We start from the raw sequence: 472,998 nt of genomic DNA, 5'->3' as shown, positions 1-472,998 counted from the left end.
ACAATCATCAACTGAAATGAAAACCACACTTTCTCAACAGAAAAATTTTTAGCTAAAAGATACTGAGGGTTACTAAATCTAAAAGAATCTTGTAACAAACTCTTGTATGCTTAAAAAACATCAATATGCCCTAGCTGCAAACTAGATGCATCCAACTAGGAAAGTAACACTGTATTGAAAGCCAATAGTAATTATTATTAAGCTAAAGAAAGACATGTTTTTATTGTCATCTTTATTCAAGTATTTCACAGCAGTTATATTACAAATTACAGTAAATGTTCAAAATTCCAGAATTCAAAAATTAAATAATTTACTTCAAACTAATGTAAAATGAAGTCAAATGCAAAACATCAATTTAACACAATTCTAAATTAAACTACAAACCCAAAATAGACCATAGTTGATGAAGTCTACTTTACCTACAAAGTAGACATACATGACTGAAACCAAAGTAGACTCTCAAAGTCTAAATAAACGAATGTACAAAATACCAAAGATACAGGTACAAGCCCAAATTCAAGCTTACAATGTGATTAAAAATAATAATTATAATAACAATGGCATTCAGCTACGGAACCTGACACTGAAGATACCTATTGAATAGCACCATAGCTGAATCAACTTAATCAAAAACTGGGAAGATATTATCACCCCACTCCCTAAAAATAAAATCCAGTAAACCTACAAATAAATTGGCATATGAGAAAAATCAAGTCATGAAAGGACATATAAAACAACAACAAAAAAATTAATCACAGGGGAGATTCAAGCTCAAAAACACAATTCACTCCACAGCCATCAGTTTCAACCCTAGTGCGGTTCCATCACCTTCAAAAAGCTCCCATGGTCCCCACAGCTGAGCATTTACTATTGTTGGGCTGTGCTGTGATACATATTTTACTGATCTGAGAGCAAGATTTTACACAGGAGCTTATCATTTATAATGCTTACAATAGGAAATAAGAACAGAGGTCAATTTGTACATATTTTTGCCAATGCTATACAGCAAAAATTAAGAACTTACAGAAAGGTAAACAAAATTGAGTTCACTTGGTTAATTTTACAAGCTGCTTTAAACTATATAACCACCAGATATCTGTAAAGTAAGCAAAACTGGTATAGTGTGTTTCTTCCTTGGGGGGAAAAGGGGCTGGCAGAGGTGATAAAATTTCAGCTCACTTTTCTCCCCTTGGCATTAGATTGGCTTTCTCTTTAAGACCTAAACTGTTCAAAGTGGCAGTTCCTATCATAATGAGGTTGCCTCCTACTTCTCCATGTATATCAAGGTTAAAATTAAAAAACTTGATCTTTTGGAAGCATTTGAATGCTAAACATAAATTTCCCTTGTCAAACTCACTGATGGCTAGAATTTTAATTAACCTGTACAAATTTAGTAACCTACTAACAACGTGTGCGTTTTTTTTTTCCTTTCACAAGTGCTGCTGTTACTTGAACAGAATGCTTCTGAATTAGAATAACTGGAATAAATATTTAAAAAAAAATAGTGCAGCAAGAACCTGAGACTTGCAAAAAACCCTTTTACCAGAAACTTGCTACAAAAAATCTGCTACATCTTATTTCATCAAATCTTTAAATTCTGTAACAACTTCCATCAAAATACAAAATGCTAAATGTATTAGACAGTAAAATAGTTTGAACTGGTATGATGGTAATAAATACTAAAGAAAGCATGAAAATCCTCCCAATAATCAAATTAGAGGTTTCAAATAACCTCTCCTTTAAAATGGTTCATCATTAATCGCACTTGCCCATCTTAAAAATACAGTGTGTCTACATGGGTAGCATCTTGAATTATATGACTAACTGATATCATGAAAATTTCATAGACTAGGTATAAAGAAAACAAGTGGCATTTTAAAAAATTAAGCTAGAATTGGAAGGCATAAAATGTTAATGTAAATGCACAGAAGCACTAAGATTACTGCAGTAGCCTATAGCCAAAGTGTGCTTTCTGCACTGGCATCTGGCACACTCCAAAAAGAGCCAGAGACAGGAGACAAGTACCTTAGCTTCAGCATGTAAACGGTGGCAAAGTGATTACAGGACTCTGTAAACACTGTTGGTAACTAAAATACAAAAAGCTGAGGTAGCTCAGTATCTCTGCAGTAGTCCAAGACCATTTGCTCTCATTAAAACCCAAACTACATGTGTTGCATATATTGGAAAGAACCTGCAGCTAACAGCTATTATGAATGAAGATATCAAGCCAACTTGTCAAAATTTTCTACTTTTTGTTTAAAAATCATTTGATAAAAAAAGTCACTGCATTCCCTTTGCCTCTTTGCAACTGCCTAGACTGTCTCCAAATCTGTAAAAAAGTTTTTGTAAAACTCGTAACCCATAATTAATTTTAGGTAAGTACAATTTACAGAAATCACTCAAAAAGATCCAAAATTGGTTCCAATCAAAATGAATAGTTCAGACCGTAAGGTTGGGGTAAGGGATTTAAATATTAATACTGCTATTCACAGACCATACCAGAGCTCACTTGCAACTATGCACATAGAAAATGAATTTTATGGAGCTTCTGACAAATTCCTCTTTTCTGTCCATTTGGCAAGTCCTGGCTTTAAAACAAAACAGCACAATATACTACACATGAAAATCATTTTCTCTGGGAAATCAAACATGAGTAACTATCAAATTGCCACTGATAGAAGAAAAGAAATGCCACTATCTATTTATTTTCTGGTCATCACTGTCAGAACACCAAGAAGTATTTTGGTAGACTGTGTATTATTTGTTGTTGTTATTGTATTATTACATGTTTCTTAAGTAGAAACAGACCATACAGGAAAGCTTACCATTTTAGTATATTATGTGGCTTAACAAGTATCTTCATTGAGTTTTGAAAACAAGATAGGCATTTTATACCAAAACACTAGTTGCCTCCTAATGACACAGTATCAAAACTTATTTTCAAGATTGTGACTGAAGAAAACATTCTAATTCATGTTACAAACATGCCCATCCTTTTCTTTAGCCTTATCTTTCTCAAATGAATAAAAAGGCACATTAAAGGCAGTTCTAAAAAGCCTAATCTAATTTCATCCAGTTTCTTCAGTTTCCTACCAGAATATACCACAGCCAACTCTAAAACAAGTTTCAGTTCATTACCCAGAGGAAAAAACAAAACCAAGATAGAAGGCGTAAAAAGAAGAGAGAGAGGAAAAAAACAAACAGGTTGCCCACTGTTCAAACAATTAAACACAATTAGAACTGCCGATCAGTTTCCTCATGTTTGCTGGTCTGCTCCCTAAGAGAGAAGTCTCCAAAAGAGAGTGCACGAAAAGAGGAGCAGAAGTGAGAGCAGTTTCTGTAGCACCAAAATCTCCAATCTGTGGGGCTGTATTTTTTATTTGTGGAAAATACAACACATTTCTGAAGTTCTGTTTGGTTCTTGTAGGCTGGTTGGTTTCAGGTACCTGAGACAATAGCACCAAATTCAACAGAGAGAAAAGAATGAGTGAGAGAGCACTTTACACCAAGGCTCTGCACATAATTGGTGCAATTTGAAATTGAATGGCTCAGAAGACTGCTCTGTCAGGAGCAGATTGGAGAGGATAAACCACTCATCTTGAAAAGTTCATAGGAATGTCTCAAACATAAGAACTGTTTTTTCCATCTCCTATAAAGGGAAAAAAATGCATGTTATCAATTAAGACAAGACAAAAGTATAATGGAAAATTTCACTTTTTAGAGAAAGACTTCTTGAATACAAGTTAAGCTCTAAATACTCCCTGATTACAACACACCATACCTACTCTGCAAGACTGTCTGCCCCAGACACTTCCAAATGCCTTCTATTTTATATTTAGCCTCATGAGGATGACGCTAGTGACACTCAGGAGTACTTATGCAAGATATTGTATTAAGAAACACACACACACACACACATTGGATACAGGCAGCCTCACTCCAGCACCTGAGCCATTCCTTACTCATTGTATTAGACTAACTCCCAAAGCAAAATGAATGTATTCAGTGTAGTAAAACTTGTACCAGAACTAGAACGCACCCTGATCCCATTGTCATTCAGGTGAATCAGAGCTAGAAGAAAAAAGAAGCCAGAAAGAGTGACTGCCATCCCCACTACCAGGAATGCCACTCACTAGTGATTCTGTTTTCAATCCCTTCCCTCCCTAAATGAGGCCCCTAGATTACAGGATTCCAAGTCCCACACTGAAAGATATTTCACTGCTGAAGACTATTCAAATGCCTTCAAGTGAACAAAGAAGTTGTAGAATAAAAAAAGAAATCTACCTCACACATTTCTTTCAGATGACAAACAGCAAATAAGTCTAAAATACTTGGTTTCCCTTTCCCCTTTCAACCACCTCCAAAGATATTATATTCTACATTTCTGCAGAATCAATAGGCCATATTAAGAGATCAAAAAGTTCTGATATATGATCAATCAAAATCACTCCGCTAAATGTTTCATCATATAATTACTGAGTAGGGAGAAAGTCAGGTTATAAAACAATATACAATACAATTCCAATTTTTAAACTTATGTTGACTTACATACATGCTATGTACATCTAGACATTTTTAAAGGATGGAAGACATTCCAAGACATCAACACTGACTAGTTTCCCCTAGATGGTGGGATATGAGTGATGTTTGTATTTCCTCAATTGTGCTTTTCTGTTATCGCTACATATTGTATGATGGTATAAATATGTAAAAATGTGATTACAAAGTAACTTTTAAATGCTTTTTCTTTGATTCAAGTCCGAACTCCTTATTACAAATGAAAAATAACCACATCCTCTACATATAAATCTTTAATATGCTAGAAATGCTCTTTGACAGCAGAGACTTTTTTGTCTTACCCATTTTTTGCATCCTAAACACTTAGAACACTATCAAGATAACCAATAAATATTTAATAACTAGACCACCAGAGAAACTAAGAAGCAAATTAACAAAAAGCATCTAAGTGTCTACCCACTGAGCCATTTAGTGGGTAGTGAGGGTTCACATTTGCTCAGGTGACTTTAGAAAGCAGAAATGTGGCTTAATGATATAAATTATATGAACAGAGATACAAGCTCATATTTTTAAGAACTTTTATATGGTCCAGAGTTGTCTAGAAAGGGAATCTCTAAACTGTCTAAGCAAAAAGGCAATCAACCCTTTATGTGGCTATTTTACAGGACTAGATCTGATTAAATAAAATGACTTTTAAGTTCTCTTCTAATCATTAATGGGTGACAAATAGGTCTCAGTGCCAACTCCTTTTTAATCAACAGTGGCCACCTAGGGAGCAGTGGTAAAGACAGTGACACCATGCCCACATTCTACTGATATGTTTAATTAGTGATATCAGCGATAATCTAGGGAGGGAAGAACTGTGGTAGCTATTCTGTGTATCTGCCAACCCAAAACCATGAACTCCTGTGTTTTAATAAACAAAGAATCCCAGATTATTTCTGTCCTGAGACAAAATGGTACAGAAAGGCTTTGCTCTTGAAGCTATAACTTAATGATTCTTCTAATGTTAAATCTTCTAAACATTCTTCAGTTACTTGCTAAGATAGACTTTTTTCTTCTTTTCTTTAGGACAAATAAAAGTATGTATTTGTTTATCCTACAGATGAACTGAGTACTTACCTCTACAAGTTGTGATTTGTCATAATCTTTGCGATGACGATAGATGCACTGACTAAGAAGAGAATATAGTCTCTCAAATTGATCAACTGCCAGATTGTTGCTTTTATCTACCAACAAATCAAGCAATTTCTAAGAAAAAGTAGAAGAAAATAAAATAAAATGAGGTTTGATTTCATTGTTCAAACTGAAACAGTTACATTCAAACACCCAGGCAATAGAGATGTCTATGGTCTAACAGTGACACCTGAAGATTCCAGTTTATTTAGCTTATTACCAAGACTTGTATTTCTAAACCCTTCAAAACACACAAACTCTTTTTTTATGAGAAATCCTAAGGCACTTTTACATTCTTAGGGTAAAGCAAGAGATTATCAAACTCGTTTTATTCAACTGCCTACGAACATATTCAAATCTCTTTCCACTCATTTAAACCTGACTGCGAATAGCTAAACGTACCTTCAATCTCTCATGATCAACTATAAGAGGTGGCACAGGCTCAGACGGCTCTTCTGGAACCAGTTCCAGGCTTGTTGTTTTTGCCTGCTCTAAAATTAACTTACGGTATTTCTTTACTTTAGTAGTACCTACAATTGAGAAAAAAAAAATGCACTGCAGCAAAAAAATTTAAGGAAAATCAGGCTTAAACAATTACAGATTATTTTACACACCACAAATCCTCTTTGGAATAAGGGCATAGTCTTTAAATACAGATAATTTTTTTTGGTAAGAATAAGTAACTCAAAATCAAGAGAACTAAACCACAACTAGGAAAGCCAAGTCACACTAGCTCATCTAATAAACATATCCACTAAAAGGAAGAAAAGCAATCCTCACTTCTAGGCACTCACTCACGGTGTTCACTCTCTTTATGATAGCCATCATTTAAAAATTTGGAGCTTTCAGATTTGCAAACAGGGAAGCAACATAGAAAAGCAGATACTAACACAAAGTGAGGCCAACTGTGTACATATTTGCCTCCTAACATAAAATACCTTCCTCAACACTGCCTAGAATCCTATTAGAAATTGATCTGGGTTATATAACATTTTTTCTTAATATATAAACCCATTAAAAGTATATGCAAAAAGGAAAAGCATATGCAATAGGGCTAGTGATCTTTCCTACCTTAGGGTGAATTAGTATAGTATAATCTAATTACTTTCCTCTCAACATCATGCTAAGAGCAGCCATACTGAAAAAACAGAAACTTTGAGGCAGCCAAACATGATTTGACAGCATATTAGGCACTTTCTGAGTGGAGAGAGTAGGTGGACCATCAAGCTCTATGTTTCTAGGTAGGACCTTTCTAAGATAAGGCCAAGGGGAAAGGAACCAAAAACAAACTTGGATTGTTACAGAACTTCATCCAGGACTTGGCCTGTGTCAGGACACTCATCAACCTCCCTCCTGTATTAGTCCTCTTATCCCCAAGTCTTTGAACAATCCCTTTCTCATCAATCAATGCCTATCATATAGATAGTGAAAGAACCAAAAGTTGGTTCCAAAACATCCCATGATGTACTAGAGAAATTATATATTTCAGATAGCCTTTAGAGTGAAAGCCTTTTATTTATAATTCAATTAACATATGCTGAATATTTTTAAGACCATATAGATTCTCATTACGACATCAATGGAGTTCTAGAAACCTGAGAACTTGGATTAGGAACATTAGGTAACACTGCCCTGACAGTTACACATGAAAACTTTTACATAACAAATACAAAGGTAAAGCTTTTACATAACAAATATCTTTAAAGCTTTTAGATCACCAATTGAACATAATATTAAACCTTTTCTGCAAGCTTACTAAAATCTCATAGCAAAGTAGCATTAAAAAGGATTCCTCCTCCCATGCCCATTCTGCCTCATAATACAGATCTCTCCTCTTTTTCCCACTCTGCTCCATTCATTATTAACCCTAGCTTTAACACATTTTTTTAAGTTCCCAGAATAAATACAGGCATACTTCATTTTATTGCGCTTCACAGATAATGTTTTTTTCTTTTTTTAAAAATTGAAGGTTTGTGGCAACTCTATTAGTACCTTTTTTCTAACAGCATTTGCTCACTTTGTGTCTCCATGTAACATTTTGGTAATTCTTGCAATACTTCAAACTTTTTTCTAATTGTTATATTTGTTATGGTGACCTGCGATCAGTGGTCTTTGATACTATTATTGTTTTGGGGAACCATGAACTGCACCCATGTAAGATGGCAAACTTAATAAACACTGTGTGTGTTTTGACCGCAGATGTGGGGAAACAGCAAGAGAACTGGAATTAAAAGTGGAGCGTGAAGATGGGACTGAATGGCTGAATCTCATGATCAAACTTTAATGGATGAGGAGTTACTTCTTATGGATGAGCAAAGTAGTTTCTTGAGATGGAATCTCTTCCTGGTTAAAGATACTGTAAAGGTTGTTGAAATAACAAAGTATTTAGAATATTATATAAACTTAGTTAATAATGCAGCAGCAGGGTTTGGGAGAACTGATTTCAAACTTGAAAGAAGTTATACTCTGGGTAAAATGCTATCAAACAGCATCACATGCTAACAGAGGAATCATTCCTGAAAGAAGAGTCAACTGATGCTGCCAACTTCTGTCACCTTGTTTTAAGAAACTGCCATAGTCACCCCAACCTTCAGCAATCACTATCCTGATCAGTCAGCAGCCATCAATACTGAGGCAAGACCTTCCACTAGCAAAAAGATTGCAAGTCACTGGAAGTTCAGATGATGGTCAGCATTTTTTAAAATAAAATATTTTATTTAAAAATAAAGTATTATTTAATTAATTCATGTACATTGTTTTTTAGACATAATGCTATTGCATACTTAATGGATTACAGTATAGTGTAAACATAACATTTATATGCACTGGGAAACAAAAACTTTTTGTTTTTGACTCACTTTATTGTAGTGGTCTGAAACCAAACCCACAATATCTCCAAAGCATGCCTATACTGTTCTTAAAACTACTTTCTATTATTAAATACTGAAGAAAAATAAAGTCTCAACAGGTAGCATTTAAGAATACTACATCCCTCCTTATCTATTAGAAGAATTCTGTGACTTTGAATAATACCTTCCTACTTCCTAATTCTGCTAGAGGGCTCCAAAACTTTCCCACAGAGCTCAAATCCCAGGCTATAGCTATACATACTCCACACAATTTAGAAAGCATGATACAATTTCAAGACAGCCTAGCATAAAGAGTACATGTTCAGGAAGGAAATGTATATTGAACAGGGTAGGTCTCTAACTCACCCTATTCCACTCTGGGTCAACTAGTAATGATAAACAAAAGGGGCTAGAAACCTCAACTCCTCCTTTCTGCTGCTTCTTGAAAGAATCACACAGCCACTGAAGTCAGGAGCTGGCAGAGTGCTCTGACTCTGCAAGAACAAGGTAAATGTGACAGTGAGGGTTCTGCTGTTTTCCTTCACCACAGGCCTTACAAAGCAACGGAACCTCTTAGACTAAACATCCCTCAGATTCAACTAAGAGTGATTGCCTGGAATGAATGTAACTCAGTATGTGTCAGGTACCAGGAGAGGTGATTAATATGCATGACTTATTTTATCCCTGCAGTGAGACCATTCTCAAGTTTAATTTAGAAGATGAAAAAACAAGGATAAAGAATGTAAGTAATTGACTCAAAGTCACATGGTTATAATGAACAGGAGTGGTAATTTAATGAGGGCCTGTAGGACTCTAATATACATACTACTATAGCATTCAAGTCTTCTCAACTCCTCCCCACACCCCAATATTTCTTGTTAGAATCCCATCTTCTTAATACCCGTGGGTTTACTCAGCTGTTAGTCATAATTCCTTAGGATAGGGATGATACTCAGGTGGGGGCAAAAGAGTAAACAGCTAGAAAGGCAACACACTCTGGGCCATAAACCCTCCGAAACTTCCAATAAAATCTGCATTGTAAATGTGGACACTTTTCTAGGGGTGAAAACTTTCAACAGATTTTCAAAAGGGTATAATTATTTATCAACTACTGCTACTAGGGACCAGACACAATACGCAATGAATTAACTCTGGATTTTAAACCTTCAGAATGTTTTTTTAAAAAATGAGCTCTACCTTCTTTATCCAGTTCTGCATCTTTAACCTCCACTTCTGGGCCAGGTTCCAACTTCTCACTGTTGCTACATTCTAGTGTCTCTAGTTTCTCAGGATCATCTCCATGGTTTTCATTAGAAGTTTCTGGGTTTTCTTTTGACTGGTCCTCCAGAATCTTTTGTTCAGAACTATACTTATCTCCACTACCACAGAAAGAATTGACTTCGGCTTTGCCATTCTGACACTCCAGAACTGGTATTCCTTCAAAACTGTCAGTGGAGGCCTCACCATTTAGACAGCTTCCTTTAAGGAAAGGCTCTTTCCTGGATGTCTGCTCTGGATTTAGAGAACTGCTGCTATTGACAAGTAGAGACTCATTTGAACTTTCCTCTTCTGTAGATGCAAAGTTCTCTTTTGTGCCTGCTCCATTGTTAAGCCTCTGCCCCTGGTCCATGTCCATGATGTCACATGATGATTCGTCATTGGTCATAGACAAGTCTCCAGTCTCTTCTCCATTTTCTTCATGGTAGTCAGTGCTTACCTCAAACTCTCCATTCTCTATCAATTTCCTGTCCTCTGTGTGGTTCTCATAGTCTGCAAATTTGGTATCCTCTTCATCTTTTTTTAAATTATTGACTTTCCTTTTCTTAATAATTCCTTTACCCCACTGTGATCGCCGCCTTGATTTTCTCCGAACTCGAACTATTTTACAAGGAAGGAAAAAAGATATGTAGAATTTGGAGTGCAATGTTTGTTTTACAAATGTTTGTTAAATAAGATCCAAAAGAAAACAGCCATACCAGTGTAACACACAAACAGAATTACTTAATTCTTGGCATTCATGCTGCTGAATCCCTACAACCAACATTACAAGTAGCATGAATATGACAGTCAGGGATGAACTCTGAAGAATGAAAACTTTTAAAAACTAATTTCCTGTATGAGTTTACTTAGCATAAACTTTTTCTATTACTCCAGATTCTACTTACAGCTGTTCTTAATTCCTAACATCGAGGGGCCAAATATAAATACGCACATTTAGGGAATGACAACATTACTGGCGGCCTAGAAGGTGTGGAACCATAGCCCTGGATTTCCACCAGGATGGTGAGTGCTTTGCAAGCAAGATCACCCAAAAGCTCCTAAATCATGAAAGGAAACAAAGGCATGACCCAGTATACTGAGACAAAATAGTTGCATGTATCCACACAAAGAAATCTCCATTTCCAAAAGAAGGAATCACTGACAATGAGTACGGTCATGGATAGAAGCCCTATGAAAGTTACGTGCAGAGACGGGTTGGCCAGCTATCAGCCTCCTCTACCTAAATGGTTTATCTAGCAGGATCAGTTTCTCATAAAGTTATGTACATATGTAGAAAAGCTAAGTCCTCTGCTATCAATGCAGCAACAACATTAATAAGACATTTCAGATAAATGCTTCATCAGTTATATAAAAGGAGAAAACTACACGAGTTGTAGGGAATATACTCTGAGACACTAGAAACTATCATGAGCTTTATGAGTCGGCAGCTGGTACTTCAGGTCATGACAGATTTTTAATTTCCCATATATGTATAAGAAGGAGTTGGTTACTCAAGTCTACTTCATTGTCCTTACATAAGCAAAGAAATAATTTAGATTTTGCAATTTAGGACAGTTACATAAGGAAATCTTAATATAAAAGTTGTTAAAATTTAAGCTAACTTACTTAAGCTAGAGATTCAGCACTTCCTGTATATAACACCAAATTATTATTAATTTGTTGAAAGCCATCAAAGTAAAAATAATTAATGTTCTGAAGCTATAAAAATAATGTCAAGTTTGGCCTAATTTTTAAAAAGACAATAAATGTATTTTTAATACATCAACGTTGAAAACCTTCCTGGACAAAGACATTTTAAAAAGAAAATACAAATATGAAATCACTAAGTGTAGACTGTTTAGTCTACAATTTAAATATTGCTTTTGAAAAACAAATAGAAGGCAATATGGTGTTATGACAACCCTTGTTTCTTATATCCCACCACTTAACATGAACTCATGATCTATCAAAAGTGTATACTGTGTCTACATACTTTTTTCATCCTTACTGAGCCTCTGGTAAAGACACCAAGGTATTCACAAGAAATGGACTTCTTGTTATAAATACTACTTTTTTTCTTACTTAAAAATAAACCTACTCAAGGTTTCTGAAATTATTTCTAAGATTCAAGTTATTCATTCACTCACCTCAAAATACATTTTGCCTTCAAAACTGTAATATCATTAGAAACACCTTTCCATGTCTTTTCCCCTTTTAATTTCTATTTATGCAATTTGCAGGTACAAGGTAATTGAAGTATTAGTCTACTGCTAAAAGCTGCACACAAGTCAGTGATGAGCATTCATAAGCATTCCATTAAACTGTATGAAAAACTAATCCAGTTCACATTAAAAATGAAAGAAAAATATTCAGCTTGTTATTTCTCTAAAAGGTGGAGCTGTTAGGTTTTTACTACCTGAAAAGTTACTCCTGACAGTGTGACCTCACTTACTGTCCAACCATGTAGCCAGAAGTGTTAAGAGGTCCCCCATTTTTCTTTCCTCACTAAGCCATGGAACTCTTACAGCAAATAGAGGCTAGACTCAGCTCAATCAAAAGCCAGCTCAATTACGTGATACATATACACTAAGCAAAGGCTTAGAAGCACTACTGAGGTTAGTTTACTTCTAATGCTTTCATCCTGGCTAAGAAAAGAGAAAACGTTTTTATTTGTGAGCAGGTCAAAGTAGAGATATTTTCCCCTCATATAATTATTTTTAATGGTTAGTATGACTTTGCTAAAATAAGAGAAAATGACCATATAAGCTCCATAAGAATAGGATTTTTGGTTTAGTCACTGCTACATCTCCCCAACACTTGGCATATCGTAGGAGTATACATTTATGGAACTAATCTTTAATATGTCACTTCATTTTTCAGGGGTGGTCTGTGTAAAAAGCCCACTTACGGGCACAATCCTTAAGAGTTAAGTTTTATAGCCTCTCTTGAGCTTATTTCTAAATCTAAGACCCTAAGAAAGCAACTCTCCTTTAGGGACATTTAGATTTATGATTTAAGCAAGTTAAAACAGACAAATGGAAGTCACATATGCCATCTACTGGTAAGAGAAAACAAATTCATATTTGCAGATGAAAGCAACATTTTAAATAGTTAAAGGAACTTACACTCTTAAAGCCAACAAGCAATGTGTTTTAGTTAGTAAATATTTATATCAGCTACAGAAAATGTAAAGGATTTCAAGGTTTAAATTATAGTGCTGTTATATGATCCAGGTCATGATTTAAGGTACAAAATGTAAGGTACGAGCTTTAATCAGTTTCATGGAACCAAATGCACCATTAAGTCCTTCAAAAGTTTTCCCACAAATGCCACTTATCACAAGTGACAAAAATGAGTATGGTTCCTTCATTCTAATTCAATGACATTGGTGAAAGAACATATTATGGCCAGCTTTAATAGCAATTGGAGCATTACTAGCACCTTTATACCAGAGCTGCATGTGTTTTCCAAGGATGGCTATCTTCAGTGAAATATAAGGACTCTATTAGAAAGATGCTGTGTTTATTAACACTTGTCTTTTATGAATTTAATACATCACCATGACTGAGGAAAATGAAGAAAACCTAGAACACTGAATTTTCCCTCTCTAAATAAAATCTAACTTAAAACTAGTAAAGAAGGCTGTATAGATTTTTCAAACTGAGCACAGAAAAATCAACTTCTGTCAAGTCAGTCACTCTTCTAAGTGGGAGTTTCCCTCTCCACCATCAAGAGAACATCCTGCATAGCATACAGCAGCAAGAGGCTAGGACTGGAGGCAGGGGTGACTAGAAGTCTACTGGCTCTGCGTCTCTATCCAAAAATGAAAGTTTAAAACTGAAATATTCAAACCTAGTTCAATTACAACAACAAGTCCTGAATGTGGGTAGAAAAGAAGAAATAAGGCAAAGGAAATACATTCAGCATCTTACCCTACAAGCTCTTCAACCTCCGAAAAGAGGAATTAAAAGAGCTGTGGGAAAACAAAAGCACTTGGTCTATGTTCCCAATTCCCAACAAAAACCTGCGTCATTCTCAGCTGTTTCCAATACTGGACACCATGATCTCAAATACTCACATGCACATTTATTTGCAGAGTTGTGCCAGGCATCCATTGGGTTTCTTTGTTTGTGCCGAAATGCCTCTTCAACTCTAGTTTCTGTCTTCCTAGCTCCAGTACCAGGAGGATTTATTTGTTCTGCAGTTACCGATAAGCCTGCAAGTAGAAGATAAGCAATACCTATTTAAGTATTCCCAACTAGATAAACCAACAAGTTCTAAAAAAATGTCTGAAATAGAGAACTGAGTTTTTAAAGCCATTAATTATACCTGGACAGTTATTTGGATGAAAATAGTATCTTTTGTTTTAAGATGGGAAAGAAAAACTAGATATAAAAATCCTAAAAATAAAATAACCCAACAGGCTACACTTACATTTAATCCCCAAAACGACCCAATGTTTACTTATTTTAATTAGCAAAGGGATGCATTTCACATTTTTATGACTGTGAGACAGTAAGATTATATAGTCTAAAAGTAAGTATTTCTGCCATCTTAGAATGCGTAAATGTTTACTGAACCACTAAACCCTATTCACAGGAATTGTTTCCATCTGATAATACCCACTTGTCACACCACACCAAGTTTGGTTTTTAATCTTCTTAAAAGTAACCATTCCATCTAAATTTTCTTCAATAGACTTCTTTCTTCTACATGGTACTTGTATGTTGAGGTTTCTGAAGATTTTTTCTGGAATCCTTTTTCTTCTTACTCTAATCTACATCATCTACCACAAACTATCATTCATGCATTTAGCTTCTACTACCATTATATAATAATTATGAAATCTACATCTTTAGCCCAAACATCTCTTGAGCTTTTTACCCATATGTATGACGTCCTATTTGATATCTCCAAATGGATATACTAAAGATAGGTCAAACTAAAGATAACTAGTTTACCTTTCCCCACAAAAGACCTGATCATCCTTACACATTCCCTATCTCGATTCGTGGTATTAGCGTGTATTAAGTCATTAACCAGTAACATGGTAGCCAATTTTGACTCTTCCTTTCCTTCACAATGCTCTCCACCCCCACAGCCACATATCCCATATTAATCCTATCTCTATTCCCACTCTGGACTACTCCAACAGCTGACCCCCACCCCCATGCTATGCACCCCACCCCCATGTTACGCACCCCACCCCGGCAGCCAGGCCATAATGCTTTACTGAGATACAATTTATATAACATAAATATTACTCATTTTAAATGTACAACTCAGTGATTCTTAGTAAATTTACAGAGCTGTGCAATCATCGGAGCAATCCAATTTTAGGTAACTAAACCAGACAACTACTACTCTTTTTGTCTCTATAGACTTGCCTTTTGTATAAATGGAATCATTTAATAGGTGGTCTTTTGTGACTAGATTCTTTCACTTAGCATACCATGTATCAATGCTTCATTCCTTCTTGCGGCTGAGCAATGTGCCACTGTACAACATAACTTGTTTTGCTTACCATTCACCAGCTGACAGACATTGGGGTTGTTTCGAGTTTTTAGTGACTGAATAATGCTGCTATGAACATTCATGTACAAGTCTTTATATGGGCATTTTCATTTCTCTTGGGTAGTTTACTAGGAGTAGAACCACTGGGTCATATGGTAAATGTTATGTTTTACTTTTAAGAAACTGCCCAACTGTTTCTAAACTGGCTCCAGCAGTTTTTTAACTGGTATCTTATCTTCAGATCCTGTCACATTGAGACCTTGGTATTTCCTGCTGCCAAAGCAATTTACCAATTCATTCTACTGTTTAAAATACTTCAAATTGGATTCATATTGGCTATGGCAATGGTTCTCAAACTTCAGTATACATAAAAACCATTTGAATAGTTTATTCAAATGAAGATTGCTCCACCTTACTACTCTCAAAGAATCTAATTCACTAGGTCCAAGGTACTGTGGTTGTAATAGGCACACACATTTTGAAACAATGACCTACAGGATAAAGTCCAAGCTCTTTAGCATGGGATCAATTCATTCAAATATTTATAGAAAACTTGTTGAATACTATATAGTTCCAGGGATTGCAGCAGAGCAATGAGCAAGACATCCACAGCACTTGTATTTTACATAAGGAAGAGAAAGAAACAGCAAAAAGCAACAAAATGCTCTGTGACCTGTATTACATTAGGTGGCCAGGGAAGGCCTCCCTGAGGAGATAGAAGAAAAGCTTCCTAATTTCAATGCCCTGGACCCAGATCAACTCTTGAGCTTTATTTCCCACCATTCTGTACATCTTTAGCAATACGAGTTTGCAGTTCTTCTAATATACCATGTTGTTCTACTTCTCTGTGCTTCTAGACACGCTGTTCGCTGTGCTTACAAACACTTCCTCCTTCTGTCACTGCCTCCCTTTCCCTACGTCACTAGAGATAATACTCCTGTATTCATTCTATAAACTCTGATCAAAATGCTGCTTCCCCTACTAGAGGCCTCTCTCTGTGCTATAAACACACTTCAACCAGTGTATATATTACACTGTACTTGAGTTATTTTACATTTCTCTCTCTCTCTGACTAAAGTCTGAGTTCCTCACGAACAAACCACGTTTGCCAAATCTAGGTCTATGTTTCTATTAATGAAATTATACATAAAAAAAATTCAGTAGGGAGAAAAAAAGCAGTACTCCTAAAAATTTTTTTAAAGGGACCAGTATTAGATAAAAGTTGATGAAAAATCAACACTTTTCAGATATGAAAGCCAATCTAAATCCTTTAAAAACAGAAATCAATAATCAACGAAGATGTTACTTCTGCAAAAGAAATTTCACTAAGAAGTGCTTTTATCCTGAATTTTGCACTGTCACACTAGAACTTTCAAAGAAAGTAAGTTTTAAAATATCTTGGAGTATTTACATGACACATAATTAGTATCAGAAATTAAGCAAAAGCTGTGCTTCAAAATATATCATTTTCATAATACCAGCAACCCAAAAGACACATCATCCAATGACTTTTGGTCTTTAGTAGCAAGTTCATTTATATAACTTGCCTCTTTTTATTCTTGCTTCCTTAATTTCTTCACAGAGTTTATTAAATTCTGGGTCCAATTCAGCCGCAATGATGGCATGTGCAGTGTCCTTCAGGGTACAAGCTCTGTGCCTGATTATTTTATCTGTTAAAAAAGTTGATACATATTTATCATACATACAAATAAAATAACATTATAACAAAGGACATCTAAAAAGAGAAGTACAAGAATACATTTAAATAAAATTGCAAAATGAAATTGTAAAACCATCTAAGTGGGAAATAAGTTCATTTAAATGATGGGTAAAAAAATAAGCTACTCAATCAAGTTGACAATTCCCTAAGAACTGCACTTCTAGAAATCCAAACTACTAAGCCTATTTAACAAATCATTATCTCAAAGATATAAGGCTTTTTAATTTTGAAAACAAAATGTACGGTTTTCAATAAAAATTTTAAAAGACTTAGAGGATATTCACCATATGTCCAGCACCAGAGTTGCCATAGATGGATACTGAGAATTCAGAAATTCTTATGTAATTTTTTCCATAAGGGAAAATTGGTCAAAACTGTGCTGAAGAATATAATATATCCTAAGTAAAGATGACCCATTAAAAAACTGTGACAAAAATAGACAAATACAGGAAGACACTGTAAGCTAAAGAATGCAAAATGGCATATAAATTGTAGGTAGATCCAAGAGAAAAATACACCCTTACAAGTAAGCTATACCTACAACTAGTACTAAAACAAGAGTCTTGCTTTACACCAGAAGTCCTCATTCATAAACAACACAATGTAAACCATGCCCCCTAGAGTTATGCAACTCCAAGATAGTAAAAATCAAGTAAATATAACAAGGCCAACTTAGTTTGCAATAATATCAGGAACTAGAGCCTGAAGTCTCAAAGTAGCATCCGATTTTCATCTATAGTAAAGACACAAAATGTAGACAAAGATAACCTCATTCTATTTACAACTTTTATTAGAAAGCCATTAGAGTTCACTGTGGAAATCTTATAAAAATAAATATGTGGCACCCAAAAGGCAACCAAAGGTTTATTTCCTTCCAATAATTTTCTCTAAACGTTAATTTAATAAATGTGATTGTCAACTGTACCAGGAACTCAACCAGGTGATGGATGGCTACATTGTTAGTGAACAAATTTCATCTGCAGGCCGCAAAAGTTCTGAGGTAAAAAGATCTTGGCGATTTCAAGAAAACTGAAAGGTAGCCTGGGTGGTCAAAACACAATAAGCAAGAGGCAAATGAGAATTCAACCCCTCTTAACAATTTTAGATTTGTATCCTAAGAGCAGTGAAAAGTCATTGGAAAGACCTGAGCAGGGTAAGCAACATGGTTTAAAAGATCATTTCTGGCTACTATCTGGAGACTAAATGAAGGAGTCAAGAACAAAACCAGGGATCATCATCAGAAGGCTCTCAGTGAAAGAGGACAGCTAACTGAATGAAGGTCCTGGTGGTGGTGGTGAAAGAAGAGAAGAGAACAGACTTGAAATGTGTTCTCAATGACACAATCTGGTGAAGCAGGCTGGTAAGTACCAAGGATGATTCCCTAGCTTCTTGAATGAAGTGTCTCTTATAAAGATGCAAAAAACTAAAGAATAAATATAGAGGGAAGGAAGAAAAGAAGTTAAAGATTAGCCTTGGTTTAAAGAGTTTAGTTTTGATACACCAAAAAAGTATCCAAATGGAGGTATCATGTAGGCAAAAGTTTTTGTAGGCCTCAACAATTTATGACCAAAATACCACAATGACTGTATAATCTGCATTTACTATTTAACACACTGTATTTCCCTAAGTAGTATATAAAAAATAGATCTACAATAGACATTTAATAAACTGCACATGTTCAAAGTACACATTTTGGGGTATTTTGACATTAAGTATACATCCACATCATCACTATAATCATCAAAAGTTTCCTTGTGCTCCTTTTTCTCCCTCCCTTCACTCTTTCCCTCAACCCTTCATCCTCAGGCTACCACAGATCAGTATTCTATTACTATAGATTAGTTCATATTTTCTAGAATTCTATATGTAGAGAATTATATCTTCTCTCTATATAAAATAGTATATATGTATATAATTCTTATACATTTATAAATATATAAATGTAAATGGAACTACAAAGAACACATGCTATTTTTGTCTGGATTCTTTCACTTGGCATAATTATTTTGAGATTTGTACCTCTTGTTGTATGTATCAATGCGTCATTTCTTCTTACTGCTGAGTAATACTCCACTATTGGATATAATGTAACCTGTTTATCCATTCATATGTTGATGGACATTAGGAATGGTTTTGGGTTTGGGTTATTATAAACAATGTCACTCTAAACTTTGGAAAACAGTTTGGCAATTTCTTAGAATGAAAAACATACACCTGTTATATGATCTAGCCATGCTATTCATAAGCATTAATTCAAGGGAAATGGAAGCATATATGCATAAGACTTGTTCATGAGTATTTAGGGTGACATTCTTTCTGTATAAAAGCCCAAACCCAGAACCATTCCTAATATCCATCTACATGTGAATGGATAAATAAGTTATGTTATACTCAATAGTGGAGTATTACTCAGCAGTAAGAAGGAATGGAGCATTGATACATGCAACAAGAGGATGAATCTCAAAATAATTATGCCAAGTGGAAGAATCTAGCTGTGTGTATCTGCTCTCACTGGGAAAAGTGTATCACTTAGGTCAAGCTGGTAGATAGGGTTATTCAAGTCTTCTGTATCTTTACTGATTTTCTGTGTACTTACTCCATCTAATTTTGAGATACTGGTATTGAAATTTCCAAGTTTAAATACAAATTTCACTATTTCTCCCAGCAGTTCTATACATTTTTGCTTAATGAATTTTTGAAGCTCTGTTATCAGAGGCATAAATGTTTAGAATTGTTAGGTCTACTTGATTATGAAATAACCCTCTTCATCTCAGATATTAGTCTTTGGTCTGAAATCTACTTTGGTATTTCTATAACCCTTCCAGTTTTCCTTGCTTGGTATAAGTATACCTTTTTCATGCTTTTAAGTTATCTGTAGCTTTACATTTAAAGTGGGTTTCCTATAAAAGAACCTCTTTAACCCATTAGATAGCATGTCAGTTTCATAAAGTGGGTTTCTTATAAGAAGCACACAATGACTTCCTGCTTTTTTATTCAATCTGACACTCTGCCTTTATTTGGGATGTTTAGGCCAGGGGTCAGTGTAAGAATACAGTAATTTATCCTCCATTTACCCCATGGTCCCAAGCACATAAGCCAGTGAGAATTATGCCTGGACTTGCCTGGGGCTTGCCTCACCTTATCTCTAAACATCCCGATCCTCCCCCACGGCAACAGGCCAAGCGGATCCACCACAATAAAAGGCACAACTCCGCACCACGCTGCTGCTCTCTCCCGCTGCTCTCTCTCTCTGTCTCGCTGCAGCTCTCTCTGCTCTCTGCTCTCTCTGTCTCTCTGCTCTCCCTGCTGTCTCTCTGCTCCCTCTCTCTCTCTCTCTCTCTTCCCCCCACTCTGGGGGCAGCCACTTTCATTTTCCGATAATAAAATCTCTTGCATGGGCCCGTGTCTCCTGAGTCGTTCTGGGGAAGAAAGGTCGCGGCGAGATACCCTTTCAGTCAGCAAATTTTTCTGTATAGCACCAGAGAGTGATTACCTTAGACTTGCAGGCAGTAAGTCCTCTGCCCAATATTCAAAGCTGTCCTTTTAGCATAAAAGCAACCACAGACAATGGTAAACAAATGGGTGTGGCCATGTTCCGATGCTTAAAATGTCATTTACAAGCCAGTATAACTGTAGTTTGATTTATGTGATTAATATGATTACTATTTATTTTCTATTTGTCCCATATGCTCTTTGTTCCCTTTTCTCACTTCTCTTGGATTGTGTACTTTTTTATGATTCCATTTTATCTTCTTCTTAGTTTATTAGATCTAACTATATGCTGCACTATTGCTAGCCCTGTGTGAGTTTCAAGGAATATTCCTTTTCTTTCTCTGGCCATAGGTAGTTTCCTCACATCGATATGATCAGTGTTGAGCTGAAGACTAGAGGAGGATCTTTGGCAGATCTCCAGAGTGCTCTCTCCACGCAGCTTTCTTCTTTCTGATACTCCGGCCTGAGAATTCTATCCACTTCGGCCTCCTTACATTCCCAGCGCTATCTTTCAGTTCAGGAAGATGTCCAGGCTCTGCCTGAGTTCTTCCTTCCTGTGCCAGTCTTGAAACTCTCCAGGCAACCACAGTGCACAGCTTTAGTTTCTCATCTTTGGGGTATCATTTTCCTTCATTTCCACATCCAATGTCTGCAAAATTGTTTTTATACATTTTGCTCATTTTTTTCTTTCATTTTTCAGATAGGAGGCTTAAAAAAAAAGGTAAGATCCCTTTTCTACTATCCTGGCCAAAATCAGAAGTCTCCTGGTAACTTTAAAAAATTCTTTGAGAACCCAACTTTAATGGCTGTGTAACAATCCAAAGTAGAATATACATTAATTTTTCAAAATTATTACTCGTTGTTGGGAGTTTTAAGGTGCTTCAAATTTTAGCTACTACAAACAAAAAATTAGAATGAACATCTCTAGAAGTAGCTATACTTTTAAACTGATAAAACAATGTTGTAGCCCATGCAATATCACAACTTTCTGCCACTAACTTTCTACCTTAGCTTGAAAAAAGCTGAAAAAGAGGTAAGATTAAATATAAAGCCGTATCTCTGGCACATTATCACTAAAAAAACTCAATGGTCTTTCTTTTTGCTTTTTCAAATGCATGCCTCCCACCCACATTCCATCCCCAATTAAAAGGGATGGAATTATTTTCAAAGAACGCATGAATGAAAAAAAATTCCATAAAAATTTCCCTGACAGATGAGGAATTTATTCTAAAGAGCATCTGCATCTGATGTGGGAACAACACCTTCATGTGCATATCATTACCATTCTTTTCAGTCATTCTAGCTTAAGGGGTGTCAAAGTTTATACACAGCATAGAATCATAAGCCTATGGAATACTAAAATTAGAAGAGATATCCATGTCTTGGATCTTCACCTTTTTTGAGGAGCTAGGGAGTCATCTCGGATTCTTATAATCACAATGAAAGTGGAAAAGTACACATGCACACAATTTTGGATGGGGTTGTTCTGAGACTCTCATGGATTAAGCAGACTTAAAAGCCTTGCTTTAAAACTGTGCATAAATTAAAACTACTATTTACCGGTTATTTTACTATGTCTCATGCTTTGAGATCTTAAGATTCTCCAAATCCATGAAAAATGAAAGAAACATAAACACAAAAAACATTCACATTGTCATTGAAAGTAAGAAAGATTTCAATCCATTCAGATACGCTATATAAAACATTTGTGGGTACGTACACATATCAAATAACCTCTCTAAGCCTCAATCTCCCTATATCTATAAAATAAAGATATTACCACTTACTTCTGCCTTTGGTAAAAAACAATGGCTCTACAAAAATTTAGGAGTGTCTACAAAATTAACAGAACCACTAGTTTTATGAAAGTAACAACTACTTCAGTGTGTCAATGTTTCTTTCGTATCTTGTTAAGCAGAAAGAAATATGTTAGCTGGGTTTTTTTTCAATAAAATGATCAAGAAAGATTAGTAATACTTAAGAAAAAATAATTTTATGGGATGATTTTTCATCACAAAGTAGTTCATAAATAAGACACTTCATATTTATTGGTTCAAATTTACATTATGTTATTATTGTAAGGCTGGAGGCACCAAGAGGAGGGATGAGCCTACTGGACAAGCTCGGCCTCACCAAACGAGGCAAAGAGACCAACAGGTTCCTGTCTGACGGGAAGCAAGGAGGCTAGGTTAAGGGGGTGGAGAGACTTGTGGGGTTACCTGTGGATGTTCAATAAACAGGTGGTGGAATTCCTGTACTCTTGAAGGACTCAAGGAGGCCAGGGATTTATGACTCAAAAGATCTTGTAACTGGTGTGGGGAATACACAGTAATGGGCTGTTGGAGAGTTAGTTTCAGGGCTTCTCGAGCCAGACTTCCCGCAGCTTCAGTCCCCTATAATGGCCTGGCTAATGCCTCTGCTAGGCCCCTAAATAACAGTTTGTGGTTTACTCTTAATTGCCCCAGTGTTTTCAAGTTCCTTCAACAGCACATGGCAGAAATTTCACACATAAAAATTAATCAACTGTTGCTGCACAAGTACTCGCCCTTCCCAACTGAGCCTCCTCTGCCCGTGAACCAGCCTTAAAACCCACCCCCCACGACACCCTTTGTCAGCCAGAAGTAGCCAGATCGAGTCATCACTCATTATGACCAAAAGGTTGGAATGTAAGGCTGGAGGAACCAAGGGGAGGGGTGAGCCTACTGGACAAGCTCAGGCCTCACCAAACGAGGCGAAGAGACCAACAGGTTCCTGTCTGACAACATTTCAGAGCCTGATCGGATAACACTCCCAACTAGAGCCCTTCCCCAAGCTAAAAGATTAGTGGTAACTTTCCAGTACCTGGCTAAAGGCTATTGAGAGACCCTCACGTACCCTAGACAAGCCAATCCTCGCACCACTGTACACCTTTGCTCTCCCTCCCCCTGCCTTCTTTAAAAACTTGCTGCCTGCCCTGCTGGGTGTGACTTCCCTGGCCTGTGTTTCAGACCGAGGAACACCACCCGGGAATTGCATTCAAATAAACTGCCTGGCCCTTTGTTGTCTCTCATCACCTGCTTATTTCGGTTGGAATTTATCTTACATTGGAATTTATCTTACAATTATGTCTCCATCTTATAATTTCTACCTAATCTGAGACTCCTTCAGTTAGTATCTAACAAGAGAACAATTGATAATATTTACTCACTGACCACATTTATTAAGAACATGATCCATACAAGATACCTACACAGATCCTTTTCTCAATCAGTTTAGAATTTAAAATAAAAGATCAGGATACGTAGACAAGTAACTACTTTAGGAAAATAAAAGTAGTGTCTCAGAGAAGTTATATTGCTAGGATTCCAAAATGAAAATATTGCTTATACATGGAAGGAAATCAGAAAAACCTTTATGGATATAGTACCACTTAATATTCCTTCAAGGGTAAGTAAGATTATAAAAGAACATGTTTTTAAAAACAATGCACTTTTAAAAGTTTTCTTGCATATAACTTAAACCTCAATAAAGATAATTTAAAAAGAAAAAAATGTACACAGTCCCAAAAAGGCAATACATTTAACAAAGGTACTATAAATACCAAAAGTAAGAGTGAGACTTAAACTGAGAACTGGGTCCTATATTTCCTAGAAAAGTTTCTTCCTAAGCTCTCCTCTCTTCTCATTCTATATATTGCCTGTGTGATCTCATTCACTCCTATACACTGATGACTCCAACCATGTCTCTTGCCCAAATGTCTCCTTACCTCTAGAACCACATATACAACTCCTACTATGCAAGGTCTGCATTTCATCTGGGTGTACCAACAGTAATTCACACTAACATATACAAAATTAAATTTAGCATATTGCCTATATATTCAATCCTCCATTGGGTTTACTTCTCAGATTCCTTATCAACCAGACCAGAAACTCAGGATCATCCTATACTTCTGGCAGTCACATCTAATGGGCTGGTCACAAAGCCCTTTATGTTCCATCTCTGTCACCCCACTGCAAATTAATCTTTATTAGTCCTCCAACCTCCATCTCACCATGCCCTTGACCTCTCCCCCAAAATTGATACTGCCTGTAATATTATAATCTTAAATGCAAATCAAATCAAATCATACTACTGTCTGTCTCAAAACCATCGAATGGTTCCTTAATCATCTAGAGAATTAAATCTGTAGTTCTTTTACAGAAACAAGAGAAGACAGATAAATTACTATTGTTACTTATTTATCTGCAGGACTCTCTACTAAGTAGGCTTTAGGTATCTTAAAGGCTATAGCAGTCTATCTGCAGCAATGAACACAACGTACACATAAGAGAATATTTCATAAATGGAGATTGAGTGAATGGAGATTCAGGGAATAGGGAAGTGGATCAATTTCCCACCACTCCTCCATAGGCATTCTATTCTCCAGCCATATTCTCTTTTTTTTTTAGCTTTGTACACTACTTTTCCTGGCCTAGAATAAATGCCCGTCCTAATCTTATTCATCTCTAGGTAGTGTTGGCTCCTCTGTGTTTCACTCACACTATGTACATATTAATACAGACCTTATGAAACTGCATTAATCTGCTACCACCTCAAGACAAAATTCATAATTGCCACCTCTAACTTAATAATCTAGTTACCAATAATTACATGTTTGTCATTTCTATAAAACAATGGGTTTTTAGATAATAGGGACTATGGTTTATTTACCTCTATATATAACTGGTAGGGCTAAACTGTGCATACCACTTCACCAAATATGTATGTTGAAGGCCTAACCCCCACCTCAGAATGTGACAATCTTGGGGTAGAGCCTTTCCAGAGATAACTAAGGTAAAGTAAGCTCATATGAGAATAGGCCCTAATCCAATCTGACTTATATCCTTATAAGAAAAGGAAATTTGGACATAGAAAGAGATATGAGGGGTACACGCACACAAAGAAAAGACCATTTGAGGACACATAAAGAAGGTGGCCATTTGCAAGCCAAAGAGAGAGATGCCTCAGGAGAAATCATCAAATCTGCTAACATCTGGATTTTGGACTTTCAGCCCCAGAACTATGAGAAAATTAATTTCTGTTGCTTAAGTCCCAGTTTGTGATATTTTGTTTCAGAAGACCCAATAAACTAAAACCATATCATATAGCATAATGTCTACCACACAGTAATTATTCAATATATGTTTAACAGATCTGAATATCTCTGCCTCAAGAGGCAAGGAGTGCAATAGTCATCTTTGCATTCTAAGCACCCAACTCTGTAACTAGCATATGGTACTCATAAATACTAACAGAAAATATGAATGAGCATGACTGAAGCACAGCACAAACAGGGCTCCAAAAGCTAGGGTGAGTTAATTCTTAAGCAACTGGTACAAAATGGAAGATTCTGAGAAGGCTACAAGAACAGGACTGAAATTTCAGCAAAATTAACTAAATGAAGATATGCATATGTATACATTTGAGGGCTAGAGAAAGGATGCACTGCAAGCACAAAGAGAGAAGAACAGTTAAACATAATATATCACACACCTAAAAAATAAAATAATAATATCACACACCAGTCAAATATCTGATACTGGTCACATTTAGAACTGACAAGATAAAATTCTTATGGCTACTTATGTCTACATTATCCTGAAGGAAGGGAAAGAATCTGGGTAAACACTTAGGCAACATGTACAGCTTTCAAAATGTTGGCTTTTGACTTCTACGTATATGGTAGTTTGTTTCCCAAATGGCCAAGTATTCTGCAAAACAGAACACTGCAAGCTTTCAAATACTCCGGGGAGCTTGTAAAAGTAATACAACATTCATGTAATTTCCGCTTGCTACACAACAGACCCTGAGGTTGTTTTTCTAATGCATAACAAGTGGTTCTGTTGCTAAGAAAAAAACAGGCCTCTTGACTAAAGATATGAAATAATCTGAACAGAGCCAAAATCATGCTTTTGAATTATATCACACTTTCTGCGTCCACAACAGTGAAGGAGGAAAGTTGTAAGTGTACCATGTCAACTCTAACTGTGAGAAAGCCATAATCTTTTTTATATTATATTGTCCTGGATAATATGAATGACTGCTGGTGTTTTACCAATCACAGCTTTAGCCTTGCTCCATTCTTCTTGCCTTCAGATTCTTAAAATACCTAATCACAAAATTATCCCATTTCCTAAGAGGATCCAATCCAATGTAGAGCTCTACCTTCCTTGAATCCTCCCTAAAATCACTTAACACAAGTTCAATACAAGACAGTTCCTCATGATATACATTCTCCAATCAATTCATCTTGTTTAACTACAGATTTGTTCTTGGCAGTCTTCCCTGGAAAGTACTGAAAGAGCCGGGACTATAGACTTGGGTGTGGGGTGGGATTAGGAGTAAAAAAAATAAAATTACAATCTATAAAACAAGCAAATCTACCTAAGGAGGTCTTTTGATATGTAAATTTATCCTATAATAAGTTCCCACACATCTGAAATTCCCAGAGTTTATCAGCACTGGTGATATTAACTAAAAAAGTAAACTTAAAAATTAAATTCCTAATTACTCAGTTTTCCATTTTACCTGAACAAAATTAGAATCTAAGTATAAAAAGTGGAAGGTAAATGAAAAAAACTAAACCTTGAACATAAATACCTACAATAATGAAATCTTCCACCTTAAGAACATTACTTAATAAATGTAATGCTTAAGTGTATTATGAGTTTCTCATCAAGTTTCTAAATATAGTAGTATATCATTCAAATTAATTTATCTATCTGAAACATAGGCATATTTTAGTATTAAAATTTTAAACTATTTTTTCATTGATCATCAAAGTGAATCTTCTTGCCCAGTCTATCCTTACCTCCTGGGTCCTTATCTGGATTGTACTCTAAAGCATTGCTACAGATGAGGTCAATGTCTTTCAGGAAATCCTTAGTAGTCAGGTAATTATGCTTATCAATTTTAGTTATTACTGTTGATAAATCCATCGGTTCCTTGATTACTTCAAGATAATCTGAAACCTAAATCAAGCAGGATATTTTAATGAAAATTATTTCTGGTATTTCAGATAATCTACTCATAAAAACACAAACTAAAAACCACACAGCTATTTAAAATTTAAATCTAGATATCTAAGAAGTAATTACAAATAAGGATAAAATTACAGAGCAATTTATGCTACTAAAGTTACTGTGTCATACTTTCCATGAAAAGCTTCAGTTTCAAGTCAAATCTAAATCAACTCTGAAAAGTTTCTCATCTTGAAATATGAAACCAATTGTGTCAGCTTTTTTTTTAATCCTTTGGACATACCTGAGAAGAGAATATATGGGTAAAGGCACCCAATAAGAGAGTCAATAAATGTTACCTCAAGAAAAAATTTTTTAAAGAAAATAAAAAGAAACATTTTATATTATTAGATAAGTTATCTGGCAAATCTAAAATCTTTAAACAAAAAACTCTTTCTTTCTTAGTTTTCTAGGGGGAATCGTTTCATGGAAAGTGTATTCTGCTCCTTTGGAGTCTGCTCCTATTGAGTCAACTATGTAATTAAGTATTGCTTTCATGACTAGTAATAGTCATGCTGGACTTGTCCCTAAATATAAACAAACCAACAAGCAAAAAATACACCTTTTTCTACAGGCTGATTTTCTGGGAGATAATGGTCTCCCTCTTTATCATAAGAGATAGATAAATAGAAGATATTTAAGTCACGGTTTGCCCAATAAATTTTATATTTTATATTAACTGACAATAAGAAAGTACTACCAGCCTATATATCTATTGCTTTTCCCAGTGCAAATCTCAAATCAAGTAATTAGGTCTGATATAAAAACAGTCTTAGAAACATTTAATTAGTCCAGGAACAAATACTAGAGATAGTATAATTTCTGCTCTTTGAAACTAAAGACTAGTTTTCTCCATTGTAGATGGCACTGATACCTTGGTTTTTTAAATTTTATGTATATATATGTATATATGTAAAACATGCATGTATACATATTTTATATATGTTAACATTTTAGACTGTGAGTATTGTTTTATTTTTCAACCTCTAGGAGCTGAAAATCTCATCAATCTCCTTATAGTAGAGTAGTGGGGCTATACTGAATCAGCAATGACTCAGCAGATAATAGTTGGATTCTTGGCTCTGACACTCAACATACCTGTGTACATGTGGGAAATGTTTTAAAAACTGTAAACCATTATATAAATTTATATTACTAAATATTAAAATTTTAGCATATATGCTTAATTTTAAATTCAATGTTTATTTTCTAAACTTTTGTTTCTCTGCAGTTTGCTTTGGAATTTTCATAAAGTTTTTAGACATTTCAGATTCATTAGTTGAACATAAATTTTTAAGTAAAACAAATTTTTGTTTTAGGCTGTCTCAGTATTATCTTGTTTTCCATTCTCTACCCTTCTTAGAATCCCCTATGTTTTCAGTTAGAAGAGCAAAGAACCCATACAGAATGAAACTGAGAAGAAAAAAACAAAAGTAGAAACAAGAGAAAACATAACCCTTGAATAAAAGTTTTACATGACCACCAGTTTCTATCCCTTTCACTCCCTTACTCTACCAGAAATGGTATTTGAAATCTGACAGTCTCTTCTGGTTAGAAAGAAAAAGAGTTTTCTTAGGCAAAGGCAAAACTGGTTTACTCCCAGCACGGGATGTTGACTTGGAGGCAAGCTCTTACTAATTAAGAATCAGAGTCCTAAACCCAATTTGAAATAAAAATAAACATTTAAAACAATCTTTAAAGTGGGTCAGTAGTTTTAACATTATCTGAAAACACTATGAGAAGAAAAAAAAAAGGTTCCACAAATATGTAATGATATGCACTAACTGCAAAAGCAAGTTAGGTAAGCCCTGTCATTCCAGTGGGAAAAGATATAAGGTAGTTGTGATGTAATGTAAAGAATGTGGGCTTTGAGTTTTAAAAACTTTTGAGTTTTGGCTGTCACTAACAAGTCTCAGTTTTCCTAGCTTGAAAGTAAGAATAACAATAAATTCCCTTGCAAGGTTGTTGAAGGGGTCAAAGGATAAAAACTATGTATTGTGGATGAGTATACAAATAAAATTATAGATAGTCCCTTTATTTAAAAAAATGGGAGTTATTTTCAGTCTGCGGGAAAAAAACTAATGCTAGCTCATTCTTGCCAGTCATTGATGAGGTAATAGTTCCAAAGGAATTTGCTCACTTCCTGAAGTACAGATTTCACAACAAGGATGCAACATTAAACTTTGAATCATTTCATAATTCAAATTTTTTAAAAAGATGACAAAAAAATTAAAATTTAAACACCAAAGCTGTTCAAACATGGAGTCTGAACTATAAGAAGGCAGCCAGTAACAACTGTATTGTGTTCATCCACACACTATATTATCCCAGGATAAAAACAAAAAATTTTTTAACAGTATTATAGTAGATTCCAAATGGAAAATTTCTATTCTCATTATCACAAACCATGCTCCCACAAGGACACAAAACAATACACATAAAAAGTGAGAAATTTTCCACTGGAGGCAGAGAAAATCCTTGGAGAGAAAAATTAATTTAGCTGCAGAGGACGGGCTAACTTCAAATAGCATCTCAGTCACAGGTTATTTCCAAAATATGAAAGACATATTGAGGTTTCTCAGCCATCTTTTTCAACAAGGTATACATATATTAGGAAATGCCAATATTAATTGGTATTGATTATTTAATATCAATATGATTTTGAGAGCAGGATTTATCCTGGAATAAAAATAGTCTAGTATGGACATTCAATCCTCTTCTTAAACTGAAGAGTAAGAGATCACAAAGATCCATACTAATTAAGTGGACATATACAAATTGGTCACTAATTTCATCCAGAAGTCACCAGATGTTTGCTGATGACATTAGTAATTTTCACATGGATTAAAATTTTACAGGCTAGGGGTAATATTCATCCATGCCTTTGCTTTTTTCCTTCCAAAAAAAGATGTCAATATTTTTTCTTTTAGCCAGTTCAACTTCACTGTTTGCACACTACTGAAACAAGACCTCTTCAATATCCACCGGTTTGCTGAAGATGCTAAAGCGTTTATCTGTGGCCAGCCTCTTGGTTACATCCCTGAGAAACAACCGCAACTCTCTTAAAGTATTTTCCTCCTGGTCTTCCATACGATTTTTTTCTGATTCTGACAACTGACGAGGTGGAGAAGGTAGTGCAAGAGGAAGCACCTCCATAGCATAAAGACCTAAAGGAAAAAGAAGAAAATGTTAAGGTTCCAACATGGAACCAGGACCCTCAATTACCTTTCTGGCATTCTCTCAAAATATTCTTTGAAAAGGAGAATTCCAAATAATATATGTGAACCATGCAAATCCAGCAAGTAAAAATTTGAATGGAAACTGAAAGTACATTAGGGAATAATAGCTTTACTTTATAAAATAACTCAAAGTAGATTCCTTTAAAGGGCAACTGATATGGTTTTAAATAATTTGATTTTGAAATATTATTTACATACAACTTAGGAGAGACATTTCAAATCAACATAAATATCTTCAGGTTAAGTACTAGATACCAATTTGCTAAGTCAATCTTATTTAAAACTGCTTTTCAAAATGGGTTGCCTTATATGCATGAACGTGAAATGGGCAAGTAACTTCTTTGATACTTCCCATTCCCAAAACAACTCTGATTTAAACAAGTCTGCTACCCTCATATTCTTAGTACAACACAGTAGAGACAGTGAATGGCAACTGCAGGGAGCAAAATAAAAAAAGAACGCTAAACAAGCACCCAATGTCATGGAAAAGATGGAAAACCCAGTTTAAAATGTTATATTAAATAAAACCTATGATACCCACTATATACCCTAAAACAAAAATCTTTAAAGGTAAAAGTATCAACCTTCCAGATAATAATGTTCTCTAATTCTTTATAAGATTTTCCTAGTATCACACTGAACCTCGATTAAAATTCTAAGGATTCTGGTTGTTTCTAAATATCCCCTAAGAGGAAAAATGAATGTTAACAGAAGCAACTCAAAAAGACAAAAGAATTATGCTAATCCTTAACACAGAAAATTCACGTCTATGGGACTAAAATATACATAGGACCCTGTGAGATACCTTATTATAGTGAATCACTTTCATAATGAAATATTATGAAATACTGTTATTTAGCTTAACAGGAGACAACAGCCAACAATCAGAAGATGTAACTTCCATGTAGGATCCCCAGAGTTTCTTGGGGGAAACCACAACTATAAACATTCAGTAGGTGTTCTTTTTAAAACACTGACAAAATCTGAAAAGAAGTGACTGAAGGATAATAAAATTAACAAACTGTTGGATAATATAACCAATGAAAAACAAATAAGTAGAAGGGATATAGAAAAGCAAGGACTTGAGAGGGACAAAAAATATATTTAATATCCCACAAAAACAACTATGAGAAACATAAAAGGTAGAACAAGGGTAAAGAGGCTTAAAAATGCTTAACAAATAAGATTGCTATTTTCTAAAAGAGGGGTATCTTATATTTTACCCATCTTTAACATTAGGAAAATAAATTCTTTTGAGTGACTTAGAATGCAGTCCTTACTTAAGTTAGAGGACTGAAATCTGACAAATATTGAGGCCCCTCTTAATGTTAAAAGCCTAAATACAAAAAAACTCTGATGCTTTAATCAAAGCCATGACAGATTTCCAAGAGCCTAGCCTATATAATAAATATTTGAAAAATTAATAAATAAAATAAACTAGAAGAGGCGATTGTTAAAATCAGCTCTCAGCTCATCGAACCTACCCTGCCGTGCAAAGTAATCAGCACAACACCTGGTGCTCTCAACCTGGCAGTTCAATTCCTCAGGACTTGAAGTGACTAAACCAGAGCAGAGTCTGGGACATTTTTTTTTCCTTCGATTTTTCGAGCCTTAGAATGTGAAATCTACCAGAGCATCTGGATTCAGTAACAATAAGTCATTAACAGTGACCTATTAGTAAAGCATTAACAAGAGGGTATACTTCCCAACCTCTTCAAATCAGGTGAACACAATGCCACTTTCACATGTGTCTACCTAAGATGAACCTGAAAAACTGGCTTCACTTCCACAAAGAACTGGTTAAAAAAAAAAACAATGACTCCAAGAAAAAGTATTTCTTAACTCCACTCTGCCTCCCCATCATTTCCCTAAAGGCTTTAGGAACTTTACCAGTGTGCTTCCTTCGTGGTGGAGCCATTGATGCCTGATTGAGAATCAATTCTTGAAAAAATTTTCTTCTGTCTTCTTCAATTGGCCTTTGAATATACAAGACCTCTTCGTACTGTATTCTAAAGATACATTTAACCTATACACACATACACACACAACACATTAAATATAGAGAGAATTATAAGCTTGCAAATTATACCAAATTACAATTTCTTCAACTTCTGGTACCATTTCCAATGTTCATTCAACATTCATGTGGGATGATGGTTAACCTAGTCCTAGGGCTATGCTCTTGAGAGGTTCAACCTCATGGACTAAAGAAGAATTGGGAGAATGATCAGTTGCCCAAGTCATTAATAAATTATGCTATAATATATTAATTATATAGTCAGCAGGTAACAGCAAAAATGATAGTTCACTGTAATACTCAGATGGCAACTTTCACAAAGGCATTTTGTGTAAGACATGAAAATTAATTACCTAGAATCTGTAATAGAGAACTGGAAGGATACTAAACAACAGTGCCTCCTCTTACACTGTTTCTGTGTACCTCCTGTCCACTGACTTCCTTCCCTGGGCACTTTCCATACTAAGTATATTCCACTATATGCTCTGCAATGCTAGTTTCACTGCAGATAAACTATACCTTCCGTCTCTTCACAGAACATTCCTCAAGGATACCACCTTTCATGCAACACTCCCAAGCAAAATTAAGCCAATTGTTCTCATGTCCCTCAGTTCCTTCCATCTGGTGATTACCTACCTCTCCTTTGTTCACTTACTTTTTGACTTTGACCCCAGATGTCCCCCTTGCAAGATATGCTGTTTAAATCTTCTTTACATCATCCACATTTGTCTACACACTTTAACTTACATGTTTTTATAGGTCTATATTCTACTTCTAGACATACTCCCTGAGAACGGAGACCACTTATTACTCATCTGTTTTCCTAGACCTACCACAGGGCCTGGTACATAGTAATGCTTAATAAGCATGTGCTGATTGAGTAAACCTTGTGATTTTGTTTCCCAGCCCACATCAAATTGGAAGCTGCAAATAAAAAAGGGTAAAAATTCACTAATATGGAAAAGAAGTACCAATCATGACAGTATGCAAATACTGGATTAAACTTCAAGAGATCAGATTCCATCTCAAATTTAGAAACACATCTGTGGAAAACTTTGGATAATCCACTCAATTTGTTGTATATATCTAACCATTCACTGAATTCAAGAGTATTTCAGGGAGAAGATTAAAGATGGCGGAGTGAGAGGTGAGAGAGAGGCCTCCTCCCAAAACCACATACAATATGAAAATATAATTAATACAACTAATTCTGAAAGAGCAACAGGAAAGAAGGCTGTGCCAGACTACATACACCTGGAGAAAAGAACAGACCTCACAGAACAGGGTAATGTACCAAAGCCATGATCTGGCAGGACCCAAGCCCTTCCCAAATCCCAAATCACAGAGCGGAGGAAGAGAAACAGAGCAGGGAGAGAGTAGAGGCCTGGGACTGCTGAACACCTAGACATGGAGATCTGCTCTAGGAGCACGAACCTACATTGCATGGTACTCTGCTGATTAGTGGGCTTGGAAAACTAAGACAGGCAGAATACCTGTAGAGACTGAGATTCCAGCTGCTTGTGGAAAATAGGGATCCATATCTGGCTGCTCTGGGACAAAAGAAAGGTGGGCAGTCTAAGAGACTTCCTAACAGCAAGAAGACTGCTAAAGGGGCAAGGATTGCATGGAGCTTACTGCTCAGGAGAAAGGACTAGTAGACAAAATTGTCCGGGCTCACTCTGCCCAGCAGGTTGGGAACTTTCAGCAGCTTCAGATGCTCCATCCCACTGGCCGGCTATGCAGCTCCAAGGCCCCCCCACCATGATACACAGCCTGCTGCATGCGCCCTCCTCCTGGCCAGCCCACACCAGGCTAGCAAACCAGCAGCCCTTGCCCTGACATCAGGCCAGCCAAAGGGAAGCCCTGCCTATGGAAGGTACAAATGCAAAGCATAGAGGCTTACACCTGTGTGTTTGGCCCACTGGTTGTGGCAGTGGAGACAGGCATAGCAGCCGGGAAGCAGGAAACAGCTCTTTCCTCCCCCCTACACACCAGCACCGCTCCCCTGCGACCCCTGACATTGCTCAGGGACTAAGCAGCTCCAGGGAGAAGAGCTTCTGGGCACTAGAGGGCGCCACATATAAATATGAAATGTCAAAGGAACCTGGTTCAAACCAAAATCCCACACACACCAGAAAACAGATCAAGTGCAACTGAACTCATCAATCTTTCTGAAAGATATTTCAAAATAAAAATCATAAACATGCTCATGGAGATACAGAAAAATGTTCAAGAACTCAGGAACGAACTCAGGACAGAAATCCAATCATTATGGAATAAAATGGAGGGATTTAAAAGCAGACTAGATACAGTGGAGGACATGATAAATGAAACAGAAATTAGAGAAGAGGAACACAAAGAAGCTGAGGCATAGAGAGAATAAAGCATCTCTAGGAATGAAAGAAAATCGTGAGAACAGTGTGACCAATCCAAACAGAACAATATTCATATTATAGGAGTATCAGAAGAAGAAGAGAGAGAAAAAGGGATAGAAAGTGTCTTTGAGGAGGTAGTTGCTAAAAACTTTCCAAATCTGGGGAAGGAGATAGTCTCTCAGGCCATGGAAGTGCACAGATCTCCCAACACAAGGGACCCAAGGAAGACAACACCAAGACATAAAATAATTAAAATGGCAAAGATCAAGGATAAAGACACACTATTAAAAGCAGCCAGAGAGAGAAAAAAGATCACATACTAAGGAAAATCAATCAGGCTATCATCAGATTTCTCAGCAGAAACCTTACAGGCCAGAAGGGAGTGGCATGATGTATTTACTGCAATGAAGCAGAAGGGCCTCAAACAAAGAATACTCTACCCGGCAAGGTTATCATTTAAATTTGATGGAGGGATTAAACAATTCCCAGATAAGCAAAAGCTGAGAGAATTTACATCCCACAAACTGCCCCTACAGTGTATTTTTGAGGGACTGCTGTAGATGGAAGTGGTCCTAAGGCCTCATTCTATGAGGCCAGCATCACTCTAATACCAAAACCAGGCAAAGACACCACAAAAAAAGAAAACTACAGACCACTTTGCCTCCCGCAAACCACCTCTACAGGGTGTCTTAGAGGGACTGCTCTAGATGGGAGCACTCCTAAAAAGAGCACAGAACAAAACACCCAACATATGAAGAATGGAGGAGGAAAAAGAAGGGAAAGAAATAATCATCAGACTGTGTTTATAACAGCTCAATAAGTGAGTGAGGTCAGAAAGTAAGGTAGTAAACATGCTAACCTTGAACCTTTGGTAACCACAAATCTAAAGCCTGCAATGGCAATAAGTACATATCTTTCAATAATCACCCTAAATGTAAATGGACTGAATGCACCAATCAAGAGACACAGAGTAATAGAATGGATAAAAAAGCAAGACCCATCTATATGCTGCTTACAAGAGACTCACCTCAAACCCAAAGAAATGCACAGATTAAAAGTCAAGGGTTGGAGAAAGATATTTCATGCAAACAACAAAGAGAAAAAAGCATGTGTGGCAATACTAGTATCAGACAAAATAGACTTCAAAATAAAGAAAGTAACAAGAGATAAAGAAGGACATTACATAATGATAAAGGGCTCAGTCCAACAAGAGGATATAACCATTATAAACATATATGCCTGAAGGGCCCCCACCCTTAAGATGGCAAAGTTCCTGCTTCTCTTACGGGTCCTAGGTTCCCACCGGTGCCACCTGAAGCCCAATCACCTCTCTCCCCCATCCCAATCCCAGCACCTAGCCAATAGCCACCAGCCCCATAGAAGTAACACCACAATCACCTCATGCCCCTTCCTATATAACCCAACACCTTTCCCTAATAAAAGTGGAATTCTCCGGTGAATTGCTGCTGTGTGTCGATCCTTCCTTTCATTGGTGCCGAAACCCGGGAGATGGGACACCCCAACTGGGCCCCGTCTTCCCCCCCGAAACCAGCAGCAGCTTGCCCTCATCCTCTTTTTCTGGTGCTGGCTCCTCACACTCACCACTCCTCTTTGGCCTTTGGGTAAGTTTTCCCCCGGAGCAGGCCGCTCTTCCCCGAGCTACTGCAGTGTCATTGACCATGATCGTCCGGCAAGGCCCTGATGCTCGGGGATGAGGACGGAACTCTCCCTGCCTCATGCCTTCACGGCTGCGGCAGACCCTTAGGCCCCTCCTCCAACAGTCATAAATGCACTCACAGTCCCTTCCATCAGTGCCAAAACTTTTTAAGCAAAATTTCCCCGGGATGGGCCACTCTCCCCCGAGCTATCGCAGTGCCATTGACCGTGATCGTCCGGCAAGGCCCTGATGCTCGGGGATGAGGAGGGAACTCTCCCTGCCACACGCCTTCACAGCTGCGGCGGACCCTCAGGCCCCTCCTCCAACAGCCATAAACGAGGTGACTCCTTTGCGGATGAGAACGCTCCCTTTTCCCCCTCCTCCTTCCGTTCCTTCTGCCGAAAATTCCTAGTACTAGGTACCTCGTGACTCCGGCACTCTGCCATCTTAGAGAAGTCTGGGTGACGACCCACACTTCCTAAGAAATTCCGACTCATATATGAGTTTCCGCAGAACACCAAGGATCATCGGGGATGAAGGGCCCCCACCAGTAAGATGGCGAACTTACGACTTCTCTTCTGGGTCCTCAGTTCCCGACAGCGCCACCTGAAGACCAATCACCTCTCACTCCCCTCCCAATCCCAGCACCTAGCCAATAGCCACCAGCCCTGTAGAAGTGACACCTCAATCAATTCATGACCCTTTCTATATAACCCAGCATCTTTCCCTAATAAAGCGGAAATCTCCGGTGAATTGCTACTGTGTGTCGCTCCTTTCCTTTCATTGGGGCCGAAACCTGGGAGACGGGACACCCCAACTGGGGCCTATCTTCCCCCCCAACACCAGCAGCAGCTTGCCCTCGTCCTCTTTTACGGGCGTTGGCTCATCACACTCACCACTCCTCTCTGGCCTTTAGGTAAGTTTTCCCCTGGAGTGGGCCACTCTTCCCCAAGCTATCGCAGTGCCATTGACCGTGATCGTCTGGCAATGTTCTGACACTCGGGGAGGAGGAGGGAACTCTCCCCGCCTCAGGCCTTCACGGCTGCGGCAGACCCTCAGGCCCCTCTTCCAACAGCCATAAATTGCCGCCTCCGGCCTTCACGGCTGCTGCAGACCCTCAGGCCCCCCTCCAACAGCCATAAATTGCCGCCTCAGGCCTTCACGGCTGCAGCAGACCCTCAGGCCCCCCTCCAACAGCCATAAATGAGGTGACTCCTTTGTGGATGAGAACGCTCCCTTTTCCCCCTTCGTCCTTCCGTTCTGTCCGCCGAACTCCGTTCCGTCCGCCGAAAATTCCTAGTGCTAGGTACCTCGTGACTCCGGCACTCTCCCTTCTTAGGGAAGTCTGGGTGACGACCCACACTTCCTAAGAAATTCCGACTCGTATACGAGATTCCGCAGACCACCAAGGATCATCAGGGACGCCCTTTGTCTCCTTGCGGTCTGCCTCCAGTCCGAGGATCTCTGTTCGTCTTCCCCTGTTTGTCTCCTTCTCTGTCCTTCAGCCATGGGAGCCTCCTTATCCCTCCCTGAAAGTTCACCTCTTGAATGCCTGCTTAAGCATCTGGCTATCCTCTCCCTGACACCTGATATAAAACCAAAAATTCTCCGTAAATACTGCTCCCAAGATTGACCGACATACCCCCTAGACAATAGCAACCAATGGCCCACAGGGGGAACTCCTGATCCTAACATCACTGGCAATCTCTTTAACTACTGCCAGCACCTGAAAAAATGGAAGGAGATTCCCTATATCGAAGCTTTCCACTTCCTCCTCCCCCTGCCCCCCCAAGTTCTCCTAGCCTGCAAGCTGCCACCCCCGCAGAAGCCTCCCGTTCACTACCTTCCACTTCTTCTCCTACAACAGCCCTTCTCCCTTCCTCCCCCACCATCTCCTCCCCCATCTCACCTCCTCCGCATTCGTCCCCTGCAGATTAAGCCTAAGCCTTTCAGCCCCCCTTTAACTAGGTCCCGGGGACCTCCTATGTCTTTGCCCTCATCACCTGTTTCTCCCCTGTTAGGGACCACCTTTCTCTTCTCACATGTTTGTAGGCAGAATGGGAAAGCACCTTCCCCCATGTCTGAACGCAGCATAGGAAAGCACAAGCTTGAGAACAACCGGTGCAGTCCTTGGAAGTTATCTGTCCACAAAAACATATCTTGTCCTCAAAGACGAGCCAAGATTCCTTACTCTAAAAATAGACCTTGAAGATGTGTAGAAACACCACCCCTGTTTTTAGCTATGCCCTTCCCCCACTTGCCAATGTAGCAGGAATAGAGAACAAAGAAGATTCTGTTTACACATTCCATAAGCAACAAACTGGATCCCTGCTGTAGCTCAGTCAGTAGAGCATGGGACTTTTAACCTCAGAGTCATGAGTTCAAGCCCAACTGGAGCGGCAGAGGCAAGAAGCTGGGCTGCTGGCTGGCGATGTGTGGGAGCGTCAGCCCTCCCAGTTCTATCTTTCTTTATTTTCTTCGCCCCCCTTCCGCACTTCAGGACCTGCTCGACTAGGTGGGGCTAGACCGTGCCACTCCCCCACAGACTGAGCCAGAACCCTTCAGTCCCCCTCAGACTGAGTCCCGAGGGACTCCCAAAATTATCGCCCCCCTCCAGGACGTAGCTTAGACAAGATTTACTCAAGCCCTATTACAGTATACCAGCCAGGACCCAGAAACGCCTGACAGAAGACATGTCCTTATGACATACTTCCTAGCTCAAAACTACCCCGACAATAAAGCTGAACTCAAAAAGTTAGAAGAAGGCCCTGCTACCCCACAGACTGAGATCCTAACAGTGGCCTTTAAAGTCTTCCATAACCGGGAGGAGGAGAAAGAATGCCGTAAACAAAAGGCTGATCAGGCCAACTTCCAAATGTTGGCCCAGCTGATAAAACTACAACCTGGGCGCCCCTCTGCAAATAAGCACCCCCCCCGGAGCTTGTTTCAAGTGGGGAAAAGAAGGACATTGGTCAAGGGTGTGCCCCTCCCCCAGATCTCCTACCACCCCATGCCCCAGATGCCACAAAAAGGGCCACTGGAGGTCTGATTGCCCAACCACCCAAAGGGGAGACTAGACGAACAACCACCATCTTAAGCCCGCCGTAGTGGGACTGGCAGAAGAAGACTGACGAGGCCCAGGGGCTTCTCACCCGACCATTTCCATCACCAAACAGGAGCCCATGGTTACTTTAATAGTAGATGGTTGCCCCATCTCCTTCCTCCTAGATACAGGAGCCACCTTCTCGGTCTTGCGAGAATACCGGGGCCCTACCACACCTGCCGTTACTCCTATAGTCGAGGTAGGAGGTAAACAGATTTTACCCCCTTTTATGCACAATCCAAGACAATCCCATACCTTTCTCCCACTCCTTCCTGGTTATGCCCCAGTGTCCCATCCCTTTACTAGGACGGGACATACTTTCTCTCCTCCATGTTTCCATAACTATATCCACTCCCACAGCCCCCAGTACTCCCTTTCTGATGGCCCTCATAGCCAATGACCCCTCTCTACCCAATGAAAGCTCCAGTTCCACCCTCATACACCCTGTAAATCCCACAGTTTGGAACATTACAAGCCCCTCCGTGGCTCTATGTCCTCCTGCCTCTATCAAATTACGTGACCCCTCTCAGTATATCTGTCAGGCCCAATACCCCCTAACCACTTCGGCCCTCATAGGCCTCCAACCCATCATTCAGGACCTTTTAAAGAAAAATTACCTCAGACCCACTCACTCCCCGTTTAATACCCCCATATTAGCTGTTAAAAAAACCAACGGACCTTTCCACCTAGTCCAAGATCTCTGCCTCATTAACATGGCCATCGTCCCTTTCCATCCCTTAGTTCCAAATCCATACACCCTTTTATCACAGATCCCTGCCTCAGCCACCCACTTCTCAGTCCTAGATCTCAAGGACGCATTTTTTTCTATCCCTCTGGACCACTCCTCCCAAGATTTTTTCGCCTTCACCTGGACGGACCCATACACAAGACATTCTGAACAACTCACTTGGACAGTTTTGCCACAAGGCTTCTGAGATAGTCCCCATGTTTTTGGACAGGTCCTAGCTCAGGACCTCAGTTTAATCATGATCACTCCGAGTCCTCCTTATTACAATATGTGGACAATCTTCTACTCTGCAGTCCCTCATGAGAACAGTCTCAACTTGACACTGCCTCCCTACTTAACCTTCTAGCTTCCAGAAGTTACCGAGTATCCCCCATCAAAGCTCAAATCTCTTCCCTTCCTGTCACTTACCTCAGATTCCTTCTGTCTCAACAAAGGAAGTCCATTACCTTAGACAGAAAACGACTCCTCTCTGACCTGCCCGTTCCCAAAACCAAGACAGAAATCCTTTCCTTTCTAGGCCTGGCTGGGTATTTTAGAGCGTGGATCCCTAACTTCTCCCTGTTGGCAAGACCCCTATACGACCTCAGCAAGGGCCCCCCTGAAGAACCATTATCATCCTCACCCCGACACTCCTTCATTAAGCTCCATCAAGCCCTTGCGGAAGCCCCAGCTCTCCATCTTCCTGATTTGTTGAAGCCCTTCTCATTATACATCCATGAGAGGTCCAGTCAAGCACTAGGAGTCCTAGGCCAATATTATGGCCCATCCTTTGCCCCAGTAGCTTATCTCTCCAAGCAATTGGACCCCACAGTTCGGGGATGGGCCCCCTGCCTATGGGCATTAGCCACTGGGCAGCTCTTGCAGAAAGAAGCTCATAAACTAACATTTGGGCACCCCTTACCATTCTGTCCCCACATCACCTAAAGGACCTCTTAACCTACAAAAGTTTACAGAATCTTCCTCCCTCCAGACTCCTGACCTTACTATCCTCTTTCCTCCAAAATCCAGACATTTCTTTCCTCCCCTGCCCCCCCTTGAATCCGGCTACTCTTCTTCCTCTACCCTACTCTCCTCATACTCCCTCGCATGATTGCCTGGAAGCCCTTCACAACTTCCTTCCATGCCACTCCACGATCTCCGATGGAGCCCTCTCACACTCCGACCTCATCTGGTTTACTGATGGGTCCTCCTTTAAACATGAGGGCACCCACTACGCAGGATACACAGTAGTCTCCCTCGAAGATGTCATTGAGGCACGAGCCCTACCCCCTGGTACAACCAAACAACAGGCCGAACTCATTGCAGCCACCAGAGCTTGCACTCTGGCCCGCGACACATCTCTCACACTGTACACTGACTCCAAATACATATTCCACATTCTCTTGTCTAATGCGGTAGTATGGAAAGAATGAGGCCTCCTCACCACAAAAGGAAATTCCATCACTAATTCAGCCTTAATAACTAAACTCCTAGAGGCTTCACAACTCCCACACCGACTGGGCATAGTCCACTGCAAGTCACATCAAAAGGATGACTCCCCCATTGCAAGAGGTAACAACAAAGCCGACAGAGTAGCCCGGTCAGTTGCCCTATCAGAAGACACACCAGGCAACAATCCGTCTGCCCTTGCGGTTTTAGCCTTATCACAAGACACACTCTGTTCCCAGGACAAAGAGTCTCTCTTCTGCTTCTTACTCGATCTGTTCCATCCTAGCCTCCAATCCTTGATCCATTTTTTACAATCCTTTTTTTCTCTCTCTCCTGAAGACAAAACCCTACTTGACCAAATCACCCACAGGTACACCATTTGCCAATGTACTAACCCTAATACACCCCTCAAGGCCCGACCCTTCCTGGCTCATCAAGCAAGGGGTAATGTCCCCACCACAGATTGGCAAATAGACTTCACTAACATGTCCCCTGTACAGCATACCAGATACCTACTCGTGTTAGTAGATACATTTTCAGGATGGGTTGAGGCTTTCCCCACCACTAACAAAAGAGCGTCCGCAGTTGCCTCTATCCTCCTCACCCAGATCTTTCCTAGGTTCGGGATGCCCACTTCCCTCCAATCAGATAACGGCCCTGAGTTCACTGCCCAAATTATCCAGAACCTCTCCAAGTCGCTCTCGCTCCCCTGGCATTTACATTGTCCTTATCGACCACAGGCTTCGGGAAAAGTAGAAAGAACCAGTAAGACTCTAAAGGACATCCTGACCAAACTATCTCTAGAACTACACCTTGACTGGGTTCGCTTACTTCCCTTAGCTCTACTCCACATTCGGGCCCTCCCAAAGAAACCTTCCTTCTTGTCACCCTTTGAGATCATGTACGGCCGCCCGATTCTACCCCCAGGGCTCCCTTCCCACAAAGGACCAATTCCTCCCAATATGGCCCTTCCGTTACTCTCTCTCCTCCGCACTGAATTGTGGAAATATCAGGATTGGCTCCTTCCTGATCCATCCGCCTCCCAAAATCCTCCTGTCTTACAGCCCGGCCAACTAGTGTTTTATAAGCCGCCAGAGGATCGGCCCTCTCTCACCCCAAAATGGGAAGGTCCACACCCAGTTATTTTCTGCACCCCTCGGCCAGCAAGCTCTTACTGCCTGATAACTCTGTAACCCCTTGGATTCATATCTCCAGATTGAAACCAAACACCCAGGACCCACCTTCTCTGGACACCCAAGACCCATCAGTCACAATCCAGAGTCCGTCGGATACAGCCCAAGACGCTGTGTACTCTACCACGCCTCATCCCTCTGATTCCTTGAAACTCCGCATCTCCCATTCACCCCTTTTGTCATCCATACCCAAATCATGATTTTTTCCTCCTTTACTGCTCTCTTGCTTTTTTTCCTCATTCCTATTGTCTTCCCCGCCACCCCAGCATCCTTTGTATGGCGATTCAAAGTCAGACAGACTTACACACAGCATCAAACAAAAGTTACTGCCCTCATTGCCACATTAGACTGCCCTCTGAAAGGCTGCTCTGGGCCTTTATACCTCCACTTTCCTCCTTCCACCGAAGTGTTCACTAGTAGCTACCCTTATTCTCTCTACCTCTGCTTCCTCTATGACCAAAAACAAGCCTATTGCAGGCGATGGCCAGACACCTACAGGGGATGTCCCTACTGGTCTTGCGCCATTCACTACATGGTTAACTCCCGGTACGGTACCCACAGTATTACTCCTCCAACCGTTTCATGAAATATCCCAATGGCTCATTCTCCTTATCAATCCCAGATCCCTGGGACTCTCAATGGGCCGCCGGAGTCACAGCCTCAGTTTATCTCGACCCCCCACGGTACTCTTCATATCTCTCAAGAGTATGTTCCCTCTCATTCCCAGATCTCTCAAGTTGCATCCGATATCGGACATTCCGAAAAAGTCATTATCCAAACTCTTGACGGCGCCTCTTCATCTTCTCACCCCGCCCCTCTTCCAATTCCTCCTTCTCTTGGTTACAGCTCATTCAGGACACCACCATCTTTCTCAAACACACCCTTAACACCGCCAATTGTATCTTGCGCACATCACTACAGCGCCCACTGCTGGCCGCCGTGCCCCTTAACATTTCCAATTACTCCTTTCACACAGAAGGACAACCCCTCTGCCCCCTGGCAGACATACCCCTATAGGAACCAGAATATGCAAAAAATCTCACCATCCATCCTGTGTAGGCCCAACCCCTCCCCCCTCCAGCGCACTTCACTGTCTCTCTATCCACAACCCTACCTCCAACTCTAAGACTTTTACCCAGCCGGGACACTTCTTTTGGTGTAATGGCAGTCTTTTTAACTCACTGCCTCCCAACTCCAGCACACCCTGCGTTCTCGTCACCCTAATCCCACAGCTTACACTTTACAGCATGGCAGAATTCCTTGAGCTTCAACCTCCTTTGCCCTTGTGCACAAGAAGGGCTGCTTTCCTTCCCATTATGGTCGGTATTTCCCTAGCCACCTCAGCCATTGGGGCAGGATTTTCAGGGGAAGCCTTGGGTTACTCTCTATGGGCAATTAGAGATCTCAACACCAAACTTGAGGGGGCCCTGACATCCACTGCCGATTTCCTGGCCTCTCTCCAAAGACAGGTCATTTTGCTAGCTAAGGTCACCCTTCAAAACCGGCGGGCATTAGATCTGCTTACAGCCGAGAAGGGCGGCACCTGCGTCTTCCTTCAAGAAGAGTGCTGCTATTACATCAACGAATCCGGTATTGTAGAAACTGACATCACCAAACTCACCGACCTTGCCTCCAGCCTCCACTCTGCTTCCAATTCCAACCCATTCTCTTCAATACTAACAAACCCCTTCCTCACCTGGCTCTGGCCCATTCCAGGCCCCATAATAATCATTCTTCTCGCCTGTCTCTTCTTGCCTTGTATAGTAAAGTTTATCAAATCCCAAGTCGGTAAAATCTCTAAGCAAACTTTCAACCAGCTTTTACTCAGGAACTACCAGCTTTTAGCCACAGAAGATCCCTCACCCTCACGTAACCTCATCACCACACGCTGAGATGGACCCCTCTCCCCGCTGGAAACAGTTCCTGGAAACACTGGCCGCAGACGCCTGGCTTCTGGCACCCGTATCCTCTTGGCACCATTGGAATCAACAAGTCCTCGACCTATGGTTACAGGGAACCTTCACTGATTTCCAACCTGAAGAAGTCCACATCTACTCGTCCTTACTATGGGGAGTCCTATCAACCCTTTCCTCCCAATCCTCAAACTCTCACTCCCTTCTCTGCCCCCGTTCAGCAGGAAGCAGTCAGAGAGAAATCAACGTCCACAACCCCATAGAGGAGAAAGGGGGGAATGAAGCGCCCCCCACCAGTAAGATGGCAAACTTCCTGCTCCTCTTCCGGGTCCTCAGTTCCTGCCGGCGCCACCTGAAGCCCAATCACCTCTCGCCCCCCTCCCAATCCCAGCACCTAGCCAACAGCCACCAGCCCCGTAGAAGTAACACCACAATCACCTCATGCCCCTTCCTATATAACCCAGCACCTTTCCCTAATAAAGCGGAATTCTCCGGTGAATTGCTGCTTTGTGTCGCTCCTTCCTTTCAATGCCCCCAATACAGGAGCACCAATATATGTGAAATAAATACTAACAGTATTAAAGGAGGAAATAGAATGCAACGCATTCATTTTGGGAGACTTTAACACACCACTCACTCCAAAGGACATATCCACCAGACAGAAAATAAGTAAGGACACAGATGCACTGAACAACACGCTAGAAAAGATGGACCTAATAGACATCTATAGAACTCTACATCCAAAAGCAACAGGATACACATTCTTCTCAAGTGCACATGGAATATTCTCCAGAATAGACCACATACCAGGCCACAAAAAGAGCCTCAGTAAATTTAAAAAGATTGAAATCCTACTAGCCAACTTCTCAGACCAAAAAGGTATAAAACTAGAAATAAATTGTACAAAGAAAGCAAAAGGGCTCACAAACACATGGAGGCTTAACAACATGCTCCTAAATAATCAATGGATCAATGACCAAATTAAAATGGAGATCCAGCAATATATGTAAACAAATGACAACAATAACACAAAGCCCCAACTTCTGTGGGATGCAGCAAAAGCAGTCTTAAGAGGAAAGTATATAGCAATCCAGGCATATTTAAAGAAGGAAGAACAATCCCAAATGAATAGTCTAATGTCACAATTATCGAAATTGGAAAAAGAAGAACAAATGAGGCCTAAGGTCAGCAGAAGGAGGGACATAATAAAGATCAGAGAAGAAATAAATAAAATTGAGAAGAATAAAACAATAAAAAACAATCAATGAAACCAAGAGCTGGTTCTTTGAGAAAATAAACAAAATAGATAAGCCTCTAGCCAGACTTATTAAGAGAAAAAGAGAATCAACACACATCAACAGAATTAGAAACGAGAAAGGAAAAATCACGACAGACCCCACAGAAACACAAAGAATTATTAGAGAATACTATGAAAACCTATATGCTAACAAGCTGGAAAACCTAGGAGAAATGGACAACTTCCTAGAAAAATACAACCTTCCAAGATTGACCCAGAAAGAAACAGAAAATCTAAACAGACCAATTACCAGCAAAGAAATTGAATCAGTAATTAAAGAACTACCCAAGAACAAAACCCCTGGGCCAGATGGATTTACCTCGGAATTTTATCAGACATACAGAGAAGACATAACATCCATTCTCCTTAAAGTTTTACAAAAAATAGAAGAGGAGGGAATACTTACAAACTCATTCTATGAAGCCAGCATCACTCCAATACCAAAACCAGGCAAAGACACCACAAAAAAAGAAAACTACAGACCAATATCCCTGATGAATGTAGATGCAAAAATACTCAACAAAATATTAGCAAACCGAATTCAAAAATACATCAAGAGGATCATACACCATGACCAAGTGGGATTCATCCCAGGGATGCAAGGATGGTACAACATTCAAAAATCCATCAACATCATCCACCACATCAACAAAAAGAAGGACAAAAACCACATGATCATCTCCATAGATGCTGAAAAAGCAATCCACAAAACTCAACATCCATTCATGATAAAAACTCTCAACAAAATGGGCATAGAGGGCAAGTACCTCAACATAATAAAAGCCGTATATGATAAACCCACAGCTAACATCATACTGAACAGCGAGAGGCTGAAAGCTTTTCCTCTGAGATCGGGAACAAGACACGGATGTCCACTCTCCCCACTGTTATTCAACGTGGTACTGGAGGTCCTACCCACGGCAATCAGACAAAACAAAGAAATACAAGGAATTCAGATTGGTAAAGAAGTCAAACTGTCACTATTTGCAGATGACATGCTTTTGTACATAAAAAACCCTAAAGACTCCACTCCAAAACTACTAGAACTAATAATCAGAATACAGCAAAGTTGCAGGATACAAAATTAACACACAGAAATTTGTAGCTTTCCTATACACTAACAATGAACTAATAGAAAGAGAAATCAGGAAAACAATTCCATTCACAATTGCATCAAAAAGAATAAAATACCTAGGAATAAACCTAACCAAGGAAGTGAAAGACCTATACCCTGAAAACTACAAGACACTCAAGAGAAATTAAAGAGGTCACTAGCAAATGGAAACTCATCCCGTGTTCCTGGCTAAGAAGAATTAATATCATCAAAATGGCCATCCTGCCCAAAGCAATATACAGATTTGATGCATTCCCTATCAAATTACCAACAGCATTCTTCAATGAACTTGAACAAATAGTTCAAAAATTCATATGGAACCGTCAAAGACCCCAAATAGCCAACACAATCCTGAGAAGGAAGAATAAAGTGGGGGGGATCTTGCTCCCCAACTTCAAGTTCTACTACAAAGCCATAGTAATCAAGACAATTTGGTACTGGCACAAGAACAGAGCCACAGACCAGTGGAACAGAATAGAGACTCCAGACATTAACCCAAACATACATGGCCAATTAATATTTGATAAAGGAGCCATGGACATACAATGGGGAAATGACAGTCTCTTCAACAGATGGTGCTGGCAAAACTGGACAGCTACATGTAAGAGAATGAAACTGGATCACTGTCTAACCCCATACACAAAAGTAAACTCCAAATGGATCAAAGACCTGAATGTAAGTCATGAAACCATAAAACTCTTAGAAAAAAACATAGGCAAAAATCTCATGGACATAAACATGAGTGACTTCTTCATGAACATATCTCCCCGGGCAAGGGAAACAACAGCAAAAATGAACAAGTGGGACTCTATCAAGCTAAAAAGCTTCTGTACAGCAAAGGACACCATCAATAGAACAAAAAGGTATCCTACAGTATGGGAGAACATATTCATAAATGACAGATCCAATAAAGGATTGACATCCAAAATAAATAAAGAGCTCACATGCCTCAACAAACAAAAAGTAAATAATCCAATTAAAAAACGGGCAGAGGATCTGAATAGACAGTTATCTAAAGAAGAAATCCAGATGGCCAACATGCACATGAAAAGATGCTCCACATCGCTAATCATCAGAGAAATGCAAATTAAAACCACAATGACATATCCCCTCACACCAGTAAGGATCGCCATCATCGAAAAGACAAACAACAACAAATGTTGGTGAGGTTGTGGAGAAAGGGGAACCCTCCTACACTGCTGGTGGGAATGTAAACTAGTTCAACCATTGTGGAAAACAGTATGGAGGTTCCTCAGAATGCTCAAAATAGGAATACCATTTGACCCAGGAATTCCACTTCTAGGAATTTACCCTAAGAATGCAGCACTCCAGTTTGAAAGACAGATGCACCCCTATGTTTATTGCTGCACTGTTTACAATAGCCAAGATATGGAAGCAACCTAAATGTCCATCAGTATATGAATGGATAAAGAAGATGTGGTACATATACACAATGGAATATTACACAGCCATAAGAAAAAAACAAATCCTACCATTCGCAACAACATGGATGGAGCTAGAGGGTATTATGCTCAGTGAAATAAGCCAAGCCGAGAAGGAGAAGTACCAAATGATTTCACTCATATGTGGAGTATAAGAACAAAGGAAAACTGAAGGAACAAAACAGCAGCAGAATCACAGAACCCAAGAATGGACTAATAGTTACCAAAGGGAAAGGGACTGGGGATGATGGGTGGGAAGGGAGGGATAAGGGCAGGGAAAAAGAAAAGAGGGCATTACGATTAGCATGTATAGTGCGTGGGGGGGGGGGGCACGTGGAGGGCTGTGCAACACAGAGAAGACAAGTAGTGATTTTACAGCATCTTACTATGCAGATGGACAGTGACTGTGAAGGGGTAGGTCGGGGGGACTTGGTGAAGGGGGGAACCTAGTAAACATAATGTTTTTTTCTGTAATTGTAGATTAATGATACCAAAAATAAAAATAAAAAATAAAAAATAAATTTCTTGAATATAAACATGAGCAACTTTTTCCTGAACACATCTCCTTGGGCAAGGGAAACAAAAGCAAAAATGAACAAATGGGACTACATCAAACTAAAAAGCTTCTGTACAGCAAAGGACACCATCAGTAGAACAGAAAGGCATCCTACAGTATAGGAAAATATATTCATAAATGACATATGTGATAAGGGGTTAACATCCAAAATATATAAAGAACTCACACACCTGAACACCCAAAAAAGCAAATAACCCAATTAAAAAATGGGCAGACAACCTGAACAGACAGCTCTCCAAAGAAGAAATACAAAAGGCCAACAGGCACATGAAAAGATGCTCCACATCACTAATCATCAGGGAAATGCAAATTAAAACCAAAATGAGATATCACCTTACAGCAGTAGGATGGCTACTATCCAAAAGACAAGAAATAACAAATGCTGGAGAGGTCTTGGAGACTGGGAACTCTCCTATACTTTTGGTGGGAATGTAAATTGGTGCAATTGCTGTGGAAAGCAGTATGGAGGTTCCTCAAAAAAGTAGAAATAGAGATACCATTTGACTCAGGAACTCCACACTCCTAGGAATTTACACGAAGAAAACAAGATCTCTGATTGAAAAAGACACATACACCCCTAAGTTTATCGCCACACTATTTGCAACAGCCAAGATACAGAAGCAACCTAAGTGTCCATCAACAGATGTGGTACATATACCAAGTGGAATATTATTCAGCCATAAAAGGAAATCCTGCCATTTGCAACAACATGGGTGGACCTAGAGGGTATTATGCTCAGTGGCATTAACCAGGTGGAGAAAAGCAAATATCCTACGGTTTCTCTTATTTGTATAACATAAAAACAAAGTAAACAGAAGGAACAAAACAGCAGTAGACTCACAGACACTGAGAAGGGACTGGTGGTTACCAGGGGAAGGAGTTGTACAGGGAGTAGGGCAATAAACAGTGACAATAATTCGCAGTCACATATAAGTAGGTCACAGGGACAGCAGTATAGTATGGGTAATACCGTGAATGATTCTGTAACACCCTTCCACACTGACAGACAGTGAGTACACTATAGGAAGAGGACTTAGTCATATGGTGACTACTGGGCCACTGTGCTGTATGCATGGAGCCAGCGTAAGACTGTCCATCAGCAGTTCAGCAGCATCTGCAGCAATGTCTTGGACGCGAGAACCTCAGGGTTCCTGACTCTCACTATGCACAGCAGCCTATGAACTTCACTGCCTCATTCTGGTAAAACATTGTGATTAATGGTCTTCAAATAGCATCAGATTCTGAAAAACCAATAATAAATTATTCTACAGCTAGTAGACTTCTTATATAACATTAAGCTGTACAAATCCACTTTAGCAAGACAGAAGTGATAGAACAAAAGAGCTCCATAAACAAATACCCTGTTCACAGAAGTGTACGTAATCATATGCATATTACAGCACTGGAGAACATGCACACCTTTTATACAAACTATCACGTGGGCTAAATATTTCTAAGCATTTCTAAAAGAGATTATTTCAAGACCTAGTAAGTTCAGGGTGCTAAAACAATTATTTAAAAGTCAATTTCATTCACATGAGTTGATCTAATTTTTCTAAAACAAGTGTGACTTTACCTTTGATTCTAATATATTAAATGAGTTGGATTTGAATTTAAAAGGTAAATATCAGATTTGAGAAATATGCACAGTAGTAATAATATTCAACTTAACATGATTTTACTAATGAAAGCCAAAAGGTCAAATCCCAACCAATGATCTAATATTGATAAGGCTAATTATAATGGAATTGACTCTGATACAGTAACAATCTCCTCAGTGGTAATTTATGTGTGTATGTGTACCTGGGTTCTGGTCAAAGCATGAATTATCTTAATTTTCACAACAACACTGAGGCAGGCATCACTGTTATACCAAAAAAGAAAACTTAAACTTTAAACATTAATCAACTTGCTTAAGGTCACATGGCTAATAAGTGGTAAAACCAAGGCATGAACCTTGACAGTAGTAATTTTATAGTAATTAAAATGTGTCAGGTTTACAAAGTCAGCTATTTTAAAACAATTTAATAAGAAAAGGTAAAAAATTAATCTGTTCTTACCTCTTCGGGCAGTTCACTGTACATGGTTTCAGAGGTAGACAATAAAAATATAGGTGAAAATGATGGTATATCTTGTAGCAATGTCAGAAAGGTAGCTCTCACAGTTTCACTGACAGCTTCCCACCAATCACCAATGTGAGGCATGTAAACAATACTAGGTACTGTTCTTCGAGCTTCACGAAAAATCTAATTAAGGAAACAACTGGCATTAAAAAATCAAATCGGTATTATTCTAAAGTTTACCTAGTAGTTCCCCAAAACATGAAGTGTATCAGCCCTGTTACTGTAATTACTTTAGCCCAAATATTTAATTTGTTCATATGATGCAAAGCCTAACATACAGCTTCTATCTACTCTTGCCTTACCTCAAAAAAGAAGTATTTTTTGCCATTTTATTATTTATTCCTACGCAGTTTATACTAGTAATATAAAGGTATCAAATTGCTCTACTTAGGTAAAGTTAATAAAGCAAAATACCGCTAAAAATATGCTGCAAATAAAGAGGTAAACATGCATCTATATGTCACCCATGTTGGAGTGATAGCAAGCACGAAGAAGAAAAGGAAGACAGAGTTTACATGTTTGTGCACATTGCCTAAAATCTCTAAACATACAAATTAAATAAACATTTTAACCAGAGTACCACCCTAGAGCTTAAAACTAATCAACTACCTGCTGAAATGTTTATTTACATCCCATTACCTTAATTCAATCTTCCATAAAATACAAGTCACAAAATACCCTTACATCTCCAAAGAGAAATAAATAAATTAGCAGAAAGCTCTGAGATACTCCCATCATCAGAAAATACAAAATATAGTTTCCTCAAGTGGTAGAGTCCTAATTATAACTTCAGTCGCACTCTGCCAACACACGCTAGTAAGGACAGGGTTGGCTATTAGTAAGCTGCCAAGCAGAACTACTGCCCCTTACATATATGTCAACAACAGCTCAAGAGCCTATCAACAAATTCTCCAAGATTAATATGACATCTCTTCAATACTTTAAACAAGTGTAGGGATATGTATAAAAATCTGATTCTCTCTTTTCAATTTAATGTGAGAATTCTGTTTCTAAAATTCTCCATTTTCCCTTAAACATGTTTCAATTAACCTGTGTAATGTACAAGATAAAAAAACTAGCATCTAATACTTAAAGTGATTATCAGAAATGGTCCTAAGAATCAGAAGGATTATTTTCTTTACTGAGTAAGCCTACCACTTGCACGAAATTTTCAAATACTAAATTTTATACAGCTTTAAACTTCTTCTGTAAAATAAAATGTATGTATGGCCAATTTAATAATAAATCAGCTGAAAGATGCTCAAATAAAAATTATCCCCCAAACTGGAAATAGAGATGTTATGATCACTCACATCAAAAGTAATATTTGCTCCTTCCCTTCCTTTAATATTTGCATATCCACCAATCCAGAACAGTTGTACAGTACCAACTCCTTCAGGACTCTCAAATTTTGACCTTTTCTGCAAACACGTACCCTCTTATCCTGGATCTTGAAAATCCAAGGATTATTGTTTTCCAAAGTTCTTGTAGAAGATTCATAAGAGAAAAGCAAGCATAAATATTGGCAAAAGGAAGGAACCACACAGGAGCACAAAGGCAAAGTGAGGCATTTGACTAAAAAAAAAAAAATTTATTACATGCCACCCAAAACAGGCATGGTATATGGAAGACAGTGACCGACACCTTCTGTCATTTTCCAGCTCCCACCCTGTGCTGGTAAAACTAGGGAGAGTCAGCAGGGAAACAAAGGGGATTATATGAAAAAGACTAATATGTTATATAGCTTCCTGCAAAATCTCACAAAACTAACCACCTAATTCAGCCATGCAAGTACCACATGCCCAGGAAGAGATGAGAAAACATGCCTTTAAAAAAAATGAAATTCTGCCTTTCATTCTAGTACTTGTAGGTTAGGCTTTCTAGGAATATATGTTGAGAACATCTAGCTGCTAACAAGTATCGAGTATGGGCAAAGCAACAGAATGTTGTGATAATAAAAACCTTTTCAGAGCCACAATTAAATAACACAGTACTATCAGTTCTTTAACTTATTTGCAAGGCTGAACTAGATATACATGTATCACCAACTCAAAGAGTTGGGAGTTTTTTTCTATTTCTTTCCTCTTTTCATTCAATCCTCTCAAAATTTACAAAATGAACATGATAGTCTATTGACCATTTTATTAGTAAGGGCTTTAGGAAAGTATCTTTATTAATAGAATTTTTAAAATTATATTTGATAATTTAGAGGAGGAAAAGGAAAACGTCTAAGACTTTTTTTTAATAGAAAAATATAAATGGTTAGGCTTTCTGCCCCATGAATATATAATTACCTGATTTGAGATTTTCTAGAAAAATTTAAAAGCTCTACTAAAGTTTTCTAATTCCTTACTCCAAGTTATCTCAGAATAGTAAAATAAACTTTCATATTTTTCTCTAAATGTATAGCCAACATGTTCTAATTCTCCAGTTTCTGTAATGAAAATTCAAAAAGAATAGATCCAAAGATAGTATTTAAAAAATCAGAAAAAAGTTTTAATCCTGTTGTGATCTTTCTATAATGTAAAAATAGCTCTTCAGTGGTTTGCTGGTAACTTTTTTAAGTTGTGGAATAAGAGACACTCTGTAAAATCAATTAACCAGATAATTCAGAGTAGAAAAATTAAGCCTAATTTTAGTGAAGCGGCAACTGTCTTGGGAACAAGTGATGCCATTTGATAACTAGAAAAAATACTCACCTATAGGGTGTCTTGGATTGGTGGATGTGCAAGGTGTAGTAGAAAACAGAAAAACTGTTATAGAGAAAAAAAGACAGTAGGCCAAATTACTGAACCAACCGTTTCAAATACCTCTGACATGACCAGCACTCTTGCACAAATAAAATGAACAAACACCAGTGTATGTGAACTGTTCATTTTGATTCTTTAAACAATATATTCTATATCCTTCTGGCCACTTCTTGCCTCAGATATCATGATCTCTTATGCAACATTTTTAAAGTTTCTTTACTTGAAAAAAAAAATCACAACCACTTCCTCTGAATATTAAAGATATGAAAGGCAAAAATCAGGCCACTGAAGTTAGAAGTACCCAAACAAGGAAGCACTAATAATATAACCACACCTATATTTATGAGTTCTTACCATCTCTAAAGCTAAACTTTCAAGTCAGTACTTTAGCTGCCAAATTAAAAAGTACAATGTATTAAAATTTACTGTATTTTAAAAATTAAGAATGTAAAATAGCCCAGAACAAGCCACTTTCTTTAGATACTGAAAAACAAAACAATTGTAAATACAAATGTGAACGAAGCAGAAAGTTCCAAGCCAGTATGGTTTTCATTTTCTTAAAAGGGTCTACATGAGAAAGAGGAAAACAACTTTTGTCATCAATAAACTTCCAGAATTTGTCTTGGTCACATTATAATATTATAAATGTGCTAAAATTATAAAATGTAAGTAAAAGGAAAATCTTGGGAGCAAAAATATTCTCAATTTTTATGAAAATCAAAAAGCACTATTAAAATAAGTTTAATTCCCTACGCCATGCTATCACAAAATATTAAAATTATTCCATGTATATCACTTTCCTCCATTTATATTTTATTTACCTAAGACTTACTGAGCATCTCTGTGAAAAGAATGTACTGTCTGGGATATGAAGATTCAGGATTCAAGAAATAAAGTGCCTAATTTCTTTACAAGCATGCAAAATCCGCTTGTTATAAAAACACAACCATACTAGAATTTTTGAATGATGGTTGTAATAAGAATCAACATTTTATGAAAATTAAATCACCCAAATTCTTCTTCTGGTATTTTCATTGCCTAAAAACTTCAAGAATTTTAGTAAATGTGATACACACTCTGGACCAGGATAATTTATTTCTTCCTACTCAAAATTTTTAAAAAGTTGTTTGCTATATAAAACACACATGTGCAAACTTGTACAAGAGTATCAACAGTATACACAGGCTGCTGTGGAGAAATTCAGAAACCCTTATACACAAACACAAGAGCATCCAAATATACACACAGGTAAATATATTAATTCCTAAATGCTACTTAGCCAAAAAAGGATTTCCCCTGAGAATTTCCAGATACAATTTCCTTCTGAACAAAAGAAAAATACTAAAATGTTCACTAAAGAAGACCTTATTAACCATTTGAAAGTATTTGTAACACCATATAGTACCCAAACTCCAAAGCTTTTGACAGACTACACATAAATTTACCAATTCAATCATACTTCTGCATTAATGAAAAAGGTAAAATACAACACTCTCATCAATTCTTATTGTCCTAAATCAACAGTAGAAATAATACAAGAAGCAAAGCAAAAAAATTTGAAAATGTCAGGAAAGGAGAATCATAGTTGTTGCTTTTTTTTTTTGAGTATTAATACAGATATGTCTTTTACTACAGATAACATCTCTAGCCTTGTTGTAGGCCTCCATAATTACTTGTGAACTTAATGGGATGAGCATAAATCTTTGAGGCTACATCAGTGTTTTCCAGAGCCTCTGAAGACTCAGTAACATACATACATACATACATACATACATACATACACACACAAACAGCTACTTTATGAACTATGGCAATTGTTTCAGTAATAAATGTTTAACTAGTGTCCAGTGATCAGCTAGAGTACAGTATCTCAATGTGTGATCTACTGAAGACCTAGAATAGTTAACACCTGGGATGTATGTTTAAAGTGCAGATTCCTGAGAATTTAATGAAACAGAAGCTCTGGTGGTGGAGTCAGAGAATCAGAAATTACAACAAGCATACCCAGGAGATATTAAGCAACAATGAGAAAACCTAAAGCAAACACTAACTCCTCTACCACTTTGCACACAATTGACAATATTAATCAATAGCTGAGGCAGTCAAAAGGAGAAAAAGAAGTTTTATCATAAATTCGCTTGTGTGATATGCTCTAAAGAACAGACATAGAATTAAACATGATCACCACAGTATAAAGAAATATCAAGCAGGGTTCTTCCCCATTCCATCTTATCACACATATAAATACAGCCCTTTAAAGGTGATTCAAACTTCTTTCCTTTAAGACTATCTTTCATGTTTATGTTAACTATTAAATAACCCAATTTAATTTATATTAAGTACCTGAGAGGATGAGGAAAAGAGCACAGAAGAACAATTTGCCACAGACCGAACCCTTTTATTCCACATCTATCTAGAGATAACCCTGACTACAGGGGGACTAGCTCCCAAGAGAAATTAAGGCAAAAGGGAAGAAAGAATAGGGAATACAGAACAGAAAAAATAAAGAAAAGGGGGTTTAAATCTTTCCAGCATTTCAGCACTTGACTCACACACTCTCTTCTCTAGGACTTCTATACCTACTTATAACTAAGCTTGTCAATCTCTACAAATTAAGAAAAAACCGGTTTCATTAAATGAGAGCCTCTTTTTGGAGAAATTCTTTAGAAGAAATAGTATTATATCTATGAATTTAAAACAATTTTAAATATTCAGTTAAGATATAAATAATTAGACATTCATCAAAACAGTCTGTCTGGTCTCTGGCCAGCACACAGAGAAAGTCTGAGCTTTGGCTACAGTGACTACAAAATTGTGACTCAGTTCTGGACAAACTGGACATCGAGGTGGTAGTCGCTTAAAGTAAGTTCTACTTATAACCCAGAAGCCCACCGGCAAAAGTAAAGGTGAGATGTCTTAATGTACTAGATGCTGTGTTACACAAACAAAACAAGAAATAATGGGCTTTTGTAGCTTTCCACTATGAAGTGATACCAACTTGATTAAAAAAAAGTAGTGAAAGCTAAGAAATGTTAGAGACAAAAGAATATGCAGTTAAAACTCAAATTCAGACCAATGATACCAAGTAGGATTCAGAAAAAATCCTAGGATCCAAGTAAGATCAAAGTATAGTTTTCTACAATGCTACCTAATTGTAATTATTTCCTTAACTAACATTAAGTAATGTCTTTGTGAATATATACACATTAGCCATAAGGAACAACTATAGATAGAATACCCTCTCACTTTGGAAATGTTCTGCTTTCAAAGTGATTTTATCTTTAGTTTGTTTGATACTGTCAAATACACATTTAAAAAGAGAAAAAATACAAACAATACAGAAGAATGTAAAATAAAATGACAAAATTTATCCATTCCCCAATCCTCCAAATTCCTTCCCCCAAGTCAAGGAAACAATTATTAACAGTCTTTTGAGGATATTCTAGGACAAAATTTCTGCTTATATAAAACAGAAGGAACAAAATATCAGTAGACTCACAGACCCCGAGAAGGGAATAGTGATTAGCAAAAGGGGAGGGGAGGAGAGAGAAGGGGATAAAAGGGCACAGTAATTCACAAGCACAATATAAGTTAGTCACAGGGACAGTAGTACAGCATGGACAATACAGCTGATTCGGCAACATCTTACTACATTGATAGATAGTAACTGCTCTAGAGGGGGTAAGGATTTAATAATATGGGTAACTGTTGAACCACTGCATTGTGTATTTGAAACCAACATAAGATTGTATATCAATGATACTTCAATAAAAAGAATTTCTGCTTACATATAAGCATGAATATATATTTCTTAAGCTTTCTCTACTCAAAGATCATAGTTACATAGAATGCTTTAAAACTTATTCTTTTCACTTGTATCTCCTTCATCTTTCCACATCAGCCTATGTAAATCTACCTTATTTTTGTTAATAGCTTCATAGTATTCTTTTGTACGTAAGGACATACCAGGATTTATTTTAGCCAGTCCACCATTAATGGACACTTAATTTGTTTCTTTCTGTCTTGTATTATTTGGCAATTCTACACAATTCTATGATGAATTATCACACATATCATATATTCAGTAGTATTACAACTAATATATGTTTAGGAAAAATTCCTTAATGTAAAATTCCTGGGTCAAAAGGTATATATACTTCAAATTTAGAAGAGATTTTTTAAGTTTTATTTTAAAAAATTTTTAACTCCAAAATCTTTAAATAAATTTAATTTCCACTTACCAAGTATAAGTGTCTCAAATCTCCAGCATTAGGCATTACCAAGCTTTTATTTTTACAAACCTGATAGCAGTTTAAAAAATAGTATCTTGCTGCTGTGATTTACATTTTTTTCTCTTACAAGTGGGACTAAAAATCTTTTCAAAAAAATTTTTTTTTGCTTTTTCTGTTTTTTTTTTCTCCTTGTAAATGGTTTGCCCTTATTTTGCTAGTTTTTGCATTAGGGTGTTATTATTCTTACAGATTTTAACACATTTTTGTATATTTAAACAATTTGTCCTTGACATGTGTGCATGTGTGTTACAAATATACTTTTTACCAGGCTATGTATTCAATTTATTTAAAGAATATTTTTCCCATGTGTAATTAATAAATTTTAAGTCAAATTTGTTCATACAGTTATGTCTTCTGGATTTTGTTCATTGCTCAGAAATTACTTTCTCATATCCAAAATAATATATTGAGTTGAAAATTCTCCCAACACTCTTATAGTTCCATTAATAATCTAGAATTTATTTGGGGGCTACAGAAAAGGACAGGAAATTGAGTTTTTTGGGTTTTTTTATGTTTTTCTTTTTCCCCTCATACAGCCAGCCAGTTTTCCAAGACCACTTATTAAATAATCCATCTAGTCTATCTACTGATACCAATTATCATCATCATCATCAGATATTGAATTCTCATTTCTACATAGGCCTAAAAATGAATTGTCTCTACTGCTTATTACTTTATTTTTCTATCCCTATATAGGCACAAATTATTCATTATTGTAGGTCTATTACATGTTCAAAAATCTGGTAGGACTCCCCCATTACATTTTTCCAGGAAACGGAGCCCTTTTATAATTTCTCCTCTTCAACTTTGGGAAGACTATAATTGAGATTGTACAAAACTTATATATTAATTTAGAAAAGAACTCAAAGCTTCCCATTTTTTTATTCCTACCAACATTAGTTATGGAAGGAGCTGCAGTAGCAGTGAAAAACGTAATGACAGCTAACATCTGTTAGATACAGTATGCCAAGTCTATTGGATGAGCTTATTTTAATAATTGTAACAATCCTATGTAGTATCATTTTGTTGATTGATGACAAAATTAAGCATCAAAGAGTTTAAGCAACTTGTCCAAAGCCACAACCAATAAGCAAAGAAGCTAAGATTTTAATCTTTGCAATCTGATTTGAGTCTACACTTTGAACTGTAGTATAGTAATTAAAAACAAGGTGTATCTTTCATTTCTTCAACTGTTCTCAACGGAATTTTTAGTTTTCTTCTTTTAGGCCCTGCAGGTTAATTAATTCCTAAGTAAGCTTAATCGCTATTTTAAATGGAAATTCTTCTTCCATTATATTTCTAAATTCTTCCTGTTTGTATAAAATAAACTACTGATTTTATAACATTAACTTTGAAAGTATCTATCTTACAGAATTCTCTTGTTGTCCCTAAGAGTTTTTCTGTTTGGAAGAAGTAAGTCTTCCAAATATACAGTCATATAACAGGCAAGTATTTATTAACTTCAATGTGCCTGTCCCAATATGAGTCTCTCTTAATGTCTGTCTAGATCAATTCTGTATGGTATATTACTCTTTTGCCACTAGATTTTGTTTGTAATAGTTTCTTTATGACCATTGTCTAAATGAGACTAGCTTACAGTTTTCTTAGTACTTCTTTCAAAGGTTTCTCATCACTGTTTTTGTTGATTTCACAGCATTCCTTCTCCTATGCTTTGGAACAGATTAGCATTAAAATTACCTTACCCTTTAAGATTAAAAGAACTCATGTTGGAAACTGGATTTAGTGCTCTTTTGACATTAAATTTCCTTTTCCACAGCTGTTTAGATTCTCTGTCCTCTGGGGTTGGTTTTGTTAATATGTATTTTCCTAGTAAACCACTTGGATTTATTTTAAATGGTAGTAATTCTCTTAAGTGCACACAAACTGTAATAATTTTGTCTCACTACAAGGGAAAAATGTGAGTAAACATATAAAACAACATTATTGGAAAACACTGACAGCCAAGATGAGTTAAGTATATAAAACTTGGAGCAAATTACTATTACAGAGATTTTTTTTTTTACTCAGGCTATGGTTTTGGGAAAATAAAAATGCCTTTATAATAAAAGGCTTGATAAGTAGCGAACTGCTGCTAGGATGTTCATACCCAGATAACTGTAAGTAAAAGAAAAATTAAGAGTATATAAAACATATACTTCTTGCTACAATGCAGAGAATGTTTTTCAATTAGATATGTATATGTATTAAATATTTATAAAATATAAATGAGAAAAAAATTGTGTGCAATGCTCTTAAATGTTACTACTCACAGTCATCTAATCTAAAAGTAAGTTAAAATTAAAGTACAAAGTGACATACCTTTCCCCAATTTGTTTATAAGAAACATTATTCAAACACTTAATGGGCACTTAATATGATCTGGACACTGTCAGAGACACAGAAGTGGTAATCAAAAAGTTTAACCCCCTAACCCCTAGTTCCAACATCACACACTCATAGTAAATTCAGTTACATTAAAACCTCAAGAAATATAAACAGCCCCACTAGAACTTTGCTTTCACAAACCAGCAAATACAAATAAAGTAGCTGCAAATCAAGCATCAAACACACTTGACTACTGATAAAGATATATGTAATTTAAAATTGATCTCACTTTTCTATATTAATAAATGCTGGCACCTCAAATTGGGTATCATTTCCTTTTCTATAAAGCTCTAAGTACACAGTAGAAAGGCTCTGAAACCACAGCTTTGAAAAGACCAGAAAAAGGCAAAAGAAACTCACTTTCTACACTGTTGTATGAAACTTTAATGCAAGAAACAGGATACTAAAATTTCAGAAAAGAATTAAGTATCAATGTAAAAACAATGAGTTCACTTTAAAAATTGTCACACATCAAAAGGACCCTTTGCCTTAGCAATAGAATGTTAATGAGTAAACAAAAACTTGATACTCACATTATTGTTCACTGAAAAAACACTACTGAGATATAAATAATAAGAAAGCTGGAAGTACTCTGTTATGGTGCAAACCTACCTGCGCACACGATTCTTCAGGTGTTTTGGCACTAACTGAATAAAGTGCTGGGAGATCTAGTCTGTGCACAGAGAATTTTTCTAGAGTGTGCAAAAGTGCTGGAGCAAGGTGAGAAGTTTGACCTGAGCCTCGTTCTCCAGACAGCAATAATCTTGGCCTGTAAGAGGTTGGCTGATGATATGGTGACCTGCAATATACGTAAGACATAAATGATTATTTCAAAATATACACTCTGAACATCAAAATGAAATATTAGGCAAAATAGTTATGTTAAAAGAATGTCTCTCCAAGTGAATACAACTTTCTTATCCTTATTTTTTAAATATAATGCATATTTTCATTAAGTATGGTTTTAAAACATTGATCTCTCTGATCATCTTAATAAACAAGATGTAAAAGTATAAAAATCCATTCAAAAAGAAAGTAAAAATACCTGGGTATTTATCCTATCATATCACATATATTATCATATCACATATATTAACTTGGAAAATACTTCAGACACTAAGTGTGATCTAGTTACTAGTTATCCAAATGTTAAAAATCCTACTTGTCCAAACAAATATTCTGAATATTCACCAAGATGCAGGACTTTTTTAAATGGTTAAAATGGTAAATGTTATGGATTTTTACCACAATTTTTAAAATAGAAAAAAAAAAAGGTAAGATTTTTTCAGTGGTAGCAAATTTTGTCTTTGGGCCAATGAAAAAACTGGTCTTACCCTAAATACATGACATTTACAGCCCTACACTAAAGAAAGCAAAATTAACAAAACATATTAAGTAAAATTGAAGTTGTATTCTCAGGACTCTGTAACACCATTAAAATGATAAATAAAACAAGTTTATCTCCTATCACTACAAATAATGCAGGAAATTCTATGCAATGCAGTAAGACTAAAACAAATAAAAAATGGAACTAATGGAAAGAAAATAGGGAGACACTATTGTAAAGGATATGATTATGCACTAGAAAATGCAAGAGAATCAACTAATATGACAGAATCTACCAGCAAAGAAATAAGACAAAAAACAGAAATAGAAAAATCAAAAGCTTTCCTAAATATCAACAATAACCAATATGGAGATTCTATTCACAACTGTAAAAATACAAATGATAAAACAAACAATACTAAATGATCTTAGCAAGAAAGGGTGAAATTATATAGAATACATCCTGAGCCTGAATATGAAGATGTTAATTCTTCCTAATACATTTATAGTTAACCATAGTTATATAAAAGTATGTATTTGTATGTACTTTAAACTATAATACAGTTTACAGTATTTTGTTTCATACATTTAAGAACTCAAACAAAAATCCCAAAAGAATTTGAGGGAGAGAGGGATATTTAAAATTTATCTACGACATATCTGAAAGAATTATCAAGTAAGAACATCAAGAAAATTCTGGAAAAGTGTGCTAGCTCTGATTTTAGAACATTTAAACCTGTTTTAGAAATAATACTTCTTATAGACTTCTTGTTTTTCTTAACAATTCTATGAAATAGTTTCCTCTTACTAAACAGGTAAAGAAACCAAGGCTCAGAGAGTTTGGGTATAACATTGTAAAATTGGGTGGTGACAGTACAAATTCTCATTCAGGTCCACATAATTGTGAAGCCAAGGTTCTCAACCACGATGTTAAAATGTGCCCTACTTTACACTGAAACATATTATAGAATAAAATAATAGAACAGAATGTAAATACACAAAAGAAACAAAGATCAGGGAAACATAATAGCACAGGAAACAAATCATAGTAATTGAAAGAATTTTATATAAGATAACTAAGTTTAAAAAGTAAGTGGAACAGGGATAGATTATAAAATAAATGATGCTTTAAAAACAGCATTCAGATCCTCATTTCACAGAATAAATAAAATGAGTTCTAACAGAGAAACCAAGTAAGAAACAGTAAGACTCATGAACTTTTAACTCATAAAAATCTAAAAACTTTTGTAGCTCAAAAACTGCAACATGAACCAAATGGCAAACAACCAAATGAGACAAAGATCTGCCATTAACAGGAATGGTTCTTAATGCATAATGAGCTTATATGCATAATGTTTAACAAAAAATAACTTTCATGGGCAAAGGACATAAAACAGACAATTCAAAAAGAAAACAGACAAGATTTTTCTTACTGTTCATTCATTTAACAATTAAAGAATGCTCTCTATACTGAATGCCTCAGCCCTATACCACTGTTATCATAGAGCTCATATCTAGATGGTATTTAGTGGAAAAAGGAATATGGAAATTACTATAATTCAGTGAGATAAATAAGCAGCCCTGATTAAGTATAACGTGCTATGAGAGACCCCAATTAGAGACTCACAAAAGGCTTTCCTGGGAAGGTGTAACCAAAATAAAAACAACAAGTAGAAGGAGAAAGGATGAATTCCAAGAAATAAAAACAGGATGTGAAAAGGACCAGAGAGGCTAAGTTATTAAAAAGCTCTTGGACCCTTGGGGTAAATGACACAGTGCATACAGTCATCTTCTTTCAAAATTTCAGGGCAACATAAGGGTATAGGTACTGGGGTTAGGAAGGGAAGAAGGAAAGAGAATCAGACTATGAAGGGCTATGAATGGTTTTACAAGCCATGTTGAAAGTTTGGAATGTACACTGAAGACAGTAAGGAAGCATAAAGATGCTTAAGAAAGAGAAATGACATGTTTCTGAAAGACAACTCTAGCTCAGTATGTAAGTAAAGGAAAGAATTTTGGAAGAAGCAAACAGAAGGAAGATGACCAGTTAGGCGACTGCTTTAATAATCCAGGCATGAGATGTTAATGAGGGTCTAATCAAGAATAGGGGCAGACAACAGACACATGAAAAGATGCTCCACATCGCTAATTATCAGAGAAATGCAAATTAAAACTACAATGAGGTATCACCTCACACCAGTAAGGATCGCCACCATCCAAAAGACAAACAACAACAAATGTTGGCGAGGTTGTGGAGAAAGGGGAACCCTCCTACACTGCTGGTGGGAATGTAAATTAGTTCAACCATTGTGGAAAGCAATATGGAGGTTCCTCAAAAAGCTCAAAATAGAAATACCATTTGATCCAGGAATTCCACTTCTAGGAATTTACCCTAAGAATACAGCAGCCCAGTTTGACAAAGACATATGCACCCCTATGTTTATCGCAGCACTATTTACAATAGCCAAGAAATGGAAGCAACGTAAGTGTCCATCAGTAGATGAATGGTAAAGAAGAGGTGGTACATATACACAATGGAATATGATTCAGCCATAAGAAGAAAACAAATCCTACCATTTGCAACAAACATGGACGGAGCTAGAGGGTATTATGCTCAGTGAAATAATCCAGGCAGAAAAAGACAAGTACCAAATGATTTCACTCATCTGTGGAGAATAAGAACAAAGAAAAAACTGAAGGAACAAAACAGCAGCTGACTCACAATGGGGATTAGCAGTTACCAAAGGAGAGGGGTGGGGAGGGCAGGTGGGAGGGGGGAAGAAAGGGACTGGGGCTATTATTATCATTAGTACACAAGGTGTGGGGGGAATCATGGGAAAGACAGTGTAGCACAGAGAAGCCAAGTAGTGACTCTGTGGCATCTTACTACACTGATAGACAGTGACTGCAATGGGGTATGAGGGGAGCTCAATAATATGGGTGAATGTAGTAACCACATTGTTTTTCATGTGAAAACTTCATAAGAGTGTATATCAACACTTTAATAAAAAAAAAATAGGGGCACAGCCTCAAAAGAGACTTATTTAATAAGGAAAATCAACAGCATTTAGACACTGACTAGACACAGAAGGGAAGAAAGAGGGAGGAGTTGAGGATACTGTCCAAATTTCTTTGGGAAGAGTGAACGGATGGCAACTCACAGGACTCACAGGAAAAGGAAGAGAAGCACAATCTAGTATATACTGAAAAATCTGTGGCACAACAAAGGAAGAGAAGCAGTTGGACAGGGTCTAAAGCTCAAGGGTAATCTAGGCTTGGGAAAGATTTGGTACTTATTAAGAGATTAAAAAATGTGAAAATAATGAGGAACAAATCTTAACTGTTAGATTAATAAACTTAAATTTTTAGTACCTATTATTAGTGAAAAGATGGTGGGAAAATTGGTATTCTTATGACTAAGGGACATGGGAAAAGTACAGTGTTCCAAAATTAAGTTTTGCAAATATGTCAAATATATGTCAATATCCAAGGATATTCCACAACTCATCCCACTCCCTTACCTCTCTGCATTCTCTACATTTTTTATAGCACCTTTCTTCTAACATTTTATCTTGTTTTTATACTTGTTTTACTGTCTGTCTCCATCTAAAATGTAAGCTGAATGCGGGCTGGGATATTAGATTCACTTCGGTTCACTGACATATTCTAATACCTAGTAGGACAGTATCTGGCACATGACGATAGGCACTGTGACAAAATACCTGAATGAGTGAATAAATATATGAAAGAATGAATGATTCAAACAAAGAAAAGTTATGATTTTCATCTATTTGGTTGGCAAAGATTTAAAAAGACAAATAGTGCCCTGAATTGATAAGGGTGTAAGAAAAAGAACTCATACATTAGTGGTAAAAATGTAAACTGGTAACTTTCTGGAATGCAATTTAACAACTTCAAGTTTTTCAATGTATATCCTTGACAGAGCAATCATAGTTTTTAAATTTTATCCTACCACCTGAATCAGATAATGGTATAAAGATGTATACTTAGAAAGACACCTATCACAGCACTGTTTAATCCATTTTTATCAATAACATTATATAAATTACAGAATACCCATAAAATATAATGTTATGTAGTTATTTTAAAAGATTGACATTAAGCAGATGCTGACATGAAATAACAATGCAACAGTGGATTAAAAAAAGCAAGTTATATTAACAACCTCAGAGGAGGATATAATTTATATAAAATAGTATGTGGACCTGTCAATATGCATACAAATATGGAAGTGTGGTCACCAAAACTTTAACAAATACTACCTTTAGGTGCTTGGGCTTTAATTTTTACTTTCTTCTTTTTATTCTTATTACTTGAATTTTCTACAGAGTATATTATCTTTCTCATCAGAATAAAACAAAGCTACTTTCATTTGGAAAACCTCAGCAAGCTCTATTTCTAACCCTCTTATAGTGATATACAGTAAGAAAGGAAACTTGTTTTCCATCATAAGAGTTCTCTACCAGATTGAAAGACCTTAAATGTCTGGAGTTCATTTTAAATCTAATTAAAGATTTCAACACTGTTTTAGGAAACTATTTCTAGAAACAGAAACCTACCAGCAATAACCAAGCTACTATTACAGAGACCAGCTTTAAAGTCATGCTTTCTACTTGTGTAGCACCTTTGTATTGATCTCACATGCTAACACATTATTTGTTCAAACAGAAAACCAAATGAAACCAAACTAACAACAAGAAAAAAGCCTATGTAGTTCTTACTAAAGATCTATATTCTAAAATGTACACTTCTTGGAAAGTGTGAAAAAGCATACTGGCTAACCAAAGCAAAAGAGCAATACAATTCCCCATCTACTTATAAAGCTCAGAAACCAATTTGGAAACTGCATATTATAACATAAAGAATATGATCCCAGGAAATAAACAGTATGGAGTCTGGCTTCTGCTACCTGCTAGCAGAATGATTATGAACAATTTACTTAGCTTCTTTGTGTTCCAGTTTCCTTGTCTATAAAATGATGAATCACAAATGCTATGATTGTTGAGAAACCTATATGTATTACTATATATAAACCCCCAAGCTTTATAAAGCTACCAAATGTCTAGTTTGTAACGAGCATCAGATGCTAACTCTCATCTCTTCATACTCAAAAGGACAGCAAATGTCACCATTTCTTCTGTGAAGTCTTCCTTGATTTCCCAATGGAAGCTTCTTAGTTCTGCTTTCATACACTTGACCCATATCACAATGTTTGTCACTCCCAATAAAAGGAACTTCTCCAGAGTAAAAAATACATTATACCTTATTTACGCTTATGTTTCCAGTACAAAGTACAGTGCCTGGCATAAACACATAAAAATCGGCAGAATGGGTGGATGAATAAAGAAATTGACTAATTTATCCAAATATTTAGACCAAAAAAGCTAGGACACACATCTCTCACAATTAAATTGAAGTCAAACCAATTAACTAGAAAAGCATATGTAAAAACAAGCTAAAATTAAACCAATTCCTTCAGAAAGGCTAAATCAAACAAAATGAGCCATATCAGTCACTGACTGTCAGTCAGTCAGTGGCAAAGAATGTTCTTAATAAAAAGTCAAACTAAAAACTGCACATGAAATTTTCTAATATCAAAATCTATTTCTATATCACATTAGTGACAACAGAGCTATCTTATAAAATTGGAACATATGTCTTTCGATGGTATATTAGCTCCTGTTATTGTATATTTCAAATTCAAATGAATAAAACTCAAAACAACACACATACACACAAAGACAGGCTAGCCAGGTTAAAGTAAAACAATTATTTGGTTTATGCTTAGCCATCAATAAAACAGATCTGTACAATTATTGAAAGAGTCTAATCTGTGTAATTACTGAAAGAAAACTTCCCTGAAGGGATAAAAGGATCTAGAGTAGAAGAAAAAACTTCTAATAGAAGAGCTTACTGTTAAAGAATACATCAAAAAGAGTAAATAAAGAGATTTAGTCTCATTTAAAAATTAAAAACAAAAAAAGATATCAGTGCAAATAAACTGACATTTCACCAAAATCTACATGGAAGAAACTTCAAGTTAAAGACTTAAATTTACTCCAAATATACATCTTTTTAAAATATTACTTAGAAGTACACACAATCCAGCCTCCTCTAATAAAATACTATTAGACCTACCTGACTGAAGCATTCTGGTCCTTTAACTATCATGCTAATTATGTAAATTTGAGTGATGATGTTGTATTTGAAAACTATTTGGTCTCTTAATTTAAAATTACATTATCACTAAAACTATCCATTAAAGTGCACAGCAAACACTGCTTTAACATAGATAAAGGTATATGTTAACAGAAAAAACACAAAGGAAGTATAAACTAATGAGGTTTTGGAGAATCAAAATGTTTGCTGTTTAATTACAAAACAATTTCTAATTCAAAATCTTTTTAACACTATTATCAAAAACTTATTACAAGTTAAAATACTGTTGATCATGATAATTATTTCATTTCTGTCCATTTTCAAACAAAAAGCAATAAAACTGGGGATATGAGTTGACTTTCCAAAGAACCCTTCCTTCACCCTGCTTAAGAAAAAAAAAATTACACAGTTAGAAAAAAAATTCTTTAGTTTACCAATAAACCAATTGATTACCACACAAAAAAGTATACACAGAAGTTTTCAGAATTGTGTCTTAAAACAGGAAAACAAAGTCCTTTTACAATAGGTTGCCATTAAGTGAAATATACTATAATTCTAACCATAAAGTAGTAAAAATCACTCTAAATTCAAAGAAATTTGCTATAAATTACTTACCTTGTAAAATGAAGGTAGGGTTTGTGTACAGCAGCAGCTGATGACTGTTTCTTTGGTGATCCTGAGTGACAACTGGTCTCAAAAATTGATAAAGCATTCTCATCTTCACTATCATCTAAAACTAGAGTTTCTATATCTGTAAAAAAAAAATTACAAAGATTCTGAGGCTTATAAAGTCACTTAATATTAGTGCTCTACCCAAAGCTAAGAAAAATTGATTTAAATATCAAGTGACATTAACTGCTAAGTTATCTTTCAAATAATACACATTGACCAGGTATAATGACAAACTACAGTATTTTGAATAATTTATAAATGGTATTAATGTAATTATTTTACATTACTTTACAGACTACTTAAGTGTTACAAGATGTAATTTGGGAGACTTCATCAACTAAATAAGACATGTGGTCTAATTAATTAGGGTTCTTGAGTTATGGCCAGTCCTTAAATAAGTAACAGGGAACAAATTATTTTTTCACATGACACACACATACTTACCTTTTTTTTTTTTTTTGGTATTGTTAATGTACAATTACTTGAACAACATTATGGTTACTAGACTCCTCCTATTATCAAGTTCTCCCCACATACCCCATTACAGTCACTGTCCATCGGTGTAGTAAGATGCTGTAGAGTTACTACTTGTCTTCTCTGTATAAACTGACTTTCCCGAGTTCCCCCGCCCGCTACATTATGTGTGTTTATCATGATGCTCCTTTTTCCCCTTTATGCCTCCCTTCCCACCCATCCTCCCCAGTCCCTTTCCCTTTGGTAACTGTTAGTCCATTCTTGGGTTCTGTAGGTCTGCTGTTGTTTTGTTCCTTTAGTTTTTTCTTTGTTCTTATACTCCATAGATGAGTGAAATCATCTGATACTTGCCTTTCTCCACCTGGCTTATTTCACTGATCATCATACCCTCTAGCTCCATCCATGTTGTTGTACATGGTAGGATTTGTTTGCTTCTTATGGCTGAATAATATTTCATTGACTTACACACCTTTTTTAAGGAAAACCTGGTCTAGTTAAGAAGGAAGTAAGGAAGTCAATGGACACAAAGCCCATTTTAAAAATGCACTACTTAAAGTAACTTTAGTCTCTGTATGGGTCTTAAGTTTCTACTCAACAGACTAACTGGACCTAAAATCTCTATTGAGAGTACAATACTTAAAAATCCCTGGACTACACTCTGATGTATTAATAGCTATACTTCACTCACACATATTCCTAACAAAAGTGTCCAATTTATTCAATAAAAAGCATTGTTACATGTATAGGAGAAATGGGAGAGGACTGACAGAAATTACAACCTCTCCCAAATACATAAAGAAAAAAAAGAGGTACACTTTCTAAACTGAAATACTGAACTGTGCTGGCAGATACAGATTTCAGTGGCATTTAAAAGCTAAATATTTAGGCAAACTAATATTGTAAAAGTTAACCTGAAAATCAATAGAGTACTTTTTGAGTGATAATTTCATATATAAGGAAAGGATACTTGTCTAGGATAAACATTATAAGACCAAAATAAATCAGAATAATATATCTAAATAAGTAAAAAATAATTACTAATAATCAAATAAAATTTGATTTCTCTTCTCCACTGGTACAAGAAGAAAAACTGGAACTAAGCATACTTTATATTTATGAAAACAATTATAAGAAACACAGACCAGGAGGCATAGCAAATCTATCTAATACAACGGAAGAAACACAGAAACCCAGACAAAATGAGAAGGCAGAATAATATGTTCCAAACAAAACTAAAAGGATAAGACATCAAAAAGAGGATTAAGTGTAACAGAAATCACCAATCTTCTTGATAAAGATTTCAAAGCAACAGTCATAAATATGCTTACTGATCTGTGGAAAAGTATTGAGATCTCAGAGCAGACTTCAACAAAGAGACAAAAGAGTTGCAAAAGAGTCTCTCAGAGATGAAGAAACAGTAACTAAAATGAAAATACAATGGAGGGAATGAATAATTGATTTCTGCAAGCAGAGGACACAATCAATGAGATGAAAATTAGTGAACTGCAAAACAATGAAACTGAGGAACAGAAAGAAAAAGAGAATCTGGCATGAGGAGGATGCTAAAAGAACTGTGCAACAACTCCAAATGAAACAATATTCACATAATAGGGAAACCAGAAGGAGGACAGAGAGACAAAGGAGTAAAAAGTCTTTCTGAAGAAGTAATTGCTGAAAACTTTCCCAATCTGGGGAAGGAAATGGACACAAAGGTCGGTCATGAAAATGCAGAGAGCCCCAACAAAAGGAACCCCAGAAACACAACACCAAGACATATAATAATTAAAATGACAGTGACTAAGGATAAAGAGAACGCATTGAAAGCAGCTAGGGACAGGCAAAAAATTACTTATAAGGAAAACCTCATCAGGTTATCAACAGACTTCTGAGCAGAAACTTTATAGGACAGAAGGGAGCGGCATGAAATATTTAATGTATTGAAATAAAAGGACCTTTAACCAAGAATCCTCTATCCAGCAAGGTTATCATTCAAAATTGAAGGAGAGATTAAAAGTTTCCCTGATAAACAGAAGTTAAAGGAATTCACCATCACTACACTGGCATTACAGGATATGTTAAAGGGACTTCTGAATACTGAAATGTTCTTAAGCCTAAATATTTTTCATCAGTGAAAATAAACCCACAGTAAAGGTAGTAGACAAATTACTTATGAAGCAAGTATGAAGTTAAAACAAAAAAAAAAGTTGTAAAACAAACTATACACAGAATCAGTCAAGGTATACACAAATAATGCAGATTATGACACCTAAATCATAGTGTGGATGAGGAAAGAAAAAAGTACTTTTGAATTTAGAAATAGAGTGATCATCGACTCAATACAGACTGTTACATACTTAGGAAGCTATCCATGAACCTTATGGTAATCACAACCTAAAGCCTTTAACAGACACACAAAAAATTTAAAAAGAGAAGTCTAATCACAACACTAAAGAAAACCATCAAACAAGAGAAGAATACAAGAGAGGAAGAAAGGAACAGAGACAAAATACAAAAACAAATTAACAAAAGGCACTAAGTGCATAGCTATCAATAAGTACCTTAAATATAAATGGACTGAAATACCCCAATCAAAAGACACAGGCTAGCAGAATGTATAAAGAAACAAGATGCATCTATACACAGCCTACAAAAGACTCATTTAAGACAAAGACTTAAATAGACTGAAAGTGGAGGGATGGAAAAAGATATTTCATGCAAATAACAGGGAGAAAAAACAGGAGTAGCAGTACTTAGACTTCAAAACAAAGAAAAATGACAAAAAATAAAGAAGGACATTACATAATGATAAAGGAATCTAACCAACAAGAGGATATAGCAATTGTAATTATCTATGTATCCAACATAGAAGCACCTAAATACATAAAACAAATACTAACAGAAGTAAAGGGAGAAAGAGCCCACAAAGCAATCATATTAGGAGACTTTAATATTAGGATGGACAGATCATCCAGACAGAAAATAAATAAGGTAACAGAGGTACTGTACAACACATTAGATTAGGTGGACTTAACAGATATTTACAGAACATTCCACCCAAAAGCAGCAGGATACACATTTTTCTCAAGTGCACATGGAATGGATCACACACTAGGCCACAAAAAGAGTCTCCATGAATTCAAAAAGATTGAAATTCTATCAAGCAGCTTCTCAGACCACAGTGGTATGAAACTAGAAATAAATTAAATAAAGAAAAAAAAACACAAATACATGGAGGCTAAAAAACATGCTTCTAAATAATCAATGGATCAATGAACAGATCAAAGTAGAAATCAAGCAATACATGGAGATGAATGAAAACAAAAATACAACAGTTCAAAATTTGTGGGATGCTGCAAAAGAGGTTCCAAGATGGAAGTGCACAGTAATACAGGCCTATCACAAGAAACAAGAACAACCCCAAATAAACTATCTAGATTCACAACTAAAGAAACTAGGAAAAGAACAAATGAAACCCAACGTTAGTGAAGGAGGGACATAATAAAGATCAGATCAGAAATAAGTAAAATAGAGACAAATAAAACAATAGAAAAAAATCAATAAAACCAGAGCTGGTTCTTTGTGGAGGGAAAAAAAAAACAAAACAGGACAGACCCCTAGCCAGACTAATCAAGAAAAAAGAGAGGACACAAATAAAATCAGAAATGAAAAGGGAATAGTTACAACTTACACCACAGAAATACAAGGAGTTTTTAGAGAATTCTAAGAAAATCTATATGCCAATAAATTGGGCAACCGAGAATAAATGAACAAATTCCTAGAAAGGTACAACCTTCCAAGACTGACCCAGGAAGAAGCCAAAAATGTGAACAGACCAATTACAAGTAACAAAACTAAATTGGTAATCAAAAAACTCCCAAGAAACTGAAGTCCAGGATTGGATGGCTTCACACTGAATTCTACAAAACATTTAAAGAGCTAATACCCCTCCTTAAAGTATTCCAAAAAGTAAAAGAGGAAGGAATACTTCTAAACTCATTCTATGAAGGTAGCATCACTCTAATACCAAAACCAGAAAAAGACACTATAAAAAAAAGAAAATTTTAGACCAATATCTCTGGTGTACATAGATGCAAAACTCGACAAAATATTAGCAAACCAAATTCAAAAACACATCAAAAAGATAATCCATCATGACAAAGTGGGATTAATTCCAGAGATGCAAGGATGATAACAATATTTGTAAATCAATCAATATCATACACCACATTAACAAAAAGAAGGATAAAAACAACATGATCATCTCAATATATGCTGAAAAAGCATTTGATAAAATTCAATATCCACTCATGATAAAAACTCTCAGCAAAATGGGTATGGAGGTAACATACTTCAACATAATAAAGGCCATATATGACAAACCCACAGCTAACATCATACTCAATGGTGAAAAGCTGAAAGCTTTTCCTGTAAAGTCAGGAACAAGACAAGAATGTCCACTCTCACCACTTTTATTCAACATAGTACTGAGTTCTTAGACATGGCACTCAGACAAGATAAAGAGATAAATGGCATCCAAATCAGTAAGAAAGAAGTAAAACTGTCACTATTTGCAGATGATGTGATACTACATACAGAAACCTTAAAGACTATACCAAAAAACTATTAGAACTAATAACTGGATTCAGCAAAGTGGCAGGATATAAAATACGCAGAAATCCATTGCATTCCTATATACTAACAATGAACTAGCAGAAAGAGAAATCAGGAGAACAACTCCATTTACAACTGCACCAAAATAAATAAAATACCTGGGAATACACCCAATCAAGGAGGCAAAAGACCTATACTCTGAAAACTGTAAGACACCCATGACGGAAATTAAAGATGACACAAATAAATGGAAATCTATACCATGCTCATGGATAGGAAGAATTAATATTGTCAAAATAGCTATCCTGTGCAAAGCAATTTACAGATTCAATGTAATCCCTATCAAAATACCAATCATATTTTTCAATGAACTAGAGAAAATAATCCTAAAATTCCTAGAGAACCACAATAGACCCCGAATAGCCAAAATAATCCTGAGAAAGAACAACAAAACTGGGGGATTATAGTCTCTGACTTCAAGTTCTACTACAAAGCTACAGTAATCAAAACAGTATGGTACTGGCACAAGAACAGACCCACAGATCAATGGAACAGAATAGAAAGCCCAGATAAAAATCCAGGCATATATGGGAAAAACCCATACATATTTTCCTGTATACATTATTTGGGAAAAGACAGCCTCTTCAATAACTGGTGTTTGGAAAACTGGAAAGCTACATGCAAGAGAATGAAACTGTATTACTGTCTAACTCCATACATAAAAGTAAACTTGAATGGATTAAAGATCTAAATGACAGACATGAACTATAAAACTCTTAGAAGAAAACACAGGCAAAAATCTCTTGAACATAAGCATGAGCAATTTTTTTCTGGATGTATCTCCTCAGGAAATAAAATAAGAAATGAGTAAGTGGGACTACAGCAAACTAAAAACTTTAGTACAGCAAAGGACTCTACCAGCAGAACAAAAAGGCAACCTACAGTTTGGGAGAATATATTCATAAATTATTTATCCAATAAGGGGTTAACATCAAAAATACATAAAGAACTCAGATGAATCACCACCAAAAAAAAAATGACCCAATTAAAAAAGATGTGGAGGACCTGAACATTTTTCAAAGAATACACATGGCCCAGAAGCACACGAAAAGATGCTCCACATTGCTATTCATCATGGAAATGCAGGTCAAAACCACAATGATATCACCTCACACCAGGCAGAATGGCCACTACCCAAGACAAGAAATAACAAGTTGTTGACAAAGATGTAGAGGAATGGGAACTCTCCTACACTGCTGGTAGGAACTTAAATCAGTGCAGCCACTATGGAAGCAGTATGGAGTTTCCCCAAAGAACTAAAAATAGAAATACCATACAACCAGTAACTGCATGTCTAGGTTTTTTAACCAAAGAAAACAAAATCCCTGATTCAAAAAGATATATGCACCACTATGTTTAATGATGCATTATTTATAATAGCCAAAATATGGAAGCAATCAAAGTGTCCATCAATAGATGAAGAGATAAAGAAGAGGTGGTACCTATACACAATGGAATATTATGCAGCCATAAAAAAGAAATCTTGCCATTGTGATAATATGGATAGATGTAGAGGGTATTATGCTGAGTGAATACATGAGGTGGAGAAGGACAAATAACATGTGATTTCACTTATTTGTGGAATCTAAAAACAAAACACAAAATAGCAGTTAACTCACAGGCACTTGAGAAGTGACTGGTAGTTATTATAGGGGAGGAATTGGGGTGAGGGGGATAAAAGAGCACAAAAATTCTCAGTCCTGACCAATTTAAGTTGGTCATGGGGATAGTAGAATACTGCATGGAGAATATGGCCAATTGTTCCATAACATCTTTCTATGTTGACAGACAGTAACTGTACTACTTGGGGTGAGGATTTAATAATGTGGCTAGCTGTTGAACTACTGTGTTGTACACTTGAAATGAAGAAAAGAATATATATTAACTATACTTCAATTTTAAAAAAAGGTAATGATGCTGTAAAAAAACTGTTAAATGGAAACAATCTCTCAGAAGGGAAGGTAAGACTTTCAACATTTCCTAAAGGTGTCTAAGTTTTTTAAAATTTTTTTAAATTTTGGGGAAAAGTCACATTCTCGGTTATAAAAACCAGAGATAAGAAATATACAATTCATGACACAATATCTGGCTCATACACAGAAAAATATTTGTTCTCCTCCCTATCTGACAAATAAGAAACCAAGCAATTCATGTGATATTTCATGAGAATCTAGACCTAAAATAAAGTTTCTGAAAAAACACATTTATAGTGACAGCAAAATGCATTGAATATTGGTGATTTTTACTACATATAGTATTCTTCATGTTAGCCTAATTCATTGAACAATTATCTATTTGGTGCAGACTGCGTGCCAAACAAGGTCATAGGAATTGGGGGATAAAGATAATTAAACACATTACTTAGTCTTCAAAGTTTGCAGGCCTAACTTTGATTAGCAATATGAACCTACAGTTTTCCTGTAAAGGAGTGAGTGACATTAAAGGTTGCTTTCTGTTTTTATCTCAGGTCCAAACTACAATCTTGAAGCTAGAATTCAAGACCTTCTACAAGCAGGTTTTAATTTACTCCTTTACTAGTAATTTACATTCATTAACATAGCACACTGCGGAGTGTGCCCTGTCAATAACAACAACTTCATCTGATGAGCTGAATCCAGAGGAGCATTACAGCAACACAGTTAAAGGCATGGTCTCTAGAGTCAGGCTCCCTGGGTTTGAAAGCAAGAACTTACTGAGTGACCCTATGTAAGTGAATACCTTCCTAAGTCTTCCAGAGTCTCCTCCTTTACAGAATAAGAGTACCTACTCCACAGAGTTGTTATCAGGATTAATAAATGATAATTTATGTAAGGGCTTTATAACAATAAAATGAAGCCATTATTATTACAGTCAACTTTACTAAAGATAGTACCACTCTTACATTAAGATAGTCAGAATGTTCCAAGAGCAAACAAACCAAACAAGCATTGATTTCTTCTTTTTATAAGCATTCAGTAGGCAACTACCATATGCTAGGCAATATGCCAAGCCTGGAATATTCAGTGGTGACTGGAATAGATACATTTCTATCTATATTAGGGGCCAATATAAAAGAAGTTAACACATTTAACCTTATAACAGAACTTTTTTATGCCTGTACTTGTTTCATTTTAACAATATGAAGAAGTAATTTAGTACCTTCTTTCTTGTCACTCTGGTTAATTTCAGCATGAGGAAACACTTTTTGCAAGACTGAAAGGATGCTGTTGAAGCTTCTTTCCAGCAGTGGCCTTATGATGGGTGACAGTGCATGTCCCGAAGACATGACAGCACGCTGGGAAGCAGGCACAATATTCTGCATTGCATGGTAAAAATCTTGGGCATTGAGCACTATTGAGGAAACATCTAGCTGCAGTTTATGACTGCTAGCATAGATCTGGGGGTAACGCCTCCGCAGGGCAATGAGGGCAGCTTCAGTGCACAGGGCTTTGATATCAGCTCCACAATAACCTAATGCACAAAAGGAAAAGGTAACAAAGGTAAGTTCATTCCTCTAAGTACCAACTATACAAATATACACATATACACATCTCTTAAGGGAATATCAATATTAAATCAATAATTATGTGCAATTTAATCAGCAAAATGAAACTGGCCATTTAAAATCACCTAATAAAATTGTTTCCTCATTAAGAAGACTAAAAATGTTTGAACATCTTAATTAACAAACACAGGAACTAATGATATTAAAACAAACAAGTAACGTGTTTTGTGCCAAAACCACACTGATTGTAATGTACAAACCTTCAGCAAAGGTTTTAAAATAATAGTTTCATCTTAATCCTGTATTGATATTCCCAATCATTAGCTTAGTCCTCATGACATTACACTTACCTATTAATTTTTCTAATATTACTACTACTTCCAAACGCATATAATACAGTGGTACAAAGTAGTACATAATCAGAAACTTCAAAAACAGAGCAATTCCATTACCCAATCTGAGGGCAACCCACAAGCAAATTAGTGTCTAATTACCCCAAAGATGACACATTAAAGTTGTGATCATCTCTTGATAGCTCTAAAGGCATCAAATGGAAAAATAATTCATTAATTCACATTGACTTCCTTTTATATATATGTATTTTAGCCAAAAATGACTGATAATCTAATTCTAAGGGCTGTATTCCAAGGGGTATTATCCATTACCCCCATTTAACTGATTATATAGTAAACAGACAAAGCCCCTAGTGCTTTTCAGTCATTTAATTCACTTAAGCAACAAATATATACAAAAACACATGAACTTTTAGGTCTTTACCACAAAAAGGAAGAAAACCTCAAACTAGCCACGTTGTTTTTTTCTATCGGCAATTAAACTTGCATTTGGCTGTATTTATCAGTTATGCCAGCAGGGGGAACCAACTGAACTTGCTAAAGAACACTAGTTCCTAATCTCTTCAAAAAGTGTTACCGGGTTTACTTATCTTTTATACCTCACAATGACCTTGTGGAGCTCTTAAATACCGAAATAAAAACGGTGATTAAACAGGAAAACTAGGAGCAGAGAAGAAATTGCCCCAGACTAATTGGCAGAAAAAGAACATTTAGGGATAAAACCATACAAATCAAACTGCAAGTGACACATACATCTACTGAACTATACCCCCATTATTACTAGAGCAAATGGTCCTGTTAATCAAGTCCTATCTATAACAACAACAAAAAAATCCTCTTTATTCTGCTCTTTTTTCCACTGTATTTGCCATACTTGCCATCTTATTATTTACTGATTAGGTTTATTGTCTATCTTCCCCAGTTAGAATGTAAGCTCTGTGACAGCAGGGGTATTTGTCTGTTTTGTTCACTAATGTATCTCAAATACCAAGAATAATGTTTGGTCTGGTATTCAGTAGATGCTCAATAAACACTTCTGAGTGAAAGAATGAATGAAAAAAGAGTAACTCTTCTTAGTTTTGGAAGGAGAAACTATCAGGTTACCATGTACTATACCATACAAAGTGGAAGAATTTTATCTACTGGGCTTTTCATTTTTTTTCTAAGACATCTAAATTATTTCATTATTAACACAGAAAAGTATTACATTCCTAAATAAATGTTTATTCAGAGTTAAGGAAGAACTTAAAATGACCTATAAAACTTTTATTCAGAAAACTACAAGCACATTAAACATTAACACTATCCCATGACAGCAATCTCTCAATTCTTCAGAATAACTAAATTTACCATTAGTCTCTCATTTTATTTCTCAATGAATAAACCTAAAAAGAAACTATCTTTTCCTGTGCTATACATTATATTACATCAACAAAATAACCGTAATATACCAGCTCAGTTACAGTTAATGAAATAATCCATTTCAGGGGAAGTAAAGAATAAACTTCCATCTTCGAACAATATAAACTACCACATTTCTTTTTCTTCTTTAAAAGTAAATGTAGAGTTGGTGAACATATTTTATGGTCCTATTTTTTAAGTGCAAAAGCCAAAGTTAAAAAAGGAAAAGGGCTCCGAAACATGCAAAATAGAAAAAAGCCTCTGGAAGGTATTGTATGTAGTATATGTTACCCATAACATCTTTGTTTGACATAACAGTATGTTAATATCATACATAATGAATATTATTCATTTTTATTAGTTTACTAAAGATAATTTGAAAGTTTGTCAACAATTGTATAAATCTCATTTAAAGAAGTAAATTTTCACATGGATTATCATAACCAACAGACTATAAAAGATACGATTTATCTTTACATTTGCTTGTCAATGGTCATTACTGGTTTATATCTGTGACTCTCAACCCTGACTGCGCATTTGAATGAACAATGAAAAGGAAACAAAAAGAGATTCCCAAAAAAACTTAGTGAATCAGAATCTCTGGTGGTTAAATATCATAATTATTTATTTTTAGAAAGCTTTACAAGTGATTCCAATATTAAAAAAATTGAGAACTACAGAACTAAATATACACTATGGTTTAGGCCTCTTGTCTTACCATAATTAACATCATATTTTTTCACTCTCAAAAGGATCCCAGTTTATAAAAATAGAATCTAGAAATAATGAAAAAATACACCTTTTGAAAGTTAAAAGTTGGTATTAAAGAAAATGTCTACATCCTTTTCATAAGAATTTCATAACCATACTAATTCTACCATTACAATTCTAATACTCTTATGAACACAAATATGTACATACCAAACAAAAAGCATTTTTGAAAACTGCTATTAAGATGTAATCTGTCTGAAAGAGTGAAAATACAAGCTATTCAGAGGCCACAGACTAGAAAAAGGTACAATAAAATTTTATGAAGGTACTTTTTAAGTAAAACATCCAACATACCAAAGGCCCACAAATAGATGCCTCACTGATACACTTCCATTGTTTGGGCCCTCTTAGTGAAAATAGGGAAATATGATTAGGTTTGAACTCCTCATTAATCTTAAGCTCCTCTCATTTGTGCACATATTCTATATAACAAAATTATTTGAAGACTAATTAAAAATCACATCTATTATGCATGCTAACACCAAGCACTCAGGAATTTATTTCAAGGTAAAAGTTACCAAATCCATAACCTCTAATAAGAAGTCAGCTATCTTTACAAATTGTTCATCAAGACTTGCATACTTTTTTATTAGGCATAAATTCACTAAACTGAACCCATATATGTTAAAAACATGTTTGGGACACAAAGTGATATGCTCATAATGAATTTAAAATTTATTACTATTTCATTCCTGTTTGAAGACAGTATTTAATTTTCTTTAATGTGAACTGATTTCTTAAATGAAATAAATGTCATAATCAAAAACAGAAGTAATTACAATGGGTTTTTATGTCACTCTCCAGGAAGAAAATGGCATATATATAAGCAGATTCTGAACCATCACCACCACCACCACCCCCAAAAAAGGCAAGAAAAGTTTTTCAGTCCTATAAGAAATTATGTCTTAAATTTTTTTTAACTTAATAAACTAAAAGCTAAAATAAGTCACTTGAAAAAATTAGAAGTAGTGGCCTGCAGAAATGAAAAAGGAAACTAAGATTCTAATATTTAGGATGAAGAATTAAGAGTGTATAATGTTCAGATGGTAGATAGGGTAATAAAAAAGTAATTTTAAAATACCTATCTTTCAGGGAATTTCCAAAATTATTTGAAGATTTCTACTTATTTCAGTTAAGGATCATTCTGTGACAAATTCACAGAAGAATCTACAAAGATTGCCCAGTCTGATTTGTACTCTAATACAAAAAGTCACAGGAAATAAAATGGATCAAATTTTAAAAAGGGAAAAGACTGGATTTTGTACCAAATACCACCCTCTCCCATAAAGCAGCACAAGGCTTTGCATAGGTCGAGCCAATGTACATGAAATGGGTTTGGCGCATGCTCTCTTTATACCAGGCAAAGTTTAAACTGGAGAAGTGCTGGAGAGATTTACGTTTTCTCCTCACCAGAAGATGTCGAGGTCTTTGTGGTTCAAAAGCTGAGGGATGCTGCTTCGGAGATGGAGGTCCCTGTGGATGAAGAGGATAATTCGGATGTAGCTAACTGAATGGACTCATGTTCTATTTAAGTTTTAATTATTTGATGGTGGAGCCCAATGATTTTTTTAACTAAGTTGTTCTTTTGGTTTTGGTAACTTTAAAGTTTTCCCAAGTAGACTGCTGACTGTTAGTGGACTTATTTTGGGCATTTCTTCATAATGCTTAAAAACCTCATGGAGAGATTTTTTTGTAATTTATACTTTTGAAAGAATGAGAGGAAAATGGATAAAAGACAGAGAAAGAATGAAGGAAAAATACCTGAGTGTATATTCAGTGCTTAATACTTTATTAATTTCTATTTCAGACCTAACTAAAGCCAAAACCCTGAATTCCAAAACCCTTGAATTCCACCTCCTTTATATGATCATGTATGTTCATAAAATACTCTCACATCCTTTAAGGACAGTAGTGGTTTGTTCATCTCAGGGCAGATCTTCCACTCTGTGAATATTTTAACATTAAACTGGAAAGTTTTATATTTTTGGAAATACTAGCAGATTACACTTAAGTATTTTCTTTGAAGACTCCTCTCACTCAACTTCTTTCTAGACCACAGGCATGAAGGTGAGCCCATTATGTAGCTGCAAAGTAAAAGAGTATAATCCTGACTTTGACATAGACCTTTATCTTTTTAGTTTAAGCTTACTTTCCTTAAACTTTCTGAGAGGAGACAATTCCTAAAAGGAGACACTGCAGTAATATGGAATCCAGCACTCAATGAAAGGCATATTATTAATGAGCTTTGTTAATCAAACACCTAATGGCAGCTAAAATTCTAATTTAGAAGTGTTCAAACTTCAAGTAAAATTGTAAAACAATTCTTATATTTAAAGGCAGAGCCATCTGTTGCACAAAGACATAACTATATTCATTCACATTCCAAACATAAAGGGAAAAGGAAGCTGAACAGAACAAACAATGACAATCAAAGAACTCAAATAGTAGCACTCACCAACACATTTTTCAGCCAATTCACCTAAAAAACCATCTGACAGTTTTGGATTCCAGTCCCTGGTATGGATCTGCAAAATGTGTTTCCTTGCCTAAAAAGAAAAGCACAGATAAATAAAATCTCGCCAAGAAAGAAAAGTACAAATAAAATATCATCAACCCTCAAATGTATTAGCTAGAACAAATTTATGAACTGTACCCCAGAAAAACAATTGTTTATCTTAAAAAAAAAAAAACCTTAAACACCTTGGCATCCACCATCAGCTCTGACTCCCATAAATAACCCTGTGAGATATGCAGTTTGTTTCACCAGTGATGAAGGAACTTGACTAGTGGCACACATGACTAAGTGATTGATATAGGACTGGAGTTCACAACTAAATTTTACTTCTCCACCACATCATTTTAACATTTGAAAACACGTAAACAGGAAACATTATTAGGTTCTAATACTTTTAACTTTGAAACAAACCTTACATTTAGATTTCACATAACTTTTGGTTCTATCATATGCATAAGGAATTATGACTGACAATTAAGTAAACAAGTAATTTAAAACTTGAAAAGAATTTTAAGTTGAAAAAGTTTTCAATTAAGTTAAGAAACATAATGCATATTATTATATTATAAATTACTTGCTACTTTGGAATTAAGTATTCAGTAAGGTAATTTCAGTGTAAGTATTAACTGAATTCATTGAAAAAAATCAAAGGTTTAAACAATTTTACCTTGTTTTTCCTTTTCAAAATAGCATTCTCAGGGGTGCAAGTTGTAGCACTCCAAAATCTCATGACTATAGACTATCTATGGTTAAAAGAACATATGGGATGTGAACAGATCCCAGAAACGGGCTGCTTTAATTTGTCTGATGGTTCAAGTACAGTTGGACAATATCCATCATATCATAGATAAATTTTCACAAATGCCTAGGGTGCCTAAATGGTTTTCTTGGCTTCACTGGAGATGGATGGTAATTATAGATTTGCTTTGTTTATGTCACCGTATTCCTATTATGTTAATATGTGTGTGCAAATTAGATAGTAGTTTAAAACCTATACATACTTAAGGTACTCTACAAGAAGATATGTCAAAAGAAATAATCAATCCTCCCATGTTTCCTTCATATGCTACATCTATAGCTTTTCTTCTTCCTTCCTAATTACAACCCTTAAATAGAATTCGTGCCTCATATCGAATTTACCGAGTATCATAATTCCTCCAGGTGGTAAAGATACCTCGAGACAAGTGCTGGGCATAGAAGCCACAGGGCATAAATCTGCAAAGAAGTAAAAAGCTAACCTTTGCAAACAATATGGCTTCTCTCTCACTTACCAACTTTACATTTCCCTGTATGGCCTTGGAAGATGACTGGTTAGCCAGAGACGGGTAAGATTCCTCAAGGGAGGAACAACCTAAGACAGGCACAGTCGCAGGGGGGCCATCAGGTGAGAATTTGGGGATCAACAGAGGTGAGGCTCAGAACCTCACCCCCCCTGCTTTGAGAGAAATCTTCTGCATCCGTGGATGTCTTGCTGCCCTTGTCTAGCCTGGATTAATACTTAGTCCATAGGCACACACCTGATCATCTGATCATCTACATTTGCCTTCTTACAGCACTAAACTATGTTTTCTACCTTTATCTTGCATCTACCTACCACTTCAGCATTTTATTAAAAATAAAAATAATAATAATAATAGGAGAAATGTGGGATCAACATATAAATCAAGTACAAAAATCAAACGAATATTCATATTTGACCTGATTGTTTATAGGTCATAATGCATGATCAAAACTGAAAGTTTCTGTGATGAATGCCCTTGTACTGTTCACCATGTAAGAATTTATTCACTATGTAAGAATTCGTTCACCATGTAAGAACTTGTTCGTTATGCTTCAGAAGATTGGAGACTGATGAGAATTAGGCTTGAGATGGATTAATGATTGTACATTGAGCGTTGACCCCCCATACTGAATTTTATTGTTGTTAACAACCATTTGATCAATAAATGAGAGATGCCCTCTCAAAAAAAAAAATAGCATTCTCTACATTAAGCTGCTATATAGAACAATCAAAATTTAAACATATTGGTTCCAAATTAAACTGAATTTTTCTCCCTCAGTAAAAAAGAAACACTGAAGTATAAGAATCCATACATAATCATATGATACTACCACCATGAAGTCACATCAGCATTTTTTTTTCACATTTGCCTTCTTTCAGTGGAAAAAAACAACACTTTCTAAAACTTGAATACACTTGTTCTCTCAACACTGCTATCTGAGTCTCTTCAGACTATGAAAAAGCAAGTTATAACCAAGATAATGCTACTGGTTTAACAAGAAATTTGGGATCCAGCATCACAACAAAAAGAACAACTTAAAAGTCATCAATATAAATCTTGCTCACAAGGTTGACAAAATCTGGAATTAATAACTATTGCTTCAATTCCAAATTCTAAATTAGACAAAAGTTATGTAAGGTCAAAAGTTACTGTCAGGTCTCTAAGACCTTCAAGTGCCTTGCTCTTTATAAAATCAATCAGAGTTGCCTTTCTTTATAATTAAAAACAGGAAATAGAATGAAGAAATTATTTAAATCAAGGAATGTTTTATTATGCACTTCACATGGCATACAGAATAGTAAGTCATATGACTTCCTTTACGTAGCTTCTATTAAATCAAAGGCAAATTCAAGCCCTTTATTTTTCACATAACACTTATAGCAATAATCATTGTGTTAATGACAATAAAAAGGAAAAAGAAATAAAAGAAATTAAGAAGCATTACTGCATAAAGAGGATATGTGCTATTTTATGTTAATAAAGAGTTAACAAAATTATACTAAGCATGAAACTAAGATTTTTTTCTTTTTTTTAATTTTTACTTGGTCAAACAGCAAGAGTCATGATCTTCTACTGCCCAAACTACAAGACTAATATGAGACACTGACTGGTATTATTTTAAATTAAAGACCAAAAGAGATCCTTATGACTGCCCTTAATCCTTCCTGAAGCCATTCATTAGGCCTATCTCCTAGCAGACTAGTTCACAGTTTCTCTGTCTTCATACTCACCTTGTTTAGACCTTGCATCCTAATTCGGCTGAGAAAACTAAAGCAATAAGAACAAAATTTCCAAAGACACCCCACACCAAATCTGTCCACCTGTCAGCATAGGTACACTATACTGTCTCATCCCTATTATCACAGAAGAACCACCCAATTCTGAACTAAAGTCATTCTTACTACTCATTCTAAATCCTACCCCCTCTCTAAGGACACACACAGATTTCTCCTTTCTCAACTTCAACACCAAACTGTCCCTCCCTACTGGATATTTCTCCCATCTTAAAAATAACAAAATACCTTGTACTTCCAATTACCTTAACTTATGCTTCAATTCTTTGCTTCCTTTGCAGCAAAACTTTGAAAAACTTACTTTCATTCACTGTCTCCAATTCCTCCCCATCTTAATGCAAGATTAATCATATTCCAGTCAAATATTTTTGCACCCACAACTATTTGAAATTGCTCCCATCAGGGTTCACTGATCATCTACATAATGCTAAATTCAATGGCATATTTTCTGTTGTCATCTGATTTAATTTAGCAACATCTGACACAGTAAATCACATCATTCTCATTGATATACTTGCTTCATTTGGCTTCCAGAATCCCACTCTCCTAATTTGCCTCTTACCTTACCAACTGCTCCTTAAAGTAGAGAGGACTTGATAATCTCATCTAGCGTTATGACCTTGAATATTATCCAAGGGAAAAAGGTGAACAGCCAGTCCAGGCCTTTCTCACAGACCCAGGCCAAAGAAAAACGACCTTAAGTTTCACTCTCCTTGAAACATACAAAGTTAAAATTGCTCTGGAAAACTATATCGGAGATTATGCTGTACAATATAGTAAGCCACTAGCCACATAATGCTGTTTTAAGTTTTCAAATTTAATAACATTTAAAATTTAGTTCCTTAGTCACAATAGCAACATTTTAAGTGCTCAATGGACAATGCAAACACAACATTTCCATCACTACAGAAAATCCAATCGAATAGTGCTGTACTAGACTTCATTTATTGTTAAATCTATGCTATGTGTGGACTGTACCTGAATTGTGAGAAGTATGATTGGCATAAGGACCCTAAGTACATGACTAAGGTAATATAGAAAACAATATAGAAATCAAGGTACCGGCTTTTCTGTGCTGAAATAAACACTGGCTGTGTCTCCTAGAACTAAGCTCATTCCCTATGTACTGGTTTTAGCCTAAAAGATGTGCTTGGACTGTTTTAAGATGTCCCAAAGTAACTGATGCTTCCTCAGGCTGCAGTAGACTACACCCACTTCAGCCTTAACTCCTACAACTAAGCACAATTCTGTGCCTTGGTAGAGTCCTGAAAGTTGAACTTGGATAATGAAAATGATGCTGTATGTGCTGTTGCGTATACTGACAAAACTAAGTAAACTCGATACCAATCTGAAGCCTGTAAATTAGGCAGTCAATTTAAAACTCAGACAACTACTAGTGGTGGCTGTGCAGACTGAGGTCAAATTAAGGTATGAACTGCTCTACACAGCAGAGCCATTGCCTTAATTTGTTTATAGAAATAATTACTTACCTGCTTAGTGACATAATTACTAAGCCTTCCACATCTATATATGTAAACCAGGCATTTTACATACAGATGTAAAATCAAAGCCATATAACAACAACATGTGTGTATATATATCATGTATTCACATTATATCATCTTCTCTGCTTTCTTTAGGTTATATTTGCATGGGCACATGTTATAAATGTTCTAATTAGTATTATTTGATATGTTAAATTACATGGGAAACATTGTCAAATGTATTATCTTCTCTGTGTGTGTCTCTCCCTCTCAAACTTTAAGTTTCCAGTAAAAAGACAGTCAATGATTAAATTGATCAGACTAAAAGAAATTTCAAATAGAATTAAGAAAAATAAATTTTGTATGTTAAAAAACATTTTACATACTCAATGACTATATACTGCCCAGTTTTAATTATGTGTTCTTTTAAGAAATACACTATAATGAGTAACATTTGCTGTTTTTAATTAAATATGATGTAGTAGTCATTTCTATGAAAACTTGCATATTGGGCTGATACTCATAAACTCACCAATACTCTAAAGATGTTATTTTTATGGAAACAAAGCTACTTTGGCTAACTAGAGACATAAAGCCTGCCATACAAGATTAATTACTACAATCTGGGTAACTAAAAAGTAAGCACTTACAGTAACCTAATCAGGGTTTTTTTCCTTGCTTCCTAAAAATCATAAACTTTCTGATAATTCTTAATAGTCTTTACTAAATTATTCAATAACTACAATTTTTTTAAAGATTTAACTAAGATATCCCATAAGCACAAAATTTTTTAAATGAAAATTCATAAAATACCATTCTCAAAGTACATACAGATATGCACATGCCTCCTAATCTAATCACAAGTAAGTCAATATATCAAAAACAGAAACGCTTACTTTTTGATCAGGCAGGTTGAAAAGGAATTCTCTGTCAAAACGACCAGGTCTCCTGAGTGCAGGATCTATAGAGTCAAGTCTATTTGTAGCACCAATAACAACAATTTCACCCCTATTGTCTAATCCATCCATAAGAGCAAGGAGGGTTGAAACTATAGAGCTGTAACAAAATTTTCAGACAGAATTTTAAATTTTGAAAAAGAGAAAAAATTCTAAACACAACTGCTTATACATTTATCAGTCTTAAATGCTAATAAAACTATAGCATGATTCCATCTTAATGCAAGATAAAGCAAGAAATGTACAGAAATCATTTTTAAAAGTACTCAACAATACAATAGGTATCTAAAACAGCAACAACAAAAATGAGAAAATGGACTTCAGCAAAATTAAACTTTTATCTGTTTTCATGGGCTCTATCAAAAAGGTGAAAATGCAACCTTGAGAATACAAGAAAATATTTGCAAATTATATATTTGACATGGACCTAGGGTCCAAAACACAATTAATTCATCAATATAAAGAACAATTACAAATTAACAATAAAAAGAAAAGTAACTGCATTTAAAACAGTCAAAAGCCTTGGACATTTTCCATACAAGATATATGAAGAGCTCATTAGTCATTAGGGATATTCAAATTAAAACCAAAGGAGGTGTCACTGTTAACACACTAGTATGGTTATAATCAAAAAGACAGATAATTACAAGTGCTGATGAGGATGTGGAGAAATTGGAAAATTCATACACTGCTTGGTGGAAATGTGACCCAGCAATGTTTCCATCCAAAAAGCTCATAGGAGTTTTATTCATAATAGCCAAAAACTGAGAGCAACTCAAACATTCATCAACTGAAGAATGGATAAATAAAATGTGGTATATCCATACAATGGAATATTTTTTGTCAATAAAAATAAATGAAGTACTGTTATATGCTACAATGTGGATGAACTTGAAAACACTGTACTAATTAAAAGAAGCCGGCCACAGAAATCTACATACTGTATGATTCCATTTATATAAAAATCCAGGAAAGGTAAATCTAAAGCAACACAAACACATTAGTGGTTCTTAGGGCTTAAGGGGATGAGGAGGAGGTTGACAAGTGATGGCTAAAGTGATGCATGGAGAGCTTTCTGACAATGAAAATGTTACATAATCCATTGTGATGATGGTTACACAACTCTTAAAATATACTGAAAGATACTGAATCATGCAGTTTAAACCAGGGACCTGTATGATATGTTAACAATATCTCAATAAAGCTTTTCAAAAAAAGAAAAGGAAATAGTCTGTTTCAACAGACAGCAGTCTGTGGGGGATGGGGAGGAATAGTTTAGAGTTTCTATACAGTTACATTTGCATTATTATATACTTGCAGACAATTCTTTTAGAATACTTACCATTTTAACTAAGTTCAATTTGAAATACTTCTGAGCATATTTTAGAGTAGTTTTTTAAACTATGGCAACATTTCTGAATAAAAATATTTCATGTCTAATTATAACATAAACTGTAGTTCTAGTAACAATGGTCTTTCTAGTATTTTTCAACTGTTTTCACATCTTTGCCTTTAATCTTACTACTAACACATGCCTGAAATAACTTCTCCAATATGTTCAACATATGTGAGGAAATCCCTTAACTTTCCAGTCTGGGACTGCAGAAAAGAGAAGGTAGAAACCATTAACACTAAAGAATGGGGGGATCACACAAGGACAAGAACCAGTGAAGACATCGCCAAACTCTATCTACCCACATCTCTGAATAATCCCTAACAACACAGGTAAAAAAGCACTCAAGGAGTCCAGCTAAAGACAAAAGACATGAAAGGAGACAAAAGCTGCCAGCCAGGAAAGCATATGCATTTCAAACCTAAAATAGAAAATTGTTAGCTAAGACAAAGGAAATACTATTTATAAAAGAAAAAAAATAGAATCCAGAGCCTCCACAAACTAACATTAATGGTGTCCAGGATGGTCATCAGGGAAATACAAATCAAAACCACAATGAGGTATCACCTCACACCAGTTAGGATGGCCACTACTGTGAAAGGGGCAAGGATTGCACAGAGCTTACTGCTCAGGAGAAAGGACAGGGAGACAAAATTGCCTGGATGCACTCTGCGAAGCAGGTTGGGAACTTTCACTATCTTCAGGTGCTCCAGCTCCCTGGCTGGCTACACAGCTGAAAGGACCCCCTACATGATACGCAGCCTGCTGCGCCTTTCTCCCAGGCAGCCCCACCTGGCTTGCAAACCGGCAAACCCTACCCTGCCAATAGGACAGACAGAGGGAAGCTCTGTCTACAGCAACTACAAACGCAAAGCTTAGAGGATTATATCTGTGTGCTCAGCCCACTGGTTCAGGCAGTAGAGACAGGCATAGCAGCTGGGAAGCAGAAAACAGATCTTGCCTCCCCCCAGGCACCAACAGTGCTCCCCTGCGACCCCCAACACTGCTTCAAAGCCTGAGCAGCTCCAGAGAGTAGAGCTTCTGAGCACTAGAGGGCACCATATACAAATGTGAAACACCAAACGAACCTGGTTCAAAGTAAATTTATGAATACAACACCTGAGAAAGACCCAAATGAAATGGACCTCATGAATCTCCCTGAAAGGGATTTTAAAATAAAAATAATTAACAAAAGCAAAAATGAACACATGAGACTACATCAAACTAATAAGCTAACAAAAGAATTAAAATGTAATCACAAAAATATCCAATTAATCCAAGCAAGGAAGAACAACAGGAAAATATGGAACAAGGAACAGATGGACAAGCAGATAATTAAAATGAAAATTTAAACCTAGCTATATCAATAGTCACATTAAATTTGAATACCTATTTTAGGGAGAATGGGTATACAGCAGTCCCCCTTTATCCATGGGGGATATATTTCAATGCCACAGTGGACGCCTCAAACTGTGGATTATACTGAATTCTACATATCCTGCCTTTTTTCCTATACATACATACCTATGTTAAAGTTCAACTCATAAATCAGGCACGGTAAGAAACTAACAACAGTAACTAATATTAAAATGGAACAATTATAAAAATATACTATAATAAAAGCTATGTGAATGTGTCTGTCTCTCTCTCAAAATATCTTATTGTACTATACCCACTCTTCTTGTGATGATACGGTATGATAAAATGCCTACAGGTAGTGAGGTGAGTAACACAGGCATTTTGATGTAATGTTAGGCTACTACTGACCTTCTGACAACAGATCAAAAGGAAGGTCTTCTGCTTCACAGGAAGCTGAAACCACGTAAAGTGAAACAATGGATAAGGGGGAACTACTATATTCATTATCTTGATTACAGCTACAGTTTCCCAGGTATATACCTATGTTAAAATTTGTCAAGTATTCTCGTTTAAGTATGCAAATAGTGCATATACTGTATATACTCTATGTAAATTATACCTCAATAAATTAGATTTAAAAAATCAATAAAAAAAAGAAAAATTCTAAAATATCTTCAAAAATTCTTTTTAAAAAGAAAGCAACCATTACAAATAGAGAACAAACATGAAGTGGTAATCCCCAAATCATCCACATCAGTAATTATAAAACATAAATAAACTAAAAATTAAAATGAACAGATTGTCAAATCAGGAAAACAATACCAAACTATATGTTATCTATAAAAGAAACACTCTCAAGTATAAAGTCATAGAAAGGCTGATAGTAAATTAGTGGAAAGATCTACCAAGCAAAAAGCATAAGAGGTCTAGACTAGCTCAATTATTATCTAATGAAAATAGATTTCAAAAACAAACAGTATAAACAGAGATAAAGAACATATTTAATAATAAGATGGTAACTTCAAAATACAGACATAAGAATAATAAATGTGTATGCATCTAATACAAAACTTCAAAACAAATTGAACAAAAATTGGCAGAATTAAAGGGACAAATAAAAAAATTTCACAATCACAGCTGGACATTTTAGAACACATGTCTGCAATTCATAGAATAAGTAGACAAAAACATCAGGAAAGAAATAAAACACTCAGCACAACACTACAACAACCTTGTCCTACTTTATATATTAGTATATTTATATACAACATATAGTGTATTTATATATGTATAATATATAAAATACTATACCACAAACAGAATACAAAGAATGAAGGATAATTCATAATACAGACAATACAGTGGGACATAAAGTAAATCATAATGAATTTAAAATGAGTAAGTTATAGTTTCCAAGCATAATAAAATTGAATTAGAAATAAATAATAGTAAGATAATCAGAAAAAATATGTAACAATTGGTAAATTAAGCAACAAATTACTAAATAATCATTGTGTCAAAGAAGAAACGACAAAAGGAATTAGAAATTACTTCAAACTGTATGACAAATGATAAGATGTAAAAAATTGTGAGATGCAGGTAAAGCAGTGCTTAAAATGAAACATACAGCTTTTCAATGCCTGTATTCGAAAAGAAGAAAAGTTTCAATCATTATCTAAACTTCCATCTTAATAATCTGGGAGAAAAAAGAGGAAATTAAACCCAAAGCAAACAGAAAAAAAGCTAGGAAAAGGAGAGACCATAAAAGAATATTGCTAAATCACTGGTTCCAGGGAGGGATGAATAGGTACAGCACAGAGGATTTTTTTAGGACAATGAAAATATTCTGTATGATATCATAATGACATACACATGTCATATACATTTGCCCAAACTCATAAAACGTACAACACCAAGAGTGAACCCCAAGGTAAACTAGGGACTTTGTGTAATTATGTGTGTAGGTTTTCTTCAACTGCAAGAAATGTACCCTCTGGTGGAATTTGTTGATAATGAGGGAGGCTATGCATGTGTGTGCAGGCACAGAGTATTACTGGAAATTTCTGTACCTAGCTCTCAATTTGCTGTGAATCTAAAACTACTCTAAAAAAAGAGTCTTTAAAAAAGTTAAAAAGAACAAGGTTGGAGGACTTACAGTAACAACAATTAAAATAAAAAGCTATAGTAATCAAGATAACTGTGTAATGAATCAAGATGTAAAGACAGACATACAAGTCAATGGAACCAACTAATAAGTCTAGGAATAGATAACTTAGATGGTCAATTAATTTCTGACAAAGATTCCAAGTAATTCAATAATGACAAGTTAACTTTTCAATAAATGGTCCTGGAACAAGTGGGAAAAAAATATGGAAAAATATAAACTTCAGTCTATACCTTGTACCCTCCAAAAAAATTAACTCAAACCCTTACTTATAGTGATATTTTATAAATATTAACTTAAAGTGAATCTTAAGTTAAATTCAAGTTTAACTTAGCTCTTAAAATTTAAGAGCTAAAACTATCAATATTTTAAAGAAAACATACAATTTTTGGCAAACTGATTTAAGCAATTATTCTCAATGATGCACATACCAAACAAATTATATAATAGGCTCCATCAAGATTAGAATCTTTTGCTTTTCAAAAGTCAAAATTAAACAAAAAAGCAAGCCAGACCTGTAGAAAATTTTCAAAGCACAGATCTGAGAAAGGACTTATCTAAAGAGTATATAAAGAAATGTTACAACCATCCTACTATGTTGATAGTGACCACACTCGAAGAGGTGAGGATTTAATAATATGGGTAGCTGTTGAACCCAGAAATAATATGGGTAGCTGAATATGTGTTACATAACTGAAACCAACATAAGATTGTATATCAATGAAACTTCAATAAAAAAAGAGAAATGTTACAACACAGTAAGACATACAATCTGATTTCTTTTTATTAAAAAAGAATAAGATTTTTAACAGACATTTCACAAAAGAAAATATACAAATGGACAATTAGCACCTGGGAAAAAAATGCTTAACACTGTTAGCCATCAGGAAAATGAAAGTTAATCCATTATTACACTACATACCCACTAGAGTGGCTAAAGTTAAAGAATGAAACAATACCAAATGATGGCAAGTATGAAAAGCAACCCAAATTCTCATACATTACAGGTAAGAACATAAAATGGTTCAACCACTTTGGGAAACAGTATCAGTTTAAACATACATTTACCATATGATCTAGCCATTCCTTTCTTAGGTATTAACCCAAAATGAAAACATAAATCCAGAGCAAAATACATACGCAAATGTTCATAGTAATATTATCTTTATAGACAAAACCAGAAAGCAAACCAAGTATCCACCAGATGGGTTAACAAACAGTGGTATACATACATACATACATACACACACACACTCTCTCTCTCTCTTTCACTCACTCTCAGGGACTACTACTCAGAAATGAAAAGGAACAAAATATTATACATGACATGGATAAATTTCAAAAACATTATGTCAAGTCAAGATTAGGCAACCTTTTCTGTAAAGGGTCAGGAAGTAAATGTTTTAGGCATTGTAAACCACATGACCTTTCTCTCACAATTACTCATTCAATTCTGCTCTGGCAGTGCAAGAGCAACCATATATACTGTGAAAAGAAATGACTAGGGCTGTGTTACAATTAAACTTCATTCACAAAAACAGGCAGAGGGTTTATTTGGCCCACAGGTAGTGGTTTACTATACCCTGTGCTAACTGAAAGAAAGAAGTCTTCCGTAAGGAAACAGACCACATTTTATAAGCCTTATAGCACATCTAAGGGCTAAAGTTAAACTGTATCAATGAGTTGAAAAGAATACAACAAAATCAGATTAGGAAAAATTACCTGTGGATCTGATCTTGTCTGCTTGAACGAACTGGAGCTAATCCATCTATTTCATCAAAAAATATTATAGAAGGCCGCATCAAATATGCCTAATATAAAAAGACAACAAATGTTATTTATTGTATTCATTTTCATTTTTTATATTTATTTTTCTAGAATAAGTAATATGAGCAAATGGTACATGGAACAGGTAAGAAAGATTATACAAAAAAAAAGGAAATCTCCTTATCACACTGGTCTCCAACTACAAGGTCTTCTGCTAGGAGGCAACTACTGTTTTCAGCTTGTTTATTCTCCATACATGAGTCATTTATACACATACACAGAAACGTATTTTTTTAAAACACTATTTTTATTTTACTTAATGCATTTTAAACACACTATATACATTGCTTTTTATCATAAAACAGCCTATTTTCTGTAACAATATATTTTAATTAACTTCCATGTAAGTACATAAAGATCTGCTTCATTCTTTTTTAACAATTACAAAACAGCCTTCTGTATGGATTTGCCATATTTAAGTTAATCCCTTAGTCATGGACACTTAAGCTGTTTTCAATCTTTTCCTATTATCAACAACGCTTGAATAAATATTTATGTACATTTAACACTTCACATGACTATAAAAATATCAATATAATCAATTCTAAAAGTGGAACTACTGGTTCAAAGGCATGTGTCATTTCTACTTCAGTTAAATATTTGTAAATTGCCTTCCAACTGTGTCCCAATTTACCCTCTAACCAGCAATATATATGAGTGCTCACCAACACGTATTATCAAACTTCTTGATCATGGCTAATATTTTAAGATAAGAATGTTACCTTGTTTTCATTCTAATTTTTATTTCTATTAGCAATGAAGATGAGCAGTTTTTTATCTTTAAGAGCTATTTATATGCTTTTTCTATGAAAGTTCTCTTCGTAGCCTTTGCCACTTTTTCTATTGGATCACTGGCTTTGTTCACAATATTTTGTTGCCGCATAGAACTAGAAAAACATTTATGTAGTGAATCCTTTCTTCCACAGATAAGACTCTCCCTACTCTTAGATTAGAAACAAAATTTTTCCGAGTTTTGTTCCAGTACTTTCAGTGTCATTTTTCTCACTTAAATCTTAGATCTAGTAAGAACTTAATTTGACACTGTAAATGAGTATTAGATTAAAAATGAAGTCTTTACTATATAATTTACTCAAAATAATATAGTTTATGTTTTAAAATTACTTGTAGCAAGTCCTTAGCTTATAGGTAGGTGAGCTTACTAAAGAATGGATACAAATTTTTCATTTCTGCCTGACTGATGATAGGAATTAAACTTTCAGCATTCTCTATTAATTTGAAATGGACAAATCAACCACAAAACTTACGTTTTGAGGAAAAACTTTCTAAGATGAGTTATGTAAAGAGAAAAAAGAGTAAAGATCTGATAATTACTTTTATATACATCAAACACACAGCTCTTCAGAACCATAGTCTCACAGAAATGAAAAAAGGAAGTACAATATATTCTATGCCACTCACTGTGATAAGCACTTTATATTCTTCCTTTTGATGAAATCTCATAGCAGTTCAGTGAGAAAGATATGACTTCCCCCATTTTATAGAAGAGGCAACTAAGGATCAGATGCTTTAATTTACTTAAAATTGTATACTTAATAGTAAGGGCAGATAGAAACTAACATTTTTCTGACACCAAAGGCCAAACTCTTTTACAGTACACTTACTTCATTTCATTTAGTGTATACTTTAGAACTGCAGGCTTTCATTTAAAAGACAATAATGGCCATCAACAATTTTTTAAAAAAGAAAGTAAATATTTCAACTACTCTTACCTACAAAGAAGACTATGAAACAGAAATAAAGTAAGTTCAGATTTTAAAAGTAGCATGATTTTTCTATGGTTTTGAATGAAACCAAGAGACATTCTTGCTCCCAATATAAAACAGCTAAAATTGTCAAAAATTTTAAAGTCAGTCACTGGACAATATGCCAGCATCCCCAAGCTAATTTTTCCCTTACCTGCTGATGTTATTTTACATTTATATTTTTCAATTGTTATTAAATTCTCTTGAAGCATGCAGACTGCATATGCTTGACCTCCCAATAAACACTGAGCACCCTGAAGGTTAAGAATTTTACCTTAGTCCTCTTTCTAGATCCATTATCTAGAAAACAGCTTTTTTTTTTGGTATCATTAATGTACAATTACATGAGCAACATTATGTTTACTAGACTCCCCCCATCATCAAGTCTCCACCACACACCCCATTACAGTCACTGTCCATCAGCATAGTAAGATGCTGTAGAATCACTACTTGTCTTCTCGGTGTTGTACAGCCCTCCCCATGTCCCCCCTCTACATTATGTCTGCTAATTGTAATGCCCCTTTTTCCCCCTTGTTCCTCCTTCCAACCCATCCTCCCCAGTCTCTTTCCCTTTGGTAACTGTTAGTCAATTCTTGGGTTCTGTGAGTCTGCTACTGTTTTGTTCCTTTAGTTTTTTTCTTTGTTCTTATACTCCACATATGAGTGAAATCATTTGATAGTTGTCTTTTTCTGCCTGGCTTATTTCACTGAGCATAATATCCTCTAGCTCCATCCATGTTGTTGCAAATGGTAGGATTGGTTCTCTTCTTACAGCTGAATAATATTCTATTGTGTATATGCACCACATCTTCTTTATCCATTCATCTACTAATGAAAACTTAGGTTGCTTCCATTTCTTGGCTATTGTAAATACTGCTGCGGTAAACATAGGGGTGCATATGTCTTTATGAAACTGGGATCCTGCATTCTTAGGGTAAATTCCTAGAAGTAGAATTCCTGCGTCAAATGGTATTTCTATTTTTAGTTTTTTGAGGAACCTCCGTACTGCTTTCCACAATGGTTGAACTAATTTACATTCCCACCAGCAATGTAGGAGGGTTCCCCTTTCTCCACATCCTCGTCAACATTTGTTGTTGTCTTTTGGATGGTGGCCATCCTTACTGGTGTGAGGTGGTATCTCATTGTGGTTTTAATTTGCATTTCCCTGATGAATAGCGATGTGGAGCATCTTTTCATGTGCCTGTTGACCATCTGAATTTCTCCTTTGGAGAAGTGTCTGTTCAGATCCTCTGCCCATTTTTTAATTGGATTATTTGCTTTTCGTTTGTTGAGGTGCGTGAGCTCTTTATATATTTTGGATGTCAATCCTTTATCGGATATGTCATTTATGAATATATTCTCCCATACTGTAGGATGTCTTTTTGTTCTACTGATGGTGTTCTTTGCTGTACAGAAGCTTTTGAGCTTGATAAAGTCCCACTTGTTCATTTTTGCTTTTGTTTCCCTTGCCCAGGTAGATATTAAAGAAGTTGTTCATGTTTATGTCCAAGAGATTTTTGCCTATCTTTTTTATTAAGAGTTTTATTCAGGTCTTTGATCCATTTTGAATTTACTTTTGTGTATGGGGTTAGACAGTGATCCAGTTTCATTCTCTTACATGTAGCTGTCCAGTTTTGCCAACACCAGCTGTTGAAAAGGCTGTCATTTTCCCATTGTATATCCATGGCTCCTTTATCATATATTAATTGACCGTATATGTTTGGGTTAATATCTGGACTCTCTGTTCTGTTCTTGGGTCTGTTCTTGTGCCAGTACTAAATTGTCTTGATTACTGCGGCTTTGTAGTAGAGCTTGAAGTTGGAAAACGAGATCCCCCCTGCTTTATTTTTCCTTCTCAGTATTGCTTTGACTATAGAAAATAGCACTTTTTAATACTAATAACTAAAAAATTGTTTTTGAAGCACTTTGCCAATTACAAAGGACTTTGTTACACATCAACTCAGTAATGGGTATTTAATGGGTGCTTCTTGAAAGCATTTTTTTTTCATTTTATGTGAATATCCTTAGATATAATGAGAGTATAAGTTGCACTGCCAAATATGAATGACTTCCTTCACTAGCTCAAACAATCAAATGTGAATTTACATTAGAATTGATTTTTATAAGTGTTAAGAAATAATACTTTTCAAGTTACCACTACAAATAAAAAGTATAGTACATTCACTCACCTTATTTTGTATTTTAAAAAGCACCCATTTATTACTGAATTCTTCCAGCACCATTATTTATAACTCATAAAAATAAACAATATCCTGCTTTATGAGATTTTTTATTTTTTTATGCTTGTTCTATTTCCTCAATTAGATTATAATCTAATGATATATGTTATACCTAGGGTTCTTAAAAGTATCTAACATGGTATTATACACCAAGGAGCTACCTCAATAAATGTTTTGTGAATCATCTTGAATGAGTACTGGTAGTAAAACTGCTATTAAATACCTCCAAGGCATACAAATTCAGATTATTGATTCTAAACTTAACATAATAATTAGAAACTGCCTCTTCATGAACAATTTGTATTTACAGACTAACTGTATTAAATACTCTAAAGAAAATTATCTTGTATTAGCTGATTTCTTACCTGATCAAAAAGAAGCCTAAGTTGCCGTTCAGATTCACCAACCCACTTGCTCAGACAATCTGCTCCTTTTCGCATAAAAAAAGCCACCTTTTTGTCTCCTTGACTACACTCATTAGCTAAAGCTCTGGCGACCAAGGTTTTACCTGTGCCAGGAGGGCCATAAAACAAACAGCCCCTAGAGGAATAAAGGATCAATAAAGGTAAGTCAAATGTAATCACAACCACTAATAACCAATATAAAAGGATGTACTTACCATATAATTTTGTACTGAAGTGTAATTATTAGACACTGATAAAGCTTTCTGTAGAATACAGACAAAAGTTTCACTTTGTTGAGAGTCCTCAACAATGTTCCCAAAGCATAAAGCTTTGGCAGGCAAGAAATAGGGAAATCAGGTAACAGTAATTTGGCAAGAATCACAATTTTAATGTCTTCCCTGTAATGCAGAGATTTCCTATCTTAGAATGTATCATATAAACTACTCAAAAGAATGTTATAGATTTTAAATGGATATTCGATTGAGCACTGTTTCTAATTGTGAAAAACTGAGAAAAAACTAAATGCTATCTAATAATAAGGGGCAGATAAACACACTATTATATCTATAAAATAAAAACACAATGTCAAAAATACAGGTCAAAATCTTTTTGATGTCAACAAGAATACACACATTATCGATATGGGAAGGTGTCTAGAATATATTATAAAGTAAACAACAAAAAGTTACATAAGGTATTATTAAATAATCTCATTTATATTAAATGCTTATAAATGCATAATATAGATAAAATATAAACTTAATATAAAAAAGAGTCCTATAAAAAAACATAAAAAATTGTCCACCTCTGAAGAGTACCATTTACTCTCTGCTTATAAAAACTTTCTGTTCATAACTCTTGTTTTTTATGTTTCTCCAAGGCTATACTACTTTGGTAGTTTAGCCTCTCCCAAGGCTACATCAATGGCTTTTTAGAAAGTAATGATTATTTTTTAAATCCAAGTCATGTCATATAAAAAAAACAAACTGCTGTTACGATTTTTAAAAGCCACTGTGAAATTATAGGACAACTTTTTAACCCACTCAAACAGAAGATGACTCTTTAATAAGATTTTCTATGTCCTTAAACACACAGAAAACTAACTGGAACCAAATCCAAATAAAAAGTGCCTCCAAAATGAAGGAGATATTTAGCAGTTTAAATCTAACAGTTTATATGTGCATCTTCAGAATATTTTATTCTGCCCAAATTCCCTTAACATAACTTCTCAGCCTTTTCTAATAGTTAACTAGCTAGCCACATCATACTCAAACACAACTAATCTGATCATATAAATAAATTATGAGGCTTACCATTTCCAAAATATCCCATCATCAAGTCAAAAGAAACACTTCATTGAAATTGTGCTTCCAAAGACTAAACAGCATATAGTATCAAAGTCAATGCCATTATGAGGCCAAATTAAGGAAAATCCATTTGGGCAATGCCTTGTATATTCAAGGTCTGAATAAAGAATCTCCATTTTATGCCTGACTCCTAACTGCTGAAATGTAAACTTCAGGAACACACTTAGTACCACTGGCTTTGTGCCCTCAATAGTAAACTTTCATTCCCAGTTCTCATTACTAGAACACATCAAATTCATATGAAATATTTGTATTTATAATCATTTACTGACTGAAATCTGATAAACAATAATAACAATAATAAAACAACTAGCATATCACTTACCTTGGAGGCTGAATTTTAAATTTTTCAAAAATTTCTGGATATAAAAGTGGAAATACTACCATTTCCTTTAGTGCATGAATATGATGGCTCAATCCACCTATGCTATCAAACCGCACCTTGAAAAGAAAGGGGAAAGTTTAATATAAAATAATTTTAACTGTTTATAGATTTTTAATTTACAAGAAAGTCTTAAAATTCAGAAATACATGCCTTCAGCATAAATTGTGGAAAGCAACATTCAAAAATATTGTACTTTTAAAATCAGTGTAGAAAAATAAAAAGTTAGCAGTAAAATTGAAGCTTACACATTAGTTCAGTCAAATAAAGCTACCATTCTTTAATCTCCTAATAACTAAGGATTAAGATTAATGCCCAATCTAACACTTTAATGGATATCTACAGGAGATGTTATGTTGTATTTACACTCTAATAACTTAAATGATTTTCAAAATATCATCTAGTAACATGCATTCTCAGCAGGGGCCATACTGTTCCCAATGGGGCAAAAATAGGTTCAGGAGTAGGATGAAAAGAAAAATTCTTAGCTATAACAATGGTTTGTGACTCTCCAAAGCTTAACTCTGACAAAATCTTATTCTTAACACTAATTTATCTGCTACAGAGAAACTGAAGTTTTCTTCCTTAGGAAACAACAATGAAAAAAAGGTTTGAGAAACACTGATCTACCACAAGAAGCAACAGAGATATTCCTCCCACCCATAACAGTATAAGAATCTAAAACACTTTCTAAAGTAAAAAATTGTATAAAAAAAGGGCTTGAAGGAAACATTACCAAAATGTTAACAGCGATTGCCTCTGACTATTAGGTTATGGCAAGTTTATTTCCTTGCTTCTTTATTCTGTTGTGGTACTTGAAAATGTTTTACAATGAATATATTGCTAAGATAGAAAAAAAAATCTAGAAAAATAAATACAGAGTCTAAGTAAAAGAAACATTTTAAGAGAAGCTAAATTTTCTTGTATGAATCTAAATTTTAAAGAAATAAGTTACTCTAATTGGCAGAGATGTCTGAAGTTAACTAGCTTCAAGAAAGTAAGGTGCTGGTAATCCAAATAAGCAAAGTTCATATTGTAAAGTCCTCTAGAATGTGAACTATTAGACATGACATTCTGAATTCAATCCTCTGAAACTTCCTTACATCCTCATCAATGAAACATTTTCCCTATGACTTTAGATTGGAGGTAGCTAATGTTTCACTTTCACATATATACACAATTCCATTTGATAAATTAAGTCTCTCACGATAATCAATTGTTATACAGAAATGTTTATGGGAACAAAGAAAAAAATACCAAGTAAGTTCTTGGTTATGCAGTAACCTTATTCCAAAGTATCCACCTAAAAAAGGTTCTACTAACAGTAAGAATATACCATATTCTTTAACTCTTTTGTCTTTCTGTTCATGTGATAAGACTTACCCTAGGCATCCATTTTCCACAGTAGCCTCAACTATCTTCATATTGGTGATCCATACCTGAATTTCTAGCCCAGGTATTTCTTGTTAATTACAAACCTAAATAACCAATTTCCTACAAGTTATTTCCATTTGTGATGTGTCACAGATATCTAAACATGTTTACAACTAACTAAATCACCTTTGTACTCAAACACTTCTTTTATGATCCCTACCTCAAAGTGGAGCCATCCCTTATGCCCCACCATGGTCCTGGGTAATTTGTTCAACTTGTTTCTCTCCCTCATTCCTCAAAAGCAATTAATTCACTAAATTCCATAATATCTGAATTCTGTAAAATTCATCTACTACTACCTTCCATTACCCCCACTTTCTACCATAACCATTATGCCAGATTACTAGACTACAACTATGTCCAAACCAGTCTCCCTAATGCTAGCCCTGCTTCCCTCAAATTCATTAACTGTATCACAGAGTGATCTACCTAAAATGCAAATCTGATCATGATATCTGAACAGCTTCAACAACACCCCATTGTTTATGATAGTCTATAAGGCCTTGCCATATTTGTCAGTCTCAATCCCTACTCATTTTTCATTATAAACTCCAGTGACACTGAAATGGGAAAAAAGGAAAAACCTGAAAGCATCATGTATGACTACAGTGCGATTCCAAAACATGTATGTCAAAACACTAATGGTGATACCTGAATTTTCTATTTTTATTGTGTGTTGGTTTAGAAAAAAAGAGTAACCTTTAAAAAAATCTAGAAAAACTTCTAGAAAACATTTACAAAACTTACTGATTTATCAATGTTCATTGGATCAACATCAGCCAAACTTGCACCCACTTTGACACGTTCTCGGAGAATACCACTAGCTAAATCTTCTGCTCTTAAATTCATAGGCAAACATCTGAAATTCACAAAAATTCAAGTAGGTTGCATTAGAAGTTTCACATTTTTAATGTCAGAATAAGTTCAAATCTTTGACACTTTCATCTTTCTTCTTCTCATAACCTAGAAAATAACATCAACAGATTTCATATATTTAAGCTACTTTTCCTAAATTCTTTAAGACAGAACAAAAATAAATTTATCACTAAGTAAAGCAAAGTTCATTAACCTATTTATCCAGAGCCCAATCTATTCCAACTTAGAAAACATACCTAACATATTATACAAGTATAAGATAAAAATAGATCTATATGTAGTATACCATATGACATTAAATGAACTCAAGCTTTACTATAAGATTAAAATTTATCCTCAGATACAACATAGGTATGTCTACTCAATTTACATAATTCAAGAAATTTCTTTCCCTTTTATTCAGGGGAACCAATTCAGATCACATTTTGAGAATCAAGCTTTATCTTCTGTGTAAACTACCTTAAAAGAGATCTTTCAGCTATCTAAAATCCTATACTAAACTATTTAAATTATTACCCCTAAGAAATCATAATCTACTTCTTCTTTTAGCCTTAGGTAAACACCAAAAGATGCCATAAACAACCCCCAAAAAGTATAGCTTCTATAATGAATATACCTTCATCGATATCTCGGCATCCGAAAACTTTCCTTAAAAATATATTTCCAAAGCAAGTATCAGAATAGCTCAGATTAAGTTATTTTATTTAAACTTAGATTTTTCTTATATCTTCTTTCCACTACCCACATTAGAAATTCTTTTCACGTACAATCTACACCAATCCAAACTTGTTTCCAAAACCTGCTAAATGAAAACTTGGTACTTCTACAATAGATATGTAATGCCAAATTATAGAAATGCTTTGTTAAATGTAAATTTTCTAAACATAATTTATCTCTCATATTATACATGTAAGCTAAAAAATAAACTATAAGAATAAGTTATAATTTGATGCTTTAATTACTTACTATACAAAAATACTAAATCTCACCCCCACTGAAAACTTGAATTAACTCTAAGAATAAGTTAAAATGTGATGCTTTACTTACTTACTTACTAGATAAAAATACTAATTCTCTCCCCAGCTGAAAACTTGAGGTTTTAGTGAGCCATGTCAGTCATCTACCCTAGTTAGGCAAAGGTCACCAGAGGCACTCATTCAACCAAAAACAAAGCAAATTTTCCAATAAAAATTCAAGGGCTCCTGAGATAATTCTAGTAGAAACCAAATCTTACTCTGAGTGCTGTACTCAGTATAAGCATCTAAAATCAGCCTCATTAAAAGGATTTGGATTAGAAGAGGGGTAAAGAGGAAAATGACTGCCACAGAGCTGGGCCTCTTCCCCTTGGCTCTGCTTCCTTTACCTTCCACACACTATTTTACAGAGTACTTACATAGTTAATTTATGGAAAGTTTCCCAAAGTTAGACTTTTATTCTAAGAATCACTAAGTAAAAACCAAATCAGTCTAGCCTAAACTACGTGTTGAATATCAGTGTTAGCAAAATACTAGTTCAGATAAGAATCCCACTTAAAAAATAAAAACTGTTAACTCTTTTTCCTACCTTGGAAACAATAAGAAATATACTAACCTATTTCTTGCTCTGGCCATGCTCTTTGATTTCCTTCTTTCAAAGCGTTCTTCATCAGAAGAAGTTGTGTCACTACTATGAATGGCATGTTTCTTTCTCCTTTTTAAAGAGAGTAAAACCCTTAAAGTCATCACAGCAGCCAACAGCTTTTAAAAACACATAGTAGCATTATATCTACGTTAACTCAGTAGAAAATATATCCATTCATTTGGCAAATATTAAAATCCTTAAGACTATGCAGTTTATATCTAATGAAGTTTAAACACGAAATTCTACAGAGATAAAGAAAAAGAAGAGGGGGAAGACAGGGTGCCTAAAACTTTTTTAATAGGATAGTTCAGTAAGACAGCATATTTAATTGGCATAGTTAGGGAATAGCTATCATTGCTTTAAAAATAGTATTATAATCTTATTAAATAAGAAAGTATCTTTTCTCTTATTTTTCCTTTCCCAAATAATCAGAAACAGTCTAGACATTAAAGAAAATAATACGCTGGTTTACATGAAAACAAGGGCTTCACTTCCCACTTAAGACTCTTATATCCTGTTTGAATTTCTTTACAAAATGCATAAAGTATTTTTTAAATAAATAATTTATAATCAGAACTACTATGAATTATTACATAATGTATCAAGTTAAATTCATCCTCAAGAAATAATAATGAATGGCACATTATTAATATAATTGGTGACATCTCTAAGATACCTAGAAAATACAGTAATCATTCAGGCTGGAATTTTTGTAAATAAATTTACTTCAAACTCAGATTGACCTTCTAGGATGTTTCACAGCCTGTGCATCCCTACTCCACTCCAATTTCCACTAATCTCAGTAGCAAACCCAGATTTTTCCCCAACTCCCATTGAGATCTTTAACCCATCCAATATTCCTTCTCTTGATATAAATCTTTTCATTCCATCCTACATCAGTTTTTAATGCCTCCTAACACTCCAAAATAATTGTTGTAGTAATTATCTACTCAATCTTTGCAATTTTGATATTTATCCTCCCTTCTACTTCTTTTTCTCCTTCAGGAAAATGCCCACTTCCAGGTTTCTGTGTGTGTGTATGCATGTGTATGTTGGACTTAACATATAGAAATATATCTGCCACTAGCAGCAAAAATGAGGAGAGTCGAAGCCAAAGCATATTGGGCTAAGGAAATGAATCCAGGTGGTAATTCAAATGCATAATAAATGAAGAGAATGAGAAATTATAAATAAATATGTTAATGTAACAAAAGCTATAAATATATATTTGCTTGTTTTTCTTAGCCTTTTTTAAAGACATAAAGTTGTGTACATAATTCTAATAATGTATTTCTAAGTCTGTAAAATTTACAGATATAATATGTATAACAATAATACCACAAAAAGCAGAGAAGTGTATGCAACTTTTCAAAAATATCTTTAAAAGGGAAGGGGGTCAAATTATATACAAAAATTAATTCAAAATGTACCACAGACCTAAACAAAGAGCTAAAACTATAAAACTTTTAGAAGAACACATAGGAGTAAATCTTCATGACCTCAGATTTGGCAATGGATTCTTAGATATGATATCAAAAACACAAGCAGCAAAAAAAAAAAGTAGGTAAACAGAACTTCATCAAAATTAAAATCCAAGAAAGTGACAAGACAACTCACAATATAGGATAATTTAAGGGGATCAGCAGTTACAAATATTACAACATACTAAAAAGCCTCAATGACTTAAATAGTGCCCAATGGATGAATGGAACAAATATCCAGAAGCAGACCAAAATACATAATTTGATATATGATAATGGTGCCTACTAGAATCAATGGAGAAATCATACACTCATTCAAAAAATGAGGATGAAACAACTCATTTGCCATCTGGGAGAAAAAGTTGGATCAATACTACAAATCTTACACCAAGATGAAATTCAAAAGCATTAAAATTAAAGAAGAAAAAGTAAAACCACAGAAATAAACAAAGGTGAATTCCTTTACAACTTTCAATTTGGGGAAAGCTTTTCTAACTGTGACTCAAAAATCTAAAAGTCTCAAAACAACAGACAGAAAATTTGACTACATAAAAGCAAAAACTTCCTAGTAAAAAACAACCAAAAGTAAAGTCAAAGGACAAATTATGAACTGAGGAAAAAGACTCACAATGTATGACAAAAGACTCATCTCAGAACTATATAAAGAACTATTAAAAACAGATAAAAGAACAACCTGTTAGAAAAATGGGCAAACTTAAGAAACATTTCAGAAAAAAGGAAAAATAAATGGCTTTTAAATGTGTGAACAACTCTCAAATTTAAAAATTAACCGAGGTCTCACAAGAATAAACAAAGACTGGCAAAATTTCAAAGACTTTAGGGAGCAGAGCCAAGACGGCAGTGTGAGTAGAGCAGCGGAAATCTTCTCCCAAAACCATGTATGCTTTTGAAAATACAACAAATACAACTATTCCTAAAAGAGAGACCAGAAGACACAGGACAAAAGCCAGACTACATCCACACCTGCGAGAACCCAGCGCCTCGCGAAGGGGGTAAGATACAAGCCTCAGCCCAGAGGGATCCGAGCGCCCCTCACCCCAGCACGCGGTGGGAGGAGAGGAGTTGGAGCTGGGAAGGAGAGGAAGCCCAGGACTGCTAAATAGCCAGCCCTAGCCATCCGCACCAGAGTGCAGGCACACAGTGCGTGGTGTGCTGGATGCTAGGGAAACAGGACAGTAAGACCTGTGAGCGGGTTCCCGAAGCCGGCACCCCTGGGACAAAAGCAAAGCGAGTGCCCTTTGAAAATCTTAAAGGGACAGGGACACCACAGCTGGACAGAAGCGCCCCGGCGCAGTCAGCCCAGTAACTGGGAATCCCGGGGAACTCCGGACACCCGCGCAGCTTGGAGGCCCCTCATGGTGATAAACAGCCACCCACCCATTCCCCCATGGGTGTAACTCTGCCACAGAGGCAGTGGCCACGCCCACAGCAACCGGGAAGAGCTTCTCCCACAGTGGCCGGGCAAGAATCAGACACCCCGTCTGCGCGCAGCTGCCCAGCACAAGCTGCTAGGGGGTTGCCGTTCTCCCAGGAGAAGAACGCCACAAACCAGCAGAAGGGATGTTCTCCCAGCTGACACATGTGCCAGCTCGCCACAACTACCTCTATCGCCATGAAAAGGCAGAAGAATTTGATACAGACCAGACTAACCCAGACATCCTCCCCTGAGAAGGAATCTGGGGAGACAGACCTAACCAATCTCCCTGAAAAAGAATTCAAAATAAAGGTAATAACCATGCTGATGGATGTTCAGAGAAATACGCAAGAGCTAAGGGATGAAGTCCGGAGGGAGATTACAGAAATGAAACAATTTCTAGAAGGACTTAAGAGCAGACTGGATGAGGTGCAAGAGGCCATTAATGCAATAGAAATCAGAGAACAGAAACGCAGAGAAGCTTATACAGAGACAGATAAAAGGATCTCCAGGAATGAAACAATATTAAGAGAAATGCGTGACCAATCCAAAAGGAACAATATCCACATTATAGGGGTACCAGAAGAAGAAGAGAGAGAGAAAAAGGGATAGAAAGTGTCTTTGAAGAAATAATTGCTGAAAACTTCCCCCAAACTGAGGGAGGAAATAATCAATCAGACCACAGAAGTATACAGAACTCCCAACAGAAGGGACCCAAGGAGGACAACAAGACACATAATAATTAAAATGGAAATGATCAAGGACAAGGACGGAGTTTTAAAGGCAGCTAGAGAGAGGAAAAAGGTCACCTACAAAGGAAAACCCATCAAGCTATCATCAGACTTCTCAACAGAAACCTTACAGACCAGAAGAGAATGGCATGATATATTTGATGTAATGAAACAGAAGGGCCTTGAATCAAGAATACTGTATTTAGCACAATTATTTAAATATGAAGGAGGGATTAAACAATTCCCAGACAAGCAAAAGTTGAGGGAATTTGCCTCCCACAAACCACCTCTACAGGGTATTTCAGAGGGACTCCACTAGATTGAAGCACTCCTAAGGCTAAACAGATGTCACCAGAGAAAATAAAATCACAGCAACGAAAGCAGAACAATCAAATACTAACTAAATGCAAAAAACAAAATCAACTTTTCACAAAAGCAGTCAAAGTAAACACAAAAGAGCACAAAAAAAAAAAAAAGAAAACACCTAACATACAAAGAATGGAAGAGGAGAAATAAGAAGGGAGAGAAATGAAGAATCACCAGACAGCATTTATAATAGCTCAATAACCGAGTTAAGTTAGACAGTAAGATACTAAAGAAGCTAACCTTGAACCTTTGGTAACCACAAACCTAAAGCCTGCAATGGCAATAAGTACATATCTTTCAATAATCACCCTAAATGTAAATGGACTGAATGCACCAATCAAAAGACACAGAGTAACAGAATGGATAAAAAAGCAAGACCCATCTATATGCTGCTTACAAGACACTCACCTCAAACCCAAAGACATGCACAGACTGAAAGTCAAGGGATAGAAAAAGATATTTCATGCAAACAACAGGGAGAAAAAAGCAGGTGTTGCAGTACTTCCATCAGACAAAATAGACTTGAAAACAAAGAAAGTAACAAGAGATAAAGACGGACATTACATAATGATAAAGGGCTCAGTCCAACAAGAGGATATAACCATTCTAAATATATATGCACCCAACACAGGAGCACCAACATATATGAAACAAATACTAACAGAACTAAAGGGGGAAACAGAATGCAATGCATTCATTTTAGGAGGCTTCAACACGCCACTCACTCAAAAGGATAGATCCACCAGACAGAAAATAAGTAAGGACACAGAGGCACTGAACAACACACTAGAACAGATGGACCTAATAGACATCTATAGAACTCTACACCCAAAAGCAATAGGATACACATTCTTCTCAAGTGCACATGGAACATTCTCCAAAATAGACCACATACTAGGGCCACAAAAAGAGCCTCAGTAAATACAAAAAGACTGAAATTCTACCAACCAACTTCTCAGACCTCAAAGGTATAAAACTAGAAAAAATTGTACAAAGAAAATAAAAAGGCTCACAAACAATTGGAGGCTTAACAACATGCTCCTAAGTAATCAATGGATCAAGGAACAAATTAAATTTAAAAGAGATCAAGGAATATATGGAAACAAATGACAACAACAACACAAAGCCCCAACTTCTGTGGGACACAGCAAAAGCAGTCTTAAGAGGAAGTATACAGCAATCCAGGCATACTTAAAGAAGAAAGAACAATCCCAAATGAATAGTCTAACATCACAATTATCAAAATTGGAAAAAGAACAAATGAGGCCTAAAGTCAGCAGAAGAGGGACACTATAAAGATCAGAGAAGAAATAAATAAAATTGAGAAGAATAAAACAATAGAAAAAATCAATAAAACCAAGAGCTGGTTCTTTGAGAAAATAAACAAAATAGATAAGCCCCTAGCCATATTTATAGAAAGAAAAAGAGAATCTAAACGCATCAACAGAATCAGAAATGAGAAAGGAAAAATCACAACAGACCCCACAGAAATACAAAGAATTATTAGAGAACACTATGAAAACCTATATGCTAACAAGCTGGAAAACCTACAAGAAATGGACTACTACCTAGAAAAATACAACCTTCCAAGACTGACCAAGGAAAGAACACAAAATTTAAACAAACCAATAATGAACAAAGAAATTGAAGCAGTAATCAAAAAACTAACCAAGAACAAAACCCCTGGGCCAGATGGATTTACCTCGGAATTTTATCAGACATACAGAGAAGACATAATACCCATTCTCCTTAAAGTTTCCAAAAAATAGAAGAGGAGGGAATACTCCCAAACTCGTTCTATGAAGGCAATATCACCCTAACACCAAAATCAGGTAAAGACTCCACCAAAAAAGAAAATTACAGACAAATATCCCTGATGAACGTGGATGCAAAAATACTCAACAAAATATTAGCAAACCGAATTCAAAAATATATCAAAAGGATCACACACCACAACCAAGTGGAATTCATCCTAGGGATGCAAGGATGGTACAACATTCGAAAATCCATCAACATCATCCACCACATCAACAAAAAGAAGGACAAAAACCACATAATCATCTCCATAGATGCTGAAAAAGCATTCAACAAAATTCAACATCCATTCATGATAAAAACTCTCAACAAAATGGGCATAGAGGGCAAGTACCTCAACATAATAAAGGCCATATAAGATAAACCCACAGCTAACATCATACTGAACAGCGAGAAGCTGAAAGCACTTCCTTTGAGATCGGGAACAAGACAGGGATGTCCACTCTCCCCACTGTTATTTAACATAGTACTGGAAGTCCTAGCCATGGCAATTAGACAAAACAAAGAAATACAAGGGATCCAGATCGGTAAAGAAGAAGTCAAACTGTCACTATTTGCAGATGACATGATATTGTACATAAAAAACCCTAAAGACTCCACTCCAAAACTACTAGAACTGATATCAGAATACAGCAAAGTTGCAGGATACAAAATTAACACACAGAAATCTGTGGCTTTCCTATACACTAACAATGAACCAATAGAAAGAGAAATCAGGAAAACAATTCCATTCATAATTGCATCAAAAAGAATAAAATACCTAGGAATAAACCTAACCAAAGAAGTGAAATACCTATACCCTGAAAACTATAAGACACTTTTAAGAGAAATTAAAGAGGACACTAACAAATGGAAACTCATCCCATGCTCTTGGCTAGGAAGAATTAATATCGTCAAAATGGCCATCCTGCCCAAAGCAATATACAGATTCGATGCAATCCCTATCAAATTACCAACAGCATTCTTCAATGAACTGGAACAAATAGTTCAAAAATTCATATGGAAATACCAAAGACCCCAAATAGCCAAAGCAATCCTGAGAAGGAAGAATAAAGTGGGGGGGATATCACTCCCCAACTTCAAGCTCTACTACAAAGCCATAGTAATCAAGACAATTTGGTACTGGCACAAGAACAGAGCCACAGACCAGTGGAACAGTATAGAGACTCCAGACATTAACCCAAACATATATGGTCAATTAATATCTGATAAAGGAGCCATGGACATACAATGGGGAAATGACAGCCTTTTCAACAGATGGTGCTGGCAAAACTGGACCGCTACATGTAAGAGAATGAAACTGGATTACTGTCTAACCCCATACAGAAGTAAATTTGAAATGGATCAAAGACCTGAATGTAAATCATGAAACCATAAAACTCCTAGGAAAAAACATAGGCAAATATCTCATGGACATAAACATGAGAGACTTTTTCATGAACATATCTCCCCGGGCAAGGGAAACAAAAGCAAAATTGAACAAGTAGGACTATATCAAGCTGAAAAGCTTCTGTACAGAAAAGGACACCATCAATAGAACAAAAAGGTACCCTACAGTATGGGAGAATATATTCATAAATGACAGATCCAATAAAGGCTTGACATCCAAAATATATAAAGAGCTCACGCACCTCAAACAAAAAGCAAACAATCCAATTAAAAAATGGGCAGAGGAATGGAACAGAAAGTTCTCCAAAGAAGAAATTCAGATGGCCAACAGACACATGAAAAGATGCTCCACATCACTTGTCATCAGAGAAATGCAAATTAAAACCACAATGAGATATCACCTCACACCAGTAAGGATGGCTACCATCCAAAAGACAAACAACAACAAATGTTGGCAAGGTTGTGGAGAAAGGGGAACCTTCCTACATTGCTGGTGGGAATGTAAATTAGTTCAACCATTGTGGAAAGCAGTATGGAGGTTCCTCAAAATGCTCAAAACAGACATACCATTTGACCCAGGAATTCCACTTCTAGGAATTTACCCTAAGAATGCAGCAGCCCAGTTTGTAAAAGACAGATGCACCCCTATGTTTATCGCAGCACTATTTACAATAGCCAAGAAAAGGAAGCAACCTAAGTGTCCATCAGTAGATGAATGGATAAAGAAGATGTGGTACATATACACAATGGAATATTATTCAGCCATAAGAAGAAAACCAATCCTACCATTTGCAACAACATGGATGGAGCTAGAGGGTATTATACTCAGTGAAATAAGCCAGGCAGAGAAAAATAACTACCAAACGATTTCACTCATATGTGGAGTATAAGAACAAAGAAAAACTGAAGAAACAAAAGAGGAGCAGAATCACAGAACCCAAGAATGGACTAACAGTTACCAAAGGGAAAGGAACTGGGGAGAATGGGAGGGAAGGGAGGGATAAGGGCGGGGAAAAAGAAAGGGGGTATTATGATTAGCATGTATAATGTCAGAGGAGGATGGGGAAGGCTGTGCAACATAGAGAAGACAACTAGTGATTCTACAACATCTTACTACGCTGACAACAGTGACTGTAATGGGTTTGTGGCGGGGGGGACTTAGTGAACGGGGACTCTAGTAAACATAATGTTCTTCATGTAATTGTAGATTAATGATAACAAAACAAAACAAAACAAAAATCCCAAAGGCTTGAGAATATATATTTTACTGACAGGTATATGGAAAAACTAGCACTTTTAATATATATTGCTGGATGAACCAAAACCTGATTCAACACCATTGAATGTAATCAAAATTATAATTTCATATTCCCTTTAACCTAGAGATTCCACTTCTGAGTTTATATCCTACAAATGAACTTGTACACATGTAAAATGATGACTGTGCAAGACTATTCATTACATCATATTTTGTAATAGTAAAAGGCTGGAAACAACCTGACTCTCGATAAAGGAGTAGTTCAAAAATTATAGTACATGTATCAGTGTAATATTATGCAAATATAAATACAAATGTGAAATTTATATTGAAATAAAAAAACAGTTAAGTGCAAAAACAAGGTTTAGGACAATGTGCACAGGACATTTTGTGTAAAAAGATGGGGTAACAATCAATATATGTATTTGCACATATATACATACTTTTATGTGATCATAATCCCTAAGGATATACAAACTATGAACAATATAATGAAGGGAGAGTGAGAGACTACTAAGGCTAGAAAAAAGCTTTTCATACTCAAATTTAATTTCTATTTTTGAGCCGTAGGTAATATATTTATATTACCTTTTCAGAAAACAAGGTTTCTGAGACAAAGTCTCAAAAACAAAGTCTCCTTTGTACACAAATGTAAAAGAAAAGGGAAAAAAAGTAGCCAAGGAGTAACTGAACCAATGCTTCAAATGAAAGCAATGTGAGTTGCTTAGATTCAACTATACTAGATATCAGAGAGCTGTGTACCTTTAGGGAACATAATTGCTAAAACAGTAACTGTTCCAGGCAAACTGAACCAAGAAAATAATAATCACATGTAGGATAATAACTATTAGTCACTAGCTTAAAAAAAGGAAGATGCTATTTAGTCCCTTATTGGCATTATTATTAACACCATCAAAACCTATATTCTAATTATAAAGCATTACATTATATATTATTTAAAGGTTCTAAACGATAGATATAAATATCTTCTACTTTCAAAATCTAACAAAACATACCTGATATGGCTTCTTCTTGCTGGAGATCTGTGAATATCAAACAGTGTGTTTTCCCTCTTTTTTTGATGAGCTGGTACTTAAAGAAAAAAAAAAAAAAAACAGGATGACATAGAAATAACTAATACTAAATTGATAAACTGATGTATTAAGGAACAGAAATTATTTCTCTTAACTCTCTGAATAGAAGCTAGTCATGTATCTTCAAGTCTCAAATGCTGTGTAGAAGGAGCGCAACCAAAATAAAAACTTTGTGTTGATATTAAAAGGTATAAATAAACATCATAAAAAGATGATAAATTACGTCTTTGTGACTTTGGGTTAAACTAAAATTTCTGAGATACAACATAGAAAGCAAAATCCATTAAAAAGCTGATAAACGGGAATTCATTAAAATTACAAATTCTGCTCTTTGAAAGACATTATTAAGAGAACAAAAAAACAAGCAACAGACTGAGAAAGTATTTGCAAATCACGTATCTGAATAAGGATTGATACCGAGAATACACGAGGAATTCTCAAAACTCACTAAAAATACAACTGATAAAAAAGGAAAGATCAGTGACTGTAATGGGGTTTGTGGGGGGGACTTGGTGATTGGGGGGAGTCTTGTAAACATAATGTTCCTCATGTAATTGTAGATTAATGACACCAAAATTAAAATTAAAATTAAAATTAAAAAAAAATAAAAAAAGAGGAAAGATTTGAAAAGACAATTCACCAGAGGTAAGCTGGCATATCAGCACATAAACAGATGCTCAACATTAGTCCTTTGAAAAATGTAAATTAAAACTACAATAAATACATAGTAAGATTAATTTTAAAAACTGATCATACCAAGGGTTGGCAAGAATATGGAGCAACTTGAACTCTCATATACTTCATAAGAATGTAAGCAGTACAAACAATTTGGAAAACATTGTGGCAATTTCTTGGCAAGTTAAACATACAGCTATCATAAACCCAACCATTTCACTCCTAGGTGTTTATAAGAAAAATGGAAACATATTGGAAAGACTTATACATGAATGATCAAAACAACCACTTAATTTGTAACAGCAAAACACAAGAAACGTCAATAATCTAAATGTCCATCAATAAATGAATGGATAAACACACTGTGATATATCCACACAATGGAATGCTACCCAGCACTAAAAAAGAACACACTATTGTTATATTCAGCATCTGAATAACTCTTAAAATAATTATGCTTAAAGAAAGAAGTCAGACAAAAAAGAATATATACTGCATATAAAATTCAAGAAAATGTAAACTAATCTATGATAACAGAATGCATATCAATCAGTGGCTCGCTGAAGAATCAGGAGGGGTCACGCAGAAGAAGTAGATTACAATCAGGCAGGAGGAAATGTGAGGTTAATGAACATGTTCATTATCTTGATCATGGTGACACAGTTTCATAGGTATATACCTAAGGTTATGTCAAACTTGCCAAGTTGTGCATGTCGTGCATGTTAAATACATACAATGGCAATGGGCTGTTCTTCAGTCATACCTCAAAAAAGCTGGGAAAAAAAAAAGATATCTAGAAAAATGGTTCCTAATCTTTTTTCTGTCCTAACACACCTCCCCCATTATTAACAGGACTACCTGTGACAGAGACTTCTAACAGGGGTAGAGAAATGTCTGCACACCTGGGCAAGCTTCTAGTGAGATAACTCTGTGAGAATCAATCACTATTTTAGAGCATAATGAGTTTGAGTACAAGCATCTATGTTCTTCCTTGAAAACATTATTGTAAGTGAAAAGAAGTTAAGACACAAAAGGTCACATTTAGTCAAATCCACAGAAGCAGAAAGTATATTATTAGTTGCCTACATTAGTAGGGCTGGAGGGAAGAAAGTGTAGATGTAATAAAATGTTCTGAAAGTAGATAGTGGTAATGACTGCACACCCTTGTAAACATACGAAAACCCACTGAGTTGTACAGATTAAAAATCATCAAAAATGGTGAATTTCATGATATGTGGATTATATGTTAAAAAAAACTGAAAGGATCAATAGTGATGGAACTTCCCAAGAACTGGTAAAAAATCAATAGAACAGTACCTGTGGAACTGATTACTTGTCGCTAGACTTAGCAGCACTAAGATACTTTCCTTCTATTAAAAAAAAATAAAGCTTAGGTATTGGTCAAGTGGCAGCCATGTACTACTTTTGTGACTTCGGCTCAATTACTTGGAAAACAGAGAAACCACTTGGAACACAGAGATACTTGCCCTAAAGAACTGCTGTAAATAAAGTGCTCAATAAACATAAAAATATGAAAGTTTGAGCAGTATTTATTATTAAATTTAAGGTTCTTTAAATAAAATATGCATGCTCTATATAGTTCTATATTGCAACTGTGTACTTCAACTTTCTTTCAATTGTGTGCATGAAGAGAAACATACACAAAACAAGAAGTATGGAACCCACAATAGATTTCCTCCTTTTAAATTCAACAACACTAATTTATTTAAAGAGGTGGAACAGAATAAGCTACTCAACTACAAAAAAGAAATAAGTTATTTAGTCTCCTACCTATTGGAGGTGCTTGGTATCGATCCACTGTTTTTCTTTGTCTCAAATTATATGGTCTATCATTTTCTTCTCCTTCTGCCTCTTCAACTTCTATATCTCCATCTTCCTCTTGAGATTCTAGTTTTCCCACACACACAAAGAAAAAAATTACTGTTTTAATCTTTTATTCTTTCTGCATAGGTGACATTTAAAAGTGTCATTTTATGAAGCAGCATAAATCAACCTGGTTAGATATAAAAAACAATGCCTTTCCTATTAATAATCAATATTGTTCTTTGCTAAGTAAATATGATCATACTTGATTTACTGGTTTACCTATGACTTTTCAACTTCTTTGGTCATATAAAGCAGTAGTAGAAAACGATTCAAAAGTTTACTACAGCAAACTTCACTCAATGTCCTATTAACCACTGAATAATGTTAGCATTCAAATGCCACTTGGCAGTTCAAAATAATATTCTTACAAGACAATTAGTAATGTCACAGCAAAAGCAATTTTTCTTGCCAGTATAATGGTTTGTTAGGCCTGTTGACAAAAGCATGGACTTGTTTATTTTGGTAGGAAAGTGCAGGTAGTTATTGGAAGGCAGCATGAAGCAGATTTCTGGGCTATTTGTAATAGTTTATTTCTTGACATGAGTGATCACTTTATGATAATTCACCTAGCTACACACTTTAAAAATAAATTTTAATGTACATAAATCCTAGAAGTTTATTTTTAAAAAGTGGTTGGGCTATAGCTATGATGGAACATCTGTTTACAATTTAAAATAAAGGTTTGATGAAAATGATATATACTTATGGTTCCCAAATGCAATATACTTTATGATTAACTTTTTAACAACAAAAATTATCAATATAGTACAAACATATTAAGGAGTATGTTAATAATATTTAGGAAAACACAGGAAAAAATTTCAAACTGCCAGCAATGCTGAGTGAACCAAGAAACTCAAAGTGCAAAGGAGTTTACATTTTACTCATGACACTTGAAAACTTATCCTAAGTTTTTAAAATTTTTATTAGGTTATAGAGAAAAATCAGCAAATACAGTATCACTTATCTAAATAATACTATGAATTACTTGCACCCAAATAAGTTGTCTTAAACCTTCAAAAAATTATTTTTTCAAAAATGCCTGCACAGATTAAAGATGGTAGTGTGAGAGGAGAGACAGAGGCTTTCTCCTAAAACTGGATACAATTAGAAAATATAGTTGGCGTACATAATCCTGAGAGAGCAACAGGAAAGAGGACGGCGCCAGACTGCATAACCCTGGAGAAAAGAGCAGACCTCACCGAACAGGGTAACATACCAGAGCTGAGGCTCCAAGGGACCTGAGCCCCTCCCCCACCCCAGCTCACCTGCGGGAGGAAGACAAACGGAGCAGGGAGGGAGTGGAAGGCTTGGGACTGCTGAACACCTAGCTCCGGAGATCTGCACTGGGAGCACAAACCTACATTTCATGGTGCTTTCATCATACTCTTCTGATTATGGGGTTGGAAAGCTGGGACAGGCAGAGTTCCTGGGAAGATTGGGATGGAAAGCAGGGATCCATATCTGGCTGCTCTGGGACAAAAGCTTAAATCTGTGTGTTCGGCCCACTGGTTCAGGCAGTGGAGACAGGCACAGCCATCGGGAAGCGGGGAAGAGCTCTTTCCTCCCCCCAGGCACCAATACCACTCCCTTGCGACCCCCAACATTGCTTCAGGGGCTAAGCAGCTCCAGAATAGAGCTTCTGGACACTAGAGGGCGCCATATACAAATATGAAACGCCAAAGAAACCTGGTCCAGAGTAAAATTATTAATACAACTCCCGAGAAAGATTTAAATGATATGTACCTCGTGACTCTTCCTGAAAGGGAGTTCAAAATAAAAATCATCAACATGCTAATGGAACTACGGAAAGACATCCAAGAACTCAGGAATGAATTCAGGTCAGAGATCCAATTGTTGAAGAGCATGATGGAGGGTATTAAAAGCAGGCTGGATACGGTGGAGGAGACAATAAATGAAATAGAAACTAGAGAAGAGGAATACAAAGAACCTGAGGCACAGAGAGAAAAAAGGATCTCTAAGAATGAAAGAATATTGAGAGAACTGTGTGACCAATCCAAACGGGACAATATTCGCATTATAGGGATACCAGAAGAAGGAGAGAGAAAGGGATAGAAAGTGTCTTTGAGGAGGTAGTTGCTGAAAACTTCCCCAATCTGGGGAAGGAGATAGTCTCTCAGGCCATGGAGATCCACAGATCTCCCAACACAAGGAACCCAAGGAGGACAACACCAAGACACATACTAATTAAAATGGAAAAGATCAAGGATAAGGACAGACTGTTGAAAGCAGCCAGAGACAGAAATAAGATCAGATACAAAGGAAAGCCCACCAGGCTAACATCAGACTTCTCAGCAGAAACCTTACAGGCCAGAAGGAAGTGGCATAATGTATTTAATGCCATGAAGCAGAAGGTCCTGGAACCAAGATTACTTTATCCAGCAAGATTATCATTTAAATTTGAAGGAGGGATTAAACAATTTCCAGATAAGCAAAAGCTGAGAGAGTTTACCTCCCACAAACCATCTCTGCAGTCTATTTTGGAGGGACTGCTATAGATGGAAGGGTTCCTAAGACTGAATAGCTGTCACCAGAGGTAATAAAACCACAGTAAAGAAAGTAAACAGCTAATTATTAAGCAAATGCAAAATTAAATTAACTACCCCCAAAGTCAATCAAGGGATAGACAAAAAGTACAGAATATGATACCTAATATATAAAGAATGGAGGAGGAAAAGTACCTGCCCAATAACACATTATTTTGGAAGAAATTCTATATATGGTAAATCTACTTTGGAAACTCTACAAAGGTGTTCAGTTTATGAAAAGGCAAAAAATCACATTATAAATCTGTCTCACCTACACTGATTTTCTCCAAAGGAAGCAATATATAGAGGTTCTAGCTGTAACAATAATAGTTGCTCAATAAAATAACTTCACTAGAAGTATCAGCTCTTCAAAATTTGCTAATATTAATTACAGAATTTGAGAAACACACTCCTCTCAATCTAAGCTACACAAACAGTGAGAACCAGTAACTATGCTGTGTTTATCATACACCAAATCTTCTGAAAATTCATTTCAATAAAGATTAACATCGATAGTATTAAATCCTACAGATGTACTGGTTGTCAATTTATAATCCTTGGGGTAAAATGTGCTTTCATCAGGTTCCCAGCTCCAGCCCTACAAATTCAGTCAGGAGTTCTTCTGTTCAGAACCCAGACAAGACTTAGCAAAAGACAGTACAACCAACCTCTCCACTGGTAGTAGCAGTTCCTCTTTGTCCAAAACTGACAATTTAACTCTCAGTCCATAACTAAATTTGGGACCCAAATAATCAGAGATTCAGAGACTATGAATGGAAGATAGAAGGTGACTATGAACAGAGGCTTCCAGGTAGAAGGTACCTAGTGAAAAAGCTGCTTCACCTAACAAGCAAACCAAACAGTAAATACCACACCAGATTAGGTCACTTAGACTACCAATAGATACTAATAAGATGCATTACATAACAATGTTGAGTGTACAGTCAAGGCATTTTTCCAAAAGAAGGAAAGGAAAACTCAGAATGCCAACTGAATAAAAATTATTCCTAATTATACAACATAGACTTCTCAAGCCAAAAATCACCCACCCACAATATTACATGAATATTACTTATATTCAATTTTCTTCCCTCCCACTGAACTTTCAGCATTTATTTCATAAGGTGCTTCACAAACCTTCTTCTTCACCCTCAGTAGAGACTTCATGATGATTTTGTATCCCATAACTATTTCTTCTCAGTGATTTTCTTCGCCTTTTCACTCTTGAATACATATCCATGTTTTCCTTTTAAAGAGAGAAATCTGTCAAATAGTAATATGGAATTTATTACCAGCTATAAATATCATTAAACTAAAGGGACATGCCCACTCAATGAAATGTACTGAGCACCTATTTGCAAGGCAGAGATTTGTGAAAATGAAGCTTCCTAAAATCAATGAATGTAAGAGACAAGAGGAAAAATAAGTCACAGGTAACTATAAAATAAAGTAAAACAAGTTAAATGCCATAAGGAAGTACAAAGTACTCTACAGTTCAGAGAGATGACCCTTTTCTTGCTGGGGTGGGGCAGCATTTGAAATGAGCCTTGAAACTAATGAAGAAGGAACAATTCTGTTTACTCAAGAAAACCCAAACACTGCTAACTCTCCCTTTAAAGTCCTCAAAATATAAAATACTTGCAAAGGTTGTTTAAACTAATATACTCACAAATTCTGTATCTGTCCACATTCGAAGTCGTTCTACTTCTCCTGATCTACGATTTTGTCTGATATTAATGTTGTCCATCTCCTGCAGTACAGCTTCAGCAGTACTACAATCATATAATAAAACTAGAGTTTAGACAATTGTGGGACCATACACTGTGTCATACATGTAAAAGAGTTCTTCAAAGCATAAATCATCTGATAATGTAACTCTGTATAACTTCCCATTAAATATCTTTCTGAACCAACATCCATCAGAAGACAATGCCCAAAAACAGATGGAACCAGACCATCTTCTACTTAATATACTTATTAAAATAAAACTTATAAAATAGAAGAATTTTGTTTATAAGGCTCCAAATATTAAGATTTATAATGCCACTACAAATAGGCTACCAGATCCAAGGCACTGAAAAAAAAAATTCAATCTTTTCATTTAAAGATAGTATTAAGAATTATACAGGATAAAAGATTTGTGAGAAGTTTAAAGCTAATATAAGGTTAACTAAACAGATATTTTTAGAAATCAGTTAACACTGACATCCACAAAATATACACTGGCATTACCACATTTTATCTTTAAAACACACTTATACAGTACTTACTGTGTATCCAGATACTGATCTAAGTACTTAACAATAACTAATACTGAAATTTAACATTATCACTCTAGAATGTAATTTCCTCTCCTACAAAATAGGGATTATATGACTCCCTTCTTAAGGCTGTTGCAAGGATTAAGTAAATTGATTTACTATCTCAAAAGAATAAAGTTTCATTTCATGTGGTACTGAGTAGTCAGCTAGTCTCATTCACTAGCTAGATCCCACATACCCAGTCTCAAAAGACCTTAATTCAAAATGTACTAAGTAAAATTATGCTTACTATATATCAACAATGGAACTTAATGTTGCTTGAAAAATGTCAAAAACACAAACACTAAATGAGTATATATGAAAGGACTATAGTAGTGAAGATGAACAAAATTACTATTTGTATTATCTAGCTACATACAAAAGCTTAAGAAGGATGAGAAAATTCTAGCTATTATATCAATTGTACTGAATCTGACAAACTGACTAGAAACTGATAATCACTGCTAACCATGGTTAATTCAAATTAAATTTTAAAATAATTGTATTTTATTGCTAAGTCAGTGGTTAAATTGTTTTTAAAAACATTACTGGCTTAAAAACAAATAACTAAAATGAAACTGCTTACTTCATAAGCATTCATACCTATTTACTAGTTGATCAAATAACAAACTCTGGTTCACGCTTTCAAATCTGTTTTTCCTGGAACGACAACTTTTTCTGACTTCCATGTCACCATTCATACAAGAAAGGTCCCCATCTCCCTTCTTTTCTCCTCGAAGGGGATGGCTTCGAAGGGCTATAAGAGAGATATTTCCATTTCAAAGTAAAGAGTATAAAAAGAACAAGAAAATTAAAATATTTTTAAAAGACTACAAAAAGATCATCATAACCTCCTAATGGCTTTAATAATCAATCTGAATTTTCTGTAACTGTATAATGTCATAGTAATTATTTCAGTTATACTGATTTTCCAAAAATTAATAATTAACACGCTTATTTATTATGATTGAAATCGTTACTTCCAACCTTATGCTAAGCATACGAGTAAATCACTCTATTTTATCCCACTTTAACACTGATGCTAACACTATAAGAATTTCAATACAAACCAGTTTGATAATAGAATACTCACATAAGCTACTGTGTCCATTTGGCAATGTAGCACCAGGCTGAGAAGTTAACCTAGAACACAATTATATTTAATATGCAAACATATCAACATTCATTTAGAGAAGCAATAAAAGCAATACTGATGGAATCATTTTAATCTTGAAACTGTCAGTAATATAATACTACTTTTTAAAGAGTAAGGACATTTTTTACTCTAATAATATTTAAATACAATATACTGGCTAAGAATGATCTCATTACTTTAGGAAACAGCTTTAATAACAATTATAAACTGAACTCTGTCCTCAACTCTATAAATGAAAATCAAATGAAAAAGCTTAAGCTTAAATGTGTCATAAAATTAACAATGCTGTAAGCAGCAATAGTCACAGACATTATTGGGTTTGGTTAACAAAATAAAATTCAAACAATGACAAATTTATTCAAACAATAAGTTGTAAGAAGAAAAAAATACTTGAACATCAATACCATTTAATAATTTCTTCAAAATATTTATTTCATTACATGTTCTAAACTGTCAAAAATACACCTAATTTCTCAAAAGAGTCACTGTACAATTTGCCCTTTTAGGTGGAGGAAGAGAAGTGTTAAGCCACTAGGAAGATACTTAAATGACCAACAAATAGTGCAAACTTAATTTAAAAAATCACAGTACACCTTATTAGAAAGTTATTTAGGAAGATCAAAGACAAGAAATAAATTGTTATATAATAGAAGAGCTTCAACTTAAATTTACTAAGGTATTCTTGAAATATCCAACAATTATTTTCAAAGATAAATAAGAAACAAGGGGAAGGACATTCAGAAAAGGTAATATATATATATATATATATATATATATATATATATATGATTGTCTTCTACCATTCATGTAGTTTGCACAAATTTTTTTAACTAAAATATTCAAATGTTTTTCGTTAGTCCAGCACTCATCATGTTAAATTATAAATATTAATTATAAATGCCCTGCCTAATAAAGGTCACAGCTAGGATGACTAAAGGATATGAACAAAAACTCTTAACTATTAGGTCCTCAGAATATCAAAAAATTAAGCAGAACAAAAAAACAGCCCTCCTTTCCCCCAGAAAACAACAAAAACTATCTTGTCCTAATATATCACCTCTTAGAAAGTACTTCACTTTAGCGCCTTTGCATGAAAAGCACACAATTCTCCTGGCCTATTGAGTTTGACTATAAAGTAATGAAGCTAATGTATTAATAGGTCATTCCTTAGAAGATTGTAATTCTCTAGAATCACTCTCAAAATTCACTTAATACCACATAGAAAAATCAATTTTATTACTTCTTAAATATACTTTGGCTTTGGGCCCAACGTAACATTAACTCAGTTTAATCAGTTTAACCACAAGTCTTGGATTCAAATGAATTTTAGCTGTATGCAAAACCAAATGGTTGGAATTTCACATACTTAAATTATTCAGAAGAGTAAGATGCTAACCCTAAAATTCTACAAAGGAAATCTGAAACTTTTCTAAGCAAGAGCAACATCATTGGAAAAAGCAGTTTTTTTGTCCCTCTGAAGAAGACAATGCTTAGTTGGCTTTTATTTCCTCCCTAATGAAAGATCTGTTCTAAGTGTGGTGGGGGGAATTCTCTCTAGTCAATCCAATTATCTTACAATCATAGGTTATTGCTATTAATTTACTTTAATCATTTCTCTTTGTAAAAAAGAAAAAGGAAAAAAAGGAGAATATGAAATGCTTCGGTATAAAAAAAGAGAATACTGAGATATGTGCCTAAAAAGTCTCTTGAGACAATGTTCCCAAAAGTTAACCACTTATAATGTAGCCAGTGGTACAATGTTGCTCATGTGAAACCTTCATAAGATTGTGTATCAATGATACATTAAAAAAAAAAATGCAACCAGTGGTATACAATGGGGAAATGACAGCCTCTTCAACAACTGGTGTTGGCAAAACTGGACAGCAACATGTAAGAGACTGAAACTGGATTACAATCTAACTCCATACACAGACATAAACTCAAAATGGATCAAAGACCTGAATGTAAGTCATGAAACCATAAAACCCTTAGAAGAAAACAGGTAAAAATCTCTTGAATATACACACGAGCAACTTTTTCCTGAACACAGGGAAGGGAAACAAAAGCAAAAATGAAAAAATAGGACTACATTGTAGGTAAAATTGTAAAGTAACATTTCCAGAATATCTCTCCTGGCTTTAGTGCATTTGCATATCCTCAGGGCTGGAGAGTTCATCTCCATGTCAATGGATAATTACCTGAGCAACCAAGGACGTGTCTGAATCTGAGAGTTTAAATAAAGAAAGGGGCTGGCTTGCTTGCTTCCTTGCTTCTTCAGGAGCAGAGGAGAACGATGGCCCTGGACTGCAGTTTGTAAGCAATGAACGGGTTTTAAACTTTATTTCTCCCTTTGACTGATTTCGGTTTTTAGAGGTATTTTGCCCTGGGATTTCCTCTCCCTGGACTTACAACATCAAACTAAAAAGCTTCTGTACAGTAAAGGACACCATCGGTAGAACAAAAAGGCATCCTACAGTATGGGAGAATATATTCGCAAATGACATATGTGATAAGGGGTGAACATCTAAAATATATAAAGAACTCACACACCTCGACACCCAAAAAGCAAATAACCCTATTAAAAAATGGGCATAGGATCTGAACAGACACTTATCCCAAAGAAGAAATTCAGATGGCCAACACGCACATGAAAAGATGTTCCACATCACTAATTATTGGGAAAACGCAAATTAAAACCACAATAAGATATCACCTCACACTGGTTAGGATGGCCAACATCCAAGACAAGGAATAACAAATGCTGGCGAGGATGTGGAGAAAGGGGAACCCTCCTGCATTGTTGGTGGGAATGTAAATTAGTTCAACCATTTTGGAAAGCAATACAGAGGTTCCTCAAAAAACTACAAATAGAAATACCATTTAACCTGGGAATTCCACTCCTTAGAATTTACTCAAAGAAAACAAGATCCCAGATTCAAAAAGACATATGCACCCCTATGCTTATCACAGCACTATTTACAATAGCCAAGATATGGAAGTAACCTAAGTGTCCATCAGCAGATGAATGGATAAAGAGGTGATACATATATACAATGGAATACTATTCAGCCATGAAAGGAAAACAAATCCAACCATTTGAATCATGGATGGAGCTAGAGGGTATTATGCTCAGTGAAATAAGCCAGGCAGAGAAAGACAAGTACCAAGTGATTTCACTCATTTGTGGGGTATGAAAACAAAGCAAAACTGAAGGAACAAAACAGCAGGAGACTCACAGACTCCAAGAAAGGACTAGCGGTTACCAAAGGGAAGGGGGTAGGGAGTGTGGGGAGAGGAGGGAGGGATAAGGGGATTAAGGGGCATTATGATTAGCACACACAATGTAGGTCACCGGGAAGGCAGCACAGCATAGAGAAGACAAGCAGTGACTCTACAGCATCTTACTATGCTGATGGACAGCGACTAGAATGAGGTGGAGGGGGACTCAACAATGGGGGACTCGACAATATGGGTGAATGTAGTAACCACAATGTTGCTCATGTGAAACCTTCATTAAGATTGTGTATCAATGATTCCTTAATAAAAATAAAATCAAAAAAAGATGCAACCAGTGGGTTCACCGGTTACAATAAATCCTTTTGATTACAAAGTCTCCTTTTTATTTTTGAAAAAAGTGGGAGTATTTCCTTGTATCTGTTTCCTACATTTTTTAAATAGACAGTATCACTTTACAATAGATGATTATTACATTAAAATTTTCTACACTTTTAACTACCTAGAGCACACTACCAATGTAATACTAGACTTAAAATTGTCACTTAGTCTCCCTTTCCATATAAACCCAAGGGATTTAATAATTTATGAGGGTTTTAAACCCCAATCCAGTAAAAGCCTCAGTTTGGAAAAGACCTTAAAACCACTACCATCCTTCAGTGGAATGTGCCTCAGCAGTCTAACACAGGCTAGACCAACTTCATTACTCCTTCATGCTCTGACGACAAAACAAAATTTCCATGCATATTGCATTAAGAATACAGTCTTATCAAAGATTTAATTTTGTCTGTATCTCAGGTATGCCTTTCCATTATTCCATAATGTCAAATGTATGCCACATTCTCCAGGTTGCCTCCCCCCAAAACACACACAGCCTCCAAGTTAAATAAATGTCTAGTCACTAAATGTCAGCCAACAAAAGTCAATATAATGGAATTCTGCACTCAAAATATTTGTAAGCTATAACATCTATCTAGGTTAGCATGTGTATCTGTGGATTTCTACAAAAAAGAATAAAGATAAAGAATATGTAGTAAAGATTTTTGGCCAAAAAAATCCTCATTTTATATAAAAATCATCAATCATAATTATGTTGATAACCTTGGGCCTTCAAATATATAAGCCCAGAGTTCTCTCAAAAGAAAATAATCTATCTCAAATCAGTTATGAAGAATTACAAGTTATAGCTCCACGTTTACCCCTATCTTCATCTAATTACCTATCTCTAAAAAGAAAAGTTAACCAATCAACAGAAATTTCTCTAACAAATTTAGCAGTCCTTACAAAGCCTTTTAGGATTATTTTACACAGGTAACAGTAATTCTTATCTATATTTAATTTTCCTACAAAAGAATTATATTTGCAATGAATGATTTTTGTGGAACAACTTAAATAATTTTATCTTAGATGCTTGTAAGACCTCAGATTACCAAAATACAGGAATCAGGATTCTCAGATGCATGACATAAAAACAAATACAGCCTTCAGGTAAGTCGTGATTTTTGTATATGTACTATCTCAAAATCTAAACATTTTTAAGTACAAGTTTTCCTTAAAATTAAGTTCTGTCAAATCTAATAGGTCAAATGCATTTTCTCTTCAGGTCACCTGAAACACCAAAAAATTCTAACAGTTTAGCACTTACATTCATAGATGATAGTTTAACTAAAAAAAATTTTTAAACTGTGAACTGCTAAACATTATTCTTCTGCCCAAACAGAAATAGTAAATTCTGTTAGTATCCATTACTTCTTAAGCTTTTTATTCAAAATGTACTTACTATTTTTTTAAAAAGGAGTATCACTCTAAGGTTCCAAAATGGAAGCAAAATTCTCTCTCCTTAAAAAAAATTTTTGAGGTTTTTTAATATGAAAGATATGAACAAGATCAATTTACAAAGACTGAGTAGATAAGATGTGGGAAATGTACTGTATTATATACTCATACTTGAATTAAACTGTTGAAATTATCTTACAGTTAAGACATACTTTAACACTCACAGAACATTTTTCAGAAATATTTATCTAGAAAAAGAAGCCTGATTCACTAATTTAATAAATTCAGGATACTGATCACAACAGGTAGATCAATTCTAGAAGTGTAATTAAAGGGCAGTACTCATTTCAAGTAACATCATTATAATGATGTGGATCTGTCTCATCTCACAGATTAATGAGTACGGGAAAGGAAACGAAAAAGCTATGATTCACCTATTTTTCTACTTAAGTCCCAGACAACACAAAATAAAAAACTTGAAGTGGTACCTCTTCTGGAATATATTAAAATAGATAGGACTCTTTAAGGAACTGCCAAATGCCTGTTAAAGTCTATATAACCCCAAAGATTTTTTTCAATAAAGAATAACAATATCCAGAATTTACCTATACATGCAAAATCCAAATATTTTTAAATACTTCAAGGAGGAAAGAAACAAAAGGATCTCTCTTTTACTTTTGTTTGCAGTCAGTACATCATCAGCACTTCTACATCAAAGACTCTAGAGAAAAGACAAGCTAAAGATTTTGAATTCAAAGTGTAAACCTTTCCTCTGTGTGCCTATTATATCTATATTAAATTATTACCATTTATATTGGTAAGTGAATAAAATTCAGTTTTCCTGACATATATTGAACCAGAAAAAAGCAAATTTAAGTTGAAAACAAGCAGATAAATGTAAAGATTTCTTTAGATTATATTACACTTTAGTATACTGATTCAAGTACAATATTTAATAATTTTAGAAAGGGAAGATTTTACCTTATTTTCAAATAAAAAATGTAACTCCAGCCATATGTTTTTATTTAAATTTTCAGGACTATAAACATGTACACAGTCAAGACCTTTGAAACTTCTTACTATTATAGTAATAATAGCTTCTATTATACACTATATTTGAATAAGACAAACATTTTATGGCATATTTAAAGAAAATGAAACTACATACAAAAATGGTAAAATAAATTTAATACAATTTGTAAGTATTTCTAGACACTAGTGGCTTTACAATTGAAGAAAATTAACATTAAAATCATCCTTGAATCACATCAAATCATTCATTTTAAAAAACTGATGAGTTCTCACTTCTCACCTGGCCTGTCCAGTTGATACGTTCCATTCCTCTCGCTGACTAGTACTTCGTGATTTTGATTTGTCTTTGCAAACAGAATCAGGCTGCTTCAAAGTGCGTTTGGCTGGAGGAGACACATGGCTGTCACTTAAACTACCATCAACTTCAGCTTTCTGAAACACAAAGTCAAAAATGTATTTATCACTTCTATTAAAACACACAGAATTCTTAAATTCTTGGATAAACTACAGTATTTATTCAACCAATTTACTGAATGAAGCACTCCACAAGTGTAGCAAAATGTATCTGTAAATACAGAAACAAAAAAGAGAATGATTAAATTTACAATCAAGAAGTATGTTTACTATCTTGTTCCTATTTCTAAAATAGTTTCCAACCTACAGAAACTATTTGTTTCTACAGAAAAGGTGTGTGCATGTATCTTTTTAGGACATGAATCCGCATTCCTTTTCTAAATACTCCATGTGTACCTCCCAAAACAAGGACACTTTGCTGTATTAGCATCATACACTCTTCCCAACCAGGAAATCAAAATTGATGTAACACCCACAGACACATTAAAGTTTTATCAAGTGTCCCAAATATCCCTCTTTGCTTTTTGGTTCACGGTCCTATCCAAGAACACATTTTGTGTGTTCTTTGTCTCCTTCAATCTGGAACAGTTCTTTGGTCTTTCCCCATCTTTCATGCTCTTAACTATAATACAGGCTTATCATTCTCTAGGGCAACCTTCAATCATAACCAGATTCAGGACATACATTCTTAAAAAGAATATACAGAAATGATATACTACGCATACGCTATACCTACCCATCATTTGGTATAACCCTCATCTAGTCAAGTTGATGTCTACAACTTTCTCCACTGCCAAGTCACTATTTTTCCCTTTGTACTTGAATAGATTTTATGTGGAATTATTCTGATAATTCACCAATATCTTGTTCCTCATCAATCCTCTACCCACAAGCCATTGCACTCATTGACTGCTCTTGCCTTTATCCGATACCATTATGATGGTGACTGCCTAATCCCATCATTCCTCCTACATTTTTTTAGTTAGCACTCTGAAGAGCTTTCCCAATTCATTTATTTCAGTAGGGACTTGTGGATTCTTATTTTCCTCTATGGGTTATAATACATTACTCTATTTTGTTGCTCAAATTACACAAGATTTGGGAGAGCCCTTTTCAATGTGCTTCCCATATTTGGAGGGCTTCCTTACTTCCTAGCACAAAAGAAATCTCTAGGCTCCTCCCATATTTTTCTTACCTGAACCTAGAATTAGCCATTTCTCCAGGGAGTCCTGGTTCCTTTGAGGTAAAGACAGTATTTAGAAACCCAGATCTGGGCACCCACTATGCTCATTGCTACTGGGGTTTCACTGCTTTTGAGTCCTCTCAGCAGAGAGAGCCAGGAATATAGACATTTATACCTATTTATCTGTATATAATAAAAATCTAATGTGTGTACTGATAGACAGTGACTTCAATAGGGTATGAGGGGGACTTGATAATATGGTGAATGTAGTAACCACAATGTTTTTCATGTGAAACCTTCATAAGAGTATGTATCAATGATACCTTAATTAATACAACAATAAAATAAAAAAATGGGTAGGGGGGTAAAAAATCAAATGCGTGTTTCTAATTCTAATTCCACACGTTAACTTTCTTTCTAGACTTTCTGTTTTATGCTTGTAAGCCATCCTCAGCAAGAAACCTGGCTTCCATTGTCTACAATATACATGTATTTATTTGCTCTTTCAATTAATTTGCTTAACATAACCAATCTCTCGATCAAAGACCTCTATCCATCATACTTCCATTATTCCCTCCCCAACCGCATATACTCAGATGAGAAAGGTCATTGTTGCTGCACAGCAGTTCTCCTTCACCACCCAATTCCTTGGATACTGGGCAGGTGGGGAAGAGTGAAGGAAGATTAACATTTTCTCTCTTATGTAAGATTTAATTCATATGCTAATCATTTATCACCTGACATTATAGACCAGTATTTCAAAGGTATATATGATCATTTTCAATACTACCATATAAATATATTTGACTTTTGTTTGCTTTTATTTTACAAATTTCTTAAAGAAAAATATATTAAAACTACCCATTCCATAAATGCTCATTTCTATATATTTTTCCAAAGCCAAGACAACTACATTACACAAATAATTAAAATGTAGCCACTACATTATGATTAGCACTCATAATGTAGGGGGGTCACAGGGAAGGCAGTATAGCACAGAGAAGACAAGTGGTGACTCTACAGAATCTTACTACGCTGATGGACAGTGACTGCAGTGGGGAAGGGGGGCTTGACAATATGGGTGAATGTAGCACCTGCAATGTTACTCATGTGAAACCTTCATAAGACTGTGTATCAATGTTACCTTAATTTAAAAAAAACTTTAAGCTCCAGGGGAAAAAAAAATGTGGCCATTAGCAAAAAAGTAAGAAATACTTGTAATATCCGTTTAAAGGTATCTAAGCATAACCTACAGAATTAAAATGTACTTACTAAAATTTTTACAGAAAGACCAATTTCTAATTTTGTTCTAAAGTACAATTTACACAGAGCTAGTTTTAAAGCCACACTTGTACTAAAAGGCACAAAGGGGAAATCAATTAGAAATTCAAACATCAGAGTATCTATAATTAAGAACAATAAATATGTTAGGTGTGAATATACAACACCACTTAGAAGTTCCCAAGAAAAACCAGTTAGATACTTCCAAACTATCCACAGTATAGGGGCAGAAACCATTTAAGATGCAATTCAATCACAAAATAGTACTTTATCTTACAATAAACATACTGACTGTACTTATCAAATGAATGTTTTTTTAAATTGTACTATTTCACTTCCCCAAGCATTGCCTTCTCCAACCCTACCCTTTAACAGAGGAAATACTGTAGCTCAAAGTTAAGTTTACTATCCCAAGGTCACATGGCTATTGTAACTGATGGAATTAGAGGGGACATTAGGAGTAGTACATTAGGAGTACATGTAGAAGTACATTAGGAGTAGAATTAGGTCCTTCTACTCCTAATGTACTTCTCCTACATATCCAATCAGAAATGATTGATGACAAGATCCCCAGATACACACTAGGATTTGATTAGCATTATTACATATTTAAAAAGCAGTCACTAAAGAAATGTCATGGGTTCTAAGATAAGGTATATTTGCAAATACAGAAACTGATACCTGGAAACCTTAGACATCCCAGGCCAGCATTATTCCTTCTAACCATATCCCACCACGCCCCTTTCAAGACCCATCTCTTCTGTGAAATCTTACCTGAAATCTAACTTAAATTCACATTTTCCCTATACTAGCTGCAACTCTACTCATTTTGGCACCTGATTATAACTCAAGTTAAATTACCATCTTTAAAGTGTCATGATTAAGTCTTGAGATTCTAGCATGAACTTATGTTCTTTAATTACAAAAAATACTCTTTCTTTTTAATACCAAGCTCCCCACCCCCACCACAAAAAAAGTCAAGATTTCCCCAAGTCTGCTCAAAAAATTATTAATAGGATTTAACAGGGAAAACAAATGAAAGATCATGGTCAAATAAGTTTGGGAAACAAAAAGCCCAAGGCTTTTTGCCACAGAACTTTTTAAAGTCTTTAATATGTTAATACACAACCTAAATTTGAGCATGGGAGAAATATCTCACAAACTTACTGACCGCGCTCTTTCTTTTCAGGGATCATATGCAGGTACTGAAGTTTCACAAACATCTGGGAATTACTGAATCAAAGACAAAAATAGTAAAATATTTTAAGTCCAGTCATTTTTAAATAATTTGAGTTTTAACTCTTTGAATATCAATTTAAATGAGTTTGTATGTTTACTTACTGGTCATTCTTTCACATTCTATTAGCTTTTTCAAGTTCCACTCGGCAGTGTCTTTCAAAGTGTTGTCCACATACTACCTGAATCAGATCACCAGGATTTCTCATTAAACATAATCTGCTAAATAAACTACAATCTCTGGAGGTGGGATATTTTTAACAAGTGCCTCCAAATGATTCCTGGTACACAAAAGTTTAAGGACCTCTGGCACATAACAGTTTAATATTACACACAAGACACATTACCCTAAGTGCTGCACTATGCTATTGTACTTCTCTTACCATGGGAGAATTTCTCTTGACTTGGCTCTGTGACAGACATGTGAAAATAAAGAGCATTACAAAAGGCTCCTTCCTGCCAAACATATCTAGGCATTTAAGTAAAGCAAATAACCAAGACATAAATACATACAAAATTAACTACTTCACCACTTAATTATCTTCAAACTTTGAGAAAGCTTTACCTGCAAACCTGATCCTAACAGTTCATTTTTAATAGGAGATCATAATGCTCAATCTTTTCCATCTTCAAAGCATTTTACTACTTAATTATAACCTAATCCTTTGAAGGAAGGCATTGCCAGTTTTCAGGATAAAGATGTTTAAAAGAGATTACACAATCTACCCACAGTCATTTAGCAATCTATGTCAGAGGGACTACAATCCCTGAGCTGGAAAGGTATCTCTGTCAAGGGAATTATTCCATTTAACAAGCATTTATTAAGGACCTACTGTGTACATAAAACACGGGAGAAAGGTTAAAAAGATTAAGAACTATCTGAATTCAATACACAATCTATACTGGGTTGACAAAGTCACACTGATGATATATGGCATATATAGTAAGTACTCTGAGAGTGGTACACAGTTCTCTGAAAGCAAAAAATGAGAAATACTAGATAACTGCTAGCAGAAATGAAAGAAGACATCATAAATGATGCAGACTTTATTTCATAACCACATAATAATGGAGCACTTAGACCTTACTACACTGATGGACAGTGACTGCAATGGGCAACAGGGGGACTCGATAATAAGGGTGAATGTAATAACCACATTGTTTTTCTTGTGAAATCTTCATAAGAGTGTATATCAATGATACCTTAATTTAAAAAATAATAAATATGTAAATAAATAAAATAATGAACACATAGAATGGTCAGAGAAATACAATCCAAGAGAAGTATAATAGTAGCAGTATCAAATGCTACAGAAAGTAAAAATATGAAGAAATGATAGTCATCTCCACCTAAGTGAATTTTTTCACTAAACACTAACCTTCTGAAATAATTTTTCCAACTTTCAAAAATCATTTTCTCAAGTCTTAGAGTCTCTTAAACAATAGTCATCAGCTACCACAAATATTGGTCACTATTCTACCATGTACCTCATAAAATCAGGCAAAAGAACTTGAGCATAATGCAGCAGAGAATGTATGTTGGTTTGGTTTTAAGAAAGACTTTCCTTCCCAGATTAGAATTTGTGAAAAATCTAAAACCTGGACTTTAATGTAAAGTAAAAGTAATGTACCCAAGTATAGAATTAAAAAATGAGAAATTCAAGGAATAAGCAAATTAGCAGACCAATAAATTAATTCAAGATTTAATGATGGCCTCATCTAGAATTGCAAAACTAGAAAGAAATTGATCCCAGAAAGCAGAATAACTAAAAGACTGGTGACACATTATTTGAAATAAAGACAATAAGCAGGTGTAAAAAGTGGCTGTTGTTTCTCATGCGGTATGGGGTAAGGCCAGGGGACAGATGTTGAAGGGAGAAAACTGAAATCTGATTTTGAAGGTTAGGTTTAGAATTCTAGCCAGAAATCTAGGGAGATGTGTATCAGGCTGTGGGAAATGAAGCTGAGACAGAATCAAGTGAGGACTAGAGGTAGATACAAAATGGTAATAAAAGGATCAGAGGTAATATACAGAATGAAGAAACAAGAGAACAAAAAAACAAAACTTAATGCCTACACGAAAGGGATGAGCAGAAAGGATCTCATATAAACTAGAGGAAAAAATACTATCTCACTAAAACAGGGGTACTAGAAGTTTGCTCTAAAAAAGGAGGAAAGCTGACAGCACTGTGGACTGGTAATTGGGATGTCATTGTAACTTCTGAGAGGGCAATTCTGAGTGTAAATTTTGAGTGTAAATTCCAAATTTTGAGTATAAATCACTAGGTGAAGAACTGAGTAAGCGGTGAGAATGCTACAGAGCTACTCTGTAAAATGCATCAGAATTAAATAAGAAAAATACAACAGTCTACAGAGGTAACAAAATCAAGAAGTCAGGGAAGGATCTTCTTTTTTAAAACATAAGACCGCCTGGTTTCTTGTAAATAGAAGAAAAGTAACTATTGGTGAGAATAAAATAAAATTCAATTTTAGAGAGTAAGATAACTGATGAGAAAAAGATCCTCGAGAGACAAGCAAAACAAATGAGGAAACTTATCCCCCAGATTAAATTAGAAACTGTATGGGTGCAATCCATCTTTTCCAATTTCTTTTATAATACAGCCTTTTTTTTTTTGCTACCCTTTTTTAAAAGTAAGTACTCCTGTTTTCATGAGAAAACTTAGAAGTACAGTCAATTTTCTTTTTCTTCCATTTGCAAAAAGAATGCAGAGAGGCAGCAGTTATTATGACTACAGAAAACAAAACTCACACTGTTATTTATTTACTTAGGGCCAATACCATCCTACAAAGTTCTACTCTAAAATTTCAGACACAAATGTCCTATATTTTCTCAAATATCCCGAGTAATGGTTTACTAATATAATATTTCTAAACAAGAATAAATACATGAAAGAATAAAGAAAGGAAAATACATGTATGTTAGCTGAGGAGCCATATAATAAAAATAATCTATTATAATTTAAAATGGATTTCCTTCTTGGAAGATAATTTCTTTAGTCTGGAAATACTACATTACTTAAAATGAGAGACCACATGGGTGCTGAAAAATGCCACAGACTTCAAAGTTGGATAAAACCAGTCACATTACAGCACTACAACTATAATTCAAAAACTACTATGTAACTCATAAGATTCTTAGAACCAGGAGACATACTATAAGAAAAAATAGTACACCTTCAGCCTGACAGTGGCTACAGTCTCCAGTAAGGATACCTGTTTGGCTTTGTAAGATTAATAAAACTTCATAAGATTATTAATTACCTTCAGTGATTCATTCTTTAAACAAAATTTTTAAGCACCTATTATTGTGTTAGATACAAAAGATACTTGATAAAACAGTCTCTGCCCTTCAAGGATGTTAAAAAGGTATATAAAAAGTAAATGGTGCATGGAGTTTTGCAGGATGGGGTGAAAAATGATTTAGCCTGTTTATAGGACAATTTGGCAAAAACCATAAAAATATGAAATACATTAGCTTTGACCCAATAATTCCATTTCACCTAAAAGAGAAAGGTTATTTACTGTTACATTATTTACACTATTAAAAATATAGACAACCTAACTGTATAATAAAAGGGAATCGTTACATAAGTGATGGTATAATGATACAACAAAATATTAGAAAACCCTTAAGAACTGATAAGTTCCTAGTTAAGTAGAAAACATAACTATAATGAGCAGTATAATAAGGTATGATAATATTTCTGTTAAGAACACACACATACAAATAACTCATAAACACATGTGCAATGGCCTGGGAAAATGTACACCAGCTTTAACAGTGGTTATCCCTAGAAAGAACAAACTAGAGAAGTTAGGTGAGCAGGAGAAGGCCCTTTATTTTTTTTCTGAATGCTTCCATATTATATGAAATACTTATTTCATAATATTTAAATAAAATTATTTGCCATAAACAGAATACAGACTCCAGACATTAACCAAAACATATATGGCCAATTAATATATGATAAAGGAACCATGGACATGCAATGGGGAAACGACAGCCTCTTCAACAGCTGGTACTGGCAAAACTGGACAGCTACATGTAAGAGAATGAAACTGGACATTGTCTAACCCCATATGCAAAAGTAAATTCAAAATGGATCAAAGACCTGAATGTAAGTCATGAAACCATAAAACCCCTAGGAAAAAACATAGGCAAAAATCTCTTGGACATAAACATGAGTGACTTCTTCATGAACATATCTCCCCGGGCAAGGGAAACAAAAGCAAAAATGAACAAGTGGGACTATATCAAGCTGAAAAGCTTCTGCACAGAAAAGGAGACCATCAATAGAACAAAAAGGTATCCTACAGTATGGGAGAATATATTCATAAATGACAGATCCAATAAAGGGTTGACATCCAAAATATATAAAGAGCTCACGCACCTCAACAAACAAAAAGCAAACAATCCAATTAAAAAATGGGCAGAGGATCTGAACAGACACATCTCCAAAGAAGAAATACAGATGACCAACAGACACATGAAAAGATGCCCCACGTCACTAGTTATCAGAGAAATGCAAATTAAAACCACAATGAGATATCACCTCACACCAGTAAGGATCGCCACCATCCAAAAGACAAACAACAACAAATGTTGGCGAGGTTGTGGAGAAAGGGGAACCCTCCTACACTGCTGGTGGGAATGTAAATTAGTTTAACCATTGTGGAAAGCAGTATGGAGGTTCCTCAAAAAGCTCAAAATAAAAATACCATTTGGCCCAGGAATCCCACTTCTAGAAATTTACCCTAAGAATGCAGCAGCCCAATTTGAAAAAGACAGATACACTCCTATGTTTATCACAGCACTATTTACAATAGCCAAAAAATGGAAGGAACCTAAGTGTCCATCAGGAGATGAATGGATAAAGAAGATGTGCTACATATACACAATGGAATATTATTCAGCCATAAGAAGAAAACAAATCCTACCATTTGCAACAACATGGATGGAGCTAGAGGGTATTATGCTCAGTAAAATAAGCCAGGCGGAGAAAGACAAGTACCAAATGATTTCACTCATATGTGGAATATAAGAACAAAGCAAAAACTGAAGGAACAAAACAGCAGCAGAATCACAAAACCCAAGAAAGGACTAACAGTTACCAAAGGGAAAGGGACTGGGGAGGATGGGTGGGAAGGGAGGGAGAAGGCGGGGAGAAGAAAGGGGGCCTCACGATTAGCATGTATAATGGTTGGGGGGGCATGGGGAGGGCTCTGCAACACAGAGAAGACAAGTAGTGAGTCTACAGCACCTTACTACGCTGATGGACAGTGACTAATGGGGTATGTTGGGGGGATTTGGTGAAGGGGGGAGTCTAGTAAACATAATGTTCCTCATGTAATTGTAGATTAATGATACCGAAATAAAAAATAATAATAAAAATTATTTGCCAAAGAGCTGAGGTCAAGAGTCTTGTGTACTCCATCTTCAGTGTCTGGCATATATAGAGTTACTCAAATATATTAAAGAATTAAAGAAAGATGCTTCTGTTTCCAGTTAAACTGCTACTTCTAAATAATTGTACAGCCTTGGGCCAATATCACTTCCCTTCAATTTTCCCATCTAATAAATTTGGAGACTGAATTAGAATAGTAAAAACTAAAAATTAAAATTAAAATTTAATTTTAAATTTTAAGTTAATTTAAATACTTTCAAAATTTTAGCATAGAAACCATCTCCAGCTCATGAATTGGTGCTGTACACATCTCTTAATGAAGCTTCTCGTACTGATTCCATACATACACTTAAAATTTTTATAATGTGTCATTGATTAAGAAGGTACAGCTTTTGGAACTTAGTTTTGTTTTTTAAAAGTACATTTCCTTAACTTGCACCATCAAGTACACAACTACAACACTCATCGCAAGTGTGAGCACTGAAGTATGGTCTAAGTTTTAAAGGAACTGAACTTTTATCTAGTAACTTCAAGACTTAATTCCCTGCCAAGTGGGCCACTTAACACATAGGCACCAAAATAGTAAACAGAGGTCTGCTACAAGTCGCACCAAGTCTTGTGTACTCAAGAAACTGCCAGTACATTTCTCCAGCATGCCATCAAATGTGCTTAGACACAGTCTGCTTAGTTATCAGTTTAGGGACAAAATATTTCTAGGTGCCAACATCTGAGTAATATGAGCTCCAGAAGGAATGAAAAAGAGAGGAAAGTAAGATTAAAAGATAATTTTATGTTATCACTAAGAAATAATGATAAATACTACAATCCAAAAAGATGGAAAACCACAGCCTGAAAAAATCTAAGATTGCCACCAAAAGAGGGAAGGAATAATTCATGCCTAAAATATAATAGAAATTTACAAACACAAATAAAAAATTCTACAAGCTTTAAAAGGAAAAGAACAGAACACCTGCAAAAGAAAAAGAATCAGACCAAAATCAAACTTCAAGAGTAACCACCACATGCAAGATGACAATAAAGTAATATTCTTAAAGTATTGGACCCAGAATTTTGTATCCAGCCAATTTCTTATTTAAATGAACGAGCACAATGAAAATACTCCCAGGTATATAATTTCTTAAGAAAGTCTGTCCAAAAAGTCCCCAAAATATTTTTGGAGGAAGTACCCACAAAGAGAAATAAATACAAAATGGTAATGCAAGATATGAAAAGCAAGATAATCAAATTGGTATCTCAGTGAAATTTGTTACTGAAAAAAACTCCAAAGGAAAGGAAAAGTACTTATACCCATTAAAATAAAAATCAGAACTAAAATTCTAGACTATATAGCATAGGAAAGGAGGTGGAAAATTACAAGAACATTTTTAAAGAACATGTGTTAGAAGGTATATAATTTTTTTTTAATGAAGTCAATAAACAGTTTAGACTTTAGGAGCAATCTCTCATCTCTCTTGCTCTCACACACACACACACACGTGCGCAAACACACAGCAGAATGTTTAATTTTAAAATCAGCAGAAAATGCACAAATATGACCTAGTGGACATATTTGTAACACTGTACCCCCTATTGCAGACTCCACATTCTTTTCAATTGTACATGGAACATTTACAAAGCTAGCCATAAATGGGGTGACAAAAATAAGTCAGAACAAATTTCAATATATCAAAACCATATGGAGTATGTTCTCTGAACACAGTGGTATTAAACTAGAAGTAACAAAAAGATTATTAGAAAATGCCTAACAGTTTGAAAAAGTAAGCAATATACTTCTAGATAAACAAGGACCAAAAAATAACAAGAAATTAGAAACTACTCTATAGTTAAATATTAACCACTAACTATTCTAAATATATATGAGATATATACATATCATATATATATGTGTATATGTATGTGTCAGGAGAATATGAATAAAAAAATTAAGTAGAATCTTAATATGACACAAAATATGTAATTTGGACACTGAAAAATCAATAAATTCATGCTATATTTTCCATCTCAGTGCTTTCCCATCATATATATCTATTTACATTTTTCTACCCTTAATAGAAAATACACTTTTCTGAAACACACAGAGATCATTAAGCAAAATTAACAATACATTAGGTCACAAAGAAAGCATCAAATTCCACAAGAGAAATAATTATAAATTATGTCATGTAAGAGCTGTTCCTTGCTCTCGGATAACCTATTATGAAGGTGAAAATGATCTGCAAATTAACCTAGGAATTCAAATACACTCCCATCAAAATTCTAGTTGGATATTTTGAGAAATCCTATAATCTTACTTGGAAATTAGAAAAAATAAATAAAGATCCTTCAATATCTAAGCAACTTTAAAAAATAATAAAAAGGAAGAACTTGCCTTTAAGGTTATTAAGACATACCGCAAAACCAGTCATGGAAGCAGAATGGTATTGTCACAAGAATTAACAGACCAATAAAAAAGAACAGAGAGATCAGAGCAGAACACATATGAGAACTTGGTGCACTATAAAATGGCACTACAAATGATACGTTGCCTAGCAGCATGAATAAAATAAATCAAATACCTAAATAGGAAAGGTAGAACTACATGTGTTTACAGAGTCACAACATAAACAGTATGTATCACTTTCTATGGGACAAAAAAAGTTAAAAGCCGCATATCTTTACTATTGGAAAACAAGAAAAAATACCAACTCTAGTAGAAAATAGAAAAATGGTATTAACTAGCATTTTAGAGATGAAGAAATTTTTAGAAAATTACTGTGGACATAAAGAGTTGTTCATCCTCATTAGTAATCAAAGAAAAGCAATTAAAAAGCTAAATATTGCCAAATATTGGCCAGGGTGTTGGGATATAGGAACCCCTCCAGATACACTACTCATAGAAGTGGAGGCTAGAACAGAAAATCTAGGGATAATAATTTACTTTAAGTACATGTATACTCTATTCCACTGCTGGGTATCTCCCAGAAATTCCCACATCAAGACTTGACATGACACTATAAGGATGTTAACTGCAGCATGTAACATACAAGGTGTATCTGCATAGTTCCAGGAGGTGCATTCGCATTGACTATAGTGTGAATGGTGCCTCCTTGACTTTTGCAACACTGCACACCTGTAACAGGGGACCAAAGAGATAAAAATGCTTGCCCACATGGCACTGACATTTTAATATAGTAGCTGCTTGATAAATATTTTTTGATTCAATGAAAGACAAAAGCAGTAAACAAGTCTCCCATCAAAAGTTATGTTAGATTACCTCCAAGTTCCTGTCTGAAAAGATTGGAGAATCCATTTTATGGGTATCTTAAGTACCACTGCTTCACAGATCCTAATTTGAGTCCTAAAATACAGACACAAACTAATAATGCTAAACACTGTTTAATTCACTAGTAGGTATCTTCATATATAAATACGACACATAATGTCTTTTCAAAAGGTTTTAAAAAAATGAAACTTTTTTTCAAATGGAAAACACTTCTCTATCCCAGAGATAGATACCTAAAGCATAAAGGAAAATGTACACACGGATAAATCAAAATCACCAAGCAGTGGGAAAGATGGCAGCACAAGCATACTTTTATTGAAGAGCACAAGGCCCCAGCTTAGTCACGTCATAAGGATGTTTTTTCCCTCAAGCCATCTTTAAAATATTGGGAAATTAAATATTACAAAAACGATCTCTACACAATATGCCTGTTCCTCTCCTTATACCCACCTCCTAAAATCAGGCAGCAAGCATTTACTGAAAATCTCTGTCCTGTATTTCATATCCCTACAGACTACTGCTCCCATTTTCAGTCCCAGTACAATCCGAGACACCAAAACTCCAAACAGTTCAGTAAAAATCTGTCTGCATAATTTCCTGACTGTACAACAGCTGCCTTCTTCACTTTTTTGTATTATTTGTGAAAACTACCGACTGAACAGCATCAAAGAGTAGTGATAAATACAGATGAGACAAGATATACAAGTGAATAAGACAGAACTAGATTTAAATATTACCCTACCACTTACTACCTATTTGCCTTCTACAGGTCTTTTAACCTCCTTGGCAACTCAGTTTTCACAACTGTAAAATGGGGATACCATCACCTGCCATACAGTGTTAATGCAGTGATTAGACGAGACATCATTAAACACCTGGCACAAGATACTAAATAAACCTCAGCATACTCCTCTCCTTATTAGGTTAACACAAAATGTACAAAAGCACAAAATGCAATAAATATAGTAAAAGTGAAGGCTATCAATGTGAAAATAATTTTAAATGATGCATACTTTCCATTCACTCATTCAAAATCTATTCATTGAGCACTAGGTCTGGCAGGCACTGCTACAGGCATTCAGCTGTGAACAAGACAATTTCTATCTTTAAAGAACATCAAAGAGTTCTACTCAAAACATTTAATGATTAAAGGATTAGAATTCTTATCTCACCAAGTATCTATTTCATTCATTTGGCCCCTAACTTGAATTGATTTATCTTGCTAATATGTATACCATGTGCAAACTTTGTCCTGAAAGCAGGGACTGTTTTATTTATCCTCAGTTGTTAAAAGTCCAATAATCACGATCGTCACAAAACAGATCAGCTCCTCAAGATGCTATTCATTCATTCATTAAACAGATATTCATTAAGCATCTTTGTGTCAGATGCTGCACTAGGCTCTTCAATATACAGCAGCTGGGGGAAAATAAGCTACAGTGCCTGCCTTCACAGAGTTCACATCCTACTCCAGTAGAAAAAGCATAGGGGAGAAAGACTTTAACCAAAGGTATATATGCTACCTCCACATAATCCACATAATACTAAAATAAAAATTTACAAATGAAGAAAAAAACCTAATACCAAAATACTTATAGTTTAAAAGCATTTGAAGTTTAGAATCTTACAACATATATTCAAAGTACTAAAGTTAATAAAATTACAGCCTATTTAATATAGATGTCTTCTGTACGAATGCAAGAGACACATACAATACTTACCTCTCTAAAAATGTCTCTTTTATTTTTAAAAAGTTAACACATTTTACATATGATTTCCCCCACTAACTTTGTACTTCCATAGAACATTTCAATTCAAAAATCCCAAATGCTTTCTACTCACTAAGTCATTTTTCACAAAACCCTTCCCCATGGGGAAGGCATAACAGAAATACTAAATAGTCCTAGTACAAGACCATAACCTAAATACTATGAAACTAATTCAGTAATGCACACAAATGAAATTTCATTGTGTATGTTCAAAAAGAAATGCTAAACACACAATCTAAAGTAATACAGCACTTTTCTGAAGTGGATCCTTGAAGAGACAGGATCACTCTCCACTCAGGTTCAGAGACACTGGTTGGGCTCCTTAAGTTCTAACAAGTAGCAATCCTACCACCTTCCCCACTGGTTTCCAGAAATTACAGGTTTATCAATAGCAGGTACTGAGAAGATATGCAATCAAGGACCTATCAAAGAATGGCTTAAAAGACTACTTGCCAGGGAAAATAATTTAAGGAATTAATATGCATTCACTTCTACAGATGTTGTAAGTTTCAACCACGACCTAAAAAACTTGCAGTTTGTATATAATGCACTAAAGAAATGTCCAGTAATTGAATTTTTTAAAGTTGCATTTCCTGTTGGCTACTAGATAGTCGTATGAACTCCACAGCTGTTTTCACTCAAAACTGTGACAGAAAAAAATGCTTATCACATTACTCAGTATCACCTATGTGGGCTCAGTGTGAATTTGATATACTGAAAAACAAGCCCTACTCTGAGGAACTTGTATTCCTCCTCCTCTGAGAATTATATACATTGTTACATTTCCCTCTCAGACTTATTTACCATGTTTAACCCTCTGAGAATTATATACATTGTTACATTTCCCTCTCAGACTTATTTACCATGTTTAACCCTCAACCTCCACCACCGCTTGTGTTTGTTATGTTGGCAAATGCATAAATATTAGAAAAGAGTAAGTACAGGGTGATAAAAGAGCATATTAAAGAAGGACCCAGAGATTTTTTAATAAAATAAAAATAAGGCAAGTTTATCTAGAAGGTTACTAAAAATATTTTGACTCTCCAACTAAAATACTCAATGACCATCTCAAAAAACACAAAAGGCTAGTGACAAAGCCAAAAGGCCTAACAAGAGGTAGAAAAAGTTGAAATGTTTTTCAAAAATTGTTTTCCAATTCTGTGAATACAGTATTAGTTGGTTTGCTGAAGACAATTCTTAGGTGGAGCAAATAGGTGCTAATTACTGATGGTCAGATTAACTGACCTAAAAAAGGTCAAGCTTCATACAGCTAAATAAACAAAAAAAGGCCAAGTATAAAGGAGTAATTACAACTGCCTGCATAGCACAAGTCAACTCGACATTTTTTTAAACAGTGGGCACACAAAAAAAATCAATCCAATGAACTATAGAATAAATGATGTTTATTTCCCCATTCCACACATACTTGGGGAAAACGCAAAACTTAGGCACAGCTCATGGCTTTTTAGAGCAAATGAAACGTCTTTCCACACAGTAGATGAAATAATCATTATAGAAGGAGGGGGGTAAAAGTGTAAAGTGAAGAAAGCACAACAGAAAAAAGGAATATCCTCAACTACATATCTTATGAAGAGCAATACATTTCTTCCTACAAAATATATCTCCCAAAGCAATAGCAGGACCATCCCCATTTTCCATCAAGTAAGTCATACAGACACCAGCAAATGTCTAATACTCTATAGACACAGAGGATGTATGGAGTGCTGAATTCTTGCAGCATTAAAACCAACTTGAAAGGAAGAGCTTACCAGATTCAAATAAATCCTCTTCAGAAATACACAGCAAGAAATGTACAACCCTGTTCCTAAGTATATATATATAGTCCACAAATTCAGAATTATAATGTATCCTCTTCTAAAGGACCAACCACAGTACAGAATTAGTAAATCTCTTAATCTCTTAAATTTCTCAGAGAAAGCAATTAGATCATTCATCATTTACTAGAACACAAATCTTCTTAAAACTCAAAAACAAATATTTTAAAATAAATCTTCATTCACCTGCCTTAATGATCTTTTTAAAACATTTTAAAAGGATCCTTGAAACAAAGTTTCACTAGCATCCTTCTAGGAAGAGCTTAGTATCTTTCATTCTTCCAGCAACCTAAAAGCTACCAAATGTTCATTTCTACACTAGATTATTGATTCCTTGCCTTTTAACATCCCCATAACAGCTGCTTGACAAATTACCTCACCTTATACCCCAGGGGGTAAGGACAGCATGCTATCCCTGAATTTAAAAATGGGACCACAAACTGATCAGTGACAGATGAGCTAATTGCTTCGGATGAATTAGACACTGCTCTAATAGACTAGACATTCATAGCATTACACAATGAAATGCTTATATTCTAAACACTTTATTTGTGCTTAAGTGGAGAAAATAGACCTTGCTTAAATTTACTTTAAATTTAAAATATATGCTAGCTTCAGAAAGTAAGTTTGTTGTACATGTTCGGAGTAATTTCTACAGAAAGCCTAGTTGTCAGCATAATTATTCCAAATAGTTTGCACAGCTCTCGGATTTAGCTTTCTCACTTCAACCTAGGAGATCTGTAGGCCCTGAAACAGTCTATTAGGTAAGATAATTTTTAAAAGATTTTCCAGATTGTTAGCAAAATGGAAGAGAAATGTTTTCAAAAATACAGTATATTTCAGAATACTACGGTAAAATAATGTCTGTTTTATCAGCCTTGGTTCTTTCTGATAAGTGTCAGAAGAGTATGAGATACAGAGAAAAAGCACATACAAATCATAATCTTGTAGACCCATACAGAAAATGAAATACTGCTTTCCTCCCATAAGAATAACAAAATAATGTGGCTTTAAATACTATTTTAAATGAACAGCGATTCCCAGCCAAATTACTAGACAGAAGCAATATTCTTTTCTGAATTCATAACCAATCTCACAACACAAACTTATCAACTCCTTTCAAGTGATAAAACACAGTTTTACGCTGTAATAAAATTTCAAGATCTTTCAACAACTTTTTTTAAACAAACTAAATTATCACCGCCCTTCATTAAATGTCACTTTTCCAACAGTGACAACGATGGGGTTAGCTCACCTTTGATAAACTATTCCCATAACAAAAATGCAGACATCTAAGAAACCGTACATCTTGGAAATGATACTGCCTATTATCCGAAACATTCGACACGATTCTTTCGACATGCCCCTTTTCTGACCAGAAAGCTCTACTGGTCCCTTCTAGAACCCTGGTTAGCTAGCTAGCGTATTCTTCAACCACAATTACGATGTTTGATCTCTCCTGCCTGGAGAGGCGATAGCGTTGATTTTGTTTTAAAGTTGGTGTCAGAGCAGCTACAAACTTTTTTCAGCATTCCTGCCTGACTGCCAACTGCAGCTCTCCGTTCACTACCTCAGCAACTTGAACCACCCCCAAACAGTTTGAGAGTAAGGTGGAGTTAGACACTGGCAGGAGCTGACACACTTACAGGAAGGGTCTGACACCGCAGAAAACTTTCACTTCTTTTCTCCAGCCCTTCCACCGGGGAACTCCGGTTCTTTGCTCTTGCTCCCCTAGAATTCCCCTCTAAGACAGGACAGGGACACGGAAAGCAGACCATTCTAATGTCCCGAAAAGACTCCCAGAGCCCTTTCCCCTAGATTAATCCTATTCTTTACACAAAAGGGCCGAGCCAGCAAAGCTGTCGCAGCCCTACCTAGCCGGTGCCATCCGCCGCCGCACCCGCAAACCCGGTCTCCGGCCGCCCGGGCGATCTCCACTGGAGGCTTCCTGCCCCAGCCCGGCCAGACAAAGCCCCGGCGGCCGGGCCGGCGCTCTCAAGACTACGGACTGGGGCCGCCGCGCTCTTACCCGGGCCTCATCCAGAGCGACGCCGGCACCACCGCTTCCCCCGGCCTTGGCGGCGGGGCAGCTGGCAGCGCGGGTCTTGGAGGAGCGGGTCCGAGAAGAGATGAAATGGCTGCTGCCTCCGGTCACCCCAGGCTGCTCTGCTCCGGCCCCAGGCCCGGGCCCGGGCCCAGGCGACTTAGACCCGAGAAGGCGCAGGGAGCTCTTCCGGGTGTTCACCATGGTCCAGCCAGGAGGACGGAGTCCACGTCTCGCCCGCCGCGCCCGGGAGAGCCAAGGAAAGCCGGTCCGCCGGCCGGGCAGTCAGGGCCAGTGGAGCCGGGCCGGGAGAGACCAGCCGACCCGGATTCTGCGGAGCACAGACGAGGACAGGCGCGACTAGGGCAGAGGAAGGGAAGTCGGCGTCAGAAGGTAGTAGCGGGAGGCGGAAGCGATGCTCCAGGCGGACAGCTCAGACCCTCCGCCGGCTTCGCCCTTCTCAGCGGGAGCCGAACGGAGCCGCCATTTCTGCCCCTTTCTCTCTCGTTCTCGCTCTCGAGCTCCGTGCGTCAGGGTTCCAGCGCCGCAGGGCCGACGAGACGCTTCTGGCCGTGGCCGCTTCGGGGCGCTGCAAGGCCAGCCAGCCTTCTCCTGCCGGCGGCTCTCTCCCCACCGCCCCTCTAGTAGGCCCCGCCCAGCGGCGTAGCGTCAGTGTTCAGCCGCCGGGGGAAGGGACGCTCTGGGTTGTGTCAGCTCTATGGTTTACAGGTATGGCCGGCTGTCCATCTACGAGGGGGATGGGAAAAACCAGAGTGGGCACGGAAGGAACTCGCGCGCTGGAGTCAGTCCTGAAGCTCTCACACCCTGACAGGCCCAAGTACCTCAGCACCCCCACTATCAGCCCAGGTGGCCTGGATGGAGGAAGGAACGACCGGCAAAGGCGGGGGATGGAGGACCGGCGAAAACGAGGGCGCGGTGACCTGAGTTGGAATCCCAGAGGCACCCAAAGCACGACACTGAACTTGAGCCGCACTTTTCACAGCTATAAAATAAGAATGGTTAACTGTGATAAAATAGATGTGTGCATTATCTCGCCACCGAAAGCTTAAGAAAGAACAAAAGCTAGAACCCTGCATCTCTGAACAAAACAAAGACAGAGTGGTTTTCTATAACCTTGGGCAGATCTAAGGCGGAGTCAACAAAGCATGAATTCTGCCTACTAAGAGCGTCCTTTATGCTGCCGCCCACACACGCTCGAGTTAATAATACAAAAAAGCTGAACACAAATATGTAAAACTTACTATTTAACTTTAAAAGAAAAAGATGAAGGCACACAACATGAAAAGTTCTGTAAACTAGGAATTATGTACATTTCAAAAATTCTCGGTACATTAGGGATAGAAAGCTTACTACTTATTGGACAGAAGTGCTTCCTGTTTACTACGCTAAAATTGAAGACTTGAGAAGAGTCCTGTAAAAATCACCAAGATGCATCAAAATTAGAGCAGTCTAGCCACCCAAGATCCCAATTGTTCAACAAAACTACATACACCCCTGGGAATGGAGATCGTTTTTCTGTTTGGAAAGCAATATGGGTTCCAGGAAAGCAAACAAATTCCTCTCACATTAATTTTTGCATCCTCCCAGGCCACTCCACCCACCACCTGAAACCAGCCTCTAAAGGGTGTGGAGCCCTCATAATGGAACCAGACCTGGGTTTTCCTGCATCAGTTAGCAATGAAATTACTGAGCAGAATCAACAGTTTAATTTCTGACAAAAAGGCTGGTTTTCAGTAGTATATAGAATATCCTTAAGAGGTGTATGATATGAAAGTTAGAATACCAAGGATTTGTGTGCCTGCCTCCTTTCTTTCTGTGTTTGTTTTTATAGTCCTAAATAGAGAAAGCCAGGTTATGATTTGGGTTATAACTTACGCCATTTACTATCAACAGATGTTCAGAGTAAACCGGTGTCAGGCTCTCTGCCAGACCAAAAAACAGAGAGATTAAAAAAAATAAATAACAACTTAGTCTGGCCCTCAAAGAGCTCACAGGCAATGAGGGAATGAAAGAGAAAGCTGCAATACAATGTGGTAAGAAAGAATGAGGCAGAGTCCTCTAGTTCAAACTGGGATGTTAGGGAAAGCCTCTAACAGGGAATGACGCCTGAGATGGATCTTGAACTACAAAGTGGGGCAAAGAAACATTATGGGCAAAAGAAAGGAAGGCTTGGAAAAGATATGAAACAGTTGCTTGTTTTACATAGTATGACCTGGAGAAAATAACTAAGCGGTGTTTAAAATCATTTTTAAACTTTACTGAAAACTACATGAGCTGGCAAAACACTAAGGAATATTTCGACCAAAAACTAAGTCACAGCAGGAGCCCAGATCTACTAAGCAAAGATCTATAGAAACCATTCATTTTCAATGCATTTGCTCAGCCCTAGTGATCCTGATCTTCTATTTTCTCTATCTTAAGAAGATACAAAAGACAGGAGACATGGCCCAGAATCTGCTCAAGTTACATAGTCTAATGAAATCACCCTGCAAAATCCTACTACAAAAAGGATACACTTAAATATAAGGGTGAGTAAAAAATAAACCTATCAACCTTGCCATCACTCATCCCCCGGAAACTTCAAGGAGAATTGCCTTTCTCAGCATCTACACTAAGAATAAGGGGGAAAGAACATATCCCTTGAGAATTCAAAACAACAAACTGGTCCTCAGGTTTACAGCCTAAATTCACCAAATCTGATAGGTATGAAGAACATGAAGACAATAATTTAGGTTAAATAGGCTTGAGTCAAAATTCTAAGCACAGAACCAAAGCAATCATAAATTGTCTCTGAAAGAAGGCACCATCAACAGAAGATACCAAAAAAAAAAAACCTCATAAATATGACCCAGTAAAACAAAATAAAAAACATAAAGTAAAAATCATCATGAAAAACAGCCAGCAAAAAGAAAAAGGAATGAGACCCACAGATTTATATTTAGTTGTGTAATACAAAATACTAATGATTATGTAATGATAACAGCAAAAATATCAAAGCAAATTCTAAAAGAATGAAATAGAACTTAGGAAAATATAGAGTAGAGTTCTTAGGTATGACACCAAGAGCATAACCTATGAAAGTAAAAAAAATAAACTAGACCTCATCAAAATTTTAAACTTTAATTTTTTTGCTCTGTGAATGATGCAGTTAAGACAATGAAAACCAAACAGACTGGGTAAAAATATTCACAAACCACGTATCTCACAAAGGATTCTCCTAGAATATGAACTCTCAAAACTCGACATTAAAAAAAAAATTACAAAGTGGAGAAAAGATCAGAAGAGATATTTCATCTAAGAAGATATGCAGAGGGAAAATAAACATATGAAAAGATTTCAATATCACTAACCAGTAGGGAAATACAAATTAAGACTGACAAGTTATCCTACATACCTATTAGAACAACTAAAATTTTTTTAAGTGACAATACCAAATGCTGGTGAAGAGGCAGAGAAACTGGATTGTTCATATATTCTGAGTGAGAATGTAAAATGGTCTTGGAAGTAAGTGCACAGTGGTAATGGTTGCTCAATATTTGAGTGTACTTAACACTACAGAATTATACACTTTAAAATGGTAAAAGACAAAACCAAACAAAAACCTACAGTATTTGGAGAAACCCGCTATTGTTGCAGAGGTCAACAGACAGGTCAGCATAACAGAACACAGACCTAGAATACAGGGCCCAGTATTGATGGGGATTTAGTATATGAGGTAACATTACAAATCCATGAGGATGGAAGGAACTCTTTGATAAATTGCCTTGGCATTATGGGCTTTATCTGTTAGGTATTACATTAGTAAATATACCTAGATCTAAGTCCAAAACGTGAACTTGTTTTTCTTAATAGGCAAGAATCAAGGGCATTAAAATAGAACATTCACTGAATACAGTTAAGCAGGTTAAGGCAGAAGGCTAAATACAGATGTACCATATCCCAAATTAACAAACCAATAGAAAACCAGTAAACAGTATTTGCATTTTAAAAAGCAGTGTAATCAATAGAATGAAGGAGAAAGATCACCTGATTATCTCAATTGACAGAGAGTAAGCATTTGACAAAATCCCACAACCTTTCATTATAAAAACACTCAAGGAAGTAGGAATAGAAAAGTTTCTTAGGCATGAAGGACAACTGACATATTCAATGGTGAACGACTGAAAGCTTTTCCCTTAAAATTAGGGACAAGACCATGAACCTGGCTTTTGTCATCTCCATTCAAAAGTATACAAAATTACCCTGTTCAAAATTTCTAGCCAGAGAATTTAGGCAAGAAAACAGTAAAAGGCCTCTAGTGCAGAAAGGAAGTACATCTATTCATATTTACAGATGACATGTTCTTATATGTACAAAATACTACAGAATCTACTTTAAAAAAACAACTATTAGAGCTAATAAATGAATTCAGCAAAGATGCTGGATATAAGATCAACACACAAAAATCAGTGGCATTGCTATACACTATGAAAAATCCAAAAAGGTCATTAAAAAAGCAATTGCCTTTCCAACAGCATCAGAAAGAATAAAATATGAGTAAATTTCACCAAGGAGGTATAAGACTTGCACATTGAAAACTACAAAACACTGCTAAAAGAAATTAAAAAAGACCTAAGTATTTGGAAGGACATCCATGTTCATGGGTTGAAAAACTTAATACTGTTAAAATGTCACTACTTTCAAATTGATCTACTGATTTAATGCAATCTCTATCAAAATCCCAATGGCCTTTTTTAACAGAAATGGAAGAGTTGATCCTAATTGCAAGGGCCCTGGAATAACCAAATTAACCTTCAAAAAAAACAAAGTTGGAAGACTAACACTTTATGATTTCAAAACCTACTACAAAGCTATAGTAATTAAAATATTATAGTACTGGCATAAGGATAGATGTATATAGATAAATGAAATAGAATTTTGAGAGTCCAGAAATAAACCAGTACATTTATGGTCAACTGGTTTTGAACAAGGAAAGAATCTTCTCTATGAAATGATGCTGGGACCAAAAAAAAAAAGAGGAGAGGTGTCACATAAGGGCTGAAGAAAAGTCTTTGCCCAAAGGTATCAGAGTATCTCCTTACCCTGGGCTCCAACACACAAAGCTTCTGGAGCACTGGTTTGAAAACTGAACTCACCACTGGATTCCAGAATCACTGAACAGCAGTTGAGTTAAAAGGACTCAGAAGGTAGCTTTACCTTGGTGAGGATGGCTGGGGTCCACAGATGAGGCTTAATCTCAATTTGAATCCAGGCACTAAAAACTGTCAAGTAAAAAATTACTATTTAGGCAAATCAGGACTTTATTTGAAAATATTATTGCAGCAGGGTGGGGGAAAAAGATTATTTCAACAAAGGAGAAGGACAATTACAATAGGGAGAATGCTCAACTATCAAATAAATCTGGATTTAGGTGAAGAGAATTTACTGGAAGATTATTACAAGAGGGAAAAGGGACTATAGCCATGGGGTGTGGGGGGTGAGCGAATGACTATAGCTAGAGGAAAACTATAGACCACGAATTCTGTAACTCTCCAGGGTCAGACAGAACGAGGTTTTCTTTTATAGCGAGGGGTGAACAAAGGCTAAAGATCTGGGTGTGCGGTAGTGGGATGAATGGGTGGAGGTGTCAGTGATGACACTGCAGATCAAAGATGTTCTACATGGAGGGTCAGCCTATTTTCAGAAATGGTAGGTAAGAATGCTGGTTCAGACTGAGGGTGTGTCAAAGTTTGGGGGCCTGGATGAAGGAAATAAAAAGTTTGGTAAAGTCAAGGAAGCCTTCATTTTGTCCAGGTTGGTCAGTGAGTACAATCAGTTCAGCTAGTAATTTATGAGGCAAAAAGAAGGGGAATTTGGAGGGTCTGTGCCTGACTTTGTCAAAGGTAAATAAAGGGGGCATCCGTGAGTCATATCTACATCAGATAGGGAAGGGTGGTTCCTCGCTGTAAACACTCTCAGGTACACAAAGGGGGGGGAGGATTTCTTTAACCGTGGCCTTCCAGAATCATAGGGCTCAGGTAGAGTTCAACACTATCAGAATGCAGGGAAGTCTCTCCACGGATTCAGCCTGAGGCTAACGAGGTACACAAGGGGTCGCTGGGTTCTCAGGCGAGCCTGCACGTGCATTTTCCGCGCCGCGTGAAGAGGCAGCAAGCCGCGACGACGACCGCAGAAAGAGCCCGCCGCCATTACTGCGCAGAACGCCAAGGGCCCCGGCGGCCGGCCGGGGCAGCCCCACCCGCGCGCGCGCGCGCATCTGCGCAGACCCGGCCTCGGCGCGTGCACGGCGCCGGGCTGCGGTGACGGAGGGAGGCGGGCCGGGTCCCGGTGGCGCGGCCGCCGATCCTGAGAGGCTCAGGCGGTGGCGGTGCTCCCCGTCCGAGGGGCTCGACCCCAGCAGCGGCGGGGGCGCCCGCGGCCCCTGGGCGAATTGAGGATGAGGCCCCGGGGCGACGGCGCGGCGCGACCACTTCCAGCGGCCGCGCCCGGGGGTAAGTGTCCTGAGGCCGCGCCGCGTCGTGCCGGCCGCCGGGTGTGGGCGGGCGTTTCCCGGGCCGGACGGCGCGGCCGCGCTCGTCTTTGTGTCCTGAGAGCCCGCGGTCGCGAGGGCTTCAGCCCCGGATGCTGCGACCTGGAAGCGCGCTGTCGGGCGGCGGCCGGGAGAGACTCCGGTCCAGCCCGGATGAGCCGCGCTTCTTGGTGAAGGCACATCGGTGGGTTTTCTCGTTCCGATGGGCTCAGAAACTTCTACGTACGTGCTCTCAAAATGTCCCCCTTTCCAAAGGCGGACATCGCAAAAGGAGTTAGGAAATAAAAAGCATGCCTGTGTTGGGTGTACATTCTTAGTTAACTTCATTACTCGTCGTCCACAACTCACTTTCTTTTAGACTGTAGATTTGATTGTCGCTATTTTCCTTTTTTTTTTTTTCTGTATGTCCATTTTCTGACTATTCGCATTTTTCTGGCCATTATTACTTGTTGGCAATGATGAACATAAGCGTGGCGTCCAGCGTCAGTTCCGTCCTGTTTAGAGATAACTGGAAATAAATATAGGAAACTGAGCGTATTCATGTCGATGTGGAACTGTGAATACGACTGGTTGTATTAGCGACGTGAAAAGCAGCTTATTTCATGGTAATGGCTTAAGTGTCTGATGTGTTCATCAGTTTTTAAATTCTACTTTAGTTTTAACGGGAAAAGGTCTAAATATGCTGTAAGTCATACTAATTTAAAAGGCAATCCAGTGAATACTGAGCACCCATGCAGAACTCTAAAGTTAGTACTAGGCATTGACGGAATCCAAAAATGAGTAGGAATTGTATGCAGGAGGGAGTGATACGCACACAATTATGATACAAGGCGGAATACAGTATTAACAAAAACTAACGCTTATTGAGCGCTGGCTCAGCCCTGCACTGTGGTAAATATTTTACATGCATACTTTAGATACGTAATGTTTAATGTTAATTACTCAGTATCATCATCCAAATTATTTAGTACCTACTGTGTGCTGAGTGCTAACGAAATGTTGGTGACCAGTATAGATTTTGCCTTTAAGGACATTACATTGTAATAGGGGGAAGCAGATAGTAAATAATCACACAAGTAAATGCCAGTAATTCTAGACAGCTTAAAAAAGGAAGAATTGGTAGGGTGTTGTGGAGAACGTGTAGCAGGGGGACTTAATCCCATCTGGGGAAATTCGTTAAGATTTTCCTAGGAAAGTAATCTTTGAGCTGAAATATTATGGGTAAGTAGGAATTAGGCAAAGATGACTCCCAACGTGGGGAAGAAAGGGCCAGGCAACGGAAATAGGTTCCATAGAGATTAGAGAAGGTTGTGGGAACTGAAAGGTCTTAGCAGTTGCATTAAGTGCAGAAAGCAAAAGGGGGCTGTGGTTAGTGCCAGAGAGATGGTGGGAGGCCTTTTAAACGATGTTAAGGGTTTGGGACCGCCTTTAAACAATTTTCAAGCCATTAAAATGTAACGAGACAACAGTACAGTGAACTCCCCTTAACATTATCCTCTTGGGCCGTATTCCGAGATCAATGGGGGAAGTATTGAAGGGTTTTAAGCAGGGAAGTCCCACAATTCAATTTTGATCATAATCAAAAAGGTCATGCTGACTTCTCTGTGGAAAGTAGGTTGGATAGGGAAAAGAATGGATATGAGGAAACCACCTGGAGGTGACAGTTGAGACTAGACTTGGGACTGTGAAGAGAGGGCGAATACTAAGAGTACAATGACTCATCTCCTCACTGTGCTGCTAGTAGCTGTATTTACATCTTTTGGAGTATTTGTGGAAGGTTTTCTAAAGCTTGTATTTGAGGTGGGTTTTGCAAGGTAGGTAACAGTTCAATATGGAGCCCTGGAATGAGAATGTCTTGGGGTCAAACAATGGCTGATTCAGTGACCTTGGCAGTCCCTGCTTTCACCTTTCCCCTAGGATTTTCCCATTTAAATTACTTACATCACCATCATTTTGGTCCTTTTGCATATAATTCCCTCAATAGTTTTTTTCTAGAAGAAGGTATCTTCTTCATTAGTATGATTACAACTAAGATAAGCTGAAACTTTTCAAAAGATTTCATTTATTACTTAATAGTAAACTAGAATCAATAAAATATACAAATAAACTGCCTTTTAAAGTGTTTGTTTTGATGCTACCATAGTTTGTACTTAGAGACTGAGAACCCAAATCCCATTCTGAAGAAGAACTAAGCGAAAGGAGCTCCGCATGGAAATGTGATCCTTGGTTTCTTTTCCCTTGTCTTTAATGCCAGGAAACGGCTTTATTTCTAAAGAGAAACTTTTAGCCTCTACATAAAGATAGTGTGCCCAGTGGTATAATATTTTTATATGAATACATAATCTTAAAAAAAAAGCCTGTAGTTTGTTCAAAAAAATAAGTAAAATTGGTAACTTACAAGCTTTTTCTCTTCTAGTTATATGTTAAAAAGACTGCATTTCTTAGTTGTATAAATCTATTTTGACTGGGTTTTCCTTTTAGTGGATATGTTCCCAAAAGCTCAGTCTACTCTGTCTCCTGACTGGTTTTTATCACTGCAGTTGTTGGGAGTAAGTGGGATAATATTTGGGAAGGTGTTCAGTAAATTGTGAAATACAATACAAATGTAAGATGGTAGTGGTACTAATTGGGAGTATACTGAAGGAAATTGTGTTCACTGCCCATTCTGATGTCCGAATTCATGCTGGTAGCATAGATACTTGGCAGGTGGTTTTTTTAAACTCTATAGTACGTAAGGTACGTTTGTTCATTTCATATGACAGTGGTGATTGTAGAAGCTCATTCAATTGATACAAATTAATTTTACATGGCTCATTTATGTATTACTAATTTATGATAGAAAATACTTAAGGAAATATTGACATCCATGTTAGAATCAGTTTTTACTTCATAATTCTGTGCCATGTTTGCAATTAGTAATGAAGTATTTTTTTTCTTGGTTAATCTATAAACTTCTTGAATAGAGAGTGTCCTATTGACCTTTATTTTATATCATTAGCTCTAAACCAGTGCCTCCCACAGAGTGGTGGGGGGTTCAGTAAGTATATAAATGTTCTTTTAAAATTTAATTAGTGAAATCAAAAGTAAAATTGCAAAGGCCTTGTCAAAATTAAAACTTTTAAGACCAAGTCTGAAGGTGTTTCTTAACCAATCCTTGTAATAGAGGTTATGAGGGGAGGGATAAGAAAAGAGAAAGGAGCATAACTTTATTGTACTCAGTATCTCCTTTAGTATTCAGAACAACCTTTTGTGGAGTATAATTACCTTATGAGGAGGATAGTTAATAATAAAATAAACATGATGTCTTCACGTTACAGGTTAGGCATCTGGGACTTGGAGAAGTTCAGTAACGTGTGTGAAGTCATCCAGCTCAAAAATGATGTAGCCAGTATTCCAGTACAAGTCAGTTTGAATCCAAGGTCTGTTCTTCATTCTCTTTTGCTGTCATAAAATAAGTAAAAACAGTTTATCAGTAGCTTATAACTGAAATGCCGAAAAATATTAGTAAGTTGCTAGAGAACAATAACCTATCAATAAGAAACATAGTGAAATACTTTAATGATGGCTATTCTTTTCTTTGTACTTGCTAGCCTGTGGAAGAAACAGGAAATGGGGTAAATCATACCTCTCCTCAAGGATCTTAGATCCAGTAGAAAAAGCTAGAAGAAATGATAGAAAACAATATCATGCAGTATGATTTAAGTGCCAAAAATGTAAGTGTTTTAAGAGAGGAATATTAATAAAAAATTTTTAATTTCACCTTTATGATAGAGGTGGATCTTGGGCTGAGTTGAGACTTGAATAATTTGGATTTGAATGCCAAAAGGTGGTTACAATGTAAACAGATGTGGAATGAATATGTTACCTTTAGGAGACAGCGAAGGATCATATCTATCTAAACTAAGGGATTATTTCAGAGTAGTTGAAAATAATGTTGGAAAATTGTCAACTAACAGTGTGACCAAAGGGCAATGTCCACAGGGCTAGGATCTTTTGTCTGTTTTGTTCAGTTATGTATCCTAAGCACCTAGAATCGTGCCTGGTATATAGTAGGTTCTGAATAAATGTGCATTTTTAATATTTTTAACAACTTCATTTGGGTATAATTAATATGTAATTAAGAAACATTTGGAACCTACCACTTAATTTTTTTAAGTGAATAGTATTCAAGGATATCTATAATACTTTATTTCTTAAATAAAAAAGCAATTAGGTCAAAATGTAAACTTCTGAAATCTGAAAGGTTGGGATGGTTGTTTATATTTTTCTCTATTCTTTTGTGTGTGTTAAATAGGGAAGCAATTTTTAAAGGGAAGCAATTAAGTAGTTCTAGAAATACGAGATTTGAAGGATAGTCCTAGGAGAAAACATGAAATAGAACATGAAATTCTGGTTTCTGAATATATGTTGAGTTTGTTTTTTTTTGGTTTTTAATTTTTTATCACTATGGTACATATACATAATTTAAAAGGCAAAAAGTGTTAGAAGACTTAAAACTAAAAAATGCTCCCACTCGCTTTCCCTAGAGACAACTAGTTACTTTGAACTCATAGCTGTTTCTTGTTATTTACAACCATATTTCTAAACAGTGTGTATTCTGAGTTACTAATTTTGAGCAATGCCTTTTGTGTTGCTTTTATAAGGGTTTTAGCTTTCTTCTGCTTACCCCCTTTATCTTCTCATCCTTTTCATGGTTTTAGTTCACTTTTTTTCATACAGTAAGTAAAATAGACACCTTTTTTCTCTCTTTGGACTTCAGGTTCATCCTTGGTCCAGAGATGGTATAATTATGTTTAGTTAATAAATGTAATACTTGCATACTCAAAAGAACATTGACAGTGTTGTACCCTTAATAGTCATTTTTAATATTTGCACTTTTAAAGCATGTGATTTATTTGATCATATCCATTTGAGGTGTTATTAATTTTTGATATTATAGAAAATACCTTTCCACTTACCTGATTTGTTACTTTATAAATAATATCTAATCCAGTGCCTTACATTCAATAAACATTGACTAAGATTCTGTGAGGGAAATAATGGTCTGTTTTCATTCTTAAGTCTTAAGGATTTATTTGAAGACCACTAAGAAAGGATTAAGAAGTCTTCAAAAATCCAAAATCCCACCTTGAGACAATAGAAACATACAATTTGTCTTCATTGTTGGGTTTCATCCTCTTGGATGGTGTGGCTTTTCATGGCTCCTATGTTACCCTCTAACTAAAAGGTAGTCTTGAGTTACAGTTGGGGATGCTTTTGTAGGTGCTTTTCTCCACCTTACTTCGGTGCTCCTCTGCTACATCACATCGCCTCCTTTTTCCTTCCTTCCAGTTTCCCCTTGCCTTTCAGAATTGCTCATAATTTTCTCATGAAAAGGCTAAGAAATAAATTTCCCATTAGTTTATATATAACTCATAATGAAGACAATAGTGGTATTTAAAACAATTTTCAGTGGTATGGTATTTTCCAATTCAGACTTCACTGTCCGACTTTAATTCCTAGCAAAATAGAGGCTGAGTGGGAATTAGTGCTCCGTCTGAATTGCCTGTGGTTGTGGGCCCAGCTCCATTAGCAGCAGGAAACTGGAGTGCAAGTCAAGAACTAAGATCCTTCAAACTCTTTGATTTTATCGGTGAAAGGCTGCCACTGGATCTTCAGTCACCCAAATTTACATTCACCTTCAGATACTTTGAAGACTTTTTTTTGCTTTGGAGACTTCTAAGTGGGAGCAGTAGACCACTTTTAATGCCCATTTTCTGATCCTCATAACTTTGGGATGGGTCTGATGGATTTTCAGTGGCTATTAATGAACAGCTCTGCCTTCTATTTAAGTATGCTTAAAACTTATTTTTTTTTTTTTTTGAGAGGGCATCTCTCATATTTATTGATCAAATGGTTGTTAACAACAATAAAATTCTGTATAGGGGGGGGTCAATGCTCAATGCACAATCATTAATCCACCCCCCAAGCCTAATTCTCATCAGTCTCCAATCTTCTGAAGCATAATGAACAAGTTCTTACATAGTGAACGAATTCTTACATAGTGAATAAGTTCTTACATGGTGAACAGTGCAAGGGCAGTCATCACAGAAACTTTCGGTTTTGATCACGCATTATGAACTATAAACAATCAGGTCAAATATGAATATTTGTTTGATTTTTATACTTGATTTATATGTGGATCCCACATTTCTCCCTTTATTATTATTATTATTTTTTTTTTTTTAATAAAATGCTGAAGTGGTAGGTAGATGCAAGATAAAGGTAGAAAACATAGTTTAGTGTTGTAAGAGAGCAAATGTAGATGATCAGGTGTGTGCCTGTAGCCTATGTGTTAATCCAAGCTAGACAAGGGCAATAAAACATCCACGGATGCAGAAGATTTCTCTCAAAATGGGGGGTGAGGTTCTAAGCCTCACCTCTGTTGATCCCCAGTTTCTCACCTGTGATGGCCCCCCTGCAACTGTGCCTGTCTTAGGTTGTTCCTCCCTTGAGGAATCTTACCCGTCTCTGGCTAACCAGTCATCTTCCGGGGCCATACAGGGAAATGTAAAGTTGATAAGTGAGAGAGAAGCCATATTGTTTGAAAAGGTTAGCTTTTTACTTCTTTGCAGATTTATGCCCTGTGGCTTCTATGCCAAGCATTTGTCTTGAGGAATCTTTACCACTTGGAGGAATTATGATACTCGGTAAATTCGATATGAGGCACGAATTCTATTTAAGGGTTGTAGTTAGGAAGGAAGAAGAAAAGCTATAGAAGTAGCAGACGGAAGAAAACATAGGAAGATTGATTATTTCTTTGACATATCTTCTTGTAGAGTAACTTAAGCATGTATAGGTTTAAAACTACTAATTAAATTGCACACACACATTAACATACTAGGAATACAGTTACATAACCAAAGCAGATCTGTAATTACCAGCCATCTCCAGTGAAACCTAGAAAACCAGTTAGGCATCCTAGGCATTTGTGAAAATGTATCTATAATATGATGGATATTGTCCAACTGTACTTGAACAGTCTGAGAGAAATCAGACAAATTAAAACAACCCATTCCTGGGAACTGTTCACATCCCATATGTTCTTTTAACAGTAGATAGTCTGTAGTTGTAAGATTTTGGAGCGCTACAACTTGCACTTCTCCTAATTCTTGGTTGAGTTCCAACAGTATAGATCCAGTCAAATTTGTTGTTTTACTGTATGCAAAGGCCAGCTTAGATATCTCCTTCTTCATTCCAATGGCAAGTCCAGGAACCAGTGTGATGAATGCAGCTATAGCTGTAGCAGCACCTGGATCTTTGTTGAGGTTTTCTGATGATCATCTGGTACGACTCTTCCAGAGAGTGCTGATGTTGGAAGTTCTTCATATTGTATCTTAGTTCATTTTCTGGGTAGCCAAATTAGGCTTTGATCCTCTGTTAAACACAAACAGACCCTTTGCCCACACTTTGATATGCCCTTTATACCATTGTGTAGAACTCATTGGAGGTCACCACACAGGAACTGCTTTTTTTTTTTTTTTTTTAAGAGAAAGGAATATTATCAGAAAAATGTACCTCCATAGCCGATCATCTGACACCCTTTAAGTGATCAAAATTAAGGATATTTAAAGCATGCATTAATCGTTGATTTACAGTTGGTTTTATCCTATCAGGGAGTAATCCCCCATTTCTTTCTTTTTTTTTTTTTATCATTAATCTACACTTACATGAAGAATATTATGTTTACTAGGCTCTCCCCTATACCAGGTCCCCCCTATAAGCCCCTTTACAGTCACTGTCCATCAGCATAGCAAAATGTTGTAGAATCACTACTTGTCTTCTCTGTGTTGTACAGCCCTCGCCTTTCTTCCTCCCCTCCATGCATGCTAATCTTAATACCCCCTTTCTTCTTCCCCCCGCTTATCCCTCCTTACCCACCCATCCTCCCCAGTCCCTTTCCCTTTGGTACCTGTTAGTCCATTCTTGGGTTCTCTGATTCCACTGCTGTTTTGTTCCTTCAGTTTTTCCTTTGTTCTTATACTCCACAGATGAGTGAAATCATTTGGTATTTCTCTTTCTCCGCTTGGCTTGTTTCACTGAGCATAATACCCTCCAGCTCCATCCATGTTGCTGCAAATGGTTGGATTTTTCCACTTCTTATGGCTGAGTAGTATTCCATTGTGTATATGTACCACATCTTCTTTATCCATTCATCTACCGATGGACATTTAGGTTGCTTCCAATTCTTGGCTATTGTAAATAGTGCTGCGATAAACATAGGGGTGCATCTGTCTTTCTCAAACTTGATTGCTGCGTTCTTAGGGTAAATTCCTAGGAGTGGAATTCCTGGGTCAAATGGTAAAAAAACTTACATTTTTTAAATACAGGTATTTGTTTTTGTATACATACCAGGGAGGATTTAAAAAACAGTCTTTTTTGATATAGTCTGAGAGTTGAAATATTTTTAATGCTTTGTGGAAATGTCTAGCTTGGTTGTGTATTATTTTGGGGAAAAGTGTTTTTAGTTTTGAATCTGTAGTCTCTGGGGTCTTGGTTATCACAAACAATCTGTCATGACCTAGTAATGACATTTTCTTGACTATATTGTCTTAAGCATACATAAGAAGTAATCTGCTTTGGGAGGGACTTTTAAAAGTCATGAATTAAAATTAATTTGTATAGGTTGTTAAAGCATTGCAATGTAGTATTTTTTAAAGCTTGTTTAATTTTAAAGCGTTAAGGTCATTTTTTTCTCTCTCTTCTGTAATCAGTTTGGTTGTTTTTCTTAGTTAAATAAGTAGACATTCCAGGTTAGATAGAACAGACCTGATTCTTCCAAACTTGAATTTTGACAGCTAATAACTTTAATTGAACAACAGGCAGTTAATAATTATTGTCTGTGTTTGATTTTACATAGCACATCCACATATTACTAACATTTCTCTCTCTGCCCACATTGCTTTCAAGCCATGAGTCAACCAAATGTCTTATGGAAGCTCTTTTAGTTTTAAGTTTATCTTTATCCTAGACATAATAGACCTGCTCAAATTCATTACTTTAAATATGAGTTCAAAGTACTTTTTACTGCTTCCAATTTAAAATTTGGGAAATAAGAGGCACATTATTTTTCACTGAGGATCCAGATCTTTGGAATTACTGCCATTCTTAGATTATTGAGTAGTTTTCTGATAGAGCCAAATTGCTGCCTTTTAAGAAGCTAATGAAGTGGTATTTAAGGACTCTATGTATTTATCTTTTAAGATAGTTTTGTATCCCAATTTTTATTATGAAAAATTTCAAACATATACAAAAAATGTGGAGAATAATAAACTCCCATGTATACTCCTTATCCAGCTTCAATAATTTTCAAGTAACAGCCTGGCCACTTTCGTTTCAGTTATATTCCCTCTACGCCCTACGTTCATTTAATTATTTTGAAGCAAATTCCAGTTATGGTTATTTCAGCTAGATATTTCAGTATGGATCTAAAGCAAGCACATACTTAAGAAACTTAGAGATACGGTCTCATTGTCACACCATTAAAATTAACTACTACCCCACATATACAGTATTCAAATGTTCCTGATTCTTTCCTGGCTATTGTAATTAGTTGATATATCTCTTAAATATTTAAGAAAGGTATTTCCACTTTTTCTTCCTGGTAATGTATATGTTGAAGAAAATGGATCATTTCTCCTAGAATTTTTCACATTGAAGCATGTGTTTGTGTGTATGTGTGAGTGAATGTGTCAGAGAAATTAGCAGCCTGTGATACCATTGCCTAGATCTATTTGCATTAGGGGTTGCACATTGGGGATATTCAGTTCTATAATCCTCATTTAGCTGAATTCATTTACAAATGAACTTCTTTCACTAAGTCTTTGGCTACTAAGTTCATATAGGAAAGACAGAATGAATACTTGATTCTGTCTCTTTTTGCCAGTTTTCAAAATAATGAATTGGTACACTAATATTCTGGGGAAATGACCAGTAGGTGAGCTATGAATTTACATTTGATGCTCTTCAGTTCATATAATTGTTTTCAGTCCTGTAACTGTCCAGTAGTAGCTTCTTTAAATTGACTGCTGAATCCTTTTGACACTAATTCAAGGTCAGTCCAAGGCACAAAATTTCCATTTCCTACTCCAGACTTGGAGTCAGCCACTTCTCCAAGAAACTTTGATTCCTTTTAGGAGGAAGTAGTATTTGGAGACCACAAATCTGGGCACTAGGTGTGCTCAGTGTTTCAGTGGACAGAGCTAGTCTATATTTTCTCAAGAGAAAAATGCAACATGAGTTCATTATGATATTTCCAATTTGTAACTCAGGATTATAGGATTTTTACTTGGCTTCTTTGATTTTTATATTTCTTATTCTTATTCTGAAAAAAAAAGCTTGGTTTGTAGCAACAGATTATAATTACTTTGCTTTATCTCAAGTTTTCTCAACTTCAGCACTATTGACATTTGGGGCAAAATAATTCTTGTGGTGGCTCTCCTGGTTAGCACCATCCTTGATCTCTTCTACTACATTAGCAGTAGCAATCCCCCCAAGTTGTGACAGCAACAGAAATGCCTCCAGCCATTGCCAGTTGCACTCTGAGGGGCACAGTTACGTCTTCGTTGAAACCCGCTGCTTTGTCTTTATGCCATAGTTTCATAAAAACAATACTAATAAATTGTTACTAATAATATGATTACTGGGAGCTGTGTTTTTCCTTTTACAGTTTACCTCACTGGGATACACAATGAAATTACTCTGTTTTAAAGTTAATTGAAATAATCCCTCTTTGCCTTAACTTGATAGTGATTCAGTTAATTTGTTTTATTTTCACTTTCAGTTTTTAGGGATTACTTTTTTAAAAATGTAACTTTGTTGTTTTTTAAAAAATTTGTACGTGTGTACAATACTTAGATGATTCCAAAGTTGACTAAAAAACATATTCAGGGAAATCCATCCTCTATCCTTGCCCCTTCCGTCCTATCCTCTCTCTCTCAGCTTATAGGGTAAACATTTTTTAATTTTTTGGTTTATTTTTTCTAATACAAACAAGTTTATATATTCATGTCCACCTCTTTCTTAAACAATAATATATTTTGCATATTTTTCTCCATCTTGCTTTTTTATAGTTTATTGTATTGATCACTGTAGCCATAAAAATTAGTTTTTACTGTTGTATCCCACTGTATGAATTTATTGTAGTTTGTTCAACAAGTCCCTGATTGATGGACATTAGGTTTTTTGCAGTCTTTGCTATTACAGTGAATGCTGTAAAAATACTGTAATGAATAATCTTGGTCATTCACCTTTCTATATTTTTACTAAAGTGTTACTGGGATAGATTTTTAGATGTGAAATTTCTGGATACATGTGTAAAAGAAAAAACAGCTGGACAATAGTTAAAGTGGTAAAAACAGATTATCTTTAGGAACTATTGGAATGGGGAAAAGACCTCATTGTGGAACTGGTTTCAATTCTGAGCATAACTTGGACAAGTGTGGATTTATAGCTAAAGGAGCAGAATGGAAAGTGGACAAGTGGATGGAAAATTACTAAGAGAAAACGTTTAGGTAAAAGGGGATCAGGGTTGGGGTTGGTGCTGGGAGTTGTAGGAAAAGTGTCCTCTCTTCCAGGTTATAGAGAAATCTACCTATGTTTCTTTAATAAAGAGTTTGCATTTTTAAGTTTTTTTATTGTGGTAAAATATATATAACAAATTTGCCATTTTATCATTTTTAAGTGTACAGTTCAGTGACATTACTTATATTCACAGTATTGTGAAACCATACCTCTATCCATTTCCAAGACTTTTTCCTCCCAAATAGAAATTCTGTGTCCATTAAGCAGTAACTCCTCATCCTCTCTTTTCCCAGTCCCTGGTAACTTATATTCTACTTTCTCTGTGAATGTGTCTTAGATTTCATATAAGTAGAATCATACAATGTTTGTACGTTTTTGTGTGTGGCTTATTTCACTTAACATATATTTTCAAGGTTCATCCATGTTGTAGCTTGTAGCAAAACTTCCCTCATTTTTTATGACAGTAAAATTTTCCATTTTGTACACACATTTTGTTTACACATTCATCTGTTGATGGACATTTGGACTGTTGTCACCTCTTGGCTATTATTAATATTGCCTCAGCCACCAAACTTCCACAGAGGCTGCACCATTTTACATTACCTATAGCAGTGTGTCAGAGTTCTAATTTCTCCACATCCTTGCCAATACTTGTTCGTTTGTGTTTCACTAAGTAATGGTCATCCTAAGGTACATAAAGTGGTATCATTCTTGTTATCAGGCAGTCCAGTCTAGAGAGATCTCCCTATGCACTAGGTGAGACGGTATCCTGGGAGAGGGTTCTTGACTCTGATTAAGAAAGAATTATCATGCAAAGACTAATATTAATAAAGAAATGTACACACTCAAGGAAGGAGTGCAGGCATCCAGGTGAGCAACCCAGTAGTTTAGTAAAACAAAGTACACACTCCAGGAGGAAGTACAGGCATTGTTTAGAGATGAACAGTACCCCTGGGGTACAGGTTGGGTGGTCTTATAGCTGGAGTATAAGCAGGGGGTGGAATATTCATCTAGATAGGTGGGGTTTTCTTGGAATAGGGAGGAGCTTTCTGGGAAAATAGGGTGACACCCTTTTTTTGTCTTTAGATGGTTTCTACAGAACTATCCTGGCCCCAAGAGGCATGATTTTTAGTATACTAATAAGCCTATAATGTACTTTGAGGTAAAGCCAGGGTCAACTTCTCCATATTGGAAACAGTCAGTTTTGGCAGATCTGCTATCTATACCCTCATTTCCTATATCCCACAGAATAGTTTCCAGGAATGCTGAAAATCTAAACAAGTGCCTTACCAAATGTAAATACCAGCCAAAGTCCCCAGCCCCACCATGCTCATTTCTGGCTACCTACCTACTAAAACATTTTGAATGATGTTAAGCATATTTTTCATGTGCTTATTAGTCACTTTATGTCTTCTCTGGAGAAATGTCTGTTCAAGTTCTTTGCCCATTTTTTAATTGGTTTGTTTTGCTTGCTATTTTTAAGTTGCTTTTTTCTTAATTCAACATTTGATAGATTGCTGTAAACCTTAGGCTACTTTCCAGAGTTCTATGTTGGTTCTAAAAGTTTCTGCTTGTATTTCAGTGTTTCTGTGGGGAGCTTGGATCTATTTAATGGCATCAGTTCTGAAGTTTCTTTAGATTTTTAGATCTTGGGTATATTTGGAATTTGTGTTGGTTACAGTGACTCCATATGAATATTGAGTTCATTTAAAAGTGTTTTTTTCTGATTTTTCTTTTAAATCTAGCAGTATGAACTCATGGGTTTTTGTTTAATTCAATGAATTATAGTTCATTAGTGTCATTTATTTTGATATTCCATTTCCCAGATTGTCTAGTGGGAACCGCTTCAGAAGACTTCAGTGTCCTTTTGATTTTATCAATCTTTGAACACCTTTTTACTTTGTGAAGCAAGAAGATGCTCCAGGATGTTTTCTTTTCCTGCTCTAGCCCTGGAATCAGCCTTTCCCTAGGGAGCCATGGTTCCTTTTCCTTTTCTTTTTTTTTTTATTTTATTTTGAAACCAAGATCTGGGTGTTTGTTGCTTACAGATGGCTTGGACTGTTTTGAACATTGGCTTGTTTGCTTTTTTCTTACAATATTTTTGTTGTAAATGTAAAACAGTATTGCAGAAAGTTCGGGAAAGAGAAAAACCTGTAATTCTATTACCCCCACCACCATCCAGCATAAAACTTCATTTTTGCTCCTCACTGTCCATGTTCTCTTATGCATTCAATTGCATTCCTACCATATGAATGATTTTTGTTTCCTATATTTTTACTTATATGTTATCTTTTTTCCATTTACCTACATAAATTGCTTCATAATTATCTATAAGGGATACATATTATCCCATTAAGTAGTTATGCCATGATTACTGGGCAGTTAGTGTATTACCAGTTTTCCCTAACAAATAACAGGTGTGGTGGACAAATTTTCTGTATATAGCTTGTTTTGTTCTTTGAAACTCCCAGAAATACAGAAAATCAGGGTCAAAAAGTGGCTTTCTATAGCGTGTAAACACATCTTCTCAGTGTGCTTATATTGATTTGATTTTTGTTGCTTACTGGAGATGGAGTGGAATGTTCCATTCACTATTGTTTGCTGATAAATCAAAGGGTACCTTATAGTTTATCTTAATTTTTAGTAAGTTGTTATTTTACCAGAAAATTATCAGAATCCAAATTTATTTTTTATTATTGTTGTGCTTTGTAGATGAAAATGATATCTTTGAGTTTGGTCACTAATACTTAAGGCCTTTTTAGTGCTGCAACTTTAGGGCTATATACTAATGTGTTAAATAATATTAATGCATAGATAGGAACGAACTTACTCAATAAATTCAGAGCTTTAGCTTTTGTTTCTTTTTACTTTTTCAGTAAGGCAAAAGAGAATGAAAGAAGTAGATAATCTTGAAAGCATAGAAGAAGAATGGTAAGTAAATTAAACTGAATTTTCTTTGTTATTAATGCATTTGTTAGTATCTTTCTCTATTTACAGCATTTCAATGACTGATACAATTTGTTTTCATTATGATTACTTCAGTTAAATACCTAATAGTAATATATTTTAAAATAATGTTTTTACCATAGCTACATTAAAAGAATTTTAGTCGTTACTAAATCTTGATTTATAAAGTGTTAAATTTCTCTCTATCTCATATTCTGTTAATTCAAGTGAAAAACTCAAGCAACTGTTTACTTTCATTAACCTTTTGTGTTTACTACCTTGGTATCCTAGTAGAAATAAAAGGGATTGGAATCAGATAAACCTAGGTTTGAATCCCATCTCTATCTTATGCTATCTCTTTGTCCCTTTAGCAACTTAGATTGCTTGTGCTTCCGTATCTGTTCTATAAAATGGGGATATGCATGAGTGCCTGAAAGGTGTTTGTGAGAATTAGATAGCTGATAAAAAAACCACTTCATGTAATATTAGCACATAACAGGCACTCAATAAATGGTAGCTGCAGAGTCTAAGGTTCTTATCCATACAAATTCTTTATTTTCACTAATCCGAGATGAAATCTTTTTTTTGTCTTATGCTTTTTGTTTTAAATATTTAAGGAGGTAAATTTGTTTCACTCACAGTCCGTTTAAGGAAAGAGACAATTACTTATTTCATACTTACAAATGCCTTGTAAACTCATCTATACCAAACAAGTATTTATTTTTTCACTAGAGTATTCATTATTTTATGTAAATATTTGATACCAACTAAAAGATTCTCAGGCTTCAGCATATAGTCATGCTAATGAGTATAATTTATTACAATGAAAGGATACAAAGCAAAATGAGAAAACGGAAAAAGCATATGGACCAAAGTCCAGGAGAAATCGGCACAAGCTTCCAAGAGTTGTTGCCTGGTGGAATCGCCTGAAATGCACTTAATTCCTCCAGTAATAAGTTATGACAGCATATGTCATAACTTATATTTTCTCCCAAGGAAGTTCACTGAAAATGAGTCTAGGGTTTTTCCTGGGGACTAGTCACATATAATTCTAGGCTCTCACAAGGAAAGTAAGCAGGCCTTTGAAAAGATAGCAGGCCTGCTATGTTAACTCTCTTTCTCTGTAGAAATAAATTGAACGAACAATTTGAAAGATTAAAATTAACTTAGAACTTTTTTCAGTGACTTTATTAAAACATAATTCACATACCACACAATTCATCTATTTGAAATGTACAGTTCATTGGTTTTTATTTAGTACATTTACAGAGTTGTGCAGCCATCACCACACTCAATTTTAGAACAATTTGATCACCACAAAGAGGTTTCCCATTCCCATTAGCAGTCATACCCCATTGTCCTACCCCTGACAACCATAGTATACTTTCTGTTTGTAGATTTGCCTATTCTGGGCACTTAATATAAATCGAATCATATGCCATGTGGTCTTTTATAACTAGCTTCTTTCACTTAGCATAATGTTTTCAAGGCTTCATCCATGTTGTAGCCCTGTATGAGTACTTTAAATTTAATTAAATAATTATCAACTATAATTCAATTTTAAATAGCTTAATAGTTAAACTAGTAAGGTGTCTACATAAATAAAATAAGAGTTTGTTAGAAGCAGTAGTCCAGTAAAAAAATGAAAAGAAAACTGATTTCCTAAGTGTATTATTTGTTCAAAGACTATAGTTGTTTAAAATCCATATTTACCATATGTCCTACCAAAGTATACACAGTCGCAAATCTTTCACGTGTGTGGACAGCAGCTAACTGTCGCGAACACAGTAGTGAAGGAGTGAGCAAAAGAGGCTGTTCTGTAGCCAGTATAGATGTTTCAAAGTCTCTTTCTGAAGCTTATGTACCTTTTATTAGAGGAACTCCTGAGACTTCAAGGCTACTGAGCCATACAACTTTGGTAATCTGGGTTTCCAGGTTATGAAGAGGAGTATTGATGTTTCATCCTAAAATGATAGTGACAAGGAAAATGACAGAGTAGGACAACAAATATGAAATAATAAAATTACCTGGATGTATTTAATACTAAGGCAAGTCCTCACCCAGTATGCTCAGGGGATTTTGCTATATAATAGCTTGATATGGTAAAATATAAAGGGGTTCCCTGAAATGTAAAGAAATAATAAATATGGTGCACTTTTCCTGTCTATCCAAGAATGTCTTTCATGCTCTTTTTAAATTACTACTAATAGATTTTATTTTATTTTTATTTAAAGTATTGTTGGTATACAATCTTATGTTGGTTTCAATTATACAACACAGTGGTTCAACAGTTACCTACCTGTATTATTAAATCTTCACCCCCTCTAGTGTGGTTACTACCTGATACATTTTATTTTTAAGAGTAGTTTTAGGCTTAAGGAAAAATTGGGCAGAAAATATAGTTTCTACATCCTCATCCTCCATCCCCATCCCCTCCACACACCACACAATTTTCTCTACTACTTAATAAACATCTTGTATTAGTGTGGTGGATTTTTTACAACTGGGAACCAATATTGGTACATTATTAACTATAGTTTATATTTGGGTCCACTCTTTTTGTGAGTACAGGTCTGTGGAGTTTGACAAATAGTGCTAATGTGTATAGCGTTGTGTTCTTATTTCCATATACCAGTTATTGCTTGTTGGTATAAAAAACACTTGGCTTTTGTATATTAGTCCTGTATCCTGCAATCTTGCTGTAATTGCTTATTAGTCCCAAGAGTTTTTGTTGGTTGTTGATTCTTTGGGTTTTTACATAGATAGTCATTTATCTGCAAACAAACACTTTTTTTCTTCCTTCCTGATCTTCATAGTTTTATTTCCTTTTCTTGTCTTACTGGTTTAGCTAGTTTCCAGTATGGCATTAAAGAGGAGTGGTGAGAAGGGACATTTTTGTCTTGTTCTGACCTTAGGGGAAAATTTACATCTATGTTCATGAGAGAGATTGTAGTTTTACCTTCTTGTTATGTCTTTGTCTCATTTTAGTATTAGGGTAATGCTGACCTCACAGAATGAGTTGGAAGTGTCCCCTTCTTTTATTTTCTGGAAGAGATTGTAGAGGATTGATAACATTTCTTCCTTAAACATTTGGTGGAATTCACCATTGAAATCATCCATGCCTGGTGCTTCATGTTTTGGAAGATTATTAATCACTGATTCAGTGTCTTTAATAGATGTAGTATGCCTATTTGTAGTATCTCTTTCTCCTTGTGTGAGTTTTGGTGGATCGTGCCTTTCAAGGAATTGTTCCATTTCATTTAAGTTATAAAATTTGTAGGCATACAGCTGTTTCTAATGTATCTACTTTTCTGTAAGAAGTTGTCATTGCTCTGGAAAAAGTGTAATTATAATTAATACTTTGTGATAATATGGAGTGTCTTAAAAGTAGAGATTGAGAGAATTACCTAGAAGAGTAAAAAGTATATACCTAAATTAAAACATTCTCCTGCATATAGCATTTTAATAACAATATAGTAATGGCTATTTTGAGAGACAGTCTAGCAAAGTGATATAGAGCACAAACTCTAGGTTCAACTTCCAGCTCTTCCTCCCAATAGGTTTGTGATCTTGGGCAAATAGCTTAAGCTTTTTCTTTATGTATTATATGGAGATAAAAACAGTACAGAACTTTTAGGTCTTTGTGAGGGTTGAATGAGTTAACACCCATAAAGTATTTAGATAGTTCCTATCATGCATTAATAAATGCTCAATAAAAATTAAGAGAGGCTTTACAACATATCATGGTTAGCATAAACTTCAAAGATTAACAGGATGGAATTCCCTTTCTGCCACTTACTAGCTGTGTAACCTCAGATAACCTCTCTATGACTTATCTACTATATGATTCTTGGCACAGTGTAAGAGCTATAGAAGTGTTGATTAATATAGAATCTGGGAAGTAATTTTTTAGTGTATTTATGAATTTTTCTATGTGACCAGAAAAGATCATCTGAACCACAAGCCATCTTTTCTGTCAAACAAAATCGTAGGTAATATTTCTTATATGATGAAATACAAATAAAAAATAAAATCCTGTAAATGGAAGTGGGCAAAATGGGTGAAGGTAGTCAAAAGATATAAACAAATAGTCATAAAATAAGTCATAGCAATAAAATACACAGTACGGCAACTATAGTTAATACTGGATTGTATATTTGAAAGTTGATAGGAGAGTAAATCTCAAAAGTTCTCATCACTCACAAAGAAATTTTGTAGTTACATATGATGATTGATGTTAACTGGACTTAACTATGTCAATCATTCACAATATATGCAAATACTGAATCATGCTGTACATCTGAAACTAATGTATATCAATTATACCTCAGTTTTTTTTTTTAAATAAAGAATTTACCAGAGTATTAAACCACTGCAAATGAAAATCTGTGGGAAATCTCTTCTGAAGTGTGCAAAGGAGCAAAACTGATTAAGACAGTTAATACTGATGCATTATCATCTTTAGTTTCAGAAATGCTTTCTGTTACCAGAAAATAGATAGTAACCCCTTTTAAAGTCATTTTGAGCCCTTTACAAAAGAACACATTTTTTACCCTAGTTTTCATCCTAGTGAGATTTTGTCCCACAGAGGACATCTGGTGATGTCTCGAGATGTTTTTCGTCATTACAACACTGCTGAGGAGGTCTGCTAGCCTGCTGGCATCTAATGGGTGAAGTCCACAGATGCTGTAGCACATATATAATGCACAGGACAGCCCCACACCAAATTATTCGTCCCCAAATATCAACAGACTGAAGTTGAGAAAACCATGCTCTGGACTGTAAAGGTAATGACTTCCCAAGCTCACATAACTTAGAAGAGGATCTAAATAGAGGGTCTAAACTGTGGACATGGAGGTAGAATCTCAGCTCAGGATTTCTGAACTAGAATAATTTATGTAAATTTTTAGAGAATTAGCAGTTAATAGTGCTTATTTTTCTTCTTTGTGTAGGGTTTGTGAAACAGGATCTGATAACCAACCTCTTAATGATAATCAACAAACAAATTGTGAATATTTTGTTGATAACCTTTTTGAGGAAGCTCAGAAAGTTGGTGCCAAATGCTTGTCTCCCACTGAACAGAAGAAACAGGTAAAATGTCTGCAACTTTTTTCTCTTTCCATGTTTCTCAAAACATGAACCTTCTACAGTGTCTGTGAGGTAAAAACTATTTTCATATTAAAAGTAAGATAGTATGTAGCTTTTTCATTTTGTTGACTTGGCACTTTACTGCAGAAGCAATGGTGGGTAAAACTGCTGGCGCCTTAGGAGAAGCCAAGGCAGTGGCACCAAACTGCGGTTACTCAGACTTGCATGTTCACCAGACATTTTCTCAAAATGTGTGAAGTGAGTCTGACACTTCAAGGAATACAGCTTCCAGTGTTTGTTGCAAATGGTAAGATTTGATTTTATCAACCTTTTTTAGTGAGAATGAGAATTTTGGTAAACTGCCACCATGGACTTGACAGCTTCCCAAAGATTTTTGTGATGATCTCATTGTCATATTAATGGATCTTTTTAAAAATACACTGTATAATGAAATATATTGACATTTGGGAGAACTTCCCCTGCAGCTACATATATTGTACAAGACTTGATTTCTCGTTTTCAACATACTTCAATCAAAACAACATACTGTGAATAAAAGTGATAGCAGTTATGAGAATCCAGCTGACTTTTTGAAGTCAGATGTGAAAGGGATTGATTTTTTTATTAAAGAAAATGAGGATTTAACACTCTGTCCTACATCCCCCTCCTCCCCCAAACAATCCCTTCTCAATCTTCTAACATAGATATATCATAATTTGGGGTTCAATCAATTATGACTTTATAATTTTATGACTTTGTAAATACTATGCAGCATAACTGAGTCATGTATTATGATACTTCTTTTCCTGGCTGCTTTTTAAATTTTCATTAGAATTAATAATTTTTTTCCTTCCACATTGGCTTTATTGTCTTTATGTTTATTATTAACTCATCCCAAACTCTCTGATAGAAGGCTATTTCTTTTCCCAGTATGTTTGAACACATTAGATAATCTTACCAGTTTATTTTTTCTGCGGGACAGCTGTGGTGAAAGCCCTCCATCTTTGTTCAGGGGACTCGTGGCCCTTTAGGGGAGCTATGCTGCCATTGCTCTGGAATCTATGATCCCGAACATTCTCTTTCAATCTCCCCTCTGTTATGATTACTCAGTTCCATGCCTCTTCCAGCCCTTAACCTTTATGTTTCCATTTTTATGAAGCCAGTCTTTATGGAAAAAAGTTTGTGTGAAAAGAGTGCATGGGAAATAGATGGCTGACAACGTTGCAAGCCTGTATTGCCTTTACTCTGCTTTCACGCTTGATTGATAGAATACGTTTCTGGTATATGAGCCTTTGTATGTGGCATGTTTTTGCTTCCTGCAAGCTAGTAGAATCTTCTCTCTAACCCTGTGTTCTGATGGGCCTTGATATGAGTCCTTTCTCATTCATTCCATTCAGAAATTTGTTTTACCATTTCTGAGTCTTTTCTCAGGTCACTGCTTTGATATTTTGCTCCCCTGTGTTGCTAGTCTCTCTAGAATGCTTCTACTTACAGATATTGGACCTCTTGGACTAATAAGCCCCTTAATTTTTTTTATTATTTTCCTACTTTCCACTTTTTTCTTGTTTTGTTCTATTTTAATTTAGAAATTTCTTCAACCTTATATTCAGTCTTATTCAGTTTTGTTTTCTATTTCTAAGATCTCTTTTGTTCCCTCCCTATTCTCCTTCACACATCATTTTTTCTTATTTGAGTATATTATCATTTTTGGATTTTCCTTTAGTTTCTTCTGTTTCCGTGTCTTTATGTGCTCTTTTCTTTCTGTTCTCTTTTATGTGAGTACCGTGAGAGCAGAGACTTGACTATTTGGTTATAGGTATAAAAGGGACAGTATAGGATAGTGGTTAAGAGTGTGGATTCAAGCCCTAGCTCCACTCCATCTCTCACTGACTGCATGACCTTGGTCAATTTAATTAATCTTCTGTTTGCCCATCTATAGAAGAGAAAATAATACTTACCTTGTGTAGATTTGGGGAGGAGTAAATAAGTTTATGTAGAGAAAGTGCTTTAAACAGTATGTGGTACAAGTTAAGTGTACTCTTCTTGAATGGTTGGATGGATAGATGTGCTATCATTATTATTATTTTCCCTAACATCTTAATGGAGGCTCTGTTACATATTAGGTAGTCAGTTAACATGTCGATTGAATAAGTGCCAGAGACAAGAAAGAGGCTCTAATGATTTGTTACCATCTTAAACAGATTTTTAATCAGTCCTCCTGTGTTCAGCCTGAAGCATTTCTGCATTCTGTGCTATTCCTGAACCTTTCTAGTTTTCTACAGTGATTTAACCTTTTTGAATGAATGAGTGAATAAATATTGTTCTTATGATCTGGTAAGATGTTAAAGGATGAAGTGCTGGTAACAGTGAACACTGGTGTTTTAAACTTGAAGGAATAGCCATTAAGTAATTCATCATAGTTTTATCCCTCCAGTACATTATTCTTAATGTTCAAAGTCATTCCAAACTCCTCCTCTAACTTCTAATAAGAAGTCTGTTTTGCACAGAAAGCTTTAGTGTTCTCTGAGAAGGGGCACAGAATATTTTTGAAATGAGTTCTTTTTAAGAAGACTATTGATCTGTTTTAAAATAATTATGAACCATATTATGAATGTACATTATTTTTTATATTTTACAGTTGACAGTTACTCTTCAGAATGGTACATAAAATTGTGAGGGAGGAGTAATTGGAAGAAGATGGTCAAAAAGCACAAAATTCCAGTTATAAGATAAATAACTACCAGGGATATAATGTACAACATGATGACTATAGTTAACATGCTGTATGGTATATAAGAAACTTGTTAGAGTTTTTTCTTTTTTTCTTTCCTTATTGCATCTTTATGAGATAATGGATGTTAGTGGAACCTGTTGCAGTAATCATTTCGTAATATAAATCAAATCATGATGCTCATGATGCTGTATGCTTTAAACTTATACAGTGATATATCAATTATTTCTCAGGAAAACTGGAAAAATTTGTAGCTGTGTGTGGTAATGATGGTTTTTAAATTTATTGGCGGTAATCATTTTACAATATATGTTCACATCAGATCATTATGTTGTACCCCTAAACAATAATTCAATTTTATTAGTTATATGTCAGTTATATCTCAACTTAAAAAAAGTGATACATAAAATATATACTGATAGAAATTTTCAAAAGACTTTTAATCTACTAGTGTATTTTATTAACATGATGCATTTTGTTTCTTACTGCTTTACAGGTAGATGTAAGTATAAAATTATGGAAAAATGGATTCACAGTCAACGATGATTTCAGAAGTTATTCTGATTGTGCAAGTCAGCAATTTCTTAACTCCATCAAAAAAGGGTACGCTCTTTTGTAAAAAGAAGGGTATTATAGGTATGTTTCATTTGGGAGGATCTTTTTTAATGTTTACACATCCCCTACACATTCACAGATACTTTTCTTTTTTAAATTCAGATTTTCATAAGATGGGTTTTCTTAAGAGAGCCATAGCTATAATTTTAAAGAAAATTTAAGAATTTGAATTCTAAAAAATCAAAATCTGACTTAAAAATTTAATTTGCCATGTGTACTTAGTACCCCATCCTAGTTGTTATTTAGTATTTGGTTAAGTATCTATAGTATCTATAGTCTTTGAATTCTGATTTCCATTGCCCTGTAATGTTTATTCTATTTTTATGATTCTGTTACATGTCTTGAAATGTCTGAATATATCTACATATTATTTTTTTATCAAAATGATGATGCATAATTTTTATATATACACTTAGTTGTTATTGGCAGTTTTGATTATTTCTTAATTTTTCCACTATAAAAGATATCTGCACCTATCCTTGTATTTAATATTTTTTAAATAGTAGCTTTATTGAGATATAATTAGCCTACAATAAAATCCATCCCTTTAAATTGTACAATACAGTATTTTTTAATGCATTCAGAGTTGTGCAACCATCAGCACTAATAAAGAACATTTCATCAACCCAAAAGGAAACTCCATTCCTATAGTCACTCAGTTTCCTCCTCCCACAACTCTACCAAACCTCTAATTTACTTACTGTCTCTATGGGTTTGCTTATTTTGAACAGTGTGTGTGTGTGTGTGTGTATATATATATATATAAATGAAATCCTTTTGTGTCTGACCTCTTTCAGCATAATTTTTTCCAAATTCATTGATATTAGAGCTTTTATTAGTCCTTCATTCCTTTTTATTGCCAAATAGCATCTGCGTTGTATGGATATAACACATTTAGTTTTTTCCATTTATCAGTGGATAGATATTTGGGGCACTTCTGCATTTTGCTATTATGAATAATACTGCTGTGGACATTCATATAATATACAGGTTTTTGTGTGGACATGTTTTCAGTTCTCAGGGGAACTAGGAGCAGAATTGTTAATTCTGTTTAACTTTATGGAGAACTAGTGAACTATATTCCAGAGTGACTGCACCATTTACATTCCCACCAACACTGTACAGAGTAATAATTTTTCCATAATATCTTCACCAATACTTGGTAGTGTCTTTTTTTTAAATTATAGCTATCCTACTGGGTGTGAAGTGGTATTTCATTGTGGTCTTGATTTACATTTCCCTAACAACTAGTGATGTTCATCTTTCTGTGTACTTACTGGCCATGTGTGTATCTTCTTCGAAGAAATGTCTATTCGAATGCTTTGTCTATTTTTTTTCTTTTCCTAATTTTAAAATTGAGTTGTTTGCCTTTTTGTTGAGTTTTAGGAGTTCTTTATATGTTATGGATGCAAGTCCCTTATCATATGAATGATTTTAAAATGGTAGTTTGGTAGAAAGAAAATTAGGAAGGGATGTGAACATTCTTTCAGCTATTGATGCTCATGTTCATGCTTCTGCTTTCCAAAAAATATATATTAAATTCCTATCCCATGACACTCTCTCCTTAGCACACGTTTGTATGTATGACATTCATTGGTACAAAGCACTTAATTTGGACAGTATTCAGTTCAGAAGGGTTGACAGTATTCTTTAACCAATTTTCAATATATACATTATATATATATATATATATTCTGGGTATATATATATATATATAATGTAGATACTGTAAGTAATACAAAAGTTGCATAGTACAAATAACTTTGTTCCTAAAACCATTTGAGAATAAGTTGCTAAAGTGATGCCTCATCATCCTCAGTACTTTAGTGTATATTTCCTGTAAACAGGGACATTTTCCTATATAACCACAATGCAGCCATCCATTGATATGTTACTGCCATTTAATCCTCAAGACTACTCAAGTGTCACTGTTTTATCAAGTGTCACTGTCTTAATATTTGTTATCCTTTATAGCAAAAGCATCCAATTCAGAATTATGCATTCCATTTAGATGTCATGACTCTTTAGTCTCCTTCAGAATAAAATGATTCTTGAGATTTGATTTCTTCTTTTTTTTTTATACAATTTTGACACTTGAAGATGATAAGCCCGAATTATATAGAATGTCTCTCATCTCAGTTTAGATTTATCGGAGTTTGTCCTCATGATAAGATTACAATTACACATTGTTGGTAGGAATATCACAGAAGTTTTGCCATCCTTACTTAAATGGTAATTTTTTCTTAATAGTTTTAGCCATGTTAGCATGTCATGTAATCTTTACCATGTAATTTCATTTCATCTGTTTTTTGAACTCTATGGAAATTGAATGTGTTTGTGTCTACTCAGCTTACTTCTTTGGAATGTGCATCCATGTTGTTGTATATAGCTGTAGTCAGCATGAATCCCAGAACAAATATAAGAAAATGGATAAATTTGATTATGTAAATATAAAAAGCTTATGTGTACCAAAAGTTACTATATACAGTCAAAAGACAAATGCCAGACTGGAAATACTTGTTACACATATGTCATGTAAATAGAATATATGTACAGTTCCTACAAATCAGGAAGAAAAAGATGGGAGGTACATTTTGTATGTTTCTGCCATTTGATCTACTTTTTAACAGAGTAATAGTGTGCATTTGATAAAAATGACATGTATCCATATGCTAACAGGAGAAAATTTCTGCAGTACACACACATACATATTTTTTTTTCCCCAAAAAAAAGTCAGTTTGCAGAATACAGAATAGTGTGTACAGATTGATACCATCTATGGATACAATAAAAATAATTATATGGCATTTTACTGTATGTATAGAGAAAATCTAGAAGACTCAACCCAAAAGTTTTTATTAATGTGTGAGTGGGATCATAAGGACTTTCACTTTCTAAGTTGACATGTGTTTACTTTTACTTATATCTAAATTTTTTAGAACAAGCATGTTTTAAATTTTTTTCAGATATGACATGTATAGAAAAATACACAGATCATCAGTATATGCTAAATGAATTTGTATTTTCTGAAAATTATTTCAAAGAAGTTTGTTAAAACTGGTAATTTGTAAAAATTCCCTTGTGGAAGTATATTGCATATATATCAGGTATATTCTGTAACACTGTAAACTTTCAAATGCTCATTACAAAGATGCTACCTTTAAAAGATCGTAAGATTCAACAGATTATCTGTTCACTCCTTCTGTCTACCATGCACTGTTTTGTTCTTGGGACTAGAATATGTTTATGAGTAAAAGAGATGTGGTCCCTGCTCATAGGAAGTTTAACATATTTGTATTTTATTTTCTTTGTTATTTCTAGGGTAAATCTGTATTTTCATTTAAAAATTAAAATTAAAGCTTCATTTTTCTATTTTTAGTCCTATTCAGACACCTGTAGAAATCAACTATTTAAATTTAGCAGTATATAGTCATCAAATATTTCATCACTATAATAGTGTTTAGTTCAATAACTCAGCTATTTGTGAATTTGTAGTCTTAAAAATTATTCTCTTGTTCTTTTTGGGTTTTGGTATTCATATTTAATTATTTTAAATACAGTTTTTTGTTGTAAAGAATATTACATGTTCCTTATTTCTGTTTATTTTTCATTTATCTTTGGATACAGAGTATGGTTTTTCAGAGATAGAAGAACATAATGAATGGTTTATCACTTTATTTCTTTAACTTCCAAGGGAATTACCTTTAGAGTTACAGGGAATTTTCGATAAAGAGGAGGTTGATGTTAAAGTCGAAGACAAGAAAAATGAACTGTGTATGTCAACCAAGCCTGTGTTTCAGCCCTTCTCAGGACAGGGTCACAGACTGGGAAGGTGAGCAGGCTTATGATGTTCGTTTTCCATAAGCGGGGGCAAAACTGTATGAATAAGTCATTTTTCTCCCTTGCACCCACCACTTGAGTTTTGCCATTAATGTTAGAGTACTTATGCTCCTTTTTGAATATAGGGTTCCATTTTATAGTTACCAGTGTCTTCAATATTGTATTCTATAGACAGTATCTGAATTCTGAGATAATAAAAATGGGGGAGAAATGCCAAGATGAAGTTAGTGTCTGTATCGAAGTTTTTAATTATTTTCAGATTTTACAGACTTCATCATAACTAACTATGCTTTATGACAGAATATGCCATGAGGTTAGATATGGAACCACCTTTTTTTTATTAAATCAAAATTGGTAAGGTATATATACATATCCATCCACATGTATAAAAATACCTGAATAGGACTTTCAGAATGATCAGGAAATACTTTATTTCCTATCTTTTCCTTTATAACCCAAGGACTACTCTCTATAGAGTACTTATCATTTCTTTTGAAATTTTAACCTGGGGAGTAGATACAGGTTGTATGTCTATCAACCCAGTAAAATTGTATATTCTCTAAGGCACTATTCAAATGATTATAACAGCATATTCATGCAGTACTTTCTTTACAGGGTTACAGATTGCTTGTGTATGCATAATATCATTAGATTCCTACATTCATCATGTAAGATGGACATGATTAATACTAATACTTGTATGTCATTGAAACAGCTGCAACTTACTAATTCTTCCTAAAAGCTATACTTAATATAAAATGTTTATAGTAATTGTTTAATGATAAAGTTCTGCTTAATAAAAAAAACATGCATCTGACTTGTTGTCTGGATTTTTTTTAGTGCAACACCAAAAATTGTCTTTAAACCAAGGAGTACTGAAGTTGAGAATAAAAATAATTTGTCTACTGTCCAGCTAAACAACCTAGAACCCATCACTAACATACAGATCTGGTTAGCCAACGGGAAAAGGATTGTCCAGAAATTTAATATTTCTCATAGGTGAGTCTTCATTTTACTGTGTGTCTGATTTTTTTCCCTCAGTTTAAATTTCATTTCTTCCTTTCACTTTGGTCCACAGTTGTTTTTACTGACTAACCAAGGATCTTAATAAATAGTTCCCCAAACATAATAGTAATATGACAATAGAATTCTTGAACATTAGTGGAGTATTTTTAATCTGTTCTGTGAGTTAGCACTTTTATCATTTGATATATTTTCCTGTTTAACTAGATACATAATTTTAAAAGAATTATTTTTAATGTTTTTAAAATCAGTAATTAGCATTATGTGCCTATTTTTCTGTTAATTGTAGAAAAAATGAAAATACAGGAAAGTATTGAAAGATACTGAAGTCACCATCGCCCAGAGATAATCACTAGTATCACTGTTGAAATTTTTTTTTTTTTCATTTTAATGGAAAGCAGGAGCATGCTATATATAGGTTTCCCTCTTTATTTATAAAAGATTTAAAATTTGGGGGTAAGTTTTATACAAGCAAAAATATACATGTGTGTAGTTAAAATAAGAATTATAAAAACCCATTCAAAACATACCACTATGCCTTCTGCACCTCTCCCTGATCATATCTCTTTCTTTTGTGCAAAATAAACTATCTAAGTATGTGTTAATCATTTTCTCCTTTATTCAATTTTACCAAGCATATGTGTATCCCTAAGAAAGATACTGAGTTTTGCTGGTTTTCAAATAAGTAGTTTAAATTTAAGTTAATCATGTGCATACAAAGAAGTTCCAAGAATAGTATAAAGAACTTTATTTTCTAACCATTCAGGAGTAAGTTGCAAATCAAGTGACCCATCACCCAGAATACTTTAGTGTATGTTTCCTACAAACAAGGACATTATGCCACATAACTAGAATTCAGCCAGAGGCCATTGAGAATCACACATTGCATTTAGTTGCCATGTCTTAGTTTGAAATAATAGTTCCTCAGTCTTTGCTTGATTTTCATAACCTTAACATTTTTTTCTTTAGTTATAGGTCAATATTTTTATTTGTTCATTTCTTGTGATTATATTTAGGTCACTAATTTTGGCAGGAATATTGCTGAAGTAATGCTTTGTATCTCTTACTGCATTTTGTCAAGTGGCATCATGTACATTTTGTCCCATTATGATGTTGTTAAATTGCCTCACTTGATTAAAGTGGTATCTGCCAAGCTCCTTCACTGTAAAGTTATTTTTCTCTTTGTAATTAACACATATTTTGTGGGGAAGAAGTTTGAAGTTGAATGATTATTGTGTTCTTCCTAACACTTCAAATTTTTTCATTTATTTATGTGTATTATCGACTCATAGTTTCCTGTTTTATTCAATAGATCATAATCTCTTACCAGCATTATTTATTTAATACTCAAATTGTTCCAGATACAGTCAGTAGGACCTCCTTTAAACTCCTGACATAGTCCTATTGTTGTTTGTGCACTTCAGTTTTTTCTGGAGCAAAATTTTTTTCCAGATTCATTCTGTACCTTTTCTAAGAAGCTGTAGTTCTTTCTAGTGGACAATGATACTGAGAAGCCAGAATCTGGAGTGCTAGGTATCTTATTGCTTCTTTGGATACCACCACTCCCAGGCCCTCTGAGTGGATAGAGCTACAGGTGTATATGAGTGTGCATACATGTACATACATGTACGTAATACATATATGCACATACATTTACATTTGTATGTCTGTATCTTTGCACATTGAAAACCATGAGTTCACATACATAACTCCAATTTCAATCTACCACCATAGGATTTAGTCTAGTCTTTCCCTTTGCATATTTGTTACTAACTACTCCCACTGTGAAAAGCCTGGCCCCAATTATTGTTAATGTATTTATTTATTGGTCAGTTCTCCTACATATAACCAGTCTCCTTTTTCCACTAATACCTCCTCCCAAACATGGGACACTCCTCACCATGCTGGGCTCTAACTCTCCTTTGTTGAGTTCCTATATAGATTCCTTTGTCTTCTACTGGGTCTCTGGCCCATCATTCCAGGCCACTTCAACACCCCATGCCAATGACCTCCTCACCCTCTTGGGCTCTGACACTGTGCTCCGTTGTTCCCCCATACTTGGATGTTCTGTTCACCCCTTTCTGGTTCTGACTCAGTACAGTCTGCCACTCTTCTGTGTAAGAATGCTCTTTTTATTCTGTTTGAGATAGCCTGCTTTGTTACCTCTCCTCCTCCCACTCAGTTTGGTTATATACCTCACTCCCCTTGGCCTCTGCCACTCTGCACTGGACAGCTCTTCTGTGTGGACATACTTCCAGCCCTGTTTGTGCTTGTAGCCACCACCCTGCCTTGCTCCCGCTGCATGGACATCCTTGTCATGCTCTGATACGATGCAGGTGGGCAGCTTTCCTGTGCAAATGCCTCCTTTACCCTATTGGCCTCTGAATCCCTGTTCTTGGGCACCACAACTCCCTCTCATTTCTGGCCTGGATGCCTCCCATGTTCTGCCCTACTGATGGTTTTAGAATGAATTGTTCAGTACGGAAAGGAAAAGGCAGTTTTTCTTTTTTGTTTTGAGACTCATACATGTTGATGTGTGTAGCTGAAGCTCATTCATTTTCATTACTGTACTATAAACAAATACATGAAAATGATTATCCATTCTTTTTGGTAATGGTCCAAGTTTATATTTGTTTATATCAGTGTTTGTATCAATCAGTATTGCTGAGTAAACAAATAGTCACAAAAATCTCATGGCACAGAATAAGTATTTCTCATGTGTCAGCTGGTATGGCTTTGCTGATCTCAGCTGAGTTCATTCATACATCTATAGGTCATCTAGGGGGATTCTGATTTAAGCTGCAAGTCTGTGAGTCTAGGTCTACCTTCTTGAATCAGCACAACTACCTGGACATGTTGACGTAGCAGGAGGTCTAGTCCCACTAAGGAAGTATTTACTTATATCACTAACATCCCGTTGGCCAGAACAAGTCATATATCTGTTCTGTTTATCTCACTATTTGTGGAAAAGACCGCTCTTTTCCAACCTAGTTGCTATGGCATCTTTTTGTAAATCAAATGATCTTTTCTGGATTCTCCATTCTGTTTGATTGGCCTATTTATCTTTCCTTTTGCCAACTCCACACTCTTTTATTTATTGTTACTTTATAATAAATTAAGTTACTGCTTCCCCCTACCACGCCCCCCCATTATTTTATCAGCTACGTAGACAGTTGTACTTAAATCTCCAGCTATGATTGTGGGTTTGTCTGTTTCTCCTTCCTTTCTTTCAACATTTATTTTATATATGTTTAACCTGTATAATTAGGTCCATACAGAGATTAAACTGTGGGGTTTTTAATTCTGAAAATACTTTTTTAGCATTAAGAAATGTCCCTTTTAATCCCTGGTAATTTTGTGTTGAAATTTACTTTGCCTAATAATAATACAGTCACAACAGCCTCCTTAGGATTAGTGCTTACATAGTACATCTTTCTCCGTCCTTTTAGTTTCAGCTTATCTGTATATTTATCTGTGTCTATACTTAAAGGTGTTTCTTGTAAATAGTTATTTGAGGATAGTTTTTATATCTAGGCTAACAATTTTTTTGTTTCCTGTTTTGTGTTTTTGTTTTTATCTACCACCTACTGGGTGTTTTCTATGTGTTTGGCCCTCTTCAAGTCATTTCATTCTATTACTTCTAAGTGTCCAAACCACCCTAGACAGCTAGAATCAGAGAACTGATTATCATGAGAATAGAGGTATAATGGTGCCTTGGAATGTTCTTCTGTGACCTAAGTTCCTTTCAAATGAAAGGAGGCCATTTTTTTTTTTAAATCAAGCCTTTTGGGAGTAATAAAATAATAAAATAATCTCAGCTTCTTTGTCTAGAAAACTACGTCAGATATTTTCAATAAAGGTAGTCACCTAGATTCCCCCCACACATACCCCATGACTGAAGCATTTAAAACACTTGGGCTGGCAGGATTTATTAAGTGATGATCTGTCAGGCTTTGTTTTTATTTTGCTTTGTATTTATTTATTTTTTGTGTGTGCTTGGTATTTTTTTAAATTAAAGTACAGTTGAAACACAAATATATTTGTCACAAGTATACAACACAGTGATTCAATAGCTACACACATTGAATCTTTACCCCAACTAGTGCGGTTACTGTCAACATAGGAAGATGTTACAGAACCATTGACTATATTCTCCATGATGTACTTCCATCCCCATCACCAACTTATATTGTGATTGAGATTTTGTGCCTCTTTATCCACTCCCCCATGGTAACCACCATTCACTTCTTAATGTCTGTGACTGCTGCTGTTTTGTTCATTTTGTTTTCTTTTGTTCTGTTTTTGATCTTGAGAATCATGGTGGCAGCTACACCTAAGATATTTAATAGTAATTCTTTACCATCATCAGGGGTTGTCCTTGGAAAGATAGCCCAAATGATCAGTTCTGTCATACTCTGACTATTCTATCTATTAATCATAGCCATATGTCTTCACAAGTTACTACCTTACATTACCTAATTCAGGTTTCCATATTATTAGCAGTTTATGCTATTTTACAGGATAAGCCACATCAAAGACTTCATCGAAAAATACCAAGGATCTCAAAGAAGTCCTCCCTTTTCCCTGGCAACAGCTCTTCCTTTTCTCAGATTGCTAGATGAAACACTCACGTTGGAAGAAGCAGATTTACAGAACGCTGTGATCATTCAAAGACTTCAAAGAAATGCTGGACCTTTTAGAGAATTTTCATAAACATTGATTTCTGATGCACTAAGTAGAGAGCTTGCAAAGAAATAAATGCTGGATGTAAGTGGAAATTCGAGCCCAAATGGGAGAAAAGAAAAGTCAGGTTCATTGGACTTTTTCTTGGAGTATTAATTTAACTCTCTACTTGATGCAAAGATTCTTAGATAAGTACAAGTTAAGAAAGTATGACTGGAAAGTATATTGAAAGCACTCTTTCCAAAAAGCTACTCATAAAGAGAAACATACGTAATTTCAAATACCAGTAATTCAACATAAGACATGTTTAATAGCTATGTCATTTAGAATCTTAACATGGTATAAATTAGCAAATGTGTTCACAGCATCATTCCCAGACAGCAGTGATTTATTTAAATGTTAGCTATCTAGGATTTTTAGATAGCAATACACACAAAAAATATATATACAACAGGTTATAAACATCAATATAATTATTTTTATACTTGAGATACAATCGAATGGCTGGAAGGGACTGCTTTCACCTTAGGCACATAGCTATGCCTAAACTTCAAAATGTTCTCAGTTTGCCTTCTCTAATGGCAAGATATACTCAATTATTCATTTGGCAACAGTATCTGAGATGTCTTTTTAAGAATAAAATGAAGGATAAAATTATTTAGCTTAGTATAATGTCAATATTGATGTGCCTACTCATATTTCTATATTTTTGAAAAGTGTAATTTTAAAAAAATTATTTTCTCTCCAGGAACCCTACTTCGTTCCCTATCTTACTGTCTTTTGCAAATTAGGGATTTGTTCTTCTTTGACATTTGGAGTAAGCTACTCATGTGCCACCACTCAGATTCTTATGCTTGTGTTGTCACATTGATAATTAATATTTTTAAATGTGTCATGTAAAGTATGGTTTTCTATTCAATGCGTCAGAGTCAACCCATGCATGTATTAAAGGATTATTTACATTCTGATGTACCCAAGGAAAACATGCTTTTTTTTAATTCATTTTATTATCATTAATCTACAATTACATGAAGAACATTATGGTTACTAGACTCCCCCCTTCACCAAGTCCCCCCCAACAAACCCCATTACAGTCACTGTCCATCAGCAACACATGCTTTTTATCTTAGACTTTTAACTAAAACCTGTTAGACTTTAGTGTTTCACTATCAGATTAAATCCCCTTTGCCTAAAAATAAGCTTTTTTTTTTAAGTAATCATATTTAAAGTAAAATACACATTGATTGTGCCAAAGAATTAAGTAGCCATGCCTATCAGCAGTAATGTTCATAGGCACTAGGTGTCTTTTGGAAAGAGCAGTTCTCAATCTTTTTGGTCTCAAGATCTTTTATGTGGTTTGTATATATTATGTTAAAAGTTATAAATATTTATTCATTTAATAAACACTTGATAATATAAACATTTTTATGAAAAATGTCTATTTTGTAAAACAAAAAGATTGTGAGAAAAGTGGAGAATTGTGTTCCATTTTTTGCAAATGTCTTTACTGTCAATTAAAGAAGACAGATGGAGTCTTGTATCTGCCTGTACATTCAGTCTGTCTTGGTATCACACATGTAGCCTCACACATTTACCATCAGCTGGTAAATGCTACTGTATGCTCATGAGGAAATGAAAACAAAAAAGCAAATAACATCTTAGTATGATTATGAAAATAGTCTTAACTTTGTAAACCCCTTAAAAGAGCCATTCTTATAAAGTAGTGATTTGCAGTGATTTTCAAGCCCTAGTGTAAGAATTACTTGGGAGATTTCCAGAATGACTATTCTGGCCACATTTTGATTCAGTGTATCTGGGGTGGATCCCAGATCTCTGCATTTTTTATCTCAACTGATTCCTACGTATATAACCAGTCTTAATTAAGTAAATCGTGCAATAAGCTTCCACCCTAAGAAACTAAAAGTTGCATGCTTCACTATGGACAGTGGAAGGCTGTACACTGAAATGGACCCTTAATTTTTATCCTTGTATAAGGATATACAAGGATATAAATTTTATCCTTGTATAAGAGTTTGTTCTTAAGCTGCACCCCTTTAAGTCTGAATTATTTATGACATAAACCAGTATTATATCTTTAAGCACAGCTGAAGGCTGGAACCCTTAAATGAGGTTTTTATTAAAGACTCAGGAATAACAAAAGGAAATATATCACTAGATGATCTAGCTTATAAAAATCTTCTTTTGAGGTCTAGTTTAAGAATATTTTACGTGGTAGAAGGCCATCTTTTAATTACGAAAAGCAGGAAGACAGGAGAGCCTTATCCTTTTGTCATTTCTTCTCAAAAATGAACAGATATATATTAGAAAATATTTATTGTCAGTAATGTTTACAGCTATGATAGTCTAGTGAAACAAAATAGCATTCTTAAAAAAAATGGGATGATAAGATAAACTTTCAGATAATACAGTAACAACTAGTTGTTTCAAGAATCTAAGAAAATGTTTCTTAAAATTTAGGCCTTTCATGAAGCATTTTACAATTTTAATTTGCATATAGTCAATATGTGATTCTCCATATATTTCTATAAAGGGAACTCTCGTTGGAAATACTTTACTTTTACCTACAGAAACATCTCCTTTGTGGATTTTGCAGTTTATATTATGTAACCAGAAGACATATTGGAGGTTTTCTCATGTGTTCACTTAGAAAACACGCAGTAAGAAGTTCCTATAGAGAAGGACCTGTCATCAGCAATAACTTCATGTTTGTAGCTGTGAAAATGTTTATTAATGTGAATAATCTCAGAGGTTTTCTAATGGGAATCATCCAATAAAGCTTTTTACCTGAAAATTTAATAATTGTAAAGTGTGAAATACTTAAAATACGTTGACTTTAGAAAACATGGTTTTGGCAAGGGAAGGCAAACTTGAAAATAAGCTTCTTCGGTGGAATACAGTTTAACCCATGTAGTTGTTTTTATAACTCATCAATCAGTTGAAAGTCATTGTTAAGGCTGACAAACAGAAGGACAATTTTAATTTTGCAGATTCTAATTTAACGGTTAAATTACTATGCATTATCCAGGTAATAAAAGTGATCTTACTTCTTTTATGCACTTCTCTCATTCAGAGTAATTTTCATTATATTTCATTGTGATGAAATATGGTATGTATGCATCTATTTCAGTGCCTTAAAGTATTTTGAGAGCTTTTACTAATGGTTAACTGTTGTCTTAAGGATGAAATACTACTATTCATTGAAAGGATCTGTGAAAGAATTTATACTTGTTTGTTATAAAATATAGGATGCATTTGTCTTTTATTTGGCCAAGTCATTCAGTTTGAGAACCAACAAACATTAGGTGCCTTCTGTTTGCCAGGTACTGTTACCAATGTTACTGTCATTTAATATACAGAAGTGTTAAAATATGATATTTTAATACTAATTCAATGGTTGTGATTATATTTTGACAATCCTTTGTGTCCTGAATTGAATTAACATAAAGACTGTTTGGTAGGGTTTGCTCTCTGTTCTTTCAAAGTACAAACCATTTAATTAAAAAATTGTTCATTATATATTGAATAAAACTGGCTTATTTGGGAGACTAGTATTTGGCTCTTTGTCATTTGCTTTTTTTTTTTTTTTTTCACAGATAATTCATATTGCAGAAAAATTTTTTAATGCAGATAGGCTAAAATGATGTATTAGTTACCTGTTATCCCACCATTGAGACATAACCACTAATACCATTTTGGTGTTCATCCTTTCAGATAATTCTAAGTGTATCAGTCTTTAGAAGTTGGGCTTCCTGATTATTATAATCCTGTTATCAAAATATAACAGTCTTTAAGTTAAAAGTTGCATTAGGATCACACTGTCACTTTTCAGGAGGATAATTGTTTGGAACAAATGCCTTTTAATTTATATGCAAAAAAAGATGGAATTTTTTCCCTCCACTTTCCTTTCAAAATTAAAATTATCAAAACAAAGTACAAATATTAGGAAGTATTTCCAAACATGCAAAAATGCATATAAAGTGATGTGTTTAATAGTAAATTATCCAAAGAAACTTCAGCTTGAGTTTATATTTAGTTTCCAAGGAATTAAATATTTAGCACAGGCTTTATCTAATTACCCTTTCACTGTTGATAGGGCTACATTCAAAGAAGGTCAAACTCATTTGGTAAACAATCGAAGCATTTTTCATGATTTATAAAAATGTTGAATCATTTATGTTGTACACCTGAAACTAATAAAATGTGTGTCAATTACATAATTTAAAAAATAAGGTATAGAAAATGTGATGACTTGCCTTAGACTAGGTAGTGTATAATTTAGTATATTTAGTTGTGATAGAAAATCCAAAACAATAGTCACTTACTAATAAAATTTATTTCTCCTGCAAAAGTTTGGAGGGAATCAGTTCAGGGCTGGTAGACCAACAATGAAGTAAGACTCCCATATTGTTAATATGCCACTCAGCATGCATTAACTAGGGTCTCTAATAGCTGTAGTACCACCAGTCATGTTTGCATTTCATCCAGTAGGAAGCAGCATACCTTTCCCTTTTTCAAAACAGCTTTATTGAGATGTAATTGACATAACTTGCAACTCACCCATTTAAAGAGTGCAATTCAGTTTTTAGTATATTCACAGGATTGTGCAACCATCAGCATAATCTAATTTTAGAACATTTTCATCCCCTCTAAAAGAAACCCCAGGCATTTCTCCACCCTCAAATATACATTGTTTTATTTCATACATTCTGGACATTTCATATAAATGGAATCGTACAACAGGTGGTCTTTTGTGCCTGGTGTCTTCACTTAATTGTTTTTCAAGGTTCATCAATGTTCTTTTTATTGTCAAAAGTTCGTTGTATGAATATAACTACCAGGTTTTTATCAGTCAGCATTTGGGTTGTTTCCAGTTTTTAGCTAGTATAAACGTTGCTTCAAACACTTGTCTTCAGGTTTTTGTTTGAATATGGTTTCATTTCTTTAGGGTATATATTTAAGGGGTGGAATTGCTGGGTCATATGCTAATTCCATGTTTAAGTTTTGAGGAACTGCCAAAGTCTTCCAAAGTGCCTGCACCATTTTACTTGACCTCCAGCAATATATGATTTCTCCACATCTTCCCAGCGCTGGTTATTGTCTGCTTAATTATAGCCATTCTGATGGAATGGTTATCGTGTGGTTTGTAATGGCACGAGTATCTTTTCACGTGCTTATTGCCCATTTGTCTATCTTTGGAGAAACAGCTATTGAAATCTTTTGCCCATTTTTCAGTCGAGTTATTTGTCCTTTTAGTATTGTTAAGTTTGTAAGTATTCTCTGTATATTCCAATATTAGCCCTAATGGTTTGCAAAGATTTATCCTATTCTGTGAGCCCTTCACTTGTGGGATGATTTACAGCAAAGTTTTCATTTAGGTACAGTCCAACTTACGCTTGTGATGCCCTAAGAAACAATTGTCTAACCCAAGATAATGAAGATCTAGTCCTGATTTCTTTGAAGACTTTTATAGTTTCAGCCATTCGACTTGGGTCTATGATGTATTTTCAGTTAATTTTTGTATACGATGTGACCCTTCCCTTTTAAGGACCTTTCCGGGAAATTGTCATACACCACTCTGCTGTCATTCACCAGCCAGAACTTAAGGCCACTCTCAACATCTGGAAACCATGGAAAGTGTGTTCTGGGCATTCGACATCAAATTTATTAGTTTGTAAACCTATTCGGCCACAATCTAGTCTAAAGAAATCAATTCTATTGCTTCGTTTTTCAAATTTTTGCCAAATTTTACCCAGGAGTGTTTAGCAGGAGGGTTTCGGGCGACCGCCACTGGCGCTCCCTCAGGGAAACGCCGCAAGAAAAAGCGCCCCGGGGGCTTACCAGCCCTTCCCCCGCAGCCGATTTGGTCCCTTGGCATTTTCCCTTCGTGGCCTCCCGCTTTCCCGCGCGGGGCCAGAACCCGGGCGCCCCGGCCAGCCCGCCCCGCGCCGCGCCCCCTCGGCCCAGAGCCGCCCTCCCCGCGGGCAGCCGGGCGCCGGCAGGGCGATAACGCCGCAGGGCCCCGGCCGCCGTCGGACTGCTGGGCGCCATGGGGGAGCCTCCCGGAGGGACACCGGCCCCTGCGGCTGAGGCGCCGCCGCGCCAGCCCGAAGCGCCCACGTCGGAGCCCGGCTCGGTGAGCGCAAAGCGGGGGGCCGCAGGAGGGCCGCGGCGGAGCAAGGCGGGCGGGAGGGGCGCGGGCCGCCCGGAGGCCAGAGGGGCCCCGGGGGTCTTGGCTGCGTCTGGCCGCGGCCCTTTGACCAGCCAGGGCGGCCGTGCGGGGGCGGCGCCCCAGCCTTCAGGCTTTTGAACGGTTTGGCCGTTGAGAGCCAGAGGCTGGGGCTCTTCGGGAGCCCCGAAGAGAAGAGGACGGGGAACAGCCCTGCACGTGCTGGGCTCCTTCAGCCGGGCAGGCCAGGGCCGGCCGCGGGGCCCCGGGGCCCAGCCTAGGGCGCCCATCCACCGCACTCCAGGTCTCCCCCGGGGCCCGCTGCCCGGCAGGAAGGGCTTTCCGTTGGGCGTGAGGAGGCTGCCTCCCTTTCACCACCATCGCAAACCCTGGTGCCACCCAGGCACCGCGCTCCCTTCCGGAGACCCGCAGGAGATGACCTCCCTGGAACCTCCCTGGTACCCAGGATCCGGAGTGCGGGCAGCTGGGGACCCAGGGCGTCCTCGGGGCCTCCGCATCCCCTGCGTGGATGGGACTGGGGCGCATGCCGGCGAGGGAGGCAGTGTTGGAAGTTAGGACCTCTGAGCTGTATGCGGAAGGCAAAAACAATCCATCGCTTCTCCATGCCCAACGCATGTCTGTGGCTTCCCTGCACCACCACCTCGGCCCCTGTGTTGTCCCAGTGCGTCCATTCAGGCACCTCAGAGCCAAGGGTCGCGGCCCCCAAGAAAGTGAGATGAGGAGGTCCTCTGGGGACTCTCATTTGCCAGAGAAATTTAGAAATTCAGGGTGAGAATAATGACAAGTGTGAAATTCATTGCCAATGAAGTGCCAGCATTTAATTCTCAAAACTCTCTGAGATGTATTTTTACCCTGTTTTACATTTGAGGAAACTGAAGCTCAGCCACTTAAGTGCCTTGCCCTGAGTCACACTGCTAGAAAGGGCTGACACAGAATTTGAACCCAAGTCTGTCTAACTCCAAAACTTGTACTTGGTCATCTGTGAAAGGCTTATGATTTAAGTAGGTAAAACTGTCATCCTCCAAATTCCAATGTGATCACCTGGTTTCAGCTGGAATTTCTGTTTTTGTCTTTCAAGTGCCTTCTATGTGCCAGAAACTTGTCAGGCATGTCGTAATATTGTGGGTGGGTAGGGGGACTATCTTGTTCGATTCTGCATGTTGCTAAGGTTTTCTGGAAGTTGAAATAATGTTCACAAAAATGTCAGAAAAGGAGAGCACACATCCTGCCTCATGTGTTGTTTTCTTCTGTGAGTAGGAAGAGTGTGCAAAGGATATGATAAACCCTTATCTAGGAAGACCTTCCTTTCAAGAGAACCCATTTGGGTGTCCTGCAAGATATCAAAATGGGTGAAGCCACAACCCTTTCCACTACCCCTTTCCACTCCCCAAAGGATGAAAAAGGATTCCTTAGCACTTGAATAGCCCTTTACACATCTTCATGGTACTTATTCCTTCAACAAATAATATATGTAGTATCTACCATAGGTCAAGCATTGTTGTAGATTTTGGGTATATGATGGTGAATAAAAGTTAAAAGTTATAGTTCATGCTCTCAGAGTTTATATCTGGTGGGAAGAGGCAGGAAATAAATAACAATACATCAGGTAGTAAGCACAATTAAGAGAGTGACTTGGGTGGTCTGCGAAGGGCTCTCTAAGGAGCTGGTATTTAGGTACCTGAATGGTAAGGAGTCAACCCTGCAGAGACCTGGAGGAAGAGCCTTCCAGATAGAACAGAAAATGCAAAGGACCTGAGGCAGCAATAGGCAGGGTCATTTTGAGGAATAGCAAAGAGGCTCCCATGATTAAGGAGAGCTATCTGAATTGAGGTGGGAAAGGAGTGGACATTGACTGGGTGAGCTCCTATAGGCTGTACGGGAATGCCTTGGAGTTTTATTCAAACCTATGGTAAGCTTTTGGAGGGTTTTAGAGACAAGACCCAATGTGACTTATGCTATGAAAAGATCACTTTGGCTGCTGGATGGAGAGTGGATAGTAGGGAACAAGAGCAGAAGCGGGGAAGCCACTTAGGAGGCTTTCACTGATAGATGAACAGGGGAATTGGGAAAGACGAATCAAGGATGACTAGGTTTGTGGGCTGGGCTGCTGAGTGAACACTGGGGCCCTTTAACGCAGTGAGGGACAACAGGGTTAGGAGTTGATATACAGTGAGATGGAAATCAGGAGCTGTGTTTTGACCATGCTAAGCTGAGATGCCTGTTAGGCAACCATGTGAAGCTGGAGTAGGCAGTTGAATATCGGAGTCTGGAGTTTGCTGGATACTTAAGGCTTGTGAGATATATATACATACATACACACACACATGCATACATACACATACACATTCAGGGTCATAAACATGACTTCATTTCAGTGGTGGGCTGGTTAACAGTGTCTCTGGGAAAGAAGAAGAAAAAAAGCTTTTGTCTGTAGTGCTTGCTGATTTCTGTCATGTAAATACTCTCACCAAGGCTGATTCCAGGCCTCCAGCCGTTCAACAACCACTTGCAAAGGTCCTGAACGCTGAACTATCAGCCCCTAGTGCCACTACCTCATTTGTTCATCAAAACAACCCTTGAAGTTGGCAGGAATATTCCATTTGACAGATGGGGCTTAGAGAAAGTGATTTACTCAAGGGCACACAGGGAGTTGGTGGCAAAGTTGGGGGTCGCCTGAGCCCCACTTTACTCCAGCTTGCGGATTCAAAATAAAGCAATGCAGCAAGAAGCTCTCAGGGGGAACTATAAGGAAGAATATGCCCCTGGAAATGTGTAGAGGTCATGGTTTAGGATTTTTTTGTTTGTTTCACTTCCTTTTAATATGATGGAGACAGTTTAGGACTGAGGAGTTGCTGGGAAAGCCTTCAAGACCTAGAGACATCAGGATGCTACTAGAAGTCAGCGGGTGTGGAGAGCTTTGGTGTGTCTGGGGCTGAGGGCTTAGCTCCTGTGTCTCACCCAGGACAGCAGACCGGGTCGCCTCTCATTTTGTACAAAGCTGTGCTATGGCATTGGCGGCGTCCCCAACCAGGTGGCCTCCAGCGCCACAGCCTTTTACCTGCAACTCTTCCTGCTTGATGTGGCACAGGTGAGTGTGGGCAGCAGCCCAGAGCCCCCTGTTTCCATCTTCCTTCCTTGGTGTCTGGTGTTTCTACCACAGCCTCCCCCACCTGGCACTTCTGACCCAAGCCTGCGACTGAGAGAACTTTCTCAAGGAAGTTTACTGCAAGCTGTTTGCAGTGGGAAAATGGGAAACAGCGTCAATGTCCAACAGTACAGAATCAATTGGATAAGAAGTTGTGCTATACTCACATGGACTACTGTTATTCCATAGAAAAGTTATTCAAAAGAATGGGTTCACTCAGAGGGATCTTCATGATGCAGACAAGTGAGAAAAGTTAGTTTTAGTGTACAAAATGATCCTATTTTAGCAAAACAAAGACATGCCCCATATATGTGGGTGCATGGGACTATATATGTATTTAACACATACATGATTAAAATATGAGTAGAGAGAAAATAAATTACAGGAGGATATATACCAGGCTGTTAATGTTGGCTAATGGAGGGAATGCTAGAGGACAGAGGGTAAGCAAAACAAATTTTTTGATAGGGTTTTCATGATTTTTTTTAATGACACTGATATGATCCCCTTTATATAAAATTATAAATTACAAATGCACATAAAGAAATGTATAAAGGATGATTATCAAAATGCTGCTGGCAGTTGTTTCAGGATGGTGGCATTTCAGATAAGCTTTGCTCAGTATTTTTCTGTACAGTTTGAATGTTTTAATCATGAGTGTATCATTTATGTAATCAGTAAAATATTTTCATTGTGAAACAAAGTCTACCTCTGGCTGTCAGCCTTGCTGCCCCCTTCTGCCCTGAGCCAGCCCAGATGAGGGTCCCTCAGGTCTTCCCCACAAGTGACTGGGCATGAGCAGTGATGGGACTGTGACAGTGCACAATGTGCACTCCCTCCCGTCCCTTTCTTCACTAGTGCAGATGTGTCCCTAGATCCTTCTGGATTCCTGTCCTGGGGAAGAGACTGAATAGCACTTTACACTGTGGCCCTGGTCCCAGCCGGGTTCCCAAATCTTCCTGGTGGATGAGCAGGTGCCACACCCTCTCTGACCGCCAGGCCCTGGCTGTCCCCTCCTCTGTCTCCTTCAGATCCCTGCTGCCCAGGTGTCATTTGTCCTGTTTGGAGGGAAAGTGTCTGGGGCAGCTGCCGACCCTGTTGCTGGGTTCCTCATCAACCGAAGCAGGAGGGCAAGGTCTGGACGACTCATGCCCTGGTGAGCAGCCCCATGGTCCTTAGGCTCTTGGCCCCCACTCCTGGCCTGAGGTCACTGTGCTTGTCGCAGTGCTGCTCCTTAGTCGAAACCCCTGTGGATGGTTAGAGGACAAGACTAGACAGCAGGTTACAGGATGGAACTGGGTCAGACTGAGTCATGCAGGAGTTTAAAGACATTCCTGGGACTCCCACTCACTGGGTAGTACAGGGCTGGAGCGAGCCTCCAAGACGTCCAGGCCCCGTCTGGGGGTCTAGGAGTGGTCAGGGTGGGCTGTATGCCTTGGAAGACCTCACAGAGGAGCTGAGACTTGCTTGTGCTCCAGGGGCCTGGATATAGGGCCTGGCACCACCAAGCACCCTGGTACACTGGCCGGGGCCTGAGTGAATGGCCCCCATCCAGGCTCCCTCCACCTCTCATAAGCTACCTCTCCCCCCATGGCTCCCACCCTGACAGCCCCAGCCCAGGGCTTCTCCAGGGCCAGGGGGCTTATGCCCAGAAGGGCCAGGTTGCTCAGGCCTGCCGTTTGTCACCCCCATGTCCTGGTGCTGCTGGCACTCTGCCTTAGCTGTGTTTCCATAGGGTGCTGGGCTGCACGCCCTTCATCGCCTTGGCCTACTTCTTCCTGTGGTTCCTACCGCCCTTCACCAGCCTGCGGGGCCTCTGGTACGCGACTTTCTACTGCCTGTTCCAGGGCCTGGCCACGGTAAGCAGGCGGCCCACCTTCTAGGGCGTGTCCTCCCAGAACCCCATTGCCGGCTGCTGGCCACTCTGAAGCGTGTGTGGCAGCTGTAGGTGACTGTGAGGGACCCACTGCCTGCACCTGCTCGCCAGTGCCTGGAAATGACCAGTAGCTCCTCTGGCAGCTGAGGTTCCAGGAGGGGCGCCCCTCCTGCCCCTCAGCCCGGGACCTGGGCCTGTGGGAACCCCAGCCTCGGGAAGTCCAGGCGGCCATCCTCAGCTCCGCCGGCGCCCCAGTTCTTCCAGGTGCCTTACGCAGCGCTCACCATGCTCCTGACCGCCAGCCCGAGGGAGCGGGACTCGGCCACCGCCTACCGTGAGTGCGGCGGGTGGGGCTGCGGCGCGGCCCTGCGACCCCGGCGGGCCGCGAGGTCACCGGGAGCCCCTTCTTCCCAGGAATGACCATGGAGATGGCGGGGACGCTGGTGGGAGCCGCGGTCCACGGGCTCATCGTGTCCGGCGCCCACGGGGCCCACAGGTGCGAGGACGCCGCGCTGCCCGGGCCGGTCGCCGTGTCCCCCGACGCGGTGAGCACTCACGGCCCCGTCGGGGCCCCTCTGCCCGGGCGCCCCTTTCCTCTGGCGCCGCGCCTCCCCGGGTCTCCTCGCGCCGTTTGGGGCTCAGCTCTGCGCACCGCGCCGCGCCCCTCGTTCAGTCCCTGCTCCTCCCACTGAACGGGACGCCCCGCCCTCCCGCCACCCCTGCTTCTCCGCCCGGCGCCTTCTAGACGCAGATCGGCAGGCCGCGTGGCGCGGGGAGGGAGCAGCCAGCCGCAGGGCGCGCGGGCCTCGTAGGGCTCCTGGTGAGGCCCCGCCTGGGGACCCGTCCCACTCCAGCCCCGGGATGAAAGGGGAAGGGAGACCCCGGGACCGCACCCCGTCCACTCCTCTCAAAGCAGGACCCTCTTCAGCCAGTATGGGACTACACATCTATTTTATCCATCAAGTTCATCTTCGGTTTTTCCCTTTCCCTTAAGCAAATGACACCACTACCTCCGAACCCTAGGAGTCGCCTTTTACTCCTCCCTTTCCCCCAACCCTCTGCTCCAGTCTTTTACCAAATTCTGTCCGTGTTTTAGACTCCTTATTATGGATGGACAGGGGCTACATATTCATCACTGTAAACCTCAGGATCTAGCATGCAGAAGTCTGCAGCAGTGAATATCTGCTTTAAAAAGGAGACAGAGAGCGGAAGGACTCAGCCCCTGGGGGCATGGCTGCCCTCCTGTCCATGCGAGAGGCACAGGGCCAGCAGGAGGTCCCCTGTGGGTCCTTGATCTCCCTCTCCTGGTTGGGTAATTGGAGGAGGGACAGCCAGCATCCTCGGGCCTGGCCTGAGGGTCCCTCCGCTCCCACTGGGAGACATTCCTGTCCCAGACCTGGTGTCCGCGCCTCCATGGGTTGCAGACACCATCCCACCTCAGGTCTGTCCTGTCCCACAGACTCGCCTCTACTCCATTGCAGCCGCTGTGGTTGCTGTGACTTACCCCGCGTGTAGCTGTTTGCTCCGCCTGGGGGTGAAGGAGCGACCAGGTACGGGGTACAGTCAGAGTGTGGGAAGCAGAAGCTGGGGACAGGGCTCTTTTTGGGCATGGATGTTGCTTTTGAACTCTGCTAAGTCAAAGTGTCACTTTCCTGTTTTGTAGACCCCTCCACCCCAGTCTCAGGCCAGGGCCTGAGCTTCCTGGCTGGGCTGAGCCTCACTGCCCGGCACCCACCCTACCTAAAGTTGGTGATCTCCTTCCTTTTCATCTCAGCAGCCATTCAGGTACCTCTGGCAGCCGATCCCCACTGCATTGGCTCTAGGCATGTGGACCCTGTGTAGGTTCAGGTTCAATCTCAAGGCCCCACCAACCAGTTAGGCGTTCGTAGGGAGAAGCCATGACCAACACACAGCCAGCCCGGAGAGGCTGGGAGGAGAGAGACCTGGATAGAGCTTGTGGGCCTGGGGAGGGTCAGGGCCCAGACGCTAGGAAGGAGAGTGTCTGGACGGGAAGGTCCACCGGATCTCAGCTGTGCCAGGGGGAGGGTGGACTGGGAACGGTGTTTATACCTGTGACAGGGATAAGCACCCTCTGTGGGGGAGGGGGGCGGCTGCGTGATGGTGAGAACAACCAGAGTTGAAGGACCCAAAGCCAAGGCCAGCCTTGCACCCCAGGCTGTGCCATTAACTCCCTAGTTCCTGCCGTTCCCTGTGCACACCCACTTCTGTCGGCCTCCTAGGTGGAGCAGAGCTACCTGGTCCTGTTCTGTACACATGCCTCCCGACTACACGATCATGTCCAGAGCCTGGTGCTTACCATCCTGGTGAGGGGGCCTGGGGCGGCAGAGGCAAGGTCACTCAGGGGCCTGAGCTGGGGACAGGTGTGGTCCTTGACCTGATATGTGCCCAGAATTCTGGTGACCACCATTCTGGACTCTGCTTTGGTCTTAGTTATCTGTTTTCCAGTAGACCAATGGGGCCTGGGTCCTAAAGTTCATAGCCCCTGGTTCCAACCAAGGGCCAAGGTTAAGCATCCCACTTAAAAGCCAGAGCTTTGGGAGCCTGGAGCCCGGGCTGTGATCACTCTGTCTGCTCACAGGTCTCTGCTGTGCTGAGCACTCCGCTGTGGGAGTGGGTCCTGCATCGATTTGGGAAGAGGACATCAGCTTTTGGGATCTTTGTGAGTGAGGCAGGAACAAGGTCTGGGGTGGCTGTGGGCAGAGGGTGGGGGGGCAGGAGGTGCCCTTGGAGCTTGAGCCTCCTGGGGTTGGCTGGGCTGGATCTGTATTTGCCTGTATGTTCGGGGCTCAGCAGGCATGGAGGGCGTGGGTGGGTGTGGGAAGGAAAGAGCAAGTTAGGCTGCGGGTGCAGGAGGAGGGGTCAGCTCGTGTGTCTGCCTCCCCAGGTGATGGTGCCTTTCGTGATCCTGTTGGCTGTTGTGCCCACAGCACCTGTGGCATATGTTGTGGCCTTTGTATCTGGCATGAGCATTGCTGTGTCCTTGCTGCTGCCCTGGTAGGAGCGGTGAGGGGCAGGGGGTGTGGGAGCCTCACGTCCCTCCTAATGGGCATACCGTCTTTCACATCTATCTGTTGTCCTACGTACCCCATGCCCAGCCTGTGCCTCCATCAACTCCATCCTTGGAGCCCTCCTAAAAGAACAGGTGGCAGGAATGGTGGGCAGCCATGTAGGGGGAATACAGGCACACATACTTCCTGGCCCTGGGCAGCACGGACCCAGGGAAGACTCTGACTTGGTCTCTGTCCCCAGAGAGCTCAGGGAGCTGGTGGCTGTCAGGGAATAAAAGGGATAATTCTGCAGCCCCGCCCCCCCACCAGGTCCATGCTTCCAGATGTGGTAGATGAGTTCCAGCTGCATCACCAGCATGGCCCAGGCCTGGAGACCATCTTCTACTCCTCCTATGTCTTCTTCACCAAGCTTTCAGGAGCAGGAGCCCTGGGCATCTCCACTCTCAGTCTGGAGTGAGTCCCAGAGCCGGGCTGTAGTCCTCCTATGTCTTCTTGACATGAAAGACTAGAGGGTGGGAAGAAGAGGCAGAGTCCCCCACCCCCAGCCCCCGTGGCCAGCCAGGGACCACCCTGAGTCGGAGGCCCGAGCTCTGCTCTAGACAGAGCACAGGGGAATGACCTGTGCACATGACTGACGGGGCCTTTCTTGGGGGCCATGCCCCTTCTAAGCCCCAGCTCCCCACATTCTCAGTTCTCTTTGCACTCCTCCCTGGCCAGCCCATTCTCTTAACACCCCCTTCCACCATGGTTAGGCTGATTTGGCCAGATAATGAACCCAAGTTTCCGGATAGTGTCGGGGTGGGATGTCTGAGACCCCTCTGTCAGAAAACTGGGCGTGGTAGGATCTTAGCTGGATGCATGGGATGGTGTTTCTCTAGGTTTGCAGGGTATGAGGCAGGAGCCTGCAAGCAAGCCGAGCAGGTGGTAGTGACCCTCAAGGTCCTCATCGGTGCTGTGCCCACCTGCATGATCCTCACCGGTCTGTGCATCCTCATGGTCAGCCCCACCCCGAAGGTGCCAAGTCAGGACACCTCCCGCCAGCTGAGCCTTCGGAGGTGGGCACCCTGTGTGCTGGGGTGGGATTGGCTAGCCAGTCCACAGGTCTCCCTGAGGGATTTACACTGCTGACCAGTGCTGCCTTTGTAGACTCTTTCCTTGGCTTCAGTGATGCCATCTCTTCCTGGATTTTCTTCTACTACTATGGTCAGCCCTGCTGGTCTTCCTTGCTTACCTGTGGATGGCGGTGTGGGAGGGCTCCCTCTTTGACCCTTGTTCCTTTTGCTCTCCATAACCTCAGGTGCCTTGTCTACTTGCTTGACCTCAAGCACCTCCTATGTCCAGTGATGCCTAAAGTTGCCCCTTCCTGCTGGACTTCCTTCAAGTTCCAGATCCACAGGTTCAGCTTTCATTTGGACATCTCCTGATGTCCCACAAGCATGGCAGTCAGTCTCAATGAGCCCCAAAGGGAACTCATCTCCTTCCCCCAATAGGCTCCTCCTCCTGTGTCCCCATCCCCATGGTGCCTCCTCCAGCCTGGGAGCTGAAACGTAGGAGTCATCTTCCACTCTTGCCCACACAGCTTCACTGAGCAGCTCCTTGAACTTGGTCCTTCCCCCTTCCAGAGCATCAATCTTACTGTATGGGGACAGTCTGCTCATTATCTGGCTTTCTGAGTATACTGTAGGGACCTTGAAGACTGGGGCTGCATCTCATTCATTTTTGTGTCCCAAGAGCCAAGTAGAGTCTGAGACCAAGTAGGTGCTGCAGTGTCAACACGTCTGGCCCAGCACACTTTTGCAAGCACGCATCCGTGTTTTTGCAGATGCTCACACATTAGAAATCCAAGCACATGTACATACAAAGGGCTACACAGGATAAGCAGGAAGTGGCGTTATCGGTCCCTCACTGCTCAGGGTGGATGGCCTTAGACTCCAGCTGAGTGACATGGAGACCATGGGTTACACTCAGAATGACATGCGAATGGGAAATTGCTTGATGGGGCTTAGAGAACCGGTTGTAGCTTTATTCACAGGGGTTGTGAAGGGCAGAAGTTGCTAAGAAGACAAGGAACAAACACTGAAATTTCCATAGGGTTCTCAGTCAGAACAGAGATCCCCTCCACCTCAACCTTCTCTTTGGCTTTCCCTTTCTACAGGAGGACCAGCTACAGCATGGCTTGACATTTGGGACTTGTGGGAGCTGGACCCACAGGAGCCAGCATCTTCTGGGCTCGAAGTCCTTCTTTTCCTCTGCCCTTCAGCACCCCTGCTTCACTGTATACACATGGTGTCTTTTCCCCTGGGATGTGGAGTCTTCAGTGACATTTCCTGAAGGGACTGGCCTGGGCTCTAGGACCCCCACCTGTCATGTCTTGCCTGTTGACCACAGACCATCTCAGATAGGTCTGTGTCCCTGGCTACCCAGCTCCTGGGAAACTTTTGACCTGGAAAGCATCCCAATACCAACTATTCCTGAAAAAAAGAAGCCCCTACCAGCCTGGCCTGGAGACTCCCTGTGGGAATACCTGGCCCAACGAACTGCTCATCTGACAGGACAGACACAGACCTCCTGTTCCTCCTGGTGCCCCAGCGGGCATCTGCAACAGAGGCTGATAAAAGCGGGCTGAGTGGGGACAGACGGACATGCTGGAGATGTCCAGTTAGGAGAGACACAGACCCGAGAGGGAGTGACTGGGGACAGCATCAGAATGACAAGACTGAGCAGGGTATGAGAGGCGTCTCTCAAGCATTCCCCTTGTTCAGATAAACTGATGACACTGTTTCTGGAACTGGACACTAAAAATCAATCATTTTTATGAACAGAAGTTATTTTTATGCAAATATTTTTCTGAAACTTTATCTTCTAAAGCACAGGAATCAGTTTTCTAGAACTGGGGAAGAAAGATCCTGAGGTTTAATTTTTCAAAGCAAATTAAAGGATTTATCTTCTATTGTGTAAAATGTGACTGTGGCCAGCCTCTCATCCTACCTCCTGGGAACCCCCGACCTTGAGAAGGGAGGGGGAGGGTGCCTGGTGTCACTGAACCAGGCTATGTCCCCCCAGCCACATACCCGATTCTCCATTTCTTCAGAACAGAAATGCCATGTAGGAGGTGGGTTCCTTCTGTTTTGCAAGAGGCACAAAATGGAAACTCTAGAGTGGACCAGGGCAGTAAGCCATGTGGCTCATGTAGGTTGGGGGCTGCAGAGGTGCTGGGGAACCCTTCGGGGTCCTAATGCCACAGAACCTTCTCCTAGAGAAGCCTGGTCACCTAAAGGGGGAACCAGGAGGTACACACTTGTCCCCTGCATTTCTCCCCAAACTCAGCTCTGTCCCCTCCATGGGGTCAGGTCTCTTGAGCCCACTGCCTAAGGTTATGCCCCCTTCTACTTCTTTACACCTCTGGTGGGAGACTCACACTAAGGCTGCGAGGGCTCAGATATACAATTAGATAGGACATGATCTTCACAGCTTAAAGCATCTTGTGTCCTCTACAAACACTGTAGTGGGAGAAGGAATCTGGCCTCAGAGTGAGTATGCCCAGTGTGACCTGGTCTAATGCCTGAATTCTCTGGCCCTTGTGACACTGACATGGGTGAGCCTTCAGATCACTGGGCACCAGAGAAAAGGCTGGATTCAGCTTCTCTTCATTGCTCATCTGATTCAGGAAGGAGCTGGTGGGAGCTCTGCTCACCCCCTGCTGTGCACAGGTCTACACACACAAGCAATCTCTTAACGCTAGAAAATCACCGCTGTGTGGAGACAGAAGGCAGGGCAGACTTGCTACCATGTTATCACATTATGCTGCACTTTGGAAACCTGGGGAGTGCAGGCAGGATTCTATGTTACCTGTATTCCACAGGAGCACAGTCTTGAGGAGCAGAGCTACACTGCAGAAAGCTGTGGGGGGCCACCCATGGGGGTCAAGGGTTGGATCTGAGGAGACTGGCATGGGCTGGCCAAAGAATATTACTCCATTTCTTCCTCATAGCAGCCCCATGAAGTTAGTGCTGTTATTCTAATTTTCAGATGAGAAACAGGCTTAGAGAGATTAATCAACTTGCTGAAGGTCATTTGGTGGTGGAAGTGTCCTGAACCCAAGTTGGCCTGAATCCAAGGCTTGTAAAGACAAACAGGGTTTCAGACACTGGCTGGAGGGGTGGCCACTGCTCAGACTTCAGCATCACCAGGACCACTCCCCCTCTGACACCAAATGCCAGCATGCCTGTTTCTGCCTACATGCCCCGATTCCACCAGAATTCCCATTATTCCTTTGTTCACATTTGCCCATGGAGCCTCCCCACATGTCCATGTCCTCCTTCTGACACCCACCCTCACTCAGAGCCTGTCATGTTTCACAGGGAGAGGTTCTCTCCTTGCAACCAAGGCCAATCCCTTCGCTGGCAGGGTAGGCATCTACCTGTTCCTCTCCACTTTTCATCTTCACTTAAATTCAGAAGATCATGACCCTGACTTGCTCAAGACCCTCTCAGTCCTACCGTGATCCCATCAACTCAGTTGCTATGAAGGCCTCAAGGCCTTATGAGGTCAGATGGCTGCTAAAACGTCACTTCCTCGGAGGCCTGTTCTGCTTCCTTGTTCATCCACAACCACCTCCCTCCACCCCCAGCACTCAGCTCTACCTGCCTTGCTTGTGCCTAGTGACACCTACCTCCACGGACAATTACGTACTTAGCAATAGCCGACTTCTTTATTGCTTGACATCCCCACTGAAATGTAAACTTCCTCGAGGTGGGGACTTTAACTTTTACCACTCTATCCTCTGTGCCCAGAAATAAATGTTCAACATGAATATGTCTGCTGAGTGAACAAGTGAATGTTCATTTCACCCTCATTCTAAACAGCCTTGCTCTGTTCCTTTAAGCTCTCCTCAACAAATAATCTGCTTTACTCTTCCCCTCCCACCCCCTGCCCACAGTTGTCTTTGACCTCACCAGCCTCTGCCTCCCCATTGAGAGGACAGCATGGCCTGGCAGGGTGAACTCCAGCATCAGAGAAAGGGAGATAGCAGTTCATTTGCTGCTTTCATCTTCCACATGTGTGATCAACTTATTTAACAAATCTGAGCCTCTGCTTCTACTTGGAAAGAACGTGTACACTGTTACCTACTGTCAGGATGGCTATGAGGATTAGGGGAGAAAATGCCAGACCAAGGAAACTCTCAACTGGTAGCCTTTAATGCTGACCACTCCTCTCCAAAACTATCCTCCTTGACTTGTATGTGACCACCCTCCCAGAAAATCATGGCCACGTGGAGACAGTACCTGGTAAGTCGCCTTCTCCATCATCTCTGACCATTCCTTTTCTGTCTTTTCCTTTGATGGTCCATAGGCATCTCTGGTTTCCCAGGACAGGGTGAACTCATTCAATATCACACCTATATACCACAATTTCTATCCCTGAGCCCTCTGCTGACTTTTGCTCTCCAGAGCTGAAGATCAAATGCCCATCTGTGTTCTGCAGACAGTTAGAACATCGTATGTCTGAAGGGGAACTCATCACCTTCTCTCCTAACTTGTTCTCCTCCATTTTCAGTAAATTATGTCAGTATCTTTCCAGTCACCAAAACCAAAAACTTGAGTCTTCTTAGATTCTTTTCTCCATTTACTCGACCACCTCCATCCCACATACACTGGGTGTGGACTAAGCAATGGAAAGAAAGGGTTGCAGCTGTGGGTTATTATCAAATTGCTGAAGTTATTTGAAATTGGGCAGAAAGTTGTTAACACGAGATATTGATGGGCATGGCTCTAGTGCATGTGGTGAACTGACTCAGCTGCTTCCTAGATGTTTGAGAGGTATATGTGTACCTGTGTATTTGTGTTTCCTATGGGATTCAGTTCAGCTGAGTAGTTTTCTGTGTCACCCAGTGTTTCTTAAGGACAAAACTGGTACATAAGCAACAGAAAGTCATGTCACACTCCAACTATTCCTTAATATAGCAATTGTGATGGAACAAATTTGTATTTTCAAAACAGGCATTTTAACAGAGTATGATTGTGTTTCTGTGTGTGTGTGTGTGTGTGTGGGTATAAACAACAGAAATCTTAAATGGTCCCTTAAATCTTAAAGGAATGAAATAAATATTTTAAAACATTCCCACAAGGGAAATATCAGATCCAAATGACAGAATCCAAGTTCTATCAAACTTTCAATCGAGGATCATTCCTATCTTATGAAAACTTTTCCAGGGAGTAGAAAAAGGGCATACATACTCTGCAATTCATTACATGGGTCCAGAATAATCTGAACACCAAAAGAAGACAAGCAAAGTAAAAAAGAAAGGAAACTTCAAGGCTAATCTTACTCAAGAACATAGAAGAATCTCAAACAAAATAGTAAATAAAGTCCTGTAATGCCTAAAAAAATAAATACATCATGAACATAATGGGTTTATTCCCATTATGCAAATACAACATTTGTTTAACAACAGAAAAATCAAGCAAAACCTACCATGTTAACAGATTAAAGGAAGGAAAAAATTACGATCTCAAGAAACACTGAAAGAATCATTTGATAAAAACCTAACACCCATTCATGATACAAAGTACTTAGCAAACCAAGAAAAAAAGGAAAATTTAAAAACCTGATAAAGGATATCTACTAAAAAACTATAGCAAACAGCATTAATGGTCAAATAGTCTCTTTAAAAACAGGAATAAAGCAAGGATACCCAATATCACTGCTTCTATTCAATACTTTTCAGAGGATCTAGCTAGTGCAGTAAGGTAATAGTATAAGAATTAGAGAAGAAACATAATTGTCATTATTTGTAAATGATATGATTGCCTACATAGAAAACTGAAAAGAATTTACAGATAAATTATTAGGATTAATAAGAGATATAGCAAGATAGGTGGACATAAAGTTAACAAAATTTATGACAAAAAAATGAACTGCATTTTATGTGTAATAGTTATGAAACATAAATTTTAAAAGATAGAATGGTAGCAATAAAAAATATAAAGTACCTAAGAATAAACAAACAAAATGTGGAAAGACTTCTGCTTCTGGCCTTGATGTAGTAGTAGAGACCAGATCTAGCCTTTCAGCTGAAACAATAGAAAAACTGGGCAGAATATATTAAACAGTTTTCAAGACACTGAGCATCAGGCAACAAAGGAGTCACCTCCAAGATGGGAAACAAACAACTGACCCAGCTTACTGCCTTGAGATTTTCCAGGTGACAGTGAAGAAACCATGTGGAGCCCGAGGACTCCCTGAGTTAAGAGGATGAATTTGGGGACAGCAGAGTGGCTGGAGTTTGCAGGACAGAATATTGGAGAGAAATGAACTATACTGAAAACTTGGGAGATCTAGAGGGGTCCCCTCAAGTAGCCAACAGAATGTTGATTAAATAAATGTGAAAGATAAAACTTTCGTAAAAGGAAAGACTAAAAAATGTGACTTCCTTAATTAAAATGAACAATGTTTAATAAAACACACCATGAAGAAAGGTCACAAACTAAGTGACGGTATTAGCCACATAAATTACCAACACCTAAGAATAAATAAGGAATCCTGCAACTCAGCAAGAAAAAAAAACCCAATAAAAATTTTAGTAGAAGATACAAACAGGCTTTATGCAAGATAGAAAACCTGAATGGCTAACAAACACATGAAAGATTCTCAATTTCATTTGTGATCCAGAAGTAAAAATTAGGATCACAATAAGAAACCATTTAAAACTACTAGAGCATTATAAATTAAGAAACATTGAAAATACAGAACAATAGGAACTCTGATACACTGTTGTTGGGAGTGAGGATTGACATAACCACCTTGGAAAACAATTTTAACTTGCACACACCCTGTGATCCAGCAATTCCACATCTCGGTAAAAGACCCTAAAAAGATTCAAACACTTGGATCAAGAGACATTTAAAAAGAATATTCAAAGCAATATTGTATAAATTATAAAAAATAAAACCAGGGAACAATCAAAATGTGCACGGCAGGAAAATGGATAAATTGTAACTCAGAACAGTGGAAGTAATAGAATACGCAAATAACAAGTGTGAACCTTAGAAACAATATTGAGTGAAAAAACTAAGTTGCAGAAGACTATGTATAATAAAATACCATTGTATAAAGCTCAGAAACAAGAGAAAATAAACATGACATTGTTTAGGTCAATGTGTATATGTGGTTGTAATGAAGAAATGATCATTACAATAATCAAGAGATTAGTTACTTTTGGGATGGAGTTACCTCTACGCAGAAGGATCCAAGAAGGACACACAAGGAGTCTGCATGGTTTCTAGTCATTTTCTGTTTCTTATATTAGGTTCATTTTTTTATCAACCTTTCCTAGCTTTATATCTATTGTGTATACTAAACAATACTCACACAAAATTTAGAAAAATTTGGGCACAAAATAGGATTTGTAAATAATGTCTTTCCTTATGTGAAATATTCTCAATAACATTAAACAATAATTTAAAGAACTGAGTTCTTCTCTCCACTTCCAAAGCCAGCAAATACTGGATTATCTTCTATTGTTATAATGACTATAATAATAGCGGAAGCCAAGGAAACATCTTTTGCATGACAGTTGTCATGGAATCAGATTTTTTGTAAATAAATAATTTATATTCTGGACTGTCCACCAGAAGAAATACAAAGACAACATACACAAACATAAAACCAAGAACATTTCTCTATATCAGTAATAATCACAAGAATATACCATCAAAACATTCACAACAGCCATGACGACTGAATTTTATTGAAGCGTCCTTCATAGGATTCTAACCGGCAAAACGGTGATTATAACATACATCTGGAGGCACCCACATTGATCTTACTACAGGGTCCCCCAGGTCCCCTTTTCAGGCTTCATCCTGCCAAGACACTTCCTTCGCAAATGGAGCCAGGCCTCAGACGGTCCTCAGCCACTGCTCTGAGGCAACTGATCACAGACAAGTGGCCTCCAGTTCCATTACCCCAGCAGCTGTCTAATGCATTTGAACCACAAAATGGGCCCTCGCTTCTTTCCTATCCCAGCTCCATCTTCATAAACTGTAACAGACAGACAGGAGTCCCCAAGGGTACAAAATACTTCTTTCCAGATAATTCCAAGGAAAGGAAGAAAAAAAATGCATACATGCTAATGGAGCTTCTGTGGCTAAAACGATTTATCTGCAGATGTGCTCTGACTAGCCACACCACTATCAATTTGTTATGCAGCAGTAATTGGAACTTACGATTTTGTCTGAAGGCAGTGAGAAGCGTTGTGTCTATCTGAGGTTGGAATCAGGGCATCTTTCCACTAAGATGCCACTTTAGCCCACAATTATAATAAACGGGTAGCTTTTAGAACTACCTCGATTCCCAACTTTCCCAAATTCTTTCTCTCAGACTCTAAGCTGGTTTCTAAGACTTGAATGAGAGGAAAAGAAAAACATCAAAATCAAAGTGACAATTTAACTAAGGGAGTTGATTGCTGAGAGAGAAATAGGACATTTTTATGATCCCAAAACTGGAAAAAAAAGAAAAATCTGGAGTGACAACAGCACAAAATCATGCCTTAGGCCTCACCTGTGCTTGGCATTCTACTAGTAACGCAAGCACAAGCTCAGGTGGGGTCCAGAGGGGTTAAAGCGCTTGAAATCTCATTTCAAATTTGCTTATAGTCAGTTCTGGGGCCTATCTGGATCTTGTCAGACAGAATTTTTAAGGAAGCAAGAGAGAGAGATTTAAATCTTGGGCAGTCCAGTTAACACTGGAACTACTTCCTATTCTAGGTAGTCCTGGGAGAAGTCAACTGATTTTTTTGTCTTCCTTTGAACTCTGCTGATTCCTGCTGGTTTGGGGTAACAAGGATATGCTGGCAGGAGCATCTGTTCTCCAGCACTACTTATCCTCATCTTTAAGCCAAGAAAAGATCTATAACAGTGCTGAGGTACCACTTAAGTGCCTCTAAGACAGCTTTTACACAGTTTTGGGCAAGGGACAGAAAGCCTCAGAGAAACCATAAAACACAATCCATATGGCACCATAATATTGTTTGTTCTGGGAATTCTGCCCTTAGACAAAACCACACAGTCATGAATACATAAATAACCACTTTCTGAGCCATCTAAGAAAGGCTGAGCTCTCAGTGAGCAGTAAGCCTTAGCCCAGGGGAAAAGCAGGAAAAGGGAGAAAGGGGGAAAAGTGGCCAAGCCACCCAGGGCAACCGCCTCATCTCTGAGGGACAGTGTAAATTCCACCTGGGAAGAGTCAGTGGTGGAACACATATCTTGTTTGTAATGGCCTCATCTGAAAAGCTATGCAGCAAATATGCTCCAAACAATTATCAAGCCAGACGCCTAAATGGTTAGAACAGCTGGTGGTATTTATGCTTTGGGTAGTAAGGTCTCTAATAATTTAAGAGAAAGATCATGATCAAGACTCTGAGACAAAGTCTTTGAAGACATCTGACCTGCCATCTCTTATGATTATTTCCTGTGTGGCTGAGAAAATTAATGGGATGAAGCCTTCACTATCAGCACAGAGAAGGATCCAGTGGGAGTCTGCAAAATAAAATAAAAATAGGCAATTTAAGATTTCTCATCTTACTCTATAAAGAAAAACATGACAAATATTTTTTTGAGAGGAAGTATACAATAGTTGATACTATTATTCCTGATCATCACAAATCTTTACAAAGAATAGGGAGATGGAAAGACTGTCACTTAGGGTCAGGTTACATGGCAGGAAGGGGATGTTGATGACTCAGGCATAGCTAAGGGACATACATTTTCACCCAGGGTAGGTATTTATCAGAGTGTTATGCATATGAGCATGTGTATGCATGTGTGCACACGTGTGAGGGGCTGTGTGTGGAGTGTCCCTACCTTATCTACATGTTGCTAAGCAGTTTCTCCAGAAACTATGTGAGTTAGGAACAGATACTCTATGGAGGAATGTGTTTATTCTTTAGATCTATACCAACCTCTAGGCACTTGAGGAGGCTGAGCTGACTGGAGCTGGACTAGAATGGTCCAGGTAATCCTGAATGGGTTGTTCCAGGATAATGAAAGGCCCCTGGCATAACACATGCCTGGACCTTTTCTAGTTCTTTCCAGTCCACTGTGTCTTGCCTTTTACCCTGTAATTTCACTTCTAAAAATCTAATCTTCCACAAAACATCATGTAACATATGCAGAGAGGTTTTTATTAGTGTTGTTTATGATGTTGAAAAATTAGAAACCAGCTAAATGTCAAAGAAAATACAGCAAAATAAAATATGGTATACCCAGAATGGAATATTAACCCCACCCAGTAAAAATGACAATTATGAGGTTGTATCACAAATGCATGTGTCAAAATAGAATAGAATGGTGATGCTACAATGTTAAGAGGGAAAAAAGGAAACAAAATTTCATGTTCAATATAGCAGACAGGGTACAAAGAAAGAGACACTAAGAAAACTATGCTCCACATCTGATGAAAAGTGGGCATGACTCAGTCCCTGCCACCTAGGAATGTCCTTCATGTCCACATGTCTGCTGTACGATAAAACTGCAACTCCTTAGGAAATATTCTGCAGTGCTGTCATGATCTTTATGTTTAGTTCAACAGGTATGTATGATGTTTTTATGCCACTGCCTTGCAGTTGTTAAATAGTGCTTTGTAACACTTTTCTGTTTTTTTCATGTGAACATTAAGGTTTTCCAGCCAGGCTCTAAGGGCAGAACCCATTATTTTCCATGTTTGGCCCTTACAATAAACATGGGTTTACAGTAGGCAATTCTAGTGAATCACTGAATAGTGGGTACATCTCATTTTCATAACCAGTGAAAATTACAAAATAGATGGTAGAGAGAGGGGTGTTGGGTAGGGTCAATTTCTGAATTTTACCTACCATGTAGCATTTCAATAACAGAGAGTCCAAAAGCCTGCTGAACTGTACTGAGCCTTAGTTTGCCATTGCAGAGAAGTACGGTTCTTTTCTTAATGGGACCTACACAGTAAGATTTCTAGAAATACAAAAACAAAAGTTGTTAAACTGATTGCAGGAGTAATGGTGTTAGCATAAGGATAAAATGTGTAAATAGTTAGAAAAACTCTTTATCTATTACTACCATCAGCTAGACTTCAGTTTTAAATAAGGAGCTTTATGTCATACTATTTAACACAACTAAAGCATCAGAACAAAACACACCCCCCACTTTACTTTTCCTTTTGCTCTGCCCAGTCCCAAGGGTTCTGTTTCACTGCTAGGAACTGGCTTCCCTAGAGTATGACTAACGACACTACATAATGATGGATGGCAGCCTGAGAGATATCTGACGGTGAGAGACAATTGCTTAACTGTTTTATATATAACTAAGAAACTTCATATTTTTTTTACTGGGGAAAAATTGCCAAGAAAAACTGCTCTAAGTGGTGGAGTAACAGAGGATTTGCTTAAGTAAAATAAACAAAATTGTGGTTAGAATTCACTTTGCTTAGAAAAAGTACAATTATTAAATTTTTAAAAATCTTAATAAATAGCCAAAGCAATCCTGACACACAAAAATAAAGTGGAGGGGGGATCTCGCTTCCCAATTTCAAGCTCTACTACAAAGCCACAGTAATCAAGACAATTTGGTACTGGCACAAGAACAGAGCCACAGACCAGTGGAACAGAATAGAGACTCCAGACATTAACCCAAATATATATGGTCAATTAATATACGATAAAGGAGCCATGGGCATACAGTGGGGAAATGACAGCCTCTTCAATGGCTGATGTTAGCAAAACTGGACAGCTACATGTAAGAAAATGAAACTGGATCATTGTCTAATCCCATACACAAAAGTAAATTCGAAATGGATCAAAGACCTGAATGTAAGTCATGAAACCATAAAACTCTTAGAAAAAAACATAGGCAAAAATCTCTTGGACATAAACATGAGTGACTTCTTCTTGAACATATCTCCCCGGGCAAGGGAAACAAAAGCAAAAATGAACAAGTGGGACTATATCAAGCTGAAAAGCTTCTCTACAGAAAAGAACACGATCAACAGAACAAAAAGGTATCCTACAGAATGGGAGAATATATTCATAAATGACAGATCTGATAAAGGGTTGACATCCAAAATATATAAAGAGCTCACACTCCTCAACAAACAAAAAGCAAACAATCCAATTAAAAAATAGGGAAAGGATCTGAACAGACTTCTCCAAAGAAGAAATTCAGATGGCCAACAGACACATGAAAAGATGCTCCACATCGCTAGTTATCAGAGAAATGCAAATTAAAACCACAATGACATATCACCTCACACCAGTAAAGATCGCCACCATCCAAAAGACAAACAACAACAAATGTTGGTGAGGTGGAGAAAGGGGAACCTTCCTACACTGCTGGTAGGAATGTAAATTAGTTCAACCATTATAGAAAGCAGTATGGAGGTTCCTCAAAAAGCTCAAAATAGCAATACCATTTGACCCAGGAATCCCACCTCTAGAAATTTACCCTAATAATGCAGCAGCCCAATTTGAAAAAGACAGATGCACCCCTATGTTTATTGCAGCACTATTTACAATAGCCAAGAAATGGAAGCAACCTAAGTGTCCATCAGTAGATGAATGGATAAAGAAGATGTGGTACATATACCCAATGCAATATTATTCAGCTGTAAGAAGAAAACAAATGCTACCATTTGCAACAACATGGATGGAGCTAGAGGGTATTATGCTCAGTAAAATAAGCCAGGTGGAGAAAGACAAGTACCAAATGATTTCACTCATATGTGAAGTATAAGAACAAAGAAAAACTGAAGGAGCAAAACAGCAGCAGACTCACAGAACCCAAGAATGGACTAACAGTTACCAAAGGGAAAGGGATTGGGCTGGATGGGTGAGAAGGGAGGGATAACGGGGGTGGAAAAAGAAAGGGGGCATTATGATTAGCATGTATAATGTGGTGGGGGGGCACAGGGAGGGCTGTGCAACACAGAGAAGACAAGTAGTGATTTTACAGCATCTTACTATGATGATGCAGTGACTGCAATGGGGTATGTGGGGGGGACTTGGTGATGGGAGGAGTCTAATAAACATAATGTTCCTCATGTAATTGTAGACTAATGATACCAAAATACTAAAAAATACCTCTTCACCATTTTTTAAAGAGTAATTTACATATTATGATTGGTTCTGATACCAACTTTCTGTATCTTTTAAAATGAAGATATATGTGGTAATCAAATCAGTGCAGTACTGGTAAAGTTCTAGATAAAGAGATCCACATTAGAGTAGTCGCAGTATGAGAATCCAGAATCAGATCCCAGTATATATGTCTATATGTGACAAACATGGTACATCAAGTTCAGTGGGATAAAGACAGATTTTTTTTTTGGTATCATTAATGGCGATCCTTATTGGTATGACATGATATCTCACTGTGGTTTTAATTTGCATTTCTCTGATGACAAGCGATGTGGAGCACCTTTTCATGTGTCTGTTGGCCATCTGAATTTCTTCTTTGGAGAACTGTCTGTTCAGCTTCTCTGCCCATTTTTTAATTGGATTATTTGCTTTTTGTTTGTTGAGGTATGTGAGCTCTTTATATATTTTGGATGTCAACCCTTTATCGGATCTGTCATTTATGAATATATTCTCCCTTTCTGTAGGATACCTTTTTGTTCTATTGGTGGTGTCCTTTGCTGTACAGAAGCTTTTCAACTTGATATAGTCCCACTTGTTCATTTTTGCTTTTGTTTCCCTTGCCCAGAGAGATATGTTCATGAAGAAGTCACTCATGTTTATGTCCAAGAGATTTTTGCCTATGTTTTTTTCTAAGAGTTTTATGGTTTCATGACTTACATTCAGGTCTTTGATCCATTTCGAATTTACTTCTGTGTATGGGGTTAGACAATGATCCAGTTTCATTCTCTTACATGTAGCTGTCCAGTTTTTGCCAACACCAACTGTTGAAGAGCCTGTCATTTCCCCATTGTATGTCCATGGCTCCTTTATCATATATTAATTGACCATATATATTTGGGTTAATGTCTGGAGTCTCTATTCTGTTCCACTGGTCTGTGGCTCTGTTCTTGTGCTAGTACCAAATTCTTGATTACTGTGGCTTTGTAGTAGAGCTTGAAGTTGGGGAGCGAGACCCCCCATCACTTTATTCTTCTTTCTCAGGATTGCTTTGGCTATTCAGGGTCTTTGGTGGTTCCATATGAATTTTTGAACTATTTGCTCCAGTTTGTTGAAGAATGCTGTTGGTAATTTGATAGGGATTGCATCGAATCTGTAGATTGTTTTGGGCAGGATGGCCATTTTGATGACATTAATTTAAAGATGCATTTTTTAATAATGTTGCTAGCACAACTATTTATTTAACTCTCAGAAAATAGAAATGGACCACACACAAAAATTTAAAGATTAAAAACTTACATGTAAAAACTAATATAATAAATTAATGCAAGAAAATCTAGACTGTTACATGCATATTAATTTCTATAATATACAAAAACCTCTTATAAACTGGTAATTCAGTAGGGAAAACTGAGCAACAGGCAATTCACATTCAATTGACAATGAAAACATGCAGACATACTCACATTCATGAGTAGTAAAGGAAATACAAATTAATAAAAGCAAAATACCGCTTCACACTTAATCAGACTGGTAAGGATGTGAGGAAAAAGTCTCGTAAGTTGCTGGTGAGCACGTGATGTCACATTAAGTAAAAAAGTCTATGAAATGCAATCTGGCAACTCTATTATAAGTAGAAACAAATAAACTCTTCAAATGTACACTTACACTTCTGGGGACCAACCAAACAGAAATATAAGTATGAATACAAATAGGTACATACGAGAATACTACTGCTGCACTATTTGGAGCGGCTAAGACCTGAAAACAAAGTAAATGTCCACCAACAAGGGAATGGCTGAATATAAGAGCTTATTCTCAGCATGAAGTAGAGTGCAACATATGATCCCATTTTTGTAAAACAATGACAGACCTCCACCATCCCCGAGCCTTTATACCTATACATAGATCTGTGTGAGATTATATCAGTTTCAAGTAAAATATAGAAGGATCCACATTAAGCTGCTAACATGGGTTATGGGGAGGAAGGACAGGGCCAAGTTCAATAGGAAAGTGTTCATGATAAAAACAGATATGCTGTGATCCCATTTATGTAATATATATTTGCATATTAATGCATAAATAGATGCATTAAAATGTTTTAATGAACATAACCTTTCTCATAAGTGGAAGAGTATCTACATTGCATACAGAAAAGGTTTCAAAGTGAAATTACACAATATTTTTTTCTTCTAAATGTAATTGTCAGAATGAGTACAGTCATTCATGCTTTCACACCATGCACATGATTAAATCATGGTATATACTAGTATGTGTACCCACCTGGTTGGCAGGCAACCAACCTGAAAGGTTTAACTTGCCTTTATTGTAACATGTCATTTCAGTGATGTTCATATTAGACACCATCCTCCTTATTAATAAACTTTTCTTGCAGCCTTACTGGCTGCAGGAGATTTTATGTGCAATGGTAGTTCCTCAAAGGAGAAGTTACCTGGTGAGTGATGTGAACATAAGGCAGATCCTGAAAGAGCGGATACACTGGAGAGGATTTCTCTCCTTTATGTAGAAAGTCTGTGAGTTCAGAAAGGCGCTGCTGCACTTCAGTGAGGTTCCTTGATAAAATTTCCAGTTCCTTTGATAGCTGGCAAATTTCCTTTTCTTTTTCTAAGTTGTTTCTTTGAGGCAAATCAGGAGGTTCTGGGGTATTGGTGTGCTCCGCCATGCTGCTGGGTCTAGGCAGTGTTACTGAGTGGTTAACAGGCTCAGCATCTGGAGTTTCCAGGTTTATGGAGCCATCACAGATACTGGCTGGCTGGCTGATGATTTCTTTAATAAGGGTTTTTCCAGGCCTTCCACTTGGACTACTGCTACTACCTGTTAACAAGAGCCCTCTGTTTTGGTGATAAAAATCTGGGGAAAGACTTTCAATCAGCTCTTTTCTATCTGCTTCATTTAAGAGAGTACTGAAAGTAGAGTAGCCACTCTGGGTTTCACCCAATGTTATCGGAAATTCTTCTTCCAACATTACTTCTCTAACAATCAAATGAATGATATACTCATCAGTTTTTGAAGAAGGAAGAAATGCTAAATCAGTGGAATTTTGTTTTCCTACCATAATTAATAATAATTTATCTGTCAAGAAACACATGCCTTTTGGTTTTTCACTACTCTCTAGTTGAATATGCGGGATGTTTGGCATAAATGATGGAACGAGAGAATAGATGAAAATTGTATTACAGGTATTGGAAGCCACTGCCACTACCTGTGCTTTAGGACTAAATGCTATTAGGTCAGGAACCAGAATACCTGGAATTGTGACTTTTCTAGTATGGGCAACCTCTTTGTCAAAGGTCACAAAGACTAAATGTGAAGAATCCAGGCCAGTTCCCACTAAGTAGTCTTTTTCTCTTAGATAAATAAGAGAACTACCCTCAGACTTAGATCTACTGAATTGTTTATGAGTTAGATCCAGAAGATCTGAAAAGGAGTAAGAAGAGGGAGAAACTGATGTTTCAAAAGCGACTGCCTCCTCATGCACAGAGGGCATTTCATCACTACCTGGTGAAGTATACAGATAAGCCTCTTCACCACTAGGCAGAAAATCAAAGGTTTCAGATGCATTTAACCTACAAATTTTATCTAATGGAAGCTCAGTGGCTATAGCGATCTGTGAGTCTGCAGTGGCTCCAATGGAGCGCACAGAGCTGTCCACATAAAACACTGGGTACAAAGAGCTCCTGTGAAGAGTCTTCCGAGCACCATCCCAAATATAAGAATGTAGACTGCTGCCTACTGCCACTACCAGCCTCTGGCCATCCTGGGTCCAACAGGCACAGTGAATGAGGCCCTGGGTGTTGATGTTTGCTTTTACCCAGGAACTGTCACAGTGAACATTATGGAAAACGGAGACATCCTGTGCAGTCAACACAGTGAGGACGGCACTTTTTGGGTGCCACACACAGCCCTGAGGAAGAACAGGGAGTGATTCTCTAATCTCACAAGTCTGAGACATCAGCCATTTGCTTGTCTCTGTCGTGCTGTGGCATAGCTGCCACACAATGACATGTTTCTTGTGCTGGACAGCAAGCAAAGCGGGCATGTCAGCTGTACCAGATGGGGACCAGGACACGCCACACACATGTTCAAATTGTCCAATGATCTTTGAGTCCCCAAACTTGGCCTTTCCACAGTGAAGCCGTAAGTCAGTCAGGACTACCTGATTCCCATCAGTCCAGACAAGGCCATGAATTGGGTGTATTGCTTGATATAGTGCATTCAGCCCAGTCCTGAGAAGTTTTCCTTTTCCCAACTCCATCCTTTCTGATAAAAGTTATCTGAAGTAATTAAAAAGAAAGTTATACCATGAGAATATAATCAGACAAATGCAGAATGTAAGACATTTTATAAGACAATTGGCTTAGACCTTTCACAGGTCAATAGTGTGAAAGGAAAAAAATTTTTATAAAAAAATAGTTTTTAGAAATAGGAAAATTTAAATAAGGAAAAGATATTAGAAGATATAATAGAGTTATTAATTTTCTTAAGTGTGAATATAGCACTATGGTTATGTAGGAGGATGTCTTTACTGTTAAAAATATGCATGTTGATAAATCTGCAAAGAAGTAAAAAGCTAACCTTTTCAAACAATATGGCTTCTCTCTCACTTACCAACTTTACATTTCCCTGTATGGCCCCGGAAGATGACTGGTTAGCCAGAGACGGGTAAGATTCCTCAAGGGAGGAACAACCTAAGACAGGCACAGTCGCAGGGGGGCCATCAGGTGAGAATTTGGGGATCAACAGAGGTGAGGCTCAGAACCTCACCCCCCCTGCTTTGAGAGAAATCTTCTGCATCCGTGGATGTTTTGCTGCCCTTGTCTAGCCTGGATTAATACTTAGTCCATAGGCACACACCTGATCATCTGATCATCTACATTTGCCCTCTTACAGCACTAAACTATGTTTTCTACCTTTATCTTGCATCTACCTACCACTTCAGCATTTTATTAAAAATAAAAATAATAATAATAATAAAGGGAGAAATGTGGGATCAACATATAAATCAAGTATAAAAATCAAACGAATATTCATATTTGACCTGATTGTTTATAGGTCATAATGCGTGATCAAAACCGAAAGTTTCTGTGATGAATGCCCTTGTACTGTTCACCATGTAAGAATTTATTCACTATGTAAGAATTCGTTCACCATGTAAGAACTTGTTCGTTATGCTTCAGAAGATTGGAGACTGACGAGAATTAGACTTGAGATGGATTAATGATAGTACATTGAGCATTGACCCCCCTATACTGAATTTTATTGTTGTTAACAACCATTTGATCAATAAATATGAGAGATGCCCTCTAAAAAAAAAAATATGCATGTTGAGTTATTTTGGGTAGTGTTATGATGCCTACAACTTCCTTTCAAATGGATTAATAAAAACAAAAAAAACAACAAATTTTATATAGAGAAAACAGATATAAAAGATAAAATGTTAGTAACTGTTGAATGTAGATTGAGGCTTTGCTGCTATTTATGAAGATTTCAACTTTTTTAGAAAATTTTCAAATGAAAAAATTGAGAAAAATCTCTCTCACAATCTAATTTCTATTCTTTCAATGCCAAATCAATTGATAATTGATATTCATGTCCCTGACTTTATTATTACTTATTTCCTCAACTCCCTTCAAAATGGCTTTTACCTCTATACAGAAATGACACTCATAACTCACTATTGTTATTTCTATTTCAGCATATTTAAATAGCACTTAATAATTATCAGATTGGTAAGGATGTGAGGAAAAAGTCTCATAAGTTGCTGGTGAGCATGTGATGTCACACTAAGTAAAAAAGTCTATGAAATGCAATCTGGCAACTCTCCCTGTTACCTTTGTTCCTTGCAACAATCCTTCACAATAATGTAAGAAAGGTTAGGCAAGTATTAGTTTTCTCATTCTCATTCTTCATTTTTTTAGGCATTTAAATTACTGGAGAAGTACATGCTCAGAAATGAAATTCAAACAAACCAGATGTATCTAAAGGAAAACTAAATGTCTCCTCCTACCCCATGCCAACCTCTCTTCACCACCACAAACAATCCCACAATCTCAAGTCCTTGAGAAAAGCACTGTTAACAATCTGGTGTGCAGCCTTTCAATCTGTTAAAGAAACCTACAAGAAAACCACAATTTTATATGTGCTAGGTTTTCTCTTTTAAACAAAAAAATGGGGAGTAAGTCAGAGATCCTGGATTAACAACAGAAATCACCCTGGTTAATTTAAGCAACAAAAGAGAGGGCTCAAGAACCAGGCTCAGAAAACAAGCAAGAACCAAGCGAGACCCCACAGAATAACCCCTGCTCCTACTCTCTGGACACACCGGGGACTGAGAATCTAACTGCACTGACCCTTCACTTGATGGCAGTTGCTGAGGATTATGAATGAGGTGGGGAGAGCCTTCCACTGGCTGAGCCTAGCTCACATACTCTTGCTCTAGCTGCCAGGAGGATGGGGAGAGAGGGAGGGTTTCCCCACAAGGCTTCTGTAATAGGGCAGGGCACTGCCTCCCAGCATGAGCCACACCAAGGGAGGTCCCCCGGAACCCCTCACAAATCAGCCAGGGGTTTTCAAAAAATAACCAACAATTACCACAGAGATATGTTATCTATTATTCACTAGTTATTTTAAATCAAGGACACCTTTTCAAGTCAGTAAAAACAGACCTGCTTAGATCTTTTAAATAGCTGCAAGGTATTCCCTAGTATGTATATATTATAATGTACTCAAAGATTCCTCTGTAAGTAGGAATTCAGCTTGTTGCCAATTTTCGTCTAGATGTGGATTGAGCCAGAAAGTTTAGTATGCAATTCTTATCACTTTTCTCTTTCCTTCCTTCCAATGTTACCCACTCACATGCTTTCAATTATCACCTTTTATTACTTTCAGATCTGCATCTCTTCTCCTGGCTTCTTTGCTAAGTTTTTTCTTTTAAACAAAAAATGGGGAATAAGTCAATGTTATTCAAATACATGTTAGGCTTTACATTATGGCTGATATTAGCCCTGCCCACATTCACTTCAAACTTAACATGTATAAAGAAAAAAAAAAGGTTTTTGCTTTCAACAGCAGCTCTTCAATTTCTGTTAATGATGTCACTATTGTCAATTTCATTCAAGCTAAAAACTAGGGACTCAGTCTGGCTTCTCTGTCTTCTGCCTTCTCAGAAACCAAGCCCCACTAATTCTTAGATTTGTTTCTGAATCCAGTACTTCTTGTCATTCCCACCAGCACTACCCTGGCTCAGATCACTATCACCTACACTTGGATGACTGAAACAGTCAGTTTCCCGACCTCCAATTTGTCTTTCCAGTCCACCTTGTACAAAACCAATTTGAAAATGCCCTTTTAAGAATATCAATTATCAGCTTAAAAATTCTCAGATGCTACCTACTCTCTGTAGCTGTGCTATTCAATACAGTAGTTACTAGTTACATGTGCTATGTAAACTCAATTAAAATAAGAAAACCCAGTTCCAGTCACTAGTTCTTTTTCAAGTGGTCAACAGTTAACATGTGGCTAGTGGCTATCATATTGGACAGAGCAGAATAGAACATTTCTACCATCAGAGAAAGTTCTGCTGGGCAGCACTGGCCTATAGGATAAAGTGAATTCCTCAGTTTGGCATTCAAACCCCTTCCCAATCTGGACCTACCAATCTCTCCAGTCTTATTTCTGTTAATCTTCATAGTTACAATGCCTGGCCTATTCAAAACAATGAATGATGGTTGAATTGAAGGTCCTGTTTAAATACCATCTCCTCTGAGAGGCCTTCCTTAACCATCCGCCAAAAGTGATATTTTCCTCCTGTTAACTCCAAGAGCCCTTACAGTTTAAACCACTCATGTGACACCCTCAGTTTATTACCTACAACTACCAGTTACTTTTTCATGTACTACATCTCATTTCCACAACCAACGTACAAAGTCCTTGAGAGCAGAAACTAGACTTAACTTTGCCTGTCAGTTCCTAGCTCACTTTATAAGTGCTGACAAATATTTTCAAATGGATCGCTCTGCGTCTAACACATCATATAAGGAATTTCCAATTGGGTCACAGTATTGCCAGGGGTTGTGTTGATTACATTTTTATTGCTCTAGGCTCTTATAATATTGAGTCAGTAATCCCCTTTTGACTATACTTGGACATGCTTTTTAAGGCTGTTAAATAATCCACCCTCTTAAGAAACACCAAAATAACAGGGAATACTGTATTAGGAGATATTTCCCTCCCCCTTGCTTCATACAGTCCAAATGCAGGAGTACACTAGCATTTCTCATTTCTTGTATTTTTTAAAAAAAGGTTAAACAACCATACATATTAGCACAGGTTTTCAGGTCTTGAATGCACATTATCATTTAAATCACAAGGACAAACAAAATTGATAAATCAAATATTTACATGATATAATTTTAGCATTTTATAAAAATAATGTAGGATTTAGAACAAATTAAAAGTTTTCTTCCTACAGGAAAAAAAAATAACACCTTTATTTCTGGGAATTATTGGAATGTAGATTCAATGTCAGTGCCACAGTATAAAAAGCTTTCCTTGAGGCGGAGCCAAGATGGCGGCGTGAGTAGAGCAGTGGAAATCTCCTCCCAAAAACACATAGAGCTATGAAAATATAACAAAGAAAAATCTTCCTAAAATAGAGACCACAGGACACAGGACAACATCCAGACCACATCCACACCTGCAAGAACCCAGCGCCTTGTGAAGGGGGTAAGATACAAGCCCCAGCCCGGCGGGACCCGAGCGCCCCTCCCCCCGGCTCCCGGCGGGTGGAGAGAAACCGGAGCGGTCTTTTTTTTTTTTTTTTTTTGGCGAGCGCTTTTTGGAAGCCTTAGAGGGACGGGCCCCCGTTGCTGGGGAGGCAGGGTGGCGGGACCGGTGAGGAGGTGCCTGGGAACGGCGCCGGAGGACAAAGAATATCCCGCGTTTCTCCCTGCGAGACCTGGGGGCGGGTGCCTGAGACCGGTGCCTGAGGACGGAGGAGGTCGCGCGTTTTTCCCCTTTTTTTTTTTTTCTCTTTTTCGCGAGCGCTTTTTGGAAGCCTTGAAGGGACGGGGACCCCAGTGCTAGGGAGGCACGGTGGCGGGACTGGTGAGCGGGTGGCTGGGACCGGCGCCTGAGGACAAAGAATATCCCCCGTTTTTCCCTGCGGGACTGGTGGGCGGGTGCCTGAGACCGGCACTTGAGGACAGAGGAAATCGCGCGTTTTTCCCCTTTTTTTTTTCTCTTTTCTGCGAGTGCCTTTTGGAAGCCTAAAAGGGACAGGGACCCCGGTGCTAGGGAGGCAGGGCGGCGGGACTGGTGAGCGGGTGCCTGGGACCGGCACCTGAGGACAAAGAATATCCCGCATTTTTCCCTGTGGGACCGGTGGGTGGGTGCCTGAGACCAGCACCTGAGGACGGAAGAAATCGCGCGTTTTTCCCCTTTTTTTTCTCTCTTTTTGCCGAGTGCTTTTTGGAAGCCTTGAAGGGACAGGGACCCCGGTGCTAGGGAGGCAGGGCGGCGGGACTGGTGAGCGGGTGCGTGGGACCAGTGCCTGAGGACAAAGAATATTGAGCGTTCCTTCCCTGCGGGACCGGTGGGTGGGTGCTTTTTGGAAGCCTTGAAAGGACAGGGACCCTGGTGCTAGGGAGACAGGGCAGCAGGACCAGTGAGCGGGTGCCTGGGACCGGCATCTGAGGACAAAAAAAAAAAAAAAAAATCGCTTGTTTTTTCCTTTTTTTTCCTTTTTTTTTTCTCTTTCTTTCTATTCCCTCTCTCATTGTTGCTGTTGTTGTTTTGGTTTGGAGAGTGCTTTTTGGAAATCTTAAAGGGGCAGGACAGGTCACTTAGACCAGAAGCAGGGAATCTGGGGATCTCTGGGCACTCTAACCCCCTGGGCAGCAGGGAGCACAGAGGCCCCTTAGGGAGATAAATAGTCTCCTGGCTGCTCCCCCTCCAACGGGGCTCCACCATTTTGGAGGAACAGCCCCAGCCAGGCCAAGCCCACAGCAACAGCGGAGATAAACCCCAAGGCAACTGGGCAGGAAGCAGAAGCCCTGTCTGCGCACAGCTGCCCAGCACAAGCCACTAGAGGTCGCTATTCTCCCAGGAAAAGGCTACAAACCAACAAGAAGGGAAGCTCTTCCAGCGGTCACTTGTACCAGCTCTGCAAACTATCTCTATCACCATGAAAAGGCAAAACTACAGGCAGACAAAGATCACAGAGACAACACCTGAGAAGGAGACAGACCTAACTAGTCCTCCTGAAAAAGAATTCAAAATAAAAATCATGAACATGCTGACAGAGATGCAGAAAAAAATGCAAGAGCAATGGGATGAGATGCAGAGAAAAATGCAAGAGCAGTGGGATGAAGTCCGGAAGGAGATCACAGATGTCAGGAAAGAGATCACAGAAGTGAAACAATCCCTGGAAGGATTTATAAGCAGAATGGATAAGATGCAAGAGGCCATTGAAGGAATAGAAGCCAGAGAACAGGAACGTATAGAAGCTGACATAGAGAGAGATAAAAGGATCTCCAGGAATGAAACAACACTAAGAGAAATATGTGACCAATACAAAAGGAAAAACATTCGTATTATAGGGATACCAGAAGAGGAAGAAAGAGGAAAAGGGATAGAAAGTGTCTTTGAAGAAATAATTGCTGAAAACTTCCCCAAACTGGGGGAGGAAATAATCGAACAGACCATGGAATTATACAGAACCCCCAACAGAAAGGATCCAAGGAGGACAACACCAAGACACATAATAATTAAAATGGCAAGGATCAAGGACAAGGAAAGAGTTTTAAAGGCAGCTAGAGAGAAAAAGCTCACCTATAAAGGAAAACCAATCAGGCTAACATCAGACTTCTCAACAGAAACCCTACAGGCCAGAAGAGAATGGCATGATATACTTAATGCAATGAAACAGAAGGGCCTTGAACCAAGGATACTGTATCCAGCACGACTATCATTTAAATATGATGGTGGGATCAAACAATTCCCAGACAAGCAAAAGCTGAGGGAATTTGCTTCCCACAAACCACCTATACAGGGCATCCTACAGGGACTGCTCTAGATGGGAGCACCCCTAAAAAGAGCACAGAACAAAACACACAACATATGAAGAAAGGAGGAGGAGGAATAAGAAGGGAGAGAAGAAAAGAATCTCCAGACAGTGTATATAACAGCTCAATAAGCGAGCTAAGTTAGGCAGTAAGATACTAAAGAAGCTAACCTTGAACCTTTGGTAACCACGAATCTAAAGCCTGCAATGGCAATAAGTACATATCTTTCAATAGTCACCCTAAATGTAAATGGACTTAATGCACCAATCAAAAGACATAGAGTAATAGAATGGATAAAAAAGCAAGACCCATCTATATGCTGCTTACAAGAAACTCACCTTAAACCCAAAGATAAGCAAAGACTAAAAGTCAAGGGATGGAAAAACATATTTCAGGCAAACAACAGTGAGAAGAAAGCAGGGGTTGCAGTACTAATATCAGACAAAATAGACTTCAAAACAAAGAAAGTAACAAGAGATAAAGAAGGCCACTACATAATAATAAAGGGCTTAGTCCAACAAGAGGATATAACCATTCTAAATATATATGCACCCAATACAGGAGCACCAGCATACGTGAAGCAAATACTAACAGAACTAAAGAGGGAAATAGACTGCAATGCATTCATTGTAGGAGACTTCAACACACCACTCACCCCAAAGGATAGATCCACCGGGCAGAAAATAAGTAAAGACACACAGGCACTGAACAACACACTAGAACAGATGGACCTAATAGACATCTATAGAACTTTACATCCAAAAGCAACAGGATATACATTCTTCTCAAGTGCACATGGAACATTCTCCAGAATAGACCACATACTAGCTCACAAAAAGAGCCTCAGTAAATTCCACAATACTGAAATTCTACCAACCAATTTTTCAGACCACAAAGGTATGAAAGTAGAAATAAATTCTACAAAGAAAACAAAAAGGCTCACAAACACATGGAGGCTTAACAACATGCTACTAAATAATCAATGGATCAATTAACAAATCAAAATAGAGATCAAGGAATATATAGAAACAAATGACAACAACAACACTAAGCCCCAACTTCTGTGGGATGCAGTGAAAGCAGTCTTAAGAGGAAAGTATATAGCAATCCAGGCACACTTGAAGAAGGAAGAACAATCCCAAATGAATAGTCTAACATCACAACTATTAAAACTGGAAAAAGAAGAACAAATGAGGCCTAAAGTCAGCAGAAGGAGGGACATAATAAAGATCAGAGAAGAAATAAACAAAATTGAGAAGAATAAAACAATAGCAAAAATCAACGAAACCAAGAGCTGGTTCTTTGAGAAAATAAACAAAATAGATAAGCCTCTAGCCCAACTTATTAAGAGAAAAAGAGAGTCAACACAAATCAACATAATCAGAAATGAGAATGGAAAAATCACGACAGACTCCACAGAAATACAAAGAATTATTAAAGACTACTATGAAAACCTATATGCCAACAAGCTGGAAAACCTAGAAGAAATGGACAACTTCCTAGAAAAATACAACCTCCCAAGACTGACCAAGGAAGAAACACAAAAGTTAAACAAACCAATTACAAGCAAAGAAATTGAAACAGTAATCAAAAAACTACCCAAGAACAAAACCCCGGGGCCGGACGGATTTACCTCGGAATTTTATCAGACACACAGAGAAGACATAATACCCATTCTCCTTAAAGTGTTCCACAAAATAGAAGAAGAGGGAATACTCCCAAACTCATTCTATGAAGCCAACATCACCCTAATACCAAAACCAGGAAAAGACCCCACCAAAAAAGAAAATTACAGACCAATATCCCTGATGAATGTAGATGCAAAAATACTCAATAAAATATTAGCAAACAGAATTCAACAGTATATCAAAAGGATCATACACCATGACCAAGTGGGGTTCATCCCAGGGATGCAAGGATGGTACAACATTCGAAAATCCATCAACATCATCCACCACATCAACAAAAAGAAAGACAAAAACCACATGATCATCTCCATAGATGCTGAAAAAGCATTTGACAAAATTCAACATCCATTCATGATAAAAACTCTCAGCAAAATGGGAATAGAGGGCAAGTACCTCAACATAATAAAGGCCATATATGATAAACCCACAGCCAGCATTATACTGAACAGCGAGAAGCTGAAAGCATTTCCACTGAGATCGGGAACCAGACAGGGATGCCCACTCTCCCCACTGTTATTTAACATAGTACTGGAGGTCCTAGCCACGGCAATCAGACAAAACAAAGAAATACAAGGAATCCAGATTGGTAAAGAAGAAGTTAAACTGTCACTATTTGCAGATGATATGATACTGTACATAAAAAACCCTAAAGACTCCACTCCAAAACTACTAGAACTGATATCGGAATACAGCAAAGTTGCAGGATACAAAATCAACACACAGAAATCTGTAGCTTTCCTATACACTAACAACGAATCAATAGAAAGAGAAATCAGGAAAACAATTCCATTCACCATTGCATCAAAAAGAATAAAATACCTAGGAATAAACCTAACCAAGGAAGTGAAAGACTTATACTCTGAAAACTACAAGTCACTCTTAAGAGAAATTAAAGGGGACACTAATAAATGGAAACTCATCCCATGCTCATGGCTAGGAAGAATTAATATCGTCAAAATGGCCATCCTGCCGAAAGCAATATACAAATTTGATGCAATCCCTCTCAAATTACCAGCAACATTCTTCAATGAATTGGAACAAATAATTCAAAAATTCATATGGAAACACCAAAGACCCCGAATAGCCAAAGCAATCCTGAAAAAGAAGAATAAAGTAGGGGGGATCTCACTCCCCAACTTCAAGCTCTACTACAAAGCCATAGTAATCAAGACAATTTGGTACTGGCACAAGAACAGAGCCACAGACCAGTGGAACAGATTAGAGACCCCAGAAATTAACCCAAACATATATGGTCAATTAATATTTGATAAAGGAGCCATGGACATACAATGGCAAAATGACAGTCTCTTCAACAGATGGTGCTGGCAAAACTGGACAGCTACATGTAGGAGAATGAAACTGGACCATTGTCTAACCCCATATACAAAGGTAAACTCAAAATGGATCAAAGACCTGAATGTAAGTCACGAAACCATTAAACTCTTGGAAAAAAACATAGGCAAAAACCTCTTAGATATAAACATGAGTGATCTCTTCTTGAACATATCTCCCCGGGCAAGGAAAACAACAGCAAAAATGAGCAAGTGGGACTACATTAAGCTGAAAAGCTTCTGTACAGCGAAAGACACCATCAATAGAACAAAAAGGAACCCTACAGTATGGGAGAATATATTTGAAAATGACAGATCTGATAAAGGCTTGACGTCCAGAATATATAAAGAGCTCACACGCCTCAACAAACAAAAAACAAATAACCCAATTAAAAAATGGGCAGAGGAACTGAACAGACAGTTCTCTAAAAAAGAAATACAGATGGCCAACAGACACATGAAAAGATGCTCCACATCGCTAATTATCAGAGAAATGCAAATTAAAACTACAATGAGGTATCACCTCACACCAGTAAGGATAGCTGCCATCCAAAAGACAAACAACAACAAATGTTGGCGAGGCTGTGGAGAAAGGGGAACCCTCCTACACTGCTGGTGGGAATGTAAATTAGTTCAACCATTGTGGAAAGCAGTATGGAGGTGCATCAAAATGCTCAAAACAGACCTACTATTTGACCCAGGAATTCCACTCCTAGGAATTTACCCTAAGAACGCAGCAATCAAGTTTGAGAAAGACAGATGCACTCCTATGTTTATCGCAGCACTATTTACAATAGCCAAGAATTGGAAGCAACCTAAATGTCCATCGGTAGATGAATGGATAAAGAAGATGTGGTACATATACACAATGGAATACTACTCAGCCATAAGAAGTGGAAAAATCCAACCATTTGCAGCAACATGGATGGAGCTGGAGAGTATTATGCTCAGTGAAATAAGCCAAGCGGAGAAAGAGAAATACCAAATGATTTCACTCATCTGAGGAGTATAGGAACAAAGGAAAAACTGAAGGAACAAAACAGCAGCAGAATTACAGAACCCAAAAATGGACTAACAGGTACCAAAGGGAAAGGAACTGGGGAGGATGGGTGGGCAGGGAGGGATAAGGGGGGGAAGAAGAAGGGGGATATTAAGATTAGCATGCATGAGGGGGAGGGAGAAAGGGGAGGGTGGGCTGCACAACACAGAGAGGACAAGTAGTGACTCTACCACATTTTGCTAAGCTGATGGACAGTAACCGTAATGTGGTTGTTAGGGGGGACCTGATATAGGGGAGAGCATAGTAAACATAGTATTCTTCAGGTAAGTGTAGATTAAAAATTTTAAAAAAAAAAGAAAGAAAGAAAGAAAAGGGGGATTACTCCTTAACAGGATAAAACTATTGGTAAATCAAAGATCAACGCATGCTTTAAATATCCTTAATGTTGATCACTTAAAGGGTGTCAGATGATCAGCTATGGAGGTACTCTTTTCTGATAATATTCCTTTCTCTTAATTAAAAAAAAAAAAAAAAAAAGCAGTTACTGTGTGCTGACCTCCAATGAGTTCTGCACAGTGGTATAGAGGGCATGTCAAAGTGTGGGCAAAGGGTCTGTTTGTTTCTACGCAGAAGATCAAGGCCTAGCTTGGATACCCAGAAAATGAACTACGATACGATATGAGGAGGAGCTTCCGGCATCAGCACTCTCTGGAGGACTCGTGCCGGGGGATGATCATCAAAAAGCCTCCACAGGGATCCGGACGATGCTGCGGTTGTGGCTGCATCCAGCCCACCGTCTCCTGGACTTGCCATAAGAAGGAGGAGGGAGATGTCTAGGCTGGCATGTGTATACAGTGAGACAACGAATTTGACTGGATCTGTACTGTTGGAACTCAACCAGGAGTTGGGAGGGGTGCAAGTTGTAGCACCCCAAAATCTCATGACTATAGACTATCTATGGTTAAAAGAACATATGGGATGTGAACAGATCCCAGAAATGGGCTGCTTTAATTTGTCTGATGGTTCAAGTACAGTTGGACAATATCCATCATATCATAGATAAATTTTCACAAATGCCTAGGGTGCCTAAATGGTTTTCTTGGCTTCACTGGAGATGGCTGGTAATTATAGATTTGCTTTGTTTATGTCACCGTATTCCTATTATGTTAATATGTGTGTGCAAATTAGTTAGTAGTTTAAAACCTATACATACTTAAGGTACTATACAAGAAGATATGTCAAAGAAATAATCAATCCTCCCAAGTTTCCTTCATATGCTACATCTATAGCTTTTCTTCTTCCTTCCTAATTACAAACCTTAAATAGAATTCGTGCCTCATATCGAATTTACCGAGTATCATAATTCCTCCAGGTGGTAAAGATACCTCGAGACAAGTGCTGGGCATAGAAGCCACAGGGCATAAATCTGCAAAGAAGTAAAAAGCTAACCTTTGCAAACAATATGGCTTCTCTCTCACTTACCAACTTTACATTTCCCTGTATGGCCCCGGAAGATGACTGGTTAGCCAGAGACGGGTAAGATTCCTCAAGGGAGGAACAACCTAAGACAGGCACAGTCGCAGGGGGGCCATCAGGTGAGAATTTGGGGATCAACAGAGGTGAGGCTCAGAACCTCACCCCCCCTGCTTTGAGAGAAATCTTCTGCATCCGTGGATGTCTTGCTGCCCTTGTCTAGCCTGGATTAATACTTAGTCCATAGGCACACACCTGATCATCTGATCATCTACATTTGCCTTCTTACAGCACTAAACTATGTTTTCTACCTTTATCTTGCATCTACCTACCACTTCAGCATTTTATTAAAAATAAAAATAATAATAATAATAGGAGAAATGTGGGATCAACATATAAATCAAGTACAAAAATCAAATGAATATTCATATTTGACCTGATTGTTTATAGGTCATATTGCATGATCAAAACCGAAAGTTTCTGTGATGAATGCCCTTGTACTGTTCACCATGTAAGAATTTATTCACTCTGTAAGAATTCGTTCACCATGTAAGAACTTGTTCGTTATGCTTCAGAAGATTGGAGACTGACGAGAATTAGGCTTGAGATGGATTAATGATTGTACATTGAGCATTGACCCCCCTATACTGAATTTTATTGTTGTTAACAACCATTTGATCAATAAATATGAGAGATGCCCTCTCAAAAAAAAAAAAAAAAAAAAAAAAGCTTTCCTTGAATCATCTGAAGGTACAGAACCTCGTCTACTGCTGCTTTAACGAGCTTCAAGTTGGGATGACCAAAAGATGGCTTGCTTCAGTATTCAGGAAAAATCTACTATTTGGCATGGATTCTAGCCTTTAGAAAACTGAACAGTCCAATGCCTAAAGCTCTAAAGTCATTTCTAGCATCCCTAAACATGCGTGTCCACACATATCTAAAATATGTAAGGTCAGTAATGAGAGTAAGGCGGCAATGAGAATAAACTGGATATTCCAAATTATCTAACATCACCTGGATGAATTACAGAACCTAAACACTCCTGTTCAAAATGAGACAAACATGATAAGCACTCTTTATTTAATAAGGCGAAAAATTGCCTCAGGTACATTCTATTTCAAAAGTCTATCAGTGAGTGATAGATAAATGTATAATATCAGCTGTAAGAATAAAGTGTTGCAATAATAAATGACTATGAAAGACTAACTTTAGTGTAAAAATAATTACTAAGAACTTTCACATAGTTGACTTGAGACATAGACTAGCTAATAATACACATATTAACAAAGAGTATATTAGGTAGATAATTTAAAGAAAAACATTATATTCTTTTTGACCAACAGATGTTCATGAAATTTAAATAAAAATATAAAGCACAGTGATAGAAATTAATTCTAACTCTAATCTTGGTAAAATTGGTCATTATACTAATATTCACTGAACAAAAGTCTTTCAGAACTACATTTAACTTTCAGTTTTTAAATTCTATTTAGCCATGAGTCTTTTAAGTCAACATCCTAACTGGAATTAATCCCATTTTGAGAATGAATTAAAGCCAGACAGGGAAATTACCTCCAACTTTCAATGAAGTAGAAAGTCTCCAAAATTATATGCAACATTGATGACAAATCATCTTCAGTCCAGACATAATAACAAAGAAGAGAATGTAGGGGATAAAAGTGTCAAATAAAAAGGTACCCCAAAATATCTTGTACCTGCACAGTCCCAGCTGAATGAAGTGGCTGTTCAGTATTGAAAGGGTATAGCAGGATGACCATAAGCATAATCCAGGAGCTAGCATTGCTGAGAAGTTACTCTTCCTGTAAAATACAATCAAACTTTTGAAACCTAACGACTAAACTATTTTATTAAAATGTTAATAATAGGGATGAAATTTCAGATTTTTCTCTTATCCCATGGGTTCACTCTGTGATTGTCTCTGTGGAACACTGGTTTTTACACTTGGCCACTTGTATAGCCAAAACATATTTTGGAAGTCAAAACATATTTGACTTCCCTGATCACAAATCAGGATACTAACACTCAGTGCTTTAGGCAAAATAATAGCTCTGCTTACGGTAGCAGTTCTTGGTTCAAAATTTTAAGCTACTCACAGCAATCAGGTAAACAAAAAACATGTGTACTCTACTAATGCTGTGTCTCTTTACGTTACTGTAATCACAGTTTTGGATGTAGCCCCACTATGAAGCTATGATGACTTGGAGAGAGCCAATAAAATGAGCAAGATGTACTTAAAGCCTGAAATGAATTAACTTATCATGGAGTTAATCAATACTGTAGATGGCTGCTTCAAATCCTTTTTGTAAATAGATTATATAACAATTATATATAATCCTAAGTGTGCATAAAGATAAAAATCTTATAAAATTGAATGCCAAAATCGAATTCCAAAACACATCATGTTTGACAAGTAATTTTTATTGCAGTTAAGAATCCAAGATGTTTTAAGTGTCTCATTTTAAAAGCTGTCAAATAGCTTTCTTTTATCTATATTCTTTAGATTGCTCATTTCTGACTCTTGCCAGTATGCTTTATTTCATTTTATTCATAACACTGAAGGGAAGCAAAAGGCAACACTTAAATTCCCATTCATCACCATTTAAAATATGGTAGAACCTTACTAACTTCTGTCGACTTTGCTGGTACAACTTTGCAGTTAGTCTTAAATGTAAGACATGTCCAAACAAAGGAAATCAGGATAACACTGTTACTGACTATGCAAAAAGAGACCATAGTCTATACAGGCAACTCAGATATTACCTGAATTTCTGGCCAAATCAGAAGGAAACCTAGGAAATAAGCATTCCAGTGTGTGCCACACATGGTGCTGTTCATCTAGAATTCAATAAAATCTTGTTACAGTCTTGTAATGGAAGCACTATTATTATCTTAGAGTTAATAGAGCTGAGCTTTACTTTTTGAAAAAGAAATTTATTGTTTTTTTGAAAAGTTCTGAAACATGCCCTTCACATCTTAAAACAAAATAAATTGCAGATGGATTAAAGATCCAAATGTATAAAACAGAGGCATAAGAGATCTAACAACAACCAAGACTTTTTACAGAAGCACTCAAACGTGCATATGTATGTTTAAGGATGTTCACTGTGGCATCCTTTGCAACAGAAAAATCTAAATGAACATCAATATGGAAATAGTTGAATAAAAGATAAGGAAGCTCCATGAGTACTGATACAGAAAAATAACCCCCAAAGAGAACAATGAAATTCATAGGTTACAAAAATCTAGTATGTCCCTATTTATGAAAAAAAAAAACAAACCCACATCTGTATGTCCATACATATGTGTGTATTTACATAAAGATACAGAAGAAATCAGTAATAACACATCAAATTAACTATTCACAGCAGATACTGAAATTAGATGCGGTGGTGTAAGAGATCAGATGGGACCCTCTTATTTCTGTATTTGAAAAAAAAATGTTTTTATAATAAGCATGTATTTAAATACTCCCTTTGCAACTGAAAAAAGAAAATAAAGATATTTTAAAGACCTGTTTCAGACCATTTCAAAAGATACTCTAAGTTTTAAAATGCCCAAAGAATATCAAATAGTCAATTTACAAAACAATATGACAATCACTAACCATATTTAAATGTTTAATCATGTTAATTACCAAAGAATTGTCTGAATTTGCAGTGTCCATTTCTTCACCACTCTTCTTACCCACCCTAAATTGACTCCTATTGATAGGAGTCAATAGCTGTAAAATAGAATAGTTCTCACCAAGTCACCAGTGCCAGCCATGTCACTGAATCCGATGGACATTTTTTAATATGGTATTGCATAATTTTTTAAATTAAGGTATTATTGATATACAATCTTATGAAGGTTTCACATGAGCAACATTGTGGTTTCAACATTCGCCCATATTATCAAGTCCCTCCCAACCCCATTGCGATCACTGTCCATCAGCGTAGTAAGATGCTATAAGGTCATTATTTGTCTTTTCTGTGCTGTACTGCCTTTCCAATGGACATTTTTTAACTCCGTTTTACTGAGAATTATGTGTCAAAGACAGAACTTGAGAAGTCGCCTTCAGACTCTAAATCCAAAGAAATACATTCTCTACCAAACTGCCCAGTGATTAGTTTTTAACTCAGTCTGCAAATTATTTCTCATACCTCTTTGCTAGCTTTGTCCTTGCTTTTAGAATCTCTTACTAAGAAGGAATGGTCTGTTGTGCTTCTACACATGATGTCAGATTAAGTGGTTCTGTAGTGGCTTGCTAAATGGAGAAATAAGTCCCTTGTCATTACTAATGAAGAAAACTGCCATCTCTAACCCACTGGTCTTTTATAAGATAATATATGCTTTCCCCTAATATCTACTTATGCACTTTTAAAAGACTCTTATTGATAAATTATGCATGATACATTTTTCGGGGAATAGAAAATTCCTAATGGGTCAATTATATCAAAAGTAATTTATACAATATGTTTTGGCCACCCAAGTCATTCTAATGTCATTGAGGGTGTGTGTGGCCAAGAGTAGCATAGAGTAAGAATTTGCGAACAAAGGAAAAATAAATGTTACTGAGATTTTTTTTAGGAATTAATTTTAATATTTTATTTTTAGTAACAAGAAGAAATTTGGCATATTTTTCTCTATGAATAATTACAAAAATCTGTCCGATCCTTTCTACTTCATTGCTAGTTCAGGTCTTGACCACCTCTCCCTTTTTAGTAAAGTAAGACAAGGAGAGGTCCTCCCTATACCAGTCTCTTCCTTCCTAGAGCCTGAATGCTATGTGTGGTTGTGCAGAATTAACTTTGAAAAACCACAGCTCTGGCCATTTTGGTCTTCTACACAAATACCTTTCATATATCTCCACAGTCTACATATAATAACAAGTTCTTTCAAAATGTCTTAGCAAGGCATTTAAGGCCTTTATTATCTGACAGTGATAAATCTTTCCAACCTATGTCCCTGATCATAAAAGGCCAACTAAGGAATTTGGAGGACCAGCAGCACACGTTCATGTGACAATAGGCAGGATGGACCTGATGAGGTTGACAAGGTTAACAAGGGGCCATAAAATAGTTAGAATGTCACATGAGAAAAATGAGCCAAATCTGTGGCTACTTAAGTAAGGAAAGAGGGCCAGATTTAAGATACTGTAAGGCAGACGGAATAGATTAACGTTATCAAGCAGGATATGAGCGGAGAGGAGGAAAGGAGAATTAAGGAAATTAACATGCAGTTTTTTGGTTGGGAAATAAACCATTAATCAGAGATATAAAAGGCAGGGCATGCTTCAAAGGTATGAAGGGTATGTAATGTGTGATAAATTAGTAGTTGATGTGCTTCATTTAAGATGTCTATTAGGTAGCAACGTACTTTACGCAGCCAGAGGTTAAGGATTTGGGTGCCGCTGTCATGGAGTTGGTATTAAAGCCAAAAGCAGTGGATAACCTGGCTGTAAAAGGTCTGAGAGCCAAGAGGAGGAAGGCTGAGGAGTTCCCCAATTATTTGGTGTCTTTAAAAATATTTAAATTTTGCCTGAAGTTAATTGTGTATCTATTGGTCTCTCAACCGTCAGACTGTAAGAGTTCTGAAATTAGGAGTCCTGGATGTTTCAGGGAGAGAAAAGCCACTGTATTAGTTTAGTGGGGAGGTGGTCAGAACCAGGACCTGGTGCTCAGTCTACACCCATTTAATTCTTCTGTTTCTAATCTTCTTTAAAGACAACTTATGGTGAGAATGAAGGGTTTAGATGAACTGGAGCACTTGCCGTAGGTTTAAACAGGCACATAACCCCAACTTGTTTTTCTAAGTTTATTGTGTTTCCACTATAAAATAGTTTCAAGGTCCTTACACTTATTTTTTTTTAAATTAACACTCAAGGAAGGAAAAAAGGTAAATATACACAAAAATATCAGTCATCCAGAGAAAACTGTGACTACCCTTCCAGGCTTTTTTCTATGTAGTGTTTTACATTTTTTTCAATCATACTGTATAATTCCGTGTTAAGATTTTTTCCAATTATATAATAGCATTTTCCCACATTACTTAAAAGTTTTATAAATTACTTTCAGAAGTTACTTATTCACTTAAGTGAAGTTGCATATTTTTCCTCACTGCTGAGCACCTGCTTGTAGCCAACTTTTTCGTATTATAAATAACGCTGAGATAAAGGTCTTGGGGCATAGAGCATGTTCTCCCTTTTGGATGGCTTCCTTAGTCTAAATTCCTAGAAGTGTCACTCGTGAGTCACAGGGAATATAGTCACTCATTTAAAACCGCCCCCTCCACACCCCCGGCTTGTGGTCACCGGCTAGCCCCTCGCACGCTTCCCCCAACCCCATTCTCCCCATTCCTTCCGCATATTTGGGTCTCCTTCCAGACCCCCAAGTTCCGGTCCATCCACCTCCCTCTCGGGCCACTGTGAACCTCCTGACACAGACAAAACGGGCAACAATGGAGACAAAATACCTTCGGTCTTACGGCCCCACAGAAACTTAGTCTCCCGAGGGACGTCCCTCCTCGTCGACCGCGGCTCCGAAGCCCAGAGCGAGTACCGGAAGCATCTCCTCCCAGGCCTCTGATAGGTGAACGGTGGCCTAGAAAGCTCCTCAATGCCCCCTGTCTATTGGCTTTTGCCTGTGCCCAGTTAGGAGAGGGGCCTTCCTACTTGCCAATAAGCTCGGCCTTTGCTGCACGGATTTCTGGGAGCTGTAGTTCCCATGAAACTCCACCCACGGTCAACTAGCCACAATTTCTTCCTCTCTTAAGAAGTTTAGTGCTTTCCCCCATGTTTCATCAGTTCCTGGTCTAAGAAGGAATTCAGGAACCGTAGGGTCAACAGAGTTTCTTAACTTTTTTGGGGAGGTGGGGGTGAGGGTGAGGGAATGAGAAGTAGAGGACCTCTTTAAAACGTGAATAAAATCTCCCCTAAAAATGTTCTTATCCTTTCATCCATAAACAAAATATTGTGCAGTCAACTGAAGCCGCTCCATGGACCTATCCCAATTTAAACCCCTATTCTACACGTAGCCCAAAAGTGCCTGCCCATGGCCATAGGCCCAGGAGCTAGTGCTTTACTAGGCTTCAGAGCAGCTGCACTCCTAGGAGACTCTGGGCCGCACAGCGGAGCGCCCCTGGAGAATTTCAGGCCCTGACCCTCACAGTGCCTATCTTTGTCTTGTGTTGAGTACAAAGTACACAGGTGACCATCATCTTTCTTGAACAAAACAGCTAGTTCTCCTGTAGCGATTAATTGAACCTGAAGTCTCTGAGCTAACCTGGGAGAGTAGGGGATAGGGAACTGGAGGACGAACACCTCTAGGGCCGGCTCTGGACTGCCTATCTTTCAGCGTCACTTGTAGCTTCACATCAATTTTTGGAACAATGCAGGGAAGAAAGAGAAAAAGAGGGAGGGAGGAGGGAGAGAGAGAGGGGGGGAGAGAGAGAGAGAGAGAGAGAGAGAGAGAGAGAGAGAGAGAGAGAGAGAGAGAGAGAGAGAGAGAGAGAGAGAGAGAAATTTAAAATTAAGTACCATTCATTCTTCAAGTAAATGTTACATCCTCCAAAGGTGTCTATCCAGATTCCTGGATCTCTTTCGGGTGGAGGCGAAGAGTCTGGCATGGTGAAGGGAGGTGAAGAGGAGCTCAGGGTTGAACTCTTTCATTCATCCGACAGAACGAATCACACTGTCACAGATTTAGTTTTTGGGGGACAGTGATTCTGTCTTAATTGGTGCTCCTAGGGCGCAGTTCTTTGCACAGGGAATCCATCTCTGCGTGGGGCAGAACCACCCAGGATGGTGAAGAGGGATTTAGGGTGGCTGGGGGAGGGTCAGCAATGACTGGTTCCCTGCTCCTCCAATACTACCAACTACAGATCGGGCAGCTGAGCCAGGGAACGCGCCTCTTTGGTACATCCATAACGTTCTGAACACCACGGCAGTAAGTGCATCTAATTAAATTGTCGGTTTAGTTGCCGGCCTTTCCCTAGTATGCGGGACTGGGTTGACTCCCCAAAGCTTAGCACAGAGTAGGTGATAGATAGATAAGTATGTGCTGAACGGATGAACTGACGGATGGATGGAGGGAGGGAGGAGGGATGGATGGATAGGTAGGTGGGTGGATGCTCAAGTGTCTTCGTGCCTCCTTCACCATCTTCCCAGTTTGCGGGTTAAAGATCCTTACTGACCCCGCCAAGCTCCGGAGCAGCCGTGTCTGGGTCGCTCCCCGGGGCCCCGCCCCTGTCGACCCCACCTTTCCGCGCCGCTCCGCCCCGTCGCCCCCTCCCCCGTGGCCCCTCCCCGCGCAGGTCCCGACTCCCGCCGCACCTCCTCCGGCTCTGCAGTGGCGGCGGGGAGGCGAGCCGGAGCGCCTGCGGGGCCAGGGCCGGAGCCGAGCCGGGGTCGGGGCAGCAGCGGGGACCCTCGGAGGCGGGGCCAGTGGGACTGAGATGGGCGTGGAGATCGAGACCATCTCCCCGGGAGACGGTACCGGGCGGCGGAGCTGGGGGAGGAGGAAGGGTCCCGGGGCGGAGCCGGGCGGGTGGGGGTCTGACTGAGACCGAGGTGGCTCGGAGGGTACCGAAGGTGGGGGCGGGCCTAGGATGGGGGCAGCGGGAGGAGACCCAGACAGAGCGTCTCGGGTCTGGCAGACGCTCCTCTGCCCTCCCCTTCCGCGCCCGCTCACCTAGGGGAACGAAGGCGGCGGCCGGGAAGTGGGGTCTGCGGCTGGACACCGCCCCGGGGGCCTCGGGCAGCCGCTGCCGTGCCTGGAATCGCTCGGTTATCCGCCACTGCTGCTTTCTCAGGGCCAGGTTTTAGCTCCGCTTTCCCTGCCCTGACGGGTGAGCTCTAGAAACGGGAAACGTCTTGCTTTAGGGTCTGTCCTACTCGGGGCAACCCCCTTCTAACACACCCCGCGCGGCGCCTCCCGCAGGTGGTCCTCTGCGGGCTGGGCGGTAGACGCCGCGGGGACCTGCCAGTCTGGGGAGAAGCGCTCCCGCCGCTGCCTCTGCATCTCTCTTTTTCTTCCCCGCCCCTCACATTCTCTCCAGCCATCCTGCAGACTCCCACGGCTTTCATTATCGTCTGCAAACCGATGGCCCCCAAACTTAAGCCTCCCAGCCCAGCCCAGCCCTCCGACCTGAGTTCACGGTGGTCCATTTATCTAGCTGCTGCTTGACCTCTACCTGGATGTCCCGCTGATCCCTCAAACTCAGCAAGTCCAAAACAGAAAGCATGCTCCTTGTCTTCCCCACTGCCAAGCACCGTCTGTCTTCCCTGCACCTCGCCTCAGGAACTGGCACCACTCACTTTCCCAGACATCCCTTGTATAATTAGACCACGGGGTGCAAGGCATAGCCATTTCTCTATTTCTTTAATTCAGACTGGTACCCCCCATTTCTGTAGGATTTGACAGGCAAACCATGTCAGACATTACTGACTACCCCCACCTTCCCAAGGAGATCGGAGGGCCTCTTGGTTCTAGGCCACCCTCTTTGTTGAAACGCAGTACAGACAACACAGCCGTAGGTCACCTCCTATCACCTTCAGGGATAGGCTTCTTTGCGCTTGCTGGTACCCGTGGGCTGGGGCCCAGGACGCATCTCCCCTTGTCACCCAACACAGCACTGCCACAGGGTTCTGCTAGGAGGCTGAAGGCTTCTTCTCCCTTCTCTGGCTGAAGGCTTCTTCTCCCTTCTCTGGCTCGAGGAATCCTTTACAGTTTTCTCTCCTTACTTTCTCTCTCTGGCCAAAGACAAGGGGCATTTTCTCTAAAGGGACATTAGGTTTTTAGGGAAGGCATGAAGGAACTTGCCTTTCTGCTTTTAGCCTAGTCTAAACCCTTGAAAGAAGGAAGCATCAAAGGGTCAAGTTACTGTCCTGTTCCCCAGGAGAGAAATGTACAAGTTAATATTTCAATAAGTATGCTGAGGTGCTGGGGACGCCTGTCTGGAGGAGCCCCACACCATGTCCTGTGAAGTCCTCCTGATGAATATTTCTAGGCTCCAGCCCCTCAGCCCCTGCTCTGGTTCAGGCCACCATCATCTCTCACCTGGATTTCTGTTCAGCCTCTAAACTGGTCTTCCCACCTCCATTCTCACCTCCGTGCCTTTCATCTGTTCTTGCCCCAACACCCTTCCCCTGTAAAATGTTTTAATGAATTTTCCATCTCCTTCACCAGGCTAATGGTGATCTATCCTATTCTTACCTTCCACAAAGGAATGTCATCTCTTTCGACCAGTCCTTACACACACTACCAACTTTTTTTCCAGCTTTAGCAACCGGCCTGCAAAACTGCCAGTTAGTCAGCAAATATTTTATTGAACATGTGCTATGTGCTAGGGCCCAGGGTTACAGCAGTGAAACAGATGAAGTTCCTGCATTTGCTCCATTCTAGGCCTCTGAACATGTTGTCCACATTTCCCAGATTTTCTCCTTTTACTTCTTCTGGCAAACTACTCATCTTTTCAGACCCAGTGTAACCATCATTCCCTCTCTGATGCTTTCCCTGACACCCACAGTCGGTTAGTTGTTCCCTCCCTCAGACTCCCAGAGTTTCCTAAACGTTGGCTCTGGTATTAGCTGTCCCAAGGCTCTGTTATACAGCCCCATGGCTTTAAATTCCACCCAAATTTATACCTCCTGTGCAGACACTGCATCTGCCTACTTGCAATATAAACACAGATGTCTAGTAGGCATCTCAGGATTGCCACCTGTACCAATCTGTTCCTCCCAGTCTGCCCCATCTTAGGAATTAGCTCTACCACCCTCCAATCACCCAAACTGAAAGCCCAAGCACTGTGCTTGATTTCTCCTTTTCCCTCATCCTGGACCCCATCTCCACCCCATTAGCAAACCCTGTCAGCTCTGCTTCCAAAATATATCTCCAGTCTATTTTGCTCTCTTCTCTGCTGCCACCATGGTAATTCAAGCCATCATCGATTTCCTGTCTAGATTATTGCAACAGGCGCCTAACTGTCCATCCTTCCCATAGCAGCTGGAGTGATTTTATAAAATCTTAATTCAGATTATGTCATTCTCTTGCTTAAAACCCTCCAGTGGCTTCCTATTGCACACAGAATTAAATCCAGTCTTCAAGGCCCAGCATGATACAGTGATTCTTTCCCACTTGCCTCCTGTCTTTCCAGTCACCTAGCCACCCTTACATTTAGCAAATACACCCATCCTTTCCCATCTCAAGGCCTGTGCACTTGCCGCTCCCTTTCCTGCAGTGCGTTTCCCAGCATTTTGCTCATCCTTCAAGTTTCCATTCAAATGTCACCTCTCTGAGAGGCCACCCTGGACGACTCTTTCTCAAGTTGCCTGTCCCACTGTATGTCTCTTTAATTTATCATTGTGTTTATTTTCTTTAGAGAACTTATCACAATCTATGATTTTCTTGTTTATTTGAGGATTGTTTGCCTCCCTCCATTAGAATGTAAACTCTAAAAGGGTAAGAGTATTGTCTGTGTGGTATCCTGCTATATCCCTGAAATCAGGCCCAGGTCTCGCACATAGTAGATATTTAGTAAATATTTATGAATGATTGGGTTTATTCATTCTTAATTGCAGTCATCACCCTGCATTATAATCTAGTATTTATGTCTGTTTCCCTAACTTCATCAATTCATAGATTGCTCTGTGTTTCTGGAATCTAGCCCAGGCCTGACACATAGTAGGCTGTAAAGTCAGTAAATGTTTGTAGAATGGATGAAGGAAAGTAAAAAGGGCAAAGAAAAAAAAAGAACCAGAAAAACCAGGAGAGAATAGAGTTAAGGAACCCAAGGGAATCTTAGCAAGGCCAGAGAGGTGCAGTGACTAATCTGGCTCATATAAGGCACAGAGCCAGAACTAGCCATGGGCCTCTCCATGGTATAGAGGGGAATGCGGACCATATCTCCGGGTCACAGTCACACCTGAATGTCCCAGGTGACTTTTTCTCATGCCCTATTCATTCACATGCCCTCATGTCTCCTTGCAGGAAGGACATTCCCCAAGAAGGGGCAGACGTGTGTGGTGCACTACACAGGTAGGCCTGGCTCCCTCAGCCCTCATCCAGACCTGCCCCTCCCAAGGCAGGCCCCTCTTCTGATACCCTCTCCAGAGGTACCTGCTCCACTGGATCAGGCCCAAAGCCCAAGGCAGCCATGTTTTCCTCTGACCAACTATCCCCCACTTCTCCCAGCCAACCTTACAGGAATGAGAAAGAGAGCTTGCAAAGTTAACCACTCCCCACTTACACCAGCAAGAGCCATCTGAGGGGCCAGCCTCTAATTGAGCCAAATACCTCCATTCCCCTTTCTTCTGTTGTTGGTAGGGTAGAGCCTGGCCTTTCTGATGTTTGGAAATCTCTTCTTAAGGCTGTGAGCAGACTCCCTTTTTGTTCTACAGTATTATTAGAGAAGAGGAGGTTGGCTTTCTCAGAATTCCCTTCTTTTTTCAAAAATAAGCTATTCAGTTCATCCTACTGTGGATGAGCAACTGCTGTGTGCAAGATGCTGTGCTGGGCACTGGGGGCACAAAGATGAAAAAGAAGGATTCCTGCCTTCTTTGGGGCTGTGGGGTTGGGGGAGAACAGACAAGTCATCCAGAGGCTCTGATGTGGTGTGAGGGGTGGGGTGATGGCTGTGCTTGGCTCAAGGTGCTATGGGAGCCAGAGGGGAGCCCCACATCTCTGCGACCTCTCTTGAATGGTCTGTATGGGAAGGCCAGGTGGGCCGAGGAACATTCTAGATGAAGTTCCTGAGGACTGCTGGCAGGAAGATCACGAGCAGGTGTTTGTTCTAAGTGGGGTGAGTGCTCTGCCTTGTGACCTGCTTCCCAATGTGGCAAACTTGGTGACAGCCACTTAGCAGACAGCAAGGCCAACTTAATTCCTAGGACATATTCATATGGGGCCATTTTTAGCAGTTCTCTGGGCCAGTGTGAAGTGCCAGGTTAATTCTAGGCAGACGGTGTGGATATTTCTCAACAGCTATGTGGCTGTTCGCTGACGTCAGTGGGCTGGAGCCGTGTTTTATCTCCCGGTGATGTGGCCTAATTGCCATGAGTCCTCTGGGGCCTCTGACCTGTGTAATTGATTTATCTGTTCTACATGTTGCAGACAGACCAGTACTTATTAAGTTACTGAAACCACAACATCCTTTTGAAAAGACTTCTCACAATACATACAGAGAGCAGGCAACATGCACTAAGCACTGATGCCAGCCATGAGATGCTCTGGTTTGGGGAGAGGGATTGTCTCATCAAACACAGCAGGAGACTGTATGGGATTTTTTGGTAAATTTTTTAGTAAACATAAATACAGTAGAGAACATAAATCTAAGATGTACAAGTCAATGAAATTTTTCAAAGCGATCACACTCGTGTAACCATTACCCAGATCAACATATGCATTTCCACAGAGCCCAGGAGTGTGCCTCGTGCCTCCTGCCAGTCATTATACCTCCCTAAAGGTAACCAGCCCTCTGACTTTTGTCCCTGTGGATTGGTTTTGCCTTTTTTTGAACATCATATCAATGGAATCATAGCGTATACTCTTTTATTTGCTTATTTCACTCAAAATTATGTCTGTGAGATCTACCGAGAGAAGTTTGTTCCTTTTTATTTCTGTGAGGTCATTGTCTGAATATACTGGTTTATCCTATGGTTGATGGACATTTGGGTTGTTCTTAGTTTTTGGCTATTATGAATAGTGTTGCTTTGAACAGTCTTGTGGATGTCTGTTGGTGCACGAATGTACACATTTTGGTTGGGTATATACGCAGAAGTGGTATTACAGGGGCACAGGGTTATGCCTATGCTCAGATTTAGCAGATACTGCCAAACAGCTTCCCAAAGTAGTTATTCCCTTTTGCACTGTCAGCACCAATGTATGAGAGCTCCAGTTCTACATCCTCATCAACACTTAGTCAAGTTTTTGTCTTTGTTTTGGCTCTCTCTGGTGAGTGCCTGGGGGTATCTCACTGTGGTTTTGACTGGCATTGCCCTGATGACTAATGGAGTTGAGCACCTTTTCCTGTGCTTACTGGCCATTTGGATGTCCTCTTCAGTCCACTCAAATTTTGTCCAATTAAAAAATGAGTTTACCTTTTTCTTATTGATTTTTAGGAATTCTTTATGTACTCTGGATATGAGTCTTTGGTTGATTAGACCCTATTCCAAACATCTCCCAAGCTATGGCTTGCTTTTTTTACTCTATTAATGGCATTTTTTGAACAGAAGTTCTTAATTTTTATAGGGTCCTACATATTGATCTTTTCTTTTAGGGTTAGTACTTTTTGTATTCAGAATCTTTGTCTATCCCTAGGTCATGAAGATACTCTCCTATTGGGAATTCTTGTAGAAGCTTTATCATTCTATCTTTCATATTTAAGCCTGTGATTCATCTAGAATTGATTTTTGTGTGTGGGTGAAGTAGGGGTCAAAGTTTATTTTCCCCCCCATATGAATATACAGTTGATTAAGCAACATTAATCAAAAAAATCATCCTTTCCCAATGCAAGGCAGTGGCAGCTTTTTCAAATCAGGTAACCATACATACGTGGGTCTGTTTCTGGACTGCACAGTTTTGGCTGATTTTGTAGCTGAGATAACTGTACATGGTTTGAAGTAGATTAAGTCTTTTAAAACCTGAAGAAATTGGGGAATGAGGAAGTCTTTAAATGGAGTGTGTGTGTGTGTGTGTGTGTGTGCATATCTACCTGGATATTTGTCCAAAAAAATGTGTCTGTGTGAATGTATGTAGATCTGTTCATCTGAATATTTTCCTAGAATCTGTTTAGCCATCAGGGTTTTTCTTGTGTGTGGGCATAAATGCGTGTGAGCATGCATGAGTATCTCTGTGTATCTGAGTGAGCAGTCTGTGTGTATTCACGGGTTTGTATTTGATCTCCTTAGAATCCATCTGTGAAAACACAGGGTTTTCTCCTTTGTCTGGTTTGGTACCCAGGGCAAGAACCCAATTTATTCTGCCCAGAAGCAGGGAGGTAAGACTGTCCCTTGTATACATTTAAGTTGTAGGAATTCAGAAGTGCAGTCACAGAGCTCAATGCTAAGCTGGCTCAGACCTCCCATGTTAAACATGGCAAATTTGAAGCCAGGAGAAAGGAAGTGATTTGCCTAACTTCACACAGTGAATTAGTGGTAAAATCAGAACCTAGTTTCTGAACTTACAGACCAGGTCTTCCTCTGGTCCCAAATTGCCTTTTATTGTGGTTCATGCTGTAGGAGGAAGCTGTGGAATAGCATCATTTAGAGAAAACCTCATCTTCAAGTCATTCACCAAGAATTGGAAGTAGAAAGCAGCTCTTGGGCCTTAGGCAGCTGGATTGAGACATCGTGTGCACATTGGGGATCATGAGTCAGAGGCCGAGAGATGCTCCAAACTTCTGGAGATGGCACCCAGGATGTCCTGGATTCCAACAGCCCTGTTTGTATGGGGTTTGGAGGCCACCACTGACTGGCTGGGTCACTTTACGCTGTTCACTGCCACAGAGGATGGTGTGGCCTTTGGATTTTACATGCTGAGGAGAAATCAGGTGAAGACTCAACCTGAGGCAGAAATGCCTGGGAAGACATCTCAGGCTGAGGAAGTGGCACAAAAACAGTTGTAATGTGCAGAGGTATTCGAGAAAGGTGTGACCTGACTGGGAAAAGTTGGAGGAGGAAAAGAAGGGAAGAGCACAGAGGGTCACCAGGCGTGCAATAGCCAGAGCTTGAAGTGCCTGCACACAGTTAGGCATTTGGATTCTGCCACAGGGAACTATTGAAGTGTTTTAAGCAAGGGACTAAAATGACCAGATGTGCATTTTAAAATGAAAATCATTCTTGGCATAGTGTGGAGAATGGAATGGAGTAGGCTGGAGCAAAAAGACCAGTTAGACGTTGTTCTGTACATAGGTGAGACATGATGGTGACTTGGTAAGGCCATGGGTTGTGGTAACAGAAATGGAGAAAGTAGGTGGATTCGAGACATACGTAGGACATATGTAGATGTAGGACTTGGTGAGAGGCCGTGTATGGAGCTAAGCAGGGGGAGGTGTCCAGGGTTCTTGCTTGGACAGCAGGATGGATGGGGAGGACTTGAAAAGGAGCAGGTTTGTGCAGAATAGGAATTCCATTTTAGAATGTTAAACCTGAGTTGGGAGCTAACCCATGACCACAGCTCTTTTCCATCCTATTCTTGCTTTCACAGGAATGCTCCAAAATGGGAAGAAATTTGATTCATCCAGAGACAGAAACAAACCTTTCAAGTTCAGAATTGGCAAACAGGAAGTCATCAAGGGTTTTGAAGAGGGCGCAGCCCAGGTAGGATGAGGTTGATTCTTAAGGGGTTTTGGAACAGGTAGGGGTCTGGTTCAGCACTGCCCTCCACCCTCACCCTACCACAGACCACTCCTGCTTTGACTCCATTGCCAGGGCATGGCGATGCCATCTAGTTTCAGTCCTGGCTTTGTGTCCATGCTTCTTTTTTTGCCAGCATGGCTTCTTTATGTCACCAGGGGCTCTCATACTGAGCACATCCCCCCAGGCTTGCTCAGAACTAGCTGAGGAGGCCTGTGAGCTGCCAGCTGTCTGGGGCTGAGGCAGCAGAAGAGATTGGGAAGGCGGTCACCAAGGTGTTTTTTTAAAAAGTTTAAAAAACCCCCAACAATTTCAGACTTGCAAAGGTATGGCAGAAATAGTAGAGTTCCCATATACTCTTTACTCAGCTTCCCCAAATGTTAACATTTTACATAACCATAGTACAATGACCAAAACCAGGACATTAACACTGATACAATACTATGAACCCATCCATTCCAATTTTTGAGTTGGTCATTCGAAATTTAGAAATCAGTTGATTCAGATTTCACCAATTGTCCCACTAATGCCAGGTGGATTCTTTACAACTGCTGTGAGCCCTGGCTCAAGCTTCTTCCTTGGTCTGTGAAGTCATGATGCTCCATCAGAGTGGGTGCTAGCCCTCCCCATCTTGCTGTGATCTCTGTTCTCTAAGCCTCTTTAATGACCAGCTCCCTACTTGAGTGGATACATATACATGTGCTCTTTATACACCCTCTAGATTTTTTTGGAAGCTATGAATAGATGTGTTTGGGCCATACGCTTGAATAACAGGCAATGTTTGTTGGATGAATGAATTTGAGACTACTTTGTGGAACTTATTGTCCCACAGTATTCACTAGTCTGAGGCAGAATCTGCATTTGTCACAGCTCTTAGCCATCACTTTAATGTACGACATAAAATTCATGTCAGATCTTCAGAATTGATAATTTGGGAAAATGGCATAGTTATCTTACTTTTTTCTTTTAAATCAAGCTGGGTCCCTCTTTCTCCTCTCCCCATCTGCTCCCATCCCTGCTAGATGAGCTTGGGGCAGAGGGCGAAGCTGACCTGCACCCCTGATGTGGCATATGGAGCCACGGGCCACCCTGGTGTCATCCCTCCCAATGCCACCCTCATCTTTGACGTGGAACTGCTCAACTTAGAGTGAAGGCAGGAACTCCAGGTGGCTGGAGATGGCTGCTGCTCACCCTCCTAGCCTGCTCTGCCACTGGGACGGCTCCTCCTGCTTGGGGCTCTTGATCAGTGTGCAAACCTCACTGCCCCACGGCATTATCCATTATCTCTGCCCAAGTTGCTCTATATGTGTTTGTCATTGTTCACACCCATCTTTGCTTGAGGAAACTTTGGTTGCAGATCCAAACATTTCAGGTTGTGGATTTTGCGTGATGCATGTAGTAGCCATTCCTGATCACAGAACACAATTTGTTTGCACAATCTATACTGCCTTACCTTCACTTAAACCAGACACACAGGTGCTCAGACTTGAAATGTACATGGTGTACACAGAGGGACTTGAGCCAGTTACCTTTGCTGTCACATTCTTAGAAATTGTTGGCTGCTTACACAATGTCCTCTTTGAAAATGGTATGTAAAATAAAGGCTCTCTGCTCGACAAATTCTGTCCATCTTTATTGTAGGTAGGAAGTGCCTTAAGGACCACATAAGCCAGTTGCCCTTGGGAAAAAGAGTGGAGAGGAGCCTTCCAAGTAGCCAGGAAAGTGATAATAAATATAGTGAAGATGATGTGAATATTGTACATGCTGGGCCTTGTTCTTTGTATTTTTAAATAAAATTACCACCAATCCTCTAAGCTGCTCTTCAAGGTAGGTATTACTTGCTACTTATCTTACAGACTCAGGATTCTCCTCTGAGTAACTAAAGGAACATATTGCCTTCAGATCCCATAGCCTAGTAATCAAATACGGGATTCGTTCACTTTGTGATCTTGCAATCTGTTTGTTTGGACTTAGAGGGATGAGCTCCGCTCACCCAGATGGAAAAGAATACTGTGAATCTGAACAAATGAAGGTGTGTTAGGCCTTGGAGCCATACACCTATACTGGGAAGTTACATTTGAACAGAGTATGTGATTCTCAGCTTGTTTTCATGTTTACCGCTTAGATTCATCTAGATTTGTTCTAACTTACATTGGGGGATTAGTCCTGAGAAGAACGTATGATTCCACGTTTCCACATTAACTGCGGAATTCCATCTTCATTTACTATTATTTGTGGGAATTCCCGGGTAGGTTTTAACATCAGCCCACTTACTGGTGTGGATTACGTTTGTCACAGAAGTCTGGGGCAGTGTGGCTAAGAGATTTTTCTTTTAGCTGGCATAGGTGGGTGGGAAAAGCTCTTAGCCATAGTCAGGGTTATTTGGGCAATCATGGTTTGAAATTATTAAGATTGAGGAGTGAGAGGCTGGTAACAGGTGCTGTTAGTTTCCTTTATAGACCCACCGATATGTATCATATGGTCATGGATATGATATGCGGCCACATCATCTTGGTACTGCATCTACCCTTCTGGTCTCCAAGAAGTCCTGGCTCTCTCTCTGTTTCTTTGCTGAGGATTGAGGAATTAAGAGACAGTGCTTTAAGATGGAGAAAATGAAATGAGAAAGGAGCTATCTTGCTTTTGATCACCCAATCCCGGGCTTGCTCCTACCATGGGACCAGACCAGCCAGTGGATGCTGCACTCATTCCTTTCTGGCTTGTTTCCTTCAGAACTTTTTAGTTCGCAGCTTTCCTCAGACACAAATACCGATAATTCCTCAGAACTCAGCCTGCGTAAAAGACATACTCATGTTTTCTGCTGTGACACCAATAGGAAAACTAAAAATGGCACCAGGGTCCATTTCAGGTGTCCATTATAGGGTTATATAAAAGATCTCAGTCTAGAGTATTTATAGCCTAGGTGGTAATGGGAGATACCCACTAAGAGAACCAAAAGAAATAACGAAAGAAACAAATGCAAATACCTACTGGCTTTACAGGCCCTGCTTTACTGACTTTTAAAAGATGGTACAGAAAATTAGGATACAGTATACTGAAAAGCTTGAACATTGTCCCATGAGAACCACTGAAAGCTGTTAAGCACGAGAGCAAAGACGAGATCTACATTGTATCAGCCATTTTCAAACTTATGGTCAACACATTTTCTATTCACACAAAAATTTTTTCTTAGAAACTTTTAATCTAGAATGTAAAGCAGCTCTGGCACACGTGTGCACATGCACATGTAGACACAATCATCCCTTGCACTTTAAAAGCAGTTTGAAAAACTGAGCCTTGGATGCCTGGTGCAGAGAATCGTAACTGTGTCCACAGCATCTTTGCACACTCAGACATAGCACAGAGTAGGTGCTCAGTGTTTGTCCACAGAATTAAAGTTCTATAATTTAATTGGGACAGTTCACAAAATGGCCAAACAATTACAGGGAACTTTTTAAACTCTTTACGTTCAGGTCATGAAATTCAGCTGACATATTAATTCAAATGATGGACCAGCTATAATTATTAACAGAAAGTATTTATCTGTTATTAATTAAAAATAACTACACCAGTGGCAAGCCAGTCTGCCAATTAGACAAAGCACACTGTAAAGAAGTCTAATTTGTTTTCCCCTTACAAGAAAGTCTTTTAGAAAATGCTTTTTACATTTGTAAATACCTAAAGGCACACCATGCATTATAAAAATAAATAACTCATAAAACCATTCACAAGAAAATCACAGCTGTGGCTCCTTTGTCATCTGCCTGCCCTTCTTAAAAATGACTATATTCTTACAGTGCTTTCAAAAAGCATTCGTATGTAATCAATGACAATTTTTTTCATTTTCAATAATAGGCTTTGAGAAGACAGTGCAAAAAGTATAAAAAAACTAATTTCTTAGAGCAATGACAGATTTCAAAGCCAAATGAAGTTAGTAGTAGAATAGTTGCTCTTTGTCCATTTAAATGATTTAGTGCTTGTACCCTTCAAATTCATTTTGGGTTATAGTTATTTACAAAACAATTAGTCCATGTTTTTCTATTTGGCCCATGCCTAAACCATAAAAAGAAAATTATAGCTATCTCTTCCAAGCTGCCAAGCTATGATGAATGCAGCAATAACCACACTATTTCCATGCCATGGGACCTCATGATTGCAATAATAAGCATTAAGTACTTTATGGCAAAGATATACTATGAGCTAAGGTCCAAAAGTGGAAGAGTACATAAATATGATCTTAGACATTGGTTAATAACCAACACCCGCTACCCAAGCAGCTTGCTCTCAAATTTCTAACAATGTGCTTTCATCTGAATGTTCATTTCTAGAACGGACCTCTGTTCTAAGGACAAGGGTACCCACTTAACAAAGGTGATTTGTTAACTGTAAACCAAGTATTACTCAAATTCGGTGTTGTTAATAACTGGTTGATGTTACAGCAGGTTTTTATGTCAGCTTTTTATCCATTCAACCAAAACTATGAGCTTTGGTTTTCTTATCTACAAAGCCAAGCTGTGTGCCTTCAGAGTTGTGAAGATTTCATTATTCAAAGTCATTCACAAATGACAACCCCCTAAGAAGTTATCTTAATGGCTCAGCACTGGACTGCCCAATGGAGACATTAAGAATACAGGAAGATCCCTGCTCTCCAGAAGCTCAGTTTCTAGAACCACGTACCAGCAAACAATTCTTGATATGGTTCAACTGCTGTTTGGTGTTTTTTTTCCTGGTATCAAACAGGAGGGGAAAGTTCAAGAGAAAACACCAATATGTTTTACAAAAAGCTACAAGTTTATTAACATAATATATTCTAACATGTATCAAAGTTTCAAGCAGGTCATTTTGAATCTCAAATAAGAAATCACAATATTCACTATTAATTAAAAAAAAAAGGGGGGGTGGTTGTGGCCATCCATGGGTTTTAGTCCAAAGTGAAAATGCAGGAAGTATCTACTTTGGTGGATCAGTGTTGATGCCATATTTCTCCTTAAGAAGTTTCAACTGCTCTTCCTTCTTCTTTGTGTCCATCTTCTGAAATGCCTGAAATGTGGTAAGCACCAAAATTAACAGATACCAATCCAGAGTCAAATGAATGTTACCAACAGCACTAGCCAGGGAAGAACTCTTTACTTTTCCCCTCATGGCATGGTTCTACACTTCCCTGTGGGATGAGGACCATGGCTATACTTACCCTATTGGCATTATAGTACAAAACCACGAGGTATCTGTTACAAACATTGAATCCTGACAAGTGATCACATGCATTCTTGGCATCAAAGATGTCTTCATAGACCACATAAGCTGTTCCTCTAGTTTCTGGTGTGTTCCCCCTGCAGAGTTATATCAGACAATTAAATACATTTACCCGATTATGGGTAGTTAAATAACAGAACTGTCTTTTAAACTGGTAACCTTGGAAGATTAAAGACAGTAAGTTTAAGTTATTTTGAAATCAACATGAAAACCTTTAGAGGAAATAAAAGTTTATGGATAGGTATGCTGGATAAGCCTTAATTTCTTGGATTAGGTCATTTTTGTTTTATTTTTAAGTAAAACAACTATAGGTTAAATTGATATATCATGACTACTAATAAGCTACCAAAGCACGAGCAGCAAAGGACTGGCTTGGAGCTTTGTCAGGCTTCACGTTCACTCTCCCAGTTCTTCCTGCTTCTCACAGTTAAGAACCCATTTTCAGTCTGAAGCTGCAAACAGACCTTAGGAGTGATGGCTCTTATTAGTCAGCAGTGTCTAGAATAGGGTTTTCTTACCTGTGCTTTTAGTTTCAATTCTTGAAGACAAGACAGTCTCCATCAATGCAGGAAATCATTGTTTCTGGGCAGTATTTTATGAAGGCTTATCAAATCCATAACAATAAAGCTTATTTTGTGTCTGCAGAGGAGAGTGAGGTGGGAAGGAAGCCCCTACTAAGATGGCAAAATTGTCAAGGATATATAGGAAAACAGCCAACCATCACTCTTTGGGGCCAGGAGAGGATGTCCTCCAAGACAGAGTTAATGTACTTTCTTCCACTTTTCTGAGAATATTTTAAAAACACAATACAGTTAGCTCCCAACTTTCACTACTTATTTTTTATCATATCTGCACTCTCATGCATTACACAGTTCTGGTTGGTGGGGAAAGGGGCTGAGCTTCTGCAGAGACTAGAGTGGACACAGGCTTGTGGGTGGGGCTGTCTGCGAGCCAGGGCAGATTGCTGAAGTGGAGGCTGAACCTTGCTGGTGGATGTAGGGCTGCTGCTAATGTAGGTGTCCTTGCCACCCCCTCTCCTTTCCTCAACTCACCAGCTTCCTTCAGGAGAGAAGGAAGGGAAGTGTGATGAGCAACACGCTGCAGGCAGCAGCTGGCCACATGCTTGTTAAAGTGGACAGAGGGAACACTGGCTTCTGCTCCAGTGTGAGAAAGATGGACCCCTTGCCTTCATTTGTGTTCCAGCCACTCAGTGAAGCTGTGGAATGAGGCTGAAGACTGGACTGACTCTGCCTCTGCCACAGTGCCTGCACAAGTTCAAGGAAAGGCAGCAGGCCATGGGAAGGCACTTGCCTAAATCTGACATAGAACAAGACTACAGTGTTGGGCCCGAGTTAGAGCTTAAACTCCCTATAAAAGAGGACAGAACAGGTATGGGGTTCTGGGGTGGTCAGAGAGTGCCAGTGTCACTGCATGCTTGTAGTTTGTGCAGCAATGTGGGCATGATGAGGGATTTTATAATACGCTTTATTCTCTGCGAACAGTCTAACAACTTTTGGACTTATGACTTTTATTCTTCAAGACTTAGGTAAGAAAGTTGGGAAATACCCACAGGAAAAAAAACAAAAATTTAACAAGACTTTAGTTTTTATGAGCAAAGATGGTCTTATATTTTATTTTACTCTCACAGTGCCATGCATACAGCAAGTGGTAATAAGCATATGAAAAGTGATCTTTTTCCTATCAGTTCTCTCTCACATCCTATCTCCAGGAAGCTAAACAAAAAGACCTCTCTATCTTCTTCTTACACCTTCTTAGGAAGTAGAACACAGATAGGCATGAACTGCAGTTTAAAGATTCTCCATCTTAAATGTTCCAGCCCCTAATTACCAACCTAGTATCCTGAGAACCACATTGTAACTGTAATTTTTAAAGATGTATTTGGTACCTACTATTAGGCACTGAACCAACATTATTTTCTCAAGTAGTGGTAAATCTTAGAGTAGGAATAAAATAATCTAATCATGAAACTTAACATCTCTGAGATTCAGTTGCTCAACATGTCAAATAGTGACATCAGGCTCTATCACCTGCCCTACACCTTACATGCAGTTGTACTATCAAAGGAAGTAGCAAAATCAACTATACTTCAATTAAAAAATATCTTTTTTAAAGAGGTATCAAGTATAAAAGGGCTTAAAAAAGTTCAGAGCACCAAGTGTCTGCTACATGCCAGGTGGGTTGACTAATCATCCCAGTTTGCCCAAGACTGTCCATGTCCCAGAAAACTCCTTGGTTCTGGGCACACTGGGAAATTGGTTACCCCAGGGCCAAGTATGTGATAAAGCATGATCACAGCTATGAAGGAAAAAACATTTGTTTCTCAATCTGTAATTTAGACCCAAGTTCCTACACATCAAACTTTCATGAATTTATTCAACAAATATATATTGTGTTCTTACTAAATGACAGGCACTGAAAATACAGTAGTGGAGACAAGGATCATCCCTCCCTTCAAGGAGCTTTATTTAAGTGGCACAAAAACAAATTAAGTACAAAATAATTACAGCTCATTAGGAATATTATTGAGGAAGCAGAGAGCTGTGACAGAGACTAACAGGAGGGCAGGGGACTGCTTAAGCTAGGTGGTTAGGGAAAACCCTTCTGAAAAGGTTCCAGTGAAGCTGAGACCTGAGGGATGTGGGGCCAGATATGAGCTGAGCCAGGTGAAACCATTCCAGATGGAGGGACAAGAAGTACAAAGGCCCTGAGCTACTTACTCTCCTAAAGACACCACTGCTTTGTTATTTGTCCTTCTGTCTTGGCTTTCTGAAACAGTCTCTCACTTCACTGATGTAAGCATCTCTTAATTATCAATACTATCAACAAACTGAGTAACACTTTCGTAAATTAATCATAACCACACTACCATTTTCTATGTTACTCATTTACTTAAATACACTGGGTGCTTAACATGTAACATGCATAACAAGAGTCAACACAAAACGAAAAGAGTATGTGGTACTTGCCCTGGCAGAGCTCAGAGGCTGGCAGGAGAGACGAGTGAGTGCACAGACAACAGCAAAACCACATGTTAACTAAGAAGAGACATTCAAAGGTTTTATGGGACCACAGAGAAGGGGTGGCCAGTGCACATGGGAAGGAAATCTCCATGACAATGTACCTCCCAGGCACTAATTTGATCTTTACTAAAATTTTTTTAATAGTAAGTTAGGAAGATTTTGTTTCACAGATAATTGAAGCTCACAGGAGTTAAATACTTTGCCCAGTTTCATATGGCTAGCAAGTGACTGGTTAGCATTTGAACTTAGGTCTCACAGGCAATCAAGTAAATTTGCTGTCTCCATGTTAAAAGCTGAAAGACACTGTTTAGATTATCTTACATGTGAGGAAACAGAGAACTAAAAAAGCCAGGTCACAGCGCCCAAAGTAGAATCTTGTCTCCTGATCCCCAAGTCGGGATATTCTGTACACCATTCGTGAGTGTCCAGAACAGGGTTTCTTAACCTAGAGTCCATGTACCCACTGAAATTATACGCAAAACGTTGTGTATTCAGTGGAAAGGGTCCAAAGCTTTTACCAAATACTCAAAGGGTTGAGACTTCCTAAAAAAGACAGCTGGTCTATAAAGCTAATTTTCATCCCCACTGGAGTACCAACAATGATATATTTTTACCTTTTCATTTACTTTCTGGAGGGACAGTGATCATTTAAAAGGAGGGTCTTCAAGATCTCACAGAGTTCTAAAGGCTAAGAAGGAGCTCTCAGGTCATAAAAGAAAAAATATCCCAACTAAAAATAAAAACTTTAGAAATCATTTCAGATGGACTTGTAGGTACTCAGCCCATTTATACTAGTTAGCATGACAGTGGCGTTGGTACTGTGCAGTACAGAGATTCACTTTAGAATCAGAAGATTTTATCACTAAACAGCGTATGAAGTGGGAGAGGCACTTTTACTCCAGGCCTTGGTAGTCCTGCTCCCAAGACAGATACAGTGTCACGCCACACAGGACTGCAGGACTGGTGATGCAAATAAAAGCACCTATTACAACAAATGGCATTTAGGAGATGTTCAATAAATATGATTTGAAGGTGTGAACCCCAACTTTAGATTTAATTACCACATGAATGTGTGTTGTAATTATTTTTCCCTGTATTTTTCAGTCTTTAAAAGAAAGTTGTAGTTGAAAAAAAAAAATCATTAATCTCAGTTACTTTTTATACTCCTTTGCTCAGTTTACTCAGAAGTTCTGGAGTCAGTAAAGAAGACAGTGAAAACAAAATTTATAGTTAATGCATATAAAAAACAGTATAGTACTTGACTTTACAAATAGTAGGTATGTGATAAATGTTAGTTCCTTCCCTTCCCATCTATTCCCCTCAAACCATTCATTACTACTATTTGCTCTCTGTAATTTCACAACTACTCTTGTTGGCTCTCATTGAGTTGGATCATGAGGGTGTCAGTAGATACTTCTCCCTTATAAAACAAAAAACAAAAAAACCCTTCATCCCCTGATTTCAATCCACTAGTCTCCAGGCTCTTGGTCAGGCCCTGCTGCCAGATATAAGTCTAAGATCATAAATTATGCAATCATTTTCGTAAATTACATTTCAAATGCTCAGTAAGACTCACACTCTGATTTGACGAATAGGTCCGTATTTCCCAAATATATCATACATTTCCTCAGCTGTGATTTTATATGGCAAATTTCTTATATACAAAATCCGATTTACTTCAGGTGGAAGTCGAATCTACAATGAAAAATATGTATTGTTATTATAATCAGGGGCAGGAATACTACCTTTAAAAAAAGTTATACATCATAAAAAAAGCCAAGAATAAGAATTATAACCTGATATTCTCGAAAATGGCATGCTCTTCACAAAAGCAACTGGGTGGTAGTTTTAGGAAAGACTATAAGGAACTAATATGGGGCTACTACAAAACCCAGGCTTTCAGTCACTACAGTTAACAACAATTTCCAACCTCATTTAAAAGTCCTTGATGCCATACATTACACAAAATACTTAATTTGGATCTCTGTTCATTCATTCAACAACTATTTACTGAGTGCCTTTATATATACCAGGCTAGATATTAGGATTATACAGTGAAGGAAAAAAGACAAGGTTTCTTCAGTTCTCTACTTACTCTATCTTGCTTTTGTCCTTTCAGTCAAACATCTGGGAAGTCTGTACTCACTGCCTCATATTCTTCACTGACACTCATCAACCTACCACAACCCAGCTTCTACCGCAGCACTCTGATCAAAGTGCTTTTACACACAAAGACCTTTTAGTTGCAGTGCTGAAGTCTCATCATACTTAACAGCTCTGAGGCTTCTGACACTGTTTTATCACTAAACAGCGTGTGAAGCGGGAGAGGCACCTTTTTTTCTTGACATTATATTTCCTTGGCTTCCCCCTAACTCTCTAGTCCTCTTTGCCATTAAAATATACTCTTCCACTGAGTTCTTTTAGATTTTAGACTTCTTTTCTTGACCCTTTGTATACTCCCCTTAACTCTACACTCTCTTTGGTCTGTTAACTACACACGAGGGTGTCCACAGGAAGATGATAATTCTCAAATACGTATCTCCCATCCAGAGTCACTCCTGTGCTCCTTATTAACATATTCAGTTACATACTGGACATTAACTTGCTCAATAACTGTTTATTAAACTGGCAGCTATTTCAGACTTAAAACTAAGTGTCCTATAAATGGAAGAATGAGATACTTATTCCCTGCCCTTAAACTAGTAATTGTGACAAATGGTAAACAAGTAAGTACAAAGTTTCAGATTATAAGATTCAAGATTAAGTTCAACTAGACAGTCAACTCTGCCAATCATAATACACTTCTCCACTAAATTTGTCCTCATTCTGCAAGACACTTCCTCTGCCCTCCTCAAACCTCACCACCACCACTCAAACATCCGAATTGGGCTGTATCTTTTTCCCTGACCATCCTAGCAGATGAACTGGGCTTTTGCTTATTGAAAAAAACTAAGTATGACCGAATGGCAAGTGCCTTATATTTGTATCACTAAACCCACAAATACACATTCATCCATATCCATGCACCTTCCCTTTCAATACTATGCCAGCCTTCATCTACTAGAAACCTTCACTTCTGAACATAACCCACCTTTCTTCTACATCAATTTCTCCTACCCTATGGCTCATTACCTTGGCATACAAATACACCTACACCACACATCTCTAAAAAAGCCAGCTATCATTCAATTTCTCTATTCCCTATTTACATGAAAACTTGATGAAAGAGTTGTCTCCATTTTCTCAACTTCCATGCTCTTTTCGTCCTACTGCAACCAGTTTTCATCCACTGAAATCATCATCAATGTTACCAAAATTCTCCATCTCACCATGTCCAATTATCTGTCTTCGTCATACTATACCTCTCAGCGTCTTACAATTGAATATCCTCTTTCTTATCATTTTGTTGTTGTTGTTTCTATGAGGCCTTTTTGTTTTATTCACTGCTGTATTCTCAACATAGCCTAGTCTCTGGCTCATAGAAGGTGACATACTGATAAATTATTTCCTATCTCGAAACTTTGGCATGTATACTAGATGCTCAAAAATACTGTTGAATTAAGCCATTAATGAAGGATCCAAAAAGGTCAATCTAAGGAGAATCCCAGGCACTAGTTGCCTGTGAACTACCAAATTATTTATGGGGACTGTCTGTGCTGTCACCATTTCGGCTCCGTCAAGCAACAAAGGCTGAGGGCTAACACTGTCACTGAAAGAAACTCCCAAAAAGGGTGGGGGCAGAATGTGGGAGCATAGGACGGGGCCTGGATGGACTTTCCTGTGATGGGATAAATTCTGGGCTTCACAGAGGATCAGAGGAGGGACAAGAATGCTCAGGTCCAAGCCGCTGAGAAAGTCCAGCAGCGAAGGCCTCCCGCTCCGCGGAAGAAGGCTCCGATACTCACATTCGCCCTTTTGGCCGCTTGCATCGCCATCTTGGCGGCCTGATAAGGTTACCGCAGCAAATACAGGAATTCCTTCGGACACCTCCGGGGCTAGCTCAGGTTCCAGATCTACACGGTGTCAGACGCAGGACACCACCACCCAGGCTCCGCCGGAAGCTTTATTGCACGCCGGAATATCGCCTTCTTACGCCGAGACGGGCTGACGTATTCCGTCTCGAAAAGACTCCGCTGCAAACCGAGATAGAGATAAAAATGAGGCCGGCAGGTTGACTGACTAGTGTCCAGGGAACTTCCGAGGTCTGGACCGGAAAAGGTGGGGCCTCGGCCTGAGAAAGGGCGGTGTTCCGGCGCGAGCGGTTCTCAGCAGAGGGCTAGAGGGGCGGGGCCTGAGGGCGGAGCGGCGGGGCTGCGCCCAGGTGCGAGACCGGGAGGGCCGGGCCTGGCGCGGCGCCGGTGCGGAGGACCGCTGACAGGTCTGGGTCTCCGGCAGTTGGCAAAACAGGCCCTACAGGGTTCTGGCTGGGTGTGTCGTGGCTGACGCAGTACCGTACCCGGAATCCCTCCACCACTGGCGCAGCCCTTAAAGTTTAGCATCAGATGACCTGCTCTCTGGTAATCTGTCCCGACCCCAACCTCACCCCAGCCCTGGTGGCCTCGGTGCACGCGCTGGGGTCGCCCACAGTGATCCCGCCGCCCTTCAAATCCACTCTTTTTATTTTCTTAGCCCAGGTTTATATAGGTCTGTTCATGAGGCCCGGGAGGACCAATGGGTTACAGGGGGGTCTGCAGTAGCTCCCGGTCTCTTTCCTGCATGCTGTGAATTTTCTCCAAGTTTGTTCTGGGAAGGCCAGCGGTATCCGCATTCTGTGTTGCTCCCTCCTTCATTGTGGTAGCTCCAGGACGATTTTGCCCACGTTCTTGTTAGCCTCCATGTATGCGTGGGCCTCTTGGATTTCAGTCACAGGGTAGACTCTGTCCAAAACAGGCAGGAGACGTTGGGGGCCCTCCGTGGAGAAGTGGGGCAGAATTTGTTCTGTGAAAGCCTTCACCAGCATTTGCTTGTACTAAGAAAAGGAAAAGGAGACCATCAGCCTGGACAGAGGCCTTCCCACTCCCCATCCCGCTTAGCTTTTATGCTCTCTCTGAAAGTGTACACATCTGAAAAAGCACACTGGAGTGCCTAACCCTTTCACACCAGCATGTATGTGCATGCCCCCACATGTATAATCTCTGTTCTGTACCAGATAAAGACTGAAGCCTGGTGTAAAATATTGGTGTCAATGACAGCCAAAGGACTGTTTTTAAAACAAAGGCTTAAGGCGGGAGAGGTAGCCACTGACAGGACTTACATAGGCTAAGTTCAAAAGGGATGCTTAGGCTCTGCTCTTTCTCAGCAGGTGTAAAACTGGATGTTGGAAACATTCCTAAATCTGCTAGAAGACCGCATAGAGATTTCAGGAATTTATATTCTGTTAAAGGTACAGGCTAATTTAACCTAAGAGGCTGTCTTAACACACTGAGATGAGTTGTGCCCTTGAAGACAAAGCCTTGGAACTACCTTTAGAAGTATTCCCTAATATGGTTAATGCTTTGTTCATTCTTTTAGAAAATTTAAATATATGAAGTATTAGCCACCTTCTTTCCAAGATGTTGAGGCTTCTATTGATCAATTTTTACTTGTTCTGAAACTGAGTTACCTATTATCCATGGGGGCAGGTTTCCTAAACTTAAGGTGCATCAGATCTTCCTTTCTTGGATTAATATAAATTTTGCATCACTATTTTCTAGGTAACAACTAAATCAAATGTTCTCTTCTCACTCATCATTCACCTTTTTGTCCCTGGATCGCAGCAGACTGGTGATCAGATTTCCTCGTTTAAAAAGCAGCTTTGAAAAGAGAGGCCCATTGATGTCAGCTCCTCCCATCAAACCATAGAGAACCCAGCGACCATCAAGAGCTAGGCACTTGACATTTTTCTCCCAGAAGGATCCACCTATGCAGTCTAGAATAAGATTGACTCCAGTACCTACCATATGAAACAGATGTAATGTTAGTCAGATACAGGCAGCTTGGTGGACAACAAGATATCATGGTCATTTTCTGGATATATATATATATATATTATAAATAAATAAATGCAGGTGCAGCGGTAAATTTATAGGTTGGTAGAAACAGTGCTCAAAGAACTATTGTTGTAATGGAGTTTAGGTAGCTGGACTCTATCATACACATGTGCTGTAATTCATCTTTTATGATTCCCTAGCCACAGCAAGAGTGAAATGGGACAACACGATGACCTGGTACCTCTGCTGATCCCCACATAAGTACAGAACCCACTAGCATCCAGGCATGACTGAGAACAGAACATGGAAAATCCACCCCAGGCTACAGGGCAGGCTAGTTCACAGGCTAGTTCAAGGCTGGATCTAAGTTGTGGTTTCATCTCTCCTTTTCCCTTCATGTGGAAAAACGGAAAGGGATGGGTTAAAAGTATGCAGTTTTGGCTTTGGAGTACAGAGGCTCATCCATTTAGGGAGCAACCACCCCAGCCCTACTATGACCAGCTCCAAAACTGGTCTCTGTTCCCTGTTAACTCACTGAAGAGTGGCTTGTTAGGAGGAAGAAATCCTGGATAATTCCAGGGCAACTCTTTGTGGTTTATCCAGTTTCTAAAACATGTGTGAATCATATCACTTACAAGAATACACAGGGAAACCATTTTAGTCCTAAATTCTGGCTGCCTGTCTCCAGTGGTGAAACACCAATATACTAGAATTTGGTTAGGGCATCCATTGTGCATTTAGCAGAGGCAAGAGAGATCCAGAGCACGGTAACTTTGAGGCTGGTAAGGATTTTATTCTATCACCTCTGAAATTCCATCTGAGCAGAAACTTTTGTGTACCTTTGGTGAATTTCAGTGTTGCTTCAGAAAAATCCTCTTCTTTGTAATTGAATCCAGCAGCTGCTCCGAGCTTTTCTGCCACTTGAAGCTTGTGCTGGGAGCCAGCCGTGACTAGAGGAATAGCTCCAGCCATTCGGGCAAGTTGGATGGCAGCTGTGCCCACACCACTTGCTCCTGCATGGATTAGCACAGAGTCTCCAGCCTGAATGTTTCCTGTGACACAAAGTACAGGAACCATTCTCTTTACTTTGCAACTGCTACATAATCCCACACAGGCATATTCTACCACAATCACCTGGACCTGGGACCACCAAATGCCAAATCTCTTGCTCTCTTAAGAGAGCATCTTGGCAGTTCTTTTTTTGTCTTACTGCCTCTGGTCAAAGTTGGGAAACAACCTTTTGAAATATTTACTAACAGCTACATCCATAATGTGTTCTACCTATGAAATAATATGAAAATGCACATCTCTGACTTCTGCCTGCATTAAGTAAGAATGACTGCCACCACCTGGAGCCAGTTCTGCTTCTGCCTCCTGCTGGTCTCATTGACCCAGGCACCGAACACAGCCACCGACTCCTCCTCCTAAAATGGAGCTTTCATGTCACTTTCTCCGCAGAATGTAAAGCAGTTCTCAGTTGACTTTTGCGTCAAGTCCAGGTCATGTTCTGTTCAAGGCCACCACTGTCTAGTCTCAGTCTCATCTTTCACAAATGCTAATCATCATCCTTCACTTTGAGCAGAACAGCCAATCTTACCTTGACATTCTTCAGCCTCCTTGGCCTGCCTTCTGTCCGTCATGACTCCACCCTCCCTTCAAGTCCTTCTCTTCAAGAAAGCCTTCTCTGACCACCCTTGCCTACACCAACTGTTCCCATCTTGAGCTTCTACTGTAGTTAGAAACAGGGCCACCCTTTGAAAGTCTACTGTTGTCTTTGGAACTGTACATGTTGTCTTTCCCGTTACACTGAGCTCTCTAAAGGCAGGGACCAAGTCTTCTTAGGCTCCCTCAAGTGGGCTTGTGGTGACCTCTGTGGGGTAAGAGAGGAATAAAAAAGTTGATTGGGCCCTTATTCTGCCCTAGGGCTCCTAGGGAGAGCTCAGCAGGACTTTGAGAAGCTGGGACAACTGGTGGGTGTACAGTGTGTAGATGTGCACAGGCCTTCTATCTGCCAACCATGACTCTCAGCTTCAACATTATGCCAGTACTAACACGGGATGAGGAGCTGATGCTACTGGTGCTACAGAAGGGTGATATGCTGGGTTTTGGGGGGCTGAGTCATGAATTGAGCCATACCATGTGGAATGAGCATCGGGGAGGGGGCTCCTTACCCAAGAGATGTAACAGCTGGAAGGCAGTGAGCCAGGCCTCTGGGATGGCTGCAGCCTGGAGCAGGGTCAGTCCTGCTGGGATGGGCATAAGGAGCCCTTCGGGGACTGTGACATACTGAGCCTGGCCCCCTCCAGGCAGCAGAACCATGGCTGGGTCCCCAATCTTCCACTGCCCCTGGCATCCGGGCCCCAGCTCTGCAACATATCCAGATGCTTCGAGTCCCAGAACGCTGCTAGCTCCCGGGGGTGGAGCATACTGGCCTTGTCTCTGCAGAGAGGGTTACAGTAAGTGATGAGCATGACCAGAAATCTCTTGGTCACCATCCCTGGCCCTCTTCTAGTCACTCTTCTTTTTCTCAGAAAATTCAGGACAAAGTCAGATTTTGTAACTCAGGAAAAGAGAAGAGATGGTTTGTTTTTTGCAAATAAGAGACCGAAGGTCACGTAATCAATGACTGTCATAACTGGTAAGGTCCTTAGCCATTTACTTCAACTAAACCCCTTATCCTACAAATGGAGAAACTAAGACCTGGGCACAGACACGCATTGTCCAAGGTCACAAGGTAAATTAGTAGCAGGACGGGGAACAAAACTGTGAACTCCTTAATGCTAGTTCTTACATATCATGTAATAGGCTTTGTACTTACTCTTTGCAGTCCTCAGAAACCTCTGACCAGAGGCTTTAGGCCAGAAGACTAAACTAGGAGTCTGCATCAAAACCATCTGAGGAGCTTTTCCAAAGTGCACGTGCCTAGGTCCTGGACAGGTTTCTTTTGAAAAAGTGCCCTGGATTCACACTGCGCAGATACCGCAACCAAAGCAGCTGGTCCAGGTTCATGCCTCAAATAGCAGAAAGAAGGAAGTTCTTAAGAGTACAGAGTTCTGTCTCCTGCCAGCTCTGGGACCCTCTGAGTGGAAACAGTGCGGACTTTGGAGCCACAAAGCCCTCCATTTGAACTAGTTCCCCTGTTTACTAGTGTCCTGGCCTTGCACATATGCTTAACCTCTCTGACCCTCAGTTTCTTTATCTGTGGAATACAAATGATGAACCTGCTTGTCTGAAGAGTAAATGAGATACAGCAAGGCCTAACACACACCCTCAACAAATGGTAGTTCCTGACTCCTAATCTGGAAAGGATAAGCCTTCTGCTTGCAAAACTCCTGTGTTTTTTGTGTGAACAAGGGAGACTGGGGGTTCTACGTCAGAACCCCCAGCAGCGCACACTCTGCAGTGTGTGGAGTGTTACCGGGGCGTCTGGCGAATGTTCATTGAAGGCCCTGAAGGCCGACCCGTCCCAGGTGCTGCCTGAGCCCTGAGTACCTGGAGTAAGTCCGCCCGGTTCAGGGCGCTGGCCGCCACCTTCAGGAGGACTTCACCCGCTCCTGGGCTTGGCTTGGCCACCTCCTTCACGGAGAGGTTTTCTGTTCCTCCCGGCTTGTCAAAGTGCACAGCTAACATGTTCTCTGAGGACAAGTGGGGCCAGGCAGGGAGCCCGAAGCCCCCGCCCTCCTCCCGGGTCCCTGCTGCTCCAGACGGGCCCCGACAGAGGCCACAGACGGGGGCCGGAGGAAGTGCGGATGGCCGTGCCGGGTGGCTGCGGTGGAGCAGTTACACCTGAAGAGCATGCGGCCAAGTACACCCCGGGGAGTTGGGATCCGCCGCCAGGCCCAGCTCGCCGGCCGGAGCCCGCGTGACTTACTTGCTGCGGGCCGGGTCCTCCCCTGCGGGCGGCGCGGTCAGCCTCGTTCAGCCTCGGGGCGGGGCCCACGCCGGAGCCCGGGACAGCCTCGGCCGTCCGGAGGGGCCTGGGAGTCGGGGCAGGGCCGGGGCCAGGGGTGGGGCCGACCGAACCAGCCCTCCACTCTTCTCCTCCTTTCAAATGCAAAGCTAGTGCAGGCAAATCAGATTTTCTCTTCCTTTAGCCACTGGAAACTGGTCTTTCTCCGGGCCTGGCAGGATCTGCTGTTTGGCTCTCACTTTGAGAGAAGACTTCTCCCCCTAGGAGTACTTCCGAACGCTTGGAGGGCCCAGTGAGGCCAGGCTCTTAGCCCTTTTACGCCACTGGTCTGGCAACCTACTCTTCCTGTGGGCAGGCATCCTGAGGGCAAGCTGGGTGCTACTGAGAGAAAAGGAAGGTAAATGCAGTCTTGGGACCCTTATCAAGTCCGCCCTCCTTCTGATAATTTCTCCCACGTACTGGTTGGCCTCCCCATGACAGTGGGCCTTTTGCACCACACTCATGGTGAAGACTTTATCTGTGACAGGCGACAGGTGCACAGCACGCCCAGTGAGAAGTGGGATATGATCTGCTCTTTGAATGCTTCACCAAAGCTTCCTTACACCAGGACGGGAGAACAGCCCACTAGCAGGGTAAGGGTGAGGTCCCCGTGGCTTCACACAAATATGAGGGGCTCCTGAGGTGACTGAGGGGAACGGGCCAAAGTACTAGCTGTGGCCCAGGGAGGTCAGACTGAGCCATGGAGGATCTAAACCCTCAATCAGTCTCAGTCTCCTTGGGCACCAGAAGCCCCAGAGTTGCGAGGGATCCTCTAAATCTCTAAAAGTCTATGAATCTCAATGTGACTCCAGGCCTGGCGGAAGGGAGATGTAAACGGAGTCAAATGAGGAAGCAGCCAAGGGACCGAGTCTTCCAACGGAGGTAGGGCTGAGGATGACCTTAGAGTTCCACCCACAGGAAAGAAAGGTGATATATATATATATATATATAAAATTGTATAAACCCAGGTCAAGAGGTTTTAAAACTAGGGTACTGCTTAGAACCTGTTCAGCTCTGACCTTATCTGTCACCTGCCCTCTTGTCCTGGACCTCAGCACACTGGGCCATAGACTTTCTTGCTTACACAACAGCTTGAGAGCAGTGGTTCGTGCTCCCCCAGTAGGCCATACAGAACCCCCTGACCATCTGCAGCCAAGCAGTGGCAGTCCTCCTAGTCAGAGCTACTGACGCAGCCCAGGGTCACGTACAGCCCACACCCTGAATAAGAAAGCATCAGTAGCTGGTAGAAATGACTTGTTGTCATGGGGAGGTGGATGCCCAAACTCCTCCCAAATCTCTTCTTGCCCCATCTCCTGTGGGCCAAGAAACAAAGCAAGAAGAAAAGTCACTCTTTGGAAGGCGGGATGCACTTTGTCATCCTAGAGAGTGGGGGGAAGTGCTAAGGCATCCGGCATAAAGAAGACTTCGAGCTGAAGAGCTGTGTCTCATGGCAGTTCTCCACACAGACTGATGACGCCTCGAGTACTTGCTCCAGAGGGCAAGGACGGCATTTTTCTCCCTCTGAGAAGTCAGTGTGCTTCCTCCTTTTGGAAAGTGAGTCTATGTGATTGGGCATTGGTGATCCGGGAGCTTCAAGTGATCTCCCAGATCTCTGAAAGTATGGAAATCCTACCCCTGATCTTGCCTTTATTATTATTTTTTTCTGAAGCAGCCAGGATACTCAGAATCTCACTTAATATTTAATCACAGTTATTGTATTAACCTGTGTGATTAGCATTTTTTAAATCCTTTTTTTTTGGTTCATATTCTCTCCTAATTAATTTTTCTTCCACCTTGAAAGGTTAGACCATCTCTAGGCTTTGTGAAAGGTACAGTAGAGAGAGGGGAAGGAGAAAGAAGAGAGGGTTGGGAATGACATGGGGAGAAGGAAGATACAGTAAGGCAGCCTCTGAGATTGTCCCCTAGTGATCTCTGCCTTCTGGTATTTATACCTTTGGGTGATCACCTCCCTTTGTGTATGGGCTGGATTTATAGCCTCTCTTCTAACAAGTAGAACATGCAAGGAGTGATGGGATGTCACTTCCAAGATCAGGTTACCAAAAGACTGTGGTTTCCTTCTTGGGCACTTTCTTTCACTCTGCCTTGCCCTCTCTGAAGGAAGCCAGCTGCATATTTTGAACTATGGAGAAGCTCATATGTCAAGGAACTGACATCTCTGGCCACCACTTAACAAGGACCTGAGGTCTCCCAACAGCCCCAAGAGTGAGCCTGAAGGCAGATTGTCCCCCAGTCTAGCTGCAGGATGACTCCAGCCCTGGTTGACAACTTAATTGCAGCCTGTGACACCCTGGGACCCTGAGTTGGAGGTCCCAGCTAAATTGCTCCCAGGTTCCTGACCCACAAAAACTATGAGACAATAAGTTTGCTGTTTTAAATCACTAAGTTTTGGGGTAATTTGTTATGCAGTAACAGATAACTAATACAAGACAGGAAGATATTATGGAGGAGGAGGAAGTAGGACAAGAGAGGAAGGGTTGAGCTGGGGAGCAAGTATCAGCTCAGCTTTTCCTTCAAATACTCAGGCCCCCACACAAACACGCACATACATACGCTGTGCGGCCTGCAGTGCCTCCTTGGAGTTCTCCTTATAATCAAACCCTGCTGTGGCACCCAGTCTCTGGGTCACCTCAGTTTTTTCCTTTGGGCTCATGGTGACCAGAAACAGCCTGGTCAACTGAGTGGCAGCTGTGCCCTCAGCCTGGTGCTGGTGTGGAAGAGCCCCGTCTCCCCCTCCCAGTTAGAATACCCTTCCCATGGGGTGAGAAGGTAGAGGGTTGGCTTTAGTGCACTGAGAGTGTGATGAGAGGCAAGCCAAGGGTCCAGTTGGGCCTGGGTCATGGGCGACACAGAGTGCAAGGTACCAGCAAAGGTTTTGGAGCTCAGGGAGTCTTGGTTAGAGCTGAGCTTGTGCAAGATCAATCCAACAGGCAAGGGGAGTGTTGAGTGTCAGAATTGTTCTAAAGGGGCCTCCTGGGACAGAGATAGTCCCCAGGACAGATGTCTGGGCTGCTCTGATCCCTTTTTGTGTAAGATAAATGGAACAAGAGCATCTCCTCCACTGCTTGTGAGGGTCCCGGGCAGAAGGACTGAAGGCCAGTTTCCTCCTCTCTGGGGATGGGGACAAGCAGTTGAACAGCTCTGAGAACCTTGGTTCTCTATCACGTTTGTCATAAAAACTGTCCCTGGTTATCCCCATGGGTCTTGGTCAGCACTGGGACTAGCAGTCAGGGTGTGTCAGGGTAATGGTGAGGAGCTCAGAGTTGAGGGGTAGTGCAGTTGGAGGCTTGAGTTGGGGTCAGCAGCTACCTTCAGGCGACAGGGCAGGGCTAGCAGGAGGCAGTCTCCAGGGGGCGGGGGGCCTCCTCACCCATGCAGTGCAGCAGCGGGAAGGCAGGAGCCAGGCCTCTGAGGTGGCTGCAGCCTGAGACAGGGTCAGTCCTGCTGGAGATGGGCATGAAGGCCCTTCAGGGACAGTGACATACTGAGCCTGGCCCCTGTCAGACAGCAGAACCGTGACTGGATCCCCAATCTTCCAGTGCCCCTGGCAGCCGGGCCCCAGCTCTGTTATGTGTCCAGATGTCCCAAAATGTTGCTGGTTTCTCAGGGCAGGGCTACTGGCCTTGTCTCTGCAGAAAAAGGGGCACACAGGTAAGTGGGTTTGAGGAGAAGGGTCCAGGTGTCCACTCTCCTTGCTGCTGGAAAAAGTTGGCAACAAATTTGCTCAAAACCTACTTTTTGCTTTCTAGGATGGGAGAAAATTCAGATAGCCTCTCCAAGCAACTGTCATTTGAGAAACAGCTGCTATTCCACATACCTTTTCAGAGATGGTCACTTAAAATAGCTGCTCCAGGTACCCCCAGTCACTCAGTCAGGCTGTCAGTGCTGTGGGATGGCAGGGGTCAGTGAGTCGGAGAAGAGGGGGGACAGGGCTGGTGAGGTTTGAGACTGAGAAATGGGGAAGGGGACACTTCTGCTATTTCAGCCCTGTTTCTCCGACTCTGGCTTAGCTTCCACAAAAGGGTGGGCTCTCACAGGTCTTTTCTGGCCTGACGCTGGATCTTGCAGAAAGGGACGATGGGCAGACTGGCTCTCTGATTTCCTTCTACCTGGTGAAGGGTGTTGGCTTGGCTGTGGACGGCATGAATCCAGACCACAGCTTGCTAGAGACTGAGCTCAGTTGTCCCTGCCTGGTGGTTTTCACGGGCTTTGCTGCTTGACACAGCCCAGGACCTGGATCAGAAGAAGGTCCAAACAGAGGGACCTGTAACCCTCTGCTCTCACACTGGCTTGAGGGCACTTGGTCTTCTGCACAGATCAATCCCCTCTTTCTTGAGAGCCAGCTGTCTAGACCTTGGGGCCAGAACTTGAATCTGAGTTTGAATTCTGTCCTTGCCACTTATTCCATCATACAACTAATATTTACTTCATGCTTACTAGATGTCAGGCCCTGTCCTGGGCAAAGCAGATTGCCTCTGTCCTGGTGGAATTTACAGTCCAGTGCGGAAGACAGATTTTAAAAAAGTAAACAGATACACAATTACAAATTGGAGAAAGGTCTGTGCACAACAGCAGCAGGCCGCTAGGAAAGAGACTAGCAGGAGGAAATATTTTAGTCAGAAAACCTTTCTGAAGAGGTGACATTTGAGCTGGGACACGTACGAGAAGGAGCCAGACATAAAAAGAATGGCTGAAGAGCACCCCAGGGGGCAGGGAAGGCTAATCGAAGGATCTGAGGCAGGGAAGGGTTTGAAGCGTTTGAAGAATTCAGCAAGACTGGAGGGTGGTGAGCAGACACAAGAGGGGATCCGACCCAAGTGGTTGAGGTGTCATTACCCCACCTGCAGGGCCCTGTCAGGGGGAGGCAGTTTCCATCTTATCCTAAGTGCAGTGGTCTCATGAAGAATGGACTGCAGGGGGCAGTGCAAGCACTGGGTAAGATGGCTTGGGCTTGGATGGCATCTAGATGGGGAGGAGACAATTTTGAGTTCTATTGTGGGAAGCTAGACTCTGAAGTGCATGCTGTTGACATGGATACAGGGAAGGAGAGAAAAAGGGAATTTATTCCAAGTTTCTGGCTTGAGCAGTTGATTGGCAATTCTTCTCACTTTCCTCATCCCTGAAATGAAGACAAAAATACCCATCTCCTTGGGTCCTTGTGAAGGTTAAATTAAAGAATCCACTTAGCTAGCATGTGCCCCACACAAAGAGAGGGCACTCAACACAGGGCAGGTTCTTTGCTCACTGATGGATATGCCAACTCCGCTTAGTGAGGACAGCCCGTGGCTGCTGGCATCCCTCTCCCGAGTCTGAGATGGATGCTGTAAACCCAAGCCCCACATCCAGCCATCCATGGCCCAGCTCCCCACAGCTCCTTTCAGTAACTGGAACTGGCTGCAGGTCAGTTCCAGATCCGAGCAGCTTCCTCACCCACTCAGGGACTGAGTCCCAGCAGTAAGTCTGTAAGGTGTCAAGATCCAAATTTTGGGATTGAGTAGTAATTTTCAGGTGACTGGTTGCTGTGGCAGTATTCCACAGTACCCTACATCTCTGGCCTCTAAACGGTTCCCCAGAGGCTTACATTTTAGCAGAACAAACAAGGTCTGTGTTAGGAATGGGGCAGAAGCACTCCTGATGATCTGAAACCCAACTGATCGGAGGGTGCATTTGCTGCTCTGACCCTGAAAGTTAAATGGGGTTGGGGGAATATCTCTCCCAAATGTTCAGCGGGTTTCCAGCCCTTCGAAAGGGTTCTTCCTAGTGCTCTTGAGTCACCTTCAGGCAGCAGCTTCTCTGATGATCAAGCCCAAGCTTGGGTGGCCCAGCAGCTTGGTGAATGACTCATGGTACTAGAATAGCATAAGGGCTGACACTCTCCTGGAGGAGCTGGGCCAGTTCACCTCGGGGTACCATGCCTGCAGGACTCTCTCTGGGCTGTCTCCCCTCTCTCTCTGAGCACTCCATCCTGAAGGTCATGGGGCAAATCCCAGGAGCAGAGACTTAGGAAAGCTCTGGGAGAGGAAGGTGCTTGGGGTCCAGTCTGGTAGGGCCCTTTGCCCACCTCGGTCTCCTGGGGACTGCCTGTTTGGCTGCCTGTCCCTGCCATCTTCCTGGGCACCCATCACATGACTCAGGGCCCAAGGCTTTTCTTCTTACTGTAGGCAGTAGTCTTCACACTTTTTAATTCCCAAATAGAAAAAAAGCATTTTCGAAGATTATCCTCTCACATTCATCTTAGATTTAAATAGCATGAAACAAAATTTCTAGTCATAAATACTAACATTTAAACTCTTATATCAGTCTTTTAAATGCATCAAGTGGAATCCAGATTTCAGAGCAATTTGATATTTATAATCATCCACTGAATAATGTCCATCCACTAAAAAAAGTTCTTTAACAGTTGAAAGTTTTAAAATGTCATTTTTCTTCCAGAACTCATATTTTTCTTCTGTTTTTCTCATAGAATTATATACTTTTATATTTTATGTTTTACTGATCATTCTTATCTGTGATATGTACAAACTGACATTAATTTAAAAAACAATTTCCTGTGACCACAGAACTCTAAGTGTTAAATTTCTTCTGGGTTTAATTATCATTACAATAGTATTAGTCCACAATTGACCAAACCAACATTATTTTAAGTTATTTTTATATCATTTAAATATTATTTTAAAGATTAATGATTATTGGACAAAAAAAGAAGAATTTTATTGGAAAGACATCTCTTAATGACCATTGACGGGGCTGTATTTTTCCAAATAATTATTATATCCTTGGATAAATGTTACTTATTGCTAGAATGAGACTGGGCTTACCATTAGTTTGCTTCCTATTTTTCATTTTTATAGACCAGCACTGAGGAGCCTAATTTGCATAAATTAGATGGGAAGGAGAAATTTCATTTTAGGAATGTCAACCAATTCTTTGAAAAACTGAGTGAGTTATATGATAAAAACCATATAATGATCTTTCATCAAAAATTATTTTCAGTGATCTATTAACTGGCCATTTAACTAGGTCTTCCTTTCGTTCCATTAAAAGCAAAGACTTGGAAACCACTTAACCTGTAAAGGATTTATTACCCAGTTAAAAGTGTCATTCAAGCTCTCAGTTTCTGGGAGTATACCAACAAAGCTTGTTAAGATTTATGAAATGATTATTAATTATATCTGTTATTTTTTTCACTTAGACACACCTCATTTAAATTGATAAACTCACAAAGGATTCAGAAAGTAAAAATATTAATTCCAATACACTTTTGCTAAGACAATTAAAAAAAATCCAAATCCTTTTATCCTATTACCTTATTACATGCTTCAAATATATTTTCATTAACATCTTGGAGCTGCAGATGTAACTCATTTCCGAAAAACATCTGTGACATTCTTACTGGCAAAGTCAGCCCTCATTGTTAAATTAATCAGCCAAATCAAATTACTTTCTACCAGAAAAGGTTTCTCATTTTGCAATTCAAGTAATCATGTTAATATATGTCCTTGTGACACCCGTCTTGCTTCTGATTTTTAAGAAATATAGGTCATAAGACATGGGGCCTTCTCCTAAATGAATTATGATACAAAAATTTTCACTATTTTCTCACTGATGCTCTTTTTGCTTTATTTTCATGGGTCTCTCTTTTGCATATGATGTCTCTTTTGACAATAAAGGTTGAAAGAGGTCATAAAATTAAAAAATACTTATATTCCTTTCCTTTGCATGTTGTAGTTCTTACATTTCAAGCCTAGCATCACAGTAAGGCTGGAGCTGGATGCAAGAATGCCTTTCTGTAGCTCCAGAGAGAGGAAATCCCAGGACAAAATACCTCTAAAGCCAAAATCAGTCACAGGGAAAGTAAAGTTTAAAGTCTGTTTGTTGATTACAAACTGCAGTCCGGGCTGTCTCTCTTCCGCTGTAGAAAAACCAGCCCGCCCCCTCACCTCTCAGGTTCAAATAAACGCTCCATTGCCCAGGTAATTACCCATTGATATGGAGATGAATCTCTATCCACCCCTGAGGAATGCCTGTTGATATGCCGATGCACTAAAGCCAGGTGAGATATTGTAAGAATAGAAATAGGTTAGCATAAGCCATCTTAAGAGCCTAGAAGCCATTTTCTGAGTATGTGACTTAGAAAGAAAAACTGGAACTGGGTAAGACCTTGAAAAACAAGCTAATCATGAACACTGGGTGGTGGGCAGCTGTGAACCTTGGTCAGCTAACGTTGGTCAGCTAATCTTACATATCAAGCCTATCGTACAGAACCTCCCTAGCAATTGAGGAGTGGTCTTATCTTGCTCTCGCTTCACCCCAGGATGTTTGACTAGCAAAAATAATGTGTAGCTGTGGAAAATTACTATGAGTTAAGTGCTTTGAAAATGCTATATAAACCCTTGGCTTTGAGTGCTCAGGGTCCTTGTTGAAACCCGCTGTATCGGGCAGACACTTGGACCCCAGCTAGCTGGAACAATAAACCTCTTGCTTGTTGCATCGATCTGCCGTGGCCTTCGTCTCCTCACTGGGGGGAAGCGCAGACTGGAATAAGGCCGCTAGGTCTTACAATATTCTGGAAATATTACAAATTTACCCACACTTTCTTTTGTATGCTGGGAGAAAGGAGGCTGCAGAGGGGAGGTGGGAAGGCAGAGCTGACATGACTCCTCAATCATAGCATGTCAGTTTTAGGAAAGTTCATGTGGAAGTTGAAGATCTGGAATAAATTAATTCCTTAAAGCCATTTCTACTTGTGTGTCCCTTCTAAAGGCCTTGTAAATACCAGGACAAAGATCTCCCTAGTTTGGAGACCTCTGCAGATGATTTCCTGCTCCCTGGGTACCTCTACAGGTACTGGTAGTTACTATGGGGCTTTTGATAGCTACCACCAAAGGGTCACTTTTGTAGGTCTCTCTGAGTAGCTCAACCCAATTGGAATTTTGTCATGAGAATTATAGGAAGCAACTGGACTGTCCTACAAAGGAGGGCACCAGACAGTGAGGCATTTACCTTGAGGAGGTTTATGAAAAAGACTCCTACTAGGCACCCAGCAGTAGTGGTTGTGTGCTAGGAAAGGCTTGCTGACCAGCAGGTGAGCAGCCAAGAAGTTTCATGATGGTCTTCAGTATTTTAGAGATCCCGTGATCCAGGGTCAGACCTTCTGCCTTGCAAGTTCAAAGTTCCAGGTTGTTAGCATATGGTAAGTCCACATAAGTAAGCTATAAAATCCAGGGGTCAATGTGCTAATTTTACAAGGAAAAATCATTGACATGAGGACTGATCCCAAAATCTGTAGGTAGAACTACATGGAAAGTCAAATGGTGAGCCAGGACTCAGGACTGAGATGTTGTGGGTAAAATTGAATGACTTCCAGAATCTCTCCCCTGGCTTTAGTGCATTTCCATATTAACAGGTGTTGCTAAGGGGTGGAGAGAAGTAGTTCATCTACACATCAGTGGATAATTACCTGGGCTACCAAGGACTTACCTCAATGTGAGAGGTTGGGGGGAGGTCTCACGTGCTTCTGCCAGAGCAGGAAAGAGATGGCCTCCGAACTGCAGTTTGTAAGCAACAAACAGGTTTTAAACTTTATTTCTCCCTTGGACTGATTTTGGTTTTAGAGGTATTTTTGCCCTGGAATTTCCTCTCCCTGGAGTTACGGATGTATTGAATGTTTAATACTTAAAATGGCTAAGATAGCAAGATCTATCCGTCCCTATACCAGGTACGACCTTGCCATTAAGACCAGATGTGGTAAAAATAAATTTTGTCTTTGTCTCCAGTTCCTGGCACAGAGCTCCTGAGAGTTGGCGGGGGGTTGGGGTCAGGGGATTGGGGCTTATCATGAGAGGAACCAAACTGATGAGGCGGTTGGAACTTTCAGCCTCAACCTCTGATGTCTTGGGAGGGCAGGGGGACTGGAGAGTGAGTTCAGTCATGTGGACAAAGACTTAATCAACCATGTGTACTAATGAAACCCCATATAAAAACCCTGGAAATAAGAGGTTTGGAGAACTTCCTGGTTGGTGAACACATAGATGTACCTGGAGGGTAGTGCACCTGGAAAGGGCATGGAAGCCCTGACCCTCCCCCACCCAATGCCCTGCCCTAAGCTCCAATTCCATGTGACCCTTCCTGGCTTGTATCCTTGATAATAAAACTGTAATCATAAGTATAGTGCTGTCTTGAGTTCTGTGAGTCATTCTGACATAGGGCAGAGACAGGAGACAAGCACCATGATCAGTTTTCTAAAAACGCTGAAATACAACAGTATAGTAAGAGCGGGAAAGATTCCATCTTAAGGCAAAGATTCTAATTTAAAAACCAGGAAGTTGGGAAGTATGATTCCTAACATACTCTTTGGCAACAGACAGTAACTCAACCTTCTTTGGGAGCAGGGCAGGCAGTCTTGATTGGTATGTTCCCAGAGGGAAGCTGCTCTCCTGGAGAGGAACTGACCAATTTCTTGTGTTAATTTTGCAAAATTAACTGGAGGATTGATAATAGAAGAAACTTAATATCTCTCACTGGAGGTAAGCATTTTGAGACCACTTTAAAAATCTATACCTTCTGACCCTCTGAAAAATGCTTAAAAGAGGGAACCCCCCAGCTTTGGTGTTCCTGCTTTTTGAGGATGCGTGCACTTTAAGTGCATACCTTTAAATAAAGCTTCCTCACTGCTCAGCTTACTGCATTTTGTCTTTTTGCTATTTCATTATATTTCCAAGTCTCTATTTTACATGTGATAAGTAGAGAGGGGCTGCTGAGAGCTCTGATTTGGGCCTGCAAGGTCCTATCACCTGGGTGACCCTATCTATGCAGCAAGCTTCCTATCCCTCCCTCTGCACCTCTGCATTTTCTTGCTTTTAGCTGCCTGCAAGGCTGCTGCTGAAGCTGAGGTTCTTGTTTGCGGAGTCAAAGAATGAACTTCGTGAACAGACAAGGCAGGAGATTTACAGAGAGTTTTTATTCAGTTACAGAGAGAGAGAGCTTTATTCAGGATAAGAAAAGTACGGAACTCCCTGCAGGTGCAGGGAGGGGCAAGGTTGCTGCTTGGGGTCTTGGTGTCTAGGCTATTATGCTTGCTGCAGTGGGAGTTTTCTGTAGATTCAGCCAGAATGCTAGTTATATTTTAAACTATCTCTGTGAGGGTTTCCTGGATACCTTATTGTAAACTAATGGGCCTACATGACTATGAGCAATGAGCTGTTCTATACCACTAGGTCCTGATGGGGAAGTAACTGTTATATTGTTTCAATCTCAAGCACTCTGTTTTGTAAGACTTTGTCTGTTTCCAGGACCCATACTGTACTTTAACAGAGCAGGAGTTACGCTCTGCTGCTTCCCTATCTCACTTTCATTCATTTCTACTCTAATAAAGTCCTTACCTACGCTCTTCTGACCTGCTCAAGAATTCTTTCTCATTCAAAGTCAAGAACTCTTCCCTATCCAGGTTGAGGTTTCACCTGGTGCGCAGGGAGAAACCTCCCAGATGCAGCTGCCTGTCAACACTTCTAGCAGATTATCAAACCTGAGGGGACTCAAAGGAACCCCCAAATTTATAGCCAGATCAGAAGTGTGGGTTTCCTGGGGACCCAGGAGTTGTGGCTGGCATCTGAAGTGGAGGCAATTTTATGGAACTGAGCCCCTTAACCTGTGGTGTCTGTACTAACTCCAGGTAGTTAGTGTCAAAATGGAAATGAATTGTAGGACACCCAGGTGGTGTCAGAGAATTGCTGCAGGCAAGTACCAGATGACTTGGTTTATTCAAGGATCCTCCCTCCTTGAATGGGTGGAATCCTCTCAAGCAGCATTTGCTCCAGTGACTCCTTGCCTGGGCTTTCCTGGCGAGCAGCTTCCACTTTTTACAATTACACATTCCATCTACACACATTAGTAGGTTCACATGTTCAGACCTTGCAGACCGGAGTGCTGTTCTTTCCATGTCTCTGCTTTAGTTCATTCTGTTTTGGTGATACTGGGTAATTTTAGCCTTGTAAAGGAGTGCAGAGAGCATTAAGAGTCAGGAAAAAGAACTAATAAAACTTAGCTAAACCTTAACAGCAGACCATTCCAGAATAGTAAGAGATTCAATGTCTAAACTTAGAGAGAGGCCAGATCAAAGGAAGAGAGAGCGAGAGGCCAGCCAAGGGCTATTTGAATCCTGGTTTACTAAATCCCCTTGGTTTACAACCCTGATATCCACCCTGGCAGGGCCCTTGCTTATTTTTATACTGCTTCTCACTTTAGGTCCCTGTATCTTAAACCGGCTAATAGCCTTTGTTAGGGAAAGAGTGAGTGCTGTTCAGGTGCTAATGATGAGACCCAGTATCATTCACTCACACAGCAGGAAGAAACAAACATTCCATGATTGGAATGGTCAAAGGAAAGTGGGGAAATGTAGAATCTAAGCATTAGTAAGATGAGTAAATTAGCATAAGCATAGCCATCTTAGAAACCTAGAAACCATTTTCTGAGGGTGTGACTCAGGAAGAAGAAAAAAAAAAACAAAAAAACCTGGGCCTGGGTAAGGCCTTGAAAAACAAGTTAATCATGAGCACCGGGTGGTGGGCAGCTGTGACCCTTGGTCAGCTAACCTTGGTCAGTTAATCTTACATACCAAGCTTATTGTGCAGAACCTCCCTAACCATTGAGGAGTAGTCTTACCCTGCCCTTGCTTAACCCCAGGATGTATGTCTTGCAAGAATAATGTATAGTTGTGGAAAATTACTATGAGTTAAGTGCTTTGAAAATGCTATATAAACCCTTGGCTCTGAGTGCTCGGGGTCCTTGTTGAGACCCGCTGCGTCGGGCTGACTTGGACCCCAGCTAGCTGGCTGAATAAAGACTTTTGCTTGAATTTACATCTCTATGCCTGTGTAGTTTGTTCTCTGGAGAAGCCTCGGAAGCCTGGACCCTAACAGCCTGAAGCATTGATAGCTTAGCCTTCTGTTTAGCTCTGGACTGTTTAGCTCTGCTTGGCCTCCTTTGGAGTTGTGGCTTGAAGTCCCCAAATGCTTCCTGGCTTGTCCTGCAAATCTCATGAGTATCTCTCTATTGTACATATGCAACTATCCAATATCACCATGATTTAGCACTATCTGGAATTCAGAGTAACTTACCTGTCCAGAACCCTGATTCAGCCACTTCAACTGACTTAGGTGTCCTCATTCTCACCTACTGGGGCACTCAGTAGGACTGCTTCAGACCCAACCCCACAAGCATAGGAAGCTGCTGAATTACAGCTGAATTACATACAACCCTCACTCCTCCCTACCAAATCCCCAACTGCCTCTTATACACCATGGTGTGAAATTCCTTCTCTGTAAAGAAAATAACAAAACAAAACAAAAAACTCCAGAGAGCTGTAAAGTTACTCTAACCTTGAAATTTCACTTCCAGACCTAAAGAAATAATAAGAGACACAAAGAATTATGTAAAAGTTATAAACTGCAATGTATTCATGAACTGAAAAAGTGGAAATGAAATCAATGATTAATGCATGCTTCACATATCCTTAATTTTGATCTTTTAAAGGGTGTCAGATGATCAGCTATGGAAGTACATTTTTCTGATAATATTCCTTTCTATTAAAAAAAAAAAGCAGTTCCTGTGTGGTGATCTCCAATAGGTTCTTCACAATGGTATATAGGTCATATCAAAGTGTGGGCAAAGGGTTTGTTTGTGTTTATACAGAGGATCAAAGCCTAATTTGGCTACCCAGAAAACGAATTAAGATACGATATGAAGAAGAACTTCCAACATCAACATCCTCCAGAAGAGTCATTCCAGAAGATGATCATCAAAAAACTTCAACAAAGATCCTGGCGCTGTTGCAGTTGTAGCTGCATTCATCCCACCGGTCCCTGGACTTGCCATTGGAATGAAGAAGGAGATATCTAAGCTGGCCTGTGCATACAGTAAAGCAACAAATTTGACTGGATCTATACTGTCGGAACTCAACCAAGAATTAGGAGAAGTGCAAGTTGCAGTGCTCCAAAATTGTGCGACTATAGACTATCTACTGTTAAAAGAACATATGGGATGTGGACAGTTCCCAGGAATGTGTTGTTTTAATTTGTCTGATTTTTCTCAAACTATTCAAATTCAGTTGGACAATATCCATCATATCATTGGTAAGTTTTCACAAATGCCTAGGGTACCTAACTGGTTTTCTTGGTCTCACTGGATATGGCTGGTAATTGTAGGTCTGCTTTTGTTATGTAGCTGTATTCCTATTATGTTAATGTGTGTATGCAATTTAATTAGTAGTTTAAAACCTATACATGCTTATGTTACTCTACAAGAAGATATGTCAAAGAAATAGTCAATCTTCCCATGTTTTCTTCCATCTGCTACTTCTATAGCTTTTCTTCTTCCTAATTACAACCCTTTAGTAGAATTCGTGCCTCATATTGAAAATTACCAAGTATCATAATTCTTCCAAGTGGTAAAGATACCTCAAGACAAATGCTGGGCATAGAAGCCACAGGGCATAAATCTGCAAAGAAGTAAAAAGCTAACCTTTTCAAACAATATTGCTTCTCTCTCACCTACCAACTTTACATTTCCCTGTATGGCCCCGGAAGATGACTGGTTAGCCAGAGACGGGTAAGATTCCTCAAGGGAGGAACAACCTAAGACAGGCACAGTCGCAGGGGAGCCATCAGGTGAGAAATTGGGGATCAACAGAGGTGAGGCTTAGAACCTCACCCCCCATTTTGGGAGAAGTCTTCTGCATCCGTTGATGTTTTGTTGCCCTTATCTAGCCTGGATTAATACTTAGTCTATAGGCACACACCTGATCATCTACATTTGCCCTCTTACAGCACTAAATTATGTTTTCTACCTTTATCTTGCATCTACCTACCACTTCAGCATTTTATTAATAATAATAATAATAAGGGAGAAATGTGGGATTCACATATAAATCAAGTATAAAAATCAAACGAATAATCATATCTGATCTGATTGTTTATAGTTCATGATGCATGATCAAAACCGAAAGTTTCTGTGATGAATGCCCTTGTACTGTTCACCATGTAAGAACTTATTCACTATGTAAGAACTTGTTCACCATGTAAGAACTTGTTCGTCATGCTTCAGAAAATTGGAGACTGTTGATAATTAGGCATGGGGTTGATTAATGATTATGCATTGAGTCCCCTATACAGAATTTTATTGTTATTAACAACCATTTGATCAATAAATATGAGAGATGCCCTCTCAAAAAAAAAAAGGTGGAAATAACCTAAATGCTTTGTCAGAGTATTATGTGATATGCAATAGTTTAAAATGTTTTCTAAGCAATTTTAATATTTGACATTTCATAATATCATGCTAAGTGAACAGATGGGATATCAACCACATGTACTGATGATCTAGGTTAAGTTAAAATGTATATAGTTTACACATTGAAAAAAGACTGGAGGAAAATAACAAAACTTTGGGTAAAATTGCATTATTTCCAGAATCTCGCTTGGCTTTAGTGCCTCTCCATATCAACAGGCATTTCCAAGGGGTGCAGAGAAGTAGTCCATCTCCATATCAGTGGGTAATTACCTGGGCCACCAAGGGCTTATCTGAACCTGAGAGGATAGGGGAGGATTCACTTGCTTCTGCCCTAGCAGGAGAGAGAGACACCAAATGGCTTTTTGTAAGCAATAAATGGTTTTAAACTTTATTTTTCCCTTTGACTGATTTCTTTTTCAGCTAGGTATTTTGCCCTGGGATTTCCTCTCCCTGGATTTACAAAAACCATCAATAGCAGTTTTACTTAATGTGAAATTAGGGGTAACTTATTTTCTCAAGTTTTTTTTGTGTATTACCTTTGTAGTAAAAAGTGCATTAGTTTTGTAGAAGTACTGTTCATACCACAGCACTGCCTGGTGTCCTTTTGTTGTTGGGCAACCCAATCCCAGGAGACCTCCCTGTGCACTGAGACCTCAACTGGGAGAAGGTTCTTGACTCTGATTAAGAAAGAATTCATGACAGTCCAAGCAGGTCATGCAAAGAGTAAAATAATATAGTACAATAAGGCAAAAGTACACACCCCAGGGAGTGCCGGCTTACTCCGGAGATGACCAGCTGGGTCAGGTGAAGGTTGGGTGATCTTATGCATAAGCAAGGGGTGGAATATTCATCAGGATAGGTGGGGTTTTCTCAGAATAGGGAGGGGTTTTCTGGGAAATAGAGTGTCACCCTCGTTTTGTCCTTAGATGGTCTCGCTAGGGACTGTCATGGCACTAAGGGGGGGGGTTTTAGAATGCTAATGAGTGTATAATGTATTTTGAGGCCAAGTCAGGGCCAACTTCTACTCCATGTTGGAACCAGTCAGTTTTGGCAGGCCTGTTATCTATACCCTTTCTTCCCACATCCCATGAACACAGTTAACACAGAATGTTAAGAATATAAACAAGCATCTAACCAAATGTAAATACTAGCCAAAGTTCCCAACCCCCTCCCTGCTCATGTCTGGCTACGTACTTAGGGTAACACTTTGATTGACACTGAGGAAAGTAGCCTTCTCTCCTTTGGTCTCGTTTATCTTTTCAGTTTTATATATCATTCTCCCACACAAACTACTTTCTAGCCCCACTGAACTTCTCACCATTCTTTCCACACAACAGTAATGTTCATGACTCAGTACCTTTGCATATGCTATTCTTGCAGCCTGGAATGCTCTTCACTCTCTTCCACACTTATTCTTCTGTAGTCCCTTCAAATGCCATTTGCAGGCCCCTGAATGCACAGTGAGTTGGTTTGGGCTCTATCATCGATAATTTTTTGTTTTATATCTGTTACAGCATTTATCACATGATGATGTGACTCATTTACAAGTTTTGTTGCAGAAACTGCAGGAACTATGAACAAGGAGTTGGGGCACTGAGATGTTTGGTGAGAAGCAGCATTAGTGCCAGCACTGGCTCAGCGGATTCCTATCTAAAGGCTGAGCCCTGAGTACAGCAGGGTCATGCCCTTTATACATTCACTACAAGCTTAGGAGGGAGTCAGCACCCAGGAACCGTTGCATGGGAGCTATTAGGTCACTATAGGTGTATTCAGGATGCTAGTTAAAATTTAATCTATCTCTGTAAAGGTTACCCAGATACCTTGTTTTAAACTAATAGGCTTCCATGACTATGATCAACAAGCTGTTCTATACCACTGAGTCCGGTGGGGGGAATACATTGTTACATTGTTTCAGGCTCAAGCACCCAAGCACCTTGTGATTCTTCTACATTCCTGAAACCTCAACAGAAACTTTGTCTCCTTGGTTTCCTACTACAGATTGCCCCCACTGGATTGTAATCCTATCTGGAATGGGGTACATATAATATTAACTTTTGTATCATCAGTACCTAGCATACTGTGGGTACTCAGAGAAGGCTAAGTGAGTGAATTTTGAATGTATTTTTACCTCTTGCTAAAAAAAGAATCAAGCAACTCAATAGGTAAGTGCATGAATGGATTAGTGGTAAAATTCTTAGGTAAAATCTGTAGTTCTTGGCACCCAAGCTCAGAAAAGGAGTGATATGGAAATCAGCTCCTGGAAAGGCTGTTACACAAAACCCAAAAATGGGACAATTTTATGAACTTTAATAAAAGACACCATTCTCCAGAGAGCATGTTTGTTGGAATGGAGAAAACTGCACCTTGCTGCTTGATAACGTCAAAAACTGAAAAGGGTCTAGGTATTTCCTTCCCAGGGACAGTTGGAGGGTCACCAGGCTGGCCTGGGCTTGCTGGTCAGGGAAAGAAAGATGCAGCATGCTCAGGAGTAGTCAGGGTGGAATCCCAAAATTTTAAAACCGGTTCTATAACTCCCTACCATATTGATGGTATGTTCTGATTCTCACCAAAGTGGTGACCAAAAGGAGATGAACCCTTTCTGGGGAAGGTTACATTCATTGACCATAGTTAGTTGTGTGGACGAGGAGGAAGGGAGGGAAAAAGTTAAAAATTTTGATTTTTGAAAAGGACTTTCCAATGTTCAACCAAAGCAGATTATGCAGATGGTGGGGAGTGTAGAATGTCCATCAAATACCTTAACTAGTGGCCCATTGTTAGGTGGCCTTTGTGTTGCCCCTTTCCCCCAAATCCCACAAGGGTGATGTGGACCAGATGGATGTCACACACGCATTATAGCACAGGAACACTGGAAGCTCAGGGAATTTACCTCTAACAGCAGGCAGTAAGCAAGCTGGCTCTTTGTTGTGAAGGGAGATACTACTTCATTTTTCAGGGTTGCTTCCTGCAACATAACCCCGAGAAATGGCCTGGATAAAGAGTGGTTAGGGCCTTGTATTCTTGGCTTACCCAGCAAGATGTTTAGGAGTACAAGAGACTCATGGAGGACATGCCCTGTGAAACTGTCAGTGATCTCACATTCAAGCCAATGACTAACGCTTAAAAAAACAAGTAAAGTTGATCAAATACTTCCAATTAAAGAAAAGGATCTCTTGCAATAAGAAAAACTGCTTCCTCAACTCATTCTTCCTTTTCAGTATCTTCTACCTAGTGTTTTTCAACCAGAAAAATAAGGCACGACTTTTTCTTTAGGATCTAGTTTTCTTCTACAATAATAAAAGCTGTTTTTCATAGTCCTCTGATGACTTAATTTCCTTTTTTTCTTAGATATTCTCCTGAAAGAAAATGAAATATGGATATTATTTGTGAGCAACAAGTTATCATCACAATATGATTCATTCATTCATTCATTTACTCCACAAACTTTGGGAGTGACGAACTACCATAAGCTAGGCATTGAGCTAGATAGTGGAGACACAAGGATGACTGGATAGTTAAGACCCAGTCCCTGTCCAAGAGGTTCTTTTTCTAGTATGGGTTATATATAATACATATATATACACACACACATATATAAGTGTGCATATGTATGTGTGTGTGTGTGTATACATCCATTACATTCTTAGAACCTTTCATTATAAAATTTTCTAACTAGTCGTAATTATTTCCCAGTTTTTCTATAATTATCATGTATATTTTTTTGATAGAGAAAAGTATAATTTAAAGAAAAACAAGTGAAGAAAATAGAAGTAATGAGACAAGTAACTGGCTCCTGACTCATTACTTCTATTTCCTTCACTTGGCTTAATGATGATTAGGAGTTTGCAAACCAGATGTGACGGGGTAGGGACACAAAGGAAAGATAATTTAGCATGTATAGAGGCACGGAAGGCTGTATCGTAACAAGCTTTGATTTCCTCATTTGTTAGGATAGTGCAGCACACATGGCGGATCATCACTGAGTATTTGGTGAAAGAATGGCTACTTTCCTCACTAGCAGAAGTAGAGGCTTCCACTATTTCAAGGGAGTACTCAAGCAACTCCAACAAAAAAATTTTTTTAAGGAATTTAAGTTTGGATTAAAAAATAAAATCAAAAACATAATTTGTCATTTGTAAAGCTCAACTCTCATAGATATAATTTCCCAGTGCATTAGATCTTCATTCAAAAATGTAGAGACACAGAAGGAGAATGCAGTGGACACCAACAAGGTGGCTGCCTGGCACAGTAACTTCTTTTTCTGGAAAAGGCCCTTTTATAGAGTGGACCCCAGCAGCTACATCTCTGTTTTATTACTCTGCTGTGTGCCCTCCCCCCGCAAAAACCATATGACCCAAGACTTGTTAAAACAGGGTCTTAAAATAATTAAGAGGTACGATGTGAAGATTGGCTGGGGAAGGAGGCAGTTTGCAATGGGACAGAACAAAGGTGACTCTCTTGGAAACAGAGACTAGAGAAGCTTTCTTCAGTGTTCCAGTCCTTGGAATCCATTTCCCTGTGGCTCAGCTGCACGCCATCCTCCCAGGGGTTATGTAAGTAACTCTAATGTCCTTCCAGTAAATCCCTCCTTTCTGCTGGTTTGAATTGGGTCTCTATTGCTTGCAGTGAGGAGATCTGACTACCACAGGGAACAACGACAGGCACTGGGAGACAACCTTACCCAGTTTCTCTGTGGCTTCCACACAAACACTAGGATACATGCCCTCAGTGTAAGTTGCTACCAGAAGGTACAGATGGGTCTTCACAACAACCACACCAGTATTTTCCTAGATGAGAATAAAACAGAATGCCCTTCTTTCAGTTTGAATCACAGGCAGTTTTACTCCAGCCACATTTTGCATTGTTTCCTGACATTCATATATTTACATAGTTGTTTATGGACTCTCTACTCTTTTTCATTAGGTGCCTTTTTTCAAAAACTTTCAGACTTTCGTAATAACAGCATGGATACTTTGAAAAAAGTTCCCCAACTGATTACAATATACCCCTATCCCAATGAGAACAACTGATGTAATGGAAAGGTAATACATTTTGGAATTGGACAACTTGGGGCTTCAATCCTACTCCCACCGTTTTCTGCTGCATGACTATGGAAGAGTTATTTACTGTGTTAAGCCTCAGCTTCCTCATCTAAAATGAGGCCAGTTTATAAATGTGGATGAAGTGTACTTAATCCGTAATATAGGGCATCTAGAGATATGAATTTCATCTCCTTAATTCCTTGTAGGCAACAGAGAGCCAAGAGAGCTTTTAAGCACAAGAGTGGTACCACTATTTTTTAGAAGGAGGATGTAGAATATGAAAAATGGATTGTAGTAGAGAAAGCCAAGGTTCACTTGATAGATTCTGGAATGAACATTCCTTAAAACCAGGTTCTCTATTAGTACTTTAATTTATTAATGCCTTCTTGGCACTATATTGCTGTCTCAAACATTGCCATTGCAGTAACGGGCTTAGTCTGTTTTATAAATGGGATCAGGAGGGACACAGAAATTTGGAGTCAAATTCTTTTCTTAAGTTTTTTACCCAACTGTCTTCAAGTCTTGAGCACTCACGTTCTTAGCATAAAGAGAATAGTCATCTGCTCGGACACATTTGTAGTCCTTTTCCTTGAAATACAATCCTTCTCTTCTGGCCTGTAAAGGGTTCTTGGCAAATCCATTCACAAGTGTTCGGACGTCCCTGGGCATTACCTGCAGAGGTCAACAGACACTAGGAGTGGCAAACCATCATTGGCTCGTCAAATTTGGCCCACTCCCTGTTTTTGTAGGCCTGCAGACTAAGAATGGTTTTTATGTTTTTAAGTAGTTGGGAAAAAATGAAAATAATATTTTGTGATATGTAAAAATTACATAAAATCAAATTTCAGTGTTTATAAATAATAGTTTTACTGGAACACAGAAACACCTATTCTTTTAGTATTATCTATGGGTGCTTTCCCATTACAACAGAGTAGCTGTTTGTAGTTGTGACAACAGACCATTTGGCTCAGAAACCTAAAATATACACTATATTTTACACTATATACACTATATATTTTACACCTAAAATATACACTATATATACACTTTGCAGAAAAAGTTTGTTTAAAATACTTATGCCCAAACTTGTTTTTTCTTACACTAAATCCTGGTGATGCTACACACAGGCTCCTCTCGTGGAGTTTAATGAGGGCTGCACCGTCCACATGCTTGGTTCCCAGGAGAGTATCTAACAGTAAGTTCTGCAAATGGCTCATGCTCCCTTGGCTCTGAGAAAGGGAACTGTAGTTGGAATAATCCACTCTGGTTACCTTTCTGGCTACTGTGACTACAATACTGTGAATAAAACAGTCTTGAAAAAGGTTGTGAATACAGATCTCCCCAAGACACGTTGGACAGCTTTAATATCAGCATGCATACTTTAAAAAGTTGAAGAGTGAAAACAGTGGTCCATCACCAGTGTCTACCAATACTCAAAGGGGAAAATAGTATCATAGAAAAATCACAGTTCACACAGAATGGGTTATTAAGTGAGTTTGGAAAATCACAGCTCATAATTTACTAGTTATGTTAATGGTTTGCATCAGATGCAACTGGTAATCAAAAACCAAAAATCTACTGGGATGGAGAACCATTGAACTACGTAAACAAGTCTAAGGGAGATCTGCTGGTCATGAGTCTTCACATTCCCTCCCTCTGACCAGCGTCATCACCCACTATGGACACTAAAACCGTTAAGACATTAAAGCGACATTTTCCCCCTAAGTTCCCGAGTCTTCTTGGAACTTCATCAGGACAACCTCCAGACATTCGTCCTTCCAAGGGATACCCGGGGGTTCTGAGGGCGAGGCAGGGGTGTTAATGTCCAGTCCTGCTGGCTGGGGAGACGCACAGGAGGCACAGGGCCGTTGGCGCACCGCCGTGGGCCAGGTGAGAAAAGAAACCACCAAGTCCCGCGTCCAGGTGCACCGCTCAGCCAAAGCCTGGTGGGTGGAGCCGCAGCCAGTCAACGGACGCGGGGGAAGGCGGGGCGAGAAGGTGCGAGGTCAGTTATTGGCTGCGACAACTGCCTGTCACCAAGAAGCGCAGCGGCAGTGACTCTGTCAGCGAACCAAGACCGTCAGACCAGCGACGGCGCTACACGCTCCCAGGTTCGCCTGCCTGGGCCGCGGGGCGCTGTGGAGCGGGGCTCAGGGACGCAGCGGTTGGGTGTCCGCGCCTGGCGGCCCCGCGGGCTCTGGAATTCTCCGTCCGCCCCCGCGCTGCGCGGGCTCGTCGTCATCCGCAGCGGCGGAGCGTCGGCAAGGGCTGCGTCCGGAGACACTGGGCGCGAACGTTCTCACATTCCCAGGCGACAGCCGCGAGCTGACTGGGCAGGAGGCCTGGCGGGTCCACTCCCCCGCCGCAGCCCACGACTCCGGGGTCGTGGGGCCAGGCCCTCGCGGGCTGCGGGGGAGCCGAAGGCCCTGCCAGTCTTGGGAGGGTTGCTGAGGTACCTGTCGCGACCTGCAGCTTTTCTGCCGGGCCGGCCCGAGGCCGCAAACGTTTTGCCGAGGGGACGGGAGGGAAGGGACGGGGTCGTGGGTGTTGTAGGTCTACAGCGGGCGCAAGCCCTGATGACAGTCTCCCACAGACGCGGGCCTTTGGTGATGGGGAGGCTTGAGGACAAGCAAATTTTGCCTCAACAGCCCCCCTTCTCCCCCCCCAACCTTTTCCCACCCCAACGCAGTCCTGACTGTGGGCTTAAGTAGCCAGAAAGTTGCAGCTCTCCGGGTTTGTGGCCTTCACAGTCAGAAAACTGCTGCAGTGCGACTCTTAAGAGCCCAGGCTGATAATTGCCACACTGGCTCGAAAGCGCTGTGATGTAGGAGGACGTGGGAAGCCTGGAACTCCAGGGGGACGCGGGTCAGTGCCGAGAGAACCGCCCTGCTTGAAGGAGGCTTGTTCTGGAGCATTCCCCAAAGCTACAGTGCAGGGTTTTTGTTGGTGTAGATGGCTAATGTTCAAGATCAGTTCCACGTGCGTTCCTGGTCACAAACATTGATTACTAAACAGAAGAGAAAATAAGATGATTGTGAATTCTCTAATAATTTTTTTAGAAGTTTTTCTAGGGGCTTTGTTATTTGTGACCACAATGGAAAATTTAGACAGTGATGATCTGAAAGCTGACAAACTTCCCAAGCTCAAGAACTCTAAAGAATGGTTGCAACCACAACCCCTTTCTTTTATGGAGGTACAATAATGGGGCATTTTGAAGTTTATACTTGGGTAGTTGCATTAAGACGTGGCTTATGCTAAATGTTACTTTTTTCAGTTTACTGTTTCATTCTGCTTTTTATGCCTTCTTTCTTTTTGTGTTACTCTGCTTTTCATTTTCTAGCTTCTGAAGGTGGAATCAAATCATTGATTATATATACCTTTTCTGACAAATTTATAAAGTTTCTTTTGAAGCACTTTTTAAAGCTATTTTATGTTGTGGGATTTTTTTTAAAGATAGTATTTTCTTTTTCTACACAGCTTTGTTAGGTATAATTGGTATATAATAAACTGCATATATTTAACGTGTACAGTTTGATATATTTGACATACATAAACCATAAGAAACCATTACATAGTCAAGATAATAAACATATTCAGTACTTCCAAAAGTTTCCACATTGTGTCCCTTTGTAGTCCCTCCCTCCCTGCCTGCCCCCAAGGCAATCACTCATTTGCTCTCTGTCACTGTTGTTTTGTTTATTCTGCATTTACAATTATTTAGACAAATGTAGTCTACGGTATGCATGCTTTTGTCTGGCTTCTTTCACTCAGCCTAATTGTTTTGCAATTCATCCATGTTGCATGTATCAATACTTCATTCCTTTTCATTTTGCTGAATACTATATACCCCAATTTGCCAGTCTTGTTGATGGACATTTGGGTTGTTTGCAGTTTTGGGCTATTACAAATAAAGCTGTTAGTGACATTCATGTACGTGTCTTTGAATGTGTATATAGGTTGGACATAGGATTTCATTACTCTTGGGTAAATGTCTAGTTGTGTAATGTGCTGGGTCATATGGGAAATGAGTTTCACTTTATGTAACTGTCAAATTCTTCCATACTGATTGTATTAATTTACATTTCCACCAACAGTGTATGAGAGTTCCATTTTGTTTCACATCCTAGTCAACATACGCATCCTAGCCAACATTTGATAGTCTTTTTGGGTATCAACAATGTAAAATTCAATGTTATGCTGGACCATAGTGGCATCTAGTGTGTGGCCAGTTTTGCTCCAGTACTTTTACAGAACTTTTGCAAGTACTAAACTCCATGCTTTGTCAACCATGGGTTTTTTCACTTCAGCTGCTGTGAAGAGGAGTAACTTCTTGGTGCTGTGTGACCTCTAGGGAGTTGTTCCATTAATCCTTTCAGGTGCTTCTTTGCCCAGGGTTTCTTTGGGTAGTTTCCCACATGCATATAGTGTACAGCATTTAACTGAAGACTTAAGGGGGACCCTCTACAGATCTAACACCCTGCAAATCCCCAAAGCTCTTTTTCTGTGTACCTTTCCTCCTCTGGTACTCTGCCCTATGAACTATAGATTCCGTGGCTCCCCCAAACTCTCAGCTTTTCTCCTCATTGCAGGGAGACAGTTGGGTTCCCTGATTTCTTCCTCTGTGCCATAGTCTGGAAATTGTTCCCAAGCAGTAAAATCATAAGGCTCACTTTGTTTTCTCTTTCTCAGGGACCACCATCCTTCATTGCCTGATGTCCAATGTCTTGAATACTGTTTTTTCACTTAACTTTTTTTAAATGGTGGGAGGATAAATCTTTTCCCTGTTTACTGTGTCTTGTCTGAAAGTGCAAGTTCTCATCTCAGCCATTATTTCTTCAAAAATTTTTTTCTGCTCAATTCTTTTATCACTTCTGGGACTTACTGAGCCTTTTGCTATTTTCTCATAAGTCACTGCAGCTCTGTTAATTATTTTCCAATGTTTTTTCTCTCTGATTTTCAGATGGGTTATTTTCTAAGGATCTGTATTTAAACTGACTGGCTCTTTTTATGTCATCTTCAATCTGCTGTTAAGCCCACTTAAGTTAGTCTTTTAATTTAAGAACTGTATTTTCAACTTTTTTATAGTCTATATTTCTATATTTCTCTGCTGAGATTCTTCTATTTGTTCATCATACACATATTTTCCTTCAACTTCTTAAGCATAACTATACTAGCTGACCTAAAATTCTTGTCCATAAAAAACTGAAAACTTATAATCTAGTGTTATCTTTTTCCAAGGGTTGACTACCCTCTAGTTTATCCCTGCTTTTGGTCAGTTACCAGTGTCTTCAGATTATTGGTATTTTTTTTTGCTATTATTAATGTACAATTACATGAGCAATATTATGGTTACTAGACTCCCCCTATTATCAAGTCCCCACCTATATATACCCTATTAGTCACTGTCCATCAGCTTAGTAAGATGCTATAGAATCACTACTTGTCTTCTCTGTGTTACACTGCCTTCCCTGTATCCCCCCTGCTACATTATGTATGCTAATCATAATACCAGATTATTGGATTTTTAAAAAATATTTTTGTCTAGAATATTTATTCTATGAGAGCTGTGGTCAAGAGCAATACCCATCTTGGTTTTGAGAACTAGAAACTCCATGAGACAGAAAGAACAAAAAAAAAAAAAGGAATTTGGAGTTGCACATTTAAACCTAAAATCTGGCTCAATGAAGGATTTTTTAGGCTTCTAGTTGCTTAATGCTCATGAGTCTTAATTTCCTTGGGTGCTAATGGGAAGGTTATTTCTTGTAATTTGAGATTTTACCCATCTCATCTGGAAATGAGTAGTAGAACTGAAGACAGCTACTTCCAATGGCAGTTACTTTGAGAATATTTTATTTTCATGTAGAGGAGAGGATTTCAAAGGCCTACCCCAAATGTCTCCCACTGGAATTTAAAAAATTTAATTACTTTCCATTGTAAAATATATATAGCATTAGCATAAGATGTACTATTTTTAATCATTTTTAAGTGTACAATTCAGAGATATTAATTACATTCACATGTATGCTATAAATCAACCTGTGTTTTTGGAAGATATAGAAAATTTATTATGAAAATAGAAAAAATGAATGTTATGAACTATTTCTTGAAGATTGTTGCTTTAAAATATGAAAATTGACTTGCATATGAAGTATTAATATTTGATAGCAATCATGATTAAATGAATTCAAATAGAATTCACTAATGACTAAATGAATTAAAGAGGCCTAGTTGTATCTATTTTAACCCATAAAAGTTAAAGCATTTTATAGGAAGTGAAAAATGATGGGTTTTATCTACCATGTGACTCTGAGCGAGTCATTTGACCATGCCAGGACTCAAAATGTCTGTGATCTGAGGTTTTTTTTGCCCTTGACCTGTGGTCAAGAGCAGAAATATTCAAATACTCTTTAAAAAGTACTTGATATGATTTGAGATAAAAAATTGGGTTCACAGAGAACTTGCCAAGAGATATTTCTGTCTCATAAAATATTATGAGAGATAGTATTAATAATTTGTTTTTTTAAGATTTGATTTTCAAAATTTCATTCTATCATTTTAGGCATTAGCTAAAGAAGATATTGATGCAGCTATTCAGTCAATATTATATAGAGAAAATTATGTAATTAAGGTAAGAATTGGCTACAGAATGTCTCAATGAAAAATTGAATTTTGTTTTTCCTTTTAGATGTAGTGAATCATCATTACAAAAATTTGAGAAAATATTCAAAGTAGAATTAAAAACACTCATTAGCCCCTAGGATTAACTAAGAGATCTCTGAGATTGCTGTAATTGACTCCCTTTCTTCCTATATTTTGTGGGGATTCTTCCACATACGCCTTATAAGAGTTTCCCCCTGCTCATTTGTTCCTTCATGTTAGTGGGGCTTCTGTGGAGTTACTTGAGCTTTAAGAGCTGCTATTGGAACACACTGACCAGTTATTACTCACTTATACATAGGTAAGAAGGCTTTAGCTGTAGCTGGATGGGCTTAATTTTAAACAAGATGAATGTCCATATTAAGTATGTAGTAAACACTGGAGTGAGTAATGTTTTTGTTTTTAAGAATTTTCTTTAGAGTTGTTTATAAAGGAAAGGAACTATTCATTGAGAATGGTTGAAGTGTGCTGTGAGGTGAAGTTAGGGAGGCATGTGGTTTAGAGAAGCTCTCAGGAGTCTTGTATTTTTTCATTTTGAATTTCATGCTGTTGACCCTAGTAATCACATGATTTCATTTGCTTGTGAAAGGTGGATGAGAAGTTTTGGTGAGAATGACTTAGCTTATAGCCTAATTAGGCATTTTCTTTGTGGGCTACTTGCCATATAGACCAGGCTATGCTATACTTTTGCTCTTTACTCTTGTCTCTTTTTTCCACCTGTAAAGTTTATCCTCCATATCTGCTGTAATCAGTTCTTTGCCTAGATAACTCTTCATTCTTTATGCCTATCCCAAATGTCTCCCACTTTGGGAATATATTTTTTAAATTATTTTTTCCTTTGTGGTAAAATATATATATGTGTAACATAAAATTTGCTTTCTTTTAACCATTTTTAAGTATACAATTGAGTGACATTACATTCACATGTTGTGCAACCATCACCACTATCTCTTTCTAAAACTTTTTTATCACCCAACGGAAACTTTGTCTCATTAGGTAATAACTGCCCATTCCAACCTTCACAAGGCTCTGGTAACCTCTGTTTCACTTTCTATCTCTATGAATTTGCCTCTTCTGGATATTTCATATACGTGGAATCTTACAATATTTGTCCTTTTATATCTGGCTTATTTCACTTAGCTTATTATTTTCAGGGTTCATTCATGCTATAGCATATGTCAGAACTTCATTCTATATACAACATTTTGTTTATTCATCTGTTGATGGACACTTGGGTTGCTTCCACCTTTTCACTATTGTGAATAATGCTGCAGTGAAACATGGTATATAAGTATCTGTGTCCCTGCTTTTACTATTTTATATATATATATTATTTGTTAAGAAAAATATTTATCTTTCTATATTGTTTCTTCTCCCGTTGTTTTGTAATCTGTCTCCCCAGGGAGAGCATGTCTAATTTATCCATGTTTTCCTTGTTTCCAGCATAGTATGCATCTGTACACTCAGTAGAAGCCAAATAAATGATTGAATTAATGAATGACTTTGTGTATTATTCTGAGAAATATAAACAAGGCTTAAATTTTATGACAAGAAAACTTCAAGATAATATATTTGTCTTTTCTATCACTGTTTACTAGGAACTTGATAAGTATTTACAACATCATGACTTCTTAAATGTAAGAAGAAAAGAGATGTTATATAAAAAATGGATTGACTGTGTGGCAGATCCTCTCCAGAAGAAAATTATAGAAAAAGTTTGTTCACATAAGAAGATTAAAAAAAGGAGACAAGATGAATTAGATAGTTTTTTAAAACATGTAAATAAAAAGGTACTAAGAGATTATTTCATACTTTTTTCAGTCGGTTTACAAACTGTGATTGTCTTTATTTATAATCATCTAAACAGCCTGCCTCTCCCCACTCTATATTGTGTAATCTATATTCTGTAATGGGATGTCTAATTCTTAACCAGGGCATGTGGAAAGGATAGAGGAAGAGGGTTAGGTCTGGATTTAAATGTGTACTTTAGAATAATTTTTCCTTGCTTTTCACATGTAATTATTCATTTTATATGCCAATTAAAAGTTTGGACTATAGATTCAGGATATATATATATATATATATATATATATATATATATATATATATATCAGGAGATCTAAACACATATATTTTTTGTTGTTCTGGAACTTGGTTATTTACAAAGTTATAAAATATTTCCGTTCTCACATTTTTAAGACATCTGAGATGTTTGACTAGTAGTTATTTAAAAACATTCTCAGATCTTTTAGTGTTTCACCATTCTTTACTAAAATCTTAAAAATTTTAAGTAGATTGCTTCTGTTGCTATAATATTTATTAGTTGGATACATTAAATTAATTTCAAATTTGTTCTTCCCTTCCCTTTTGTATTTGTCATTGATGCCATTTTGAGGCCTAAGAATGTAATGGTGTGTTTGACTCTTGAGTCCTGTTATGCTCAAAATTAACTGTTCACCTGTTGATCTTATGTGTGGTTTTATTTCCTTCCTATAGGGAAATGCATTTATAGAGCATTATGATCCAAAAGAGTATGATCCTTTTTATATGTGTAAAGAGGACCCGGATTTTCTAAAGGTAGGATGAATTTCTCATTTAACTTTGGTATTACGTGGTTGGTTTTTTTGAGTAGCCCTAATATATGAGTAGTCTTTAAGTGATTCCCTAAGAATTCAATAGCATCTTAAGAATAGTTACCCATCTCTATATCTGAAAAAGATACAAAAAAAGCCAAAGTCTAATGTAAGTTAAACCTCTGTAAAATTTGAAAATATCATAACAGGGTAATAGGTAATGCTTAAAAATTTCATAGACTTTAAAAAATTTGTTACGCATGTTATACATTTTCATGATAAATGAGAAAATCAATTTTTTAATAAAAAACAATTCCATTACTCAAAATGAACTCATTAACGTTTTTCTGTATATTCTTCAAGAGCTCTTTCTATATGTAGGTGTATGTACACATTGTTATTTTACAAGAATGGGAGTATACTATACATTCGGTTTTATAATCTGCTTGTTCCTCAATTGTTTATGATTTGCTTTTTATTAATGTACATATATACTTTTAATCATTGCATGCTGTTCTGTTATTAATAGGAGCTAACTGGCACTGAGGGCTTAGCCTTAACCAAATGGTAGCATTCTTTTTTTTGCTTTTATTTAATCTTCACTGCTACCATGTTAGGTAATTTACAGCTGAGGCAAATGAGGATAGGTTAGGTTACTTGTCCAAGGTCACACAGCCATAAAAATAGTAGAGTACAGATGTATTTCCAACCATAAATGGTATTTTGTTAGCCCATCACATATTCCCTATTTTGAACATCTAGATTGTTTTGACCTATTGCTGTTATGAATGATATTATGATGAACAACCTTGTAACTATTTATTTATTAATTTTTTCTTTAGGGTAAGTTGCTAGAAGTAGAATTGCTGAGTTAAAGTTATACATGATTATGACTCATATCACCAAATTGCCCTCCAGAATAGTAATATAAATTTGCACCCCCACTAGAGAGTCCATTTTTCCACACCTTTGCTAATAGTGGATATTATTAAACAAAATAATATCCTTCAGTTATAGACCTACCTTGAATCAGACATTTTAAACTGCTGGTATTTGCAGACAAAGCAGTCCTTTTTTTGTTTTTCTAAATTGGGGTATGTATATGTCTGCATGCTATTGCCCTTTTTTTATTGAAGTATTGTTTGTATACAATCTTATGTTGCTTTTAAATGCACAATGCAGTGGTTCAACTGTTAGCCATACTATTCAATCCTCATCCCTTCTAGTGTGGTTACTATCTATCAATGTAGAAAGATGTTACAAAATCATTAACTATATTCTCCATGCTGTACTACTGTCCCCGTGACCAACTTATATTGTGATTGTGAATTATTGTGCCTCTTTAGCCCCCTCCTGCACCCTACCACTTGCCCCCACCCCTGGGTAACCACTAGTCACTTCTCAGTATCTATGAGTCTACTACTGTTTTGTGCCTTCTGCTTTGCTTTGTTTTTATGTTCCACAAGTAAATGAAATCATATGGTATTTGTCTTTCTCTGACTGGCTTATTTCACTGAACATAATACCGTCTAGATCCACCCATGTTGTTGCAAATGGCAGGATTTCCTTTCCTTTTATGGCTGAATAATATTCCATTGTGTATATGTACCACATCTTCATCCATTCATCTATTATTATACACTTAGGTTGCTTCCATATCTTGGCTGTTGAAAATAGTGCAGTGATAAACATAGGGGTGCAAATATCTTTTTGAATCAGGGATTTTGTTTTCTTCAGGTAAATTTCTAGAAGTGCAGTTACTGGGTCGTATGGTATTTCTATTTTTAGTCTTTTGAGTAACCTCCATACTGCTTGCCACAGTGGTTGTACCAATTTACATTCCCACTAATAGTGTAGGAGGGTTCCCATTTCTCTGCATCTTCACCAGTATTTGTTATTTCTTGTCTTTTGGATAGTGGCCATTCTAACCGGCATGAGGTGATACCTATTTGTGGCTTTAATTTGCATTTCCCTGATCATTAGGGATGTGGAGCATCTTTTCATGTGCCTGTTGGCCATCTAAATTTCTTCTTTGGAGAAATGTCTGTTCAAATCCTCTACCCATTTTTTAATTGGGTTATTTGTTTTTTGGGTGTTGAGGCATATGAGTTTTTTATATTTTTTGGATATTAACCCCTTATCAGATGTGTCATTTGCGAATATATTCTCCCATATTGTAGGATGCCTTTTTGTTCTGATGGTGTCCTTTGCTGTACAGAAGCTTTTTAGTTTGATATAGTCCCATTTGTTTATTTTTAATTTGTTTCCCTTGCCTGAGCAGATGTGTCTAGGAAAAAATTGCTCATGCTTATATTCAAGAGATTTTTGCTGATGTTTTCTTCTAAGAGTTTTATGGTTCATGACTTACATTCAGGTCTTTGAGCCATTTCAAGTTTACTTTTGTGTATGGACTTAGACAATAATCCACTTTCATTCTCTTACATGTAGCTGTCCAGTTTGCCAACACCAGTTGTTGAAGAGGCTGTCTTTTCCCCATTGCATTTTCATGGCTCCTTTACTGTATATTAATTGACCATATATGTGTGGGTTTATATCTGGCTATTGCCCTTATTTTTATAGGTGGGAGTTAAACTGAGAGTTTACAGTTAGAGCCTTAAATATACTAACTAGTAATAGCTATTAAGGGGCAGAATTAGGCTTTGATACCAGATCTTTTTGATACCAAAATTCCATTCTATTCTTTTACGATGTTGCCTTGCTAAATGAAGCTGATACATTACCTCTTAAGGTAAGTTGAGCATTTTGAGGTTATAGCAGCAATTCTCAAAGTGAGGTACACAGACCTTTGAAAGCTCTGAAACCCTTTAAGGGGGGGTCTATTCAGCCAGATCTTTTCATTATAGTGCTATATATTATTTGCCTTTGTCATTGTTTTGACATTTGCTCTGATGGTGCCAAAGCAATGGTGGGTAAAACTGCCTTAGAACAATATAAGTCAATGTCACCATACTGTACTGGTAGTCATTAAATTCTTAATTGCCATGTACTTACAGTAAAAAAAAAAATCAGTTTATCTTAATGTCCTTGATCAAACAGTTCAATTTATTAATTTTATTACATCTTGCTTCTTGAGTACATGCCTTTTTAATACTTGTGTGATAAAAGTATGCAAAGAGCACTTCTACATATTGAAATACAGTATGATTGAATTTGAGCTGAGGTGTTGATTTTTTTTTTTTCAAGCAACACAATTTTTACCTGAAAGAATGACTTACAAACAACGTTTTTAAATCTTGGGTATTTGGCAGACAAATTTCTGGAAAGTTAATGTAGTGAGTCTATCACTTCAAAAAAACACCTGACATTTGTTGCCAATGATAAGAAATTTCAAGCAAGAAATTTGAATTTTTAAAAAATATTTACCATCATCAGTGTGACATATCCCACTACTCACTTTTCTGATGAGATTGGTAATGATATTAATGTGATTATTACATGATGAAATGTATTAACATTTGGAAGATATCACATAACTCAGTGATACAGTTTTTTCCAAACAACCAGTTAATGGATAAGAACCATTGAAAGTTCAAGATGGATTAATGGATTTTAATGTAGCAGATTTTGAATAATTTATTGATATTGTTTCAGATTCTACATTATAACTAACCTTTAATAAACTGCCACTTGTTGAGTTTGGGTATAGTGTCTAAGAAGAATAACCACAATGATCTAAAAAGGCTATTAAAAATAGTTAACCATGGCTGGAGGGTCTTGCTAAGAGATGTATTGGAGTTCCCCCATCTCTTTATAATGTGTTAAAATATATGTACAGTTGACCCTTGAATAATATGGGGACTAGGGACACCAACCCCTGTGCATTTGAAAATCCGCATATAACTTTTGACTCCCCTAAAACTTTACTAATAGCCTACTGTTGACAGGAAGCCTTACTGATAACATAAACAATCAACTAATATATATTTTAATATGTTTTATATATATGATGTACTGTATTCTTAAGTAAGCTAGAGGAAAGAAAATGTTTTTTCAAATTGTTTCAAACCTCCAAAAAAAATTCCAATATATTTACTGAAAAAAATATTTGTATAAAAGTGGAACTGCACAGTTAAAATCTGTGGTATTCAATTGTCAACTGTAATGATTAGACTTCAGTTAGTTTGTAGATATTGTATTCTCTTGATTCTTTTGGTATAATAGTTATACATCATGTATGCTTAGGATAGGCTGAAAAAGACCTGCAACCCAATCCTTAAAAAAATGCTTTTCTTGTAGGTTACCATTCCGCCATTTCATGACCCTTTGAAAAAGGCACAATATGACAAAGATGATGAGAAAAGAACTCTTCTTCAGTGTGAAACTGGTACTTGATTTTTATTTATTTATTTATTTGTTTATTATTTATTTATTTATTTATTTTGAGAGGGCATCTCTCATATTTATTGATCAAATGGTTGTTAACAACAATAAAATTCAGTATAGGGGGGTCAATGTTCAATGTACAATCATTAATCCATCTCAAGCCTAACTCTCGTCAGTCTCCAATCTTCTGAAGCATAACGAACAAGTTCTTACATGGTGAACGAATTCTTACATAGTGAATAAATTCTTACATGGTGAACAGTACAAGGGCAGTCATCACAGAAACTTTCGGTTTTGAATACGCATTATGAACTATAAACAATCAGGTCAAATATGAATATTCATTTGATTTTTATACTTGATTTATATGTTGATCCCACATTTCTCCCTTTATTATTATTATTATTATTTTTATTTTTAATAAAATGCTGAAGTGGTAGGTAGATGCAAGATAAAGGTAGAAAACATAGTTTAGTGTTGTAGGAGAGCAATTGTAGATGATCAGGTGTGTGCCTGTACACTATGTGTTAATCCAAGCTAGACAAGGGCAATAAATGATCCACGGATGCATAAGATTTCTCTCAAAGCAGGGGGGATGAGGTTCTGAGCCTCACCTCTGTTGATCCCCAATTTCTCACCTGATGGCCCCCCTGCGACTGTGCCTGTCTTAGGTTGTTCCTCCCTTGAGGAATCTTACCCGTCTCTGGCTAACCAGTCATCTTCCGGGGCCATACAGGGAAATGTAAAGTTGGTAAGTGAGAGAGAAGCCATATTGTTTGAAAAGGTTAGCTTTTTACTTCTTTGCAGATTTATGCCCTGTGGCTTCTACGCCCAGCACTTGTCTCGAGGTATCTTTACCATCTGGAGGAATTATGATACTCGGTAACTTCGATATGAGGCACGAATTCTATTTAAGGGTTGTAATTAGGAAGGAAGAAGGAAAGCTATAGAGGTAGCATATGGAAGAAAACATGGGAGGATTGATTATTTCTTTGACATATCTTCTTGTAGAGTACCTTAAGTATGTATAGGTTTTAAACTACTAACTAATTTGTACACACATATTAACATAATAGGAATACGGTGACATAAACAAAGCAAATCTATAATTACCATCCATCTCCAGTGAAGCCAAGTAAACCATTTAGGCACCCTAGGCATTTGTAAAAATTTGTCTATGATATGATGGATATTGTCCAACTGTACTTGAACAGTCTGAGAGAAATCAGACAAACTAAAGCAGGCCATTTCTGGGTTCTGTTTACCTCCCATATGTCCTTTTAACTGTAGATAGTCTGTAGTCATAAGATTTTGGAGTGCTACACCTTGCACCCCTCCCAACTCCTGGTTGAGTTCCAACAGTACAGATCCGGTCAAATTCGTTGTCTCACTGTATGCACATGCCAGCCTAGACATCTCCCTCCTCATTCCAGTGGCAAGTCCAGGAATTGGTGGGGTGGACGCAGCCACGACTGCAGCATCACCCGGATCCCTGTGGAGGCTTTTTGATGATCATCCCCCGGCACGAGTCCTCCAGAGAGTGCTGATGCCGGAAGCTCCTCCTCATATCGTATCTTAGTTCATTTTCTGGGTATCCGAGCTAGGCCTTGATCTTCTGCATAGAAACAAACAGACCCTTTGCCCACACTTTGACATGCCCTCTATACCACTGTGCAGAACTCATTGGAGGTCAGCACACAGGGACTGCTTTTTTTTTTTTTATTAAGAGAAAGCAATATTATCAGTAAAGAGTACCTCCATAGCTGATCATCTGACACCCTTTAAGTGATCAACATTAGGGATATTTAAAGCATGCGTTTATCTTTGATTTACCAATAGTTTTATCCTATCAAGGAGTAATCCCCCTTTTCTTTCTTTCTTTCTTTCTTTTTTTTTTTTTAATCTTTAATCTAGACTTACATGAAGAGTACTATGTTTACTATGCTCTCCCCTATATCAGGTCCCCCCTAACAACCACATTACGGTTACTGTCCATCAGCTTAGCAAAATGTTGTAGAATCCCTACTTGTCCTCTCTGTGTTGTGCAGCCCACCCTCCCCTTTCTCCCTCCCCACCATGCATGGTAATCTTAATACCCCACTTCTTCTTCCCCCCCTTATCTCTCCCTACCCACCCATCCTCCCCAGTCCCTTTCCCTTTGGTACCTGTTAGTCCATTTTTGGGTTCTGTAATTCCACTGCTGTTTTGTTCCTTCAGTTTTTCCTTTGTTCCTGTACTCCTCAGATGAGTGAAATCATTTGGTATTTCTCTTTCTCCGCTTGGCTTATTTCACTGAGCATAATACTCTCCAGCTCCATCCATGTTGCTGCAAATGGTTGGATTTTTCCACTTCTTATGGCTGAGTAGTATTCCATTGTGTATATGTACCACATCTTCTTTATCCATTCATCTACCGATGGACATTTAGGTTGCTTCCAATTCTTGGCTATTGTAAATAGTGCTGCGATAAACATAGGGGTGCATCTGTCTTTCTCAAACTTGATTGCTGCGTTCTTAGGGTAAATTCCTAGGAGTGGAATTCCTGGGTCAAATGGTAGGTCTGTTTTGAGCATTTTGATGCACCTCCATACTGCTTTCCACAATGGTTGAACTAATTTACATTCCCACCAGCAGTGTAGGAGGGTTCCCCTTTCTCCACAGCCTCGCCAACATTTGTTGTTGTTTGTCTTTTGGTTGGCAGCTATCCTTACTGGTGTGAGGTGATACCTCATTGTAGTTTTAATTTGCATTTCTCTTATAATTAGCGATGTGGAGCATCTTTTCATGTGTCTGTTGGCCATCTGTATTTCTTTTTTAGAGAACTGTCTGTTCAGTTCCTCTGCCCATTTTTTAATTGGGTTATTTGTTTTTTGTTTGTTGAGGCGTGTGAGCTCTTTATATATTCTGGACGTCAAGCCTTTATCGGATCTGTCATTTTCAAATATATTCTCCCATACTGTAGGGTTCCTTTTTGTTCTATTGATGGTGTCTTTCGCTGTACAGAAGCTTTTCAGCTTAATGTAGTCCCACTTGCTCATTTTTGCTGTTGTTTTCCTTGCCCGGGGAGATATGTTCAAGAAGAGGTCACTCATGTTTATGTCTAAGAGGTTTTTGCCTATGTTTTTTTCCAAGAGTTTAAATGTTTCATGACTTACATTAAGGTCTTTGATCCATTTTGAGTTTACCTTTGTATATGGGGTTAGACAATGGTCCAGTTTCATTCTCCTACATGTAGCTGTCCAGTTTTGCCAACACCATCTGTTGAAGAGACGGTCATTTTGCCATTGTATGTCCTTGGCTCCTTTATCAGATATTAATTGACCATATTTGTTTGGGTTAATGTCTGGAGTCTCTAATCTGTTCTACTGGTCTGTGGCTCTGTTCTTTTGCCAGTACCAAATTATCTTGATTACTATGGCTTTGTAGTAGAGCTTGAAGTTGGGGAGTGAGATCCCCCCTACTTTATTCTTCTTTTTCAGGATTGCTTTGGCTATTCGGGGTCTTTGGTGTTTCCATATGAATTTTTGAATTATTTGTTCCAATTCATTGAAGAATGTTGCTGGTAATTTGAGAGGGATTGCATCAAATCTGTATATTGCTTTGGGCAGGATGGCCATTTTGACGATATTAATTCTTCCTAGCCATGAGCATGGGATGAGTTTCCATTTATTAGTGTCCCCTTTAATTTCTCTTAAGAGTGACTTGTAGTTTTCAGAGTATAAGTCTTTCACTTCTTTGGTTAGGTTTATTCCTAGGTATTTTATTCTTTTTGATGCAATGGTGAATGGAATTGTTTTCCTGATTTCTCTTTCTATTGATTCATTGTTAGTGTATAGGAAAGCTACAGATTTCTGCGTGTTAATTTTGTATCCTGCAACTTTGCTGTATTCTGATATCAGTTCTAGTAGTTTTGGAGTAGAGTCTTTAGGGTTTTTTATGTACAGTATCATATCATCTGCAAATAGTGACAGTTTAACTTCTTCTTTACCAATCTGGATTCTTTGTATTTCTTTGTTTTGTCTGATTGCCATGGCTAGGACCTCCAGTACTAGGTTAAATAACAGTGGGGAGAGTGGGCATCCTTGTCTGGTTCCCGATCTCAGAGGAAATGCTTTCAGCTTCTCGCTGTTCAGTATAATGCTGGCTGTGGGTTTATCATATATGGCCTTTATTATGTTGAGGTACTTGCCCTCTATTCCCATTTTGCTGAGAGTTTTTATCATGAATGAATTTTGTCAAATGCTTTTTCAGCATCTATGGAGATGATCAGGATGTTGAATTTTGTCAAATGCTTTTTCAGCATCTATGGAGATGATCATGTGGTTTTTGTCTTTCTTTTTATTGATGTGGTGGATGATGTTGATGGATTTTTGAATGGTGTACCATCCTTGCATCCCTGGGATGAATCCCACTTGGTCATGGTGTATGATCCTTTTGATGTATTTTTTAATTCAGTTTGCTAGTATTTTGTTGAGTATTTTTGCATCTACATTCATCAGGGATATTGGTCTGTAGTTTTCTTTTTTGGTGGGGTCTTTGCCTAGTTTTGGTATTAGGGTGATGTTGGCTCCATAGAATGAGTTTGGGAGTGTTCCCTCCTCTTCTATTTTTTGGAACACTGTAAGGAGAATGGGTATTATGTCTTCTCTGTGTGTCTGATAAAATTCCGAGGTAAATCCATCCGGCCCTGGGGTTTTGTTCTTGGGTAGTTTTTTGATTACCGTTTCAATTTCTTTGCTCATAATTGGTTTGTTTAACTTTTGTGTTTCTTCCTTGGTCAGTCTTGGGAGGTTGTATTTTTCTAGGAAGTTGTCCATTTCTTCTAGGTTTTCCAGCTTGTTGGCATATAGGTTTTCATAGTAGTCTTTAATAATTCTTTGTATTTCTGTGGAGTCTGTCGTGATTTTTCCATTCTCATTTCTGATTAAGGTTGATTTGTATTGATTCTCTTTTTCTCTTAATAAGTTGGGCTAGAGGCTTATCTATTTTGTTTATTCTCTCAAAGAACCAGCTCTTGGTTTCGTTGATTTTTGCTATTGTTTTATTCTTCTCAATTTTGTTTATTTCTTCTCTGATCTTTATTATGTCCCCTCCTTCTGCTGACTTTAGGCCTCATTTGTTCTTCTTTTTCCAGTTAGACTATTCATTAGGGATTGTTCTTCCTTCTTCAAGTGTGCCTGGATTGCTATATACTTTCCTCTTAAGACTGCTTTCGCTGCGTCCCACAGAAGTTGGGGCTTAGTGTTGTTGTTGTCATTTGTTTCTATATATTCCTTGATCTCTATTTTGATTTGTTCATTGATCCATTGATTATTTAGTAGCATGTTGTTAAGCCTCCATGTGTTTGTGAGCCTTTTTGTTTTCTTTGTAGAATTTATTTCTACTTTTATACCTTTGTGGTCTCAAAAATTGGTTGGTAGAATTTCAATATTTTGGAATTTACTGAGGCTCTTTTTGTGAGCTAGTATGTGGTCTATTCTGGAGAATGTTCCCTGTGCACTTGAGAAGAATGTATATTCTGTTGCTTTTGGATGTAGAGTTCTATAGATGTCTATTAGGTCCATCTGTTCTAGTGTGTTGTTCAGTGCCTGTGTGTCCTTACTTATTTTCTGCCCGGTGGATCTATCCTTTGGGGTGAGTGGTGTGTTGAAGTCTCCTACAATGAATGCATTGCAGTCTATTTCCCTCTTTAGTTCTGTTAGTATTTGCTTCACATATGCTGGTGCTCCTGTATTGGGTGCATATATATTTAGAATGGTTATATCCTCTTGTTGGACTGAGCCCTTTATCATTATGTAGTATCCTTCTTTATCTCTTGTTACTTTCTTTGTTTTGAAGTCTATTTTGTCTGATATTAGTACTGCAACCCCTGCTTTCTTCTCACTGTTGTTTGCCTGAAATATGTTTTTCCATCCCTTGACTTTTAGTCTATGCTTGTCTTTGGGTTTAAGGTGAGTTTCTTGTAAGCAGCATATAGATGGGTCTTGCTTTTTTATCCATTCTGTTACTCTGTGTCTTTTGATTGGTGCAGTCAGTCCATTTAAATTTAGGGTGACTATTGAGAGATATGTACTTATTGCCATTGCAGGCTTTAGATTCGTGGTTACCAAAGGTTCAAGGTTAGCTTCTTTAGTATCTTACTGCCGAACTTAGCTCGCTTATTGAGCTGTTATATATACTGTCTGGAGATTCTTTTCTTCTCTCCCTTCTTATTCCTCCTCCTCCATTCTTCATATGTTGTGTATTTTGTTCTGTGCTGTTTTTAGGGGTGCTCCCATCTAGAGCAGTCCCTGTAGGATGCCCTGTAGAGGTGGCTTGTGGGAAGCAAATTCCCTCAGCTTTTGCTTATCTGGGAATTGTTTAATCCCACCATCATATTTAAATGATAATCATGCTGGGTACAGTATCCTTGGTTCAAGGCCCTTCTGTTTCATTGCATTAAGTATATCATGCCCTTCTCTTCTGGCCTGTAGGGTTTCTGTCGAGAAGTCTGATGTTAGTCTGATGGGTTTTCCTTTATAGTTGACCTTTTTCTCTCTAGCTGCCTTTAAAACTCTTTCCTTGTCCTTGATCCTTGCCATTTTAATTACTATGTGTCTTGGTGTTGTCCTCCTTGGATCCTTTCTGTTGGGGGTTCTGTATAATTCCATGTTCTGTTCGATTATTTCCTCCTCCAGTTTGGGGAAGTTTTCAGCAATTATTTCTTCAAAGAGACTTTCTATCCCTTTTCCTCTTTCTTCTTCTTCTGGTACCCCTATAATACTAATATTATTCCTTTTGGTTTGGTCACATAGTTGTCTTAGTGTTGTTTCATTCCTGGAGATCCTTTTATCTCTCTCTATGTCAGCTTCTATATGTTCCTGTTCTCTGGCTTCTATTCCTTCAATGGCCTCTTGCATCTTATCCATTCTGCTTATAAATCCTTCCAGGGATTGTTTCACTTCTGTGATCTCCTTCCTGACATCTGTGAACTCCCTCTGGACTTCATCCCATTGCTCTTGCATTTTTCTCTGCATCTCATCCCATTGCTCTTGCATTTTTCTCTGCATCTCTGTCAGCATGTTCATGATTTTTATTTTGAATTCTTTTTCAGGAGGACTGGTTAGGTCTGTCTCCTTCTCAGGTGTTGTCTCTGTGATCTTTGTCTGCCTGTAGTTTTGCCTTTTCATGGTGATAGAGATAGTTTGCAGACCTGGTACGAGTGACCGCTGGAAGGGCTTCCCTTCTTGTTGGTTTGTGGCCTTCCTCTCCTGGGAGAATAGCGACCTCTAGTGGCTTATGCTTGTCAGCTGTGCGCAGACAGGGCTTCTGCTACCTGCCCGTTTGCTATGGAGTTTATCTCCGCTGTTGCTGTAGGCGTGGCCTGGCTGGTGCTGCTCCTCCAAAGTGGTGGAGCCCCGTTGGAGGGGGAGCGGCCGGGAGGCTATTTTTCTCCGTAAGGGGCCTCTGTGCTCCCTGTTGCCCAGGGGGTTAGAGTGCCCAGAGATCCCCAGATTCCCTGCCTCTGGTCTAAGTGTCCTGTCCTGCCCCTTTAAGACTTCCAAAAAACACTCTCCAAACCAAAACAACAACAGCAACAATGAGAGAGGGAACAGAAAAAAAAAAAAAGGGGGGGAAAAACGCGCAATTTCCTCTGTCCTCAGACACCGGTCTCAGGCACCCGCCCACTGGTCCCGCAGGGAAAAACACGCGATATTCTTTGTCCTCAGGTGCCCGTCCCAGGCACCCGCTCACCGGTCCTGCTGCTCTGCCTCCCTAGCACCAGGCTCCCTGTCCCTTTAAGGCTTCCAAAAAGCACTCACCAAAAAGAGAAAAAAAAAGGGGAAAAGCGCGCGATTTCCTCCGTCCTCAGGCGCTGGTCTCAGGCACCCGCCCACCGGTCCCGTAGGGAAAAACACGGGGTAATGTTTGTCCTCAGGCGCCGGTCCCAGGCACCCCCTCACTGGTCCCGCCGCCCTGCCTCCCTAGCAGTGGGGTCCCTGTCCCTTTAAGGCTTCCAAAAAGCACTCGCCAAAAAGAGAAAAAAAAAAAAAAGGGGAAAAACGCACGATCTTTGTCCTCAAGTGCCGGTCCCAGGCACCGCTCACCGGTCCTGCCGCCCTGCCTCCCTAGCAACGGGGTCCCTGTCCCTTTAAGGCTTCCAAAAAGCACTCTCCAAAAAAAAAAAAAAAAAAAAAAAACCACTCTGGTTTCTTTCCACCTGCCAGGAGCTGGGGGGAGGGGTGCTCGGGTCCCGCCAGGCCGGGTCTTGTATCTTTCCCCCTTCACAAGGCGCTGGGTTCTTGCAGGTGTGGATGTGGTCTGGATGTTGTCCTGTGTCCTCTGGTCTCTATTTTAGGAAAAGTTTTGTTTGTTATATTTTCATAGCTCTATGTGTTTTTGGGAGGAGATTTCCACTGCTCTACTCATGCCGCCATCTTGGCTCCGCCCCTAAAATTATTTGTTTTTTAACCTGAAATTTAATATGATATCCGTCTTTTATTTGCTGAATATGCCAAGCTTACATGTCTTAGTTGGAAAGATTTACACTGGTACTTGATTTTTTATTGGATTTCATAAGCCAAGAGGAATGGGAGTTGCATTTAAGGGTGCTAATTTAGGTTACTCATCTTCCTGCAGGCAAAATATATACAATGAAAGAATTTAAAGAGGTTGAGAAGGCCAAACTTCATTCCAGATTCCCAAGAATTTCTAATTCAAGGCACTTTATGACTCCAAATGAGTGGCTTAGACTGCCTACAAGCTACATAGAAAGTGAATTTTGTAAAAGGAGCAGGTAACAGTTAATGTAATAGAAATTCTGGAATCTCTTGTCAGTGTTGTGGTTTTTTTAAATTTCATTTTTCAATGAGAAATCTCTTTGTTCCTCTGTATGTGATGTTTTTGTTTCCTTGGGTGCTTTCAAGCTTTTCTCTTTGTCTTTGGTTTTCATTACCTAGACTATTATGTTTTTGTTTTCCCTTTCTTTCTGTTTACCCTACTTAGGGTTCTCTGAAATGATTGTATCTGTGGTTTGATGTATTTCATTATTATTATTTTTTAAAATTCTAGGCCATATATATATATATATATATATATATATACTTATACTTCCCCCTGGGGCAGAGGGTTTTTGCTTCTATCACCATCCTAGTAGCAGTGGATCCTTGCCTCTGTCCTGGGTGTTAGAGGATTTCTTACAGAGGCAGACAGGTTTGCCTTTACATATATATATCAGTTGGCCTACACATATGTGTGTAGGCCAGTTAATACTGTTTCATAGCTTCATAGGTCTTAGATACTCTCTTATTAAAAAAAAATTATTTTTCTACTTACATTTCAGCTGGACAATTTCTATGGAGCTATCTAAGTTCAGTAAGCCTTTCCTTAACTGTGTCCCAACTGTTCCCTTAACTGTGAAGAGCCCATCAGAAGAATTCTTCACCTATGATGTGATTTTAATTTCTAATATTTCCATTTGATTTTTTTCACATACGTTTCATTTCTCCTAAAATTCTCTATCTGTTCTTGCATGTTGTTCACATTTCCACTAGATTCTTTAACATATTAGGTATCGTTATTTTAAAATCTCTATCTGTTCATTCCAGCATTTAATCATCATTTCTGAATCTGGTTCTCTTGTTTGCTTTATCTCTTGACAATGGGTTATTTTGTCCTGCTCTTTGTAATTTTTTATTAAATACCAGATATTTGAGGTTATTTTGTCTGGCTTTTTGGGCATGTCTTGAAACTTCTGATTGAATGCCAGGCATTAGAGGTAGAACAGACTATTTATATCTAGAAATGTATATGCCTTTTCTTCTGTCAAGTATTAGTGTAGGGAACTAGGCTTATCTAGTGAGAAGTTTAGCTGGGTTTAGGTACTGTTGTTGCTATTGTTTCCTACAGGGCATCACAGGCTTCAAAGGCCTCAAGTGGTAGATTGCTGTTACCTTGTACTTAGGGTGAGGGCTGGGGTACCAGAGGCTTATTTTCCTGAAGTGTTCCTGCTTCCTCCTCAGTTTTTGGCTATCCCTGCAAGTCTGTGTCACAGAGGAGGAAGAGAGTCTGTTCATGCTTTTGCTTCATATCCAGAAATATATTGCTGTTGCTTGTTGCTTATTGCTATGCTAGGTGGGAGCAGAGGAATGGTCTCTTTTCCTTTCTAGCCTCACTTTTAGGCAAGCTCTGTGTCCTTGAGCCTCAGGAGTAAGGCTTTCATAGGGTTCCTTTCCCTTCTCCCAATGGCAGCCAAACTCTACCTTGTATCTGTGGTTCTTCTTGGATGGTAGTTTTTTGCCTTCTTCCACTGGTAGCAGACCTCTGCATGGTACAGGTATAGGATTCTGGCCCCCAGGCAGTTTCTTGGTTGTAAACATGTGATGAGCTTATACCTCCCCCTTGGGCAGAGGGTTTTTAGTTCTATCCCCATCCTAGTAGCAGTGGATCCTTGCCTCTGTCATGGGTGTTAGAGGCTTTCTTACAGAGGCAGACAGGTTTGCCTATACAGCTCTCCCAGAAGCACTATTCCTTTGCTTGTTACCCTGGGCTGGGGGGTGGGGGGAGAATTTGCTTCCTTTTCCCCAGCAGCTAAAGGCTTTTGCTTTGTAGAAGGGCCCAGGGAAGTAGGTAGGGCATTGTACTCATTTACCTGAAGCTGTTGGTCTGTCTTGCACATCTTTGCCACTGATGGGGCCTGTCTCTGGTCTGCTCTGTGCCCAGTCTTTCTTCTTAGCACCAGGTGCAGGGCCATGGAGAAGAGCTTGCACATGAGTGTAAACATTTCCTGTTTCCAAAGTGTCATGCTAGCCCACACTTGGCCTTTAAGGATTCATTACAAATTTTAGCTGACATCTTTTGTTTTTAATTAATAAGCTTAATTTTTTAGAGCAGTTTTAGGTTTATAGAAAAATATCAACTATTCATTAGGATAAAATAAAATGTATTATAAAATTCAGGAGGTGAGAAAAAGTAAAGGAGACAGAGAAGCAGTCAGAGATCTGCCACAGATGTCAGGAGAGGAAAGAGTGACAGGAAGGATCAGGCATCATGCTCTGGAGCAGAGAGAACTGAGAAGAAGCCATTGGATTTGTTAACTAAGGACATTACTGCCCATCCTTTCAGTTTGCTATGAACAGAAGGAGAGGTAGTTGAGAAGGTCTGATTGAATTATAACCTGCTACTCCAAACTTTTCATTATCCTTGGGTTCCCCTACGATTCACTCTCGTTCTCAAGGTTCTGACACAGGAGAGCCTTGCCTAAAGAAAATTCTTGCAGACAAATAAGCCCTTCTCAGATATATTCACATAGGAAACCCTTTTGTCTTTTCATTAATAATGTTTTGTACACTAATCTAGATGTTTGCTGTACTGTTTCTTTTTTACTCAAAACCTATTTCAACATCCATATTCTCTAGGAAAACCCATTCTGATTAAATCAGGATCACATTGAGCCTTCCCGTTAATTCTCTGTGTGGCCATCTGCATGCAGGGTATGCTGAGAATGTTAGGATAATGACTAGGGTCTTGGTTTCAGACAATTGAATCCACCCTAGAAAAAGTTTCACTTATTGAGGATTTATACTGCTCACAGAATCATTGGGAGGTGTTAAGAAACAGGGCTAAGTTTCAGGAACAAATTCCAAAATCACAGTCCATAACTAATGGGCTGGGCAAGGGATGTGCTGTTTCTGCTATGATCAGGGAGCTGCAGAATCAGGAAGCTGCTACCCTAGCTGCTGGCCTCAGAACCATACCATCTCTGCCATTACCTGTGCCAGCCGAATGGATGCTCCCCACAGGGCCAGTGTCACCTTTCTAGTCAACTCTTGAGCAGGGACAAGGCTGGAGGAATCTAAGGACATTTGTTTGCCACCTTATGGCAAGAGTGACTTGGGGAGTGGAGTGTTTGGGTTCTCGCTTGGGAAACACATTTTACATTTATGCTTGTAAATGAAGCAATCTCTATGTCTTCCTTTTACCTTAGGGTACACATTTAGTACACATGGAGTATACATTTCTGTATAAATGTAAGCTAGTATTATTTTCAGAACATGCTCACACATTTTATCTTGTTAAAGGTTAAAAGTGAAAGTGAATTTTAATGATAGTAGTTTTGACTTGAAACGCTTGGGAAGAGTTCCTCATCTTCTGGAATCCCAGGAAGAAGAAAAAGCAGTTCCTTACAAGTAAGCCATTATTACCCGGCTTTGCTCTTCTTTCATTTAAGATGCTTGACTTTGTTTCCACCTGCCTGCCGTTCCTTTAAGCTGGAGTCAGTACTGGGGCACACCCCAGACTCTGTGGCATGACATCAGGCATTTCCCACTACTGTGTCTGGGTGAGGTGGCAGTTTTCCTCATCTCTTTCTGGTTTTAAAGAATAAATAGCTAACACCTGCAGAAATAAGCACAGACATAGAAAAGTTTTTTAACATATTAAAGTTAGTTTTGGTGGATAGCAGCTGTGCTCAGAGTGAAGAGATTTCATAAGGCAAATAGGGGTAAAATCTGTGCATGTCACATGGGCAATCATTTCAATTAACTAGTGATGGAATTAAAAGTAAGAGACTTACCTACATAGTTACATAGCTTGTTAACAATCTGATTAAAACCAGTGAGATCCCTCAGACATTGCTGAAGGGAATGTAAATAGTATAGCAGCTTTGGAAAACAGCTTGGCAGTTTCTCAAAATGTTAAACATTAAATTACCATGTGACCCAGCAATTCAGCTCCTAGGTTTCCACCCAGGAGAAATGGAAACAAGTTCACATTAAGATTTGTACATGAGTGAATGTTCATGGCAGCATTACTCACAACAGCCAAAAAGTGGAATCAACCCAAGTGTTCATCATCTGGTTCATAGATAAACAAAATATGGTGTTATCTATACATGGAATATTGTTGGCAATTGAAAAGAAAATAAGTATGATATATGCTATAAAACAGGTGAACTTCAAAGCTATTATACGCAATGAAAGAAGACAGTCACAAAAGACTATGTATTTTATGCTTCTGTTTGTATGAGATATCCAGGAAAGGCAAATCTGTAGACACGGGAAGTAGATTATTGGTTGCCTAAGGCTCGGGTTGGGATTGGAGGGGGACTGTATGAGAGCATGAGGTTTTTTGACTAATAGAAATGTTCTAAAGTTAGATTGTGGTTATGGTTGCATAGCTGTGGAAATACACTGAAAATCATTGATTTGTACACTTAAAATGGGTAAGTTTTATGATGTGTATATTATACCTCAGTAAAGCTGTTGATAATAAAAATCTCCAAGGCAGATTGAAATATTAAAAATAAGCGTGGTTGATGTTGTTAAGGAGGTTAGTCTACAATTTTGTCTTCCTAAAAAGCTCCGAAGTAAGCTGTAGCAATTTCCTTTCCTTTTCCTGAATAGGCTCAGAACTTGAATAAATACAGTGTGGCAGAAGCTGAAAGGCTTTTAGAGATGTTTGATGCTGGCATGGCCAGCAGAGAGAGTGGCTAATTGCCTCATGAAGAGCTTAGTGATGTGAAGTAGGAGCAGGTGACTAAGAGATGGAGCTGGCCATTGTGGACTTCCCAGTGTCCTTGAGGTGTGGTTTAACAATTTGCTGCTTTGTGAATGGGAGCTGAAATTGAAGGATAATAGGAAGTATTGAAACTAAGCCCTATTCACTTGGTGCCTGAAGACTTTAAAAGATGGAATGATTTGGAATCAATCTTGTCTAAAAGTTTCCAAGAGAAAGGTCCCCTTCAATCTGTAACTGCCATGTTCTCATACAGACCTGTTTGTGTCAGGTCCAAGGGTGGTCTCATTTTACAATATACAAGGCAGCAATTGCGGATAGCAAAATCTGAGCAGTTTTGCTAATAGAAAAACTTTTCTGCATGGCAGGCTTCTGGAAAGAGAGGAGGCCGTGGATCCCCACCTCCTACTCGAAGAGAAAAAGGCAAAGGAGAGAGAAGAACCTGAGAGGCAGTTTCCTTTATTCAGAGGAAATGGAGACTTGCTCCTGGGAGGTACACAATGGACATGCCCTTTGATGGGTGTAGGACTTTCCTAGCTCCTTCTCCTGAGTTTTTGCTCTTCTATCTCTCCACTCTCTCTGTCACTTACCTCTCATCACACCCAAGCCATGCCCCAAATTTTGTTACCCCTAATTCAGCCAAGATAGGTAGAAATTTTTCAAAGGGACCACGTACTAAATTATAGTAGTAAAATTTAGGAAGTAAAAGCTTCAAAACTTAAAATGTAAAATGTGTAGAAAGGTATGTGTTCACAGAGCATAGATCTGTCAACCTAGGGTAACTACAGTTAAATGTGGTGGCTGTCTGACTGGTCTAGCCCAGCATACTGCTTCCAGGTCTAGGTGCTTGCTTGTTTTGTTCCTCAAAAGTTTAACAAGCACCTACTCTGAGCCAGGCAGTGTTTGAGAGGCAGAAGAACCACCCAGGAGAACCGATGTCAATGGACAGTGAAGAAAAATATAAAGTTGCTTTATACTCATACTGTGCAAACTCTCCGTATATATTGTGATGGTTATGGGTATCTTGAATTTAACCAGCCCCCAAAAGGACTGCTCCTTACTTTTGTACTTCAGCCCCTCTTTCTGTCAAACCTGCTGTCTTTCCAAATTTTCCCCAAAGGACCATCATCCAATCAGAACCCTTCAGGACAAAAATCTAGGGGGTGTCTTTGATTTCTTGCTCTCACTCCCTTCCCATTTCTAATAGATAATGAGCTTTAAAGGCTGGTTCACTACTGCCACCTGTCTGAGCCAGTGTGATCAACTGGCCCAGTGCACTAGCCTCCTAACTGGTCTTCCTGCTTCTGCTCTCGCCACTAAGATCAGTTCTCTGTACAGAGGCCATGTTCCTTTAAAAAAGCTAATAGGTCAGATTTCTGCCATACTTAAAACCTTTGAATGGCTTCCGCTCACACTTTGGGTTTTAGTCTAGCTTCTTTTCACAGACTTTCTTACCCGCGCATGGTTGGGCAGCTGCCTCCGCTCTGACCTCATCTCCTGCCCTTCTCTCCACGCTCACTATGCTCTGGCTTCCCTGGCTTCCCGCTGCAGTTTGAACACTGCCATCTGAGGCTCGTCATTCCACCGGTCCTTCTGCCTGGAACATGCTTTCTCTAGATCTCTCCATGTCTCACTGCCTCAGTTAACTCAGATTTCTGCACAAATATCATCTCTAAAGAGAATCCTTCTTTGACTTCTCTACTTAAAGCAGTCCCCCTCATCCATCCCCCCACCCACCCTACTCCTCTACCTGTGAAGGGGTTAAATTCAAGACTCAAATGGAGGGCAGGAGAACCCACCCATCGTAGGAAGGAAGGTAGAGTACATGAATGTAGCTTCATGAATTTTGTAAAGGAGAATTGTTTACTTCATTTTCTCAAAGAAGTGAGAAAGTTATCCATCAGCTGATAATGTCTGTGGGGATAGAGATTTAGAGGTTTGAAAAGAGAAGGGAAGAAAGGAATCTGGTATTTTCTAAATCCCAGTAACCCTAGTATTAATGAGCACTCCGGACATTTCAATATCTGAAAGCGGGGCCACAGGGGTCCCTGAGAACGGATTGCACATCAGCGCTCTACCCCAAGTATAGCAATGGTGGTTCTGTCTCAATCACTGCCTGTTGCCGAATCCAGAGAGAGTGAGGAGAAGCTGAGGCAGGTAGTAGTTTAGGTGGGGCGCTTGCCTGCCAGGTAAGTAACTCGGCTCTGGCAGGAGGGCTAGGCTTCAGGGGGATCACTCAGCTGATGGGAGGAACTCTCTCTGCTCTTTTAAGCCCCTTATCCTACATCACACTTAACTCTCTTCTGTCACCTTCAAAAGGTTTGAGCAACCAAGGAGCACAAACCCTGATCCTTGAGTGAAAAAGGAGGACACAAAAGAGGGCCGCTTCAGAGGAAGCCATCTGCCCGCAGGAATCATTCCGGCTGAGGCCAAGGAAGGCACGCAAGAATTGTTCTAAGAAAAGCATCTGCAATAAACTTCACTTACTTTTTGAGTTCTGTGTCTGTATGATAATTAAGAAATCACAATACCATTTATTGACAATTATAACAGATATATTTTCCCCAGAAGTTAATAAATAGTGCCTGAAAGATCCAGTAAAAATAGTAAGTTACCTTGCTGAGTGCCCATCTCAATTCACTTGGTCTTTCCCTAAATTAAGATGTGCTCCTTTTAGTCAGGCACCCTTAACACCCACACCCACATATTCTTACCAGGTTTTTCCAGCAGTCTTTGGAAAATGTAAAAATTCATTTTGAGTATGATTACCTGCTTGCTGGTTTGGACTCTGCATTATACCAGGCTGGGGCCGGATTTCTTTGTTCTCCTTCCCGACTCTACGAAGTGGCAAAGCAGGAGTCAAACGCTAAGCGCAGAGGCTCTGACTTTTCAGTTCTGCCTTACTCAGTCTCAATTTACTCTCTCTCCCCGGGGAAGTTCTCATCTATGGCTGCCACGAAAATGTTGAACCACGATGAACATTTCAGGCCAGAAAAATTAAAAGAATGGCCAGAGCCGGAGTCAGTTGCTTTAATGGAGGTAAAAATAATGTGGCATTTGGGGGCGTTATTTTGGCGGTGGGACCTAAATAGCCTGAGATTAGGAACTACTTTGTCTTAATCATGGTTGTATTCCCTAATCATAGTAGGTCTGGCATAGGCTAGGCGCTCAAAATAATTGGTTGGGTGGGATTGCCCCAGGATCACGTTTGACCAAGAGTGTAACAATGTTTGCTGTCTCCAGCAGAGGTGCGGGCACAGACGGGGCGGGCAAGGGTAAACGCAATGCCTGAGTTCCTTATGCAGAAGGAACCAGGTCTGGGCTTGCCAGTTAATTCCTGATACTTCAGGGTCTGGTAAAGCAATGATTTCCTCATAAAGAAAATTTTATTTTATATGATAAATTTGCCTCACTATAAAGAAAAGCTTTTGAACATTTCATTTTGTTCCTTTTGCTGGGATGGCCTACAAGAAGTGAGACAATATTTGTGTGTGCTCACAGCTGTGGATATTTATTTATTTATTTAACATTTTCTTCCAAGATTACAAAGAAGGCACTATCAAAAACTTTTTCCTTAAAAAAAAAATGGTTTGAAAAATCTGACACATGACCAATAGTATATATAACATCTGCTAATAATAGTAGGATGCTTAAAACATGATTACTCAAGATGCTTGTCAGAAGTGTATGTTTCTGTTTCTCCAAATAGATTGATGGTTTCTAAATTTGTACTGTATCATGGTGTTACTGAAAACTGGTGCTTGTCACCAAAGTCAGATCACAAAACAATATGACAAGGTTTGAGGAAAGGAAAGTTTATTAATTTGCCAGCAAATGAGGCATGGTAGGCTTGTGCTTTAAAGGATCACTCTCCCCCTGAAGCATAAGCAGGTGGGGCTTTTAAAGGGGAAATCGTGGGAAGAGGCTGCGTATTCATGACCACAGATGCATAAAGTTAGCAACTTGCAAGGGTCTAAGGGGACACTTGTGCTAATTCAATTGCTTTTTGTTTTTCTTACTGTTTGGTCCTCAGTATCCTGGGACAGGATGTCGTGGGTTCTGCAAAGTCAGCTTTCTGTGTTATCTCTGACCCTGAGACTCAGAAAATAGGGAGAATGAAGAGGAACCGCCACCTGTTAATGGTTACAAAATTTTGGGGGCTACTTGGGTTCATTTTCAAGTTACTGTTAGTGGTAAATTTGTTACATTTTAAACTTGGGACTTAATTCAGCTTTCCTCTGTTACAAGGGGAAAATAGTTCATTATTTTATATGATTTTTCAATTGCTATGTCAAAATAAGTCTAAGAAGGCTTTAAAGCAAGATTCTGTTTATATTATCAAGAGAGTTTTATTTTGGAGAAGACTAGAATAGTTGTCTAAATATCATTTTGGATTTCATGTGAAGCTGTTGAACATGAGTAAAAATACAACTCTCCTTTTTGAGATTTCACTTATTCACACATTTGGTATTTGAATTTGGCACTCACTGTGGCAGAACCGAAAGAGGCAGAGATTGATTAACATAGTTTTAAGAACCTGTATCATTTTATACTAGGTAGTTATTTTAGGTAACGGAATCTCTCTTCCAGATACTGATTTTGATTGCCCCTCTATTTGTTCCTACTTAGTCCTATAAGAATAAAAGCTGGATGATAGTGATCCAAATGAAAATCCCTAACGTGAGGTTCTAAGTACATCAGCTTTACCCAAACTCATAATGGAAACAGCAAGTCCCAAAATATAAGACAATCTTGGTCCTTGGCCAGGAGCTGCCACTAACTGGCTCTGTGATTCTGGACCTGTTGAACTAAATTGAACTGAACTTTCTAAAGTTTTGACCTATAAAGAGGTTTTGATTTATAAGAGACCTACCAGAAGTCAGGAATTTCAAGGGCCCTTTAAAACATATATACCAAATGCCTAAAAAAGGATTCATTTTACGTAAGATCTCCTTAACTAATCATTTAACTAAGTAATCATTCTTGGTACTTGAAAAATAGGACTTGATGGTATGATGTAAGGGATTTGTTTAAAAATAATCTGGGTGGTGGGCAGGGGAATGAATAGGGATTTAGATGAAACGAAGACTGACTCCAAGTTGATAATTATGGAACCTGCATGATGGGTTCATGGAGAATCATGTTAAAAAATTTCCATAATAAAAAGCTACCGAATGTGCTTTGAGGTACAGAGAGACATTAGGTTTACGTTAAAACCACTGGTAAAATGCACTGACTCCTGTCATTCTGGTTTGTTTCTTCAGGATTTACATGCTAATATTCAATTCTGTACTTTTAGGCATTAGCTAGAAAGACATTGATGCAGCTGTACATGCAATATTATTTAGAGAAAATTATGTTGTGAAGGTAAAAGTTGGCTACAGATGTGGATTCTAAGTTTGTTCTAAGTAAGCAGGAGTGATGCAGAGCAATGTGGTCAAGAGGGTGTGGCCATGTCAAAGAGATTTATTTTGTGCAGAGAACGAGCCTTCTCTGATTCACTGATTTACACTATATAAATGTGAGATTGTGCCACCTCCTTGCTGAATCAGTAAGAGGTTGGATTTCCAGATCTATCCTTAAGGGATTGAGAGATTGTTCTAAATGCTCTATTCTACTGAATAGAAATTCTGACTAAAATGTACCTCCTTTTCTTTTGTTCTCACATCACCAGAGGAATATATAAAGCCATCAGAAATGAATCAGTAATTAAGGGTAAGGACCAATCAAGTCTGATAGTCATTATGGAATTAATAAACTAAAGGGGGTTTCAATTTCAGTGAAAGGGAGTGAAACTGGTGTTAGAATAATTCTTTAACATTTGTATTGTGATTTATAATTTATAAAGGAAGCACACATATATTCTCAATTTAGTGTCAAAACTGGTAGGTGGGATTTCCTTTTTATAGATTCATAGAGAGGTGTGGAGCATGCTTAGTGCTCTTTCTACTCTCTCAATTTTGTTACAGATTTATGGATGAAGGTACATGCAGAGGTGATGAGGAAACATTTTGAAATCATTAAAAAGAAGCAGGAGTTTTGAGTCAGGAATGGTTTGGATGAGGTTTAATCTGAAGGCACAGCTGTGGGTTCAGAACTTTTCATGGGTTCTTCCTGCGGTTAGACTCTTGGGTTCTTTCTGAGCTTTATTCTGCTCTTCAGCTCTCTTACGTGAGGGCATTGCAACCTGAATGTGCTGAGAGGCTGTTTCTCCTCCTTATTCAAATGATAAGATGTGAAAAATTTCTTAATAACTTGTTTTCCTTGTTTGTATTATTTCATTAGAGCTTGGATACATATTTTCAGCATCTGGATATTTTTAAGGAAAGAAGATGAGAGGTTACATTACAAAATGGATTGAAAATGTAGCACCTCTTCAATGGAAAATTATGGAAAAATTAATTTCATACAGAAGGTTGAAAAAAATTAAACAAGAGAATTTGAACATTTGTTGAAACACACAAACAAAATGGTACTCAGAGGGTTAATGTTTGCTTGTTTTTAAATGAAATATAATTTGAAGAGTTTGGCCAACATTTTCAGTGGTCAGTGGTTATGCAAATAATCCCAAGCTTATTTTTGTATTTAAGATGAATTCATGGAACTGTAATACATCCTACTGCATTTTTTAATTTTTATTAAAGTATCATTGATATACAATCTAACAAATTGATATACAGTCAAATTTCATATGAACAACATTGTGGTTTCAACATTTACCCAATATAATCAAGTCCCCCCTCCATACCCACCCCACTGCAGTCCCTGTCCATCAGCATAAGATCATGCTATTGAGTCATTACTTGTCTCCTCCATGCTGTACTGCCTTCCCTGTGACCTATCTATATTGTAATTGCAATTATAGTGTCCCTTAATCCCCTTCTCCCTCCCCACCCTCACCCATCCTTCCCCTTTGGTAACTGCTAGTCCCTTCTTGGAGTCTGTGAGTCTGCTGCTGTTTTGTTCCTTCAGTTTTGCTTTGTTTTCATACTCCACAAATGAGTGAAATCATTTGGTACTTGTCTTTCTCCACCTGGCTTATTTCACTGAGCATAATACCCTCTAGCTCCATCCATGTTGTTGCAAATGGTAGCATTTGTTTTCTTCTTACGGCTGAATAATATTGCATTGGGTATATGTACCACATTTTCTTTATCCATTCATCTATTGATGGACTCTTAGGTTGCTTCCATATCTTGGCTATTGTAAATAGTGCTGCGATAAACATAGGCGTGTATATGTCTTTTGAATCACAGACTACTGCATTTTTAAACCTGGAATTTTGGAATAGAAGTGTTGATTTGGCCCTAGATTTGTCAGGAATGCTTTAGGTAAATGTTAGGAGAATAACAGTGGCTTAAACCATAAGGACATTTATTGTTTGTTTAACAAGAAATTAAGGGGTAGGTGGTCTTATGGTGGGTTCTGGCAGCATAACCATGTTATTAGTCACCTTTTTTTTTTCTGTCTTTCTAATCTGCTATCCTGGAATGTTAGAGCACTTAAGTGTATCAGCTGAGCAAAATTTCTGGATGGGAACATTAAACACTTCCTCCTAAAGGCCCTAAGAAGCAGAGCAGAGCTCAATGTCCAGTCCAGGTCTCTTTGAAACCAAAGCACAAAGTCTTAGAGTTGTGCCCAGAAATGTGATTGCACAAGTAGAGGATGGGGAAGCCATATCTTAGAAAAGGCGTGCACTGAAGTCTGAGTGATTTTAAATGATGATAAATTCATTGTCAACCTTAGGAACTGGCTTCTAAGAAATATCTGAGCTCTTAGGCTGTCGGAGAGGTGGTACTTCGAGTGAGAAGCCACAAAGTCCACCTTGTCCACCCTGCTGCTATCTCATCACTCCAGATTCACACTGTAGAGTGGACATTTGCCAACTGCAGACCTTCAGAAGAGGATGGAGGCCTGACAATGCTTCACAGGACGGAAATGGAAAGAAATATGGTGTATTTAGCCCAAGGAAGAGATGACACAAGGGGAATGAAACCTTTAAATATGAAAAGGCTGATGTATGGATGCTGAGTAGCAGTACCTTGTGTTGTTCCAGGGGAGAGAACCGGTTATCTGCACTTCGCAGTGACAAGGCGGATTTCAGCTGTTTGAGAACAGACTTCCTCGTGGTTAGAATGACCAAAAGAGTAGCTGCCTGATGGAGCAGAAGGTTCTCAAACTGAGGCTAGTTGATGATTTCAGACTGAAGCTGGATGATTACTTCTCCCAGGAGGTGGTAGGCTCTCACCAAAGTCTAAATTACTTCTGAAGTTTCTTCTACTCTTGTGAATCTATTATTTTACATAAAAATGGAATAAAGTATGTGGCTTTTTTGAATCTTGCAAAACACGTTTGTATGTAGTAATTTGTTCTTAGGTAGACTTTTTCTTTTTCTAAAGGAAATTATCTCTGAAGATCTTTATGATCCTGAAGCATACAATCCTTTTTATATGACAAAAAAGGACCCAATTTATGGAAGGGTAAGTAAGTTTCTTACTTTTATTTATTAATTCTTGAAAGCTCTGGGGAAAACCTAGTTATTTTTAGAAGTGTTATAGTTACTCTGTATTCATAAAAAGAAAGCCACAAAAGCATTTCCCTGAGGTTTAGACTAGGAACCCAAAGTTTCACCTGCTGGGGAATTTCTGTTGTGAACAAGGCATGTGTGTGTGTGATAATCTATTTGTTCATTCATTTGTTCACACACATTCAGCAAACTGGGAGCCCAGGAGGGAGAGAAAGACACATGGGCAGCAGGCGCCATGGGCATGATGACTGTCCCAGGATCAGTGCAGGAAGCGACTGGCCCAGCGGGTGGAGCTTCTTTCTGCCCGAGGTGAAAGAAGGGATGGCAGCGAAGGTGCCCAGCCAGTCCAGGGTTGGGCTTGTAACTTGTCTCCATGTTGTAAACCTGCTGATATGTGAGTTACAATTTTGAGATGTAGGTTTCAGTTTTTTACTCCTGCTAGCAGAAGTAGCCTGATATTACTATTCATTTAAAAAATATCTGTTGCTCTGAAAAGTGGCTTATTTTGCTTTTCCCAGATGACCAAAGCAGATCATTGTTATGAAGATGAGGTTTTTTGGCCCTGGGGGACTCACTGAGCAGGGTGCTGCCTTCCTTATTCAGTAATGGTTTACCTTGTCTGCACTTTAGGGATCAGCACTGGGTGAAGTGTATGGGAGAAGTAAAGAAGGGGGAAAAACATCCCTCTGATGCCTATAATCAGGAGGGGAAGGAGAAAACCACCTTTCTCGGCAACCTTTGTAGTCCAGCCCCTTGACACTCACCCACGCTAAGGTCACCTGCGCTCCTGTTCTTATAGGCCCTTAAAGACCCGAGTAGCTCCCCCCAGAGGCGCTCTTCCTCCCAGGCCACTTAGGAGCGCAGCCCAGTGCTCCCACGCACCCTGGGCTGATGCCTCTCATGGCCAGACCCTCACTGGGCGTGGCTTGCCTGGTCTAGACTGAGAGATCCTGAGGACAGGCCTTGCCGGATGCGGTGTGCAGTGCATTGCCAAACACTTACTGGCTGATGCAATGATACAGTAGAATTCTTGACAGAAGTATGTCTTCTACTTGGGCAGCCCTCCCTCTGTTCAGCCACTAAGGCTCAGTGACCTACCTTCATGTGAGGCAGCTGACATTTACCCTTCCCCTGCTCTGTCGTTGACATTACCCATGGGTCCTTATTTTCAGCTGCTTTGGTGTCCAGTAAGGCCATACTTGAATGTTTCAGACAAATTTAAAAAGCTTACTATAAACTGCGCTGGGGTCCTGAGAGCGTCATTTTTCTTGTAGGTTATGGCCCCACCATTTTGTGACCCTCTGTTTAGAAGACGAGAGACAGATGAAGAGAAGAAAGCTAATTTTTCATGTAAGACAGGTATTTTGTGATCACTGGGCTTTATTTTTGGAGACTTCTAGTTGCCAAATGATTTCCTACCCCAAGAGTGACTGGAGTTGACCTTAAGAGTGTTGATTTAGATTTTTTAATCTTCCTGTAGGAAAACTGCCAGGACAGCAACCAGGCCCAGGAGGAAATACCCACCAAAGGCATGCTGGGAGCCCGGAGGACCCAGCCTCTGTCCTGCTTCTTGATGTTGCCGAATGAGAAGACAGCCAGACTGCCCCCTCATTCTGGAAGGGCTCTCTGCTCCCTGGAATTGTTTCTGTAGCTATCCGGTGACTTAAACAGTATGTGTCTTTGCGGGTGTGTGTGTGTGTGTGTGTGTGTAAGTTTTCTGTTTTCTTTTTCCTTTTCCTAGTTGTTGTAGCAGGAATGTTGGCCTGTGTAAAATTCTAAATCCTGCATGAGACACAGAAGTCCTGTCATGTTCTCTTGATGTTTCCCTTCTATCCCCTATCTTGAGTTTTGCTGGAATGAACAACACTACTTTGTTTCTGTTTCCTCCTGTGATTTGGCAGGTCTGTAGTCTATTTCCGGTTTCATGGTTTTTTAATCAGTTTTAACAGACACTTTAATTCAAATATCAATGATTATATTGCTGCCCATCCCCCAGCAAGGTTTCATTTTGCTTTACTCCTTCATCTCCCCTCTCTAGCTCCTCAGCTTTTGTCATCACAGCTCTTTAAATGGTATCTGCCCTTCCAGTCTGGTTTTCTCACTGTGTCCTCACTGTTTCTTACCCTTCAGTGAATTCTCCTCCAGTGAATTCTCCCCTAGGAGCCGGAAGAATCTTTTTGAAGTGATTGACCCTTCGCAATTGGAAACCCTTCAGTAGCTTCCTATAACCTTTTACAATTAAGTGCAGACTCTTTAAGAGCACATAAGATGCTCTCTGGGGCCTGCCACCCTTTCTGGCTTCACCTAAAAAAGTCCCTTCCCTAGGGAAAAGAAATATAAATAAACCATGAAAATATCTGGGTCAAGTCAGCATGGTCACAACTTTCTGACTTGCCAAGTTGATTCATGCTTTTGCTCTTTTTTTTTAATTGTTGGCCATCTTGGTCCAGGTAAGGGGGAAATTATCATACGGTGACCTAATTCTACACCCACGATCTGCCTTTTTCCAGTGCAGCGAGCCCCTTGAGGGCAGAGACTGTGTCTTGTTTATCTTGGTGTTCCCAGCACTTAGCTGGCATGTAGTAGAGGATGAGTAAGTGCTTGAATGAATGAATGGAAACATGAAGGAGAGGGCTTATTTTGCTGGACAGGCCTGGGCTTCCTGGGGCAGGAATGGGGCAGCCCTGGGGAAGACCTCTGAGAGGACACACCAGAGGTGCCTCACATAGCTGTTCAATAAAGTCAGAAAAGGACGTAAGGGCCAGGAGGCTATGTTAGTTGGATTACAAAAAGCAGAATCCTTCTCAAGTACAAAAAGGGAGGAGCGGCCTAGGTGCGTGAGAAAGCCCCAGTCTGCCATGGGAGCCACGGTCCACTCTCAGCCTGTTCGGCTGCTGTAATAGAATACAGAGTCTGGGTGGCTTATAAACAGCAGAAATTTATTTCTCACAGTCCTGCAGGCTGGGAAGTCCAAGATGAAGTGCTGGCAGATTCAGTCTCTGGTGAGGACCCACTTTCTGGCTCATGGATGGCGCTTTCTCCCTGTGCCCTCACACTGTGGAAGTGGGGAGCTCTCTAGGGCCTCCTTTATAAGAGCACTAATTCCATTCATGTGGGCTCTGCCCTCATGACCTAATCATCTCCTGAAGACCCACCTCCTAACACCATGGCATTGGAGTTTAGGTTTCACCATGTGGATTTTGCATCTCTCCTTTCATCAGAAGACAGTCAGGCCACTTCAGGGACCAAGAGGCCAGTCCTTTCTTCTTTGGGACCTTTCATCATAGCTTGTGTTCAAACCTGCTTCCTTTCTCTTTCTCTGCTTTCTTATACATGGGCTGGAAAATGGACACCCCCACCCTGCCTGCCTTTCTGGGTTTGCACACTCCGAGGCTGCCTAGAGCCACTCTGCCCCAGTCACCACTCTAGGGACTGAGGCTGTGGATCAGGGGCCTCAGCCACAGCCAGAGAAGGGCCACCTGACTCAGAGCCTGCCTAAGGGTCATGTCAGCAGAGGTGCGGGGTGACAGGCTCATTGATGGACAGCCACAAGTGATGTCTGTTGTCTTTCCCTTTCATAAAATGTGTATTGAGTTTGCTAAATGAGAGACAGTTATTGAATGGTACAGTTCTGCTTATGGAATTGAGATAACTTTTTTCTACTTTTCTTTGTAGTCTCGAAAGACATACTTGTTTAGAAAAGAAATATCTGCCTGATAAAGAGAAAAAGGCTACCGACTTATGTCAGACTTTTTGAAAGGCAGTTTCTGTCCTCGAAGCTCAGCCAGGAGAATAAAAGGGATGAAAGGAAGGGCCTGGTGAGCAGCGGTGTGGGGGAGCAGGGCTGGGGTGGCCCAGTTTTGCGCATGCACGAGGTAGCAGGCACTGATTCCAGTATCTGGGCTGCCAAAGGATCCCTCCCGCTCAGATGGGCTTCCGAGGGCAGAGGAGGCAGTAGCCAAAGAGGGGGCATGAAAGAGGAGGCGGGGGTGGTGGGGCTGCCTCTGGGCCCAGGGCTGCTGCACAGGCAGGCCACCCCTCAGCAGGTGAGCCTGGTGCAGACTCAAAAGGAGCGTATTGTGGGACCCTGGACCCCATTTTGGGGGACAGATTGTGTCCTGACAAGGTGAGGGAAAACCTGGCCAGAGGGCATCTGCTCTAAGATTTCCTTAGCTCTTTTTCCTAGTTTTTACTCTTCTGCCATTTTTGCTATCATTTACTATTTTGTTACATCCAAACCAGACCAAAACTTTTGCTGAGTCACAATAGGTGGGAATTTTCTGAAATGAAATTCATAGTAAAAGAAAAATAGGGCACAATGACAGTTCAGATGTGTAAAATGTATTTTATGTGCAGGAATTTTCTGTGCACAGATTTCTTATCCAGAGCTCACAGCCTGATCGCACAATTTACAGTTCATGGTCTATTTCCCTCCCCTTCCATCCTTTCTCCCACACCCTCTATCCTTCCACTGGAGGCTTTGGATGTTCCAGGGAAGGTGTCCTGGCAGGTGATAGGGGCCGAGCTGTCTTGAGTGCACAATGGATCTTTGCATCTCTCCTTTCATCAGCCGTGTGGCCTCTCACTCTGCCACACACATAGGACAAGGGGCTCTTTCTTGTCTCTAGCTTGAAAACTTTGTTAGACATTTTGTGACCCAACTTCTACCCGATTCCACAGTTCTCCTCAGTCTCTCCAGACAGAAACAGACTAACCTTCAATGGTAAGTCACCTCCTTCCTCAGCAGTTTCCCCTGGGCATCACTGTATCCGAGAGGGGTGCCCCTTGGTCAGACCTGCACAGGACTGTTGTCAGTCTGCCCTCTGGCAGGATAGCCCGACTGCGGTTACCAAGAGATCCGAGTGGAGTTTACACATAGTGGAGGGTGATTTTTTCGCTCCTGCACCAGCACTGGGTGGGTGGTCAGTGGGCAGGCTGTCCCTCTCCCATGCAGTCTTCCAGGACTCTGGCTCATGGAACCTTTGTCGTCTTCAGCACCTGGCACCCCAGGCTGCCCTGGGGAACTCATTCCTGCCAACCTGATCACGAAGGAGTCGTGTCCTGGGAGTGCGGGGTTGGGGGGCAGAGGGATGGGTCTGGCATACTCCATTGGCGAGGACCCTGTCATGGGGCTGTGCCCAACTGGGGGCCCAGGGTGATGGGAAAGTAGTCCAGGGCTGGCCTGAGCATAGCGGCAGGGAGAGCAAGCATCTTGTGGACAGCTAGTCGTCTCTGCCCTACCATCAAACGGTTAGTACTGCATGGGGTCCAAAGACACAGAACGCCTTGTTTGAGAGGCAGAGTGAGAGTGGGGTGAAGAGATGGCTGGTCAGGAAGCTGCTGGAAGGTCTGAGCAGGAGGGTCGGGTCTGATGGGATCTGCAGGACATCCTCTTGCCCCTGTGAGCCCCTCTTCCCTACGTGACACTCAGCTCTTCTGTCAGTAGGTCCTAGGACCCCACAGTGCAGACCCTGCTCCCGGGCGGCTGGGGACGGCCAGCAGAGATGGGGTCACAGCCCGTGGGGAGGAGAGTGAGGCGAGCAGAGGTCTTGGTGCAGCACCTGGCCTCCCTGCAGCTGGGCGTCCGGTGAGGCCGCCAGGAGCCGGACCAGCTGTGAGGAAGCCATTTGTAATAAAGTGCCTATACAGCGTCTAAAATGCTGCAACATGTTTTCTTCCTCCAGAAGTGGAAAAGTATTACAAGAAATAATCCAAATACTAATAGTTGCTGTCCACCAAGCTCCTGCTGTGAACCAGGAACTATGTGAGGTATTTCATATTCATTTTAAAGTTTTCACAGCAAGACAGTATTAGCTCCCATTATATGAAGCTCAGAGAGGTCCAGGACCGATCGCATGGTTTGAAAGTGGCAGCGTCCACTCTTCCAAGTCCAGGACAGCTGGTGCCAAAGCACACGTGCATTCGCCAGGGTGTACTCGCCCCTCACAACCACTCTGTAATGTTAGTCAAACTGTTCAGAATTTGCCACCCCCCCACCCCCAACTGGACACAGCCGTCCCGTTCTAAGGCTGAGGCGTCCTGGTCCTGGAGGGCCCTGGAGGGGCTGTGGGGCATTCGCAAGTGTGCTGTCCTTCCCCGGGGCTCTAAGTCATCTAAGAGGCACCCCCTCACCCTGCAGGAAATCAGGCTCAGATTTCAGCCAGGAGAGAACTTGATTTCTTGATTTCTGAAGGGGCCAGCTGTGTTCCTAGGTCAGATGGGTGACTGGAGTAGCTGGGAGTACTGACATTAATGCCTGCCAGTTTCTTGGACTTACATCCTGCAGGCTCCTCTGTCCTAAATGTGAAAAGAACCTGACATATCTAGATATGGAGAAACGGCACTAGCCACAGTTCATCCCAGTGAGAAAGTCCCCGCAGTCCTGGGAAAGGATCACGCTGTAGCTCGGGTCACGAGGAAGCCCCGAACTCGCCCCACACTTGCCTGACCCGTCAGTGACGGCCCACGCTTAGGCAGCCAGTCTGAGGCAGTCTCGCTGCCTATCAGCCCACACCTGCTTCCATCACCAACATGGAACTTGCTTCCCAAAACCCTAGAGGACCAGCAGTTCTCTCAGTGGGCCAAACTTCCCCTTAATTAAGCAATATATTCAGTTGTTTTGGTTTCAGATAATTGAGTGGTATCTCTTTCTTTGACACTGGGGCATTATTTCTTTTATGTCTATGTTTTAATGAGTTAGTGCTCATGATTAATATCAGGAATGGATTTTTTTAACTTGAATATTCTGAGTTATGTTTTCCAGCCCTTTTGCCCAGTAACTATGTTTACATAGAAATAGGGGTTATGGGGGAGGGACATCTGATTGCTCTTCTAGCTCCTGGAGAAGACCTGCTCCCTGAGAAACCAGGCCTCCTGCAGCCTACGGGGCTCCAGCTAAGATCTTTTCCCAGCTGTCCTCATTAACCCAGAGATTTAGTGTACACGTCTATGTTTAACAATGTTCAAAACCAATTTCACATTTCAAAATCCAGAGGCTAAACAAGCTGGTGTCTGACAGGTGTCGATGTGGCTGTGACAGGACCAGGGCCAGCGGGAGACAGGTGCTTCTGGAGCTGGAGGGGAAGCTGCCGATGTTTAATACTTGTGCATTTTCTTTACTCCTAACAGGTTACCTGAGGTTTCTACTCAAGTAGGCAAGCAGGACTCAAGTGGGTACAGTCTAGGTCCCCCAGAGATCGTCCTGGCTGGCCATCAAAGAAACCGACCTGGGAACAGTAGGTAAATTTACCAGAGTCACAGAGTAAGTCAGGGGCAGAGTCGAGACGAGGCTCTGGGTTGCTCCTCCTCCCCACTCTGTCCTTGGTTTTTCCCACTGTCACAGAACAGAAATTTGGTTCCATTATGAGCCATTTCTGATGACCTTTTAAGAGCCTTTCACATAGAAAATAAGTCAAGCTTTAAAAGACGTTACATTCATAAACATATTTTTATTCTATGAACATATTGGCAATGGTAAAGCTTAAAGATGCATGTCCTATGAAATATGCAAAAACAAGGGATTTTCATAAATAATTTATACTTCAGAAAATTAAAGTCGAAAAATATTTTCCACATCATTAGAGTTCACAGTATTAAAGTAAATCAAGCTTTCCCCCTTAGATTTCAAACTATATTGTCTCAGCAGAGAATGATAAAATCTAATCAAGGAATAAAATGGTCAAGTCTGTTTTTTATTCAGTGCACAAGTAGACACTATTTCGGCATCAGGCTGTTCCCACGTGGAGGCTGCTGCACCTCTTCCCACGCCTTCAGCTCCTGAGTGGCTGTGACCCAGCAGAGGCCACACAGTGTGGAGTGGTGACGGCATCACCGAAACCACCCGCACTGGACACGTTCAACCAAGTGGCAATGTCTGGGGGTCTGATGCCTCATTTCCATGTAATACTTATTATAGCCCTGAAAATGGAAACCTTGGCATCTGAACACAGCTGAACATGTTAATACTAATACAAGGCACTGGGCAATGGGGTTTGGTTTATTTATAGGAAGGATCATGTTTGCATAGATTGCTAGTGATTTGGTGAGCAATAAAATAGAGGGCCCCAGCGCATGGCTTTGTGATGGATGAAGCTGCGTGACACTCCTTCAGCCCAGGGCAGCACCGTCCACCTCCTCTGGCCTCAGACTTTTTGGGCAGATCCCTGAGGCCCCTACAGGAGAGTTTTCTGCTCAAAAAGCTGTAGGTCAAAGCGGACCCAGACCTCCCCAGTGGGGACCTCGTGCAGCAGGAGTCGGCGGGTGGTGGGGCCTTTGCTTTCTTGCTCTGTGCGTATTTTTGCCACTGGAATTTCAGTACGACCCAGGAAATCTGGTGAATAGACATGTGAGAGTCAAAAGTCTTTCTTCTTTACAGAATTGTTATAAAACTATCACAGGAGGGTGTCTGAAGCAGGATTCATAAAGCTTTCCTATGCAAAACAGTTAGCTTCTTTTGGTTAGCAGCTGTGTGATGTTGTGAGTGGATGAGTGCAGAAGGACAAGCAGTTGTGTGAGGGAACTGGTCCGGGAGTGCCTCCCTAGTGCAGCAGGTGCCCCGAGCTCATGTTTCTCTTAGGCGTGCAGGGAATGACTGGGGTCACAGACTGAGAGCCACCTGAGGCTGCCCCTTCCGCTGAGAAGGCACCCTGCCTGCTGCCACTCTGAGCTGCTGATGACCCTGGGCCTGTGTCACTTCCCTTAGGTGTCAGGGAGTAAAAATAAGGCCAAGCAAGCACCCTGGATCTAGACCTGAGACTCTACAAGTGCTAGCAAACCTTCAGATCCCCTAGACGAGTCATACTTTACCATCTGGTGAAAACTGGTCTCTGTCAAACATGGTGAGACACAGAACGTCTTGGTGAAGATCCTTAATAAAGAACTGGCAGTTAAAATTCCACTTGGGATTTAGTGTGTCCTGGAGGGTTCTGGTGGTGTAGCTCTGGGAGCCCATGCTGATTTCGCAGTATGGATTGCTCTTTCCTGAACAAAAACAAACCGAAGCATAACAGCGCGTGTAAATGAAATGAGTGCCTACAGAGCCTTCCTTGAGCAGAAGCAGGAAGCCAACGGAGGCTTCTCTGTAGGTCGAGGCAGCAGGGCCACTGCCTGAGGCCCACGTCTGCCGAGTGCTCGCTGTGTTCCCAGCGCTCACCGCATCATAAATCTGGGAGTGACCCTGCTGCCAGCAATGCCCCACCTGCCCCTCCACAAGCACAAGCTTGTGTTGTGCTTTCTCCGCTCAGAAGCACCGAGGAAGGAGGCACCCGTACTTACTGGGAAAATGGAGTGATGATAATATTGGTCCAATAACCATTTTATTGGTTCTGGAAACACTTATTTTTTTAATGCTCTCATTATTCAATGTTCAGAAGAGTCATCAGTAAAGAGTGGGACAGTTACCACATCTGTTGAACAAAAGCACTCACCATTCGGTTTACAGGCTTTTAATTCTGTAGCTTCAATGACATGCACCATCAGACGCCCGATGCCCGAAGTCTTTTGAGAGCGAGCTACAAAAAAGGAAGATGAGTCCCATGAATTTCTTCTCTGAGAATGCAGACAGCACATGATGACACGAAGCTGTAGATACCCACTGGCTTCCTAACTGACCCTAACATGCCCAGCCTCACCTGCCACTGTGTTGGGCCCAGCAGGCCAGCATCTGCTGCTCTGTGCCTTGCCCAGGCTGTGCCTCCTGCCAGCATGCCCTGCCTGCACGCTCTGCCCTCTGTCAGTGCCCTCATCCTTCCAGATGCAGGTCCAACCTCTCACTTCACTTCCCAGTCTCTGCCTCCTCTGTGCATCCCTTATCCTTGGCTGAGGAGCATTCCACAGCCTGCTGGGTCAGAAATTCTGAGTCCTGTCCATCTCTTCTGTCAGAAGAAGCCACTGCACAGCACGGATTGTTTTATTCATCCTTGTATTAACCCCTCAATTGCCTAGTAAATAGTAATACTAATAAAGTAATAATACATTATATTCATTTAGCACTTACAAGCAGTTAACATTTATTGGATACTTGCTTTGTGTTAGGCAAGTGCTAGACCTTTACAAAATGTTTATTATTTGAATTGCACAACTACCCTCTAAGGTGGCTCTTTATATAACTGCTATCTCCATATATGAGAAAACTGAGGCTTAGGACCAGAACATGCTCAAGTCACAGAGCTCCTAGATGGCAAGAAATTAACATTCACTACTCACCATAATGCAATTATATGTAAATACTTCAGCTTCTAATGCAATTTCACTTAAGACCTTATTCCAGGAGGTACTAAAAAATGCTTTTAATATAGAGAGAAATGAGACAGTAAACTAGGATTACCTTGGTAAATATGAAGTTAGGTAAGCAGGTTTTGCTCTCAAGGGTTTAAAAACTAACAAAAAGTTGCCTGCTTTTTGTACTTTGTATTGATGTTTTAGAACCCAGGGCAAGTAGACCCTGTCTGGGGGAAGCGGCCCACCAGCCATGCCACCTGCACCCAGTTCCCCTTGAGGTGGGGCTGGACCATATTCATCTTTGTAGTTCTGGTTAAGACTAGCATGTGGCCTGACACAGAGTAAGTAATCCATAAATGTCTAAAGAATTGGACACATGGAAAATGCATAACAATATGTGCAGATATTGATGTTAAGCAAAACTAACAGGAAACTTTGATTTATATCTTTGACCAATTAGAGATCATTATATGCTTTATTAATCATTCAATCACTGATTTTTTTCAATAGCAAGCCTTTAAAGTACCAATGATTCAACTAGCAAAAGCTGATTTACACATACCTTTCAGAAGTATATAACAAAATAAGGGAAACCTGAATAAAAAAACATAAAGAGCTGCAACCACAGCAGCCAGGACCAGAAGAGGGAGGACTGGGCAGGGAAGGTGTGCTGGAGGTGTGGACGGGCAGAGTTTCAGAGGTGACCCATTCAGTTAGGCGGTGGTATTGGTGAGGTACAGGCAAACAGGAAGTGGAGGTGCAGACAGGCCCTGAGTTTACGGCAGGACACGTGTCCTTGATTTGGGAAGCACTAGGGAAGATGCTTCAGCAGGGAGGGAGAGGCTGAGAGCTGCTCTGTGGAAAGGACTCTCAGAAATGAAGGGGATGTGCACTCGTGCTATGGCCTGGGTGGGAGACTGGAGGGGACCAGGCAAATGGGAAGGAGCATGATGGACAGAATGCGTGGGACCTGGAAAGAGACGAGAGGAGAGGTGTGAGGGGGTCAGAGAGCCTGTTTCCAGTCAGGACGGTGAGGGAGGATAGTGCCACCTACAGATTCTTAGGAGCCACTCCTGGAAGGTCAATTCATCCCCCTGGACATGCCAATTTGTGATGCCTCGCAGGTATCTGGGAGAATCCAGCAGGGGTGTCTGCAGAGGTGGGCTTGGAAGAGAGCAGCCCTGCCAGGACCACTTTAGCTGGGGGAGGTGGGAGAGGTGCCTGGGCGAGGGTAGCTCTGGATGACTGTCCGGAAGGAGAGCCCAGCAGGAAATGAGGAAGGAAGATGCAGGGTAGGAGGGCCCTTGGAGGCAGCATGGGGTCTGGGAGAGGAGAGGCCGCGGTTTCCCGCCCTGGGAAAGTGAGTCAAGCCCTTGGTTAGGTCAGGGTGCTCCGTGAGCAAACCATCTGCACACTGATAGGGTCATCAAGGGCGGTGAGAGGCTGGGAAGCAAGGGGAGGGCGACCTGAGGTCCAGGACCTGGAGTGGGAGGGACAGGGGGTGAATCTGGAGGAGGGCTGGGCAGCAATGGTGGGAGCAGAGATCAGAAGGGAAACAGGCCACCAAGGAAAGCTGGATGCAGCACAACAGACCAAGCAGAGGTGGGGCTGGGTGTGCAGAGAGGACCCTTCTTCCTGGAAACAGGAGTGAAGAATGAGTGTTGGGGGCGGAGGGACAGAGACTTTGCCACAGAGAGGAGGAGCTCCTGGGGCACTGGATGACCCCAGTGTGTGGTGGGGTGGGTGCTCAGTGAGGTCCCAGGAGGTTTGAAACGGCTGGGGTCAGGGGGTGGAGTCTGGTCTTTCAAGACGTCCGTATTCCCGTCTCTGCAGGAGCAGCAGTTTGCGCCGAGGGTGAGACCCTCCCCCACCCCAGGGCCTCCCAGGGGGAGGGTGAGACCCTCCCCCCGCCCCAGCTGGCGCCAACCCTCCAGGGCACCACCAACTACCTTGATAAGCCTTCTCCCGCTTCCTCTTTTCCGTGTCGATGTACTGCTCAGATGCCGCCTTGATCTTCTGCACCCAGGCAGTCCTGGAGCAGAAGCAGAGTGTAGCCATTGGGTGGCTTTCCCACCCACCTCAGTTTCAAGCAGGAGCCCCCAAGCTCTGCACATGGTCTTTCCTTTGCAAGCCTCACCTTTGTCAAGTTTCCAATCCTAGGCTAGAATTAGTTCGACCTAAAGACTTGTCTGCTAATTGAGGGTCAAGCTGAGAGCTCGTGCGCAGTTCTTTATCTCTTACATAACCCCAGGCTCACAAGGTGCCGGGCACAGGGAGTTGGCAGATGCAGCGCCCGCCTGCGCCTGGGACGGCATGAGTGCACCCAGAGCACGCAGAGGGGCAGCTCCTGCTCTGCCACCACTGGGTGCTGTCCGAGTCATGCCCTAGGGGATGGTGGCTGGCCTGGCAGAGGAAGGCAGGCACACAGGGGAACGGCCTTCTGGCTGGTACAGGGCCGGCGGGAGGAGGGATGGGACTGCAGCTGAGAGGCACAAAGTGGGCGGAATCCAGATGAAGCGGCGAGGGCTGCTGCCTGAGGGAATTTGGGGGAAGTGAGGTGCTGGGTCTCCCATTTTGGAAGATCCCGAGGAGAGAGTGGAAGCAAGGAATCGTGTTGGAAGTGGTTAATCCAGCACGTCTAAACCAAGGCCTCCCAGTGGCACTGGGGCACAGGGGATTGGTTGAGACACGTTGAGGACACAGAATTAGTAGGACTGGAGCCCAGACTGGACATCGGTTTGTGCCCAGGCTTTCTCCTAGACTTCAAGGCAGGTCACACGTGGTCAGGACTGACCTCTCATTAATGTTGTCTGTCCGGAGGGTGTAGACCCGGTCAATGTGAGAAATGTGGAAGACAGGCTCATCGCTGGAAGGGTCTGTGGGCAATTTCACCAAGACTTCATTCAGGAAAATAGGCTGAAAAATAGGGCCAAAACACAGGCTGGAAATGGGCCAGACCCTGCCACCTGCCCATGTCCAGTGACAGTTTTGACTGTCTGAAGAACTCTGTTGAGTAGGGAAGGTTCTAGAGTCTTCAACTAAGGAAAGAAGAACGGTCTGCATCTTGTGAGTCAGTGTCTAGGGCAGATGAGATGAGATATTACTGCACTTGGGGACAGGAGCTCAGAGGTCTCTGCCCGCTCATGTGATAGGCACTGATCCCGGGCACTCAGTGTTACAAAGACCCGATGCTGAATGTGGACAGAGGTGGGATCACATGTCAGTTTTGCTGGGGAGGAAGTTGGAATCCACAGATGGAATCCAGCCGGCAGCTGAGGGCAGTGAAGGCTCAGCCACACTGGGTTCTTCATCCCTAGGAGGCGACACAAAGCGTGAGCCCTCTGGAAACAAGTGAAGAGAGTAGGAGGACAGGAAGGCCTCAAGCCAAGAGGAAGTTCCTTAAGCTAGAGGAAACACCTTGTGATGCTACTGCCAGGAATACAACACTTACCGTTTTGTATATTTTGAACTGAGCGTTGGACTTGGAGCTGAAAAGCTTCTCAGAGCCCGAAGAAACAGCAAACTGCTTGACCATGTAGGTAAGAAGCAGGAAGTCATTGAAGAGGAATCCATGTAGTTCCTTATTGCTTTTGGTCTTGTATAATTTCCCACTGTGCAGAAGCTTCCGAGGCCCCAGGCAGTTGGTGAGGGAGTTGAAAATAAGTTGCTTAAAGAGAAAGAAATTGTCACTTTCTGAGTCCAAGCACAAACCATCCCAGCATCCCTTGAGAGGCTAGTGCCCTGGACCTGAGGGCACTGTGGTAGAACTTTCTAGTTGGGAATACAGTTGTAGTCATTCAGTTTTATACAAAAGATCTTTACATTTATTTTTCTTCAGAGTTCAAACTAGCACAGTGAAAATGATTACCTATACCCACCAAATACTGGTTCCGCCAGCTGAATTCAGAGAACTCAAATCTCTTTTTATAAAAAAGGGAGATGACAGCCTAATAAGGGGCAGGGTGGGGAGGCCACCTGGGTAATGCGAAGGTGCAGACTGTCCACACCAGGCGAAGGTCTGTACTGGCTCCAGCGCCAGAGCCTGCCTCGCGGCCCCCAGCTCAGCCCTGCCAGCCTCACCTCCGCGAGACCCTCGCACTGAGCATGTGCCTGGATCCACTCCAGTCGGTCTGAATTTTCTTTCTCTCGAACTCCTTCATTAACTTGGGAGCAAAGTTCCTCTGCCTGCTCGAGGGCCAGCTTTAGGGAGGAATGGTCTACGTGACCCTCCGGGGTGTTCTCCAGAATCTGCAAAAGAGTAGGCTGCGTCACGTGGGATGCCTTGATGGCTGCCTGTGTGCGCTGGGTGCTGGGTGCACGGTGGTGAGCAAGACAGCCGTTGGCCCCTGCGAGGCTCACAGTGCCACAGGTGACTCAGCCACAAAGAGGTCTGTGCAGTGCTTCAGACCAAGTCCCTGAGGTCTGGGCAGGCTTGGTGGCTCTCTGGGTGGGTCCTGGCAAGAGGCTGTGTATTCAAGGGCACTTCCTACTTCCCTGCAGTAATTTAAACCATGTGCCTTTTGGGTGAACCTGCCAGTGTAATTTGGCAGCAAGTCGGATAAGTATGTTAACTTGTTGAATAGCAATGGCTCATAATATTTTTGGGGTCATTGATCCTTTTGAAAAATCTGATGAAAGCAAAGAATCCTCTGCTATGGGAAAAATACAATAAAACCATGTCACCAACATGTAGGAAAACACATTCAGTTCATTCTGAAGCAACTTGTGTAAAAGAACAGAGGCCAGAATACAACCTTGTGTGGTCCCTGCGGAGATCAGAGGGCCCACGAGCAGATGGCTCTCTGGACTCTAATTGTGCGGGTCCCTACAGTCCTTTGTTTACAATTCTGAAATGTGAAAAAGCACTAAGAGCCTGAAGTGTTTGGTTTTTTTTTAATATTCATTTGGTGGCAAAACCTGACTTAAGCTGGAGATATACTTACCTATTCTAACTGTAGTGTACTCACATATTTCACTATAGGATTATTAATGTGTTTGGTTATAGGTGCTGCCCAGGTGTTGCTGAGTATCATATAATACACAACATCTGAATTACATTCTGAATTCTGAAACACATCTGGCCCAAAATATGTCCAATAAGGGACTGCAGCTTATTGTTTACCAGTGGGCCAGTTTGGTATCCTACTTGTAACGTAAGGTCTACATTGAGTTAACACGGCTTACAGACCAACGGTTAAGGGATAATCAATAAAGCAACAGTCTTGTATTATTTCTACTGTTTTTCTTTGTAAGGTAATTAAAATTATATCAGTGATTATTTGTGAAATAATCCTTTGTAAAGTCTGCCTTCTCCTTAGAAGGCATATTGGCTCAAGAGGCTCACGCTACGTAGGTCAAAAGATGGGTGGGGCTTTGAGAGGGCTGTTTGGTCAGCAAGTTGAGGTGGGGTATGGCGAGGAGATGGGGATGAGCTCTGCTTAGCACAGGCCAAGCTGGAGACTCCTGGGACATCCAAGTAAAGGTGCTCAGCTGGAGATGAATTTAGGTCTCAGCAGAGACAAGAGCCCAAGGTTGTACCAATGGAGTCTGTCTGACCTCAAGACAGGCTCCACAACTGGACAGCTAGGCGGCCTGGACCTGCCTAGACAAACACACTCAGGCCTCTAGGGGCCAGGGGAGTTTCCTGGGACTAGGGAGGACCCAAGTGACATTGGATGCCTCTTTTGTTCGCCCACTTCAAGGACTCAGGCCTTCAGATTTTGTGTGTGTGTTTCTGTGCATGCACACACATATGCAAATGTGCACACATGCTGTTATGGTGCCTGTCCATCAGACTGGGGAGTCCACTGTGGGGCAGGGGTGGCCGGCATGCTTGGGGGCTCCCTGGGTATGGCCTCTGCACTGCAAAGGTCCTGCTTCTCTGTCCCAGCCGGGGCACTCACGCTTCTGATGAGGAGAGGGTAGCGAGTGATCCTCTGCATGGGCTTCAGTAGGAAGCTGGAAAGGGGCATCCCTTTACATCGAGGGTCAGATGCCAGTTTCTGCAAAATAAGTGAGGCTCATGGGGAAATCACAGACCCAAAGAAAATAAAGAAAACACTGGCTATACTCCTGACTTTGACTACTTTTTAGATTCCTAACTTCTTTTGAAAACTCAGGATACAAAAAAACGTATCAGATTAACAGTGGGATATCTCATCTCATGTGCCAAACCCAAGGCTTTTTGGTTCTCCTTACACACATTGGACAACCCGTGCAACTACTTCCCCCTTTGCTTCCAGAACCCTCCCTGGGTTGTCTTCCCAGCCTGTGACTGTCTTAGCCTTCTTCATTTCTTTCTCCTCTATCCACTGTGAACCATAGGTGCTGTCCCAGATCTCTGCAGTGAGTCCCAGAGCAGGGCAGATGCTTTCTGGAGCTCTACACTGACCATGTTCCTCTCCCTCCCTGCACATCTCAAAGGTACCTCAACACCTCAACACACCTCATCTCCCCTCGTGGAAGTCTTCTCTTCTACCTCCTTCCCCACATGCCCATCTGAGTTCGTAGCACCATTCTGCACCCACCCACCTTCCCCCCATGCACCCAGGAGTCACCACCGACACCTTGTAGATGGCTCTTGATTATTCCCTGCCGCTGCCTGCCCATTGCCCTTGCTTTATTAGCACCAATCGCTACCATTTTTGTAGCATTACCATTAGTGACATGCTATCAGTAATGACTGCGCTGGTCTTCGCTTGTACTGTCCCTTCTGCTTTCTTCACTTGCTGAACTCATATTCTTCCCTGGAGACTCAGGGTACACTTCCCCTTGTCCAGGCTCCCCACTTGCTTGATGTGTTCCCTCCTTTTCAGTGATCCTTCTCCAGCTCATGATAACCCAGGGCTACTGTTATCATAGTGCCACATCTGCACTGGGTATACAGGTGGTGGTGTCACATTTGAGGTGACTCCAGGCCCTCCGGTCTATTTCCTCCAGGAAGCCAAGGACCATTTACTTGCTTCCACTCCATCATTTTTAATGACTGAAAAATACTTTTCTATAATTTATCTAATCATTTCCCCATAATGGGATATTAAAATTGTCCTTTCCTTTTGTTTTGGATATACATTGATATATCAAGCATCCACATGCTTTTTATGTCTATATTTTCTGAGTCTTTTTTAAAGTAACATTTTTGAACACAGTTTATTGTTAGGTTTTGCCCAGGTTGGAATCCCAGCCCCAACCCTGTCCAGCTCTGTGACCAGGGCAAGTTACTTAACATTTGGTACCTTCAGTCCACTCATCTATAACCTGGAGGTAATCAGATAATACTTTTAAAGTACCTTGCCACAGAGACTACACATAGTAAGCATCTAAATAATGTAGTTACATTTATTAGTTAATGTAATCAATACAATGCCTTTCATTATGAGACTATAAACTTTTTATTTATTTTAACTATTATTACACTTGTGATGACATTGGCATTCTGTTTACATTGTTGTTACTATTTGGAAGAAAAATTTAAAAAATCTTTCACTATGCTTTAGGAGGTTAAATGTCCTCTTTTTACTCCTACTATTGATGATTTAAAACATTGACTTGCACTCACAATTGTACATTTATCTAACTATTCTGATCTATGTTCGTTTCTACGATCCTGGTTTCCTTCTGTTTCTTCTACTTCATTTCTAGGCAACCCCTGTCTCCACCCTTACCACCAGCTGGAGGGTTCTGTCCTCAGTGCCTTACTTACTGTGAACCATTTTTGCATTGCTGAGATCATCACAAGGAAGATAAATGTAATTACATTTATTAGATGTTTACTACGTGTTGGTCTCTGAGGCAAGGTACGTTAAAAGTATTATTTGATTACCTCCAGGTTACAGATGAGTGGACTGAAGGTACCAAATGTTAAGTAACTTGCCCTGGTCACAGAGCTGGACAGGGATGGGGCTGGGATTCCAACCCGGGCAGCCCGATTCTGAAGCCTGATTCTTAAGGCTGGCTTGTTCTAAGAATGATATCATGTTGCCCCCTGGGATGATACTTTTTAGTTATGATAGATCATTCTTTTCATGTAATGCTTAATCTTATTCACTGCTATCTTGATTAAGATTTTAGCAACTATATTTGTAAAATATATTGTTTCATAATGTTCTTTTCATTTTTTGTAATTAAATACAAATATGAAAACAGGCCTTGGGTCAGGACCACTTTTGCCTTATATAAGGACTGAGGCAGGCTTTCTACTTGTTTTTCTATATCTCTAACAGTTTATATAACACAGAATAATCTGTTCCTTTATACTTGGGAAGAATTCACCTTTAAGTCTGTCAAGTGAACCCAGCTCCTCTTTTTGGGTAAGTTACTCAATTTTTAATTTGGTTAACAGTATCTTCAGATTTTCTATTCTCATTGAACTCATTTTCAACAAATTTTGTTAATGTTTTCACATCTATTATAATACATTTTAAAGTTGTATACTTATATAACTTTTTATATTAAGAAATATCTTTATATTTGTTCTTTTTACTTGTGGTTTTTTCTTTTTCTAGTAGATTTACCAGAGTCCTATTTTATTAGTTCCTTTCAACATACCTGTTCTTGGATATATTTCTATCATTTGTGCTATTATCTTTATTGATTCCTCCCATTTCCTTTTGGCATTTTTATCTTCTGACTAAACATCTTATATTTTATGCTTAATTATTTTCCATTCCTTTTTGATAATGAAAATATCACAATTCTGTCTTTTCTCTCTCAAGGCACTGATGTAACTATGTAATGGAAGCTAATAAGCAGTATTTCATGAACCAAACAAAACCCAAGAAGAAATGTAAAAAAAGCAAAAGAAAAAGATTTTACTTTCACCTCCCTCACCATTTAACATGTGCAGTAACAGTTTCTACTACTGAACAGTATCAGTGAAAACAACTTCAAAGTGTGCCACGCTAGTATAATAACCAGCCACACGAGGCTCCTTTCTGCTTCACTGTAAGGATGCTGTGGATTCAATACATTTTATATCATGTTCTCTTTCTAGTACAATTTGAGTGTTACTTCTCCTTATCAACTGTTTGTTTTTAATTTCTGACCGCGGCATCATGGAGCCGCTTGTTTCCCCTCCTTTTTCTTGGTTTCCGGAAGCCCTGATGCCATCTGTGTACACTTCCAGCAAATGTGTAGGATGACACATACGTAATATTATGTTATCCTGGTGCCCGTTTGTTTCTATTCTCACTTCCTTTTTGCCCCATTTTATTCATCCACTTACAACATTTCATTTTACCTTGTTGCGTTTTATACACTTCAGCAACCTTTTATTCTTTCTGGAATGAGATGGGTATAAAATAAATATAATTTGCAAAATGAAGAAAGTGACATTCTGGATTTTTTTTGGAGTACAAACTAGATCATTTAAGTAAGTAGGCTTAAAAAATACTCTGCTTCTTGGATGAAAAAAATCATGGTTCCAAGTACCAAGAAAAGTCCCTTTAGCATGAAAGGCAACACAAAGCAACAGAAAATTCTTTGCCACAAGCATGTCTCCCTGACGGGGTCCCTGCGCCACTGCTGCGTTTCCAGACTGGGCAGCTGTATGCCTCTGCCTTCAGGCTGAGAGGGGGCCAGCCTGCCTACCTCTCAGAATGCAGTTACCTTTAAAAATTCTTTGAAGTCTATGTCTTCATCTGTCTTCTGCTGTAACAGGGTTGCTCCATTAAGCTGGCAGCTGCAGAACCGGATGTAAGCCTGCATGTGGGGCAGCTCGGCCGCCAGGATGTCCCCAATCATCTGCACGGGCATTTTCTCTCCCCCGGTCTTCTTCCGCACCCGCAAGGCCCTGCGACCAACACACCCTCTCACTGTCTGTTTCTAAGTGAATGTCCTTAGTGAACGAGGGATGGGTATCACGGGAGACCAGTGGTAATGGTGACCAGAGAGTGGCCTAAAAGCCTGACACTGTGAAGGAAAAGTCAGGAGGCGGAGGAGGCAGCTTGGTCTAAAGCTCTGCCGGCCAAGCCAAGCGGGTGAATGTGAGCCGAGACTAAGGAAATGACTCTGTTATACTTGGGGTTCCATGGCCTTTGGTACTGTTTTGGTTTCACCTTCTTCTAGTGGTTTCTTTTGAAAAAATCTAACTTGTTCTTGGCTGAACTAAGAAGAAAGAAAATTTCCACATCTGTAGGGGAAGAGAGCAGAAGCGCACAGAGGCCAGGCATGGAGGTGGAGGTCAGCACTGTCCCCAGGAGAGCTGCTGAGCCCCAGTGAGGGCAGAGACACAGCAAGAGCTGGGACTGGATACCTGCCCCCCCAGGAGCCTGTCCTCACAGGCAGAAGGGATGGAAAATTCCCACAAAGCATGGAATTTCACAATGGAACAAGGAAGACTGCCCAACTAGCCAGTTATGTCTGGGCCATGAGCTACAGCTTCTCTCCTGCCTCTAACTACCTGACAGAGTCAAATATATTTTGGAATCATGTGTTAATATATTGTTTGTTTAATGGTTTAATTTCTTTCTTTTTTTAATCAAAGTATTTTCCTTATTTCTTGATTTCCATAATTACGTATTTTAGTTATAGGGCACTTCATAAAATGATAATAAAATAAAAAGCCTGAGCCCACTCTTACTACTTTTATTCAACATAGTACTGGAAGTCCTAGCCATGTTAATCATGCAAGAAAAATAAATAGAAGGCATTCAAATTAGAAAGGAAAAAGTAAAACCATCATTTGCAGATGACATGATACTATATATAGAAAACCTTAAAGACTCCACCAAAAAACTATTAGAATAAATGGATTCAGCAAAGTTACAGGATACAAAATAAATATATAAAAGTCTGTTGCATACCTATATACTAAAATGAACTAGCAGAGAAATCAAGAAAACCATTCTACTTACAATTATACCAAAAAGACTAAAACACCTAGGAATAAACCTAACTAAGGAGGTGAAATAAGACAGTGATGAAAGAACTTGAAGAAGACAAAAAAAAATGGACATCTATCCCATGCTTATGAATAGGAAGAATTAATATTGTCAAAATGGCCATCTTGTCCAAAGCAATTTACAGATTTAATGCAATCCCTATCAAAATACCAATGGCATTCAAACTCAATGAACTAGAGCAAATAATCCTAAAATTTGTATGGACCCACAAAAGACCAATAGCCCAAGCAATTTTAAGAAAGAACAAATCTGGGGATATCGTACTTCCTGACTTGAAGCTAACCTACAAAACTACAGTGATTAAAACAGTATGGTACTAGCAAAAGAATAGATACATAGATCACTAGAATAGAAAGCCTAAAAATAAACCCAGGCATATATGGTCAATTAATATATGACAAAGGAGGCAAGAATATAAAATGGGGAAAAAACAGTCTCTTCTATAAATGGTGTTGGGAAAACTAGACAGCTACGTGTAAGAAAATGAAACTGGATTACTGCCTAACACTATATACAAAAGTGAACTCAAAATGTATTAAAGACCTAAATAAAGACATGAAGCCATAAAACTTATAAGAAAACACAGGAAAAAATATCTTGAACATAAGCATGAGCAATTTTTTTCTGGACACATCTCCCTGAGAAAGGGAAACAAAAGCAAAATGAACAAGTGGGACTACATCAAACTAAAAAACTTATGTACAGCAAAGGACACCATCAATAGAACAAAAAGGCAACCTACTTTATGGGAAAATATTCATAAATGATATATCAGCTAAGGGGCTAACATCCAAAATATATAAAGAACTCATAAGACTCAAAACCAAAAAAAGCCCAAATTACCCAATTAAAAAATGGGCAGAGGACATGAATAGACAGTTTTCTAAAGAAACATATAAATGACCAACAGACACATGAAAGGATGCTCCACACCACTCATCATCAGGGAAATGCAAATCAAAACCATAGTAAGTTATCCCCTCACACCAGTTAGAATGGCCAATATCCAAAAGACAAGAAATAACATGTGTTGGCGAGGATGTGGAGAAATGGGAACCCTCCTACACTGTTGGCGGGAATATAAATTGGTGCAGCAACTATGGAAAGAAGTATGGAGGTTCCTCAAAAAACTAAAAATAGAAATACCATATGACCCAGTAATTCCACTTCTAGGAATCTACCTGAAGAAATAAAATCTCTGATTTGAAAAGATATATGCACCCCTGTGTTTACTGCCACATTATTTACTATAACCAAGATATGGAAGTAACCAAAGTGTCTACCAATAGATGGATAAAGATGTGGTGCATTTACACAACGGAGTATTATTCAGCCATAAAAAAGTTCTGGCCAAGGCAAGAACATGGATGGACCTACAGAGTATTATTAGTGAAATAAGTCAGACAGAGAAAGACAAATAACATAAGATTTCACTTATAATTAGAACCTAAAAACAAAACAAAATGAACAAAATAGCATTAGACTCATGGATGCTGAGAAGTGACTGATGTTTACTGTGGGGGAGGGGGTGGGTGGGCAAGTGGGGTATGTGAGGGGAATAAAGAGGCAAAAATCTCAATCACAATATAAATTAGCCATGGGGGTGCTATAGTACAGCATAGAGAATATAGTCTATGGTTCTGTAACACTAGTTGGGGTGAGCACCTAATAATATAGATAACTGTCAATCACTATGTTGTATACTTGAAACCAATGTAATATTGAATATCAATTATACTTCAGTAAAAATAAAATAAAATAAAAAGCCTGAGGGAACAGAAAACAGTTGAAAGGGCCTCTGTTAAACGGCCTTGCAGAGAGTTACATATGCAAGTCTCAGCCTGGGGCTGGAGTGTCCCTGCAATGAACATGACTCACTTCAGCAGTTTTGTGTTAGACATGATGAGTTCTTTCCAGTTCACAAAGATCAAGGCCATCTCTCCTTCTGTGAGAGAGCCTGACTCTGCCATCCGTTTCTGAAAAACCTAAATTCAAAACATGAAAGAAGTTAGCTTAAGTGTGAATATACAGCCTATGTGGTCTAAATTAAACAATATCTCCAGATACCGAAACTAATAAGGTCATGGTATTTTTAAATAAACACATTTATGATGACTAAATATTAAATTGCATACCCTACTTTTTGCTGGACAGGCTCCCATCAAGGCTGTTTCTAAGGACCAAATTCAGGAGCCTCATCAATAAAAGGAGATTCACGTGCCTATCTCCTAGGGATGTTACAAAGTTTCAATAACACCATGCACATAAAACCCCTACATACTGTAAGTGCTTGCAGAGCGGAGGAAGCATGAGTTCTGGAAGCAGTATGTGAGAAGTTCAGCAAAAGAAACAGTGATGACTTACATTTCCCCTCAGACTGACCACCATGCCCATATGGATTTCAGAGGGTGGCTGGCTGAAGGGGAATAACAGTATGGCTGTATTCTACAGCACTCAAGGATTTACCAAGTGCCAACATGTGCATATACCCACATGCTTGTGTGGGCGTGTGCACACGTGTGTGTATGTGTATGTGTGGATTTTCAATGAACTTCATAGATAATGTAGGTCAAGCTGAGGCAGGTAATACTATTTTCAATTGACTCGTGAAGAAATAAAGGCTGAGAGAGTGATATGCTCAAGGTCACAAAGCTAGAATATGGAAGCGCTAGAGCCCAAACTCAGCTCTCTTTGGCCCCTAGTCCAAGTTTCCACTCAACAACTAGGATTCCTACAGAATGTCTTAAAGAGTCTTAAAGAGCTAGTGAAGTTATGTGAGACAGCTCTTCTCATGTGTGATCTTTCAAAATACATGACATGTTTCTCTCTATTAAAATCATTCATTGGCCCTGTGATAAGATGCAACTCCTTCTTGGATTCATGAGCCCTGTGTGGTCTGCCATGGAAACAAAAGTAAAACAGAAGTATGAAGTCTTATTTTGTTTATAATTATTAAAATTATTTTCAACTGCTCTTCCAACAACTGTTATCAGCTTAGAGGTCACTTGGTAATATTAATAGCCTCAAAAATAAACAAACAGTAAATACATGATAACTGGGAAATATTTTACAATATTTGGTTTTCTAAACTCACATAAATGTTAGGTGAACATTTTCACTGCTTCACAATACCTTTGGAAATATTAAAGTTTATGAAAATGTCAGGTGTCAAAACAGTAGTGGTAACAGAGGCAAAACTCTGAGGTAGTTTGCTAGTGCCTCCCCCTCCTCTACACCCTTGGCCTTCCGATGTGTGGGGCCCTCACCGCACCAGCTGGGGTGTCTGAGTGCCCACTTGCTCTCTGCACTCTGAGCTACCTCATCAGGCGGAAGAGCTGGCTGGGACCTTTAAGCACTCTCCAGTGGGCAGAGAGCCTTCCAGGGTGTGAGAGCTCCTGTCACTACTTGTGAATGCACACATCAAAGGGGACATTTTGCCTTAAGACTGAGGCCTGCCACCCCCCCCCCCCACAGGAGATGGAGCCCATTCCCTCACCTCCACGACGAGCTGGAGATCGTCCACATATCGCTCCTCAGTCTGAATCAGCTCATGAATGTAGCCCTGCCTTTTCCTCTCGATTGGCTGCATGGTGTCCAGCGTTTGGAGGTCGGCACACCCTATTGGGAAACAAGGTAGAGTTTCAAAATATTATTTTAGTTTTCTCTGTAGGAAGTAGACATTTATCAGCAGATGCACTGGGTTTACAAACATTGCCTTGAAAGAACTACACAGCATTTGCAAGAACGTCCGTGGGGTGGTGCACTCCTGGCCTGGGCTTAGTCCTCATGATGTGCTGTACACACTGTCCATGGCCCTCTTCTCCACATACAGCCATCTCACTCACCCTTCAGGTGTGGGTCATGTGATTCTACTTGGGGAAACCTTTCCATCCCTTGTTCCACTTACTCCCGGACTGCTTTTCTTTTGCGTTGCCATGGTATGGGTTTGTGTCTGTATTTTCACACTTCACACAATGTAATTTAAATTGCAGTTCACCTGTATGTAGTCAGAGTGCCATCTCTCCACTGGAGGTTAGGGACTGTGTCTAATACAGTTCTATAACATTGTTCTGACATAGTATTTTGAATAGAGTTTTGACCATGGAGGTCAGGAAATATTTGTTAAATGGTAGACTATTACGTTGGTCCCCAGGCCCATTTCTCACCTTTCCTTTGCTCCATTCCATACTGCAAGGAGGCCAACCTCACAAGCTCCTATTTTATTTGGCTACTACCTAGCTTTGGTCAATGAGGGGGGATCTGGCAGTAGTACGAACAGTACAGGCAGGACTAGGAAAAAATCCTCCTGCCACAACAGTGAGATGATCATAAAGAATTGAAATGCTGGGCTTGCATCTCACATAAATTTGGACTTTAAGAATTCCCAAACTAAATAGACGTCACCAGAGAAAATAAAATCACAGCAAAGAAAGCAGACGAACCAGATACTAACTAAAGGCAAACAATAAAATCAACTATACACAAAAGCAGTCAAAGAAACACAAAAGAGTACAGAATAAAAACACCTAACATATGAAGAATGGAGGAGGAAGAATACGAAGGGAGAGAAATAAAGAATTATCAGACTGTGTTTATAATAGCATAATAAGAGAGTTAAAGTTAGATGGTTAGATAGTAAAGAAGCTACCCTTGAACCTTTGGTAAGCACAAGTCTAAAGCCTGCAATGGCAATAAGTACGTATCTTTCAATAATCATCCTAAATGTAAATGTACTGAATGAACCAATCAAAAGACACAGAATAATAGAATGGGTAAAAATGCAAGAACCATCTAAATGCTGCTCACAAGAGACACACCTCAAACCCAAAGACATGCACAGAATAAAATTCAAGGGGTGGAAAAAGATATTTCATGTAAACAATAGGGAGAAAAAAGGTGTTGCAAGTCTTGTATCAGACAAAATAGACTTCAAAACAAAGAAAGTAACAAGAGATAAAGAAGGACATTACATAGTGATAAAGGGCTCAGTCCAACAAGAGGATATAACCATTATAAATATAAATGCACCCAACACAGGAGCACCAGCATATGTGAAACAAATACTAACAGAACTAAAGGAGGAAATAGAATGCAATGCATTCATTCTAGGAGACTTCAACACACCACTCACTCCAAAGGACAGACCAACCTGACAGAATATAAGTAAGGACACAGAGGCACTAAACAACACACTAGAACAGATGCACCTAAAAGACATCTACAGAACTCTACACCCAAAAGCTGCAGGATACACACTCTTCTCAAGGGCACATGGAACATTTTCCAGAATAGACCACATACTAGGCCACAAAAAAAAGCCTCAGTAAATTCAAAAAGATTGAAATTCTACCAACCAACTTCTCAGATCACAAAGGTATAAAAATAGAAATAAATTGTACAAAGAAAATGAAAAGGCTCACAAACAGAGGCTTAACAACATGCTCCTAAATAATGGATCAATAAGCAGATTAAAACAGAGATCAAACAATATATGGAGACAAATGACAACAACAGCACAAAGCCCCAACTTCTGTGGGATGCAGTGAAGGCAGTTCTAAGAGGAAAGTATGTAGCAATCCTGGCCTATTTAAAGAAGGAAGAACAATCCCAAATGAATAGTCTAAAGTCAAAATTATTGAAACTGGAGAAAGAACAAATGAGACCCAAAGTCAGCAGAAGGAGGGACATAATAAAGATCAGAGAAGAAATAAATAAGATTGAGAAGAATAAAACAATAGAAAAATAAAACAATAGAAAAAAACAAAATAGATAAACCCCTGGCTAAACTTATTATGAGAAAAAGAAAATCTACACACATAAACAGAATCAGAAATGAGAAAGGAAAAATCATGATGGACACCAAAGAAATACAAAGAATTCTTAGAGAATACTATGAAAATCGATATGCTAACAAGCTGGATAGGCTAGAAGAAATGGACAACTTCCTAGAAAAATACAACCTAGAAAAAGACTGACCAAGGAAGAAACAGAAAATCTAAACAGACCAATTACCAGCAAAGAAATTGAATTGGTTATCAAAAAACTACCCAAGAACAAAACCCCTGGGCCATATGGATTTACGTCAGAATTTTATTGGACATACAGAGAAGACATAATACCCATTCTCCTTAAAATTTTCCAAAAAAAAAATAAATAAAGAGGAGGGAATACTTCCAAACTCATTCTATGAATCCAGCATCACTCTAATACCAAAACCAGGCAAAGACCCCACCAAAAAAGAAAAATTACAGACCAATATCCCTCCCTGATGAACACAGATGCAAAAATACTCAACAAAATATTAGCAAATTAAATTCAAAAATACATCAAAAGGATCATACACAATGATCAAGTGGGATTCATCTCAGGGATACAAGGATGGTACAACATTCAAAAATCGATCAACATCCACCACATCAACAAAAAGAAGGAAAAAAACCACATGATCATCTCCATAGATGCTGAAAAAGCATTCGACAAAATTCAACATCCATTCATGATAAAAACTCTCAATAAAATGGGCATAGAGGACAAGTGCCTCAACATAATAAAGGCCATATATGACAAACCCACAGCCAACATAATACTTAACAGCGAGGAGCTGAAAACTTTTCCTCTGAGATTGGAAACAAGACAGGGATGCCCACTCTCCCCATAGTACTGTTAGGTCCTAGCCACAGCAATCAAACAAAACAAAGAAATACAAGTGATCCAGATTGGTAAAGAAGAAGTCAAACTGTCACTATTTGCAGATGACATGATATTGTACATAAAAAACCCTAAAGACTCCACTCCAAAACTACTAGAACTAATATCTGAATTCAGCAAAGTTGCAGGACACAAAACTGATACACAGAAATCTGTTGCTTTCCTATACACTAACGATGAACTAGCAGAAGTGAAATCAGGAAAACAATTCCATTCACAATTGCATCAAAAAGAATAAAATACCAAGGAATAAACCTAACCAAGGAAGTGAAAGACCTATACCCTGAAAACTATAAGACACTCTTAAGAGAAATTAAAGAGGACACTAACAAATGGAAACTCATCCCATGCTCTTGGCTAGGAAGAATTAATATTGTCAAAATGGCTATCCTGCCTAAAGCAATCTATGATTCAATGCAATCCCTATCAAATTACCAACAGCATTCTTCAATGAACTGGAACAAATAGTTCTAAAATTCATATGGAACCACAAAAGGCCCCAAATAGCCAAAGCAATCCTGAGAACGAAGAATAAAGCAGGGGGCATCTCGCTTCCCAATTTCAAGCTCTACTACAAAGCCACAGTAATCAAGACGATTTGGTACTGGCACAAGAACAGACCCATAGACCAAATGAAGAGAATAGAGAGTCCAGATATTAAGCCAAGCATATATGGTCAATTAATATATGATAGAGGAGCCATGGACATACAATGGGGAAATGACGGCCTCTTCAACAGTTGGCGTTGGCAAAACTGGACAGCTACATGTAAGAGAATGAAACTGGATCATTGTCTAACCCCATACACAAAAGTAAACTTGAAATGGATCAAAGACCTGAATGTAAGTCATGAAACATAAAATCCCTAGAAAAAAAAAGGCTAAAATCTCTTGGACATAAACATGAGCAACTCCTTCATGAACATATCTCCCTGGGCAAGGGAAACAAAAGCTAAAATGAACAAGTGGGACTATATCAAGCAGAAAAGCTTCTGTACAGCAAAGGACACCATCATTAGAACAAAAAGGCATCCTAAAGTATGGGAGAATATATTCATGAATGACAGATCCGATAAAGGGTTGACATCCAAAAAGCTTATGCACCTCAATAAACAAAAAGCAAATAATCCAATTTAAAAATGGGCAGAGGATCTGTACAGACACTTCTCCAAAGAAGAAATTCACATGGCCAACAGGCACATGAAAAGATGCTCCACATCGCTAATTATCAGAGAAATGCAAATTTAAACCACAATGACATATCATCTCACACCAGTAATGATGGCCACCATCCAAAAGACAAACAACAACAAATGTTGGCGAGGATTTGGAGAAAGGGGAACCCTCCTACGTTGCTGGTGGGAATGTAGATTAGTTCAACCATTGTGGATAGCAGTATGGAGGTTCCTCAAAAAGCTCAAAATAGAAATACCATTTGATCCAGGAATTTCACTCCTAGGAATTTGCCCTAAGAATGCAGGAGCCCAGTTTGAAAAAGACATATGCACTCCTATATTTATTACAGCACTACTTACAATAGCCAAGCAATGGAAGTAACCCAAGTGTCCATCAGTAGATGAATGGATAAAGAAGATGTGGTACGTATATACAATGAAATACTATTCAGCCATAAGAAGAAAACATTTGGAACATGGATGTACCTGGAGTGTATTATGCTCAGTGAAATAAGCCAGGCAGAGAAAGAAAGTATCAAATGATTTCACTCATATGTGGAGTTTAAAAACAAAGAAAAAACTGAAGGAACAAAACAGTAGCAGACTCACAGAACCCAAGAATTGACTAAGTTACCAAAGGGAAAGGGACTGGGGAGGATGGGTGGGAACAGAGGGATAAGGGGGAAAAAGGGGTATTACTATTAGCAGTCATAATGTAGAGGGGGGGGCGTGGAGGGCCTTACAACACAGAGAAGTCAAGTAGTCATTCTATAGCATCTTACTACACTGATGGACAGTGACTGTAGTGGGGTATATGGGGGGGACTTGATGATGGGGGGAGTCTAGTAACCATAATGTTGTTCATGTAATTGTAGATTAATGATACCAAAAGAAAAAAAAAAGTTCTGGATCAGACACAGTGCCCTCTCCCATCTCCAGAAGCCCAAGATCCCTGTTTATTGCTCTATTTTAGCTCCTGCAAAGGACAGACAAAACAAGCATGTATTATATATGTTTTTGAAAATAAAAGAATTCCCAAACTGATGAATTAACACAAACATTGGTCCTGGCTGGTGATACCCTTAGGGTGTTTGGCCAAAGAAAATGTACAACTGGTCTGGAGGGTCACTCTAATAACACTGGTTCCACAGGATTTCTAGAGGAAAACCAAGTCTCACTAAAGATGAGCTCAAAGTAAAGAATTAGAAAATGCAAGGAATGATGCACTATAAAAAAAAAATGAGGATCAGAAGTCCAAGAACATAAGGTAATAGAACAAATTGTGTTAAAAAAATATCGATGTTTAAAATAACTCAAGACATATATGAAAGGTTTGAAACCATAAGCAGAATCTATAAAAAAAGGACAGGCAGATTTGAAAAAGAAACAAATAAAAATGGCAAATATTACCATGGAAATAATAACTAATAATAACTAAGAAAATAAGAAATAATAATACCTAATCACACATCTGAGGAGTTAGTAAATTTCAAAACAGATTTGAAGAAATTACTTAGAATGCAGCCCAGAAAGACAAAAATATGGAAAATACAAAAATGGAAGTTAAGAGGCACAAAGAACAGAATGACAAAGTCCAACATACATCTAATGGGAGACTAGGCAGGGAGAATAGAAAGAATGGGAAGAAGTAATACTGAGATTATAATGGTTGAAGTTTTCTAGAATTGATGAACGATGCAACTCCACACATGCAAAAGGAACTTCTGATTAGGGAAAAAATAAGAATAAATCCATAGCTAGACCAAAAAACACCAAGGGGAAAAAAATAATTAAAATACAATAACTACACAGTAATCAGACTACAATAGCAATTAGACTGGCTGCACACAGCTCAGCACAACAATAGGAGGTGTTGAGAAAAAGTGACTGTCAAATTAGAATTCTCATTATACTACCATTCATGGATGAGGGAGAAGACACTTTCAGGCAGAGTTTGAGAGCATTTACCACTATTGTGTGGTGTGAGTAAAGAAACTATTATGAAATGTATTTCAGGGAAAAGGGAATTGAATAAGAAGGAAAAAATGAGATGTAAGGAGCGGTGGAAACAAAAAAGGAAAAGGCATGGTGAGCAAAAATACTAGTAAATATATGAAAAAATCAAAACAATTATTGATGGTATAAAATAATAATAATGACAGCTAGTGAGTATAAACTCAAGGGTGAATTTTAAATACACCTTAAAATCATTTTTAAACACACACAATAAAACAATAATAAGAGGAGGAGAATCACTAGAAATAAAGCATCCCACTAGCATTGATCACAAGGTGGTAGATAAACTGATCCAATTTAGACTTTGTTGAGGTAAACACACACGTTAAAAATAGAAAGGTAACTACTCAAAAACTAGACAAATAAAACTTCTATACCTGTAAAGGGATATGAAATAAATTTGATGAAGGCAGAAGAAGTCCTGTGTATGTAAAGCAAAAGAAGAAAGAAAATGTACAGTAAATAGAAAATGTAAGATAGATACAAATAAAACCATTCAAGAACTCTAATAAATGTAAATGGCTTAAATCTGTCAGTTAAGACATATTCTAGATTGGATTTAAAACTTCAGTTAGATGCTGTTTACAAAGACACTTGATACATAAAGTTATAGAGAGGTTAGAAGTAAAGGTTGGAAAAACTACATATTTACAAAATATAAAAAATGCAGCTGGGGTTGCCTTATTAGCAACAGACAAAATAGCTTTTCAAGGATCTGTATGTCATAAACAATTTAGGGAGATACAATAATTCTGACCTTATTTGCAACCAATAGGAGAGCCTCAAAGTGTAAAATTCAAAAGTAACAGAATTACCTCCCAAAAAAGAGAAAAAAGAAGAGGTGGAAAAAAACCCTGAAAAATCTATAATCAAAGTGATTCTAATATCTCTCTCTCTCAATACAAATTAGTAAGAATATGAAATATTTGAACACTATGTAAAAGCTTAATATAAATAACACATACACAAGAGAATACACATCATTTTCAAGCACCCATGGAATTAATTTCAACAAATACCAAAGAGTCTCCATTACTGTGTAAAAACATTTTCTGATTATAGCTGGAAGATCATACATAAAATTATTTAGCTTCCTAAAACCCCCAGGTAGCTTTCTCTGTTAGCACAAGGCATCCCATTTCACTTGATCTACGACTAGCATTTGTAAGAGCTGATCACGCCCTTCTCTTTAAAATCCTTCCTGGCTTCTAGGCCGCCACCTCGTTTCATATCGTCCTACCTCACTGGCCACTCCTTCTTGGTTTCATTTCTTGATTCCTCCTCAAATCCCCAGACTTAACATCAGAACCCCAAGGCTCAGTCTTTGGAGCTCTTCTGTGTATTCCCAGCCTTGCTGATCCCGTCCAGTCTCATGGCTTCAAATATCACCCACCTACTGATATGCTCACAAATCTATACTCCAGCCAGAATCTCTCCTGAACTCCACCGTCTGTTCTACTGCCTGCCCAGCATCTCTGCTTGTACCTGAAGGTGAGCGAAGGCAACACATTCCACACCAAACTCCTGATCTTCTTCTCCCAACCGGATCCTTCTTTGAGTTCCACCTCAGTTAATGGCAATTCCATCTCTCTGGTTGCTCAGGTCAAAATCTTTGGAGACATTTTTGATACTTTTCCTTCTTCTCACACCCACAATCAATCCACCTGTTACCCCTAATCTGACTTCTCACCACATCCGCTACTGTCATTCTGATCAAGCCACCACTGTTCACCTAGATTATTGAACCAGCCTCCAAATGTGTCTCCTTGCCTCTAACCCCATCCTGACCCCACCACCTGCGTTAGTCTACGAAGTCAGTTATCCTGTTAAAACGTACCAATCATGTCACTCCTTTGATTAAAACCCTTCAAGGGTCCTCAATCAAAGCAAAAGCCAAAGTTTTTAAAAACAGCTCCCAAGAACCTAAAGTCTCCCCTGTTTATCATCTGTCCTCATTTCCCCCTCTTGCTCCTCCCTCTGTTCCAGCCACACTGGCCTCTATACTGTTCCTCAAGCATTTCAGGCATGCTCCTCCTTGGGGCCCTTTGTGTGCTGTTCCCTCTGCCTCAAATGATCCTCTGGATATCCACATGGCTTCCTCCAGATAGCCCTCAAGTCCTTCAAGTCTTTGTTCCAATGTCACCATCTCAGAAAGGCTTTATCTGAGTAGCTTCTTTAAAACTGAAAACCTGCTGGATCTATATCCTCTCCTGTTCTGACTCACTCCCTTTATTTTTCTAAGATGCTACATACTTATTCATTTTATTTGTTTTCCATCTTTCAAATGTTAGCACCAAAAGAGAAGAAATTTTTGTCTATTTTATGATCTGTTATTCCCCAGTGTCTACACACAGTAGGTCTTCAACAAGTACTCATAGAATGTGATTACGAAGATAAACTTTGAGCTGCAGGAAATAGTACATTGATATTAATTATAGGTGGTCAGAGAGAATGATGAAAATATCCTGGTAAGTTCTTTCTGGTAGAAAGGAAGTATGGGAAAGTAAGAAAAATGAGAGCTCATAGCAACTATCAGGCCAAAATTTCCAGAGGAATAATTAGTGGTGGACTCAGTCACAAGATCCCCCACACCTGTGGGAGGATGTAGAGACTGAGAGAGAAATTCTGAATAATGAAAACTCTGTGTCCTATTATAGTTGGGAACCACAGTTCTAAATTATAAGCAGCAAACAGTAAACAGGAGAGAGAGATCTGTGAAGATTCCCAAAGGTAAAGGACAAAAGACAATTTGTGATGACTAATGCAAACAGGGTCTGTTCAAATTATGTCATAAAGCCCCCAAAAGTCCTTGCCCTTCTGAGGAGGGCAGTGCCACTGAACAATGCTATTCTCTGTGTGTCCAAATTAAGCAGTCAGAGTACCACATAATGGTTTTCAGTCTCACTGTGTTTAAGTTCAGTGAAAAGAGGTGAGTTTAACAGTAAATCCAGATTACTATCCTGTGTGCATTTGCTGAAGGTTGTCTTTAATACTGAAGTTTTATCAGGGCACTAGGAAATTACTGGATATCTTATTTGTAAAAGAATAGCATTTTGTCCACTTGGCAAATATTAATTGAGCACAAACTATGTACTAGGTAGCATGCTCCCACCATGAAGCCACAGACATTCATGATTTTATTTTTGGAAATTCAATATATTGATTTGGGCCTTCATAAATCCCTTAAGTCTCATCTGCAATGCAGGTATTACCATTATGTATATGTGTGTGTACAATATTATTCCTTGTTCTACATCTGAGGCTAAGGTTTAGAAGGATGAGGTGGGAGAATCAAGATTCAAAGCAAACCTCCCATTGTACTTCCCACTACACACATTGTATCAACGTTTCTGATTTTATCACTAAGTGATTTTGTCTTTTGACGACAGCATTAATACAGCTAGGCACATCATTCATAATTTGTTGTTCTTGTTTAAAACAAAGTTTAAAAAGCGATTATGAAGACTAATAAAAAATTAAGCAAAGATTTAAATAGACCTATCTCCAGAGAAATACACAAATGGTCAAGAAAACAGGAAAAGATGCTCCATGTTATTACTGATCAAGGAGATGTAATTCAAAACCACAACGAAATGTTACTTCACAGACAAGGATGGCTATAATAAAATGTTGGGTAATAACAAGTGTTGGTAAGGATGTGGAGAAACAGTACACCTTGTACACTACTGGTGGAAATATAAAATGGTACAGCCACTAACAGTCTGGCAGTTCCTCAAAAAGCTAAACAAAGTAACATTTGACACAGCAGCTCCATTCCTAGGTATGTACCCAAGAGAAATGAAAACATCTGACCATACAAATGTTCTCAGCAGCATTGTTCATACTTGCCAAAGGGTAAAAATGACCAAAATGTCCACCAACTAATGAATGGATAAACAAAACTGTGGTAGATCCATATAATGTAATAATACTTGGTCATAAAAAGGAATGAGGTACTGATGCATGCTACAGGATGGATGTACCTTGAAAACAGTATGGTGATTTCACAAAAAACCAACACATTAACACTTTTTGAGGTGATGAAATATTCTATAATTGACAGTGACAATTTTGCACAACTCTGAACATGCTAAAAATCAATTTTACACTTTAAATGGGTGAATTTTATGGTATATATCTCATTAAGCTGTTACTGATAAAAACTATACTCTTCTGAACACTACTCTTACAGTCTTGTTATGTTCAGTCTTTGCCTCATAGAGAAAACACCGTACCGCCACTGATTTTACCTTTTCATTGGTGCAAGTGATGGTTATACTGCAGGCACTTCCTTATTATGAAAACGGTGACAGAATTAGCACACTAGTGTAGAGGTTAAGAGCATGGACTCCAGAGCCAGGTCATTGGGGTTTAAACCCAGCTCCACTACTTACTAGCTATGTGAGAAGTTTATTTAACTTGGACAAGTGTTTTAATTTCCCTATTTGTAAAAAGAAGATCATGAGGTAAAATATTTGAGGACTTTAGAAAAGTACCTAAATTAGCAAATGCTCAATGAAGAGCACTTTCCTGCTTTTTACTGGTATGAGCAATGGCTGTACTGTCAGAACTTCATTGTTTTATAAAAAATGGCAGCAATATTAGCACAACAATCTCTTTATTCTCTTAAACCTGTTTCCTGTCTCCATGGGTTCCTTTCATTCTTCAACCCTTAACTGCTGATATCCTCAAAGGCCTGATTTTCTCTCCAAGTAATCTAATTTACTTTCATTGGCTCAAAAACTGTTAATATGCATTTATTCCACCAGTTGTGGAACATCTGATGCTGTGTATCTTAATCATATCTGACTACCTGCTGGACAATTCTATCTGGGTGTACCACAGGTACTTTGCAGGCAAAACCACTCATCTTCTTCCCCCAACTCTGACTCTTTACGATAGTGGTTGGCACCATTACTCCACCCTGTCACCAAGATACAAACCTCGGAATCAAACTTACTCTCCCACCTTCCCCACATCCCATCAATCCCTAACTCCAGCCAATATTCCCTCAGAAAGAATTCTTAACTTTGTTTCATTTTTTTCTCGACCTTGGCTTCATATCAGAATCATATGGAGAGCTCTGAAAAAGCCCCATGCCCAGTGTACACTTTAGATCATTTAAATCAGGACTCAGGCATCAACACTTTTTTAAAGCTTCCCTGGCGATTCCAATGAGCAGCTAAGCTAGACAATCTCTGATTTAGACCTTGGTCTGCCTCTCAAGCCTCAACTTTCACTGTTCCTGGCTTTGCACGTCTACTCCAGCAATAATGAACCGCTTATCATCACTTCCCCTGCTCCACCCATGCTATTTCCTGTCTTTATCCTACTCTCCACCATCCCAGTTCCCCACCCCCCAATCTGGCTTACTCCTACTTTATGGATCTCGTAGGTGCCTCCTCCAAGAAGTCTTCTCTAATTCACCAACCTATAGCTGAATTAGGTGTTCCACTTCTGTACTCTCTTGGTGCCCAGTATGTATCTATCACCCTGTTTAGCATGTTGTTTTACAATTATCTGCCTATGTGTCTCATCCCCTGTGACTAGGACTATTTGACACTCATTTTCATACTCTTGGCACTTAGTACTCTGCTTGGCCTTATGCAAATGCTTCCTGTATGTTAGCTGAATGACTTTCCAGAGGTAAGGAAAGATGACTTTCCAGTTTTAGGGAAAGAGTTTGTTTATGCCACTGATGGATGGGCTGGATTTGGATCTGTATTTTTTTTTTCACTCAAAATGAAACCACCAACTTAAATTTAAGTGTAATACTCTGTTTAACTTTGTTGCCCCTAAGCATTCACCATAGTTTCTTTTATATAGACTCTTATTTTGTATTAAAAATGTCTATTCTATATTTGCAATGAGTACTGCCTTGTAAGTTCCCTCAAATCATTTCAGAAAAGTTTTTTTAAAAAATTGTAAATGAAATAAAAGCCTATTATTATCCTAGATTATATTTTCTTTAACGTTCAAATCAAAATTTCTTTTGCTTTGAGTATCCCGGATCACTCTCTCCATCTTGAGCACCTAAAAATTTCTTTTGCCCCCTGTGATATAAACCAATATGCTGGCCTGTACCAGAGACTAAACCAAGGAAAAAGAGAAATTCCAAAGAAATTAAATCATGACTACACATAAACAATTAAAAATAAGTTCTAAAGGATGCTTCAAAAGAAATACACAATACAAATAATGTAGTTTGTGTCCTTTTAATAAACACACTTGCATAGTTATATTACAATTTTGTAAAAATAAAAATGGATTACCTCATGCCAAGCGTGCCCAGCATTTGCACAATCTCCATACCTTTAATACTATTTTCAAGACACACAAAATAAAAATTTAAGGCAAAAAACAGCACTTTGCAACAATTTAATAATTGATACATTACAGTAGCATTACAGCAGCGTCCAAAAATGCCACTTTAGGCAAAAGTCTCTCAGCATTTCCATTACAGATTCTATTTACAAGACTTTGTAACTTGGTAAAATTTATTCTAAGACAACTTGGCAAATAAAGCTTTGGACTGGAACTGGCATTTCTTTCTCTACTTTCCCTTCCCCCAGTGTCTTTATGTTAAACTATCAGAATTCATATTCTATTTTAAAACAACAGCAGTTACATTTTAAAAATGTATTGTTTTAAAATGATTCTTTAAAATAAAGTTGTACAGGAAACTATACAACTGTGAAGTTGATTTAAATTTTCTGAAAAATCAGCCTTGGTTGTAGGACTTATTTTTTCATTGCTCGAAGATCCATTACCTTTAATAACATACTTTAGAAATTATTATCACATACTGCAATCTTTAAATAAACAGGCATTTTGATTCTTTACCTTTGTGGGGTTGGTTTATTCCCATTTTTAAATTCTACGTTTCTGATAAACTCCTTCAAATGTTGCATTCTAAGCAAATTAAAAGATGCCTCTCATACAGAGTGAGGACAGAGCAAATATACGGCTGACTGTGAGGAACTGCAAAGGACTAAGTGCATGCACTTTTAAGAGGACTTAATTATTATTGTATGTTATACAATTTCCTTTACTTTCAGCTTTCTCTCAAATATATGGCAAAATACCTACACCAAGAAGTGACATTTCAGTAAATACAGTAAATTTATTTTCCAAACATTCAGCTTAAATATGCCATAATGTGATATAGTCCATAGGTACCTGATGAATACATTATTTTCAAATTGATAGCAGATGCTAAGCACTACCTGGATGGCACTCTTAATAATCTATTTTATCAGTGTAAAAGTGAAGAGATCTGAATTATAAAAATACCTTTGAAATAATTTATCAGTGTATTAGACAAGCCCAAATTTAAAATTATAGAGAGAAAATGTTATGTCAAGTTGTGTGGTTAATTAACAGTGTTTTTATTTCTAACTTCAGGGTTTAAAATGTAAAGTAACTGTGATTAATCTGAACCCAACTAAAGAGGGAAAAAGCAGTAAGCTCAGAAAATAAAAGGCAAGATCAAGTAATCTGTACAATTTGGAAGATCAGCTGAATTCACAAGGACTCAATCTTTGCATTGTCTCCTGTAGTGACTACAGGCAAATCTGTTATTCTACCTGTGAAGTGTATTATTGCTTTCCTATTAATGTCATACTTTATAAAAGTATCATGATAACATCAAATGCTAAAAACTGAGGTTGTCTAACTGAAAATCCCTACTCCAGGGAGCACACATATAATCACCATACATTCCAATAATGTGAAGTGTTGTGGAACACGGACATTTAAAATTTGTGAAATTCTAGCTAAACTGTTGATTCTCAAGTGCTGTAAATGATTTAGGCAATATATGACTGAATTATTCATTCATAATGTATAGGCACATTAACATAAATATTGCACAAAATATGCCTCTAACCTAAACTCAGAGATATAAAAACATATTTCACTCTCCTCAAAGAACTCTGTGAGGAAATAAGACTCTGATTGTATGTACACTTTTCCTGATAATACTTTGACATTCATGAACAGTAGACTGCACTGCAATCTGTAAACATTTTAAATTGCATACACTTCATTGATTTTCAAATACAATTTAATACTGTCTACTAAAACCCCTTTTTGTTTCAGCTAAGTATTCTCATTTATTAGTTTATAATAATTTGTATCTTTAAAGTGTTTTCATTCAAGGAAAAGAAGTAAATTCCTATGCCAAAGTAGCCAATACGGTTCAAGAGGAGAAATTAGTTAGAGAATTCTGGTAGTAAAATCAATCTTCTAACCTCAAAGCAGCTTCAAGGACATACAGCAGGAATGCCAGCACTCACACATCTTTCCTTAACTCAAATTCATTCTTGACTAGACAGAGCCTGTATGCCTGCTTCAGGGGCATTCAAAACCCTGCAAGGATTCCTTATGATTTTTACTAAATATATTAAGAAGAATGTCAACCAGTGTCCTTTTGTGACCTGGGGAATTTAGTTACCTAATTAAATAGATAACATGGATTTTGACTTTAAAATATATTATAGATACGAATATTTTATCTAGCTAAGGAAGGTTTCATATCTCACAGTCAACAATGGGACACTTTCATTCCTGAGAAATAATTCATGTTTAGGTCATCAATACAGATGTAACAACTAACTGCTGCAGCATGAGGTACGGTCTCTTCATTAGCCCTGAGCCCACAGATCCTGGGAGAACTACCACAGTACGCTGCTCATTCTCAGGCAGCTAAAACATGAACACTGTGCACATACTGCTGTGGCAGATCGCCTTTCTCTTCAATGAGATAAGAAAAGCTACCCAAAGTGTACTGCTCCCACCCCGAAATACACAGAAAAATAGAGAAAAGGTTATTTCCAGTTCTTGGCCTTTAAACACATTTAAATACTGGCAGATGAGGAACTAGGAGAGTAAACAGTGCATTTTTGGGGGACAAATCACATATTAAACCAATTAAAAGCTCACTGTGGTTAGGATTCGATCAAACATAATAGCAAACATATGCAAATTTTACCTGAACTCTGTAATGACTATACGTGTTGCAGTAACATTAGTAAAGCATGGCAGCCCATTCCAAACCAGCGAGAACAGTTTGTGCAAATAGTGGGTCTTTGTGTGTTTGAACTCCCACCATGTGAGGGCAAACTCAATATGCATGCTAATGACCTACAATTACCAAATTAAAAAAGAAGAAAAATGCTAAAGGATGCCAGAGTGAACAGCAGGGAAAGCCACACAAAGACCCACTATCCTTTAACTTGTTACAAATAAATTTTAACTGTAAATTAGAAACACAAAGAAATAATCACAAGTGGCTCTAACATTCAAACGAAGTTAATGAATTGTGTAGGAAATATTTGATCAGGGCTGCCTGCCCTGCCTCCACGCTAGAGTCAAACTTGGATAGTGGGTCTCTGGGGTGCTTTCACACTGGAAGACAACATTGGGTCCTATAAAAAGAAAAATGAGGAATAAAATGAACATAAAGCAAATTAAGTGGGCAAGAAAAAATTAAACTAATCACATGCAACATCAACTAAGCAAATTTGAACTATTAAAATTCTTAACCTTTAAAAAAATATCCTAATTACATAATAAAATGAAAATAATATTTGTAAGAGCCCAAGAAACACAAATGGCAATCTAAAATTTAACCATGTTTCACTGACTCATATACTCCTGGCTGTTCTTCCTTTAGAACAGCTTTTATCTATTCTTTACATTCCTGATTATATAAGAGTTAATCGGAAAAAAGTGTTCTACCACTGGAAAACAAGACAGACAGCAACAGAGCAGTTGGAAAACTGCCACTTTATATCACAGACACTATGAAAGCCAATCGTTCTGACACACTGGATGGCCTCCGGGGATCCCTAGTCAAAGACCTTCAGACCCAGTAGGTCTGGAAACTGTCTTCCCCTCTCAGGTCTAGGAAAGACGCCTAAGGTATTTCTGACTAATCACATAAACGGGCGAACACTGAAAACTGCCAAACCACCAGCAGAGCTTAAAAACGGTCCTTCACTTAGGCAGCCCAAGTTTTAAAAATGTCTTTGCCACTTCTGAAACCCTGAGGCATTTTTGGGAATGTTCAAACCATAAAAAACAGGACTCTTCTCAGCTCCAAATTGGGAAATTTCGTTGCTTTACCTAAAGGAAAGTCCTCCAGGATGAGAACTATCTTCACAAGCTCTGAAGTGAAAATAATGCACTAATATTTCAAAGTTATAAATATAGTATAAAATAAATTTGTAGTACCTTCACTAAATCAAGCGTATCTTAGCTTTGGGTTACCATTTAAATGTTCTCAGAAACTAAATTAAAATGAAAGACTAAATCTTTTAGCTAATTTCACAAGAATGATAACAATATATATCATGATGTATTTTATAAAAAAAAATCAAAAGGGTAGGGAAAAGTGACATCCATTCTATAAAGATAAAAAGTATTTCCAAGTATGGTTTACTAATTTATTACTAATCCATGACTACTGTCAAATTAAGAAAGGCTAGGTAACTATCAAGAGATAATTTTATGTACTACAAAATTTCACACTTTGAGATCTGGACCCTTGTTCTAAAAAACAGTGAAATAGGTCTTGATTCATGTGTCCCCTGTGGTATGAGTTATCTAAAAAAAAAATCACCTAATGAGAGTTTTACAAACAGTTTAAGCAGGTTTTTGAGTTTTTTCTAATATGGATGATGTGTACATATGTGAGAAATAAATGAAAAGTTTGCAAAAATAATAGCACCTGTATACAAATGGGTAGTTTTGAATATGTGAATAGGTTAATACTAGCTGTTCTTTATTAAGCTGAAAAAGATTATTGGAGGCAGGAAAGAGGACTGTGGTAAAGGGAAACTGCAGTATAGACTGCTGTTCTTCAAAAAACCCACAAAAGAATTATAAATTTTTTCAGATAATGTCTAATAGTAACAGCCAAAGCTAGGAAAAACGTATTTAAAATAAAGCAGTATAATTTCTGATCTTGCAAAAAGCTTCCTTTTCCATTTTCTTATTCTGAACATGCATTTGTTAAGAGCGCTGAGTTTAAGATCTGACCACAACAGTAATGGACACAGTGCTGCATATTAAAGCTTTTGTACTAGTTGAGCACTAAAAGTTTGGTATTACTCACACTGTTGACTTGGATCTGTGTCTGTCGTCATCTTAACATAGTTTGAAGGAAAGAGACCCGTCACCCCGTGTATTTCTCCTTGCCACCAGTCAGGATCGTCTTTGTTCAAAACATTAATAAGTTGTCCCTTGGAGAAATTTAGCTCATCTTCATTATTTGCTATATAGTCGTACATAGCAATCACCTGGCACACTACAAGAGAAAGAACAAAATAACAAATTAGACAAAGTTAATTATGCTGACAAGGATCTCCTGCTAAAATTCTATTAGTATTTAAGTTACTCAATATTAAATGTCAAAATAAGGCTAAAATTTCCCTTCAGCTGCTCTTTTCCACCCCTCCTTTCCCTATTCCCCCATACAAAACAAGAATTCCCAACTACACAAAAATCCACGGGAACTATTTTGCTTTAAGTAAGTTTAATGATATTACAATTCCATCATTTGGAAAAATCTCAAGGAGTGAAGCAGTTCAAGCATCACTGAACAGTTGGCTGTTTTTTACAAAGAACTTTTTAGAAAGAAAGTTCTCTTTGTAACATTTATTTTAGGTAGAGGTAAGGAAAGGACAAACTAGAGTTGACTAATTTAGTAAGTTGCTGAGTTTTAACAACACTTCTCTTAAGATAAAATACAAGTAAAACTACTGCCATACCAGGATGAAAGGCAGGTGTAGTTCTTTCACTACTTGGACCCAAAAGTTTAACATGACTGGCAGGAAACCATCCTTTTTGTCGTTTTTTTCCTCTGGCCTATAAAATTACCAAAGAGAATAGGAAAGATGAGATTAAAATCAATATTGAGACATAAAATAAAAATGAAAAAACCCTGGCTGTGTAGTAAAGAATTTAAACTTGCCCAAAGACAGGTCTGGCCTTGGCCTTTGGCTCCTAGGAGGTAACCTCTAAACCTGTGGTACGTCCTGACTGACAAAAGTGTCTTTGTTTATCTGGGGCCTTGACTATGCATTATAGTCTAACACTGTGACTTCTGGTGGGTGCTCTGGGTCACACAGTATGAATTCAACCTCGAGAGGAACTGGAGACTGAGTTTAGCCATACGGGCAGTCAGTCATGTCTACACGATGAAGCCCCAGTAAACACTCTGGATACCAAGACTTGAGGGAGCTTCTCTGCTTGGCAATGCTCCTCCATGTGTACTGTTGCAAGGAGGAGTTAATGCTGTCCATGACTCCACCGGGACAGGACAACTGGAAGCTCCGTATTTGGAATCCTCCTGAACTCTGCCCCATATATCTCTTCCCTTGGCTAATTTTAATGTAGATCCTTCTGCAATAATAAAACATAACTAATTATAATAGCTTTCAGTGAGTCCTGTTAGTCCTTCTAGTGAATTACTGAACTTGAGAGAGCTTATAATTTGTATCAGAAGTGAGGATGGTCTTCGAGACCCCTGAATTCTGGATTGGCCTTTCAGGTCACTATTAAACAACTGGAAGATTCCACATGCATCTCAAAGTGCTGTTAAAAATGGTATTTATAGAAGTCTATTTTGAGATCTTTTGGGCTCAGAGTTCTCTTCATATTTCACACAAGTAATATTTACAAACAAAAAAGACTTTTCTAGAATTGTCCTACTAAGTCCAAGTCTACATTTAAAATGGTGCAGTCACAGTAAATACCTTGTGGGGTTTTGCTAATAATTAATCAGAAGATTGCAAATAAACTTTTGGAGAGCCTTATTTCCCACTTAGTTGGGTTAATCTTCAAAACAAAACAGAAGGTGGAATTTCAGGGGGCTATCAAAGAAGATAATGCATTTTGAACCTCCACTGTTCTTCAGGAACTGAAGACTGATTTGCAAGAATGAAACTATATATTACACATATATTTTATACATATATTATTTACATATTTATATCTATATATTTATCAATCTTATATAAAAATACAAAATTATACTTATCATCTTTTAAACCTAAAATGCTTTTTACATAGTAAAGAAATTTTAGGAATCAGAAAAGAACTCTCTGTATCAAAACATATGCAATAACTGTCTGTTAATGTTTTAGGAAAAAACTAGGCTCATTTATGCCTGCATTTCCCTTCCTTGCACTGCTGTTTCAAAAATGTAAGACGATGGTGCACAGCATTTTCTCAGTACACAGCCTGGATCATGCTGCTTCTCCTAGACAAGAGACTATACTACAAGCCTGGGGTTATCCCAGGCAAAGGCGATACTATGCTTTCCTTTAAAAATACCTCTAAGTAGTATGATTTTAGGTGATCTAAATTTTTATTAATCTTTTTAATGAGCATGCATTACTTTTATAATAACACTGATAAATGTCATTTAGGGATTATTACCTGTAACTCCCCTTGCCACCACCCACTTGAATTTTTCTTTAAAATTAGTATTAACTGTCCTGGTGCAAGGCTAAGTTGTTCAGAACCAGAAGCCACATATGCCGAAGTAACTTGAGCAATCTCTGAAAAGAAGAAAAACAAGAAACTATAAATTCAAGACGATTAAACACTTTAGTAGTGGTTTAACTTCATTATTATACATACCAGGTTTCTTGTTTGATGTTCCAGATTTGCTAGCACTCCCAAAACTCTGTAAAGAAGAGATATATGGTTTTATCACTTCCCAACAATCCAGATGTAAAAGCACAAAGTTATTAGGAATTAGAGATTTCTATTTACTTCCCAGGATTCTTGTTTCTTTAAATGAAAACCAAAATGACAATTTTAACCTTAAATGAAGATCAAAATATATTAACCAAATAAGTTAAGAATCCAACACTTATGGGAGGATCTGGTCTGCTAAGAAAATACATTATACATAACCGGCTGATGCTGGCATCACTAACTCAGTAAAAACAGCTTGTTTTCTGATTATTTCCTGAATATTACACATGACTATCCAGGCGAAATATACCTCATTTATCAGGTTAGCATCAGTGTCCACCACATACAACATGTGTCCTGGATAATGTTACAGCATATATGAGTTTTGCTTCTGTTACACAGGAGGCAATGTTTTTATTTTTAATTTTTCTACCATTTCCTTGAACCTGACCTAAGAACAAAAATTTCATACCCTGGGGAGCAATTATGACCTCTGCTTGACCTGACAAGATAAGTTGGGCTAATCATGTTTCCTCTTTCAGGAATTTTTACAAGAAAAGAGAAGGGGTTAGAACTTTTTTGTGTTTGTGGACACAGCTGTAGTAAAAGAGTTGATGGTAGTTAAGAGTTAACACTGTTGAGTACTTACTATGTAACAGGTGCTATTTGAACAATTCTACATATATTCACATATTTTTCACAGTAGCACTATTAAGTAATTATGATTATTTCCATTTTACAGAGAAGGAGACTGAGGTACAGAAAGGTGAAGCAACTAGTCCAAGGTCACCTAGCTTCTAACTCTTAGAGTCAGAAGTCAACCCAGGTAGTTCAGTGGTTTTCAGCTTGTGGTTTGTGGATACCAGGGGCAGTCTTTGAGCCCCTTTCACTGGTCTGGGAGATAAAAACTATTTTCATAATAATAAATACTAAGACATTATTTGCCTCTTTATGTGTGTTAAGATTTACACTGGTGGGTAAAATTGCTGATGTCGGGCACAAATCATGGTAGTAGAACCAACAGCAATCACGGTATTCTTCAGAGCCACGTGCTCATTTAAGAATGTCTGATGGTACAATGGAATATTATTCAGCCATAAGAAGAAAAGAAATCCTACCATTTGCAACAACATGGATGGAGCTAGATGGTATTATGCTCAGTGAAATTAGCCAGGTGGAGAAAGACAAATACCAAATGATTTCCCTCATATGTGGAGTATAAGAACAAAACGGCAGCAGAATCACAGAACCCAAGAATGGACTAACAGTTACCAAGGGAAAGGGAATGGGGAGAATGGGTGGCAAGGGAGGGATAAGGGCGGGGAAAAAGAAAGGGGGCATTACGATTAGCATGTATAATCTGGGGGGAGGTATGGAGAGGGCTGTGCAACATAGAGAAGACAAGCAGTGACTCTACAGTATACTACTACGCTGATGGACAGTGACTGTAATGGGGTTTGTGGGGGGGACTTGGTGAAGGGGGGAGTCTAGTAAACATAATGTTCCTCATGTAATTGTAGATTAATGATACCTAAAAAAAAAAAGAATGTCTGATGGGACTATCATCAGAACAAAAAGGCATCCAACAGTATGGGAGAATATATTTGTAAATGACATATATGACAAGGGGTTAACATCTAAAATATATAAAGAACTCACATGCCTCAACACCCAAAAAGCAAATAACCATATTAAAAAATGGGCAGAGGATATGAATAGACACTTCTCCAAAGAAGAAATTCAGATGGTCAACAAGCACATGAAAAGATGTTCCACATTGCTAATTATCAGGGAAATGCAAATTAAAACTATAATGAGATACCACCTCACACCAGTTAGGATGGTCAGTATTGAAAAGACTAAGAACAACAAATGCTGGCAAGGATGCAGAGAAAGGGGAACCCTCCTACACTGCTGGTGGGAATGTAAGCTATTTCAACCACTGTGGAAAGCAATATGGAGGTTCCTCAAAAAAACCTGAAACTAGAGATATCATTTGACCCGGAAATTCCACTCCTAGGAATTCACCCAAAGAATACAAGTTCTCAGATTCAAAAAGACATATGCACCCCTATATTTATCGCAGCACTATTTACAATAGCCAAGATATGGAAGCAACCTAAGTGTCCATCAGTAGATGAATGGATAAAGAAGATGTGGAACATATACACAATAGAATACTATTCAGCCATAAGAAAGAAACAAATCCTACCATTTGCAACAACAGGGATAGAGGTGGAGGATATTATGCTCAGGGAAATAAGCCAGGCGGAGAAAGACACATATCAAATGACTTCCCTCTTTTGTGGAGTATAACAATGAAGCAAAACTGAAGGAACAAAACAGCGGCAGACTCACAGACTCCAAGAAGTTACTAGTGGTTACCAAAGGGGAGGGGTGGGGAGGGAGGGAGAAGGGGATTGAGGGGTATTATGTTTAGTACACATGGTGTGGGGGTGTTATAGGAAAGAGTGTAGCACAGAGAAGGCAAATAGTGACTCTGTGGCATCTTACTACACTGATGGACAGTGACTGCATTGGGGCATGGGGGCACTTGATAATATGCGTGAATGTTTTTCATGTGAAACCTTCATTGTTTTTTCATGTGAAACCTTCATAAGAGTGTATATCAATAATACCTTAATAAAAAAAAGGAAATTCTATTTTCAGTAAGAGTTAATTAAAAATATATATATATAATTGTTTTAATAAAAAACAAATTATTTATGTTACCATGTAATGGGTTTAATTTTGTTATTTTAAAACTAACAAATATTCTTAAAATTTCCATTTTAATTTCTAATATGGAAATTACCACTAGATATAACCTATATATTTAAAAAAAAAACTATTTGGAGTCCTCAGTAATTTTAAGAATGTAAGAAGTTCCTGAGACCAACAGGTCTGGGAACGGCTGCACTGTACCATATCAGCGGTAGGGTGAAAAGCAGCAGGACTCGAGTACAGGCTGAGTCACATTGGTATTAGAGCCTTAAAGCCTTCCAGACTCTTTGAGGTGGTCGCTGGTAAGCCTCCCTGAATCTGGGACTGTTTTCTAGCTTTAGTGCTCATAAGGCTCAACCCTCCCTTTGGCTCTTGTTCTTAGAATTTCATGAAACCCTACTCCTTTATCACTCAGTCAGGTTCCTTGTAAATAAACTCTATTTTACTGGAGCTACCTAAAGTGGTTTTTTTTATAACCAAAGCAGCCTAGTCAAAATCATGAGCCTGTTTTAAGTTTGAATCTTGCTCATCAAGAATGGAATGATTCTGTTTCTGTACCAAAATAGCTCTACCTCTTGATCTTTTGGTTTGACATAATTTGATGGAAAAATTCCCGTTCTATCTCCAATACTTCCTGTCCACCATTCTCCATCTTTCTGGGTCACCAGTATTTCTTCACCTTCAGTGAAAGTCAAATCTCCAGGTTCTACACTTGAATATGGATAAAGTGCAATATACTCTGTAGGGAACAAAGCAAAAAGAAACTAATTTTGGTTGTCAGATCACAGAAGTTAAGAAAACTGATAGTCTCCAAGATCTTGGGCAAATTCATCATAAGACCTTGTAACTTAAGGAAACCTAAGACTTATTATTGTATTATTGTTATATTGTATCACCACCATCATCATCCTATCACAGAGAATAACCCCAAAACTACACTTATCAGTATTTCTATTTTAAAGTCAAGATATGAATTTTTTTAACCTTCCTACACAAAATATATTTTAATATAAATTCTTTTCTTTCTCATCTTTTTAATATACAGTATGGAAATATTCTTTCAGCTGACATCAGTACTGGAGGCCAAGTTCATATGACCCATCATAATGACCCAGCTCCCAACACATTGCTTGGCATGGAGTAGATGCTCAATAAATACTTGTAAACAAATAACCTCAAGGAAAATGACTACGTTTTTATATTGGCTTTGGATTTTTTTCCTGTGATCACTACTATTTAGAAGAAATAATCAATGACCAGGTTTTAGAAGTCTTTTTCTTTCTTTTCTGGTTCATTTTTATTTGTCAACACAGAATTTGATTTGTATGTCATAAACTGGAGATGACCATGAACACTATTTACAACCTATTTACTATTCATATTTCCAGTATTACTCAATTTAGTGATTTAATAAAACCAAAAACCATTACAAGGTTTATTAGGTATGCAGCAATAAACAAGGTCTTTCCAAAATGCTCCTCACTACCTTCCTAGGCTCATTTCACAGGAGTAAACCTATTCCAGCCATGCTGGGACCTGAGTTCTCCAATCTTTCACAGCTGTGCCTTGGCTCTTACCTTCCCTCTGTCCACAAGAGCTTTCTCTTTGTCACTATGCAAGACCCTATTCATTGCTTAAGATGATTCAACATCACCCTATCTATGAATTCAGAGATCCTACTCAAAATTAAGTTTTGTTCACTTATTACAGCATTTATTACAATTATATGCCTCTCCTCCCCATTCTTCCGTGAGTACTTGGGGAACTGTTTATTCATCTTTATATCTTTCAGGCTCTAGCATGGAATCTCATAGTAGATACTAAGTAGACTTTTTACCATTAAACTGATTTTCTTGAGCAATACAAACATAAAATGTACTTCAACTACTCAAGTAATTTTATAATGGACCAAATAAGTCACTTATAAACCTATGTAACTATTTAATAAAAATGTCTGAAATGAGGGTAGATAATCTCTCATTTCTCAGCATATTAACAAAACCAAAATACTTTTATTAGTTAATTCAAAGGGCTATAGAAAAAATTTTCTTTGTAATACTTATAACAAAGTATATCTAGATTTTAAATCCCACTTAATGATCTATATGGCACATGTAATTAAAATGCCATTTGTAAACAAATGTACTTAAACTTCCTTACCTCCTAAATATATATAATCTAGATATATAACAGCAAAACAAAAACCTTCATGCTATCTCATTGCAACACTTTTTATTTATGATCTTATTTATCGAGGCTATCTTTGCTGAATTATAGTACTGATTTTCTAAATGTGTCAATATTTTCAGCCATATTTTTTTCTATAGTCTCAATATTAATGTGAAATAGAAAAAGGGCAGGTTTTCCTAACCCCACTTTACACTGAAGACACAGAACAGAGGGAATTGTGGGTCACTAGTAAGTAGCTGTCTCTCCCCCATCTAATTCACAAATTGCCAAAAGCTCACCTTCTCCAACGGTATAGGCTGCAGAGGTAGGTTTTTTGTTTATAGCTGCATACAAAGCTTCCGGTCTGCCAAATAAACAAAGATTAAAAAAAAAAAAGAGAAAAGAAACAAAAAGGGCATCAACAAGCAAAAAACAAGGTGATATGATAGAGTGGGTGTCCACAGTGCATTTTTTAGGGCTTTCTGAAATTAAACATGTCTCAGTACAAAGGCCAGATGTATTTTCATACACAAAATCCTAGTGGATTAAGTATTGCAAACTTTTAAGTTTTTTTAATATACTCATTTCAACATGATTTATAAAGACCTTTTCAAATGTGAGATATTTTGCCTTTCTAAAGTAACTTAGAAAACACAAGCACATTGGTAAGGGGGCAATATTTTCATTTTAATATTTATTTAAAGCACACTATACTTAAATACATACAAATAACAGAACTTTATTTTTATATCTCAGAAAACAAAAAGCTTTGATTTCCAATTTAACCCAGGGAACTTTTAAAAAATCTGGAAGATTGTCATGTTTAAGAACTAGACATTTGCACATGCACCAGGGCTCCCCGGGACCCTTGAGTAAATGATACAGTAAGGCAGTTTTCAGGCAGAGTAGAACCTTACTACGACTTATGGCCACGACTGAGTGGCCTGCCTTGTTTAGTGCTGAATTCCCCATTACTACAGGTCTTCAAGTTACATGCCTTATCTGTTAGAAAAGATTAGTGAGTGAAAGAAAACTTCAAAGAAGTGCCCTTTAAAGAGCATTTAAATTTAATGTCTTTGTGTTTAATTTTCTTCTCTATAAAATATTACAGTTTAAATAATTCCTATAAAGGACCTAGCAGTGCCAGAACATACATGTCAGCTATGAGTTACTGCTATTGTAATTATTACACTTCTAAATGTAACATTCTGTGTCAACCTGAAAAGTAAATTTCTGCATTTGAACTAAAAATTTATACATAGAATCTCAACACTGAAAGAATTCTAAAAGATTAGTTTATCCTCTTAATTCAGAAATTAGAAAAATGAAGACCAAGTAGGTTATTTCATACAGCCTGGCAAAAAAATAGCAGAATCAAAACTCAAGCCTCTTGATTTTCAAAGACCAGTCCCGATTCATTAAATCAGATTGCTTTTCTATTTAGATCAACTTCCAAATAAAACAAAGAAGTAAGTTACCCATATCTTTATTACTTCTTTGTATTAAAGATGTTTGATAACCTGATTCCCCTTAGACTGGAAAATAAAGGCCATAGATGGTATCTAGTTTTTGCTTTGATTCATTTTAAAGTTGATTCATTCAATTATTCATTCATTTGCTCCTCCGCTCATTCACTGAGGCTAAAAGACTGAGCAGCTACTATGTATTAAGATAACACTGTGCATAGAAAAACTGAAAAACAAGGAGGTGGATCCTGCCCTCCCGGAGATTATGATCTACTAAGGGGTATGGGTAAGAAAGTAAAAACTACCACAGTGTGTTATGAGCAGTGAGAGAGGTGATCAATCCTCCAGGAATTCTGGAGGCCCAGAAGGAACACCTTACTCTGGCAAAGGGGAGGACCTCAGCTAAAATTTATCTAGGTATTGACAACTTATAGTAACAAGGAAGAAATGCTCCAAAGGTAATGAAAAGTAATTTCTCTAACTGACCTTATAATACAAAGAAAGCAATAGATCTGAAATTTTAAGCACTTTGAAAACGTTAGGAATCTGAAATAATCAGAATTAAAGATACTCTAAAACTGGTACATATATCTGAAGTATGCTTTCTTTCACTCTTAGGTATTACTCTTCTGATAATCAGATTCAAATAAACTTTTTATTCTACTGTACAGCCAATCATGCTATAGCTGACTCATCAGTGAAAACATTAACATCTACTCCTCATGTAAACACACAAAAATGCTTACTCTTCCCGCTTGACTTCACTCCCAGGGATGATTTTGACATAAGACTTCGGAAACCATCCTCTTCCTCCATGTACTTCCCCAAACCACCAATTTTCTTGCTGCTCCAAGACAGTAATAATATCATGTTTTGAGAAGTTCAAGTGGTTATCTTTCTTTGCAGTCCAGGAACAAAGGGCCTGTGCTTTTAAGTTTTCTACAACCTGTCCCTGTGAACAGAAATAGAAAACCACATAATTAGAACAAAACAACAAAACAATGGCAACTATGATTTCTGTTCCCTAATATACAATATACTTACTGTTCAAACAGCAGAACAGTTTGGGGTGGTGGTGACTTACTACTAATGGTGACTTAAAATAATCGTAATCTACTAATCGACTTAAAACTATATGACAGACACCATCTGAGAAGCCTTCTGTTATGTTAGAATTAGAGACTGAACACCTACCACTTAAGGAAAAATCTTGGTATTAAGTATAGTATACAAGGTAAACACTGGGTACTCAAGACTTGTATTCATAAATCCATCAGGTATCACAGAACAAATGAAATGAGTTACCCACAAGCCCTTTCTCTCCTCTGGTGTCCACTGTCTCCTCCCTGCAGGAGATGCAGTTTATTCCAGAAAGAATGGAGATGCTGTTAGGCCCCCCTCCATTTTTCTGTTTTCTGTATCTTAACTTCTTTGTATTTTTATCCACTGTTCTTTCTTTTCCTCCTCTCTCAGAGGAAGGAGTGTTTTTGTTTGTTGATAAGGCTAACCTCTATACCTGTGCTCTAAAGCTATTGTTCCCTCCAATTTTCTAAAATTTTTTTCTAAGATTGTGAAGTCTTTCTCTTGAATCTTCAATGTCTCAACTTCTCTACTTACTTCTACTTCTAAATTCCTTAAGGAAAGAATAGTGTTAAATTTGCTTTCCAATTTCAACCCTCCAGCCATTCTAATTTAGGTTCTGAACCCATCATAGTACTGAATGTCTTGACAAGGTCACTGAGAAATGTCAAAGTCAAAGTCAAAGCTTGACAAGGTCACAAGCTTCTACCAAACTCTGATTTTTCCTCATCTCTGAACAGTGCTGACATCACTAAAACCCTTGTAGCTCCTGGAGCTCACTCTATTTGATGGCTCCTCTTTGGTCCAGCCTCTTTCTCTTACTATTTCACATAATTTTTCTAAATAATCTTATTTATGCCTATGACTTCTCAAATCTATATCTTAATTGTAGCTTTATCCCCTGAGCTCTACAGTTGCAAATCGAACTGCTCTGAGCCTTCTCCCCAGGTTGTCCTTAATATAGCCACCTACATTGCATGTTTGAAACAAATCTCTTTAGAACCCACCAGACCCACTCCTCCTGCAATACCTAACCAAGACCATGCTATCACCATCCTCTCAGTCCCTGAAGAGTATTTTTAACTCCAACTTCTTCCTCACTCTCTACCTTCAGTGAATCACCAATTTTACATCAGTTCCTAATACTTCAAACTCATCTCCTCTTCTATATATTTTCATCACTGTGGCACTGCTTCAAACATCATCTCTTGCACTAGGGTATTGTATTATCTTTCCTTTGTCTCCTTCCTTTGCTTCCTTCCACCAAATCTGGCCTTTAACCACTGCCAAAGCTGTCTTTCTAAAACATACAGCTCAACTCCAAAACCTTCAGTGATTTTCTGCTGCCAAGCTGCTTAGCATGGTATTAAATGCTTCCCAAATACTCTAGCTCTGACTTCATTTCTTAACCCTTTCTCCATGAATCCTGTGCTCCAGCCACACTATAAGTAATTCATGTTTCCTACAAACTCTTTGTGTTAACATGCCTTAGTAACTTTCCCCAAATTACTCTTTCACAAGAATAACTTTCCTTCTCTGTTTGGTACAATCTTGCCTATCTTCAAAGAGCCTTCTCAGATTCCTTGCCCTTTGTGAAGCCTGCTCCAAATCCCACAGGCTGAATGAGACCTTTGTCCTCTGTATACACCTTAAGGCTTTATAGAGTATCTTTATTACAGCATTTCTCATACTTTACAGTTATTTATGTATGTGTCTGTCTCACTAGATTATAACTTCTTTACAGCAGGGATTTGGTTTCCCCATTAAATTTCTAGCACATAATATAATAAAATGCCTGGAACCTACAGTCTCATAATAAACATTTTTTGAGTGAAGATGAAGACTCTATTCTGATAAAGTCTATGATTTCTTTTTAGTATTATTCAACAATGCTTGCAATAGCTACATCTAAGTCAGAGGCTACATATATATAAAACAGTTCCCACACAAATGACTTATTTAACAAAAAAGCCCAAATCTCTTCTTACAATGACTACAAATTAAGAACATAATCAGATTTGTAAAAATGATATTTTGAACTTAAAAACCATAGCTGCTAGCAACTTCACACTATGAAAATGAATTAAGAAACTTCTAAGTAATAACAATTTCACATTAATAACATGTGAATGGTAAGACCAGACACTGAATGTTTGTAAATTCCAGTTAGAGTGAAGGACTCCTTTGTACAAAAATCCTCATTCTATTTTATATGAACCAGGAGCAATGTCAGAGAATAAAGCCCACAAAAATTAAAGATGCATACCTGTCCATGAATAGGTGATACGGATCCAGGGGAGACAGTGCGGGTAAAAGCTGATTTTTTCTGCCATGATGTATTAACAGTTAAGTTTGAAAAAGATACGTTTTGATAATTAGTCACTGATGCTGGTTGATTTGATGAAAGTGATCTGAAAATATAACACTGTGATATAAGTATATTTAATTGTTTGGAATCTAATGAAGTATTACCAATTTGTCAACCTGTATGTAATATACATTGTATTTAAACACAATTTATAGAAAAAAAATTCATGAACAAACTACTGATTTATGTGTTTATTTATTAAATTTCAGAATTAAATTTGTAAAAAAAGGTACTCCTAAAGTGTCCAGTACAGATTATAATATGATTAGGTAGCAGGTTGTCACAAAAACACATTCGATATACTCTTGCAGAGCTACATAAACCCCATTGTCAGGTTAAAACTTACTCAGAAGTTGAGGTAGCAGATAAAGTTACTGTAGGAGGAAGTAAGGCCTTCTTGGGAGACACAGATTTTTCACTTGATGGCATTTTTTCTACATAATTGCATGGAAACCAGCCAAAATTTCCTTGAAAACTACCATAAAGCCAACCAGGTTCTCCTATGGTTTTTTCAGCAACCTAAGGAAACAGAGAGAAAGGTTGACAGTGGTTAGAAAGCTGCACATTTACAATGAAAAGAGATGCAGACTGCTGTACAGTTAGTCTCACTTCAAAATTTAGCCAATCTATCTAAATAGCTAAGGCATTTTCTATAAATTAATAGGTTAGTATTGCTAATGACTGACCAAGTATGTTTTGAAAATTTAATTTTTAATTTTATCCAAATTAATACATGTAGATAGTTTACAAAGACAAATAGCATTCTACATGGCTTATGATGGAAGACCACCCCCCAACCACAGCTCCTTATGCCCTAATTTCCACAAATAATAGTAAGTTGCCATTCTCTCATTTCTTTTCTATTATCTTGTATACTTCTAATATATTTATACTGTTATTTTAACGTTTTCCAATTTTAGACATTATTGGCTTTTGGTTATGGAAAATAAATATTTAACTTTTTTACCACATCTTCTTATTTCTACTAATACTGCTATATCATAATTTTTGGGTAAATTATATCTGATGTTTATATTATTATGACTATGTAAATAAATATTTCACATCTGAGTCTTGCAGCATTCTGCTAATTACATTTCCTTTCTTCTAAACTTTTAATTTTCCTATTGTTAATCACTATTTTGTTTGTGTTTTGCTTAGTTTTCTCATTCCTATCAGTCTTCTTGAATCCTCTAAGAGAACTAGAAAACTTTTCTCTGATTACTATTTATAACTAGTAAAACAGGTGACTTATAGCTTCATGTCTTCTCCCAGGTACGTCTCTCTTCTACAGTCTGACATTCTCTATCCTTACAAAGTGCTTTTTTCTGTTTCTTGGTCCTTTGTCCATTAAATTCTAATGACACCTCAAGTTTTTAGCATGGGGGCTGTCTTACCCCATGCTACATACTGAACAGGCCCACTCACTCACCCAGTTTGATCAGTTCTGCTACCATAATAATACAAAAGCTATATGCTCAGAACTGACTTCCTCCCTAAAGGACAAGCCTGTACTTTCAACTACCTGTAAGATTTCTGCCTGGAGGTGCCATGGGAACTCCACACTCAAGTCTGAGCTTTAACTTGTTTTCTCCCCAATCTACTTTTCCTAAATTCCTTATTTTTCTGTTATTTTTACATCAAAGATTTAGTCTTTCTAAATAAAAAATATTTGGCTCTTACCTTTCTTATATTTCCATATCCAAATTCTGTTGATTTTGTTACTAAAAACTCTTCTGAATTTTTTTCAACCCTGCCCTCCTAACCTAATTCAGGCTCTTTTCATTTCACACTAGATTATTATACTCTTTACTCATATTTCCAGATTCTGCTAACTGCCCTCAACCCAGGCCAGAGTTATCTCAATATATACTGTCAAAGAATTGCCAGACTGAATAATTCTTTATTTACATGTATTTCTTTCATTCGTCTGCAAGTCCTTTAACTGACACCCACTGTCCAGCGTAATCCATGTTTGTTTATTCACTGAATGGCTATGCCAACTGTTTTTTTGTTCCACTCCACTTTTCAGACAATTTTTCTAAAACACAGATTTGACAGTGTTATATCTATTAAAATCATGTAGAACTTTATGATAGTGACTCCATGCCCATTAAGACTTTTAAAAAAGTTTTTTGAGGTATAATTAACATTACAAACTTCAAACTTAAGGTTTGACATATGTACAAAGTTGTGAAAAATCACCAGTCAGGATAATGAACATATCCATCACCCCCAGAAGTCTTTTATTCCACTCCCTCCAAACCCCTCCACATGACTCTTCCCCCATCTCCAGGGAAACACTGGTCTGCTTTCTGTCACTATGGATTAGCTGCCATTTTCTAGAACTTTATATAAATAAAATCATACAATGTATCTCCTTTTTCTTTTGTACTGGCTTCTTTCACTCATCCTAATTATTTTGTGATCCACCCCTGTATGAACAGCTCATTCCTTTTTATTGCTCAGTAATATTACACTGTATAGATGTACCACAATTTATTTATCTGCCTGTCTATAGATGGACATTTGAGTTACTTCCAGTTTTTGGATATTACAATCAAAGCTGCTGTGAACATTTGTCTTTGTATGGACACATTTTCAGTCTTCTTGAGTATGCTTGGAGTGGGGATCGCTGGCTTAAATGGAAGGTGCATATTTAACATTTTTTGTTTTTAATAACAACTATTAAGATATAATTCAACATATAATTATTCTATCAATTGCTATTCCCTCATCTTCTCTTATTCATCCATTTCACATGGTTTGCAATTACACAATAAAGACATTTTGTTCCAAAGAACAAGGGCAGCATCTAGTTAGGGGTATAGACCTAACTCCTTCAATGCTTCAATGATTTTAATGAATACCAGCTCCCCCAAATTTCATTGGTAATTTATTAAAATAAAATCAGCATCATAAAAAGAAGCAGTATGGCACAATGGAAAGAATGCTGGATTTGGAGATCAAGACATATCCTTGCATGCCCCTCGAGCACTGTGTTGCTGATAGTACAATTTGAGCAAGTCTAAGCTTCTGTTCCTATAACAAGGCCGTAGTAATAACTGTCCTATGCAGCTGTGCTATATGCTGTGTGGGCCAAATGACATAATGTTTAAAATACATTTGTAAAATGGTAAACCACTAATAAAACTATAGTCAATATTATTATTATAGAAAGTAACATATTACACTGTACTCAGTTTATTTGTGAGAAAAAAAGACTTTGTTTCCTACCTGTATTATATCCCCAGAATTAAAACTCATTTCATCGTGGTTCCTTGCTTCAAAGTGATATAATGCTCTGTAATTCACCAAAGCACCAGCTGGCTCACCTAAGGAGAAGATAAATTATTTGCTACTTTCATGTATACACATCTTTGCTATGACTCAATAAAGAGCTCTTAAAATCAGAAAGAAAAAAATTAAGCATCAAACAGTGTAATGAAAACCCATTTGATACATGCTTGTTAGGACTTAAATATCTTGAATAGTCCTAGAATCAATATAAAAGCAAACAAGGATGTTCATTTCAAGTAGGAGGCAATAAACAAAGAGATGACTTGCTGGGTGCACCACACACCTGGATCTAACGGAAGGTGTGGGAGTGGTGGCAGGCCGCGCTGTGCAAGATGGAAGGAGACTAAGCAGCAAGAAGCTTGGTTAGATCTGTGGAGGTAAGAATGTAATAGAGAAGAAGAGCATAGACAGGGAGGTCACAAATGAGATGAAGAAATAGACAGGGTTGCCTGAAGAAAGATCTATGGATTTATCAGCATGGTTCTAAAAGAAAAACAGTAGAAGAGATCACCAAAACAGTAGATTTGACAAAATTAAAAATATTTTTTTGAGGGTATTATGCTCAGTGAAATAAGCCAGGCGGGGAAAGGCAAGTACCAAATGATTTCACTCATTTGTGCAGTATAACAACAATGCAAAACTGAAGGAACAAAATAGCAGCAGACTCACAGGCTCCAAGAAGGGACTAACAGTTTCCAAAGAGAGGGGTGGGGGAGAGCGGGTGGGGAGGGAGGGAGAAAGGGATTAAGGGGCATTACGATTAGCACACATAATGTAGGGGGGTCACGGGGAAGGCAGTATAGCACAGAAAGACAAGTAGTGACTCTGTGGCATCTTACTACACTGATGGACACTGACTGCAGTGGGGTGTGGGGGCTGGGGCACTCAATAATATGGGTGAATGTAGTAACCACAATGTTGCTCATGTGAAACCTTCTTAAGATTGTATATCAATGATATCTTAGTAAACAAATTTTTTTAAATTGTATTTTGTTCACTTTAATAAGCCTAAATGCTTCTCATACAAGTTTAATTTAGAAAAAGGTTTTTTCTGACTCTAAGATTAGTATCTGTTTAATTTTCTTCCTTTTTTTCTTTGCCCCTCATCAGAGCATTTTTTTCTTGTTACTTTTGTTGCTTTGTCTCAGAAAAATCAAACTTAGTATTTTTATTTTTATCCTTACATTGTTTCTCCTTGGCTTTCCGATCCTCTTCTTCAACCTTTTCTTGTGCTTTTTCTTCCTGGAGTCGCTTTTGTTTTTCTTCTTCCTCCTTTTTAAGACTTTCTCTCCATAAGTTTTCTTTTCCTTGCTTTGTTTTCCTGTACATAAAAGAAAAAATAATTCGCATAGTGTCCTAAAGTTTTTTTACCCAAAATAAAAACAGAAGATCATATTCCTGACAAACTGAAGAAATATTACATATTTCTTACATAATTACATATAATCTTATATAATTATTTGCTATATAGCAAAAAGATATTAGCAGGAGGTGTGGAGAAACAGTGGGGATTAGGGATGAAGGCGAAAATCAACTCATCAACTGATTAACCAAGAGAGGAGCCTTGGACAAACAGATGAGCCAGGGAGTGTGACTGACAGTTCTCACCCCTCCAATTCCTTCCTGCCAGCCAACTTCTCAAACCCAAGAAAGGGGAAAATATTGAAATAGAACTATTCAGAAAACAACTCTAAGATTTTTATTTAAATTTCCTTCCCTTTCTCCAGATTCCTTCACAAAGACTGCCTACCACCTCTTTTTTCCCACTGTCCTAGTAATCCTTGTTTCCAGGCCTCAGTCATTGCTGTGGAAATTGGAAATGTTTCTGGACAGACTCCACTTTTCACATTATCACTTCAAAGTCTTTTTCCTTTGTCAGGTAATAGAGTATTTGTCTTCTATACGTCCATGCTTTGCACACGTTTCTGTAATATATGATGTAGTTGCAGCTTGGTTTCTGGCTGACCAAAATGATTTGTGATTAGTGTTAGTTATTTTAGTGTTAGAATTAATGCTCACCATAGTTCTTGCATGTATTTCTTATGATCCTACTTGAAGCAGAGCTGTCACTACTAAATTTAGCACCTTCTCCAGACTCAGCACACACTGTTATCAGTGGAGATTGTAGCTGAATACATCCCTGGATTTGGAAGCATTTATGCCCCAGTAAGGTGGAAATTTGGCTTAATTCCATGTCTGAATTCTTATAATTCTTGAAAGAGGAAATGCAGGATAATTCCAAAAACTGTGGACTGCTTAGTCATCAATTCTTCTTCCTCATCTCCAAACGTATGCTTCATACTCCTGGTTCATTATCTCATGATCAGCTTCCTCTCGTCCTCCTACCTTTGATGACTTCAGAGAGTGCGTCCTCTGTAACTGACATCTGGCTCTCCTTTGAGGGCCTAGCTTCTCCTGCTGTCCTTAATTTCAACCAATATTCCCTTTCCCAGTTTATCGGTAACTTTTCCCGACACTCTCCCAAGCCTAGGATGACCCAATATAGCTTTTATTTGCATTTCCATAGCATTATAAACACCAATAATCAAGTACTTACCACATATAAACTGGGATAAAGAAAAGACTAGAATTAGGACAATATAAAATTAAATCTTGGTTAAGTTTCCTATGTACAAGTTAGTGGGCAAGAAACTGGTCCAGAGCTAGAAGATGTCTCAAAATCTGGTGGCATCTGTACCTAATAGTTTAAAACAAAAAGGGATACACCTGGGCCAATGGCTAAGAGATCAAGCTGGAGTACCAAGACCCAGCTTGGGGCTGATCCTACATGTGCTTCTGTTCTGACTTTCCTATGCTACAGTAGGATAATGTTTGAGGATGATAAATGATGTGACAATGTGTATTACTAACATGGTCTGTTGGCCTGAAAGGACTTGTGAGCAGTGATGAAGAGGTATAAGGTTACTTGCATGCGTCAGTACAAAGTTCCGACTCAGTGACTAGCTATGCAATCACTGCACAGTCCCCTTGTGCAATGTTTGGTGGCACAAATTGATTGGCAAATCAAAACCGTCTTAATTTGGACTTCACTGCCTCTATTTCTGTATTATTCTAGTACTCCTTTGGGGCCACAAAAGCAGGGGTCCCAGAGGAGAGAGTAAACCAACTGCTATTTATTTAGCCATTTGAATATCCTACTAGGATCACCAGAGTCCGGTAACAAGGAACGTGACCCAGAGTCTACCTGCCCCACAGCCAACAGCTGCCACTCAGTAACAGTGTCCTGGAAATGGCTGGTTGGAAACCGCTGAGTGGAGGCCTGTGAAGCGGTGATGCACTGGTCTTTCTCCTCACACTACCAGTTATTTCATGGACACTACTCATCTCCTCTTCTCCAATATTTGTTAACTAATTATATTAATTTATGACACTAGAGAATTCTGGAGAAAGAGAGGAACATACTAGAAACAGGATCTTACTACAGAAATAAGTTATGCAAAGTTTCTAAATAAATGATTTTATGCTTCAGATACCACAACTGTCTTACTACTTCTTGCTATCAATGGATATGACTGATACATCTAAGTGTACAAAGAGAACTGCATCCGCAAGGCATTCTGCACTGAGTCTTGTCACTCTATAAAATTAAGTATTTGGGTTTTGTGATTTACTGTTTTAGGAAACAGTAATAGATTTTCGAAAGATGCAGAGAATGGAAATGAGTGCATACTATGTGCAAGGCATTATACTTGGCTCTTTTACATTATTATATTCAATTCTTAGTTACCTATAAGGTATGCATTAATATTTCTGTTTTTAAGATGGATAAATGGGATCAAAAAGGTAAACTGACTTGAACAAGGTCATCCAGATAGTAAGTGGTAGATCAAGAATTCTAATCCAGGTCTGACTCCAAAGTCCGTATTTTTTCATTAATGAACATCATCAGTTCCTACTCAATTTCTGAAATTAATCTAGTGTCCTAGAATAATCCTTTTATTCCCCTTACATTTTCATAGTCAAACTAAAGATATGGGCAGCAAAACTAGAATCCTCACAGCCATACAGCAGAGGAAGTTTGTCAGCTATATTACCTTGCAGTCTCGTCTTCCAGTTTCTTTTTCTGTATTAGCTCTGATCTTTTTCTTTCAATTTCCCTCAGCTTGTCACGTTTGATCTTATGAAGTTGCTCAAGGGCTAACTGCTGTGTATTGTAGCTTTCTCTCAGTTCCTAAGGAGAAAATGAAAATAAGTCACTATACCACTGATTTAAAGGTTTTTGTCATATGTAATAATGTGCATTTGCATTAAAAGACAAAATTCTAAAACAAGTTAAACTAAAGTGAAAACATTAAAAGTTTAAAAAATATTTAGGTGATCACAAAATTCTTGAATACTATTAAGTACTTAAGCCACATAGCCACTGAGGACAAATACATGTTAAAACCATCTACTTTTATATTAATTCATTCTAAGGTATACAGAATCTTCAAAAGCAAAATATACAAAAATCTTATTTGGTATTTCATTTTCAAAACAGCAATCTATTAAAAATATGGAGAAATAATGTGGTTGTTACAATATTTGAAGAAGAATTTCAGTCATATTTTTGACATATGTAGTTTAACCAAGTTACCCATTACTTTTACCCAATATGATCCTGAACTAAAAAAGAATTATTAAATAGTTAAAAATTATATACAGAAAAGAGAATATCTACCTAAAACCATGACTAGAATAAGCTGAAGTATTCCAAACAAGAACTGGAATTAACACTTGCTTATTGGGCATGTAGTACTGTGTATGCACAGTGCTATGAAGATTCACAGGGATCCAATCGAAGGCCTTTTGCCTCTCAAGTCTACAGTCTTTGCCTTCAAACACTTCACAATCCCAAAGCAGAGGAAAGTGCCAAAATGTGGGATAAAGGTAAGTGCCTTAGCATTTTCTTTCCTTTTGTTCTACCAGCACCCTTCCTCCCTTTGAGAAACTGAATCTCCCAAAATCCCATGTATGGTTTTGATGAGTCTGTCAAATTTAGTGCTCTTCTCACTCCCATCCAGGTGTGCTCATTTAATCTCGGTCTAACGAACCACAGCACCTCGCCTCCCTGGCCAGATGGAGCAGTCTGAAGGACATGCGCACAGTCCCGCAGCGCCAGAATCCTTTCCTGGGAACCAGATACACTGCAAAGGGGAGAAAGAAGTCTTTCCTTCTCTAAGCTCATTAAACTGGGATAAGACAGAGCTGCCCCACTACTAAGTGAGGCCATCAGGAGTAGGAACGAAGGCAGCACAGCAAAGGGAGAAGCAAAGATGAGAGGGAGAGAGAAAGGAGTGCTGGGGCAAAGGCGTCTCCACTCTGGTTCTGCGTCCAGGAACTGCCCCTGTCCAGGAGCTCTGCTGCTGCTTCAGTCAGTGGTCACAGTACTCTTCCAATGACCACTCTCTCAAGCTTAACTACTCTGAATTTAGTTTCTTTTACTTGGAATCTACAGATTCCTGAACAAGAGAGTAGAAAAAGGATGGAGTAAAGAAGAGAAAAAAAAGAAAAACCTGAAGAAATCAAAAGAGGTTTCATGGCAAAGGTGGGAGCTTGGATAGTATATTTACGTAGAAAGTTTTGGTAAAAATATGTTTTGGGGCATCTACCCACACACAATAACAAAACTCCAAACCAAAGAACTCCAAAATCAATTTCTTTTCAAAAATAAAATATTTTACAGGGAACCCTTTTATTGAATGGTAGAGATGATCTGAGTGCCATGTGGTATCCCAGGACTATGTCCAACACGTCTGAGATTAAGACTTGCAGCTTAAGCCAATACTAATGCAAATACTGCATTCACAGCAAAGTTTCCACAGATTTCAGCTTCTATAGTCCTCTTGGTTGCACCTTTCTCTAAATTCTGTTGAAAAGCAGAATATACTGTTTATAATCTATGGAGAAGCAGTGTGGTTTAAATGGTAAGGACTCTCAGAATGGCAGTCTGAAATAAGACTGCCAAAGTCTAGATCAGGCTCTGTCAGTGACTAGCTGGGTGACTTTAGGAAAGTTACTTTACAGTTCTTTATCTGTAAAACGTGGTTAATTATAGTACGTGCCTCATGGCATTGTTGTAAGGACTGAGTGGGTTAAAACATGTGAAGTGCTTTCAAAAGTGCAGGACACATAGTAAGTTCTCACTAAATATTAGCTATTATAATTGGCTCAAGTCATAAATGAGGAGAATTGTAAGTTTAAAAGCAGAGTAAAGAGGAGCCAAATTGATGTCTGATCTTAATGTGGCTACAAGGTTAGCCCTCCAATTTGCCTTTTAAAATGCAGCTCTGCGTCTTCATTGCCCCATTCCTCCCGTCTAAGTTAATGAGCTTCCCTTGGCTCCTGAAGGCATTCTAGGCCTTCCTCTACCACAGTCAGCGTCTTCTGACCATATGATTGCCTTTTCTTACTGGAATGAGTTTCTTGACAACAGGACTGTCCTTCATCAAGTATCCCCACCCAAGGAAGAGTCTAATACAATGTAGATATTTAGTTAGTACTATTAGATGAATGAAAAAGTATAAACAACAGTCTGTGCATATTAATAGGATTTGAAGAGCACCACAAACATTGCCAAAAGTATTTCCTCTGCCTGACTACAGTGATTTTAGACATGCTTATCATTAGACTCACTTCTGTGGATTAAGAGACTGCCTCCAGGAGGTCCTGGTTAATTATATAAGTTAACTGAGAAAAAGTAAACTAATCAGCACATATGAACAGAACTATTTTAGTCTTAAAAGAAAGACAAATCATTTTTTTCAGGTTAAGAAAATTCTCTTCTATTCCTAATTTACTAATAAGTTTTTCATTTATAACCATAAATAGATGTTAAATTTTATCAAATACCTTTTCTGTGCCTATTAAAATAAACATGCTATTTTTCTCCTTTAATCTGTTTATACGGCAAATTACAAAAAACATTTTTGTATGTCAAATCATCCTTGAATGGCTAAAATAAACCCCAATTGGTTATAATGGATTATCTGTTTTATAAATTTCTGCACTCACCTTTTTAATATTGTTCAGAACTTTGGCCTCTATGTTACACTGGCCTATAATTATCCGTTCTCTTACTGTTCTTACCAGGTTTTGAGATCACCCTTCTTATAAATTGGGAGTATTCCTTCATTTTTTATATTTTGAAACAGCTGTATAAGACTGGAATTACTTGTTCGTTCAGTAAAATCTCAAACCTCTATGATCCTATGAATTTATTTCATCAGCTTTCCCTATGCTTACACCTAAGCAGCTGAACTTTGGTGGTGAAAAATCAGCCAGGCATGATGTTCTCAGATTATACTCTGATCTCCATCTTCAAATAGGCATTAAACATCGCTCAGCACAGCTGTTCTTCACCAAGCTTGCACCCCTCACCTCCACTGAGATGTCTATTTCATCAGGCATATGACAAAACAACCTAATCTAATAATCTAATCTTTCATCTGTTCTCTTCACTACCAGCTAATCTTGCCTCATTAAACTATCAGATTAGAATTACTGGTTACTCCAGGTCCTCAACCACCCAGGAAGAGTCCTTGTAATGTCCAACTTACTTCTGATTTTAAACCCTGGAGCCATCAACTTCTTACTCTCCACCAAAAACTGCACTCACACCTATCTTTTTCCCCATATGTTACAATGGAAGTATTCTTATTATCTCATCCTTAAATTTATGCTCTGAATTATTTATCCTGCTTCCCTAAGGACTCTGCTCTATCAAGTATCACCACCTATACACTCAATTCAATCTGTCCCTCATTTTCCTCCTCCCTCCTTACTGTCTCCTTCAAATCAATCATATTAACCCTAATGCTGCTTATTTTCTGAGAACATTCAAAACCATTCACTCATTCAACAAGTATTTATTTCCAGCCACTGTGTTCCATGTATTCTTCCAGGTGCTGGGAATTCAGCAATGAAATATTTGACTGGAGTCAGGCAACCATCATTAAGACATTGAGATGGAGTTACCTAACCAGCTCAGTTTTCTCCATTTTCATTCTGTTGTCTTAACAGAAACAATCTCTTCCCCATGTAGCCATATATCTCACAGAAAGCTGATATCCCACCAAAAGTGGTCTCAGTTCTTTTTTTTCCAGCTTTATTGAGGTATAGTTGACAAATAAAAATTGGATGTATTTGATGTTTCAATATACATATACACTGAAATGATCACCACAATCAAGCCATTAACATATCCATTTCTCCATATCCCATAATTACCATCTTCTTTCCTTACTTCCTTCTCTCCTTGCTTTTTTGTGGTGAGAACATTTAAGATCTATCCTCTTAACAAATTTCAAGCATATAATACAGTATTAACTATAGTCACCATGCTGTACATTAGATCCCATAAGTTATCTATCTTGCATAACAGTCTTTGCCCTTCATGTCTTCCTTAAACCAAAAAAGAAAGTTTTCTTTTGACTTCCTGTTTTCTTTCACTCTTCTCAAGTGTGGTTCACTCACTTCACCCTTCCTCATCTCCCACTCCTTCCTGATCTGCTGCAGTCCACCTTCTGCAAACACTAAAGTGAAACAGCACTTTCAGAAAGGTCCTCACAGATCTCCTTGTTGACAATTCAATGGATATTTTTTCAGTACTCTGTTAACTGATTGCTCTGTTTCACTTTACAGTGATGACTACAGAAGGCCTTTTCTCCTGCTTTCTGTGACCATGTAGTCGGTCCTCTGACAATATAGTTCTCATCTCCTTTCAGTTTACTGAACTGCCTCTGATCAAAGTATCAACAAGCAGTGCAAGGCTGGAAGGCAGGAAGCAGAAGGAAGAAAGTAAAACAAGAGACAAGAATAATCTGCTGGCCTGTGGAGAATCAAATACTAACACAAAGAATCAGACTTACGTATGTGGTGAGTACAGTCCACAAATCTTCATCAAACCTCATCTTATAAAGATGAAAAATCTTAGGTTTAAATTTATGTGTAATCTGTAGCAAAGGTTCTAAAACCAGGTAACCTGGCCATTCATGCTATAACCATAAGGATAGGCTGATACCATCTTTCTGATTTGCCTACCTTTGCTTAGGTAACTCATGAGCTCTCTTATGTTCCTATCTTCACCGTGTATATAGATAAGCGATTGCCCCACTGCCAACCATTTTAGTACCAAGTAGAATGAACAGTCAAAATCTACTAGGGTCAGCAAATGGTAATATAAAGACCTTTTTAAAAACTATATTAAAACAGGAATTGAGTATTTTTTAAACTCTGTGTATTACATAACAAAGTGAACTATTTAACTACATATGATTTAAACATTTTTATTTGAAGTGTAAGCATGTCTCAACATGAGGTTTGATCACCTGGCATAACTAAAGCTGCCCTTGCATCATTAGTTCTTTAAGATTTTCCTTACAGCAGTATTAGGAAGCAGCCCGGTAAATACGTGACATAAACTTTCCCTAGATTTCAGAAAGTGTCCGTTTTATTTTAAACAATGATTTTCAGTAACATGGGTAAATGATTTAATCTACATTCCCTTAGCTTCCCTCTGAATTGAATCACTAATCATTCCTTCAGTAACCCAACTCACAGGGATGCTATAAGGAAACAGTTAATATTTCTAAGTATCTTGAGTTCCTCTTGAGAAAGGTTACCTCAGGCAACCTCACTGATTTCTGGCATTAGACTCAAACAGGCAGTTAGACAGCAGAAGATATTCAAGCAAGCAGAAAGAAAAAAGGTCTATATTGTATATGTTATTTCAAACAAAGATACTCAGACAAATGCAAAGAATAGTCTAGTTTTAAAAAAAAGAAAATGGTAAAGTAACTCAAAGAAAAGGAGCTAGATATTAGAAAATAACCTTAAGTAAGAGGAAGAGGTTGTTGAGACAGCTTAGCAGAGACAAAAGGCACTGAAGAACAGAGTCATCCATATTCCCACACTGTAAGATAAGGCAGATAAAAAGCCAATTAAACTATGCACAAATAAAAAAAAAATAATGTATGGAAGAAAACTTGGCTGACTTGTCTGTCCCTCAATGACAAATTATTTGGTTTTCTTTAAACTCTTTTTCTACAGAATATATGCTTATATATAATGTATTATTAAACTCAAATTTCCCCTCCTTAACTGAAGCCACCATGGTCTCTTTTCTTTATTATACTGTTCACTCTATAGTTAATGAATTTCATTCTAAATAAAATCAGCAAGCCACATGAAGACAGCTGCCTGAAAAGCTATGTAATACTTTATGCTCTGAAAACTTTATGTTCAGTTAGCAAAAAAATATCTAAGACTATTGCCAGATTTGAATGATATGTCATTAGTCTCATTTTTAGCTTATAATATCTTCTGTCATAGGTACAGCTTCAGTACACAACTAATTGTGAACAGAATAAGCATAAAGTATGTATTTTGGACATCTGCTCTGCCACTTAGCAAATAATCAATCATGAACTTACTTTTCATGCAAAGTGTAGAGTGTCAGATTATACTTTGGATTTCACTGATTATTGCATTATTTCAAAAAGGTTAATAAAATTAAGTAACAAACAAAAAAAGAATTGAGTGTGTTAAAAGAGACTCTACCATAGAACTATTTACAATTTTCCATATTTGCCATTTTCGAATTTTGTTCATGTACATGCTGGCTGAGATCAGTTTTCTAACATTGACAAAGACAATTATTCTTAAAATGCATAGATGCTGATAAGAAAAATCATTAAAAACTATAAACTATGGTAAATGATTTATTTAGTTATATGGACACAGTTTATAATACAGAGAACATTAAAAACAATTTTGCAAGTCTGATACAGTTCAAATTATAAATTATGAAAATGTACTACATATAACAAATAGCTTTAATTATTCATTCTATTAAATCAAAATAAGAATGTTAGAAGGCAGCTAATTAAAAATGATTATGATAGAAGATAAATACCTTCAGTTGATTGTTAAATGAATCCATTTCAGACAGCTTAGATGCAGTTTCTTTTTCAAGGGCATCTAGTTGTTCTTTAAGTCTTTGGCATAATTCTTCCTTTTCTAATGATTTTTTATGAAGTAAACTGATACCTAAATCTGAAATACAAACATCAGTTTACATTTGGTAGGAATTCTTATGTCATTACTAGTAATTGACATTTACTGTCACAATATATATAAGTCAAACCACTATGCTGTATACCTTTAACTTATACAGTACTGCATGTCAATTATATCTCAATAAAATGGGAAAAAAAGACATACAGATCTATCTCACTCCTTAAAAGTACTTTATGGTAGTCTACATTATGACTATTCTATAATTTATATAACTATTTTCTTTCTGATTGGCATTCTTGTACATACACAATGCACATGTGAAAGTTTTTATATGGCTAGGAGGTGGAAGAGCTGCCATGTAAAAGGATTTGAATACTTCAGATTTTGACAGAAACTGTAAAACTGCCCTTCCAAAAAGCTGTACCAGTGTACACTGACAGCAAAGTACCTGTTCTTGCATACCCTCATCAATTTAATTTAAGAGTAGTTCTACCAGGTCCCCCAAACACTGGATATTATCTTTTTTCACTTTTGCTAATTGGCAAGAAAACATACCTTATTGTCATTTTAATTTTATTTTGATAACTACTGACACTGAATAAACATCTATTTACGTATACTGGCTATCATCTTGAGTTGCCTTATCTTATCCTTTGCCCCCCTTTTTTTCTATTCATTTGTTTTAATATCCAATTTATAGTTCTAAATTCTTGCTGTATTATATGTTCAAATTTTTACTGTCTATGATGTCTTTCATCATGAAAAAGTTTTCCATTTTTATGTCATCAAATCTGTAAATATTCTTCATAGCTCTATGTATTGTTTGAAAAGACTTTCCTGATATCAAGATTATAAAAGTATTCTCCTCTTAACAGTATTTTTTCTAGAGTTATTTTTCTTGTTTAGTTTCTTATTTTGCCTAGAATTTATTTCTGTACATAGAGTAAGGTAAAGTGCTTGACTGCTCCTCTTTCAGATAATCAACTGGCCCCCAAATCACTTAGGGAAGTGGTAGTGATTGAAAACCATTCTTTCCCCTATGATGTTCAATGCCAACTTAATTTTATCCTAAACTGTCATATATACATAGGCCTGTTTCTAGACTGTCTATTCAGTTTCATTGTTCTATGTTTCTACTTCTGATCAATAAAACCTAAATTATTTTAGGTACTACAGCTTTTCATAATTTATGCTTTGATATCTGACAGAGCTAGTATCTTCTCCTACTCTCAGTGTTTTTCTTTTTCAAGTCTTGTCTGATCTTGCACATTTTCTCTTAGGTACACTGGGAATCATCTTGCCAAGCTGATTTAAAGAAACCTGAATTTGTAGAGAACTGACATATTTACAACAGTGAGCTACTTCATTTGGGAACATAACATGTACCTACTTACCCAGGAATCTTTTATGTCTATCAGTAAAGTTTTTAGCTATGCATTTCTTCTTTATTCACAACAATTAGAATGTGAATGGGACCTTTCTTCATACTTATTAATTAAATGCCTTTGATATATAGTAAAGTTACTGATTTTAAGTGCTGACTTTTTTTTATCCAGCTACCTTGCTAAACTCTCTTATAATTCTAACAGTTTTCCAGTATTCCAACAAATATTTAATCATTAAATTACACATCTAGTATGTGCAAGGCACTGTAGTATGTTCAATGGCAGGTAAAGAAGGAGGATAAAGCATGGGTCCTATCAATAGTCAGAGTCTAGTTAAGAAGGGAGACAAGCAATGTGAAAAATAACAGTTAATATATATTCTTAATACTTTTCAAAATGAGTATCACTAATAATGGCTGTTTTAATACTGAATTTGATAATATCACATCTATGAACACTGTGTTAGGTAACTGAAAGTGACAACATGGTAGCACAATACACTTTAGAGTCAGACGGACAATTTGAGAACTATTATTACACCAACTTAGTTTCCCTGAGCTGTACAACGGGAATAACATAACTGCTTCACAGGACTGTTTTCAAGATTAAAGGAAATAACTGCATGAAAACTGCCTAGTATGGTGCTTGACACATGGCTGGTAATCTTAAATGGTAACATGGAGAGGAATCTAAGGGATGCAGGTTACTTTGCAAATCCCAAACAAAAGCTTCCTGTTTTGAACTGGACTTCAGTGAAAATAAATAAACTAACAGCTGAATTGGATCACATTCCACAGAGAAAGAGGAGCTCTACCAGGTCCCCAAAAAAGATATATTCTACATTCCATTCACAATCCAAATACCAACAACAGCAGTAAGGATGATGATATACTTCCTGCCACGGCATGGTTCTGGAAGGCTGGCTCATCCTGCCTCTGGAATGCCTATGGAGGGATGAGGTGGGGGCTGATACACTTTGAACAGGCAAGGAAACAATCATGTGCAAGGGAGTCTGTCTAAGAAGAAACATGGACAGATGCTATCAGTGGAAGGTAGGAGACACAGCAGGAATGGTTCACTTTTGTGAACTATTTTTGTGAACTGTTTATAAAAGTGAACTGCTCCTGGTGTTTCTTCCATGTAAAATGGCCCTTTATTAGGACAACATTCCCAGCTTCTTTGTACCCCTTCACTAACTGGTGAGCTCAAGATAAGGACCTGAGCATACACAGCCTAGACTATGCGACTGAACCGCCCACAGAAAACCTGCATTCTACTTCTGTTTACACACCCAATGTTTTACAGGTGTATCTGTACCATTTACAGATCAGCCATGCTGTCCAAGATCAGCTTTATCAAAAATGAGTTGACTGGTGGTTACCATTGGGGAGGGTTTGGGGTAGGTATGGCAGAGTAGAAGAGGGAGATAAAGAGGCACAAAGATCTCAACCATAATATAAGTTGGTTACAGGGATGGAGGTGCAGCATGGAGAATATAGTCAATGGTTCTGTAACATCTTTCTATGTTGACAGATAGTAACTACACTAGTTGAGGTGAGGATTTAATAACGTGGGTAAATACTGAACCACTGTGGTGTACTGTATGTCAACTACACTACAATAAAATTTATTAAAAAATGAGTTGATATTTTGGTCTTTCATATGTCTTGCTCCTTTGTTTTATTTATTAACTTGTTCAGAACCTGGACAAAAGATGGGAATGGTATTTACTGGACTTCCTAAACAGCCAAAAGTGTAATAAAACAGCCCCTGGAATGGAAAGACTGACAAGAGACTCAATGAGAGACAATTAGAATACTTTAGTTAGGCCTAACACATTTGCAGATTATTTTATTTAAATAAACCTTTCTTTTGCTATGTTATTATTGGCATGCTATTCAAAACAGAGTTGTTTCTTTTTCTCTTCCAGTGTTCTGGCTGGGACTTGAATCAAGAAAAATGTTACATTCTCCAAAATTACCTTGGAATATTTTGTTCCACATATGCCAGAGGGCCAAGTTGGTGAAATTCTCTCTATGACTCACCAAGTTAGATGCTATAAACGGTCTACAAAGGGTATATACCATTCTACTTAAGCCGATCACTGCTGTCCACTATCACCTAGAATCTTATAGGTTTGGCCCCATAGTAAAGTATCCTCCTGAACAGTACTTTACAATTACTGCATGATTTTGCCAAAATACACATGTAGTCTTGTGTTAGGGCCAAATCTACATCTTGCTTAATTGTGGTCTTACATTGCTATTTCAAATATATAAATAGAATGCTATCAAGAGAGGAAGACATACCACAATTATTACTTATTTTATTTGTATTTACTTTTTATTGTTAAAAATGCACTAACACCTGTGATAATGTTTTTTTACCTCATTTTGAAATTTTTAAGTATGGACAAAAAATATTATTTATAACAGAATAAATGTTATTTAAAAAAGTAACAGAATATGACTGGTATAGTCATTCAGAAAAGAACCAAAGATGCAAAACAAACTTTAGACACTTACCAGATGTGTTACTGAGTTGCATGTTTTTAATTCTTTCATTTAATAATTGCTTCTCTGGTACCAAATAGATGAGCTTATTTTGATATTCCTTATTAAAAAAAGAAGCAGTCCTGGATTAAACTCTGCAATGTTGTCCATGAATTTTTTGAAATAAGATATAATCACTCTTAAAACTTAGTATAGGAATGATACATGGTTGAAAACTGTTTACATGTAAAATGCTTATTATAATTTATAAATACACTAGAATGGAATTAGACCTGATTTCAAATACAAATATTTAAACTTACATCCATTTACGGATGGCTGCCTGAAAATAAAAGGTGGTAAAGAAAGTCTTTGTTAATGAGATGTGTCTAGAATTACAATTTTCAGCTTACAGATGGATGACAGTGGGCACAGGCTAAAAGGTGCCTTTGGTATCTATGCTAAACTGTGTATAAGCATGTTATTATACTCCAGAATGACTATCAAATAGGGACTAAAAATTCAGGGATAACTAGGGAAGTAGTTTAAAGTAGGTAGAAAATTGATTTAGCCTTTGTCTATATCTGCTGTGACACAGTAAGACTTTCTTAAATTATTGTTCGTCTATACAGTACAGAAAAAGAAATTCAGTAAGAGGACTCCAGAGATAGAGAATGTTTCCAGAGTCACTATTCTGCAAACTATAAAAACTAAACTAGACCCTATCAAGTAAAGAATAGATCACCAGTTCCCTGAAGGACATATTCAACATTCTCACCCAACTCTATAAAGAATAACGGGAAGTCAGAATTTTCTAGAAGTAGAAGAAATAACCTTAGTTTAATGTATAGGCATATGTATACCTATTTAACTAGAATTTAACTAGATGCCTAGTAGTTTTAGGGGTTCTGTGAGCTTCTTGATATTATATACAAGACTGTATATTTACATCCTTCAAGGAAGTTGTATCAGAAATTCAAAGAGATTCATTATCTGAAAAGCTAAAACCTCTCTATTAGGAAGCATTATTAATAACTGCTCATGTTTACAGACAATTCAGCAGCAAAGGATTTACCTGAAGTTCTTGTTGAAGTTGCTTGATTTCCATAATTTCCAGGTCGCACTGCTTATCTAAAACTTCCAGCTCAGTCTTCTGAGTTTGCTTTCTGAGTCGGACGTCCTGAAGTCTGCCTGAGATCTGCTGATGCTTGCCATTCTATGGGCAGGACATGTAAATATATAGTAACATAAAATGCTGATAAGAAACGTTTTTATAAGTAGAGTAATAATAATATTATTATTATTTATTAAAATTTTATATGTCATTTATCATTTATATTCAGTTTGAGATAAATGTCTACAGCCATGAGGAATATACTTCAGAGCTTTATCTGTTAAAACAGAATAGCAGGAAATGTACCATTCTCAGAGTATAAGAACCCATATGTTAAGATGAGAAAGCTCAAATATAAAACACGAGGTTTTTTTCTGAATTCAGCATTTAGGCATTGACTTACAGTATTAAAAAAGACACAATCTCAAAGAATAACTAGCAGGAATAAATGTTTGCATGACATTTAGCATTACCTTCTCTGAGCTTTTATCTCTATGCTTACGCTGCTATCTAATTTCCTCTAATTAAGCAGTGACCAGGAGGGCCTCTTCGGCCATAATTCTCTCCTCCTATACCAATATTCCTCTCCCTTTTTGAGAAGTAGGAAAAAAATCCAGAGAGCAGAGATTCCCAATGGAAGCTAAGAAGGATGAGGTGTTATGGCTGAACTGTGTCCCCCACAAAATTCATATGTTGAAGTCCTAGCCTCCAGTTATTCAGAATGTGACTATAATTGGAGATAGGGCCTTTAAAAAGGCAGTTAATGTTAAATGAGGTCATATCAGTGGGCCTTACTCCAATCTGACTGGTATCCTTATAAGGAAAGAAAATTAGGACACAAAACAGAACCAGAGATGCACAGGCGACAGAAGACCATGTGAGGACAGAGTGAGAGGGCAGCCATCTGAAAGCCAGAGAGCGGCCTCAGAAGACACCAAATGTGGTGACATCTTGATCGTGGACTATCAGCTTCCTGAACTACGAGAAAACTAATTTTTATTGTTTAAGCCACCTGGTCTGTGGCATTTTGTTATGGCAGTCTTAGCAAACTAATATGGTGGTGTGAGAAGAAATGAGGCCCCTTGCTAAAAATTTCATACTAGAGAAATATATCCTAGTAGGAATATGCTGTGTTCATCCTGGAGTTTAGGATCTTTAGCACAAGTAGACTCTGCACATTAATCAATGCTACTGCCTGGTTTGCAACCCATGTTCTTGGGGGAAAATCATCTTAAAGTCTCCTCCTATTATATTTTTAAGGGAAAAAAATTAAGATAATGGATGAGAAAGAAATCCAAGTAGCTACAGAAAAAAGTTCAAGTTTTCTAGGCTGCTTTACAGTACTCTGGCATGATTAGTAACTGTGTATGCTTTCCTCTCCATATGAAAGCAATGACTAGTACCTTCCTGACCAAAGATACTGTGCTTTTAAAAAAAAATGTAATTCACATTATCAACCAAATAAAATGTTAGGTTGTAATTAAACAAAATCTAAACTTGCTCTACCACATGGCTACACATTTCTGCAAAGCCCTACTGTATCATCAGGTCAAGCTTACAGGTTCTAGGGTCACAGCAGAATAGTATGCCTAACCCAGACCCTTTGTATCTTCTCACCTTGCATTTCAAAGTCTTTTAAACAACTTGACCCTGACACCTGATCTGTAAAAACTGGTAAGCATAGTAACCATCATTAGCTAAGAACTATGGCTCTGCAGAACTGCGAGGAATTTTAAGAGATTATTTAGGTCAGCAGTTTTCAATCATTTTTTCTCTTTAGCAGAACTCTTTTTTCCAAATAAATATTCGATAAAACTCCAATAAAAACAAAGCATATCGATGTGGAACTTCTCTGTTGTGAAGTGTGGGGAGAACTGTCCTGCCATGAGGCTTCTCCTCTCCCACCTTGAGGTAGATTTAAAAAATCAATTATATTTTCCAACAGGTAAATCTAGTATCACTCAGGTAAATTTCACTTAAAGTTTAGCCATACCAGGGCTTCCAACTCAAGATGAAGACTCTTCTTTTTAGAGTTTAACCTGACAATTTCTTCCTGTTCTCTATTCCTCTGGTTGAGAAGCTCCTGTCGACGAATCCTTTCCCATTCTAAACGACGTTGTCTTTCAAGTTCCTGTTTTGCTGCCTGAAAATGAATAATTAAATTTAAATTTTAAATTAATAATTTTGCATCATTCAAAAAATGATGGGATGACAAAGACAAAGGTGAGGTGGCACTCAGTACTTAGTGGGCATTGAGTGCCTGGGGTAAATGGGCAATTTAGTTTTATCCATGGGCCTAAACTAAAGACTTCCACAGAATTGACTTCATCCATTCAATTTTTTTATTGCTTCACAGGACCATCTTCAGTTGCAGTTGCTCTTCTCTTAAACAAAAGGATGACTGTCATAAATATAAATGTTAATAGGAATAACTGCACCTTTATTCTGGTATCAGGGAATAAAAAACCTTCTACTTCCATTATTTTGGTATCACTACAATTTACTGTGCTCCAACCCCAGTTCCTGAAAACAGAGCCAGTCCTCCAAGGGATCCCACAAAACTCCATTTATCCCCAAGAGCCTGTGCATGTGCACCATCTCGATTCCTCTCTAGACTTTGACTCCCCACTCTCAACTGTCTGCCTCTCCAATTCCTTGGTCTCTTGCTCTACGTCTTGCGCTTTAATGACATACTTGGACTGACTCCTTCCTCTGGCTCACTAACCTTAGCTCCTCACTCAACTCTGCTTTGCAATCACTCCTCCTTTGACAGAAACGCCACCTTGAGACTGCCTTCTCCACCAGTTACAGGCCCTGAAAACTCCTCACCAGCAAAGACCCTCTTTCTCTCCACAAGGGAAGGAAGCCTCAGATTTGCATAGTGTAAGTAAAAATGGCTAATGCAGAGAAAAAGGCACAATAAAAATATCCATTTTTTTATCAAATGAAATGAAGCCACATATCAAATATCATCATTTTCCTAGGAAATAAAGTAATTAAAAAATAACCTCTCGTCTTTCTATCTCTTTTCTCCTTTCTTCCTCCTTTTGTCTCTCCAGTTCCCTCTGCTTTTCCAAGCGTTTCTCTAGTTCAAGTTGTTTCTTCCACTCTTGTTCCTGTAACTCTCTCTGTTTGCGCTCCCACTCTTCCTTTTCTTTCTGGGCTTTGCGTTCCGCCTCCCTCTGCTGCTGCTCCATCAGGGCTTGGCGTCGCTTCTCCAGCTCCATGTTCCCTCGCTCATAGTTGGCTTTCCTCTTGTCCTCAAAAGTAACTATACAAGGTATATTGTAAGCATTCTCGTGCAGTAAGAGCCTGCAGAACCTGCAATCGAGTTTCAACATGCTCATGCCTTGTGCTGTCACTCTTTGGATGTTTCTCCTAACTCAGATGTAAAGAGTAAAATAGGTACTTTTTTCTAAGAATACTTTTAGAAAACAAATTTCTTAGTTTAAATCTATCCAAGAGGCAAATGATTTTATTATTCCTGCCCATAAAAATACTTTTTAACTTTTTTCTCAGCATTTTCTTCAAGGACAGCCAAAGCAGTGTGACTATGTATTTAACTTTCTAATATTTAAAAACATCTACATATGTACTTCCTTCAACCACTATTTAAACATTTTATTTATCTGAAGTATAGCTGATATACCATATTTTATTGGTTTCATGTACACAACAACGATTTGAGTCATCTACATTATTAAATTCTTACCACAACTAGTGTGCTTACTGTCAACACAGAAAGATGTTACAGAATTATGGACTGTACTCTCTTTGCTGTACTTTCATCCACGTGACTAATTTATATGAGGACTGAGATTTTATGACTCTATCTCCTTCACCTATTTCATCCACCCACCCCAACCACCAGTCACCTCTTAGTGTCTGTGAGTCTACTGATGTTTTACTCATTTTGTTTTGCTTTTTTGTTTTTAGATTTCACATATAAGTGATATCATATAGTATTTGTCTTTCTCTGTCTGGCTTATTTGACTTAGACTCTCTAGGTCCACCCACATTGTTGCAAATGGCAGGATTTTCCTTTTTTATTACTGAATAATATCCCATTCATATATGCACCACATCTTTATCCATTCAGCTGTTGATGGACACTTTGGTTGTCCCACATTAAACTTTTCCCCAGAGATAAAGATTTCATTACAAAACTTTTCTAATAACTTTTCCTGAAGTGGGAGAAACACTTTAACTAGAATGGCTGATACCCACACTCACCAAATACAGTGTCTCTTCTTCCTACATATGCTTTTTTTCAATTTGACTACCTTAATTTTATTGATGTCAAAATCCATTCATCAGAGTTTTCTCATATAGCATATAAAATGTTGATGTAAAAATTCTAAATATTCATTACATTTCAAGGTAAAATTTAAGAGAACATACTATAAATAAATAATTAAAACATTCAGTGTTACCTGGTAGTTTTTTCTGAGGTTCCTCTTCTTGTATTTTCTGATATGAAGGCAGAGTTCCATTAAGGGAATCAATTTGCTTTCCTCCTCTAAGAAAAGCAGACAATAAACATATTTAAAGTCATGCAATTTTCAGATGTGACTATATAGATGACCCATGAGTCGAGCCATCTGTTATTTAGAATGTAGTATTAAAGATATTTAAAACATAGTATGGCCTGTAGCTGTATATGTATATAGCTATAATAATATATGAATTGTCAAGCCAGAAAGATATGAATGCAAAACATGGTTCAGCTAATTGCTGTTCTCAGGCAAGTTTATTCTTACTCTTTTTAGTTATCAGTTTATCTATAATATGGTACAAACACAGCTATTTCTAACTTCCTGGTATAACTCATTAAATAAAAAATCAAATGTCAGAAATAGTGACTCTATAGAATCTTACTACGCTGATGGACAGTGACTGCAGTGGGTGTGGAGGGGTACTTGATAATATGGGTGAATGTTGTAACCATGATGTTGCTCATGTGAAACCTTCATAAGATTGTGTATCAATGATACTTCAATAAAAAAAAATCAAATGTCAGTGTAAATGTTTGACTCCAGTAAATTAGGGCAGAGGTACCAGGAAATCCCAAAGTAATAATCACATCTGGCAAGCAATGAAAAACAGAGCTCTTTGCCTACAGAGGCACATACCTGAAAGATGGAGGCACAAACTCCGGAGGTAAAGTCAGTGGCAATGGCTGTCCAGCTCTGGCCATGTCAGTGAGGTGCATTGCAAGGATAAACTCTTCAGCTTTTAGTTGTCCATCACCATCAATGTCAGCCAGAGTCCTAAAGAAAATGTGAAATTCACAACTTAGGAAGAAAGTCTGTTTAAGATATTTTTAGAAGAGCTCAATTTTTTATTTTTAAGACAAGACTGATAGTAAAACAGCTGGGTTAACATATTTTAGTGAAATGTAAACACCGACAGAAAAATGAGGTAATTTGTACCCTTATTTCCCTGTAAGACAAGAGAGGGAAGAAATTTTGAAACACAAAGGGAAATATTCCTTCTGAAAAGGTGGCTTGTCCTGTTTCATTATTAATTCACCTATCAAATCATATTTACCTCTACATTAAAAATGAGATAGTCTCTAATTCTCCATAGAAGATATTACATAAAAACAAACTAGTTTTACTTGTAAAATAATTAAATGTCAAATTCTCAAGAATAACATTTTGCACAATTTTACTGCTTGAAAGCTTCCGAATGGCTGCTTTTATAGAACATCTTTAAGCCACAAACTTTTACAGAAATACATGCTATAATAGAAAATAGAGTTAAAAATCATAACAGACAAACTCACCAAATAGTAGCTAGCTGAGTTTGAGAAAGGTTTGACTGAAGAAGGGCATTTCTAGCTTGAAAACCTGTTCGAGTAGGAGAACAATTAAAAAAAAAACAAGAGTTCTTTAGCCTCTTTAAAGTCATACAAACCACTAGCTGTATGTATAAAATAACACTGTTGCTATCCTAAGAACTTCTAACATCAGAAAGTTTTTACAATGTGCCAGGTACTGAGCATTCAGTAGTAGCCAAAACAAACACAGTCTTTGTCCCAAGGCATTTAAAATCTAGAAATTAGTAGAATGGGGTACTCCCCCATGTCCTTCCAGAAGATAACAGTACACACAAATGACACAAAGAACCAAGCCACTAACAAAGTATTGGAGACCAAGCTCTGGGGCCTCTTTGTACTCCCAGCACAACTCCAAGCACAGCTCACTTAGCATTTTAAGATTTTCTCTCATCTCTGATCATACCGTTGTCTCTATTATTCCTCTTCTGAATGACCTGGAAATGTTGGCACTGCCCAAGGATCTGTCCTTGGCACTTATCTCTCCATGTGTTCACAACCATTTCTATGACTTTAAACAGCACCTAGTGGCTGATAATTCCCAAATGTACATCCCCAGCCCTAACCTCTCCACTAAGTTAAGCCTCCTATGTGCAACTGAAAAATCTACTGAAGTGTTTCTCAAACAGGCACCTTAAACCAAATGTGTATAAAACCACTCTCTCAACGCCCATCCACACCTCTGTTCCGAATCTTCACCCAAACCACTCACCCTCAGTCTTCCCTTCTCTCTGAATGGCACGACTGTCCAACCAATGGCTCAAGCTAGAAATCAGAAAGTCACGGTTTATCCCTCCCTCTCCTGTATACCCATGCCCAACATGGAGTTCTACAATTCCACATAATTCTTCTCATCCAGTAAGTTGCAATTTAATGTCACCTCCTGTGAAAGGCCTTCTCTGTCCACCCAATAATCCAATTCTTTCCTGCTTATTTCCTTCAGATTTCACATCACAATTTGTAATGTAACATTTATCTTCTTCTTTACCTGTTTATTATCTGTTTCCCCTATCATGCTCAGTTCTATGAAGATGAATACCTTGACTGCTTCATTCACTAATGTATATCCAATGCCTGGTACATAGATGCTTAATAAGTATTTGCTAAAGTAATGAAAAAAGTTGTAACCCAAAGTTCTCTTCTATTGAAGGTGCAACGGGACTTATGTGATAATGTCTGACAGTAATAAGAGCTAACATTCATTGACTGCTTGCCATATGTAGTAAACTGTTCAACTCCTTTCATTTCTCTCAGTCATAAAAAATGTTTCTGTAACAGGCTTACTGATCTGTAGTGCCATATCAGGGTAATGATGACACAGAAACTCGAGGAACCTGTTCCAGAAGAGAAATCCCTGTCTGCTCAGAGGACGATTCACCCTGCTGAGCTGGTCTGTGGCCTTCTGACCATGGACGGAGTCCCGCGGCTTCTCTAGTGAAAGCCCCCTGGGTCATCAGAGCGGATGCTACACCTCCCACTCTCAGGTCATGGAGCACGAGTCCCAGAAGAATCAGCCCCTACTCTTGGTTCAGCCTGAGGTGTATCCAAACAACTGCACAGAAGACTTCCTCAGCAACAGCTCTCACCATAAAGCCAGCACAAAGCACATTAAACCCCGTTTCACTGAGCTTTGAACATAGAGGTCTGGATAATCAAAGTTATCTATACTATATGAATAAACACAAATTATAAATTATACCATGCAATTGAATGTTTATATTATGTAACATTAAAATCTGTTTCATTTTTTAAAATCAGGTACTTTAGTGGAAATCACATAGAGAAAAAACACTAGAACTAGCTCATAGCCTCACTTAATGAATTAATCCTCAGTAGACATCATATAGGGAGTGAGATTTGGGAAGGCTCTATAATAAAAGGAGGATTCTTCTAATAAAGAGAAACAGTAAGGCATTTCAACCTTGAAAGAAGCCCTATTAATAACCGATGTTTCAGGTCTTGGACAAAGATAACTGAAAGCAGATCTCTTTAGCGTTAGGTAGTGCAATGAACAGGAGGAAGAAGAGAAGGAATGTAAATGTTAAAAGCATACTGGCAGAAGGCTTAAATATGTGCAGGCAAAGACTGAATGATACAAAGGGCTACAGACAGTCTGCAGAGCACTTTAGTAAGAAGAGCTAACCCGAACATGTCCTACTTCCTGTGCCCACAATGCTAGTTCTTCCATTCTCTACCTCATAGTCTACTTATCCTCTAAGATTCAGCTCAAATGTCATCTCTCCTGTGAAACTCTTACATCCTCATAGTCACTTTCTCATCTATATTAATTATCATAGCATTTTAAATCACTAATAAAATACTGTGATTATGTGACTTATACTCTGGGCTTTTCAAAGATATGGACCATGTGTTGGGAAAACTGGAAAGCTACATGCAAGAGAATGAAACCAGATTACTACCTAACATCGTACACAAAAGTAACTCAAAATGGATTTAAGAGCTACATATAAGTCATGAAACTAAAAAACTCTTAGAAGAAAACGTAGGCAAGAATATCCTGAACATCAGCATTAATAATTTTTTTCTGGATACACCTCCCCAGCCAAGACGAATAAAAGCAAAAATAAATAAGTGTGACTACCCCAAACTAAAAAGCTTTCGTACAGCAAAGGAAGCCATGAACAAAATGAAAAGGCAACCTACTGCATGGGAGAATACATTTGCAAATGAGTTACAGAATATTTTCAGCACCCTAGAAAGTTCACAAACGGCCCCTAACCAACAGAGTAACTGCACTATTCTGATTTCTATCACCACCAATTAGGTTTCCTGTTCTTCAGCTTCATGTAAGTGGATTAAATTGTATGGACTTTTATGCCAGGCTTCTTTCATTCAATACAATGCCTGTGAAATGTATCCATGTTGTTACATGTATTAGCAGTTCATTTGCTTTTATGCTATAAAGCATTGTCTTATAACAATACACTACAATTTATTTACTTATTATCCTGTTGATGGATATTTAGGCTGTTTCTTTTTTGGATTTTGAATGAAACTGCCATGAACATTTTTGTACATGTCTTTTTAGTCTACTTGTGTTAATTTGAAAAAACAAACTTGCTCAAGACAAACTGTAGGACCTAAGTAAGTTTATTTTTTCAAAGAAAGGGAATTGTGACTTTACATTAACTTCATGTATGTTTGAATACCATACTTCACAGAAACTAAGCTGCCATCAATCAATTGTATGACACATCATTATTTTATGTAACACTAAGAAAGAAATAAAACACTGCTAATAAAACAACAATACATTGCTAAGACACCACTGATGGTAACACACATCCCAATTTCAGAAACATCAAAATGTAAGTGTAATGAAAAAGTGACTTAAAAATGTAATATATCTTATTGCATGATCAAAACCGAAAGTTTCTGTGATGAATGCCCTTGTACTGTTCACCATGTAAGAATTTATTCACTACGTAAGAATTCGTTCACCATGTAAGAACTTGTTCGTTATGCTTCAGAAGATTGGAGACTGACGAGAATTAGGCTTGAGATGGATTAATGATTGTACATTGAGCGTTGACCCCCCTATACTGAATTTTATTGTTGTTAACAACCATTTGATCAATAAATATGAGAGATGCCCTCTCAAAAAAAAAAAAAAAAACAATAGCAATCCATGACATGTTAATATTTTTAAATAAAAGATAATGATATTATCCCAAAAAAAAAATGTAGTGTATCTTGCTTCACATAATTTAATAAAATTACAGAAAACTTTGCTATGTAACAGTTGATACATACAAAATATAGTATACTTGTAAGTTATGAAATATTAGATAGTAAAAGTCACCCATGAACCTACTACCCAACTTAAAGCGAGATCACTATTAAGTGCTCTGAAGCTCTTCGTGTTTCCTGAATTACGCCATGCCTCCCTCAGAAGAGGTAACTACTATCCCGAATTGTGTGCGCATAATCCCCTTGCTTTAAAAAAAAGTTTTTTACATTGGCATGTATCTTTAAAGAAAACACTTTATATTTTTGTTTGTTCAGTCATTCCCAAAAGTTTTATTGCTCCCTTGCTCCTCTGCACAACTAGAGATCCTACACTCCTATTTCATAGATGACTCATTTTCCAAAGATGCCATGTACTTTTGCCCTTAGGATTTCTTCTCTGTCACCCCAAAGGCTCTCACCTTCACTCAGTATCTGTCCAAATCCAGAATCTTTTTCTCATGATGGAGTTTAATGTTCTCTTGCTATAACATGTTTAATCTGATCTCTTGAGTACTAGTATCTCCCATTGCATGTTTCCTACCACTTTAAAACACTTATTTTATTCTATACTTTAATTAGTTGCTGAGTAAGGAGAGAGGGAAAAAGTTAGAAGGTGGGAACTCTACTTGCCTATTACCCTCTGCTCATACCCCTTGACTATCCTTAATTAGTAAAGTTTGAATAATGTCCTAGCATAGACTCAGATGTTTTATAGGGACGTAAGGTCTTATGGTCACCTTTGGGTTGGGGCATTGAAACATGAGATTTTAGTAAGTGCAAGTAGAGAAAGGCCCAGTGAGGAAGGGGACTCTCAGGGCAAGTGAGCGGAGGCTAAATCCCACACACTCGCCCTGTCACATGAGGTTCTCAATTCACTGCACTGTAAGACGAGGTCTGATGTTCTCAGGGGAAATGTCTGCTTTCCAAAAAGTTGGGGGTCTACCTGTGTGTTCAACTTAATTGTAAGAACTCTGAAGAAAGCAATCAAGTTGTATCCATCTTTGAACTCTTACACAACTTGAAAGATCTGTATTTTCAAATACAAATTAAAAATTTTTTTGAATGTTAAAATTTTAGATAAGTTACAAAGTACAAGTTCAAATAAAAGTTCTTCAGTAGTAGTTCATATAAAAAACTCACTCACTCACTCACATTTTTAAGCACTATACGCTGCTTACCTGAGAGGTATCCACTCATGCTTTTGTCAAGACTATTAAATTTTTGCCGATATTTTAATCTTGAAGGCTGAGGAACTGCCCATTCTGAGGTCCCAGTCTTGGGCGAGTTCCCTGAGAGTGAAGCAGTTGAGGAAGTTGAGCTATAACAAAATTTATTTAAAATCTGTATGTTACTAAATAAGATACATTTAGTTAAACTTCATTAAGGCAGAGACATTAAGAATCATACCTTCTATAATATAAAAGTAATTGCTTTTGTTTGATACTGAAAAAAATTCATCATTCTCACTGTTGGGAAAGCAAATACCATACGAAATATAAAACTACTGTATATCAAGAACCTACTTTGTGCCAGGCCTCGTCTTGCACTAGGAGCTCTACAAATATTACTTCTACGAAAAAGGCAAAAGGTATTATGGTCCCTGCCTTTTAGGTGGACAAGCTATAACTCAGTGATATTAAGAAAAACCAAGTTTACACAATCAGCAAGTGTTTGAACCAGGATACAAACATTGTTCTTCTGGGTCAAAGCTAACACTCTGTTCCTTGCTTTAAAGAGTATCACTATGACTTATATAAGGGGTGATGAATGAGTACTGATGCTTTTGTGCTTTCTGAATTTAATAGATACTCAAGCAGTAGAATTTGTTCAGAGAAGAATCAACATACAAAGATTATGAGACTTTTATGAGAAATACATATATTTTTAAAAGGAAAAATATGTAGCTTTGGGCAAAAAATTGATTAGAACAATAGAACGTTCTTAGCTTACATGAAACATTTTTTTAAACATTTGATAATTCTAAAAATTAAAAAAAGTTATTTTATGTGAGTTATAAGTAGTAAATTTACCTTAAGTATTTATATTTGGTCGTTATAAAGTAAAACTTGGATAAACCCAGAACGCTCAAAAACAGTCATTTCTTAAAAACTCCTTATTGAAAGCTTAAAAAGTTGGAAGTTTTAAGTATTCATACCTACTAGATCCTAAATCAATCAGAGACTGGGCTTTCTGTATACTAGCACCACCAAATCCTCCTATCATCAGACTGTAGGATGACGTATGAGGTAATGCTAAAAGAAAGAAATGAAAAAAAGATTCAGAGTAAACATCACAAAGTATGATGCAAATTTCTATCTTCTGAGATGCAAATATAAGTTTCTCTCTTGAACAGTTTGTGACTATAAGATATAAAGTGCTCACTTGAAGAAGAGAAAGGAATGGGTAAGGGCTGGATGAGCCCGGCGGCTCCATTTGGTAATGATGATGTGCTCACAGAAGGCACCAGGGAAGCAGGCATCATCAGGGGAGGGAGGGCGGTCCCTGACGCTGCCGAGGACAAGGGTGTTGCCACAGGAGTGACTGGAGGCAATGACTGAGGAATGGACAGGTTGGGCATGCTTCCCATTCCTAAAGACAAAACAGAACACATTTCCAGTGCTAGTAAATTGACTATAAAACACATGATAGAAAACAAGTTTACAGTACAGTGAGCAGACCTTATGCTTATAGAAACATTATGGGCAAACTATCTAGTCTCAAAAAATTCACTACTGGGGTATGGGGGGTACTTGATAATATGGGTGAAAGTAGTAACCACAATGTTTTTCATGTGAAACCTTCATAAGAGTGTATATCAGTGGTACCTTAATAAAAAATTAAAAGAGAAATTCACTACGGCAGTTTTGACCCAGTAGTGAACAAAATGATTATTTACTAACTACAGAATACTAAGTAAGTGCACTGTATAAGTATAGTTACACAATGATTTGATATTTATCTCTAGGGCTCACTGCAATAGTGAAGAAAACTGGTATTTTAAGATCTGACATCTGGAAGGAAGGAAGGTGTTTCACATACACAGAGATACCTAATTGAATGTTCCATTCCATAAGTGCTTCTCACATATTAATATGAAATCAACTAATGAAAATCAATGGAAAATCAATGGAAAATCAATGGTAAATTAATTAGCACAGTCTGCAACTTTTAGCCCTAAATTTAGCTGAGTAATTTTTTTCTGCTACTCACATATAGTGGAAACTAAATTATTAAAGAATAGTATCTAAGATAAGTGATAACTAGATGAATCATATAACTTCTCATCCAACTGGGAACTGGGAAAAGGAACATTAATTGGACTAGAAGTCAGGATAATGGGCATAAATCAGAATTGTTTCTGGAAAATTGGGACACATGGATACTCTGGTTATAACAGCAAATTTAATATTTCTTATCTCAGACATGAAAATTAATTTGGAGTCTGGGATTGTCATTTTATGCTAACAAAACCTTTTCCAAAATCCCCAAATAATATGCTGAGGGATCAGGTTTAACTATCAGATGCAGCTGATTAAGTTAATAAATACATACCAAAACGAGCAGAAATTAATGGAGAGAACATAGGAGGCTGTTTCATAATAGGGGGGAGAACCATGGGCAACTGTTGGCCTTGAAGCTTTAGTTTGATGAGTTTCATAGCTATGGAGAATTCTTGCTGATCCATCTTCCCATCCTTGTTCAGGTCTGATAAAGCCCTAAAATGACCATGAGGTGGGTAGACTGGTATGTAGTGTCAACATTACTTTTGAGGATGATAAAATAAAAACAGTGACATAGCATTCACACATAGGTTATCACTTAATTAGCCAAATATATGTTTAATTAAACCTGTGCATTAAGAAATAATGACCAGAGATAGCATTTAAATAATTCCAGTTTAACTATGTTTCATATATATGTTTTATATATATAAAATTATAAAAACCAAAAAGCTAAAAACCTGTGCATTAAGAAATATTGACCAGAGATAGCATTTAATAAAATAATGCCAGTGTACATAGAATCTAGAGACCTTTGGGATGAATTCCACCAATGTGGATAGAAATAAACTATTCAAGAGTATAATTATTTTGAATTTAATTTATTCATTTGTTCAAATATTTACTGAATGCTTGCCATGTGCCTGGCACTCTGCTAGGCATGTGGCTATTCCAAGTGGAAAGAAAAATGGGGTGGGGCTGTTATTCATTGAAAATACATTAAAAAACAAAACCCTAGATATTATAAAGAACAAATTCTTTAAGGCAGGAGCAGGGAAAGGGAGGGCTAATTTTGAGTTTATTGATGATGAAATAGGTGAAATAACTACAAAGTAACAGAAAGAGATTTTGAGAGTCTGTCAAATTATGAAGAAATATTTTTCAATGGAAATATATACATCTTCCCTTAGAAGTTCTAAGGAAATTAAAAATTTGTCTTAGAACAAAACCCCAATTATTTTCATTTATTCAGTACGATTTACTTTCCAAAAAGCTAAAGAAATAAACAGAGACTATAAGTAAAAAAGCATGCTAACACTGTATTAAAAACAAAACAGAACCAGATTATCTGAAACTTAAGTTCATCTACAAAAGAAAACACTTTACCATATTTCAGCTAAAACAGGAGCAGGCAGGCCTGACTGTAAGAAAAAGGTACGTGCTTGATCACCTGAAGGTAGTAACAACAAAATCAGACAGCACATTAGTGAAAGGAATTATTTCAATGCCTCTGAATAATAATAATAATAGTAATATTGATTTGTCATTTTAATTTCAATCATTAAATACACAGAAATACACATATAAAATTATTTACATTGTCACATAGGACTTAAATGTTTTTAAACAAAAGTCACAACTGAAATTACACATTAATCATCACTGATGAAATATTATTCATCTCAGTTTTTCCACAACTAGGATCTTATTTGATAGAATTTCCATTCAATAAAATTTATAATTAAAATGCTAATCACGAGATGAGTTTTAAATAAAATATACCAGGTGCTGGGAAAGATAGTCCTCTCCATGGGTCTCTCACAATCCTATTTGTCCTGCTGTATATTCAAAGAATGCCCAACTGGACATTTAGTCAGTGTGTTTGCAGTGGGCAATCTTGAGAGATGAGGTAATGCTTTTCTCTGGGACAAAAAAACAAGCTTGCTTACTGCTTGCTAAAAATGGTGGGTTCCCTCTAGCTCCAGTGTTCCTCTCTTGTAACACAACCACCGCATGTGTAGCATCCTGCTGGGCTCTCCACATCGGCCCTGTGGGACTTAGGGGACAAGGGAAGCAGACACAACATGCCAATGCTTCTGCTAGCTGTGCCGTTAGTTACAAAGTCCTTGGTCTTTGACTCAGAACCTCAGGTTTTCTGTCAGCATCCATGAGACAGTAACAGACTAAGTTATCAGCTTGTAAGTAGGGAAATGAAATCCTAGCCCTGATACCAGGCATGGTAGTTATTCTTACAGAAGTACAAATAGCATTAAACCATAATGGTTAAGAGGATGGATTCTAAAGTCAGACTGAAAGGTTTCAAAGCCCAGATCAACTCTAAACATCTCTGTGATCTTACACAAGTTACATAATATCTCTAAGTCTCATTTCACCATCTGTAAATACGGACAACAGTACCTATCTCACAAGTTTGTTGTGAAGGTTAAATGAGATAATGCATTTACTACAACATCTGAAATACAGTACAAATTTGGTAAATATTAGTCATTATAGTTCCTATTACTATAAATAAAGTATTCAGCTGCTTTGGCACACAAAAGAAAAAAATCTATAGAAAAAATTTAGAAGACACACCTAAATTAATCCTCTTTTGGCTCTGGAGTTCTCTTTGAAAAACAAGGGTTAGCATCAACAATAATGGTTGGTATCACCTCTCAAAGCAGAGGACTAGCATTACAAAAATAGATTCCAGAAAAAAAAAACCCTCTAGAATATTAGGAAATGGATCTGATACATACTTCTACAAGACTTAGTAATATTGATTATTATACTAGTAACTGGTACAACATATTAAGAGCACATTAATAAATTTGCTTGAAAAAAAAGTCTCAACTACTTTAAGAAATGAATGGAAAACTTTCTAGAAATAATGTTAAAATATGAAACTGGACAATTAAACTGAAATTCTTGACTATCATTTAAGACCAGGAAAAGATCTTCCATATGTCAAATCCAAAACCACAGTTGTAGGTAAAATATGAAAGCTACTATTCTTTTAAATTCTAGAATCCTGATTAATATGAAATTTATTATTTAATAACATAAATTTGATAGCAATCAAATTAAAAGTAATTCTAAGATATTACATGAAAAGGAGCATAATTCACAAATAAATATAAACACAAACCTGTTATATAACCTCCTGAGGGTTTGAGGTTATCAAACTGCTTGTCATGCTTAGTCCGTTCTTCAGAAGTTATAGCCCACATGTTTGGTCCTCCTATAATATAAGTAAAAAACAAATAAATTACAGTGTATATATGAGAATGCTCAAAATTCTAAAATATAAATACGAATCACAAGTGTCCATTTAATGACAATACTTAATAACTGATGATGACACAAATAAAGCTCTATCATTACTATGTAAAACATGGCTTTAAGGCTTTTTAGTCATTCACCCAATTAGCATCTGAATAATTACTGTATACCACTAACTGGAAATAGGCAACAAGCTAAATACTGGGAATAAAAAGATGAATATATTATTCCCATCTTTTTAACACATGGCTAATGACCATCTATACTTCAGTTCTGACTACTTTTACACTTTCTTTACTCAATTTCTACCAATAGGAAACCAAATATATTTAGGTATATAAACTCATACATATTTGCTGCCTATATTGTATAAAAATCTGCCTTACAACTTGTTTCCAGGAGTGTGTATCACTAAAAGTAGTTGTCCATTATAATCCTAAACACTAAGAAGGATTTAACAAAAATTTCTTGGCCCTAAATGACTGGATTTTTAAAATAACATTCTTTATACATTCTCTCTTAAAGACAAGTTTTAAGATTACAGTTAAAAGTAATGTACTGCAATTGTTTTTAATAATGTACTGAAGAACTAAGGATGTGAAATAATTAAAGCTACACACTTCCTAAATAAACATCACACAGTAAAAGCCTATTTAGTTTATTATGAAGTTTATTATAAAGTAAACAAAGTAACCTGTCATGACTCTTGAAACTAGGAAGGCAAGTACTATGAATATAGAACTGATTTATTACCCTATGATTCTGGAAACATGATGATGATAAAAATTGGTAACAACAAAGGATGACAAAGATGGAAGCAGCCTGCTCTGACGGACCCCTGACTACTGACTGTATGTCAGGGACTTCACACGCAGTAACTCACTGACTTCTACACTATATTATAAATCAGTTATTATTATTATCCCATGTCGGTAAAGTTCCTTGCTCAAGGTCATACAACTAATAAGTAGCAGAGCTGAGAGTAGAATTCAGGTAGTCTGAACTCTGTGCTACAATGTCTCCTAATATATATGGATAAAACACTCATGTTCTCTGTACCTTAGTTGCCACCTCTAAAAACTGGGAAGATTATCTAATTCCACAGAGTTGCTACAAAGATTACATATAATATGTAATACATCTACATTAAAATAACACTAAAAATCATTTTTATCTACTAGATTGTCAAAATAACAATAACCAATGTTAATGAAGTTTGCCTTGCGTCAGATTAAGTTTTTTTAAGAGTTTTACATGTACTGGTTCTAGTAAGTTTCCCAAGAATCCTATGAGGTAACTATTATTACTATCACTGTTTTTCAGAGGAGGAAACAAAGGCATGGAGAGATTAAATAATTTGCCCAAAGTAACAAAGTTGGTAAATGATAAAGGCAGGATTAAAATCCACATAGGCTTAAGAGTCTTAAACTATCTGCCTTGACCATAATTAAAAAGAAATGACAAATGTTGTCAGTTGATTTCAACAAAGACATCAAGATTATTCAATGAGGAAGGATAGCCTTTTCAACAAACAGTTCTGAAAGAACCACACAACCACATGAATAAAATAAAGAATCTCAACCTTGCACCATACACAAAAAATAACTCTAAATGGAATATAGAACTAAACATAGGAATAAACTATGACATTTCTTGAAGAAAGCAAAATACAAAATCTTTGTGAGTTTAGGCCACAACTTTTTAGGATACAAGCTGCACAAATTATTAAATGTTTTTTGATAAATTGGACTTCATCAAAATCTAACACTTCTTCTCTTTTAAGGACACTGTTAAGAAAATGAACAGACAAGCTATAGACTGGGAGAAAATGCCTGCCAACACATATTCAATAAAGGACATGTATCTAGGATATATAAAGAACATGTCAACTCAATAACATGACAATTCCTGTCCACAGAAACTTGGCAAGATTTGAATAGACACATCAAAGATATATAGATGGCAAATAAGCATCTGATATGTTCAATATAATTGATTACAAGGGAAACTGCATATTAAAACCACAATAAGCTATCACTACATGCCTACAAAAAGTCTAAAAAATTAAAAAAACTGCTGGCAAGGATGCTGAGCAGTTCAAACTCTCAGACACTGCTGGTGGGAAGGCAAAATGAGACAACTGGAAAACAGTTTGGCAATTTTTTATGAAGTTAAATACACAAGAGAAATGAAGGCCTATTTCCAGATAGAAATCTGTCCTCTGATAGTTATAACAGCTTTAGACATAATTCCCAAACCTGGAAATAACCCAAATGTTTTCTACAGATGAATGGTTAGACAAATTGTGGTACATATTCACACAGTGGAATACAACTCATCAATTAAAGAGAAAGATACAGGCAATGTGGATTAATTGCAAGAGTATTTTGTTAAGTGAAAGAAGCCAGAGGAAAAAGGCTACCTGCTGTATGTTTCATTTATATGACATTCTGGAACAGGCCAAACTATAGGGAAAGAAGTCTGATCAGTGGCTGCCATTGGCTAATGGTGGGGTAAAGGAGTACAAGGGAACTTTTAAGGTGGTAGAAATGTTCTATACCCCAATCTACATGAATGTAGACATTTGACAAAACTCATCGAACTGTATACTTAAAAAGGGGGAATTATACCTCATTAAATCCAACTTAAAAACAAAACAAAACAAAAATATAAAGCATCTAATACATGCCTGCCAGATGGTGAGTGTTCAATACATTGTTTCCTTATTCAACCCAATCCCGGAAATAACATAATTCAAGAGAATTCAGAGAATTAAAATCTTTCTCAGTCTCTTCCCCTTCTGGTAAAAGGCACTCTCACTAGAAAATATTGAAAGTGAGGCTTTTTAATCAGTAACTTTAAAGCTATTTTAAATCTGGAGACTAACCAGACTGTTAGGAAGGCCTGGCTGCTCTAATGTGCATCAGTGCATACCCCCACGCAGTGACAGATGGCTACCCTAAGACTACACAGAGTTCTGCTGTAGCAGAAGGACTGCTGCATCAGTCCTTATCACACTATAAGGCTTTCTTATATGCCACTATCTCATCTTTCCTTGGCTACCTGTCTTCACAGTGGCCAATTCAATCTATCTGATAAAGGTTACTGTGTAGTTTCTCATGACTCCAGCCAGCAATCTCGACACCTTTATACACTTTCATTCAAAAAACATGTATGGGCTTGGTGAAGGGAAGAGCCAAGTAAACATAATGTTCTTCATGTAATTGTAGATTAATGATAACAAAATAAAAAAATTAAAAAAAAAACAAAAAACAAAAACAAACATGTATGGGACACCAATATGTGCAAAAACTAGGGATACAAAAATGAACAAAATGAACCCCTTAAAGGAGCTCACACTTTCTAATATTTAAGGGACTCCACTAGCCAAGGGAATCACACACACAATTATGATTAAATATTACCATGATTAATGTCACTTACAGAATAAAAATGTTCTAAAGCATTATAACAAGGAATTATTTTTAAGTGGTATTCAAATAATCCTCAAATTTGCACACTTCAAAAAATGACCATATTAAAACATAAGATATCAATGCATTAAGAATTTCACAGAAAGGAAAAATAACATAGAAATAAGAAACTAGGAAATACATGTATTTCAAAATCAATTTTAAAAGTTGATCAAATCCTGGCTTTCTTATTTAGAATATATACTAACATAATCTTTTAAATAGTCAACAGTTTATTATTTTGAAATTGAAGTAAAACATGTCTCAATCTTAGTCTAAGTTTATTTTGTAAGCCTTATAGAAAGGCAGCAGGAAAACCTTTGGGGCTGATATTTAATACTTCCTTAAAAAGCTAACATCGTTTTATATTGTCTGATGGTAACTTTAGAAATGTATGAAAATTCTATCCACTTCCCCACTCATCACTAAACTGAGAATGTGGTATTTTTACAAAGATTTCTGTTGGTTATTCTCATCTCTTCACCTCCTGGCTCTGTGAAACATGTTTTTATGGTCTATTTAGAAGGAAAAATATGTATTTACAGAACATCCACTGTATGATAGATTCCCATGCTGTAAGTAGCATTACCATGTTTTACATAAATGTATACATACATATGTACATGTATGTATATGTATACACACACATACAAACAAGTTCCACAAGGCTAAGTCACACAGCTGAATAGTGGTACAGCAGTTCTGAATGTACATGATTCAAACATGTTATATGGCTCTTGTGACTGTAAAAATTAAAGGTTACCAGAAATATTCTTCATTGGTATATTTGTCCAGTTAAAGAAAACAGCCAAATGGTATATGTTGACCAGTTCAAACTTCAATATCTAAAACCATTGCAATATTGGTCTAGATAGAACTAAAAAAACATCAATTGTGGGGACATGAATAATAAATGCCTGAGTTGTTATAAATGCAGTACAGCACTGTTGCTGATTCTACAGGTCCAACGTTTAACAATTTCTTAATTACACAGCTGAAAAGAGTAAATGAACTCTAAAATTCTAAAAAGGTAATAAAGTTATAAAAACAAGGAGCATTTCTTTCTCCAAAAGCCACTGGCTGTTCCTGTTCTATCCCTCTTCCTTCCCTGTTCCAGATATTGCATGCAGCCACTGTCACGGGCTTCAGAACGTCCTACTTAACCGATCTTCAGTACCTCCACAATTTTAAGGCTGAAACAAGCTACATTATACTAAAATATCAACAGGTAGTTATATGTATTTGAAGTAGCCTTCTGTCTATTACCTGCCTGCTCATATGTTAGGCTCTCTGTGTTTATAATTCCACTACGTTTTTGAAAGGCAGAAAGCAAATCTGCCATGATTAAAGACAGCTTTGGCAAAGATGACAGAAAGAGGCAGAAAGCACCAAGATTAGAGTTACAACAGGTAAAAATATGATGCAATGACCTTTTTAGTACTGTTCAGTAGATGAGAAGTGAAGCATCAAAGAGATTAAGGAAAGAATATTTGCTCAATAGAACTTTCTAAGATGATGTAAGTGTTCTGTATCTGCACTGTCCAATGCTGTAGTCACCATTCACATTTGGCTTTGAGCACTTGAAATGTGGCTATGGGACTGAGGAACTGAATTTTTTTATTTTACATATTTCTAACAATTTAAATTTAAGTTTAAATAGCCACATGCAGCTAATGGCTACTATATTAGCATTGCTATTTAAGAACCAAAGGAGTCTAAAATCTGTGGTTAGTCTTGCAATGGTGAAGCAGGCATGGCAAAATTTGAGGAATATGCCAGACACATTTTGATGGTCTAGAGTACCTATAGATAAGTTAAAATACCATTGGGCATCAAACAAATTTTACAGTTATCTATACCTGAGGGTTTAACTAAAGAAGCAAACACTGTTTTTGAAGGTTTTGTGCTATACATGGAGGCTTCTTTCACTAAATTCTTAAACCCTTAATTTGACTTAAATTAGATATATTCAAGATTATCTTCAATCTTCAGCTATTTTATAAACTAAGTAAGGAAGGGTATCACAGTCTACATTTGCTATCAATTCTTGAGAAGTTTTAAAAGGTTTCTGCCTCTGTTCCTATATACCACTCCTAAATTAATTGGCCAACATTTTTGACAATTATTCAAGTAATCATTTTTTTGTTACTGAGCATTTCTTTGTTGCTAATATTATTCTTCTGTGTATAATGCAATTAGCTACAAAGTAGATACAGGGAATGGAAGATACAGAATGAAGAAATATTGGCCTGTACTGCCTTCTTTTATGTTCATTTTGTTTATAAACCTGCTTAACATGGTTGAAATTAATAACTAAACTATGTATTTATTATAAACTCCTTTGTGTGGTGCACAGAAATCCTCAAATTTGGGTAAAGGACATTACTACTATAGTTATTACCTTGATTCTAAACTTAACTTTATTACTCATTATGGGGGAAAAAAATTATTTAATTTTTAAAAATTGTCTGTGACATCAAAAATCTTTATAATTCTATACCTTTCCATAATAGAAACAATGCTCACATTAATCCTTACATAAGAGTTCTGAAAAGGCAAAAAAACAACAAAACCCTTATCTCAGGTTTATCCTTAAGTGATACAGAATCCTACCACACAATAGAATTTTACTTTATTTATTTATTTATTTATTTATTTATTTTATTTTTTTGAGAGGGCATCTCTCATATTTATTGATCAAATGGTTGTTAACAACAATAAAATTCAGTATAGGGGGGTCAATGCTCAATGTACAATCATTAATCCATCTCAAGCCTAAGAATTTTACTTTTTAATGCAAATAATTCATTTTTCTAAAACTTTACTAAATCTCAAAAGGTCATTCCTAAGTCTTAAAACTTTAGATATTCAACATGTATATTCTTTTTAACAATGTGCTGATTTAGCCCTATGACTGAAAACATGTTTAAAAAAGATGTAATTGATTAAATACTAGATGGTAACATTAAAACAGAACAGCTTTGTGAAAGTGGTAGAATTATTGATGATTCTTCTCATTTTTCCTCTTAATGTTCTTTAATATTACTACTTTTAATTTAGATGCTAAGGAATTATTTCTTGAACTCTATTTCCTCATATTTACAATTAGCTAATGAAATTTACCACAAAATTAAGAACTATCTTAGATTTCTTTAGCAATTTAAAACTATAATGCATTTTATCAATTCTAAATGAATATGTACTTAATAATATAAATAATGTATGTACTACATACACAATAACTTAATACCTACTAAGGGTAATTAATTTGTTTGTGGGAAAACTAGAATGAGAAAAAAAGCTTTAAGAACTTTTTATAACCGAAATAACCTAAGTATTTTCTTTAAAAATACTTCATATTAAACAATTACGTGTGGAGGCATATATAGTCCTTTATAAAAGGAAAACAAAATTAATTTTGTTTATCACTAAATGAATATTCATTGGCTTAATTAGTTTCAATCATCCCATGCTATCAAAAGCACCTTTAATATTCTTCACCTTACAGCACTCTGCTTTTTGTACTCCTGTAGTGTGCATTAAATGTAATATACCTTAAGGTTACTCTTAACTGCTCAAAGGCAAGCACACATTCCAGACAATACTGCAGAACATGCTTATACTGGGTCACAGGATTAACTGCATAAAATTCTAAAAGAAGATATATGTAGTGCTCTAAACTAACCTGTCAAAATAATTCCAACAAGAATTCTTTAGGTGTTGCATTTACAAACTTAGGAGAAAATATCTAAACAAATATTTTACAACCTCTACCAACACCCTTTCCCAGAACCTCTTTATCTTGACATGAGCACAAAAGCAGCTTACCATTCAGAGCTGTGGGAAACTGAGCCATCATGGTCCTAAATTTTCCTTGCTAGCTCTCAGCCATCTGCAACATAAAAACATTGTGCCATTAATAATACAACAAGGGCAGATCACAGCTTACTGTACTGGCTAAGCAGTGGGAATGTCTGTCTTCTTCGGCTCACACTTTCAACAGAAAACAGCACAGAGCTTCTGCTGCTGCTGAGGACGCAGAATTACATTTGGGGAAGGGTAGGAGATTTTGCTGGGTAATGGTGCTGCCTTTGAAACAGAAACATTTAAAAGAAAAATAGTCACATGTTTAATAGCAAATCCTGATAAAAGAAACCCCTGGTATGAACCAATTTTGTAGAAAATCATTCAGAAGAGAGGAAGGTTGTTATAACTAGGCAAGAATTCATTTCAGAGAAATAAACCACATAAATTAAGTGTACAATAACATGGAAATCCATACTTAAAAAAAATATCCCAAAGAAAAATATCCAAAATAAATGCAGCACAGCTGTTTAACAGGTTTATAAAAATGGTCTAAAAGTAATTATTAAAACATAAATGTTTATTTAGACATAATTAACTGTGCTGGGCAAGTACTTTATACACTAGGAAGAAAAGGGACCTTTGAAATGAACAGCTCTGGGTTCAAATCCCAACTCTGCTATTTTCCTAGCTGTGACCATGGAAGAGTTACTTAACCTTTTTGAGGAGTATTTTTTAAAGTATTAAACATAATCCAGGACACTGCCAGACACATTAGTGGGTGTTCAATAAATAGCTATTCTGCAAACATTATGGAAGGGAGAATATAACATAGTTTTGAAGTTTGAATTTATTATTCTACTATAGATAAATTTAAAATTCAAAATTTTTTCCATGAATCTTGAGAATAGGACCAGTTAAGGAGAGTGAAGGCCCAGCAAATTAACTGCATTTAGCATTTAAAACCATGGATTATAACACTGCAGGAAAAACTACTATATTAAAAGACGACTCAGTAGCTTATGTATTTACCCAAATCATTTAAATATTAATATTTTTTAGAAGCCTAAGAAAATGTTTGTACAAGCTACTTGAACAAAGGAGGCATAAAAAGTTGCGTGTCATGGCTGATGGACAGTGACTGTAATGAGTGTGTGGGGAGGACTTGATAATAGGGGTAGTGTAATAACCACAATGTTGCTCATGTGAAACCTTCATAAAATTGTATATCAATAACACCTTAATAAAAATAAAATAAAATAAAAAGTTGTGTGCCATGGTGGAAGGTGTCATCAGAGGAGCTGGCTGAGCAGCTGCCAGCATGTGTCACAAGGTGCCATATCTTAGCGATTTCAGTGTGCTCACGGTGAAATATGACTACATCAGTATAACCACCAAAAGTGAGTCATACTAACAAAAAACTGGTATATAAATCTAATTTATGACTTTACATTGAGAAATTTAATAACACAGAGAAAAAAGAATTTTCCTTCCTTTTATAAAGCAAACTGTATCATCTACTAAATTTTGACCAGATCATTGTGTGGTGAGCAAAGGGAGCTGATTGTGATTAGAATGTTTAATGGTATCAGGCATCGACAGTCTGATACGTTTATCTGCCCAACAGGGATAAGCAAGGACTGGGCAACAGAGACGGGTAAACCTCCAATAATACTTCTGAATGGCACTGCCAATTTTACTCTTGTGAATCCTGGTTTTCCCGTATGTTACCACAATATACCACTTTCCTTCTCTGTTCTTTCTTTGGATGTTATTAATAAGCTTTTACATAATGAAGCTTTAAACCTGTTACCACACTGTGACTTTACGGGTCACACACTCTTCTTAGGTAGGACATTTCACCCATGTACAAGTTGGATTTTCTTCACTCCTTTCTAAAAAGGTAAGACAAACTCCAGGTATTGGAGTTGTTTACTATACAGAAAAAAATAATATGTAAACCATGGTGGGGTGGTTAAGAACTCACTTAAAGGGTGATGTAAGAATTAGTTATAATTGTAATGTTAAGAAGTTTGGACTTGAACCTGTGGCTGATAAGGAGTTTTAAAGGTTTTTAAGAAGAGGGACATAATCAGATTTTACTTAAGACAATCAACTGTGAAGAAAAGACCAAGCCTGAAACAGGGAGATTAGTTAGGGAGGAGGTGAGAACAGTTAAGTGGCAGCTGATCTAGAACAGTGGCAGAACAACAACATGGGATGGACTGGAAAAACAATGAAGGATTTAAAACAGGCAGAACTCAGAACAGGGACTCATTAAATATGAAGGATTATAGAGAAAAAGGCATCAAAGAGATGACTCCCAGAATTTTAGTTTATGAGACTGGGTGAATTGTGGTGTCACCAGCCAAAAAAACTGAACACAGAGGAAGTCTCATAGATCACATTATGACTACATCTTCCTCAAATATAGAAATTCTACAAACAAGTATAACGTTTTTACTTCCCCAGTTTTCAATGATCATAAGTAATGTTAAACCAAAATAAACTGTATGCCTGTAAAAAGTCTATTTACTGTTTACTTAGAGTATGCAGTAGCAGGAATCCCTGTTTTATTAGGTCTCTGTGACTGAGATTACAGTAAAATGTGGGAGAAAATCCTCCAAAGGCCTTCCATATAATGTATTGCATAACTGCATAAAAGCATGTGAACTACCAAAGACAGCTTGAAAAGAGAGCACAGACTTAGAAAAGACAAGTAAGAAACAAGGTCCCATAGTTCACAAAGCCTTAATCAGTTAGATCTGGGTGTAAAACTTTAAAAGATCATCCATCTAGGACCCCTGGCTAGTCATCACGCATTCTGTGAACACAACAGAACGCCATATAATAGATGCTAAATCACAGGCACAATCCTGAAATGAAACCAAAGAATGAATCAAGTAATAGTGGACAGAGAAGGCAAATTCTTTCAGTGAAACTGAAGTTTTTATTATACAATCTTCTTCATCTGGTACACAGCAATTAGCCAGCCATGCACACAGGTATCATGTATGTATGTATGTATGCAACATCTGATTGACCATGGTAACACCTCAGTATGGTAACACCTCAGTATAATTTATTGGAACAAATAAGTCTTTAAAGCATACCATTTCATATCTATTATGTTTATATCAATTCTCTCTGCACTGTTGTAGAAAAATTACCTTATGCTTAACAAAATTACCTCATCCTTAAGGTGTATCTTATTAAAACTTTCTCCAGTGCCTCCTCTACTTTACAAACATCTACTTGCAGAGTAGTACTTTTGGAGAAATAATTACTGAAATTTTGAAAAATGCCGTATTTTTGCATTTTACATTAAAAAATCAACTGTTTTACTTTATGTAATCATTAGCTACCATAGTGCATACCATTAGCATTATCCATTAGCATACCAAGTGCATAATGTAATACACTTCTATTAATCATATATTACATGTCATGTTCAATATTCATTGTATGTTCCAGGTTCTGCACAATGAGCTTCAGACACAAAGGAGCTTGCAAACTAGTATTCCAGGTGCCAGATGCTGCTAGACATCTTTGATAATACTACTAATCCTCACAATATCCCTGCAAAGCAGATCATAATTGTACTCATTTCATAGATGAAGAAACTGAAGGGTTAAATTACTTGCCTAAATTCAGTAAGTGGTGAAGACAAGATGCAATCACTAAAACGAGCCTAATTCTAAAGTCCAACTTATCTGTCTCTTCCTCTCTGAAATAGGGATAATAATGACAAGTGGGTCACAGATTCCTGCAAGTAGCATGTCAACTTAATGTTGGTACATTTATAGGAGACAGGAAAAACAGGCCAGAGATGCCTTCCAACACCTAAGTCTACATCAATCACATACATATATTAGGAAGAGCTAATTATTTCTTATCTCTTGGTAAAACCCTCAAAGAGGAAGAAAAGGGTAATCAGCATCTTCCCAGTTCCATGCCTGATGCTTGCTTCAGGGATGTATGATTGAAGTCAGCATCGAACAAATACCTCTCTCTGCTTCTTAGAGGAGGTAATGTAATGACGGACAATCTTACAAGAACAAAAAACAAAGTATGTGTGGTAGACAGCAGGCATAATGTAAAGAGGACTGCTTTGATTTAATATAATCGAAATGCAATTTGGAGAACATGGGAAATACATTCATACTAAGGCAGATAAAAGTAGAAATGCTAAATAGGAGTAGGAAATCCTTCTACAGAGGGTCAATAAGACCCTGAAGGAAAAAAAAACTATAGCCATTTTAAGTAAAAAGTAGCTCAGTTAAGGTGGGATTTTTTGTTTGTTTACAAGCACAGAATTACATAAGTAAATAATCAGTAATTATTTAGCCCCAAATCCTCAATTTTCAAGACAGGAAAACTAAGAGATGTGTACAAGCTCACACACCTAGTCAGTAGCAAAACTGGTCCTCGAAACCATACATTTTATGTCCAGTGCTCTGTTTCTAAATGTTTCCCAACTTACCTGATCATATCACCCGGAATACTTACTAATCCTACAGATTCCCAGGCCCATCTTGGGGAGACCATGAAACAGGTCACATGATCTCGGGCATGAGCCTCCTGAAATGGTCTTCCTGCTTTTAGACTCATCCACAGAGCTGCTAGTTTTTTCCAAAATACCCACTAACACCCCTCTCCTGTTTAAATTCCTCCACTGATTACAAGTTAAAGCTCAAACTTCTTAGTATGAAATGTGGCACCCTTCAGACAATCACCCCAATCCACTTTACCACATTCATCTCTAGACACTTCCCCTTGATTCAGATGTCCTAAGTACACCAACCTTTTCTGGAAACAGTGATTATTTTTTCACTCCCCTATTCCGTTGTGAAGAGCTGTTCCCTCTGTCACTTTTACTACATTGTCTTCTCACTCTTCGACTCTCAACTCAAATGTCACCTCTTACTTGAAAGTCTTCTGCCCTCCCAGGTAGTCTCTATCTCCTAGGTATGCCCACAGCACTTGTTCATTCCACAATAACATAATCTTATCATACTGTATTTCAATTTCACATTTCACATGTTTGCCTGTTTCATTTGTTCTGGGCAGAGACCATTTTTATTTATCACGTAAGCATAGTGCCTAAACCTTATCTCTCACAGAAAATGCTCAATAAATATTTGCTGAACAAATGAACTGGGTAAATGAATAATATGGTTGCGATATTAAAAAAAGGAAGAACCAATGAAAGGGAAGCATGAAAAGAAGCAATGTTGAGTTGAATATATAGGAAAGAAACTGGTAAGAAAGCAGAGCAGGCTCCAAACGACTTTCTTGAAACTCTGCAAGCATCAGAGCTATGTGTTTTACACCAAATTATCCCTTGCAACACTGGTCCTTCTGCTAGTAGGTATTTTAAAAATATGCTTTTAGAGAAAAAGGTTTATTTCCCATTGAAGTCAGAAGGCTTGATACTGAGATAGGGAGGAAAGCTTGGGTTTTTCAATTCACTTTAAATCAAGTTGGCTCAATGTTGGTTAGTTTAAATGAATTTGACGGTAGTTCTGACATTCAAGAGCAAGATAATCAAGTTCCTTAAGGTGTATCTTATTAAAACTTTCTCCAGTGCCTCTTCTACTTTACATGCTACATACCCAGCCAGCTCTGTAAACTTGCTGATTATTTGGGGGAAATGTTCCTTCCTCATCTGATTCCCAAGAAGATCAAAGTCAGAGAGAATAACTGGAGCAAAATTACCTAGTTCTTTATAGTCTCTGCAGTAAGATGAAATTTACAGAGTACACATATTCTCCACTCCTGTTCCCCATCTATCTTTTCACTCTTTCCTTCAATCATCCATTTATTTATTCATCAAACATAAATAGTCACTATAACAAAAAGATTTGAAGAATGATATTAGAACCCAGGGAACAAAACTAACATTACTTGGGAGGTAAGCCAAACGATGGTACACATCACAAAGGAGGTAGAATTTGTGTAATTATCTAACATGAGGTCAGTGGCAAGTAGGTGGGCTCCTTGTGTCCTTGGTGTGAAAGACACTGTATAGGTATGTGGATTGGCATTGTTAGAAAGAAAGGAAAAGTATTTGAATCTAAGAGGACTGATTAAAAGAAGGTAAGTACACAGCCAGTGTAACAGTGCAGTCTTCCCTACTAAAAGACAGTGTGACTTGAAAGCCAGGTAATTTCAAAAAACTCACTTAATCTTAAGTGTTAAAAAAGACCTTATGTTTCAAATTGTGCTCCTTGCAGTTCTGGAAATTGCAAGGAGATACAACAGAGGTACCCTAAGGAGAAGCAGAGGTGGGCCGGGAGAGGGTATCAACATCAACGAAAGAGCTCTGTTTTGTCTTTACATACTGAGGCTTCTCTATAATATTTACCTGATGAGTTTTTAAAAGAGTTAAACTTACTGAATTCCATCCCATTATTTAGAAACTAAAGAGAAGCCAAATAGATGAAATAACTTGCCAAGATCACACAATTTAAGGAACAAAGTATGTCATATTGAACTTCACTGTGCAACTCATGGAAAGCCAGTGTATAAAACACAGTTTGAGCTAGAGACCCAGATTTGGTCGTCAGCATGGACTGGGAATAGTTGTAAACTTATCAATGACTGACATTATCCATGAAAAACATGTACAGGAAACAAGAAAAGAACAATCAGAACAGAAGTTGAGAAAAAGGAGAGAAATCAGGATACAGAGTTCAAAGAGTTCCAAGGAGATGGTCATAACTGCCAAATGTCACAGAAGTGAAAACTAAACCATTAATTTTGGCAATCTGTTGCAAGTGCAGTTTCAGTACAGTGAACTGGCTGTAAAAGTCAAATAAGGGTAGCTTATTAGGCAGTAAATGAGAAGTGAAGTGTAGGTGACTCAAGAAGTATGTTGTTAAGGGAAGAAGAAGAAATCCTAACAGGCTTTAAGGAAGAGCTAAGGTTACAAGGCTTTACTTTTTAGATAGGAGAACAAAACTATTTTCAGAAGGAGAGTTAATTTCCAAGAGGGAGATGGAAAGGAGGTTACCTCATGAAAGTTAGACCAGAGAAAATGGAAAAAGACAGCTCTACAGTATAAAATTAGAACCTGGGACAGACTTTTCTGGCTCTGGGAATAAAGGACAGGACAGAAGGATGAATAAACATATATATAAATTTGGAATCACAAGAAAAAGTTGAAGTACAGCTTTCCTTTGTAATCTTTCTTCCTCTATTTTCTTTGGGTTCAGACAACAGTCCAAAGGGCAGGGCTGAAAACAGACTCTTTGATCTCCTCGCCAGGTACCTGAGCACAAAATTTTTCTCTTCTTCAAGCTAAGAACAGAGAAGGTCACATACAAATCGGTTCCCATGAATCAACCAGAAATGTGCATTTCAGCTTGTGTTAATAAGCTCATGCTTATACATCAAAACATTTGTTAGATGAATGAATATAGGAAAAAGAATTCTAGGCAGAGGTAATAGAGCATGCAAATGCAGAGTGAAGAGAATGGTCTGGGAAAATAGGTGGTGACTTATTCACATGAAACAGTGAAGAGCTAGTAACAATGCAAGGAACTATAACAATACTACAAAAATAAGTATTATATTTATACCTAGCTGATGCAAATGTAAATAAGCACAACCACCTTTCTGGAAAGGAATTTTGAAATTAAATTATTTATAGCCTATCTTATTCCAGAAAGAATTAAAGCCCCATGAAACTATAAAATACCAACACATTAAATTTAAAAGTAGATGGATAAAGGCAAACAGAAAATAAGTGACCACTGTACTTTCAGCTTTTGCATATGTTTGACATTTTTTGTAATACAAGTTGAAAGAGAAAACTAGCTTCGACCTTCATGCATCTGACTTGACCACTGCCTCTCCTCCTTCACTGCTGTCCCCTGCAATCAGCAGATCAACTCCCTGACTGCTTTAACACCTGGCTCACTATCCCCTCTCCAACATTATTCCCATGATAACTCTTGGTGATACCAATATCCACACAGATGATCCTGCCCATACCTGGCCTCTAAGCCTTTGACTTCCTTCCCCAAAATCTTACCCCCCATTGTATCTTAGCCATCCACCCTCAGGTCACACCCCAGGCCTGTTACCAATAGGTGTACTTCTCTGTGGTCCACTTCAAGTCCCCACTCTCCTTTGCCAGCACCTGTCTAAACAGCCCACTGTTCCTAGTTCCCTGACTCCAGTAGTTCTTTAACTAACTTTACAAAGACCCACAAACTATTGGTCCCAGCAACTCTGTCCTTCATTCTTCCTTATATATCCTCACATACCCTTCCTTATGTCCTATAACCCCTCCTTACCAAATTTAATATTACAGTCCACCATTACAAGTAATTTGTTGTGTACATCCTCAACCTTGCCTCCTCTCTCCCTGTTTAGGCTAAACATCTGGCAAAATCCCAGTCTTGACTAAATCCACTTCTCTATTTATCCCATGGCTATATAAGTGAAGTTGCTGACTGGTCTCACTTTAAATTCCTGACTGCTAACTCGAGTGGACCCCACATCCTGCCTAACAAGTCTTCATTTCCCCGGTCCTTTTGTGCCCCCTGCCACCCCAATATGACCATGTCACACGTCTCCCTTTCAAGCTCCCAGACCTATAACACACTTGTAAATACTTTTTTCCAGTTTGCTGCTTTTCAATTTTAGGACATCTTTAATTATACCAACTTGTTTATTTTTATATCAAAATTTATCAATCTTTTTCTTTATGACTACTAAGTATCCTATCATGTTAAGAAAGGCCTACTTCATAACAAAAAATTGTCCTCTATTTTTTTCTAGTGCGTATGTTTTTTTTTTAAGTTTTATATTTGATCTACCTGACTTTTCCTTTAGGCTGCAGACATAGATATGAATCTAAATTGTTTTCTTCGCTCTTCCACCACCATCTTAAAGTCTAGGACTTAACAAGGTCTAGCAGTTTTTCTGAGACTATGAAATAATTTAGCTTTTTTCAGCTGATTTAAAACACATCTGTTTTTCTATACACTAAGTTTACACATTAGCTTGGATTTGTTTGTCCTGTGGGTCTTCCTATGTACTCTACTATAATTATCATAGTGTTAGAATATGCAAATCCCTATCCACCCTGCCCAGGTCATGGTTGTCTCACAACAAAAACTTCAGACAAATTACAATAGGGGAGCATCCTACAACATACCTAATGAGTAACCCTCAAAACTGTCAAAAGTCATCAAAAACAAGGGAACAGTTTAATTATCACAACCAAGAGGAGCCTAAGGAGACAATAAAGCATGGACTGTAATTGACTTTATCAATACTGACCCATTAAATGTAACAAATGTACCACACTATTGTAAGATATTAATAATAGTGGAAACTAGATGGAAAGATACATAGAAAGTTCTATATTATCTGCTCAATTACTCTGTACATTTTAAACTAAGTCTATCATTGTTTTTCGAAAGCAAATTATCAAATAGGTAGAAGGTTTAAGTCAAAATAAAAGTAAAACATGTACCTCTAAATTTGGTAACATTCATTTGGCAACATTTATCCAACACAAAATACCCACTTATAGGAATTTATCTTAAGACAATAATCCAAAGAAGAAGGTTTAAGTCAAAATAAAAGTAAAACATGTACCTCTAAATTTGGTAACATTCATTTGGCAACATTTATCCAACACAAAATACCCACTTATAGGAATTTATCTTAAGACAATAATCCAAAGAAGAAAAATAGAATGCAAGAATGCTTATTACAGTGTCATCAATATTAGAAAAAATACAAATAAGATAATGTATCCAATAGAGAAAGGAACAAAAAATGAAATTATATTCACTCAGAATACTATGCATCTATTACAAATGATAATTTCATGGCTATCATAGATGGTAATGATTATGATACAAAGTAAATTTTTAAAAAATACAAAATTCTCAAATGTGAATTCAAATACTCAAAAGTATGTATGCACAAGTCAATGATTAGAAGAAAACCTCTTAAAGGGAAGTAAGGACCTTATCTTTGTGAATCTAGTATCTAATAGAGTGTAACAGAGTAAATGACATCTGCTAAGTAATATTCACCACAGTTTTATTTATAACAGCAAAAACTTGAAACAGCCTAAACATCTGGAAACAGTATCTACTAGATAAAAATAACAGCTGTTAATAGTTATGAAAATTATAAGGCAACACAGAAAATAGAATCCTCAATGCAGTTAGTAGACAAAAATCTGCACTACAATTACAGTTATGTAAAAATTGTACATACATGCACATGTGTGTGTGTTCATATACATATCCTGATGAAAAAGCATTAATATGCTGTAAGTAGTTGATTTAGGTATAAAGATTGAGTGAATTCTTTTTTTATTTTCCAAATTTTTTGTTGTTGCCAGTTTTTTTTAAAGCTCTTATAAGCCACATACACCAAAATGCCAAGCAATTAAGAACAAATATTAAGACCTTAGTAATTCAAATAAGATAAGCCTATGATAAATTTACAACTGATTTTCAAAAACCAGGAATGCCATCTGTAAGGTGCCTTCTTTGACACCAACAAAATTGTTTGTCCAGCAATTCAATTCAATTCTGACACTAGCTACCAAGAGTTATCATAGTCCCCAAGGGTTAAGCCTTAGTCTCACAAGACTGCCCCAGTTCAGACACTAGTTACAAGTCCTGGGCTACACATTAGGGATTCCCATAACCCTTTCTCCTCAGAGCTGGTAATTTGCTAGAAAAGTTCAGAGAACTCAAGAAAACAGTTCACTTGTATTTACTGGTTTAACACAGAGGCTACAACTCAGCAACAAATGCAAGAAATACATTACACAAGGTATGGGAGTGCAGGGCGAGACCCTTCTATTCCCTCTCTGGACTTAGCACCATCCCAGCACGGGCAACCTAGAAGCTCTCTAAATCTCCCTGTTCTGTAATTTGCATGGCGCTCAATCTGTAACACCCACCTGCTCTTCCTGGAGGTTGGCAGGTGGGGCCAAAAAGTTTCACCTCTCTCAGCTCTTGGTCTTCCTGGCTGTCCAACCTCATCCTGAAGCTATCCAAAGGTGTCATATCATACTAAGTCACCTCATTGGCATAAACTCAGGTGTGAAGGAAAGGGGCTCATTATGAATAACAAGACATTCTTATCAGTTAGGAAATTCTAAAGCTTTTAGGAGCTCTGTGCCAGGAACCAGGGACCAAGACCAAATGTACTTCTGTATCACACTACAACATACCCCAATAGCCAGCATCACCCAGAGCCTTGACCTTATCGATTTCTTAGTCTGTTATACACAATATTAAGTAACAATAGTAAGTCTGTTTTATTTAAAAGACAAACAACAACAAATTTTGGCGAAGATGTGGAGAAAGGGGAACCCTCCTACATTGCTGGTGGGAATGCAAATTAGCTCAACCATTGTGGAAAGCAGTATGGAGGTTTCTCAAAAAACTCAAAATAAAAATACCATTTGACCCAGGAATTCCATTACTAGGAATTTACCCTAAGAATGCAGCAGCCCAGTTTCAAAAAGACATATGCACCCTTATGTTTATCACAGCACTATTTACAGTAGCCAAGAAATGGAAGCAACCTAAGTGTCCATCAGTAGATGAATGGATAAAAAAGATATGGTACATATACACAATGGAATATTATTCAGCCATAAGAAAACCAATTTGCAACAACATGGATGGAGCTAGAGGGTATTATGCTCAGTGAAATAAGCCAGGCAGAGAAAGACAAGTACCAAATGATTTCACTCATCTGCGGAATATAAGAACAAAGGAAAAACTGAAGGAACAAAACAGCAGCAGACTCACAGAACGCAAGAATGGACTAACAGTTACCAAAGGGAAAGGGACTGGGGAGGATGGGTGGGAAGGGAGGGATAAGGGGAATGAGGTGTATTATGATTAGCACACCTAATGTTGGGGGGTGCATGGGGAGGGCAGTGTGGCACAGAGAAGACAAGTAGTGACTATACAGCATTTTGCTGTGCTGATGGACAGTGACTGTAATGGGTTATGTGGTGGGGACTTGATAGTGGGGGGAATCTAGTAACCACAATGTTGCTCATGTAACTGTATATTAATGATACCCAAAAAAAAAAAAAAGGCTGCACTGGTAGAGAGAGGAATCTAATCAAGCTGGATTCATTATTATGTACTGATTATTATTTTCACTTCTGATTTAAAAAAAAATAGTAAGTCTGTTTTACCAAAAACATTTAACTGAAATTAGCAATCTCATCTCAAATCCAGTCATACTACATTCAGTACTAAAAACTACAGAGGTTAGGTACACTCCACCCTGCTGCAAAGACCAACAGAGACTGGCACTCAAACTGATTCCACCCCCCAGCAGGGCTTGCAGGAACAGCTTCCATTTGTGACTGGTAGTTTCCAATCTTAACCAAAACATGAATAGAACAAGAGTAAAGAAAATCAAACTAGTTGCCAATGGACAGAAAAGTATTCACCTATTTTTCTACTCTGTCAAGCCAATCTAAAGTTTTTTAAAAAAAATATCAGTACATTTAAATTACTGTAAGTAGTGCACAGCAAAAGTAATTCTCTTAAAGCATCCCAATCAACCGCGAAATCAAATAAAAATAATTAATGTAGAATGAGGATTTTAAAAGCAAACTCCAACTTCTGACAGACAGAAAATGTCTAGGAAATAATAAAGCAGAGATGTTCTAACATGGAATTAGTTACATTAAAACCAACAGTGTATCTAGAAAATAGATCTAACACTGAACAGCAATACCTAACCACAGCAAGATCTAACTTCTTCCAAATACTTCATACCACAAATTTACACATTCTCTTCACCAGTCTGAATTTCTTAATTCTGAGGAGTCATAGACTTCTTGAAAAAAATAAATAAATAAACCATCAAACCCAGAGTTGCTCTCCCTGGAAAAAAACACAATGCACAAAATGTGACATTCAATTTCAAAGGTTTCAGTCCTCCCAAGACAATGTGGACTTTCAGAGGATTCATGTATTCCATAGTTAAGACCCCTAATTATAATACACACTAATTCATTTTTTTTAATGTATATGATATGAGAATGGGAAAGAATCCCTCCAATTCATTCTCAAACCATCCCAACCATGGCCCACTTGAGATCCAACCTACCTACCTGCTCCCATTTTCCAGTAGAAAAACAACTCCATGATGAAGAATTACAGCAGTTACACAAGAGCAAAATGGTCAAAAAGATTAAAATCTAACATTTATTCTGTAATTGTCAGTTAATTCAAGAACAGCAGCAATTGGCACTGCATCAAACTCAACAACACTAATGATGCACTGAAAACAGTATTCATACACAGTAGGAATTTTTCAATGCTGCCTAAGCATTGTAGAGATGACACATTTCTTAGAAGAAAAATTAGAGCCCTCAGTAAGCTCTAAAAATTGAGTAATTTTAGTTTATGAACACCAAATGTCAGTAATCCTTAATAACGCAGATTATCAGTAAGCAGCCCATACTAATACATAAAAAAATCAAAGACTATGGAAATGGAATAACAATAGACTCTGTGAATTGTGGAAAAGTATTTTAGTTTTGTTCATCAGAAAAAGCCTCTTGACCTAAGATGTGTCTTGAACCACAATGGAGAAGAAGCAATCTAATATTTTTTCAACCATTTTTCCTCTGCAATTCTGTGTAATAGCTCAACAAAAGTATAAAACCTAATCTCATAAATTAGGCCCCTCAAACATTGCTGATGGGAATGTAAAATGATTCAGCTGCTTTCGGATATAATTCACAGTTCCTCAAAATGTTAAACATAGGTTACCATATACTCAGGTATTCCACCCTTATGTATGAACCCAAGAGAAATGAAAACAAAAACCACACAAAAACACGTACCCAAATGCTCACAGCAGCATTATTCATAAAAGCCAAAAAATGGGAACCCAAATGTCCATCAACTGATGAATGGATAACAAGATTTGGTATATCCATTCAATAAAATATTTGGCCATAAAAATGAATAAATTACTGATACATGCTACAACATGCATGCACCTTGAAAATACGGTAAGTGAAAGCAGTCACAAAAGAGACGCTTTATCATAAGTTCTCATTTATATGAAATGTTTGGAAGAGGCAAATTCATAGAAACAGCAGTAGATTAGAGGTTGCCTAGACTTAGGAGTGTTGGGAGGAAATGAAGAGCAGCTGCTAATGAGCACAGGAGGTTCTTTCTGGGATGATGAGAATGTTCTAAAATTAGTGGTGATGGTTGCACAATTCTGTGAATATAACAAATACCTTAGAATTGTAAATTTCAGAAGGATGAATTTTATGGTATATGAAATATCTCTTAATAAAGATGTTGTTTTTAAAAAATCCAGTCTCCTTCACATGGCATGCAAGATGTTTTAGGGCCTACCCTTCTGCCTACTATTCTAGTGGTCTCCCTCCCTCTCCCTCCCATCGTATTCCCATTACCCCCCCTCTGAATCTGTAGAACTACCTTCCTTTTCAGCAACACTTCCACTTGCAAAAGCTTAGTTTGTACATTCCCACTTCACCTTGAGCTCTGTTAAACTACATACCACCAAGTATTGTAACTTGTTTTCATGCTTGCCCACCTGTTAAATTGTGTGCTCCTATGAATGTCTCTTCATCTTCACATACCTAGTGCCCAGCAGTCAGCCACATGGTAGGCACTAAAATACCCTTTAATAAACACAAACACTGAGAGATTAGCATGCCTATGACTGAACTGAGGACAAGCAGGCTGACAGACTGGAACCTGAACTTTGAAAAATGATCAACCAACTTGGGTTCAAATCCCAGTGCAGTTATTCCTTAGCTTTGTGGACTTCCACAAGACACACCTTCAATTACCTAACCTACTACAAATGTGAATAACTGTACCTAAATGCTAGGTTGTTTTAAGGCTTAGATATGTCTGTAAAGCATCTGGCACATAGAAGGTGCTTGTAAATGACAGCATTACTATTATTTCAACATTAGTTTCAACTATAACACTTAACTTGATTTCACTGAATTGGTACAACAATCTTAGTTGTACCAATTACTAATAAATTGGTACAACTCACTTTACTCAATATTTGAGAAAAAGATTGCTGTTATTTATACCTAAAGGCTTAAGGCCCCAAATACACAAAGCATGTTCAGACTTAAAGGTTTCAAAGAAGATCACTTTTCAATGCAAATTTGAAAACAAAATTAAAAAGGTGAATAGGGAAAAATTCAAAAAATATATGACAGTCAATATTTTTAATGTGCAGAGAGCTATTAAAATGGATAATGAAAACACTAAGATCTCAATTTTCCAAAGAGGAAATAAGACCAGCTACTAAATGTTACCATCACTAATAATCAAGAAAAGGCAAATGAAAATTTGTTTCTCTTTGTAAGTTTATTTTTAAAAAATCCTTGGCTACTACTCAGGGCTAGCAAAGGTGAGAGGAAATGAGTGCTGCTGGCATAACTCATGGGAATGAAAATTGGTGCAAATAGCTCTTCAGAAGGTAATTTGAAAACATACAGCAAGAATCCTACCAATGTATCCTGTAAGTCAATAACTTCACTTCTGGGAATCAGTTATAAAGAAATAATACTAAATGTAGGAAATGCCCTCTTTATAAAGATATTCACTGCAGTTATTAGTTACTATAGAAAAGAACTGGAAATAATATGAATGCCTGACAATGGGGGAATATAATATACTGAGCCAACTATTGTGCTGCCACTTAAATCAAATTCATAATGACATGTGAATTATATCTCAATAAACCTGTTTTTTTAAAAACATCAAGTTCAGCTGGACCATATAATAACATGGAAAATGGATATGATTATATAATTTAAATTTTATGGTACAATATAAATGTGTATTTATCATTTCAAAAATAATAATAGTAGGCAACAATCACTGAACACTTACCAAATGCCAAGCCCGACACTTAAGTCACGACATGTTACCATTGATTATCATCACTATCAGGGCCATCCTAAAAGGGTATGAAACCCAGGGCCACCATCAACTGTGTGTGGGGCTAGCCCAGGATAAATCATACTTTAAAGGAGGCCTCACTGTGAACAGTTTCACTGGCACCCCCTGAGAATGTTAAAAAAAAATTTGAAGGTGACTTAAATTATTTCAGAAAAGAAAGTTTCAGCATCCTGACCTGCTCCCCACCCCCCGTCAAGCACAGCCGAGAGTAGCAGCCCAAGCTAACCTAACCAAAAGACAGGCCTGATTATTACTGTTACATTTACAGAGAATTTATTATGAGATGGTCACACTAAACATGCATTATCTCTTCATCCTGATAACAACTCTTTGAATAAATATTATTATAAAATTCCCATTTTTTTAAAGAGAAAACAGAGACTTAGTGAGATTGTTACACTCACAAAGCTAATAAAAGACATAGCTGAAACTAAAACCCCATCAGAGAGCAAAGGCCATATTCCTAACTACAATGTTGTATTGTAAGAGAGGCACAAAAATACTATGTAAAAGAAAACAAAATGACTTGATAATATAGATGCATGTTGTAACCACAATGTTGCTCATGTGAAACCTTCATAAGATTGTATATCAATGATACCTTAATAAAAAAATGAAAAGACAGAATGGGTAGAAGACACCAAAATGTGGTTGTCATCTTTTTTTCTCCTATTCTACGAACTTTCGTCAATCAGCATGTATTATTTCCATAATGAAAAAAATGTAAGTTACATAATGAAAAATAAAGAGGAAAAGGATTTGGAAAAATATATCAAATGACAAACTATATTGTTAATATATAAAGTACTCACTCATTCTTCCTCTAGACCAGCAGTCAGTACACTTCAAAATTAAACTAGTAAATTAAGTAAACTAAAAAATAAGAGAAGAATGTCTCTTATCAAAACTAGAAGAACAGAAAAGTAATTAAGGCTGGAGAGAAAAGGAGCTGAAGTCTAATCAAATGTGCTAACAGCTATAAGGAAAGATGTTACTAGAACCTCAAGTCTCCAAGACTTCAGGGTTTGTTCTTTCCCCTAAGGCTCTGACTTCTGGCAAAGCTGCCCATGGGCTTGCACCACCAATTCACCAAACTTCCCTGGGCATTTCAGAAATCTTACCAAGATTACATCAGGACCCTCCAACTTCCCACACTAACTGGAAAAAGGGGCAAGTCAGAAGAGGAACTAAGTCCTGTTTCACAGGAGACACGATATAGAAGAAGATTTAAATATTCTGAACACTAGTAAAGGTATTCTGGGGTGAGGGTACATTTATTTTGTCAGGTGTTCTCAGAGGCAAGGTCAATAGTCCTCAAAGTCACTCTAATAACTTGCTGTTCCCAGAATGGGAAACTTTCAGGTCTGTTTTCACTCAGTTTTAGCCTCTGGGCCCCTCCCATCCTTCCTCCTTCTCTACAGGCTTTCAAAGCCCACTTCCAGTGTTACTTCCTGGGTGTCAGTTTCTCTATCTTACACACTTCGAAGTTGATTCCCTTCTTGATATGTCACCATGAGCATCTTTAATTAAAATCGACAAATATTTACTAAGTCATCAGCTGTATAACACCCTTATAAGATGTGTAAGAGCAAGGAATACAGATGAGGAATAAGATCAAAACTAGAATTCTGCATATATATATACTATAGGTATAAAGACTGGAAAGAAAATGGGCGCCTAATTTTGCCTTAGGGAACTAGAAAATTGGTGGATGAGTAATCCCAGAGGAAATGACTCCTAAACTGAGTAATGAAGGACTAAACAATAGGTATCACCCAGTAGGCTAAGAAGAGAAAAGAGATTTTTAGAAACTGGGGACAGAAATAGGCAGACACAGAGAAAAACACTGTTTGAGAATTTAAAAGATAATGTCAGCGGACAGCATAAATGGGGCTAATGGCACCTAACTCATCAGGATATTGTAAAAATTAAATGAGTTAACAAAAATAACAAATTAGACTGGTGCTATATTTGAGAGGTACTAGATTAATGTTAACTATCATTATCAGAAATTCATAAGAAAAACTAAGAACAAATGTGGAAAAAAATTTACACCAATATGGCAAAGAGTTACTATTCTTAATATATAAAGAATTAATAGAAATAATCAAGAGATGAACATACCAATGAAGTGAGAAAAGAGCAGAGACAAATATTTCTCAAAGAAGAAAAATGTCAAAGTATAACCTTATTAATACATAGAGAAAGAAAAATTAAAGGTGGTCCTTATCAAGTAAAAACATTTTTTAAAAAAGCCAGTTTTTCTGAGGAAATGGAGAGTAAAACAGTTACACTTGGTAGGTGAACACTTTGGTACTGACAACTTTTTCTAGAAGACAACTTGGCAATATGTTTACATGGGTCTCAAGAAGTGTCCATACCTTTTGATACAATACTACTACAACTACTAGAAATTTACTCTAAGGAAATAATCATAGATGTGAACACCGATATGGTTACAAGGTTGCTAACTGGCACAATCTAAAATAACAACAAAAATTATAAACTACCGTCAATGTTAGAGAACCAATATAAGATAATGATATGAGCGCAGGATGTAGAGTCAGACCAAGTCATAGCCTATGTCTACCACTTATTAGCTGTGGCATCTTGGGAAAATGACTAAACCTGTCCTTGCTTAGTTTTCCCAACTGTAAAATAAATAATACAACAGTTGTAACAGGCTGAAGACTAAATGAATAAAAATATGTGAAGTGTCTCAAAAGCAGCTAGGATATAGTAAATGCTCACTACATATTAGATATTTACATTTAGTAGCAGCAAAGCAACATTATTAAGGTAATAAAAGTTGAATTGTAGATAAATATATAATAAAACATTTTTGATAAGTGCTACTAAGCTACAAGATCATTTTAGTAATACTAAAATGACAAACATTTATGTTACATACAATGACCTGAAATATTAACTTTCAGATGCACACAATTACTTCCCCAATCTTGAATTCTTCTAATAATTTTCAATAAGGCAAATTCACTCCTCCCAATTATCCCCCACCCACCTACCCACACATTCCCTACCCCCCATTTCCTGCCTTACTTTTCTCCACAGCACTTAGAAGTTCTAACTTCCTCATATTTTATTGTCTCTTTTTCCCCTTCTTAAATAAAAGCTGCACAAAGGCAGGGGTTTTTGTGCATTTTGTTCATTACTTATACACTCAGTGCTTGGACCAGTTCTTGCATCGGTACCTAGAATTTGTTAAAAGGAGGAATGATCTCAATACCATGAATTATGAATAATTTCTGTTAGGTTTAACTTTTTAAAGACGAAAGATGGTGGCTGAGAATAAAGGAAGTTAAAGCAGATGACAGAAAAGGAGAAAGAAAAAAAAGCTGTTGCTTTTTTTTTCACTGAAGCCCCTAGAAAGACAAAGAGGAGTTAAAGTCAACCTAAAGAGGACAGCAATAGCAAAGGTGTATTTAAGAGGGAGCTGCAGCATGCACTTTTTAAATATGGGATTACCACTCTGCTATAAAGACAATAAAACCCAGGTACTGGAGAGTAGTATTCAGAAAAAGTTTTGGGTTATCAGTACCTAATCTAAATGGCTCTTTCTACCTCAATCATCCATGCGACTGACTCAGCTCTCCAGAACCCAGTGGAACCACAGATGCTGGATGTAGAGCTAGGATGCTGGAAGAAGGAGGCAAAACTCCAAGTCAGAATCGTGGAATGAGGACCAATTACCTAAGGGAGGAGAGGTACACAAGAAAAGCTTTCTAATACAGATAGTCTCTGTATTAGAGACAAGACAAAATCAATTTACAAGCATTTCACTGGAACTTTAGCAGAGGGAAAGCTTAAAATTCTTCTAATGAGGAGAAGGAAAATGCGAATTAAATATGAAGTCTTAACCACAGCTTCTCTTCTACTGTCAGGTTTTTAGGACTTAACCACAAAGTTAGAGAGTGAATGCTACACATGCATTCTCAGTCCACATCATTAACTCCATTAATCTTGAAGTTCTCACTTATATTCAACAAAAAGTATTCATACTCACTAAAAAGTAAAGTCTTCAAGTATTACATAAATTGTAAAATTTATTAACGACCTACTTAAGTTTTACATTTAAGCAGTCATTTTTAAGTGCAAAGGAGAAGTGGTAGGGTAGTGAGAAGAGTGTCCAAATACCTATGCCAGTGTGTTCAAGCAAAAATGAGATAATAAAGCCAACAGCTATCATGTCCTCCTGTCTGAGCTAAAAAAGTCTATGTGGACTCTGCAGTTTGACACTGCCAACCATTCTTGAAGAGTATCTACCTCATACTAGTCAAGCACTCCTCACACTGAAAAGTAAGTATTTAAGCATTTGCAAGTCTTTGAAGTGATAATCCAAAGCAGTAAATTCCTTTTGCAGATACACAACATTTTCTTGCTTTTAGAGTGTGTTTTTGGTTTTACTTTGAGAGGTTATTTTTCCCCAAATTATGGAGACTAAAAAGGCAGATTCTTTGTTGATAGATGGGATTGTGGGTAAGTTCTACTGTTGCCCAACCTTCTTATATGGATTATTTGATGGTAAGATTAAAAATTAAGGATGAAAAAGCTAATTTATTTTCCAGTCACAAGTCACAAAAGAAAAAAGGACTAACAGCTAGATTAGTGTGAAATTTCTCATTTCTCATGAAGCAGGTTGGAGTAATAGATAACATTTATTAAGCACTTATGCTAAGTATAAGAAGTCACTACATTAAACTTTATATTACATACAACAGCACTTTGAAATAAGTACTATCATCCCCATTTTACAGATGAGGAAACAGAAGCTTAGAGAATTTAAATTCAGTTACTCAAGGTCATAGGGCTATTTCGTGTTGGAACTGGAAACAGGAGGCTTAACTTGAAAGCCTGTACTCTTATCTACTACAGTTATAATGAAAATAAATGAAATTTTTATTAAATCACATACACATTTTCTAAAATGACAATGCATCAGTGAAGAAAATTATCTAGAAAACAAAAAGCAGTTGCTTAAATAAAACAAGTTAAATGTCTACCATCTGGTAATCCCTAAATGTCTACCATAACCACTGCTAATTAGCTACACAGTAAATCATTAATATATAGCTGTGAAATGATTTTTTAAGTGAATCTCTCAAATAATACATTTGCAAATGAATTATGATACCCTCTTAGAGCTGTAAAAATACATTATTTTTTGATATTCACTGTCCTATTTATGCTGTTTCCCCTCTTCCACCCCAACGTCCTCTCTGCTTTCAGATACTTTAAGACCAATTCAGTGCCTCCTCCTCAAGAACACCTATATGCACTCTACCCAACAGGACTTTAACATTAGGTGCTGAGCTCTGTAGTTACAATGCAAAATCAAAAACAAACTCAAGTAGAAAAAAATAGCGTTTCTGATCTTCATCTTTAGATCTATTCATTTACAGAATTAGTTCTAAACAATAAAAAAAATTTTAATTTCTCTACTTCACACTTGGAATCCTGCCTTTAACAATTAGCACACCAAAAAAGTCTGCCTCTTTTTAGCCTTTCTTCATAAATAGTTATTACACAAATTCTTCCATTAATGAGTTATTGAAAAGATCAGAACTCAAAAGGAAAAAGAAAACCAAGCAAATAGTTAGTTGGTAATAAATATATCATAAATATATATTTTTAGTAATGTAATTAGTTTATTGTGAATCGTTTCTGGAATCTGTTAATGCACACACTTTGCAAGTAAATACAGTATATAAAAATGCTAGTTACTTATCAATGGACTAATATGTACTTTCATTCACTTACTTAACAAATATTTATTGAATGCCCAAATATCTTTTTTTTTAAATTTCTGAACCACTTATACCAGATAAGGGCCCAGATGCTAAAGTTAGGACCTTGGTCTGAAACCAGGCTTCTTACCCTTGCTAGCTCAGAGACCTAGGGTAGTCAGTTAACTTCGAAGTTAACATTTCACTTAACTGTTTGATGGGAGAGGAACAACTACTCACAGGGTCTATTTGTTGTAAAACAGCACGGGGCCTAGCCCATGGCTAGTGCTCGATAAATGTCTACTGTAGTAAGTATGTTTTAATACTGAGGAAAGCAGTTGAAGAAAATGGCTAATAAATGTTCCATTTGTCTACTAAAAATATGGAAATGTGTGAAACTTTGTATTAAAGACACATTAAAATAAAAAATCTTTAGGTTATGTAAGAAATTGTCCACTTTTAAAATAATGAATATACATAGTGAACAGTGTGAAATGACTAAGAAAGATAAAAAAAGAAAAAGATGGATAAACAAAATCTTGAAAGCTGCTGAGTGTGGGTGATGGGTGTATAGAGATTCCTTATACTATTTTATTTTTGCAAAAATACAAAATTTTTTAAATTGTAATTCCAATCCCAGAACATGCCTAACACATTTCCTCATATTCAGAAGAGATCAGGGTTTTAGCCTTGAGATATGCTGAACTAACAAGAGAACCTCCCTGCTCAATAACTGAGCACAGGTCAAGTTTTCTCAGACCTATCTTTCATTGTGAAGTGAGTAAAGGAATAATTACATGCACTGAAGGATAAAAAACTCAAGTGTTTCTGCTCATTAATATTACACTAAAACAGCAGCAATGTGCTTTTTTCCCCATGTACTTTAAAAATAGGAATTCTGTTAAATTAGGCTTTTAAATAAAAACAACTTCCACCTTACATGCTTTTGAAATTACATATTCACATCTCAATAAACCTGAGGGGAAAAAAATTACAAGGGACTCTGGTACAGCCAAAGAAACCTAAAGGTATACACATCAGTGTTCCTACTAACCTTAAATTTTGAGGGACATCGTTATTAAATTATGTGATGTTTCTACATTGCGTTGAGGTTTTATCACTGATTATTAACGAGTAGCAAATAAGCACAGGAGACAGGCAATTAATTTTCTTGAAAGGCTTAAGAAGCTTAACCTACAGTCTATACTCTCGATTAAGCTGACAAAAATAACACAGAATTTGAAGTTGCACCTCGCCTATTTCTGAAGCAAGTAAATATTTGTAAAAGCAAACTAGAGCATTCAGCAAAGCAACCATTTTTACGTTAACCTTAATTCCTATCATAAAGTGGTTGGCTCTATAAAAAATATTCTGAATTCATAATTAATACACATCTCTAATGAAGCAGACTTGGCCATCAGCAATCATTCAACGACAAAGCACATGATGAATAAATCCAAATACAGCATCTTTTGACAATGCGAGGCCATCTGCAGTGTCAGCCTCGGTTTACCCATTCATTACGAGCATTGTAGGCGTCTTTTCCAAAAATAATAATAAGCAATAAACTTTACTCTGGCCTAAGAGGTTACATGTCTCCATGCTTCCCATCTACGCTGGAAGTCAGTAACGCCGAAGTCAAATTGTAACATTTCCTAACTTTGGTTCCAAGCGAGCTGTGGACGCCGAGCATACGCCCACTGGCTTCTCGTGACTCGGGCCACTTTGACGCACCGGGATGCGGCTCACCTGACATTCCGCAACAACCATTACCAAGAAGGAAAACCAACTCCGTGAAAATAAAATGAGTCCCCGAGGACGCGTGCGAATGCCCCTAAGGGCTCCCGTCTGCCGACACCCCAAAAGCGAGGGAGCCAAGTCGCTCCCGGCCCGGGGCGGCGTCCGCACCTGCCAGAAAAGGCCGCGACCGGGGGCCCGGCCCTCGCATCCGCCCCGGCCGGGGCTTTCCGCCCGGCGCCGCCAGGTCCGGCCTAGCTCGGGCCGCCGGGCTCCCGAGGCTCCGTCCGCGTCGTGCGGAGCGCGCATCCGCCTCCCAGGCCAGCCCGCGGAGCCTGCCCGCGGCCCCGCACCTGCCCGCGCCCTGCGGCAACCTCGGCGGGAGGCTTCACCCACCTGGCGGCCCCGCCGCGCCTCCCGCACGTCACTGCGCGACCCCGTGCCCCGTGGTCCCAGCAGGACAGGTGCGGGCGGTCGCCGGCAGACCCTGCTCGGCAGCCCCCGCCGCCGCCCCGCTCGTCGCCAGGCCGCAGACAGCGAACCTGTTGCGCAGCCTGTCACGGCCGCTCGGGCTCCGCGGCGCCGCCTCAGCCCCACAACAACATGGCGGCCGCGGCCTCCGCAGGAAGCCGGGGGGCGGGGAGGTAGGCGACGGCCGGGGCAGCTGACTGCCAGCCCGCCCGCTGCCCAGCACCGACTTTCCCACCCTCGGGAACCCGAAATCGGCCCGGGGGCGTCCTCACCCCCAGGGAGCCGGGGCGCCGGACTCCGCGGCCCCGGTCCTTGCGCTCCGCTTTCCCCTCGGGGAGGCCCCTAAGCCCTGGACCCGGCAGCCCTTCCCGGAGCTGCGACGACCCACCTGGCTCCTCCTCCCCGAGGTGACATGTGGAGGGTGGGTGGTGCGTTTCCTGCCACACAGACCCCTCGGTGTGGGGAAGGGCCGAGCGGTGCCTGCCGGCGCATCCCTGCTGCACCCGCTTGGCGCTCTCTCTGGAGTCTTCTCACTCACTAAGGTTGCTTCGCTGATTTGGGAGCACGGATTCCCGGGGAATGGAGGAGCGGGGCGGGAGAAGGCGGTTACTCCCACCCTTGCTCATGGAGCCCCTACAGACCTCTCTCAGACCCTCCCCAGGCACCCCAGAAGGACTGACCGTACCCAACGCCCACCCATTCAGCAGTCCTCACCCGCCTCCTTAACACACAAAAAGGCCCACAAGGCAGGGGCCTCCCTTCCCGCAGTCACACAGGAGAGCAACCACCCCATGTACCGCCACAGAGCACTCAGACGTTCCTCCCTCCCCACACTCCACTACCTGCAGACCTGCAGAAGCTGAACATTCTTGCCCTGCTCATGGCCACCTAACAAGGGAAGCTCAGGGTCTCTTTTCTACCGTCCAGCTCCTGGTCTCCTCACGAAAAAGCAGACTTCAACTCACGTCACCACCGCACACCGAGGGCTTGCCCTTGACACAGCACACCTCGAAGAGAAGGGCTTTCTGCCAGTCGGGGTAGCAAGAGGAGTCAGTGTTTCCTGTGAGCTTAACAAAAAGGGGGTCCAACACCCAAGATTTCTGTTGGCTTTTAGCGGCAGGGTATGGGCTGATCCAGTGTGTAAAACTTATATCTCCATGACTCCTGTTGGTAAAGGAGAAATCTGTGTAGATCAAATGATCCCATGGCTTCCTTTCATTTCTTACCTGTTGGGGTAAGTGAAGGGAGCAAGGTTGGTTTTAAAGGGATGGCTTCAAAGCCCGGGCCTATATGAACTAGCAAAGCAACTCATGTGAGGAACTTAGCAAACACTAATGGTGATAAACAGGCTTTTCCCGCTCTCACACTCAGAGTCTTTCCTAACTCTTCGATTAGGACCTGACTGAGACCTGACAGACAGGTCCTGGGCTTCGGTGACACAGAGGAGCCAGACTTGTTTGTATTAGTCTGGGAAGTCCTTGATTTACTGGGACCAATCTGTCCCTTTTCTTCTGAAGGCCAATCAATCCGCAAACAAACCACCCAACTAGGGATAGTACTCGAGTATGTGGTCTCATTCCTGCGGCAGACATCACTACTTAATTGTGGTACTCCCTTTCAGAGCCCATATGCAAGAGTCTAAGCTTCCAAATCCTCTCAACATAGTGCTCCAGAGAGTTGGCCTATAAGAAGAAACCTGGTTTTTTTTTATTCCCAGTGTGTAGATAGTCCTCATTTCCGTCCCATCATTTGATCAATGTCATTTGTGTTCCAGGGTTCTGGAACTGGTGCAGTTCACCCTGAGTCCTCTTTCATTTTCTGAAGGAGATGCCAAATCCTTGGCAGGACCAAAATGAACTTTGTAGAAAGAAAGAAAAAAGATTTTAAAAGTCTCCCTAAAATAAACCAAAAAGCTAACAACCTTTGTTGGAAATTGGGGTCTTGTCTACAACCGGAAGCCTATAGTATCCTAAGTACTAAAACAATTATATCCCAGGTGTCCATTCAGAACTTTGAGGCCAGTTTGTCCATCCTATCCTATTCTTTCAATATTTATGATTCACATAGGTGATACATCCACCATCCCAGTTTTTTGACTTCCTCTTCTCACAGGGCACACCTTGGAATTGTTTTTGTAATTTCTCTTCTTAGTCTTTCACGAATTCTACCACCTCTGGTTCACCTCCAGCATCAACTGGAGATCAGCCACTGGAGGAAAAAAGTCCCACCTAAGACATAAAGTCCTAAGATATGAACATACCTGTCAAGTCTAAATAAGATTCAGAATTATTGCAGGGTGAGAAACTTGAGAGGTCAAGGAGAAGACTAGGTATGTTGTATTTCTCTTCCCCAGGTTCTACCACAATTTAGGATAGATTCTTAGGCCTGTTCCTGATAACCTAGCTTTTACCATGTGATTTAATCTCAATCTGTTTTCCTTCCCTGCAAATCTCAAATCTCCTAAACATGCCCACACATGTACTTACATACTGTCATGTTGATTCTATCCCACCCCCACTGCCAACCATATATATTTTCTATGTTTTACCAATCTCCTTTTCTGTTAGTTTTCAATAATTCCATCTTTCATCCCATTCTTAGCCAGTCTGTTCTCAAAACAACCCCACAGTGGTGGAAAGAGTCTAGAATAGAGAACAGAAGCAGTTCTAGACTCTAAGCATCCTGTAAAATACATGATCTTATAGGGTAGGAAGGCTATGAGAACTTGGAGCTCAAATGCAATACATCTACTAGTAATGAATCTCTCATGACAGTGCTATAAAAAAATAAATAAGGAAATTAAAAGGAAAGGGTCAATGAAAATAGCCTTTTGATTTACTTAGATATCTATCATTAATGTTGTGCTTCATTCTTAATGATCTGAGTTTCCATCTGATAACATTTTCCCTTCAACTTGAAGAATTTCCTTAAGTTTTCTTGTAGTGCACGTCTTGGCTACAAATCCTCTTAGTTTTATCTGAAAATGTTATTTTGCTTTCACACTTATATAATATATTCACTGAATATAGAATTATGAATCAGCAGGGTTTTTTCTATCAGCATTTAAAAGATTTTTCCATTCTCTTCTGGCATCCATGTTTCATGTTAAAAGTCATCTGTTGATCAGATCGTTTTCTCCTCCATGTAAATTTTTTTTTCTTCTTTCATAATTTTCTCTTTATCCTTGGCTTTCACTAATTGAATTATGATGTAAACAAAACCAGTGTGAACGTTTTTGCATTTATTCTGCTTGGTGTTCATGATAATCTTGTATCTGCAAATTTCTGTCTTTCATCAAATTAAGAAAAATGTTAGCCATTATTTCTTCAAATATTTTTTTCTGACTTATTTCCTTCTGGCATTCCAATTACATGTGTGTTTGATTATCTGATATCATCTAGAGTTCATATTAGAGGTGCTCTACCAGTGTGGTAGTCTTCCATCATTGACATCACAAAAACCTCTCTCTAACCTCATGATCCTCGGAGCATTTGGAGGTAGGAGTAGTATATAGTAATCTAAAGCAGTGCCCTTTTACCTTCTATTTTTGGTAGGAGTTAATCTGTCTCTACTGTTAGCAATTGTACTTTCTAGCTAGGGTTTCTCTTCTGTAGAAAATAACCTCAAATCTAAACATGCACACACACATACATACTGTCACATTGATTCTATCCTTTCTGAGAAATAGCTGGAAAGTGAGATTTGTCCTTTTTTTAGTCTCTTTTTCTTTCAAAACTCACAAGAAAGAATTGATGTGCCGATAGTTGTCCTTTGTGCATAAAGAACTAAAGTCAACATCAATCCATGAAACCAAAATGAGGCTCCCCTGGTTTTTGACAATAAGAGCAGATGAAAAGCATATCAGGGATAGGGGATGTCAGGGTCCCAGAAAAGGCCTAGGGCTTCATTTGACATGTTATGTGCCGATTCATTATTTTGATATTTGTTTTTGTAAATAATTTAAGAACCTGTTATGTTTCAGCTACTGGAAAAAAGGAGTTAGCCAGACATTAGACTATTAGGGAGCAGCTGAGACTCAATTCAGAGGAATGGTCTATGGGACAAATTTGTTCCTTTGCTCTTTTCTCAACTTCTTGACCTCCCACACCCTAATCTGGAGCCCTAGGGAAGATGAGAAACAAAGAAGTGGAAATAGGAGTGACTTAAGAGGAAAAAGAGGAAAGAGAAATTCCCTAGCATGGAGGAAGAGTTCTTATTATTGGGCCACTTGTGCAAAACTTGAGACTTTGGCTCAAGCCTGGTTGGTACTGGAAAGGCAGTACCAGGCAGACTAGAGGGGGATGTTAGCTCAGGCATGGCCCTAGGCCAGCACGTCGGGCTATAACCAAAGGCCAGTGGGGGGTTGAGGCCATGGAGGCCCTGGGCAGGACATGCCCATTCATGAATGAAGCACTAGATGCTTCGAGTCTGGCAGGTGTAACTCAATGAAAGGGAATCCAGCCTGAATTCAAGAGTAAGGCACACTTCCTGTCTGGCAGATTTGCCAGCTGTCTGCTTAGCTCATTGTTGCTGTCTCCAGCATAAACCAGTTCCCTTATTGTAATAACCTAATATTTATGTGGCATTTTGCACTTCACAGAATAATTTTGTTATTTTGTTTAATCCTCACAACAATCCTGGGAAGTGGGGTAAAGTTCTGTTTGTGGTCATCCAGCCTTGATTGGTAGGAAGAGGTAAAATCAGGCATCCTGTGTTGAGAATTTCCCCTTGCAGAGTTGTGTTTTTCTTTTCCTCTTTTAAAAAGAGAAACAGAGCCCATGCTATTCTGAGTTCAGACAGAATAATGATTTAGTTGAAAATATACAGTGGATCAGATCATTTTGCAGTGCTTGGCCCAGTTTGGCCAAACATTTTTATTTCTAGCAAGTACCATTGTCTTCTCCCTAAGTAAGGTATCTTGAACCAGTGAAATATGAAGACACAAATAGGAGGTCAAGTTCCACTTTCCGGTCAGACACACTGCATAATGATTCTGGAGTTTATGATTCCTTCCTTGGCAGATAGGGCCTCAAGTCACAGGGCACCCTTGTTCTCTGTGTTGACCACAGATTTCCAGGGTGTGACTTACATGGTCTTATTTCTTAGATTTCTTTATGAGTCTGTGATGTAAATAACATAACTCTTTAGAAAAGAGAATCCACCCGATCCTTTGAAGAGAAGTGACAGTGTAGCCAATGTGAGCCATTATAACTAATTAAGTGAACATCTTGCCATTCATGACTACCCACATTGACCCAAGGTAATTTAGTAAGGTCAGATCACTCAAAATACTTAGAAAAGCTTCATTACATTCCAAATGGGCAATTTAAAGAAAACAAAATCTTTATGTCTGTGTCTGCTTTTCAATTCTGTGAAATGATATGATGTGATTACAGGCCATTTTTTCCTTTCTTTCTTGAGGTATAATTTGCAGGTGGTAGAGTACCCACATCATAAATTTGCCAGCTCCTAGATTTTGTGTAAGTAAAATCATCCAGTATATACCCATCTGTGGCTGGCTTCTTTTGCTCAATGTTGTAGTCAGATCATTTTGAAGCAACAGAATTTTTAACACACTTTGTAACAGTCTTCCTAGAATTTACTCATTTGTAGGAGGAGGCATTCAAAAGAATTTCAGATTAAGTCATTTTTAAGACATTCCCTGTTTATTATCTCATTTTCATGTAGAAGTAATTAATGAAAATCTTTGTGTAAATGTTACATATCCATCCATCTGTCCATCCCTCACTTTGTTCCAAAATAAAAATTTCAAGTTCTTTCTATTACAACACTAAGAATTTTCAATTCTATGTTGTGGAAAATGCTAGCATTGTTTTGGTACTTATGGAAGTTGTTGACTCAACTTCCTATATCCAGCAAGCCTGAACTCTCTACAGTGTTCTTTTTCTAAAAATTTACTTTTTTCTTACAAAAATAAGGAGATTTTCTATTTCTAATACCAAAATGACTTTATAACAATAATGCTAAATAAATTTAGAATTACATCTAGGTTCTAAATAAATTGTACAATTCCAACAAATCAAACTTCTTTCATTTTCCTTCCAGGGCTTGTGTATATAGATATATTTTTATTATTTGACTGTAATCATAGCATAATATGGTTATATTTTTAGTTTTTTTCAATTAATGTATCATAAATATTTTTCCTTAATAGTATATTTTCTATATTTATCTTCTTAAAAACTGCATGCTATCTATTGAATGAAGTACCATAATTTACTTAATGATTCTCCTGTTCTTGGCTGATTTTAACTTTTTATTGCTATGAGTTATACTTCATTTCAATGTAAATGTAGGAAAAATGGAATTAACATTGACAGGAGAAGTAAACTAGAAAAGTTAGAAAGCCATTAAGGAAATGGATTCTATGATGTCCTCTCCTCTGAGATTGCAGTTCTCAGAAGAACGTTAAACTTTGTATTGTCTGAAACTTTAAACATCCTGGACAAACATCTGATGCCTGCAGTAAAGTAGACTTCTGCCCGATGAACAACCTTAGCAACTGATTGTGTATACGTAATGTTGGTTACAATAGCTTTAGACAATCCTAATTCTTTCAAACTACTCAGTTACCCTTTTTGGCTTAAAAACCCTAGGCCCTTTCTCTTCTTGGGAGCATACATTGGGTTTTCTACCAAATCTGTGTCCCTGGGTTGAGTTCTCTAAGACCCAAATTAAACATAGCTAGTAGTATCACAGCTTTGCCGTTTTTTTGGTCAGCATTGCATGGTGTGAGACAAGTGGGATCCAGAGCAACTGACCTCCAATTCCAGTGCTGCCTCCAACACATGCGAAGTACCTACGAAAGGCCATTGTTCTCTCCTGTCTCTGGTGGCCCCAGCTCATGGTAGTAAGTTCTCCTCAACTGGAACCTCCCTCTTTGGCTGAGGTTCAGGCCTTCATTTGATTGTCTTCTGTTGACAGCTTCTGTCTTCACTCATTTCTGAGGATTCTGTCTTTACTCATCTTTGAATGGAGCATTTGGTTTGCAGATTCTTGTTACTTTTCTGGTAGGTATTTAATTATGGGAAATAGTTACCAGGCCCTTGCTGGAACTCCTGTTGAACTCATGTTTAAGGAATATGGTTCTTCCTGTTGTAAATTCTTGCCCTGTTAAACTCACACCACCCAGGATGATCTAAGACTCCTTTAGCCATAATTGGGCTCATCTAAACTTCCCAAATAGGTATATTTGCATGCACAATCAGAAAAAAAAATTATAAAACTAGACAAAACAAATGGGAAGTTTATTTTAATAGGGGTCTGGAAGTCTCCAAATAAAATACCGAAAAAGTAGCTTCCTTACAGGCAGTCAGTTTGGATCTTTCAAAGATGTTTTCCAAATAGGAAAAATTGGCCAAAGCCTTGCAAATTCTTCCTCCTCCTATAGCAATACCTAGCATTCTTTATCCCTCTTTACCATCCCTTTCTCTCTCTCCTTCTTTAGCCAAACTCCACTTCCACCTTGGAGATCCTCACCCTTCCTTTGACCCCTGTCATTATGGCTTACCATTTGAAATCAAACCAGAAGCTGGGGTTACTCAAATTACTTTTACCCCACAGTCAAAAGCTGAACTCAGGGCCATAGCTAAAGAATTCCTCAAAGTCACTGAAGACCCTCATAAGAGTGTTGGAGAATTTAACATTATAATCCAGACATAAGAATTTGGCTTTTCTGATTTATATCAATTGATTTTAATGCTAATTAGTGAAAGCCAAGCTAGACATTGGATTAAATTAGCCAACTGGAACAATTCATTAGCATATTTTTAAAGATAGGGTCACTGACAGAACTGATAACTTTAAGCTTGGCAAAAGACTTTATAAAACAATATACATGTACTGTTATGCCACAAAACTGCACTATTTTTCTCAAACTTTAAAGGCAAACTTTTCAGGCATATAATTATCTGAAGGTTCTTCCCTATTATGATATGCAGATGACCTCCTCCTTTGTTCTCCTTCCAAGGAATCATCTTCCAAGGATAGCCTTTACCTTCTCAAAGTAATAGTTAAGAGGGGACATATGGTATCTAAGGAAAAACTGCAATTTTGTTTATTTCAAGTCAAGTAATTGGAATACCTTACTCTTGGATCCCAGGGAATATTATCTTGCAAACCTCTACAAACCAAATGCCAACTAGGAGGGTCCTAGGACTGGCTGGCTACTATAAAAATTTAATACCTGATTTTTCAGTTGTGGCTTAACCACTATATTCTCTCAAGTCTCACCAACCTGAGCCCTTAATATGGACCAAAGAAAACCAGGAAGCCCTCTCTAAAATAAAATAAAGACTCTTAGATCTTCCAGTCCTAGGACAACCTAGGATACCCCAACCATACCTACCTTTCTTCTTTGTACACAGAAGAGAAGGAAATTCCCTTGGGGTTCTAACCCAACAATATGGGTTCCAATATAAGCCTATTAGCTACAGTAGCCAACAACTGGACTTGGTGGCTAGAGGATTACTGCTTTGTGTGAGACCTATAGCTGCAACCACAAACTGTGGTTGTATGTTTCCAGGAATTTATCCATTTCTGTGATGTCAAATGTGTTGGTGTATAATTATTCATAATAGTCTCTTAGGATCCTTTGTACTTCTGTGGTATCCATTGTAATGTCTCCTCTTTCATTTGTGATTTTTCAATTTGAGTCCTCTCTTTTTCTCTTGGTGGGTATAGCTAAGGGTTTGTCATTTTGTCTTTTCAAAGGACCAGCTCTTAGTTTCATTGATCTTTTCTGTTGTCTTTTTAGTTTCTATTTATGCTCTGATCTTTGTTACTTCCTTCCTTCCTACTAACTATGGACTGCATTTTCTTCTTGTTCTTTGAGATATAAAGTTAGTTTATTTATCTGAATTTTTGTTGTTGCTTCTTGATGTAGGCATTTAGTGCTATGAACCAAGCTATATAAAAAAAAGTCTGATTAGACTCCACTCTTGTGATTTTGGAGTTGTAGTGTCTAGAGGCCAAGGAGAAAGGAGGAATAATTTGAACTTGGACAGATACTGCAAAAGATGGTATCTCCTGTAGTATTTTTGTCAGGCAGATGTATTTATACTATGGCTATTATTTTTAAAGAAAGAAAAAATAAATATTAACATCTGTTTGCAGAATGCTGAGTCTTTGAGACTGTTATTATGGTGGCTTGATATATTTTAGTTCACTCAGATACTTAAGGAGAATCTAGATGATTTCAAAGAGTTTTATGTTGTTATTTGATTTTATCATTTAAGACAGCAAGAGAGAGTAAGTGAAATTGTATTACTACTCTAACATTTTCTTCTTAAGTTCAGTGTTCCTTCCCAGAAAAATGGCAGTGGCATCATTAGAAGATTAAAACAAAAATACAAAATTCTACCCTTAAACCAATAAATTCTAGTTAGAATTACAGTAACTTCTTAGGGATTAACAAAAAGGTCTCTGAACTTTATGTCTTTCAAGTTTAGCCTTACTTTTAACTTAATGTGGTGTGTAGTTTGAATTGATATGTTTTTTAATTTATATGGTAAGTCTTGGGAGCAGAACCAGGTTTTGACATGTACTTGACAGCTAATAATACACTTTTAATACTTAGAAAATAGTAAGTAATGGTAGGTATTGGGTATTTGGCACAAAACCCTAAATAAAAGTATAATTAACTTTAAGAGCTGTTTTGGTATATGATGAAAGTGAGATGTGAAAAACTCTTCAATGGTTTTTTAGGTAGTCAGGAATGTATCCAGTGGCTGAGACATGCTAGAATTTAGAATACGTAAATGTAATTGCCTGATGAATATGAACATCAGGTGGTTTTAATGTTAAAGTTGTAAAAACATTCATATTAGAATTAATATCACCAGGTTGAATTAAGAGTTTAGAGGCCTTAAAGACACTAAAGCACCATGTGTGAAATTTAAAAACAAAATAAAATGCCAAAATATACTAACCCTTAAGATAAGTATCAGGAAACCCAATAAGTTCTATGATTTGTTTGTTTTTTAAGTTTTCACAATTCCCATTTTTGGGGGAACTGTCAAATATTGAAGTATTTCCAAATAATTTTGTGTGTATGTGTGTGCCCACATGTGCACCTGCTCAAATGCATGCAGATATATGTGCTCAAAATGTGTTCTTGCTGCAAGCATTCTAAGAATGTGCTCAGTTTGCCTTTTGGATAATTCACAGTGGGCACACCGTATTCTTCAGAACCCAGAATGTTAGGAGATTATGTGGACTTTGGTTCCAATTAAAGACAATTTGAGTAGGTAAATTGACAACCAAGGAAGCTGTATGGGACAGTTCTTTTATGACAACTCAAGAGGGAGAGCTGTGTCCAGTATCTAATACCTCACGTGCTAGGGGCTCAGTTTCATATTTGAGCATAAGAACTTTACTCCAGTGTGATCCTGACTGAGGAGCAAGTGAGCAGTTGTAGAGGCCTCTTCATGTGATGGTTCCTAAGTTCTTCACCAAAAATTTACTTTTCATTATCCGCCCCCCCAGATTTAGAATATGAAAACAATTAATTTAATATTTATAAGTTTGTTGAATGTGAATGCATATTAAGATGCCCCTTAAGAAAGGGAAATTAAGGATATAAATTAAGGATATAATAGTTAAATTATTCAAATATAAAATTGCAGATAAAAAATAAGTTAAAGTTACTTTAAAGAAATGGAATTGCTCCAGATCTGAGCAAATTGTGACTGTAGATGTTAAGGGTGCAATCTGAAGGAAATGAAGGTTTATTAGCCTGCTCGTCCTGCCCTAAGATGGGGTTGGTTGTTGGCTAATTACCATAAAATATGTTAGGAATCTTACCTCCTAACTCCCTGGTTTTTAAAATAAAATCTTAGCCTTAAGATGGAGTTCCTCCTGTTCTTGCTATATTGTTTCTATCTCGGCATTTTCCTTCATAGGCAGAAAAAGTTAATCGTGATGCTGTTCCCATGTCCCTGCCCTATATCATTATGACCCCATTTCAGTTTAAAATATATTACTTTGAAGTGATAGAAATAATTTTTAGTAAGACTCTAAACCCAGACCTCAATTAAACTTCTGATTCTGCTTTTCTAGCAGTTTTATCTTGGACAAGTTATTTAGCTTTTCTGAATCTTTTTCTCATCATTAAAGGGGGCATACAGTGTCTTTGTAAGTTTATTTCAAGTAATGAGATAACAAGCATAGTGTCTGGCATATCCTAGGCCTTCTGTGCTTGTATACCTTACTGTACACTACATGGAAAAGCACACATCTGACAGTCTTAGTGACTGAATTACTCTGTAGGTCATTCAATTTTTGTTGTTATGACACATTTCTGGGGAATCTTAGATTAATCTTGGCAATATGATTCAACCTATTTTCCAGGTCTGGAAAAATTAATTAAAGGGGCTTTCGTATTTATACTTTCTAAATCAGACTATGTGTTTAGTAAAAGAGACATTTTGGATCCTGTATCTCTAAATACTCCACCAGCCACCTAGACGGACACCCACACTAAGTCTCTGAGAAAAATATATATGACTGGAAGATAAGGACACTGTTTACTCTTTTTCAGGCTGGGAATTTGGCCTGATTTCCATCCTAATCTTTTGCTAAACGAGGCAGGACTTCAAGATCTAGGTTTAGATAAAATGCAGGCCTCTCTGGTCTTTTGCCCTCAGAGACACACTGATTTTATCCTGGGAAGGGTGAAAAAAAGAATGGAAAAAGAAACTAAGAGAAAAAGAGCCCTTTCTCTATAAACCCCGACAAAGACTCTCCTTGACCAAACTTTAGTCAGACTCTTCTGAACTCTCTTCTCAACAGTCCGTTGGCCTTGGCCTCCCCAAGTCCTCTTGCTGGGTCTGCATAGCCCTGTTTTACCAAGAATCCCACCAAGTCAGTTTAGAGAGACTCCCCCACCCTTGATATCTGATAACCCTCAATATACGATCAAATTCTTCAGTTCCTCCACCTTTAGCATCAAGTCCATGGCCTGCCTTCAGTAGGAATCCCCCCGCCCTTGATGTCACCTCTTAGCAATTTTCTATCCAGTGGTGCCTCACTCTGCTCCTTGGATGTAAATCCTCACTTGTCCTTACTTTATTCAGAGTTGAGCCCCAACTGCTCTCTCCATTGTGATAATCTTGACACCTACTGCGATAGTCTGAATAGTCTCCCTTACTGTTTTAACAAGTGTCAAGGTATTTTTTCTTTTTCCCCCAGCTTTATTAAGATATAATGTATACTGTTGTATAGATTTAAGGTGTACAATGTGGCAATTTGATTCATGTGTCTATTGTGAAATGATTACCACAGTAAGGTTAATTAATGCATTCATCATTTTTTGTTGTTGGTGTGCTGAGAACTTTTAATTTACTCTCTTAGCAACTTTGAAGTATATAGTGTAGTGTTAGAATAAGTTCTTTAACAATCCTGGCCAAACCAGCCCAAACTACTGCAGAGAACCACTTTTTAAGGTGCAAAGATTTAAATAGGAACCAGAAGGAAAGGACATAATATGTATAAGCAAATGCTTTTAATCTTTTAGCTCCTTCCATTCTTTGCTCCGCCATAAACAATAAAGCCCCCAAATATCCTTGACCTGCATCAGATTTCCTCCCACACAGGAAAGGAGTTTGTGTGTGGAAATACTTGGGTTCCCCCTAGTGGTTAGAATGTGCATCAACACCTACTGGCAAATTACGTGTGTCTGTGTGTGTGTTTGGTGGGTGGATGGAAGGTGTTGTTTTACTATTGAACTCAGGAAACCTAGGGCATTGCTTTCCCTCTCCAGGGAACTTGGCAGAGTTTCAGAAATGTCCTTTCTGCACCTTTATGCAGCTGATTCTTCAATCCTTGCTAGTTCTCCATTTGGCACTCATGAAATAGGTAGTTCACTTTTTCTAAGTGTTCCTTTGATGTTCTATCCAGGGAGCCAAAGAGCTAGGTCAGGACATTCTATGCTGTGTAACCCAAGTGTTTTTCCAGGTGTGCTCTGTGTACCACCTGCATAAGAATATCCTAGAGTGTTTGTTTAAGTTGAAGATTTCTGGGTCCTTCCCCAAGACTGAATTAGAATTTCAGGGGTAGGGGGAGAGTTAAGTCAATAATTATGCACATTAAGATTTGAAAACCAGTGTTACACACTACTTGAGAAGGCATTCCTCCATTCTATGTCTCATTTAAAATTATGCCCTACAATGAGGTAAACTCATCAGGCAGGTTACATACACAATGAGCTTAACTATGGAATAATATAACATACCAGTCTTTCAGAAAACAGAACACAGCAAACTTCCTTCCCTTATTAAATCCCTTGAACCCAAATCTTCGAATGTGTAGAAAATGCTTTCCTTCTCCCTTTTCTACTTTATTCTGTTGAGTCTGGATAGAGGGATGTTATTTGTTCCTTCAGTTACTCCAAAGTCAGATTAATTCAACCCAAGTCTCTTGAGTGTTCCCTCTTTCCAAAATTTCACGGAGCCATCAGGAACAGGCCCTTCTCACCAAATTTAGAAAGTCTAATCAACTGTGCATAAGTACAACTGGCAAAAATCTAAGCATGATTTCTCTTTGGAAGCATGCTTAAAATGCAAAACAGAGGCTTTACCTCAATAATTGCCGCTTCAGTAGATCTTGGTTGGGCCAGGAATCTGCATTTTATGAAGTATCCTGGGACTCTGATGCAAGTGATCTTCAGACTATATTTTAAGAAACACTACCATGCATGTCAGTTTCCTAAACAAATATACTGCTAAAATATCTTACAACTGATTCCCACACAAATTTTATTATGTACAATTCTAAGCAAATATTTAATGTTAATCTGGAGAAAGGCAGTAGACTTGGGATAATAAATAGTGACATAGATGCCATAATTTCACCCTTTTTTTCTATTTCCAGAGGTTATACTTTTATTGTGGTAAAAGATATGTAACATAAAATTTGCCATTTAACCATTTTTCAGTGTACAATTCAGTATCACTAATTACAGTCACAATGTTGTGCAATCACCGTGGCTATTTTCAAACATTTTCAGTACCCCTGTGCAAAACCTCTATACCCATTAAGCAATATTTTCCCCATCCCCCCAGCCAATGATAATTTCTAACCCACTTTCTATCTCTATGACTGCTTATTCTAGATATTTCATATAAATAGAATCATTCACCATTTTTCCTTTTGTGTCTGGCTTATTTCACTTAGCATAATGTTTTCAAGATTCTTCCATATCAAAGTATGTATCAGAACTTAATTCCTTTTTATGGCTAAATAATATTCCATTGTGTATACATACAGTATGTTTTTCCTTGTATATATTGGTGGATATTTAGGTTGTTTCCACTTTTTAGTTATTGTGAGTAATGCTGCAATGAACATTGTCATACAAGTATCTGCTTGGGTCCCTGTTTTTAATTCTTTTCAGTATATACCTAAAACTGAAATTGCAGGGTCATAAAGTAATCCTGTTTAACTTTTGAGGATCACCAAACTGTTTTCCATAAGACCCACACCATTTTACATTCCCACCAGCAATATACAAGGGTTCCAATTTCTCCACATTTTTGCCAAAACTTACTTTTTTCTCTTTTTTTTGATAGTTACCGTCCTAATAGATGTGATGTGGTATCTCATTATAGTCTTGAAGTCAACATTTTGGGAGGCATTTCTCCAATGATTAGTTATGTTGAGCATCTTTTCATGTGCTTATGTGCACATTTGTATATCTTCTTTGAAGAAATGTCTACTCAAGTTCTTTGCCTATTTTTGAATTGGGTTGTTTGCTTTCTTGTTGTTGAGTTATAATATCTATATATTCTGGATATTAATCCCTTATAAAATATATTTTTGCAAAATTTTCCTTCATTCTGTGGGTTTCCTGTTAACTCTGTTGATACTGTTGTTTGATACACAAAATCTTAACATTTTCATGAAATCCAGCATGCCTTTGGTGTCATATCCAAGAAGTTATTGCCAATGCAACATTGTGAAGCTTTTGCCCTGTTTCCTTCTAAGTATTTTACAGTTTTAAGTCTTAACGTTTGGTATTTTACTCATTTTGGGTTAAGTTTTATATATGGTGGTACGTAAGGGTTCAACTTCATTCATTTGGATGTAGATGATGGTTTTCCCAGTACCATTTGTTGAAAAGACTGCCCTTTCACCATTGAATGGTCTTGGCAACTTTTGACAAAAATCATTTGACTATATATATGAGATTTTTTTTTCTGGTTCTCTATTCAGTTCCATTGGTCTTTATGCTAGTAACACATTATTTTGATTACTGTAGATTTATGATGTGTTTCATAATCATGAAGTGTGAGTCTTTCAACTTTTTTCTTTTTCAAAATTGTTTTGGCTATTTAGAGTCCTTTGAGAATCCATATGAATTTTAGGATGGGTTTTTCTGTTTTTGCCAAAAATGTCTTTGGAATTTTGACAGGGATTGCACTGAGTCTGTAGATCACTTTGGGAAGTACTGACATTTTAGCAATATTAAGTCTTTCAATTCATAAACATGGGTTGTTTCCATTTATTTATGTCTTTACTTTCTTTCAGCAATATTTTATAGTTTTTATTGTAAAAGTTGTCGCGACCCTTCAGGGACCGAAGCGACACGCCCAAGGTCTTGAGTCTTCTCTAGGCTTTATTGTCTAATCTCTCGCGGTGGTTACAGCAGTTGTCAGGAAGCTCCCCTCCCTCCCGGCGGGCTCCCTTATATTCAGTCACCCAACCAATCCGGGACAGTATCATGCGTGACCTTTAAGCGGATAGGTGTCACGCGCCACTCTAAGCGGGCAGCACGAGCTGTGCACGGGTACGGAAGTCTGCTGGGCCAATCCCCAACAGGGAAGCAGGCGCCATCTTTAGGGCATTGTCCAGCTGGAGTGGGGCTCAGCCTCGGCCGTAGGCCAGGCCCCCACATCTCCCCCTTTATTGTTTTATAACCAAAGGGCTGTCGGGATCATGCCTGTCTTAGGTCGTCCGGAGTCTGCGGCATTCTTACCCGTCCTCAGGCAACAGACAGCTTAGGTCTGCGCCCTGTCTTAGGTTGATATGCGTAGCTCCCGATCTTACCCGTCCTTGACTACTGATCCAGCATATTAAGCCATACTCTAGGGGAGATGCCTTCCTCTAGCACTGCCATGGCCTGCAACAGGACCTTCCGTTCTCCCCATTGCTGTTTTTGTATGGAACAGACTTTCCATAGTTCCAGGAGGAGGCCCACAATTAGCAATATTCCTATGACACCTACACCTGACCAGGCTTTGGTGGTGTTTAACACAGCTTCAGCTATTTGAGCTATGGAGCAAAATTTCTAACCATAGCTGAGTGGTGAGCTTGTCAAGCTCACTGGACCAATTTGTGGTTAACATCTTGCCTAACTGTCTGGACAAGTTGGCAGCTTTAGAATAATTATGAAAAGGAATACCAGTAATACACCCTCGTATACGCAGCCCACAGACAAAACCTCCCCCAAGAGGTCCAATTGTTCTTGAAGAAGGTTCATGCATTGGTTGATAGTCAGCGCGGTGGTGGCTGCAGCTGCAGCGGCCACCGAGGTGGCAATGGCCAAGGCAATGGCTGCAGAGATGCCGAAGTCTCTCTTGTACCGGGAGTGGCAGAGGCCACGCCTTCACCACTCCCCACAGCATTCTCGGCTCGCCGTCGCCTGCTGTAGGATCCACGGCAGGAGCAGAAGCAGTGCGATTATCTTGTACCTCTGCTCCGGGGTTTTCCACTCTGCCTATCAGATGTTCAGGCACCCAAACGGGGTTCTGCTGGTCCTGTGGAAAAACACAAACCGAGCCTCGGGTCCAGATTATCACTGGGTCCGGGCCTTTCCATGTTCCTTCCAACACATCCTTCCACAAAACTTTAGGCATGTGTTTTGGATTGGATTGTTGGCCATGCCACTCTGCTGCACTGCGGCCATTTTTGTCCAATGTTCTAAAATCTTCTCCTATTCCCCCTTTTTGTTTATATAAGGCATTCTTGAGGGTGAGGTGGGTGCGTTCCACCATACCCTGACCCTGAGGGTTGTCTCTAGCTCCTTGCTGCTCTCATGACACAAAAGGATGTCATCCATATAATGATAATTATCAGGGGAAACTGTTTCCTGACAGTTTGTAAGGCCTTCTTTACATACACATGGTGGGGCTATTAGCCATGCCCTGTGGCAATAAACCTTTGACAGTCTCTGGGGTGAAGCGGGATGGAGAAGAAACAGTCTTTGATACTTTTTCCTAATTACAAAAATAGGTGTGTTCCATGGCGAGGTAGAGGGCTGGAGGTGACCAGCTGCTATCTGTTCTTGTACTAAAGTGTGGGCTGCTTCCTTCTTTTCTTTAGTGAGGGGCCACTGAGGTACCCACACGGGCCTTTTTAGGCTGTTTTCCCTCAGTGGCCCCGAAGAAAAACCCAATCCTGGTCCTCCGTCCCCATCCTCTCTCTAAAAGGGCAAGTATCCTAGTTATGATTTAGATGGACTACGTCGCTAATTCCGCGAACCTTTTAATTTCGTCGCCACTCTGCGAACCTTCACTGGCGCCTCCTCATTCCATATATTATAATAAACAATGTCACAAACACTAACAGGACACACACACTACACATAATATCACAAACACTAACAGGACACACACACTACACATAAACACCCACCGCAACTGCCTGCTGTCTGCCCTGCCACGTATACTTTCAGTTTACTCGCCGATCCACTCACCCTCCTCAGTTCCCTCTCCCGGTCTGGCCAGCCAACCGAACGGCGTCCAGCGACGTTCCTGAAGAGTTACAAGCTCTACTTCATCAGCAGGCGCCAGGGTCAGCGGATCAGGTCGCGACGAGGTTTAGCGATTCCCAGGTTTCGGCACCACTTGTCGCGACCCTTCAGGGACCGAAGCGACATGCCCGAGGTCTTGATTCTTCTCTAGGCTTTATTGTCTAATCTCTCGCGCGGTGGTTACAGCAGTTGTCGGGAAGCTCCCCTCCCTCCCGGCGGGCTCCCTTATATTCAGTCACCCAACCAATCCGGGACAGTATCATGCGTGACCTTTAAGCGGATAGGTGTCACGCGCCACTCTAAGCGGGCAGCACGAGCTGTGCACGGGTACGGAAGTCTGCTGGGCCAATCCCCAACAGGGAAGCAGGCGCCATCTTTAGGGCATTGTCCAGCTGGAGTGGGGCTCAGCCTCGGCCGTAGGCCGGGTCCCCACAAAAGTCTTTCGCCTTTTTGATTAAGTTTGTAAGTATTTTATTCTTTTTCATGTTATTGTAAATGGAATTGTTTTGTAATTTTTTTCAGATTTTTCATTGTTAGTGTATAGAAATGCAACAATTTTTGTGAATTGACTTTGTATTCTGCTACTTTGCTAAGTTCATTTATTAGTTACAACAGTTTTTCCCTCCACAGTGGAGTCTTTAGGTTTTCTATCTATGAGATCATGTTGTCTGCAAACAGAAAATTTTGCTTCTCCTTTCCAATACAGATGACTTTTATTTATTTTTCTTGCCTAATTCCTCTGGATAAAACTTCCAGTCCTATGTTGAACATAAGTGGCAAAAGCAGGCATCCTTATGATGTTGTTTCTGATCTTAGAGGAAAAGTTTTCAGTCTTTCACCATTGAGTATGATGTTCACTATGGTTCATATGTTCAGTACATTGCTCATATATGGCTTTTATTATGTGGAGTTATTTCCTTTATTCCTAGTTTGTTGAGTGCTTTTATCATGAAAGGGTGTTGAATTTTGTCAAATGCTTTTCCTTAATCAGTTGAGATGCCCATGTGGCTTTTTTCCTTCGTTCTGTTAATGTGGTATATAACATTGATCTAGACTCATATGCTGAGCCATCCTTGCATGCCAAGAATCAGTCCCACTTGGTGATGGTATAGAATCCTTTTAATATACTTCTGAATTTGGATTGCTAGTATTTTGTTGAGGATATTTGCGTCAATGTTCATAAGGGATATTGATCTGTAGTTTTATTTTCTTGCAGTATCTTTGTCTGGCTTTGATATCAGGGTAAGGCTGGCTTCCTAGAATAAGTTCATAAATGGTCCCTCATCTTTAGTATTTGGGAAAAGTTTGAGAATGATTGGTATTAGTTTTTCTTAGATGTTTGGTAGAACTTGCCAATAACACCATCAGGTCCAAGACTTTTCTTGTTGGACTTTTGATTACTTGATTCGATATCCTTACTAGTTACAGGTTATTTAAATTCTCTTCTCATTTTATTTTGTGTATATTTTATAGGCTGGTTTTTGTTTGTTCATTTGTTTTTATGGTTACCATAAGGATACAAAATTACTCCTTTACAGCTTTGTTCTCACTCCTTTCACATTATATTTTTATATAAAATTACATTTTTATACATTGTTTGCTCAAAAATGTAAATTAATAATTATTTAAAATATATTAGCCTCTTAAATTATGTAAATAAAATGTGGAGTTACAACCCAGTTTTAATAATACTAGTTTTTAGACTAATAACTAAAAGTATTAGTCTCTTAATTCATGTAGAAAACAAAAGGTGGAGTTACAAACTATTGTTACAATAATATTAGCTTTTATAATTACTATATATTTACCTTTATTGAGGGAGGTCTCTGTTTCTTCACACAGCTTCAAGTTGCTGTCTAGTGTCCTTTTATTTCACTCTGAAGGTGAAGGGCCCCCACCAGTAAGATGGCGAACTTCCGGCTTCTCTTCGGGGTCCTTAGTTCCCGCCAGCGCCACCTGAAGCCCAATCACCTCTCGCCCCCCCTCCCAATCCCAGCACCTAGCCAATAGCCACCAGCCCCGTAGAAGTAACACCACAATCACCCCATGCCCCTTCCTATATAACCCAGCACCTTTCCCTAATAAAGCGGAATTCTCCAGTGAATTGCTGCTGTGTGTCGCTCCTTTCCTTTCAGAAGGATTCCCTTGAACATTTCTTGAAGGGCAGGTGTAGTGGTCACAAATTCTCTCAAATTTTGTTTATTGGGAGTGTCTTAATTTCTCCCTCACTTTTGAAGGACTGTTTTGTAGGATATAGGTTTCTTGGTTGACAGTTTTTTCTTTTAGCCCTTTGAATTTATTGGCTTACTGTCTTCTGGCCTACAAAATTTCTGATGAGATATCTGCTGATAACTTTTGTATGTGATGATTCACTTCTCTCTTCTGTGTTCAAGATTCTTTCTTTGTCTTTCCAAAGTTTCATTATAATGTGTCTTGGTGTAGGTTTCTTTGAGTTCATCTTACTTGGGATTTTGCTGAGCTTCTTAGATGTTTATATTCATGTCTTTTATCATGAGTATCTGGAAATATTTATCAAATCTGGAAAATTTTCAGCTATTATTTCTTCAAATAGGCTTTCTACCCCTTTCTCTCTTTCTTCTCCTTCTGGGACTTCCACAGTTTGTGTTGGTATGTTTAATGGTGCTCTACAAGTTCCTTAGGCTCTGTTCATTTTTCTTCAATCTTTTCTCCAGATTCAATTTCCATTGTTCTTTTTTCAAGTTAGCTCATTCCCTTTTCTGCCTGCTCAAATCTGCCTTTGAATCCCTCCAGTGAATTTTCCAGTTTAGTTATTATGCTTTACAGTTCAAAATTCCTTTTAGGTTTCTTCTTAGGTTTTCTCTATTGGTATTTATATTTTGTTCATAATTTTCTTGATTTTTAAAAATCTTTAAGCTTATTTAAGATAGTTGTTTCTGTTTGGTAGATTTGCCATCAGGTCTTTTTCAGGGATAGTTACTGTTAATTTAAATTTTTCCTTTGAGTGGGCCATATTTTGCTGTTTCTTTGTATGCCTTATGATTTTTTCCTTGAAAACTGGACATTTGAATATATTACTATGGTAACACTGGAAATCAGATTCTCCCCCTTCTCCAGGGTTTGCTGTTTTTTGTTGTTCTTTTGTTTATTGCTTTGTAGTTGTTATTGTTGTAGGCTGTCTCTGTGCCAGGGGTCAACCTCAAGTATAACTTAAGGTCTTCTCTGGTCTTTTCTGAGCCCATGCCTTTCCTTGGGCATGCATGGCCACTTCTAATTTTCCCTTATATGCAGTTGTTTTTTAATGTCCTAGTCTTTAGTGTCTGGCCCCTAAAAAGGGGGAAAAGAGAAAAAAGGAAGGGAAAAAGGGGAAAAAATGGTACCAATCCTTTAAATCCCCTGGCAGTCACTTAAGCCAGAGGGAGGGGCTTGCAACAATGTGGGTAGGTGTAATAACGGTCATCTACCTCTTTGCACCTCTGTGATCAGAAGCACCAGTCTGCAATCAGAAAATAGTTCCCTGATTTTTGGAGGACAGCAGTCCTTTCTGCCTATACTGGCTCCCACCTGCAGTATGCAAACTGTTCCAGGAAACATGCATAGCTGCCTAATATGAGGGTAGAGAATGGGTAGCTGCTCCTGCCTGTGAAATGAGCTGAAATTGACTGAAACTAACTACAATTACCATCCAAACTTTCCTCTACAAGTTTCAAGGCCCAAATAGTTCCAAAATAGTTACATCAGTAGACTTCAAGTTCCAAAATAGTTACATCAGACAGATTCTGCCATCAATTATTGTCTACATGGGGAGAAAAATTCCTGGTGCTTCCTATTCTGCCACAGTCTCAGAATCCTCTCTCACATTTCCTTTTTCTTCCTAGTACATTTTTATTGCGTCCTGGGTATTGTAAACAATATATTGCAGAGATGCTGGATTCTGTTGTATTTCTCCAAAAAAAGGTGTTTTTGTCTCATTTTGTTTTGTTTTGTTTGTTGCTTTAAGTAAGCAATTAACTTGGCTGGACTCAAACTTTGTCTCCTCTGTTGTGGCCAGCAGCTGAAATCTGTTCAGCTATTTTAGCCTTAGCTAGGTTGCTTGGAGTCACCCTGCACATACAGTTCAAGATCAGCCAGATATACGGGCAGACTGTATACACAGAATTCTGTCCCCCTCTCTCTGGCTTTCTCCTTTATGTGATTTTCCCTTTCTTTTCAGGGGCTGTGGTTACCTCTAACTCTTCTTTGTTCTTCAAGCCACTAACACTGCTGTTTCATATCCTTGTTTCACATGGGCGCCAACTGGCACCTTTCCTCAAGCCAAAAGCTGTAACAATGAGAAACTTATTCAGAGCCATTCCCTTTTTTCAATTGTGAGGGCACCCCACCTCTCCCCTCCACTCTACTTTTGGCCTGAGTTTGGTCTTTCTCTAGTGCTTTCAGGTTGTTGTTTTTCAGTTTTTCCCAGAATTTATATTTATTTTCCACTGAAAGTTTGATTTGATAGGAGCTACTCCACCATTACCTTACATTTATATTTGATTATTTCTCAGTAGATTGGAGTTCTTCTCTGAAGAGTGTTTTAGGATATGCTCTTTCATATATAAAACATATTTCTCTTGTCTTCACAAATTAATGACAACTTTTGTTAATACTTAATTCTGAATCCTCAGGGGTTTGATAAGAATCAATATGTCTTCTACCACATGCCCTTCCCCTTAGGCATTTCTTCTGCTTTGTTTTTATTCTCCAGGCCTTAAGTAAACCTTACTGCTTTAATGTCAGCACATAATCCTTTTCCTTTATTTAAAATTTATTTTAATTTTTATCAAAGTGAAATATATATATAATTTGGAAAGTTGTAATGTGATAAGGTTTATAATGACAATAGTAGAACCCTGAACACCATTCCCATTCCTGAATCTGCTCCCCAGAGCAAAACTTTGAATTCTTTTAGCTGTTTCTTCTGGTTTCTAGTTCTACATTTCTAAAAATATTCTTATATTGTTATTTATATACTATCTATTAACTTCTTATTATGGAATAAAAGGATTTAGCACATTTAACACCTTCTCTTCCTTCATCATCCCAATGTATTTATGTCACATTTTTCATTTATATCAATATTTATAATATGATTACATTGTCTTGTTATGTAAGTCTTATTCACTGTTGAACCAAATAGTGTATTACTGACTAGATAACTTTTTACTATGTTAGAATTAATATTTGCCAGTGGGTTGTTTTTAGTAATTTTCTACATAATAATTATTAGTTCAACTTTAAACTCTCCAATAGAATTGTGATATCCCTCTAAATACTATACAAACATCTATCCTTCTTTTCTCTGTGTCTGGTATCTCCGTGTCTTGATGCTGTGTTTCTACACACCCAGTCAGCCCTCATGTACTTCACTATACCTTATTGGCTCTCTTAATCCTGCCCACACCTCTGGAAATAGTATCCTTATTAAATTCTATCCAGTTCTCCTTTGAGTGTGCCAATCGGTTTCCTGCCAGAGCTCTGACTGCGATATCCCTGTCCATGGTCTTCCTTTACTGTGTTTATTCATTTCAGAAATCTTATTCTCATTTTAGCAGAGTTTCTATAGGCAACAAAAATAAGTGCTATATGTTCAATTTGCCATGTTTAACTGTTAAATATCTTTTTTCCAATAGATTTCCCTATGCAGAAGTATCTGACTATTCTCTCTGATACAACATATGAATTTCTCTCCCATGTTCAAAGCAGAAGACTAGAGGTTTAATCTGTGGATAAATTGAAAAGTGTCCATCTTAGCTTTCGTATCTTAGCTATTGCAAATACTGTGGTGATAAACATAGGGGTGCATATATCTTTTTGAATCAGGGATTTTGTTTTCTTCAGGTAAATTCCTAAGAGTGGAATTACTGGGCCCAAACAGTATTTCCATTTTTAGTCTTTTGAGGAACCTCCATACTGCTTTCCACAGCAGCTGCACCAATTTACATTCCCACCAACAGTGTAGGAGGGTTCCTATTTCTCTGCATCCTCACCAGCATTTGTTGTTTCTTATCTTTTGGATAGTAGCCATTCTAACTGGTGTGAGGTGATATCTCATTGTGTTTTTAATTTTCATTTCCTTGATGATTAGTGATGTGAAACATCTTTTCATGTGCCTGTTGGCCTTTAGTATTACTTCTTTGGAGAAGTGTCTGTTCAGGTCCTCTGCCCATTTTTTAATCAGGTTATTTCTTTTTTGTGTGTTGAGGCATATGAGCTCTTTATATATTTTGGATGTTAACCCCTTATCAGATGAGTCATTTACAAATATATTCTCCCTAGGATGCCTTTTTGTTCTGTTGATGGTGTCCTTTGCCGTACAGAAGATTTTTAGTTTGATGTAGTCTCACTTGTTCATTTTTTATTTTGTTTCTCTTAACTGAGAAGATCCTGGAAAAAACTGCTCATGCTTATATTCAAAAGATTTCTGCCGATGATTTCTTCTAAGAGTTTTATGGTTTCGTGACTGACATTCAGGTCTTAGATCCATTTTGAATTTGCTTTTGTGTACAGAGTTAAGACAATAATGCAGTTTCATTCTCTTACATGTAACTGTCCAGTTTTGCCAACACCAGTTGTTGAAGAGGCTATCTTTACCCCATCTTATATTCTTGGTTTTTCATCATATAGTAATTGACCATATATGTGTGGAATTATATCTAGGCTCTCTATTCTGTTCCACTTATCTATAGGTCTTTTCTTGTGCCAGTACCAAATTGTTTTGATTACTGTAGCTTTGTAGTAGAGCTTGAAGTCAGGCAGTGTAATCCCCCCAGCTTTGTTCTTTCTCAGGATTGCTTTGGCTATTCAGGGTATTTTGTGGTTTCATATGAATTTTTCTTTTAATTACGGTATCACTGATATACAATCGTATGAAGGTTTCACATGAGCAATATTGTGGTTTCAGCATTCACCCATATTATCAAGTCCTTCCCACACACCCCATTGCAATCACTGTCCATCAGCATAGTAAAACGCTGTCAAGTCATTACTTGTCTTGTGTGTGCTATACTGCCTTGGTTCCATATGAATTTTAGAACAATTTGCTCTAGTTCATTGAAGAATGCTGTTGGTATTTTGATAGGATTTGCATTGAATCTGTAAATTGCTTTGGGCAGGATGGCCATTTTGACAATATTAATTCTTCGTATCCATAAGCATGGTATAGATTTCCATTTATTGGTGTTTTTTAAAATTTCTCTCATAAATGTCTTATAATTTTCAGAGTATAAGTCTTTCACCTGCTTGGTTAGGTTTATTCCTAGGTATTTTATTCTTTCTGATGCAATTTTAAATGGAATTCTTTTCCTGATTTCTTTTTCTGCTAACTTGTTATTAGTATATAGGAATGCAACAGATTTCTGTGTATTAATTTTGTATCCTGCAACTTTGCTGGATCCAGTTATTAGTTCTAATAGGTTTTTGGTGGAGCCTTTAGGGTTTTCTATGTATAAAATCATGTCATCTGAAAATAGTGACAGTTTAACTTCTTCCTTACCAATTTAGATACCTTCAATCTCTTTGTATTGTCTGGTTGCTGTGGCTACAACCTCTAGTTGCTATGTTGAATAAAAGTGGTGAGAGTGGGCATCCTTGAATTGTTCCAATCTTAAAGGAAAAGATTTCAGCTTTCTGCTATTAAGTATGATGCTGGCTATGGGTTTGTCGTATATGGCCTTTATGAACTTGAGGTATGTACCCTCCATACCCATTTTGTTGAGAGTTTTTATCATGAATGGATGTTGAATTTTGTCAAATGCTTTTTCAGCCTCTGTTGAAATGATCATGTGATTTTTATCCTTCTTTTTGTTGATGTGTGTATGATATTTATTGATTTACAAATATTGTACCATCATTGCATCCCTGGAATAAATCCCACTTGTTCATGATGGATGATCTTTTTGATGTATTTTTGGATTTCATTTGCTAATATGTTGAGGATTTTTGCATCTATGTTAATTAGGGATATTGGTCTATAATTTTCTTTTTTTGTGGTGTCTTTGTCTGGTTTTAGTATTAGAGTAATGCTGGTTTCATAGAATAAGTTTGGAAGCATTCCCTATTCTACATTTTGGAATACTTTGAGAAGGATGGGTATTAGCTCTTCTTTAAAGTTTTGGTAGAATTTGGCTGTGAGGCCATCTGGACTTGGAGTTTTGTTTTTGGGAGTTTTTGATTACCAATTTGATTTAATTGCTGTAATTGGTCTGTTCAGATTTTCTGTTTCTACCTGGGCCAGTTTTGGAAGGTTGTATTTTTCTAGGATGTTGTTCATTTCTTCTAGGTTGTCCAATTTATTGGCATATAATTTTTCATAGTACAGTCTAATAATTCTTTGTATTTCTGTGGTATCCATTATGATTATTCCTTCTCCAGTTCTTATTTTATTTATGTGTGTACATTCTCTTTCTTTCTTGATAAGTCTGGCTACAATTTATCTATTTTGTTTATTTTATCAAAGAACCAGCTCCTGGTTTCATTGATTTTTTCTGTTGTTTTATTCTTTGCTATTTTATTTATTTCTGCTCTGATCTTTATTATGTCCCTCCTACTAACTTTGGGCTTCATTGTTCTTCTTTTTCTAGTTTCTTTAGAAGTGATTTTAGACTTTTTATTTGGGATTGTTCTTGTTTCTTGAGGTAAGACTGCATTGCTATTTATTTTCCTCTTAGAACTGCCTTTGCTGCCTCCCACAGATTTTGGGCTGTTGTATTTTTGTTTTCATTTGTCTCCAAGTATTGATTTCTGTTTCAATGTGTTCATTGGTACATTTATTATTTAGAAGCATGTTGTTTAGCCTTCACATGTTTATAGGGCTTTTTTGTTTCCTTTGTGTAATTTATTTTTAGTTTCATACCATTGTGGTCTGAGAAGCTGCTTGATACAATTTCAATCTTTTTGAATTACTGAGGCTCTTCTTGTGGTCTGGTATGTGTTCTATTCTGGAGAATGTTCATGTACCTTTGAGAAATATGTGTATCCTGCTGCTTTGGAGTGAAGTGTTCTATATATGTCTGTTAAGTCCATTTGATGTAATGTATTGCTCAGTGCCTCTGTTTCCTTATTTATTTTCTGTCTGGTTGATGTGTCTATTGATGTGAGTTGGTGTGTTAAAGTCTCCTAAAATGAATGTGTTGCAATCTATTTCCCCCTTTAATTCTGTTAGTATTTATTTTACATATTTAGGTACTCCTATGTTAGGTACAGATATTTATAATGGTTATATCCTCTTGTTGGACTGATCCCTTTATCATTATGTAATGTTCACCTGTGTTGTTAGTTTCATTGCTTTGAAATCAATTTTGTCTGATACAAGTACTGCAACTCTTGCTTTTTTCTCCCTACTTGTTGCATAAAATATCTTTTCCCATCCCTTCACTTAAAAAAATTTTTTTATTAAGGTATTATTGATATACATTCTTATGAAGGTTTCACATGAAAGAACAATGCAGTTACTACATTTACTCATATTATCAAGTCTCCACCTATACCCCATTGCAGTCACTGTCCATCAGTGTAGTAAGATGCCACAGATTCACTGTTTGCCTTCTCTGTGCTACACTGTTTTCCCCGTGACCCCTCATACCATGTGTACTAAACATAATACCTCTCAATCCCCTTCTCCCTCCCACACCCCTCCTCTTTGGTAACCGCTAGTCCCTTCTTGGAGTCTGTGAGTTTGCCGCTGTTTTGTTCCTTCAGTTTTGCTTCATTGTTATACTCCACAGATGAGGGAAATCATTTGGCACTTGTTTTTTTCTGCCTAGCTTATTTCACTGAGCATAATATCCTCCAGCACCATTCATGTTATTGCAAATAGTAGGATTTGTTTCTTTCTTATGGCTGAATAGTATTCCATTGTGTATATGTACCACATCTTCTTTATCCATTCACCTACTGATGGACATTTAGGTTGCTTCCATTTCTTGGCTATTGTAAATAGTGCTATGATAAACATAGGGGTGCATATGTCTTTTGGAATCTGAGAACTTGTATTCTTTGGGTAAATTCCAAGGAGTGGGATTTCTGGGCCAAATGGTATTTCGATTTTTAGTGTTTTGAGGAACCTCCATATTGCTTTCCACAATGGTCGAACTAGCTTACATTCCCATCAGCAGTGTAGGAGGGTTCCCCTTTCTCCACATCCTTGCCAGCATTTGTTGTTCTTAGTCTTTTCAATGCTGGCCATCCTTACTGATGTGAGATGATATCTCATTGTGGTTTTAATTTGCATTTCCCTGATGATTAGTGATATGGAGCATCTTTTCATGTGTCTGTTGGCCATCTGAGTTTCTTCTTTGGAGAACAATCTGTTCATATCCTCTGCCAATTTTTTAATTGGGTTATTTGCTTTTTGGTTGTTGAGGCGTGTGAGTTCTTTATATATTTTGGATGTTAACCTCTTGTCAGATATGTCATTTACAAATATATTCTCCCATACTATAGGATGCCTTTTTTGTTCTGTTGTCCATCCCTTCACTTTTAGTCTGTGTATGTTTTTGGTCTGAAGTGAGTCTCTTGTAGGCAGCATATAGACAGGTCTTGTTTCTTCATCCATTCTGCCACTTTATGTCTTTTGATTGGTGCATTCAGTCCACTTACAGCTGAGGTGATTTGATAGATATGTACTTACTGCCATTTTATTAGTTGTTTTCTAGCTGTTTTTTATAGCTCCCCTGTGTTCCTTTCTTCTCTTATACTCTTCTCTTGTTACTGATGGCTTTCTTTAGTGTTGCAATTGGGTTTCTGTTTATTTAGTTAGTTATTTTGTGTGTGTATGTGTGTGTGTGTGTGTGTGTGTGTGTGTTTATTGTAAGCTTTAGTTTTGTGGTTCAAGGGGGATTTCCTTCATAAGTAATCTTTTTTATCAAAATTCTAGGATAGCTTCCTTACTATGTAATCTATCCTAAATTGCTAATTAATCTATTTCGAACACAATCTAAAGGTACTTTTTTTTCCTTCTTCCTCCTCCACTTTTTTCATATTAGATGTCTTAGTCTACACTTTTTGTGTATCCCTTGAATGATTTTCTTTATAGTTGATTTTGCTTCTTTTGTTTTAATTTTGTACTTGATTGGTAGGTAATTAGTTGGTCTACTACCTTTGCTTTGTGTTTATTTTCACTGGTGAAAGCTATTTAGCCTTAGGGACATTTCCATCTACAACAGTCCCTTTAACATATCCTGTAAGGCTGGCTTAGTGGTGGTGAATTTCTTCAACTTTTGTTTATCTGGAAATTGCTTAACCCCTGCTTCAAATTTAAATGATAATCTTATCCAGGATTCTTCATTGGAGGTCCTTCTGTTTCAGTGCATTAAATATATCATGCCACTCCCTTTAGCCTGAAGAGTTTCTCTTGAGAAGTCTGTTGATAGCCTGATGGAATTTCCTTCATAAGTAATCCTTTTTCTCTCTCTGGCTGCTTTCAACACTTCTTATCCTTGATCTTTGCCATTTTAATTATTATATGTCTGGGTCTTGTCTTGCTGGGGTTCCTTTTGTTAGGGGATCTCTGTGTTTCCATGACCTGAGGGTCTATTTCCTTCCCTACATTGGGGAAATTTTCAACAATTATTTCCT

The 472,998-nt window shown here is 38.2% G+C and overlaps 10 protein-coding genes, 1 long non-coding RNA gene and 1 pseudogene across 44 annotated transcripts; 6 read left to right on the top strand and 6 right to left on the bottom strand.

The window, feature by feature from the left end:
- Positions 1-215: 215 nt before the first annotated feature.
- ATAD2B (ATPase family AAA domain containing 2B) lies at positions 216-149,878 on the bottom strand. 2 transcript variants are annotated; one of them, XM_037005564.2, is made up of 28 exons: positions 147,989-149,878; positions 129,873-130,024; positions 123,488-123,537; positions 122,998-123,151; positions 121,764-121,866; positions 121,232-121,340; positions 117,450-117,566; positions 114,906-114,981; positions 105,385-105,483; positions 103,666-103,777; positions 101,428-101,543; positions 99,697-99,871; positions 95,224-95,312; positions 88,526-88,685; positions 83,010-83,100; positions 77,684-77,995; positions 69,344-69,479; positions 61,835-62,021; positions 51,733-51,918; positions 32,699-32,834; positions 30,540-30,736; positions 27,362-27,521; positions 16,865-16,987; positions 13,882-14,019; positions 9,741-10,421; positions 6,097-6,224; positions 5,641-5,769; positions 216-3,649 (listed from the first exon to the last, which is right to left on the bottom strand). In XM_037005564.2, exons 1-28 carry the CDS (start codon positions 148,205-148,207, stop codon positions 3,608-3,610), a joined length of 4,377 nt encoding a protein of 1,458 aa, XP_036861459.1. In that variant the 5' UTR covers positions 148,208-149,878; the 3' UTR covers positions 216-3,607. The 2 variants fall into 2 exon arrangements, with proteins under 2 accessions (XP_036861459.1, XP_036861460.1); XM_037005565.2 differs by having other exon boundaries at positions 30,555-30,736; positions 147,989-149,877.
- A 4,108-nt stretch (positions 149,879-153,986) lies between these two features.
- UBXN2A (UBX domain protein 2A) lies at positions 153,987-190,605 on the top strand. Of its 4 annotated transcripts, none has more exons than XM_037005567.2 (8): positions 153,987-154,515; positions 157,871-157,972; positions 168,992-169,046; positions 174,014-174,152; positions 177,377-177,483; positions 181,190-181,327; positions 182,176-182,334; positions 186,879-190,605. In XM_037005567.2, the coding sequence occupies exons 3-8, from the start codon at positions 169,006-169,008 to the stop codon at positions 187,069-187,071; spliced, it is 777 nt and encodes a 258-aa protein (XP_036861462.1). In that variant the 5' UTR covers positions 153,987-154,515; positions 157,871-157,972; positions 168,992-169,005; the 3' UTR covers positions 187,072-190,605. The 4 variants fall into 4 exon arrangements, with proteins under 4 accessions (XP_036861462.1, XP_036861461.1, XP_073072060.1 ...); XM_073215959.1 differs by lacking the exon at positions 153,987-154,515 and adding an exon at positions 154,585-156,353; XM_073215962.1 differs by lacking the exon at positions 153,987-154,515 and adding an exon at positions 154,585-156,367.
- A 2,360-nt stretch (positions 190,606-192,965) lies between these two features.
- On the top strand, positions 192,966-209,823 carry MFSD2B (MFSD2 lysolipid transporter B, sphingolipid). Of its 2 annotated transcripts, XM_073215944.1 has the most exons (15): positions 192,966-193,195; positions 196,212-196,337; positions 197,426-197,550; positions 198,130-198,253; positions 198,526-198,604; positions 198,685-198,815; positions 199,730-199,820; positions 199,934-200,055; positions 200,511-200,594; positions 200,870-200,950; positions 201,176-201,285; positions 201,609-201,752; positions 202,178-202,354; positions 202,597-202,695; positions 203,455-209,823. In XM_073215944.1, exons 1-15 carry the CDS (start codon positions 193,109-193,111, stop codon positions 203,477-203,479), a joined length of 1,605 nt encoding a protein of 534 aa, XP_073072045.1. In that variant the 5' UTR covers positions 192,966-193,108; the 3' UTR covers positions 203,480-209,823. The 2 variants fall into 2 exon arrangements, with proteins under 2 accessions (XP_073072045.1, XP_073072046.1); XM_073215945.1 differs by lacking the exon at positions 202,597-202,695.
- Positions 209,824-210,015: 192 nt separating this feature from the next.
- WDCP (WD repeat and coiled coil containing) lies at positions 210,016-238,585 on the bottom strand. Of its 4 annotated transcripts, XM_037005576.2 has the most exons (6): positions 238,451-238,584; positions 234,758-234,832; positions 233,692-233,796; positions 217,853-219,695; positions 213,172-213,286; positions 210,016-211,837 (listed from the first exon to the last, which is right to left on the bottom strand). In XM_037005576.2, exons 4-6 carry the CDS (start codon positions 219,674-219,676, stop codon positions 211,710-211,712), a joined length of 2,067 nt encoding a protein of 688 aa, XP_036861471.1. In that variant the 5' UTR covers positions 219,677-219,695; positions 233,692-233,796; positions 234,758-234,832; positions 238,451-238,584; the 3' UTR covers positions 210,016-211,709. The 4 variants fall into 4 exon arrangements, 2 of the variants coding, with proteins under 2 accessions (XP_036861471.1, XP_036861472.1); XM_037005577.2 differs by lacking the exon at positions 234,758-234,832 and having other exon boundaries at positions 238,451-238,585; XR_005057890.2 differs by lacking the exon at positions 217,853-219,695 and having other exon boundaries at positions 211,765-211,837; positions 238,451-238,582.
- Positions 238,586-240,281: 1,696 nt separating this feature from the next.
- On the top strand, positions 240,282-249,962 carry FKBP1B (FKBP prolyl isomerase 1B). Of its 4 annotated transcripts, XM_073215928.1 has the most exons (5): positions 240,282-240,467; positions 243,964-244,011; positions 247,212-247,522; positions 248,179-248,291; positions 249,350-249,962. In XM_073215928.1, the coding sequence occupies exons 4-5, from the start codon at positions 248,181-248,183 to the stop codon at positions 249,476-249,478; spliced, it is 240 nt and encodes a 79-aa protein (XP_073072029.1). In that variant the 5' UTR covers positions 240,282-240,467; positions 243,964-244,011; positions 247,212-247,522; positions 248,179-248,180; the 3' UTR covers positions 249,479-249,962. The 4 variants fall into 4 exon arrangements, with proteins under 4 accessions (XP_073072029.1, XP_017508369.1, XP_036861428.1 ...); XM_017652880.3 differs by lacking the exon at positions 247,212-247,522; XM_037005533.2 differs by lacking the exon at positions 247,212-247,522 and having other exon boundaries at positions 249,304-249,962.
- A 3,135-nt stretch (positions 249,963-253,097) lies between these two features.
- SF3B6 (splicing factor 3b subunit 6) lies at positions 253,098-260,750 on the bottom strand. Its single transcript, XM_017652887.3, has 4 exons — positions 260,527-260,750; positions 258,198-258,316; positions 253,519-253,657; positions 253,098-253,367 (listed from the first exon to the last, which is right to left on the bottom strand). Exons 1-4 carry the CDS (start codon positions 260,554-260,556, stop codon positions 253,278-253,280), a joined length of 378 nt encoding a protein of 125 aa, XP_017508376.1. The 5' UTR covers positions 260,557-260,750; the 3' UTR covers positions 253,098-253,277.
- A 186-nt stretch (positions 260,751-260,936) lies between these two features.
- Positions 260,937-266,075, top strand: LOC108392559 (uncharacterized). 2 transcript variants are annotated; one of them, XR_005057887.2, is made up of 3 exons: positions 260,937-261,138; positions 264,514-264,680; positions 265,418-266,075. It is a non-coding gene; the product is annotated as an uncharacterized lncRNA (long non-coding RNA). The 2 variants fall into 2 exon arrangements; XR_005057886.2 differs by lacking the exons at positions 264,514-264,680; positions 265,418-266,075 and adding exons at positions 261,921-262,004; positions 262,315-262,425.
- TP53I3 (tumor protein p53 inducible protein 3) lies at positions 261,223-267,428 on the bottom strand. Its single transcript, XM_017652886.3, has 5 exons — positions 266,083-267,428; positions 264,762-265,029; positions 263,430-263,642; positions 262,357-262,553; positions 261,223-261,590 (listed from the first exon to the last, which is right to left on the bottom strand). Exons 1-5 carry the CDS (start codon positions 266,218-266,220, stop codon positions 261,408-261,410), a joined length of 999 nt encoding a protein of 332 aa, XP_017508375.1. The 5' UTR covers positions 266,221-267,428; the 3' UTR covers positions 261,223-261,407.
- A 16,709-nt stretch (positions 267,429-284,137) lies between these two features.
- PFN4 (profilin family member 4) lies at positions 284,138-288,836 on the bottom strand. Of its 3 annotated transcripts, none has more exons than XM_073215904.1 (5): positions 288,734-288,836; positions 287,982-288,110; positions 287,416-287,553; positions 286,521-286,626; positions 284,138-285,195 (listed from the first exon to the last, which is right to left on the bottom strand). In XM_073215904.1, exons 2-5 carry the CDS (start codon positions 288,096-288,098, stop codon positions 285,167-285,169), a joined length of 390 nt encoding a protein of 129 aa, XP_073072005.1. In that variant the 5' UTR covers positions 288,099-288,110; positions 288,734-288,836; the 3' UTR covers positions 284,138-285,166. The 3 variants fall into 3 exon arrangements, with proteins under 3 accessions (XP_073072005.1, XP_073071999.1, XP_017508372.1); XM_073215898.1 differs by having other exon boundaries at positions 288,671-288,801; XM_017652883.2 differs by having other exon boundaries at positions 288,642-288,775.
- Positions 288,837-289,011: 175 nt separating this feature from the next.
- LOC108392556 (protein FAM228B) lies at positions 289,012-316,443 on the top strand. Of its 8 annotated transcripts, XM_073215841.1 has the most exons (10): positions 289,196-289,333; positions 289,941-290,074; positions 293,441-293,509; positions 295,137-295,328; positions 296,035-296,115; positions 300,369-300,456; positions 309,075-309,231; positions 312,515-312,622; positions 314,318-314,442; positions 316,269-316,443. In XM_073215841.1, exons 2-10 carry the CDS (start codon positions 289,976-289,978, stop codon positions 316,307-316,309), a joined length of 960 nt encoding a protein of 319 aa, XP_073071942.1. In that variant the 5' UTR covers positions 289,196-289,333; positions 289,941-289,975; the 3' UTR covers positions 316,310-316,443. The 8 variants fall into 8 exon arrangements, 7 of the variants coding, with proteins under 7 accessions (XP_073071948.1, XP_073071958.1, XP_073071965.1 ...); XM_073215864.1 differs by lacking the exon at positions 289,941-290,074 and having other exon boundaries at positions 289,195-289,333; XM_073215836.1 differs by lacking the exon at positions 289,196-289,333 and having other exon boundaries at positions 289,554-290,074.
- Positions 316,444-316,641: 198 nt separating this feature from the next.
- LOC140845227 (protein FAM228A-like) lies at positions 316,642-328,067 on the top strand (annotated as a pseudogene).
- Positions 328,068-329,904: 1,837 nt separating this feature from the next.
- On the bottom strand, positions 329,905-444,908 carry ITSN2 (intersectin 2). Of its 13 annotated transcripts, none has more exons than XM_073215794.1 (40): positions 444,860-444,908; positions 419,714-419,777; positions 412,279-412,371; positions 410,517-410,580; positions 409,462-409,625; positions 408,292-408,498; positions 408,065-408,161; positions 407,088-407,227; positions 402,109-402,172; positions 401,453-401,590; positions 400,754-400,839; positions 399,329-399,591; positions 398,314-398,463; positions 396,282-396,422; positions 395,240-395,327; positions 391,226-391,365; positions 390,143-390,223; positions 384,366-384,502; positions 381,495-381,631; positions 380,248-380,345; positions 377,357-377,529; positions 376,909-377,053; positions 374,309-374,514; positions 372,396-372,460; positions 370,500-370,666; positions 367,144-367,189; positions 366,940-367,061; positions 365,268-365,364; positions 364,613-364,804; positions 347,092-347,213; positions 345,474-345,580; positions 342,301-342,484; positions 338,598-338,696; positions 336,775-336,942; positions 336,146-336,361; positions 335,489-335,610; positions 334,644-334,726; positions 331,902-331,985; positions 331,282-331,455; positions 329,905-330,805 (listed from the first exon to the last, which is right to left on the bottom strand). In XM_073215794.1, exons 2-40 carry the CDS (start codon positions 419,742-419,744, stop codon positions 330,648-330,650), a joined length of 5,049 nt encoding a protein of 1,682 aa, XP_073071895.1. In that variant the 5' UTR covers positions 419,745-419,777; positions 444,860-444,908; the 3' UTR covers positions 329,905-330,647. The 13 variants fall into 13 exon arrangements, with proteins under 13 accessions (XP_073071895.1, XP_073071898.1, XP_036861442.1 ...); XM_073215797.1 differs by lacking the exon at positions 444,860-444,908 and adding an exon at positions 444,599-444,830; XM_037005547.2 differs by lacking the exon at positions 444,860-444,908 and adding an exon at positions 444,022-444,258.
- Between the last annotated feature and the right edge of the window lie 28,090 nt (positions 444,909-472,998).

The sequence above is a fragment of the Manis javanica genome, chromosome 1, assembly GCF_040802235.1.
Source record: "Manis javanica isolate MJ-LG chromosome 1, MJ_LKY, whole genome shotgun sequence".
Classification (NCBI taxonomy): Eukaryota; Metazoa; Chordata; class Mammalia; order Pholidota; family Manidae; genus Manis; species Manis javanica.
This window is presented reverse-complemented; position numbering and strand designations above follow the sequence as displayed.

Coding starts and splice junctions, on each gene's coding strand:
- ATAD2B (XM_037005564.2), bottom strand. CDS start 148,207: ATGGTGAACACCCGGAAGAGCTCCCTGCGCCTTCTCGGGTCTAAGTCG. Junction 103,778..105,384: donor ATGGCCAGAGCAAGAAATAG/GTTAGTATATTT, acceptor TGTGAATTTCAG/ATGTTTGCCTATGAATTTAA. Junction 88,686..95,223: donor AGACAAGATCAGATCCACAG/GTAATTTTTCCT, acceptor ATTTTGTTACAG/CTCTATAGTTTCAACCCTCC.
- UBXN2A (XM_037005566.2), top strand. CDS start 154,461: ATGAGGCCCCGGGGCGACGGCGCGGCGCGACCACTTCCAGCGGCCGCG. Junction 169,047..174,013: donor GAAAGCATAGAAGAAGAATG/GTAAGTAAATTA, acceptor TTCTTTGTGTAG/GGTTTGTGAAACAGGATCTG. Junction 181,328..182,175: donor CAGGGTCACAGACTGGGAAG/GTGAGCAGGCTT, acceptor GATTTTTTTTAG/TGCAACACCAAAAATTGTCT.
- MFSD2B (XM_073215944.1), top strand. CDS start 193,109: ATGGGGGAGCCTCCCGGAGGGACACCGGCCCCTGCGGCTGAGGCGCCG. Junction 197,551..198,129: donor TCTGGACGACTCATGCCCTG/GTGAGCAGCCCC, acceptor GTGTTTCCATAG/GGTGCTGGGCTGCACGCCCT. Junction 202,355..202,596: donor CGCCAGCTGAGCCTTCGGAG/GTGGGCACCCTG, acceptor CCATAACCTCAG/GTGCCTTGTCTACTTGCTTG.
- WDCP (XM_037005577.2), bottom strand. CDS start 219,676: ATGGAGTTGGGAAAAGGAAAACTTCTCAGGACTGGGCTGAATGCACTA. Junction 213,287..217,852: donor ATGTTCACATCACTCACCAG/GTAACTTCTCCT, acceptor TTGTATTTCTAG/AAATCTTACTGTGTAGGTCC. Junction 211,838..213,171: donor TGTTATTGAAATGCTACATG/GTAGGTAAAATT, acceptor TTTATTTTGCAG/ACTCCCACTGGATCCTTCTC.
- FKBP1B (XM_017652880.3), top strand. CDS start 240,431: ATGGGCGTGGAGATCGAGACCATCTCCCCGGGAGACG. Junction 244,012..248,178: donor GTGTGTGGTGCACTACACAG/GTAGGCCTGGCT, acceptor TTGCTTTCACAG/GAATGCTCCAAAATGGGAAG. Junction 248,292..249,349: donor TTGAAGAGGGCGCAGCCCAG/GTAGGATGAGGT, acceptor CATCCCTGCTAG/ATGAGCTTGGGGCAGAGGGC.
- SF3B6 (XM_017652887.3), bottom strand. CDS start 260,556: ATGGCGATGCAAGCGGCCAAAAGGGCGAAT. Junction 258,317..260,526: donor AAGCGGCCAAAAGGGCGAAT/GTGAGTATCGGA, acceptor TTTTCATTGTAG/ATTCGACTTCCACCTGAAGT. Junction 253,368..253,518: donor TGTACTATAATGCCAATAGG/GTAAGTATAGCC, acceptor ACCACATTTCAG/GCATTTCAGAAGATGGACAC.
- TP53I3 (XM_017652886.3), bottom strand. CDS start 266,220: ATGTTAGCTGTGCACTTTGACAAGCCGGGAGGAACAGAAAACCTCTCC. Junction 263,643..264,761: donor CCAGCTGTTACATCTCTTGG/GTAAGGAGCCCC, acceptor TTTGTGTCACAG/GAAACATTCAGGCTGGAGAC. Junction 262,554..263,429: donor AACACTGAAATTCACCAAAG/GTACACAAAAGT, acceptor TTCATATGGTAG/GTACTGGAGTCAATCTTATT.
- PFN4 (XM_073215904.1), bottom strand. CDS start 288,098: ATGAGCCATTTGCAGAACTTACTGTTAGATACTCTCCTGGGAACCAAG. Junction 286,627..287,415: donor ATTCTCTTTATGCTAAGAAC/GTGAGTGCTCAA, acceptor ATTCTCATCTAG/GAAAATACTGGTGTGGTTGT. Junction 285,196..286,520: donor GGAAGCCACAGAGAAACTGG/GTAAGGTTGTCT, acceptor ATTTTCTTTCAG/GAGAATATCTAAGAAAAAAA.
- LOC108392556 (XM_073215836.1), top strand. CDS start 289,910: ATGATTGTGAATTCTCTAATAATTTTTTTAGAAGTTTTTCTAGGGGCT. Junction 290,075..293,440: donor AACCCCTTTCTTTTATGGAG/GTACAATAATGG, acceptor CTATCATTTTAG/GCATTAGCTAAAGAAGATAT. Junction 309,232..312,514: donor GAATTTTGTAAAAGGAGCAG/GTAACAGTTAAT, acceptor ATCTTGTTAAAG/GTTAAAAGTGAAAGTGAATT.
- ITSN2 (XM_073215794.1), bottom strand. CDS start 419,744: ATGATGGCTCAGTTTCCCACAGCTCTGAATG. Junction 367,190..370,499: donor TCAAACCAAAAGATCAAGAG/GTAGAGCTATTT, acceptor TCTTCTTTACAG/AGTTTTGGGAGTGCTAGCAA. Junction 365,365..366,939: donor GGTGGCAAGGGGAGTTACAG/GTAATAATCCCT, acceptor GTAATTTTATAG/GCCAGAGGAAAAAAACGACA.